This window comes from Fundulus heteroclitus, chromosome 21 (assembly GCF_011125445.2).
Source record: "Fundulus heteroclitus isolate FHET01 chromosome 21, MU-UCD_Fhet_4.1, whole genome shotgun sequence".
NCBI lineage: Eukaryota > Metazoa > Chordata > Actinopteri > Cyprinodontiformes > Fundulidae > Fundulus > Fundulus heteroclitus.
In genome coordinates this window covers 19,702,390-20,229,889 of record NC_046381.1, presented here as the reverse complement: position 1 = coordinate 20,229,889, position 527,500 = coordinate 19,702,390, and the positions used below count along the sequence as shown (strand labels likewise).

Here is a 527,500-nt window from a genome sequence, read left to right as displayed (position 1 = left end):
CACTGGCTGATATGCACACACAAACGCACGAGTGCACGCCACTTGATCTGCATATCATTACGCTTTTGATCGAATGCCAAGCTTTCGGTGAGGGAGACGTCAGTGTCAAATGGTGTGCACGCCGACACCTGTAGGATTGGCCCGAGCTTGTGTGTGTGTGTGTGCCTGCGTGCATGCGCCGGGGCGTGCGCCCACGCGAGAGGCAGCTGTGAAAGCTGCACCTGTTTAATTGAATTAGCCTTGTTAATGTATTCACACAGGCTGCCAAAGAGCATTGCATCAACACGCTCATTAGAGCAATTAGTTAATTAATTGTCTGTATGGCAGTGGCTTCCCAGAGAGCTGCATCTTCATTATCCGATGACTGCCGTCTGTTGGAGCTTCGAATGAGAGCCGGTAATACAAGCCTGCATGCCAATATCGCTCCTCGGATGTCACGGATTTCTTTATATGTTTACCGCATACCGGATAGATTTGGATGCAAACACTTAGAAATGCGGGCCACTGCAAGCCTGCTTGTGTGTTTATCTGTGTGAGATATGATTTGAGTATGGTGGCCAATATCAGTGTGCATATTGCATTGAAAGGTTATGTGGGGGGCGTCACTCCCACAGGTAAAGACAGAGCAGTCCTCCTACCCACTTTCTAATCTCTCTTTTATTAGAAGTTAATATCTCGCCTGCTCTTTCTCACTCCACACTCCCACCTGCTTAGAAATGGCCCGGCTCCATCTTTTTAATTCAATTATATTAGCCATCCTCTCCCTTTCCCTCTCCTTCTCTCTGTGTGGTTCTAACTCTAAAATTCACATCTCTCTTTAATACTATGTCTGTCTTTTTCTCTCTGTCTCTTTCCATCTCATTCCTTACTTCTTTGTCCTTAATTTTTTTTTCTTTTCCTAATCCTTGAAGGCGGGTAGACTTTGGCCAATCAAGGATTTGCACATCAGCCTCTCTTTTTTTTTCCTCTTCAATGGCTTGGTGGCAAAAAAAAAAAAAACATACGACGGCGAGGAGGAGACAAAAAGCCATGGCAAGGGAAGGAGGTGGGAAGCAAGTGTTGAAGGGAGGACCCCAGGGGTGAAACTTTGATTGCTAAAGTAATGAGACTTGATCAGATTGGGGTTTCTATCGCAATAGGAGCTCTGCTAATATGAAAGACCAAGACTTAAGCACTCATTTGAAATAAAATCACAAATCTGATACTCTTTCTTCCGGACTCCAGCCAAGGTCCTATAATCCCTCCCTGCAGAATTACGACTTCAAACAGACCACATGGGAACTTTTAATCATCCCTGATGGGGGCACATTTGGAGATGAGAAAAATCACAGTAATGTATTAATTATGTAACAATATTATAGAGCTGACTAAGTCATTACTTTAAATACCTTGAGCTATCAGATATTTTTTTTATGGACAATGTGATCTTTAAACAGAACAGAAATATTAATAGGACAGACGATTGAGACCTTGTTTGTTGAGCAATCCCTAATGCAAGTCAGTTTCTGTTCTCTAAAGCTCATAAATATATATATATATATATATTACTGCTGCATCTACAGTGACCTCCTTTTCACTTTTTGTCATGTTATATCGACAAAGTTTGTTGAGTTTTACTTTGATATTATGTGGTAGGCCAATACAAAGTAGTGCATAATTGTGTAATGGTTTGCAAATTATTTTACAAAATTCATCCTTAAGCGAGATATTCCCAAGTAAAATCCAGGGCAAGCAGTTACCTTTGGTAGTCACCTAATTAGTAAATAGGTGTCTGATTAAATCTCGGTATAAATATAGCTGATCTGTGAAGACCTCAGAGGACTGTTAAAGAACATTACTGAACAATCAGCACCATAAAGGCCAATAAACACAGCAGATAGCCCATGGATGACGTTGGAAGATTAAAGCAGGTTATAAAACAATATTCAAAGCTGTGAACATCTCACAAAGCACTGTTCAGACCTTAATCATAAAATGGATATATGGCTTTTCCGTAACAGAAGAAAACCATTAATTAAAGGAAGCTATATAAACTCCCATTTGCTGTTTTGCACAAACTAGGTATTGGATATGGCACCAAAATGTAACTTAACTGCACGTCACCTTCAACACATTATGCCCCTACTGTCAAACATGATTTTGAATGCATGATCAAGAGGGGTGACATAAATGTAGTGAGAACCTGCGGCTGGAGTCAAAAATCGATGCTCACAAATGCTCTCCATCCAAAAGGACTGGACTTTAACAAAGAATAATACACAATAATGTCAGTGTTTGGATATGAAAACGTGTTGGCGACATACCTCAAATGACTTACACCTGCAACTGTAGCGTAATGTGGCTCTACAGAGATTTCATTACATCAGTGTCTTCTCTTTTTATTTGTAAAAAAAAAAAAGCCTAAAAACTGAAAACAATGTTTTTTTTCACTCCAACTTCTCAATTCTTTAGACTTAATATATCCCAATGAACTGCATTACTACTTAATGTTAAAATGTGAAAACATATATATAGATACGTTTAAAAAAGGTCCAGTGGTATGAATGACTGTGAGATACCGTTGATCCACTTGACAAGGGCTGCATTCTCATCTTTATATTCTATAAATTGTTCACACAAAATAAGAGAGATCCACACTAAGCCTTTAATAACAAATTATGATTTTTTTTAAGGATCATAGTTAGCCTCTAAAACTAATAAATAAACTCTTTTTTATGGGATGTGATGCGTGACCTTTACAGATACATCATCCAGATATAGGCAAGGCAAGGCAAGTTTATTTATAAAGTACTTCTTAGCAACAAGACGATTAAAAGTGCTGTGTGACTTTAACATTTTTTTTCCCAGCCTTTAATCACATTTAGTATACAACACAGTTTTTGAGCCTTTGTAGGTCAAAAGGAAATAGTTATGTAGACAGAAGTAAAGTTTGGCAAAGAATTACTATAACAAACTCCAAACTTTAGTAAAAGTAATTTCACATATTTACAAGAAAATGTTGGATATTCTCTGATGTTGAAAAGTCACAAATGTGGGGGAAAAAATATGATTTTACATTATTAAAATCCTTGATTTGTAATATTAAAAGTAGGAAATGTAGTCATAAATTTAAATAAAGAAAAAATAAAAGAATAAAAAAGAATTAGATTCAATGCATTGTTCAAGGCGTCCTCAGGCCTGTTCGAGGCCTTCATGGCGAGTCTGTACCCAGCTGAGGTCCTTCTGATATAGGAAAGAAGACCAGACCTTACGCTTACACTTTCCGAAATATCCAAATGAGTGCCTCATAAAAGGTCTTAGAGGACTTTTTGCATTTTTTCATCTCAAATGTCTGACTTTGGAATCTCAGAAAACATCTGAGTCTCCGGTGCTTTTCAGAAAAGGTTTGTTTGTAACGATGGATCACAGGACACTTGTGCACAGGAAGACTTAATTCGACTAATTATATGACTTTTGAAAGTAATATAAGTTTTTTGGGGCTTCCAAGAAAAATGTGTGGATACTGTATATGTACATGCCAATTTTCTTTTTTTCTACTCTTTTTTTAATGCATGTTTTTCCTCATTTCATTTCACCAACATAGACTGCTATGTGCAGATCCATCTCATAAAATAAGATTAAAAACTACTTAAATTACAGGTTGGAAAGCAACAACACGTGAAAAATGCCAAGGGGGGTGAAAACTTTTGTAAGGGTCTATACTATAACTATTCCCATGATTTTAGGGGCAAGTCTTTATACCACATCTCTTGTGGCTATGACAATTTGTTTTAAGTTGACAAACGCACCATGACTGTAGAAAACATAATGATGATGGATGGGAGTAGTTGAAAATAATGCTGTACGACATGTTTAAGCTCGCATGTGTGTCGAACAGAGAGAGGAGGCTAAAAGTATACTATGAAGGACACCCAAGGGTGGTACCGAAACACTAATAATCACTGTAGAAAGACGGAGCAGAAAAAAAGGACCATCACATTCATTTGTTTTGTTCATTTGCAATGAATACCAAACTGATTTTAGCTGTATCGAGAATGATAGAAGAATACTATAAAGGCAGATCTATTCTGATTGCCGTTGTAAAAAAGAAATGTTAAAACAATCAGCTACGACTTATAGAATTCTAGAAATAATAGTGAATACATTGCTTGACTCTTGTAAAAATAGCATGAATTACTTGGAGGAATTATATCTCTAGGCACAGTAAAACAGTTACAGTTTAGAAAATCTCAATGCTTCAATTTGGTTTTACATTAATGGTGATAATATTTAAAACCTGTAAGAAAAAAGAGCTCTCCTGCTTCATTTATCATCCGAAATCCCTCTTGCACTGTAGATGAATCTACATAAAAAAAGATGAACTTTTGAACAGTTGTGGAATATGCTGATCTTTAGCAGTCCTGAGGTACTAAAATTCCCACATTATCATCTTAGTTTTGTGAAAACCTTCCTTATTTCCCAGAAGTCACACAAATACGTGTAAGTTATACAGCTAAAATATTAATTCTCATAGAATAAGGTGGGACTAACTGGCTTATTGCTGCTAAATTTCACCCTGCCTTAGCAATGGTGTACATTTAACTACAGCTGCAATCAAAAACATCCATTCCCCCCTCAACCTCAATAGATATTTTAGCGGTGTGTGTGACAATAAATTACAAAACCACCTCACTGAACAACAAATACATTTACTGACACATATTGGAGTGATTTTGACAGCAAAAGCTGAGCTAACATTAAATTCAAATGAAAAATGTAACTCCGTTAACAAATGTGAGCATGCAATATTAATCAGCCACCAACTTCTGTACTTTGTGGAGCATCCTTTAGCTTACAACTGCCAACAAACTGTTTCAATAGGTGCTGACAAGCTTCCTAAACTTCTTGATGAGAAATTATTTCTCTATTCTTCATGCATAGAAGCTTATAGTTTGGTGACATTTAAAGGCCTTCTTTCTGCAACTGCCTTCTTAAAACCGAACCAAAGATTTTCAGTCAGATTTGACTGAGAAGGCCTCTTCTACCCTTGTCTGCAAGATGAAATCTTCGTGGTATTGGTGTGTTTACAAACACCGTGAGAATCCATCTTCTACGGCTCCGGCTTCAATCGTTTGTGTCCGAACCAAAAAACGGGCCAATCACGTTGCAGTACTGGGGGTTAAGGCGGGACAAACAGCTGTGACGAAAGCAAGAGCTGCCGCGCCCACAGCCAAACCAACATAAACATGGCAGCGCAGCAGGACACATGCATGGACGCCTGCATGGACGCCTGCATGGACGCTGCCTTCATGTCTGTTTTAACAGCATCCACAATTTCTTCTTTGAAAGAAGAACAGCAAGAAGCGCCTTGACTAGCTTACCTTCTTGTGATTTCGCATAACGGTACTCCTTATGTTTTAATTTGATACCGCGATTGACTAAAAGCAACCTTTGGTAGGCGTGCACGAGGTGTCGCTTCACCCAATCAGCTCACAGAGTTCTACTCCATTCCCAAAAGGATTCATAGGAGCAGTCCCAGATTGATAATGTGCAGAACGTGGAGTGTTACACATTATAAATCTGGCTGGGTCATTAGGCCACTTCAGGACATTCCAAGATCCTTTTCTCAGCCAAGCATTGGTTGATTTGGAGGTATGCTTGGGATTGTTGTCTTGCTGGAGAATCCAGTGATTACCAAGGTTTAATTTGTTGAAGGAAGGCGTCACGGTCCTCTTCAAAATGCCCTGATGATCCTGGGAATCCATGATGCCAGGTACAAGATCAATATTACCAACTCATGCCACAGAAAACCAGCCCCATAACATAAATGATCCATCTCCATGGTTGATTTAAGGAGGGTATTGCTCTAATTATGAGCCCAGCCTTTGCCAGACATACCAGGTCCAATGTAACATCTTTTTGGAAATGTTATTATACCTAAAGCCCTTCAGCTGTAATGGAATAGTCTTATCTCAGTTTTTTCTGGATACTAGCTTGTCTTTCCTGTGATTGCAACTCACATTAATCCCCTCATGGGTGGGGTTTATATGTAGCCATCACAGCTGAAGCAAAGGGTCATTATGGACTTCCCAATGATTCAACTCCACTTTGGGCCAGAAAAACTGTCAAACAGCTTTAAAATGACACTGTGAAGAGGTTGAATAATTGTGGCATGGCTGTCTTGGCAAAATATATTGTTACTCACACATGCTCCATTGTGCATTTTCAATGTTGCTTTTTACGGATCACTTAACTCACAAGGAAATCATCCAAAGCAGAATCGTGCTCTTTGAAGACACTTCAAAAGATAAATAATTTAAACTGTTGGGTTGGTTGAATAATTCTTATTGCAAATGTACATATAACGTAGTTTTGACTTACAGTTTGTCAGAAGGGACCCTGTATATTCTTTGAGATATATGTGGTACGCTTTGTGAAGGAGCAGAAGAAGAGGTGAGTCTAAAGATGAAACGATGGTCTAGAACTAAAATATGCTTTCAGACGAAACCGCTTGTGGGAGACATCAGAAGGAAAATAATACCCCTTTTGTTTCCTTATGTGCTCCACATAACTCAAGTCATTTTGTTTAAAAAAAAAAAAAATAAATAAATGGGTGTTGCTTTTGTGCCGAAATGTGCATGTGTGTGTGTGTGACATGATATGTTTGTAGAGTGTTATTTGTATGCCTGGTGATTATCAGTGGAGCTTCCTTGCTAATCTAACACATGGCTCATTTAACACTGCGCTAATGAAAAGCGTCTTTGATTTGGTAGGGGGCTCTGATTCACAGGCCTACCCACACTCGCATTCATCCGCGGGGTGAGCAGTTCAGCCGCTGTCTGCTTCCTTTGAAATTAGCATTATTTTTCCCTCACTAAGTGCTTAAGTACTTGTTCCGCGTTTTCAGCTTTTCATCCACGGTGAGGTACATTTCAATTTTTTTTTTTTTTTTACATTACAACAGTGCACATTTCAGTTTTACACGCTCATTGCAAGTATTAAACAAAGACATGCCTTTATGGATAAATAGGCCAAAGAGTAATAGGCTGTGCATAGTAAGACACTGCAAAGGTTTTTCTCTGAAGTTACCCTTCAAACATCTGGCAGCACTGTGTGGTTCACCAACATTTTTGGCAGTTGACATAATTCAGCCATTTCTACGTACAAAAGTGGGCTCACGAGGTTCCCTGCAGGAGACCACCCCGAGGAATAACAAAGTATATCAAAAAATAAATCATCTAAATTACTTGGAGGAGAGAAGCTTGGGTCAGGACGCTGTCAAATAAATTGAAAGAATCGCAAAAAAGCAAACGCAAAATACTATAATTGTTTAATAATTGCGGTGTCTTGCAAAATTATTCATACCCATTGCACTTTTCTTTTTTTTTTTACATTTTATTGCATTGGAGACACAAACTTCAACATTTTGGACTTTAATTGATAGGCCAACACAAATATTGGCTAAATACGAAGTGCAAAGTGGTTTTGAACATGTCAGCAAACACTATTTAATCAATCATCTGAAAATAAAAAAGGTATGGCCAGAGTACAGACATAGCAACACTTGGTCGTCCACCTTAACTAGGCCACCATGGCTTAGAGAGCGTTATTCACAGAGAAGAACCCTGGTAACTCTGAAGAAGCTGCAGAGATCCATAGTTCAGGTGGCAGACACTGTTGACAGGACTCAACTCCACAGATCCATACTCTTTTATTCAATAGTGAGAAAAAGTAAGACACCGTTGGAAGATAAAGCAAGTATTTGCCTCAGCCGTGTAGGGGACAGCGCATTGGTGTGGAAGAGGCTCCTCCTGTCAGATGAGACCAAAATACAACTCTTTGGCTTGTATGGAAAATTGTGGGAAGGAAAACGAATACTGCAGTGCTAGTGGTGGCAGCTTCATGCTGCGGTGATGCTTTCCTTCAACGGGGCCAAGGGGTCGGGTTAGGACTGATGAGAACATGGAGAGAAATGCGGAGCAACACACAAAGAAAACCTTTGAGAAGCTGCAGAGGACTTCGAGAACGTGGCAGAGGTTTAACATCCGTCTTGACATCAACCCTAAACACACCGCAAGAACGGCAACGAACTGGTTTAGATCACAGCATGTTTATATGATTACCCAGTCAAATTCAACTGACAACTTGTGGCAAGAGTCTACATCTGTCGACAGATGTTCTCCATGCAGTCTGGCTGAGCTTGAGCTATTTCTCAATAAAGCATAGGCAGAAATGTGGCTTCTAGAAGATGGGACCCCCATAAGACCTGTGATTGTTATTGGAGAGAAAGATGGATCTACAAATGAAAGGCTCGGTGGGGTTAATTACATATTCAAGGCGAAAGTTTCAGAATTTTATATGTAGAAACAAATCCGGAAACCAAGTATTCTTTTCTTACTACTTCACACTGTAACTCAATCACTACGGTGTGGTGGACCGTTGCATTGATCAAAATACATTTGTAGTTCCCGTGGTATGGATACTTCCTTTTTACAAAGTCAAACAGGAGATCAAAATGTATTTCCCGATTTTTAAGTAAGCATATCAGCGACTTAATGTTTGACGCTACACACAGTTTACCACGTGGAAAACAGCGGAGGACCATGTGCGGCACCTGAATCAGCATGTGAACCGGCTGCATGGCCACACAAGAGTGAGCGAGGGGAACACGAAGGAGACGCACTCTGAAGAGCGGTTACTGTGACACGCCAGCCTCAAAGGCAGCCTGACCACACGGCACAGCAAAGGAGGTGGCAAACACTCTGTCTGTCTCACACACTCAGATGAAGGGAGTTCTTAAATAAGGAACAGAATTGGGCTGCGTTCCCTAAATCAAATCCAGTGTAGTACATAAGGGAATTCTCCTCGTTTTTTTTTTTTTTTTTTTTTTTTTACTTCCTTCACAGTTAATCATCTGTCCGGCTTCCCCTCCTCCTCCTCCTCCTCCCCCTCCTCCCTCCCACTCGTGCCTTCTCTCCATATTTAATAACTCATCACCGCCACCTTAGCTCCACTGAGGGTACGCTAGTCTTACAATAAGGCAGCATGTTTGCTTGAGTATTATTTAGTCATAGAACGGAGCAAGTTATATAGGGACGGCTTAAATATTGCTTTTTTTGTATATTTTCATTTATTTTTTTCAAAATCATTTTTTTTACACATTCACCCCCTTTTTTTTTATCTCATCTCTCTTGTCCGGTCTCACCCTCACCTCAATGAGAACCAGCGGTAATGAATGTGAACATTAAAGAGTCATATGCATGATGAATGGAATGGCCTTTAGCTTTCCCTCATCGTCCTCTCTCTCTCTCTCTTTCTCTACGTTTTGCTCTGTCTCGCTCCCACTGCGTTTCTTTCTCTCTAGCTTCCCTCTTCTTTTCACCCCTCAAGGTATTTCAGAGTGGTGTGTGGCAGTGATGTGTTTTAGGCTGAAATTAACCCATTTACTGTGTCCTTGACCAAACTAAGTCATTTGTCTGCTGCTGGTGGTACAGCCCTGTGGATGCCTGTCAGCCAATGAAATTAAATACATTCAACTTAACATAAAGGGAGCTCTCTGTCTCACACTAACCTAGACTCGGTTACCATTTTAGTATATTACGGTTCTGTACGGTGGATAGCAGTAGTTATTTTTGTTAAATTTTACTGTACATGAGCATTTATATAATTTAAGATTTGAGGCACAATGAAGAATAAAACTACAGTTTCAAAGTATTTTGTTTGATGATGATGATGACGATGAACGAATTAGGTCCAAACTGTAAAATATTGCAAGTGAACCTGCCAAGAACTATATAACACTTTTTAAGAAGTTGTCTTAAAGCCATATGTAAAGTTTTTAACAGAATAAGATAATCCTTTATTGTCCCACTGTGGGAGAAATGTGGGCGCATCAGCAACAAGTGAGGGTCTAAGGCCAGAGCAGAAGAAAAACATACTAATACTCTTAAAAACGGCATCCTCTGATTAAATGGAACGTGCATCTGAGTAGGAATACCCGAAAGCATACAAAATGTGCATGTCCAATTGTGCACAAAAAACATCAACATCTACAAAAAAAGAAATGAATCTATTTAACATTTCTTTATGTGCAAAATTATGTTTATTAGAAGCAGTAATAGTTATAAATTAGTCATAGGCAGTTGCTGGGAAACTCTGTGACAAACCTAGTTAATGCACCTATGGTGCTGAGGTTTGTCACTTTTTTCCCCTCCTTCTGTCACTGAAGGCGCTCTGCACCTTAATGTATGGGCCAAGATCTATTTTATATAAATTATTACAATCTGCATCAGTCACTACTTAAACCAAACAGTCCTAAACTTGTTATGACCAAAGTATAGTGAAAAGCACTCACATTTTGATGCAACACAGTGTTCCTCTATGGACATCTTCATCTTTGAATCCAAAAAGCTGCTGAAGACATTTCTATTTACTTGAGCCTTTGCTTAACTGAGCTTTGATAGATTTTATTATTATGTTTTATATTGTTTTAAATTGTCTGTGCTGTTTCTGATGTCTTTTCTGAAGCACTTTGTGACTTTTATCTCTGAAAGGTGCTACATCAATGAAGTTTTTTCAGTACAAGTTACTTTGAGCTTGAAGACCAGTTACACAGTCCACATGGCAATCAGATCCCCCCCCCCACCCCCCCCCACCCCCACCCCCACCCCCACGCACCCACCCTTTTGCTCCCAACAGACACACACAAACTGGAAAAGAAAGCTTCTCCCATAGGTCTAGGTTCTGGAAAAAGTGCCAAAAATGGCTCAAGGAAAACAACAAAGGAATTTTGAATTTTTTTAGCACGTCTGATAACTCCCAAGGGACCAATCTTGTGTGGTCTGATTGCAGCTTTCCGCAGAGACTTCATCCAACAAGATGTATAGATGCTTTTACTGTTGAACGTTGGGAAAAAGCCGCAAGGCTAGCTATTTTTACTATCAATGAGCTGTTTGAAAGGAAATCAGAGGAAGTCGTAATGGTCATAATTGTGTAGTGTCGCTTCAAAACAGCTTAAATTACTGATTAGCAATGTGAAAAGTATGCAGCACTACCCTCTGCACAGATCAATGGGAGAGATGTGTTTGCTGATGGACGCATGGACTTTGAGATGGACGTTATATTAGAATCTCCCGAACTCATAAGTGAAATTATGGGAAGTACAGACTCAATTCACTAAGGGTATGAGACAGTAGCCCTTCACCCAGGCCTTGTAAAGGTTGATAAAGAATGTGTTTAATCCAAAGACAAGCACTGTGGCATGTCCAGTACTAGTGTCCTTGTAAGTCTCTTATTGTCCTGCTGGACATTAGTGCTGCTTCTTCTCAACCACTAAATACAAATTCAACCTATTTTACAAAGCTTAACATGTGTAAGACAGGTTTTAAAAGGAAACAATTTTTCAACTGAGTCAATTCAGACAGGCATCCAGGCAAGTATAACAGAGACTAGACCTCAACAAGTGCTAGTGATTTTGCTTCTTATCTAGTTCAAACTCTTGTAGTTTTAGTTTCCCGTTAAGAGAAGAACCGGCCATCAGTTTATATTCTTCTTAGGAATGTTTTTTTTTTTTTTTTTTAACTGGCAAAGGGGTCAATTGACCGGGAGCCAAATCCAGCAAATAACTCTGAGGCTGAATGTGTTATATCAAAGTAGCTCTGTTTTATTACTTCTAAACTTTCATTGTCTGTCTGTCATGAAACATGTGTGAATGTTTAACTCCCTTTGTTAAGGTAAAGCTCTAAAGTCTCAAAGAAAATGGACAGGAACGGCTGTTTACAGTAATTTCTGCACACCACGCTAGTCAGCTCCTCTCAGGCACACGGTGTGACATTGCCTCTGATGCGAATAGAAACAGCAATGCCTTCTCAGGAAGGCCAGAATGGAAGGTGCTGGAGAGTACTGTCAAAATGTAGAGCCATTGCTTTCCATTTTTCGCAGTGGGCTAATCTGTGTCAGAGAGGTGCTGGAACTGTGATTATTTGAAAAAGCATGGCTATCAACGAACTGACAGCTTAAATATGGTTATACCGCGTAGTCCTTCAGAGTTCTGCAGAGGAGTGGGTTTGTTTGCTTGAGCTTTAGAAACTTTCCTTTTTCACTTGTTCTATTTAAAATGCCGCTTTTCTGTCTGTCATATCTGTCATAGCCCAGGGAGAGAGGTCAAGTTTGCATACTGAGTGTACGTACCGAGAGCAGCAATTGTTATTTATCAAAATGGTTATGGTGAACAAATTGAAGAGAAAGTTACAGCTCTTCATCCATTTTCATGACGGGCTTCTTTAAACGTGGTGTCCGACAAGTTTAAGCTGATCAAGCAGCTTTATATGTTCAGAGTTAAAGTAGTAACAGTAGGGTTCCCTTGTCTTATATAAAGCTTTTGTAATGTTCCCTTTCGCTGTTATGGAGGCAAACCAGAGACAAATCTTTCTGAATCCTACAATCGCACATTCCCTCTCCACGTGTGACGGCTCGCCCCTTCCCTTCCACATCTTAAACAAAACAGCGAGCAAAATTCTGCCTTTGCTTCATCTTTCTGCCATTCTTTCTGTCTCTCCACTCCCCACTGTGGCAAACAACGGGGTGTGTGTTGAACAACAGCAGTGAGACCCTGTATCTGACCAGAATGAGTTTAAACGCAGACATGCAGCAGAGACAGAAGATCCGGGATGAACTGCACCAAGCCAGGAAAGAAATGCAGTGTCCACACCAAAAGCTCACTCATGTGCGACTCGGCAACAAAAAACAGGTACTCTTTGTCGCTTTAATATTGACGACATAGAAAAATACTTACTTGGCTGACATTGTATTTTGGTTTTTGAAAATTGATGTGAGCTGACTCTGATACAATTATAGTTTGGTTGATTGTTACTCAGGTAGGGAAGCATTTTTAAACTAATAGAGCTAATAATGGAGAGAAAATGGCTAGGCTAAAGTTACGCAGTATTGAGGGCTGAGATCATATATTAGATTCCTTTTATTTGTTTTACTTAGTCTTTTCCTACAACAGAGTTGATAAAGGGGTTCAATTTACGTTTTAATGGGATATTAGCAACTATTCCTTGTGACAGGCTTTTTCTGTTTCTGCAGAAAAATGCTCGATGCCTTAATGTTATAATGGACGATGTTTTTCGGCTTCGAGTCCCGAGGTATCGTCTTATCTATTGGTAGCCCCACATGCCAATCATAGTAACGCGCTCGCATAAGGCCAATGTGCGTGCATGATCTTTGTTAGTTTCAGCTTCCTGCCTGTGCATGGGCACTTCTAGTGTTTATGTATCCAGTTAGCTTCAGTGCTAGCCGTTCATTGTAGCGCCGCTGCTCTCACCGTACTCTTTGAAAATGGCTGAGAGTCCGAAGAAGCAAACTGTCTTGCAAGTTTATGAGAGGACAAGGAAAGCTTCAGAAGAAAGAAATAAGACCAGAGTCTATTTGGGAGATGTTTTTACATGAGGAGCAGAACAGCAAGGAAAGAAGGTCTTGCGCACGCACAGTTGTTCAAAAAGGGAGTTTGGACATTTCTTACATACATTTCTGGAACAAATTGTCCACTCTATCTTTAATGAAAATGCACACTCAGGATGAAAACAAGCTTCACTAAAAAAATTGATATTTTTTTATGCTTTTGGTCATTTCAATTTTAGCAGCCTTTACTCGTTCAACCTTTTAATCCTTTGGCACTTTTATTCTTTAAAAAAAAAAAAAGCACATGTTAGTCGTTTCTGTTTAACTTTTCATTAATCAGGTTGAAATATGTTTTCTCTCAAAGCTTATAGTGGATGTTGAAGACTTGGATTTTCGAGAAAGGACTAATGGACTCTGCACTCAAAGATCAGTCTTTTTTCATTGGTGAGCTTCTTCGCTGACAAAACACCTTTTCACCATGTTCTTATTGGGAGAGTCGAGGTCACTTTTTTTGCTTCGGGTAGTAACACTGTTGTTTCAGTGGCTTCACATTTTAGAGTACACATTTAAAAGGCTAGATTTCTCATGCTGTAGTTCAGGGACTAGAAAAATGGTGAAAAACAACTTTGAACAACATTTTAATAAATCAGCCTGGCTGAGTAGAGTAGGAGTACATCCAGGTCGGAAGGAAATACAGTCGTGTGCTAAGTTGTTGACTCAATGTCTAATCTTGAACAAAAAAAAAACGACGTCTCTTGAGCTTTAACAGTTTTCGGGCGTCTGTGCTGCACATCCGTGGACGTGTGCATGTGGGTGTGTGCGACGGTCTGCATTTCATGTTTTGCTTTGTTAAGTCAATGGATGGCTCATTACATTCTGTCCAGGGATCTCGTTTCTGCTCCACATCTGGCCTCACTTTGAGCAGCAAAACACTTTTTTTCTCTGATCCCTTACATGGCCTGCCTCACACACCCACACATACACCCACACGGGGTGTCCTCCTCATATACACTCACAGCTTTCCACGCGCACTTCACTCCATCATTAAAGGGACACCGGTAGTCGTAAGTGTTTCTATAAGAAAGTAAGAGCGCCTGCAGTTTCTCGACTGCAAGCGAAACCGAGAACTTTGTATTGAGTATTTTATTCTGCAACTCGAGATGTCTTAATATTAGCACAGCTGAACAAACAGTGACAACACACTCGTATCTAAAAGGTACTCTGCATATTTGCTGCTCATTGTGCCCTTGCTCCATCTCACTCAAGATTTTTTGCTCTGAAAATAGAGATGTAGTGTTTCTTTTCTGTAAATGCCGGGTAAAGAAAAGCATGTTTTGGTTTTCCTGCTATAAGTTGTCTTTCATCGTAGAAACAAAACAGTTAGAAGAAATCTATTCAACAAAGATGCTTGTTTTTATACAGTGTTAATATTCCATTTTAACTTATTTTTCTCCTTTTCTCGTGTCCCTTAATATCTGAATTCATACCTACTTATGTTCCACCATCTCTATTAGTTGTCCTCCCAATCTTATTAACTAAAACCCATCATCTTATTAACCTTGTGTTGCTTTAATCTAAACAAAAGGTGACATTGTTGTCATGTCCTTAACTGACTCAAACTCACTAAATGTCACATGATGGTTCATTGAAGACAAAAGGGATTTTATCTTATCATACACATTTTTTTTCTATTGTGCAGTTTAAAAGACCAGATCACTAATGAGACAGTGATCTGGTCCCCTTGTTATCAAGTTATCAAGGGGGAGTTGAGTTTTCAGCTATGGACACTAAAAGCCACTTGCCAATATGATTTTCCTCTTCTTTAAAGGTCTTTCCTAGTGTTGTCATATTAATTTTGTAATATTATAGTAGTATTATGATATATTAAAGTATGTTAATGTCCATCTGTCTCATACTTTACAGTTTTTGTATACAATACATAATAAGATGCCATGTTCTGGCCCGGCTGACTGCTAGATTCCCTCACATTGCTCCTACTATCAAGACCATTGGCTGTGCTGTGTTCCTCCTGCTGCAGCACAATCTGGCTCATTCCATTCACCTGTTCTCCAGGTTTTCAGTCAGTCAGTGCCAGAATTTTGAAAGCCATTATTCAACAAGATGTCCAGCATTCCTTGCCTATCTTGTCTGTGTTCTGATCAAGTTTTATTTCCTGGATTTATCTTTCTCAACTTGCCCCTGTCAGACACCTCATTAGTTTTCTGTTTTTCTGGACAACGACCTGGACTGTTTCCCGGCCACGATCCTAGCCAAGCCCTTTGGATCCTCCTGCTTGTCAGTCCTGCTTTGTCTGAACTCCGCCTGCTATAGGGACCTGATTCCTACCTCAGCCGTTCTGCCTGTTGCCTCCTGCTCTGAGGAGACAGCTGTCAACGTTACCAGGCTCCTGTTCACTTCTGCTGAGCTTGTGCCAGCCTGCACCAAAGCTTTATTGTTACTCAATCTTTTAAAGCGCAAACACTGTGTCTCGCTGAATATCGGGTTCTCTGCTTGTCAGCGCATAACAAAAAGAGACATAACCTTCTTTTTTTTCCACTGTTGGACTTTAAGTCCAGGTTTTTCCTTCTTTAGGATGGTTAGGATTAATTAAATTATTAATTTTTTTTTAAATGTCAGAACAATAAGCAAGGTCATTTTTAAAGGTTTGTTCTATCTTACCTCAAGTTCTTAAGTATGAATTATTTTATTTTAATATTTCCTTTAGTGATTGTTATAATTTCCCTTGAGACAGAAGTGGTGTAACTGCGTCAGGTTTGTATGCCGCTGGCTTAGAGAAGATTTTTTTTCACAGTTTCTTTTCTTCTTCTCCATGGTTGCCATTTCACCCATGAAAAAAAGATCAGCTGACCCATTTTTATAGACAATGCTTTGCATTGACCATTTAAGGTTGAATCTGGGCGTGTAGAGGGCAGAACATGAGGTGGAACCAGGTACGCAAACATTCAAGTACTGCTGGGCTCTACAAAGGAAAATTACGTGCTGGCGTGCGTGTGCATGGTTTAATAAATCAGATTTTTTTTTTTTAAATACCTTGTTTTCTTTTTTTGGCCGAACATACACTTTTAGCATGGATCCCATGTAAAGTTTTTTTTTTAATGACACCCTAGGGCTTTGTGTTGGTGACTTCAAAACAAAAGTGTAACTCACCATAAAATCAACTTCTTTGCAGATAAACTACAGAAACTAGGCCTAAGGGTGCTCCTTTAATGGCACTGTCTATTTATACATTTGCATTTTTATATGAACTTGTTTAGTTCTGCAATATTTTTCTTAAAACTACCTAAGTGCTGCCCTCTTAGGGTTGAATGGTGGCTATTGCAATTTTTTCTATTGGTTCAAACGGTAAATGATTTTGTCACTGATATATGCTTTTGCCGAGCCCCGAGCCCCAATTAATGGCCACCTCTCCTCCCCAAACTTAGCCGTGTTTCTTGGAACTGCCCACTTTGGTGGCAATTTTTAAAATGCGTCTGGGGCCAGGGTCATGCCTTTACATTGGGGTAAAGGTATGACCCTAATGTAAAGTTACACTTCAAATAGTTTTTACAATATACTTCAGTTTGTTCTCCACTTGGAAGACCCATTTGTGCTAAGCTTTAGCTTAGTTGTGAGAGTGGTGGCCTGGTGGTTAGAGAGCTGCGTGTTGTTGTCTTGGACAGGCCCCAGAGGTCGGAGACTCAAAACTCAGTCTGCCACTCTGGGTCCCTGAGCAAGACCCTTGACCACAGATTGCTCCCCATGCGCCACTCAGTGTTGGCAGAACACTGTTCCCTAAGGGATAGGTTAAATGCAGAGCCAAATTTCCCCTCTGTGGGACTATAAAGGGAAATATTTATTTGTTTCTGGTGTCTTGAGGTACACCATTCCCTCAATCTATAGAACACACACTCAGCAAGATGCTTTATTTGTTTAGATTTATTTATGCTTTATCACAGCTTGGAACATGACTCCATAAAGGATGTTTAGTCTTGTGTACATTTGCGAACTTTGATATTTTTTTGCTTTGGAAGTACTACTTCTTCAATGCTGAATGGAATTTCTAGCCATGTTGTTAAATGTGACATATTATGCTCCCATTTAAATATTTAGGATAGGTCTGTGGGCTATGCAAAACATCACCATTCCATTTTTGGCCAAATCTGTCTCAGATCATGAGATTGCCCTTAAGTTTCAGCTATTTTGAGCTCCTTTCAGAATGAGCTGTTTTTAGGGTTCTGTCACTTAAGCTGTAGTTGGCCGCTTCCCACAACTCAGTGCTTACATTTGGACTTTATACGTAACAATGGCTGCTTACAGATGGACAATGGTACAGCAATACATAGTTAACCCTGGGTGAAGCCCAGAAGCTGAAAGAAATGAAGCCTCCTGCACAACCAGAAAAGATGCAGCAACAGTTTCTGAATGGTAAGTAAGTAGCCTGTTCCTACAGGGCTGCCATGGAGAGTGTTCCAGAGCGTGTTGAACGCCACATTTCTGCTGGGTTAAACGGTCTGTTATATCTTCTCAACTGCCCAGAGAAACATATTTCTGTTAGTATTATGTTTTTATGAAGTGTTGGTTTGTGTAAGATACTTCTAGGGGGCATCTTGGTTGTTTTAGGTTGGATGCATTTGAGAAATAAATAAGACATTAATAACGTTAGCATTCCTATGGGATCTTTAGTGCAAATTAGCATCATGCTAACCGTGTTAGTTGTGTCATTCAAGTTGTGTATGTGATTTATTTCAATACTAATTTATAACTTCAACATATGATGTGATATGAAAGTGTTAATTATTATTTTTTGTTTAAATTTGCTGGGGTTGCTAGGTGAAGGGCAGTGCCCTCCAATTGTGGGGTAATAATCGAGAGTTCTTTGAAATGGCTTGTTTTCCAGACACCTACAAAACATTTACTAATTGCCAAGAGATAACTGGATGTTGTTTTTTTAGACTGTTTCTAGAAGCAGTAGAGACTCAAATGGATGTACAAAAATGTGAAAAAGGGCATTTTTCATAAAAAGGTCACTTTTAAAGGACTTGTTTCGGTGTAGCCTATGATGACTCTCTCTTATTAGCTTCAAAAAGCACCTTTACACATTTGAAAAACATCTTTCCACCTTCATCTTTGAGACACAGAACTTGTCCTCTGCCTTAGCTGTTTAATGGCACCTTTAGTTTTTGGCTTTTCCATGATATTAAAAATGGTTTGAAGAATATGTTTACAGTACAAATATGTTTGCACTTCAAAGTACATCCATTGATATCTTTCCATTTACAGTCACTTTATTTAGACTCAGAGACTTCTTAGTTTCTTAATATATCAGCAAGCCATTATTTTTCACATAATATAACATTTCATATTCCTACTTTATTTATATTGTTCCACTGAAAAAAATATTTATCATCAGGGTTTGACATAGTCAACAATTATTTCGTTTTCAACTAATTATGGTTCAATTTAAAAATCTTAACATTTTATGAGTAAAAAAAAGATGACTGTTCATAGGAAAGATTTACTGATCGAGCAGGTGTTGATCGGCATTGAGATTTTTCACATAACTGCTGATGAGCTCATACGTGTTTCATAATTTATAAGGCCTTGGGGTGCCAGCTGCGTGGGTGAGAAGTTATTTAAACTACACCTATAGTTCTACAAGGAGATTGAGAAGAGGCTGGGATTAAAGCAGCTCTTGAGGGTAAAAGGTAAAATTTCAGGTGTTGACATGCACCGCTTTACTATATAAGGACATTTTACACTAGATGACTTCCGGTGATTACTATACAAATTATTTGACCATGAACCATTTGGAGCTGAGTGTATATTCTGCACAAATTCTGTTGATTTATTTCAAACCAAAGAAATGATTTTGTCACTTCTGTAAGAAGTTAGTTCGAAAGGGACCAAACAGTTAAAGAAAAAAAAAGAAAGAAGCAACAGCAAATAAAACGAGACACACAGGGCAGCACGGTGGAAGATGAGCAAAAGTGAAGGCAGGCAGAGACGTGGACAGATACTGGCTTCGAACAAAATGCTCCGCAACCATCAGAATGTCTGACTGATTTTTCTTTCTGCTTACTTTTTTTCTTGATCTCACTCATTGCTCATTTCTCTTCTTGCCTTCTCCTTTTCATCCCCCCCTCCCTGCTCCCTTCGCTGCACCCCACCCCCAACTGTTGAAATATTATTTTCCCCCTCCTGTCGTCCTGCCCCCCCCCCCACCCCCCCCACCCCATCCACCTCTCTTTATCTTGTCATTGCCTGTCAGTAGGGATTCTGTCTACACTGAGTGTTGTGTGCGTGCCTTATGTGTGAACACATTGAGACTGAGATACACTTAAGAGCTCATTGATTTAAAAATACCTTCGATATTGGAGATCCCCTCCTGCAGATTCGTTGAGGAGCTTATCACACACACGCGTAGACACGCGCGTGAAGGAAGAGACGCAGAAACCAAAGCTCCACTCCAAAGTTTCTCCTTAAACTTTGTGATTGACCTAGTTAGCGTGTCGTTTGACAAGTTGTCTGTTTTGACACGACATCCTCTGGTGTTTATCAACATCCATTCTGCCTATCACACGCTCACATTGGGAATTCACACACTCACACACACACACACACTCAAAGATAAATCAAGCTAAGATTTCAAAATTGGTTGGAAGTTACTGCTGTATTTGCTCTGGGTTAAGTTGAATGAAATGCAATTTCAACATGAAGGAAAGCTTTGGTCAGTCCCCCCCCCATCCATGTGTCTGTGTGTGTGAGAGAGAGAGAAAGAGAGTCAGTTAGAGAGCATGTTTGAATTATTTATCTGATGTCTATGGAAGTCAAAACACAACCCGTATCACATCTGTCCTCGACACTACCTATTTGTATGGGTCCGAGTGTTTACACCAATGCAGCTATGCGAATCCCACGCGCACGCGGCTTGTGCAACTTTGTTTTTGCCCTCCTTGCAGTAGCTCAGGTTTACTGCGTCAGGCGAGCCCGGCCACTGACAGCCAGAGGTGAGAGGTCAAAGAGCCAAGTTAACTCCATCAATCCCCTCGGACAGTTACAAACGAGCCCTCAACTGTGGTCAAAACAATCCCTGGATCATGGGCCACAGGCAGGAGGTGGCGAGAGATGGAGAAAGAGAGAGTGGGAGGTTTGGCTCAATTTAGCATCAGGGAGCGCTGTAAATTAAATGTGGAAACTACTTTCCGTCAAGTATGTTCGACTGTGATGAATTTAGATCTCTTCAAAGTTATTATTTTTTTAATGTTATGGAGTCAGTAATCCTCTGTTGTTATCTAGACACTATTTCCAGTGCCAGTGTAGTTCTCTGCTACAGTGTTCATACCATTTGAACTTTTTCACATTTTATCAAACTAGAACCACAAACTATAAGATATTTAAATTTTTAATTCATGTATACAAATCTCGCCCTGCAATAGACTGGACGACCTGTCCAGGGTGTACCCCACCTCTCGCCCATTGACAGCTGGAGATAGGCACCAGCAACCCTCGCGACCCCAATAGGGATAAGCGTGTGAAAAGATGGATGGATGGATGGATGGATGAATGGATGGATGGATGAATGGATGGATGGGTTTCATGTATACAAATCTTTGAACATCTCAAAGAGTACAGCTCACGGTGTCTATAAAAACTAGAGAGTATGTATACCAATACTCGTCAAAGCCATAATTCAAAGAAATTGTTGTCTACTTCCAACAATTTACCAAGGACCGGTTGAAGGTATACTATGCAACCGGGGTGGATTTTCCAGCGAGGCTCCCCCCAGAGGGCGAAAGTAAAAGTGCACTGTCGTAAAGATGCTCAGCTGTTCTGGTTTCTCCGTCAAGCCAGGCGCGGTTGTTTTGAGCTTAGCAGACAGGCGAACGCAACGAAAAGTGGAAAAAACGGCAGTACAAACAATGACTAACACAGTGAAGGTATGAACATCAAGCTTCCCGCAGCGCTATCTTGGCGAGGCGGCCGCCGCCGCCGCCGCCGCCTCGCCAAGCCGCCACCTCGCCAGTTTTTTTTTTATTATTATTATTATTATAATTATTATTATTATTTATTTTTTTTAATTATTTTTTTTATGTTGGCGAGACGCTACCGCCGCCGCCTCGCCAAGCCGCAGCCGCCGCCGCCGCCTCGCCGCCGCCGCGGCGGTAGCGTCTCGCCAACATAATAAAAAAAATAAAAAATAAAAAAAATAAAAAATAATTATAATAATAAAACTCGATATGCTTGCATGTTTATTTGACGTTAACACGCGGTTCTTTGTTGTTGCTTTTGCGCGTGCATATAGTGAAGGGCAGGGCAAAAACACATGGAGTTCTCTCCGTAAAGCGAGACTTCTGTGTGTGCGGGCCGTGAGCTCTTGCAATTGCAAGTGCGGTATTTCCCCCACAGACCACCAGGGCGGCCGAGAAAACCTTTGTTCGACCTGAAATGACTCATTTAATCATCCAAAACGGTATGGAACACATTAATTAACTGAAAAAATGTTGCATAGTATGCCTTTAAATGAAGTCAAAGGTTTACATTTTGATGTACATTAATATGTGGTGGAAAACAGACTAACCCTGAATACACCAACCCCATGGTGACAACAAAATTAAATCGGAGGCAACCAGACTTTTGCTCAGTTTTTCTGAAAATGTTTCGACGCCTATAGGTGTCAAAAAGTCCGGTTGGCTCCAATTTAAAGGGGAAGTCCGGTCAACAAGGAAAAATCAGGGGATCATTAGCTATAACTAAAACTAATACGTTTGTGGTTATTTAATGAATTTAGCGTTAATCAATAAGAAAATAAAAGCATAAATTGTCGTCTGGATCACTGTGTATGGGGGCGGCCATTATTGCCCATATTTGGGCAATAATGGCCGCCCGACATGACATCCTGTGACGTAGAATTGCGGAGATCCGATGGCAGTTCTCCGCGCTTTACAAGCAAACTCAATAGGAGCTGTTGTACACAGCTGCGATCAACAACAATTATTTCGGATTTCGACACACTTATAAACATTGCTCACTGTTGTAAAGCCCACTTATGTTATACGACTTTGGTCTTATTTTTTCTAAAGTCGCTTGTAAATTTAATGATTTGCGGGTTGCAGTTTTTTGGGGCTTATTTCTGAAAGTGAAGTCAAAATATCCCTCCGCCTCATAACTCGCTGCAGCTCCTCCTGACAGCAGCAGAGAGTAAACTCAGAAAGAGACGCTCTGCCTGTATTTTCTGCAGTTCACGGTTGCAATAACCGATAACTGCTGGAAGTAGATTAGGCAGTGCAGATCACCATTTGGAGCAGAGATTGGTTCTAACGATGAGTGTTATACTCTTATAATCTTATAACATTGCAGAACCCAACCCATAAACTGTACTTTAATGCTTATTTGTTGTCTTTTTATGTCTCTAAAATGTAAAATTAGTATTAATTTAAATGTAAATGCTTAATACCATGTCTGTCTTTGTTTAACGGGTTAAAAAATATTTTGGCATGAAAACTGATATTTATTTACAAGGGGACAGGTAGGGCATTGGGACTTGCGCTACAGCCGATACCGCACAGTGACGTCACAAACTGGGAAGAGGCAGTACTGTTCTTCACCAAGATGGCTGCCCCCATAAAAGCACCTTCAAATGAAAATTACTCTTAATTAAAAAAGCTTATCATTTATTGAACAGTATGCAATAATTTTACAGTTTGAATTCTGATTTTGACCGGACTTCTCCTTTAAGTCTGTTTGCTGTTGCGATGACCCAGACATCTGAGAATTTGCAAAGGCAACCCCATGGTGAAACATGTTTCTGGCAATACCTTGATTTGTGATTGCTTTTCTTTACCATGAACAAGGACATTGTTCACAGTTGATGGGGACATCGATTGAGGAGACAGGACAGTAGCTGCAAAGAACTAGACTTTGGTCGAGGTTTACCTACTATCAAAATAACCCTTAGCGTACATCCAGAACAACAATGGATGGGAATAGATCAAAGCATATGTGGGTTTCACCCAAATGAATACCTGTGGCTAGAAATTCTGTTCAGACGCTCTTAATCTGATCTGAATGAGCTTGAACCATTTTGCAATGAAGAATGGGCAAAGATTTCAGTCTCTAGGTGAGCAAAGCTGGTAGAGACATACACTAAAAGCACTGCTGCTTTAAAAAAATGTTTTAATGCACTTTGGATTCACCTTTGATCGGTGCTACAGATGGCATGGATCCAGTGGCCTGGCTCCCTAGATCCCAGAGGGTGTTTACCCATGTGAAGGAAGTCTGATTCATGTTTGTACTGCTAAAAGGTCAAGTAAGCCTAGATGCCTTTGAACTATTAGAGGAACATAATCTTAGATTAAATATCCCAGAATACTTTAGAAGCCAAGTTGGCACACGACCAAAAGTTCGACATTATCACTGACCTCATACTGAGAGAGCTTGATAAGATACAGACGAAGAGAACACAGACAGGAGACAAAAAAAAAAGTCTAAAACATTTCCCCTGGCAAACTTGTGAGGAATCACACCCCCATGAAAGCATGTGCAGACATGCACACATAAACACACACTTTCATTTGGCATATGGCTGAAGTGGGTAATTAAGGAAGGTCACCAAGGAAACAAGCAAACACAACCAGTTGCCAGATATACTCTACACTCAAGAGTCGAGAAACCATCTGTTTCTTTGTGCTGTCATCCACCCACCACCACCATTATCTTGAACACAAATATGAAAACAAAACTGGGCTATTTCATCTGAAGTTCAGTAAACAGTCAGTGAAGTTGCCCTGTTTACTGATACACAGTGATTGTTGCCAATGTATCAAAATAGGATGTTAACTTCCACACGATATAGTCAAGCTACTTTGAAAAAACATTGATTCCAAAGTTCTATTTTACAGCTTTATGTAACGGCCATCAGTCAGAATACAAATAAAGCAGAAGTAAAGACATTTACACTTTTGGATGAAATCAAAAAGAAAGAAGCAACACTATAATTGTAATTGCTTTATGATTCCTGGCTGATTATTTTTAATTTAATTTAAATTTCTTGAACAGGAGAGTCTGTTAATCCAAATATATATTTGGGATGCCAAAATCTGAGTTTTTTTTTGTTGGGGTTTTGTTTTTTTGTTAAAATATCAAGCCTAAAGTCAAAACTAGATTTCAAGGATATTGAGAGAAAAGTCTAAATATTGAGAGAAAAAGAAAGAACTTCTGTTTATGTTTCGAGTAAAATAAATCGTTAATAAACGGCTCTGTTCTTCCAAAGAAGGTTTAACATATCTCGCTTATCAGTTGCCTAACCACAGGATTTATATGCCAGAAGCAAAATATTTTTCTTGTTAATAAATCTTATTCTAAAGTATAGCGTTTCAAGCTCATTTACACCAGGCATGGCTGTTACAAGTCTTTGTGCCAGCGTCATTTGGACCTTATTGCTGATATATTTTTTTTTACTTTTTCCCTCATTTGGTCTTGTCAATCCATCTTCAATTGCAGTTTTCCAACATCATGATTACCTAATTAATTATATTATATATATATATATATATATATATATATATATATATATATATATATATATATATATATATATATATATATATATATATTATGAAGAAGCAGAGCAATAATGCATTTAACACAAAAGTTTCCAGAATAAATGTTGTGTCCATACAATCTTTGGTGACTGCAATATTGCACACATTGATAGTGCAATGAGAATTTTGATTTGATATACTGTATAGCTATAGTTTACAGCACCAAGATGAATGGACTAAAATGATAATATATGAGTTTATTAGAGTTTATTTTTAATGTACGTTCTGCTTATTTAAGTTCAAAACACAGGCCAGGTAACTGAAAGTAATCCACAGAATGAAATAATGTAGGATGAACAAAAGTAACAAAGAGGAATGAAACAGGTGACAGGTTATTTTATGTCATTTTACAGAGAGTTGTGACTTTGTTATTTTAACATGAAATATAACACATCTTTGGGAAGAAGATTGAATATTACTTGTACTGACACATAACTTATTTTTTAAACAAAATATCTTTCTTGCTTTTTTGACTAGAACAAACAATTTGGTGTTTCTGATATTTATTTTTTTGTCATTTTCAACTTTGTCCTGGAGCCTAAAGTCATTTTTACACTGATTCAAAACAACTGTGAAATTTCCTTTTCGTCTTTCTATTTTTGTCTCTTATATGTTGGTGTGCTCAGGTGTTTTTGCCCTATTGATGCCTAGTTTTACACCCACATAGTTACAAACATCCCCAAAAGGCAAGGGTCCAAATCAGCTACAATCCTTCACTATTGGCTAGTGAGCTGGGTTACTGGAGCAGTGGGAGGAACAGCACATTGCTAAAAGGCTCCTCAGAAGTTGTACCCAAAGAAAGCCGAATTGTTACTCATTAATGTTTCCTGTGCCTATATTTTCCCCTGCAGGCCCTGAGGCGAAGCTGGGAAACTGTTTGAATCAAGCCTGATTCAGCCACTTTTGGGCTGTTGCCACGCCCTTTCTTGTCCTCTGTTTGTTTGTGGGTGTACGATATGTGGACGTAAAGTATTTTCATCCTTTTTTGGCTTTCATCTTTTTCTCTCTCTTCTCACTAGGGTGTCAGAGGAAGGGGTTAGGCACATGAACTAGAAGATCAGAAAGAAATGGGGAAGAACTCTGTGAGTTACACCAAAAGGACAGAGACGTTGAATGCCTTCATGACCAAAAGGAAAACCATCAACACCAGCTACATATTCAGCTCCACTCTAGTCAGCAACAGGTAAGGAAGTAAAAAGAATAAAAAAAAATAACCACAGCTGGTAATATAGTACCTCATATAAAAACAAATAAATAAAAAAGTCTGGTTGGTCAACCACCTAGCTGTTGATTTGAGATGATGTCGAAGAGTTTAGAAGTAACCCACCAGTATCACTTACAACACAACAAACCCTCATGACGCCGCCACTGTGCTTGTCTGATACACCACAGTGCAAGTCAGGTTGTCTTGTGGTCATGCAGCTCAGTCTTTTTCCTCCTTCGAAGATAAAAACATTCTCCAGCATCTGCACAATTCTGTCGTACGTGGAGGTGTCACGTTTCGACATGGCTTAACTAACTTTCTTAGTCAGCAAAGTCTCAGTCCACGGGGTAAAACTTGCTTTATTGAAAATGCCGGTTCCTTTGAGATTCGTGGATATCTAGTTAGTGTTATTACGTTTGAGGAGGCCAGTTTAGGTAGAATGGTTGCCACAGTGACATAGATGAATATGTTGTTTCAGGCACACAGACTGGCTGATTTTGGGATAGTATGGACAGGGTGGCTGTGGGCTTTTGAACCTTGTTATGCTTAGTATGCATAAAAAGCTTGGGCTGATGTCGAAAATAGACCAATTTAAATGAGCTTTAATATTTGGTTAGATGAGAAGATTGCTCAAATACCCCATTAGAGGTTTACCACAACCTTGTTAATGGTTACAAATTATGGATACATTTGAGCTTGTATCATTAATTTTGATATGAGAGAATCCACAATACATGAAACTTGTACACTTATATATATATATATATATATATATATATATATATATATATATATATATATATATATATATATATATATATATATATATATATATAGCATTGCTTAAATTATATGAAAAAACCTCAAAGAGGATTCAGGGGCCAGTCATATGAGTGTTGGCCCTTTAACAAAAAGTCCTACTGATAACAGTTAAAAAAGAAAAAATGAAATGCCCTTATGCAACTGAGATCTAAATCAATAGCTTTGTTTCGTTGTCAGCTTAGATAAGACTCCATCTACGTCATCTGAATTACCAGGCAAGATAAGATTATCCTTTGTTTGTCAAACTCTCACATCTAATTGGATTCAAACATGAATATGGAATGACAAAAATGTAGACCGAGCGATTCAAATAAGATAAATTGGATAAAAATAAAGTTGTTATCAACTGAGGGTCATCTCGGTTAGTCAGGTGATGCCCATGAATACTCGAACTGGCCAAATGAGCTTCGTCAGATCATAAGAGTCAAATGTGTTTTCCATCATGTTTCATGGTAGTTATTTGTTTCCCTAAAGCACAAGCTCCTAATTATGGTCACAAGAAAGCCTTAGTGTCCATATTAGGTCTTGTTATGAAGTCTTTCATACAGTTATAGATACGAGGTTGTAAATCAGTCACAGCTAGTTGAACTTCAAGACATTGGAGTCATCACAGGGAAAGCTATTATGTCACACAAAGAGTTCAAAGAAAAAGTATGAGGCTACAGAACAATCCGTGGCACTTCAAGTTATGTGTCTGCATTGTAAAGTCACTTTAAAAAGGCTCCCCACATTCGATATTTATGATGATCGCTTATCCAGTGAAGGTATACATGGGCTGAAATCAATGGCTTTTTGAACAGTCCTCGCACATATTGCCCCACAGCTGTAGTGGTGCTTCAGTTATTGACTCAATAAAGTTAAGAATCACATGTGATGACTGCCGCCGTCTCCTCTGATTTGTGTCCCTTCCTCTCTTTTGCATGGGCAAGCTCCCCACTCACTGTTATCCAGCATTAGTGCTAGATGGGCCCTATTAATCCCTGGTTAAACCGAGCTGCGGTGAACTGCTGAAATCTAACTAGTTGGCTGTCATTAGCTGTAAACCCACATGTTCTGATCCAGATTACAACAGGATTAATGTGGATGAACTCAAGCTGAGTGTTAGAGTGGGTTTAAACTTTCTCAACCTCCACCCTTGAGAGGTGAGCTACGGTAGGATTCCAAGTGTAACGCCAGGATTAAGGCTGGTTTCACTTCCTTGGTTCCCCTGTCATTACGACAAAGGTTACTGTGGAGCAGCTAAGTGCGAGTGTCTGTTATTGTGTTTTCTCCAGGTACATTTTGTTTAGTATTGTGCACTGCTCAATGGTTGATTGCACTGGACAGGATAATAATAGTTGTCTCTAAAAATTTGCAGTGCTTTCTTAAAAATGTTCCCAAAAACCTTTTTCACATTTTCTGATGTTAAAACCAGTAAATTCAGTATGTTTTATTTATATATCATTTTTTAGAACAACACGAAAAGGTGCATAACTGTTAAGTGAAATTTCATTTTAATTAACACAAATAAAATTGGAATAGTTCACCCAACAAATGTGATCTGCCCACTTTGCCTGAATGAAATTCAGTACAACCAATTGCCTTCTGAAGTCTCTTTATTCCCAAAAAATCTCTTTGTGTAGACGTCCAGGATAACCCTGGATGCATTACAATGAGCTACAGCTCATGTGTAACAATCTTTTGACTGGACAACTATTAGCATTGCATTCTACACATCGGCACTTTATGATAGAGCGGCATGAACTATGTCATTGTTGAATGAAAGGCATGAGACATCCTATGTATCAATGTGTTGGTTGTTTGCACTTGTAATACCCTATCGGTTGGTTTTGCTGTTCTTTTCATACCTCTCATTGCTGATGTAGAAGCAGACTCAGAGGATGTTATATTGCTCTCTCCCTCTCCTCTTTCACCATTTCTCCCTTTTAGCATTTTGTCTCATTAGTTTCTCTCCTTTTCTCCTCTTTTACCTTCCCGTTTCAGTGCCCGTTGGACATGAAATAGTCCCAGCATAAAATCTGATAAAGCTTCTTGCGTATATAAATCAAACGACCGCTATGGCGAAAGCAGTAAGACTCCACTTTTGAAAGTTAAATATGTTGGGCAATTTTTGGCATTAAGACAACAATTCTTATTGCCGCATTGCCAGACAGGACACACACACACAAAAAATTTCTTGTTCATACACTTTATTTGTATCTGCTGTTTAACACTCACTTGCCACACATTTCTAAGTGATTTATCCACTTTCACAAATAGAATAACCCCTAAAAATTGTATCAGCTGTTTAAATAAAGACTGATATTTTAAGAAAAATATAGTGACTCGTTTGAAATGTCCACTTTAGGGTTGAAGAATTTAAAGAAAAACATGAGAATCAGGAATTTGTGATGGACTTTCTTGGTTAGCGGCTGAATCAATCGAAAGATGAACTTCAAGTGGCAAAAGAAAGAATAACAAAAGTACACAACAGCACTAAAGAAGCTGCTTAAGCTGCAAGGCAAAGTGGAACTTCTGGAAGAGGAACTACAGCATTCACAACAAAAGGTGTTTGATTGTTGATTAGAGTGCGGCTTATCTTCTTTGGTTTGCAAAACCTCACATTATTGTCTACTTAGTGCCTGTGCGTAGATTCAGTGCCATTAGACTTACAGTCATGGGAAAACTTAAGTGCACCCTTGCTGCTTCCATAAGTTTTTAAGATGGAAAAGTAATCAACTGATGATAATCGGCAAGTGTGACTACCACAATAAAAAAAAGGAGGTTGCTTGGTTTGCTTGAAACGTACACACGTGTGTGTTAACACAATGCCAAGATGGTAAGATGACAACAGTGACCTTGCAATGTCAAATTTTGCCAACCATCAATCTTCGAAGTGTTATAGGTCAATTTTCAGATAATATCATTGACCGTTTTCTATGAGGAGGAGCTGGAGCTATACAACCCACTGCTAGCTTGTTATTAGGCTGGCTCATTAATAGGCAACCTCTCCTTGAAAAGGGACACCAGGGTACCCAAATCTTGACTCCTGGGGCTAAGCCAGGCATCGCGGTGGAGGGGTGTGAGCAGCGCATACACGGGAGTGAATGATATTGCTAACAACCAATCAGAACCAGACATTCTTCCTGGCTCTCATTGGTTGTTTCTGACCGGGAGAGGTGTAGTTCTGCAAATGGCAGCAGTACTGCTGGAAGGAGCCAGAGGAAACAGATTTTTCTCACAGATTATCTGTCTCATATTAGTGATAGTTTCGACAAATATGCAAAAAATACTTATATATAAAAGTTACCTACTGCAGCTTTAAGAGAAGAGTACAAAAACTAATGTACATAAACATCTATAAACGGAAGACATGATGTAAAGAAGGTTGTGATCTTGGAAAATCATAAAAGTGGCTGATACAAGCATACGGAAAAAGTCTTTAAGTCACTGAATCACAGTGTTTCAAGTCGTTTCAATGACTTTATAGAAAATCACGTTCTTTTTTCAAAGAATGTGGACCTCTCCGGCAAATTATTTTGAGTTTGTTTGCATTTAATGTTGTGCTTGCTCACAAGTAATTGTTGTCTAAGAGGGTTGCATTTAGCAGATCATTCAGTAAAGGAAGAATCTTGCTGAGCTACTGGAGTGTTGTGAAGAAAAGGTTGGCCAGAGGTTGAACTTCCAGGAGGCTCTTGACTAGTTAAAAGAAGAACTCCTGACCAATCAGTCTTTTCTAAGAAAAAGTCAGCAAAATGTGGATTATTTAAATAGCCTATTGGGATAAGAGCAGGAGCACATGGAAACCCAACAAAAACAGGTAAGAGCAGATGTGTGCTAGGGACTTAACTATACGTAGTACATAGCGCTTCCTATTTATTTATTTTGAGCTAAAAGATTTATATTATAGTTTTGGCATAATGTAGATTAACAAAGTTGATTCTTTTTTCTTTCCTTGGTTGTGTACCCGTGTACTTGCCAACTCCAACAGCGCAACGTGCGTCTTTGTCTGCATACTCGCATGTACAAGTGTGCATGTGGGCACTGGGGTGTGTCAGTTAATATTTTCTCCCTTTTTCTTTCTGTTTTATATTTACTACGTCAGGCAACAAATGAATCATCTTTATTACGGAGAAATTTAATTTGGATGAACTTAACTGCTGCCGCCAAGGTCAGACGGGCAGAATGTCATTTTAATCCAATCAACTTTAATCTGTTGGTTATAAAAGAGTTAGGCTGTTGAAGAATGGCTGTATCTCAGGCCCTTTATTACACTGGCTAATGACTTTGATTGTGAGGCGCCTATCAAGAGGTTAGGAGTTCTTATGGTGCTTCACATCCTGCTAATTCGCTACCTCATGTCACTTTTGGGCTCAGCTAACCCTAAGATTACATGTGCTTTCATTCAGTCTGGAGGAAAAATATGGTTCATATTCCAATATATTATGAGAACTCTCTATGCTACACATAGCATATAGTTATTGTTTATGGTGAAAGGATGACAATATACACAGTGTATGGTATCTTAATTATATCTTTGTTCTGGTCAATTGGTATTCTAACGAGGACATTTCAGTATAACATAGAGACAAATGCCAGACAAGACGTGCTGTAGAATTTCTTTCTTGTGATGGTGCTTTTGAATCAGTCCCACAAGTTGCCTATAAAAAGCAGTAGTTAATAAACTGTTTGTTATTACAAATGTACGCTGAGACTTTCTGATTGGCTTCCTGTTTTGGAGCATTTTAAGGTGCCATGTTTCATATTTTCCTCTATGCTACACCGTATTTATTTTCCCGCGTCTACCCTCAGAAACTCACATTGTCATCTTTCAGCAAAGCCGTTCTCATTTTGATGAGGAGTATGTTATATCCAGTCCTACAGAAGTTAATGCTCTGCATTTGCATTAACTTCCATTAAGCATAGCAGTGCTGTAAAAGAATAAGATATTAACTGCTACTGTTTCCATTAATGGCCCTGCGATAGACTGGCGACCTGTTCAGGGTGTACCCCCTCCTCTCACCCATTAACAGCTGGAGATAGGCACCAGCACCCCTCGCGACTCCACAAGGGATAGACGTGTTAAAAAATAGATGGATGGATGGAGGGATGTTTCCGTTAATGAGTTTTATCAGCACTCCAACTGTGCCATATGGTTCGATCGCTTTCTAATCACATAACTCCGTCATATTTAGTATGGTTTAGGAATGTTACACAGTTTGTTTCAAAGTGACGTCATGTTCTGATGTGTATTTAAGTGTGTTTCAGTGCCGCCTTGAGAAAGCTGCATAGCCACTGTCAAAAGGCTGTTCTTATGATGCGGTCAGAGCGAGCACAACAGTAAAAACAGAGTCTATAAAGCTGTCCTCTTATGAGCTGATCCCAGAGTCTGTCCTTGTCTCTTTTCTCGATCCCTCTTCATTTACCTTCTCCTCCAAATCTGTCTCATTATTCTAACAGTCTACATGTCTAATGCTAAACAGCACAGTCAAGTGGGACAGTAACATAGTGTTTTGTAATGTTTCCTTGCAAATAAGGAAAAAAAAAAAGAAGAAATAGATTCATAGTCATTTTGTCTCTTGTTAATTTTAGAATGCAGGAGAAGAAAGATCCCAAGCTGTGCCTCATAACTCTTTGTAGTCAGCTGGAACAGGAAGCCAGGAATCCGAACAGGAAATAACAGGCTTAAAGCAAGAGCTTCCCATACCCAAAAAAATGTTTTTAAAGAAAAGCGCATCTGCTGACCTGTGAGTTACTTCAGGGAGAATCATCTCGAGCAAGTAAATTACAGACTGTCAACCGAGAGTTTTTTCAAGACATCTAAAGCGGAACCTTTGGACATCGGTATCAAATAAAATACAGTTTAGTCTTGCTGCTGTAAATATGTTCTCAGCAGTACCTGAGGGAGACCGCATGGACTGTTCTTGAGACACAAGAGCTGGGGCATGTTAAAAGTTGTTTATTAGCAGTATTCCTTTCTGAGTAGCTGTGAAATAATTCAAGTAAAAACAAATGATCACTATTCAAGGGTGTGACTTCTGACATGTGTCTAGATATAGAGCAAATATGACTGAATGCAGGCTTTAAGTTTAATTATGCAGTTATTTTCCACCTTATTGTAACAAGCCTTACCACTTGCTGCTTTTTGTTGTGTTAAAATCACAAACTCCAGTGTATCGTATCGGGATGCAATGTGATAGAACAAATAAATGTAACGTTTATTTGGGAAGTAGAAGGAACGTGAAAAAAAAAACTGTTTTCAAATTCGCTTTGAAATGACAATGTGAAAAGTAGGGTATGGATGTATATCCAGAAAAATCTTCCACACACCAAGACGCTGGCACTACCATGTTTTACCGTGGGCATGCTCTTTGTAGGGTGATGTCCCGAACTTTTGTAAAGCTCTGGCTGTGGAAGGCTGCAGCTCCTCCAGAGTTACCACAGGCCTCTTGGCTGTTGTGTCAGACTCCTTTTTCTTCTTCTTCAGAAGTTGGATTTAGCAGTGTTCTGTGTGATATTGGAAACTTGGGTTTTATAATCTAACTGCTTTAAACTTCTCTACAGCTTTATCCCTGGCATAATATGTGTGTTCCTTGGTCCTGGTGATGCTGTTAATACCCTAATGTACTGAGATCAGTACAGGTAGGCTCTATCGACACATAAGGTGACTTCTAAATGCAAGTGATTGTTCTGGAGTTTTCCAGTGGACTGAATACAAATGCTTGCTGTATCATTCTTCCTTCCTTTCCACGAGTATACGCTACTTTTTTAATGGTCTTACTTTCATGTAAAACTATAAAGCTTCACTGCGTGTGTTGAAACAATTCCCTTCATTGAGGCCCTTCTCTGATGCACGCTGAGATGCTTCAGCTTGTTTATGGATGCTGACACCGTCTTCTGATTGAAAGCGTATGATTCCTCGGTTAAATTGGACATAATTGCTGTTTCTTTTACTAATCTTGACTACCAGACGTGGCAAGCTTCTCAGCTCTGTCTGTATTTTGAACATTCACCGTTCTTGGTGAGAACTAGTAAAAGGTGTGGCTGAAGTGGATGTAATGTTGGATATATTGCCATTTGCAGATACTTAACGTTCCACTAGGTGTCTGTGCATGCTGAGAAAATAACTTAGGGACCTGGCTCAAGTTTTCATAAAGAACTACTTTAACCACTACTACAGGCACCACAAACCACCCACTCATATGATTGTTCGATGATTGCCTGGCAGAAACAAATTACCTTGTCATTAATTAAAGCACCAAACAGTGCCAAGGCTTTCGAAATTGACTCCAATTAAGAGCTCAATGGGACACTAAATATTCAATTACTCAAAGTGGTGACTGTGGCCTGGCAGCGTGCCAACGTGGCTGGCAGCGTTGGACATGGTGCGTCTGTTTGTGTCAAACCGTTTTGTGCATAACGAAGTAGATGTGATAACAATCCCTTATTGCTACATGCATTTTTGGATTTTTTTTTTAATGTGTGTTACAGGTTACTCTCAATAAGATGACATGTTTGCAAAAATACAATTGATTAAATATAAACAAAGATGAGTGAGAATGGTAGCAACATAAATATTTTCCCTGCCTCTCATCTTTTCCTGTTGAATAAAACAAAGTTGGTCTGTCTCCTGTAAAGACATATGAATTGAAAGCCACCTCTACATTGATTACATGCATTATGCATGTACACGTTATTAATCGCTATCATTATGCAAATAAACATTATTTACAGGAGTTAATCATTTACACCAATGCTTGGACATGCATGCTCCGTTTAAGGACAATTTGGCAATGAGTTTTTGAAATAGCAAGTGAAATTAAAGGATGCAATAAAATAATAAAAAAGCAAGGTCTGTTATTGATTTTTGTTTTGAATAATGCTGTTTAATGTTTAATACATTAAGTGAATATTTTTAAACGATGTTTAATATTTTTAAACGATGAGCACATTGGACTTTCTTACTGATCTAACAAATATAAAATACTACTCCATTTATGGAGAAAACTCAGACAATATCTTTTCTGAAATTCTGAACTAACATAAGTGCACCTTCATAAATTCGTTATTTTATTTTTTATTTACAGCTATTCCAGGCAGATATATTTTGGGTGGGTGAAAGCAGATTCCAGCACCACATAAAATGATATATTAAGAGAATGGTCGAGACATATTTTTGCTTTCTGGCCAAATGTGGTGCGCATTCTTGACCTGAGGGCAGGGAAAGTCCCCCATCATAGAGAGCCTTGCGAAAGTACTCATCCACTTGAACCTTTACACATTTTGCCACTTCACAACCACAACTGCAAGCTTCGATGTATTTCGGGGCAATTTTATGACATAGGCCAACGCAGGCAGTGCATAATTGTGAAGTGGATAGAAAATTATTTCTGGTTTAAAAAAAAAAAAAATCTTTTACAACTAAAAACATGAACATGAGTGGCATGCATTGATATTCAAAAGTCCTGAGACAGTACTTTATCGAACCCCCTTTTATCCACAGTTACAGCTGAAAGTTTTCCGGGGTGTGTCTTTAACAGCTTTCCACTTCTACAGACTGAAAATGTTGTCCGTTATTCTTTGCAACTTTACTCAAGCTCTGTCGGTTTGGATGGAGAGCAACTCTAAACATCCATTTTCAAGTCTTGTCACAAATCAAGACAGATATTTCTTTAAACAATCCTCGTCTTCTTGCCACGCTTCCGTGAAGGCCAGATTTGTGGAGTGCACAACAAATAGTTGTTCTGTCAGCCGATTCTCCCACCTGAGCTGTGGGTCTCTGCACCTCATCCACAGCTTCTTAAGTTTTGTCTTGATTCTCTCCTCACACAGCCTTCCATGTAGGTGTAGAAACTGTGGGGGAAAAAAAGGTTCAAGAGGTGTGTCTGGTTTTGCAACGCATTTCTTACGTTTCATTTATTTATACTCGGTGTGTTCCTCGCTCATGTTTAAGGCGAACAAGACGGTCCTAATGCATTCAGAGGAGGAAATAAAGGAATCCAAACAGGTGTCTGAAAGGAGTGTGAATGTGGGTGCAGAGAGGAGAGCTGCTGAGACTTCTTGGAGAGTTGAACAACGATAAAGAGAAGGTGAGGATGACCAACGAAGAGAATCAGAGACTGAGCCAACACAACCGGCAGCTGAGGCGAACCCTGGAAGATCTACACAACAAGTACCAAGAATCAGGCTGCGGCTATTAACAAATAAACCCCCTAAATGCACTTTGTAGTTGTAAAATATACATAAATGAACGAACCTGGCTGACATCATGTGCATCTCGGCTTCAGGGTGGTTTACAAGGACGCCAATACGAACCTTTCACTCACTCCACTGCTTGATCCACTCATCACATTTATTGTTCTCTGTGAACATTTTTCCTCCCGCCTAATAGGGAACACTGAGCAGCAGGGAAAGGGGGTGTGTGTCCTGCCTTTTAGGGATGATTCAGCGAGAGTGCTGTTAGCTTGATCAACTTGCTCAAATTAGCCATCAGCATGGTGATTCAGTTGGCTCTCACACACACACACACACACACACACACACACACACGCACTGAGGATAAATGTTTTGTATTTAATGGCACACTGCTTTAGCTGTATGGTAATGATCTGGTTTGTGTGTGTGCGTGCGTGCGTGTGTGTGTGTGTGTGTGTGTGTGCGTGTATAAGACAGTGGCCTTTGTAGTAGTGTGTCAGTGCAGGAATGGTGATGTTTGGGTCTCTCTGGGCACAGAAATGTCTCATTAAGAATTAACGTACATATCTACGGTCACGGCAGGCAAACACCTCGCATGCACACGCTCGCAGTCATTTCTTCCAACTCCCACTGCTTTAATTAGCACACACACACACACACACACACACACACACACATGGATCCTCAAAGGTACAAACACACACCCTCACACACACACACAAAGACACAATCACCTATTGTCCGCAGAGAGATGAATCTGAGGTCTCCCTCTCTGTGGCAGACAGTGGCTGGCTTGCTCAGTGAACAGTCCTCATTAACAAGATAGAGACAGAAGGATAAGGCTGTGTAGCTTGGCCTTTGTCTGTGATCAAAACGCATTCCCTCAACTCTACTCTTCACACAAAACCACATATTATTCAGCTTTTACCTACAGCGGATACAGTCCACCAATGAAGAGCCCATTGTAATGACTTAAGATGAATAAATATGCATTGTTGTGACAAAGGGGACATTGTTTACCTGGATACAGCGGTGGTCTGCATGAACCGGACTTGGCTTGAGAAATTGCAGTCATGAACAAAGGGCCGTTTTCTTAACATGCACATTGTCATAGTTCTTTTTTGTGTGTGTCAAAAGCATTGAAACCGCAACGATTGATAGTAGAGTAGATGGTGTAGGATGGACGGGACTGTAAAAAACAAAAGATCAAAACACGGATTTTCTTTTAAAAAAAGCCGTGGAGAGTGAAAATTCTATCCAAAGGAAGGAAAGGATTTCTTCACCAGAGTTATCGTCATTGGTGCTATTAACATGTTTAATATGGTGTCCGATTCTTACAATGTGATAACCTTTAATCAAAATACCGATGTACTGAAAATCTAGAAAAGGAATGTTTTGCTTTATATATCCTAAGTCTATATTGTAAGTTTTAAAACAATGATAGTTTAATCAGTGTGATGGGTAGATCTCTTTAAAAGACTCTTTTTCACGTTTTTTTTGCAGCACTATGGTCCCTTTTTCACATTATTCAGACAGAAAAAAGGAGGAGAGAGAAGGGTGGAAGACATGCAACACATGTCCTGATTTATCTGCGTTTTAATAGTGCACGTATATATATGTGAAAAGCTTTGACTACATGTACTGCATGTAGTCAAAGCTTTTCATGCAGCTGACAGGCAATGTGCATCAACGTGTGGAGGAGGGGCAGTGCTGCATAACTGCTTTCTCTGGCTTTTCATCACAAGAAGTTAACATGTAGAAACATATTAAATTATTTGTCATGATCTGGTGATCTGTTCAGTTCAACTTTCTATTTGGATAAAAATATTTGAATGTATTTTTCAAATATAAAGCTGTTTGATGCTAATCACCATATATGTACAATGCCATTGGCGAGATGACTATATCAAGAGAATATGAGGATGAGAAGAAAGCTGTGCAGTGTTACAAAGATGAAACTAAAACCTCAAAAAGCAGATGGACTCAGTTGGAAGGTTTTGGGTTGAACTTGAAAAACTACATGATGGAAGTGATGAAATTTTTTCTTCTGAAATTTGGTGTCTGGCTATATGTGTCAAATTAGTTGTCGATCATATATCCCCACTTGGAGTGTATTTTGAAAGAAGATTTTTTTTTTTTTTACCATGTAGAACGTTAAAAATGATCTAAATAAATTACATGTAAAGGCCATATTAAATAACAGGGTTTTTTTTCTTTTGTTAGTATTTTGACAAAAACATTAAGACACTTTAAGAAAAAACTTTAAAATACTAAAAAAAAAAATGTAGGTGCACCAACTAATCAGGTAGACATCAGAATGAGCCACGTTGACTGAGTCTGAGCCATGATTGGTGGCTTTATGCTTTTTTTTTGAGTTGAACAGAAAACCTTATATTATTCTTTTTACATTACAACTTTATTTATAAAGCAGTTTAAAAACAACACAGTTGACCAAAGTGCTGTACATCGATACATCATTTTTGTTGTCAGATTCCAAAGTACCACCTCTATCAATGAACCTGTGGCACATTTGTTGTCTATTTTAAGTGCTGTGGTCCTCAGAAAAAATCTAAAATAAAATAAAAAAATCTGTACGATTCAGACGGTCAAACAAAATAAGAACAACCTAGCTTGAAACAACCTGATTGGTGCATCTCTATTAAATCTAACAGGGTCAGGCTAAATGTTAAGCCTGATGTGATTTAATGTGTAATGTATGACAATAAAAAACATTAACTTGCATTTTTTTAAATTTGAAAACTTTCATAAAAGATAAATACAACGTTAACTGTACTCTGCATCGCTGAAGTCCATCTCACCATTCACATGATACAATTATTATGGCAGGGTGTGTGTGCATATGCATGTGTGTGTGCCGATATCCAACCTGGATCCCTGGACACACACATGCACCGGCCTTTCTCCTCCAATTCACCTCTATTACTAGCTATAATCCCATTTCACACTCTATCGATCCCCAAAACTGTTGTTCACCGGAACCAAGAGCAAACACTGGCATTTCTCCCCATCATTTCACAACTATTGTTCTTTATTACACAAAGAATCCCCCGCCCCCTCCCAACCCCAACCCACCCCTTGTCTTGGAGCTAACTCAGCCCTGCTGAAATATGAATTATATATGTATGGCTAATAAAAGAAAAGGGGGGAAAGAGAGTGAAAAAGGGAGAGAGTTAGAGATAGAGAGAAGTGGTTGGTGGAAACATCAGAGAAAATGACTCCTTTACAAGAGTCTATTGATCAGTTTCTATCAAAGGAGGATGTCAGACATGAGATTACCTGGCAGTTTGAGCATTAGGTGCCGTGTGTTATAGCCCCAGGCCCTTGTACCGCTGCCAGAGGATTGTAAATAAAGCGAAGAGGAGAGAGCAAGAGGGGAGTGTGTTGGGGTGTAAGTGTGTGTGAGTTTAAGAGTCTCTGTGTGTGTTTATGTTAGTCTTTGTGAGTCACTGTTGTGTGCATATTAGTGTTTTTCTTTTTTTTTTTTTATCCTGTGCTGTATTTGTGTGCATGACGGTGTGCGGCTGTGTGCCTGCACCTTTTGGCTTATACCCAAAAGCAGTGTTGCAAGCCTATGAAACTTCAGAGAGAGAGAGTAAGAGTCATGGGAGGCTTTGGGACGTCTCTCGGGAGCACCTTAGCCAGCTACGAATCCCCCAACAAAGCCAAAGGAAGCTCCCATGAAGCCTTATGAAGCTTTTATGAGGGCCTGGCAGGGCCCAGCCCAGCCCCAACCACTGATTCAGGGTTAGCAAGGTTTTCATCCTTCTCATGTTAAAGGTTAGCTGTGAGAGCAGGGTAATCTGACCGCAGATCTGTGATTATAGCCTGATGCTGTATGATGGGCTTTGAAGTGCCTATGAAGGCACTGAGAGTGAGAGATCTATGGAGTTAGATCATGGACTAATATCGCGGCGTACGTTGTGAAGCCAGAATTAAAGGGTCAAGAAAGTCTTAGACAGAGGGTCTGAAGATCTTAGATTGTGGACTACTGTCATAACTCATGAAGCCTGTAAAAAAAATAGGCGATAAAATAGATGAGATCGCCCGGACTCTTGCTCTTCTTTAAGATATTAAGAAGTGTCAAAATACACAATCCTCGGCACATCCTGGCTCTAGGTAGATGAAAATGTGAAATGTGAGTATTTGGTCAGCAGTTTAGATGAAACCGAACACATTTCTCATTTAGGTATGGTCCATGTATGGGATTCTCATTGTGTGAAAACCTCTAGTTAAACTGGTGTTTTCTGGTGTCACCATATTTACAGAAAAATGTAAAAAAAATAAAAAAATAAAGATGATATAATCTTTTTTGTTTAAAACTGAATAGACACAATTATCCCCACTGTTGCTAAAAAAACAACAACATATATTACTACATTCTTAATAATAATGCTACCTATCTCATTTATTTATTAATATTCTGTTTATGATACATCAATTTAAGCACAAATACACAGTAAACACCTGCTAAGTTTGCTTATGCATGTGCTTAGTGCCCAAAGTGTCATCTTTTTTGGCTTTGTGCTCTTTATAGAGTAAAGCTGGGAGTACAACGTGTGGCTATTAGCTGGTCAGTTGGTCAGCCTACCTGCTCACCATGTTACTGGTGTCCTCTTCTTGTCCATGCCATGTACCTGCACATAGTCGTAAACACAAATATAATAATAATAATAATAATAATAATAATAATAATAATAATAATAATAATAATAATAATAATAATAATAATAATAAAAATAACAATATTGTAAGACACTTATTTACCACATCATGATTGTTGATGTGTTATTTTGTTTTTTTGTTTTTTTTAGAGGAAATAAGTCTCCGCAGTGGAATTTTTATTTTATTTTATTGAAGGAAATTATCAGAGCATTTTTATCTTATCAGCTGACATTTAGGGTACAGCAATTACTCCATACACCTGGAGAAAACTCCAGTCTCTCTGACATTCATTCTAGCATCTCTTTTCAGAAGGTATTTTAACTGAAGCAGTTTTTGACAAAACTTTGTTTTGTCATTTTAAAACCATACATTTTTAAAACCTTGCTATACCTCATTTTTTAGCATTGCTACCTGAATAGGAGGGCTAGATGGTGCGTACCTCCTTTTGTTTCCAAACCATGACAGTTCTTGCTCTTTGCCACTGGAAATAATTCCAAACAGTCAGATTTGTGGTTTGCAAAAGCAGGAAAAGTGTAACAGTCATCTATCAGCCAGCTGAACAGCAGCGCAAAGCAACACATAGGGGAGGGACAGCACTGCTATATATGCTCCATATCCCTGAAGAAAACTTTGGTCCATCGAGCACTTTCTCACACGCCATATTAACTTCAAATTGTATGATGAAATAGTTTGCTTTTGAAACAATACATTTTAAAAACCTCTTTCATACACTAATACCAGTAAGCAGCCAATGCTTATCCTTATCTTCTGTATTGGTGTAAAGTAAGCCCCTTGCATCCGCTCTAGGTTTCTCTGTCTTTTTTTCCTCTCAAAAGTTTAAGAGTAAAAGTATTATCCACTAATATTTTCCCGTGTTGGCATCTTTGCAAATGCTTGTTTGTTTGCAAATGTTAGAGTTTGGGTAAACGATCATTGTGTGCAGCTAATTGCTCTCTCTGTGGCTTCTGCTTATGGGAGGTGTCACCGAGGTCACCTCAAGGCTTATGCCTTGAATATGAATATGATCCCCATCTCAAGTTTTCACATCTCTGCTTTATCGATTATTGAGATTCACCGCAAACTTTCACCTTGAGGTTCAATAAAATAGCCAAGGTGGGGCACACACACACATACACACAAACAAACACACACGGACACAGAAGTAAAACTGTTTGTGCATCATAAAATATTTAGCAGTTCTAGCTACAGCTTCAATTTTCCTAGGGCTTTAGTTTAAACTGTTTGGATGCTACAAAACCATAAATTATTGTTAGTTCTATTAAATGTAGATTTCTTTTCCTACACAGCATTCTTTATTTCATTGTTTTCCCCTCCTCTGGTCCAGGGTGTCTCGCCTCTATTATCACATAAGGGTGTGCTGCCCTAAAAGCATTACAAAAACTCACTTTGCATTTTTTCCTGTTTCTGTCTTGCTTGGTCAAAAACGCATGCACGCAAACACACACACACACACACACACACACACACGCACGCACGCACGCACGCACGCACGCACGCACACAAAGTCAAGGTCTGTCCAGTAAATATTCAACACACACGTACACGCACAGACACACACAGAGATAGGTATGCACATATCCCACAACCCACCTCTTCATATTCAGCAAGAACACCATCTCAATATTCACCAGCTTTGGCCACAGATGAATGACAGTTTATGTTATATTCAAGGAATACTGAATTTAGAGGAAAAAGATTCAAGGAGCTGTGAAGAAACACTGACTCACAAAACACCCCGCAGAACAAAAAAGGAAAAAAAGACACACACACAACACAAAAAAAAAAAAGGGAGGAACGTAGCATTGGCTAAATTTGAAATTCATACCGAAAAGGGCCTGCAAAGCAAATCTAACTAACAAACCTGACGAGTGCTTTATTACATACCCACTCAATGTGCTAAACCCTCAAAGTGTAGAACAATAGGGTTTTATTGCATGTAGATGCAGGAAGACGGCGGAACAGGCAGCATCTAGGGCTTGCGGTGAAGGGAATCAGCACAAGTGGCCTGCTCAAGGTAAAGACTGCCATCTGTTGACCATCTCTGGGAGCAACGCCTTTTGTCTCTCAACAAAAGGGGCAGCCACCACGTCCAAGTTTCAGCCAGCGGAGGGCTGTTATTCCGTCTCTCCTTCTCCACCGCTGTAAGATATTTAGCAGAGATCTTTAATTGTTTAAAAGGTGACCCAGTTCATGTATTCCCGCAAGAAGCAATAGCCATCTATGCAAAATTTGCAAAAAACTGTCTTGATCTTCTTAGAGATGCGATGCGCTGATGTATATAGTTGTCATTTTGCATATTTGTTACTATGCATGAACTAAAAGAGGCTATTTGACATCAGGAGGTAACCATAAGTTGTGTCTGATTGACAATGATGTTGTATTTCTACGCTTAAATCGGGCCTTTCTTGATGCATTTTAACAAACACTGTCTGGGTGAACTCTTGCACCGCATGCCTCCCACACTTTTCCTCCTCTGTCTGTCATCTCCCTCTGTCTCCTGTTCAGTGGAGGAGTTGGCAGCACGTGCAGGGGAAGGCGCGGCGGATGGAGGGGTACCTGGGAGAAGGAAAACTGGCAGAGGAGAAAATAAGGTAAGAAAGAGAAGGGGAGAGAAGGGGGGGGGCAAAAAAACTCCACCCTCTCCCATCCCTGTTTCCAATGCTCCCCTGTGTATGTGCAGTAATCAAAAACATTTAGATGTTTTATGTGCAGTGTACAGTAGGCTCTTTAACGGAACATGTGTTTAACAGAACAGCCCCTCAGCTCTCAGCGCGTGCACGTCGTCTCTGAAGGCCCGCGGAGAAACGGACTCTCCCTCTTTGGTCAAACGACGTTCTGTGTTTCGGAGCAAGTCGCCGTGCATCTGTTTTTGTTTGTATTGTTTCATGACTAATATAGCGGCGGTATTAAACTCTAGTGGGAAAACAGATGTGAGGGCACGGGAGTTCAGAGTTCAGAGGCGAGTCCCCCGGTTGACCCCATGTGTTACCAGAGCTGCGGTGATGACATCAGCAGGCATGTATCACCCAGTATAGGGTCTGTGTGTGTGTGTGTGTGTGTGTGTGTGTCTGTGTGTGTGTTGGTGCACACATAGCTGTGGTTGTGGCTTTGGCTCCAACACAACCTCAGCACAACCATCGCCGTCTTAGGGAGTTTCTCGGTTAGGTCCGGCCAAGCATGGAACATTTTCATCGTCAACCGACAATTTAAAACTCAGTACGGAGACTTTATGGAGGCTACATTCTGAATTCTTACACTTTATTAGATTTAAACCAATTTCAGGTAGTGCATGGTAAAACAATCGCCAATGTCTGGATATTAGATCCATTTGCGGAATCATGCTGTTTACTATTAACCCAGTATTATCTAATAACTGCAAAGACATGAAAGGTTTTTAAGCAACAACACCAAGCTAATGGCTTCCATCTGTGCTGTGGGAAATCCCCTTCTCTCTCTCTACAGGATGCCTCCTCTCTTTCTATCCTTTCTTTAAACCACTCTGATCATTCTCTGTTCTTCCTGTAGACCAATTTATCATGATTTTTATTTTTTTTGTATTTATTTTTGGTTGTTATTGGATTCTGCTTTAACAGAATCACTTTTAAAGTCACTATTAAAACATCTCACCTGTTAATTCACTGTAAGGTCTCATATAATCTTTGAGAACATTTTGACATGTTACTTATGTCCAATTTTTATTCACTATTTATGTAAATATTAATGTTTGTGACCTTTTTTTATAACAGATGTTTCATAATGGAAGTTAAAATGAATACAGTTCAAAAGCTAATTAATACTTACTTTCTATACATTTACAAAAAGTACCTTTTTATAGGTCAAATTTGTTGTCTGCAATTTAATAAATGAAAATAATATTTGAAGACGTGCTTAAAAAAGGTGGGATACACCTTTTTCAAGCACATTTTGAAATTACAATGGCAGAGAAAACACACAGCAATTAAAATTATCAACATTAGTTAGAGCCGTGGAAAACAAACAAATGTAAAATCTAGTAAAAGTGTTTTATCTTTTGTGTTAATGGGACTAAAATGTATTCAAATAACGACACCATTTCTCTCAAGTTTTCCACCCATACGGACGGCTATATATATAAGCATTGTTTTATTTATAAATTAATCTAATGTTAATTTTTCTAATTATTTTAATCTCACAAACACAAGCTGACTTTCTAGTCACATATTTTTAAGTGTTATTTAATTTTTTTTGTAATAGTTACATCTATACGCCGTCTGGACACAAACCATTTTCTGTAAAAGGCCCAAATATGTTTAGTGCCCAAAAAGTTCAGATTCCACAGTTTTGTGTTGGGTTCTGAGGTACAGTGTGATTCAAAGGTGTGGACGGTTTGTTTGGGCTCTGTGTTTGTGTGTCTATATATAAATATATATATTTATATATATATATGTGTGTGTGTGTGTGCTTGCACAAGGGCGCAGAGGGCCATTGGAGTGTGTGGAGGCTCAAGAGTGGCCGAAGCCAAGCCAGACTGTGCAGGGGGGGGGGGGGGGGGGGGTTGTGGAAATGGTAATCATTTGTTGCATCGATTCCGCTGTAGCCGGGGCAGCCGGCACATGCAATCTCACCCGCACACAAGCGCGCACAGGCTCGTAAACACTAACGGACTCGCACGAATGTATACGCACGGCTCCGTGGTAGAAATAGACCCCTCCATATTGATCCCCTTCACATTCCCTTAGCTGTGCTGCCACACATGCGCACAATCACACACAGATATACTAACACATTCATGAGCCTACCTGAACACTTAATAGTCATGTGTCAACAAAAATAATTCCTTTTTTTTTTTTTTTTTCATTCTTGGAACATTTCTGATGTATGAAACAGATTAATGGTAAGTTTTTCCAATGTATGAAACAGATTAATGTTAAGTTGCAGGCTAATCGGAAAGATTTGAATATGAAAATTCACTTTTCAGCGGCTCATCTTTGTGTCGCAGTGATAACAACCTTGTCCTGCTGTTTGTTTCTGTAGGTCAGCGCTGCTAGGGCTGCGGGAGGTGACAGAGCTCAGGGAGAACCTTCAGCAGGCTGTTGATCAGAGCGTAAAGGCACAGAGAGAAAAACAAGATGCATCGGAGCGGGTGAATAATTTAGTGTTTGTTTTAAAACAGCTCACGCTGTACAATTTCAAATGCACCTTCTTTAGGATACTTTATGAACCCAGAAACTTGCACCTGTTACACCACTTCATGTATTTAAACGTAATTAGCTAGACACTGTCAGCAGGTGTATTGATTTTTGTACTGTCGCCGCTGACACAACCCACTCAGGGTCAAAAACTTGTGCCAGCTTTACTGTACTGCAGCCTAAACGGGAATGCTAAAACACACTCTGTCCTCTCCTTTCACTTCCTCCAAGGTCTTCTTCATTTTTTTCCTCTCCTCCCTGCACCCTCCCCGCTTACCTTTTCGAATGATTAGTGTCATATATCCGCCGCTAGAGTCTGGATTATCTTGTCTAAGAGAGGGAGGGTTCTGCGCGGGACCTAAATCTATAGCAAGGTGATTTGGAGCGTTAATTCTTGGGTATAATATTCCCTGATACTCCCTAATGTTCCGGCCGGGAGCCGAGGGAATCTCAGGGGAGAGCAGTTGTCAGAGCTCAGCCACAGCTGCACAAGGGCAAAACGGATAATTAAAAGGCAAGGCAGGACCAGGAAGTGATGTTCAGAAATGTATAATTATGTCTTAATCTTCGATAGTCTGTGTTGCTCTTTCTCAGATGTTGATTTTGCATTTTAATTTATTTCTTCCCATTCTGAAAAATGTTCCTTTGGTTCCTTGTCCTATTTGTTGTTTTTCCACAATCTCTTTCACTTAGTAGTGATTTCCTGGCGTCTTTTTTTAAACTTTCTTTCACTTCCTCACACTTTCCATCACCTTACTATTTTATAATCCTTGTGAATAATGCAACACACATGGCATGGCTGCTCTTTTTTTTTTGTTTATTGCACCAGGGCGATCGCCTAGGGCCAGTAAGACGCCAACTAAGGCCAGTTGATTGGTTCGTCGGTAGTCAGACGGATATTCTCAAAGAGTTCTTCAACTATTTCACGACTGTTAAAAATCCTTTCATCTCTGCATTTGTAGTGTGACAGGCCCTCTTTTCTCTGTTGCCTGTGATCAAAAATGTTGCATGACATGTCAGAGTTTGCCAGGAGTCTCTCACGCCACACTACTGCATAAAGCAGATATGGCAAAGGCTAGTAGTTTTGAATTATCATGAATAAAATGAAGGTAGGTTTCTTTAATATTCAAAGCGGCAGTAACTGGAGTCTGTGGGTTTGAATTGTTGATAGAGTTGGAAATCAGAGCTACATTTTAAATTAGCATGTTTTTTTTTTTTTTTTTTTTTTTTCAAAACAGGTGCTGCTCTGTTCTGGGGTTTTAATTTGGTTATCCGCTGGTCTAAACTCCTTCATCTTTGTGGCCTTCCTCTATTGCCTGTCTAATAGACTGGTGGGTGCAAACACACCAATAACCAAACTCTGTCTTTGAACTTAAGCTTTTCTCCTATTTCCCCTTATCACTACGAATACTGGTATACACGCCTCCTGCCGGCATCTCAGAAACGTGCTACAACAAAAAGGCTTGGATGTGATTGATGTATCCTGTAAAATGTACACACATACACATACTCTTCTGTTTTTGCAGAAGGATGGATAGATAGATATATATTTGTACCTGTGTGCAGAAAGAAAAATGTTGCACAATACCTACGTGAAGATAAAGTAACCGATAGAGGAAATTAAAAAAAAAAATATTTCAAATACTAAAAGAACATTAAAATGTCTGTCAACTTTATTTAATATATACTGCAGGACATTGTATACTACATTGTGCATAGTATCAGCAAACTGAGAAATAGCATCTTGCTTGTTGAACTCCAGGAACAAAACTGTTTTGTATTTACTTTTTTGTTGCTCTGTGTTTGTTTTACTTTTTACTTTTATTTGTTTTACTACTATTTCATTTACTACTTTTTAAACTGCTCCTGTTTTAAGTTCAGGTAAAACTACATTAACTCATGTTCCTAGGTCACCACCTAAACATGCTGAACTGAATTCAGTCTCAGCATAAACTAGTTTTGATTCTTTCAGACAATTTTTCTTTGAAGTTTGAAAAACCGCATGAATCAATTAGCATACCGAGCTTAATTGCATCTGTGTATATTTCTTCTGTTCCCATTCCTTACATTAACTGCAAATATGGTGAAATTATTTTAAAATGTGTGCTATTTTACATTCATTCTAGCTTTAAATGAAAAAAAAAAAAAGTCTAAAAGTTTGGCTAAAATGTGGCACACTGTGACTGTAGCTCTACCACTTTCAATGCACTAACAAATGTTCCCAAATGGTGGAACACATTCTGGATCCAGACCCAATAGATGTCTTATCTGGACCCAGATAAATTGTGAGTAAATACTTTGTTTTTTAAAGAAAATTGGAATGTGTGCAGCTTTTCCAGACTTTACAGTACTTGCTGTATCACAGACAGAGCTGCCAGCACTCTGTCTCTCTGCAGAGAGTAATGGGCCAGAGTAGAATTTAACCCTGAGCAAAACACTGAATGTTTAAAGCAGAAGATTAGCTAAGATAGCTCAGAAAACCGATGAATTGAGAAAGCCAAGAAAAGTTTTCATTGACGCTGGGACTTCATTTTGTGTCATGTGTTCAAATATAAAGTATTTAACTTTTTAATGGTAGAGATACAAAGTGAAATCAGACAGTTAAGGAAGTGAATAAACATATACAATTAGATCACATAAATGGAAATGTCAATTCAATAGCTGTGTGTCAACATGCCGGATTTTAAGTCAATATGATGATTGATATATGGGGATACACAATAGGACAATTGGTAGCTCTGCTGCCTTGCAGCAAGAAGTTCCTGGGTTCAAATCACAGACGGGGGTTCGCATGTTCTCCCTGGGCATGCATGAGTCCTCTCTGGGTAGTCCACAGACATGACTGTTATGTTAACTGGTCTCTCTAAATACCCTGTGTGTGTGCGTGTGTGTGTGTGTGTGTGCGCGCATGGTTGTTTGTTCTGCATGTCTCTACATTGTCTTGTGGTCGACATGTGACCTGTCCAGGGTGTACCTCTCATCTCACCCTTTGACCACTGAAGATAAGCACCAGCCCCCCCATGACCCTGCAAAGATAATCCGATAAAGAAAATGGATGGAGTAGTACACAACTATAGTACCTTTGTATTGGTCGAGGTTATTTATATTTAAGAAAAACAGAATAAATAAATGTATATTTACATATGTTTCTCAAAATACTATTTTATATTACTTTTAATGCTAACCTCAGTTTATTTAATAATGAATAACTGAAATGTCAATTAGGATTACGAAAATATTTATATCTGATAAATGCCAGAGAGGTTTTCAGTATTTTGTCGTCTGTACTCGTAGTTGTCATCTTTCCCTTATCCGGCACCAAGTCATAAGTGCAGCACAATCAGCAGAGCCGCCTACACGTCTTCCTCCCCAGACACCTCCTCCAGCTCCTGTGGAGGAAGCCCGAGACCTTCACAGGCCAACCAAGAGACAAAGTATCTCCAGCATGTCCTGCGTCTCCTCCTGGTGGGACGTGTCAGGAACACCACCTCAGGGAGGTGTCCAGGGGGCATTCGGAAACAAATGCCCGAGCCACCTCAGCTGACTCCTCTTGATGTTAGGACCATCGGCTGTATTCCAATCCCCTCTTGGATGACCAAGCTCTTCACCAAACAGGAAGCTCATTTTAGCCTACTGTATTTCGGATATCGTTCTTTTGGTTATGACCCAAATTTCAAGACCAAATGTGAGGGTAGGAACGTAGATCAATCTTTAAATCAAGAGCTTCCCCTTTTGCCTCAGCTCTATTTTCACTCCAACAGATCGGTGCAGCATGCGGACTATTGCAGCGCTCACACCGATCATCCCACCCCCTCTGAACATTTTGGGTTTACATGAGTTTTGACACACGACCTCTGACAGAACTGGTGACACAGTTGTGTTTGTCGGCTGCCTTGCTAACACACGTTTACATTTCTAGCACGTTTTCTATGGAACTGAGATCAGAGTTTTGTGATGGTCACTTTGATTTCAAAACTAAATTGGTGGTATGTTTATGGTCACTGTCCATTTGGAAGAACCATCTGTGCCCAAGCTTATATAGGCCGACTGATATCTTGAGATATTGCTTCAATATTGGAACATAATGCTTGCACCATTCCCTCCTGCAGCAAAACACCCCTTAAAATGGAATGTGGCAAAATATTTTTACGGTTAAAAAAATACAATAATAAGGTCTTTGCCCCTGTATGCATTTGCAAACACTAACTCAACTTTTTTATGTTCTTTGGCAGTAATGGCTTCTTCTTCGCCGAGTGGCCTTTCAGCAGATGTCTGTGGAATGTTTGTTTCACTTTAGATAATAATTTTGCTTTTGTCCTGGTTGATTAGGACACTGCGCACAAAACTATTTGATTGTACTACATCTTCTTATTTTTAGTGACTGAAGATGTAGTACAATGCAGCTGATGCTTGTATCCAAGGCAAATTTCTCCCAAGGGAGACTGATAAAGATTATTTGACTTGGTTTTGATGTCTGGGATAAAGAACCAATCTCCTCCCTTAACTGTACCAAAACCTTTTACATGGCTGACGTCTGCCTGTCACCATTAGCCGCCTTGCTGTGCACTGCTTTAGATAGTATCTTCATCAGTGGTAGAAGTGGGTCAGTGAGTTTGATCCCAGCGCCTACCAACACATGATCAGTTTTCTACTGACCAGTGTGTTAATGTATGTATGTGAACATTGTTGGGTGAATGAATTGCAGTGTGAGAACAGCGCATGCTAGAAAATCAACATTTGACTTCAATTTCTTCATCGGCATGTTTCATGTTTTGACTCCTAATTGAACACATATTTGTGCATTTTACTATGAATCAGAAGCTTCATCGCCTGCAAATTACAGATTCTTCATTTGATTCATACTTAGAAAATTAAATATGACTTTTTTTTTTTTAAATAAACCATTTATTTAGATTTTTCACTTGGCTCTTATTTGCAACAAAACTGTAAAACTAATAATGTGCCTACATTTCAAAGGTCTTCATTTGTACAAAAATTGAATCAGACAAATGATCAAGTTCACTGTCCCGCTGGAATGCCCTTGAAATATTTGCCGCCTGATGACAAAAAATACCAGGGTCCACACATTTTCTACACAGAGTCTCACTCACATTATTTGATGTAAAAATGCAACATGTTCTCACTCCCAACTCGTCAAGAATTGACGTTTGGGCAAGGGTACCCCCTCGTTGTATATTAATGCACAGGGTGCAAGACAGGTTGCAGACATTGTGTCATGTGACCGGCAATTTACCTGTGATGGAAATTCTAGCCTACAAAGTTGCTGTTGGTAGTTGTAGTAGTGAATGGTGACATGTATACTAGTGTTTGTTTAGATTTTGTGGTTAGGGTAAGGGATGGGTTAGAGTTAGTTTGACAGTTTGCAGTTCATGCTAAAGTTTTGCGAGTTCCTGCCATGACCTGACGCAGGGGGCTGCCCAAGCATCAACCTTTGACGAGTTGAGTGAGACTGAGTTTAAAAATGTGTATCTTCCTCACAAAATTACACATGTGTAGTATAAATGTTTTGCCAATTATTTCAGAAAAATGCCAGCATTTGGACATGCTACCTGACTATTATTTGATAGTTTCTATTTTAACATTTCTGCTCTCTTTTGAGTTCTCAAAGTAAGTCATTTTATACAATACCTTTAAATCATTGCTGGTTGTTCTTTGATTGTCATGTTTTTTTTTTGTTTTTTTTTGTAAAACAAACCAAATTAAATGTCCTGGCACTCGGTGAATATATTTATTTGCAGAGCCCCTGTACTTTTACATGTTTGATGCACCCAAGCTATCCTAAATCATGTCAACAGCAGAGGAGGTTTTCAATGAATTTGGCTCCAAACAGTGTTTAAACATCGCTGTTATGGCTGTTGTGACTATAACTCATTCATTAGGTCCCAATCTCTGTTATTGACCTGCAGAAGATGAATTATCCACTGGCAAAAAAAATCAAAGGGTTTGAAATGGTAAATGGTACACTACAGTGGCCTATAGAGGAAATCTATATTACAAATTGCCTTAGTGCGCAGAAGCTGAACCCCAGATCGCTCTGGCTCTACTGTGTCTATGTCTTTGTAAGCACAGTGTTTGTGTGTGGTGTTTGTTACATGCAGTTGTCTGGTGTTTTTTGGTATAGTCTAATTTCTGATCTGGAAACAAATGTATGTTTGTTTGTTTTTTTCAGTTATGCACTTGCCTGTGTGCCACATACGGACACAGAAAAGCATGCACACTTCTGTATCTTGTAGGTCCAGTCTCTCTGCATGAGTCCAGTTCAAATACAAGATACTCTGACTGATCAAATCACACCCCTCCCCTCCTACCCGACTTCACTGTGCCACACACACATATAACCACAGTCACTGGTGTGTCCATGTCTTTTTATTTTGATCACGTAAAGGATTTAATGACATATTTTCGAGAAGCCTGTTTTTATTTTTTTAATTTTTTTACTTTTTTTTAGATGCCCAAACATGTAACTACTGATGCGACCCCTAGAAACACAATGACGGGCTCGACTCTAATCACTTTCAACTTAGTAGGGTGCCTGATGAGATACTAGGAAGACAAATGTGGTCCTTTTTTGACTTGAATTTAGTAAGATAAAATAAATTATCAATGCAGTTTTTCCTAATTCGGTGGACAAAGGGAATTGCAAGTCAATTCTTCTATTTATCTCAAACCAATGGCACCCTGGATTTATTTGACAAAATAAAATAAAATTAGATTTTAGCTAAAGCAGTACAATTTGACAAGTACTAAAGGCTTGTCCTCATCTTTCAGTCAGTCAGACTTTATTAGTAGAGCACTTTCAAACAGGCAAATATAAATAGCAAATGCATAAAAAATGTTTTTATTGTACCTATAAAATTTCTTAAAAATAGATAAAAATGGAATTAAAATGTATATTATTACAACAGCTGTATAACATGTTGCTTATATAGCTGTGTGCAGTTACTTTGCCAGTATATTCATTTCGCTATTGATAAAACAATACAACTGCAACAATAGTCTGATTGTTTATCCACTTTGCGTCTTTTTAGCTCAGGCATAAGCCATCCCACACGGTTCGATGAGCTGCGGTTCTGTAATTCATTTGAAAGCTGGAACAGAAAGTTAGACAAACAAATCATCTCTTCTCATGTTGTCTTCATTATTCCTGTTGTCCTTGTTAACTACAAAACAGTTTCTTTTGAAAGGGAGAGCATTTCTGTGATCTGCATCAGGTTAAGAAAACCAGAAATTCAAGAGAGAAGTTCAGTACAACACTAAGTTTATTTTACTCAGAAAGGAAACTATGAAAGTTTTATTGGAAAGAATTTCCCCCCTTTTTTCTGTTCTGTTTGGTTTTGGGTATAAAATGTTGTAATAAACACACATCATGTTGTACTAATGCTTAAAAGTAATCTTCTGATATATATATATATATATATATATATATATATATATATATATATATATATATATATATATATACACACACACACATTATATATATATATATATACACACACACACATTATATATATATATATATATATATATATATATATATATATATACATATATATGTACATATATACATATATATATATATATATATATATATATATATATATATATATATAGATAGATAGATAGATAGATAGATAGATAGATAGATAGATAGATAGATAGATAGATAGATAGATAGATACATACACATGATTTTCTCTCTAAAAAAAATGTGTCTAATTTCTGTTCAATACCAATCTCATACTAATAAGATAACAGCCGATTTGCCACAGTTCCTGAAGTAAAAGTCACTCAGCGTACCCAACACAGACTGCCATTAAATGAAAGATGTAGCCTCTGGGCCTGAATCACAAAGCTACCAATTAACGTACTTCTTTTTTAAAGTGCAACGCACTCAGAATGAGTAAAAAATCTGAAATTTAAAAATATTATAGCTCAAAAAGGAGGCTGCTTGTTATGACACTTTACACTAAGATGTATCTTTGTTGTTGGGAAGCAAACGGGTACATTATGTAATGTTCTGGGTTCTGTTCTGGTTATGTTAGTTATTTTACTCCCCTGTCTAAGGTTTTCTGGCTGCTTTGAGTTTTGTCTTGTCCTGTTAGCTTCTTAGTTTAGGTTTGGTTTCTTATTTATTTCTTGTTTTGAGCCTCTGCACTGATGTCTGGTCTAATTACTTACTCTGCACACCTGCCTTACTCCACCCCTGCTGCAATCATCTCTGACCGGTTTCACCTGCTTCATCCTCCATATAAACTGTTGAGACCAGACATCAGTGCCAGGTCGTCTGTTTGAGGATGGGTGAGTCTCCTCCTGCAAGTTTCTGTTTATTGGTTTGCTTTTGGATTTTGACTCCTTTTCTCCAGTGTTCTGAGCCATCCTGTTCCTGTCTGTTCCTGCCTTGTCTGCCCAACTGGACTGTTTGTTTCTCTGCCATTTTTGGATTTTGTTAATAAATATTATTTTACCGAACCTCTGCTGGTCTAGTTGAATTCTGGGTCCTCTGCTCTGATTCATGACACATTATTCAGAATTATTGTAACCCCTGCTTAAGATGTGTACAAATATTTTAAATAAATTAACATTTTGTCAAAGTGGTGTAATCTGACTCTGACAAGATGTGAATTCAATAATAATGGTGATCTTTAGATATGTATTTGTCTCTCCAATGTGCATGGTGGGGTAAGTTAAGTTAACAAAATTCAACACATTTTTTGAGTGTAGATAGGACAGGTTATGGGAAGTAAATTTTCTTTGGGCCGTTTGACTGATGAAGATCAACACAGATTTGCCTTATTTGAATAGCATGTTGTCAATTTGTTCTGATTTTGAAGAGTGACTGAGAAGAAAAAGGTCTGTGTCACTTCCTATTTACACCAGTGCAGGAATTGTGACATTCACACTGCAAGGAAATATGCAAGCCATATCTGTGTTTTTCATGGCATTGTGAACGACTAATTCCGAACTTTTCACCCCCCAAAAAACTGATTTGTGCCACTTCCATATGTGGTACTAATTTGGATTTTGTTTTTCCAAAGTGTCCGCAGTTTGAACGGTCATGTCGCATTTTATCCGTCTTTCACATCACTTTTCTGTCTCTCACTACACACAGTAGTAGCAGTTAGCGCTCCATAAACAACCGTTAATAGCTGTGCTGCGTTCTTCTTACCGTCATCTTGCTATGGTGTGGTCTTAATATTGTCAGCTTCCATTGCTCAACAGCTTTCTAATAATAACATGAGAGACACAGCTTGCTATTTGTTTTTGTTTTTTTTCCTTTTCAAGTTTTTTCTTTAAACAAAACATGATTGAACACTTCCAGAAACAATTACATTCACCATTACGTCTGCAAACAGTGCGCTGCCCTGTGACGTCTCTTTCTGTTATCTGCGTATGCGGGTCACTTTGCGGTCTTGAACCATTCAGATAGAAGTCTGATGACGGCCACATTTAATAGTAGTATGAACGGCCACCTCAAAAAAAAAAAAAGAACAATTTCAGCAAAAAATCAGAACTGAGCATCAAGATCTGCAAAAAAGTTTTTATTTTACACTCACTTGAAATCGTTTTTGACTTTTTGAAACACTGTAAATGCTCTAAAGAGGAGATGGAAACACATTTGTCAAATCAGTTCTGACGTAGCGAACATTTACCTCACATGACTGACCAGCTGTGTAATGAATAGGAGTGAACCAGGTATTCAGCCAGACACAATGGGGATGTTTAGGCAGTTTATTAAATGGACTAACAAACACAAACACTCCTTGAGGGAGTCCAGCAGGGAGACAGCCAGGGCGGGTTGCAGGGATCAGACACAGAGCTGGGGAACTAATCCAAACGGGGAACAGAGCACGAGTGGCAGTCCAGAACCGGGGACTCAGATACCGGGGACTCAGATACTGAGTCCCCACACCAGATCCGAGTAACTGGCAAACTCAGAACACAGACAAGGGTTGGCATGCTCGGTGACTTACAGGCAGGCGGTGGTCAGGTACACGGGCAGACAGTCCAGGTCAGAACCAAGCAGAGGTCCAGCAACAGATCAGGTCTTATTGCAGGCAGGCAAACAGGATCCAGAAAGGAGTCGAGCAGGCTCAGTACCGGGAAACAGAACACAGGTCAGAAGCACAGACAAGCAGACAGGACAGGAAATAGCTGGAAAATGCACCGTGAGGAAAGCGACGTTCTGGCAAAGAAGTGACAGGTGGACAGGAGAAACCAGGTGACTCTAATTAAACAGGACAGGTGGAGGTAATCAGGGGAAGTGAAGTGACTGACAAAGAGAACAGGCTGACAGGATAAGTGGAGGGGAAACAGGAACTAAACTAAACCAATCCAGAACCTAAAACCACAAAGACAAAACCTAAAAGAAACCCAAAACAAAAGACTAATACTAAGGCAGGAACTAAAACTATAACAAGCTGTTTCTGTTTCCAGCATCTTCTTAGATGTTCCCAGAATGCTCAAAACAGGTCTGGAAGCAACAACAGGTACGTGTGGACCAACGAAGAGACACGAGCATTTCTAAGTCTCATCTGTAAAAAAGCTAAATTTAGCATGACCAATCGTTATCTCACATAATCACAAGTGGAAACAAGCCTGAAAGTCTAGATTATTTAGGTAAATGATTACAACTGACTGGCTGTTACACCAAAATGACACATGTTATGCATTCTCTGTAATGTTTCTTGACACTACATGGGTAATGATTTGGAGTGTGCTTGTATACCTGTTACCTAGTTGCAGATCTTCCACACTTGGGTGTGCTCCTGTTTGCGATCTCCTAATCCACCTCGGAGCAGATAGGGAGCTGATGACCATTCAGTGCCTGGTGGTCAGCCATACTGGTTAAAAATGTAACCTTCAGCCTTCTCAAAATCTTTAAGCAGCATCTAATGTCTTCTTCTCTGTGTTTTATAGAGCAAAGGTCCAACCAAAGGTGTAACTAGTTGTTTCTTTGATGTCTCAGACCCAAGACGTTATAAATTACCAAGCCACACGTAAATCATCTGACGAACTTCCTGGACTTCACTCTTTTCCACCAACGTCTCCTGCAGCTCCTTCACCTGAGTCCTTTGTCTAACTGGTCTGTCTTTCCTCCCTGGATAACATCAACCCCCCCCCCCCCCCACACACACACACACACACACACACACATACACACATGGACACACACTCATGCACACCCAGTACAAGCAAAATAATACAGTAACTATAAATGCATCTCTGTTTATTACTAAGATAACTTCTCAATTATGCTGTTTTAGAACAGTTTTAATAAGTAAGAGGAGAAATAAAAATCTTGAAAAAACACTGAGGTAATTTTAGTACATTTTAGTTTAGTTTTTAACTTTCTTCTTCAATTTCTCTTAGGATAAATAAAATATCCATCCATCCATCCATCCATCCATCCATCCATCCATCCATCCATCCATCCAGGTGGGATTTAAACAAGTAAACAAATAAAATACAATCAATTAAATGCCAAAATTTAATTGATTGTATTTTGAGTGTAAAAAATACAATCAAGAGAGTGTAATACAGAACTAGGACTCATACTATTTTTTGTGCTGTTTTCACAGGTTCTATTTGTTTGATGCAAACCCCCAAAACACATCAAAAAGGTCTAACTTCACAGAGTAAACTGACCCCTATGATAATGATATTGTTTTGTTATCCTGAGGAGATTTATTAGCAGGAGTTTATCAAACCCTAATATCCTCAGTCTGTTCTACTTCTACCTAATGTTTTAGATTAACAGACATTGCCACTGCTGTTTAGAGTAAATCATTCTTTAATTAGGACAGATGTAGCAAGCTGAACATGGGATCATTCATCATGTCTTTGTTATGTTTGGATTTTTCAGGACAGCAGGCAAGACAGAGCGGGGTTCTCTCCCTGACTCTTTAAGAAACTGGGGAAACAGCTGAAACAGAAAACAAAATAAGGATTAGTCTACAACGCAGACGAGGTCCAAAAAGTATTGTGTCTATCTGACTATAAGGCACACTTTTTCCATATTTTTGCAATTCCTGTAACTTTTAGTCAGGTGCAACTTGCGTATATATATATCAGTTTTAAATGGCAATTCATGCTCACGAACCATGACTATAACCCCCCCCCCCCCCCCCCCCCCCAAATCCATATATTCATCTTCAAATAAAACAATACATGGCAAGTGTTCATCCTGATGGTATTAAATTAGTCCTTTTTGAGTCGGATTTTTTGATTTTTTTCACCAGGTGCAGAACTATCAGAAAACAAGATGGCAAGAGTTGTTAAAGCTACTGTACGAACCTGCAGTGCTTCACAGTAAAGTGACAGTTTGGCGTTGTCAAATACCAATCTGATCAAATATTTTTTTGCACTTTTTCAGACCTCCGCTGGGCATTGCTGACCCCCTCGGCTCCATTTATCCACTCATTGTGCGCATGCTCAATATCGTACCTCCAGTCATGCAGCCTTGTTATGGCAAGTGCTTTGTTTACTAACAAATACAGCGAAAGCAAAGTGTAAAACACAGAAATTGAATAAAATAAGACAACAGGGTGCAATAATCTAATCGGAAAACCTTTGTTTGTAACCAGAGTGAGCTGGCCCCTTTATTATTCTTCCTCAAGTAAACCTGACCAACCTAAATTCTGATCGTCATCACTTCAATGTACTGTTTAAAACTGTTACTTGTCCTGAGTGGTTTCCTTCATGTGAGCCAAAAAGAAAGTACCTCCGTAACAACATACCAGAAAACATGCCTCCAAATATGTGTTTTTATCTGATGCCGCTATCAAGGAAGAGTTCACGTTCAGTAAGCCACATACCGCTTCCCTGAAAAAGATGTCCAGTGATAGCCTTGCCTGCAAGATGAATTCTCACAGTATTTGTGCGTTCACAAACACACGAGTCTTGTACCGCTCAGGCTTCAACCGTTTGTGTCAGAACCAAAAACGGTTCGGGCCAATCACGTTGCAGTATTGTGGGTGAAGGCGGGACATACCGGTGTGACAAAAGGAAGTGCAGGTGAGCCCACAGCTGAACCAACATAAACATGGCAGTGCAGGAGGACGCAGGTGTAGCTGCTGCTATCACATCTGTTTGGTAAGAATCCACAATTTCTTATTTGAAAGAAGGACAGGAAGACAGGCCTTGACTAGCTTAATTTCTTGTGGTTTCTCATGATGTGTGCGGTTTATGTTTTAATTTGATACCGTGATTGGCTAAAACCAACCTTTGGTAGGCGGGCACTAGGCGTGGCTCCGCCTAATCAGCTTGGAAAGTTCTGCTGAATGTCTCACGTTTCCCCAAACGAATTCAATGGGGAAATGTGCAGAACGTAGAGTAGAGTAGAGTTAGTCCTGTGAAAAAGTCTGTCAGATTTACTTATTTAGATATTTGCTGACCATTTTAATGTGTTATACAGCACATAAACACCTATGCTATAGCATCATAATAGAACCTTGTGTGTTGCTCTCAAAACCAACCAATGTGTTAAACAAATTTGAGTCACTATAGAACAAAAAAAAACACCATTGAAAGCATAACATTGTTTGCCATTATCTTTTAGATTATTTACTGTTTACAACGCCAAAGAGAAGACCATTGAATCCAAAGTGCATCTTAGCTTTGTATTTGTAAAAATGTCATACTGAAATAAAACTTTTTGTACGCTTCAAAAATGTCGAACTTATTTTGCTTCAGACACCTGTATGCATTAAAATGATCCATCCTGCTGTAGATGAGGAGCTTCATCTCGCTAAGAAGTAAAATCAAAGCTAATAACGCCGCCGTGTTGATGCACATTAGATGCAAGATAAGGTATTTCGGTAATGGCAGCTGCTGATAAACAACCCAGCAGCATGCGTAGGAGAGAGTGTGATGAAAGGACTCAAGCAAAGGAGTTAGGCCATGCCGCAGCAGACGAAGGTAATTAAAGAAGCCATCATCAGCATCATTAATATGCTAGATCTGCTGTGGCCCACTGACTAGTCTAATGGAGAACATGTCATCATCGTCACCATTAGGGAGAGTAGGACACACACAAACACAAGCACACACCGTCTTAATGTTGGGTCACGCCATGATTACCACCATTAAACCCAGAGTGAGAAGGCCTGCTTAGGAAGCTGGATTCTCTTGTGCTACCACACACACACACCCACACACCCACACACACACACACACACACACACACACACACGCTTAAAGATCTTTAATTCAGACCATGTGAGTGATAAGCATGCATATTTAAGTGATGTCAGGCCTGTTGGGTCTTTTAATTAGACAGAATGAATGAATGTTTTATAAAAACGTGTTTAACAATAAATGTGTTCATTAATTTGATGAAAGGATGTGGCTCTGATGAGCTGAGTGCAACAGAGTAATGGCCTCGTATTCGACTCTGGTGGTTTGATGGTGGGAGACGCAACAACTGAGCTATGTGTTTCTGTTTTAATCCTCATTTTCATGTCCTTCACTCTATGCAGAAGAGTAAGCTTTGAATGACGACTCACCCATGACCAGGTCAGTGTGTTCTGTTTTAGTAAAAAAAAAGTGCTTTTGTCTGAGTAAAGGCAATGCGAAACCCGTCTGCAGTTCATAGGAATGATAAAAGATTGAAAATCTGTTAACTGCAAAGGTCCACACGGTCAGTTTGTTTTTCCATCTGCAGATCTTATGAAGGTTTTCTCATTCACGTGTATACCTTAGAAGTGTTAGTACTGAGGATTTAGAGTGATTGACTGGACAAGTCAAGTTTTTCTTCATTTATAAATGAATGAAAAACGGACAAATTCTGCTTCATTAGCTGTAAAAATGTTAAGTTCCTCCCGAGCATCCACACCGTACTCAACCTATATTCAATAGGATAAACCCAAAAGGACAAGAGGTATCACCAACTTGGTTATAAATGCATTTGCTGCCCCTTTTACCCCCTCATCGTCTCCTAAAATATTTGTGCAACAAAACCAATCTAAATGTTAAGAAGGTACCTCAGACAGCCCACACACACACGCACACACATTGCAATCCCACCTCCTTGTCCCACTACCTTTTTTTTTTTTTTTCCCTCAAATGTCCCTCTTTCTCTCTCAAACACCCCTCACTCTCACTCCCCCTTGCACTGCTTCCCCTGACACTGGTGGAAACAGAGTGATGATGTGTAATTTAGTCCTAATCACAACATCAGACTTGTGCCGCGATTTACATCCCTGCACCAGCCGAGCCAGTCACAGAGTCAGGAGGGAGATGTTAATGTGAGACCGCACGTAATTACTGTCATTACAGCTTGCTGTCAGTCTGGCTGGGGTGGGTGTGTGTGTGTGTGTGTGTGTGTGTGTGCATGTGTGTGATGACGATGTGTGCAAATGTATTACGAGTGTGGCTGCAATTTCTTTCTTTTAGCTTTTTAAATGGTTTGACTTGATATGTTTTTACGCGTTTGTGTATCCGGATAGATTGGATTCTTAACTTAACTCCCAAAATCAAGATACATCAATTTAGACAAAACATAAACGAATCACACGCGGCCGAGGATTGGCTGTATTTATTCTGTTGCTGATAAATGTAATTACAATTGATGCCCTGACTTGCTTCATCCCTGCAGACTAAATGATTTTCTGGGTGTAATTTCATTGTTTTCACAGATTTTTGTCACTGCATATTTGCTGAAATGCAAGCCTTCTGTAACCCAAATGTAATTTAACACGTAATATTTTTTTTATTTTACTGTCTTACGCAATTTGAATTATTAGATGTCAACGTCCTTTTTACAACTTCATTTCACAGCTAAGGACCACTGTCTTCTTGAATAGCAAGTACATAATTTAACATTATGCTAAAACATTGCAAGTATATCCAAATAACTTTATGGCTGATAAAAATCCTTACATCCATCACACTATTACATATCTGCCTTTTTTTTAAATGCTGCTGGGAGAAATTATACATTAGGAAAACACTCTGGAATCACCCTATTCTGCAATTGACTCCCGGAAAACCTGTGATGTGCAGAAATATTTGGCTCATTTACATCAGAACTGATACCTTACTGTTTAACATAGTTTTTGATCAAAAATATCCCTGATGAAGCGTTTGCCTCATGACTTATTGAAGAGTGAGACTTATTTTCATTTTGTTTTAATGTTTTTTTTTCTTTAAATTGTGTGTAAAGCACTTTGGATTGCTCTTGTATAAATGCTGCTGTATAAAAAAAAACTCGCCTTGACATATCTCTGTAGCATAAACTGTTTTATAATTGCGTAAGCCGGGCTGCTATGGATTGTTTTGACATGTGGAAAAATTCAGATGCAACTTACATGTGCCATGTCTATCGCACGTTCAGCATTTCTGCAGAACTGAAGAAATTGCAACTCAGAAATTGCAGCGATAATAACATGACGTGAAAACCTGTATTAAAAAAAAAAAAAAAAAAAACACCAAACAGAGTGAGAGGAGAGTTCCTCTGCCAGCAGTTTTGACAACTTGTGTTAGAGATTCGTATTTCAGGGGTAGATACTACTTGAAAAAGACTATTTAAAAATTAAAATCTGTAGATTTTAGCATATATCCACAGTCATTCTAAAATCTGAATATTTTATCCCTATTTAGGAAACAATTTTTATGATGTAAAATACACAAACAGATGTGCCCACGCATCAACATTAATCTGACAACAGCAGATGATATTTTTACTTCTTTGGGTATTCATTTGACATTTTTATGTGCTTAAATTATGGCCCACATGTTGGAAAGTTTTTTTTTCTTTTCCATGTTTGTCCAAGTCTTTGTGGGAAGGTGGTATGCTATATCAAGGTGTTCCTATGGCGATAAGGGTAATATGTCAGGGTCCCTAGAGTTTAGGCCTGGAAAGGTCCTGACTGATAAGTAGAATGAAAAAGTCAGCAGTTTGGCCACTGCCATCCAGTTGCTGTTTTTACCCCCCACCCATCTTTTTTCATTTTACCAATCTCATCTTCTGCTCTTTCCCATCCTCCATCTTTCCTTCCCCCCCCTGCTGAATACCTCACCTTGCTATTTATACCTGTGTCTGCAAATGCCATCTCTTTCATCCTCCATTATTCTCCATTTACCCAATTTCTCCTAATGTTTCTATTATGCCTTGTTTTTGACATTTATATCCACATTTTCTTCACCTCCCCATTATTAGAGCCTCACTTACTCCGCTCTTTTACCTTCCTTTAATTACACCTTTGGCCCTTTCAACTCACATTTAATGCTGAATATGATTTGTACGCATGCATAGAGTAGGTATTGTAACTTTCTGTTACAAAAGCAGTTACAAAAAGATTAATGCACTCATTGGTAATGTTAGCATTTTGCAGAAGACTTTTTTATGAAAAGGTTTGCTTAAACTAAAATATTTACCCATTTCTTACTAACGGTATATGTTTCCATTTTGTACCTGTAAACAAACCTTTGTATACCCATGTACCTAAATGACTAAAATGTATTTGTATTCATACAAATGTTATCTTATGCTTATCAGGGGACTGGGATGTGGGGGTAGCAGACTGAGGAGGGATGTCCAGACTTCCTTCTCTCCAGACACTTCCTCCAACTCCTCTGGGGGAAGCCCGAGACGTTCCCAGGACATCCGAGAGACATAGTCTCTCCAGTGTGTCCAGGGGCACTCCCTGGGCCTCCTCCCGGTGGAACATACCTTGACACCTCCCGAGGGAGGCGTCCAGGGGAACCCCCTCAGCTGACTCCTCTCGATAAGGAAGAGTAGCAGCTTTGCCCTTCCCAGATGGTCGAGCTCCTCACCCTATCTCTAAGTGAGTGCGTGGCCACACTGCCAGGAAGCTCATATCATCCGATTGTATAAGATCTCGTTCTGTTGGTCATGACCCAACATTTCATGACCATAGGTGAGGATAGGAACGTAGACCGATCACTATAGCGAGAGCCTCTTCTTCTTGCCCAGCTCTCTCTTCACCACAATGGATTAGTGCAGCGTACGCATTACTGCATTACGCTCCCCTCAAACATGAACAAGACCCCAAAATACAGGAACTCCCCAACAAACTTGGAGTGGGTAAGCCTAAGACATTGTATGTCAATTTAAAGGTGTCTACTTTTGAAGTTAAATATTATTTGTTTTCTTTCCCGTACAGGCCCGTACAAGTCCCAACGTGTAAAACGAGGTATCTTCTATGTACTGCAGTTGTTCCTACAGGTTGGCTAATCAGTTCATGAGAGAATGATTCGGACCAAATTCTCTGGGCTTGTGAGTGGGCGTGATGTGCTGCATGCTCCCGTTTACCTAGCTACTTTGTTGAGTCTCTGCCATAATAAATGTGCTAGTGAAACAACATTGGGTAATTTCAATATTTATAGTGTTCTTACCTCAGAAGACATCACTCCTCTAAACAAAATAACTGTGTAGTTGCAGCAGCAGATGCTTTTCCTCTACCTCTAGGCACATGCACAACACTGATGTAATTTCCACTTGTCGCCAAAGGGGGCAAACTTCTCCAAAAATCCTGGAACTTACACTATGCTCCTTTAAGCATTTTAATGAATTATGAAAATAAAAAGTCATAAAAATTGTGATATTTTATTTCTATTATTATCATGTGTAATTTTATTTACCTGCTTGTTATTTTCTGAAAACTTAATACTATATCATCATATATATTTTGATCCCAGAAGACCCTTTTGAAATATGTATCATTATGATATCTGAACAAGTAAAAAAAAAATTTGAGTGATGGAAATATATTTTATTTGAGTGATAAAACCATATTTTGATTAGTTGGAGTCGAGGAAAAACAAAATGACATAAACTGTCTATTGTCTAATGTCTATCAGAAATTCTGTGTATTCTGTCAACAACCCTTCTAATATCCTATAGGTCTATACACTAAAGTCAGAGCTGGAAGCTATGAAAGCCTTTGTTGAGAGAGGCAACTATTCTTAACAAATGTTCACTGGTAGATCCCTGCGTAAAAGTTAAGTTATAATCACATATAAAGAACTCAGAAAAAAATTAATTTGATTTTGAGAAAGTTTTGAGTTTCACTCATATTCTTTTTAGTTTATCTCTCTTGCATTGCCTTTTATTTTTTTTAGCAAAAGACAGCCAAGTAAAAACACCTGCTGTTCCACGTTTCTTTACTTTGTTCAGTATGAGCTTTGAGGAATTCTTCCAGTATGTCTTCCAGATCTTCCTGTGAGAGCCTGACGGCCCAGATCAAAGCTTAAAACAAAGCCCAGCTTATCATTAGCGAAGAGAAGAAGTAAAGATTTATTATTTGGAACAAGTATAGAACGTATGTGTCTAGATCCAGCAGAGCTAATTTTTGTTGGAAAAATATGTTCCTATAGGGTTAATTTTTGGAAGATCATCAAAGTGTGACCATGTGAAGCACATGCGTGTTTTTATGGTTCACCTGACATATTTGCACTTGGCAGTCTGTATCCGTACTCAGAAAGATACAAATCTTGGGACAAAGGCATTACATATTTCTCTTCCCTGGCATTGCTGTAGTTGAAGTATGCTCTTCTGTCCCCCCGCACAATGTCATCATTCCTCATCTGTGGTGATGATGGAAAACAGAATCCTGACAGTGGCTTCTTTTTCAGTCTCAGCTTAGGATCACTGAGATTGCAGAGAGTGCTTTGCGAAAATAAATAAATCAACAATAATAATAATTTTTATAGGGACCTTTCTGGACACTCAAGGTCACCATGCACTGGTTAAAAACAACGCAACATAAACAAAAAAAGAAAAGGTGATCATAAAGCAAAAAAATAAAAATCTGTTTAAAATTACTCATTGCAAATGAGGGAAAATGCTGTTTTGAACAGGTAGGCTTTGAGTTTGAAGTGTGGGAGTGAAGTAGTTTTTGAGTTCCGGAGGTAGACAGTTCCTAAGACGAGGTGCAGAGTGGCTGAATGCTCTGCACCCCATGGTGGTGAGACAGGCAGGTGCGACAGTCAGGTGGATAGAGGAGGAGGATCACACAGTGCAGGAGGGCTTAGCAACATGGAGAAGATTAGACAGGTAGGGAGGGGCGAGGCTGTGAATGGATTTAAATGTTAAACTGATATTTAAATTGGGAGCCACTGGAGAGTTTGTAAAATGGGTGATGTGGCGGATGGAGGGGGTCGTTGTGATGATGCGGACAGCTAAATTCTGGACTAGCTGGAGTTTACGTAGGAATTACGTAGGAATTTGACAAGAGAGAATTTGCAGTTGTCTAGGCGAGAAGTGACGAGGCTATTAAGAATAGAAGTAGTATGGAGGTGAGAGAGGGGCGGAGGCGGTTGATGTTGCGTAGGTGAAAGTATGCAGACCGTGTAATGTTACTGATATCGGAATGAAAAGATAGAGTACTGTTGAGGATGACACCCTGACTCAACCTGTGGAGAGGAGGGAGACAATGGAGTAGTCAATGGTTATTGAGAAACTGTTGGTTTTGGATAGCGTTGATTTAGAACCAATGAGGTGAACCTCAGTTTTGTCACTGTTTAGTTTGAGAAAATGGGAAGAGAACCAGCATTTTATGTCTGATCGACAGTCAGCAAGGTACGAGGGTTGGAGAGTGCAGGTGTGTTTACAGGAGAGGAGATGAAAATGAGGGGCCCCAGGACAGAGTTGTGAGGCACACCTGAAGTGCGGCCTTAGAGGTAGGATCTGAACCAGTCAAGTGAAGTATGGATGATGCCGATGGAAAATAATCTATTGAGGAGGGTGGGATGGCAAATGGTGTCAAAGGCCAAGCTCAGGAAGCAAGGAGGATGAGTATAATCACCAATGAGGACGTCATTGGCGGTTTTTACGAGTGCAGTTTCTGTGCTGTGGTGTGGACGGAAACCAGACTGGAACTGTTCATACAGATTATTGAGCGATAAGTGGGAGTGAAATTGAATAACAACTATTATCTGAAGGATTTTGGAAATGAACGGCAAATTGGGACGGAAGTTGTTGAAGTTGGTAGGATCAGCTCCAGATTTTTTTCAGGATTGGAGTTATTGCAGTGGTTTTCAATGATGTAGGAACAGTACCAGTGGCGAGAAAGGAGTGGATAACGGCAGAAATGAGGAGGGTCAGAGAGGGGAGGCAGGATTTAACCAGAACTGTTGGGAGGGGGTCCAGCTGATATGTGGTGGGCTTGGACTTGTGGATGAGGTCAGATATCTCTGAGAGGGTGGGGAGCTCGAAGGAGGAAAATGGGTGAGTGAAGGCCCGAAGTGACACTGGAAAAATTTTGAACCAAGATCCTGATGGATTGTCTAGATTTTGTTGTTGAAGAAAGACACAAGATAATTACTAAAAGCAGCTGAATACAAATGGGGTGGGATAGAAACTGGAGATCGAGTGATATTGTTGAACAGTGAAAACAATGACTTGGTGTTGCCTATATTAAAACAGATTATACTGAAGTAAAAGTTAGATTTGGATTTAGCAATGCGGTCCTGGAAATATAGAAAATGGCCTCTGTACATCTCTTTGTGGATAGTACGGTAAAGCTGTTCAAGCTGCCTGGGCCTGACTTATGAAAGCCTTCAGGCCCGGGCTTTCGTAAGCCAAAGTTCGGGAGTGAAGCAGGGAGTAGAGAGGGAGAAAGTGTCATATTTTGTTGTGGTTGTTGTTGGACAAATGCAGAGAGGCAAAGGCAGCGAGAAGCGATTGGTGGATTTTAATGAAAATCAAAACTCACAAAAAAGGCTGGAGGATGCAGGAGCCAGGGCAAAAACAAAACATAATCCAGGAAGCAAATGAGGAAGAGATTGGGCAAATTGACAGGAAGCAAACAGTAGAAACCAGCGCCGAGTGGAAAAATGAGAGGAGCTTAAATACTGGGAGGGTGAGAGCTGGAACAACGGCTGGGGTTGATTAACTAATCGATGGCAGGTGTGTAGAGGGGGCTGGAGGAAAAGACAGTAGATCCCAGAGGACTACTGAAATATTTATATGGATCCAGAAACAGCTAGAGGGGGCTAAGAATCTATACAACGATGATACAGAAATTCTAACTTTCGACTGCTGCTGGAAAAAATGGAATGTGTCTTTTAGGTATCTGTTGCAACACCTACTTCCTTCTCTGCTTGCTCCAGACATCAGTCTTATCGCCGAAGATCAGTCCATCACTGCCACTCTTGTCTGGTGGGTTCCGGTTGATTTTCATCCCCTGTCCAGGAGCGTCCAGCTTACTGCTCCGGCCTACTTTTTGCTACATCTCCCTAATGTCGAACACAACATCGCTGTCACCAGGTATCTACTCTCCGTTCCGGGGGATTTGAATGATGCCTCACCTTTCCTACCATCATCCGCACACCCTGTATTGCCCTTCAGTGGTGCAACTGTAAGTACGAGAGTAAGATCCATGCTGCCAGGGAGCCCCCAGACCATGCTCATCTTCATCATCATTGCCATCTAAGCTGCTAGCTCAGTCATCATCACCAGCTATACTTTTGGCTCTGCCATCTTGCATTGCCATCTGCATCTCTGGATCTATCATCATCATAACGCTCGCCACTGTCTGCACCTCCTGTTCAGTATTCCACTCCACTCCAGTCTCTGGGTTCTCCAACGAGGGTGTCAAGGTGGACCCGCCTTGTCACCGAGTCTCCTTTCCTTGCAGAAGTTACTCCATGTCACCTGTTCGGCTGCCTCCTGACAGGGTTTTTTAAATAGTGTTCACAGGGGCTCTCGCCTTCAGGCCCTTGTCTCCCTCACTGTAGGTTTGCGTCATCAGGCCCCCTAGGTTCTTTCACCATAGGATTGCTGACATCATGCTCGGATGACTTCCCTGGTGTTTTCATCTCTACTACCAAAGCCCTCGCTGCCCGCCCAGTTTGGTAGCTTTTTTTTAGCCCTCCTTCCGAGGGTCCCTCTGCTCACCTAGCTCTGAGTTTGTCTTTGCATTGCTTTTCATGAACTCACTGAGGGCATCTTGGATGTGGGTGGAGGTGGGGGAGTTGTCGTGTTTATGTTTTGATTTTCATCTGTGTTTTCATTTTGATAATTTTCATATGGAGTCTTGCCTGGTTTAGTTCTCTTCTGTGTTCATTATTGTTAATAGGACATTGCTTTATCCATCCATTCCCTTCGTGATAGTTTATTTTTATTATATTATTTTACTGTTCGTTATACTTTTAGATTTTTTTTTCTTTCAGGTACTTCTCTGAGTTTCTTCCTATGTCACTTTGCCAACTGTTCCACATTTCCCCTGATTAATCTGCCTTCTTTCTGCCTCAGCTACAATGCATTCCTTCTGTTTAGTTCTTCTTTTTTGCCTGTCACCCTCTCCCATGCCTCAGTGTGTATATACACTCACTGGTTATCTTTGCTGTCCACGGTATCCTCCTGTGGGCTTCATGCTTCTGTTCCTCCATTTTTCCCTATGCTTCTAGGACTCCATTATCTTTTTTGTTGTCCAGGGCCTTCTTTTGTAAGTTTTCCCCACTTCTTCTTGTCATTAAAATCATTCAAGTAGATTTCTACTCTGGGTTTGAGCCCCCAAGAAACCTAATCATGACAACATGAACAGAATTTGCAAGACACTGTATGAAATGTTGCAGATGTAACAAACTTCTTGCACATGAAACATAGAGGCTGCAAATGTTCATTATATCAAATTGAGTAGGTGTCTCAAAATTTTGCTGGAATTTGTGCATTGCCCCCTGATTCTTTACACTGCAAAAACAGAACTATAAATAAGTAAAATGTTCTTAAAATGAGTGTACTTGTCCTTGATTTGAGCAGGTAAATAAGACTATTTGCCAATGGAATAAGATTGTTGCACTTAAAATAGGAACAATTCATCTCCATCATCTTATTTCAAATGCAGGATGTCTAATTATCTTATTTTAGGGGTCAAAATACTCATTCCATTGGCAGATAATCTTATTTACCTGCTCAAATCAAGGATAAATACACTAACTTTAAGAACTTTTTACTTATTTTAGATCCATTTTTGCAGTGTAAATAGGAGTTCCCTACCTTATACCCCATAAATAAAACAATTAAAGCATAAGTAATAGTACTGGAGTCTGAACGCTGGTTTAACAAAATACAAGAGTGAGTGTTTAATGGGCATAAAATTTCAATTCATGGAGTCTATATGTGAGTGTGTTTGTGTATCAGACATGTTGTCTAAACCTCTAGTTAAAGGCTTCACTGGAAAGACAGAATAGCTGCCACCGCTGCTGTTGTGTGGTACTTTTTGTTTATTTTTTTGCCGTGACGCGTTCACAAGAGGCTCTTGATGATAATAGGTGTCTGTAGTACAATGCTGCTCTCTGCATATGCTCTATTAAACTATGTCACTGCATCTTCATCCTTTTGCTAGACATCTACAGGGAGCTAATGACACATTGAAGGCGAAGGTAGAGCGACTGAAAGAAGTGGTGGATAAGAAGGAGAGAGACATGGAATGCTTGGAGGTGAACAGGCAGAGGGTGAAAGTACAACAAACTACAAATTGGGAGAGACAAAAGAGAGAGCTGATCACATGGAGGATTGTTTTTCATGCTGTAATTGTTTGCAAGCCCAGAAACGAGACTGGGGCATCCAGAAAACGCGAGTCATCTGTGTGTGTGTGTGTGTGGTGTTTGGATGTGTCGTATATATTAGGAGAGAGTGTAGATGAAAGTGCATGTGTGTATATTCAGCAGCTGATCAAATTGGAGCATTCACATCCCCCCCCCCCACACCATGTTTTGCTTTTTCATACACGATCTAGCCTGAACAAAGCTGACTACGATAATAACAGCAGGATTGGCAAGTTGTGAATGAAACACCCCATGGGCCTAGGCCACCTGTGTGTTCTTGTGTGATTATACATGTGAGTGTGTGTGCGCGCATGATGTGTCTTCTTCAATCTGAATGCGTTATTCATGCTGGGCCTTTAACAATGATTACACTGCAATCAAGTGCCTATCCTCTCCTGCTTGCCACCCCTATGGCTGTCAAATAGCATTCATCAATAGAGAGGAGATATATTTATTAGGTTCATTAAGGCAATGAAAATGAAGGTGGCACAGATGGGATTGGGTGTAGGATGGAAGTGAGAAAGGATGCATGTAAGGGGAACGGGTGTTTGTGGGGGGCACCTGCCTGAAGCAGTATTCCCCGATGATGCCAGTGCGTCCCCCCCACCTCCCTCCCCCCGAGGTATTCCTCATTAACGGCTCTCCCGAACCTCACCCAATTTTTGCACACGTGCACCCTCTCATGTTGCCCCCCCGCCCTCCCCTAACGAACCACCAGGCTCTGTTTCCAAAACGGATCAGATTTGTTTTGACTGGGGTAGGTTCCCAGTGCTATTCAAAGCTGTCAGTCATTTTAATGATATCATTAAGGGGCTGCGACAGAAAGATGAATCGCTTTTCTTTGTCTTTCCCTCATAATTGCGAATGAGCGAGAGAGTGGGACAGAGAGTGAGGCAGTTCTTATAGATGTATGCATAAGAAAGGTTTTGATTGAGCAAATATAATAACATGGAACAAGATATATAAAAACTAAATGAGAGCGTCTTCCATAGTGCCTCCCATTGTGTTCCCAGCTTTTTTCATCTTTTTTTGTTTGTTATAAGTATTCCTAATTTATTTGATTTCATTATTATACACCCTCAAAGACACACTAACCCAAAATGCCATATATATGATAATCGCAGATCTCTAAGAAAACGAATATGTCATGATATTTGCTTGACAGGCCTATACATTCTGTACATAAATCTCATTACTCGTGGCAAATGGTTTAACTTAACAGCGCCTCCAATGCCACTATCACCGACAGCAATCAGCACAATATTAAGATTTCTTTATTGGCTTGGGGTTTAATAAAAAGATTTACAATGATTACTTGGTCTACTTTTCACAAGGAGAAGAAATTAACGGTGTAAATGGTATTCCTTAAATACCACAGCCAATAGAATGGATGACAAAAGATGAGATCAGAAATAACTCTAGATTATTGTCAGTTGCTAAAAACTTTAAAGATGTGCTTTTTTTATTTCCCTCAGTTGTTCATATTTAAAGTATCATACATACAGTACATACAGCCTTTGTAAAGCTGTAATTTTCAATGTCCACAACAACAGATGTTCTTCTGTTTAACAGAGATTATTCTCTCCAACAAGTCTGTTTGCAGTCTAACCTTTTCTCCTGTTGTGCAATAACCAAGAGTGTAGTGATATATCCAACTGATGAGACAAGACATTACATTGAGCTTACAAGAAGAATATTTTATCTATTTGGTTTTGACAACTAAAAATATAATTTATTTCCACAAATGTTTCATGACTTTCAAATGTTGTGATGAAGAATCTCTTGTTTATAAATAGGTTTTCCAACTCCAGCCCATGAGATCCACTGTCTTTCAAACTTTAGAGACATCCGTGTTGCAACACACCGGTCCAGTATCAGGCTAATTTTGCCATTTAGGTTTGTTGGAGCAAGGTTGGATCTTATTTGCAGGACTGAAGTTGGAGACCCCCGGTATAGAATACCCAAATCCCAGTGTCTCTTGTCAATATATTGCATTTTTTTTGTTTGTTTGTTTTATTGCTTGTCTTAAGGTTGTCTTACTGCCCAAGAAAATATTTTTTGTTGTTTTTAGTAATTGTCGCATGTGGTTGTTAAACGTAAACTTTCCAGGTTTTAGGTTTAACCACTTTAAGCATGTAATGCTCTAAATATCCACTGAAAACACTATCAAAGAGCCTTCTATTTCAGCACCTATGGTAAGTTGACACCATCTCAGGGAGATGACAAATTCAGGACAAATTGTATCTGCCGTTGTCATCTGTTCTTCTCTTTACTGAATACCCAAAAATTTGGCCACAAAACTGCAAAAAAAAAAGCAGTGTTTATCTATTGACTCTGTTTATACAACAGAAAATCACAAACTGCTTCTTTGCTATATTCAAAATAAGAGTCACAAATAAGACATCGGTTTCAAGCTTAAAACATTTTTCTTCCTACCTAGAGCTCAGAAAAGACCTTATCGAATTCCACAGCAGAAGATGACGGTAAATGGATATAGCACTTCACGTGAATAACTTTACTTGGACAAGAAACATTGTGTTATCCCATGGTCTCATAAACCTATATGCATAACATTACTAAATAACACAGCTGCATAATAATAACCTCTGGCTACTTTTTAGAAGCCTCAATCAAAGGCTGTCTACAGGAGCTCTTTCCTTCACCCTGAGCAGAGTCCCTGTCTGGCAGACTAGTTCAACAACTTCCACTAAAGGTTTGAAAAGCAGCAGTTCACATCTCCCATCACTCATCCCCATCTCACTCTGACACAAAAGTCTCCATACCAGCCACACTCTTCTTCTCGGACACCCTACCCGAATTTCAGATCTCCAAGTAAGATGTAAATAGGCCTGTTCAGCTTTAGACCAGGAAATCTCCAGGACCTGACAGTGTGTTCCTCTCATGCCTGAAAGCCTGTGCAGACCAACTGGGCCTCATCTTCACTCACAGGTCTCTGGAGCTTTGTTAGGTTCCTTCGTGTTTCGATCACTTAATCAGTGTCACAGTCTGCAAGAAATGCACCATTGCAGGATTGAATGACTACATGCCTGTCGCCCAGATGTCCTGAAATTCGTCAAGGGGCTGGTTTTGCAGCATCTGAAGGACATCACAGACCCCCTGCTGGACCCTGTGTGCTTTGCTTAGAGGGCAAACGGTTCAGCAGATGATGCTGTCAGTTAAGGACTACACATCATCCTGCGCCACCTCAATCAACTAGGGGTTGACGGCAGGGGTGGACTGGGACAAAAAATCGGCCCTGGCATTTTGGATTAGACTGGCCCACCACATTGTCATGGTTCCTAAACAGGCGCGCTTGGCCTCCCCTGGGATTGCGCAATCCCATGTTAACTGTGCTGGCTTCCATTCTGTGAATGCATCCTCCTGTCTCTAGATCATAAATTCAATTGTTCAAACAGTTACGAGCTGATTTTCCACAATTTAATATATGTGGATTACGAATTGTGTTTTGGTCATCAAACTGTGTGCAGGTAACATGTTTTTGTGCTGCTGCGCGAACATAAAAGGCAAAGAGCTGGTTGTAGGTGAGGCTGGCAGTTCCTTGGCCTCTAGGCAGGGGGCGCTCAAGGAGCACCGCTCCTGATCCAAAACTGTAGAGTGACAGCAAGTTATGGATGTATTATTAGCGAGTTTTGCTAAACAAGTAAAGCACTAAAAAGACTCTAAACATCCAGCTGGAACAGGACTGATGAAGGAAGGCTTTCCTCCCTGGCAGTGAGCTCCATTGCGACTGAGAGACTTTTAAATCTGAAGAAGATAAAGAGAACTTTTACTGGAAAATGAAGATATTTTTGTGCAGAAAGAGATGCGCATGGACTTAATTTATAAGTAGAGGTAAGACAGCGATAATTATTCATGTTTTGTTTCTGTAATGAAATGTGCTTAATGTGGGTTATAGTTTTAGAATGTGTTACAAATGCAGAAATCCATCATAACTCATAAACTGTTACAGTCAAATGACAAATAATTTATTTTTATTTTTTTCATCAAATAATCAATATTTTTCCATGTCTCTTGGTGAATTAATTTGGCTCAATCAGTCGCCTTCAGCACTTTGCAACGAGTCTACTCTGTAGAGTGTATATATTTGTAAATCTGACTCTGATGACGTCAGTGCCTCACCAGCTATGAACGCTACCGTACGTCACTGACTACAACCACAACCACCACCATATTTTACATCAGACACCGGAGCAGATGAAGGGCCTGCTGTTGGGAACATGTCAGTCAGTTTGACACATTTCGCAGCGTCCATTTGAAGAACTGGTTTCTTTTTTTCGTGCAGTTTCTCTGCGCCTCCCTTGCGTTTCTTATCCATTACTACTGTGAACACCGCTGCACAAAGTTCCACATGGAGCGTGAAGGTGTTTTTCTACTTTATGATTGGCCTAGCCCTTTAGACTGTCAGGGATGATAACCAATGGGCTGCAGTAGCCTGTGGTAAGGGCCGGATGATCGGAACAGACTCTTGCGCTGCTGATTTTATTTTTCTTCATGCATTATGCAAATATAACGAGGCAGATATATAAAATAATAATAATAATAATAATAATAATAATAATAATCATAATAATAATCATAAAATAATATTAATAATAATACATATTATTAATATACATGTCGGGTCTGCCGGCCCAGACAGCACGTCGGCCCACCGGGCAAATGCCCGGTACGCCCGATTACCAGTCCATGCCTGGTTGACGGCAACATCCTGTTTATGAAGTTTGGCTCGGCCTTTAACACTATCGACCCAGATATCCAGCACAAGAAGCTCACCAAGCTCGCAGTGATAGCCTCCACCCACCAGTGGATCACCAGCTTCCTGACTGAATGCCGGCAGCAGGTGAGATTGGGGAACATATTCTCTCACAAAAGAACCATCTGCATCAGTGGGTGTGTTCTCTACCAACTTCTCTTCTTTCTGTACACAAATGATTCAACCTGAGCAGGTCTGTCTGTGAAAGACCTGAAGTTTGCAGACAGCACCACTTTTATTGGACAATGATGAGTCTGCATACAGACAACAGGTGGATGACTGCATTTCACTGGAGCAGTCAGAACCACCTGGAACTGTGAAGACGATGGTGGACTTTTTGAGAACATCCACCATCTTCAACAACACAGTCTACTGTGGCTCGTGTCCAATTGGCCACCTTTTCTGGGGGCCTGAGATCCTCATACGTAGCCATACATAAACACTGGCTGCAAGAAGGCCCAGCAGACTCTATACTTCCTTTTGGCAACTCAACAAGTACAACCTTCAACAGGAGATTTCCTCCTTCGACACTGTCATTATTAAGTCTATCCAATGTCCACCCATTACTGTGTGGTGTGCTCATCCACAACACAGGACAGGTCCAAACTGCAAAGGAAAATTTGGTCAGCAGAGAGGATCATTGGGGCTGATTCAGGACTTGTAAACATCTAGGGTCAGAAAAAGGACAGCTAACATCTCTGCAGACCCCACACGTTCTGGACACTAACTATCCAGACTTTTACCTTCAGGTGGTACAGAGCGCTGTTTACAAAGAAACAGCATCCACAGAGATAATTTCTTTGTCCAGATTGTCACTCTGATGAATACTTAGCATGTGCCCAGACAGATACCATTAATTCAACCATGTCTTTCTCTTTTGTAAAAGCACCATACATTTGCATATTCACAATTCTTATATATTTTCATGAGCAAAGTAGAACTAAAGTCAAATCCCTTGTTTGTGTGCATAAACGTGGCAAATGAAGCTGAATCTGAAATAAGGCACTGACAGAAAATGCAGAGCAGAATTAATTGCCTGGTGGGATTAAACGTCTCAATTTCTCCCCATGAGTAAACAAGATTCCTTGGCAAAAAGGCTTGTCTCTTCCTCAAAGAGGGGGGATAAAAAAAGAGTTGACTTCAAAAATGTTTATCCAAGATTGAAATCTCTAAGTGGAGGGGGAGAAGAGTCTAATTCATGTACAGTACTGCATAAAAAGAAAATGTCAGTGTGGCCATGTGGTTCACGAGGCAGAGCTGACCGTCCATTATCGTAAGCATTAATGTTTGATCCCTTTCTCGTTCATATATCAAAGTATCCTAATGCCTTACACAAGATGGCGACCAGTGTCCAGTATGGAAACACATTTGCCTTTACTACATAATTAGGTCACTGTCATGTTGTCGATAGATTATAACTTGTATTGCATGCTAAAAAAAATATAATATTAATTATTTTGCCAATAGTTGGATTTAAGTAACACATTTATTGAAAACTGCACAAAAACTTTACTGCACACCGCAGGTATTTGAAAAAAAAAAAATCAATTACACGGAGTGAAAAAAAAAATGCCGTTGCTGAAAGGCTCTTGGTGATGGAAACAGATACTGATGCTGCTTGCTTCTAGCAACATTGACTCGGTTACCGTCTGACACGAAGCATGTGGGGGAAGCGTTCATAAAGCATCGGGCTTCATCAGTCGCACGGCTAATGATGTGCCTCCAATTAAGAGCAGCCAATGATCACAGCAGAGGATTAGTACGTACACAGAAGCAGAAGTGAAAGAGAAACAGAGACAGGCAATAAGAATCCGGCTGCGCAAGAAGGGAGTCAAGTCTTGCATAAAATTTACAGCCAAATAAGAGCAGTAAATAAGAAAGATGAGTGAGACTGGAACAAGAGTGGGAGCGTGTAGTTTATTGGCTGGTTTAGGGAGCACAGTCGTTTGGCTTTGACGCTAATGACTGTAATTATACGCACATTGATTGGGTTAGGCCGCTAATTACACTCATCCGTATTTGCGTGTAAACAGAAGAACATATGTTTACACAGGCGTCATGCCAGGCGCTCGGCGCATCGCTGTGCTCTCACATGGAGTGCATAAATCTCACACAGTTGCCTCGGCAGAAGCCATGATTTATCATCTGCTGAAAACCACATTACCGTCGAGAAAAGAGTTTAAATAATTTCAAGAATCTGAGGCGATGTGGCTCTTCGGGTTTCAGGGAGCTGGTTTGTACTCAGAGTTCATGCTGCCTGACTTTCTCCCACTGTTTGATTGGAAACTCATGGAACTCAGTCTTATATCGCCATTTAAACGATCAAAGGAAGTTTCAGCATTTCTCTCATTAACATGCTTTGTGTCATCTTTATGGTGTGAAATTAAAAGATCTACAAGGGTCAGTTGCAATTATCTTCAGTTGGTAAATGTCATTTTTTGGGAAATGAGTTCTTCTTTCAAAAAAACTGCTTATTATTGGCCAAGTTAAATTAGTTTGCTTATAAGCAGTGATTGAGACTATGACTAGTTGCTCGTCTATCTATAGATTTCTAATGCGTCTTCGTTTTCTCATTTTTAATGTTTGTCTTGCTGACATAAACAAATGAAAATACGCGTCCAATGACATACAGAGATGAAAAATTAGTGTTTATTTATTTATATTTTACCCATTTTACACAATGTTGTAATATAACTCAAAGGCATATAACGTGTCTATAAAAACGCAACATTCCATATACGGAATTGTACAATTCAAAAGCTTAATATAGTTTAAAAAATCAGACTAAATACGATTTCATGATTTTTTTTTTGACGCCACTGTTCATTTTATGGTTATAGATGAAGTTTACAACAGACCCTTACACATAAACCTGGGAATCTCGTAAACTTTTCAAACAAATACATCAGCTCACGCGGCATCTCTTAACTTTCTTTTTAATTTAAATGTTTCAACTAGTGACTAATAAGGGCAAACGTTGCTTCAGATTGTGGATGTGTCCCAGACACATACCCCCCCCCCCCACCACCCCCGCCATCATCACATCCATGCCATTTATCAGCGTTTTGAGGAGTGCATGCATCTTCTCAACTGAAGCAAAACGGGACTGTCTTCCCCATCCGCCGCTCTGATAGAAAATCCCAGCTTGCTCTTTTACAAGAAAATTAACATAAAGGAGGTACAGTGGTACTTTAATGGCCTAAGAAATCTTCACTAAAGTATTTAGAAGGTTTTTTTTTTTTCAAATGCTAACTGGACAGGTTCATTGGAGCATGAAAGAAAAAGCGTAAAGCGGGGGCAACGAGCTTTTCAGCTCGCACAGAGCACCATTATCCACCATCGTTAATTTAATAGTCATTCCTTAGTCAGCCCTGGGTCTGAAGATACGAGACCCTAACATTTGTTTGTCATTTCCCAAAACAGATTTAATAAACAGTTAAAATCTTAAATGGCTTCTTGGACTCTTAATGTTCCCTTCCTGCGTTTGCTTTTTTCAGATTTATATGCATTATAATTTAATGATTTCAGGAACCTATTTGCTCACCCATCTTTGAGTTTAGTAATAAGTTATAATGAAGGTAGACATAATGAAGTGCATCTTAACTTTCCATGCTCTAAATTTTCATCAGCATTTGACTGCAGTAGTTTGCAAATAGATTTCTCCGTAGAAAATGGGCGAAAGCGAGCGTAAACCTAATACATTTGCTAGGATGCTTGATTATGAAATAAATCCGAAAAATTCTTGTTTATGATGATTATTCATTAAGTTTGGAAACCCCCTTTTTTCCTAGTTTTCTCACTTTACATTTTTCTGATTGCGCATTTTACAATTTAGCCTTTTTCTCCACTTCAAATATCTACTTAAACAAATTTCCGTAAAAACACAGAGACCCGAAAACCGCTACAGAACATAGAGCCAACTTGTCACTGTGTGTTCATTGCAAACATTACTGTAAATGTTGGAAAAATGTTTCGCTTGTTAAGGAAATTTCAAAAAATTCCAAAATGTTCCAGTCTCACAGTGGATTTCCTTTATCTGCTCCGGCTACGTTTGTTAGAAAAACATGGCAAAAGATTTCGAACAAAAACAGCTTTTGGGATCGTTTGGAGCCGCAATGCTCATTTCGATTTGCCGCACCCGTAAACATTTCACGTTTTATTTTTTTCTGCTTTGTTGGGGTTTTCAATCTCTTAGTCTGACATTAATTGTCTTATCCTTGCTTGTTGCGGATGCCCTTACTTGTCTTACAGCGGTGAAAAGAAAGACTGCGTTGCTCGAAACCTCAACAGAATCGAGGACAAGCATTTGAGACTGCAAAGCAACCTGGAGGCCATCGGCGTACTAAATCAACAAGTAAGATCCTTACACACACACAAACACACACACACACACACACACACACACACACACACACATAGAGTAAAACACACCACGTCCTGACGGTCCTTTTACCCGACAGATACAAACACAAACCCACACACCAGCCCACCTGCTGTTGGGCTCACACAGAAGAGGAAGCTTTCAAGCGTCCAACTTCAAACACGCAAGCGCACTTACACAGAGGCACACACAGACATCCATTTCCTCTTCCTGCGATAAAAGTGAAAAGTCTGTAGTAGGGTTGGGGGTGGTTGTGGTGTGGTGTGGTGTGGAGAAGGAGGAGGGGGTGGGGGACAAATCGTATCGGGAAAAAGCAGTGACGTTTCTTTTCTCTGGTAAATGATTTCCCTTTCATGCAACTCAGAGAGAGATGTATATCAATACAGCCGCGCTGATCTCTCCATGACAGCGCAGGGAAATGGCCCGCTGTGATAAAACAATGCGAGGGAAAAAAACACAGAGGAATATTCTCGGGAAATGCTGACATTTTTTACTGTGTTGAACTTCACACGAGTCAACAAATCACCAAAGGAGAGACAAATCAAAAGAACTCCTCAGCCCCCTCAGTTCTCCAAAAACTCCCTGGGCCCGGGGAATGGTTCACCTGACTTTTGTTAGTTTGCCGAGTGGCCCGCTGATTGACGGGCCGCGAGGAGAGCTGGTACTTGTTGAAGTTTTAATGTTGACATTAGTTGCAGGTTTGAGACAGAGGAGTGTGGAGGAAGGAAGCAACAGACTCAAGGAAAGAGAAAGGTGCTGTTTAACAGGTCAGGTGTGTAATAGCACCTCTTAATCTCCAGTGTGAATCATTACACACATCGATCCAACGTGGACAAAGAATCTACTCCGCGCACAAACACACGAGCTGCCGGGGAAGGCGAGGGTAAAAACATTTCACTGTCCACTGGACCCTCGCACCTGCACACACACACACACACACACACACACACACACACACACACACACTCAACCGTTCGGAGATCGGTGAAGGAGTTGGATGAGTTTGTGCAGTTTATTCATGTGCAAGGCGTCGGGTTATAAATCAGGTCTGTCTCATTGCATCAGTCTTATTTACTCATTAAACACTGGCTTTGCTCTCCCGCTCTCCCAGAGGCACGCCACAAAACACATCCACCTGATTTCCATTCCACTGTCAAGCTAATTTCATGCAAACTTTTCAAATGTCACACCAAATTAACAGAAATCATGATTACCGTTAAACTTTTCTTTTTGCTTTTTTATTTTTATTTTTTTTTTTTAAGCAAATGTCCTGGTTATTTCTTCCACAGATGAGAGACAGTGCATTAGATGGTGCTCACATTCAGCAACAAGAAGCCGTTCAAACAGTCCGTTGCAAAATCCATTTTTTTTTGTATGTGGAAGTGACCATGTGCAGTGTTTTTAAGATATAAGTAAAGCCATAAAATTGTCCACACATGAACCTGATTTCCTATCCCACTTTAGCAACAACTGAAACTAAATTCTAAAACAAACACCAGCCAAATTTAGCCATAGTTTTCTATTGCTTCTAGTCCTAAACGTTTTAGCTTTTTGCCGTTCTACCGTTTATAGCTCAGCAAGCTGATATTAGCCGATTTTCTTGGGCTACCTGCTCAGATGACGAGCCTGAATGTGGCTGCTTACCTTAAAAAGAGCGATTGGTGGAATTATCTTAGTTCACACACTGTGATGAATGTGCTGTTGTTGACAGGGGAAACAAGAAATGCAAAAAATATAGCTTTTTTTAGATTACAATGTGCAGCAACAGCAAGGGAGGAGGTACTAAGCTTTATACAGTCAGAAACAGCTGTAAATTAAAATTACTTTTAGGAAGATATGACAGTAACATCTGTGAGGCTTTAGCTGTTTAAGGCACTGTTAAACATGCATAACAATAAAAGTCAAAGCAAATATGTAATAGTTTTGTAACAAAATTGTTTACATTTTCTTAAATAAATAAATCTGCTAAATTTTGAATTGGGGTGGAGGGAGGGGATCTAATGTGTGAAGTGCCTTATTTGCATTCAAAGAGACCGTACCAAAATAAGTTGCTCTCAGACGTACCTCAGAACAGGGGTAAAAGAGGGGCTTTGTAGCAACCATAATTAAAATTCAGATCCAAAGTAACTTAATGATTTAAATGTGAAAAGGAAGGATTTAAAAGCATGACGTGTCCCCTTTACCAAGGGTAGAAAACATCATTATGAACCCTGCAATGAAAGCATCAAAACACCAACATTTCACAACTGCAAAATGTTGAAACTGTCTACATTGGAACAAAGCACACTAGCTGGTCACATTTTTAATGTTTAAAAAAATGCTACTTAAATTTAGGTTCATCCTTTGGCTCCCCTTGAGAAAATTTTGTGTTTTTTTTTATCAACCACTTGTAAATTGTCGGATCCAATATGGCAGGTATATATGGCAAATCAACTCGTCGAGGCACTACGAAAAGGTACTGCTTAAAAGGCCGAGTTTATCAGTAACTCTTCAGACTGAAGAAGTCTCATGGACAAGAGCCGAAACGCTTCAACTAAGAAGAACTGTCCAGAAGATCATTGAGACGCATGAGGACATTATGGCAGCTCCTCACATCAGTACTAGTATGTTATGATGAAAATGGGTTTAATTTACAAGACTCAGTTGTAAGAGTGTGTCTGAAATCAATGTCACACGTAGCGGCTGCAACTCTGAACCGAACAAATTAAAAGTGGTGCTCGCATGTGGAAAATACAGCTTTAAAGGACGTTTGTAAGAGGTACTACAAACAAAACAGCTTTTCCAGCCGTCCCCATATTGGAATCCTAACCTTTTAGGGTTTTTTTGTTTTCGTTTTTATTTTGGAATCCTGACTTCTTCGACTGTGTTAACTGGAACGCTGTTCACTCGGGTTGACTGCATTACCGGCTCCTACTTTAGATTTCCGAGGTAAATGGAACGCAACACGACAGCACATTACCATTCAGTTCTTCTTCCCCTGATAATGACATTTACAGCAGTCTGGCAGCGCTGCTACCACCAACATGTCAGCTGTGGAAACTGAACACTGCAATTCAGTTCAAGTTGCTAACCCACCACTTTGGCAAAATGTTGTGTACCGATGGTCTGAGGAAGTCATAAGCAGCCCACAATCTCATGGCTTTTTATATGAAATATTAATTATTTTCATCTTCTTTCCTTTTTTTATCATTTACTTTTGGTGCTTGGCTTCAGTGAAACACTCCCAACATTACAAAGATACAGTATTTGTGATTTGCGGAGGCAGTTCGTTTTGTATAAAATCATCTTTATCTATAATTGCAGCAGTACCTACATCCTAAGTAAGCTAATTTAAATGTACTTAACCGTTGCTTCCTTCATTAAGCCGTTTGAGCTTTTTACCATTTCCATTAAAAACTTAAGCAAGTAAAGCAAGCTATTCAAATGTGTTAAAACTCACAACCCCCCACCTTCTGTGTCTTTCTGTATTTCTCTTGCTTTCAGTCCCATTTCTAAACATGCTCACATGCTTTTTTTTTTTTTTTTTTTTGTCCAAACAGATGCACACCAGTTTACCCGCAGTATGTGAAGTGTGAGGTGACGAGCTTTGATTTTTAATTTTACCCCCCTCCCTTGCAATTAGAAAAAAAAAAGGTATCCAGAGCCACCAAAGATGAACAAAATTAATCAGGTCTGTCTGAATATGCGGTTAATTATAAATGTCAACCTCAGTGTTTTTCATTTAAAGGTTCTATTAGTTTTGGCGTAACATAAGATTAACAGGCTGAAGGATGGTTCCCGGGTAAAGACTGTATGCTCTTGAAGCGTCTTATGATGGCTTTGACACGCTACCATGTTTCTTTGGCTTGCCAGGGGTTAAGCTTGAGACTGAGCTATTTCTAGTCATCAGATATAATACATTTCTCAGATTCATCATGCATCTGTGTGTGTGTGTGTGTGTGTGTGTGTGTGTGTGTGTGTGTGTGTGCATCCATGTGTGGTGTCTGGATGGGAAACATCCGGAAATGTGTCTGTCTCATCTCCGTTCGTGTTTTTCCCTCTTACCCTCACCCTCGCACACACACACACACACACACACACACATGCACAAATGCACTTATAAGTGCACACATGGCCAGACATGTCGATGTGACATCATTCTTAACCGCAGCTTATGCACATACACACACACACACAGATGTGAACGTGTGCAACTGTCAATACCAGACGCTTCCCTTTTTTCTTTGCCTTTTTTAATTTTTTGACTCTTCCATATGGCTAAATACACATAATTTCAAATCTTTTATTATCTTTTGTCTGCCTATTATATTTTTTTTTTTCAGCCAGCAAAGTGCTATGCTTTACAACAGATGTAAAATGTTATAATACTTATGCTCTGAAAGCTACCTTTTAGCTTAAACCCTCTCCCTGCTTTCACTCGAATGTTTGTGCCAAATAAAAGATACACAATGTAATTGTGTTTCATTGAGCCCAATCATGTTCTGACAATACGCAATTTGTTTTGTGTCACGGATGATTTTGCGTCAAATAGACCTCTAATGATCACTTAAATTGGTTGTGTTTTATGTAGAAATTTCTTGTGTCGCATGATTTCTTTTTTTGCAGCTATTGCGACCGTGGGCACAATGCACTCCTGAAACCTCTCTTTCAACTCCATTTGCATTTCCCTTTTGACTTGTGAAAGGAGCTGCAGACGCTGAATGGGATCCGTATTGGAATGTCAGCTGTTTGGTAAACCTGATAGTTGTTCACTTTTGATGGGTCATATCATTTTTTTTTTGTGACTGAATGATGTTTTTGAATTTGATTCTGTGAACTCAATGTTCAGGATTCCTCCAAGATTTCTCAAAAGTGTCTCTGCTTGCATTGTTGTCATTTGCTTTCAGAAAAAGGGAGCCTTTTTGTCTGTGCACGTCTTCCCTCTGAAATATTTTCTTTCTCTCTCCAGTTAAATGTCCTCCGCAGAGAAAGAAAGGGTTGTGTAGGCTGCATGAGGAGAAGACGTCCACGCGCAGAAGACTAGATCGACAGATCTTACTTTCATCCACCTCTAAGCATTAATCCTCCATCCACCTCCCCTCTCTGCCTCCTTTCTCCCATATCCCAGCTTGTCTCATCCTCTGACAATCAAGCCAGTGGCAGGGGACACTGACAGTTTTTTTTTTTTTTAAACTCAGACTAGGTGAAAGGAGCTGGTGGAAACAGATCAGTTGAGTCCCAGGCTAGGTGACGCATTTGGGGATTGACCAGCTGTGGGATCAGCTGCCTCCTCCAGTCTGAAAGATGCTTGGTCAGGGAGGATGAGCGAGTGTTTGGCCAAATAGAAAGCCCTGGTCACTTTGACCTGCGATAAATTTTCGACTCCCAGCTCCTCCCAGGGGAGTATATTTGGTGTGAGGTTTATGTCCTGCAGGTCAAAGTCAAGTCTCAAGTTCTTCTTTTTGTCTCGTGGGGCAGATTCACAAGACATGAAAGACTATCAATATTGTATCTGCTGTTTCAACACTCAATATGGCTGCCACTTATATAAAACAATACTGTACAGCCTTTACTTGTGAAGATGTTTCTGAAAGGGACAGTGTGTAACTAATTTAGCTTTTAATTAGCAAAAATTAAGTATTGCTTTTATAAATACATACTCTGGCAAAGTCTAATAACCTCACATCAAAAGTGAAAGCGTTCTCATAACTTAGAATTTGTAGCTTATAAATACATTTGTGTCGGTGCAGCCACTGGGAGGCGCCGTGTTGCGTCGCTATTTCTGATATCAGAAGCTGAAAGGGGACAAACTTGTCAGCCTTACGTGTTTTCCCTAGTATAAAACAAGCAAAGACAGCCGTAGCTCATTCTATTTGTTGTTTTATGCTGGAGGGCACCACCCATACTCTTTGCCCAGCGAGACGGAAGAGAAAGTAACCAAGGAAAAAAAACAAAACTATTCTGTTCTCCCAGCAGAAACGGGTCATTTTGTTCGCCTCTCTCTCCCTGACGCCTCTCTCAAGATGAAGGGTATGCATGTACAGTACATGGAGGGATATCGGATGGCCTGTTCACTGTCTGTTGTACACCAGCAAAACCTGCCAGTTCTCTTTACTCATGTTCATAGTCACTTATTTTTTGGACCCCAAATAAGCGACTGCGAGTTCACAAACGATCCCAAAATAAAATAAGAATAAAAAACGCGACTCATGGAATTTACAAGCAAAAAACAAGCACAGTTGACAACAGTGCCAAAAGCCATTTCACATGATGACCATAGCTATTAGTTTTTAGCTGTAGCTAATACATGGAGGATATGTTTACATTATCACACTTATTATAATAATAGGTATTACAGCAAAGTCGTTTGTAATTCATTTAGCGCACTACTACATGGCGTGCCAGTGAGAAAATGTTATACATAGGGGCTTTTGAATAAAAAAAAAAACAATATAATAAAAAATAGAATGTATACAATCGATTTGTATTGCTTGTAGTAGTTAGTGTAACACAAATTAGCAAATCCCACTAGTTTTACAAAAAAAAACCTGAATTCTGGAGTAAGATCATTACCAATCCAAAGCATTGACTTCCAACCCAGCATAGCAAGCTAGATATTTTTAGTGGATACTTATATGAACAATTCCTATGGTTAAGATGAACTAGATTAGTTTCTCTTCTACTTGCATTATAAATGAAATACAGATGATATGCATCTCAGTGCCAGATCTTTAAAGGAGTAAATCTGTCCTACAGTTTATGTCCTATTTACAATGGATGAATGAGTGTCATCACATCATCATCGCCATCCACAGACATGGCACAGATGTTGGCGTAAACGCCTCTAACACATTCTCTTATTGCACTGCAGCTGTGCACCATGTGTCCCGCGTCTGCACTAAGAAACACAACCATGTGTCTTTACGTGTTAGTATGCTTTTTCTGAGCGTCCATAGAGGAGATTAGCTGTGGAGGACTTTAGTCTTTGATGTTGCTTTAGATTTTAATTTAAAATTGATTTAAAAAAAATAGTCAAACTTGTTTTTCCCCTCCGTAGTGGTGTTTAATTATAAGCCGATGAGTGGCTTAATTGGTCGCTTTGCAGCAAGAAGATCCTGGGTTTGAATCCCAGCTCCAAGGGGTGTTTCTGCATGGACTTTGCATGTTCTTATGGCACATGTGTGTTTTCTCTGGGTACGCAGGCTTCCTCCTGCAAAAACATGACTTTCCTTATATAGGAAATTTTTGACCAATCTGTATAATCTGACCCAATCTGTATAATATGATTGAACTTGACTTTGTAAAGTGCCTTGAGATGACATGTTTCATGAATTGGCGCTATATAAATAAAATTTAATTGAATTGAATAGAACTTATAGGTTAAAGGTCAGAGCTACAGTAAAATCAACCTAAATAATTTTAATTTCTCATGATTTGGGATGGAAGTAACATTCCCTAAAAACAATTGGTCCTCTCCATCAACAATGTCTTAGTCAAGTTTTTCTCTTTCAAACCTCAAGGTACGGTCTCAATCATAGACATTATATATGTAGACGGCTCATTACGTGCTGGAGTACATCCTGTGTCGCCGCCATATTGGATGGATCCTACTCAAGGCTGGCACAGCAGCCAACGGCAGTAAATGCAGAGGGAGCATCTTTACCTATATTTTCAGCAGTTTACGGTTGCAATAACCGGGGATAACTATTGAAAGTAGATCACGTGGTGCTGATCACCATTTTGGGCTGAGATTGGTTTTGAAGCAGAGTTTTTACTTGGTATGAACAATGCAGAAATGCAACAGATCAACCATTATTCTATGCTTATTAATCTGCTATTTCACAAAATAAGGATGAATCACGTTGCCAAATTAAGTACCCTGGAGTTATAGAGTACAGACACATGCAAGAAGCTGTGAAAAATAGCTCTTTTTCAAGGCTCTGAAGCTCCAGCCCAATTTGCAAGCATGACCTGGAAATGTTAAAGAACACTTTTCCAGGCCTTTAAAAACTGTAAGTATGCATGTGTGAATTCACAGCACACAAAAATATGAAGAAATTATTGTTGGTGTGTAGAGAAATCTCAGGCTTGTACATGTGAAAGAGAGTGAAATTAATTTAAATGAACAATCCAAATTGTTTCCTTATTAAAATATAGAATGTATTAATTTACGGTATACATTTATTAATTTGTAATACCACATGTCTCTTTGCTTAAGAGCATAAAACAAAGTATTTCAGTGTAAAAGCATGTATTTACATATTTAAAAATCTGTCATGCCACATGTCTGTTTCATTATGAAATAATACATACATTTATGAAATACATTGTTTAAACAATGTATTCCAGCATTAAAGCATGTTCTTTTCATGTGTGACAGCGTCCTGTATCACAACCACATCTCTGCCGTTTGTAACAAACCAAACCATGTGACGATGGGGCAAAAATTCAAGGAATTTATTTTGGTTGGGCAAACAGCTTCCTCAATACAAATAAATGCACTGGGGTCACGTGAGAGACCCTTCCAAAACGTCAGCTCCAATAGGCAGTGCCAATCCATGGGGCGTCTACCTATATGATGTGGTCTGAACTTCTTTGGTTCGGACTGTAGCCCTTGTTTACTTCCTGGTTCCTGAGCCAATCATATGGGAGTTCCCAGGGTTCCCAAAACAGAGCGCAGCATTTGGTATCTTATTTTGGCAAAAGAGCAGCAGCCTGCAAACATGGAAGCCGGTAAGAGAAGCGAACCAGAAATATAACAGAATACATTATATACCTATCCTGTGGAAGTAAAATTTCAGTGAAGTTTCACAGCCGCAGGACGGTTGGGTAAATGGCGGGTCTCCGTCAAAGGCATTGTATATGTGTTGGTCCGATTTTAATCACTAGGTGTCATTATTACGTATTGTTCCTTTGATTGGTCTCTCCAAATTGTCATTAAACATGGGTGTTTGTGCATGGGAGCACATCTTTTGTGTCTCTATGAGACCCTGTGATGGACTGGTGTCCTGTCCATGGTGTAACCCGATTCTCACTCAGTGACTGCTGCACTAGACACACACACACACACACACACACACACACACACTTCTGTCCCGTGACCCTTGCAATGGATGGAAGGATGTTTTAATAATGAATAATAAAATACAGATACACTTGCATCTGTATATTTCTCTGCCTTTTCTCTTCATCTTTCAGTGTGCCAATATTATCTGATTTCTGTCAGCTTGTACTACACCCAAAGCTACACGTGAGCATTGCAAAGTGAGGTTTTTCTTGAATGTTGGATTGATTAGAAAGAGCAATTGCTACAGTAATTGAGCTGAAATCAGATTTTGATGCAGTGACACAGCACACTCATGCCCTATCTTCTATTGTGCATCTACAAGTGACGAGTCACTTTTTATGGTTTGTTGCATTTGAAAAAGGCAGGTGCTCATTCATAGGTAGAACAGATTAGGAAAAAGAAAGTATGCAAATATCTGGGTATAAACAGAAGGAGCATTATTCATCATACTGTGATGATGAAAATTTTGGGGAAAACAGGTCTCAGACCTCTAAAGGCCCCTTCATGTTGCAGTTTTTTTTTTCTTTTTCTTTTTTTTGTCTCCATCGCCCCCGTTTGTCTTTCAAACCCCCTTTTCATCCCTCATTGCTTGTGTATATACATAACTTTTGTATAGCCAGTCAGGATGTCGGACATTTTAATGATTTCGCGGAGAGCTCTATGTCCTTGTTAGCTTGGCTCCCCTCATTTGCCGTGTCACACTCAAAAATACCCCCTTTTTAAGTTCAAACACATGCACGCACCTACTCACACCTACACACACCTATGTTCTTTCACAAACACACGTGCACAGTCAAACAAATGGCACAGTCATTAAAAATGAAACCACAGGCTTTTTGAAAACTCCAAGGACTGAGGGAAAAGTCAGCGGCGCAGCGGTGAAAAGAGTCCCCCTGGAAACAATGAGGAGAATGATCATTTGTTGTTCTTGAAAACCCGGTGAGGTTTCACAGAGGTTAAGCTTCCCTTTGATGTGTTTTTAACTCGTTTCAGCTCTGCGGAGGGATTAGTGAGGCACTCTCACACACACAGACACACACCTAAACACACACAAGCACACGCTGGCTCCTAATTTCCACACCATGAGCTGCTCTCTCACAAAGACGGAAAGCGCAGAACAGACTCCTTCCTAACCTAATTTTATCAAATGAGCATGTGAGGTAGTTCACTCCTGTTTGTGTGGTCCCTTGGAAGTCTGTGGTAAACCAGGAAAATATTGCAAGCCAGTATTTTCTTTTTATTCCAAATTAGCGTTTGGCTGTTTGTGAGCGATGTGGGCTCTGAAGTATGAGAGAAACAGAGCGGTGGAGACAGAAGTTGTTGATCATCACAGCACTCATTGCTGTGTTTACGAGGCTATATCCTTATTCTGGGTACAAATGATTGGGGAGGGGGGGTGGGGGGGGGGGGGTCCTGTGTCTGTGTGTGTTGCCAGCTCCAGTTTGGGCTGTGTTGTGAGTCTGATTCTTGTATCGACTGCTAACAATCATACTGTCTTAGAATTTTATCCACCTGCCGACAACTAATTGTGTTTGCCGCCAATTTTAAGTGTCTATGACTGTCTTGTAACAGGTGAAGATGCAAAGAGCATATAGAATAAACTCTCTGCGGACAGTAAAGTGAACAAAGGTCAGTTGATCAAAAATCTTTTCATTCAATAGAAAGTGTACCCATTATGTTGCTAAACTGTGATAATCAATTTTGCTCCTTGATTAAAAGGCTAAACCTCGCAAAAATCGTTTCAGCAATGAAGCCTGGAAACCATTAGCCACTACGCAATCACTTGCATTGTTAGGATCTTTTTGATACAAAAAAAGTTATAAAAGCTACTTTTATTTAATGTGTGAAACATGCAGTCTTGAATTTACTTTCTGTTTTCACATCGAGTATTTTCCAGACTTGGGTAAATATAACAACCGTAACACAGTTACCGAAATTATTTTTTCCAGACATTATTCTCTGACCCGTTGTCTAAACGTTGTAAGCTTTGTACAGACATCCATTCGCCAGTCTGCCCCTGCATGTATGTTTGTTGCATGTAGAAAGTACAGATGAACCGAAAAGGATTGGGAACTTTGAGTTTAAGAAACTATGAAATCATGACATGAAAAATGAGTCGGAGCCCTGCACTAACTGGAAATTGCTCAGCTTTGTTGCTGTGCGGTAATAACTCCTATTTGCTGAGATGTTTCTGATAAAGACGGAGAGGAAAAAATAGGCTGAGAAGTACATAAAGCTGACATAAGGAGCTGAAACTTGTCTCATCTCAGACAAAAAGTAAATGAAGAAAAGGAGACAGTGATGCGCTTTTGTGGCTACTTTTTCTAAACTATACTGCAAAATGCTGACATTCTGCTGTCGCAGTCAAATTTAAGCAGTAGGCAGGGGTTTATTCTCACTGTGACAAAATGTTCCAGCAGAAGTTCACTGATTATATACAGAGGGGCTTTATTAATCTTGTCACACATTAACCAGCGAATCAGCACAAGCTTTTCATCTGTAAACATATTTATAAGAACTCAGCAGCGGTGTACAATGAATAGCATTACTCCTTTTCTAAATGATTGCCCACTTCACTGAAAGAAGAGGGAAATAAGTTTACCTCATCTTTGTTCACTAAACTTCTAGCATTTTGCTTTCCCAGATGTTTGTGTGATTTGTCTCTTTCATTCCAAAGGAACGACAACATGTTTTTATCTGAGAAAAAAAGGTAGGTACCAGATGGGCTTATCAGATGTATTACGTTGTAGTATTATTAGATAAATTGCATTATTGTCTAACCGTGTAAAAACAATGTTTCTGCACTGTGCCAATAAACATAAATTCAACAACAAGCTGTACATTAACAAATTCCTCATGAGAACTTGAAGCAGTACATAGCAAAATTAGTTTAATAACCCACCATCCCATTACTGGTGAGGCTAGATTTTCTCAAAGACATAGTACTTTAAATCAGCTTCTAACATTGCCTGCTAACAAAACACACAATAGCAGCTATCTACAAAATTTCTTGCTGCAAAATAAAAACAAAAAGGTTGTTGTTTATGGCCGACATTGTATACAACTACAGGACTGACAAAGCCGTCTTCTAATTTCCTACCCAGCTCTTCATTTCTAAACATGTCACCCCCATCACCTCTGACAGACTGTTGTCTTTGATAGTAAAGACATTGTCATAGCCTCATTTGCAAGTCGCTATGGATACGATCCAAACACCAGCAAGGAGATGATAGTTTTTAACTAAAAGGTGGTAACATTTCCTTAGAAAGAAAAGAAATTTGTGTTAGGATAATTTTTTCTTTGTTCTAACAATGAGAAGACTGTTTATTTCCTCTTTATGGATTTGTGGGTATAGCAGGAGATTTGAGGCAGCACCAAATAAAATACTTGCAAAATTCTTCTATTGACACTAGTTTGGTGACATTTATTGGGTTGGACAGACTGGCAATGTAGCCATTAATCTAATAAACAAAGGCCTCAGTGGTGGGAGAGCTGTACACTACAGTTGTGGTCGGTATCACATTCTTCAATCAGCATTTGAGATTTGACATCCCAATGACATCTTGGAGAATAGAGTTCAGTGCCTACGAGTGGAGATACGGGATTGCGACTTGTTGCAGAATCTCATCTAGACCTTTCTTTGGATTGAGATTGTCTTGAATGATGATGAGTCTTGTTTTTCCATCACGCTTCCCTCCCCAAACCCTGTTTGGCAAAGACGGAGAGCATTTGTCAAGGTTTTCACGGGTCCAACCCAACATACTCAAATCTGCTGCTCATCCCACAAATGCATTTTCTTTGCAAATGTGGCTTTAAGTGGAAATGGAAAAAAAAAAAGCTTTCTAATGGTATAACATATTCTGCCAAGTATCACAACGAAGAAAAAAATGGGCCAAACACAAATTTCCTAACCGTTCATGCCAAGATTACTCTGAGGTTTAATGTGGTGGGGATTGGGACCGCCCTGCTTGATAATTAATTGTTTGCAGTGCTGCAGGACGGGATCCGTTGGATGGAGTGCAATAGGCAAACTGATTTAGAACACCTGACTTTGACCTTTGCCCCCATAGGCCAGGGTTATATACAGCAGGAAGGGAGTGGGCTTATCTCTCCCCCTGGCTTTGCCATGCTTGTCCTCCAGGGTCAGATTTGTTTGGCTTTGCTTAATTTAACACTCAACACTTACATTCACTTTGTCACCCATTCACATTGATGTGAATTGTACTGATTTTGTACACCAGAATGATATTCGTGTTCTTTTGGTATTTTCTTTCAAAAAATATATTCACAAATCACTCTCTTGTGCCCTTTCCACTTTTTTGTCACCACCCATGACCCAGGTTGTGACGGAATGAAACGTGGTTCTTTCGCTGATGTGTATGATAATCCCAAATATCAGTAAAAAAATGTCAAACTGCTCAGAAAATAGTTTAAGTGGAGTGAGTCTATACATATTTAAAAGCTTTTGAAAATATTGTGAAGAGTTTTGACAAAAGTAAATCATACAGTGCCTAGCAAAAATATTCAAACCCATTGAACATTTTAACATCTTTAACATCTAAATATTTTAAAAGTATGACGTCAATGCGTTCAGTCCCCTTTAGTTTGATAAACCGAAACAAGATCTGTTGGAACCAGTTACCCTCAAAAGTCACCTGTTTCATAGGCAAAGTTTACCTGGGTTTAATTTAATCCCAACAGAAAGCATCTGTTTCATGAAACATTTTTTTTTTTTTTTTTTTTTTGAAAAAAGCAGCACCATAAAGATTAGGTAACCCACCAGACAGGTAGTCTTTGGAGAAGTTCAAAGTTTAGGTCATAAAACATATCGTGGGCCACCGTTTATTTCACAAAAAGGGAGAGCGTATGGCTACCTCAAACCTAAAGCAAGGTTGTCCACTTAAACCATCAAGCTGTAACCTTGACTGCAAAGATAAATTCTTGCGGTATTTGTGTGTTCACAAACACACAAGAATCCATCTTGAGGGCGTGCTTCGATGGCACAGGAGTCGTGTGCACAACCCATATACCGAGGCCTTAGTCCTCAACTTGGCTGACCCAGGCTCAATGTGGTACCGCGCGCGAGCTATTTTTAGAAACACAACGTCACGATGACGTCACATCACGTGGTACGCAGTGGGGCAAACTCCGAAAAGCCGCCGTTGTTTCGCTGTAAGAGACGTGCGTTAGCCTAGGTTTTACTCGGTAAACGACTGCTTTTTCCAAATCTAAGACCATGGTTTTTAAACATTTTTGCTATGGAACGTGCAACAGCGACTCGAGGTACGCTGATCGGCCGCATATGAAGGATGTTTTCTTCAAGACTGCCAAGGAGAAATGTGTGTGCTTGGTACACCGGGGCGGTCGGCCTACACAACAGTTCAACCCGGAAAAAGTTACCAAATTCAAGTACATATGTAGCAAGCATTTTGTCGGAGGAAAGGGCCCAACCGAAGAACATCCTGACCCAATTCCAGCAACATCAAGTCAAGGTAAGAGTATTTTGGTGGCCGACATGTTAATAAAGTAGTGCCTGCTACCATGACAACATATAGGCTATCATGGTAGCAGGCGCTAACATGATAGCCTGCTACCAGGATAGCTTACTCAAAAACATTTCAAATGAGACAAACATTAAACATATACCCATTCCTGGACGGTGATTGCAAACAACAACAACAAAAAAAAAAACGGCCGACGCTGCCATGATCGCCGCGCAGGAAAAAAAAAACAAAGCTTACCGTTCATCAACTCGGCCAGTTTTCCAGTCTTTTTAAGCCCTCGAACCTCAAGCCATCGTTTGAACTGAAGGTTGGTGTGTTCTTCGACAGTTCGACCAGTAATCCGTGTGCCTGGAACATCGTCTTGGGAAAGTTTAACGGCTGTAAAGTCGGTCATATCTGTTATCCGTGCGTTCTCTCCTGTATGCGTTCTCTCCTGTATGCCCTACCTAAGCGGCAAAAGGGCCGTTGCTCTTGAGACGGTGACGTCACGTGCGCGGTACCGCATTCTGGCCTGAGGTCCTTTGTCACGTGTCTTCCCTCCTCTCTCAAACCCCCTTTCCTTTCAGTCTACTGTATTGAAAATGAGCTTCTATTGCCTTAAAAACCCAGAAAAAAAAACCCATCGCGCGGTACCGGCTTCAACTGTTGGTGTCCGAACCAAAAACGGTTGGGGCCAATCACATTGCAGTATCGAGGTTTAAGGCGGGACATACCAGTGCTACAAAAGCAGGAGCCGCAGAGCCCACAGCCGAAGCAATATAAACATGGCAGTGCAGGAAGACGCACGCGTAGCTGCTGCTATCACATCTGTTTTGTAAGAATCCACAATTTCATCTTTGATAGTAGAACAGCAAGAAGTGCCTTGACTAGCTAACCTTCTTGTGGTTTCTCATAGAAGCTGCTGCTTACGTTTTAATTTGATCATATGTTTGGCTAAAACGATCTTTGGTAGGTGGGCACTAAGAGTCGTTTCGCCCAATCAGCTCAGAGAGTTCTGCTGAAATCTCCTCCTTTCCCCAAATGGATTCGAATGGAGCCGTCCCAGACTGATAATGGGTAGAACTGGAGTGCTACACATTAAGAGACTGCAGAAAACTGAAGACTGCAGTTTTGGTTCAGTTTATTGCAGGGCAAAACTAACCATGCAGCCAAAGCTGCAATGCTAAGACCAGATCTAAGATGAATGCATATCAAATCAGTTTTTTCATATTGTGGCAATTTACAACAGATGTGATCTCAAGGTATGTTACAGTCAATTGAATAAAATCATACAGATAGGTCAAAACTTTCTTATCTAAGGAAACCCAGCAGATTGCATCGATTCTTTGACTTGCAGAATTCCCTCCTCCAGAAAGAGCACGGAGCCAAAGTGGACAACTGCTTTCATTGCCTTTGACTTTGAAGCGATCCCTCATACCAAACATGCATGTAGTGACAGTGAAGAGGAAAACTCCCTGGAAGAAACCTCCAGCAGAACCAGGCATAGTGTGAGCAGCCTTTTATCAAGACCGACTGGGGGGTTAGAGAAGAAAGAGCAGACGCACAAAAAGAGCACAGGAGCACTGGGGCACTTTGCAGAAGGAGTACTTCTATGTGATAGAAAAAAAATTAAAGGTTGGTTGCAATGGTAGCTCCTGAAGTGGCTTCACCTAGGAGAGAGACACAGCCAGGCAGCATTCAAGACTAGAAGATAGAAAAGACAGCGCATATATTTAGTTGCAGTAAATGCTTAGCCAATAGCTACGTCTGTGAGCAAGACATTTTCATAGGTTTGCAGAGCATGTGGCTCCGTTCACACAAAGAGGTTTAGCACTGAGATGAAGACAAGGGGAAACAGGTGGGGGAAAGTACAGTTTAAGACAGCAGGGGGCCTAGAGGGAGCAAAAGAATATGAGGCAATTTTAAGGAAAGGAACAGTCTAGGACTACAGGGAACGTGGAACACTGGCAGAAGCAACTCAAAAAAAAAATCTGTGATTTCGGAAATAAGTTTGTAAGTCAGAAGGAAAGCAGCGTAAGAGACAGATGCTGTAGGAGATTGACAAAAGAGAGAAGAGATGTACATGGGGGGGGGGGGTGTTGTTTAGGGGATAACGGGGTTAATGTAGTGAGTAACGGGTTTAAGAGGAGAAAATGAGGTAGAAAAATACGAGAAGGAGGAGTAATGGGTTATTTGGGGAAGTGGTGTGGAGATTGAAAGAAAAGTTAAAGGTGAGAGAGGTCTGTAACAGAAAGAATGACAGAGAAAGGAACGAGGAGATGCCGGACAGGGAGGGATGGGAGCGGAGCAGAAAAAGGTAGAGAAAAAAAGAATAAGAGAGTAGCTTGAGATTTAGGGTATATATATGGAGGAGAGAGCGACGGAGAGGAGCATATTGTCCTTATCGGGCCGCTCCAGAAAGCCTGCTCCCTAATGGGGCTGGTGTGAAGGGGAAATGAGGACCAGGCCTGATGCTACCTGATTAGCCATGGACTCAAACACACATCAAAGGCGAAGAAGAGAGGAAGGAGTGCCTAGCTGCGCATGTGTGTGTTGGGTTGGAGGGGCCGAAGGTGAGTCACCGTCACCTCCTTCAGCTGGGCCACGAATGAGAATCACTCTCACTTTTTCGCACACGCTCAGACTCAGACGCATGACTATTTTTTCCTCCGCTTTGAAAGGGCCGGCTGCTATGAATAAAGGAGATCCTCTGAATGGGGAGTGGAGGAGGAATGGGGGGGAGGGGGTAAATAGACAAAACAGGCGGCGGGAGGTGTGGATGTGGAGGAAAAGAGAGTGAACAGGACAGAAAGGGGGAAACGGAGAGCAAGACATCAAAAAAGAGTCATCGTGCTCCATAGTAGAGGAACAATGAAGTTTCCCTTTTAGCTAACGACATCTCCTGATGGCTCTGTTTTCACATACGTTACAGCAGGCGGGACTGCGTCTTACAGGGGCTGCCTCAGCGCCAGGGGCGGTTCTAGACAGGGGCCAACAGGGGCCCATGCCCCAGTAGAAATGGTCCTGGCCCCTGTTATGGCCCATGTACTAAAGACATAACATTAAATACACTTCTTCTAATTATTTGCAATGGCAAAGAAACCATAACTGACTGGTCACTTTGACCAATTTTATTTTTTACCAATACAGTTTTACTCCAAGAAGAATTTAAAAATTAAGATATTTCACGTTTAGCTTTATACACTGCAAAAAGGGAACTGGGAGTAAATACAATTTTCTTGAAACGAGTGTATTTTTCCTTGATTTGAATAGCCAAACAAGACCATTTGCCAATGGAATGAGTATTTTTACCCCTGAAATAAGATACTTAGATATGCTGCACTTAAAATAAGATGATGGAGATGAATTATTTTAAGTTTAGTCTTATTTACCTGCTCAAATCAAGGAAAAATACACAAACTTTAAAAATGTTTACTTACTTTGTGTTCCCTTTTTGCAGTGTAGCCGTATTGAGCTGGGGGCAAAGTTTTCATCTGCTTGATCAGGGGTCTAAAACCTGCAGTTCCAGAGCCACAAGTGCCTCACCTTATATTATTACACAGTTAAATATTGCCATTTTATTGTTTAATTTTTTTTGTTCTGTGCCCCTGTGAAAAAACACTGGCCCCACCTTGGCCCCCCTGGTAAATTTGGTCTAGAACCGCCACTGCTCAGCGCAGACCACAATCAAACACAAACTCTTGTTCAGAACAATCAGCCTGTTGACCGGTCAGTGTTCCTGTTTGAAATTCAACCCTTCCAGAAACCCATATCCCGTTTCTACCCCACACCCTGAATTCATTACTGTCACACACACACACACACACCTCTAATCATATTCATCATTCTCAGCAAAGTCCCCTCTACCCCTCTCCTTAAATTTTCTGTCCATGGGAGCCCCGCCATGGCTGCTGATGACCTTCATTAGCCTCCCTTTCTTTCTTTTCCACATTCTATATTTGTTTTTCATCTCCTTCACACGGTGTGTGTTCACAGCTGTGCTCTCTCTTTGGATTTTCTCCCTTTTCCTCCTATTACTGTTGCACACGTTCAGAGCTTTTAGTTTGTTGTGTGTGCGTCTCGCACCTATTCGTACTGTACACAGTTTCCTCTGCGTTTACCATCGTCCCTCCCTCTTTTTATCTGTCGCTTTTTTCTCATTACTCCCGCTCTCTGTTTCATTAGCATACAGAGTAAGAAGATGGCGTTCGGGGTAATCTGCGTGATTTGCCCGTGACAAAATGGAGGGCGTCATCAGAGGTCACGTCGCCGCCGCCAGCCGACAAAACCGCTGTTGATGTCTGCCTGTCACAGGCTCACGCGTGCACCGTACATATTTGAAGCGCGCGGGAGTGAAAGAAGGAAACACGGATCTGTAATCAGGTGTGACACATCACGGTGTAAACGCCACAATCAAACCTGACAGCCACATACACACGAGCGGTGTTTGTGTCGTGGGCCGCCAGGACGCAAACAGACACTGACAGGTATCTGAATTTATACTGAGATGCACATAAGAGTTGCTTTAATGAAGACAGCCGCTGTGTTTTGGTCACGTTAGGTTCCAGGAGTCACGTATGGGTTTTAATGAACGTAAAAGTGGGAGCCGTGCATCATGAGACTGGACTGTCAAAATGATGACTTCCTTCGTCTGCCAGTTATCTCAGATTATCACTTCAGGTCACTGACAGATACAAACTTCTTTAATCAGTTTAATGGAACATTATCATCTAAAATTATATCATTATGAGAATTTATTTCCATAATAATATTGTATGTAAGCATCATTATAATATTAAAGATCAATACAATTTAATAATATAGTAACAAACTAATATTGAGTAACTGTCATTTGTTATAGCATGTGCCACTGTGCATGTTTTGAGTCATTTAATGTTTATTAAATATTTCGGTCTATTAGGTATTGTCTGGTGAATATCAGCCCAAAAAGCTGATATTAGGACAATAGTCGAAAGGATGTTTCGAGCACTGGCGTTCTTTTAACTTTAAACTCTGCAGACATATGGAATAAATGAGTGACAGCTTCTCTTCAAGTTCAAGACTTTATTTATTAAACGGAAATAAATTGCACATCCAGGTAACACCACTATAGAATGTTATCTGAATGAACGCTATGTTTTAGTGTACAAATCCTCACTACTAGACTTGTGAAACTTAATTAAACTACTAAGCAAAATTAAGATTAAAGAAACTAAGGAAATATAAAAGAACATAAAAGAACAAAATGACAAATAAAGATAGTTGAAAAGCATCATCATCAGAATGATTCAGTTAATCTTGGGTTCACTAAACATCCAAGTTAGAGAGCCAAAATTCATCTTAAAGGATCTGGAATGAGGTTAAATTAGCTTAACTAATGTAGAACAACATCTGATATGTGTTCAACCGATTCACAATGCAGCTCCACGGTATTTGAGGAAGTAACATTTTAAAGAATGATTGGTACATAAAAATCAATAACCTCTAGGACGCTTGATTTTTATTAATGTCATTATTTTTCCTGGAAATAATTAAGACTCATATTGGTAACTTAGGAAGCTAGAAGGTGCAGCAGCAGTCAATTGGCCCGAAATGACCATTAGCTTGATGGGTTAATCTTAAAATTACACAAAACACCATGAAAATGACATTAATGTTCTCTATTAATTTTGTACTAATCCTCTTAGCACAATCAGATGATAGCGGAGCGAAACAAAGGGAGGGAAGGGAAGACAAACACAACCCGACCTACCCTGTCCACCATGCCCTGGTCCTAACCCACCTCCCCGATCCCAGACCAGACGACCCATGGGCCCATCCACCCACAGATGGCGCCAACATTAACCCAACGGCCAACCAACCAGAGCCCATGCCACAACCCCTGAGGTTCTGCCTCCCCCACACCCTGCCCTCCAGACCTAAGCCCCCTTGGCCCTCAACCCCCTATATTCCAGGGGTAGAGCAAAAGCGGCAGTCCCAGCCGATCACCCAGATCCAACGTCTACCCCCAGCCAAGACCCTGGACCAGGTGGCCCGCTCCTCCTCCTCCAGGGCTAAGGTGTTATTTAGGTTTAAGTTAGGGTTAGGCCATAGAAAGGGTTGACAATAAATGGAACGGAGGTCAAGGCATGGTCCCCAATAACTATTTAAAACAAGGATGTGTGTAGGTTTAGCGCTATGGTGTCAGGTTTAGTTTAGAGTCAGGTATATACAGGTAAAACTTAGGGTTAAGGCTAGGGTTAGGCAAGTTAGAAAAGCTTGAAGATACATGGAAGTCTATGGGAGACAAGGCACGATCATCACTATGTACTTTGAACAAGGACGGGTGTGTGTGTTCCTGTACTTGCAGCTTAGCAACAACATATTTGCTCATTTTACTAACAAAGTGAGGACTTTGATGCAAAGTGAGGACCTTTTTTGGTTCTCAGTTTTTTCTGTGCTAGGGGTTAGGTTTAGCACTAAGGTATCAATTAGCTATAGGTTGTGGTTAGGTATTTTCTGGTAAAGGTCAGGGTTAGGCGATGGAAAGGCTTGGACATGAATGGCAGTCTACGGAAGTCAAGACACAGTCTTCACTTTGTACTTTAAACAAAGATCTTTGTGTCTTTGTGTGTACTTCCCCTCTTCCATTACAGGGTGTAACCAGAAGGTACTCCACACCCCTGGAGCCCATCAAGCCATTGAGGAGCAGCTAAAGAGGAGTGGGTTCCCCTGAAAAAAATGCCAGATCATTCCTACTTACAGAGTGGTAACTAGGCGTCCTATCTTTGCCCGTGATCTTCCTATGTCTTTGCCCTTACCTCCTTGTGTCCTCTGGTGACAAGGACCTCAGTCTCCTAGTCCTCAAAGTTCTTGGAAGAACTCATTCTGGAAATCCGTCCATCAATTTCCTCACCACTCCTCATGCTGCTCACCTGGACCCACAGTCAGAACTCCTCCATACTCCACAGCACCACCCACCTGCCTGACCACCCTCCAACACTCTGTCGCCATCATCACCTCCATATGGAAGCAAACAAATTACCATCACTATCATACACAGCTTGCCACATTCTGCCAACATCCGCCCCTGTGGAAGTATTCACCTCACCTCACATTGGATCTTCACCATCTCCACAAACAGTAAGAATCAGTTTTCTCCAGTTCATCATTATCCTTATCATCATCAGTTCTTGAACTCTTCAACTCTCTGTTAACAGCTACCTTTCTTCTTCAGTGCCTTCCTGGATCCCTTTTCCAAGCTCTGAAGAAAAATATATTCACCTGTTGTCAATAAACCATTTAAACCTGCCCCAGTAGTCCGAACTTGTTTCCTGGGTGTTACAGAACGTCAACACGACACAAAGGGCTGTTCCAGTTACAAGTGAAAGTGAGAAGAAACATTGCCGAAAATGCCATATGTAAACCATTTTTTTTAAACTGATGGAGTATTCTTCAATATGTTGCAGGCTCAACAAACAGTTGTTATTATCCAACACTGTTAGCACTTTGAAACAAATCAAAAAGACTTTCTTCTTTTATACTTCAAAATAAGAGTCTGAAACATTGATTAAACAGAGTGCCAAGGTTTAGGTACATATCATATCTAGGGCCCATAACAATAACTTACACTTCCCCAGACAAAATCACTGAGGAGAGCAACTGGATAGCTCTGACAAAGACAGACTTCACTTTGGCAAGAAATGTTGTGCAGTTTTTAATACGGTGATATCTGATACAGTTTATCTTCCCAATCTTAAAATCTTACATGCACTCAAAGGTGGAATGCGGTACCGCGCGCGAGCTATTTTTAGAAACACAACGTCACAATGACGTCACATCACGTGGTACGCAGTGGGGCAAACTTCTGAACCCCGCCGCTGCTTTGCTTTAAAAGAGACATGCGTTAGCCTAGGTTTTACTCGGTAAACGACTGCTTTTTCCAAATCTAAGACCATGGTTTTTAAACATTGTTGCTATGGAACGTGCAACAGCGACTCGAGTTACGCTGATCGGCCGCATATGAAGGATGTTTTCTTCAAGACTGCCAAGGAGAAATGTGTGACACCGGGGCGGTCGGCCTACACAACAGTTCAACCCGGAAAAAGTTACCAAATTCAAGTACATATGTAGCAAGCATTTTGTCGGAGGAAAGGGCCCAACCGAAGAACATCCTGACCCAATTCCAGCGACATCAAGTCAAGGTAAGAGTATTTTGGTGGCCGACATGTTAATAAAGTAGCGCCTGCTACCATGACAGCATATAGGCTATCATGGTAGCAGGCGCTAACATGATAGCCTGCTACCAGGATAGCTTACTCAAAAACATTTCAAATGAGACAAACATTAAACATATACCCATTCCTGGACGGTGATTGCAAACAACAACAAAAAAAAAAAAACGGCCGACGCTGCCATGACCGCCGCGCAGGAAAAAAAAACAAAGCTTACCGTTCATCATCTCGGCCAGTTTTCCAGTCTTTTTAAGCCCTCGAACCTCAAGCCATCGTTTGAGCTGAAGGTTGGTGTGTTCTTCGACAGTTCGGCCAGTAATCCGTGTGCCTGGGACATCGTCTTGGGAAAGTTTAACGGCTGTAAAGTCGGTCAGATCGCTGGTTCTGTTGCGCTTGTAATAGCTGGGTTATCCGTGCTTTCTCTCCTGTATGCCCTACCTAAGCGGCAAAAGGGGCGTTGCTCTTGAGACGGTGACGTCACGTGCGCGGTACCGCATTAGGCATGACAATCAGATGATAGCCATGCAAGTACATCTGAGGATATTAGCATTTCAACACTCATGTTTGAGTGTTGAAATGGCCAAAAGTAAACTTTCTGAAATGTGGCTATCACCGTTATAGTATGTATTTGTCCATTAAAGTTTTTATTTACCTTTATTGGAAACCTGGAATTCAGTGAGGACTGAAACACAGAGTTCAGTCAAACACTGAGCGTTGGTGAATTGCCTGACACATATAACACATACACATCTGCCCATGGCAGAGATGCAGAATTAAACAGCGTCTTCCTTTATGTCCACAATCCCAGCAGTGTATTTTTATATCACACGTCCCTGTGATCTCGCTGGATTGACTTGAACAATATGAGCTGCCTTATCATGACAAACCTATCAGAAAGAGGCCAGTGTTTTACCTGCAACAAACAGCGAGTAATATAATCTATTTTGAGTATCAGGTATGGTTTATATGTGACAACTCGAACTGATGGACAGAACCAGTGCCATACAAAGGCAAGTTTTAGCCATCCAAATTCTAAGTGAATGGGACTATTGGGTCATTTTAAATCATTTTGCTTTTAACCCGGGATAATTACACTGATTGACATTTATTTAAAATAGATTGTTTGCATTATTGTGTTACACATGGACCATTTTTTTTAAATAAGTGTAAAACAACATGTATTGCAAAAGCATCTTGATGTAAATTCTGTAATATCATGTATATAATACAGCATAAGGTTTATTGCTTGAACTACAACCTGATTTTTCAATGAGTCCAGATTGTGGCTGCTTAGCAAACTCTACTTCAGATAAGAACTAGATATAGGAGCATTTTAGCATTTTGCACAACATGAGTTAAAAAAATTAATACGTAAAGACCTGATATCAGAGCAGGGCCTGGAGACTCCTCAGACATACAACGCATACATACACCCTACCTATAAGTGGACTATATATGATCAAGATGCATTCATTTCTATACACTGCTCATTACTTAAATTGCACTCTTAACACTGATGTCGCAGCCACATTTATTAATTTATTTGTTTATTCATTCACCATTGCCTTTTTACTCTAATTGCTCTCTGTTCATACCTTTCTCTACAATTGGCTTTTTCCACCTAAAACTCTTTTTAAATGTTCTTCTAACACAGATGCAGACTCTGACTCTTAAACAGCTTTTTTCCTGTAAATTTTTCATTAATGTTTAATCTATGACTTATTTTTTTACTTACTGTGTTATTATTTTGTCTTCCTACAATATGTTTCTTAATCCAGGAACAATTTTGCTGCAATGCTGACAACAGCGTGCAATGACAAATACACTCATATCCTAACCTGTTTAAAAATAAATATTCCTTTTACCAAAACCTTTTTGGTTTTGAAAATGTTATTGTATGTGAGAGCAGAAAAAAACTTTTGGTTTAAACTAGCTTTATCTTTGTTATCCATACCGACCTGCTAAAATTTGTGAAATTATTCAACAAAAAGACTGCAACTTGTGTATTTCCTGAAAAATACAAAAATGTGGCGTTTTCTTTATTACTCCACAAGGCTATTATTGTATACTCTTATTTTTAAAGCGATTAGAGATTATTAAACCATCAGAGTGAGGAGTGGGCGGGAAGACTAAAATTCATTATCTGACCTTTGCAAATACAATGACTCTCATTTACAAACGCTGTCATGTTTTCACTATTCTTTTTTTTTTTATTATTTATTTTTTTTTCCATTTTCATCAAGAGAACTGCATTGTACCATGACAGGGCCGTAGAACTAAAGGCATTGGGTGTGCTGATCAAAGAGGTCATGCCTTCCTCCCCTAAACTTGATTAGAAATTGTACACTTTTTAATAACTGCTCATGCCTGACATACCAACTTTGTCTCAACAAAATAAATCACACTGGGCTCAGAGAACAAGACATAGAGGGTTGGTATGTGATGAGCTGGAGGAAGAAGGGACTGCTTAAAGAATATGGTTACAATGTATGGTAGCCATGCATAGAAAGACACAGAGAAATAAAAAGAAAATGCAACAACAGAGTGAAGGATAAATTCTCAGGAGGCTCTGTTAAGTTGTATTACAGCCTAAGCTTGTCACTAATGGTGTCCCTGCCACAGTTATGAATGCTGGAAATGCTTTGGTGCTAATAGACAGATTATGGAAAGAAACGAAGCATGTCCTGAAATCCTCTTAGCAAGGCTTCACCTTTTTATGTATTTATTTCCTGCCATATTCTTTTCTGTCTTTCCCCCCCCTTTTCTCCCTTCCTTGGTGGCCTTGACAGTGTCTCGTAGAAAGTGTTTAATGTTTGATTGGTTCATGGTGGGGAGTGTTGTCTCTTGGTTCCTCGCTCTGTATCTTTTTCCATCTCACACATTTTTCAAAAGGCACTTTATTTATTGTCCCTGGGGAGCACTACATTATGCATTAACCTGTTCAATTATGCATTCATTTATGCAGTCCCTGCCTTATGTAAATGCACTTTATGATTAAACAAATTGTTTCACTGTTTGGCTGTGTGATTTCCTGCACTCAGTGTTTGCCAGTGACATCATAAAGCAATAGTAAGGGACTGTCTGAGGTATCTGAGTTCTGCTTGTGCCCTGTCAAACTGGTAAAGGGCCATGGAGATTGCAAAAACCCACAAAAGTATTGTGAAGCTAACGTTAAGCCAACACATGTAGGTTTCTTCTCTTCAGTGAGTTGCGGTTTGTTATTTGTTGATTTGATTCTGCGTTGTACGCTGGAACAAACCAATTAATTTGTATGGGTTAAAACTTTAATATTGACATTTTAAACAAATCAATAAGAAGGTGTCTTAATTGTTACGCTTCCAGACATACTGTAATGAATTGTGAGGAGATGAACCCGGTATTCAGCCAGACACAAAAATACTTGATGGGATTTATTGATGATGATGGGTCAGGAAGGCAGACAAAAACAATCCAAAAAGGTGCACAGAGCAAACATCCAGGTGACAACAAAAACTGGGACAGACTCAAAAAACAGAAGAACTGGTCAGGCAATACATACAAATGCAGAAGGGCTCTTACCAATGATGTGTGTGAGAAGTTCCAGCAACCAACAGAAAACTGAGGAGGGTTTAAATAGACAGATGGACAGGTGAAACCAAGTGACTTCTAATTAACTAGGAACAGGTGAGAGTGATCAAGGAAGGGGAAGTGTCAGAGAGGCTGATGGGACAGAAACTAAGATGACCAACTACAGACTAAAAATAGCCATAATGAGAAAACCCAAAATAGAAAACAAGGCTAAGACTTGAACAGAAACAAGCTTTAATCAAATCTAATAAAGAAGACCAAATAACTAAGACAGTAAAGGCTAAACCTGAATCCAATACTAGAAACAGAAATAAACCCTAAGGCAGGAAAGTAACTTAACCAAAACAACAACAACATCATGAACCAGAACATTACAGAGCCCCTCCCTCAAGGACGGATTCCAGACGTCCTTAAAAAGGAAAAAAAAAACAGATTAGACCGGGTGGGTGGAGGGGGTTCTAGGATGGAGGGTAAGAATCAACACGGATGTTCAAACACAAACCAGGAACAAAAAACAACCCCAACAGGGCGAAAAACAGTCTATACAAAGCCAGTAACAGGTCCCAGCTAGTTCAAAAGTCTGGCGGGCGTCCTGGAGGACGGCCTCCACGTATCAGGCTCTCCGGAGGACGGCCCCGGCGTGTCCGGAAGTCAGGCGGACGTCTCGGAGGACGGCCCCGGCGTGTCCGGAAGTCAGGCGGACGTCTCGGAGGACGGCCCCGGCGTGTCCGGAAGTCAGGCGGACGTCTCGGAGGACGGCCCCGGCGTGTCCGGAAGTCAGGCGGACGTCTCGGAGGACGGCCCCGGCGTGTCCGGAAGTCAGGCGGACGTCTCGGAGGACGGCCCAGGCGAGACATGATCTCCGGTGGTCGTCCCAGAGGACGGACCAGGCGAGACAGGCCGACAGGAGACCGGCGGCGGAGTGAGACCCTCGGAGGCCAACACCTGGAGAGGGAGAAAACAGAAACTGGCGCCGGACTAAAGGCTAAGGACGGTGCCGTACTAAAAGCTGGGGACGGCGCCGGACTACAGAATACGGGAGGCGCCTGGCTACAGGCGATTGAAGAGGGCGGCGCCGGGTTACTGGCGGCTACAGACGGAGCCTGACTAAAGGCTGCTACAGACGGAGCCTGACTAAAGGCTGCTACAGACGGAGCCTGACTAAAGGCTGCTACAGACGGAGCCTGACTAAAGGCTGCTACAGACGGAGCCTGACTAAAGGCTGCTACAGACGGAGCCTGACTAAAGGCTGCTACAGACGGAGCCTGACTAAAGGCTGCTACAGACGGAGCCTGACTAAAGGCTGCTACAGACGGAGCCTGACTACAGGCTGCTACAGGCGGCGCCTGACTACAGGCTGCTAAAGGCGGCGCCTGACTACAGGCTGCTAAAGGCGGCGCCTGACTACAGGCGACTACAGGCGGCGCCTGACTACAGGCGACTACAGGCGGCGCCTGGCTACAGGCGACTACAGGCGGCGCCTGGCTACAGGCGACTACAGAGGGTGCCTGGCTACAGGCGACTACAGAGGGGGCCTGGCTACAGGCGACTAGAGAGGGGGCCTGGCTACAGGCGACTAGAGAGGGGGCCTGGCTACAGGCGACTAGAGAGGGGGCCTGGCTACAGGCTTCGGGCAGGGCCTGACTACAGGCTTCGGGCAGGGCCTGACTACAGGCTTCGGGCAGGGCCTGACTACAGGCTTCGGGCAGGGCCTGACTACAGGCTTCGGGCAGGGCCTGACTACAGGCTTCGGGCAGGGCCTGACTACAGGCTTCAGGCAGGGCCTGACTACAGGCTTCGGGCAGGGGTGCGTTAAAGCTGCGATGAGCTGACACTGGAGACAGTGCCTTAAAGCTACGAGGAGCTGGCACTGGCGCCTGAGTCTTTAAGCTACGAGGAGCTGGCACTGGAGCCTGAGTCTTTAAGCTACGAGGAGCTGGCACTGGAGCCTGAGTCTTTAAGCTACGAGGAGCTGACACTGGAGCCTGAGTCTTTAAGCTACGGGGAGCCGGCACAGGATGCTCCGCTTCAAAGCTGAGGGGAGCCGGCACTGGATGCTCCGCTTCAAAGCTGCGGGAAGCCGGCACTGGATGCTCCGCTTCAAAGCTGCGGGGAGCCGGCACTGGATGCTGCGCTTCAAAGCTGCGGGGAGCTGAGATTGAGGGCGGGTCCTCCAGGACCCCTTCTTGGGGCTTGGGCGGAAGCGGTTCCTCATGGACCCCCTCGTCGCCCGCTGGCGGCGGACCCTCCTGGGTCTCCTCGTCGCCCGCTGGCGGCGGACCCTCCTGGGTCTCCTCGTCGCCCGCTGGAGGCGGACCCCCCTGGGGTTTGAGCAGAGGTGGACCCTCGGGAACGGGTGCCCGTGGTGGGCTATAGAAAGCTTGGAGGGCCGACCTGTAGTGCCCCTCCACCTCCTTTAATTTTGCCTCCAACTCAGCTGAATAATGACTGAAAAGAGTCTCTCTGAGGTGTTTAATTAAAGGAGCAAAAGTTCTTAGTTTCTGCTCCAGGGACTGATGGTCGGCATCTAGAGAGCCACAGGGAGGAGCTATGGGTGAGCTGGTTTGAGATAGTGGCAAGCTCCGGTCCGCTGGGCAGGAAGGAGCAGCAGGAACGGAGGGGACATCAGACCAAGATGGAAGCTCACCAGCTGACGACCCTAGGGTTGGCTCGGCCGAAGGCCGACCAGAAGAGGTAGAACCCACATCCATGGAGACAGCAGTAGGAACAGAGGTGACAACCGAACCAGTAGCTCGCCCACGCTTGCAATGGCGGGGCTGCTGCTGAGAAGTGCTGCTGCCACAGAGGTGGCGTCTGGGACCGAAGCCGGGGGGACAGATCGCCAATCTGGATCCCTCAAAAGAGGCTCCCTGCATCATTTCCTCATCCAAACCTTGTGCTGAACCGGTGGGCTTAACGAGGGAAACTCTGCGTCGACGCCTCTGGCGCCGGGCCGGCGTGCCTTGTGTGGAAGCTGGATCCACATGACGGGGCGGGACCGCAAGAGCACACGGCGACTTCCACACCTCTACATCAGTTGAGAGGGACTGCGACGGCTCAAAAAATAAATCCGGACGGAGCTCCCGGATGACGTCCTCATCTACCCCCAAGAACAGCTCCGGTGAGTAACTGAACAAACTGTCCAATTTAGGGTCTGCAAGAATTAATCTCCCCGAACGAAAAATTTGTGCTGGCGACGGGTTCATGTTTGGGCTGGAACTTACTGTAATGAATTGTGAGGAGATGAACCCGGTATTCAGCCAGACACAAAAATAATACTTGATGGGATTTATTGATGATGATGGGTCAGGAAGGCAGACAAAAACAATCCAAAAAGGTGCACAGAGCAAACATCCAGGTGACAACAAAAACTGGGACAGACTCAAAAAACAGAAGAACTGGTCAGGCAATACATACAAATGCAGAAGGGCTCTTACCAATGATGTGTGTGAGAAGTTCCAGCAACCAACAGAAAACTGAGGAGGGTTTAAATAGACAGATGGACAGGTGAAACCAAGTGACTTCTAATTAACTAGGAACAGGTGAGAGTGATCAAGGAAGGGGAAGTGTCAGAGAGGCTGATGGGACAGAAACTAAGATGACCAACTACAGACTAAAAATAGCCATAATGAGAAAACCCAAAATAGAAAACAAGGCTAAGACTTGAACAGAAACAAGCTTTAATCAAATCTAATAAAGAAGACCAAATAACTAAGACAGTAAAGGCTAAACCTGAATCCAATACTAGAAACAGAAATAAACCCTAAGGCAGGAAAGTAACTTAACCAAAACAACAACAACATCATGAACCAGAACAGAACATTACACATAGTTTGAGAATAGCTGCATACACAGAGCCATACTTACAGCAGCCTCTCTTCCATCAAGAAAATAACGTTTTTTTCATCCACACAGTTTGTTGGAGGGATTCTTTTTTTTTTTTTTTTTTTTTTTTTGTTCTTGCTGGAAATAAAGTCGGCCTTCACTGATGAATAGAGGATGGTGGATGGCTTGTTGTGGAGGAGAGGCTAGTATTCTGTCGGGGGCCTTGTTGAGTAAAGGCTTGTGGAATGTGTTGTGCTTGAAGCTAGAGCCTGGGCGGCAGAGCAATTAGCTTAGCAAGGTTTTGAGCTAATATGCGGGAAATAAATGGACCACACAGCTTTCATCTACCTTATGTTGGTCTCCCGGACAACAGGATGGTTTATCCGTCGGAATGCATGCAGTATATGCGTTTCTTTGCCAAACTGCTGTGGTTTTGTTTTTGACCATTCCCATAGCAAACTGTCTAAATGTTTTTCAACATACTAGCAGGCAGGCAGCTATCATTTGCTAATGTGAACAGGAAAGTGATGTGTCTGCAGCTACATACCATCTGATTTTAAAACGCCAGTGCAGTGAAGACTATCGCTAACTGCAGGCCGGTTTAGCAGGTGGTTGCCATCGAGCCTGAACACAGGCTTGTGGTGTGACATTACCGCTAAGCGACAGCTCACACTGATTCCCTGAGCAACTCCTTCAGAGGTGGGTGCCGCTCCTCTCCAAAGTGGTTGTTGACCCTCACAACACCTGGAGAAGACTACTTTATTGATATGCTCTTGACAAAAGCAACACAATTTTGTAGAAAAGCATATTTGTCATATACAGTTGAAAGCAAATATTTACAGTATAAATACCAAATTTATTTACAAAAAAATTTCTATTTACTAAAAAAGAGAAAGAGAGGCAGTAACATTTGTATTAGTGTCTTGAAATTGAGAAGTTCACTTAAAGTAGAACCATTTAACAATTTAAGAAAATACCAAAAGATGAAATTGATAATTGGATTCAAGGCAACATCTCAAAACACACTGCATCCTTATGTGAGGTCACATGAAAAACAAAATAAATTAGGCAAGATATCTGCAAGAACTGTGGACATTCACAAGTCTGGTTCATCCTTGGGTACCATTTCCAGATGCCTCAAGTTGCAAGATTCTTGTGTTCAAACTAATTTATGCAAGTTTGAACATGATGGGTACGTGTATCAATGATACCACTCAGAAAACATTTCTATAATCCAGCGATAAGCATATTTCAGTATGAAATATGATTATCAACCCATGAACAAAAGTAAAAGACACTGCTTGCCTAAACAAGTCCTGTACCCACATGGGCTGAAAGGCCATGTTGAGAGAAAGACAACATTACTCCATAACCAACGTGTGGTTAGTTGATATACTTTAACTGTTGGAAATATGTCCTGTGGTTTGATGAAACTAAAGTTAAATTGTTTTACCATAACAGTCACCATTGCATTTGGAAGAAAACGGGAACTTGCTCACCTGAAAACACCATCCTGATTGTGAACTGCTGGGATGGCAGCATCATGTTGCGTGGGAGCGTTGTCGCAGGAGGGACTGGTGCACTTCACAAAATAGATTATTTAGTCATATCACATTAGCTACAAAGAGGCTTAAGAACAACAAAATCATTGTAAGTGCCCGTCATTGTCTCTGATCCGAATCCCATAGGAAGCGTGGGAGCAGAGCTGGAAAGGTGAGCGTGAGCAAGGCGGCCCACAAACCTGACTATGTTACCTCCCACCAGTTCTGTCAGGAGGATTATAACAAGGTTTCAGCAAACTAACGTGAGAAGCTTGTGGAGAGATGCACGAAATGATTGATCCTACAGTTTAAAAGCCAATTTCACTACATCCTATACTAAATTATACTAAAGTTATACTAAAGGAAATGTATGTAAATCTCTAAAGCTGAAGATAGTTTAAAAAAATTGTGTAAAAAAATATTCTCTCTTTCTCTCTGGGAAACTTAATTGACCTAATGCAGGAAATGTTTAGCTTGATTTTATGTTAGTAAATGAAACGTTCACATGTCTGGGTGGTTTGTTGTTCAGGGCAGCAGAGGTGTGGTGTTGTTGTCCCTACCTTTAGCCTGCAGGGTGCGACAGGTGGACACTAGCAGCAGGTGTTTTCCATCGTCCCCAATAAGGAGGAGCATTTTAGGCGGCTGGAGACAGATGGAGGGCACCAGGTCATTAAATCACCTGACCTAAACCTTGCTAGCTGTATTGACCTTCTTCCATGTTGCTGCTCCACGCTACTCCTTGTTCTACGCTCACGTAAACATTCCTGTTCCCGCTCAGTTAAGACATGTCTCTCCGCGGTCTTCATCATCTTGGTCCTCTGAAAGTTCTGAATCCCCCGAGCCCTCCTGGCACTCCAGTTGACCTGAAGCTCCTCCGAATCTGCTGGTATCCTGCCAAACATCTGACCTCCACACCCTCTATCGAAGAACCGCTGACCTGGACCTGACCCCGGTCTGTCACCACAGCCTGGCTAACCTCTCCCGGTTCATCCTTCCACTTCTATTCTGTAAGTCAGCTGCTGTTCAACACCAATCCAGCCTGTCTGTTGTGGCCACTCACCCTCTCTTCTCTCCTTTCCCCACCGTCTATGACCAGGGCCTTCCCAGCCGGCCAGACTCCCTTTCAGTCTTCTGCATTCAAACCATCCCTGTAAGGATCGGAACTAGATGGAATCAGTGTTCAAACCAGACAAATGGTAAGTACCGATAAACAGTTTATTGAACTGAAACGGGGCAGTCAACGCCAACGTCAGCGGCAGGAAAACTACGGACAGAGACAGTAGGTTAGTGACCACGTCTATCAGGAGATGATTGTTCAGAAACGTGACAGCCACTAACCTCAGCTCAATGTCCAGACTTGCTCCGGAGTCCGATGTAAAATCCCAGCCAGCTGGCTGTTTACGCTGCGCGGTGGTGGCCGCCCTGGGTGTCCCGGACGCTGGTGCGTCGGCAGTCGTCGGACAGGCGGATGGTCGGAGCCGAGGAGGGAAACGGTAGCAGGATGTTCAAAAAAGGATCATCCAGAATCGGTGTCGGGGATGCGGTCCAAGGTCAAAGCTGGGTGGTCAGAAATCCGAAGAGACGCCAGAGGATAATCCAAGACGTGGTCGGGTCACAGGTCCAAGATACGGTACACAATCAGACAGAATGTAAGAGGACAGGCAGGCTCAGTGGTCGATAGACGGAACTGGTCGGGATCAGGAAATCAGACAAAGTAAGAACGCTGGAAAATATCGCACCTAAGGCTTGGAAATGATCTGGCACTGCTAAGCACACCTAAGCAGGTGGAACAGGTGAGCTGTAATGAAAAACAGGACGGAGTTAAACAGGTGTGTGGCATAGGTGATCAAACCAGACCTCAGTGCCAAGATCTTGACAATCCCTGAGGGAGCATTGGGCTGGCACTTGTCCTGCACCTGAGGAGCTTTCTTGGGCCAAGGGTTTTGCTCAGGTACTCAGAGCGGTAGTGTGGGGTCTTCCCAGGACACGAGCTCCCTGCTCTAACCACTCTGTCTCCACATATAAGCATGTATCCTAAATATTTACTCAAAATAATTTGCGATATCTTCTCGCACAGTTGCAAGCAGACAAAAATACCTCTTATTTGCAGCTGAAGTATCGGAAGGCTGACTTTTCCCTGCAACGTTTTGGTTGTAAAGCACGCAGTGGAATCACCGAGCGTGAGCAGGTCAGCCTCCAAAGTGCCAGTAAATTGTGAGATTAACTGGAAGGATCTGTGCCACATAATGAAGGCGTATATCACAGCAATACCAGTGTGTCAAAAAGTTACAACCCTAAAGCGGGAGCTAATTTAAAGCAAATCTGATTAATAGGCGCCAAAAAGGCCGTTAGAGCCTCCTGATGACTGAGGGAAGTTGCTCTGTATGTCTTAATCAGAGCTATATATAGGCTTTCTTCTATCTGACAAGAGAAACGAGCAGCCATTTAAGACAGATGAACTGTATCTGGATGGCAGGTAGACTTATCTCAACCACAGCCACACCTTTGATCTACTCCAGAATCTCCCACTGCTTTCTATCTGATACAGGCTATCTGATTTACTCATGCCACCGAGGGGATGAGAAATCCCAGAAGAGAAGAGATGAATGGAATATGCATTAAGACACCCTGGCTATACCGAGACTCTATTTTTCCACCTTACTTTTCCTCCTTTTTTTTCTGTAGGCAACCATTTCTCAATCATGTGGTCATAATGCTGCGACTGTAACCCCCTCCCCACGCATTGCCTCCATTCCTCTTTCTCCCTCTTCACCGCCATCGCTCTTTTTTTTTTCTCCACCCCCCCCCCCCTTCCTCCTCGGCACGCCTCCGCCTCTCCCCCGTCTCTGCCAGGGTGTGAGTGAGTGATGGAGTTTTAGTGGACCCCGTGAGTGGTCCTGTGGTTTTTCAGTGCCACACATCAGAGGCAGAGCATTAGCCTTCTGCATGCTTCAGGAGTTTGGCTTGGCAGAGCACCAGGCCCTAACTACCTCCTCGCTAACACTCACTGCTGCCAGCGCCGGGCTAGACAAACTACCTGGAGGCCGTTCACGATACGCTGTATGAAATTATGCTGATGTCTCCCTGTTTGCATTTGTATTCATTAACTTTTATAAGAACATCTGTGCGTTTTCACGACATCCATTTTCCAAATGCAGCCTGACAAACAGTGAGTGGAAGTGGCTCCCCATCTGCGTGATACACCGTAAATCCTAATTATCCGAACTTCAGAATGTACTTATTGTGCAAAATTAAAGGGAATATGGATGGTAATACAAAATCACAGTCTATAAATTTTGCATATTAATAATAAAGCTGCCAAAAGCAATGTTTTTCCACAAAAAAAAAAATAACCCTGTTGGTTATTCTTGACCAAAGATAACACTGGGTATGTTTATTTTCTATATGTATGTGCTAATGTGCAGTATAGTATGCACATTAAAGAGAGAAAAAAAACAAAAGCCTTTTAGAAGAAAGAAAGGTCTGCAGCCACTTGTGCAGCACTTTCAGTTTTACACACACTGACTGTGATTAAAAACAGATGAACATTGGTAATCTGCATGGGTCATGTACAACATAAGCCTTGGATAGGATCAAACATAGACCTTTATTTATAATTTGTATTAGTGAGGGTGCTGTGTTGAGTCCTGACATTAGCTCACGGTTTAGATGTTTCTGAAGCCGCCTTTGGTTTTGTACTTACCTATTGCCTTTTTCTGTAACCCTTTTTGGCTCTTAGGAGAAGAGGACCTTTATTCACATCTGCGAAGTCTTGGTTGTTAAAACGAACTGGAGGTCCTCTCACTTGGGGACTTGCATGAACATTTTTTTGTCCCTGTACATGTCTTTAAAAAGTAACCGTTATATGACTGATGGTGTGATGGAGGCAGCAGGGCGTCAGGAGTCACTATGGCAGACAGATAGCCTCAGGCTGTGCCACACACCACTTCCACTGCTTCTGAGTGTGTGTGTGTGTGTGTGTGTGTGTGTGTGTGTGTGTGTGTGTGTGTGTGTGTGTGTGTGTGTGTGTGTGTGTGTGTGTTTGCACATGCAGTCCATATCCTATACAAACCACATGTTAAAGCTTGATTTTTAATTATGCTATTTCATTAAATTAGAATCACTGAAATGCTGCATAATTTATACCCTTTGCAGTGAAGGCCAGGGACTGGATGCACTTCCATATATGATGCTCTTGCTAATTATTAGACATGCTTGTACATGGGTCTAATACACATTTAAAACTACTCTCAGGTTCTTAACCAATAGAATAATTTATCAAAACACATGCTCCAGTGTCTGCAACACTTCAGCTGGTTGTGACCATTACTAAAATACACAATACATAGGGATACAATATGCATGGGAATTATGCTAATTATGCTAATGCTAAACAGTTGCATTGTCTTGTGTTTACAAAGGGACATGTCTAATTTTATTACCTAGAAGTAAGTCTACACCGTCCTAGTAGCAGTATACGCATTTGGTGTATTCTACATCCTAAAATTAGACAAATGCATTCTGAACACCAAAACATTATATATAAGACTTTTTTTTATTTTCTAAAAAAAGAGAATAAAGCAAAGAGGTTTTGCTTCTACATGTGTATTCATTTTTTATTGGAAATAATCAGAATTCAGGGACTTTTAATATTTTTTTAAGTAGTATATATATTGTATTTATTTATCAGCTGGAACTATTTCCTTCAATGCAGAATCTCACTTAACTTTTTAAAGTGTACTGTTTGTTATGTTGTTAAGACAAAAAGTCCATCATTGTGAAGTAGGAAACATTCAACATTTAAGACGTTTGTGTTGCATATGGACATCCAGAATAGTTAATACCAAAAATCTGACAATGCCATGCTAGCAGCTATCTTTAAAAAGCACGAGAGCCACATTTCTGAATTGACGACCCTCTGTTACGATGTTAAAAGTTCAAAACATGCCATCAGAAAAATACTGAACAAGCCTGGCATGTTGTGAAGGGCTGCCAGAATAAATTGGGTTCTCCTCTCTAGTACATGCCCACACAGCTTACGTTTACCAAGCTGCATCCTTGCAAATCAAGACTTTTCGATTGAGACAAATAAGACCAAAATGGAAATGTCTGCCCAGACTGTTTTGGGGAGCCAAACAATAAAATATGTCCACCACAAACCAACAGTCAAGCATGGGGGGTGAGGGGGGGGGGGGGTAATTATTTGGTCTTGTTATGCGCTGCTGTACCTGGGCAAATTGCAGTCATTGTTTGATCTCTTATATATCCCAAAGTATTTTTGACACAAATATGACACTTAGCAAAAGCTGACACGTAGCTGAGACTGGGACCGTGTTACAGGGCTATGACATGTCTAGCACAGAAAAAAAAGAAAATAAAATCCCTGTGTTGCTCTGTCCATACCTCGCCCTGACTGAAAGACTATTGAAACACCTGAAAAAAGTTGCACCACATGAAACATCTTAGAAAACGTCCAATAAGGCTTTGAATCGTGGTGTATACATGTGGTGGAGCTGTCTTTTGCATTTTAGTTGTAACTTTTGTTAAAAACAATGACATGTGGCATGTCCTTTTTGTTCCAGCCAATGTTGTGCAGGCCTGTAGTTAGTGTCAAGAGCTAGTAAGGATTATGTGTTGTCGCTTTGAAACTTTAGAGCTGTATGAGATTACACTTACTTACTGGGGCCCCACCATTTCCAGTAAGACTTTTACATAATTCTATCAGTCGTTTTGTTTTTAACAAAATGTAGTGGAATTGTTTACAGGGATAGAAATGACTTTATGATAGTACGAATATATGCCAAAATGTATCATTTTCTAGACATTAAGTCAAAAGCTATAGCTGTTTGCTAATGATGCTTAACTGGATGTTTAGTAACGCATGCATGCTCACACCCATGCACTCATTTACGTATCCAAATGACAGAGACGAAGTTTGCGGGTGATACGTGAGTGGTCTCATGCTCATCCATACATCTATGATAATGGTCACTGTGCTGATGATCAAGGCTATTTACTTTAAATGGGTCATTATGAGCGGAAGACTCTACCTTGTGATGGTGATGAGGGGCTTTGAAAGATATATTGCCAAATGGGAATAGGTGGCGATGATGAGCTGCAGAAGTGTGCAGCTATTCTGCGCCTTCGTTCTCTCCCTGTGTCTCTCCACTTCATTGTCGCCTCACCTCTTTGTCCTTTGGTTCAATTTTCGAATCACAAGTTAGGAGCAGTCAAGTGATGCCGTTGCCGGCGCACAGCGTCGTGTCCTGGAATCCTGAGAGAACACACTGGAAATGTATTAGTGACACAAAGTCTGTTTTTATTGAATTATGAAGAATTTATGATAGCAATTTGATCCGGCGTATCGCTTTCAGCGAGGCTCTTGTTCTGCATGTTTTAAGATATAGAGCGTCTCTTCAGTATCTGTCTCTTTGGGGAGCTGGTAAGGAGCAGAGCGTGCCGTGTGACGCCTCACTCATCCCAATCGCAGCTTTCAGGCTTCAAAGCAAATACGATGACTTAAATTTATATTTGACACGGTCATAATAAAACTACTTAAAACTATAAAGTCTCAGAATTCCCTCATTTCCACCAGCTCAGTGTTTATCTCCACATTTTAATTAGTGAGTGCCATTAATTTTTATTTTATTTTTTATTTTTTATTTTTTTTTGCTTTGCTTTTTTATCACCAATCATTTACAAGCACAAGGATGATGGTGTTAATATTGCCCAGTTATGGAACACTTTCCCCGGGTTAATTAGGTTGTTCTTTTTAATTAGAGTGTAATTGTGTGAATTGGTGTCTTTCAAGGAGAAACGCAGCCCATCGCACAGCACAGGCAGTTCAGACTGCGGGCAACAGTGACCTCTAGATGGTAAAAATAGAACTACATCATAGTGGAGGAACTGGGCCTCCCTGATGCTTTTTGGGGATTCGTTTCTAGTGATCAAACATGCAAAAAAGCAATAGGATTTATGAAGATTTATGCACTGAAATTATTTATTTGAGAGTCATAAGTTAAAAGAAAACTTGTGGAAGAATAATTCAAATGTTCATACCTGGGTATACTTATGCAGTTTGATAAGGTATGAAAGAGTTTGGAATTTGCTTTTATAATTTGCCTAGTATGGATAAGTATGGTAACAAAAAAGGTTGAGTTTCCATTCTTTAGTTATTATCCAAATATCTAGACAATAAAAGTATGAATTTCTGCCAGATGGGTGGCTGTTATGCATTGATTTATGGTTGAATAACATATACTGACTTACCACAACACGGTTTTAAATCCCCCTTTCGTTCTTAAACTGCGTGGAGTTCAGAGGCCAAACAAGGCATGGAAACTGCAGCTTTCCAGTTATTTCAAAAAACTAAATAAAAACATCAGACCACAAATCAGGCCATAAAGAACCTTAATTTAGTGTTGGGAAATACAGTGCACTTTTGACGAGTAAGAAATACAGCTAATCACAGTTAAACCAGATACCATAAGAATAGCAAAATTATCACAGTGCTGAGTGTAAATCCAACTTCAGCACTTTTTTTTTCATAATCTGAGGAATAAAAGCTAAGCATCTTGCACCTAAATGTTCAGAAGGAAATGCATAATATCATCTAACTGCTTTTTATCGTCTTATTTCCTATTGTTGATCTAGGTTTGCCAGCTTTAGTGGGGGTAAAATGGTGTTACCTTAATGACAGCGATAGGAGATACTAGTTTCATTTTCCACATGTTTTTCAGAAACATGTGGAACTTGTACTTCTTGTAAGTGGTTGGAAAGGCTTTATATCCACGTATCCTTCATTGAGTCCGTTGAACAGCAGTGCACATGAACATGGGAGTGTTAAACAACACTTTAAAAAGCCAAGAGGGTTCTGATCACGCCACTTGCTCTATCATCTTCTTTGAAGGGCTTGAAACAGAACTGGAAGCCAAGACTGAACACCTTTGCGCTTTTTGAACCGGTCCCTTTTTAAAATCATTGCGTACCTCGATACGGGTAACCGGACCTTTCGCCCGTTTCACCTCTCTCAACCTTTTTTTGTACTCGTCTCTCTGCCCGCATGCGTTCGCCTGCGTGTTGTACACCGATGCCACCAACTTAATCATCCACTGCTTTCCCTGTCTTCCCATCGGGACCCCCAGGCAGCAACCAAAGCAGGGGCCCCGGTAAACGCTGCTATCTCTGGGCCAATCCTTCACATGGGGTTGGGCAATTACAAACTCCGCATGTCACCGCACCATGCCACCTGCACACACATGTATCCGTACACACACCTGGAGACACACCCCTCGATTTCCAACCACCTTGCACACGCTCTCCATTTCATCTCGCTCTCATTCGCGCTCCCTCCCTCTCTGCATGTCATTCTCTGTCACTCGCCTGGTGCAAAATTGCACTGAAGCGAGCTGCCACAGCATTGAGGAATAGTGTCATATACTGGCAATTTCCTCCCCAGGTGTCAGGCATACTTTACCTTAATATGTCTGCAGCGACTCTTAATAAAACAGTCTTGTCTATATACATATCTCCACCGCAGACCGGCCTGTGCCACACTGCACACGGCACTCAGTAGCATGCTGTTAAATATTTACCTCCGCTGACATTCAGCGGAGGAGGAGTAGGTGGAGAGGAGACAGAGGAGAAAAATGGAAAAATGTGTCCCCGGCTGCTGTTTTAACTGTCTGGATCTGTTGCATGGAGAAATTCCATATCAGCCAGAATGTTTTAGGATATTGTGACGCCGTATCAGTGCAGCCTGTTTGCTTGAGAGAGGAACAAAAAAAAAAAAAAAAAGAAAGAAGGCAAAAGCTGGAAATTGAAAAATAGTTGGATGTGTGTGCCTCAGACAGGGAAGCAGAGGAAAGAGGAAGTATTTGCATGCAGAATTTTTTACCGGTACTGTCTGCCTTTTATTCATGATTTCCGAGCCACATGCGATGTGTCAGAAGTCTATTTGTTGGCAAGCATTTGAGTCAGAGGAACGACAGGCCTCCTGTAGTGAGTTCGGGCAGGACTTATTAACAGCAACCAAGAAAAACTTGTAGCTTGGGATCAAGGTCTACATTGCATTGTTTACACACTTCTCATAACGTGAATATTTATTTTTACATCCCACATGCCCAGGGATGAAATGTGCTGCTCTGTGTCACACCCTGCCGCTAAACCTCGAAAAGAAAACGGAAAAGTTTTCCCCAGTGAGGGGATGAGGAACAAAAGCATTCGTTTTACACCTGGTCTTAATTTCCTGGCCCATAGGTGATCGTGTGCTTCTGAAATTCAGTTGATTTTAGCTTGATTCTGGGTTTTTTTTCATTGTTGTCACATGCAGAGCATTAATGACAGTACAGTGTAGCGTGTGCACTGAATTGCGTGAGATAAAGCAGGAAGAAATACAAATAATTCTGTTGTCAGAGCCGCTGGAAAGCTGGGATAATGCAGCTGAGCTTGCAATTGTTGCTCTGGATAATCATGGATATTCTGAATGAGAGAGTCTGGCAAAAGTATTCACACCCCTTGAGCGTTTTCACTTTTTGTTAATCTCAGTACAAAACCAGCTTTTCTGTGAATGTCTTGGAAGTTTGTTAGTGTAATGAGCAAACGAGATCATGAAAGCTGAAGAACACACCAGACAGGTCTAGGGCAACATTGTGGAGAACTTTAACAAATCTGTGAAGGATTGGATGAAGGGTTAAACTAACTATATCTTAAGCTTTGAATATCCCACAGAGCACTGTTCGGTCTATAACCATAATATGAAAAGGCTGTCGCCCTAAAACTCACAAACCTGGCAAGTAGAGATTTAAATAGAGAAGCCAAGAGGCCTCTAAGGAGGAGTGGCAAGAAGAAAGCCATCGGTGAGCAAAAACTATGAAAAGAACTGTGAGCACTTTTTGTTTGTGGTTTGTCACGAGCCATGTAGGGGGCACAGCTAACCTGTGGAAGACGGTGATGCGGTCAGATGAGACCAATCGAATGATTTGGCCTATTTTGCTAGGTGTGCAGGGTCATATGCGTATGACCCTGGAATCCTCATTCCTACAGCATGACGGTGCCACCACCATGTTTCACAGTGGAGAAGCTTTTCTTCCAGCTGGTTTGAGTTTACATGGATGCAGATAAATCAGAGGTGTCCAGCTTCAGTCCTCAAAAGCTGGTGTCCTTGCCCCAACACGGCTTAATTACTTCCTTAGGGTATCACCTAGCTCTGCAGCGGCCTGCTATTGAGCCATTAATTTGATTCAGTTGTGTTGAGTCAGGGCAACGCTTAGAACACGTAGGACACCGGCCTGTAAGGACTGACTTTGGACGTCACTGATTCAAATACAAGTCAATCCTGTGAAAGAATAAATAAATAAAAACTGCCAATACCACAAAAGACTTGATGACGCTAAACATACAGCCAGAGTGACAGAAGAATGGTTTAGAGTAAGGTATATTCATGTTTAGTTGGTCCAGTCAGAAGTCCAGCCCTAAATCTAATACAGAAGCCATGGCCAGACTGTAAAGGTGTTCAGAGAAGCTCTCTAGACCATCTCGGCTTGAGCTGTTTTGCATCTTGAGCTGTTTTGCATCTTGAGCTGTTTTGCAATGGGAGATTTGCAGAAACTGCAGCCGCTAGATGTGCAAAGCTGGTAGAGACAGAGCCCAAAAGACCTCCAGCACTGACTGCAGCAGAAGGTGGTTTTACAAAGCATTGACAAAGGGGTGATGCATGCAAACGCACCCCACACATTTCTGAGTTATCAGTTAACACTTGAGTCATATCCGTAGTGGTCTCTCTCATAAACACCTCATAAACACACGCAAGTTTGTGGCTGTAGCATGGCAAAAATGTTAAAGCGTTCAATGACAATGAACATTCTGCAAGGGGCTCTATGACTTTATTCTTTCCCCTCAATAGCAACAGATAGAATGAAATAAAAAAAAAAAAAGAAGGGAGAATTCACTGTCCGACCCAGCAAATTTTGTCACCCAGCAGCGGTTTTAATTTGACTGAAAGTTAGAAAAAGTATCTCCCGGATGTTAACTATGTGGCAGGTGATCCTGATAATAATCACCGGCTTCAAGGGAGGAAAGCTAACATCTCCTTCAAGTGCAGATTTTCCAGCTCTGACTTAGAGTCAGAAATATTCTCTGCGAGGGGGAAACAGAAAAAAGGGAGGAAAAACGGCAGTTGGGTTTTTAATGACTTTCTGCACATTAGAATAATCTGTCATTTCAATTAGTGGGATTGTCATCTATGAGACGTCTCCCGCTTGCACTTACGCATAGACACACCCCGCGAGCGTGCACGTCTGCGCACACATACCTATACCTTGAGGTTGTCATCTGTACCTCTCATGGGAGACAAGCAGGGGTGTCAAAGCAACCCCCCCCAACCCACCCACCCCCAGAACCACCATCACCACACATACAGACATACCACCAACACCATCACCGCAACTACACACATCATCCTTAAAAAACAAAGCAAGGTTTCAAGGGAAATTGCTTGACAGCAGCTTAAAAGCCAGTCAGGAATAACTTATCAGGCGAGGGCTGCCATCGTGCCTCACGGGGTCATTTCATTACGATTACCTTACCCTCCTTAACTCAAAGAGAGTGAAGAGAGAGAATGAGTAAGCGGGAGCAGTGGGGTGGGGGGTGGGGGGGTGCTAGGGGAACACAGGTGGTATGGTGGTGACGGCAAGGGGGGGGGGGGGGGTAAACTCTTCAAGAAACAGAAAGGAAGGGAGAAAAAAAGTTTGAGGAAGTGCTTAACTTTTACTTTTCGCATTTCTCACTCTCTGGTTTTAAAACTTGTCTCGGTAATGAGCTTACATCTTTTTTTTTTTTTTTTTTTTTTTGCTGCTCTCCTCTATATGCCGTCTCCTCTTTCCTGCAGGTAGGACATTTCAAGCTGAAGAAATGAATTTACTCGGTTCTCTCTATATGTTCTAAGGTTAACCTATTAAACATTGGGACGCGTTTGACCCCCAGACTCGCTTTGCCTGAAGGGCCTTCGGCGGGCTTCAGCGTGCAACGAGGCTTTCAAGCAGAGAAAAACAACTTTCTCTCATGTCCAGAGCATTCATTGTATTCAGAATTTTTTTATGTTTGTTTTTTTTTTTTTTTTTTTGTCGAGGAATAGTTGACCCACTTTTAAGTTGTTATTGGCTCTATCTATTTTCCAAGTCCAGGAAGCATATTTTCGTTTCTTTCATCCTCCTCAAGGCAATTAAGAGGCCTCCAGAAAATAAGACTGTATGGCATGCAGGGATGATGTTATGATTGCTAATTATGCTCTGATGCGGCCCTGAGAAATGCTCTGCTCTCTGGCTTTTGTCTGGCCGACTTTGCCAGGCCCAGATAATATTTATGAAATGTAGACATTCTTGGGGCTAAGGCAGAGTCTTTATAATGGGAGACAGATGGGGTCTGCTTCGGATTAAGAACATCGACTCTGCTATCTGTGGGAACACCTCTCCTCCTCCGTCTGTGCGCGCGCCTCAACCCGTGCATGCGCGTTTGTTTGCCCCCGGTGTGTCTGCATCCTGCGCGTACGCACACCTTGGTGCTCACTCGAGTGTGAACGGGTGCGCGTGTGTAAACGCGATTGTCTTTGACAGCCGTGCCGTGGTTATTTTTTAATGCATTTCTGAGTTATGATAACAGTCTCGCGGTGCGCTCCTTCCAATGGCTTCTATGGCTGACAGTGGGAAAGGGAATAATTCTACAAAAATGCTTCTCCGTAATAACAAAAAATCCCTCACAATTACATAGCTGGAGTTCATTTGGGCCAAAGTGCTGCTGTTGCCAACAACCGAAGCCATGTTTCCGAGTTATTGCTTTTTCAGTCCTGGTTTATCACAACCAATGAACCTCCAGAACCTCTATTAGATGAGGTGATACGCAACGTGAAAGCAAATTGGAGATAATATTTTTTTGGACAACTAACAAAAGACGCTGCAGTTTATAGTTTACAGTGCCAACATTACAACAGAATGAGCTAACAATCTAACGATGCTTTGACAAAAAGCAATAGAAAACATCTTTTGGGCTGGTTCATTGCTGTGATTGCAATGTTTTTTGTCCTTTTCAGGCTGGGTGAAGGCGAGCGTCGAGATCCTGCTGTAATCTGTGTTACCGTGTTCATTAGAGCTAATAAAAGCTGCAAAGATTCAGGATTCAACCAGATATTGCTGTAATGATGTATGAAAGTATGTAAGATATGCTGGTATATTTGGTATACTTGTATCACAGTCCGAGCGCCACACCTTAATTTCAGGTCACAATCAGCCGAGGCTCAACAAACAGCCGTGTGCTTGGTTCTGACCTGTGCGGCTGAGAACCAACACTAGTCATACAGAATTATGAAATCGGAAGCAAATTGGAAGCAGGAGAAGTACTCGAGTCGGACGTTTTTTTCTGCTCACGATCAGCTTGAGCTGGAGAGACAACGCGATATGAGCCAAATAACCAACAAGTCGTATGGAAACAGAGAGAAGAAGCGAGCTGAGGTTCGCCGGGCCCCTCAGCAAACGTCAAGATTCTCAACAAAGCGAGATGTGTGAATGTTTGCAGCTATGTGTGCAGAGTCAGAAAGCCATTAAGAAAATAAAAAGGTAAAGCTGCTCACTGCTTTAGGGGACGTTTGCACAGAAGAATTTTAATCCCACAAAAAAGGATTCGTTATTTACCTTATTATGTAACACGTTTACTACTTTTTTTGTCTTAAAATTCCTGAATGGTGGATTTTTTTAGGAGCTTTACAAAAACAATAAATTAATTTCAATAAACCTGGATTTAATCATCATTTAGTGTATGACACTAAATGCATGATTGGATACTTATTTTTAGGTTTGAGAAATATTTTACGTAGAAGTCCATAGATTGAAAATGGACTGTGGGGAAGTCAAATGGAATGAATTTGCTCTGTTTCATTCAGGCTTTGGGTTTAGTTCAACTAAAGTAGAGAGTGCCAACTGTCTCTGGGTATATGTAACGTTTACCGCAGGTGCTTTGATGTTACACAGCGCTGTTGCAAGTTTTAATTTATTCTTGTGTGTAAAAATGACGGCTTATTTGTTGAGGTAATAAAAGAAAGTGAGCTGATAAAGTTCAAGATTAAAATTTCTTTAAAGATATACCAGCTGCAGCTGTTGGCTTAAAGAGCCATGTCTTCCACTTTCTAATCAGTTAAAAAAAAGATTTGCTCATCACTAGCTTATATGGACGTTTAACCTTAATCTAGAAAACAGGCTTGGGACGCCCTTCTGTACGACATCACATCAGAATATCATTGGTGTTTTGTCTTTTTCTGGCTATTTTGTCCCCCCATTCTTCCCTCCCTTTTCCTCATGCCCCAACTCCAATTAATTTCCTTCCTTTGTTTTTTTTTTCTTCTTGCTCTTTCTTTTAGTCTTTCCCTGAGCCGCCTTTATCCTTTTTCCTTCCTCTTTTTAGGCATTCGTCTCAGACGCCTCCTCCTCATGTGGAGCAGGTGTTGACGGGGTAAGATATGTGTTTCAATAACACACTCCGCTCACAGAAAAATTGATAGCAAGACAAGGGATCCTTCTCCGACTACAATGTATGTAAGGAAGCGCAAACATGTGTACGCAAGGACTGGGTAAGGATTTTTTATATATATATATATATATATATATACATCCTGATCCTGTCTGAAGCGGCGCACTCTGATCTTTCATCTGAAAGAGACAGAAAATGGAGTAAAACATCAGTGATTGCATTACCATTGACCAGGGCTCACATTCTACCGGCAAAAACACTGCTGCCATGAAAAGCCTTGGCGGAAATTCATAAAGACACTGACCCTATAGACCAGAGGAAAGGAAACCAGTAGTTTTTTGAAAGTGTTTTCCCACATTAGAACTCCTTTAGCCTCGCTGGACTCCACTCTTCTTTCATTCAAAAGAGTCCAAAACATCAAAGCGTCCTCTGTAAATGTTGCACATGTTTCCAAGCCTGAGTGTGAGCTGAGACCAGCGGAACAAGGCTGGGCCCGCTCTGTTTCTTCCCACATTAATACTCATCCTCCACTAAATTGAGCAGATGGAAATTAAGTGACTCTGTTGAGTCCACATTAGTCCCATTTGGATGAGTGTCATTGAAAAGATAGGGAACAAAACTCAAGTCCAATGACACTTTCAGCTCAATGAATTAGCCACAGTTAAGGATTAGCTCACAATGGAGGTCAATTGATTAACAGTGTTAAATACAGTGTTAAACGCTGAATGTTGAACGTCTACAACTCGTCTAAGTCTGAGCTCTTCCAGTGAAAAGGCTGTTAATGGTCCCACGAACACATTTTTAAGACCAGAGGGGATCAATCCTTTAGAGCTGTGGCCTTAAGATTGTGAAATGTGTTGCCTTGATCTTGGCATTGTCTCGATTCTTTCGGTTCTTCTGAGAAAACTAATCTATTCAGATTGGCTTTTAGCTTGTTCTATGCTGTATGATGTTACATGTTTTTATCTTTTCCTTCATGTGTACATCGTCTTTGGTTTTTTTTTAATGCTTGTTTTCATTGCAAAGCGCTTCGTGGCTTTTGGCCTGTGCCAGCTACGTAAATAAAATAGGCGTACTCGCAAAAGTTTACCTGAAATTTAAAGCGCAGGCGATGAAGAAAAAAGTGTGAGGCAGCACCAAACTTTGGAAGCAGTCTTTATTTATTACAGGCGATCTTTGCATAATCTTATTTTGCCAGCTTGTGTGTTTTCCTCCCCGTCGAGCATCTGTTCTAGGAACACCAAAGACATGAATCTATCCTCTTTTAACTGCCTTCTCCTCTCTCCCTCCAAGTCTTTTATTCCTCCCCAACTCTGCCGTATCTTCCCTGTCACATCCCGCCTTTTGACGCGTTGCCTGGTTTCATTTTGCAACAATGGGGGTAAAAAATTACATTTTAGCTGGAACGTTTCATGTGGCAAAGTACCAGGCGGTGTAATCTTTTTTCGGTTTTTTTTGTTTTTTTTCTTCCTTTGCAGGGGTGAAAACATAGGTGCTGCATTTACAGCACTTCATGTATGTAAATCAGAACCGTGATGCGCACCTTCTAAGGCCGGCTAGACGATGCATTTTAGCCTGCTCAGGGGGCTGATACAGAGTACGCTTGCAGCGTGTGTGTGTGTGTGTGTGTGTGTGTGTAAGTCTTTCTGTTGCTGTGCATGAGTGAGAGTGGTTATGTCTGTAGGCCTCTGTTTATACCCTTTAGTGACAGCCTCAACATAATCTGAGCCTGCTCTACAGGCGTGGAGGATGATTCTTCAAAGTAAATACCTGCTAACAGACATTAGTTCATGTAAACAGGGCATATTCTTCCTAAGCTGACTGTGTTGGCACGCTGCCTATCCAAGTGTTCACGCAGGCCGTTGTCGGTATGCGCGCGCGGACTGCTGCAATTGCATATTAATGTCATTAAAAACGGTCGTGCGCCACCGTTTTGTCGACGCATGCAGAAATGATTGTCTTGGACAATTTCGGCGTGCGCAGACGAACGTGTACGTGCGTGTAGAGGTGCGCGAGGTGTGTTTGCATGTCATATTTCCTCTGTAGTGGCAGGCGAGGGAGTCACATGTAATGAGGCTGTCTCCCTCATGGTTTAAACATGAGCACAGGAAGATGGAGACACAGACAGAATCAGCTGCATTTCTTCAGGGGGAGAAATAAAGAGGGGCCGAGCTTCAGGCTGTAACAGTTTGCTGCATTTTACTGCAAAGGTAACCAGGGTGTTTTTCTTTTTTTTATTGAAAAAGGAGGCTTTTTTTCTTCCTTTTTACATCGTTGGATTGATTTATTTTACTCACCCGTGGCGGAGTACATAAAGGATGAAACATCAAAAATAATAATGTGCCACATTTTAAAGATTTTGTTGCGCTTGTTAGGGTGCGAGAGCATTTAAAGGCCACACATGACCATGAAGAACACTAGTCCTGATCAGACCTGTATTAGGTCTTCAAAGCTATAAAATATGAGATAAATGCATAATCTTAATATGCTTTGCTTGGTATGTTTTCAACAAACCTTAACTGCTGTTTGATTTCCTCTTTACTACAAAACTCTCTATGTTCACACACAACAATTCATCCCTGCTCAGGTTATTCCCGTTGGCTAAAGGTTACAGATGCAACAATGTGAGTTTAAGATTGCTGATGTTTGAGGATGTGTTGAAGTTATCATCCTTAAAAAAGTACTTCTTTGAATTAATGAAGTTCATTACTGACTGAAAGGTAGTTATTGTATTGCAAGTTTTACTTTATGAAATTTTCTGTAATATAAAAAAAAAAAAAAAATTTAACAAGTTTAAAGCAGAATATATGAAGGACGCTAGATAGAGAAAATGTCAAAACAATTAAAATCACTTTTCACATCATATTCATACAAATCCTGCAGTTAAAACATTAATTTCTTTAGAATATGAATGCCTTGACCTACCTTTAATTTATTTGGAACTGGATTCCAATGAACCTGCGTTTGTTTTATTTATTTTAAAAGCAATTTTGAGAAATAGTTTTCAGCCTTTCTAAAAAACTCTTTTTAAAGATTATTTTCTTTTTGACATTATATGCTATGTTTTTATAGACATAAAGTGGGAATAATTTTGTTTTCAGAAATGTTCGCTTCTTCATTGAGGTTCAGATTGATCAGAGACATTTGGGGAAAAGATACCTTCTATTTTGTTCGTATAATTTTTTTTGAGGACATGAATAAATCAGATTGACAAAATCATTTGATCCAGATCTTAAGAAAACAATTAAATGAAATTGTATTTATATAGCGCCAATTCATGAAACATGTCATCTCAAGGCACTTTACAAAGTCAAAATCAATCAGATTATACAGATTGGTCAAAAAATGTCCTCTCTAAGGAAACCCAGTAGATTGCACCAATAATGACAAGCAGCATTCACTCCCCCTGAAAGAGTGTAGAGCCACAGAGACAGTCGTCTGCATTGTCCATGGCTTTGCAGCAATCCCTCATACTGAGCAAGCATAAAGCTACAGATTCCAACATTATAGGCAGGAGTAGATTTGTCTTCGGACCTCTGTCAATATTTTGTAGAACCACCTCTCACTGCCTCTGAGAGGCTTTCTTGTCTTCTTTTATCCACTTTGACTGGTTTTCCCTTTCTCTGCAGCATTCCCACAGCATGATGCTGCCATCCCCACCATGTTTCACAGTGGGAATAATATGTTCATGGAGATGGTCCCATCACGGTGATGTTGCATGAAAACTGTCTAACACAGATGAACAATATGAGAAAATCACGTCTTCGCTTAATAAAAAAAATGGTAAAATCCAGCAAAGACCTGAAACAATATGGTGTGACGTGTTGTTCTTTCGCTTTATGATGGACTTTCCTCAGGAATTTTCGTAAAGGATGGTGCACTGAAAATGTGTGAAAATTTAGGAATGCCAAACAGGGAAAATACACCAGAAAGAAATCAATGACAACAGTTGCGTGCAACAAATGATCTTCAATAACCTTTCTACAGCTTTCAAACCGTTACAAAACTAAAGCTGGTTAAACTTTGAAGCTCTTTTTTTTTCGAATTACATTTACATGAAGTATTCAGTTTAAATTAAAAACACATAAACAGAAGTAGTTGTGTGAAAGCTTCCTTTGTTCAAACAAACTGGAAATGTCTGTCTCACAATACAAATGTCACGCGGAAAAAAATAACCATGACATGTTTTTTTTCTCCTCTTTAAACTCAATCACTCAAAGGAAATGTCAATATGACGCTCCAATGATGAACTTCTAGCCTATACTTCTCATGATGAGTTCTACTAGTCGCCATTGTAAGTTGGAATATCGTTTTTGTCTCTTTTTTTTTAAGTACGTGGAGCAGAAATTGTTTTTAGCAACAATATGTTCTGATGTGATTGCTACAAGTAAACCTTTTCTTTTGGCCATCATGTCTCTAAATAATTCTCACACATTAGTCATGACAGGATTCACAACCTCAAGTGATGAGGTAGACCTCAATCAGGAGCAGTCTCATGCGTGCGTCATTTCTTTGTAAGTTTTAGAAAGTGAAAATTAGGTTTAGAGCTCTGTATGATTTACTGCCGTATACTATCTGTTAAGACAAATTACTTCCAAGTTGAACACCTTTACCCCATACTTCACAATGCCGCCGACAGGATATATATCAAGTGCACTTATCAAACACCATTATCACACCTCTAGATGCATTGGTCACTGAGCCTGTCCAAACGAGCCAGTTCATCCTTCACTGTATATTTTTTTCCCCCCCACGGAAAGAAACGAGAGTATGGATGTGAAGAAGGTGCAAAAAAATAAAATAAAAAATCACCCTAGCGGACATCATTCCCTCACTGAGAGCGTTTTTGTGTGATTCGCCTTTGTGTGACTTCCATCCAGCATACTTTTTTCCACTTTCATCTTCCCGGTCCTCCTCTCTTCTTCTCTTCTTCTCTTCCGTCAGTCCAAGTCTCCCCCTTTGCCCGTGTCCCAGCTCGTCCCTTATCGCTGCATGTTCAACACATTCTGAGGGACTTCTCTCCTTTTCTTCTTCCTCTTCTTCTGCCTCGCTCTGCCCTCCTCTTCCCTGCCAAGACAATAGGCAGGCAGGATAACCCCTTACTCTAGAATTAATTATCTGCCCCTTTAATTCTGGGCCACGCTGATTAGCTCTGTATGTAAAACGGAGTCCATATTAACATAATATTTGGCTATCTCCCCGTAAGCTGAGGTCCCCTGACCTTTTCAACCTCCTAAGTCTTTCTCTCTCTGTCTCTCTGTCATCTTTTCCTCTCAGGAGGTCCGTGGCAGTCCCAGCCTATGAATTTGATTTGAAGGGGTAAATTAGATTTTGCTTCTCTCTCGTTTTTTTTTCTTTTTTTTTTTCTCGTGTTTCCCCTCCCCGCCTCCTTCCCCTTCCGCTGGATGTGTATGAAACTAACGACAGTTCATTTCCAGGCCCGGTTATAATTACGTGTGCTTTTTTTCTTTTTTCTTCCTCTATCATTGACTGCTTTGATGGCAAGGCTGATATGCTGTGTTAATATAAACGTTTAGCTGGGTTATTATGAGCCCTGAGAGACGTGAGAGGACATCCAACCTGTGCTCTGATTGGCTCCTGCACAGGACGTCCACCTTTACTGTCTATGGCTGTTCTTGCCTTTATCTCCATTTGCTGGCTCTTAGTTGGACTGTTAATCGCTACCTAGTGTTGTTTTCCACCCTTTGTTGTGCTCTACGTAATGTCCCTCTTGCAGTATTACAGTGAGTCGGAGAGCTTTAAAGTGCGCTTTCTTGAATAGTTGGCTCATTTTGGATGCAAAACTAATGCTATTGATGAATGTGAACATTATTAGTGAGATGAGAAGGGCTGGCACACTATAGCACTCCTCGCAGATTTTTTTCAAATGGATACACATCACAGAGAAAGATGCTTTAAAAGAGGATTTAACGTCAGACCCTAACTTACCAGGGTCCCACACTTTTCCTAGTACTGGCCTTCAACAGATGGAGGTAAAACACAAAGGTCAAAAAACTGTTTTAGCACCACAGACCCACCTTTGGCTCTGATCTTCGCCCAAGGTTTACAGAAATTAAATATTGGCCATTATTTTTTGCTGAGATCATGGAAGTATCAGGTATAAAGTTAGAAAAAATGCTACTCTTCTTTATGGAAGCAGCTTTATAGCAAAACACTATATTCTTAAAGTAGTACATGAACTTCACAAATTGATTCAAACAGAAAACCATAAAAACTATGTTGCTTTAATAAAGTGAGAAAAAAAACATGAAACTTACTTGTAACAGGTCTCATCAGGGCAGTAAAACGTCCTGTTGAGGCATTTTTAACACCACCCTTTCCATCCTGAAAAGTTCCTAAATTATTTAACTCTCAATCTGGCAAACATAAATGTAAATTATTGAAATATGTATTTCATCAAACAAAGTGTAAAGTGTTTTCATGAAGGTAATTGTCTTCCTTGAGGTCAAAAGTTGCTTTTAGAAAAGTAGAATGCATATTTGATTTAAAAATAGATTTTTTTACCATTTTATTAGATTTATTTGTAAAAGGATCAATTTAAAATGTGTCAACCCCCCACATGGACCTTCCTGAATAATAAAAATCTAATTTATTTCATAATTTTCACTTATATTGTAATGATTGGTCAAGGTCAACCACACCTGGGCGATGGGGGGAAGGGGGGACACAATTGTATACTATCAATTAATCTTTCAGTTATTCAATCCTGTTTTTACCTTGAGCAAAGCAATAATTTTATGAGCAATAAATCTGCCAAAGCCCTAATAAAAATGTACAATGTGTTTATTTTATTTCATGTTGTTCTAGTGTGTTTTTTAAATATTACTTGAACTTGAAATTAGGGCATTTCTGCATTGACATTATTTCTTATTGTAACATAATTCAGTCTGAAGAAATATCAGTTTTAAGTTCTTGTTTGCGCAGATATTGTTTGGGATCCACATCAGTACTATTCTTTTTTTTTTACTGCAAAATATAACTTAATTTAAACTCTGCATGAGCATAAACAATCCGCCAGCCTTCGAGCTATTATTCTATTTCGCAGTAATGCACAAGAACAATTGCTTTTCCAACGTCCACAATCTCAACTAAGAATGCTCTTTAATTGCCCGGTCGTGTGTGGAGGGTTTTTTTCAGTCCGTGTGAATGGGGGGCGCGCTCTTTCACCTCCTCTTCAACCTATTAGTTATGGTGTGTGTTGTTTCATCTCTGGGCAGGTAAACAGTCAGAGAGACATTAGCTTCCAATCAGCCTCTGCTAAATCACCTAGAAGTTTAATTAATTTCAATCCATAGGGCAGGCAGCGTATGGAGAGTCGGCATTTCTCTGTGTGTTTATGTGTGTGTGTCTGTTTCCATTTAGACTTCCTTATAACCCTTTCACGGTCAGGGTGTCTAAAACTGCTGTAAAGGTCAGCACATAATCACTCTCTTTAGCCTGCCTCAAATTTTAATTGACTATCTCCCGTTCCCTCCACCTCCTTTCCTTTACACACACATAAACACACACACACACACACACACACACACACACACACACACACACACACACACACACACGTACTGTACAGCAGCCCTGCCGTCATTACAGCCAGTATAGATCCCAGTATGAATTGATGATCGCTCCTATCTAAAGCCTAATCACTCTGCTGGACCTTAGGGAGGCTCGGTGATCCGTTCCCTCTTCTACTGCACCACAGGAACCTCACATTCACATGCTGGGCCTGTTGATGAGTAGAAAATGAGCATTCCACCTGGCTTAATATTGCACTTCATCACAAGTCCTGTGAAAAAATTGAAACCGGCGTAAAATAGTTCGTGGAGACGAGCAACAAGATTGGGATGACTGGCGGAAGTAAAAGGATTAATCTTGGCAAAAAGAGAAAAAAAAAATATTATGATTCATCTTTTATCACCTGGTAATCAGATGTAATGAGCATCTGTTACAGAACGCCATATATTCTGTAACAGGTGATGGACATGGAGGTCAATGAAAAAGAAATGTCATGATTATGTTTAATAAAATACATTTCGATAGATCAGTAATGCATATAGCAAGTTTAGAGAAATCAGTGTTATTTAAAACATTGCAGCTCAGTATTGTGTGCTATTTTTAATTTATTTGATATAATTTGTTTTGTCTTTTAAACTGAGCGCAGAAAGTAAATAAAGTGTACTTAGTTGAATATTTCTTGGAAGAGACTGCTTGAGTGTGCAACCAGTAGGAATCCTAAATCTCAGTTCTTGGGGACTGGACTCTATCCCATGTCAATGTGCACCTCCACATAGCGGGGTTCATCGGAGACTACCTCCAGAATTTGAAAGCGCCTGCAGTCCTGACTTCAACCACACTGTGCACTTGTGGTGCATGCTGCTCATGGCAGAAACACCAACACATCCAAAGGGACCGACTTGCAACAAATTCTGTATGAAGAATGGGATGCCATCCCACAGCAGAGTTAGACCAAGCTGGGGACCAGCATGAGGAAGAGGTCCCACGCTGTAAAGTAGCTTTGCTATGAGAAATAATTGACCGAATACAAATGTTCTTTTCTTGTTTACTCTAGTACTCTGATTCAAGTTGTATGATCCAGTAGTCAAATTTAGAAAATCTTGATTGATTTCTAGAAGCAGAAAAAGGAACCATCTTTAAAAAAAATCCTTTAGCTGTTGTAGAATTGTGGAAATACTCTAAATACTTAGAGTATGGGAGTCAATTCAAATAGTTTTTGATCAGAAATCTGCATCTAAGACCATAAGTGAGACAGGAAGGGCTAATCAGTAACTACCTACTATTGGCTGCCAATGCACCAGCTTTAGTTTAAATACAAAAACCAGTTACCTTTCACTCTACTGCTTAAAATCCTCTTGGATAGGCTCAGAGACAGATCCCGATTACGTCAAATGTCTGAATATTTTCCTTTGGGGCCAGTAGCAAATTGGCTCAACAGGGAAAGGTATGGATTAGCAAAACTCAGATATTCTCTGACATCTTTGTGTTCTGCATGTTCCTTTAACTTTTACTTTCTCAATGATTTAGCTTTAAGTCACCTTGAATATAGGATTATTTATTTTAAGAGGTACCAAGACTTGCAATCAAAATTTCCAGTAGTATCGCCAGATAATTATATTAGAACTCACAAAAGTAAAATGTGATTTTGTATGTGTTTCGGTCCTTGTGATTTTGGATCTCTCTGGTAACCACTGTGAAGTTGTTAGGTTTGATCTTATATCTTATTCCATAACTTGGTTTCGGCATGGTCAAAGCTGTACATTTGGAGCAAACAGTTGAGGTGTAACCATGAAAGCTGAATGCTTTCAATGAGTACAATTAAAAGGGACATATCATGCTTTTAATTGCCTTTACTGGATTTACTTTCTGTAATATATTTTAATTTGGATAGGGGTGAAAAATATTTTAAATTCAAATGTGGTTCCAACATTGCAAAATCCCAAATCTAAGTTGAGGAAAACGGTACATTGTTTGGCAGGTGTAACATATTTGAGTCTTTATTGCATGAAAAGCAGCCCCAGGAGAAGTGAATAAGACATTTTCAGGAATATAGTAATTGTTTAGAGTTGACAATTTTACTCCCTGAGGGTGGGTATAATGCTAGTTTTAGATGTTCCTATTTTTGGACACACTTGATTTTAATAAATGTGATTGTAAAGAACCCGAAGAAATTGGTAACAAGATTTGGAGGTAATTTTTTTTTTATTAATAGAAAGCAGGAAGGCATCTAAAACAGAGCATCTACCGGTACTCAAATTGCCAATATATGACCTACCCATTTACAGTGTGGCACGACCACACAGATGTTTTGTATGTCGGGCTCTTTGGACTTAGTACGAGTCTTAGCAGACCCTAAAGACCATTTTGAACACTCTGGGCTTATCAAGAAGTGTGTTTGGCCAGTGCAATCAACTGACTCCATTTATATATAGTGTGAAAGTACTGTGTCTGTTGGGTCTGCCTGTATATGTTATCTGTGTACATCCTGAGCCAGTGTCTGTTTGAAAAAAAGGATTCAGCGAGATAACACATGGTGACAATAAAGATTCTTCATTCTTGATTCTACTTGCAACCAACGGTACCAAGCAACTGTTCGTATGCTCTTAACCAAACAAAGTGTAAGGTTCTTCACAGGGAGATTTCAACCCATCCAACCCATTCAAGAAAAGTGTTTTTAAGCAGAACTGTCACATTTGCCTCCTATACATCCTTTTAACATCCATGTTAAAAGAAAATCTGTCTCACATATTATCTGTTTTTTGTTTTTGTATTTAACTTAATGGTCTTATTTTTAATCAATGTTGGTCAGATTTCTTTATCCACTATCCTTCCCTTTTTTCGCAGGGTAGCGTTGTTAATATCAACTTTAGCTGACCACCAGTACATTCTATTGCCAAACCTTTAGCATGCTTTCCACTATCATAAAGTCTGAGAAAGATTCTGGCAGCGTGCTCAAGTGAATTTCCAGGTTTTGGGAGCCGTCTTTCAAACTTTTGTAGCTGCTGTTAATCTTTCTTGTGTGTTTGATACTCAAACTTTAAGAGAAAAGACAGGACCATGAGGCAGTTTTGCTCTGTATGGCAGCATCCAATTGCCCATCCTATAGCTCACATGGAAAGATGCCAACTCGCTAATCAGTACAACTTCAGGGTTTCCCCTTTCAGGAGCTCCTTGAGGTATGACACTCCCCTCTTTACCTCCCTAAAATATGATCTATATCAGTCATTACAATCCAGGGTTTCATTCGTTTCTGTGTTAGGTTTGGAGGGAGATCTGGTTGCACAGTTGATAAAAACGATTGGTAACCAGGGTTAAAGTTCAACATCCAGTTTAACCTGACCAGAGCATCATCTGGATTTCATTTTAAAACATTTATTTCGAAGCAGTATTGTATTAAAACTCTTGGGTGTTTTTAATCAATACTAAAAGACACTTTGGTATATAAAGTCTTCCGCTTCCAGCTACAAGAACCCTCCCAGATCTTTATCCATGTTTTTTTTTATCCATCTGATAATTGTGTTTAGTGATGCTAAACTTTCATAATTTTTCAAAAAAAAATTAAATGGTGTGTCATACAAAAAGGGTCAAAAGTGGAAACCAGAGTTTCAGGCATTAAGATTTTCAGTTTATATATTTTATAAATAACCCAAGACAGTCTTGTTGACACCCTAGTTTACTGTTGGTTCCCACTTTTACATAATCTACAGAAAGCCTATTGATACACCATTTCCTGAAGGAGAAAGACAGGACATCTATATACACACACATACATAACCACACACATGCACACACGTATACATCAGCAAAGTGGCATTAACATGGGCCTGCTTTTGTCTCAGCCTTTTCAAAGTAAAAAAGCGATGGGTGTGAAAATGAGAGAGCAGGAGAAAAGAAGCTTAGGATGAGGTGTGTTATTCAGCCTCACCACAGGGGTTTAAGACAACTAGGAGACTGGGAGAGTCTGCCCATTGTCCACACATGCCCCCCATACACACACAAGTCAGATATAAAACAGGCTGTGCCGAGGCAGAGCCCAATATGTTGCAACATTTGCCAAAGAAATGTGAAAATGAGTGTAAATTGAGGTTATTTTCTCCACCTCTCTTTCACTATCTCACACTTGTTATCCAGTCACCCTCGAATGTGATGGGGTTCAATCTACACCCGTTTCTGTGACTGAGGTTCATCACAGCAACCATATGCAGGTGCCACCAGAGAAGAAAGTAAGAGACAGAAAGCTGGAATTACTTTTGGTTTTTCCTCTTGATTTTTTGTTTGTTTGTTGTTGCTTTTGTTTTTTTGTTCTTTCATGGCACAGATTATTCATGGGGAAAATCTAATAATATGGCAAATCAACTATATTAATTTATAATTACTGAAATAGCAAAGATTTACTTCTTCCAAGTTGAGGCATAGATTGTTTCATGTGACCTTGCGTTTCAGTCATTAAATCTATAATAACTTGTGCTGTATTTAGGCCGCATTTACGATGATACAACTGGTTTGTAGTGATTTGTTTGATTCACCATATTTATAAGTACGTAGTGTCAAATCTCCAACAGATGGCATTTAGCTTATTGTGCAGGACAACCAACAGAAAGACTTTCTAGTTAACTTTTAGGTGTTTTTTTCCTTTGATTTGCAGTTTGAATGAAATGTGATATGAAGTGTATCCAGGCATGTGAGTGATGTTGAGTGGGTCTCAAATGTTTTAAAATGTAACACTCTTACTGCTGAAGAATCTTAGCATTACTGAGATCGGATGGATTTTTTATTTTTATTTTTTGGAAGTTAGATGTTGTAACACATATTATGCAGGTTTCTTCAAAGAGTTATTGTAGATGAGCAACAGTATGTTGGTTCAAAGCATTCCTTACAACCCAGTTGTTTGAATAACTTGGTCATGCATTTATCGAGCAATTAGAGTTTGAATTTTGAGAATAATTTTCAGGGGTTAGAGATATGGGTGTGTTTGTGTGTTGTGTGTCGTCCCCGGAGCTACAGGTTTCCCCCGCAGGATGGAGCTGAGTAGTGTGTTCCCACACACCTGCTCCTGATCAGTTATCAGCTGGAGCTCAAGAGGAGCTGGCTGCTGCTCATCGGATGCTTGAGTGTAAACCCAAAGAGTACCTCTAGCCCTTTGAGTCTTTGCTTCTCGTTTTCTCCCATTTTTTTTTGCTGGATCTGTCTTTCAATGATGCCTACCGTATTACCAGTCAAAGGCAGAAATTCTATTTCATGGGCGGGGGGCATTAAACTGAGGTTTTTATGGGGCATATTTTTGTGAAAACTAGAGGGTAATTATTACTGTCTGAATCAGAAAAGGCAAATGTATAATTGAGTAATTCCACCATGGTCAAACACTGCAGTGTATGCTTTGTAGGCCTTAGCCTTTAGTAAAATGGACCAAACCATTGTACCAACAATGTGGATTTAAATTAATAGTTTTGCTTTGATGGAGTGCAGATTTCTGCATTTTTAACCCTCTTTCCACAAACATCAAGAAAAGAAAGCATAGATAAGGCTTGGAGGTAGGGGCTCAGAAACAAGGTCAACGTCCAGAATTTAGAAACTCAGTACAAGTCAGGCTTCTATTTCAGGAGAATCCAGGAGACAGAACAAGGTCATAACATGAAGAGCAGACATGGTAAAAATGCTGGACATCTACTAGCAAGAACTTTCAATAATCTGGCACTGAACCAGCGGCTGTGGAGTGCTTAAATGGTCGAGGAAACAGGTGCAGAGCATGAAGCTGTTTGCAGTGGAACAGATCACAGGTAAGTGAGCAGGAAGTCAAATGCAGAAGGCAGACAGGCACAAATCATGACAATAACATGTCTCTAACTTCTGTTTCCTCCTTGACCAGCGATAACCAGGTCCTCACTCCTGTGGAACCTCCAGCCCACCTGTCCGCTTTCCAATGCACAACTATCAACTTCTTATTGAAATTCAGCTCGCCACATGGATAAATGCCCCCAGACTCTGTTCACCTCTCCAAGCTCTGAGTATCGTACAAATGACCAATGAGATCAGTTTATATAACTCTTCTCTCAAGATTCACAGTTTACTCTCTCCGCTCATCTCCCACCTGTTCTTTGCAATGATCCACTGTTTAGTGTTACGGGACTACCCATGGTCCAGTTATCTACATCTCCTTTGTATTTCAATAAGCTTGTTAAACTTTTACCACTCTCTCCTGAGGGATGCATTTGGGACAGAAGCTTGCCGTCAACCATGACATCAGGCGGTTGAATCATAAACTAAGCCACAGCTTAAGGGGATAACCGAGTGCAATTTGTGCCTTTACTTTGCTCAACAGCGAAGGGACTTAAAAGGCACCAGTGTTGTCAGAACAGACTGAGAATTGATTCAAGAGGCCTTTATGTTGAGTCCAAGGTGAAGCTACTTTATTTATAAAGTATGTTTTATATAGAGAGATAATTCAAGGCATTTCCCATAAAACTTATGGGAAATCTTTTTTTATATAAAATATCAAAGGGGAAGATGACAATTTATAACTTTTCTAATACATGGTTAAAAACAAAACATGTATAACTATATTAAGAACAACAGCCGTCCGACTTGGGAGTCAAACCCAGGTTTCCAATGCTGCGTCCCATGAATTAATAATTAATAACTTAATCCTTAACTGAATGTTACTGCACATTTAAAAGACAATTACATAAAATTATCATGCCAAAGGGCACTTTGCCAACAAAAACAAGTTTGTTATGATATTTAGTATGTCATATTAATAGATTCCAGAGGTTCCAATGATGCTAATTTTTCTGATTAAAAATACCTTTTGATAGGTATTGAACATACTTTTAGATATAGTAAATGTGGACTTGATAAAAACATTTTCTTATTGGTGTGATGTAATATTAAAATCTTAAATTTTGTGTTTTAATTAGTTGTAAGGGTCAGGATCCTGGTGTGTGCATGTGTTGAGTGTGACCTGTGTTCCACCATGAATAAAAGCCATTTTGACAGAGGGCACATCAGTAGCGCTTGGGTATGATAAAGAGTCCTTCTCGGTGGTCTGTCAGAAATACAGATCAAGTCCATTTGTGACAGATGACGGAGCAAAATGCATTGGTTTCTCAAAACCAGATGAGCCAGACCAGGAAAAAAAACACAAGTGTGAAGTGGATCCTGTGTTATTTCAAAATAAAGGGGAGAGGGGGATGGCTTTCTGGAAGAATAAACAGAGCCAATCCGTATTCATCGTCGACTGCTTGATTGGTTTGGGATGAAAAACTGAGCAAAAGTCCAGTTCCCTCTGACTTCAGCCTGTGTGCTGTTGTGACGACTGAGAATTTGCACAGGATTCTTACATCATAAACCAAATATTTTATTAATTTTACTACATGGAACTATAATGATTTGTGTTTTGGACCCGATAACTCAACTGGACACGAACAGCAGGTGTAAAAGGTTCACTGAAGAAAAAAAGTGTAGCCTGTCTGGTGAGCTACTGGCATGAACACTGCAAACATTGAAGGAGGGGGTCATACACAGTGGTTTGGAGGCAGGCAGAGGTAATAGAGGGGCAATCCAAAAGGCTTAATCCAGAACCCAGTCCAGAGTCTTGTTCCACAATACACGAAAAATCAGAGGTAGCACAGAGGGCTAGGCAGAGACGCAGAGTCAGGTACTTGCACAGGCCATTGTCCAAAATCTGAAGGCCAAACAAGAGAGTCCGACAGGGGCGAGGCAAACAAGGAGCAATCCACAAACAATTTGAGTCACACACAAGAAGGCAGTCAAGGATTGCTGGAAGACCTACACGCAACAGACTAATGGTTTTCAAGAATCTGGTGCCTGCACACTAGAGGAGGCAGGTATACAGGTATCTTTCTGTGATGCAAAAAAAGCTCAGTGAAACAAATGTAAAAAGAAATCAGCAAAGATTGAAACTGATGGACTCTGTGAGCTGCCATGTAATAGAGAAACGTGATCGCTACCACATTTTACTAAAATGTTCCTTAACGCTTGTTACTGTGAACAGCTTGTTATGGGTTGAATCGTGTGACATGTCCAGAGAGAGGCCATGTCGAGATGATCAAGAGGATTTTTTTTTTCTTTAATTGCCACGAATCGTGAGCTTATCTTGAATTTTTCCTTTTACCCTTAATCATGTGCGTTGTGTGTTTGTGTGTGTGTGCCTTATGTTTATGAGTCTGTGTAATGATAGATTTATAGTTGCTCCCATTGGACTGCAGCGCCTCTAACCTTTCACCTTCAAATGCCCAGTTAGGCCTAATGATCCAGTCCTCCTGCACCCTGGAATATGCTACCATGGAAACATAGCCCGTACCCCCACTTATGATGCCAGAGGCTTCTTCTTTTTTGTCTAATTAAGTCTCAAGCCATATCCAAGACCTCTGAAGAGATGTTGGAGTCTGTCCACAGACATGGAAGCTGATGTTTGGATTGTTCAGGCTAAGAACTACAGTAAATGTTAATGTCAATCGCTTCTGTGTGAAAATATTACAATGGAAAAGTGAAGTAAAAATGCATTCCTTAGGCATAAAACATGAGTTTGAAGTCCTTAAAGTTGGTATTTTCGTTACATTTTTTATGTCAATGCAAAGTGATAGAATCTGATTTGCCAATCTCCGTCACATTTGAAGATTTTTCTTCTTAGTTTGAATCTGTCGAGTGAGAACAATGCCAATTTCCACATAACATTTATGTCTATTAAAGTTTGGTTGCATGACTGTAATTATGCTAATTATTGTTTCGTGCGATGGCGTTGCAGGCTTCAGTTGATAGAAAGACAGGGTTAACATCGTGTGGTTTGTGCGTGTCCAGCGGATTGGAATGAGGAAGGAGCGGTCCCTTTTAATCAATGTAATATTTATGTCTGTGAGCTGCAGACCAGCCACATTATCATGTCAAGTTACAAATTAAAATGACTGGCCGCTAACAGACTGGGAATATAAATTGGCCATCATGGCCATCTGAGTGTTCTAATGACATTTTTTGCCGGCCAGACAATTAATTCTATCAATCTGCATAACCTTTCTCAAAGCTCAGAAAACAATGGCATTTTTATTGCTTACAATGAATGGAGTCCCGCTGCAAAGTATGCTCAAGCAATCATTACATTATTTAACAAATGTATTTAATTGGATTTTGATGCCTGGGTGTCTGTTTCTGGAGCACCGGGGCCAGTGTGCTGACTCCAGCTCAGTCTAATTCAATAGGCTAAATGGAATCAGTGGAAACACTCTGCAATCATCACTGCATTAGGACGCTCATCCCCATCATGTAAACATTGCTTTGAGCTCTTGCCATTTATCTTTGAGTCTCTCTGTCTCTGTTTCCTCTTTATTTCCGCCACTTCGCAAGACTTTCTTTCATTCTGGGTTTAATGAAAGTCGAGGTTGAGTTCCGTCTTGGACTCAAGTGAATTCACAAAAAGCAATTTACCAAAAAGCTAGCACTTCTAGACGCACAAACTGCTTAGCTCCTCACTTTTCATAAATTAGGGGTGGAAGGCTTCCATCAGACAGGGTCTCAGAGGGACTGGGAAGGTGCTAAGCACGTCTGCCTTTAACGGAGGTGAAAAACAGACTAATTCATTAAGCATTGATCACCTCAAATGACAGCAAAGTGCTTCAACATTTAGCGGGCAAATAACTGGCAAATTGGAACACAATTTTTGCACATTTCCAACTCTTTAATGGCTAAAGTATGGAGCAAAAAGGCAATAAAAATGTTAGCAGACAACCCGATGAACCCACGCCCAACCCATTATGTTCACCACTCCTTATGGCTAAACGCCCCTAATGTCTTAAACTGTGGGCAAGGGCTGTCCTAATGATGCATTTTGGTGAGTGTTTCTTACTTTTTGATCAAAATGACATGTTTTATTTGATTCTTTTAAATCCAGTTTGAAACAGGATCTCCATTATGCAGTTGCTGAATGGACCCATTATGAGGGGTTAGACTTAAAGTACCTGAGTACGTATTTGAGTAAATGTGCTTAATCTTGGATGGCCTAATGTAATTTCTATCAACACAGGACCCTGTTCTGGCCTGTCAGATGAATACTGATATGACCCTATTATTGCGTTATCACTGGTTATGCTGAACGGCCCGCCGATATACTCGCGCATGCATACTTTTACCTGCTGTTTTTAACCGAAAGATGCACCAGGCCAGCATATCAGGTGTCCGAACTGGGGTAGAACTCTCGCTGTATCCAGACACATAAAAGGCCATGGAAGTAACTGAATTTGTACTTTTTTTTTTCTTTCTTTTTTTTTCAGCAGATTCAGTCCTGAGCTCAGCACCGTCTGAAAAACAATTAAAAGGGGGCGGGGCATGTCAGTCAACACAGGAAAGGAGGCAGACAGCATTAAACGTGTGAGAGGTTGGAGCAGGGCACGATGAGCAATGAGTTGACCTGAGCCCCAGACAGACTTTATTAATCCAGGCAGGAAACTTGTGTAACCTCTCAAGCTTGACTTTACCCACTGTCTTCCTGTGCTGTCGGCTTCTCCATCTTGATGCTCTATTTTTTTTTTATTTTGTTGTTTGTGTTGTGTGCCTTTTTTCCTTTCTTTTCTCCCGTGCTGAAAGGGCTAATCTCGCTGTCTTTCTCACTCGCATGGTTTGCTGATAAATTTTCTCTCTGAGAAAATCACACAGTAGTGCAGGGATTTTGTAACAGCTCCTCTTCAAGCCGTGATTGTGAAAGGTGGTAATGATTTACGGCATTATACCAGCAGAGACCCAAAAAACTCCTGTGTCTCCGTGATAAATCTGTTTCATCTTCTCATTACAGAGCCGCACATGGATTGATGTCTGGTCCCTATTCCCCCCTTAAAACCTTGCTGTTTATGGTGTTTTGAGCAATGCTGTGCTCATTTTCAGGATTTTGCAGTGGGATTTGGCTGCCTGTGGCTATTTTACTATTTGTTGCTTATCAAACTTTCATTGTTTTATTTGTGTAATGCAGGTGGTATGTGGCGAGGGAAAGCTTCTCCATAAAGCTTGGCTTTGTCTTGGAACTTTGTCTGCTTACAATTAACACAACATAAACCCTGTTTTATATGCAGCACGAGTTAGAAGTTTTCATGTAATTCAACTTTTGTGCAAGGGCCGAGTAAACATTAGAATCTCTTCATAATAATTTAAAATACATAATATTAATAAAACACAGTTTCACAAACTTTAGGCTTAATTTTAATGTTTTATTATTGCTAAATTCATACAGGCTGAACAGGGTATCATTTTGAAAAAAGAAAACCTGAAAAATCTTGTGCATAAATGTTATATTGAAATTAGTCACAATTGACCTTTACATTGTTTTTTAGAGAGGTCAAGTAATTTCAGAAAATCAGATACGATGATGTTAGTGAATAGTATTAGCAATATGATTCTCTGGAGATCTCTGTAGTAACAGGAGATACTGGTTTTTTTTAACTAAAGCAAAAAATATATATATAAAGAATATGCTGAATGTGTGCATTGCTGTTTATTGGCAACACAAAAAAAGGATTTTGCTGCTCTTTTGCTTCAAAGATCATCTATATATGTGGGAGAAAATGGATGAGCTGCACAAAAGTAAAACAGAGGAAGAGGATGGATTTCTCCTCCCCAAAGAAATCTCTGTGTAGGAAATACATTTTTGCCCCAAGATTATGAAACACGTGAAATCTTGGATTAAATGAAAGGAAAAATCCAAACCTGAGAGGGGAGAAGAAAACAAGTTCCACTTTTTACCAGTGTCAGAACAGAGAGCCAGGGCTGGGGGACGACAGCCAGATCAGCAAGGCAACAGCAGTGTCTTGTGCTCATAACGTTGGGTATTAAGAACTGCACCATCTAACCTGAATGCCGACGTACTTTTAAAGATAGACAAAAAAAAAATGCTATTTTTATCACAGATTAATTTTAGGTGGACTGCGCTCACCACAAATTGCCAGTGTGTTAATTCTTCAAGCTAGAAGTAGATATGTTTCCATCCAATCTTCATGCAAATTTTGAGCGAACCTTTGTTGCAAAAAAAAGAGAATGTGAATTAGGCATGTTTCCATCTACTGGTTTAGAGTGAATTAACCAGGCTACGCAAAACGTAGCTTGGTCAGAAGTCGACGCTACGCTTGGCTGTGATAAACAGGAAGTTGAGGTTGCAAACTAGCATGGACCAAGCATTTAAAAAAAAAAGAGAGATGTTTTCAGGATTGTGTTGCTATCGGGCAAGTTATAATTGTTTTGTCATGTCAGCCGCTGTTGCCAATGTTACCAGTAGTTTGGTAGATGTTGAGAAAGAAATGCAATTCTATGCATGCTATGGGAATATCCAGGAAGACACAGACAGTGGTAACAGCTGATCAGTCATGTTAGGTAAATGTTCACTACATCAGAATTTATGCAATATTATCAATTCCGTTTTATGCATTAACTCTTTTTTTTTTTTGCAAAATCCAAAAACCACCTCAAGTGAGACTACATGGAAATCAAAGGAATTTTTTTTAGAGAAATCAAGGAAATTATTTAGAATTTTGCCGTTTCCATGAACCTTTTCTGATGTGAAAAAAAGGCCCATCAAACATGTAGATGGAAACACAGCAACTGTCACAATATTCCTCCTGACTTTACCCTCTTAACTGGATAAACTGACATACGAATCTTCCCTTTATGAGCTCAGATTTGAGCTTCAGACTTTGGCATCTCTACTGATGCATACTTGTATGTACACTGTATTATGCTTAGATGCGTGTGTCCAGTTTTCCAAGTATATTCCTGGGTTTTCTTTGGGAACTTTTGGTTGTGCACCCAAGACCCCATCGCCCGCTTTACTTGCCTTTGTCCTGTTGGGTTTTTCCACATAAATCGTGATTTTTAGACAGAACACGACTGCGAGGGAAAGTTTTAAAAATGATATGAATATTTCATTTAAATATGCTACCCCACATTTTCCACAAAGAGTACTATCTTTACCTTTAGTAAAGTTAAGAAAGCACAATGAAAAAAAAAGCAGCCTTGAAAAGTTACTTTGTTTGAAATTCTAGGGAAATATAATGGCATTTATCAGTGACTATTGCTCCTAGTGAACATTGCCGACATGATATGAGGAGCATGCTGTTGAAAGCGCATGTAGATCCAGAAGTAGCAGTGAAGTGCATTTCTCCTGGGGACTGAATGTTCTTATACCAAATGATGCAAATAAGGCATAGAGGAATGATTAATGTGATTGCGTGAGTGATTGCAGGACTGATTGATGGTTGGCCTCTTTTAATAAAACGTTTTTGACAAATAATGTAGTTTTCATCGGGAGGGAGAAAAAAAAAAAAGAAGTATAGGAGAGATGGGAGCAAAGTACCCAGACAGGTTGGTGCAATATTGTCTGTGCCATCTGTGATGTGTGTGACTTCAAAGGAACAATTACTTTGAGCATTTTTAAGACTGATACCTGCTCATGTTAAGAGGCAGCCTCTCACCTCCAGAGAGCTGCCTGTCAGATGGGAAATAATTCATTTTTTAGGAAACTTAAACAAGGGCAAATTCTGCCACATAGGTGTCTTCACATCCAACTTCTAAGAGAAGCAAGTTTCTGTATGAAACAACTGAATATTTATCCTCTTACTTGTGTTGCAAGGCTTTTTTTTTCTTTTTTTTTTTTAACTGAGCGTGTTCCTTTAATCCCTCCACTGTTGTTGACAGCGCCCCGTCGGGAAGACAAGAAGAGGGTGTTTTTGGACCCCACCGGACACTTGAATCTAAACCAATCAGAATGCACATTACCATTTCAACAATCATTCCAGAAATGCGGGGAATTTTGATAAAAGGAACATCTCCACCATTTCAGAAGCAATAAAAAGTACTGACGAGACAATCTGGGGTTTTCCGAGAAGCCATTTTGTCATGTCTCCTAAATGACAGCTTTGCTGCGGACATTAACATGCATGACATTGAAACAAGTATTATAGTTTAATTCATACCATGAAAAGCTTCCAGCGGCATTAAAATGGAGCTGCGATGTGAAGGAGGCTGCAAAGACAGACAAGCTCTAGAGGCCTCATTGCCCGTGTGTTGCACTGACTTAATGGCAAATGGATGTCATTGGAATTTTTGAGCGAACCAGCAAGATCTTATCACTTCGGATAAATGAATTAATATTTTACACTTCAGCTGGATTTTTTTTTCTGTTACAAGAAGGCTAGCGGTAGAAGGGGGGGGTGTCAAGTAAATTAAGAAAAAAAAAGAAAAGAAAAGTCAATGAAAAGTATGGGAGCGAAATAAGAGGCTGGAATTTGAACTCTTCTAATGTTATTCAGAGCCAGTGAGTCATGTAAGAGAAAAGGATCTTTTCTTGTACCAGTCAAGGACATTATCATCTCCTGCTAGCACTTATTAGCATTAGCATTTATATATTCAATGCAATTTTGAGGTCTGGTGATACTCCGAGGGGTCAGACGGAAAAAAAAAATGAAATGAGGGAGAAAGAAGGGGGGGGGGGGGAGGCCTTTCTCTATGTGCAATTGGTGCTAACCAGCACTGAATAACCAATGAGGTAAGGCACAAGGACATTTTGTGCAGGAATTTTATCTATAAAAAGAGTTAAATTTCACTCAAATAACAGGGGAAGGCCACACCGTAAAAAAGTTCAAATGACACCATTATGAATGTGTAATAAACGTTTTGATTGTTTCTGGAAATTATATCTGTTTGTTGTTTTAAATGATGCATTTACAGCCGTTCATTTACCAACAGTACGTATTAATACACATAACATTTAGAGAGTTAAAGCAATCCAAGATTCACCCTCTAGAGATGTGTGATAACGTTAGTGGGTCAGATTGCATTTGAAGCAAATGGTTTGAATAATTGAAGATTGGGTGTTAAATTGTGTTTTTTCATGAAAGAAAAGTGGGGGAGGAGATCCACTTTGCTACACACGCGCACACACACACACACACACACACACACGCACACAGACACACACACACACACACACACACACACACACAAAGCAGCAGATCATATCCAGCTAATGGTTTAACCCCCCCAACCCCGGAGGGTCAAAGATCATGGGCTTGAGCACTCAATCGGTTTGACGCACTTAGATGCATCATCTGTTCAATTTAAAGACAATAAAGGGCTTTAAAAATGGCCCATACCTTTCTGATAATCAGGAAAAATTATACCTCTATTTTTCCAGAAGACTATTGTGGTGAAAAACCTTTCAACTGCATGTCTTTTCTTCTTTATGTTGAAGGCTGAATAGAACAGATTTTTAAAAATGGAGCTTTATTCCAGTGCACAAATTACAAATGAATACATATCCAAAAGGCTCTGTTGTAAATGTTGATTATCATGTACTAATTTATAATTTCCTTTTAAAGGGCCTTTGCAAAAATGAGGATTTTCAAAGCTTTTTGCTAACTTTGTGTGTACTTGGCAAATAGACACTTAAATATGAGTCTTACGTGCAAAACTTTACTTTGTGCATTAGGGGCTGAAACAACTTTACAATTTTTAAAGTTTCTTTTTCTGTGCCTGACATCTCCTGACAGGAAACATTGATGGTTAGCTGTATTACTCACTGAGAGAAATCTTTGAATTATAGAAAAAAAATCCACAATAGCTCTGGGAGAAAGAATACCTAACCCGGCATGCAAAAACACTGTATGCCATGTAACATCCTGGGGATAAGAAATATCTCATCTGCAAGATGTCTGTTTTGGTAAGTACTGTTCAATAAAGACAGAATAACTTGTGAAAACTAGCATTAAAACAGTTTCACTGCTTTCTAATAATTTACATGACAGCAGCATTTCAAACATAGCAGTCACAGACAAAGACTTTTATTCAGTTTTATTCACTAAGTATTCAGTTGTAAATAAATTAGATATATATTCCAAGAATTTGACTGTTATGTGAGATAATGGAGGTCCAGCCTGTCGTTAAAAATGTTGCGATAATATTACCACCACATGTTACATGTGTGTTCTTTTTCTAACATGCTGAAAATCAAACATGAAATCAAAGAAAGCTAAGGAAAAACTCCAGTGAGCAAAGAAAACTTCTGGTCTTCTTCTCTTAATATTTGCTCCCAAAAGTGAGCAGAGAAGGAGAAAGTTAAACGAGTTACACTCAAAGGTAGTCAGTCAGCAGTCATTCGCCACAAAGCCAAACTCCAAAGCAAAAGCAGCAACTGAAGCGATGCCAAGGGTTAGTCCCTCCGTTATTAAGCATAGTAAGCCAGCCTTACAAAAAAGCCATAAAAAGACTTAAAAAAAGCTAGAGATATCAGTGTTAATCAATGCAAATTAGGTATGAAGAAATACAGTTATACACCACTGTGGAATGATGGCCGTGGATTTCACACACCAGCTTTGAACCACAGACCGGTGGTTTTCTCATTGTCACCCAGGTTAATGATTCAAATCTTGTCACTGAATCAAAAATCACAAGTCCAAGGTCATTAACATGCATCACATAAAACGTAGTTCTGGCTATTGCTAAGCACACACGACCAATTAGCAGATGCGCAGAAAGACAACGGACTGACAGATGATATAGTGGAGTTGTTTCTTTTACTCGGGTTAGCAAACTCACTGACAAAAACAGCAGATTCAGACAACTTGGTTCACTGGTTCTATTCGGAATGACTGGGTGCTGTTGATACCCAGGACACAATAGATTCAAGGGATGGTATCATTCACACAGCTGAGGATTCAAACCGCGAGCCAAATCAGGAGCTGAAGATTAAAAAATAACAATAGTGTTTTTATTTATGTAGGGAGATCTGCTACTTCTAGATAGCAGATCTAGATAATTTATCCCTTGGGGACCACAAGAAAACAAACAGTTCTGATTCAACTGGCTAAAGTGAAGTGAACCAGATCACTTTAATTTAGTTTAGCATCTTCAGGGAAGTCTACAGGAATGAGCACCAGAGCCCAGTTGTTGATTCTCATTTTTGATGGTGTTTGAACATATGACCGCAAACGTGGAGCTGTTCACCATATTAAAAAGAACAGACACAGGGAGAGAACGTTGTTAAGGTATTCAAAGATCATATTGAGAAAACCCAACTCGGACCTATCGCTACATTAATCTGATATCCATTCGGGAACGACACTAAAGTTGATTTCCCCACATCAGAAATCTTCAACGCTGCTTCATCTGAACTCATGTTGAGGAAGAAGTGACGCTGACGCCACAAGCTGACAATGGGCCAACGTCCAGGGCCTAAAAATTATTACAATTATACATTCCAACGAAATTTGTCTCTTGTATTTAATGTATCCCTTAGGGAACTATGGGCAACTTACAACACCTGGGAGCAATTTGGGGCTAAGGATACCGGGAACCGGGTACTTGCAGTCTCCTCAAAATCAAGCATGGCGCTCTAACCACTAGCCCACCACTACCTCTGTCCTCTCAGCAGTTTTAGTACATACTATCAGAGGAAAACTACCCAAACTTGTGATCTACTTCTTTATGCAAGTCAGCATTTTCTCTACATGAAGATTATTTAGTCTAATTTATCTTCTGCTATGACCGATGATGATTTAGTGGCTTGTTTGAAATTCCCCACCAGCTGCTAATCCAGATTAATAAACTCTATCTGATTCCACTCTGTGCAAATCACCAGGATAAGGTAAGAACCATGAATGTAATTAATTTTACTGTGTAGGGAAGTGAGGTTCAACCGAATGTCATTGTATTGTGAAGTGAAAAAAAAATATTTTGGGTGTTTAACACCAGCTAAAAGGTTGTTATTTTCAAAAGGTACTTTTTAGAGGAAAGAAATTGCAGTTATCCAGATATCTGGAATACAATGGTTCCTATGGATCACTTTTAGGGACGAAGGGGCAGCATAGCCATCATTTTCTGATGTTATGAATTTAGGTGAAATATGGGTTTAAAAAATATTTGCTCTTTTTTTTGCTGACACAAAACCAAATCTCTAGTATATAAAAAAGCTTCAGATCATATTTTTTTTTAGCCGAGACTTCTAGTTAGAACTGCAATCAATTATTTTTTTTTCAACATTTAGACTTGAATAAAGCTTTTTAGACCACCTATGTAAAATAGGATATTTACATAAATTCAATTCTTTGTGTATTCACAAAAGTCCTCTAATCTTGGATAATAAGGAGTTCCTTTATTCTCGTCACCTTTGTGTTTGTTGCATGAGTAATTTTTGAGGTCCAAAGTGTCACAATTTGCCCCCTCCTTCTCAGTAACACTCACCCACAGCCCACCTTGTCCCAGACTCTCATTGTGCAGTTGTATTAAGTGGTAGGGGGCAGAATAGAAGGGGATAGGGCACAGAGGGAGAGGTGGTGGTGGCGGTGGCAAAGGGGTACGGCGGGGTGGGGGCACATTCTCTTCTGAGCCTGACTTTGAGATTGTTATTATCATTTTCAAAGCATCAAAGCTTTCTCTCTGGCTTTCTCTCACTCTCTCTCCATCCAAGCTTAAAGAGATGAAAGTTTGCCTTTGTTCCATCCCCTGCTACATTACCTCTATGCATTAGGCCTCCTCTTTATCCGTGAAATTACCTTTTAGCTTTCTCATTCAGCGCAGGCAGCCTGCATGCGACGAGATGGCTCGCACTTTTTCACCACATCATAACCCCCCTCCCCACCCTTGCACACCTCTCTCTCTCTCTCCCTCTCTCTCTCTCTCTCTCTCTCTCTACTAAAAAGATTGTTGCATTTGCAGTTTGATTTTGTCTAAACCTCTCCTCTGTCTCAGTTTCACTGTAGTTCTGCCTCAGTCGCTTTCCACTTCATATAAGGTCCATCTGGCCCTTCATTATGTGGTTAGTGTTGTTCTTTGATCGTTCTATCTCCAAAGCAAACACAGGGGTCTAGGTTGTTCTCCCCATCACGCAGATGGCTGAGAGATGATGGCTGGGATCCTTCTGTTTGTGCTGTTCCACAGAGAGCCACTTTTGCTGCCTCTTAAAGCACTCTTTGAAGCTAGCAGGAAGCACTCGAAGAGAGAAAAATTGGTTGATTGTCATGCAAAAGCAGGTTTCTAACATGTTTTTATTAATCTATCTATCTATCTATCTATCTATCTATCTATCTATCTATCTATCTATCTATCTATCTATCTATCTATCTATCTATCTATCTATCTATCTGTAAGTAACAGGTGATTCACTTTTACACACTGCTTGTTTTTCACAAGGTTCAGTAAAACATTCGGAAAGTCCTAGCTAAGAGTATTACAAGCTATGAATTGAAAGTGGTGTGAAGCTCGGCACCTGCACAAGCAGTGCCAAGTCAATAGATTTAATAAATGTTCCCCTGTCCATAAAATCCTCATATAGGAGGAGCCGTGTGCCCGCTTTGCAAAGCAATACAAATGAGTAAAAGTCCTTTCCACGTTTATAAACTCATCTCCAGAGAGGCAGTTACTGGGCATTGTTTGGCCGCAAGACAGCATTAATATACAAATGAGCAGAAGTGTATATACGGGGAGGATGGGACACACACACACAGGCAGAGATGCACACGTGTGCTCTACACAGTCGGAATGGCTCTCTGCAGACTAATGTAATTAATAGCTTTTTATCCATGTAGAATTTGAAATGAAGATGTAAATTGTTCGTTTAACATAGCCATAGGACATGGAGGCTTCTGCTGTCAAAGTCAATTACAGACTCAGCATAGTCCCAGACTTTATGAAAACCTAATCAAGATGTAGTGTGTGTGTGTGTGTGTGTGTGTGTGTGTGTGTGTGTGTGCGCACACGGGCCTGGTCACAAAATATGGCATGGGAGTTTGAGTCTGTGCGTGTGGATTTGTACACTTTAGTCTCAGTGCAAGCTGGATGTATTACTCTGACTGTGGGCAAAGACTTGATAAGAAACATCATAAAACCAAATCTAATCGCCAGAAAAAGAATCTAAGTCTGTTTTAGCTGTTGTAAGTCAAAATGTTTTTTGACTTTAATCGTTCCTAATCGGGCTTTTATAATTGAAAAGTTTCTGCCATTAAGCCAAAAAACATTAATGCATCCATTTGGACGTTTCCTGAGTTTATATGTTTATAATATGTTTTAAGAAACAACATAACCACAGAGAGAAACCTTTGATCATTCCCAAACGCATTGCAAGGCCTCAAGCATGATGTCATAGCAACTATGTTCAAATATTTTTGGATTTATTCCACAACACACCCCTTGTTTTCCATTGAAGAAATATAAAAGTGCCACCATACAGACATAGTTAAAAAAAGTAGACCTTTTTTCAGTTCAAGGGTATTACAGTAACATAGAAATCCTCTGGCATTTAACTGGGAATAAAATGATCTAAATCAAACCGTAAGTGTACAAAAACACCTACCACACATTCCATCATGCCATTCTTTATTCTGAAAAAAAAGAAAGTCAAAATTGAAATGAGTGTGAAAAATACCTATTATATATCTGTACAAAATGTGTAAAACCATACTATCTAAAGCAATAGTTAAAAAAAGCTTGAAATTGGGGTATATTGAAACTGTTGTAGCAGCAGCATGACTCCAAAATAGTGGTGCCAGTTGCAAAAACAGTCATTCTCAGAGGGGTCAACACCAAAGTGAGCTTCGACCATCTTAAATCAACTCTAATCTTAAACACATATAGGCAATTTGGGCTACAATACTATTTTATTATTACGGTTGGGGTTAGGGGTTAGATTTCTAGTGGGTGGCTGTGAGTAAAATTTGATTTCTATAGCACTTCTTATACGTATTGATATCACAAAGTGCTTCACAGGAGCAAAAACTGTTTAAAAACAAAAACACAAAACATGCTCAAAGGAGCAGTAAGTGAAATTTCCTCATTTTAGGTAGAAAGAACTAGATAGATATGAAGAAATAGATATGTGAAGAACTAAAGGTAATATTTCAGATGGACTATGGTATGACGTCACACCGCGTCTCTCTGTGTTGTTCTCCAGTCCCTTGTTTACAAAGCCGGGCTGGCCACGTTTGCGTGTACGCGCATGTGAACAGCTGCCACTCAGGGCTTAGCCCCTCCCCACTCTAAAATGCCACCGTCAGAGCAGCGCATCGTTGGAGCAACATGGCGGGGAGCACCCCAGCAGATAAAAATGTTTTATTGCTAACAACGTTATATAGTTAAGCGTTACTTACTACTTCACTAGAAATGTTTCTCCCGAAGGGTGATGCTAATTTGCTGTGTTTTTATCCTTTAAAAATATGCGTATAGGAGGTGAAGCATGAGAATGGAAATGAGGGGTCTGGTGGCAGCTGGTGTGAAGGCTGAAAGAGGCGCGGCTTGTCCCACATGTTGTTTTGGCCTACGGTGCTAAAGCCCCACCTAGTGGTGAAATAGCGCTAATTGCTCCTCTAAGCAATTAGCTGTCTAAATAAAAATGTGGATTCTGTGCAACATAGAGACGGCGGGAGAGCATTTCAAAGTCTCGGAGCCACTACCTGAAAAGCACAATTGCTGTGGCATTTAAAACGGGAGGTACCACCTGTCATGATGCAGCCTGAAGGCTGAACATTTATCGCTCCGTCTGCATACTGAACATTTATCGCTCCGTATCCAGTGCAGTCCTGATTAGGAACACCTGTCAGGCTGCAATCACCATTGACTCATTCCACCTGCTCACTCCACCATATAAACTCACCTCAGTTTGTCCATGGTTACCGGTTTGTCTCCAGTAAACTCTGGAAACCAGCTCTGTGTGTGTGTGTGTGTGTGTGTGTGTGTGTGTGTGTGTGTGTGTGTGTGTGTGTGTGTGTGTGTGTGTGTGTGTGTGTGTGTGCTGTGTTCTGGGTTCATCCAAGACAAATCATGACACCACCAACAACATCTCAGTCGGTGATGTTAAAGTCCTAGGCGGACAAAGAGGCTTCAAAAGATCCTGTATATATTTAGGAGCCTAAGCGTGGATTGCTCTGAAAGTTAAAATCCAAATTTTAACATGTTTACGCAGAAACGGATCAGAGATTTTTACAGGAAATGAGGGAAGAACATGGTGTGCCACCAGTGATCCTCCTGTCTTAAAAACAGACTAAAACTGCATTTGAAAGGACTCTTCAGCCAAAGCAGAAGTGCATCAGCGTTCGCTGATAAGTGCTGTCCAAATAGTGTGGTCAGTAAAGAAGGAGGAAGGAAAAGGAACCTGCATGCTTCCTGTCATAGCTTCTTTAGCATAAGGAGCTTGCAATGTCCCTTACTGACACTGAGGAACTATAAGGAATTCCACAGTCCTTTGCATGACATGATTTATAAGCACAGCCTACCTCACGGAAATGTATAAAAAAATATCCAGAGAGAAGAGAGCGAACACTTTGTAGTTCTTTTTCGGAAGGCTGTAGACCCGGATTATACTAGAATCTTCCATGTGTGTTTCCATCGCCTAATGACATATGAGATAAGGGCTGTGCAAAATCAACACAGAGGTCCGAAGTTCCTTTCTCATCCACGATAGAGTTCTTATTGTTGACCTCAGAAAGGCCAAGGACCAGGAGCTAGGAAGAGGAGCTGGGAGCTGTAATTAGAGCGTTTTTAATGCAGCCTAAGAACAGAAGATGAAAATGGCTTCAAATCTGAACAGAGCAGAACTGACTTGAAGCAATAGCAAACGTTGGGACTGCGTATGACCCCCTGCTGGCCTGAGGGTACAAAGAGCACTCAATCCTAGGAAGAGTTCAAACACCCCAGTTGCTTACAGAAGAAAGTATGTTAACAAAGTCATATTTTAATGCAAATTCAATCATTTCTGCATACGCTTGTGTGTGAGGTGATGTCACATGCTTTAACTTTCTCTAAAATATTCACAAGTAACCAGAGCAAAAAAGGCTAATACTTGTCTTTCTAATATTAAACTCAAACCTTTCTTTACAACTGTGCTGAGTCTGTAATATTGCCATGTGCTCTTTGTATGCAAAAGGTAGATTTTGTGTTTCCCATTGTAAATAGAAAAATAATTTCATCTGATACTCCAATTCTGACAGGGAAAGTTGAACATCCTTAAATCCTTAAATTTTCTCAAAAATTGATAATGTGCCTTATATATGATTACCGTTGTGCTTACTGACCGATTTATGTAGTAGAATGCACTCAAAAATTGGTTAAAATGTTTAAGAATGACTTTGGTAAGCAACGAAGCTGCTCCACCCAAAGGATATTCGGAGCATTATGGTGTCACAACCACTGATCTATATTTATTCACTGGATTGCGCATTGGCCGTATATAATCCACGTCACTGTGAAGCCACTAGCCGCCATATTGGTACTCCATATTTTCCTCCAGTAACTAGGGAATATGTGTGCTACAGCATCGAATAACGAGGATTTTCTGATGTTCAGTGGGGGCTTAAGACTTTTAAAATGTCAAATGCCATATAATTTTATGTTATGTACTAAAACTATCAAGAACTGAGAAAGTCATGTGCTGAAATATTTTGCATGTTTATTTATATATATATATATATATATATATATTTTTTTTTTTTTTTGCATGTTTATATATATATATATATACATATATATATATATATATATACACACATGTTTATATATACATATATAATATGAATAACATGTAAAATATTTCAGCACATGATTTCCTAGTAGTTTGTGTATATATATATATATATATATATATATATATATATATATATATATATATATATATATATAACCCTATAAGAATATATCTTTAAAACTTCAACTTCAACAACAAGGGGTAAAACGGAGTGTGCCGTTAAAGTTTTCATCAAATCCGTAGTTATCTGATATGTTCTACCCTGTCTTCCCGATATCAAAGCAGATTTATGTAAAAACAAGAAAAAATGTATGACAGTGGTTTAAGTAAAAGCTAGTTTACTGATGCATTGCACCACCTTCTTTTTCTTAGAAGGTAGTTACACTGACCAAAAACTCTTTGAGATTGGAGTTAGTTCAGGATGATGAAAGTCCATTTTGGTATTGGTTTCAATCAATCAATCAATCAATCAATCAATCAATTTTATTAGTCAACTGCAATTTGCATTACAATCGAAATTTCAGTTCCAGTACAACCGTCCATCACATACACTTAACAAACATTTTGGGGGAACGGTTGACTGAGGCCTTGCGTTGCCAGGAACACACACAGTCGGCCGCTGCTACATGAGCGCTAGCCGTGAGGTGCGTTCCCCAAACTGCCCCAGACCCCGCTTTACACGGGGTCCCTAGGCGCTGCCTTGAAAACTCTCGAAGAAAGAGCAACAACATGGGGGAAAGAGGGGAGGGAGAAAAAAAAGAGACAGATGTTTGCCTATTTATGCTCTCACCTATAAAGAGACAAACAACCGACACAAAAAAACCCTCATAGCACAAAAGCACAAATAAACACAAGACAACATGTATGCAGAAGGTAAACATTTGAGACCTGTCGCGTGAGTGTAATTCATCAGTTTTTATGAGTATCAGTTATGCGTGTGTGTATGGGCGAAAGTGTTTTTCTCCGTGAACACTCTCCAGAGGCCATTGTCCTTGATGTTATCAGCCGGCCCACAGTTCAGAGAAGCATCCTCAGGTGTCAGCGGGGGAGGGGGGTAGCCGGGGGCTTTTCTGGGCACTCCGTCATAACAATCCAGGAGAAGATAGGGAGGGAATCCAAATATGTTATTTGTTATGAGACAAGCTGCACTGCCTTTCCTGTCAGCTTTTAAGTCTTTTGCTGGCTCCACATAAATCCAATTTTCCAAATTATTGGGCTTTTTCGCGCTTCACTCCCAGATTTTATCCCATCTCCCCTTGAGTTCAACCCCAAAGTCAGTCTGCGTTCCAGCGCAGCCAGCTTTTCGGCTTGGCTCCATTCACCTGCCAGGTTTGTCCGTTCACAGCCACAGTGAGCGCGTCATGCAGCCGGCAGCCTGATCAAGGCCAAATGGCTCCGACATCCGCTGTATTTGCCGATACTTCAAAAATCCACAAAAACCAATAAGTAGAGATCCCAGTATCCTTAATCCAATGATCTTCATCTTCCTGTTCTAAAATAATCTGGATTTATACCAGAAGAAGACCCCAAGAGATTTATCTATTGCTAAAATATTACATGCTTTTCAATAGAACCTTGCCTAAAGAAATTCTGAACTATCCCTAAAGGGGATGTACATCTTTAACTTGACCATAAGTAATTTAGTGATGTAGCTGGTCAGTAGACCATATTATCCTTGAGTACTCAGCTGGTAGTACCTTGTTGTATGTTTTGTTGTGAGCAACATAGAGGAACCTTTGAAATCTGAGCTGAGCCGCCAGAACTGAAATTGTAGCTCAAATAATGTATTCCATATGTAGTTTGAATACCATTTGTCTAAAATTGGCCATCATGCAGTGTATGGCTTTTGACTTTCTGAAATCGATATGATCACAATTCTCAAGAAAAAAAAAACATATTTTGACATTATGAAAAGGGCAAGAAAGTCTTGAATGAAAAGAAACTGTGAGATGAGCAGCAGACTATATGGCCTCCATACTGCTCTGAAGCATGGCACATCCTGTCAGCCAGGGAATATATTACAAAATATTTGCGCAACTGGTATACTTTCTCTGAGACGTGATCGTCTCTCTATCAAGTCACTTCCATGTTTTGTCTGCTTTTGGAGCTTTTCATTACCTTTAGTAAAACATACAAATAATTCATGGCTTTTGTGACTATTATTAGATTTTTTTTTTATCTTACATTTATTATTATGCCCATTGTTGTGGAAGCAGACAAAACACAAGAACTGCTAGCTGGATGTTTTCACCAATTCTCATTTGAGTTGTGTTTGAGTGGCAAGATAATGATTTTCCCCTTTGACAGGGCTACAGTCTGCCCACAGAAAAAACAAAAATTGGGGTTAAGACTCAAGCCATACTTAAGTTACAAAAACAGACTGACTTAGAGTAGCTCTGTGCTTGTGGTGCAAGTTGAACTTGTGGTTCGGGGCTTGAGTCTCAATTTTTATCTTATGCAGTTAGTGTCGTGATTTAGAGGTTTTTGAGTTTAGATTTTTCTCATTTTGCTTGTTTAGCCTTTTTCCTTGCTGTTTACTGTGCATCTTCTTTAGTTCACTTTCCAGTGCTCATTATTTGTGTGGAGTTTTCCTCATTAGATTATTCTTTAGTTTATTCCAGTGTTCTTTGTTTTTGTTTTTGTTTTTTTAGGGTTGTGCTACATGAGGCATGTCTAACTGCAGTCCTCGAGGTCTGGTCTCCTACATTTTTTAGATATATCCTTGCTCCAACACATCTGATTCAAATGAACGATTTAACATCTCACTCTTTAATGAAGGTCAGCAGAGGCCCACTGATTAAGTACTTATTAGGCATATGTCACTTTTTAAAACTGGCGTGCCAGATAGCACTTTTCGATGGGTTTTCTTGTAGTTCCCGTCAGTTTCATTCACGTTTAATAGTTTTTGTCCTTCTGTTTCCCACTCTGCCACATTCAGTTCAACTGCATCTGCTCGTTATCACGCATGCCACACACCTGTTTCCCCAATTACCTAAGCTCATATTGGTCATTAAATCTCTGATGGAAGTTGTTGTTTTTTTTTTCACTGAAAAGTTTCTGTGATTTAAACAAACTGTGTTATCAGCTTCAGTAACTAAATAAAAAAAACAGATTTCAAATGATCATAGAGTTTATTCAAGGGGAAAAAAAATCTATACAAACCCAGGCTCGCCTCTGTTTTCTCCATTGTGGTCTCCAATGGCTCTGATTGTGGTTTTAAGACATCTCAAAGTCCTCGAAATGGCTTTTAAAATAATTTCCAGACTGAAAAATGGCATAAGATTTTGTTTCTCATCTGTTCTTGAAAGTGTTTAGATTGTTTATTGCACAATGTTTAGATTTTTTTTTTTTTTTTTTTTTTTTGCTACGGGTCCAAGTGAAAATTAACCAAAATGTGTTAGTTGAAGTTTATTTATCATTTAATGAGTTGATTAATTGTATTTTCCCATAGGGCTATGTTACTTTAGACAGTTTTATTCTCTTAATACATAAAATCATTATTTATAATATGCTTCTGTATTTACTCATGCTATCTTTGTATGAGAGTAATATTTGATTATCCAAAACATTTAAATACAACAAAAAAGGAAAAAGAAGAATTTTTTTATGGTGGCAAGTTTTTCTACAGAACTTTATAAAGGATTGCACAATTTCAATTGTTGGGGAAACATTCGTTAACTATGTCCTCACAAAATTGCCAATAATTATTAAAAATGAAAGCACTCGCTACCTGTTTAATTCAGAAATGTATCATTATCCAGCTTTATATGATTAAAAATTAAATATAATAATGCAACAGTTTGTTTTTCTGTAGAATTGAATATTCTGGACAATTATAAGTTAAATGTACATATATTAAATTAAGCTTAGCCGCAATGATTTGAATTAATCCCTTACAATGAATGAGTGAGCTAAGCAGACTAGGTATAGTATGTGCCTAGCAAGGTAGCCCCTCAAACATGTGCTAGCCTCCTGATATTTGCTCATGTAAGACTTTGCAAGGGCACAACATCTTTCGAATTTTAGACAGTTTGCATATAAATTAATGAATGGAGCAGACCTGTAATTATGGGCTTTGGAAAATGCAGTAGCATTCTTAAAAATAATGTTAGACGTCCTGTATTATTTTGTTCATTAAATAAAATGTTACAAAGAGTAGGTACATATGGTGCAACAATGATTTATTTTAACGGAAGTTGTAGCACAGACAGCTATAAAATAACATCCACCTTTTAGGGTCATATACCCTGACAAATATCTTAAAAATTGCATCTGTCAGCATTTTTACACAACTTTGTGTTTACCAAAATATCACAATTTTCTCTCATTTTTTTTACTCTAAAAGTCAGAAAAGAGCAGTAAAAAATCTTGTCAAACTTTTTTAATATCACTTGTCACACCAGCGGACAAGTAACGCAAATTCTGTTGACAGACTTCAAATACCCAAATGAGCTCAGTGAAGTAAGCCATGCAGGCGGAGGTTTGCTTGTGTGGAAAGTAATTTATAAACGCCAAGGGTAGCCATTCATGCTCAATGATTTAGGACTTTCAAAACACATTTCTGGCTCATTTGAATAATAATGGTCATAAAAAAAAAACATTGCTGGAGGCGCAGCAAGCATACATCAAGCAACAACAAATGCCTACTGAAGTTGTCGAAAGGCCTACAAACATGAAAGCAATTAGGACATACAAGTTAATTTGTAAAGGGTATGTTTCTCTCCGACACTTTGCTCATTCTAATGAGTTTGAAAGCAGCAGTGTCCTGAAGTTTGTGCTGATTGACCATCAGTGTGTAGATATGCAAACTTTTGCCTACTTACACAGACACAAAACACATTTTGTTTTCTCTTATGTCAGACTTAAATCACACCAGGTAGCCGATGATGAGGCATTCAAGCACCCACATGCATGAGCTCCCTCAAAGATAAATCAAACAAACCAATCCACTTCAAACAGATGACCTCGTGATTGCCTTACATCAAAACTAGCATGCAATTAGGGCTGAGTAGTGTTCATCATCCTGGCCTTGCTTTGACCAGAGGCTTTTCATTGTCCAACGCACTTCACAGCAAACATCAGAAAGAGATTCAAAGATGAGTGCAATTACATCGTACCAGCATGTTTAAAAATGCACCTTTAACCCCTGAATATAAAGCCATTTTGATTTAAATATATATTCTTTCTACACACGTTGGCTTAGACATTTTAGATGTGAACCTTTGTGACTTGAACTTAAGAAGTAGTAAACATAACACATGAACAATATTAAAAAAAATTTAAGCATCTTTAAAATAGAACAAAAAACACAAATCAACATTTACAGTTTCATTTCTTCTCTACCTTCCTTCATGAGGCATTAAAAAATGTTTCATACATTTCATAGCTTGGACAAAAGAAAATTTTATACACATGCATACACATATATATACATATGTACACACTCACACAGACATACACACACACATATATATATATATATATATATATATATATATATATATATATATATATATATATATATATATATATTAGGGCTGGGCAAGTTAACGCGTTAATTTCGCGTTAATTCATTAGACTATTAACGGCGATATTTATTTTATCGCGCATTAACGCATGTTGCTCACATGCTTTCAGTCAGTGTCAGTCAGCAGGCGCGCTGACTGCAGCGCGCTGTCACGGCAGCACTCTCCCGCTCCCCCTCCCCTCTCTACATGGCTCAGCGGCGCCAGCCAATCAGCACGCAGGCTCAGCCTGGCCCGCCCACTCAGCTCTCACACAAACTTAATACACAAACAGCTGAGAGAGACCGCAGCAGCGAAAAAGCATGAACAGAGGAAGTAGCACCGTCTGGCTTTATTTTAATACCGTAAATGAAATCAAGCTGTATGTTTTGTAAAAAGCCGGTTCATTTCAGTGGAAACACAACAAATTTATCTAAGCACGTGAAAAAACATGAAAACGTCGAGCCCCAGAAACGGAGAGAGGAGACGAAACTTCTCTCATTGCCCCGACAGACCCACAGACGTCTCTGACTGAGGCGTTTCAGTCCTCCATGGAACATCCAGGTAGATCAGTGGATGGATGGATGGATGGATGGATGTTACTGGAGCCCACACATAACATGTAATTAAGACCTTGAAAGAACCCAGTACATATATTAAAAAGTGTTATTTAAGATAAGATAACATTAGCTAATCCTTTTTTTATCCCACGACGGGGAAATTTATAGGATTAAAGCAACAGGCAGGTGCACACAACACAGACAAAATTACATAAGGATTGAAATATATAAGAGGTGGATTAGCGAAAAAACACTGAACATAACATTATTGTTATTATTATTATTATTATTATTATTATTATTATTTCATTGTAATAATAAAATAAAAAACACAAAACCCAAAAGGTCAACAGTTTCATGATACATCAAGCTTAGGGACTGGCTAATATACAGCAGGTCAAAAAAGGCCATATTTTGGCTGCAGTGCTTGCTGTTCTCTTATGAAGAAAAGATCAACTAGTGCACTAAATTCAATAGATGGGTTGAAAATATCCAGTATAAAATAAGTGCTACAAATGTTACAACACTGTTGTTCATATGGCAGCAGAACATTAAAATAAAAGTGCTCTTTACACTACTTTTGAATTCATTCTTGGAGTTTGTAAATACAATGCGATTAATCAGAGCGATTAATCGCGATTAATCAGAGCGATTAATCGCGATTAAATATTTTAATCGTTGCCCAGCCCTAATATATATATATATATATATATATATATATATATATATATATATATATATATATATATATATATACACAATGAAATTGGCCCAGATTGGGAACAGAACTATTGCCAATGAAATACAAAAAGGGTTTGTCCCCTTCCTGATTTCTTATGCTTTTGTATGTTCGTCAACACGTTTCAGTACATCAAACAAATTTAAATATTAGCCAGAGACATTAAAATTAAACTCACAATGCAGCAGCAGTTGGCAGTGGCCAGACATTGTCAGATCACTCAGGTCACATCATAGTAACAGTATGAAGGTGAACTTAGTCAGAACTAGAGCCCCTTCTCCATTGCCACTGAAAAGCCCCAGGCTTTTGAGAAGCCTGAGGCTTTGCAAGTCCCAGGTAGGGTTTGCATACACATTTACCCAACTCATTTCACTTTCCTGGGGCTTTGGTCCCTCAAGCGACCCAGTTCTTAGCTCTGATGAGGAATTTACAAACCTGTCGATTTTATTACCTTAATTTATCACAAAAAGCTGTTTTAAGATGTTTTATGCAATAAAGTAAACCTCCAAACTTAATCTGCGCTTTCAGTTCAACAGGATTATGAGCCAATTCTAATTCTGCTCTGATTTTGACGGGAGTAGCAGGAACTCGCTGACAGGCTGGCATCGCCGCATAAACTGCGGTTTTAATCTCTGGTATGCATTGTTATTAGCCCGCCAGACAGTCTAATTACCCGCAGACTCGATCTGTATGTTGCGGCTGAAAAGCCACCATGTAAAGTGTTCACTAAGTTTGTGGGGAATATCTGCATATCAGATATCAAATGTGAAAATGCCGGCTGGATGTTTTCAGCATTTTCAGTTAATTGTAAACTTTTTGCCACAGTTCTGTAATTATTGATATTTGAGTACTAATGATCAAACAGAGATATTTCATTTTCTTTGAGCACAAAAAACACTTTGCCCTAAGACTGACTTTTCATCTAAAGGTAAATTGGACTCTTTTACTATTTACAAACCACAGATGGGTGTGCTGTATTTAATAACTTATATCATAATGAAAAAGCTGGCTCTGCTTCTCTTCCACGGCAGCCAAATCTGTGCAGCGCGTATATCCTATAACTCTATAAAAATGAATTTTCTCCCATTAAAAATATGTGGTATTGTCCTGAAAAAACCCTGGTTATTCTTCTAATGGATGAGACAAAACTCTACTCAAAACTCAAAATTTTTAAATCCATGAGCCAAAGTCTGGATCAGACAGATCAGCCTGTCTGCTCCTTTGCCCTGCTCCGCACCACTGCGGTCCCTGTGTACGCAGAGAGAAGCTGATATTTATTTTTATTTATACTAACAGGACTAGAACAGAGTAAAGCCCGGCGGATCCGAGCGGGCAGAATAAGGTAGGATCGGGGTAAAAGGAGGCTAAGGCGGTGTAACGCCATCAGCAGCAACTGTTCATCCTATTTTATCCGGAGACCGGATAAGTGTCAGGAGGACATGGGTGCAGCTAGCCTTCGACTGTTTGCTGCCACTCAATGGACCGGAGTGGTACTGCAGTTTTCCTCACAACTTACCCAGACGTCATAACCCGTTTTACATAAATGGCCCTTAGCGAATGGAAACTCAAAACCTCAAAAGCCCCAGACTTTGGTTTACCCCGTGAAGCCCAAAGCCCTGGGCTTTTTAATGGAAAGGGGTTATGAGAACCTGAAATAGAGTCTAGTTGGAAGAGCACACAAGAACTGGTGGAAACACAGTGGCAGTACACAGAAGGCAAGACGACGCGTTCTAGCAATGAGTGGATGAAAGAGGCAGGTATATGTAGGCAGGTGAACAGGTGAGCAGAGCTGACAGTATTTAGTGGCAGAAGGTGGAGCTGATCTGAGTTGATTGACTGGAGACTGATGACTGAGGAGTGGACTGAGCTGATTGGATGGGGAAAGATGGCTATTGGCTGAGGAGCATAAAAACTAATAAGCTCAGAAAAGTCCAAAAATAAACAAAAGCCTAAATCATGACAATTGTAGCTTTTTTTTTTACCCAGTTAACTCTTTGTTGGGGAAGCCTTTTAATGATCATTGGTTAAAAACTCCAATAGGGATAAAACATGTTGCTGTCAGGAGGAAAAAAAGATACTGCACCATCCAATTTTATTAGTGTCTGAAATAAGTGCTATATACTCATAATATCACTGTAGATTATGTAATACCAATTGAATATATAGTTTTTACTGAAGAACATTGGACTAGGTATCAGCGATTACATTTCCCTAAATGCCTTTTATAGGGAATAATAATCCTGATCAGGACATTCCTAACCCACACCATGGAAAATGCAGTAAAGGCACACTCTGACTAGACATAGACCGGCTTTATTGCCATTCAACGGCACATTACCGAAATACTGCACTGAATAATAACGCAAGCAGATGAGAGTAAACTTTGATTAGCTTTGATTAATTTGAAAAGGCTAAGAAGATATGAGATGATTGTTTGTTTGTTGTCACAATGATGAAAAACCAATTAGGCAATCACTTTGGCTGTTCTGTTTCCTTTGCTTGATGCTGTCATCAAGCAAAGGGTTTTGGTTACACTGAATACTAAAAAAGTGTATTGATTTTTTTAAACCATTTAAGAAACTGTTTAAGAACAAATATTAATAAACCTAAAAACATCAGACATGGAATACTGTTAATCAGAGGTGGTTAAGGAGTAAGCATTTCCTAAAGTGAAACCACTAAAAGGAGGAATTGTTGATGTGCAAACACCTTGCATACAGCAGAAGAAGACAGATCCTTCTCTTGGAAAACCTGCACTTTTGATTTTGCTGGGGTTGGATGTAGCTTTTACCAACAACAAAAATGACCATGCAGACACAAGCAAATTTATATATATTTTTTTTGTCTTTGTAATAGTTTTTTTTTTTTTTTTGTTGTTAAAAATCACCAAAGTCAAGCAGCAAATCATTTAAAAACTCTGATCCATGGAATGAGAAACCTTTACCAACTCAGTAATCCATATCTTAAAGTTATGTGTTTTTATAGGTAATTAGTTCCAGTTAAAAGATACAGCAAACATCAAATATATGATTCAATACATTGTAGGACCACCTTACCCTGTAATCACAGCTGCAGCTTTGCAAATCTGGGATTTTGCTTTGATTGCCTATTGTATGAAAGGTCTTTACTTTGACTGGTTATTTTTTTTCATGGGACAATGTGTTGATCTAAGCCCTCCCCTTGTAATTTTAGCTGTATGCTTAGGGTTATTGTCCTGTGGAGGTGAACATCTACCACAGTACCAAGTCTTTTGCAGCCTTTAACATTTTTTCTTTTGGGATTTCACTGTATTTAGCTTCATCCATCCTCCCCTCATCTCTGACCAGCTTGTTACTGCCACTACCATGTACCACTAATGAAGTACACAGTAATTGTCTTGTCGTCAGATTCTCACACCTAAACAGTGGATCTTTGCAGGTCATACAGAGTTACCATTTGTTGATTGATATTTCATAATAAACCTCTCAGGCCTTAACTGAACGGCTGTATTTATACTGAGAATAAATTAAACACGGATGGAGACTATTTATTTAACAAAGGACTTGTGAAGATACTTGGCTCCCTTTGATTTTAATAAGGAATCTCAGAGAAAAGGGGTTAATTACAAAGACATGCTGGCCAAGCCATATATCATGATACTACAGACTTCCTAGTTTTGTGCTACTATGTGTTGGTCTAAAACATTAGTATGTAAGGTTAAAAAGGTTCAAGGGGAATAAATGATTGTTGCAAGGCACCATATAAGGAAAAAAAATACAATAGAACAGCTCATCTTCTGGTAGTTTTCTATTTAAAAAATGCTCCTGTTTTTCTTTCTGCACCTTTTCTGAACCACTGCAACAAAATCTCATACAGGTATGTATTTGATTATGCTAACTGGAAAAACAAAGATTAGTCTAACTTACAACATGGTCACTGTGTGAATTCTAATTTAATTTGCAATGAATATGGTATAATAAAGTATAAAATAAACTTTTCAGGGCAGTAGTCTAGTCTCCACAGCTTGTTTTTTTTAGATGGAGGCTGCACCGTTCCACAATTTCCAAAGTGACTTCTTTTTCTTTCATCTGCTTGTCATACTGTGGCCTCATAGATTGGTTTTTATCGTCTTTGTAGAAATCAAAATCACACATTGTCTCCACTGGAGACCATGTTCCTGCATTCAGTTCTTACATGCATCCACACATGAAACGACATGCAGAGATACAGATCCACGCTTTACTCACAGAGGACAATACCCACTGCAGCCTAGGTGGAAGTGACATAAACAAGCGCACACAACTCACTGACTTAAAAAGCTATGAGCAAACAATGCAAAGTGAAAGGATATTAATATTTGAATAGATCATTTGCAAGATTGGTATAATTAGCGGCTCATATTCATGTATTCACTTCGGGGATATCACATCGAGACATGTCTCTTTATTCAAATAGGATGCAACATGTCACGGGGTGCATATATGCAAATGCACATATGCCACTAATTACACATTGCCTGTCACAAAGAGAGAGAGGCTTTCAGCAAAAATGTTCAAAGTTTTTTTATGAACTGTTCAACCAGGCTGCTCATGCTGCTCAGGTCTAATTAAAACATGCATGTCCCCAGGGCCTTATCAAAGCACTGCAGAAATATGTACATCTCAAATAGAGAAGAATTAGCTATGTAAAGGACCTCCCTGGTGCTTTTGTCCTGCTCAGATTCCAGACTTGGCGCTAACAAACTTTATTTCTGATTGATTCTCAAAGTCCACCTCAGGGATTTGAGAATATTTTGACCTGAGGCGGGGGACTTTTATTTTGACATCTTTTCCCCCGGCACAATCACAGATTTGATACCGCGCTTGACACCAGCGGAATTCAAGGCTGTTGTGATCCGTATTGTTATTTTAATGAGGTGGAAATGAGATGTAAAACTTTCAGGAAATGTTTTCTAATTAATCAAATGATATGGCAAGTAAGAAATGCCGGCTGACAAACCATACATTGTGTAGTGCACAACTATGATAACAGGTTTTTATTTTAAGCCATCAAAGAAAATCTACTGTACTTATTATAAGGTTGCCACAAGTTTTGACTGACGCTCTATAAAATGCAATCCCATCACGCTTGTAGTTATTTTTACATTAAAATAGCACAATGAATTAATTATGAATAATTATGAGTTGTATTTTTGGCCAAAGCTTTCACAATATTCTATGTCTAACATTGGACAACATGTTAAATCTTATTCCTTGCCATTCCTGCATTATAAACTCACAGCCAAAGCAAAACATTGAGATTTGTTAAGTTTAGGATACTAAAATGCGATGACAAAATTAAATTAATTTACTATTTTCTTTTTTCATTTTCTTAGCAATTTACTGCTAAGGATTGTGTTGTTCATTCAACTAAGATTTAAATCATGGTTTAATGGTCTGAGCATGATAACAGAATTTAAAGATACATTTTGATTTTATTATTCCCACTGAAACTGCAAAGAATAAAGATTGCTTGCGTCTAGCAACTTAAAACCACAATAAAATCCGATCTTATAGTTGGTCTGCAGTTAAATCTCTAGATTTCTTTCTACAAATATTAGACCTCAAATACCAAATTAATATTAACTAATAGCAGAAAAAAATAGCACCAAACAGTCATTACATGCCAGCTGCTGCTATTCAAATTAAATAATTTGTCATTAATTTAAAGATGTCAACATTTTTTTTTTAATGTATGATTCACACCTGAGCAGATTCATTTATATTTTCAGTGTAGAAGACCAATGGTGTATGTTAATTAATTATAAAATGTACCACATAAATAAAAGACAAGACCAAAGCAGTGTTTGTTCTGTGTTTCAGACATGTCCGAATGTGGGGTCTTCTTAATCATCTTATTAGCTGCTCTGCCGCATTTCTTGTAAAAGGTGTCCCTTGTTTGAAATAAATGAAGTTGACCGCTGCAAAGAAACTGTCACATTGATCTTGTGTTCTATTAGCACCATCTCTCCTTTCGTTGTGCACTAATTGGCCAAAACAATGACCAGTCAGTCTGAATGATCTTACTCACTGATTATCACAACCCAATTTCTGTAAAAAACAAAAAGGTAGAACAGTGCAGGCGTTGCCCTTCAAACCTCACAGACAGAAGGAATGGAAAAGGGGTGCAGAACGTCTGCTGTTGGGTTCATTTTGCAGGCCTTTTCTTGACCTTTTAAAATGGAAAACAATGTATTGGGTTTGTTTATTATAACTAACATTAACGTAATTCCTGGTATGTGATTTGCCATTTAACTTTCATTCATTATCTCCTCTTTCTTAATTGTGTTTTTATGACTGTATGGGGTGATTCTGATTTGTTAGGGGAGATGCAACAGTTGTCATCTTAGGTATATATTTACTACTAATGCTTATATAAGTAATGCTAATAATCAATTTACTAATGCTTTTCAAAAAAAAAAAGTTTTTTTTACATTAAAAGCACAACTCAGATAGGATTTGGCTGAAAATGTTTTTGATTTTTCATTACAAAAAAATCAAAATCAAAAAAGGGATGCATGTATTATCATCAATACTCTTTTACTCTGGTACTGCTAAATGAAATTCAGTACAACCAATATGCTTCAGAAATTCATCCATCCAACCATTGTCTTCCGCTTATCCAAGATTAGGTTGCTGGGGTAACAGGTCTAGGAGAGAAACCTAGACATCTCTAATCATAGCAACATTCTGCAGCTCATTCTTGGGGACCCCCAGGCCAGAAGGGATATATAGTTTCTCCAGCTAGTTATGGGTCTTCCTCAGGGTGTCATTCAAGTGAGATGTGCCTGGAAATCCCGTAAAGGTTGGTGCCAAGGACTCATCCTGATAAGATGCCTAACCCAAACCATCTCAATTGGCTCCTTTCGATGTGAAGAAGCGGTGATTCTATTTTGAGCTTCCCCCGGATAACAGAGCTCCTCACACTATCTCTAAGCCTGGCCACCCTCCGAAGGAAGCTCATTTCGGCTGCTTGTATTCAGGATCTTTCAGTCATGAGCCATATCCCACGAACATAGGTGAAGGTCAGAAAGCTGATGGACCGGTAAATCGAGAGCTTTGCTTTTTGGCGCAGCTCTTCACCGCAACAGACTGAAGCAGCAACCGCGTTACTGTAGATGCAGCCCCAATCTGTCTGTCCATTTCTCATTCCATCCTACCATCACTTGTAAAAAGACACCAAGAAACATGTAGTCCTCCACTTGAAGCAGAAACTGGCACCCAACCCAGAGGGGGCAGTCCACTTTTTTTCGATCAAGGACCATGGCCTTAGAGGAGATGACTCTCATTTGGCTGCTTCACACTCAGTAGTAAACCGCTGCAGTGTACCTCACTTGAGCTCATGGCTCGAAGAAGCATACATAACCACATCATCTGCAAAAAGCAAAGCTGTGATCCTGAGGTTGTTTAAAGTGCTGTAACTCTGGATTGGAGATAAAGGGCAGCCCTGGCGGAGTCCATCGTGCACTGGAGACAGGCCTGACTTTGTGCTGAGAATGGCTCTGAAAAGCTCTCAAAAGGACAGCATGGCCCCAGTTACCCTATAATCCCCTTGTCTCTCCAAATTCCTCACATGCCTGAGTTTTAGTTTTCACAACCAGAGAAGTCGCATTGCGTGTGGCTGTCCTGTCAGCTTCAGGAGTCCCTAAGGACAGCCAAGCCCTAAGGGCCTCCTTCTTCAGCTTGACGGCTTCCACCACCAGCGGTTCCTCTTGTTGCTGCCACCACAAGCACCAACAACCTTCAGGCCACAGTTCCTGGAAGCTGCATCTGCATTGAGGTCCTGAACATGGTCCATTCCGATACCCCAGCCTCCTTCGGAAATTAGAAAATAAATCTAAACTGAGAACTGTCAGAACTTACCCTCATGCAATTGGAAGTCACAAAGACCTGACCTTCTCACTCACTTATACCGCCCAATGCCTCTCATTCTGAGCAACTCCAGAGTAGGAGAGAGTCCATCCCCTCTCCAGCAGCTGGGTTCCCAAGACAAGCTGTGTATTGAGGCGAGTCCAACTAATTTTAGCTGGTACCATTCAACCTGATACAACAGCTCTGACTCCTTACCCATCAATGAGGTGGCATTCTACATCCCTAAAGACAGTTCATGCCACCAAGGATTAGCACACCATGTCACATTCATATGCAGGGCATGGCATAGGGTTCATTGAGTTGACCCCTGCCCCTGTTCTCAGCTTGTAGCTCAGGTGGTCTGCTATTCCCCATTCCTGCTGTTGGGGATCACCTCCTGGGTCTTGGGGCGGGATGCCCCTCTCTGCCAGTGGTTGGAACCCTGACCCAATGGTGTGCTGGTGGCTCGGTGTCTGGGGCTGGGTGCTCGAGGTGTGCTGAATCGCTCCTGGCAGTCTCAGGTCTCTAGGCCAATGGCTGGATCTCCTCTGGCATAGCTGGCTGCCGGCGGAGCCCAGGGGCTTGTTGCTGCAGTCGCCGGGTCTTCTGCACTGTGACAGCTGGGGAGTTTCCTGTGGCTCTCCTCTGCTCTTTTCTGGGATGGGGGTGCAGATATTCCTGTATTGGTCCTGCTTGGGCTCCTGCAATCTGGGGGCCCTTGCGGGCATCTGTGGCTCTGGTCTCCCCGGTGTCCCCAGGCCCTTTTTCTGTAAATCCCTCCAAGGATGAGGCTTTAATGGTTCTAAAAAACGTCCCCACATTTTTTTTCTCACAAATACTTTCAGTGTTACAGCACTTTAAACAAGATACCATTAAACTGTCTATCAAAAATTGCTGACTCTCAGAAAAATGCTTCACTTCACAGACATGCAGAGACATGAAAAACACATTTGGCTAAATTATGCTAAAATCACAGGTCCGCCTGGCCCACTGCCCGCTAAAATCTTTGTGGATATGCTTCAGCTGATTCAGTCCAGATTTGCTGCAGTTATTGTCAAGATGTGGAGCTATAAAGTCTAAGGCTTCTCCTGTATTTTACAACTATATTTACAAAAGGGTCTTCATGGTGTTTTGCAAAGTTTATTTAGAAAAAAGATTTATCAAGCGGAAAATCAAGCGGAGCATTATGGCGAAAGCTGTTTGCTCCACTTGTGAAAGTAAAATCTGTCGAGCTCTATTTGGCATTAAGATATCAATTCTTATTGCCACATTGCTAGACAGGAAAAAAAAAGATAAAAAAAAGAAAAAAAAAAAAAAGATTTATGCGATGCTCAAATCTTTTTTTTTTCTTTATTTAATCACATATAAATCAGACATAGTGACATTTGCAATTCGGGTTTCACTGAAAAAAATATATTCTTTACTGCCATACCTTCACACAGATACCAAAAGTTTGCATTTGCAATTTTTAACTGTGGATCTGTATTTGATTTATATCAGGTATGAAATTTCAGGCAGAAATTGCTCCTAAACCCCTTTGGGCTTAACAGGCTAACATGTTCCAAAAGACAGGAGACTGAATCTGAAGTACGCCTTCCTGCAAGTTGGCGGCTTTGAAATAACAGTTACAATGGGAGGGTTTAGGTGAAGAATATCAACGTGTTAGAATGCCTCAGCCAAAGTTCAGATCAAAATCCAAACGAGATAGTGCTGGGAAGGCCCAAGGACAAAAATGTACAATGCTTTTTAAGATTTTCATTTGTTCCAAATGTTTAAATGATGTATATTGTGTCTTTAAAAACTATGCACTGTTTGGAGATCACCCTGCGATAGACTGGCGACCTGTCCAGGGTGTACCCCGCCTCTCGGCCATTGATAGCTGGAGATACGCACCAGCACCCCTCGCAACCCCACAAGGGATAGACGTGTTACAAAATGGATGGCTGGATGAAGTTGGAAGAAAAATCACATCCCCTGTCCTATACCTCTGATCCAAAGTACTTTTGGTTTCTTTTTTTTAACACAGAGTTTAACACAATTGTGTATTTTGAAATACTGGATTAATAAACTGTTTGGTCAGAATTGGATTGGTTAAAGAAAAAAAATCATGAACTATTGAGGATCATGTTTAGACCAAAATCAGTTAATTTTCTCCTAAACCAAGAGCATGTTTAGCAAGTGCATCTGTCAAATGTCACTGACAGAAATACCGTTTATATTTCAAATTCACTAAATATGCATTAATGTTAACAAATCCTTGCATTTTTATGCACAAAACTAAAGGCTTTTTCATCCATTCTGCAGAGCTGTCCAGAAGGCTGTCTGTTGGAGGAAAATGTATTCAGCTCAAATCAAAGTGATGCTGCACACGGTAATCTTTCTATATTAAGGATGTCACTTTTTGAAATCTTTTTGCAATTGCAGCTTAATATCCTTTACCACTCCTCTGCAGCGCTGGTGATCTTCAGCAAGCGTGCATACACACATTCGCTTACTCTCTCATCACACACATCCATGATGCGGTGGTATCCCACTGAAGCAGTCAGTCATGTGTGTCTTTCAGATACGAGCTGAGAAAGCTCTTGATTAGGGCAGGAAGTCATGTGTGTAAAATTCACACTTTTCCCTATACCACCACCATCTTTCCATACCTAGAGAAGGTAGCACAAGTCTCTGTGCAAAACACAAATATATGCAAATCATAATTAACTGACAAAGAGGTAAATAGTAATATGAAATTAATTACACGCTGACAAGTAAATTCCTCTGTACCTTTTAAAGAGAGCTCAGTTTTAATTTTGAGCTAAAATAATTAGATCCAGAACTGTTTCGGAAATGAAATGCCTCATCTCTCCAATGAAAGGCAAATTATTTACGCTTGGTTGGTTTCTGGTGATGCCTTTCTATAGATGAAGATCCAGGAATGTTGTGAGCTGCAGGTGAAATTGAATGACATGTAGTTTTTCTGAACTTCTTCAGGCTATTTTCTCAGCCTGGTTACCGGTATACTTTAATTTACTCCTCCCATAATTCAAATCACATTGATGTACCACTCTGTTTCATTACTGACCATTTACCAAATATGCAAAGTACAAGGCAAGTCACGTGTTTTCTTTTAGAACCATGCACTGACACAATTCTGTGACACTATCTCTGTTCTTAGTTCTTATATTGTTGATCTGTAAAATTGTATGTCTTAGATTTAACAAATTCTGTTAATTGCTTCCTGCAATTATAGAGAGTATTTGAACCTACAGTAAGTTAGTAAGCAAACAAACGAAAGAAGAGGAGTTACTCAAGTTAGAAAAAATTGGAAATCCTTGACTGTTCTCTGATGTCACTGGAAAAATTGCCATCAGCATGAGACTGGTTAGATAGAAAACACCACAATAGTAAACTTCAAACATATAGGTTGAGCAAATATAATATTTACTTTTAACCGTATTTACTTTTGCTACAAAATGTTGTCACGGTTTTGTTGATTGAACAACATTGTAATGTTAGGTTTTTTTTAAGGACCCAAGTTGCAGAAGGGAAAGGGGTAGATGCATGAGGAAGGCAGTACTGAAATATGAAACTCAATGATTCACAAAACAAACTGCAAACACAGAGTCCTGTGGGTGGGGTGCAGCGGAGATGATAGCAACTGAGAGACTTAAATACTGGGGAGTGGGATTACTAAACTGGTGGTGATTAGAAACAGTGTGCAGCTGTGAAGGAAAGCAAGCTACTGAAGTTGAACTGAGGAAATGGGAGAAATGACTGACAGAACAAACAGAGAACAAGGGAAGCAAAGACACAGAAATGTAAATGCCAAGCAGAAACGGGACAAGACCTAGCATAGGAAATAATTGAGATTCAAACCAAAAGGTGACAAAAAATGCCAAAAACGGAACAACAGGAAATATAAACTAAAAAGAAAGAGCTCATAGACAAAATAAAACAGGAACTACGATCTACAGATCGTAGTTCCTGTTCCAAAGGAACTAAGATTCCAAAGGAACTAAGATCTACAGATCTTAGGTTTGATTTTGCGTGGACTCCCAGACTGCGGGCAGCGGTGAGAGCGTCAGACCTTGCCCAGTTTGATTTCCTGTAGAGTGGCCAGCACTGCCAAAGTAAACCACTGCCTTGCCTGGGGGTTTTCATTGATGTTAAAATTTAAAGCTTTGCATTAGATCTTTTGCCTCAGCCATGGCTGGAAGAGGAGTTAATAGCTTTAAAGATTTTTATGGGTTTCATTTCGCTTACCACCAGGCTGCAGGCTGGTCTATCAGCTGAGTGAGTGTCATGCTTTAACCATGCTCGAGCTCTTTTCAGTGGAGCACCTCTGCGAAAGCACCCCGCTGCTCCCACCAGGTCCTCTGAGTCTTATTACAGAAAGACTGAGCCAGGGAAAAGGTAGCCAGCCGCTGCATAATACTGGAAACTTCAGAGGCAAAACTTAACAGCTTTTAGTGTAATTGATTGTGTAAACATGAATGCACTTCTAGTTTCAACATTACAGTCAGGCAGTCTTGTAGACAGCTCAGGGGTCCTATCAGGTAGTGACGCAGTGTACCGTAATGCTCTGAATATCCACTGAGTGGAGCAGCTTTGTTTGCTTACCAAAGTCGTATTTACATATTTTAACAGATTTTTGAGCGCATTGTACCACAGAACATTGATCAGTAAGCACAACATTAATCATACATAAGACTTACCATCAATTAATGAGAAGATTTAAGGATTTTAAATGTGATTTATGTTCCAAAAAAATACGGTATATATTATCATACTTCTTTCCTGCTTTGTAATCCAGACGGGATCACCGGCAGCTTTATGCATCAAGATTTATTTATAATGTGGATACGAAGCATGGTTAATCTTCTCTTTGCTCTGACAACTCTCACACCAGCCCCTTCCAGGCTGCCTTAAGACACTAACAGCATGTAAATTTGCAAATAACACATAAAAAGTTGGTATATTTGTTTCTAGTCACTTTGTTGAAGAAAAAATTCGCTAGAGGGCACAAAAAGTGCAACAGTGCTCGCTATGGAGGCACAAGATGGAGCTGTGTCTTTTTTTAAGATGCAGCTTATTTTGTACTCCACAGCGGCAAAACTACCTACGTCACTCACTCCAAATTACGTCACAGCAGCTAATAGTAATGCGGATTAGAAATTCAAAGATCACCATTTGACCCTAGGAGGGCGCCACACTGACGATTTTAGACACACAAGCAGGATTTCAACGAATATGCACAAAATTTTCAAAATAATTACCAGGATATGTAGGCAGTACTATAAGACAGCCATATTAACAGTTTACTGGCAAAAAAAACAAAAAACAAAGTTGACTTGGGGGTGAGTTTCCCTTTAATTTTAATATGTTGCTCTTCAGTTATTCTGGACTTTGTTGCACAAAACCTTTTCATTTCTCCTCCCCCCGCGGCTAATCACTGAAAAGAGGTGTTCACTCAAAACTCCTCTCTCTTTGGACTTACTCCTCAACAGAGCCACAGGAACCTGGGCAGGCCCAGAAAAAAAACCCCGCTCCTGAAACATTCAAAAGTGAGCAGCACCGTGAAGGGCGCGATTAATACGACCCAGTGGAATTTGGCCTTTACATGTGCAGGCGAGAACATATGGGAGCAAATGGATTAGTCAGATTACAACAAGAAGACAGAGAGTGGTGTAGCAGGGTGGCTGGAAGAAACAATGAAGGAACGTGTCTTCAGGCTGCCAGTAGCACATGAGGTCTTGAGGCCGGCCAGAAGAACCCATGGACGATCCTGTCGGGTAGCCAACTTGTAGTCTGAGTGAATCCATGAAGAGACTTGTCTGGATGTCAACCAGCAGGCCTGGAGAACCCGCAGAGAGTGAAGTGGACGCCGGACGAAACCTGCACAGATCTCAGGAATTAAGAACCCAATAAAGAGGTGAGCACACCTGCATCCCTTTGTTGAAAGACTCAGGGTCAAGAGGCAAAGGAAGCTTCAGAATGCCAAGGAGTCCTGGAGACATTGCAGGAGAGTTTGATGATTATGGAAAGGGAAATGCAGATGACACATATGCAGATAATGACAATGACGAAACAGGAGATGCAAATGATGATGATGGTTGAACTGAAGACTGAACATAGAGGCTCTATGGAGCTACTGTCACAGATTTTGAAGAGAGTCTTGTTACTGGTGTGAATGAGGAAATTGCTGGTATTGATGTAGGTACCGCTGCAGCTGCAAACATGAGAACAGTTGCTATTTCAGACATGCAAACCGCACTCTCCTGCAGCCTGAAAGGTGCTGCAGTTGCAAGGAGTGGCATAGGAGATGCTGCAGGTGATGGGGCCTGCTCAGGAGCTCCGAGGTGCCAAGGGGATTTGGATGAAGCCTAAGATGAGGCATCTTGGCACCATCTTTGGCAAGAGAGGAGGAAACAGCAGAAAGAGCCGAGACAAGTGGTTGTGAAAGAGATTGTATATGTCGTGCATGAGGCACCGTTGCCAGAGCTGGTGACCAATGGGGTCCAGGGAAAAAATTTCTGCCAGGGCCCTCTGGGGGTCAGCCTTGATTACCTCTGGAGTATTTTTACAGTCACAGTCAGGGACTGGGCTCCCACATTGGTCCATCCACCTCTTAAGATGAATTGCTACCTTTAGTATCTTCAACTGTGACCTCGGTATACTAATGCCATAACTGAATCTTTTTTAAAAAAATCCATATGCTTGATCTATGTCTTGACTTGTTCCTTCTGTCATGATTTTGGAATTTTTAGAAGGACACCATGACAGGAAAATCATGACTGGAGCATTGGACGCCTAGGTGGAAAACTGTAGGAACCGGAAAATTTAACAGAAGGAGTCAGTAAGGTGCAGTGAAAATCAAGGTGCTTAAATACTGAGGGAAGGGTGGAGAAATCACAATGGATCTCAGGGAGTTTAATCAGTGGAACAGGTGTGAGAGAAGAGTAATGAGCAGGGGAACCGAGGATAATTGAAAAAGGAGAACAAGCTTAACAGTAGAGAATAAACCAAAAGCACAATCAGAACACACAAATAACTAAGACACTAAATACAAAGGAATGAAAAAGACATGACTGTTAAAACATAAACAAAAAAGAAATTATCAAAACACAAACAAATGAAAACCAAAATCCCAACATGTACCTATCATTTGTTGTTTCTTTATGCTTTTGTTTTTTCCTGTTTATATTATTTAGTTACTGATATTTAAGTTTGTACATCAGTGGATAAGGTTCTTAATTCTTTCCTTGTACATGTTATATTATTTGTGTTAGATTCCTGTTTTCTCTTCAGTTCCTCATCATTACACTCCTCCCCTCAGCACCTCTGTTTCCATTAGTTTCAGCTGTTGCTCATATCCACTCAATTGCTTTCACCGGTTTCTGCTTTACTTTTCTCCACACATCCCTCTGTATTTAAGCTTCCTGGTTTTTTTATTTCAGTTTCTTTGAGCAAAAATACAAGTAAGATTTACATTGAAATGTTAAGACATTTTAGTAGTGCTCAAAAGGAGTAGGTAGAAGTTCTGAGAACTTATAAGAACCTACCCCCAATTACAATATTAATGTCATGTAACATATGCAGTCTTTTGATAAATGGCATTACAAATCAAAGCCCACTTACATGAATACGGTGTCTTGTTTTAAAGCAATTGTACAGAAGAAGATATCTAGCAGTACTTATTGAAAATGTTACAAATTATCACATTTAAATGTTTGGGTTACATGCATATTTTTTAAAGATTACATATTTATACCTGCTTTTAAATTGTCTTAGCGTGGTACTCCTTTTTATTTCTATATCTAAGCCATTCCACAATACTACTCATTGCTGATTTCTTCCATTGATTTCATGCTCCCTGTTCCTCTGCCTGATGTTCCTCTGCTCTACCAGATGTTCTGTTGTTCTGTCCTGGATTCTGTTGAACTATTCTCTTGTCAATTATTCCACCCATGACTACTTTTTTGGATGTTTCTTTATCATTAAGGTTCATTTTTGCCACTACCATGCTCTGCGCTTAGGTCCTCCTTAACTCACATCGTGACACAACATCTAATGATCATAACAAATACATTGTTTGTCTTGCTACTCATGATAGCAAGCAGTGTGGCTTCACAGGTTGTAAAAATTGTTAGCAAACTATGTGGGCTTTGAAGATATTCGAAAATTTCAATGAATAAAACAGTTTAATTATGTTTTATTTTACTTTATGCCGCAGTAAACAAATAATATAAAAACAAATGTTTAAATCATTACGGGGCTGTTTTGAAGGCTGTTTGTAGCATTCCACTGGAAAAAGGAAAGGGCTTTACACAGTCCAATGGGCGAGTTGAACTTAAATGTACTGCAAGATCACACACCACGTGAGCAAAGTACTCACCACAGCTAAACCTTGATGCCGTTTCAAGAGCGTAATTAAGTTCAATGTGGAATGAGCTACATACCTTATTACTATTGAAAAAGCTTACATAAAGCTTTGGTTGAATAGGAAACATAGGGTTTTCAGATAGAGGACTTAAATAGCACCTCAAATTCTGTGTTTATTCTGGTGTTGGTTTTGAAAGGTTTTGCAGTGAAACTTGGAGGCCTGCACTTTGGTTCCTCAAGTTAACGTTCTGGAGGTGTACATTTTAACAAACCCTGTATGGGTTCAGCACACATGCATCCTGAACTGAAAGGGCTGTTCAGAAAATGTTCAGTGCAAGTGCATGTACCATTACACCTGTATTGCATATGTATAGTAAGAAGTCAGTTTCCTGATCATCTCTTAACCCAACAAAAACAATACCGATTGCTATATTTGCACTTAACAGTAATAGGTTTCAAACTCATTGTTACAACTCTGCTGGCTGTAAAGTTATTTTTAGGACACTCTTTTTCATTTAATTTCTATGAGAAAAGCTTGTAGGCTAATGCAGGTTTTAAGGGTCACATTTTACTTTGTTTATTTGCAGTTTCACATCATACAAATGGGATTATTTGAATCTGTAATATTTTAGTTTCATTATTAAAATTGCAACTAGATATTCTTATGCCACTGTAGCATTTCTCCTTGCTGGATATTTTTTGTCTTTGGATTCTGCAAATAAATGATACAAAGGTAATCTATGACCATTTTTGCATATGTTGCTCCCTTTATCTGATAGTCCCTCTGTGGTGTAACGGGGCAAGTCAGCATTTTTGCTGGGTTTGAAACCCAACGTTGCGTCATGAAGGGCATCTGCCCTAAAAACTCTGCTGTGTCTGTGTGCAGGTTGTGATGACTTGCTGTGGTGACCCCTGCATAAGGGAGTAACCAAAAATACACTCTCTCTCTCACACACTCTCTATTTCTCTCTCTGTGCCTAATACCTGGAAGATGTAGGCCTTAAAATGATTCACTTCTTGCAGTGTAACTGGTGAATGTTCCCAATCTTCATTTACCTTCATGATGCACTGTCATTATAAACAATGTGGACTAAGAAGTGGAAATTTCATTACAAATCCAGTCGATGTGGAAGAAAAGAGGATCCAAAACAGCATTAAGTCAGGACGGTTCTTTGTTTTAAAAAAAACATCTGCCACACAGATCTGTTAATTTACATGATCAAAACACCCTAGATACATACCCCAAACTTAAGACTTTTGGGTTACCATGCACTTTGAAAACCTGCACAGCGGACTCTTGACCAGCATGTATCAAATTGGCTTAATTGGATTCAACTTAAACAGGGATTAGTAGGCAAAACATTCCCCTGTTCTGTATGAACGAAAACGTGCAGAGATGCTTAGTTAAACAACCGCAGTGAAGGCATTTCAAAGAGAGGTATCTACCATGCTCGGCTTTGATTCCATGCCTCTTATTGTATAAATAAGGGCAGCGTCTATGCACCTTTATTGCTGTTTGATATGACCACTCATTACGCAAGACATAGCCCACCTACATGCTACAATTTGCAATGCATTTCTTATTATTGACCCAGGTCCATGGGCCTTTTATAATCTACGATACCGAGCACAGACATCCGCTGTGCTTCTCTACAGGATTCCCCCCTGTTCTTTGGATTGGAGCTTTAGTGTTTATAGCAAACCAATGAAAGCATTAGATGAGCATAAATATGTGAATTCTCTCAATGCAGATGGAGCTATCTGAAAATCATGGCTCTAGGATTCTAGTCTTTTGCCTCCTTCTCTCCTCTCTCCTTTACTCTCTCGTCCCTTCTTTCTCAATTGCGTCCCTCGCCTCTGGCAAATGGGAGTCATTTGTTTGCGTGAACTTCCCATAACCCAGAGCGTGCGGGACACTTATCATTCAGAGTGGGGCTGCATCGTATGGAGTTGTAATACCTCTTCTCTTCTTCTCTCTCCCCTCTCTTCCATTTTTTCCCCCCCTTTCACGCCAGCTCGCTATGTCTGTTCCAGTTGACTTTCACCATGGTTCATCATATATGAGTCTCCATATTTCTCAATTTTTTTTTTCACTCCCCTTCAAAACCCTGCCACCCCATCCCCTCCTCTACAGTACACCCCCCCCCCCAACCCTCTTTCTGTCTCTTCCTTTTTCTCTCCAAGCTCATTCCCTGCGTAATCTTGGGGTACACAGGACCGTTTTATTACTGCTCTACTCATCTTATCATCCGCCCTGTCATCTCCTCTGTCCCATGTCCTTTTCATATTCCTTTATTCTAACAAGTCTGCATCTTCGAACCTATCAGTGCTCCACCCCTTTTCATTTCCCTAATGTAACCCAGCAAACACACACACACGCACACAAACTCACCCTTCCATGGACCTAACCCCTAATTTCATTGCTCTAACCTATTCCCCATCAACAAAATGCAGAGTGCACCTTAGCTGCCTCCACCTATGTAAATTACTGTATATGTACTGTATGTGTGTAGCCAAATGTTAAGTAAGCAGTTTTTTTTTTACCTTTACCTATCTGTATGGATTATCTCTGCATGTAAAATAAGCAGTAACAAGACAACCTGAATGGGGAAATAAGATTGTAAAAAGAAAAGAAAAAGGAAAACAGACAGAATGGTGGGACTACAGATGTAGACAGAGAAAGGGAGGAAAGGTGATTTTAAGGAGGGAAAGCTGTCATTGAAGGCTGAAGTGAACCCTCAGCCCTGCTGCTTGCTTTAATCCCTCATTTATTTGAACTTGGCTTTGGAAATGAAGCTGTCGCCTTACTTTCCTTCCTCTGCCCGTCCTGTGGTATAATCAGAAACCACACATCGATTCAAGCCATACAAAGTCACGGGACAGAGACACAGAAAATCACTCAGGAGAGGTTTTTTAAATTCACTCCAGGAGTTGGAGGCAGAGATTCATACCGTCTCACCTTGTCTCCTGGAGGAGGAATCATTGGATATGTTGGAGACATAGGGGGAATTATGGGTAAATGCAGTGGCAAGGAGTGATAGTCTGCGATCTCTATCTGTAATCTGGGGTCGCTGTCACATGCCATTCACTTCAGACTGAGCCGATGTTGCGCCGTTTGGTGCCGCACCGACCAAGGGAGTGACTTCGAAATCTTTTCAGATAAAAATGTAAATATCCCAAAACCTTTCATGAAATTAACTTCAATATATATATATATTTTTTTTTAACAATTATAATGTTTTTACTTTAAATTGATCACTGCCTAATTTAAATTACAAAAAAAATGTATTCGTCTCTCATTTGCTTTTTAATTTTTTTTTTATTCAAGATTAAATTCAATTTATTTTCATAGCGTCAATTCACAACATGTCATCCCAGACACATTATATGTTGTACATTGTACTGTTTAACAGCTGCAGTCAGATAAATGATGCCCATGACATTGTAAGCTTAGATTTTCATAAAGAATATTTATTTACTGGGTCAAAGTTGATTGACAAAGAACATAAAAGCCATTAATGTGCCGTTTTCTCAAGCGATCATAGACATACATTGCCATCTAGTGGTTATGAGACAAAGAAGCTTCATGATAGATATTTAAAACAGGGGGGCATTGAGCAATTGAAATAAACGCTTTCCAGGTTGTATTTTGCTAACTGTATATTGTGTCTCAGAAGATTTTATAGAAATATGTCATAGAGGAGGTGCTAAACATGTGCTGATTTTCACTGAGTGAGAATTGGGTGATATTGTCTGTAAAACTCCAACCTGTGGAAGTTGACTTAGTTAGTTCTACATTTATTTAACAACTAGGGTCAAATAGAGATTCCTCCTCATATGAAAAACACTCAAAATGTTGGTAGATGGAAAAAGATAAATCAAGACCATGGCCACCTTTTAGCCAGCTCAAAGACTAGCATCATTTGTGGTATATATATCGCCATTAATAAACTCCACTTAGGAACAACTGGACAACATTAAAAGAAGACGTTTCATATTCCTGTCCATCCTTTGTTCCTTTATCTCTCTATCTTTCCCCCCCCCCTTGTCATCCTCCTCAGGTGGAGCAAGCATCATACTGGTGTGTAATAGCGTGCTGTCAGTGTGGGCCGCAGTGAGGTGTGTGGAGGAGAGCGGCGCGTCTCAGATGAGATATGTGACTGGCATGCTAACGCTCAGTTTTATCTGAGGGAAAGGAGAGAGACAGGGCCCCCACATCTCCTCAGTATGGGCCTTTGATTAAAGCTCCCTGGGCACACACACACACACACACACACACACACGGACACACTTCCAGATGCACACTTGTGAGAGTGTACGCGCGCGCCGGCGCTCAGATTATAAATAAATTGCAGGTAGGAGCGTGCGCCCGTACTGTATATGCACCTACACACATCTCCCCGTCGTAGGTGTTGTTGTTTTGACCTAAGCCAGGTAGCTTGTCCATTATGGAGTTGATAGAAGGATTTGGCCATGTTGATTCTAGACAACATCATCTCCTCTGCCATAAATACCCCTGCTTTCTTTTCTTTTCTTTTCTTTTTTTTTTTTTTACCAGAGAGTCACACAGCAATATACACAGCATAAGAGCTCTCGGCTTTATCCTTCGATCTCATCCGCTGCGAGCAACGGCCCGCACATGCACGTAAATCCGGAGAAAATGACAGCAAATGATTGCGCGGAGAGAGATGTAAACAAAATCACAGGTTTTAAACATGCATGGGGACAATTCCAGCCTCAGTTACCGTTCTGTCCTCTCGTTTGGTTTCAGTCCTCGTTGCCGAGCGTGTATTCTCAAACGGGCAGGAGGGAAATTCGGTTTGATTTGAGATGAACGGCATCATCTGGCTGTGAGGTCTCAACAGCGCACCAATAAAAGCGTCGTATACAAAGTCTGTACCCAGAACCAATGGAGCTACGGTGGAGTGTGATGGCGTCCGTGAGGGAAGTAATGGATAAACCATACGGCATATTACGGCATGCGGGGAAAGCATTTTGAAATGCATTTCTGTCAATTTGTCACCATCTTCCTGTCATGATTGCCTCTTCTTTTTAAATCAAATATTTAAAAAAGGGGTACAGTTAAGGAAAAGTAACAAGAAACTTAGATTTCTGTCTAACTATATTTCCTATTCCCCCATAAACAGTAGATGATATAGGAATGTGTGCACACAAAATACAATGCCCCACGTGAAAAAGAAGCCAGGAAACAAATAGGTGACCTGCTGACCCCAGTACTGCAGTTCTCTAACAGTGAACTTTGTGGATTTCATTTCCTTTACAGTCTGCCACCTGAGTGTGAATAGCAAATAAACATGGGTCCCTCTACAGCCTTGTTTCTTGTTGTTGTTGGAATAGACAGAGGCCCACTGCATCACAGATCCATCTCTTTACTTAAGAGCAGACACGGGGTGTTTTTTTTTTTTTTTTTTTTTTTTACATGTTCATCCCCAAGATGCCCTTGTTTGCTGTTTTTCTCTTACACTGTCCTTTGGAGCTTTTATTTTACCTACCTTACCATCCTGGTCACTGTGTGTGACAGCAGGTCCCCATCTAGCCTTCTTCGCCACAGTTCCAGGTGTTTTTATAATATAATAATAATCTTTGTTGTCATTGCAACATACATTCCAATGAAATTTGCTCTCTGCATTTAACCCATCCACTTGGGGAGCAGTGGGCTGCCACTGCAATGGTGCCCGGGGAGCAATCTGGGGTTCAGGGTCTTGCTCAGAGTGGCAGTCTGTGGGAGTTGAACCAAGAACCCCGGAGACACAAGCGCAATGCTCTAACTACTAAGCCACCACTGCCCTTTTTTTTTTTATTATTATCTGAAAATGCTTCCAATTAATGCTCTGAGTACAGATGCGGGCAAGTTTACATAAGTAGATGATTTTTTTGAGAGCCATTCCCTGACCGATAAAGATCAACCTCCATTTGGCTGACTTGCACCTGCCTCATCACATTTTTACCTAAGGACATTATTAATTAGTAAACATAAATTAAAAAAAAATCTGTTACACAGGTGATTATGTTTGAAACTTTCTAACATGTGTTTTTTTTTTTTTTACTTTTATTTTTCTGTTTGAAATTGTGCAACTGCAATACATTTTTTTTTATTTATATCAAGACTACTACACACCTTTATAGGGCAACGCAAGTTTATTTACAAAGCACTTTTCAATAACAAGACGATTGAAAGTGCTACTTTCTAAGTACTATAATGAGCCTGGAAAACAGGGTTTTGTACTTCTCTGGGCTTTCTAACAGTGAATGTAACATTACAACACACCGTTCTGCTTGAAAAACATCTCATTTAATTTTTCCAAACAAGTCACCCACCCTCATAGCACCAGGAGTCACCTACACCAGCTGTTCACCACTCCAGAATGTGCAGTCAGCATGGATCTCGCCCCACAAGCCCTTACACTTTGTGAACAGACACCCAAACCACCCCAAGTGTACTTTAACCAACCCCGGGCTAGTTACAGCTGCGTTAGGCTCTAAACAGGGAATCTCTGCGATATCTGGCACATCAGAATAAAACATCAACTGGCCGTCAAACTATCACTCCTACATGTTGCAACCAGTGTTTGATTTTCGGACATGGACACGTTATTTACATAATGCAAACAAAAGGAATAAAGCCGTAAAACAAAACTGGTGCAGTTACGGAACCATGTTCAGTTATGAATTTATATTACATAAGTTAAATATTACAATGTAGACATATTCATTTTGCACTGAAGATTACTTTCTTACAATTTCTTACATTTTTGTGATCTTTGCCACTATCTAATCATTTTTTAAGAGAAGGTTCGACACAAATAACAGATGTACAATTTTAGCTGTTAAAGACATGCACAATAGCTAAATGTATGCATCATTTTGTGTGGCAACTATATCTTAATTTCTCCGAATATAATAGAAACCACAGAATTTAAGTTTTTTTTTGTTTTTTCAGGTGCTTGTTCCGATCAGATCCGTAAAATAAAACGATAAAAAAAAAAATGTCCAGGATTTATTTTTTAGGACAACCTAAATAATTTGGTGAAGGGAAGCCGACAGAGGTTACATTTCAAGGTCTTGATGCATGCTGTTCAGTTAAAGCTGGACATTTTTTATATTTACATTTTTTTTAGAATTAAACCTTTGATGTATAATAAACTGTACACACACAAAAAAAAATATTCTTATGACATTTAAAGAAAAATCTCCTCAAGGCTTAACCCACTCAGTCATTTAAACAGACAAATCTATGACTCGCTTTCTCTTTAAATCATACCTCTGAGATGATACCACTGAAACAAATAAAAACCTACACCACTGTTAAGATAGATGGGCTATTTCTGTTGGACTTGGAGTAATCCCAGTTTACTTAAATTCCATGTAAAAAATGCGGGGTTTAGGATTTAAGACACTGAGAAGAACTTTGCCGGGGGTTTCATATGAAAATAAAAAGTTAGCACAGCCAGGGACCCGAATATTTAAACGATTCTTAAAGTGCAAAACCTAGAAAACTAGGTGCAGTTGTCTGTGTCAATAACTGGCAGAAAACACACAATAGGCTAAATGAGTTTCTAAAACCTAATTACAGCAGCACCTTGCCTGGATTTGGATCATTCTAACCTGGCTGTGTATATTAAAATAAACAGGAAGTGAGATGCATCTGTAGAAATAGCAGAGCATCTGATTGGAATGTTTCACATAAATACGTTCATATATGAAAAGTAAAATAAAAAAAGCCTCTTTAAAAACTGTACAAACCTTACACTCCATACACTTCGCTGTTATTATATGTCTGTTTATTATTGAGAAAAATGCACTATGTTGTGAGCAGCCGGTCTCTTGTTTGGAGTTTTTATACATTCAGGAAGCCAGTCTTTGCTAAGTGCGCTCTCCGCTCAGTTAACAGACTGAAATCTATTAAGACAGAGAAGGAACTGCCAGTGAAATCTGCACACTTCAGTATTATTTAATTTGTTACCGTTTGTTTATAATTGTTTCCACTGTGCTCTGCAGTATCTGACCATATTTTTGTTTACCTCATCTACTTTACATGCAGCTCTGAGCCCATATCTAATCACGGGTGAGGTCAAGTCAGGGATGGCTGGATTTAGAGACTGTTGCAGGAGACGGATCCCTGCGACAGCTCACCTGCGCTTCACCGTTAACCGAACTCCAGCGCTCAAAGACCCCTGGGCTTTGTTTGACTGTAGGCACATGGGTTGGATGGAAGGCAGGTGAGCAAATGTTTATTGGAATAATTCAAAAGCGGGTAAATACACGCTTCTGGGCGAGATGTAAAACGTGTTAATGTGGCTCACTCGCACTTAGAATTGCGGGTTTTATAGCTCCACTCTGCTCCGTTCAGTCCTGCATTTGATGGAGACTTTAAATCGTTTCAGCTTTATCAAAAAAATTCCTGAGGATTTGTCTTTTAAGCCCTGAAACGGCGAGCAATAGTTTCTCAGCCTACTTACATTATATTTTTTTTTTTTTTCAGACGACTGAGCCTGTTGTCATCTAGGGCTATTCAATTAACCAGGTCACTGCTGTGCCGTCATTACGGTTTACTCGCACACATCATGTCCTGCCGCTGCGAGACGGCTATGGGAATGATCCGAATGGCCCGAGCAGGTTACAACACCAGCCAAAGCCCAAATGAGCCCCTAAATTGCTCTGTGCCCTCTGATCATTACAGCTGAAGCCACTGTGTCTGGTCTCTTGTTGAAGGATGTAGACTTTTTGTGATGGGTTAAATTTGAATAAAAAGCTTGCATTTGAAGAGCAGGCAATTATTCTGAGGCCGCTGGTTGCTGCAAGATGAGCAGCAACCAGGGGGGCGGGGAGGTCTTTAAGGCACACACGGAAGAAGGAGTGCTTTTCCAACTCTCGCATCAGTATAATAAACTACGGACAAGAAAATAAAAACTGGCCCAGTGAAAGACTCTTTGATGTGGACCAGGAAGGAGTCAGGGGTCTGTCTGTGCAGAGGGCGACGGGCTGGCTGGAGGACAATGAGGCTGAGGGAAGTGTTTGTACATTTCTGTGGGAGGACCCTGCGGTGGCGACGGGATGGGTGTCTCTGGTGAAGCTGCAGAGTGAGAAGAAAGCGTGCAGACGTTTTAGCAAGTTTTTGGAGCAGAGGCCGTTTTCGGCCTGCCTGGCGCTGGTTTTTTGGGGGCCTTACCTATGGGTGGGACGTGAGCGACAGGCATGGTGCTGATGACGAGGGTGTGTCCGGTCACAGGGTCCTGGGCCAGCTGGGTGTGCGCCGGGTGGTGAAGGTGGTTGGACTCTGCCGTCAGGCCTGAACACACAGCACACATCAACGAATGAGTTTTAACTACCCGACGATAAAAGTGTGAATAATTGGCCCTGCGTTTGTTTACAGTGTCAGCAGATGTGAAAGCAGCTGACTTAGTGATGCTCTGTCAGCCTCACTGTTCAGGTCTGATGAATCAAAGCTCAAGCTCTATTTTTCTCCGCAAGAATAAAAAAAAATGGTGTGCCTGGTAAAAGTATTTTTATACCTTATACCTTTACACTTGGTTATGCTGCAACGCTAAATTTCAATGAATTTTAATTAGATTAAAGGCCAACACATATTAGTGCATGTTGTAAATGTGAAGTTATTCTGTGAATGCTTCAGAGGACAGAGGTCAGGAGATAACGTTGCGGGGAGGTTTAAAGCGTGGTCGCGCTTTAAAACACTGCTAAGAGATTTGAACATCTAATTTCTAGGCCATAACCTGGAAATAAAAGAGTATGTCATGACTGCAAACCGAGCAAGACATGTCCAGCGACCTGAACTGAAACTGCCTTACCGCTCCATCACTACAGTGAAACTTAGTGGTGGCAGCGGGTTGCTGTGGGGATGCTTTTCTTAACCAGGGGCAAGGATGCTGATTACTGGATGAAGCTAAAAACAGAACAATCCTGGAAGAGAATCTGCCAGAGGCTGCAAAGGTCTTCAGTCTGGGTCAGAGGGTCGCTTTGCAGCAAGACTATGACTCTTACACCCAGGGCTGCAATGTGGTTCAAATCAAAGCATATTCCCGCATCTGAAAGCCCCAGTCAAAGTCCAAACCTTTATCCATATGAGATTATGTAGCAGGACTTGAAAATTGATGTTCACAGAAACTCTCCATGCAGTTTGACTGAACTTGGGCTTCTTTGTAAGGAATGGGGGGGGGGGGGTATCCTTTCTCTAGATGTTCAAAGCTAGTAGCGACACGCAACAGAAACTCGCAGCTGCAAGTGTAGCGAAGGGTGGTTTAATAAAGTATTCACACCGGGGGCTGAATACAAATGCATGCCATACTTTTTAGATTGTCTTTTTTTTGTGTGAAAAAGATTGAAAACTATCAATACTGTTGCAAGGCAATATAAATACTGTTCTAACGTAGTGAACATCCTGTAATTAATTCCTTGTGCGTTTAATTGTTCAGAATGAAAAGCGGCCTTACAGCCCGCATATTTGTTTTCCCAAAGATGTTATTCCAACAATATCTGAATAGGGGAAAGTTTGTTGCTGTTGTTATATTTATTTATTTATTTATTTTTGTAGAAAGTCATTCCACATTCTGACAAGAAAAATGCAGCTCTTTCGGCACACTGTCATCTAAGTCAGGTTCTCATATCCATAAGGGTGTTTTTTTGTTGTTGTTTTTTTTTTTTTACCATGAGTGGTGAAAGCTGTAGGGCATGTTTTCAGATGACTTTTTACATCAAACCTTATATTATGTTTGAACTATTTGACATAGCCCTCCTTAAAATATATCTGATGCTTTCCGGCTTATTATTTATACATGTCTAGATATGTGTACAAATGTCCCTCGCATCTCAATGTGCGGCAGACTAGGTCTATTTCTGCTTCGCCTATTATACATGAGAGTTATGCAAAGTTGTACTGTTCTCCTGCATGGTTTTTAAACTTTTTAAGTTTTGTGTATTTATACACTTGCTCAGCAAAGACAGTCTTTGCTGAGCAAGTATACTTTTCCGTTGCTACAATCCCTCATGTGGCTCCCCACCCCCGCGTTCACCTCTCAGAGGTTCCAGCAGTCGTTTTGCTGAAGGTCACCCTATTTGTGTACAGAATTAAAAGCGCAGACCCTGGCCCAGACCTACCTCCCAGCAGCATCTCGTGCAGCAAGTTGTCTATCTTGGCCAGGCCACAGAGCTTAACAAACTGGAGCTGTTCAATCATCTGCCAGGTGATGCTCTGCAGGGTGGGAAGCAGGAGCAGGAGCTCTCCAAAACGACCCCTGGAGTCATACTGACGATCATTAATGTAGTCCTCCAGACTCATCTGAACCTGCAAACACGTACACACACACACACAGCAAGCATCCATCACGGTAAGTAACCTCCACATTTAGGCTTGAATTTCAAAACAAATACTTAAATGTGTAAAAGGGAATGCAGGAAGACAGTAAAAGTGAGTTGCCCTTCAAAAAAAAAAAAAAAAAAAAAAGAATGTGTCCTGAATGCTGAGATTAGAATTGCTACTAAAATGAAGTAGAAAAGCGGCATATAGTAGTTGACCTACCTGAAGACGCACGGTTTTAATTTTTGTAGGGTCCCGCAAGGACTTTGCATCTGGAGATTGGAAAGCAAAGCATGGAAGAGATCGGCACATAGAGGTGGGGAGGACAAGATTGAAGGACAGAAAACAGGAAGAAAAAAAAAAATCAGACCAGGGATGAAACTGAGGATATGGATGGAACTGATGGAATGATTATGGTTAAACTGGTGCATGGAGGCAAAATGAGGGGATTTACACAAGGAGGGGGAACGGGGTAACACGAGATCAGGGCAGTGATAGGGTTCATACTATGTGGGTAATGGATAGATTGGAATCTAACCATGAGGGGAAACAGAGGACAGAAATAACAATGAAATTCTGTTTGAGTATCAACAAAAAAATGCTTCATTATTTTCTAACAACATAGCCGTGCCATTATTAAATTCCATTAATTCGCTTCCCGTTGTTTTTATTTTCATTTAACTGTATTTTTATTATATTGAATATACTATGCTGTCTTTCTGTGTCAGACAATAATCTTTCATTTCATTTCAAGTTGTCTTCCATATGATTTTTGCTGCACAGATTCACTGAGTAATATGTAGTGACATCTAGTGGCACAAATAGCAGAAAAATCTAATGTCCCCGCCAATGCCTAAACTACAATGGCCATGAAAAACACAAAACACCCACTGCATAGTACAGCGCTGAGAAAAAGTATTCACACCCCTTGAACATCTCACATTTTTGACACATAATAACCACAAATCTTAATGTATTCAATTGGGGGTTCCTGTGAAAGAACAACACAAGTGTGCATCATTATAAAGACGAAGGACATTGAAATATGTTTTTGAAACTAATTAAAATCTGTAAATAGGGTTTTGCATGTGTAGATATCCATCTCCCTTTAATCTAGAGCAGCCAACTGCATCTAGAATTCCAGAGTCGACCCGTGTGTAATGTGTAATTTATTGTATGAATACAGCTATTCTGCGAAGGTCTCAGATATTTATCAGAGACCATTAGTGAGCTAACAGCATAATGAAGACCAAGGACCAGACAGGATTGGAATAAAGTTACGAAGAATGGTAAACCAGGTGCTGAGTTATAAAATAAAATCCTAAACTCTGAACATCTGACAGAGCAGGGTTCAATCTCTTCTCCAAAAACATAAAGACTTAAACCGACAGGCTGAGCAAGAAGGGTATTAATGAGAGAAGCAGCCAAGAGCTCAGATAGGATAGCCTGTTGACAAGACAGCTATTAGTGTTGCTCTTTACAAATCTGACCTTTACGGAAGCGTGGCGAGTTAAAAGCCTTTGTTGATAGAGAATCATGAGAAGTCCCTTTCATTTTTATGCCACCAGCCGTGTAGACTATGCAAAAAAACATGCGTGAGAAGGGGCTCTTATCATAGGTGACTGAAACTGAGCGTTTTGGCGTACATGCAAAAACAATACTGGTTTAAGGAAACTATAGCTGCACACCAACGAAATGGTGAAAAGTGGTGGCGGCAGCATCGTGCTCTGGCTGTGCTTTTCTTCGGCAGAGAGTGCGTAGCTTGATGACAAGATGGATGGATCATTACAGGGCAGTTCTTATAGAAAACCTGTCAGAGGTTCTGTCGGACGTTTCCTTCCACTTCACAATCATGTGTTGCTCTACCACTTAAGATTTCCATATGTTAGAAGCTTGTGGTTCAAATGTGAACCACAAAAAAAATCCAAAAAGTTTATAGTTATTAATACTTTTGCAAGGCCTGGTAGATATTTGTAAACTAAAAGAGTAACCAGTTGTTTCAATGTGACACAAATGGTGGTTTTAACTGAGCAAAACTGGTCACTTTTACCAATATACATAAAATGACTTCTACATTTACAAGGCTGTTCCATTTTTCATTACTAAAACCATACATAAATTACTAAACAGCCAATCCCAACTGAATAAACCATTTCTACAGCTGAGCTGAAGGGAGGCCTGAGTGTAGCTCACACACAGGCCAACTTGGGAGATTCTATTTAAATAGCTGCATATGTTAAAGTTCAAGTCTGAGAAGACCAAGAAGTAAAGTTCTAGAGCAGGGGTCTGCATCCTTTACAATACAAAGAGCCATTATTCCCTCAAACCAGCTAAAAAAAACTCTTTTAGAGCTGCAAACCTTACATGATCATTTAAAAATAAAGACTATTTATATTTTTAGATAAAGATCTAGTAATAGTAATGTAATAGTAGTAATTACAGATTGCGCCCGGGGAGCAATCTGGGGTTAAGGGTCTTGCTCAGGGACCCAGAGTGCCGGCACTGGGGATCGAACCGGGTACTTGCATCCTTCTCTGAGTGCAAGCGCGCTGCTCTATAACCACTAGGCCAAAACTCCCCCTACAATAGAGAATGTCTTCTTTTTTTTAAGAACAAACATTTTATTTAAATTTCTAGGGTTTAAATTAAAGAAAAACTTGAAACGTTTGTAAAAAGAGAATGGATTGTCTTCTATGGGATGTTGATATTTGTGCAAAACGATGTGAAAAAAGTTTCCAACTTAATGAAGAGACATAAAATATATATATGTTGATTGTCTTAGTGTCACTCTGTTGTGGAAATTACAATTATGAATTAAAAAGAAAGAAAAAAAATCTTGAAACCTGCATTTGTTATTATATCTATATTTAAAAACATTAGTTGGCTCTCATTTATTCAGAGCCATTATGGAAGGCCCAAAGAGTTACTTATGGCTCCAGAAATGCAGGTTGCAGACCCCTGTTCTAGAGAAATTGATTATATACCGCCATACAAGACTAAAGTATCCACAACATGTGTACAAAAAAATTCTAATAATAAAAAATTGACGGCTCATGAGTTTATGTCATTTTAACATTTGGTTAGTACCTGGGTCAAAGAAGACAATTGCCTTGAGAGCTGCATACTCGTTGTCATCTATCTGAATATCTTGGAAGGGCTGGACTAGCTCGTCTAAAATCCTGTTGGCAACCCTGCAAATCTCAGCTTCAGGGCTGTTCCTGTGTATCACGCAGCCATTTCCTGCAGAAACAGTGGACACAGTTAGCGGAGAAGAGTCGATGGGGTCAGAAAGGTATTTGAGCGGGTATGGGTGTGGCACTAGCATGTACATGAGAGGATTGTTGCAGCTTGAGAGGTCCCATTAAACGAGTTGAGTCAAAGGTAAATAGTAACATGTAAGGTTCAAGAATGCAGAAAATATGCTCAAGTGTTTGTAGATGACAACTGTGTGTACAGTATGTTGTTTTCGAAGTTATTAATGATGTTTTTTTTTTATTTTACAAAGCACAACCTTGAAGTTACGTAGGAAAAGCAGAACGCTTTAGTTAATCATTCTCAGACCTCATACAGCAGTGCTGACACACATGGTTACACCAAAACTGTTGGAAAAAAAAGAAGAAAACTAGGGATTATTTTTTACCTAAAAGGAGGAAGTCCTTGAATGGCATTGACCTTTTGGCAACCCCAAGCAAGAGGTGTTCGCCTGCATGAGCCCTGAGCAAGCTCACCTGGGAACAGAGATACACACACGGACAGAATTAACCTTAAAAACATAAACAGGTCTGTCATTACGGTCTGTTTCTTAAAGCATGTATCAACTAAGGCCATATTTATGGTAAACTGTGGCCTAAATAAATAGATTTTAGATAGCATACAGCATAGTCATTGTAGGGAAAAACTCTAGTGAACAGCTGCATTTTGCAGAATAAAATCCATTTCCTTTTCCATGCAAGGTAAAACTAAATAAGACTAGAGCTAAATAGGACTATAGACATACTAGCATTCTCTGATGAATGTGATATGCTCTAAATTTACTCTAATTTTTAATGGTATGAGATGACTCCTTGATATTGATTAGGTGCAATACAATCTATATATATATATATATATATATATATATATATATATATATATATATATATATATATATATATATATATATAACATACATACATACATATATATATATATATATATATATATAGATATATATATATATATATATATAATAGATATATATATATATATACATACATACATACATACATACATAGATATATATATATATATATATATATATATATATATATATATATATATATATATATATATATATATATATATACATATATATTTTAAAGGACCAAGCACATGTATATGACTTGTTACCTGATCATCCAGAGGCAACTCCCCAAAGGCCGGGATGTATTTGGCCCATTCCACCAAAACCAACAGCTGTTGCCTCATGGAATCACACACATCCCCTACGGTGGCTGATTTCACCTCCGATATGTCCGCTAATCCTACAGGAGTGATAATCTGTGGGAAAAGGCAAGTATAAAGGGCAGTTTCTTAACACGTCTTTTTTTTTATTTTCACTTCACCATAAACACTGAATGAAAAGATTAAAAACAGCATCTGCTGTGTCCACTTAAGCTGACAAGCCAGACAAGGACCGTGTTGAACAGAGAAGCCGCCAAGAGGACAATTTTAATACTGGAGGAGCTACAGTGCAGTTCTGTCAATGAGGCCCTCCTCCAATCCGACCTTTATCGGAGAGTGACAAGAAGAAGGCCATAATGAAGATCCCATTTTCAGTTTGCCACAAGCCACGGAGGGGACACAGCAAGGAGAAGCTGTTCTAATCAGAGGAGACCGAAATAGAAATTTGGGGTCAACCTTGCAAACATCCATGTGTGGCAGAATGCTAATCCATCCACCACCTCCACCCTTTCAGCTTTAAGACATGGTGGCGGCAGCATCATGCTGTGGGAATCTTTTTGGTTCACCAGGGACCAGGAAGCTGCTACAAGTTAATTTTGAAAATGCCGCCAGACCTACAGCGGATCAAAGCATTTTTCCACTGTTGCAATGGTTCAATCAAAGTCAAGATGTAAATCCAATTTAGAATAGTGGCAACAGTTGATAACTGGCTGATCAGAGATGGTTTCAATCCGATGTGACTGAACTCGAGAGCTATTTTACATGAGATGAACGGGCAAAAACTCCAGCCTCTCGATAAGCAAACCCTACTGGTAGAAACATACCTACCAGTTTGTTCCTTGCAGCAAAAGACAATTTTACTAAGTACTTACTCGGGGGGGGGGGGGGGGGGGGGGGTATACAAATGCATGGCCGCAACACATTTTACATGTTTATTTGTAAAAACAGAATTGGAGAAATGGATCCTTTTCCTCCCATTAAACAATCTGGCACAATTTTGTATTGGTTTATAATATAAATTGCTTGTTAAATGCATTGAAGTTTGTGCACTTAATATTAAGAAATGTGAAAAAGTTAGAGAGGCATGAATCATTTTGCAAATGCACTGCAGGCCTTTAGGTCATGGACATTAAAATAAGCAGAAAATTCTTACTTGTTGAGATAATGATTCTGCCTGTGCCAAGATAGTAATAGGTGGAAGGTCTTGGGAATCTGGGATGATTCTTCGGGAACTGATCCGATCTCTCTCATTCTGCACCGCTAAAATACAAAAGGCCAAGGTTATTGTGTGCATGTTCCAAAACAAGAAGCAAGACAAGAAGAAAGCTCAAAAGGAAACCGAGAAGTAAAGTAATAACAGGCTTTTCAAAAGCAGTTTTCACCTCTAAATGTGTCGACGTGAATGTACTTGATTTTAACACCGCGGCCTAGACTAATTTATTGGTTTAAAAAGTTAGGGTGGGGTCCTGCAGGCAAATGATAACAGCCACCACTGCGGTTAATACTTAGGAATGCTTCTATAGATGCAGGGTCAGCAGCAGGAGTAAAACGTTAACCAGTGTGAGCACAGAACAACGCGTTTCAGTATCACAGGATTGGATGTAATAAAATTCTGTGTCAAGGTTATCCCCCTCATAAATACACACACGCACACACACACACACGCAGTTATGACTTGTTTTATGGCTAAACCAATTTCGATTATTTTCACAAAGCTTTGAGATTCCATGACCAGTGGCACCAGTTGCCGTGACTCTACTTATAACCCTGTTCTTTGCGCCGAATGTGATCTCTCTCTCTCTCTGTTAATATGTACTTTTGTCCTCTTACCTTCTTTTTTCATGCCTGCTCTGAAGCATTTGTTGAGTCTGCAGAAGCGACATTGGTTCCTCTTGTCCTTATCAACCACACACTGTCTGCTGAACCTGTACGCAATAAACCACAATATGGCCGAACTCTACAGAGCAAGACTTCATTCACTCTAACATCCCGTGTTGTGCTGACAGAGGCCTTGCCAAGACGTGTCTCGAACCCAATCATAAGTTACAGTCCTTAGCATTTTGTGATTGCGTGTTCTCCCTGTGTGTACATGTGTACCTGCAGGTGTACACATGGCTTTTGCGTATGGAGCGTCTAAAGAAGCCTTTACAGCCGTCGCAGCTGGAAGCCCCGTAGTGTTTTCCTGTCGCTTTGTCTCCACAGATTGCGCAGTTAGCGTTCAGCCCATCCGGACCGGGGTGGCTTGGTTCTGTCGGCATGCTGTCTGCAACAACACAACACACAGGCGAATAACTGCACATGCTTTTACACATCCGTAAATGTCTCTTTGATAAATGGCCGACAAGAAACACTGTATATTACGTATGACATTTCTTTTATGAGCACAATAATAACTTGTTTGAAATAGTTTTAAATTTTGTTTATGCAGTTGTTGTTTTTTTTGTTGCGTTCAAACATAAAACATGCTAAAAAATACAGTGTTATTCACCTGCAGCAGAATTATTTAGCATTTAGCATTATAGCTGAAGCCATATTTATCCTTATTTCTAGCCCGTTACTCATACTCTCAGTGCATATTATACAGAACTAAGATATTGTGCTTATCGCAAATGTGCAAACTTTGATGAGCACCGAGAAAAATATCTTCAGTCATTCATACCCCGTGATGGACAAACAATGCACGAGTTAATGTTTGACTAACTCTCCGATCAAAAACTAAGGTGACATCACTGAGGAGTGTTCTTATTCTTTAGTAAACTATGTTTATGACCCACGTCTCCAACTGCTAACTAAATTTACTTCACTTAGTCTCGACGATAAAGACCGCTACAATGTTTGAAAACATCTTAATGAAAAACAGAAAACTTTTAGATGTCCTGGGCCGCTTTCACAGAAGGAGATCCATTCTAATCCTAATATGTGTTCACTAAGACTTGCAAATCTGTGTCAGATAGCCAGTTTTATTATTATTATTTTGTAATTTTCATCAATTTATAGTTTTTTTTTTATTTTGTTTGTCTTGCCTTATATAGCACTTTTGGTTGTATGTTTTTTTTTTTTTTTTTAAAAAGGCCATCTCTGTGTGAAATGGCCATAATACTGCCGCCTATATTTAAACTAGTGGCTTAAGTTACACACAGGACTCCTCAGAAAAATAATCACCTCCAGAGCTTAAAAAAAAAATAAAAAATCGACATTTGCTTCCTTATTGCCTCCTGAATTAAAACATTTAATGGAAACCAATATAAAATTTCACAAACTTTGTAATTGTGAGTTTCCCTGTAAAGGGTTTTGAGTAAAATACAAGGTAAGAATGATGCCTAGCAAGTTAAAACAAAATGTGCCACTGAGCATGTGTTACCATGTAAGAGGACTGAAAGTAGCAAACTGTCTTATGTCACAAATATCCTTAAATTTTTCAAAATTAACAAAATGATACAATAAACCAGTTGTCTAAGAAAAAATGAAACAAAAGCGTATATATAATCAAATCAATTAATTAATTGTGCACATTTAATTGTGCTCTTGTGCTTAAACAAATGCAATGTGGAGGACCACCTGAGTAATTGTGATATTTGTGGTATATTTATTTCTTTATTTTTAATTAAGCGGCCCAGTGTTGTTTGAAGATTTAAAAAAAAAAACAATAAAGCACATATTAAAAAACACACACACTCAAGAGTAAGAGGGGGACTGAACTGTATTTAATCCAAAATTAGATGATCAAATACATAGTCAGGGTTTCCTTGATAAGCAAAGCGTTTTTCACCAAAATATGAAGATGAGAATAATAAAAATCCACTGAGTTCTTCGAAATAAAGATTAAGTCCTATTTGTGCCCATTTGTATTTTTAGAGTGGATTGCAAAAACCCTAATGGGTTGGTTGTATATTAAAAAAAAAACAAAAACAGGACGCTTAGAGGGAGCACGAAAGGTTGAGATTTACCAGGTGAAGACCGCGGGATAAAAACTACTTTGTGAGCCACAAGAACTAAATGATCCACGTGAAGTCAGTATAATGACTGCTTAAAAATCTGCACAACCCAACATGTTCAATCTGCAGTAAAACACAATCTACACATCAACACATCCTTGAATCCATTTACACTTTGGCAGATGATACAATTCCATGAAAATCACTGTATTCCAAACGCAACCTTTTTCCTTGGGAAATACCAACTCATTGACATCAGCTGATCTAGCTTGTGTTCATGTAATATCTCCTCATCCAGCCCTGAACGCAATGACCTCTTATAAAACTATCTTCTTGCTATGACACACCACGATCGGTGAGCAGCCATACCTCCCCCCTGTAGCCATGCTGCCAGCGCCTGTGAATATGAATGAGTGTACAGCTGTGTTGTGCTCATAGGCTATCTCGCCGTTTCTGATTCCGTTACAGTTTCACAACCGAGCTGGACATTTTCGTGGGATTCTCCGTATGTATGTGCCTCGGCTTTTAGGCATCTGCATGAAAACTCACTTACCTCCTCCTGCGTAGAGAACCTCTGCATTCTCAAAGCCTAGTGTGCTGTATGATGGATCCAGGCCTTCGCAGTAGTTGGCCACCTCCATATCTAACAGAGATTTACTCTGAGGAGCTGGAGGATACTTCATTCCTGCTTCAAGCTGAGCTGCCCTTTTTTTTACCTTGTATTATTCTCTGCTGTGTCTCCTTCTTGCAGTTTCTCTTTATCTTTGTTTCAGTTTTCTTGTCACCGTTTCATCCGACTCTCAAATAGTCAACAGGGGAGATTGCTGGCCTAACAGATATATAATGTGATCTGATTGGGCCATGAATGCAAAAAAGAAAAAAGAAAAAGGTGGAGCTAAAGGTAAGCCTTCTCACCTTATTACAGCTTACTTATCTGTCCTCCACTTAAACACTTATCACAGGAATAAATAGACAGTTGTAAAGGGCAAATATCTTTGTCCAGTTTCTTCTGTCCAGTCTTGGATATTGTGTGTGTGTGTGTGTGTGTGTGTGTGTGTGTGTGTGTGTGTGTGTGTGTGTGTGTGTGTGTGTGTGTGTGTGTGTGTGTGTGTGTGATCCTGGGATCCATAATCTAATCAACACTAGTATAACGCCACCATCGCGTCAGTAGATATAGTCTATAAAAAAGTGGAGAACACTGATAACTTCCTTTAACTCTGCGGCAAAAACACACATTCACACACAAACACACACACACACACACCACTCAGATTTACACCTAAATCTTTTCACATATAGACAGCGAATAAGAGCAATCTCACCCTCTGTGCTAAACGTAAAACTTGATTTTGCTCTTTTACTAAGAGCACACCTAAAGTATAATCTAATCTGAGCAAAACAAGTTAGAATATGCTCACAGCAATTATCACACCTCTTTTAAAAACTAAAGAAGAAAATGAATTAAAAAGTGCAACGACTCTCCCCCTGTATTCCTTCTTTTTAGAGCAGAGACATGACAAACACACTGAAAAGCTCCCATGGCACAAAGCAGTTAAATGTCCTCACCCACCCTTTTTTCACATCAAGGCTTTCGATGCACTAAATCTTACTGTGTATTTTAGTGGCAATCAGTCTAGGGCATTGTGACGAACGAGATTGTAAAAGATAAGATGATGATATGGATGATTTGACGTTTCACATCTGTAATGGTTTGGATCATCGGAGGGGAAAAAAAGCAAAGCGGTGCCCCTGCAAGGAAGAGGGTAAAATAATGCCGTGTAAGGAAACTACATGCAGTTAGTCACAATTTGTTTAACGGGCAGTGAAAAAAGCAAATAGTTTGGGACCTGATCTTTATTATAGGCATTAGTTACTCTGAATTAGAAAAGTATTTACTCTCCTAGAACTTTTCACATTTTGTGACATTACAACCACAGTCTCCTATGGAGTTTATGGTGACAAATAAAATGGCACATAGTTGTGAAATGGGAAAAACAAATGGCATGGCATTCCACAATTTTTACAATTAGAATTCAGAGTATTTACCCCCCAAAAAAAAAGAAGAAAATCACCCAATTAAGTAATAAGGTCCACCTGTGAGTGTGATAATATCAATACAGTTGACCTGTGAAGACCTCAGAGGTTTCTTAGAGAACATTGGTGAACAAAAAGCTAGATGAAGATCAAGAAACACATGAGGCAGGTCAGAGATGAAGTCTTGAAAAGGTTTAAGCAAGTTTAACTTCTAAAACAATATCCTGATTTTTTTTTTTTTTTAGCATCTCAAAGAACACAGCTCCATCGGTCCAGTCTGCAAGGAGAGCCAGATTATCGCTGTAGATTGTGCGCTCCACAACTCTGGCTTTAAATGGCAAGATTGTTAAAAGTCCTGTGAAACCATCACTGCAGTTCGCTACGTGCCATGCAAGGGGCACATTAAATGTATTCAATAAGCTGTTCTGGCTTAGATGAGAGTGAAACGGAAGTTTTTGACCTACATGGAAAGGCTACAGGGTTGATTTTCCTGAGCAGGACGGGGAAACTGGTCCATGCTGATGGGAAGATTGATACCCGAACAAAAACCTGCCGTGGATGGTTACCCCCACAGCAGAATTATGACCTAATCATTGAACCAAAGGTATAATGAGTTTATTTAGCTCTAAGTGTTCATGCTTCAGGGCTCAGTGGCAAGACTTGAATATTGATATTCACTGAACGGATCTTCAATAGATCTACATAATCTAACTGAGCTTGAGCTAGGTTGCAAATAACAATGGGCAAAGCTTGCAGAGGTGCACCACAAAAGACTTGCAGGTAAAAGTGCAGCGAAACATGGTTGAACAACATATTGGGGCAATAAATCACAAACGCACAAGACACGATTAACGTTTTCATATGTGAATCTTTTATCTTCCACATCGCAATAAAGGTACTACTTTGTATCTTAACATATCAACATAAAATGCTATAACATTTTTGGTACTACTGCAGCAAACTATAAAAACATTTAGGTTGCATTAAGTACTTTTACCACATTTTACAGTTTCAAGGATTGCATAAAAGGGTTAAAAGGAAGAGGGATTAGAGTTGAATATCCAAAAAAGGTTAAAAGACAAAATGACTGGACTTCAGTTTCAATCTTCATCTGGATTTCTCAATTTAAAGCTCCTGATTCAGACGATCTTGCATATTACCAAATATCTCTCTGTGAGCCAGGCTGACAATAGCGCTAACGACGCCCCATTGTTAGGGAAGGCCATTTTTCATGTGAGATTAGACATTCAGAACGGCACGCCCCTACAGGTTAAAACGTCAGAACTCCTCCCTCACCAGATTTGAATCGACTAAGCTCTTCGGATAAAGAGTGAAACATCTTCAACAACAAGAACCGAAGTCCAGTTGTTTTGCTTTTTAACCTGTTTTTAGGCCGGTCATATCCCGGACGACTGAGAATCTTCACCAGCGATGAGAGTGGATTGTTGAGGTGGGGAAGGAGAAGAGTAATAATGGGTTATAATTTAACTATGTAGGACACCCAGGCCTCTTGACTCATCAAGTTTGCAGCAAGTGACCTATAATCGACTCGTTACAATCGTGTTTCAAATCTCTCAACACATTGACTCCCTGACTGTGACTGATTTCAGGTAAAACCAAAACATGAGTATAAAAACACGATGACAGTATAAAAAGATTTTTTTCCCTCACTCTTTTGACATTCAATCGAACTAAATTCGTCCTCGTTGATGTCTGTTAGTTATATTCAAGCGATTTCTGTTTGCTCAGTGACAGAATATTGAGGCCGAATGTTTCAGAGACCGTTTAAAGATTTTCTTCAATTTCAGCATTCAGCAGTTTTCACACGTTAAGATTATTATGCCTTCCAATCAATTGGGAAAAGCCCAAATGAGGACGTTGTGGCTTTGTTAGCTTCTAATTCACTAATTCATTTAAGTTAAACTTGACGTATGTCTGTAAATGTATTTTTCTGGCTACAGCCTAAATACACTGCTTCTCTGTGTGACGTCAGGGAGAAATCAGAGGAAATCAGGCAACATATCAGGAAGAAAAGTTTAGACCTTAGCAAATCTGAGAGGTCCCTTGAATAGAAACGCAGATGTCTGAAGGTGCCAAGTGTAAAACACCGTACAGCCATCACACCCTTTATGGAAGGAGACACGTTCTGTGTCCGCCGGATGAACATGATTTGGTGCAAATGTGTGCAAATGCACGGTGGCAAAGTAATCTTGGAGACGTGACCTGTGGTCTGATGAAACTGAAACTGAAGTGTTTGACCGTGATGTCAATCGTTCTATTCAGAGAAAAAGTGGGAAACCTACAGGCCTGAAAACACCATTCCAAATCTCAAGTACAGGGGTTGCCGCATGATGTTCTGTTTTTTTTTTTTTTTGCTCTTCAAAAAGTAGGTGGCATCATCAGCATAAAATATTACATTGCTGAATCGAAGCGCCATCTCAGAAGATCAGTCAGGAAGTTACACCTTGGGGACAAACGTTTCTTTCCAAATGGTCAATGACACAAATCGACCTGAGGACCACAGGAAGTCATTGTTTTCCAGTGGCGATCAGAAAACCCTGATGTGGCTTTCAAATAAAAAACTTGGAAAGAGCTGAATAAGTGTGTGTGTGAACCAGGCGCCATCAAGCCTGACTCAGTTACACTGCAAAAAGGGAACTAAAAGTAAGTAACATTTTCTTGAAATGAGTGTATTTGCCTTTGATTTGAGCAGGTAAATAAGATGATCTGCTAGTGGAATAAGATTTTTTGCACTTAAACTGGGAATAACTCATCTCCATCAACTCATTTCAAGAAAACATATCTAATTATCTTCCTTTGGCAGATCATCATATTTACGTACCTGCTCAGATCAAGGACAAATGCATTCATTTCAAAAGCCTTTTTCTTCCTTTTAGTTCCCTTTTTGCAGTGTGCATCATGTCTGTTTCAAGGAACAACATTTCAACAAACTATTGCAGCAAGTTTGTGGACAGATGTTTGACCCGGGCAACACAGTTCAGAAGGGGCTTTTACCAAATAATAAAGAAATTTCGAAAACAAAAAACAACAAGAAAAGGCTAGACTGATTTATTGTGAGACTGAGGCATTTTAGCTAGTATATATAAATATGTAGTTTCAGCTGTAAGCTGTTGTTAAGGCTTGCTGCAGGAGAGAGAGCAAATGAGAAACGCTGCTTCCGCCTTCCAACTAAAAGCTCTCTGCTGCCATAAAACCCTCGGTTGTGAGGCCATCTCTGTGTGAAATGGCCATAATACCGCCGCCTGTATTTAAACTAGTGGCTTAAGATACACACAGGATGATCAAGCCACTCACTGTCACAAAAGCCCCAACTTCCTGATACCCAACGAACAGTTGAAGGTTCCTCAGAAAAATAATCACCTCCAGAGCTTAAAAGGAAATCGACATTTGCTTCCTTGTTGCCTCCTGAATTAAAACATTTAATGGAAACCGATTTAAAATTTCACAAACTATCTTTGTAATTGTGAGTTTCCCTGTAAAGGGTTTTGAGTAAAATACAAGGTAAGAATGATGCCTAGCAAGTTAATTTACATGGTTGAACAAAACTTCAGACAACATAAATAGCTCACATTACATTACATTACGTTTGGAGTTTATTTAAAGCAACACGTCGCGAACAGATTGCTCAAAGCAGCGTGTTGCTGCAGGTGGAAATGGTTTTTGAGGTAAATTAGGCGGCTACTATAGAAATCGCATAAATCTCCCTGGTCATGAAAACACATTAGACACCAGTTGTACTGAAAACCCCTGAAACACGCGAGAAGGAACAATTACAAGGGTGAGGAGAGCAACTTCTTGTTCCTGTTGATGTCCTTGGCTTGTTCGGGTTTATCACATGATCTTTACAGCACAGCTTTCGTGACAAAGTGAGTCGTTCTTATCTGCTTTTACATGAGATGCTTTAAAGCAGCGCCTCCGAGAACTCAAACCATTTCCTACGAGTTACAAAACCCCATGATTTGACGAATTTGCAGCAAAGAAATTAAAAAAAAAGAGAGATTATGGTGAGTTTCGACTGTGGCAGTTCTCTTATTTGGTTGTACCTGATTGTAAATATTCTACATCTTAAACGTCAAATAAATGTAAAAAGGAACAAAAGGTTGGGCTTACCTGTGTTTCCGTGGTCTGGTATGTGCATTTATCCAGGTGTATCGCTGTACTTTGACAGGGGAGCAGCCCTCAGTGAGCCATCGGGCTTACGAAGCAGCTGAGTTTTAGAATAGTGTAAAGTGTTGGAAAACATTAAAAGGGCAGGCAGGAGAGCTGAGCTGCCAATAATTCATGGAGCGACACATTGGACGGCGCCATCATAGCCCTGTCATAAGATCGATTTACTAAACAAACTTAAACTAGGGTGGGGATGTTAAACAGTAACCCGGGCCCATAAAAACCAGAGAGGAGAAACATCCCCAGTTGGATGTGAGCGTGTTTAGGTGTGTGTGTGTGAAACAGGCCCTCCAACGCAGAAGGCGCACAAATACATAATCCAAGAGATTTTAGATTACATTTAACAAACTGGCGAGGAGGAAGGATTTTTCTCTGATTAAATGTTGTTTTGCAGTGATACTTCTGTTTAAACGTGTGTGTGTGTGTGTGTGTGTGTGTGTGTGTGTGTGTGTGTGTTTATCACTTTCTCCTTTGCTTCTAAATGAAAATGAAGCCTACCTTCCCACTTTCAGTGGTCTGGGATAACACTGTAGCTACAAGCCTGATTCATACGTAGTGCTGACAAAGGCCAGCAGATGGCAGGATTTCACTCTTTTTGAAGTAAGTTCAAATTATTATTGTTATTATTATCCATCCATCCATCCATTTTCTAACACGTCTATGCCTTGTGGGGCATGAGGGGTTGCTGGTGCCTATCTCCAGCTGTCAATGGGTGAGAGGCAGGGGTACACCCTGGACAGGTCGCCAGTCTGTCGCAGGGCAAACATCCATTCACGCACACACTCACACCTAAGGAGAATTTAGAGAGGCCAATTAATCTAACAGTCATGTTTTTTGGACTGTGGGAGGAAGCCGGAGTACCCGGAGAGAACCCACGCATGCACAGGGAGAACATGCAAACTCCAGGCAGAAAGACCCAGGGCAAGGGTAGGACTCGAACCCAGGACCTTCCTGCTGTACGGCAACAGCTATTTATTATTATTATTATCATTAATTATCATTATTATCATTATTACTATTTTGCTTTGTTTTTTGACAGCATTTAATTTTTTCCAACAAAGTTCATACATTTCTGCTTTTTTTTCATAAACACAGCTAACTGGGAATAGCCTTCCTTTGCCACAGCTATCAAGCAACATTAAAATAATAATTTAGAAAAAGGACATCATCACATGGCATAAGATTTGTGACACATTAATGTAAGACAGAGGATCGTATTTTGGCATTAAATAAATCTTACAAATTATTTTTGATAAGAAAAAAAAAAAATACGACCACAAAAAAAAAAACATTAAATAGCAACAACACATGTTGACTTTGTATCAGTTTGTCTCCGGCACGCGCATCCACAGTTAACCGCAGAGACTTTGTTCACACAGACCTTCTTCTAAAGCATAAATAAAACGTTCTCTTCCCCAAGAAAGTGAGCATGTCCAAACAGTTGAACGTGGTCAGGCTCAGCAAGACCTCGTTGACATTTTCCAGACGAGGGTGCCCGATGTAGTAGAGGCCTGAAAATGTGGTAGGGAACGAAGCAGACCAGCATGATCAGCGTGAAGCAGAGGCTCTTCATCTGGGCCCCGAAGTCTTGCTGAAAGGTGCATCCCTGGCGATCCTTGCTGTATAAAACCCACAGGACGTTGGCCTGTAGGGCCGTCAACAAAACCGCCACCACTATCACCATCGTGCTCAGTATGTAGTTCAGCACTTTGGCAGACGTCATGCTTTCTGCAAATCTGAAGCAATGCGTGGAATTGTCGTCCTGCGTTCTTTTGCCGTAATGAAAAAAGATGACGCAGGGGGTCACGATGAGCACGATCACCCACATCGCTACGCTGCCGACGAGCGCGTGCATTCGGCCCAAGGCCTCCACCTGCCTGATTCTGCAGTAGTGCGGCCACAGGCGGGTGATGAGGATGATCATGTAGAGCAGAAAGGACATGTACATGTGGATGTGGATCATGCTGCTCACCACCTTACACCATTCGAGGCCCAGGGTCCACTTGCTGGTGGCGTAGTAGTAAAGCCTGAAGGGCACGGTCAGGAGGAAGATGAAGTGGGCAAAAATTAAATTGAACACGGTAATGGAGGTGGCGGAGGCGGCGCTGGACTTCAGGATGTGCATCATCAGGCTCAGGCTGACGGTGCCGCACAGGAAAACTATTGAGTAGATGACCAGGAGGGTGACTTGAAAATCTGGGGATCGCTCTTGGGTGCTCGATGTGGAGTTTGTGGCGTTCATGGAGGTGAACGGTTGGGGCTGGGTCGCAGTGGAGTTCATCCTAAAGAGAGACGGATATAGGGAGAAGAGGGAAGGGCATCCATTGTCAGAGACGGTATGGGAGTAGGTGAGAGTAGAAATAAAAAAGGGCAGTGTTACAAAGAAGAAGAAGAAAAGAAGACAACACGTCAATGACAGCTATTTAATAACCTTTTCTACAGTGTTTAGACCGACAATATAGGAACCGACAATTTAGGAAGTTAATCAGCTATGTCATCCTGCTCATATAACATTTGAAGAAGGCACAAATACAGCCGAGCTTTTCCTCGCATTTCAGGTACTTTGCTGCATTAGATTTATAATCCCTTGCCTCAAAATCTTTTGTTATTTTCGCTGTGCTCTTTGGATCGTAATGTGCAAATAAGTTTAATCCCCCCCTGGATGCGGTTCGTGTTTCTGCATTTTATATAATTGGAACATTTTTGTAATTTGTTTGTTCTCAGCCGGATGTCTGCCTTCATGTCCAGGTGGCCTTCCTGTACGGTTCAGCTTTTTTTTACTTTTTTTTTTTATATATATATTCACTGGCAGACCCACTTCTGTTCTCTACCTGCGCCACGGTGCAGATGCATCTCATTTCTCAAAAAGAAAAGAAGGTGTTACTTTCTACGGCCTAGCTTTTGCAGTTAGATGGCGTAAAGCGTATCTGATCATCTTACTTCTGCCTCAGTTGTTACAGCTTATCACCGTCGGTACGTTTATTGGATTTACTCGAAACCTTTTGAAGATTTTGCTGAACTGTACGAGTTCACGGGACTTTAAATAGTTAAGTACTTAAAGGCGTACTCGGCTCTCTGTTGAGGAAACGGTCTGTCTTGTAACCCCACTTCACAGTAACCTACAGCAAGCCTTGGTCCTACTGGAACAATCAAACTATCTAACATGTAAGTTAGAGCTGGCACCTTGTTGTCCATTCAGTTTCAGTCAAACCAATAGAATAAAAGCGGCAACAAGTCACTCCAAATGCCAAACAAACATTAATTACAACAACAAGAAAATGGATTTAATTCTGAAGGCTATTTTAGAAAATGTGTGTAGTTTATTCATTAATAGAGAGAACCAAGTCACGACCTCCTGGTGAGCACACAGAGTTGACGAAACGTAAACTTTATCGGCAGACTTACTTTGTGGTCAAAGAAGCTCTGGCTGCTGGCTGTTCTCGAGGGTCCAAGCAAAACTGTAAACGCCGTCTCTATCTCACATCCCACCCGAGCGCCGAAAGCGAGTTTCCACAAAGTCAGCGAGCATGAAGCCACCTCCACAAAAGTGCTGTCACAAAAAAAAAAACAAAAGGGTCTAACGGTGCGCTTAGGCCAATGCTACCGCATGTGTTCCTGTCAGGAACGTTTTGCATATTGCCTCTGCTCTGTTTGAAACAGGAGGTGACTTCATGTCAGCGTAACCACAGGACTGGTAGCTTCCTTCTTTCAGCCACCCCTCTGGGTGAACTCCGCTGTTCGATTTGTTTGAACAAGATGAAGCACAGCGTTTGAAAACTGAATTACGCTGCACGCAGAGAAAGTCCCGTTCGCAGAGGGTAAAGATATCCCTCTAATGTCTGTCCAGCTTCCTTAGCACAAGCACAAAACCTCTGACTAACCGCTGCATTTTTAGTGACGCGGCGGCGTAACGGCCTACATCTAAACAAACATGCATCTCTGAAGAGAGTCTTGTAAAAATGACCTGAGTTAGTCTCCTCAGAGTTCACTGAACGCTGTGTAGTAGACTGTTGCATTGCTAATTAACACATAGAGAGAAGTGTATCAGGATGTGACAGTGCGAGTAGCGATGTTGACATATGTGTCAGTTTATAAATATTGTACACAGCAACAAGCAATAAAAAAAGGTTTTCTTAAGATGGGTTCGACACAAACTGGTTACCCCCTGGCTCTTAAAGCTTAAATAACACGCAATTTTTGAGCAGATTTTACAAATGTATTGGTCATTTTAAACAAAAGTGTTATTATTTTTATTATTATACAGTTGTTTTGTAATGTTGCACAACATCGATCGTTGCTGTTTGGCTGTTTCTTTTAAATCTGGATGTCCATCCGTCCATGAATCAGAAAATGGGTTCAGCTCAGGGTTTGTGGGGGACTTTTTGGACTGTGGGAGGGAGGGAGATGGAAAACCCGAGGCAACAGTGCAAGCCGTGGTTGCACCGCGTCAAAAATGCAAAGCTAGTCTGTCCATGTGTGTTCACTCATCACCATAACTGTTTGCATCTAATTATTTATTGCAAAAAATAGACATTTGGTCTTGCGGATGTTTTGCCATGCAAAAACCTGCAGCACTTCTGTCAGGTGGAAAGGTTAAAAAAAAAAAAGGTTAAAAAGAAAACAGCTGGACTTCAGAAGAACCAAAGTCCAGTTTAGTATTTTAACCTTTTTCGGATTTAACTTCAAGTCCTTCGGTAAAGGTTTTACTAATGCCTGATAATCATTAGTCCACTAAAAGGTTGACTTTCAGTTCAACTTCAGCTTTTGCTCAGCTGCACATATTTATCAAGCTTATTTTTGAAGTTACTTTCTGTTTTGAACCCAAAACAGGATCTCCACACCACATACTCTTGAAGGTTGACTCGTTTTTATATAATGTCTAAGGGGCAAGAGTTACCCTGAGTTTCTGTTAAGAAAAGACAACGTTATTTATTTCACGTCAGCAGCAACAGTCGCCTCTGGTCGGTATGGCCAGTCGACTTTTGCTACTGATGAAATTCCACTACATTAATTACATTCCTAGATATTATCAAATAAACTTTATTTTGCAGTTTACATGCACAGTAAGTCACTATTTACATAAAAATAACAATTGTGACTTTTCAGCCAGCCACAGCAACGATATTGCTGCATGCCTTTTGCAAAGATGTCGTTTAATGACTGCATGTGGAGACTCTGTGAAAGATGAAGCTCTTAACGTCTGCACATTTAGTTTAGGTGTTACTCGAAGCTAATGATGATGAAATTTGAAAGCTACATTTGATGAACCCTTTAAGTTGTTGTACTTTTGAGGTTTTTTTTTAGACTTCTTGCTTGTTTTTGTTTTCATTACGCTTATTTCTTTGCATTTTAGTCTTTCCAGTTTACAACACAACAGCATATGAGTCCAGTACTGACGTCTCATCACCGGTTGCCTCCTCAGGTTCGAGATGATTTTAGGGTCTTGCTCTTCCATTCCTACTGGCATCCTGATCCTGCAGTGACCTAACCTGACTATCGACAGATGGATGTCATTCTGCAGAGCTCCACACGGCTCCACACATCCATCTGTCTGTGGAATCACTGCTAATGAGAGGGATTTCAATACCACATAAAATGGACAAGCCAATCATATGCAAGGATTTTTGATAAGGCCCCTCCTTCTGAAATACATCTCCAATTGAACAATCCCAGATGTATGTGTGGAGCTCGGCGGTACTACATCCATCCTGCAAGAGTCAGGTTAGCAATCACCACCCGGCCTGTACAACCTCCGTTGTGGAACGTCCCGCCAGACCTGGAACCGCACCTCTGCTTATCACTGACCACCACAATCAGAATAGCTTTACATACGATCCACTCCTTTAAAGATGGTTCATACGGCAGGATTTTTAGCCCGATTTTCCCCCTCCAATCTCCTCCTGTATAAGAACCTGACAAGCTAAGCTAAAGACCCACTTGTTAACCCAATGCTATGTCTTAAATTTATAAATGTTTTATTGCTTCTAGTGGTGGTTCCATTTTGTTTTATTTGATTTAAATTGTATTATTTTATTCTGTATCGTCTTATTTCTTTTAGTAACTAGAAGTTACTTATTACTTATTTTCCAGTAACTAGTAGGGCTGGGCAATAAGGCATGAAAATAAAATGTCAGATTTCATTACACCCAATCCGATTAATTGATTTCACAAAAATAAATTAAAGAAATAATTTTAAAAACTTGCTTTTACGTCCAGCCTTTTGTCTGGGAGTTGACCTGAATTCAAAGTGCAACTAAATACAGGCTGTGAAACATGCCTGTAAAACAAGATGGCGGCCGTCCCGTTGTAGACAGTGAAATATAACAAAATGTTTGCTGCTAATGGTACTACACATCAGTTAAGAACACACTTCACTTCACTTGTGTAACTTTAAGCACGTTTTTTTAAAGTAAATGAGTAAATTAAAGTGCCTCATATTATGGTAAAAAAAAAAGTTTCCTCTTTACAATATTTTGAAAATCTATTTCCCTTAACATATATTCAGCATTGTATGCTGTTCTCTTCATGGAAGCTTAATGAGTGCATTGGCAAAATAAAATCCAGATTTTCCAAAGATCTTAAATTGTATTGTTGAATGAATCGATTAAATCAATTTATTACCCAACCCTAGTGACTAGTAACTACTAGTTTTTTTTTTATCTTCTAGTGATAGTAGCAGAATTAGACAAACAGCAAGATTTAGTTCAGGAGTTCCCAAACTTTTCAGCCTGAGAACACCAAAATACCAGCGCCAGAGCCTGCCAACCCCATTTTGGCAAATTGGATTTATTTTCTGTTGGAGATTATGAGAAAGTCATGAAATCATGACAATGAAGTAATATTTTTGCAAGAACCTTCACAGAAAAGTGTAGCCTTCCCCCTGCATAAAAATGAGGACTTTGGGGGAATCTTGTAAAGTTATATTTTGATATGTTTCACAAATATGGAAATGCAAAATCTTTAGCACCAACTCATCTCACGATTTGATGCTCTCATGGTAACTCTGGGAGAGTTTCAGAGATCCACAGAAGTGGGAGAATCTGTTGAAGGTTGTGCTGTTGAAAGTCAGAGAATCAACAAATCCGGGTGGAAGAGTGACAGAATGAGAACTTTCCTTCGTCAGGGACTAGTAAACTAGTCAGAGTTGATTGGGGAAGGTAATCCTGGAGGAGACCCTGCTAAACGCTGTAAAAGACTGTGAATGGGGTCAAAGTTCTTCTTCCTGAAGGTCAACATTTCTAAACAAACAAATCTACAAGGCAATGGGTATGGTCAACGGTCCTCATTCCTGGTCCTCAAGATTCGGTGGCCTGGAACTTTCAGATGTCTACCTGGTCCTACATGGCTGAATCAAATGGCTGAAGTACCTCCTCAGTCTGCAGTCAAGTTCACCAGAGTCCTGCTAATGACCTGATTATTTGACTCAGGTGTGTTGAAGCAGAGTAACAAATAAAAGTTGCAGGAACCAGGCCCTCGAGGACCAGAACTGAGGACCACTGGTTAAGATCAAATCATATCCTTATGTTATATAATAATCCACTCAGGACCTGAAGCCAACTGAGAATACAAGGCAAGACATATTTTTGCACACATTCTCCATCCAATCTGATTGAACTTTACCTATTTTTGAGAAAAGAGGTGTAAATACTTTCGCGAAGCACTGTGTTTGGCCATTGTAGCAGATTAACGTATTATGAATCCAATACTAATTCTAGTATGGGTTATACAAGGACTTCCTTTGTTTTTCGCAAAGTTTAGCATGTGTAAGACCCACAAATAATGTTAGCTTTAAAACTGTCTAGATCCATCCATCTATCCATCCATCCCTCCATCTATCCATTGTCTTCTACTTATCCAAGATCGATTGCAGGGATAACAGGTCCAGGAGGGAAACCTATCAATGATATATGACGTTGCATTTTCAGTAGTTGGAAATTACAGTTGCATCAACATAAAAAGATGTTGAGCACAACCTGACACAAATGACCCAAGTTTGGCCATAATTTGGCTGTAACATACCAGGCAGACAGAACAAAATCATCTTCTGTGTCCCTGTCCCAGAGCCTTTTTCTCTGATTTTAGGTAGCTTGATTTTGAACTTTACTCCTACTTTCCAAGATGCCTGCATCTTTTCTAACTTGTACCCACACATTCCTAAACTGTAGAAATACATTAGGTTACATTACAAACAAACAATATCACGTCAGAAATAACGCTAAAATATGGCCAAAGTGCCAGATAGAAAACTTTTTTTTGTTTTACCAAATACTGGCATTAGTTTTTTTGGTTTTTTTGTTGTTGTTTTTTTTAGTTTGACCGTCTTTTGGGGAAGGTCTTGTTGCAAGTCATGCATTAAATTAACCTAGTTTGGGAAAATATCCATCAGTTAGCATACCTTTATAATGTAGGAGCCTGCTGGAGTGGGTTAATACACCACTAGCACTGACCTTGTAATTCCTCTGTCACATATTGGCTGAGAGCTGGCCTGGGAATTAAAAACACACTCCAGCAAAGAGCCACATGAGGAAATTTGTTAGACTGCGGCATGGGCCCAGTCAGCAAAGCCATATTGTGAAGGAATGAATACCTACCACCAGCCAGTGATTTAGTCAGTGTTTGTGGAATAAAGTGTCCCAAAGAGGCACTAACATCTGGGCTTTGCTTTCTGTCCATTACTTCCCATGTTCACCAATTGTTCTATTTGCTTCCAGCAAGCCAACTACAACATTCAGAGACAAGAAGCATTAAACTTTATCAACAAATTCCAAATTTCTCACCTAAAACAGTGTTTGCCAAAGCTGTTACTAAAGTCGAAGGCCTCGTCAGGCTTTTAAGCTTTGCACAAAGTACTGGTATAGCATTGTTAGTTTATTTTCTCTGCTTTGATTAGTAATTTGTGCTTCACTGTGAAATCCAAAACAAGTTTACAAGAGTTCTGACTTTTGACTTCCAATGTAAATTTATAGCCGCGTGTTTTTAAGATGGGAGAAGATAAAGATAAGATGTTGTTCCTATAGGGTTTGTAACAAATATAAATTTGACTATTAGGATGTCAATGTCTTAGACACAGCTTTGACATTTATGACAGTTTATATCACAGGGAGAGCCTTATCATTTAGCTCATGGGACACTAAAAAGAACTCCAAAAGTTCTGAGTTATACAAAGGGTTTGCTTGTTTAATAGAAAAAAAGAATAAAAAATGCATTTTCACAAGTTTCCTTTGAAACTAGTAATACAATTATTGATTAAAGTAATAAAGTCTTACATATCTGAAGAGACCATCTGATCATGTTAATGATAGCTCACATTTATTACCATGTACTTAAGTCTTAACAGTTCGTATGAAGAAGAAATTATGGACAATTTCTTTAGTTTTGCAGAGATTATAATTTCATCAACATTTTCAGGAAATTAACTCCCGTCTTTAAACCCTGACACATTTACACTCAATAGCTTTTCAGCTATTCAGTACCCCCCATAGGACCCCCCAAGGGGATCCTGTGGGGATCCTGTGGGGGGTACTCCGGAAGTATGGAGTACCGGGCCCTTTAATAAGGGCTGTTTGGTCTCTGTATGACCGTTGTATGGACAGAATTTCTAGGCACAGCCAAGGTGTTGAGGGGATCCGTTTTGGTGGCCTTAGGATTGTGTCTCTGCTATTTGCAGACAACGTCGTCCTATTAGCTTCATCAGGGCATGATCTACAGCTCTCCCTAGAGCGGTTTACAGCCGAGTGCGAAGCAGCCAGGATGAAGATCAGTGCCTCTAAATCCGAGACCATGGTCCTGAGCCGGAAAAGGGTAGAGTGCCTTCTCCGGGTTGGGGAGAATGTGCTGCCCCTAGTGGAGGAGTTCAAGTATCTTGGGGTCTTGTTCACGAATGAGGGGAGGATGGAACGGGAGATCGACAGGCGGATTGGTGTGGCGTCTGCTGTGAAGCGGGCGCTGTACCGATCCGTTGTGGTGAAGAGAGAGCTGAGCCAAAAGGCAAAGCGCTCGATTTACCGGTCGATCTACGTTCCTACCCTCATCTATGGTCACGAGCTTTGGGTCATGACCGAAAGACCGAGATCCCGGATACAAGCGGCTGAAATGAGTTTTTTCCGTAGTGTGTCTGGGCTCTCCCTTAGAGATAGGGTGAGGAGCTCAGTCATCCGGGGAGGACTCAGAGTAGAGCCGCTGCTCCTCCACGTCGTTAACGTCCACGTAGGAGCCAGTTGAGGTGGCTCGGGCATCTGGTCAGGATGCCTCCTGGACGCCTCCCTGGTGAGGTGTTCCAGGCACGTCCCACCGGGAGGAGACCCAGAGGGAGACCCAGGACACGCTGGAGGGAATATGTCTCTCGGCTGGCCTGGGAACACCTTGGGATTCCCCCGGAGGAGCTGGCCCAAGTGGCCGGGGAGAGGGACGTCTGGGCCTCCCTACTGAAGCTGCTACCCCCACGACCCGACCCCGGATAAGCGGAAGATGATGGATGGATGGATGGATGGATGGAGGGATGGAGGGATGGATGGATGGAGCTTTTCAGAAATTTTGTATTCAGTGTTGTCATGAGTTTGTTTCTTCAAAATGGTTAGAAGGAATCAATGCATGAATGTGCCAAACCTTTTGACAGCTGACTGAAAGCAAAAATTAATTAATAATTTTTGGACGCGCAATCAATAGTTAGCACAAGGCTTCAATTGCTTCAACTAGTAAGTTAACCACTGATCATGCCCCAAATCTGGGTGTACTTACAGACTCAGAGCTAATCAGAATCAGAAATACTTTAAACTAAACCTTCAGAGGCATTCAAAGACAATTACAAAGTTGGCCTTCTATCACCTGAAGAACGTTTCCAGGATTAAAGGACTAATGTCTCAGCAGGATCTGGAAAAACTAATTGATGCATTTATTTTTAGTCAAATTGATTACAGCAACAGTGTTTCTACAGGTCTGCCTAAAAAGTGGATCAGACAGCTGCTGCCTGCGTCCTCACTAAGACTAAGAAAGTAGAGCACATCACCCCAGTTCTAAAGTCCTTACACTGGCTCCCTGTATCTCAGAAAATAGACTTTAAAATCCTTCTGTTAGTCTATAAATCCCTGAATGGCTTAGCACCTAAATACATCACAGACTTGTTATCAGTGTATCAACCCTCCAGAACACTAAGGTCTCATGCCTAAAACTTACTCTGCATACCCAGAACCAGAACCAAACACAGAGAAGCAGCATTTAGTTCTTATACTACATACTTACCTGGAACAAACTCCCAGAGAACTGTAAAAGTTACTTTAAATCAAGGTTAAAAACCTATGTATTTAGAAATGCCTTTGAATGTTAACGTTGAGGTTTGCAGTTCAGCTCATGTTAGATCTTAACCTACTGCTACTATTCCACTGTGATGTACTTTCCTCTGTAACATTTTCTTTTCTTATGTTCTGTTCATGTACAGCACTTTGTATTTTCTTGTTACTGAACTATGCTATACAAATAAACGTGCCTCACCATTTTCAAATCTACATGCAAAAGGCATTGTTTACAAAAAAAACTGTCATAGAGCTCAAAGCTTTTTATTGCTATTTTCTAGTCAACGGGGGTTCCTTGCCCTGTTGGTTATATCGCTGACCTAAGATTTTTTTTAAAGATGAAAGGCAAGTGAATTACCCATGCCAGTGTTACACCATTATGTTTCCATTATAATTTGCCTCTCGTGTCTCATGCTGTTTCAGTCTGGAAGTCTAAACTGCTCTCAGTATGAAACTTTTTTCTTTTTAAAACGTGAATGCACACAAAATGTTACATATATTTATCTACAGGAGCCCATTCCCTCAACCTGAACATAGTCCTCATCTTTAACGGCTTTAACTTCAACGACTTTAACAGCTTTTACTGTAGATTTAAAAAAGCTGCCATTCACACCTCCGACCAACTCATCATTGCACTCTGTGAACCTCAACCCATACAACGCGTCAGTGGTAGGGGGCCAACAATTGAATTTCCAGACCCAATACCAGCAACTGTGACGTCTGTTTAGGTACGTCTATTTGGCTTTTTGTCAGCGGAATGAAAACGTCATCATACAATCCATGAAATCTCTCATCGTCGTAATCGTAAACACGCCCCACATGGCACACTTTATGTTGAAACAGTCTATGAAATGGCCTCGTGGTCGATTACATTGTCATCAGGGGTGTTCATGTTTGTCTAAAGTTGGATGTGTGTGAAGGTGAGATACGATGTGACTGTCTAATTAGAGCGGGAAGATTACCTTTACAGCTTTAGAAATAAGCTATTTTAGATCTGTTTTTTGGGATAAGCGCTATCATAATTTTTAACATAGGGCTGTAATAATATATATTTTTTGTAATAGCTATAATTCTATGCAGATTCTGCAGGTTTCTTCCTCATGTTTGGTTCGTTTTGCGACAGGAGAGCACAGCCTCACCTGCCTTTCTACTAATACTGCTTTCTTTCCGCTCACTTTGAGGCCTCTACATTTAAGCTGATCTACACATAGTTTCTCAATTAAAGCATGTTGAAATGAAGCTCCCCAGATGTTGTCATCTTCCAAAATCATTGGTTCTAAATTTGTGCTCTGTTTGTCAGAACATTCGGGCAACTCAAGCTTTAGTCTCCGATGTTTGAGCACAACTGATGTCATTCGCAATCAACCCTATCCTTACGTGGATCTTCAACAAGTCTGTATAGTTATGTGATGTTCCCTTCATACTTCAGACGGATCCCCATGAAGTCCTTTTAGTGACTGGTGCTGAAGCATCCGTAGGTCATCACAGGTCCCCAGCTGGACCCCTACAGTTTGCTTACCAGGAAAACAAGCCAGTAGATGATACAGTCTACCTGGGATTACACTTCCTGCATCCTGCATCACCTCAATCACTTAAGGACTTGTGCCAGGATCCAGTTTTTTGGACTTCAGCTCAAGCCCTCAAGATTAACAATGCCCACTCCATCAGAAGCTCACCCAACTCAGTGCGAGCCTTCGCCTCTCAGTGGATCACCAGCTTCCTGACTGACCGGCAGCAGCAGGTGAGCCAGATAGCATCTTCTCCTGCCCAAGAATCATCAGCCCTGGCACCCTCAGGGTTGTGTTTTCCTCTGACACCTCTTGTTCCTGTATACAAATGACTGCACCCTGTGAAGTCTGTGGACGATACCACAGTCATTGGTCCAATCCAGGATCTGCAGACAGGCTGAAGGTGGACTGGGCCGGTCCAGTGGTGGGGTCAGAACCACCTGAAGCTTAAAGATTTAGTGGACGATCTTCTCTCGGCTTCACGTTCCGGTCGGATCATCTTGGTGGTCCCACATGCCAATCATTGTGACGTGCTCACCTAACGCCAGTGTGCGTGCTCATTTCTTGCTAGTTTAACATCTAATGTTTATGTATCCAGTTAGCTTCAGTTTCAGGTGATCATTGTGTCACTGCTGCTCTCACCATATACTTTGAAAATGGCAGAGAGTAACAGGAAGCAGACTGTCTTACAAGGCTGCCATCCTCTTTAAAAAAAAAAAAAAAGAGGAAGGCCTCAGAAGAAAGAAATAAGACCAGAGTGGATTTGGAAGATTCTTTCACCCAATGGAGCAAGAGAAGGTTGCATGGCCTTGTGCATGCAATTATTCAAAAAGTGACTTGGGCGTTTCTTACCTACATTTCTGGAAAAATCGTCCACTATACCTTAACTTGCTCAAGACTGTGGAGATGACATTGGACTTCTGGAGAACATTCCCCACACTGCCTCCCCTCATCATCCTCAACAACACCGTCTGCTGTGGATCATTTCTGGTTCATAGGAGCCACCCTTTCTCGGGCCCTGAGATGGTCCTCACATGTAAACCCTGTTTGGAAGAAGCCCCAAGAGAAACTGTACTTCCTGCAGCAACTCAAGAAGTACAACCTTCCACAGGACCTGCTGGCCGTCTTGGGCACTGCCATCATTCAGTCTCCTGTGTTTGTCCATCACTGTGTGGTTTGGCTCATCCACAAATGACCAAACTGCAACAAGCATTTAGGAGGATCATTGAAGATGACCTTTCCTCCATCCAGGACTTGTACAGGTCTAGGGTCAGAAAAAGGATAGCTAACATCTCATCATTGATGAAAACAGTCAGAATGCCCACAGTGATACTATATATATATATATATATATATATATATATATATATATATATAGAGAGAGAGAGAGAGAGAGAGAGAGAGAGAGAGAGAGAGATTCTATTTTTCATTTTTTTCTATTTTTCATTTTTATATATTTGATTTTAAAATGTCTTCATTGAAAGAAAAGTGTAATAGAAGTCAAATTCCTTGTTTGTAAGCACAAACTTAAACCTGATTCTTCCTATTTCTCCATCCCACTAGCCTGGATGTGGCTTTCCTTGAATAGCTCTCCAGCATCAATGCATCTGATGGCATATGCAATGCGATCAACAACCAAGCAAAGCTGCCATAGATTTAAAACAAATGTTTCCCTTTATAGTCCCAGAGAGGAGACAATTTCTCTCTGCATTCAACCCATCCCTTAGGGAGCAGTGGGCTGCCAACACCGAGTGGTGCACGAGGAGCAAACTGGGGCCAAGGGTTTTGCTCAGGAACCCATGGTGGCGGTCTGCGAGGATTTAACCAGGTTCTTGCAGCCTTCTCAGAAAGCAAGCACACTGCTCTAACCATTAGGCCACCACTCCCCTTGGACATGTTAAAAAAAAAAAAAAAAAGGCATTTCAATTAAGGGACGCCACATATCGCTCACATAGATGTCACTGCTAACTACTGACCAGTGCTACTCTAATGCTGGAGCAATGATCTGGTAATGTTACTTAATAGCAGGCTACAGTTTGCAGACGCTCTGTTTGGGGATTTGTCCTGATGAACCCGAACACAACCACGCACGCAGAACTTTGTTTAGTGAGGTTTATTGAATAAGTCTGTAGCAGTGCAGCAGACAGAGAACCAGTAGCACAACCAAGAGATCACCAGGAGCACAGGAACGCTGGAGCAGCAGGAAGATCAGCAACTGACTGGGGCAGGTGTAGGAAAACTCAGGCAACCAGACGTGGGAAAATCTCTGGCAGCGAGACTAGGGAGAGTTGATGCTCAGACAGACGTGGGAGAGTTGATGCTCAGACAGACGTGGGAGAATCTCTGACTGAGGGCATCAGATGTTTTGAAGAAGGACCGGCGGTGTGGAGCCGACTGAGGAGGGTTTATATGGAGAGGCTGGCAGATGGAATGAGTCCGTGCTGATTAGAAACTGACAGGTGTAGATGATTAGTGGAGGGAGACGGAGCAGGGCAAGAGGAGGAAGGTGCTAGAAAGGTTCTGGGTGCAGCAGGCAGAATTGCACCCTGACACCGAGAAGATTAATCTCCTTTGTGATTAATTCAGCTAACATAATAATACTTCTTTCTTTATATTAGCTGTAATTCTATGCAGTGCTATGTGGGATAAGGCCCATTGAACATGTGTAGAGCTTTGAATATTCATCCCCAGATGATTTTGCAAAGAATATTTTGAGCCAAGTAGTTCATCCTTAAAAATAACTAATTAGGGTCATCGCCATTTGCAAACAGGAACAGCTATACATTATGCTGAATCTCATAAGACATGTCGTTAAACACGGTCTTTCTGCTGTTTTATAAAACAGAGGCAGTTCATGGCATCTAAGCCTTTTGTGTGACCTCTACTCTGCTTTTGCCTGTGCTAACCATTCTGCCATTCTATAACATAGGTAGGGCGTTTGTTATTATTGCATCCTAGGCTATGATGACTTCTTTTCCTTTACACGAGCTCTGTGAGTCTGAATGAGAACAGGAATATACTGACTCTCCAAATTAAAGGTGCTTATGTAATCATCATCAAGCATTTTCAAGCAGATCATATTTGTTTCAACAAACAGATATCAGTTTATGCTTGGTGGGGCAATAATAAAAAGAAAAAAAAACTGCCTCGTGGTTTTTTTGGTTTCAGTCATACTTTTAACAGACTGCTTATTTTTAGCCTTTTGCGCATTGATGCAGCTGATCTGCTTTAGTCATATTAAACATGAGCTGCGTTTGTCTTTAAGTGTAAATAGGCCACGATTAAACATCCCCCTGCAGATCTCCATCAACAGTTGAAAAAAAAAGGTTAAAATTGGAAAGTTTGTCTTTAAATACCACACACCAGTAAAGTCTACAGTTCTGATGTGACAGATTAAGCAGGAGTTACTCACACAAAAAAAAGCTAGCAGACACATTTTTTTTCCAAAAGCATTTTTAATATGTAGTCAGGTAAAAACATTTTCCCTAGTAACTTCAACAAATGTCATGTGCCTTTACGCAAACGTGCGTTAACCTTTAAAAAAAAAATGGCAAATCTGCAGTTTTTGCAAATGTTTACTTTACCGTTAAATATTCAAAAAGCCTTTGTCCCATTATTTATTGATTCATTTAAAAATATGCCTGAAACAGACACTGGGTGCGTCTGTGAAAGACCGGTGTGCAAACAGGACTGGACAAAAGGGTTGAGGTTGTTTCAGGTACTTTGCGCCACAAAACCCACATCCTATCATAGAACAACTACACGAAACACATCTAGATGAAATAAATAATTTGGCGTACACAACCTAACACATTTGACAAGCATAGAGCAGCGTTTATCTAGGGGAAGTGCATCTTAGATCTGTTCCACAGGGCGAGTCTTTTCGAGGTGAGGACGTGTGTGACCACACTGAGCAGCATCAGGAAGATGGTCATCGACATCACGATTACGTAGTGGCTAATGCTGCAGCACACACACAAAATAAAATTGGCAACCTATTTAGGCGTACATCTGTGTATTACAGGTCACAAAACAACACCAAACCAAAAAAAAAAGAAGAGGTGGGAATAATTTACCCTAATATGTAAATGGTAACTAGTATTTAATTACCACAAACTGTGATTTTGGTGGAGTTACCTTGTGCCAATGTCCAACCAGCTTCCATAGTCTTTCACCAGGAAGAAGAAATGCTGAGGGCGAGGAAGTTAAACATTTATCGTGTAAAGCTCATAAGCCCTACTTTAATGGGGAAATGTATTGAGGAAATAAGGCTTGTACTTTACAGTAGTCTGACATTAATCAAAGTATTTTACCAGTGCCATGACGTCAGAGATAACCAGGACAATGAGGAACAAACTGGAAGAGAAGAGGACATAAAACATCAAAAGTAAAGAAAACACGAACCCACACCCCTGACCGTTACTGCACGTTTCTTTGACAACGCAGAGAAAGTCTCTATCTCATCTAATGTTTCTTTATAGAATAGAAAATTGGTCATAATTTACTGCACAACCAATCAGAGCACTGCCTTAATGAACAGCTTTTAGTTGTTACTTTAAAAGATGATTACCTTCTTGAGGAGAGCTGTGTTGCAACTTGGATGGTCTCAAACGTACACATCACAATGATAAAGGGAATAATAACCTGAGAGAACAAAAGACAATTTAAATAAATGCAAGTTTTAATATATACACTTAAATAAATGTGAAAGAGTGGTGAATCTAACAGAACAGTGAATAAATCTAGGAGAGCTGGTACAAAATTGTGCTGTGAAATGAAATTCTCAATTTTTTTTCACACATAAACAGAAAAGTATACTTTGAATTTGTATCCATCCCCACTAACTGTGTTGCGCCTGAATCAAATCCTGTTTCAACATTTGAATTAGCCCTGAGAAGTCACCCATTAAGTAACATCCACCAGTCTGCAATTTAATCTCAGCATAAGTTCAGCGGTTCTTTGAACGCTTTAGAGACGGGATAGAGAAAATCAACGGCCAAATAGCACACTGGGCTGGTCGGGGATAAAGTTGTGGAAAAGGTTAAAGCAGAGGTAAGTTATGGAATGATACCCCAAGCACTGAATATGTGACAGAGAACGGCTCAAAACATAATCTGAACATTTATAAGACAACTGCAAAACCTACCAAGGCATGCCAGTCTGCTTAAACCGGGCTAGGAGAGCAGCGAAGCAGGCATGAAGCCTTGTGAAGTCAGCATGGACCTAAATCCACCCATTAATCTTTAATTTAATTGATGTCCTCAAATACTCTCCATCTGATCTGACTGAGATTGAGTTATTCTTAAAAGGAAAACAGAGAAAAAAAACTAGTCTCTAGATATGCAAAACTAGATGAACCATACCCCCGCCTTGCAGCTCTAATTGCAACAAAAAGATTCACAGTTGTCTATGCGTTAGATCGTGTGATGCTAACATGGCAAAAAGCGAAACATGTAAAGAGGAATGGATACTATAGTGAAGCCCTTTAACACAAAAAAGGCCCACAATAACCTACCTTCCACATCATGAGCCCTCCCATGATAAACGGATTAAAGACGGTGAGGAAACAATAAACAGAGGCTGGGTCAAAACTAGATAAAAGCAAAAAGAGGAAGAGTAAGTAACTGACTGCTACTACTGATGAGACCAGAGCTAAATCTGTAACTTTGAAAAGGAGTATGAGTCTTGAGGGGAATACCACTGGTTAATTGTCTATCAAAAATATTTTTAGATTAAACATTTCTATAACGTTTTGGTGGTAAGAAACATTTCTCGGCGCCGGTCCTTTAGAGAAGCGTTTCTCTTAACAAACTAAAGAACAGCACGGTCGGAAATACTTTTTCACAGTTCGCTTCTCTGCTTCCTCTATTTGAATGATCAGCAGCTCATGATCAAAAGAAGAAAATAATTAACACCAACCGCACAGGAGACAGTCACAGCACCCAAACTCAGAAATGTGACGGTCAAAATACAGAAATGTACATGGAAAAACACAAACACTGTGCTACCTGTTAATGGAGGCTATGTTCCCTGTGCCAAAGAAAGCTGTTATTATAAAAAATACCTGTAGGAAATCTACAGTTAAGGAAATGACCGAAGCAACGTCAACGTTATATATTATCCATTTGAGTGTTTTTATCGACGACAAGGAGTGCTTCTAAAACTCTGAGAAATGTTTTACCTTTAACAGCACACTGAGAATAAAGGGCCTCTTAATCTACCGGTTCAGGCTGTTCTTGTGCTTAAACAACAAATGCATAAAGTAGACCAAGGATACAAAAAAATACGATCTTCTGATGTCGTCCAACTTTAGCTGTCGGATTTTGGTGATGTCAACGTTGGCTGAGAAATCAAGTGTGGACAGCTGAAAACAAAGAAAAACAGACACAAACACCTCATTAGTTCAGAAGTATAAATCACTGGTCACGCTGCACCATGATGGCCTTCGCAATGGCTGCACGGTTGACTGAGTAAGGACACGATGGTGTAAGGTAACTTTTAGAGATATCCCCCTTTTTCCCCACTTCCTGTGATACATTGCCTCAATTCTGCCAGCAACTTCCGCTCTAGCGTTTTTACATGTAAGCAACACGAGGCAACACAAACCTTTCCATCTTAAACTGAATATTATTCCATTGCCAAACCTTTCATCATTCAAGGTTGGGGGGAGATTACCTGAAGATACGGACAATGATTACATAAACCACCATACTTATTTGCCTTTTTACAAGTAAAAAGAGAACGCCTGCGGGGCTTAGAGCGGTCGCTTTAAATTTAGATTCTTAAGCCACGTTCATCTTGATTCCACCTCTGTTGGTAATCGATGGAAAATAATCCACTGACTGCAGGAATAATCCACCTTTAAAACGCGCCATCTGAAGCCAGAGGTTAAGCTTCCTCGGATTAAAGGAGCAGCCGCAAGCAACGCGACAAGTAGGCATGTTCGAGCACGCCTGAGCCCTGAAAGGACATATCCGTAGGTCTGGGATTATTGTAATAGGGGAAAATGCTAACCAGTTACTTTAGAGGGGACTTATCGTGCTTTTCAGTTCTTCCTTTTCACACTGAAATCATTCAGTCGCAATCCATAAAAGATGGAGCTGCAATGCTTTGATCTGAATTCCTTGTTAATTTACCCCAACGTTCCCCCCTGTTTACCAATTTTCTGAGTTGCGTCGAAGAGCAACTCGTTTTGGTGTTGTCTCTTTCAATATAAAGGCCGACCACCCCCATTCAGGTCATAGATCAAAAATCCTTGCATATGATTGGATAAGCCACTTGTCTGTCATCTTTATTGACATGCTATTTCAACCACTCACACCGAAGCTAACCCGTGACGCTGTGAGAGTGACGCAGGAAAAAACAAAACTTTTTTTTTTGTTTTTAATGTGTTTGTGGCTCTAGTGGCACGCGTTTTATTGACAGTGAGCTGACAGGAAGAGGGGGGGAAGACAGGCGGCAAAGCGCCGCGGGTAGGAGTCGATCCCGGGCCGATCGTCTCGAGGACTAAAGGCCTCCTAACATGGTTCGCGCTAACCGCTCCGCCACGGGCGCGCCCCAGAAAACAAAACTTGCCAAATCCAGTCGGGACAAGGACGAAAACATCGTTTCCACCAACAAAAGCCTTCAGAGCCGTTCTCTGATGTTCTTTTAATGAAACAATATTAGGTAGATTGGACAACACGGAAGAAATAGCAGCATCAATGTTAACGCTCGCTTCCTCGATGCGAGCCGCCATTGTTGTCTGAATCAAAACAGTCTCACGTCTCGGTCGCTTCTCCACTACGTCACATCTATGAAACTCCAGCCCTGCATCCTGATTGGCTGGACAATAAAATTGGTTGGAGAAATCACTCTCTATGGGAGAGGTCCCAGATGTATGTGAGTGAAGCTAGGCGGAGCGATATCAATCTGGCTAGGGTCAGGTTAAGCCGGACCTCCATGATCTTGTTAACCAATTCTGCAAATACTGTGACGTAATAGTAATAAAAAAAAAAAAAAAACAAGTTCAGAGTGCGATCGACTCTTTGGCTCTTCTACCACTCTGATAATGCTAACAGCAGCAGGAGCTACCGAAGCCCACCTAGCTGTGAAAAAGATCGAAACAGCTCAGACTGAGCTCTGAACGGACAGCACAATGAACGGATCACTCATTCAGTATGGGCTTTGTTTTCAGCGTGAGGAGTGGCATGTGTGCATGTGAAGTCAGGGAAATGCATGAGGCTTGAGAGCTCTGTAATAGAAAACAGAGAAAACTGAACGACTTGAAAAATATGACAAAAAACATATCTTTTTTTAATAATCATAATCTAAAAACTATATGTTTTTTAAAAAATATCTACACAACATCTGGACAGACATTGTACTTTTCTGCACTCCTAGAGACTCCGAGTGCAGAATTTTTTTTTGTTATGGGCTAACTTTGCATTGTCTTTGTACTGAAATGTGCTATACATATACATTTGCCTTGCCTTGCTTAAAAAAGTGGATTTTGCATATGTCCACTTTGAAAATACAGCTCACAAAAATAAAATAAAAATAAAATACTTTGCTGGAACTGCTATCATATCAAAACCTACTGACATAATCTGTTCTCTGGCAGCATCTCCAAGAATAAGGTGGATAGAAATAGACTTGAAACCAGAAGTTTAAGAGCTATACAATATTTTTAACATCAAATCAGGCTAAGCTATTTCTGTTTAGGTCAGCCAGGGTTACCGAAACAAATTACATTTGTTAAATGCCAGGAGAACGACAAACCTTGGATAAGTTCATAATGCTTTCTTCAAAGACGGATGAATACATTTGTCAGCTTTCACTTTAAATGGTATGACTTGGGTAGCCCTCCACAAACTTTCTCAATAGTTTGCTTTATGTATGTAACCAAGTCGGGTTTGTGGGTTTCGTTGCTCGCACACACTCGGCATACACATTTTCTACGTGACTGAGATTGTGGCCTTGTGACGATCCCTCTGAAACACTGACGTGGTTGTATTCAAGCCAATTCATTGCTAGTTTAGCTGTATGGTTAGGATCATGGGATGATCCATGCGTGCCAAGCTTCTCCCTCCAGGCCACATTGAGCTGTTGCATTAAGATGTAGCATCAAGTGTAGCAGTTCCTCCTACAGCAAAGATAACATTGACCTAATGCTGCTGCTCCTGTGCTTCACAGCTGGGTTGCAAGCTTTTTCCTTCCTCTTTTTTTTTTTTTCTCAGCCAAACGCTTCAATTTTAGTTGTATCAGAACAAAGGATCTGTCTCCAAAAAATTTAAAATAAATAAATAAAATTAAATTCTTTGTCCCCGCTTTATTTAGCAAACAGTAATCTGACTTTTTTTGTGGTCATGGCTTCTTCCAACATGAGTGGCCGTTCAGCCCATGTTGGCTGAACGGCCACTCGTGTTTCGTTTCGCTCTGAATGATGTGACAGTTTCTCACAATTGTCAGCCAGCATCTTCAAAGGGGCTTTTGCTTTAGTTCTTATTTCAATATGAACATTTCGCACTAAATCATATTGACCTCTGGGGAACAAAACTTCTCAAGAGCATTTCAGGTGTTCCAATTAACTCTGATGTTGTGAATTAATCGGTCAGAAGGTTACAAAGCCACAGTATAACCACGTGGCCTTTGCCATATTATTTAAAGGCATAATAATACAAATATTCTAATAGAGATTATTCTGTTCATTGTAACAGGAAAGGTTTATTTGATGTCTGAGAGTGAGGAAAAATCTAGTTGTTTTTTCATACAGTGTGTGTAAACATCTGCTTTCAACTGAAAGTTGTGGAGTTGTGCTGTTTGTCCATCTATCTATTAAGATATTTTCCACAGTTGTTAAAGATTCCAGAGAAATGCGGGAATGAGATTTGCTTTAGGGCAGGGGTCACCAACCTTTTTTAAAATGAGAGCTACTTCATTTGTACTGTACCTTAACTCTACGTAACATAAACATGTTTTTAATGCTTGTCATTTTTAAATCTATGTAAATGGAAATGAAGAGCAACTGAATGAAATGGCATTTTAAATGCAGCTCACTAGAGGGTTGTGCTAATTTTTTTGAACAGGCTTGTGGGCACCACATATGGTCCTTGGGTCAGAGACCCCTGCTTTAGGGTGTTGAGTATGCAATTAAATGAATTTGAATCTAAAGAGCTCAAGGTGAATGAACATACAGTATATTTGAGCCAAATTTTAAACTGATGCTAAAAAACCAGATTAAAAAAAAATAAAAAATTTTGAAACTTTGAAAAACTAAACCTGAAGCATTTTGACCCTGGTGGTCCTTGCAGTTTTAAAGCTATAGTTGGTAATCCTGCTCAGAAACACTTTTTGTTATACTATGTAAAACGGTCCTTCCATCCTCACAGTGGTGAAGGTTAAAAAAAATTAGATCTCTGTGAGAGCTGCGAGCCTTTGACAAGTGCTGTCGTTCAGACCGAATGGCAGGGATTGGTCAGAGGATTGGTGCTGAACAGGAAGGCCTAAGTAGAAATAAAATTAGACCAGAATGGATTTGGAAGATTTTTTTCACACAATCCCGCTGAGGAGCAGAAGAGCAAGGTAAGGCGGTCTTGCGCATGCGCAGTTACTCAAAAAGGGACTTGGGGAAACATCCGGAAAAATCGCCGACTCTAGCTTTAAGCAACTGAGATTTACCAACTTAGATCACAAGGGTAAGCTGCTTTCTAATTACATTTTATGACACGTGCATACATTTAGTTCTACTATAGGAAAAGGAAAATAAAAATCGTACCTCGTATAGGAACAAAAAAAAAAAAAAAAAAAAAACAGAAACCCTCCAATTTCCTCTCCTTATATCTTGTACTCTACCTCTTGCCTTCTGGAGACACCCTGAGCGAGTAAGGCCTCCTGTTCAATGTTGATCCACACAAACATCAGCCAGGATAGCACGGGAGGAAACAAGGCCTCTGACCTAAGTAGGGGAGGACAGAAACACTAGTCGTATTCAGCAGATTCTCATGAATCAATAACTAAATTTAAAATGGTCTTGCCATACCCAGTACTGAGCAGTAGGTATGTGGACGTGAGAGACAAAAGTATGCTGAGGAGGCGATGGAAAAGGCGCGTTGAGCTCAGAAGAGGAACAAATATAGACGATGCTGGAAGACAAGAGAGATGGCAGGAATTTAAAGGTGGAACATTAACGCCTGCAGTGAGATTTCAACGTAACTCCACTTTTCTGCGGTGCTGGGACAAGTCGGTGTCCGCCACGACCCTTTCGTCCACCAACCTAACGTGCTCCAGCTGATGAGCTGATTAAGAAGGGGCAGGCCTTGCTTCTGCTGCAGGCTGGCATGGGTGAGCGACGGCACGTACGAACACGCGGCCACAAGAATCATCTGTTAGGGTTTGGCGAGTAATACATATTTTAGCCATTGTTGAGACAAAAAATAAATAAAACTAAAATAAATCGCACACAAACCAACAAAAACCAACCATTACCTGACTGAAAAATTGCCGTCTGTCGCTCGGGTGCAGCGGTGTCCTCCGCCATGATGACCAGAGGTAACACGCCGTGGTGAAGAGGGTGAGCAGGCCTGCGCCGGTACTGAGGGGACAAAAATTAGGCTTTAGCACATCTCACGTGTCCATTTAGAGCACGCGCTTTACTTGTGCACATGTATATAGTGTAAAGCATTTTACTGTGAATCACAAGGTAGAAATTATGTCTCCAGTTTTCCTCTGGACTCGATTCTAGTGGGTTTTTTTTTACCTTTACCTTAACTGTTGTGTTAAAGAGGCAGGATTCAGCTAAACTGACTCAAAAATATCTACATTCATAATCATCTCTTAAAATTCAATATCCAGTCATATGAACACCCGCATTTTTTTTACCCACCAATACAAAAACTGCCCATTCCCGAGAAGAAACACTGGAATCTTTGAATTCAATACCAACAAAATGTGCCGAGATTAAAAACGTTCGCCGGATGCGAGGGCCTTAGTTGACAGAAAAAAAAAGTAAAACCTTTACCCTAACAAAGTAAAAATACATCCATGAAAACATCCCCTCAAAAAGATGACGCACTTTTTTTATACCTTGAAAGAGGGAAGTCGCACCATATTCCCTTTTATTTCTTCTTAGTTCTGCAGAAGTTACACTATTTACACAACTTACTAAAAAAAATTAATGATTTACAGCGACCTTACATTATGCATTTTATCCAAAAAAAATTCCTCTTGTAACCTGTCAGCAGCTCTAAATGTTCTCACTTCTAATTGTGTAGGTGACAGGGTGCAGCGGTAAGTATTCTGACAGACGTAAGCAAATGAAGGAAGCACTCACACCAGATGTAGGTTAGGCTCTCTACCCACAACCGGCATCAGCGGGAAAGCAGCCAAGCACTGGCAGCCAAGAAACCAGCTCACTGAGCGGAGCTGCACAGGAAAACAGACAGAAATAACCACAAGAGTGAGGTTTTGATGCAGACAGGGGAAACTTTGGTCTGCGCACAACGGACACCACATGAGTTGGCAGATAAAAAAAAAACATAAGGATCAAAACAATTGGACTTTATGAAAAGTGAAACATTCAACTTTAACTTCAAAAGCTAAGTGACAAACAAAAACAAAAAAAAGGAGACTGTCTTAAATGGTTGAAGCTATGTTCCAGTAAAAATCCTATTTCGCACGTTCTGTGACAGATTTGCTGGGACGGGTCAGGTTGTTTCGCTGTTGCAAGACCGTCATTTTGACCAAAATTTAAGCTGCAGGACTCATGGGCTCACGCTCCTGCGTTGCTGTGAGGCGTCGGTGCCGATATGCTCGTTTTTGCTTTCCCCAAACGCGGAGCTGCGCGTTACGAACAAACATCTCTACTTTAGTCTGACCCAACATCATTTCAGAAATGTATTGTTTTTTTTAATTGTTTTGTCTATTATGTTCTTTTCAGATGGAAGACTTCTGGTACAAACCCCTCTAAACAAGCCACACTTGCTGAGACGGTACAGGTTCTAGTGCTGGTCGTCCTGTATTCGGTGTGGAATGTCAACTGAAGTCACGTTTTCTCTAAGCCTTAAAGTCTGAATGTGCTGGGATGTTCAGCTCTGAGAAGAATGGCCGCCGACTCAAACGTTTTCCACTTGCAAATAATAAAGATACGACATCTTTGTCCCTGCAGTGTGCAGATTATCAGTTATTTGCAAACTTTACCAGATGAATGGGCAGCAGAGGACTGCTTTTCTCAGATTCCCTGGCATGGCCTTAATACACGCATTAGCACAGCGGCAAACTGCGCCACAGAGGTGATCACTCTTGGTGAGGATCAGTCAGTCAAGTGGATGTGGATAACAGCAACTGGCTGCTTTGTTTATTTGAATCCTTTTGTTTTTACGTGTTACACACAAGATTTCCATTTTGGCTTCATATTTGTTTATGACAAGGACACAGGAAGGAATCTGTTCTGTGTATTTGTGGACCTGATGACAGGTAAACAATTTTAGAACCTGGGACAGACCAGACCGTATTTATTCGTTTTCCTTTTGGTATGTACGCAAATATAGAGAGGATCGTTTGACTTTTTTTTTTTTTTTTTTATGAAATGATGGCGTGAAGGAAATTTTAGCCATGCATATCAATGGGTCCTGTCCTAAAAAGGGAAACGTACCAGGATGCACATTTACACCTGTGTGTCAGAGAACATTTTCGCTCATCAAAATATGGATCTATATTTAGATCTATATTTACGCTCATCCATCCCTATGCAGAAATATTGGGTTTTTATTGAGAAAAGAAAATCTTAGGATAGCTTTTGGTGTGAAAATTCGAACTGCTGACGAGAGTTTTTTTTTTTTTTTTATCTGGAAACTGTTTTTCCGACCAGATTGTGATGTTTTGGTTTGTTTGAATAATTGTTTTTCCTGGAGACAACAAAAAATCGCCCACTTTTAATGGTCCAGCCTGAGCACAATGACAGGATCTGTTACCTTGGCCTTGCCAAAAAGTCCCGACAGGAGGGGCCACAGCGAAAGGAAAGCCAGGCCTACGGTCAGCATGGCGCGATGAAAGAAGCTCACCACCTGGGGGCAGCAAATGACAAACATTCATCCGAGACGGATGACGTCAGACTGTGAATCCCTTGCACTGTACGAAGGAGTCATCGACAACTGGTCTCAAGGCACCTACGAGCAGCTCGATCCCAAACGCCACCAGCACGAAATAGCCCAAACATTTCCAGAGAGGCAGAGAGGGAGCTGATCGGATCAGATCTGACAGAGCTCCAGACCTAACAGGAAAGAAAGAAAGAAAGAATAATTAAAAAAAATGATCTCAGAAAAAACAGGCTATATAAAGACAAAACAACCTCAACGGACTCAGTTTACACCAAAAATAAATATATATTTGAGTGTATTTAGGCGTTTTGTGTAACCGGTCCGTCCGTGCTGTGGGTCATATGGAAATTTTACATGCTTCACAGCCACGTCACAACACTGATCTCTGTCATCTTATTGTCTCCTTTGCATATTTCAAATGGCTTTCCTTACTCTTTTAAAACGGAGTACCATACAGGAACAGGCAGCAGGCAGTATATGTAGTAAGTAATGGGACTTCTTTGGATGAGCAGGAACAGAGTGATCGCCACTGCCACGGCAGCACAAAACCAGGCCAAATTCTGAGTGGGATTCTGCACAAACACACAGGAATACCAGTTTAACAAGACAGGCAAGAGTTGTAAACCTGTTTTTTTTTTTTTTGTGAAAGGACCGTCAAACAGCGGGGTAACCCTCTGCTGTCCCTACCTGTTTGGCGAGGTTAGGATGACGAACGAGGCTGGCGTGAGTCCTGAGTATAACCAGGATGACATACGAGGTCCAGCCTATAAATCCCAACACCACACTGCAACCCAGGAAGAACCGGTCGTAGGTGTGGTAGTAGACCAGGCCCTCTAGAGAGAGGGCTATCAGAGACTGGCACAGAGAGACCTGACGAGAGATGGGACGTATGAGCAAATCAAACGGAGGGCTTTTGTGAAGAGGAAAAGAGAATATTAAAACAACATTGTAAATTGTCCAGCATTTGGATGAGATCAGAAGGCATAAACATAAAAAAAAAAAAAAAAAAAAAAAAAAAAAATCCTGATTAAAATTAAATTCCCTGATACTTACAGCATCGTTGTACTTCTCTAACTGAATCAGTATCCGGGCCTTGCGCGTGAATTCTGCTTGCTTCGACTCAGTCAGGAGTCTAGAAAAAAAAACAGCAAAAACAATTAAAGGTTCATCAAGTTTAATCTGTGTTGAAAACAAGCTATCTTTTCACTTATTGGCCCTGTTTCATGTACAGCGTTGCACTCACTGGTACGGAGTGAAGAGAAAAGGTAGCGTCGTCTCCTTTTTCTGGGTCATTTTCACCTGTCGAAGAAAAACACAAACCGCGGCGCAATCCCCGTAAGCGTCAATAGCGGCGTCATAACAGTATCCCACTGTGTGGCGTGCCAGCTACTAGACAGCAGAAATGCATGCTGGGATACCTTGAACTGCTCCAGTACTTGAATAGCATTAGTGTACATGCTTTCAGCCTTGAACTGGTCGCTGTTGTTGAGGTAGAGGAGAGGTATCACACCCTGGGAACACGCAAATACAAGAACGCACGGCTATTACAGTACAAAATCAAAACACTGCGTTACATTAACAATTTGTTTATTCAAGCATGGGTAGAACATCCTCTTTTGGGCAGCCTAAGTACTGCACTGAACAGTTACATTTTGGGATATTTAATCTTTCTTCTTATCATCCACTGACTTACAACAGAGTTGACTGGGATGGGCAAGCCGAGCAGAGAAGCCATGAGTGGAGCAATATCAGCCTGAAATGACAAACACAGAACAGAACAACGGTAAAGCTTAAAGCGGCGCCTCGCAAAAACATTTACACCGCTTGAACTTTTTCAGTTTTATCAAACGACAACCATTCATTTCTACGCATTATAATGGAGGTTTTGTCTGTAAGAGCGACACAAAGTGGCACGTCGCTGTAAGGTGGAAGATCTTTTTTCTTTAAATAAAAATCTGAAAATGGACGGATGACATTTTGTCTTCAGTCTCCCGGGTCAATATTTTGCAGAGCCACCTTTCATTGCAACTACACCTCAAAACCAGTTTTTTAGGGTATGTCTCTACCAGTTTTGCACATCTAGAAAACTAGATTGTTGCCCGTTTTTCTTTGCAAAATACAGCTCAAGCTCAGACAGACTGAATGAATGCTGTTGCCTTCTTTATATCTTCAAACCTGTAAACCCCGAATTCCCAATTGGACTTCGCTCCCGACATTGGCGGGGCCTTTTGAAAACAGGAATACGCTTTGATCGACACTTTTGCATCGTAGCTCTAGTTGTTTATTTACACTTGGTTATTGTCCTGCTGGAAGGTGAACCTCTGCCCCATCGGCAAACTTTTTGACCCCCCCCCCCCCCCTGATAGCTTTTCTTCCAGAATGACCCCAGATTTCCTGCCATGTATTCCCTTTAACTCTTGCCAGCTTCCCTGTCCCTCCTGAAGAAAGCATCCCCACAGCATGATGCTGCTACCACCATGCTTTGCTCAGAGGGACGTTTGCAGCGTTAGGTTTGCTCATGGCTACTTCTCTCATTAATGCTTTTTCCCCCCTGCCTTTTATTTCAAGCAGACTGTAATGTTGCGTTAGGTTTTTTTTTTCACGTTTTTTTTTTTTGGGTACATTTGCATTTAACTTGTTTATTAATTACAGCACCATGTTGCTCTTTAAAAGCAGGTGGAGTTCACTGAAATTTACTGCATTTTACCGTGATTTTCCAAGCTGTATGAAAACGAAATTTTGTTCTGTACGCACTCTGTGCATGCAGGATGACAAATAAAGTTGTCTAAGTCTAAGTCTAAAACAGATAAGGTGAAAAATGTAAATTGAAAATCTAATCCTGCTCTAAATCTCTCTAAAACATGTTTTTCCGCTGACCTGTCTGATGTGTACTTCCTGGATCTCTGTTCTCTGAGGCCTTCACAGAAGAGTTTTTACTGAGATAAAATGACGTGCAGGTGGAGTCCACCCACCAGTTAGGTGGCTTCTGCAGGCAGTTGGTAGCACTTTCACTTATTTAGGGATATCGGTGTATGTGGATCACAGCTTTCAGATTTATGCTTAAAAAGAAAATCTTGTATAATTTTAGCTTCACTTTGCAACTATGTTACCTGACTCCGCCAGATAGATTTGCTCCGCATATCCATCTGGAAACCTTCCGTTGAAGTAATTTTGGAAAGGGGCGAAAATACTGGTTAGCTGATTGGCCTATGTTGGTGATAGACGGGCCAAATAAACCAATCAGATCAACGTAGCATATGACGTACTCGTCAACATGCTTCGTCGTCGCTCGTAACAGAGCAATGACGAAAACACAACCACAAGCCAAGCTACTCTTGCTGCTGCAGGTAAAGGCTCGTTAGCTCAGCAAAGAAATACTCTGTAATTCCGATAAAACTTGCTCGATAGCCACGCTAATGCTAGTTTCATCGGCTGAAGCCGCCATGTTCTTTAGACTGAACTGTCGCGCTTCTCGTTGCGTCACACCTCAACCCGCTTCAAAGCCAACGCTGATTGGACGTTCGTTTGGTGAACGGCTCCAAATTTTCTTTAACGGAGAGTAGCCAGACTGATCTGCGAGTGAAACCTTGAAAGCTCGCGAGATCAGGATGGTCTCACGAGGCTAGCAACTATGTGCTTCCTTGTAACAGTCTGTCACTATTAGCTTTTAACATAACATCCCAATAGTATGTATTAAAGTTTTTTCCCTCTGGATTCTTACTGTTAACAGGAACATTTTGTGGAGTGTTCTCCTCACCTGATTTACATCAGCTCTAAGAATATGCTCCAAGTTCCAGTCTAAACAAAGGAAAGAAAAAAAGAGAGAGACTCAAACAAAACAAAACGTGCAAAGAGTGGAAATTCAATCAGACATGCAGTGTTTGAAATTGAGAAGAACCATGGGCTTACCTTTTAAGAATCCATCCTCATATGGCTGGGATTCTGTGACCCTCTGGGCCTTGTTCACTCCCGCTCCCCACGCCACTAAAGGTGTGAGTGTTTCAGAAGGATGGCCTGCGCCGTGGGACCCTAGAGGAAAACTCTGGTAAATCAATACCTCTTCTTACTTATGTAGCAGACATCAAAACCAAACCCGAGTGAAGCTCTTACCCCAGTTTGTCATGCCGTGATCGGAGGTAAACACATAGGCAGTTCTCCCATCATGGCCAAAAAAGTCCTCTATCAGAGACACAGCCTCGGCTACACCAGTGTCCACCAGGGCGATGTTGTCCAGATATTCCCTGTAGAAAACCCAAAGTGTAAGACGGTCAGAGAGGGTGTTCATTTGTGAGAAAAGTGCAATAAATTGAATCCCAAAAGCAAGAAGAGAAAGATCCCAACCCAACACAACCCACTTACTGAGACATTGGTCTGTGAGCATGTCCGTTGGTGTCAATGCCGAGCAGATGCAGAAAGAAGATATTCTTGTCCTCGAGCAGAGTGGCCCTCAGAGTGGAGTTAGACTTTGCAGCTTGAAAGAAGGACTGTTGCAAATTTTCAACACAAACATAATTATTCTAGCAATGCTAGACTACAATTAACATCATGAACATTATGCAGCAATGTCATACACTGACCCTGCATAATCCAAAAGGGCTGTAAACTACGTTATCGTTATTACAGGTGGCTCCCCGTTTTCAAATAATAATTTAAAAAACTGTATATTATTCAAGGAAAAAATACTGTGAACATTACAGCAACCGACATGTACCCCATCTCAGCACATACTTTTGAAAAATCCCCATTTTGTGGACTTAATCAGTTGTTCTGAATATATCAATTAGAGCAGCCCTCTTTAGTGTCAGTAATTCTGCAGCCGTACTTTGACTTGGGTGAAAACCCAGCTGTCCAGCCTGGAAGCATCTGTGGAAGCAAAGTCCTCTTCCTCTGCTGGGTATGTGTGGGTATAAACGTGGTCACCAGTAGCACCTGCAAGAACCCAGAGCAGCGAATGAGATCCATTTGTCCCTCCGCAATGTGGTTCTACAATGATCCAGACGATGGTAAAAAGGAACTGTTGCAAATAATGAAGAATAAAGAATAAATGCATTAGTGATTCATTTTCTCCTTATTTTTATAACATATATCATGTGTAAGTTTTTCTGAGCTCTTAGTGGTTTTGTTTAGAATAAATAATAATTTTTTGTGCTTGACCCACAAAGACACACTTACCTAAAAAAAAAACATTTATATTTCAAACAGCCATTCTCAATTTTAAAATCATTGATGTTTAGAAAGGACATCCCTGAAAATGCTGGAGCAGTTTTGCAATTAAGACATCTTGAGGAGATATTTCAGGTTCACACAAGTACATGTCTACATTGTAATAGTTCATTTTGTGTTACAGGAAGTGTAATATATCAAACTTTAATCACATTGTTAACAGATTTCTGAGCTTATTTTCTTGCAGATTTCTGGCTTTGCAATGTCAGAGAATATCCTAGTTTTAGTATGTATTCATGGGAAACACCTTTTTTTTTCTAAAATATTTACAACTTTTCAACTTCAGACCATCAACGTTTCTTTTTTTTTTTTTTGCAAATATGTGAAATTAATTTCAATATTTCTTAGTTGGCCCTGCGACAGACTGGCGACCTGTCCAGGGTGTACCCCGCCTCTCGCCCAGTGAATGCTGGAGATAGGCACCAGCACCCCCCGCGACCCCATGAGGGATAAAGCGGTTCGGAAAATGGATGGATGGATGGATTTCTTAGTTGTTTTTGTTTTTGTGAAATTTCCTCCTCTATGACCAACAATTTATTTTGTTTAAAGGAGCTATAAGTAATACTGGCACCTAGAGGCTAAAATCGGCACAACAGCTTGCCAATTACAACAATTAAATATGCCGTTTTTAAACGGTGTCAAACCCTTCTGAATTTTTACTTACACAGGATAGTTATATGATGTTGTATTTTGTTCTATTTCTGGTCCGCTTCTCCTACTGGCTTCCATGTTTTCAGGCTGCTGCTCTTTTGCCAAGATAAAATACCAAATACTGCGCTCTGTGCTGGGAACCCAGGGAACTCTCACGTGATTGGCTTAGGGACCAGGAAGTAAACACGGGCTGCACACTGCACCAAAGTAGTTCCAGACAGTACCTCTAGGTGTGAAAAGGGAAAAACTTGACTAAGACATTGTTGACGAAGAAGACCGATTGTATATAGGGAATGTTACTTCCATCCCCGGTGAGAAATGAGAATGATTTAGACTGATTTTACAGTGAATATCTTACTTATAGCTCCTTTAATGTATGATGGCCGTGATACTATTTTTTTAAATTGAAGAATAAAGTCATAATATTACCAGAACATAGTTGTAATATTATGAGAATTACACAATTACACAATATTTGCACATTTTTTTTTCAAAGTCTTAATGTTATTAATAATTTGATGCCGATGTGCTAAAATATTTAGTATTTCCTTATTTGTGAAACCGATACCAAAGAAAAAGCGGAGTTGCCAATCTCTTGGCTGTGTTTTAGGGGGTTACAGTCAGTAAAGTTTGGCAACCCCTGTTTTAGATGTGAGGATAACATAAATTCAGGAAACCTAATCATTTTCCATGCTCTGCTCCCCCCCCCCCCCCCCTTATTCTAACTCGATAGATGATAAAACCCCATTCTATACTTTCCCCGACTGAGTAGAAACTCTGTTGGCTACCTTTGGCAAACATTGGGAGGATGTCTGGACTCCCCCAGCACCACGTGTTTCTGCTCTCATTAAACACTGAATCAAACTCTACTGGATTCTCCTTCCAACCTGGAAATACACAAAGAAAATGCGAATTATCATCACAAAGACACAATGTCAAAATCCTTCAAAGACAAATTCAGAGGAGGAGGACAAGAATCCCAACATGCACTTACCCTTAGCAACTGCGCTGACATCCTCGTAGAAGCCTGCGATCAGAGCAACATGACCAGGCCGAGACTCAGTAGGCACGCGTGTGTGAGAGACGCCCCAGGTACCAGTCTCCTCTATTATGGTCCTGGCGGTAAAAAGAAGATTAGGCCAATTTAAAGATCGAAAACATATTTGTCTTTTAAGACAAATCAATTTCCCAACCTTAGGAATGGAGTCCTAGATGAGCCGTTGGGAAGCGGGGTGAAGAGACTGTCAGCTCTGAGGCCATCTGCCACAACTAAGACCAGCCTGGAGGCGGGGGGTGCCAGCGGCGTGGACTGGGGCGTCATGCCGTGGACCAAAGGGGATGTGAAGTAGATGTCAAAGATGGACAGGAAGAATACTACATGGACTGTCAGTCCTATCATGAAAAATGTGATCATTCTCATTTTGGTTGAAGACTGCTCTGGCTCTACAGAGCAACCCTGAGTTTTCCTGAAATGAAGAAACGTAAAAAAAAAAAAAAAAAATGCAAAAGCAAGAAAGATTATATTAAAAAGTGCTAATAGGGACTACACAGAAACTGCTAAGAGAAACCAAATAGAATCCGCAGCTTTACCATTCGACTGTCTAAGTCAATGTATCTGCTACAGAAAGGCTTAGAGATAGGACTAATCCGTTCCCATATGCCCCCAGCCAATGTGCCAAACATCAAACAAATACATTATACAATATTTTTGTGGCATTTTTATTTGTAACAGCTATTCCATCATAGTGTAAGTGTTAACAGCGAGATCTGGGACAGAGAAGTTATCAGTCTTACCTGTCAGTGTAATATAACGTCAACTGGATCCTGGTATAAAGTGATTTAAAGAACGAATTAGTGATCGCAAATATTTCGCCATTCAAAACAATCTTATTTTCTTTCAATTTTATCTCCGTAAATGAGCCGTCAATCCATATCCAAAGAAGCAGACGGATCAACGCTGCTGCTCCGAAACAAGATCAGCGTAATCTTTAAGTAGATGCTTTTACAAAACCAACTACCCCTCTTTGTAACAAGATTACTACAAGAAATACAGGCAGCACGAGTATTTACTTCCTGGTCGTGACGCTGGCGTTGACTCTTGACGCATGCGCTCGCAGCTGCATTGCGGGTAGTGTAGTTAGTCAAGGTGCTCTTTTAATTCCAGCAGCAGCTTTTCTAAATGAAAACGTTACAAAAAGACGTAACTCGTAGTTTTCGCCTTTTTAATTTAATATTTCAATAATGTAGAAAAAAATCTATACATACACATCTTTATTTACACAGGTTGTATTTTCAATTTTTGACATGACACATCTAGCATGAGCTGTCAACTGAAAATCATGCCCAGCCCAGTTACCTCAGAAATATCCAATCACTTCTCTACATCCCATGAAAAGGGCGGGCTTTGAGTTGACGTCCCCTGAATTTAGCCAATCGTATGGCCGCATTCTTTCCCCCCCCTCTGGTAAGAGCCACACACATCAGTATCCATTCAGGAAGAAGCCCGTCTGATTAGCCTAGCCTCCCTGGATCGTTAAAAGGTTTTTTTTTAGTGGGAAAAATGGCGTCGGTCAATCCGTTTGATGTCAGTGATTCCGAGGAAGAAGCGGAGCGACGTCCTAATGAGACGGTTGACACGGAACGACGCCCGAGCGAGGGGGCGCCAGGGCCACCGCCAGGCAATCCCTTCTCGCCGCCTGCAGACGCCGAGCCTCCGACGCTGCTGCTGTCCAGCAACCGGACGAGCCCCAGCGGGGAGGGCACCGCGGCATCGGCCGTGGCCACATCCGCAATGGCAGGCGGTGCCGAGACGCGGGTGTCCGTGGACCTGATAGCCGCTCAGCTGTTACGGGACCAGTACATCCTCACGGCCCTGGAGTTTCACACGGAACTGCTGGAAGCAGGCAGGGAGCTCCCGCGGCTCAGGGATTATTTCTCCAACCCTGGCAACTTCGAGCGACAAAGCGGCACCCCACCTGCCAAGGACCAGGCGCTCGGACCTGGAGGACCACTGAGTAAGTTAGCTGCAGCCCAGCCCGATGCTACGAGTAGCGGCGTGCGCCAGCCGCGTCTTTGCTGCGCTGTCACAGGGAAAACACGACCCACTAGCTCGCTAAGATTAGCGCAGAACCTGGCCGTGGAAGAAGTCTGTGGATGTCGAGACCGCAGCGCTTTCCCAATAAGCGCCCGAGGGCCGCAGTGAGCGGACGGGTTCTGTGGGTCAGCTATATATCGGCAGCCAGGTCAGACGGCTTGGAAGGGGTAGATGAGGGGTTATTGTGACAGGACAGGTTGTGATGGACATGGTGTGAGAGAACACTGGCTTTCCTCAGGCCACCTGGAGGTCAGGGGTCAGGAACAGGTACAGAATAGTGATTATTATTTTTATTTATTTTTTTAAGATAAATATCTTGCATTGCATCCCTTTCAGTTAGGTATGCAGTTGTAGATATGCTAAACAAACAAACAAACAAAACTTCCAGATTAAATATAAGACTGCAGTTTGCAGAAACTTAAAGTAATAATTGCCCTTTTTTTAAAAAAATTAACAGTAGTTGACTTTCTGGTTATGCTTTAAATGTTTATAACAGATCTGATCTGGTACCTTGCAAGTGTTGATCTTGCTCAGTACCAGACACGGTACCACAAAATCAAATTAGCTGGTGCAAGGCTGTATTCTCATTCACTTATGGGACCTTTTTTTTTTTTTTATATAATAGAATAACCATTGCATGAAAAGCCTCTAGGCCTACGGGCAAAACGCCACATGTAAAATGATGGCCGTAGCAACTGCATGCAAATACAGCTGGTTGCAGAACTTTGAAATCAGTGTAATCTTACCTGTTATGACTGAGGCGTGGACCTTCACATAATGGGTTCACCTAAAAAGATAACGCAGGCTAAAAATGCAACAGTTTATTGGTGCGGTGGAAATTTATAATGGCGATGTATTAATGGAAACAAAAATATTTCACATGATCTGACAGTCTTTGTTTGAAACACAAAAACAATAATCAGCCCTACTAATATAGTGACGATTACCTATGATGTTCAGGTATTGCTCTGACCCATTATATAATTACTTCATTAATAACTGCTACATTTCCATGTATTTTTCTATTGGTTACAGTGCAGAATGTCAATTTTTTTATAGTGTTGCGCCAATGCTATTTTTTGTCCCCAATACTGATACCCGATACCTGGCTGTGCAGTATTGGCCGATACCGATACCATCTGTTTGAAATTGATGTGTATGTGTGTATATATGAAGAACTGCATACTACTTAGGGTAGTAGAACTTTTTATTGCCTACCTGGAATGGGTGATAATAGTTGAATAAACTTTTGGCTCTCAAAGGCCAAAATAGTGCAACATTTGTGAAATTCTAACATGTATAATAGTAGTGCAACAGTAAGACAGTAAAATGACATTAATAATTGAATAATCTCTTTTAAACCCTGAGTTTTGGCTCTCAAATGCCAAACTAGTGCAACTTTCATGAACTTATATAACATGTATAATACTAGTCAGGAGACAGAAGGCTGCGTTCAAGTGACATACAAACATCAAAATGGTATCGGTGCCCTATTTGTTGGTACTCACCGATACCGATATCACCATTTTAGCGCTGGATCGGGGCCCCGTCCGATAATGGTATCGGTATCGGTGCAACACTAATTTTTTATATAATATTTATATAGTAACAAAGGTATAACGAGCTGATATTGGCTAATTAATTAGTTGGACTATCAGCAGAAAAGCAGCTCCTTAAGAAACATGCGGTGGGAAAGTAAGGGACACTGTAAAAAAACAAATAAAAAAACAAAGTTCTATTAGGCGTCCCCCTGGAAAATTGAGTGGGGGGAAAAAACTTCAGTTGTGATTTGAAAATATAGAACTGATTTTCAGAGTTGCAGTCCTTTTTAATGACATGCTGTCTTAATGTTTTCATTTATTTTGAAATAAAACTGACTGGACTTCAAGTTCCCGATTCATTGGAATCCCTACAGAAGCAGCAGGGTTTCTGGCTAAAACAGGCCTTCTTTGGATCCCCACCATAAAACGCTAGATCCGTGGATGTGATTCGTCTCGAAACCGAGAAGCAGCGAAGGCTTTCAGCATGCTCCACCCATCGTTTGGGTTTACCCGAATCGAAGCAGAGGGAAATCAGAGTTTGGCAGCCCCATGCAAAGCAGCGTTGGTCATCATGTCAGAGTGTCTGTCTAGGAAACCGGTAATCTCAGGAGGCTGCTTTGTAGGCATCGATAAGGATACTTTGTAAGCTCTGACGCTAGCAGATCTCTCTCTGTCGGACACTTTGTCTCCTTTTAGATATCAGTTTAAAAGACAGACAAAAACTGACTCTGCATATATAAAAATACATGCCTTCAAGATAAGAAAACACAAACTGACCAATCTGCAAGCCAGTTGCATGAAACCCACAACGGGTGCAGAGCATGAGGACCTAAACAGAGAAAGTAGGGTGTACCACGACAGCTCCCCTCTCATGGTACTGACTGGACCGTCATAGGGGAACGTTCATCTCGATAGCTGCTGATGAGCCAGAATTCAATAAAACATTTCATTTAGGAGGAAATAAAACTGTTAAATCCACTGTAGACCAAAAGTAGACAAGGAATAAAAAGAATCCTGAATCAGCTATGTGCACCGTGTCAATTTACGTTTCCTGCCAAATCCAGTAGCAATCCATGTGTTCGCTGAAATTATCGTTTTTAAATGGAGGGTTCTCCAGCTAACGACTCCCAGACACACTGATCTATCGGTTTTAATAAAAGTTGGATAAACCTGCTGCTTCTGCAGATGGCTGTAAACCTTCTTTTAAACGGCCGACGTCGGCAAAAAGTTACCTTGACTGAGAGAAAACGTGGTTTGCCGATTAGAAGCATTTCCTGTGTCAGAGCTAATTTGGTCTTCAGGCCATGTGGGGAAAAAAAAAACAGACGTTATATTCACTGGCTTAGCTGAGGCACAGGATTACGGATCGGACTGTGAAACCCACGGCAAAAACAAGAAAGAGGTCCGTCGTTATTAGAGTCGACGTCTTGCCCTGCCTCTGCTATAATCAGTGCTTCAGCACCGCTGTGTAGATGTAGATTGTGTAGATAGGTTAGGGGCTGTCAGGCCTTCAAAGGAAGGGAAATGTGTAAATGCCATGTACGGTATGAGGCATGAAAGCAGGACTCCTCTGCGGACCTTCCAGAAACGTAACGGATGTGGCCGTTCCGAACGCGGAGGCTGCGTCGGCCAGTCATGAGCACCTGATTGCAGCGAGCCTCCAGAAGGGCAGCGACCGTGCCGCATCTGCAGCTGTTGCTCCGGGCCACATGACACGGCGAGACATTTCCCAGCCGTTTGGTAAGCTGCAGCAGGGAGGTACGAGTGATGCTGTCTTCACGCCGCAGCCAGATAATCAGATCAGTTCATCAGATCAGATCACATGACTCCATGTGGAGTAATGGGTATAGCTATGAGCCTGAGAGTTGGCTGCTATTATAATGAAGTCTGTGTGCTTTTTGAGCATAAATTTAAAAAAAAAGTTAATTGTTTTTTTTTTGTTTTTTTTTTTGTTTTTTTTTGAAGGCACATAGCTTAGATATAAGCTATGTTTTTTGTTGTGCCCATTAAAGAGATATAGTTGCTGGTTTACTTGGTCCAAATAGAAAAGAAAGACAGTGTATTAATTATTTGGGCGGAGGGTTTCTGGTCAGTCTCCTATAAAACAATTTTATATTTTCTTATCCTCGTCTGTGCCGAGCTAAACGTGCCACATCCTGACAGGATATGAGTTTCTGCCTTTTTAAAGGGACCTAGTCACGTACCATGACCATAAAACCCCCACAGAAAAGCATATTTGTCTCCAAATAAAACCATATACGCCAATCGTTCATCCTGATGGTGTTTATTTAGTCCTTTTTGAGCCTGAAATGAACCCTGGACCGGGCACAACCAGCAGACGCAAACATAAACGTTGTTGCGCCGTCTGCCCGTAGAAACTACCAGAAAGCAAGATGGCGTCAGTAGGCGCCAGTACTACTGTAAGAGCCAGTAGACGGTGCAGCAATGCCTCGTAGTAAAGCGACAGCTAGGCGTGGTCGAAGACTAACCCGATCTGCAGGGTTAGGGTTACTAACTTTTTTTTTTTTTCTTCCGCACCTCTGCTGGACCTTGCTAACTCGTTTACTCGTTGCGTGCATGCACAATGTCATACTTCCGGTCATGAGGTCTTGTAACTGTAAGTATACAGAAAAGCGCTTTATTTACTAACAAATGGAGCCAGAACAAAGAGGAAAACACAGAAATAAAATATAATAAGCCAACAGGGTGCGAAGATTTGATCGGAAAACCTTTGTATGCATCCGGAGTGAGCTACACGAGTAGAATTTCGTAAAGTCATAGTACGTGACGAGCTCCCTTTAAGGGATGTCTCGATGTAAATTAAAACAAAATGTACAATGATTCTTTGTAAAATGAAATCCTGAATGAAAAAAAAAACACCTTGATGGCAGTTATCTTGTTTTTAAATCATTGTTTAAAGCCCAAATTCATACATTTAGATGCCTTTAAGCTTCAAAGTGTCTATGTAGAGGTGCTTACTTTTTAGTAGTGTTGCACCGATACCAGTATCAGACGGGGCCCCGATCCAGCACTAAAATGGTATTGATATCGGCGAGTACCAACAAATAGGGCACCGATACCATTTTGATGTTTGTATGTCACTTGAACGCAGCCTTCTCTCTCCTGACTAGTATTACACATGTTATATAAGTTCATGAAAGTGGCACTATTTTGGCATTTGAGAGCCAAAACTCAGGGTTTAAAAGAGATTATTCAATTATTAATGTAATTTTACTGTCTTACTGTTGCACTACTATTATACATGTTAGAATTTCACAAATGTCGCACTATTTTGGCCTTTGAGAGCCAAAAGTTTATTCAACTATTGTCACCCATTCCAGGTGGGCAATAAAACGTTGTACAACCCTAAATAGTATGCAGTTCTTCATATACACACACACACACACACACACACACACACACACACACACACACACACACACACACACACACACACACACACACACACACACACACACACACACACACGCACACACACACACACACACACACACACACACATACATTTCAAACAGATGGTATCGGTATCGGCCAATACTGCACAGTCAGGTATCGGTATCGGGGCCAAAAATTGGCATCGGTGCAATACTACTTTTTAGTATATTATTTACAGTAATAAGATTTGAGAAGCTTACCCAAAACATACTGCAAATAAAAAGATGGCAAATATTCTTCTTTGTTGATATATTGATAATAAACTGGTTGTAATTACAAGAGAGAAAGCCTTTCTTTTGTTTTGTGAGGTTGGAAAACGAACCTTGTTTTTTGGGCAGAACCATCATGTTGAGATATTACTACGGGGCTGTTAAAAGGTATTTCCAAACTGTGATTTCATTTGTTGGAGGACAAAATGATCCAGACCAATATGGCTCTTTAAGGAAAAGGTCATGGCCCTCTAAACCTAATAACTGCTTTTGTCACCCATGACAACCTTCTGGCTTTCGCAGTAAATGGCAATGAACCTTTTTACCTCACCGGGAGGAATTATTGCCTGGCCTTCTTTGGACAACGTTAGCTGCTTTGTAGTCTTGACTAGGCAATTCCAAAAAAGTTTTTTTTTTTTTTTTCCATTCAGAAGTAGACCTTCTGGTGTGCTTTGGATTATTGTCAAACTTCATAACCCGTGTTTGCTTGATCTTAAGGTGAGTTTCTTTTTCTGAGAAATTGTGTTAGATCGTGTTGTTCACACTTGTTCCAGTGGTCCACAGAATATTTTCCCATAAATCCCAGGGAACGTTGAGAATAAACTCAGTAATGAACTCAGATTTCTAAATTTGTGGTTGATGACATTCTGATTTTACAAGGGATGCTATTACTTTTTTTTTAAAGGCTTGGTTTGGCATGGAAATCTTTTTGCCTCAATGAAATTATTGAAAAACTGCGTTTATATGTTTACTCTTGTGCCATGAGTGACAAAGACGGATGACGTCTGTGGGGGGTAAATGGCTTTCCACAGCACTGTTTATTTATATTACCGGTCCCAGACTCCTCCAGTTCTCCCAAAATCTTCTTTGAAGTATGTTTACTAATCTTAATACGGAAGCACGAATGTGCAAATATTCAACTTTCTTGTCTGCAAATTCATTATAACATGTTCCAAATGTGCCCCATGCTAGTTAACATTGTAAACCAGAGCTATTCTTGCCTAAACAGTGAGCTTGTTGGCTACATCCTGGCATTGTGTCTGAACCTTTTCTCTTTTAAATAATTCTGGGTTTCCACTGGACGCTGGTTTACCGTCTGATCACCAGACCAGGTCTATAAAAGAATGAATGCTTTTTCTTCCATTCATAGACTTTCTGTGTATTTGAAATGTGCAGGCCTGCAAACTCTGTATTTTCAGTGAATTACTGCCATCACATGATGAAACGCTTCTCAATGAGGGCTCACAGGACCTTGGGCGTGTGTCCTTTTTCGAATCTCTATTTTCCTACAGTCAAATATGTGATAAATTTACATTTTCGCGTAGAACACACAGTTTTTTAGCTAGAGCGTCACCACAGAATTTAGAACAGGGCTGCATAGTATTAGAAATGCGTTCAATAGCGATATTATTAAAATGATAATATCTGTTTCAGTTAAGCCACATTTTGTCTTACTCCATCCGCCTGGCCAGATTTATTATAGGCATGGAGCCTGATTCTTGAAATCTAATTCCCTATATTGTAGGGCTGGACAATCTGGACCAAAAATAATATTGATATTTTTAGTCCGAATGCCGAATATGCAATATTTATCTCGATATGTTTTTCTTTTCATAAAGTCATTCTAAAACAGCATCTCTGGATCAAAGCTCTATCCCAAATGTCTCACAGGCACATTTTCTAACAAACAGCTGTAGATAAATATGAGTAATGGCTGAAAAATAACCGACTGGACTACATAAAAGCATAATTCTAACGCAACATAGAACTTCTCGATGCAAGCGAAACATCTAATCTCTCTTTTTAATCTTGATATTTTAAAATTCTCAAGATATTGCCCAAACCAACTACATCACATCCAAGCAGTCCTTTCCGATCGCTATTTTGCACGTGTTGATTTGAACAATCATTGCAATAATTCAAACACTGACTCTGAAGACATTCAAACCTTTGAGAAACCCTAATTCAAACTACAATAATAGTTTTTAGGCCGTTTCAATTGCCTCAGATGTGCCCATGTATGGAGATTTTCAGCCTCTGGTGTCAAAGTAAGCTTTCATTTAGTAAACAAGACCGCTTTGTGTTTAAGACGCATCGATGTCACTTAGCCTGTGCTAGGTTAGCTGGGCTTGTTAGGCCTGCGTATCTACATTCAGCTTGTTTTTCTGCCGTCTGCGGCTATTGGAGAACAAACGAGGCCAATCTAACACCGGCATTCCAGCGGAAGAGAAAGCCAACACCATTGACGAGGCAAAGCGGGCGGCCGAGCTCAGTGTAACGTGAGCCCGACTGTGCTTATTTATCAGCTTCATCTGCTTCTCAAAAGTTTGAAATAGTTTTCCCCTTCCTCTCTAGACAGTGTTGAGGTTGCGTCTTTATGGGCGTTTCTACTGATTTTAAGCTGTCTGCATTTTACCAGACTCTGGGGGGAAATGTCCCTTCCGGTCGGTTTATACTGAGCTCTGCTCTAAAGTTCAGATGAAGCAGCCTTTACAGATGTGCTGATGCTAATCTGTTTTATTGTGTGATGGAGAGTGCTCCTCCTCTCAAGAGGTAAGCGTGCGTACCTAAGGCGGTGTCTCTCAAGCACCTTTCCTAATTCCCCGCCGCGCTCTTAAGTCCTGTGAGCTTTGAGATGATCTGTGCCCGTCGCTTCTTCTCCCGTCTCACTGCTGCCTCCGTGTCTGCCTTTTGTCCGCAGACCGAGTGGGCAGCATCAGCACCTTGGACTCTCTGGACTTTGCACGGTACTCGGATGACGGCAACCGGGAGTCAGACGAACGGGTGGCAGGTAAGATGAACCGTACTTTCAGGGCCCCAAGCGCCGGCGGCTGCTTACCGTGGGGAAATCTAAAACCGCAGAGAGACATAAAGAGTCTGGTTAATGAGCCTGATGCGGGCGTGCAGGTCTCACTGCTTGTCAGGGAACGTTGCCTTGATGTCCAACAATCCAGACCTTTGGAGTTAGTTCTACGCTGAATGAGGGTAGGAGTTTTAATCACAGCCGTTTTATAGGCCGATGTGGGTCCCTGTCAGACATCCATTGTTTCTATTTTCTGGACTCTGGGTAAGGCGTCGGAGCTCCTCGTATGAGCTGTCACACTGCGCTGTCAGCCGGTGGTATTTTTGACACGTCTACCTGTTGTTTTTTTGTTTTAAATTGGCCCTGTCGACACATTTCATAGCAGAAGCGATTTCTAACTGCGTCTGCCGCTAACAGGATATCATCCCTCAGCTCTACATTCAAATGCACCGGCTCAGGTATTAACCAAGAGGCAAAGGGATGAGCAATTATACTGAGGATGAGGAATTAGTCAAATCAAATCCTTTTTATCGTAAAAAAACAAACAAAAAAAGTAGACGACTACTGTTTGTTTCTGTCGCTACCAATGTTATTTTCATGTAGTCTTGATCTTATAGAGTTTTTTTCATCAAGGCGCTACTTGTTAGCCGTCTACAATGTGTAGAAATAGAAGGTTTAACATGAGCTGTCAGTCGTTTTCTTCTTGCCACCATGGTGGGCACCTGGCCCCAAATGTGCCAGCTCTAGTTTCTGGTGGAAGAGCGGGACATTGTCCAAAACAGGTGCATCGGAATAAATTCCGACGTTATCAGAAAGTTCATTTGGTTCAATTCAATCTCGATGTGAAACGCGTATATCGATTCATTTCACACGCAGTGGTGTATTCAAGCTCCTACTTCTGTTCTTTTTGCTAATTATGGTTTGCAGTAGATGAAGCTGTCCAATTTGAGTTAAAACAGCTGCTTTTGACACAGAAATGTTGACCCTTTTGAAAAGTGTGTCCATATATTTATACAGCGTACGCATTCGGCAGCTGGCCAAGGGCGCCTTTTGCACGAGTTTCTGCATCAGTGCGGCGTATCACGGCGGCCATGACCCTGTGGCTCTGCTTAGATGTTAGGAAGCCCAGTTGGCTTTAATAGCCGTTTGCAGCTCATCTGCAGCGCTTGATCTGCTGTCTCCCATCGACTTGCAGACCATAGATTCTCGGGGGGGGATTTAGGGGAGTCTGCTGACCAATCAGTCACATCGATACTATGGCTATTAAACCAGGTAATGGTACTTTTACAAGTGTGAGGGCGTGCCCACTCTTGTTGGAGAATGAAATCAGCATCTCCACAAAGCTAAATGTTAACAAATGTACGCATTAGGGCACTTCTGATGTTGTCTTGTTTTTTTTGGGGGTTTTTTCTACCACACCTTTTCCTGCCACTCAACTTACCACAACTCAAATGCAGCACTCTGAACGACCAGCTTGTTTAGTGTGGACGGTGTCAGTGACTGTCTGCGTTCATCTCTTCAGGTCAATTGTTGTGTAATGTGGTCACACAATCCCATTTCTGTGTCAAAGGTCATATATTTGTTAAAGGGTCTTATGTGAAATCCCAATTTTCTCAGAAACTGAGTTTTGTGTTTTCATTTGCTTCTAAGCCATAATCATCAAGATTTACAGAAATAAACCCTTGACGTATCTAATTGGGAAATACTGTAATTGTAATATGTCTAATGATGGAAACATATCTAGTTGTGTAACGATTCCACAAGCGTTTCACTCGATTCAAATTACTGAAATGAATGAACTAAATTTATTTCGACACATCTGTAGATGTCGCAGATAAGAGGGATGGTTTCCGTTTGGTTTGGGGCTTTTATTACGTGGTAGAAACCAGACACATTGCAGAACAGAGATGTAGTCAAACCATGCAGCAGAGATTCTGGCTCCAGCTCACACCCACAAGCAAGGCTTGTTTTGTAATCATTTCACTTACAGACACGTACATGCACCAGATTGACCCCAACCCCATCGTCCTATTTCCATCCCCCTCAAAGTGCTGTCCTCGCTAAAACGCCTGCCCCCCCAGCTGTCTGACTCTGGGTTTTCTGGCTTTCTCCTGACGTTGATCAAACCCCAGTGAAATTCTGGACAAGTCACTCCATCCAGACTAGCTTTTTGTTTTGTTTTTATTTGACCCCCCCCCTTCCCTTTTTTTATTTTTTATTTAACTCTTTCCGTTACTCAGTTCATGGGTTTCCATTCTGTTCAGATTGCAACCTGTGCACTCTTCATCTGTCAAACGGTCGATTAGATTGCGATTATAAAAGAAATTGTTTGGTATTCCAGAAAGCACTGTCGTCAGCTACGACCAATCCGCTCAAAATGCAGATTTTCAGTGCACAGATATGCAACACTGTTTCCCTGCTCCATTGCTTATTACTTTTTGCGTGTGTTCTGACTCTGAAGTGTGTTAAGATCTTGTTTGTTCCTTTTTTTTTTTTCAGTCTTAGTTTAGAAGCTTGTATTTCAGGCTGCAAATAAAGGATTTTATCCTCAAATCTTTCTAATCTGTAAAATGCCAGAAACTGCGTGCTCATGTGGACGCTTTTTTTTCTTCTTTCACTAACATTTTTTTTAAAATGATTCAGCAACAAGAACCTAATCTTGTCCGAATGGAAATTTGACTCCTATTTCTTTTAACTGAGAGCTGATTTGTTGATACAGTTGTGCTATAATCTGTGAAGAGCAAGTCCCCTGAGCGGCGTTCGTCCTTCGAGTGGCTTGAGAGCAATTGTGCGTCTGCCCAGGAAGAAGCCTAGTGTCAGACAGCTCCTAGATTAGAGAAAGTAAAAATAAAAGAAATTAAAGGTAAATTGACCTCCATTTACAAAAAAAGGGCACATCTGTGCATTGACTGGCAGGAAAACCACCTGCCTGTCATACAAACCTGCAAACAGGTTTACCCTGATTCTCTGCTGCATGCGTTTTGTTTTTGTAGTTTTTTTTTTTTAAAACTCATGATTTGCATGCTCTTTATTTTTTGCTTCATTTGACCTTCAGTGTCATATTTTCAAATGCCCCATCTTTGTTTATTTTTTTTGTTTTTGTTTTTGTTTGTGCCCTGTGTTTGGTTGGATCCACTTCCTGTGTGTGTTGTCATTTCCTGTCCAGTGCTGGAGTTTGAGCTACGGAAAGCACGGGAGACCATTCAGGCTCTGCGCGCCAACTTGACTCAGGCAGCAGGTGTGGCGTACTTTTATCTTCTTCTCCACCTCAATCCTTTTTCTTCCAGTTTTCTTTCCCTCTCCCACTTTTTTTTTTTTTGCATTTATTTATTTATTTAGTTTTATATGTTTTCCGAAGTACTACGAGAAAGCGCATCCTCTGTACCAGTTCAAAAACTTCTAATTTTTCCCAATTCCTCAGAGAGCGAAGTGCCGTCTCAGGAGAGGAAAAACTTCAAGTCGAGTCCTGAAATCCAGGTAGGGAATCTGCCGACATAAACAAAAAAAGGAAGAGATTACACCCCTGTAATATATGACCTGAGAAGCGTGAGCTAAACTCACTCCCTGTTTTTTTTTTTTTGTTTTTTTTCTGTCCTCCTCCATCAGGAGCCCATACGCCCCCTGGAAAAAAGAGCCTTAAACTTTCTTGTGAATGAATATTTATTAAAAAATGAATACAAACTCTCGTCCATCACCTTCTCCGATGAAAATGATGATCAGGTAAAGGCTTTTCCCGCACGCTTCGTCTTTACAGGCTATATCACCTCAAGCGTTGTATCTGTGTTTTTATTCTGAAGGAACAGAAAAACTACCAGCCGGTGACTGTCAACACTTTCCCTGGCTCAGATCAGCTGTGTGGATATTTCACTGTCGTGTGTTTGAGGGCAAAAAACGAAGGCAAAAACCGAGTACTTTCTACTTGTTCTGTTTCATATTCGTTTCCAGGACTTCGAACTGTGGGACGACGTCGGCCTCAACATCCCCAAACCCCCCGACCTGCTGCAGCTCTACAGGAACGGCGGCAGCTCGCTCTCCTCGCCCAGAGACAAGGCGGATGCGTCGGTCGGGGTGGCTTTCGGTGATCTTCCAGGAAACTGCATTGGCCGAGAGCCGCTAAAGAAGCCTGACCTGTCGCAGCAGGTATATACGCATTTCTCTGTGTATATCCGTAATCACGTTATGTTCTCTAAAGGCGCGTTCACAACGAACACGGAAAAAGGCGCGTTCGTTTCACTCGCGCCTTTTTTACTCTGGTTCAACAATCTGAACTTTAGTGTGTTCTCCTCGTCCATTTATTTAAGTATGAAAATGTTTCTTGTATGTTACCTATTTAGACATTAAGCTATATTTTTGTTGAGCAAAGCTGGATTTACAGACCGCAGGCGCCTTATCCGTCTGCAGACGCGGGGCAGCAGCTCCTCCTGCTGGGGAAAGACGCGGCTCCAGCCGGTGGTACTCGCCGAACCGGGTGCTTCTCTGGAGGATCTGCTGGACCCAGGGGCAGCAACGCAATTTTTTTTTTTTTTTTGTCTTTCCACATCACGTACAGCACCGTGACTCGCTCAGTAAAATCCTTGTCCGCTATTGGTGAATTGAACAGACAGGAGGAACCAGCAAGCGGATACACGCTCCTCCGATTAGATGTCGCGGCGAAACGAGCTGGGCGAAACGAGCTGGGCGAAATTTCGCTGCGCTGTCAGAGCTTTGTCAGCGCGAATTGTTTGCGAGAGCGAGACGTAAATCTGAAGCGACCAACGGCAAGCAATCAATGCGTAAAATTTGCCTTGTTCGTGTTCGGTGTTGGCACACCTTTAGTCAACTTAGTGCAATGTTGCACTGGAACAGGTGCAGAATCCCATCAGAAGCTAATTTATTACAGTAATTCAGTTCAAAAAGGCATTTATATTCATTTATATTCTGGAAATTAAAATGGAACCTAAACCCGATAAGACATTTTAATTTACAGAAATGTAGTTCAGTTCGACACAGGCGCATTGAAGACTGCTGGGTCCGGCAACACCAATGCGTCGGCGCATGTGTCGAGCTCATAGAGCAAAACCCGTGTCGATGCGCGTATCGACACGGGAAAGTCACGTGACCGATACAGGAACTGTTTCGTATTGACTGACGCGCCAAACTGTTTCTGTTCCCTCTAAGCTGCACGCGTGTGCATTCGCGCACAGCATCTGGATTCAGTGCGCACAGCAAAGCAATGATGCACAGTAAATAAAATCCAAGCTGAACTGTAAACAAAATAACGGTTAATAATGGTTCATTTTTAACCATTTTGCAACTCTGGTGTGATGGTGTTGTACCACAGTCTCGCTCAGTGAGCGCCAGGTGCTGATCGGAGCGCACCACTGATGGGTTGGGCAGACGCCTTTATGGTTGGGTGGTTTGCGCTGTGCGTCTTTGTTCTGAGCGTCGTTTCAGAAAAAAACTGCTGATCTACATTGAGTAGAAAGCTGCTACTCTGAGTAGTTCTTCCTCCCTTTGTCATACTCAGCATGTCCGATTTAAGAACAGATGATATCAGTCGGGTAACTAAACACAGCGCCCGATCAACCATTGAACATGAGCATGGAAAAAAAAAAAGACATGGCAGCAAAAAATGTGTAAAAAAATAAAAAAGCCAGTCCACAAGCATAATCAAATATATGTTTAATTCAAATGAAAATATAAAATAATACAATGCAACATACAATGATTTAAATTGTATTATTGTGTATACTTGGTCATCAAATCAATGTCAGTTAACTCTGTCAACCAGGTTGCCTGTAGGGGTTTTTAATGTCCAGCAGGTGTCAGTATTCAGTGACACAGTATCGGCACAGTATCAATACAGTTTGGCAATGTGTCGAAACGCTTTATGACGCCTCATCAACCCATCACTGGCTGACATCATTCACTGACTCCCTTCATGAAGACGGTAAGCCACGTAAGGTGATTGCAGAAGATGCTGGCTGTCCAGAGTGCTGAATGCAAGTCTGTTAAAGGAAAGTTATGTGGAAGGAAGAGATCGTGGAGGAAAAAAAGTGCACAAGCAGCACGAATAACCGCAGCCTTGAGAGTTGTGCCGCTGAGCCATTTCAAGAATTTGGTGGAGATTCACAAGATGTGGACCACAGCAGTAGTCAGAGCATCAGGAGCCAATACACACGGACACCAGAGGCAGTGTCGGCAATGTGTTACTGCTGCTGGGGGGAAAAAAGACGTGGTTTTTCCTCAGTGTGTTTTCTTGAGTCCACAGTGAACGCAGCCATCTACCAGGACATTCTAGAGGACAAGATTCACGGAGAGGCTGATCTCATCTTCCAGCAGGACTTAACCGCTGCCAAAAGTACCAAAATCATGATTATTGGGTCACTGCTTGATTGGCCAGCAAACTCCCCTGAACTAAAGCTTATACAAAAAACTATATATCATCAAAAGGAAGATGAAGAGATGCCAAACCCAGCGATGTTGACGAGCTGAAGGCCACAGGCACCTTGGGCTTCCTTAAACGCTCAGCAGAACCACAGCCTGATTGCTTCTATGCATAAAATGCGTTGATGCGGTATTTGTTGTTAAAGGAGCCCCAACCAAGAACTCAGTGACCCTTAACACACACCGCATGAAGATACTTTTCAGTCATAAAATCAATTTATTGCCTGTAACGGTTTTGTTTTCTCAGACACATTTCTGCTTAAACATAACATAATGTTAGAATATAACAACTGTATGTCACACTGTTTGTTTGTTTGTTTTAATCAGAACTGCCAATGTTGTTTTGTTCACTTTCTCTAGCAACAGTCAGAAGTTGTGCAAGAACTGGAGTACCAGCTGAACCTCCTGAACAGCGAGAAGCAGAGCCTCGCAGAGCAGATCAAGAAACTGCAGAGGTAGCTGCCGGCGTAGCGCTCAGTATTTTACATCATCGCCTGCGCTGCTGATTAGGCTTGCATTCATTCTTTTTTCTTCCCCCTTTGTTTAAATGATGCCAGGAAAACATGTCCCTATTTCAATTACCAGGAGCTAATTTCCTCTTTGTCGTTTTCTTTCCCCTAAAATTGCTTCCCAGTGAGATTCAGACGCTGAAAAAGAGCGTCTCCTCTCCGCACCCGGCCTCTCTGGAGCTGCGCTCCCAGAATTCCCCGAACCTCTCCTCCTCTGTGGTGCGTGGTTTCTCTAACCGTGTGCGCAGATTATGGAAACGCGTGTCAGGGTGTAATCCCTTTAAATGCGTCTTTTCTTCCCCTCAGCCTTCTTTAGATAACGGTCAGTACCTAGACGTCCGAGGGGTGTCGGAGGCCGAAAACGACCTCGCCTCGCCCGCCGCCCAGAACACATCACAGCCCCAACAGCCGACCTGCAACAAAGTTACAGGTCAACCGCGTGTCCAGTTTGATCAGCCCAACAGGTGAGAGGAAAGTTCTGCAAAAAAAAAAAAACAAATTCCATTAATATCTTCTGCATCTTTTCCTCGTCATCAATACTGATAATCTGACTGACTCTGAAGTTATGCTGTAATTTATTCATTTTATTTCACCTGTTCTAAAGCTGGAAATACCTAAAATTGGTTCTTACACCCTGGACTTTATTCGTCTCGACACAAAATATTCTACTAAACATAGTTTGTGATTTTTGCAATTTTTAATCTAATAAAAATCAAAGGGGGATTCAAATGGATTTGTTTTCTGTATATATAACATTATGTATGCTTTAAATCTATGGTTATAATATGCTTATTCTTCCCCCTAACTGGATTGTAAATAATTAGCAAAAAAAAGGTTTTAGAGATAAAACACTGTGTGGCCCCCATTTTTGTGTAGTTGCATCATATATCCACTAGAGGCCGGTAGGTGTCTGGCTTTGCAAACATGATGAACAGACCAGGCTGCCCTCTGGGGCAAAAAGGCAGGTTGCCACTCTTGCTTTGTTGTAAGAATACAGAATGTTTTATTTTATTGTTGTTTCAGCACTTTATTTTTTTTACTTCTAACACCTTCAAGTGGTCGTACACATTAAACAATCACAGAACTGAGTAGAACTGTCTTTCCTAAATATAATCCAAACCTCCATGTCCATTTTATATCAGGTTAGAGGTCATAGAGCACATCACAATACGGCTGTGATGTCTTTTGTTCAGAATGAATTGATCTATTTTATTCTGTAAAGCAGACCCCAGTTGCACGAGAACGCTTGGCTCTGTCTGGACCTCTTATCGTTTTGCGGCCAGAGCAATCGGCAGTCTTCTTCCGGGATTCGGAGCAAATGTTCAACTCCGCCCCCGATAATGGCGGCTTCCAACTTGACGTTTCTCTCACCCATTGCAGGAAGCTGTCCCCGGCCTTCCAGCAAGCCTTGCTGTCTTTCTGCAGAATGTGCTCGGAGAGTCGACTCGGAGCAGAGGTCAGCGCCCCAGAACGGTCAGAGGAGGATCAATATGTTTAAAGGCAGCAGAAACCGATGCGTATCCATCCTGTCCCCAGGTGTCTCGCATAGCAGACAGCGAGGAGAGCGTGATGCTGATGCTGGGTCGCTGTCTCCCTCACATCGTCCCCAACGTCCTGCTCGCTAAACGAGAGGTAAACCCTCCCCACTTCTGCTGGCCCCCTCTGTGCTTCTCTTCCTCGCCTCCCTGTATCTGATTCATCTCACGCATCTTGTCTTAATATCCAATAGATGCACACATAGCAGCAGGACTAAGCATGGTGATCACTTGGGAGAGCTGGCTAAATTGCGCCTATGTACAGCATATAGGAACTAGATCTAAACATCTAGGTCTAAATAAAGCCGTGATTGTATTGTGATTAATTTGTTTACGTCTGTATATTTTAGACGCACCGCGAAAGACTTGATATTCTTACCAGTATTTGTTGAACTTGAGGTAATCTCCATGATTCTGCTTTATAGTTGGCCATCTAACAAGGCAGAAAAGTTTAGTTTTAATGTTTTCTTGAAGAGCATCACGGTTTTCTGGCTTTTTTTCCTTCCATCTGTTTTTGCTTCGAGGAGTCTTGAATCCAGTTGGAGGTTTCTAGCATTCTGAAGAGGAAACCTCAACCTGCAAAATCTGCACAAAGCACATTAACTTTTTGTTCTCTCCTGACTACCACATCCTCTTGCACAGATTTGGAGAGTTTACTTGGCGAGTAAATATTCCCGGCCTGCAAATCTCCTGCTGTCCTGCGTCTCATCTATTGATCTGAAATGTCATCCTAATTTAAGGAGGCATTTGTTTTTCACCTGTCGTCATCGTCATTATCGTCACCATCGTTTCTCTGCTGCTACTTTGGATTGCTCTCACATTTGCTGGGCTTTTTGCCTCTTCACTGTTTTTTATTTCTCTTCCTCTTGTCGTCTCACTCATTCTCTCACTCTCATGCATGCCTCTCTTCTAGAGAATGGTTTCACATCTTTGCCAGGTGAGTCTTTCACGCACTCATCCCAACCGTTCTGACGTGACAAATGAGCAACTAATGAACAACCCTCCCTGTGAAGCTACAACTGCGTAGAGAGGTGCTAGATGAGTAACATTAAAGTCAAACAAAACCCTGGAAATGTTCCATTTTTCCAGTCATTATCTAATGGCGGACTTGAAGTATTATCTCTCTTAATTTTGTACCAAGAGTAAAAACAGAATTTTTACCCTTTCTGTGCTTTTCGTGGATGCTGCCATCTTGGCATCCAAATATCGCGAGAATATTCGTAATTGTGACGTACCAACCGCATCAGGCCCCGGAATACAAACATGCAATGGATCCAAGGCAATAGATCTAAACATGCCAGAATGCAAGGTGGCAGAAAAAAAACACATCACGTCACTACCAGGTAGGGCTGGGCGAAAAATTATTTTGAATTTACAATTTTTTAACATTTAAGTTTTGGAAAATCTAAATTTTATTTTGCCAATGCACTCATGAGGCTTCCATGAAGAGAATAGCACACAATGCTGAATATATGTTTGGGAAAATATATTGTCAAAATATTGTAAAGAGGAAACATTTTTTACCATAATACGAGGCACTATAATTCACTTATTTCTTTTAAAGTTAGTTTGAAGTTACACAAGTTAAGCAAAGCCGGTTCTTAGCTCATTGTGTAATGCCACCTGCAGCAAACATTTAGTTATATTTTCATCGATTACAACGGCAGGGCCGCCACCTTGTTTTACAAGCATGTTTCACAGCTTGTATTTAGTTGCACTTTGAATTTAGGTTAACTCCCAGATAGTGCCGAACGATAATTCAATAACAATAAAAATCGATCAATAGACATGTGGTAAAAAAGAAAAAAGTTCCAATAGAACAGTTTTCCTTCCTTTTGCATTCTAGCCTATCATGGAGGTTAATACTGCAGTCATCATATCCTCCCAACCAATCACAAATGCAGAGCCAGGAATCAGCAATCTGAACCCTTCAGAGTTCAGATAGCTTGTGTTTTTTTCTTTTTCTTTTTTTCTTAAAAACTTGCAATTTTGGTAAAACGGTTGAATGAAGGGTTGAGTTTGAATTCAGGGTTTGTGTGTTCTGTATCTGAAAACAGTTAATTAAGCAACGGCATAAAATGGGGTGGGGTTGACATCATCTAATTTGCATATTTGTTCATGCATTTGTGATCCAGGCTGTAGGAGAGCTTTTGCCAAGACAATTTATTAAAATAGTGATTAAGTGTGTTTTTGAACCAAAAATAACCTTTACAAAATGATTTTTTTAATAAATTGCCTGAATCCACACTACATAAAACCGACAATGCCAAAAAGACAGATCAGAGGCACACAAAGTGAACAAGGTGAATAAGTGACTGAAGCTGAGTGTGAATCAAATTCAAGGAATTGTTTTAGTGCAACAGTTTCAGAGAGGGAAAAAAAGACTATTTTAAAAACTACATATACGTGACGAGGCAGCAGCAGCTGTGGCGTGCCTGTGAGACAGCGCTGAGGGAAGTGGAAAGTCTCGTGGCAGCTCTCACTGCTGCCTTAAAACAGTGACTCCAGAATGACTAATACCTGCGGTAAAGTCGCCATTCAAACAAAAAAGTTGCTAGTTGCTTGTCACTTTTTGAAATAAAATTGCTAGAGGGGTCTGAAAAATATATAAATATAGCAACAAAGACGCTAAATGGGCAACACAGGACTGTCGTCTCTAGTTTTCCTTTCCTCCTGAGAGCAGCGCAGCACAGCAGCCAGACAGGAAGAAGCAGGTGGTGTTGCTTTCTCAAACATTTTAACACTTCATGATATTTAAATTCATTTAAAACTCGAATTATAGTTAGTATAAGTGTGCAAATGTAGGCTATACGTAATATTGGGTAAATATATCTCATATGCTTTACATAGTTTTACCATATATTTAAAAAAAAACTTCATTCTGAAAGTGTGGCGGCTTTTATTTTGCCGTGGCGGGGCCCAATGATCAATTACATGTAGTGGAAACCCTGAAGCCATATCGCCCAGCCCTTCTTCTGGGCTTCTGGTTCAGTTAATAATTGCCGCGCCCGTGGATCGCTTATAGTCTGCTATGGCAAATGCTTTGGGGGAGCCTCAGGAGGTTATTATTGATACATGCTACGGCATGTGTCAATTATGAATGCACCAATGCATTATACTCGGAATACGGCATGTTTCACATGAAAATGATTGCGTACTTTTGTTTGGCTTTAAATAAGATGGTGTACGATCATGTGCACCGTTTGAAAAGACATCAAGTTTACGTTGCAGTGCATATATGCCAAAGTTCAGCAGTTTTAGCTTTTCAGGGGTTCTGTGTGATTTTTTTTTTTTTTTCTTTAACTGTTATATTTTTGCTTTCCCCTTTGCTCATTTTCCTGCGTTAGTTGCTGAAGCTTTACCCAATGTTTAAGCACTATTTTGGTTAAAAAACTGGACCAACTGTGTAATCCTAAATATGTATGTTAAATATAAACATGTTATTTAAGCTAATTTCATAGATTGCCTTGCACAAGTATTCATACCCGTTAACCTTTTTTTCCTTTCATTTTTAGTCATGTTACACAAGCATCTGTATATTTTATTGGAAAAACACGGTATTCGCCTAAGCAAAGTAGTAAATAAGTTGTGAAGCAAAAGTTAAAAAATCTGAAAGGTGTGGAAAACTGCATTTACCAGCTTTACACAAATCCTGGTCAGATTGTTGTGGAGAGCATCTGTAAACATTTTTTGAAAACTTTTCACTGGCTCAACGTTGGATTTTTATCCAGGATCATCCTTCGCATAAACTCTGACCGACTTCCCTGTTCCTGATGCTGCAACCGCCGTGTTTCGCCATGCAGCGCATTGAGGGGCATGTCTTCTGCTACACGCAGCGTTTTAATCTACGTCTTTTCAGATTTTGTTCAGACAAAATGCTGGAAAACAGGCAACATTCACTACTTTGTGTAGGTCCAACACGCGTGAAGAGGTTCAAGGGGTACGAATTCATTTGCAAGGCTTCGTAAATTGTCATTTCAGCGTTGCTGAATCCGAACGGATCAGCTTTCGGTCTTTTTCTCATCTCAGACAGTAGATCACGATATTCAAGAACAAGTTCTAATGAAAAGAAAAGAAAGGCACGGGCGCTGAAATAGTTCAGCCATTAACGAACCTCTGCTCCCAGCGAGCTAAAAAGGCAGACACAGGCACATGTGCACCCTGACTACTTGCATGCGATTTGTGTTTATATCTGTCCATTGTTCACAAATAAAAAGCATTTGTATTTAAGTGTTGGAACATGATACAGAAAATGTTGTAATTTTCTGAAAGAGGTAAGTCTGGTTTTGCTGACTCCCTGTTTCACTGCTTTGCATATCACCTTGGTAATGCTGGCGTAATCGACCTCAGGCCGTTAAGAAGCTCCTAATCTCTTTACTAAATCAAGGTAAACAAAGCAAAGGGAGAGGTTGGTGAGAAATTAAATTACAGCAGCACACTAATCCTTTGGAGCTCCTTTTAAGGCTTGTGGACTTTGCTCCGTGTCGGTTAGATTCAAAGATCATTACCTCGTATATTCATACGCAGATGCAGCTGCTCCCACTTCTGTCTTGCAACTCGAAACTCTGCGACCACCACACGCCCGGAAACCCACCTTTTTAGTTTAAACGTGACACCCACTTGAAAGCCAAAGGTGTTTGACCTGAAACAGAGAGTCGTTTCAGGCTGCCTGCCACCTGGCCATCTTATCAGACTCTGTAAATCAGTAAACATCATGTTTTTGTTTCAGGTACAGGACTCGATTGTCAAACTTGAATTTGAATTGCACCCAATTTCAGACTTTCCTTCAGGCTTTTCTTTTTGGAGTCGTGTACCAAAACAACTATTTCTCTGTTTCATTCTGTGCTAACAACACAGAGAGATTTACATTGTGGTTGTTATTATACACCGATGAGAATTTCGTGGCCTATCTCCAATCTTCTGTTTTTCCAGAGATATTGTTATTTTCAAAGACAGTCACCCATGTCCAATGAGGTTTTTTGTCCTTGGAGAGTAGGCAAAACTATTTCTTAAAGTCAAGAGAACAGAAAAAATATGACCAAGAAAAGTTAGTACATTTTGTATTTTACTTTTAATAATACAAATGTGCAAGACGAAGGTAAAGCAATTTCCAAATCAGATTACTTAATTTAGATGCTTGTTGAGTTCATTGTTGAGCGGGTAGAATAAAACATTTCAAGATTAAATTATTTGTGCATTCTATCTGTTTTCGTCTTAATCAAGATTAAACAATCTTTATTGTCATTATGTGTTACCATAATGACCTTTTTGATGAGAGAAACTCACAGATTACACACAATGAGCTCGAGACGCGGGGAGCGTCTAATGGCTTTCATCGCCACCTCACTGGAGACCCAAGACAACATGCGACAACGACCGCAGCGTTTCAAAACGAATCGCTTGTTTTCCCAGAAATCTTCTTGGTCATGAAACTGGAGGGCATTTGATATCTTCAAAGCAGTCCGTGACCAACAAAGATGGAGAGTCAGAAGATGTTGCTGGAACTGATTGAAATATTACTTTTGCCTACTCTACAAAAGGAAAATGCAACTGGGTTCATCCTATGTTACAGACAAAGAGACGGCATGGGGAATATCGTTTTAAGGGCGCACTTCACGGCTGATCCAGATAAATGCCCATTTATCTGGATCATTGTTCAACATTGTTCAATTTCCTTGTGTCGCGTCGCAAGCCAGCCTGTGCACGTTCAAGCGTAGGAGCTGGAAATTTCACACGCATGAATTTCACCGGTCGCTTGGCTGGAGGAGGGCAGGCGATTGTCGTCTCATCGCATAAGTTCCATAGGAAATGAATGGAGAGGGAGCGACGTCGCTCCCTGTGTGTCGAGCCCATAACACGCCGACTAAACAAGACATGATGTTTCCGCGCTGACCACCAACGCTTCCTGAGAAGCTTAAAGCGTGCAAATAGTCCTTAACATCTAATGAGACTCATTTTTGAGTCAAACGTCAGACAGCAGTCCTTTTACAGATGATATAGGTTACTGTGCAGCTGCATGAGTGAGTCTCACGGACGCTTCATCGTTTCATACACTCGGTAAAAATCAACAAAAATGGCCAACTTTCAGTTACAGCAACCACACCGAAGAAGATTGTCGTGTTCGTGGCCTAACGGTCCTGGGGCATGATGCGTTCACTGATTCTGCTCACTAGCCAGTTTCTTGGTGTTTGTAAATGAATGTGAGAACGCGTTCTGCATCTGCTACTTTTGGGCAAGACACTAATTGCCAGATTTGCTGCTAAACGCACCCCAACCCCTTGTTTGCCATCACACGTTTGTGTAGCAATTCACCAAAAGCTGTTTTTAAATGAAAGTTCTGATAATTTTGTCTATAGTCTGGTCTTTTAAAGAGAGGCTCTGAGACAGTTTTTTTTTTTGCGGGCTTGGGTCTTCCCACTGCGGTTCCCTGTCAGGTTAGTCTGTTTCGCGCCCTGAAGGAGTCTGTCTCTTGGAAACGCAAAGGTTCATAGTAGAATCTCCGATACATGAACTTTATGCATTCCTCCAGTCATTTAATCGAGGCTGTGCTGTAGGCCTTTAGGCATACAGTTTCTGCTCAGAAACCAATGCAGAAAATGTATTGAATGTGACAGTCTGAACCAAGCTCCTTGACACGTACTGGACGCATGAACTGATTTCCCCCATGCCGAACTTATTATTAGACACCTAAAACCACCCGCTGATACTTTATTATTGGATTTTGGTCTTTGTAAAAGTCTGCCAGCCTGGCACTTTACGTCTCAGGGTTGGTCTAGCGTTGAGCGAGTGACTCACCAGAACCCCATCTTTACCCAGTTCTCTACAAAATTTCCATCTAGTTTAAGGTTTTTGCTTGCTCCCCAAGAGCTTGGCAGGAAAGTATTATATCTTCTCGGAAAGGAAGAAAAAGAAATATTTTTAACTCTGTTTGCACTCTTTAATTTCGGTGTGTTTGTAGGGAATGTAGGACCGACCGCAGTTTGGCCATGGAGGCCCTCTATCAAGGGCAACTGAGCTCTCTCCCTTCTGGCTGGAGATCCCATGAACTCTGCCTGAACTCTAGGAGAGAGCTCAGACTTTGGAGGGGAGCTTGTGTGCCGTGCATTTGTGTGTGTCTGTCAATATCCTGGGTGTGTGCATGCAGTTTGTGAGCTTCTGCAGTATGTGCCACTAAATGTGTGTGCGTGTGACTCCAGAGCTGAATGAGTCCTTATAAGACAGACAAGATATTTAAGGTAAGCAAGTCTCTGCGATACAAAAGGGCTCTTTATTTTCCCCAAGTTACCCCTGTGTTGTATTGCCCCTGTGACTTTAACAGTTTTAGTTAATTCAACCTCCTTCTCTCCTAATCCTGCTTCTCCAGTGATTGACTGGCCTGCTCAGTGTCCACCAACCACTTTTTATCCCGTATTTATTTTTATTTTTTTCATGAAGCTCTGCTTATAAAAGATGCTTTATGTAACGTGAGCTCTTCTGTCTGTCCTCTCCTCTCCATCAGGAGCTGATTCCCCTCATATTGTGCACTGCATGTCTTCACCCGGAGCCTAAAGAGAGGGACCAGCTCCTCCACATCCTCTTTAACCTGATCAAGAGACCGGACGATGAGCAGAGGTGAGTGTGTAGATTTCCTATTTTCATCCCATTTTACGATCCTGGTAATATAAAGGGGGGGAATACAGTTGTCGTCTATTGATGTCTTCTCCTGCACGTCCACTTGTGTGTCCATAGACAAATGATCCTGACGGGCTGCGTCGCGTTCGCTAGACATGTGGGTCCCACTCGGGTCGAAGCGGAGCTGCTTCCTCAGTGTTGGGAGCAGGTATAGTACATGCACAGCAAATTACACTCTTTATTTATTTATTTATTTATTTATTTATTTTTTTCATTGATACCACTGAATTTCACTGCCTTACAATATTTGATATTTACATACACAAACTAGTGCATGATTGTGATGTGGAAGGTAATTCTCGACCCCAGTTGATGTCTTTAAGAGCCTGCAGTAAACTGCTGAGACTAACCTTTTCCTAACTAAACCAAATTTGACAGGACCTTCTTTTTAATTCAATTCAACTTTATTTATATAGCAGAAATCCATGAAACATGTCATCTCAAGGCACTTTACAAAGTCAAAATCAATCATATTATGGTATATAGATTCGTCAAAAATGTCCTATATAAGGGAACAAGTTGATTGCATCAAAGTCCCGACAAGCAGCATTCACTCCTGGGGAAGCGTAGAGCCACAGGGAGAGTCGTCTGCATTGTCCATGGCTTTGCAGCAATCCCACATACTGGAATCAGCTGAAGACTTTGAACTGCATTTTGTGGACTTCGTAATAGTAAAGAATTACAATAGACCAGCCTTGAAGTAACAAATGCATGGACTACTTTTTCAGAGTCACCCCTGGACAGAATGTTTCCAATTTTGGCGATATTCCGGAGGTGAAAAAGGGAAACTCTGGAAACCTGTTTAATATGGGATTTAAATGACATGCCTTGGTCAAAAGTAACACCAAGATTTTTTACTTCATTACCAGAGGCCAAGTTAATGCCATCCAGATTAAGTGATCGATTAAGAACTTTATTTTTTGAGGACTCTGGCCCGAAGATTACAACTTCTGTCTTGTCAGAATTTAGATGCAGGAAATTTAAAGTCATCCAGCATTTGATGTCATCAAGACATGACTGCAATCGAAGTAACTGATTGGATTCATCAGGATTTATGGATAAATATAGCTGAGTATCATCAGCATAACAGTGGAAAAATAATCCCATGCTGTGTGATAATTTTGCCAATCGGAAGCATATATATAGTAAAGAGAATTGGTCGAAGGACTGAACCCTTTGGTACTCCACAAGTGACCCTAGAGTTTGAAGAATATTTATTATTAACATGAACAAACTGGAATATGTCTGACAGATAAGATTTAAACCAGCCCAATGCTTTCCCCTTAATCCCTACAGTATGTTCAAGTCTTTGTAGGAGAATATTGTGATCAACTGTATCAAATGCAGCACTGAGATCTAACAGGACAAGTATAGACACGAGTCCATTATCTGAGGCCATGAGAATATCATTAGTGACCTTCACCAGAGATGATTCAGCTCCTGATTGCCCCAGGACTTTTGATTTGCCTCCCATACACAGCAGCATCCGTTTTTATTTTTTTTGGAAATGCAACTAAAAACCCATGTTTTATAAGCCATCTTGCAGTTTTGCACTGTATTTAGCCTCACTCATTTATCCGTCTACTCTGAGCTGCTTTCCTGTCCACCAAAAAGTAAACCATCCCCGTTAGCATGATGCTCCCCCCACTATTTTTTACGGTGGAAATGATGAGCCCAGAGTGAAGTGCGGTGTTTTTTTTCTGGTGATAAGTTAAATTTTAGACTCTCACCAGAGCACCTTCTACCACATGTTTTCCGTGTTCCCTGGATGGCCTTAAAGGTATAGTGGACGGTTTTTGCGAAATGTAGGTAAGAAGTCACTTTTTGAATAACTGCATAAGACCGCCTTACCTGCTCTTCTGCTCCTCAAGGGGATCATGTCAAAAAATCTCCCAAATCCACTCTGGTCTTTGTTTTTTCTTCTGAGGCCTTCCTCTTCCTCTCATAAACTTGTAAGACAGTTTGCTTCTTGTGACTCTCAGACATTTTCAAAGGCTGAAACCGAAGCTCACTGGATACATAAACACTAGAATTGTGCAGCAAGAGGAAACTAACAGAGTGAGCACGCACACTGACGTTAGGTGAGCGCGTCGCGGTGATTGGCATGTGGGACCACCAATAGATAAGATGATCCCGTTCACTATACCTTTAAGCAAAGTACTAACTTCTGATCAATGCTCTCCTCGGTTGACCATGTCCTGGTAGGACTGCAGTTGAGTCATACTCTTCTCGTTTTCAGGTGACTAATTGTTCAATGCTCAACTCAGGAGATTTCGAATTGATTAGATAGCTCACTAGTGTACCATGTTTACTAATTTTGGTGACTTCTAAAGTTTGTACTGGATTTATTTTTAGAGATGTCAGAGTTAAGCGGACCGAATGCATTTGTACACCAAACTATCAGGTTCTTATTGCCGTCGCAAATCATGTTTCATTTTGGTTCTGCTTTATAGCATAATGTGAAGGAGAGTATGTGAAAACATGAAAGTTGATTTTCGTAAGCTCACTAAATGTGAAAAAGCTCAAGGGGTTTGAGGCACTATATGCATGTCTCAAGTTATATTAGTAATTGACAAAGTCAACCATCACATAACTGCATGTATGTATTTCCTCTTTTCTTTTAAACTATATTAATGTTCAAAATGGTCAAAAGTTATGATTTTTCACTTGATTACAGTTACAATTTAGTGCTGCTCTCTGATTATGGAAATTTCTTTCGATGCTTTGTAAGAGACCCTAGCATAAATGAGAGAGCAGTTTTGTTTTTATTGCTACCTGTGCAACCACAGCCATGATAAACAAACCCCGCCGCCGTGGCAATGGCCGCTGCTAGCCGTCCGGAGGCTGAGACTCTGCAAAGATAAATTGTGGTTTCCACAGGGTCAGCGTGTTTATGACACTCAAGTTGTTTCCATTCCTTTGCGTCGGCACTCCCGTCTGTGTCTGGTTTCCTTTTTTTAACGTTTACCATTTCTCTGTGAACATTCGGTCTCCATAGATTAACCACAAATACCCTGAAAGGAGGCTGTTGGTGGCTGAAGCCTGTGGAGCCTTAGCACCTTACCTGCCTGTAAGTTTCTACTGTGCGCAGAGTTCAAAAACAGAATCTGTAGGTTAAAGTATAACTTAAAAACTCACTTTTTTTCCTCCTTTTGTCTTTTTTTTTTTTCTTAGAAGGAAATTCGTAGCTCCTTGGTGTTGTCTATGTTGCAACAGATGCTTGCTGAGGACAAGGCTGACATGGTCAGAGAGGCTGTGGTCAAAAGTTTGGCCATTATAATGGGGTACATTGACGACTCTGACAAGTACGCTCAGGTAAATCCCTTGGAAAGAGGAATGTAAATCAGTTATTTTTTTGTTGAAGGACTTTTGAGACACCGCTGTTTTGTTCATTGCAGGGATTTGAGTTAATGCTCCTCTCCCTCGGGGACCCGTCAGAGCGGGTGGTCAATGCAGTCCACCAGGTTTTCATCCCTGCCTTCGCTGCCTGGACCACAGAGCTTGGCACCCTGCACACTGCACTCATTCCTTCTCTGCTGGCTCGTATAGAGAAACTGCTCACAGTGAGTTTCTGCGTGTCGTTTGAGTCAAATCCTCTGCATTTGGTATTCGTCGGATGTAGTTTGCTTTCCATTCTGACCGAGACTTCTCCCCACAGCAGGGAGAACATGGTCTGGACGAACACAAGCTGCACGTTTTTCTGTCGGCTCTTCAGTCCCTTATCCCACCTCTGTTTGCCGTGGTGCTGCAGAACGCACCCTTCACCAGCAGAGCCAAACCCCACGAAGACATACCCTCAATAGAAGGTAAAACGGCCCCAAATCCACAGATGCTTCTTTCAACAAAGATTGCGGGAGGTCAACAGAAACCTCAGCCGAATTTTGGGATGAATAAGCGGCGTTTGTCTGTTTCCGTACCTTGTTTCGTCTTCTAGTGACCCGGTTCCCAAGGCCAGCCTCTCCTCTCCAGGACATGGCTATCATCATCGGAAGCAGAGAGCTGCTTAGCTCGCTGCTGCTCCTCTATGACCACCAGCTAGAGCATGAGGGAACCACTGGCTGGGAAAGCCTCCTGTGGGTGGTCAACCAGCTGTAAGCCATCCACACGTCAGCATTTAATGTCAAACATGTCTTACCTCAGAGAAATTAACATAAATTCCCAATGAAATTCAATGAACTTTGTAGCTGTAACATTACAAAATGAAGAAAGTTTAAGCGGCATGAATACTTTAGCACAAGCTGTTTTCAAAAATCTATGCCTACGAAACATTGTATTGAAATGGTTAAATAAATGATGTAGTTAATTCATGTCTGTATTTTCTCTCTCTAGCCTTCCTCAACTCATAGACATCGTGGGTCGCATCAATGTGACCTCCTCAACCTGTGTTCACGAGTTCTCTCGCTTTTTCTGGAGGTTTTGTCGCACGTTTGGCAAAATCTTTACCAACACTAAGGTAAAGCTCAATCGCCTACCAAGCTTAAACACTATGCTAAGTTGTCTGAGAGGCAATTCTAAAGTTTCCTTTGCTTCCTTATTTTATGAAGGTCTCAGTGTTTCCATTAAGTTGAGAACCGTATCTACATAAATAAATATAATTATAAATTTCACATCTAAATGTAGTCCCCTATTATTGTTGCAATAAAAATATCCCATGTAAACATTTTACCTTGGTCCTTTTTACATTTCAGGGACTTTCAGCCATTACCGTGGATTTTGAAAACCCTCCATGCATTTTGACACAGTAGTTTAAATTTCTCTGGTCCACACTTTCCTGGATAAAGGATCCTGGTCAGGGGGTACGACTTTTAGGATGTATTCACACCTGCCACATTTGGTCTGCTTTAAACAGACAAGAGCTCATTTCCCCTCCTGGTCCTGAGCTTTTATACAGGCGTGAGATAAGCAAATCCTGGCCCAGACCAATCAACCAGAGTGTATCCCACTTTTTGAGGGCGTCGAGGTCCACTTCCATATAGACTCCATTGAGATTTGCTTATTGTGTGAATACGAAACGGCCTTGATCCGACCTGACATGTGCCTCTATGGACCTAACAAGCCACCAAAGCAAGGACCATAGTGCTGAAATCATACCTGTTGCTTAGCAACGCTGTTGCCTGCATGCTGTGGGACTCCTTTGGCTTGCAGGACGCATTTTCAATGCCATTCCAAAATTGTGAGTGCTCTTGACACTCACAATAATTTAGCAGCTGTAATAACAGCACAAATATGCAAAACAGAGGATTTCCATAATAGTTTTCCTCCATTTCTGGGTCTGTGCTAAACCCTGCCCTAGTTATAGTTCACTTGTTCATTTGAAAAAAGTACAATGTGAAAGCAAACTGCACCAAACGACAACAATTAAAGTCCACTTTTGGTCTGAACCAAAGAAGTGGACTTATAGGACTTTTCTGGTTATAGCCAGCGAGCCTCGTTGACAGGGCAGTCGGGGCTCTCTATACCCAACGAGCATTTCCCAGATGAGTTGAAGTTAAACTCAGACGTAATTCAGATGATATGTCGCGGTTTATATTTCAGCATTTCATTTGTCACTGACCAAATCGTTTTGGTTTAGATTAACGTCAAGCTTCATTACAGGATAGTTTTATTTAACCATGTCTTACTGAAGAGCAGCAGAGTAAATTTGGGAGCGACTGATTCGCTCACCTTAACTGCGTGCCTGAGACAACGGTCTGGAGTTCCCCAATGTTTGAATTAAACCAAAACAAAATAAGCAAATGTTCAGGCTTTACAACTTCACATCTGTGTTTACATTGTGATGTTTGCTAGGTGAAAGATGTTTACTTAATACAAGATTTGTATTTATTGTTTAAGTGTTTTTTATCAGCGCCACCCATTGGAGTGGAGGTGTAGTGCGGCTTTCTTCTCAACTTTCCCTTGAGCTGATTTTAGATGCGTTTCCATGACCTTTCCGAGCAGTGAAAACATAGAGCCCGCAAATTACTCTGGATTCCTTTACCCTCATAAAAAAAAAAAAAGAAATCCAGAATACTTAAATCCCGGGACTTTCAGGTTGAAAGGAGGCTCTAATTGTCTTTTAAAACAGCGTCAGGGGGTTACAGCTAATTTATTAGTTTTATCTTTCTACAATCCACAATAAATAAATGACATGGACTTACCGTGCCGTTTGCTTGTTTAGGTGAAACCACAGTTCCAGGAGATTCTCAGACTTTCTGAAGAAAACGTTGGTAAGGGCTGCTTTTACTTTCCCTCGTTTTTTTGGTTATAGATTTATTTATTCTTTTAGCTCTCTGAGGAGAATGTTGATAGGTGGAGTTTAGACTCCAGACACAATTGATGTAAACAAGCTATTTGGAGTCAGTTTTGGGTGTTCCCCTTCTTTTTGTTTCTTTCTTGTTTTATTTTTTTTAATTCCTGACATGTTTCTGTAGTTATAACTGGGCCCTTGGTCTCTTTAGCTGCCAAGTCATTTAGCTTTGGTATTGCAGCCATTTATGAAATGTCTTTTCTTCTGAAACCCTGTCAGTGTTGAGGTCATCCTGATCCTTACATAGCATGTGACCCATTCTGTGGGTTTCTGTAATACCACAATAATATATTGTATAATCAGGCCACATTTCTTTCAGACCAAGTCATGGTTACAAATGGGAACTAAAATATGATATACTGTGAATCCTCGCCCCATAAATGTATGTTGTTGCTTTTTTTTTTCAACCAAGAACCAAAAAAAGCATGTTAAAATTACTTGTGTATTGAATCCATGTAATAGTTTGAGGATTTACAGTACCTCAAGAATATGCAGTATGCAGTCGTTTACAGAAATACTACTTTATTATTAGGTGTAATTGTTTCATATAATTTCCTCCACTCTACGTAGCTCACGTAACTTGGGTTATAAGGGAGCTTGACAATCTGTTTTGTTCTGACTTCATTGCTTTCAGATGCCTCAGCAGGAAATGGTATACTGACCAAAGCCACAGTCCCAATCTATGCCACTGGAGTGCTGACTTGTTACAATCAGGTAATTGAAATCTACAGAGAGCCCAACGTTGCTTGTAACCTGAGTTGTATCTGGCTTTTCCGTATCGACGCCAGTTCCTGGTTCTCTTTAACGATCTTATCACTATAAAACATACAAACTGATTGGTGTAAATTTTGTTTTTCAACACTTAAATGTACAAAACATCGTCCATAAAGGATTTTTTTTTTACAGGTTTCCTGACTGAGGTGGTAGTTTTTTAGCCTACAGAAACGGAAGTGATAGCAAGAATTTTCAGATTCATGCACCAGATATCCCTTTTTGAACTGAAGAAAATGCATCAAAGAACATCCTGTCTGTTGATGCCTGATGATGTTTATGATTTTTTTTTCTTAAGCTAGAAACTAAGAATTATTTCTTCAAATTTTATATTTGACATTCAAGGAATCTTTTCTCCTAAATAACCACAGACATGATGAAATTATTTTGAAATATAAAAAAAACTTTTAAGCAAATGAAATTAATTCTTATGTTATTAGACCCTTGATTTCTGTTGCATAGTATAGTCTAAAAAAGTGTATGATCTGCTGGACTGTATGGATTATTTTTAATTTTCATAACGTATATTATTTATATATATATTATATATTTTTTCACAAATGTTTACTCACTAAACAGAATAAACATTTGTAGTGCTGGATTTTCCTTTAATTTTTTTTCCTGTGGCACTAGTGGCTTTTATTTAAAAGTAGACTGACAGGAAACAGGGTTGTGAGAGGGGGGAGACATGGACTAAGCCCTCCAGACGGGCCGTGAACATTACCCCTGCAGTGCTGTATTTGGAGTAAACTGTGTTGTCTCTTGGTGGAGTTTTCCAAAATGACATACACGTGTGTATGTGAAAACAATAATAATCGTAGTCTTGCAGTCAGAAAATGCTAAGATATTACATTTGTAGTGGATCAGATAATGTAGCCGATTTTAAATTTGCCAACTAATCTGGGCAGGAGGAAGATCGCAAGCTGCTGGTGGGTTTCCTGGAGGATGTGATGACAACTCTGTCTCTGTCTCACGCTCCTCTCGACAGCTTGAAGGCCTCCTTTGTAGAACTGGGGTGAGACACACACACATACATATTAGGGTTGTTCGGTATAACGGTATTAATTTGGCACCGGGTACTGCATTTGAATGGGAACGGTACTTGCAGCGCTGCCGATAGCATGCCGGCATTGCTGAGAGGCGAGGAGCAAGTTGGGGAGAGAGAGGGAGACACTGTCGCCAACTCAGCAACTTTGTCACTATACTAGAGTTTTCAGACCTCTCTAGTAACCTTTTTTCACAAAAGCAACTGGCGACAAATCTTGCGGCTATTCTGTGTTGTTGGAGACTCTGTCGACAACACGTAAAAGCATCGATCGCCCCTCCCACCTTCTAAGCACTGAAGGCAGAGCTTTTGTCCTGGCTGCTAGCTGCAGCCCGCCTGCCTAAGGAGACCCGTCCCACCCCGCGTCCACATTTCAAATGAATCACATGTGCAAAGCTGCCGCTGATCCTGCCCCGGTCGACAAAGCGGGATCTTAATATGATTTATTTTTCCACTGAACCGTCGTTGCACTAAAATAAATCCCTGCTTGAAGAGAGAGGGAGCAGTCTTTCCCCTGCATTAAAGTGCTGGGCTCTTTAATGCATAACTATCAAAGCTGTCTTCTCATTATAGAATCCTTTTTTTTTCTGGTAATATCACGACTTTACTCTCGTATCACCACTGCTTTGTTCGGGCAATATTAGGACTTTGATTAAAAATTGTCTATGTATGGCCCGATCCATGCACTTTTGACTCAGTAATATGTTTTTTTTGTTCTCTTTTTATTTAAAAAGTATCAAAGTATGGAAATACATGTTAGTACCGGTACCAAAAAGTGGGTACTGTGACAACACTAATATATGAACTAGTTACATAGAATGACACTTGACTCATATTTCTTGTCCCTGTCAGTGCCAACCCGGTGTATCATGAGCTGCTGCTGACCGTCTTATGGTACGGAGTGGTCCATACGTCTGCTCTGGTCCGGTGTACGGCAGCACGGATGTTTGAGGTACGAACCAAACCCTGATCTAGATTTTTATCAAAAGAAATTATGTTAATGCAGTAGTAATTTATGATTCAAATTTATTTGACTGTTGCATCTTTGATTAAATGAAAGTAATGAATTATTATTGAGTCAATCATGTTCTGGTGTTTCAGGGAATGTAGAATATTTTTTTTATTATGTAAAGATTGTCTTCAGCAGTTATGCCTTCTTACAGCATACATCTATTTTAATGTTCATCTGTTTGCTGTAAATGTGCCAGCTTTGCTTTCTGCCGCTGTTGCTGTTAAAGATGCATTCTGATACGAAGCTGTTCTGTCTTTTGAATGTAAGCGATGTAAGCGAAGACCTTAGCAAAAAATCTTCTCGCCGCTCTGGTTCCAGCTGTGTGGCTAAACCCTCCTCAAGCTAACATCAGACCTTACACTGTGCACTGACCCTAGAGGTTGCTATATAAATATCTGCTCCGTGTCGTTGAAACGCTGAGGTCGGCAAACTAAGGCTACTCTGTAATGAGGGGGGGCAAAACTAATTTTGTGTTTCACTGTTAGGATTTCAGGCCTTCATGGAAACATGAAACGTTATTGCTGATCTGCAATAATCTGCCGACGGGCGCGGTTAAAACCTGTTTTTCAAGGCAAACATTCAAAACGAGGTCTCTGCACACTTTAGATCAGATGTTGGCACGGAGGGTCTAGGTATAACAGTGCAACCTGGCCAATCTTTATCTATACTCGGGGGGAGGAAGAATGGCAAGCTGTTTTCACCCCCCCCCCCCTGTTTTGTAAATCTCTTGCCCTTTCCCAAAGCACATCACTGTCACCATCCCATATTTGTACAGTTGTCCACCATTGTTAGGACTGTGGATTGAAGGGGGGAGGGCCTTTGCCACACATGCCAGATCAAATTCCCTGTCTCCAAAAAAATATTTCCCAAATTAAATCTGATTAAATAAAATTTGATCTGGAGTCTGTGGAAAGAAGCCGTGGCTCTGAGCTCGCTTTACCGCAGTGGTCCCTGTGAAGGATGTGAGTGGATGTGTAAAACTAGACGTACACACACTTGCCTGATGCGTGTAGTGCCGTTCTGTGCCTTGCAGCTATAGTTCTTGTCATTGTATATCACTTTATTCCTATCTTTTTGTGTTTTTTTGTTTTCTTTTCCCCCCTACTTTCTTTCTTTTTGCTTTTTTTTTTTTCTTTGTTGTTTTTTTTTTTTTTTTTTTCTTCTTTGTCTTTTGCCGGTGTTGCTCGCTCTTGTCCCAAACGCCCCGCCCACCTATGTGACATCGCGGCTGGCTCTGTCCAATCCAATCAGCTGCTGGTGAAGGGGGTGAATGAGACGCTGGTAGCTCAGAGAGTGGTGCCGGCTCTCATCACACTGTCTTCCGACCCTGAAATGTAAGTGGAACAACAGTAAAACAATGCTGCGTCTCTTTCCCCCTTCTCTCCGCCGCCTGAGAACTATCACACTAGAACGAGTCTGTCCCAGCGTGGAGCAAATTCACTGTTAAAAAAAAACAAAAAAAACAGACCGTATCTGCCAATATTATCTAATCCTTCTGCTGTGTAGGATTTCAGTGAGACCTTTTTGTATTAAATTGGCTTTGCTTTTGGTTTGGAGTGGCTCCTGCTTAGGGTTAGGCCGCGCTTGGGTCGTTCTACTGCACAACCACTGTTGGCGCTGATTCTCTGCAAGTCTTCGTCATCGATCTGCAACACTAACGCATGCCCGCGCTCACCGCCTCATCTGTCCTCAACACTAACCCAATCCCTTCAGATTGGTCCACATCTGACGACAGCATCATCCCTGCATGGTCATCTGTAACCCCTTCCTCCCTCCCTCCCTCCTCTTCCTCCCCCCCACCCTCTCCTCGTTGAAGCAGGGTATCTTCTAAAGGACTCGATGGGTGGTTGGTTATGTTTTTGCCCCATCTCTCTATTTATCCTGTCACCCTGTTCTTTTCTCTTTCACCCTAAAACCTCGATTATCCCCCCTCAATCTCTGCCTCTCACTTTCACTTCTCCCTTATCGTACCTCTCCCACTCTCTCATCCTGCTGTGTGGTGGGTTTGCAGTTGGTTCTCCGAGGCATGAGTGAAGCATTAGTTGACCGCCGGGCGGCTCCAGCCCTAATAACACTGTGCAGTGGGCCTGAATTGTGAGTCAATCAATACAAAATCCGAAAGAAAACTCTCTGAAATCATTTTCATTCTGTTGGCTGCATCCTTACAGTGTAACACGGCTTCTGTGTTTAGATTCACCTTTGTGATTTAATATGTTGGACATTCTTTAATAAATGAGTTGACTTTTAATCCACGATTTGTAGCAACCCTGTTGGAATGCAGCCTCGTTCATGTCATCGTTCTATGTAGATACACATGTTCATTTGTACATACAGCTGGGATGAACTTTTAAATTAAGGCTACATTGTGTTAACTCTTACTGATTTTTTGGTATCGTAAAAAATGTTATTGACAGATTATATAAAAACTAAAATGAGTATAAAACCAAAAATTGGCGGTAACACCAATACTTTTGTGACCTGATAATTCCCAGGTGGCTTATTTGGATGTTTTGATTATTTTTCTTGTTTTATTGTAATTGGAATGATTATTTAACATTGACCAATATCCCCACTAATCTTGATTTGTACCAGTAATTCTCATCAGAGGCTTTGATTACTTTTTTTGTTTCTCTTCATGCAAATCTGGGAAACACATTTTCTAATGAAAGGGATAGTTCCAATCCTTTTTTGCGGGTTTCTGCGTTGTACTTCTGAGTAGTCAGTATCATACCTGCAACAGACAGCATTGAGAATGCTGTTTTTACAATGTGCATCAATTTGAACAAGATGTTTGATCAGATGGTCACACAGAACGAGTAGCTTTCTTAGTAGCCACAATTTCTTAAGTGTATATAACCACATTTTCGATCTTAGCAACTGTATGATTAAAAGTTTATGGATGAGCATACACTTAAATTGCTTTGAATTTTTTTTTTTTTTCAGATTTGACTTGTATATGACAGAAATCTCCGGAGTAGATCCCAGTCTTAGTCTTTATTTGAACATCTTCCTGATTATCTGTACTGCAGTCACTCCAGAGGCTCGTCTGTTCGCAATGGAAGATGCTCAGTTGCATGCAGACAGTCTTCTGTCCGTCTTTGATGCATAGTTTGCTCCTTCATCGGAGAGCTTACCCAAAGGCAACAAAAGGAGCAGTACCGTTAATAATTGTCGGTGCGGTGTGGCACATGGTATTGTCTGCAAAAGTAGAAGACAAGACAGAAATTAAGGAGCTTCTCCCTCCATTTGCTGTGATGCATTTAATGGCCGCACAGACCACCTTTGTCTGCTGTGATGCCTCTTTTTCCTAGTATTTTTACATTTTTCTTTATTTTGACAATGTGCATTATCGAGATTTCTGCCACCGTCGCCATGTTTGCTAATTTCCCATGAACTTGGGAGCTACGTCGAAATTCCCTCCAGGGGCCACATTGCCCAACAACAATGCCGGCTTACAGGCATGGATGCAGGGATGCTTGACAACATCAGAAACTGTCTGTTGCATGTAAGATACTGACTACTTTAACGTACCTAATAGATCCTCCCATTAGGAAATCTAATCTTAGTTTTTATGCCGTTTTAAAAAGCTGACAGTTAATTTTTGTTAGTCTTATTAATTACTTGAGAAATGATTAACACCGAATCTTAACCAAACACTGTAAATGTCAGGTTGGGTCTCCTGTTATCTGCAAAACGTTGCTGTTTCTGTTTTAAAAAAAAAAACGTGAAAACTCATGGCAGGTGCTATGAACTTGTGTCATTGCTCAGTCATCAATTACCAACCTCATTAGTAATGAGACTATCACCGCTGCAATTGCAGAGTCAATCACAAACTCAGTACTGTAAGGCAGCATTTGCGATGGGTCGTGCAAATCAGTTCAGCCTGAACGTTGCATCTCGTCACAAAAGAAGCTCAACATCTGGCAGAGTTTGAGCTGGCTACAAAACGACCAGCTCTGTCTTATTTGTGGCTTCAATCGAGTCATTACGCTCGAACATAGCTTGAACACATGTTAACCAAAGTAGACCTACTCCTTTGTGGTTTTACTCGTTGTGGACTCAAGGTGCCACTCAATTAAGGAATGCGCATAAACACATAGTTTTACGTTTTGGAATCTGGTCGCAGCTTTGTTTAAAAAAAAAAAAAAAAAATAACAACAACCTGAAAGTGGCCTGGGAAACCTGTAGGAGTTTTTCTGCTGATGACAGCCTCTGCAGCCACATGAACCGCTTTAATGGCATCTGAACACCACAATCTGGTGATTCTAGTGTTTTAAGATATGGGGCATCTTTTTGCAGATAACATCTCAAGTCCTTCTGTTAAGAAATAGGACAAGTACCTAACAGAGTAGTAGCACAATAGCTGAAAATGGTCAGTGTTTTCTTTTGTTTTTCCTGCTTTTTACAGATCAGTTAGGATTGCCACTATTCCTGCCTTTGGCACCATCATGGAGACTGTCACGCAGAAAGAGGTAAGGAAATGACCGGCCCATTGAGCGGTTACGTTTATATGCCGATGACGCAGTTCTTTGAAGGTCATGGAAATTTGCTTTGGCGCTTTACGTGTTTGTGTGTAGCTACTAGAGCGAGTGAAAATGCAACTGGCCTCGTTCCTTGAAGACCCGCAGTACCAGGATCAGCACTCTTTGCACATGGAGATCATCCGGACGTTTGGAAGAGTCGGGCCTAACGCAGAGCCGCGCTTCAGAGACGACTGTATGTACCAGACACAAATACGAGATAATAAAAACTCCCCACGCGTCACCAACACGTATTTACATCACTCCCCTTTTTTTTTTTTGTCTCTTTGATTTTTGTTTTTTTTTGTATACCCGAAGTTGTTCTCCCACACCTTCATAAGCTCGCATTAGCCAACAACAGCCAGACGGTGGAAAGCAAGAGGATTGACATCGCCATCCACCTATTTGAAGCCTACAGTGCCCTTTCCTGCTGCTGTATCCTTTTATTATTTGTCTAAACTTGTCATAGACATCAGAAACACTTTAGAGATCACCTGTTTAGGTCATGTTTTTTTTGATGATTTACTCTCTTTGTGATGCTTGGTTTGGCTTCAATGTCAGTGTGTGCCTGTTAGATTTGGTCTGCCTTGCTCCTGGATGGTGATCTGGCTGCTGGTACGTATCAGTGTCGCCTCGGTGCCAGAGAGTGCGGTTCGCTGTGTGCGTTGGCTGGGTTTGCCTGTCATTTTGGCAGTAAGAGAAAGGAAAAGCAAAGCTGCCTCCATTCTGGGGATACAAGTAATTACAGGGTTTCTCAGGCAAAGGAGAGGACTGGGAGCGGGAGAAAGTGTGGAAAGAAAATAGGCCCGAACATCGGCTTCGGTCCTCAGGAACGGTTCTCTGGATGGGATCCTCGTTTGTGTTGCATCTGCTTTACCTCTTTTATCCCGCTCGTCTGTGATTCTTTCCCCCTCTCCCAGCCACGCCTTTCCTCCACCGGCCGTGCCGCGCCCAGGTCCAGCGCACACAGACGGGGCCCAGCTGGCCTGAGGTTCATTCCTGTGGGTTTTTGTTGGGCTGTCATTTCGGAGCTGTCGTGTCCAGGAGGTGTAGCCCTAACCTCAGAGGGTATACCTCCCGCTGTACTTTTTTTTTTTTTCTTCTTCTTGTAATCAGTGTGACAAGCTCTGAAGCTGTACATTCCCATGTCTAAAAATACAGATTTGTTCACCGGTCGTCCCACGTAGGCCCTCAAACTTTGACATGTGGCAGAACACAGGCAGTTGCGGATAAAATAGCAGAGTGCTGAGAATCTTACCTTTTTATTCTTCAGTTTGTTTGAAATAAAAAGACTTGTGCCTTTCTTTAACAGTAAAATGTACAGAACATTACATTTTCTCAGTTAATCTAAGTATAATTATTTCATATAGCTGTATTCAATCTATTCATATTCAAAATGTGTCTTGAATTAAATTGTATTACTCCCATGTTTAACAAGGAAAAAAATTAAAACTAAATCAAAAATTTCTTTGTAGTTAGGCTTTAAATAAATATATCAGCATTGTTGGTTCTGACCAAATAACTTTTGAGTTGCTTTAGAACAAGAAAACTTTATTGTACTGATATTAATGATACATTTAAGTTTTCCATAGTTTTTTTGGCTTAAAGAGGCCATAACAACATATTTAATTTTTCTGAGGTTTTGTGGTTATAATATGATGTGTTGTGCACATCATATTATCAGCCTCCCTGTATCGGCTCAAACAGAAAAAAGGGAAGGTGAAAGGCCTGAGGGTGGTCTGAAACGCATGAAGTTTGGTCTAAAATGCATGTAGTTTGGTCTGAAACGTATGAAGTTTGGTCTAAAATGCATGTAGTTTGGTCTGAAACGTATGAAGTTTGGTCTAAAATGCATGTAGTTTGGTCTAAATTGTGTGTAGTTTGGTCTAAAATGCATGTAGTTTGGTCTGAAACTCGTGTAGTTTGGTCTGAAACGTATGAAGTTTGGTCTAAAATGCATGTAGTTTGGTCTAAATTGTGTGTAGTTTGGTCTAAAATGCATGTAGTTTGGTCTGAAACGTATGAAGTTTGGTCTAAAATGCATGTAGTTTGGTCTAAATTGTGTGTAGTTTGGTCTAAAATGCATGTAGTTTGGTCTGAAACTTGTGTAGTTTGGTCTGAAACGTATGAAGTTTGGTCTAAAATGCATGTAGTTTGGTCTGAAACGTATGAAGTTTGGTCTAAATTGCGTGCAGTTTGGTCTAAATTGCGTGTAGTTTGGTCTGAAATGCATGTAGTTTGGTCTAAAATACATGTAGTTTGGTCTGAAACGCATGTAGTTTGGTCTAAAATACATGTAGTTTGGTCTGAAACGCATGTAGTTTGGTCTAAAATGCCTAAAGTTTTCACTTACTCGCAAAGGACGAGAGAATCACAATTTCCATATGTAGGAATATCAACTATATGAAATGGTTTATACGGTGATGTCATGGCACCTTTAAAGAGCTAACATCTTTGCCTTACGCCCAAGACTCTGTTTTGTTTATTTTCTTTACAGATTTTTTCCTTTTAATGTGTCACAAATTACTGCACGTAAACGTTAACATTCAATCACTGAGGATTTATCTCCAAATGTCTCTCCTCTGCCTTTACTGACCCTCCTTAATTTGTTGAATTTGAATTTGTTTTGTCTTTTAAAGTATGGAGTTTTAAAATGAGAGTCATATAAGAAGCCCATTTGCTGGAAGCCATCTACATATTTGCCTTTAAGGATGGTATTAATCACTGACTGATCTTTCCTCCGAGCAGGATCCGGGGAGTTTCGATCAAACACTTTGATGCATGTTGAGTCAAATTGCGCTTCTCATGCTCTGGGAGTTTTTCACGCACAAAATCATGTAAGGAATTCCCTCAGTCTGGCAACTCCTCCATTCTGGTATTTGTCTGATTGCTTCTTTGTAAGATTCTCCCATCAGTGAGGACAATCTCTGGATCTCATTCATAAGGATCACTGGCTTTATCCTCCTCATTTTGCAGCCAGATCTAGGCACCATGTCTGAGTTTTTGAATAGATTTAAAAATTCCACTTTATAATGAAAAATGTTTTCTTTTGCTGTTTAAAACATTTACCTAGCGACAGTCCTGTGTTCCTTAGCTGAAGATCATCTTTTAACCTGCATCCCTACCATCCAGTATAATCACTGCTGAGACATTTTTAATACTTGATAAGCGGACACCGATTAATTGGAAAACATCTCCAGTGGTGAGGAGGGGCTCTGCCCTGGAGTTTAGATGGGAATCCATGTAACAAAGGGTCTGAATCATGTCAGCGCTGCAGCACAGTTTTTCATTGTGCAGCTTCGTCTGTAAACTGTTAATTGAAACCACATCAAGATTGGTTATGAAACAACAAAATCTGGAAACCTTTAAAAGCCCTGAAAATCGTTTGTACAGTAATATCTTTGCGGCGCTCGAGGTGAACTTTGCACCATCGCTTCTTCTTCTTTCTTTTTTTTTTTTTCATTCCAATCCTTAACATGTCGTCCAGTCATTTCTGAGGAGGTTATGGTCAACCACTTCCTGCCAGGCCTCAGGTGTCTGCACGCCGACATGGAGCAACTGTCTCCGGAGCACGAGGTCAGCAGACACGCATGCACGCTCCTACGTGCAGGGGATTTCTTACTCTTCTCACGCACCGACTCTTAACACCTCCGATTCTCACAGACACACACACACAACTATCTGCATGCTCACAAACTGCTGCACCAGACCGCCTCCTTTTCTTTATTCATTATTCCCAGGATATCTCTCAAAACTAAAGCAGACCGTCTGGCCCTTTACATCTTTCACAGAAACACTCATAGACACACACCTAAAGTATTTATTTTTGTCGCAAGTCTCACGCTATCTCCTTCATGTGAGCATTTTCCCGAGGTGACTAATCATCAGTTGAGCCGTCGCTCTGCACACATCCACTCTGTCTGTATGATCCTGGCACCGGCTTCTAATTATATTTTCAAGGCATTAAATAGATGCAGCCTCTTTTTCTTTTGCCAAGTTTAGTGCACAATGCAGCATCTCTGACCATCCTGGTGATATGCATCACATGTATGGTGTTTAGTCTTTGTGTAGTCAGGTCCTTTCTATACATTTTAGTGACATTTTTTTGTGGCTTCTCTGTTCAAATTGTTTCTCGTTCTAACAGGTGATTCTAGGTTCTATGATCAAGGAGTGTGAAATAAAGGTGGAAAACAGAGGAATTAGTGACGCACAAGGGTGAGTCTCTTCATTACAGTATGAACAATTTTGGGGGGAAAACTTTTAATTTTACACAATATTTGAAAATGCCCTATAGAAAATGATTCATAGCCTTGTGCTGGTGAAGATTCTCAGTCATCCAGGTCATGGTCATTCCAAAAAAAGTAAAAAACAAAACTGGACTTGTTTGTTGAAGACATTTCGCTTCCTCTCCAGGAAGCTTTCTCAATTCAAAAAGTCTGGAGTAATGTGGAGTACCAAGCTTTATACTACTGCCAACAAAGGCCTTGTAATGGCTTAGATAACATGCAAATTCAACAGAAACAGGTCCACCCCTTAGTAATGAGCGGTCGTTAAAGCCATTAAACCAGCCGATTGGACCGAAACAGAGAAAAGAGAGAAAAACCAACCTTGAACAGAGGCGGAGACCTTAGGTTCCAACTCTCAAAAATTTACAACACATCTATCGGAATAATTCCAGCCAATCATCACCTCAATTCTCATCCTTATACGAGTGATCAAACATCGCTCCTTTAAGCCAAGCCAACAACAACCCTAACGACTCCTCGTTACAGAGGAGTGGACCAGTTTCGGTTCAATCTGCTGGCTTAATGCCTTTAACGACCGCTCATTACTAAGGGGTGGACCTGTTTCGGTTGGATTTGCATCTAAGCCATTACAAGGCCTTTGTTTGGGCAGTAGTATAAAGTTACTCCACATTACTCCAGACTTTTTGAATTGAGAAAGCTTCCTGGACAGGAAGCGAAACGTCTTCAACTACGGAAAACAAGTCCAGTTGCTTTGTTTTTTACTTTTTTTGGAATTCATAGCCTTCTCAATAATCTGGAAAGATCTATCAGAATCCAGGGTTACGGCCCAGTACGCTGTCAAAATTGCGCATACGGTCTAATTGACAGCTCAATGGCTCCCTTTACGCAGGCTTACCCCCCCACTGACCCACTCACATCTGTCGCTGCTGACGTTGAATGCTGAACTGTTGCCACGTGCTAAGCTAACAGCACTGACATGGATGTTTGAGAGCAACACAAGAAGATTAATAAAGCTCTTGAACCTGCGTCACTGAAGTTGTAGACGCTTTCATTGGTGGTGTATAATTATCTGGCATTGCAGTTTAAGCGATTCTTTTGTTTTATCATGCCTACTCTATCTCAGGCTTGCACGAAAAGTTTCAGGAACATGTAAATGCTGTTCCTTTGATCAGTTTTCTCCTTATAGGGCGAACAAAGTTAAGGCCATATCGGTGGAACGATCCTTTCTGTAAGGATATCAACACACAGGAGGAGAAGAAAATTCAGTTTTGCAGATTTCTTAACTTCTTAAAAATATTGATCAGGTTGTTGATGCATCCTCCTCTGAGGAGGGTGGAGTTGAGCTTTGGGCTTAAAAGGAGAAGTGTGTGTGAATAAAACTGCGTCAGATGTGGGTCTTTATTTGATCAGTTTGGAGTTTGTTCCTCCTAAAAAAAAATAGTAATAATCTAAAGCGTTTCTCTGTACCTGATACCGACACAACCCTCAATTCCCCAGGAAAATATCAAGAGATTTGTTAAATAAATAAAAAGTCTTCAGACCAGGACTTTACATATTATTCCACACAAAAATAGGGTCGTTTCACTGGAAAGCTGAAACCTTGCGAAACTCATCCTTTTCTTTTCTAAATAATTTTCTTTTGAACCAAACGCCGTTTGGTAACGCTGACCACTAACCAGAGAAGACTCAACATCCTAAAGTCATTGGCTCTTGTTTAGAGTTGCCGTTGAGATGTGATGTTTGTTCTTCTGTTGAGCAATAGAGCGGCTTTGCCAAGGTGCTGTTAACTTCTCCGCTGGTACAGCCAGCGTCCTAACTAACCCAAAAGAGGAACTTCAGGAGCCGTTAGACAGTAAAGATCAGGAGCGTTTGAATTGCCAAACGGCATTTCCTATTTTAAAAAGAGTGTCGTAAAGGCTAAAACAGCAGGAGTGTTAATGGCTGTTTTATATATTTAGATTCTAGCTTCTGATTTAAAGATGCTATATATGCAAATTCAAACTGCCTTGCCTTCTTTTACTGTTCCTTCTGTAATAGATCTATTTCTATCGCATCCAGTTTGGTGGGTGAAGATGCCAAGACCAAGTTTCTGAGCAAGATGGGTCAGCTGACCACATCTGGAGCCATGCTGGCCAACGTCTTCCAGAGGAAGAAGTAACTGACCGACGAGGCGTCGCGATAAACTGACGAGCTCCCCCTGTCGTCTGCGGGAACATTTCATTTTAGTGACAAAAGCTCCGGTTCAGCCCAAAGTGGGAATGCAGTTCGGTTGTTAAATCGAATGAACGATGAGGCGCGAAAATTACTGCTGCAGAGAGAAGTACCATGATGTTCGGAGGGGAGTCTGTTTTTCAGAGAAAGCCTGTGAAGTTTTTCCCTTTTTTTTGTTTTCTTCAACTTTGTTTCTCCCTCGTACTTTATCGCCACATAAGCAATGTCAACAAAAATGGGATCTGGCTTAATTTTTTTCCAGTGTTAATGTTTTTATTTCAGACAAAGAGGCAGCGGGGGAGGAAAAAAAAACAAACACTATCGATATGCACGCAAAGTGATGACAAGGAACTTGTAACTTGACATTTCTGAACCTGTAACCGTCCCAGAATTGGGTTTAATTTAAGACTTTTTGAAGTCATCCACTCCAGGAATCATAGCTTATCCCGCAGGTTTTCAAGAAGAACCTTAAAGGGCGCCATTTTGGGTTAAAAGTTTTTTGTTTTTTTAAATAAAAAAGCGGTGTGTAAACTTGAATTATTTGGGAATTCCAGCAAAGGTTTGAACTACAAGGCTGAGTGAAACGACTTGTACAGTGTGTCTGTACTTCCTAGAAGTGTCGCCTACTTGAAACTATAAACATTTTGTCTTGCCTTTATTTGTTTAAGGTCTGTATTTTCTTATTTCTTATTTATGTCTTAATGAAGGAAAAACAAACTTTATTCCGACTTCCAAAGAAATTTGCACTTCACTTTACTTTTTTTTTTTTTTTTTTTTTGTTCTTTATACTGCATTTTGTTGCTGTTTTTAATGCAGATTCTTATACATAATGAAGATCACTACTTACATGTTCCCTCATTCACTCTGACAATGTAATGTCAAAGCAAACACTGGTCTTAATTATACCTTCTCTGGCCGTTGCATCTTGTCTGTGTTGCCGTGTTTCTGATTGTATTATTATTTTTTTTTGGGGGGTTTTAACGTCCGTTTCGGAGATGCTCGACGAGAAACAGCAAACATCTGTATCATACACTGACCCGAGGAGGACGGTACTCTATGTAAATTTGAAATTTGTGTCATGATGTAATAAATGATGGATTGGTTGTGTACTTTGAGGTAACTCCGGAGCCTTCGCTGACTGTGTGCACGGCTCGGAGCCGTTTCTCTTGCGATTGTGGAAGAGCGGTTTGCAATCTCCCTGCGGCTCAAGGCTCACGGGGTCTGCAGGTGCTAACAGCTGTAAAACAAAGCCGCTTCAAGGGGGGGGGGGTGGAGAAATCTAACACGCCTACTGTTTCTCACATCCAGCTTTTTGATGTCTATTGTCTGCGTAGTGCAACAAGCCAAAGTCCATTTTATGGGGCATTCCCAACATCTTACCCAACACACACACCCCACCCGCATCCTCTCTTCACAGAACATCGTTATGTCGTCCCGTAAAGTGGAGTCTTCTACAAAAGCTTCAGTACCCTCCATACTGACACCTGGTCCCTGTCTGTCATATTGATTTGTGTTTTTAAATAAATCAAAAAAAAGAGGGGTCCCTTCTTATCTTTAGTGGTAGGCCAGCGCGAGTCGGCTGCCTCTTTGAAAAAGAGCGGGATTTGCATATTCGGGCTAATATTCTACTAGCATCACTGATAAGGGACCAGGTGGGCAAATACTATGATATGCGCTCAGGATTATGAGGGAAGCGGCTCACGTGGGCGTGTCGAGTTCCGTGCGTCGTTGGCAATGAGGTTGAATAGTTGGCTTTTTTTTTTTTTCTGAATCAAAACATCTATATGTAAAGTTGCAACAAATAGTGCATACACCCCCACTGTCAGTTCCTAGATTTTACATATCCTGACCAAATCAAAACAGACCGGTGTTGAGGAGGACGTAAAATGCAGGTAAACATTCCCCGGTGGTGCCAGCCTACATAGGATAGAAACTAAATGCGGAAAAAACTTGATGTTGATCTAATAGCTTAGGAAATCCACCTTTTAGTAGCAATAAACCTTGAAGAAATGCCTTATGTCTGACCTTATCAGCTCCTTACGTCGTAGAGGAATTTTTCCACTGACTTCTTCATAGTACTGATTCATTTAATTTAGGTTTGACACTTCTGCACACTGCTCTCAAAGGGCTTTTCTCATCGCCAGACGTCATCTGTACAGGTACTAGTCATGCATCCGTTGGCTCCACCAGCGCTCAGCGGCGGTGTTTTTATGGGGCGAGGCATTTTTTTCTGGGAATTTCTTCCCTTTTCACAGTAAAACTCTCAGTAATTAAACATCTGTCTGCAACAAATAGTTGAATTGTTACTTCACAGAACGTCACTTCACTAGAACCTGTTAAACCCAGCCACAGTATTCCTCTTTGGCAGATGTCTAAACTCTGAGTCGCCTCTTATTCATTTATTCTTTTAACCTTTCCGTTGCAGGTTTGTTGGTGGGTTTCTGTTCGTGGTGCTGTTGGGAGCATTTGACTTTAGAATCAATTGATCTGCAGACAGGTTGCTGTGGTCAAGACCCAAACCATCAACCCTCCACCCCCATGTTTGGCAACAGGTGGGAAGGCCCTGTGTTGTGATCAGAACAGAAAGATTGTCCCACAGTGGGGAGACTCAGGTGTGCGCCAGCAGCAAAGAGCAGATTTCAACATAAGAAGAAAAAAAAAAAAATGATTTCCTGATTACTTTGTGTGTTTTGATCTTGGACAAACTATGCTCTGTGTGCATTTTGGGCACTGCCAGCGTCCAGCTCTTGCTCACTTCAGGGAGGAGGATGACTCATGAGTCCCATCCATCCTGAAACAGAAGAAGCGTTGCAGAGGCAGTAGGAAAACCACCGGAGCACAGTGGCTATGTCTGAAAATTATTCCACTCTGGTCTGCGTGGCAAAACCGCACTAATGCGCAACGCTTCCTTCGAAATCCGTGCGGCAAAGGCAGGGATGTTTCAATCCAAATGAAAATCGGCGTCTCTTACGTTAATCAGAACCACACGGTGGGTCTATAAAACGTGTTTGTATTTTTTTGTTTGTGTAAGCCATCTAAAGTAGCCCGAACCATTTGAACTTACATAAACTGTTGACTTGTCATGCTTGCAACACAATCCTCGTGCTTACAGCTTTCGGTCAGCGCTAAAGTCGGGAGATTTTAACCCGCTTCTTTGCCAAACACCTCCTGCTTTTTACGGCGAAACAATTTCTGCAGCTGTGATTGAAGTAGAGCCAACTGCTGCTTCTCTGTGGCAGCGTTTCATGTTTAAAGTCAGAGACTGATCTAATGAAAATGTTTGCATTGCATTAAAATTCATCCCGAGGTTGTTGTTTTTTTATTGTTAAGAGTTAAATTCCTAATTGCCACTGCTCAAGCTCCAGAAGACTCGCCGCAAAACAGCTTCTTTCAGCAAGTCTTTACTGGAACACAGGCCATTAACTTTACTGGCAGCGTTTCACTCCTTCTTACCCTCTGAGCTCCAAAAGAATTGGGAAACTTTGCTTGAATCTGCACGAGTGGATTTTGGTTCTGATCAAAATGAAACAATCCTTAATGTATTTGTCACTTTTCGTGGTTCTGTTTTGTTTAGCGCTAGATCACAACTTTCAGCACCACCGAGGAAAAACAGATTTTGCATATTTGACCAAGTCGTCCAAGAATGTACAGTTTGAGTTTGGATTTGCATAACTGTCGACTTGAAAAGATCAGATTCCCCACTTTCTCCGACCTTTCCCTCTCCTCGCATGCCAAGGTGGGCTGAGCCATGCAAATTCACAGGGAAATAAAAGCCGTGTTGTTTTTCTTTCCTGGGAATAGTGAACAGCTGCAGTGTTTCCTGGAGGCAATCATTAAACTGCATAGAAGAAATATAAATAACTAATGTTTGTAGACTGTAGAGGTTATGAAAACTGTTAACTGGACCCACACTCCAGGAAATGGAGCCATCCCACTCAGGTTCCGTGATGAAAAGCATAAATAGGAAAGAATAATCTGACCACATGTTTTGCCTCCTCTGGTATCTCCATCTCCACTAACCTTTGGTCACAGGAACTGTCATGTGACCAACTGCTCGCGTACGAAGCTCAACGCATCATTTCTGAGTTTGCTTCAACGCTTTGTGGTTTTCTGAGCTTTTACATTTTGCATAATTTGGCAGGCCTGTTGGCGGCGGTGTCCGCAGCACACCTTTGCATGTGGACACCTGTGTTGTAACCTGAAAGGTCAAGCTATGTCCCAAAGACCATTCATGCTCTCCTAAAGATGAAGCTGGTTCTTAAAGCTTCTGTTTTACCATTAACCACGTTTTTGCATTTAAACCAGATACAAAGCAGCAAAGATGGCTTTGTGGAGTGAGGTAATAAAACGCAAAAATAACGTGAGTTTTATTCCTCTAAACTCTTGTGGTTTCATAGTGAGTTAAAAATACAACAATAAGCATACGAAGGAAACTATCAGTTTTAGATTCTGTCAGTCTTTGAGATTTATGCACTAAAGGAATACCCATGGATGGATTTTTACCATCCGTTAAAACAGTTAAAAGGTTAAATTCTCCCAATTTCAAAAGGCCAGAAACTAACAGAAGTGAAAAATGCCTATAATCTAACGATAATCATCTTTAATGTCATTGCAACTTACATTCCTCTTAAATGTGTCCAAATTTAACCCATCCCTCAGGGAGCAGTGGGCTGCCACTGTGCGGCGCCCGCAAAGCATTCTGGGTGTACGGGTCTTGATCAGGGACCCTCGTGGCAGTTTAAACCAAGTACTTGCAGGCAGCCTTCTCAGAGTGCAAGCACACTGCACTAACCACTGGTCCACCACTCCCCCAGGCTACTATTGCAATTTATAAATTTAAAACAATAAAGAGTTATTCAATAAAATAAAATGTGCACAGATAAAATAAAAAAAGAATGTCCCACCATCCAGACAGATGCTGTCCCTCCTCCAGGTTGACTGGATGGTTTGATGCCTCCTAAAGGAAAAATAAAAAATGCAACAGTCAATGAATTGCCATGGATATGTGAATATGCACTGTAAAGGTTTTTACAAAAGCTTCCCTCACCCAACAGCAAATTCTGCATCACTTTGAAAAGCCTTTTACAGATTTTATGGAAACAGAAATGCTAAAGAAGTTTCATAGATGATACAAATCTTTAAATCGCAAACTAATCAAAGGTTTAGATTTATTCAAATACTATTCCCTAAAAATCGGAACGACGCGGCCTTGATGGGTGGATACTACAGATCCATTTTTTTCTTTTTTATCTCGGTCAGCGAGTGAGAGGTAGACATACAGGACGAACCGCCAGGCGTGCACACACGTACACCTACAGACAATTCAAAGTAGCAAATGACCCTATAGCGTCATGGATGTATTTTGGATTGACGCGGAACAAATACAGGCGAGCAGGGGGGGAAACAAGGGTCTGGCTGGGATCAGGGGTGCTGCCAGGAATTATGGGTCCCATGACAAAAAATCTAAATCATCCCAAAAGTTCATGTAAATATGAAATAAAGGGAACACATAAACAACACAATGTAACTCCAAGTCAATCTCACTTCTGTGACATCAAACTGTCCACTTAAGCAACACTGATTGACGATCAGCTTCACCTGCTGTTGTGCAGATGGAATAGACTTGAGGCAATTAGCAGGACCCCGCCAATAAAAAAGAAAGGTTCTGCAGGTGATGACCACAGACCACTTCTCAGTTCCTCTGCTTTCTGGCTGATGTTTTGGTCACTTTTGAACGCTGACGGTGCTTTTCCTCTAGTGGTAGCATGAGACGGAGTCTACAACCCACACAAGTGGCTCAGGTAGTACAGCTCATCCAGGATGGCACATCAGTGCGAGTTGTGGGAAGAAGGTTTGCTGTGTCTGTCAGCGTAGTATCCAGAGCATGGATGTGCTACCAGGAGACAGGCCAGTACATCAGGAGATGTTGGAGGAGGCCGTAGGAGGTCAACTACCCTGCAGCAGGATCGCTACCTCCGACTTTGTGCAAGGAGGAACAGGAGAGGCACTGCTATAGCCCTGCAAAATGACCTCCAGCAGGTCACAGATGTGCATGTATCAGCTCAAATGATCAGAAACAGACTCCATGAGGGTGGTATGAGGGTCCGATGTCCACAGGTGGGGGTTCTGCTTACGGCCCAAACGCTGTGCAGGACGTGTGGCATTTACCAGAGAACACCAAGATTGGCAAATTCACCACTGACACCTGAGGTCTTCACAGGTAAAAGCAGGTTTACACTGAGCACATGTGACAGACGTGACAGAGTCTGGAGACGCCGTGGAAAACGTTCTGCTGCCTGCATCATCCTCCAGTATGACAAGTTTGGCAGTGGTTCAGTAATGGTGTGGGGTGGCATTTCATCAGTCCAGGTCTGGTAGGAGATCCCTCAGACCATCCATCACCTCATCAGGAGCATGCCCAGGCATTGTAGGGAGATCATACACACTACTGAGTCTCATTTTGACTTGTTTTAAGGACATTACATCAAAGTTGGATCCGCCTGTAGCGTGTTTTTCCAGTTTAAGTTTGAGTGTTGCTCCAAATCCAGACCTCCCATGGGTTAATAAATTTGATTTCCTTTGATCATTTCTGTGTGATTTTGTTGTCGGCACATTCAACTTGGGAGTGAACAAAGTATTTAATAATATTTAATTAATTGATCAAGGATGTGTTATTTTAGTGTGCCTTTTGTTTTATTGAGCAATGTGTAAACTTTCTTTTGGGGGATCCCTGTTAGTCAGTGGCTCTTGGAATTGTTCTCCCCCCCCCCCCCCCCACCCCTCCTCCCCAACCATGCAACGCCTATGGCTGGGATTCCAAAGCAGGACCATATTGCTGTGACACAACAATGCTGGGAATTGCACCGCTGTGCAGCCCTGGGTGGACTATGTGGAAAAATAACAATTACAATCACAAAAAAAAAGAAGAAAAGGAAAAAGCAGATAATAAGCCTAATAAGATAAAACCTCTAAAACTTCACTCTTAACTTGGCCACCCGTGTCTACATGTCCTTGCGCCGCCTCTGGCTTTTTATTTTAATCTTTTATTTTAATCTAAACTTCTATAAACGAAGAAAAGCGCATCAATGAAATAGTGGCACGCCGTATGGAGACGGGAGTATCTCCTGCATTTCCATTTATGAAAAGGTGGGAGGAGTTTCTTCCTCCCCTCCGTCCCTTTGGTCACGCAGCTTTACAAGTTCCCGCATGCCAGCAGGCTCTCACACACTCAGTGGATGGAAGCCGAGGGAAGATGACAGGGCTTGTGGGAGCCGCCGCTGCTTAACGGGGAATGAAGAAGCAGGAATGCCTTGACAGTTTGCGCGGAAGCTCTACCAGCCTTTGGCCACAAAGCAAGAAGAAGTGATTTGCAACAAGGATACTTGGAGTGGGGTTTGGGGCTGGGGGGGGAGTCTGATTTCTGGGCTGTGCGTTAAGACGCAGAAGCAGCAATCAATCTGAAAAGATGCGGTGGATTTTCCGTGGGTGGATAACGTGTGCGCTCGCCACATTTTTCGCACAGGTAAACTAAGTTTTGGTTGTTTTGTCTTGTAACTGATTTAAGTGTGTGTGTGTGTGTGTGTGTGTGTGTGTGTGTGTGTGTGTGTGTGTGTGTGTGTGTGTGTGTGTGTGTCTGCCCCTCATGAGCAGCGCGCGCGCGCGTGCGTAATTGTCCAAACAATCACACTGTTTTTGCGCACTGTGGTTTTGGGGATAATCATCACGTTTCATTCCATAGCTGAAACCTATTGAAATTCACTGTGGCTTGATTTGATGTTGCAAAGGTTTTATCACATCAAATGGATTCCACTCCCCCAATGAAGAAACTGTTATGTTGCTTTTTACGCACAAACACTGACCGTAAACAGCTGTATTTTTGGATGGAATCCTGTTCTGACCACCAGGTATGGATCGGGCATCATCCGGAACAGAGTGCACTGCATGGATCACATCTCTCTTTCTTGCCTTCCTTATAAGTTGGACTGGAGGTTAAGGGTTATCTGAGACTCTGCCCACCAAAGCAATACCAGCGCCCTTTTGATTTTGGTTCCCATCTAAAGAAACGGTGCGATCTTCTCAGTGATTTAACAGAAAAGTGAGCATGCTGTCCACTTTGAATAGTCCACGCAGCTGCTAACACTGTCCAGGTGCAGAGCTTTTTAAGATGTGGTTGTGGTGGTGGGACTGCTGGGCACCAGCGCTCTATCGCTGCATGTTTTACCGTAAAGCAGCTTGGAAATGCCTTGACTGGAACAGATGCTTTTTTTTTTATACGTCTGCTCCGAAATGTGTTGAAAGAGACCAAGTCTGAGCTGGCACAAGCATCTTTCCCATGCTGGGAATTCATAGTGCCGATGGCACAGGAGAAGAGAAGCAAAAGGTTTTCACAAGCCATGAAATGACCCAACATCGAGTAAATGCCTGGAAAAGGAGTCAGAACAGGGATGGGAGGGAATTATGTTCCGTTATATGCTTTAAAGTGAGACTGCAAACCTTTTGGCTCTTGATTGTTCTCACGGTGGTCTTGCCATTACTGGCTCACAATATCCCCCTCAGAATTCCCCTTCATGTCTTAGGTTTTTCAACCACTTTTACCCAGTGCATTCCAAATTCATCTCAAGCTGTCTGTAAGATATTGGGCAATGGACAATGACTTCAAGATGTTCAGAGTTTCAAATACAAAAAAAAACCAAAAAAAAAACAACAGCACAAAAAGCAACAAAAAACAATAAATTGTGCAAATGCTGGATTTGCTTCCCACAAAACTGGCTCCTCCGTGTTTTTGACCAAAACTCCTCCATGTGTACCAGCATTAATGTGCTCCTTTATCTGCTAAGGTTTTCCAATCAGGACGTGTCGCCTCGTATTTGCTGAGTGATTCAGTTTCCTCCAACAGTTTTCTCTCAAAACAAGGCCGATTTCACACCATTTCTGGTCACCATTAAATCTCCTGGCAGTGGATGTGTCCCATCACCTCCACAAGAATTAGTTAGCGACAGGTTTAGCCCGTCTTAAGCAATCAGAGTGTTGCGTCAGACCTGCACATCCAAACTTGATTTGATGGAAAGGAACTGGAGTATTTGTGTGTGTTCCGTTCAGCTCGACAACATGAAGCAATGCTTGAAATGCCAATGTAAAAAAAAAAAAAAAGAAGGAAAAAAAGAAGGAAATTTACTTGTTTCGGCCTGCCTTTTATAAACTGTTGTCAGCTTATTAAAGGCATGCCAACACATTGTAAGTTTTATTCACAGGTTAATTATTTATCACGACTTTGCCATTTTCCTCATCTCTGAATGATCGTTCTGTTGGAAAAATCCGCCCCTGCTCTTTTATTAATCCAGTAAAAAGATACAATTTACCAGTAGCAACTACTTTTTTTCCAGTGACACATCAGGGGATGTGTTTTATTGACTTTGAAGGCAATTTGGACACAGATGCAATCACTACGCAGAGATTCAGTTGTTGGGCAATGTTGCTTTTCCACCTCCTTATCTTAGATCAGTATAACCCCCAGAGCCCTAAAAAGTCACACTGTGCATCTCCTGGCACCGTGCCTGGTAGCTGCTATGACCGTTATGCAAATTCTCCCGTCCTCTGGAGGCAAAGGGATTGCAGCCTGAGTCACAACTGCGCCTGATGGGATCGCACGAGTTGTGAAAGATGTTTTATAAGTTAAACAAACTAGCCAGGAAAAAATATGAGGGAAGTGGGGTTTTTACTGAACGTTACGGCGGAGGAGGAACTCTGAATGCCTCTTTGTCCTTTTCTTCCCCCCTTCGTTTAAGGACTGCCTACTTCGTTCCTCCCATTTGATTATTTTTCCCTTTCCACTCTTCCCATATTTTATTTTTTTTTTGTGTGCATTTGTAATGATGGATTTGAGCACGTATGGCAAATAAAGTTGGTTTGTGGTCAGAGATTCTATTTTCTACATTATGGCAACCTATAATCTTATGGGGCGGATGAGTTGTTTTTCTTTTACATATATAGTTAGTTAGTCAAAACACTTTGCCACACGTTACCAAGAGCCCCGTGTTTACATTTTGGACCAACAAAAACACAATTGTCAGGATCTTGCTTCCTGGACAGTTTGGACAAGATGTAGAGAGGATCCATTGATGGATATATTCAGTTTGCTGCGGCACATGGTCCTTATTAGCTCTGTGGCGCGAGCTAAGAGTGCTGTGCATCGTTATCCGTTTGGTTAGAACATAAAACAAAGGTTGGCGGCTGTGCGCGTCTAAGAGGAGGCCGTTAAATGTGAGCCAGTGTTGTTGTTGAGCTGTCGTCGCCTGAGGCTGCACGGCCAGACGTAGAGACTCAACACCGTTAAACATGGAGGTGTGGTGCAAAAAAAAAAGCATTGAAGATGTAAGGTTTTTGACTTTATGCTTAAAAGGACACAATATCAAACACCAAAACTTTTTTTTTTTTCTTGAGTCGATTAAAGCATCTGATAAATGAGGATAATGTAATGTCAATAGGCAGGAGTTCTTTCTACTGCTTTGAGCAATATCTACTCTGGTATTTACTTTTTATCTTCTATTCTTGGTGTTTCCTTCGAGCAAATTTTTAGATTAGACTAGTTTGTCCTTTTATCTTCTTTTTTTTTTTCATTGCTAATAAATGTCTGGCCACTGTCACACCTGAATTTCCCCAATGCGGGACAATAAAGGAATTCTTATCTTATCTTATAAAGCCATTTCATAAAAGGAACGACGCAGTGATAAAACGGTAACTACTTTTAAAAAATAATTTTACTAAATATAGTTTAATATAGTATATTTATTCATAGCACAGCTGGTTTACTATGAAAAAGTAAAAAAAAACAAAAACAAACAAACAAACAAAAAAAAACATGATATGATGGTTTGGGTCCTCAGCGCCTGGTAGACTTGCAATAATTGAGGGAATAATAAATTCTGCTTTCTACAGGAAAATCCTGAAGGAGGACGTCCGGCCATCAGCTCATAGCCTTTACCTCAGACACACTTGAGTCATGCAGGAGGGTGATAAGCTACAGGAAACCAGAAAGTTAACCTCTTAATAGCTAAAATCATAAAATGAAGTGGCCTAGTCAAAGTCTGGACATAATGACCTCAGACAGACCACGCACCTGCTTTTTCACATAGAGGCAGGTTGGTTTTAATCTCTATTTCTGCTCGAATCATTTGAAATCTGCTTCTTTATTCACTCAGGTTATCTTTATTGCATATAAAACATGTCAGTGAGACAAAAGAGCACAAACAGAAAATATTTCTTCACAGCACGGTAAACACATCGGCCATTTTCCGCTGGACTCAGTGCACAACCAGCATGAATAAACCAATACCTTCAGTTAGGTCCTTATCCACATTTCTTATTTAAGAATAGTTAATGTTGTTGTAAAATCTAATATTTTTGATTGAAATTTTAATGTATTAATGGTTAATATTTAGTTCCCCAAAAGTTCTTATTTACTGTTTAGGAAGGTTGGCATCCTCATCAACAAGCGTCTAGTGTCGCTGTAATGCAGTGTTAATAAAGATCATTGAATAAACAGACACATTGAACAAGTCTTTCTCAATGTTACCTGTGAGGGAGGTTGAGGCTCTGTGCAGTCTCTGCATTTATTTACAGAGCAAACCACAGCATAAATAACTGCGCATTTTCAGGGGAAACCTAAATTGAAAAGAGCCGACTGAGAACGCGAAGACGGCTGGTCGCAGTTCAAAGTGCAGTCAGTCCCCCAGGCTTGTATTTTTCCTACCTTTTTATATATAGAGTTTGTGGCTTTGGCTTCACCTCTGTCATAACAGCCAGATTCTCTAATTCAGCAGTGTGGCGAGGAGTTCACAAGCCGCAGGTTTTGTGAGAGACGCGAGGGTGTGTACGGCATGTGTGTGTTGGACTTGGTGGTGTGCTTTTTCAGCGTTTTGCTTCGAGACCGAGCACCGGCTAATTAGAGCCTCATTGGCTGCTTTAGGGGTTTGATGCCGCTCTGGTCAGGTGTTTCTGAGAAAGTGGTTGAAAAAAAAAATAACTCCTGAGCATGCCTTTGGAAATAGTTCCACCATCTTCATCCAATGGTTTTACACGTTAATGGTGATCTGAATTTTCGAAAATAATCTTAAAAATCGTAGACCAGTAATATAGGTTTTAAGAGCACAGTGTTTTTTCAATCCTCAGGACAAACCTCAACTTTCCTCGTTTTAGGTGTGTCCCTGCCTCCACATACAAGCCTTAAATAAAGTGGGGATGAAGAGGCCTCTGCAGCTCTAGATGGCTGCTGAGGAGGTTAATGCAATCATTTCATTTAGGAGTGCTGGAGCAGAGACGCATCTAAAACGTGTAGGACAGCGTGTCCTGACGAGCGGGACTGAAAACCACTGGACTAGCCTATTGCTCCCTGTACAAATCCACTAACCCCATCTCATTTTCTTTCAGGGTGCACTGTCCAAATCAGCCCAGTGCAAAGAAAACTACTACTTAAACGGCTCCACGTGCTGCAAAAAGTGTCCACCAGGTAACAGTGAGCGCATGGACACACACATACACACACACGCTCACATGCAGATGGAAGTAAAACGCAAGAAGTTTAAGGACACCGTGCATCTGGTTGTCTCAATGGAATCAGCAGGAAGTAATGATGCCTTTTTCTAGTGCATAGCCATTTCAAAAGCGGAAGGATGTTTAAACGCATGCATTTGGCTGAAAATAGCGCCGACACGTGCTCTCACAGCCAATCAGATTGTAGTAGGATTCTAATGGCACAAGTAGCTACTACATAAAAAGAGAAAAGAGGCTCTGAATTTGTGGATTTTTCTCCTTTTGCAGGTTTAAAGCGGCTACCCTGATTGCACGCATGCGGTTTCATTTCTCTCTGTCCCTCTGATTTCTTTAGGTCAGCGTGTGCTTTTGTCCTGCGATGCTGACCAGGAAACCGTATGTTCTAACTGCAGCGATGATACGTATCAGCCCGGCTGGACGGCAGACACAAACTGTATCAAAAAGAAGTACTGCGACCCGGGTTAGTAGCTGCACCAAAAAAAAAAAAAAGTAAAAAAAAAAACAAAAAAACAGGTCTTTATTAACCAGCTCACTTTTTTCGCGTCTAGGTAAGAAATTCAAGAGTAGATCTGAGATGGATGTAGACTTAACGAGAGAGGAGCCGTGTCAGTGCCAGACAGGTTTCCAGTGTTCTCTCATCAACTGCGAATACTGTGAGGTGATACCCACCTGCAGGCCCGGTCACGGACTTGAGGAAGACCCTGGTGAGACAGTCTAACAGAAAACCCATCCATGCATGTCCAACTATCACGGATGGCTGTGCATCACTAATATATGATAATAAATGTATTTTTTTTTTTTTTTTTTTTACCAGCTTCCAAAAATGGAAGGAAGATCTGCATTGAATGTAAGAAGGGGTTTTACTCTGCTGAGGAAGGGCAGGAGCCATGCAAAGAATGGAAAAAGTAAGGAAAAACAGCCTGGAATACCGTAAAATGCTGGAGGTTAACCTCTCTCTTTACCATTAGCTATAAGAAACACGTTCGTCAGGTTATGTCCAGATCCTTCTCGGAGATGAGTTTTGTATTTCTTCTTGTAATTCTACCTTCTCTCCGGGTCCGAATGCTCCAGATGAAGCCTAAAAAATGTTTTTCTATTTGTTCGCCTTAAAATAAATAAATAAAAAAAACAGCAGATTTAATAATAAAAGCACACTACGGTACTCAGGTCGACAGATCTCTTAGAAAAAAAACTTTTTGTAATTACACTGAATGTACTTAATTGTATATTTACAATAAAAAAAGGAAAATATATATTATATATATATATATATATATATATATATATATATATATATATATATATGTTTGTATATCTGGAGCGTGTAACAAAAGTAATTTCCCTCTGGGATTATTGATTCTGATTCTGATTTACACAACTGTACAATTATATGTCAAATATGAAAAATAAACATAATGTATGTTTAGTAGGTTTAAAATATATTTAAGTGAAATATATTTAATTCGAAGAGATATTTTAATTTTTGACTTTTTTTCCTAGCTGTAAAGCCGTGGGCATGAGTGAGACCCAACCAGGCAGCGCTCAGGCTGATGCAGAGTGTGGACCCCCTGTCGTAGGTAAGCAGCCCCTGCAGGCTGTCGCTTAGCAGCTTTCTTGGTTTATAATGAACATATATATAGCGGCAAAATATTATTGCAACTCTGAGGTTCAAATCTTCAAAGTAACATGACTGTTTGTGTTTTGGAGTGTTTTTAAGTGCGCTAAATGAAAAGATGCAGACCACTAAAGCAAGCTTCTATGCATGTGTTGTTGCAGGTCCAGCGTCCTCCTGGTTTGTAGTTGCATTGCTGTCAGTGATTACTGTTCTGTGTCTCCTCATTCTCTTGCTTTTCTGCTACAAGGACAAACTCAAGTTACTTTCTGGTGAGTTCCAATTCATCTTTTACCACTTCAACCTTTTTCCTCCTGAGTCGTGCATCAGTCTTTCCTCAGTGGTGAACGCATTGTTTCCGGATTTCTGAACGTAGTCGACCAACACGAGCGCATTTCGCCTCAGCATTTTTGGTCAGTAACGCCGGGTGTTGTGCTGTATGTTTTAGTTAATCTTCGATCCTGTGTGCAGAATCTGAAGAGGAGCCGGATACAGCAGGTAACCAGCCAACTTTTTTATGTTTTCTTAAGATGAAACCAAAAAGGTCTGTGTATTTTACAGAGATTTTATGTGTTAAACATAATAGTGAAGTGGAAGGAAAATAAAGCACGGTTTTCAAGTTAAAAAAATTTGAAAAGTGTGGCACGTGTCTGTCTTCACCCCACCCTGAGCAAATACTTTGGAGGAGCGGCGTTGGCTGCAGCTACAGCTGCATAAGTCATTTGGTGTGTATGTCGCCGCCAGCTGTGCATAGCTAGAGATTAGTTAGCATTGTGGGCTAATTCTCTTCTGCAGACCAGCTCAAGCTCAGTCTGTGTGGTTGCAGAGCTGCTGTCAACATTCATTTTAAAGTTTTGCCACAGCTTCCCAGAGGAATATGTGCCTGGGTCTTTACCGGGCCGTTTCAATGCATGAACAGGTTTCCACCACTGGCCGGGTTTAGCAGTTCTGGTCTCATCGCACCAGAGTGGCTTTTTGCTCCAGGCGAACGGCAGACAGTCTATTTAGTTATGTGATCTCTGAATGCCATCGTTTGCACTGCATTTTTACTTACAGGTATCGGAGTAACGAGAGTGCATATAGATGCATGCAATACTTTCCTTCCATGTTACCATTATGTGCTACTTTGTGTTGTTTGGTCCCATAAAACTGCAATAAAATACATTGAAGCTTGTGCTTGTCGCGCACACGGTTTGGTCACGCCCCATTGTGAAGCAGCAGACTCGAGTTTAGTCGCATCTATCAGTGTTTCTTGTTATTGTCGTTCTAGGACACTTTGGCCCCTCTTTACCGCAGCGGAGCTGCAGGGGGAGGAATACCGGAGGTGGCAGGCTCCAAATGCGCGCCGTGCGAGATGACTAAGCTCATCTGCCAAGCTTCCCACAGCCCTGACATTGACCCCCAATGCACCTTCCCGGCCTCCGTTCCCTGCGTCAGGATCTCCCTGCCTTTCGCAGAGGGAGCGGCAGAAAAAGAAGGGGTCCAGGAGAAAACCTTGACAGAGACTGAGAGCCAAGGATCTGGGGAGCCCGAGGAGCTGTCAGAAGAGGAGGTCGTTAACGCCTCCCCGCTTTTGGCCGGCTCCTGCGTGTGCGTCGCTTTTGTTCGCGAGCCGCTTGAAGTGGGGGAGAATGAGGACTGCAGTCAGGCTGTTATTCCCGGGACACCAGGAACGTGCTCGTGCGGAGGCCTCGATGGCAAAAGGGATGGAGAGGAAAACGGGAAAGGGGACAAAAGTGACAGTCGGATAGCAGAGGAAAGGGCGGGTCAGGAAAAGACGGGCTCATCCGTGAGCGAGACATGCGTTAGATCCCTTGGCTCGGTCTGTCCCCTTCTCATCCACACCTCCCCTCTGCTTCTTCCGTCCAATCCCCTCCCTGAGCTCTGCCTGCCCTTGTCCCAGGCCCAGGTGGCGCCACAGTCCAGGTCAGCCCTGTCCGACCAGTCGCTGGTGAAACAGGAGGAATTATACAGACTGGCAAGCACAGAATCTGACTCGAGTGAAAACAACGCAGCCTCCGCCATGACCCTGGTCAGTGCCGTGATGATGTCCACGTCCGCCGGAGAACTGTACCTGGACAAGCCCCAGGAGGCCTCCGGGTCGGAGCGCGGCCTGGGAGCTTTCTGCGGGGATAGCAGGGAGAACGAGCTCTCTTTGGAGGAGACGGAGCTGGAGTGCTCGCCGGAGAGCCTCCACAGTGAGCTGGCGGAGCCAACTCTTACCTCAGGTACGGGACACAGGGGAGAATATTGTTATGGAGGGGTCTTTGACTGAAGGATTGTGTTAAATTTAAAATTAACTAGTATTGATTTACACATTATAAAATACATTATTGTGCGATACACCTAATCAGGCCTGTACAACATCAGGAAAATATTTACTACTGATACTCGTGGTGCTGAAAATTGCTATAATGGTATTGATATTAATACATTTTTCCTGACACTTTGAGCTTTAGTATCTCATCTATCACACGTATACCTCAGGTCTGTTCATTAGGTTCAGTCCATCCAACGTGTCCATATGCAGCGTGTAAATGTCTGACGCCCTAATGTCCAACCAAGCGAACGTAGATTGTGGTTTTATATATTGTGTCGCTCCACATTTAACTTAAAAAAATGTATTACTGGTAACCAGGTGAATATATTAACATAGCTACCACATTCACACTCAATATCCTTATTCTATAACTTTCAATAAAACTGCATTATCCTGTTTTCCAATTTCGCAAAGTTTTAATTTTTTTATATATTCAGTTTTTTTAAGTTCTTATTTGACAAAATAATGATTACATTAATAATTGGTTTATTCTGGTTAATGTGGGGCTATTGTGTTTTGCTACTTCAGGCTGTGTTTTTCTAGGCAGTAATTGGGTCATACTAGAGTACGACATATAGGTATTTGTTTCAAAGGGTTTCAGAAACTCTTGTATCTGTTAATTTGCATTCTAAGACTTTAAAAGTCTTAAGTACAATAGGGATTTTTGTCTTAAGTCACCGCTTCTTTAAACTGTTTGTTTAAAAAACCCACGTGCAGCATTCCTTAGGATGATAGGGTTTTAGTTCTGGCGTTATTACATTGCGACAAAACTACATGGCCCATGATGCAGTGCAGCAAGCAGCCCTGCTGGAAGGAACCTGTTTCTGGACATTCAGCCCCTTCTGCGTCACTTGAAAAATAGCATCTGATGAAACTTGCTTTTTGCAGTTTATTAAGGGGATAAAAATAATAATAAAAAAGACATATTGTTTTTAAGTTGTTTTTCATGTAAAACTTTAATTTTCGTTTTTTTTTTTTTTTTGGCAGAACAGCCGGGATTTCACCCATTGGCTGGTACCCTAATTCATGTAACCATTATAAAACTGCTCTATAGGGTAAAAACAACAACAACAAAAAACATTGCAGATGACAAATTCCTAAATTAAAATCAAGAATGGTCTTAAACAGGTTATTTCAAAGTTTTCACTTTAATTCACCAAAACTTACAAAAAGCCTGTTTTAGTATTAATGGGGGACACCAGCGTAAAGGAATGACACGAAAAAAAATGCAAAGTATCTAAACCTGGCATGGTTTCTTACTGACGTGCATGTGCCGCTAACACATTGAGGGACACTTATTCAAATCCAGCAACGAGCCTCCAGCGCGTAACGGTGGCGTTTGGAGAGAAAAGCAGCAACTGTGTTAAGTACACTGGTCTTCTCAGACTGGAGCGTTGTAGCTGAGAGTTGAACAGCGAGCTTAAAGCAGCGGTTTGATGTCAGAATAACAAAAAGCGGTCGGACTATTTCCAAGAACCATGTTCTATTAAAGCCAGCGCTGGTAGTTGGACTCTAGAGTTGTGCGGGACCACACAGGCAGCAGGAAAAAGGTGTGTGTCTGATGCGTTTGAGAACCACCAGAACCACACTGGAGCAAACACTGCTCAGCCCGTCTGCATGTGTGTGTGTGTCTGTGTGCATCCGCGGGACAAAAGCTCCTGTTTACCCAGAGTTCCATAGGGTTGCGCAAAGTGACCACAGCTTTAATTGGAGCAAGATGTGCGCAGCTTGAGTAATACTTTTATAACTTTACCCTCCCAACACACACAAACACCGTCTCTGACTCTCACTGATGGCTTGGTATTTTAATGACACGCTCGCTGACCTGAAATGAGTTCCCATCATGCAGTAATGACACGTGATTGAATACCGCTTCCCGCGCATTGCTATTCAGAGGTTAAGGAGGAGGCAGCGGTTTTACCTGGACACCTGAGATAGCTACTAGCCGCATAACGAACAACGTCCAGAGAATCCTCCTGGCGGCTTCTGGAAGAAATAATTAGTTTACAGTGATTTTTATTTTTATTTATTTTTTTGTTACAGCTTAAAGTTATAGTGATAAAACATAAGTGCTGCACTTGTTGAGAATCCAGAAGGAACAAAAAAACAAAAACAAAAAAAAAAACAAGCAGGATTAGGAAAGGGTAAATCATAAGAAGCCATTGAGATTCCACTGGGCTTTGTTTTGAAAGCTGTGGTTGAATGACACATTTTTCTCAGACTGGTATTCCGGGAACACTGGAGCGTTCTCTCTAAATAAGGGAGTGACGGTGTTTGCCGTCTTGACTTGTATAGGCCTAGGTGCTCTTTTTAAGAGTAACGTATGTGGGTGTAAAGGCGGCAAATAAACGGCGTTTCCTGATATTTGCTCGGATTCTGCGTGTGTGGCTCGGAACAGATGAGAAACGCGACCTGTGAGTCACAGAGGGTCGGCTGGAGAGTCAGACGAGAGGCAGGGTGAAATGGGAAGCGCGGCCTCGGCGTGGTGAAATGTGACTTAAGAAGCAAAAATCCTCCATTATCTATTGATTGACATACTTTGCTTATATAAAGTATATATGTGCACCTTTTGTTAGACAACTGGTTGTTATACCCATAGCAGAACCTATTGTCTTTGGATTAAAAGTGGACTGACCTAAACGGCGGCAGCATTTCGCCTTTTCAATAAATCTTTTCTTAAATTACTGGTGTCCTTGTCTGGATTTTGTCATGCAGAGACATTCTGGGCTTTGCAGAGTGGCTGGAAGGAAATGACACAGCGATCTGTAGCCGTGGCCTTTCTGTGGCCGTCCTGCATTGTCATTAAACCCACGGTACCACGAGGGCCCATAGTCTTAGTCACGGAGGACCAGCCGACACACGGGGTCCATTTCTTCTCTTTGCTTCGAAATCTTATCGGCTTGTGTCGTGGAGGAATCTTACAATAACACCATAAAAGTCTTTCTTTTCCCAGCACTTGAAAAGAAATGGTTTTGGAGGTTTTTTTTGCCATTAAACCAACCATCTCCTCTGCTCCTCGCTGTCATCTCTCCCCTCCTCAGGTCTGGTTTCGGGCAGCCACAACACCACCTTCATCTCTAGCGGTCAGGTGATGAACGTCACCGGTGACGTCATCGTCGTCTACGTCAGCCAGACGTCTCAGAGCAGCGACGAGGACGGGTCGGACGGCGCCTTCGGGAGCCCCGTGCAGGAGGAAGCCAGTGAGACGGCCCCCTTTTTCCAAAGCTGCCCGAGGTCTCCAGGGGACTCCATTTCCCACAGCACCTTGCGAGAACAGACGCTGCCGGTGCAAGAAATGATACTAGGAAAGTGAAGGGCGACTAGCCTCCGTCAAAACAGCAATCATCTCCTCAGCTTTAATGGCCATCAAAATAAATGAATTGGTTTACTCTTAAAATAAGAAGAAAGAAAAAAAAAATATTTTTTTTCCCCCATCAGTTGACTTTTCATACATGTTTAATTTCTCATTTTATTCCCAGATCTTCTTAGGTGGAAACTTTTTGTCTCTCTCTCTCCAGGCAATGATGGGTAATTTTCTAGGGAACTGAGTTCATGCTGGAAAAAACACGCTTTCTTTTTTTTTTTTTCATTGCATGGAAATTTCAGTTGGATCTTGACACTAATAGTTAATACATATCTAATTCCTCACTTTTCATCCTCCACACTTATGTCTGTAGGCTCCTGCCTGAATTTGACAGCTGGATGATTTAAGACTTTCCTCACATAGCAAAACATCCACCATGTGGAAATTATTTTCAATGTTTTTTTTTTTTTTATGGTTGAAACTTTACTCTTTTAGCCACACTAGAAGCTGGCAGAACACAGAGTCCGTACAAAGATGATGATGATGATGATGATGATGATGATGATGATGATGATGATGATGATGATGATGAATTTTAAGCATTTCACTGAGTGAAGCTTGCAGAAGCTATTTTTTACAATATGAAAACACATCAAGTTCTGGTATGAAAGCTTGTGTAAGCTGTACAGAGACTTTGTTTATTGTCTCCTTATTGCACCAAATGTGCGATTCATGTCTTAGAGAAAAATGCTATGCATTTGATAAGCTATTTTATTACTGGTTTGTTTCATTTTGCAAATTTTTAATGAAGAAAATCAAAATGTTTTAAGATTTTTTTTTAATGGGTAAATTTTTAATGTCTTTTTTTTTTTTGTCCCAACAATTTCAGAAGTGATAGATGATTGTATATATTCCAAAGAAGCATTACCTATTTGTTAAAGAAGTATGAGTTTTTCGTCTTTTTGATTTTTTTGGCAGGGATGAGTTTGATGGTTTTGTGCAACTGAGAGCGGGCAAAATGCAAACTATCATGGACTTAGAGGTTAGTGGCCCCCGAAAGAGGCCAGTTCTTAAAGCTTTTATCTCCTTAATACTATTTTGGCTCTTGTTATGATAAGATTCCTGTCAAACACCTGGTTCTTTATTTAAAGAATACTACAAAACATTTCAATATTTAATAATGTGGCCCTACACTGTAACACCTTTATGGTTTTAGAATTTAATACCTACACAGACTGGGAAGTCTTTAATGTTTCTCTTTTTACATTGAAAGCGATGTGCTGGTGTTTGTCACGAAACAACCAGTCGAGCGACAGCAAAATGTTTTGGTCACTGTTGCAGATTATTTGGAAATAAGAGTTTGTAAGTACTTGGAACAGTTGACAATGAACCTTGCTTTCAGTTTTTCATATTTGTGTGCCAGATATTACGTCAGAAGACGATTGCCTAATTAACGTGCGGTTCGCAGTGTGTTTGTTTACCGAAGGTCTTTTGTGTTATCTGCCTGGTTCTCAAATGTTTTTGGGCCCTTTTAGGACCAATGTGGCCACAACTGTACTGAAAATTTTTTTTTTTTGCTTTAATGTCCACACAGTCATGGTTTCTGTTTTTATTTGTATTACTTTGACATAGAGTTAAGCTCAAAATTATTGGCAGATTTAGGTTCAAATGTTTCTTCTGATGTCAAGTTATTTGGAAATTTTCGGGTTCTGACTTGAAAATGATACAGAGTCTGCGTATGGAGCGATAGATTAGGGTGATGGCCAGTAGGCCGTTCGCTCATCATTAAAGAAAAATCAATGGAAAAAAAACAGTGGAAACACAGAAAAAAGATGGAGTTTCACCGCTGTAATCTCAATACAGGTTTTTCCATTGATTACTGAAAATGAATAAAGAATTTTGATGTGCCTTTTTTTTTAAAATAAAATGCAAATGAGTGCAAAACAAATTGTATTCTGAAACTGATGCTCCTTTTACATCGTATTAACTTCTGAGAGATGTCTGTTTCACTTCAAATCAGAAACAAAACTCTCGACTGAATGAAAATCACTTTTTAAACCTAAATCTTGTCAGGGTATGAATAATTTTGAGCTCCTGGCGTTCAGAGGAAACGAAGCCCTTTGACTCTTTCGTGAAAGCAGCTTCTTCTGTCCCACTCTCCCCGCTGATAGACACGACATTCACACCGGAAGCAAAACTGGGAACGACGTCTCACATTTTCACAGCATCCTCGCGATAAAGACCAGTCCCAATCTCTACAGCTTTTGTCCAATCCTGTACATATCAACGCCGATGCATCGGATACATGAAAAGACTATTTTGATTAAAATTAAACATGTTTTAAAATTAAATATCGGCGGCATTGAAGTCTCTTTTTTGTCATAGCTGGCAGCCGTCCTGCATTCTGTGGGCTCTCTCTCTCTCTCTCTGTCAACTTTCCTATTTTGGGATGGACAAATTACAATGAAAGAGTCCTCCTCCTGATGATCTATAATCCCTATGAAGCAAGGCTAATTATATATGTGGCAAGGTCCCTTTGTGTTTGTCCCGGCGCTGACAGACAGACGGCCTTTCATCAAGCCAGGGGATGGCGAGCAGCTGTGAGGAGAAAACTGCTCGAGCAGTCAGACCAGCTAGCGTCAAAGGGAGACCACATGAGAGGAGCTGGCAAAGCTCATTTGGGCCTGGTTTGGGTCAGCAGGGGTATGTTTATAAATGCGTGTGTGTTTGTGTGTGAGTGTGCATCTCCTCTCTGCTTATTTAGATCGGTCGTTAGAGAAAAACAGGAAGTTATGACTAGCTTTCACATGGTTTACATGAGAAATGGTTGGGCCCGGCCAGCCCTGAGCTTGTCTTTACAGTCAAAAGATTTTTTTTTTTTTTTTTTTTTTTCCAGCTTTGAATGAGTGAGAAGACTATTAAACGTAGCAAGTTGCTTTAACCTACCCCCTAGTGGTCGTTTTAGGTTAAATAAACTTTCCAAGGCGACCTTGACAGCCGCTCAAAGGTTCCTAGAAACTGATATGTTGTTTCTGAGTTATTTAGTGGGTAAACAGTCATAAGATATGTTTAAAAAAAATACATTTATTGTCCCACAATGGGAGGGTTCGGCCATGATGGTGGCAAAAATACATAGACAGAGTCACACACTCAGTCAGCAGTGAAAAAACAAGCTATTCTGATCTAAAGTTAGTTCTAAAGCAACAGAGCATGAATTTCAAACAGGCTAAAATAAAAGTAGGAGGAAAAAACAGTATTGCACAATTATTGATAACACATCATATTCAGATAAGGATATGATAACAATATATATTATATTTCAGAAGTTGATCCTAAAAAAAAAAATGTCCTCCTTAACTGTTTTGCCTTTAGCTACAGGTAAAATCGAGAAATTCACATCAGTTCCTCGTATTTACCAAAACGTTATGCCTGACCTTTCTGCTTGGTTCTTATGTCTTCGTGATGCTGTTTTCCCACTAAATTCTCCAACAAACCTCTGAGGCCTTCACTGAACAGCTATCTATCCTGAGATTAAACGGCACACAGACAGACTCTATTTACATTCTGCTACGTTAAAATTAGCCTACATCTGAAGACACCGGACTTTAGAAGGATAAGAGTGAAGCTGGCAAAAAAAAAAAAAAAGGCCACGCCACGCTTTTTGAGTTCCCATCGGTAAAATTTTATTTTTTTTAAATGGCTCGACTGTGGCTCAGAGGAGTGGTCATCTTGCACTCCGTAAGTTGATGTTATGACTCCAGCTTTCTCCTGTCACATTGATTGGTGGGCTAGTGGTTAGAGCAGAGAGCTTGAGTGCACAAGTGCCCTGGTTTGAATCCCACAGATTGCCAGTCTGGGTCCGTGAACAATACCGCCGCACAGTGGCAGCCCACTGCTCCCTGAGGGATGGGTTAAATGCAGAGGACGCATTTCACCGGAATGTATGCTGGAATGACAAATAAAATTGAATATCATGGTTATGTGTTCATGTGTCGCTGTGCAGGGCACAATCACTGTATCCAAATATGAATGTGTGCAAAATTGTGAGGACTAGAAAAGCATTATATAAATTAAGTCTGTTTATTATTGCAAAATGTTTGAAAGCCATGTACTATTTTCCTTCCCCTTCAAAGTTCTGCACTACTTTGTGTCCATCTCTCTGGATCGTCTTGTTACTGAAAAGTACTTTATAAATAAACGTGCCATCCATTAAATAACATCCATTGAAGTTTGAGATCTGTGACAAAATGTGAAAGAGTTCATGTGATAGACTTTGCAGCACCACCGTGGATTTCACTAAGCGCTACAGAACCTTTTTCCTTCAAATATCTTAAACATATTCAAGAGTGCACCCAGCAGGGGGGAATCCCACTCTTGGCTAATGTTCTGGACTGAGCCTTTGTAATCTTACACTCCTCAAAACTGAATGAGCTGTTGGTGTCGACCCAATCAGCAGATGGGATAGGAGCCTACCTAACATATTCGATACAGGTGATAGGTTTAGAGTTGTGGAAAGCACCAGAAAGTCCACACTAATAAAATGCTGAAATTACAGCGGTCTCACCTGTGAAAACAGGTTTTGAATGTCACTTGCTCCCTTGCAGAAGACCTTGACAGCTAAAGCTTGTGCGGTCTCTGGTTACTACGTACATTTTTATGTTAAGTCTCACCTCACATGACGACCTAATAGATACCAATGATTGTTTCGGATGAAATCTGAAAACAGGATCTGAATCCGTTTGACTCTGAAACGCCTTGGACCATCGCCTGGACAATGAATCATTTTCCCTGCATTCTCTTGAGTAAAAGTTGTTCTAAAACTTTAGGAAATACATCGACACTTACAATATGGAGCCACATCCCATCACAAAAGTGATCCAATATTCATTTTGCTGGTACTATAATTGATTATATGTAGCTTAACAGAATTCAATTAATAAAATGTCTTTCAGTTCATTTCCTTGAACTACTGTTCAGTGTTGCTTGTCATGTGGCTCCTCATCGGATACCCAATAACAGATTCAGCTTTAATTCATCAGTTACACTGACTGAGTCTAAACAGAAGGACATTTATACTAAACTGAAACGTCCCAGTGAGGGTGTAAACCCGTCCTCTTTCTCAGCTCTCTGACTCTCTTTCTGCAAGATCGCTGGACCTGAATCCGGACACAGACTCAGTTTCAGGAAGGACTTTGCCTGTTTTTTTACTTCGCCAAACCTACAAAAAAAAGATGCAAACTATCAGGTAAGAAACATACTTAAACATTTAGTGTGTAAGTGTTTGGAGCAAAACTCATGACTCCATGTTTTAGCTCATCTTAAGAGATTGTTTAAATGGGATTTCTGATTCCTCAGGTCTATGTTAAGTCCCAAGTGGTCGTCAGATGTGCGTCTGGAGGGCAAGACGGCCATAGTAACTGGGGCAAACTCCGGAATAGGCAAAGAAACGGCTAAAGACCTGGCTGCTAGAGGCAAGCCGACACAACCGACACTTTTGTTTTTGTTGCACAGTGTCTAAATATTCTGTAGGAAAGTATTTAAACCCTAAACGGGTGAATTAAATTAGCCTAAATGGGATATTAAACTGAATTAACAGTAGCCACGTTGGCTGCAAACTGTTCGTTTTTATGTCAACAAAAACAAAAACACGACCATGTTCGGATTCAAGCTTGAGTGTACAAGCAAAAACCCCCATCGTTGGTCCAGAAGGACTAATCTGTCTTTGGTAGGTGCCCGAGTGGTTTTGGCGTGCCGAGACACGGCGAAAGGAGAGCAGGCTGCGTCTGACATCACGAGGGAGGTGAATGGAGCCAAGGTGGTTGTCAGGCAGCTCGATCTGGCTGACACCAAATCCATCTGCCTGTTTGCTGAGACTATCTATAACAGTGGGTGAAACACAGACTCCATATATGAAGGGTAATGTTGGAAATGTTCTCCAAAACGCAGCGCCATCAACAATATTGTGTTTTTTTTCAGCTGAGAAGACCGTTAACTACCTCATCAACAACGCAGGCGTGGCTATCTGTCCTTACGCAAGGACGGTGGATGGATATGAGATGCAGCTTGGAGTCAATCACTTAGGTAGGGAATAATAAAAAAAAAGTTTTATGCGTTTGTTATTGTGTTTAAGAAACAAATGTTTAACTGTGGTTGAGTAGAGGAAACATGAAACCCCTCATCCCTGTCACTTAGGCTCTGTTGCTCGGAGACCGTCTCGTGTGTGATGCTTTATGCTCCCTCTGTTTCTTCCTCCTCAGGTCATTTCTTCTTGACTTTCCTGCTGCTCGACTTGCTGAAGCACTCGGCCCCGTCCCGGGTCGTCAACGTGTCGTCCACGGTTCACGCCATGGGCAAGATCCAGTTTGATGACCTGAACGGGGATAAAGATTACCATCCTGTCAGGGCCTATGCTCAGAGCAAGCTCGCTAATGTGCTGTTTACCCGAGAGCTGGCCAAAAGGACTGAGGGTAGGGCGTGTGTGTGTGTGTGTGTGTGTGTGTGTGTGTGTTTGTGGGTGTGTGGCAGATCCATAGAGACTGACAGTTATCTTTGACTCCTTGTGCATGGAAAAATAAAAGGTCTGCATCTGCTGCCAGTGCGAGTCTCATGCCTCAGCCACAACCGCTCTAAGCAAGGTTTTTTTTATGTAAAAGTGTTTTCTGCATGTCACGCCTAGTTTTGCCAGTGTTTCTAGAAGTAAAAACGTTGATCTTTTTGTTGCAGATTTTGCATTGCATTGCATCGCATCTCCTGTCCTATAAGAGCCTTCACATATTTTCAGTTATCTCACTTAGTTTATTTACTTATTTAACAAACCAGAAACCGTACTGTTTTTTTTACCTGCCACCATTTGAATGTATATAAGTCACCTTAAATCTCTTATTCTTTCTTTCTTTCTTTCTTTCTTTCTTTCTTTCTTTCTTTCTTTCTTTCTTTCTTTCTTTCTTTCTTTCTTTCTTTCTTTCTTTCTTTCTTTCTTTCTTTCTTTCTTTCTTTCTTTCTTTCTTTCTTTATTTATTTATTTATTTATTTTCTTCCCCATCCACTGTATATAACTGCTTCATGCACCTTTTCCTCCTTTGTGCACCTTCTGTTGCCTATAAGAGCCGATGTCACGAGTAAATTTCTCCACTGTGAGATCAATAAAGTTCTATCTAATCTAATCTAATATAATTGCCTTTTGTATAATGTAGACGCATTTTGACTGTTATGAAGGATTTACATTTATAACAACTTAAAAAAAGAACCTGTCTCTGCATCTAAGGTCTTCCCTGTTTCCTCTCCCCAGCACAAGGTGTAATGGCTTTCTCCGTGGACCCTGGCATTGTGAACACTGACATTACAAGGCACATTAGGCGCCCCCTTGTGGACCTAGCGAAGATGTTCAGTTTCTTGATCAGGACCCCAGCAGAGGGCGCCTCCACCACCATCTACTGCGTCGTTACTCCGGACAGTGAGATGCTCACCGGTGGATTCTACAAGTCAGTGAGACAAAATAAAAATCCATCCATCCATCCATCCAAAAATAAAAAAATAAAATTCAAAACAAAAAGCCAGCTTTGTTGCTAGCCTTATGCCAGTTATAAACTATATAGCTATCTATATCATTTATAGATCTATATGTTTATGACAGAATAATGTATGACCAAAACTGTAGAAGTCCTTCATGTGTTTTTCTCCGTAAAGCATTGATCTGTCTGAGATGGGCTGGACAAGACCAGTAAAAAATAAGCAAAAAACCAACAAACAAACAACAACAAAAAAAGAAACTGTGTCCAGAAAAGTTAATAATTCACATTCTTCCATGTATTTACCTCGTTCTTCCTCTTTTTTTCCAGGGACTGTGCCAGAGCGGACAGCTGCAGGGCAGGTGAGGATGATGGTGCGGCTTTGAAGCTGTGGGCTGTGAGCTGCCACCTGCTGGGCATCCGTTGGAGATAAATAATCTGCCTGCATGCTGTGCAGAAGAGTTCAGACATGCTTTGGAGATGCCCTTTTCGTTTTGTGCACAAGATGTTTAAGCTCCTTCGGCAACTTTGCATGTCGCTCACAATGTCTGCGTGACAAGAGAAATTGACCTGTGATAAAATCATTGTAAAAGTTTGAACTTTAAAATGACAAAGCGCATAAAAGTGGAGATGGGATGAGATGAAATGACATTTTATTGAATGACATAATGATGGCCTATCGGATGCGATACAATAAAATCTAATGTTCTCGTGCGCTTGTGGTTATTGTCTGTGGCGATGTGCACACTTCCTGCCGTTTTACCTCTCTGTTGTCTCATTTATTTTACGACTAGTTTAGTTTTATTTTAAAACTTTCAATAACAGAACATTTTGTTTGGAACGTGGTCCAAATTGTTTTCTGTTATACTTTTTTTGATTATGTTTAAAGCGCATTGATTGACAAAGTCATCGAAAATAGAAATTAAACACGTCTGTGTCGTTCTCTGAGGTTACTTACCGAGTTCGCAGCTGCTCTGTGCTCCCATCTCCTCTCCATAAACAACAACTAAAAAAATCTGGCAGGAAAAACCCTCAATGTAACATGATAGTGCCACAGGTTGGAGCTTGAGTCTTCATTCACAGTAATACTTGTGTGTATAAAGTAATCAATCAGGACCCCCATGTATTTGTAGGTCTGCATCCCTTAAATGCCCTGGCCTAGAATGAAGACATGAATATGGGAAATCTTCCATCATCAAAAGTCCACCAATAGTTCCTTATATAATTCCACCAATAGTACATTGAATTTAAATTTTTGAATGTGATTTCTGATTCCCCAGGTTTATGTTCAGTCCCAAGTGGTCGTCACATGTGCGTCTGGATGGGGAAACAACGGGGGCAACCACTGTAATAGGCAAATAGACAACTTAAGACCCGGTTCCCTTCTAATTCTCCAGCAAACAATTCGTCTTTCTTTTTGTTGCTCCAAACTTTGGAATAATTCATCCAGATGTTTAATTAATCTTATCTCTTTTCCTCCAGCTATTTTCCCATAGCATTCAAAACAGTGGTGTTTAAAGAATCTTGTTCTTCATAGTCACATTTTTCAGCCATTTAGCAAAAGGAAAATGTCACTTTCAGGCCTGTATTTCTTTCTCAGTAGATCAACAGTTTCTCCTGAGGAGGAAGGCTGCATTATGTTAAATGTGCTCTTGAAGTCAAAGAACAATATTCTAACAGGTACTCTGCTCATCCAGGTAGGTGTAAGCCCAATGCAGCTTGTAGAAGACAGCATCCTCTACTCCAATACGCTTCTGATAAGCAAATTAAAGAAGGTCTACACTAAGGCATACTCAAGCCCTACCCTGGTTTGGTGAAGGGCCGGTCTCTATTGGCCACCTGCGCGAGACAAGATGCCTTCCACTGACTGGGAATTTGCATGAAGGAAGAGTCATTTTAAAAAGGCTGCAGGAGAAATGGAAATGGTCGCCTGCAGAAAACTTGATATTTCAAGAAAGGAGTATACTGTAAGGTAACGATCAATGTTTAGATAACTCTTTTGTCAAAAGCATACGGTTATTTTTAAGTGTCAAATTATTTGCTGATCTAAGCTTCTAAAATTTTAGGGACATTGTCAATTAAATATATTGTCAGCTTTCATTGTTTTGTTTGATCTTTGGAAACGTTTATTCCATCCATCGTTTTTTTTTTTGTGAATCTTTGGCGTCTCCCCTTCATTATTTGGGCTCCGGTGACATTGGTTTATTGTCTTCTTTTTATGTTGTTTTGCAAACGAAGCAAATTCTTTGGGTCCATGCCCAGCACTGCAGACTGGCACTAACTAACCCTGAATCACACGATTTCTTAGATCAAAGCGTGTATGATCAGATCTTCTCTAAAGCTTCATTTTCCTAAGATGGAGCATTTATAACATGCTGAATTGTGGCCAATTACTTCATGTGAAAGCATGATGCATGAGGTTTGGTGTGATTCCCAGTCCATAACCAGGCAGCCAGGCAGGAGCCAACAGGAAAGCCGTCTGTTCTCAGGCTTTAACTTGTGAATCAATCATGCGTCAGCTCGCTTCTGATTGGCCCAGCACGGAAAGGCGAAGTGCAGGCAGCAGGCTTTGTGGAGATGACAACCTGAAAGCCAGGGCTGAACTGTGTGCTTGAGACCGAAGGGGACGCCTGTTTGGTTACAGCTGAAGTCGTCCACCGACGCTGAACTGGAAATCCGTTACTCTGGAGGAAAAAATGAACTGCAGGTAGGAGGGAAACAAATTCTGCAAGAAAAAAAATGTGAAGCAGCCAGATCAGATGATTAGAGGAAGTTGTAAGAAAACAGTTTGTAAGAAGATTAGGCTGCCACCAGAAATGTTCTTAATATTAATATTATTAGATAGTTAAATAATAGGTTAATATGGATCCAACCTTTAACACACAGGCTTTTACAGTACAGGTAGCTCCCCTGGGATTTTTCTGGTGTGTTGAATTTATTTGCTCGTGTGTTCAAATAGACAAGAGCTAATTGAGAGGGGAACCTAGATACATGCTATGTGCTGCCTTTCTGAATTTCCCCAGGAGTGCATGCTGTAACCACTGGTCATCTGAGGAGAGGTTAGATGGGAAAACAGTGATCATCACCGGAGCCAACACTGGCATTGGCAAGGAAACAGCCAGGGATCTAGCAAGAAGAGGTACGGTCCAGTCCATTGACTTTGGTTCTATATCTCTCTTTTTTTTAAAAATTTTAAACTTTTACACTTCCACATTCCACCCCGCCTCCAGGATTTAAGCGCTTTTCGCTGCTCTGTGATTGGTGCTAATCTCAAATGTTAATCACACTTAATCTGTCTTGGTTTAACTTCGTTGTAGACGTTATACTAGACCCTCTGCAGGGTTTATGAACTCGGCATTCCTCAAAGGCTTACACGTCAGAGGCAACTTATGCGGGAAATAAAACTGCCACTTCGCTGGACATGTAAGCAATCATGTTAAAAGACAGATGGCAGTGATGCAAGTCAGATGAGGCGTCAGGGAGACAGAGGGAGCATTGTGAGGGTCTGCAACCCTCCTGAGCCAGACAGGCAACAAAAGAGAGAGTTTGGTGGGAGCAGCCACACACACACACACACACACACACACGCATACACACGCACACACATGCAGACCCAACGTAATATGAAAACTGGTTCTGCATAGATGATTAAATCTGTTTGTTCGCCTAAGGCGCAGCGTGAAGTATGCCCCTGCTGCTTTTTGAAAATTACCACCATGCATTTGAGAGTGCACAGCTTCATTCTGTAAATGAAAGGGCAAGTGGGAATCATTTTCCTTTTATTTCATGATGTAGAGACCAGTGGGGGAAAAAAACAAAAAAAAAAGCTTATACGTGTGTATTTTTGCTGTTGAAAAACCAAATGAATGCAGAGCACCGCGAGAAAAAAAAACAAGAGTGGAATAAAAGAGATGAAAGAATAATGACCTCCACTTTTTCTTCTCGCTTTGCTTTTGGAGAATTCCCTGTCAGAAGATGGCTTCATCTGTCTGTAAATGGGATTATGTAATGACAGGATGACAACATGATTAGATTTGCTCAGATTCATTACTCGGAGCGATACCTTGGGGCAGCTGCAACCTAAGGTACCCAGGGAAATCACGCCATTTTTTCTACGTCCTGGTTAGAACGCCGGCGATTCAGTCCGTTCAGCGTGATGACAAAGTGGTCTGAGAGCCTCGATCGCCTATTAATAAATCCAAATCTACATTGATTGATGACGTTATCACTTTTTGATAATCCTGTTGATTGTATTTAAAGAGATTCACTCACTACTTTGAAAACAGGAGAACAATTGAGCGTTCCCACGTGGGAGCAGCCGATCACGAACAAAGACACATTAATGGGACACAGATGCTACATTCCAACTGATTAATGGCTCGCCACTTCCTTAATTGCAGGGTGGAACTGTTATCTGAAATGTGTGTTGTTGGATTTTTCTTTTTTTTCTTCTTTTTTTTTTGGTTAGAGGGTTTTTTTGGTTAACGTGGGGGCTCTTGTGCCCCCTATATATATTAGTTTTAATGGCCATGGCATCCGAATTTGTGCGTGGGAGGGAGGAAGAACGAGCTTGTTGTCCTCAAAACCCATTTCTGAGCTCATTAAGGAGAAAGCCTCGTAATTTGTGTCGGAAGCAAAGCGGATGACACAGCTCAGATGGTCCTGTGTTCACGGGCCGTGGAGCAGTGGAGCTAAATGAGCTTTTTGAATGGGCTTAGAAATCATTAGAAAATGATCAAAACGTGCACAAAGATTTCCCTCACAAAGACTTCATCGCTTGTTTGATGTTGGCAGCTTCCGTTGCCTGTAAATGCGTAAAAAGACCGTTGCTCTTTTGAACTTGCAAATTTGTTGGTGTTGACTCTTTGCTTTAATGTCCCACTTTAAAAAAACAAAACATTGATACTGATTAAGTTAAGAAAAAACAATGTGGCTGCTGTGAAAAAGGTTTTTTCCAAAGGTGTAGTTTGAAGATAAAAGCTTTGACCAAATGGAGACCAAAGAATATAAGATCAGACTTCAAGATGAGGCAAGCATGTTGTCTGGGCTCATTTACTGCTGCAAGTATTCCTGAGCTGCACAACAGGGGACCAAAGAAGCATGAAATAGGAGAACACATCTATGTCTCTTAATCATCTTCTTCCTGGCCCTTGTTTTTCAGGTGCCCGCATCATTATGGCTTGCAGAGACGTGGAGAGGGCCGAGGAGGCTCGGGCGGACATTTTGGAGGACACGGGAAATGAGAACATTGTCATCAGGAAACTGGATCTGTCTGATAAAAAGTCCATCAGGGCTTTTGCTCAACTCATTTGCAAAGGTTGGCTGGTAGCAGTAAATACATGATCAAAATGAACTCAAAAACAGCTTTAAGGGAAGATATTAGATTATTACTGCAGTTACTTCAGTTGGTGACTATCCATGGATGGATAACCCTCTTCTTAAACCACTATTTATTGTGGTTGACATCAAGGGTCAGTCTATATCTTTACTTTGGGATTGAAATTCAGGAAGTACAATATTTCCTTTGATTGTTATGCTGATAACAACCATATTTATTTCCCTACTATCTGAATGTCTCTGCACCACTGTAATTGAGATGTCAAAGACTGGTTAACTCAGATCTGTCTGACAGTTAATGAAAACAAGAATGAAATCATTGTATCTGGGTTTCATACCCTTCTGACCTGCCTCCTTGGTTTCCCCGCTGTGAGAAATCTTGGGGCACTTTCCAGAATGTTTTAGACTTTAGTATCCTGGCTTATTGAGTTGTTGCTTCAGTGTTTCCACATAATGTGCTTTTCTCATGATGCCATCTGTTTTGGGAAGAGCACCGGTCCCTCCTGCAGCAAGACAGCACCGCAACATGATGCTGCCATCCACGTGCATCACAGTTACTGTTCGTAGGCTTCAGAACTTCCCTCTTCATCCTCCAGATGTAACGACAGGCATAGTCTCCAAACAGTTTAATTGAAATTTTATTAGACCAAAAAGCACGCCTCCAGAAATGATCATCTTTGTCTTTGTAATGAGAGTAATTGTCGATGAAGTAAAGGCTTCTTTCTTATAGAGTAGCCTTTCAGCCATAGTTTCATCGTGGATAATGAGATTCTTTGGTTCATTGCAATGTTTCACACCATAAAATGCATTAATCTCTAGGACCTCTCCTTCCTGAACAACTTTGGTAATCCAAACTGACCTAAAAGAGGAAATATGTATGAGATTTAATGACAGACAGTGGAAAAAAAAGTGTGTTATCTGGTTTCCACTGTAATAACATAGACATTACCAATGTCTTCCAGAAGAGAAGCAAGTGAACATCCTGATAAACAATGCAGGCATCATGATGTGTCCTTATTCCAAGACAGTGGATGGCTTTGAAATGCAGCTGGGAGTTAATCATTTGGGTGAGTCCTGCTGCAGAAATGTGTTTTATGTAAGATGAATGCTGTAGTTTTAAGACACTAAAAAAAAAAAAAAATACAGAAAATGTTCATGGTTGATTGACGTTTATTTGACCTTAGTTTCCAAATTTCTGTATTTCAGGAATAGTTAGACAGGACTGGGAAGTGAGAGGAGGGCTCCAGTCTTGATAGCAACACAGCTGACAAACACATCAGCCTGAAAATATTCCGGAGCTGCTTATTTTTCAGGCTGTCACTGTGTTTGTCCGCACCGGGCCGTCTCCTACTACCAGATGATGTTTATTTTTGTGTGCCTTATTTTTGTCACAAACACCGTGTGAACAGTCTGTGCTCAGACACGTGTGCCCACACACATATGGACACCCAGACTCACACATACCACGGACACAAGCCGTAGCGAGCGTTTAAAAAAAAGAGGATTCTGTATATAGAGTGTGGTTAACCTGCGCATAATGGCAGCATTTCGGTAAAGAGAATTCAGTACAACGGTAGAGACATAATCTGATGGCATTCCCACTGAATATGTAAACTCTCTGGCTTAATACACAGACTGGTTGAAAAATCTACAGCGAGTAGAAATACTTGCAATAACTCAACCTACTGTGGAGGCATTCTCAGACCTTTGGGTGGTTTTGATCTCCCCTGAATGAATGTATCAAGGAAGGTCACCTAATGCCACGCGTTTCCTTACTTTGCCCAAGGCCACGTCCTCTTGACCTACTTGCTGCTCGACCTCATCAAACGCTCAACCCCAGCACGCATTGTCGTCGTGTCATCGGTGGCCCACACTTGGACTGGGATTCGACTTGACGACATTAACAGCGAAAGGAGTTACGATGCTATGAAGGCTTATGGGCAAAGCAAGCTGGCTAATGTCCTGTTTGCACGTTCCCTAGCCAAGAGACTACAAGGTGAGAAAGAATTTCCAAGGTATTAACGAACACACATGGTTCCTAGACGTGCATTTAAACCCCTGCTATTTGTTAAAATATGAACGCATTCCGCATTCACTTTGTTTTTTTTGTTTGTATATTCTTTACAAGTTTTTCTGTTTTTGACGTACGTCTCATTGACACTCCACACAGGGCTTGTAAATTGATGTAAATTCTATTTTGCAAGGAAGAACGGGCAAATATTTTAGGTTTTTATATCTGAAAGAACACTTTTTTACGGAGCCCTAGAGGGGTCATCGCAAAATGTTTTGCATGTTGAGAGAATGTGCGCTCGTTTTGCTAAATTGTGCTCTCGTTTAACTATATTGTGCACTCGTTTTACTAAATCGTGTGCACAATTTACTATATTGTGCTCTCGTTTTACTATAGTGTGTGCTCATTTTACTAAATTGAGCTCTCATTTTAAGCATAGTAAAACGAGGGCCCAATTTATTAAACGAGCGCACTATTTACTCAAACGAGCGCACGATTTACTAAAACGAGAGCACAATTTAGTGAACATGGTTATTGAACATTGTGTGCACGATCTACTTAAACGTGGCCACAATATGTAAAACGTGCACTCAATATTGTCTTGACACATGTAAACATGAGCACGTTATAGTATATTCGAGATCTCGATCTACCAAAACGCACCCACGAATAATTAAAACGTGTGCTCGAATAAGTTTTATTAATTCGAGGACTCAATTAAATGAAAATGTGCTCAGAAATTATCACGACATGAAAAAAAAATCACTTAAAGTGAGCTCTCCCAGGCTCCGTACTTTTTAGGTTTTTTTAAAACATTATAAAAGAATCATATACTCTTTTCCTGTCACTTCACAATTGAGCTCTATGCTTTGTGTGGGTCTAAGACAGAATTCCACTAAAATGCAAAGCGTTTTGCAGTTTTAATGTGACATAATGTGACTGCTTTTGAACCTCTGAGTGAATGTGTTAGCTTTGTTTCCCCCGCAGGAACTGGCGTCAGTGTCTTTTCTCTGCACCCCGGGGTGGTCCAGTCGGACCTGTGGCGTCACCAGCACCAGTGCATACAAGTAGCGGTGAAGATCTTCAGGATTTTCACCAAGACAACAGTGGAGGGGGCACAAACCACCATCTTTTGCGCTGTGGAACCAGGCCTGGAGAGCCGGAGTGGAAGCTATTTCAGGTAGCTCTAAATCAATGAGGGATCGAGCCTGTTTATTCAGCAAGACCTTACAAATGTTTAACTTTTAATTTAACAATGTCCGAAAGAACCAAGCAGGATCTAATGTGCGCTTTCTGCCACTGTTGGAGTTTAGTGACTGTGCGCCTGCACGCTGCTCAAGGACCGCTGCTGATGATGACTTGGCCCAGAGGCTGTGGGAGGTGAGCTGTGACATGCTCGGCATCACCTGGCAATGAAGAGCAGCGGGCGAACCGTGCGCTACACGCTTCACATTTCTAAAGCACTGTTATGCACTTTTTATAGATCCGTTACTTTTGTGAAAATGGTGGCTGTAGTGAGTGAAGTTAAGTTGTAAAGCAATGGAGACTGTTCCTGCGAGCTCTGCTTGATTTTATACAGCACAGATAATGCGTTGAATTACTTACCTGAGTTATGTTTATTCCGATGTAAAAGCTTTTTAAGCTTTCAAAATACGTGGTTGTTGACGGTATTTATTTGTTGTGTATATCTCGTACTAAAATGGAGCTTTGCCATGGCAATAAGTTAACCAGCATGTTGTGCTTTAGTTGAATATGGACCCAGCTGCTAATGTCAGTCATACAATCTGTGCATCACTTTTAATTTAGCAAATTCATTATCAGGCTCTAATGTAGTACAGCCCTCTGTGTTATATTAGTAATTATCCTAACTATATTACAACAAAGTTTGAACAGATTCAAAAATGCTGTTCCAGGGCAGCTATTTACTCTGTTGTTTATATTTACAATTTTTTACAAGTGTTGACATGTTCAAAAAACAGGACACACCAAACTATGGTCTAGTGATAAGAGGAAGGAGACTCTAAAATGTGAACTGTTACTTAAAGATGTTGCCGATGCTAATAATTTCCCATTAGATATTTACAAAAAATAATCTGAATTCTAAGGAGGCAGAGCACATAGAGGACAGATTGCATAAAGCAGCTCTGAGAGAAGAGAGGACACGTTGAAAATCTTGCTTTGTTTGAACCTTTTTCAAATCTTCCTGTACATTTATTGATCAGTAAAAATCAGATCCCTGTAAATGTTTTTTTTTTTAAATTTGTATTATTATTATTACTATAGAGCTGTGTATTGCATCTGGTCGAGTCGCACATTCTGCAGTTTCGAGTGCTTTTTTTCTCTTAAATGTGTGAAGGTAAATAACATCTGTGAAATGGCTGAACTGAGGTAATGGGTTGCAACACAACAAAGCTCTAAAATGCCAGCATGCTGACCTTTGACAGTGATGTGAACCATGCTGTATAACAGCATGACATCTTGTATATAATAAACGTTTTAAACCAACAAGTTTGGGAGTCGTACTTGTTTGTCGCTTGTATTTTTGTGCAGATTTTTTTCTTAAGCTGACTGCTCCACATGAAATACCATGAATACCTTTAACACAACTGGACACAGTTAATTAGAGATCTGAGGCTTTTACTCTCTCAAGAAAGTACCAACCCAAATATACTTATGACTCTGTGGTTATTTCTTTTAATGTCTAAAAAGTAGCACTGCAATGCTGCTGCTGATTCCTGTTGATCTAAGAAAACCATAGAAAAAAACTTAAGTTAAATACCAGAACAAGAAACCTATAATCTTAATCTAAATCACATGAGGCAGTATTAGAAAAAAACGTTATATAAGGAACAAGAGAGGCGGTAAGAGTATTGAACAAGTGGTTTTTTTTTTTTGTTTTTTTTTTGCAACAGTGCAGATATACAGTACATAAATGTTACAAACCAGGAACAAATACAAAAAGAATACTTCTATTTAAGCAGATATTTGACAAATATATCAAGAGCTGCATTACTGATCTTCTGAAAAGCAAGGGTATTAAAAAGTATATCCTTCTTTAGCAGAATATATATATATATATATATATATAATTTTTTTTAATTTTCAGGCCCTGTTCGTTACATTTTACAACTTTTTAAAGAACGGTATATTGTCAAAGGTTTATCTAATTTTCATTTTAGTTTTGTAAAAGTAGCAGGACAAGACTGTAAAAAACAAACTGTTTGACGGAAAAAAGAGAGAAAATGGTAAAATATATTGCGCCAAAAAAATAAATAAATAAAGGAAACACTTAAACAACACAATGTAACTCCAAGTGTTCCCTTTTTTTTTTAGCAGTATATTTGGAAAAATTGTCTTAGGTGTTGAATTTTCCTTTTTTTTAGACATACCTACAAAAAAAAAAAAAAAAAATAAGATTTGAGTTTTTAACAGCATTTTGTTTAAGCACTTGAACTGAAGGAATACATGGAATAATTAGCATTTCTAAAACATGTCCAAATAAGCAACTCTGTCCTCTCTTAAAAAGTCCTTAGCGAGATTTTGGACCTAGATGATTTGATGGGGACGTTGTTTCTAACAAAAGAGCTCTAATAGCTATATAGCTGCTTACACATGTATTGTTACAAAAGACCTCAGCAGCAATCAACAGGTTTTAAACCCTGCAAGAGCAAATGAAGCAAGATGCTGTCATAACAAAACACTAAATGAAAGTAACTTAAAATGAATAAAAATACCACCAGGGTTTGTGGCAAAACGGTTAAAAAAGTAGCCGGGGAAAGTTCCTGGTAAGGAAACCAAAATAAGGAGAACAGAAGGTTGCAATAAAATAGATTATTGGATTTAGCAAACTTTGCAGGGCTGAATCGTAAATCTAAACAGGGAAAGTACACGATGAAGAAAATATAAGTTAGCAAGAGCCCAAATTAAATTAATCTAGATGAGTGTAAAACATGTGCACCCATAGTCAATGGTTTCAAATGAGGTAAAGCAGTCATCAATACCGTTAAATCAACAGGTCGACACTGAAATAATTAAGACTCTTTAAATGAACTGTAGGCCCAGAGAACACATTACTATTACTATTATTGAGAAAGTTGTGTATAGGCTGTGTTTCACAACAGATGCATGACTGTTTGTTAAAATAAACTACACATCATATGTCACAGCTGTGTTGCCATAGTAATAAGACTCTCAGTCTAATACATGTGATGCTATCAGCTGCTTGCTGCAGAGATACCTTATTTCAGTAAGAAGCTCTAATTCATTTGTCTATACTGAAGAAACAAAAAAAGTATCCATATACTACTCCTAGAATTGGCTTGTGAACAGGAAATAAGTTAAAACATTATTCAACATGCAGTTTGAAGCCTTAAATATATTTCTACCGCTTTATTTTTTAATAAAAGTGAGAATCATAATAACTTCTACTGCGTTTCCTGCGAATTTGTGTTGTAGGAAACCTCCTAACCTGCAGGTGGCAATGTAGAATGAAATTGGTTGGAAAAAAAAAAAAGACTGACGTCACACGTATGCGCCGTTTAAGTCTACGTCAGCTCAAGGTTTCTTTTTTCTTCTAGCTGTGTCAAAGCTACGTGGCCACCACTACTCTTCTGTGTTCTGGGAAAGAACGGGACGAAAACAGGTAAATTAGCGGCTATCTTACTATTTTTAGTGGATTTTGTTCATTAAGACCGTAACAAACCCAAATGGTTTGAGAGGTTTGTTGTTTGGGGCGTTTTGCTCGTTTTATTCTAACTTTATAACACAACGCGGCGTCGACGTTAGCTTGTCGGACAACAATACAAGGCGTAAGTCATGAACCGTCAAATTAATTTATTTCTTGTCGATAATTTAAAAGAGCCGCGTGTTTTATGGCTTTATTCATCAGAGTCGTGTCTACCGCGCTAAAAGTAAGAAGGGAGTTTACGTACGAAGCAATAAACCGAAGCGCTGAAGGCAACGTCAGCTGTGGTGGTGACTGTGATTTCTGTAGTGCTGCCTAAAAGATTTCCTAAATCTCAATCCGCGTTGTTGCTTTTGTCATCTTGGAAGGGGAACATTAGCCCACCTTTTTCTGGGAATGCGCTATAAGTGAAACCTTTTGTTTGTGACCGTAATATTTTATTTAACAGCAAATTAAATGTCCTTGTTACGCTGGATATTAAACCTCGTTGCTTCGATGTTTTTAGTGGTAAAACATGTTATAAAGTGTCGTTAATTTGCTTATTTTGGCTAAATTTCACATCCATGACAGCAAAGTAAAAGTCTGACCTTTAGGGCCTGTCTGAGCTGCTTTTTGGACTCTTTAAAACTTTGTACTACATCTAAAGGTATAAAACAAAGTCTTATGTGAAGAATTTGATTTATAACCTTTTTATTATGTGTTCAGTATTTTTCTCTTTGTATCTGGTACCCTCTTACTTGGAGTACTGCTTATGGTTTGTAAATGGTTATTTAAAATAAAGTAAAACACCTTTTGATTTCTGTCCTCAGCCCAAACAACATGGATCAGGTGATGCAGTTTGTTGAGCCCAGCCGGCAGTTCGTCAAAGACTCCATAAGGCTTGTGAAGAGGTGCACGAAACCTGACCGAAAAGGTACATTTTCTATATTTGTTTTAGTCCTAGGTTTTGCTTGAGGGGGGAAAGGCCAAGTTGTTCTGTTAAGTTGGTCTCAATTTGACGAACGCATGTTTCGTTCCACTGTAATGTCTGTTTCTTGACAGTTTTTGTTTTTGTCCTTAAGAATTTCAGAAGATTGCCATGGCAACAGCGATTGGGTTTGCCATCATGGGCTTTATTGGGTTCTTTGTAAAGCTCATCCATATCCCCATCAATAACATCATTGTGTAAGTAAAGTCCTGTTTTCAGTTGGTCTGGTGGCTATGAAATCAAACTAACAAAAAATCATTGATATTGCATTTAAGATCAGACACATTGGCTGAGCAAAGATTGTCAGAGTATATCTAAAAACGTCCTGATGCTTCTCAATAATCCAAGTAGAAAAATACAAAAGCAGGGCCTTCTCAATTCCTTTCTTTGATAGCTAAACACGTTTAATGGTTTACTTAATGTATGTCAATAGCTTTTTTGTTGTCTTGCTTTCTTTTAAATGTAAAGAAATGCCTTAAAATATATTTGAGTAGGTCTTAATCATAAACTACATGGGTAATTTTATAAATGAAAAATGCTAAAACATTGGCATTTTGTTTACGGTTTCGTTCAAAAACCTGCTATCCCTCTGCTTCCACCTCAGCAATACTCAGTTTTAATTAAAATAAAATAAAACTGGCTTACAATGTGTTAGCAAATAAGCAAAACTTTTTTTTTTTTTTTTGGAATATAAATGTTTTAGTATCTTACAAATCCAGAGATATAACACTGTACCATCAGTGATTTCTCAAATCCTCTCTAGCCTTATTTCTTTCTACTAATGCCTTCCTCTTCTCATAAACGCATTTTGCTTCTTGCCACTCTCAGCCAAGTAATGAGCATCGAAGCTACGAGCGTTTTTTTTTTTTTTTTTTTTTTTTCAAAACCTTATTCTGAAAACAATGTGTTGACTACTTTCACAATGGAAAGACGATTTTACCCAGTATAAGTGTTTCTGTACAAGAAACAACTATAGCTTTAATTTAAAATATTTCTATTGCAGAGAAATACTTAATTTTGTGACAATATTAGTTATTAAGGGATTATCATAGATGGATGACAGAGTTTGGCTTTAAGCATTCATTAATTGCTACCATCTTTTTCTTTTAGTGGTGGTTAAATCTGGATCAAAGGAAATCTCGTCGATATCTGGACAGACCTCGTTATTGGACTGGTGTGGTGCCGAACTAAATGGACAACATTTTTACATTCTGTGCTCAACATTTGTATTTTGTTGTGTAAATAAAACAATTGAAAACACACATGATTTGCGTTGTCACTTTATTGTGAATGTTGTTTTTGGCATTAAGAAGTTTAATAGTACAGTTATTGAAAGGCAAAATAGGCATTATTTATTTACTGTTAAATATTTTACTCCTTGAAAAGGAGATAATGTTCAAGGCACGTTGTGGGCTCTAGTTCATTGTGCTCTTATGGAAATGGTTTACAACCAAACTAGGCAAATGGATTTTAACCATTTGAGTTTTAACATTCTTAGTAAATCCACTCCATAAAATCAGCATTCCTTTAAAACACAAACAGTACTTAGCCAACTTACAGGCTTTTTTTGTTTTGTTTTAAAGCGGAAACAGTGGTCACTTTTCTACAGAACAGTCTGTAATGTCTTATTTTCCATCGATAAGAATTCCCATGCTCCAAAGCAGAGGCTGGTCTGTGGTCACAGTCACCGGCTTCCTGGGCTTTCCTGGCGCTGTGGGTTCGTAGGTGTTTGACGTGCTCACGAGCTTCCCGAACTGCAGGACCTGGTCATCTGCACAGAAAAGAAATGAAAAGTTACCTACTGAGTGAAACCAGGCATGTTGCTTTGTTTAAGGGAAAGATGTTTGGTGAAAAGTTTTTACAAAGCACAGAGACGTTTGCCTTTCATAATGGAGCAGAGTGGTACAGCTCTGGTTCACACAATGTAGTCTGGGAAAGTTTGTCCCTGATCAGACAAAGGAACTCAAAGCCTCACTTTGTAAACCTCAGCGAATTGTTCCCTTTTCTAGTCCTAAAGTCCTTAGAAATCTTTTTCAAATGAAAGTAATAAAGTTGACCACCTTAGTGAGAGAACCATTTAGGATTGTTGCACATATTTCATGAAGTGAAATCAGGGGATTTAAATCCTTTGAAGAAATCTGTTTTTAAGACATCAAAGCTAATGCTTCAGACTAGTTATATTTTAAGAGAATTTGCAGCTTAATGATGAACAAACTTTTTTATTTAAGGTTGGACACAGTTACTAGGCCTTAAACTTTGCTGATTAGACCATTTTTTCTCACTTGCTGCTTTAAATGCTTTTTGGTGCCATCTTAAAACTAAAGACAAGTTTTAGTAAAGTATTCAACATTGTGCTTTCTTCATAAAGCTCAATATAGACCTGTGAGGTGCACGTTTGGTTCAGCTGTGCCTGCTCGATTGCAGCAACAACAAAATAAAGCTCATTGCTGACCTCTAGTGGTCAAACAGTGTCATACGTTTACACTGTAAGGTCAAATCTGTGGGTTTCTTCCAAACCTCTGAAATTAAAGGACACAAGTACTAATGGTTAATTTTTATAACACTAGCTACTTTGGGATTTACTGTTGGTTTTAATAGGCTAGAGACCACATTTAAAACTTGTTAAATGTTCTTCACTTTTTTTTTTAGATGATTTTTTTAGCTCTGAAGATTGAGTGTATAGAATAAAACACATAAGGGGACTTTTCTGGGATGCTACAAATCTTCCAGGTGGAAATTCGACACAAATAAAGAATGAACAGCCTTAAAAACAACTGCAGAATATGGTCTGTATAATAACTGTTTTAATGAAGTTGAGAATTTTGAGTTAACAATAGATATTAATCTAAACCTTCAGCTTTAATGTTAGAACCAAACCCAACCAAACTTATATCCTTTAATAACCAAACCCATTTTACAAATCTCACCCATCCTTAGTCAAAGGTGTACCACAGCTTCTCTTGACCAAGATGCCTTTACAAATGACATACCTATATATAATCTTTATATATATCTTAATTTATATTTATCTTAATAGTTGCTAATCAAGTGTGTGAGAACCAGCACAGCAATGACCGGTTTTCCAGAGTCAGGATTCAGAGTTCATCATAGCACCGAAACATCACAGGTAAAAGTCACTAATGATATTCTCATATTGGAGCTACACATAACTGTGTCTGTCCTTATGTTGTTAGCTCACAGTGCTGTATTTGATTCAGGCTATCACAGTATTCTCTGACAAAGGGTCACACATACCGAGGGGATCAAAAAGCAGCATAGGCTGGTTTAGATCATACTTTCCTGATAAAGATCCAGTTTGTTCATGCTACTGATAAATCATAATGCTCCAGGGTTACTTGTGGAATACCACAGGATTCGGTGTTTGGTCCAATTTTCTTTACTATATTTATGCTTCCACTTGGTAAAATTATCAGACAGCATTGGACACATTTCCACTACTATGTGGATGACAATCAGCTATACTTATGCATTAATCCTGATTAATTCCATCAGGTAGACTACTGGTATGTTTTGAAGGCATAGACATGCGGATGCCTCTGGTAATAAAGGAAAGAACTATGGTGTCATATTTGACCAGTCCTTTGTATTCCATGTTAAACATGTTCAATGCTTCCTTCTTTCACTTCTGAGATATTGCTAATATTAGAAATGTCTTGTCTCTTGTTTTTCTTAATTTCCTCCCTGTTAAATCCAAGACCGAACTTTAAATTCTCCTTCTCACACAGCACATGGGTTTTTGGGTGCATTCAATGTCAGTGTCAGCAGATGGCTGCTCACCCAGAGCCAGGCTATGCTGGCGAGGTTTTTCCAAAGTTCTCCACTCCATTGTTGCTACACTACATGCATGCTCAGTATGACAGATAACTGGCTAGCTTTCCTTAAACAGAAAACTCTTAATATAAATATTAAACTCAATGCATTGTTTAACTAGGATCAAATAAGAACAGACTTTAAAACTGTTCACATAAAATTGATGTTCTTTTTTTTTTGTAGAATGCCTTGAGATAATATATTTTGTGAATTGGCGCTATATAAATAAACTGAAATGAACTGAACATGTTAATATTCACATGCAAACAGCCAATTCATGGAAGGACATCATGTATGGAAAAATCAGGACAATTGTGCAGAATTCAGTCAAGCAAAATAATTGGTCTCTTAAGGAAAGAATAACATAAATCACTCTGCTTCAACAGGCGGAAAAGACAAAAATATGAAATTGCCTTTTTTTCAATTACCAGTTACATTTATGTATGCAGCATTAGCTCCGAACAAGCGGCGGTGACAAGCTCCCTGAGAATGGGGCTGCTGAATCGTGTCTAATATGAAAAGGGCAAACTCACCAAGAACATTTACAGTGGGCTGCTCGGTTATTTCTGCACCTCCATCTGTCACAATGTTCTTAGCATCAATAGCGAGTTAAATAGGAAATCAATGAATGACTGCACAGTTCAGCTGTTCTGAAAACATCTTCTTTAAAAGCGTTTCCTCATAAAATGGTTACTGAAGCCTTGTGACTTTTAATTCAAGGAACTCAGGAAAATATGAAGCTCATACATATACACTACTGCTCAAAGGGTTCGTGATGGTGGCATCATGGTTTTTTGTGGAAAAACGTCCGTTTCCCTTTCAAGTAGGTGGACGTAAACTGGACGAGTCGCAGCATCATTTGTTTTCCTTCTGGAGGCTCTAAATCACACGCATGAAAACTCAAGGATTATATAAATAAACACATATTGAATGAATAAGAGATAAAATATTCTTTGAAAAATGCTACCACAAGCAACATATTAAAATGATCTAAAGTCTCATATACTCAGCTGTTTTCTTACCACAAAGCATGCATATGTCCTAGATTCGACCAAAATGGCTACTTGACGATGTCCGACTGACTTTTATGCAATATATCCAGACTATTCAGTCTATATATATATATGATTCCCACAAACCACAGCAGGAACAGAAGGTCCAGGGAAGATTGGGTTATGCGTCGCCAATTATCTCTTCCCTGTTTCAAAGCTCACTTTCCGTGTGGAAACAACAATGCTGTCCTGAAAACACATAAATTACAATCTGTACGCTCTCACACACATTTTAAATCCGCAAGCTATAGACTGCAGTTTATTATTGGCAAAATTATTAGCTCATTTAAGTTTTTTTTCTCTGCTAATAAATAATAATATAGTAATGTGAAGGTTTAAGCAATGCTCTACAGAAAAGAATAAAGGATTAAAGTCATTAAATTGTGATAATGGATCCATTAAATACTTTGCTTTTCCTTTGCTTTGTTTTAATTTCTCATGCTTTCTACTAGTTTGAACACTCAGTTGTCAGCGTTTTCTCAGACTGAAGCGAAAAACAAAACACCACAGAAAAGGGGGAAAACCTAAAATCTCCCAGAACCTTTTTGGCAGAACGTGTTGTGTCTGATGAAACTAAAGTTGAACCTTTGACCACAACAAGAACTGGTATGTTCCGCAAAACACACCTCTGCACATCGCCAAATGAACATCATCCCCATAATTAAATACGGCAGTGGTAGCATCATGCCCTGGGATGATTTTTCTTCAGGTGGAACTAGACTCTGTTAATTTGGAGAAACTCCTGGACATGCCCTTTGACCCAACATTTTCAGGTGTCTAGCTTTGAAGAGGGATTCTATTCCTCAGCATCCCTGTGCGTCTGAGTGGATGTCAAAAATTCAACAAAATAATTGCTTGACCAGAAAAAAAAAAAAGTTTCGGACTAGTGTAGCCAGACTTCAGAACTAAATCTGACTTAGATCTGTTTAATGCACGGACACTGTCACCAGAAGTCCATGACCTGAAAGATTTGGACATTTTCAGGGAAAATTACGTGAATGCTGAAATAGAAACAGAAGGCATTTCAGAGATATTTTTTACGCATATGAATGCAGTTCCAGTTCAATTAAATGAAGTTCAGTTTATGCATGTAGCACCGATTCACAACAAATATTGTCTTGAGGCACATTAAAAGAGAAAGAGATCTAGCTCGTATACAGACATTTATGGTCAATTAAATTAAATTATAAAGACAGTTTCAAAGTGAAATGGTCCAATTAACCCCTGGCCGTTATTAACGTACAGCATAATGAGTTGTGGGCATAGGTTGGATGAAAAAACCTTAAAGGTAAAGATTTCTTGGACTCCTCATGAAGCAGCTATTGTTTGAACAGCCCCAGTCTTTCTGTTTTCCCTTGAACTTTCTCTGCTGTTTATCGGCTTCTTGCAGCACAGTTACACCATTTTCTGTGATACAAGATGCCATCAGATGTCATCACATCTGATTCTGATAAAAAAAGAAAATTTGTTATCGACCAATACTTTAACAAATTATGAAATGTGGATGCATTAATTCAGGAATTTCCCCAAAACATCTAATAATATATACAATGTATCAAAGCACACTTGTGAAAAATAAGTTCTTATAATAGTGTATATATATATATATATATATATATATATATATATATATATATATATATATATATATATAGCTTTGAAGAGGGATATATATATATATATATAGCTTTGAAGAGGGATATATATATATATATATAGCTTTGAAGAGGGATATATATATATATATATATATATATATATATATATATATATATATATATATATATATATATATATATATATATATATATATATATATATACCTAACACCTTTCACCGTTTGATAACCGTAAACAGAGTTTTATTAGAAAATGTCTGTCTCATGAATATGCAGAAGCAGTTGTTGAAACAATATCACATAAAGGCAAAACTAAATGTAGAGGAACAAAGGCAGAATGGAATGAAGCAAATCATTTGTCCACAGGCGGCTGCACGCACATCAAACGGGGACAAAGAAAAATCCCATCCTGCTTCAAAGACTCCCAAACAAGCAAGGTATTAGAGCAGCTTGACTCAGAATGAGGAGGATAATAATCCTTTTGTGAAGTTAGGTTACTTAATAACCGAGTGAGCGCATAGGCACGATCACTTTGCCATGGCTGTATGAGAATAACATCAGGCTGTGCTTGAACTTCTTTCTTGGCAGGGTAATGAGTTTCCACCATGTTTTTACCAGCATGAGGTTGTCAAAGAGCTGGAAAAATGGAGTTACGTGTGAGCGAGCTTGTTTGTGGCTCTCTTCAGACGGGTCAAAAGTCCTGGATACGGTAGGCGGAACAAAGAAGAGCTTCAATTCTCATTTAAATGTAAAAAATAAACTCTTAAAGCCGTTTTTTTTTTTTTTTTTTTTTACCTCCAAACTTCCTTTCATGAACACTGTGGTGCCCAGTGGAACATGTCATTTTTAAATGTGGAACGTTGTCATTTTTGGTCTCAAAGCTGGACTGCAACCTAAAATATTGTGAAACATAGATTGAAAAGGCTGCACCCTGTTATATAACTAACACAAGTCTGAAATACAGTAGGATGGTGGGATCGAATTACAGGCATTACAAGAGTCCACATAGCAAAAAACAGCCTCACAGGGGGTAGTGATGGCAGGCGTAGTTATCACAACTACCACCAGGGGCGCCAGAGCACAACAATAGGGAGAGGGATTGAAGGCATTCTCAACAGGATGGCAAATATGACGCCTGCAAACAACTAGTGTTTGTGTGCACTTGCGGTAACAGACCGCCACACACACACACACACACACACACACACACACACACACACACACACACACACACACACACACACACACACATACACACAAAGATGTGCGTGCTAACTTTACAGATCACTAAAGGCTTTCAAATAGCTTCATTAGCAATCACCTCCACAATGTTGATAGTGATCGATAACACTGCCTCCCCCCCCCCCCCCCCCCATCACCACTGAGGGGACCGTGATGAGCGCCCCCCCCCCCCACTCCCAGTGATAACAATGGAGGTGTTTGCTGCCTGTAATTGCATTTCCAGCCCCACAGCTGAGAGGGCCCGTCAGCTGTAAGTGGGGCCGTATTTACACAACAAATTACCCAGGAGAGAGGGTGGCTGAGGAGAGGAGAGACTCTGCAGACACTCGCGCCGTGGTGGACAGTTGTGTTGGGAGAGGGGGCCAGGTTGGGGAGGTGAGGGGGGGGATATTATGGGTGCTCTGGGCCTTTTCTGAAAGATAGAGGGGAATGCTGCTTCTATTTTTGAATCCTAATGGTGTTTTGTAAAGAGGCTCTTGGAGGATCTGCTAAAGGTGATGGCAAAACGATTTTGAAATGCACAGCGACTTTTCAAAGCTGCTCCTTATGTTCATACAACAAAATGGCAACATAAACACTTTTTTTTTTCTTTCACTTTGCATTGCCACGTGTGCAGGAGGATGTTTTTTTTTTTCTCCTTTTACAATCACTGTGAACTGCAAAGAATTCACTCTTAGTACTTTTAGCAATTAAAAACCGCCCGTTTCCCTTTTTAAATTAGATGTCTTTGAACAACGCTTCTGTTTGACAGGAATATATGCTAAAGGCAAGCATAAAATAATGATTTGTGTTAACTCATTTCCGAGCTCCAAATGAGAGGATTTATAAGACGTGACCACAATGAAATCAGCCAAATTGGTAAGATTTGTTAAATACGTCAGCCAGTTAAAGCTAATTTTTTTGGATTTTTATAGTTTGCTAGTGATGCTGCAGATTGTGTAAGGAATAATCAAGGAGGAGGCGCAGACAACACGTTCACCCTTGAGGACCTCTGATTCTTGTTGTTTTTTTTTTTTTACCACGTGAGCAGATAAGCATTTAAGTGCTGAAAAACAGGATGACTGACAAAAGCTGGACTGAACTGTATGTAGGAAAGAAATATATCGAACTTACCTTTTTGTTAAAAGCTCATAGAGTGGCTTGGCTGTTCTTGAAGCTATTTCTGTAGTTATGCTTCACTAGGCTTGTGCTGCTAAAGGACATTGATCACTTTTCTTTCCTCTGCTTTTTTTTCCTCCAGATATTCTCCTCTTAAGCACTTCTTGCAATTATCACTGCATCAACCGTGCCTTCTCATTTTTATTTCTACAGAAGGTACACCTAGCCAAGCTAAGCGTGTTATGTTTCTAATTTGTTTAGCAGAATCTCTGTCTTGGAAGGAGTCATCGGTGCCACTGACCATTTGTACGCTCTTTTTTTATCAAATAGAAAGTAATCCAGTTCTTTCGTTAAATACGTAGCTGTATCTCTATTTAGGATGGATCCATTTCTCCCTATAACCAGATGTACTCTCATTGTTTTGATTTCACAAAGACATTTCTTCTGGCTCGTGTCTCTGCATATACCAGCGTCTTTTTCCTGGATGGAATTATCAGTGGAGCTTTGCTGCCATAAACTTGATGTTGTCCCGTTTTTTTTTTGTTTTTTTTTTCTATTCCAAAGAAAGCACTCCTGGATGCTTCTTTGTTTAGCAGGCTTTTCTAGATGGAGTCATCAGTAGAGCTTTTGCTGCCATTAACTTTTTGTCGTGGTAATCTTGTTGAATTTCCTTTCCTGAATGAAGTATTCCCAGCTCAATTATTCTTTTGTTCTGACAGTGTTTCTTTTCTACATGTAGGCATTGTTGTCCCCGCCTCCCCAATCCATCATGGGGGGGTCAGCATTTATACAGTTAATTTGGTAAATTAATTGCTGATGGCATTGCTGCCATTAGTTATATGCCCCGACCCAAAAAAAAAAAAAAAAACAATTAAATTAAAAGTAGTCTTACTTTGATGCTTCTTTGTTAAGCGATGTCTCTTTTTTCTGGATCCAGACATTTATCTCATTGTGTATGTGTACTATTTTCAACAGTAAATACACTTGGCTCAGTATCTGTCTTTAGTTGTGCCTCTCTTCTGACGGGACCCCTGCTGCCATCAACTTACTTTTCTCTTTGACTTCTATTAATTGACATTCAGATTTGCATCATTATGGCCTAGTGGTTAGAGCACAGAGCTTCGGTCCCAGAGGTTCTGAGTTCAACTCCCACAAGCGGCCATTCTGGGTCCCTGAGCCAGACCCTTAACCCCCGATTGCTGCCCAGGCGCCGCACAGTGGCAGCCCACTGCTCCCCAAGGGGATAGGTTAAGATGCAGAAGTGAATTTCTCCATTGTGAGATCAATAAAGTTCAATTCATTGCATGGGTTCAGGAGAAGTGTGGAAAGAAAAACAACAGCATCATTCTGAATGTAAAGTTATCAACACCGCAGAAAAGAAAATTATGTATAAAAATAAATAAATACATATACCAAGAATCAACAGGGTGAATAGGAGCGGGCTAAGGACACAGCTTTCAGGGGACCCGGTGCTGAGTGAGAGGACTCAGCACCGGGTCTTGTCCACCTGCACAGACTGTTGGTGAGGAAGTGAAGTATCCAGTTACACAGGGGGTCGCTGAAGCCAAGCTCACCTGGTGCCATTGGATGAATTGTCTTTAATGCCGAAGCACAAGTCCAGGAACAAAATCCGTACGTGCACGTTCTTTTCTTCCAGGTGTCAAGTGACTGCGGCCTTGTTTGAAGATTAGTTGTCTTGCGATCCAAAAGTTGTAGGTTTGATTCCAGCTTTCTCCTTTCACACATTGGGGAACACCAACATGTGAAAGGACATCTGTGTATCAATGGTAAGGGCGATTGGGTGAAGGAAGGCAGCTTTCCAACAGGATGGTTTCTCAGCTAATGAGGCCTAAAAGATTTGCAGAGCGGCCAACTGGTCAGCACATCTTGAGCACCCCTCCTGGAATGTTCTCCGGGTCGGCTGCTTTTTATGTGTTCACTCTCTTTGGGGTCAGCTGGGGCCAGTCTGAGTGTCTGCTCATCGTGACCAGGAGTAGAGTTTGTAGCAGGAGTGGTGTTGATTGCATCTAAGTGGTTGTTCAGTTAATTCAGGAAGTTGATGGTGTCAGATGGGCAGCCTTATAGTTTGTGTATAGGTTGAAAACCCTGCCACATTCTTCTAATGTTTGTTGGGTGCTGGAAGAAATCCCGCACCTTTCTGACTGTAGGTGCCACCAACCCTTGGGCCTTAGAGGGTCTGCAGAAACCAACAAGAGTACAGTGGAGCAGAGACGGGGCGGGACGAGTAGACGTACAGGAGAGACAACCGCAATGCAAAAATACCAATGTCTTCCCTTTTCCTCCAACTCCACTTGGCCCAGCTCTTCTCGGCTTAACCTGCTTTGTGAGCATTTCGATTACAGTTTTTTCAGTAGCGGTGAACCTTTTTCCGTCCCTGCTCAGGAGTAGGTACGATCAGAGCAGAGTAGGGCCAAAATGTGCCGTTAACAGACCGCTGTTCACTGATTGGCTATGGGATGAGGAGAAACGAGAAGATTTCCTCCGACGAAGTGCAGGGAAAAATTATACTGAAGAGTGACGACATTAATATTAAGATAAGATAAGATAAGATAGTCTTTATTGATCTCACAATGGAGAAATTCACTCGTCACATCGGCTCATACAAGAAGGTGCAGAGTAGGGAAGGTGCATTCAGTTATATACAGTGAATCTTCATATCTACAATGGATCAAAAGAATACCAAAAAAATACAAAAAAGGAAATAGGAATGTAAATGTCTCATTTACTTTCTTAGTGGTCTATATATATATATATATATATGTATATATGTATATATAAACATATCTATATACTTAAATATATACATATATCTATGCGCCGTGAACGAAGTGTCTCAAACCAAACCAAAATCTAGTTTTACTATAAAAAAACTCTAAACCACGCCTGAAGGAAACAAAAGAATAGAAAAAGGACACTTCAGCGTTCTCTACGCAGACAAGAGTGCTATATTTAATAATCTAAATTAGATCCGCAGATTTAGTGAGCCATTCTCGCGTTTTACACACACTACAAGCTATTATGCTTTGTCTCCAACGAGTGTTTGGTTCACTGCAGCGGGATCTAACCCAACACTGTGACGCGTCAATATCCAACCTATAAAAATTATTCTACTGTGGTCAAAAGTCTGTGGTTTTGAAGTCTGATGACTGGGGATTTGACCATTAAATTATAGGCAGGAATAATTTTTCAAAATCTTGTTCATTTACAAAATATTTCATATTTGATTAAATAAAACCTTTAAATTCCTGTTGATATCTATGTAGTACGTGTTTTTAAACACTAAATTAGCCTTGTACCCATTACTCAATGAACAGTAACAGTTTATCTTTCAAATATATATATATATATGGACACATACTGGGGGCTACAGGACCAGTGAGCCAGTGTTTTGATTTGAATTATTGATTTTATTCAGATTTGGACAGAGCTGCATTCTAAATAACTGAACATGAGCTGGGCATACTGGTCAGGTGCCTTTAGATGGCAATTGTTGTATATGTTTATGATATAAATAAAAGGAATTGAACTTAACGTACAACCTGGAAAACTGACAAATACCATGTATATTAAAATTTATTCTTGTTTCTCTTCTGGTACTCTGGTCTCCAATGTAATCCTTTGATATTTCTGATGGATTTTTGCCGTGTTATTGGATGATCTAGTAGTGTGGGAGGCAAATCTAAAAGGATCAAAAACACCTTCAAGAAAACATCTGATCACAAAGTGAAACGAATCGTTTACATTCCCATTATATCTGGACATGTACCGTTTTAATGTGGCCTGTCATGGAGACAAAACTCATTCGGTCGGGTAGAAGACCCCGCTGTTATTCAGAACACAGCGCTATCAACAGTTATGCAGAGTAATGGAAAGAAGAAAATGGTTTTCAACAAAACATCCCTGTTCAGTAATGGCAGGGTAAATTACTAAAATCGGGTGAACATGTGACTTTATTTTATCATTCAGCAACCCTTAGGATGAAGAAATCATTTATAGATTTATTTTGCCTTTTTTTTGCCCGAGGCAGCAATAATCAAAGCTGGCCCTCCGCAAAAACAGAAAACTTATGAATTATACAAGTATATTCTTTGTACTTATGTTGACATACCAACGGAAATCAGTATGATGTAAATATATATAAAAATAAAGCAGTCAGATGTGTCTAATTCAAGAAATATGGAGCTGTGTATCTCAATATATCAGCCCGTGGTTTCAAACGCCGTTCTCATTTACTTTCCCCCACCTGACATTCTCCTTACATTTAAGGCCATTTATTGGCACAGACACGGCCCGTGATGAGCACTAGCAGTGTTAGCACCATCTGCTGTGCGATGATAGCAGCTTCCATTAAATGCCGGCGGGTTTTAAAAGGGTGAGGTGACAAACCTTGTTCTGGCTTAAGTCGACCTTTAGATAAGAAAACTCATCTCTGCGGGCACTGCGGTGACAATCATTCGGTCGACAAGCTTGCAAGCAGACAGCAGCGTAAATGATCTATATTTTAATAGTAAGTGGTGATTGCCGAGGATAATTCATTATTATTTGTGTTTTTCTTGCTGATAAGGTGGCTTAGATTAATTAATACGATACGCATTTCCATCTTGTGCGTGTGTGTGTGCATGATAGGGCGTGTCTACACTGTTTGCCGTGGCTGTGCATTTGGTCCGAAAATCTTTGCACTAGACGTGTGTATTTATGTGGACTTGTCTACCTCCTTGCAAGTCTGCAGCTCCACTGGGGGTGCTAGCAGCAGTTCACGTCAGGGTACTCTTAATTTCCCCCCCCCCTCTGCCCCAGTCTGTGATGTGCGCTGTGTCAGAAACCTACAGATCCATAAATAAAACCATAAAACAGCAGTTTTCCCTCCTGCTACCCGCACTCTGCCTGCTACAGAATACATATGCTTTTCTTGTCCCCCCTGCAGGACCTTGGTGAGCGAGAGTGAAGGAGAAAAGGGAGGAAAGGAGAGAGAAGACGGAGCGTAAGAGGTGGTATGAAAGGAGTACAAGGGTAGAAAGGTGAGATTATGCAGAAAGGTATAGAGGTGAAAATGCAAAAAGTGCCAGGTGGGACAAAATGTAAGACCGATAGATAAAAAAAATAAATAGATAATCACCTTGTGACCAAATCACTGGAAGAAAACAGACTAGGCGAGAGTACAAATAGAAAAAAAAAACAAGGGTAGAAAGGAAGAGATATGGAATAAAAAAAGGAGAAGGTCAGAGAGCATGTTTGCATCCAGAGAAACAGAAGGAAAAGGAGAGATGCTTCAGTGGAGCTGTCTGCCTCTGGCAGGGACGCTGGGTTAGACCTCAATGACTGAACCAACTTTGTCAGACATATCTTTTCAAGTACAAGATAAAGTACACTGCTTTGCCCTCTTTTTGAAAACAGTCTTTTACAGTATTTAGGACGCTTCCTGAATACTGATGTTTGCCGCTGCAGACAATGATTCAGGCCTAATCTACATGGCTAAAGGCAGGCCCGGCCACATATTCCGCCACTTAAGCTTCTGAATTCCCATCAAAATCTTTCTCGCCCTGCAATTTCACGTATAAATACTTGAGTTTGCTTTTCTAATAAAAACACTGAATATTTATGGCGAGTTTGCAGACATTTTGTGAAAAAAAGAAAAAGAAAAACTCCTAAAACACCCATTCAACTAAACTCCCTGGAGCTTATTGTCAATATTTGTTCTTCATGTTTTCCATATTTTTTTTCCTCTAAAGCTAACAAGCCAGGGGGAAGGCTCTGTTATAAAAGTCAGGGTCAGTTACAGAAAGAGAAAAGGTGCCCATGAAGTGCAGAAGAAATCTTGTTATCACAAATGTAACCTCATCCTTCCCAGAGAGTATTAATTAGACTAATGAGGTTACATAGAACTGATTTTGCATGCGTAAATTGTCAAAGTAATGCATATGTTCGCACCCAGCGAGTCCCGCTGTTCTGACTGCAACTAAAGATACGGAATATGTAATAAAATCCTTATTAACACCCTGTCTCATTTGCATTCCAATGTGTTTTTGAAGGCTTGCGTTTCATAAACAGCATGCTCTCGTTAACAGCAAGGCCAAGCTTCCGCTTCTTTCCCAAAGTTTACTTTTAATTTAGATTTCTCCACTGCTTTGGCTTTCTGAGAAAATTTGCAGTCTAAATCCATGCGGGTGCATGTGTTTATTTTTGATCAAACTTAGCACCTGCCCATGTTGGGTTTGTGATGTGTGTGTGTGTGACGGGTATTTGAACTAGAGCGTTTTGGGAGTTGCTGGTTCCTTTAATCATCGGTTACATCTAGAGATGCACTGATCTGGCTTTTATTGGCTGATTAGGGTTTCTGTTTTTTCTTTGAGGTCTGACATGTTCAGTTTGATTCTGGTTTATTTTTTTTTTCGTTCTAAAACTATAACATGTCTGTACACTTTGTTTTAGCAAATAAATGTAGCAAAAAGTGACCATAACAGAAACGATACTACAAGTTATTTGATAGAGGGAGTAGTTTTGATGCAAAAGGAAAGGCGCAGGGAACATGAATTCGCCTGGGTCTGATAAAAAAAACAAAAACAAAAAATAGACAAACACAAAAATGTATTTGTGTGGATCAAACATAAAAAAACACATCAGATATAAGTGACTAATGAGCAAAGATGAGGAAGCTGCCTGCAGTCTGAACGTAGCTATAGTCTTTGTTATGATTCAGACACATTTTACATTCTGATTTTCACTGTTTTGTGAAAAGCAATCTTTTGTTTTCTTAGGAAATGCAAAAACTGTCTTACTCTCTAATGCAAAAAAAAAAAAAAAGGAAAACGGTGGAAAAAGTTAGTTTAGAAATCATAAATACAATTTAGTGACGTTATTTCAACTTTTCGTTCTCTGTCATTTTTTTCTTCATAGAAGGTACACCTCGCCTGGCGTTCTGTTAGCTGTGATCCAGGGGGGCAGATCACCTGCCATTGCCATATAACATAGAAAGGATTCCTGGATCAATGTGTGCTTCTGTGCTTTTGTGTCTCTGCTCTGTCTTCTGTCTTATTAAACTGCCAGAGACTGCAGATAAAAATAAGTAGGGCAAATCTGGCACATTTATAGGGTTTAACAAAAAAAATAAAGTAATCTAAGGAAGAAAGAAAGCTCTGCCACTTTATAGTAACTTTTAAAGGAGGCTGGACAAAGCCTCAAGTGGTTTTCATTCAGGTTTTTGGTAAGATACCATTAAATCTTATAATAGATGGAAAACAAAACGAGAGGGATCTCGCTAAAAGCGATGCCAGGTTTATTACTGTTACATGTATCTGCAGACAGTATGAAACAGGCTCTGATGGAGGCCAAAACATGCCTGTGTTGCAATGTTTATCTCAGATCCATCGTTTAGGTCCAACGTTCACAAGTCTTAATCTTTTTTACTTACTGACATTTTTAAGGCACTCTGTTACATTTATACAATTTGCCAAATCCCGAGGTAACACATTCGTCAGACAATAATGCAAATCATGTGCAACCACGTGGCACCGTGGGATGCACTGACTAATTTGTTTGTCGTCTCCAGAGTTTTAACAACGTTGTCGATTTAACTCTTTTGCAAATAAAATCACTGAGGAATCTGAGGATTTACAAGCGTGCGCCGACAGTCAACAAACGAAATCCAGGTTTCTTCTGAATTTTATGGCACAGAACTAATTTAAAATTCATTTACAGCCAGGGTCTGGCGTTTATGAGCCTTATGATAAGCAGCCAGGGCAGAGGAGCGCCACTATTTTATTTGCATATCAAATTGAAAGGAAACTTCGGCCTCCTCAGATGTTCTCTAATCAGCTTCCTGACAGTTATTGTGTGTATGTCCAACGCTGACGAGCGTACACACACACGTAGATCACTATATTCTTGCATTGAAAAAAAAAAAGAGGGTGACATGCAAGGAAACATAAACATGAGTAAACCGTACAAGGCCACAAACGCATACCCACGCACGCGTTATGCAGGGAAGAGACGGTTTCTGCATGACACCTATTGAAATTTGTTGTTTATTGTGATCTGTACTAAGCCGAAAACCTCATGACGAAGCAGGTTTAAAGCACACGCACACACACACACACACACACACACACACACACACACACACACACACACACACACACACACACACACACACACACACACACACACAAAAAGAAATTATCCACAAACGCCTAACCCAGGTTGTGTTGCTGCAGGATGAATGCTTTTCAATATTAAGCTGTCAGATGGGAGAGGGCTGAGTCACACGAAATGACTAAAGAGGCTTTCCACACACAAGCAAAAAAACACCCACACAGCAAAGGATAATACTAAGTCAATCACAGATGAAGACTCATTGTCTAACTGACCTTTGTACCCATAATCATCACTATAAGGCTTAGCTTTTAGCTTGCTGAAATGAAGTTTTCTGGTGATTTAAAAGTCCTCCAAAGTGCTCATTAAGAGGAATTTCATCCATTGTCAATAGCACTTGACCCTCACTTTTAACTTGAGGAGATAATAAGAGATTGGATGCAGAAGTGCTAAGTCTACAATTTAATTTTGCAAAACTCCAGCCAGAAAAAAAAATGCGTTGCGATATGGACGCCTCCAGAAATTGGACTTTTTGCATGTATACGTATTCACACAGGTACACCTGCCACTCTAAACGGGATTGGCCAATCGTGACCATAAACCGATATGAAATAAAAAGTGTTTACTCATGAGATTGTGTGCCAGGGACTGTCAGAACGTGCAGTGTTTGTGACCCTGAAGCTGTTGTGATGAATGGTTTATTTAGAAACCTGGGAATACATGTCAAAGTGTTTCCTAAATGGAAGGATCTTATTCCACAGCTTTAGAGCCCATTAAGGTTTTGAAATGACCCATAATTCCAACTGAAGGCACGCTTGCTTTTCTTAAACACACGTCTCAGGCCTAGTCATCTGCTTACAGTCTGAAAGATATCTTATTGAGTGTTTTTGAAAATGTTCCTACTGGGAAACAGACAATAGGGACTTGGAAAAAACACAATACATGTTTATTACCATTGTTTAATGAGATTAGAATTAGATTTATTTAGACCATTTCAATTAACTATTATTCAGTTTCCAATTGAAATGTAAAATATGGTATAACACGTCTCCCTGACACATAGAACTTACTTTTCTAGACTGATTATTGATAGATTTGAGACTCATACAAAATTATGCGTTTTATTATTGAGACTGATATATAAGCAGCTATTCGATTAAGGACAAGCAGTTTATCATTTCACACACATGGAACATGTGAAACCAACTCATGGGCTTGGATGTGTTTTAGTAATAAATAAAACATACCAGTAGGTCCATGTGAGCAAGGTTTTACTGACTGCCTGATGGTCCAAACATTAAACTTTCGCTTTAAACATTCGCATTCCATTAGAAACACTGAAAATAGCTTCGTTGAAGACATTAGCAAATACAAGAGCCAGTTGATTTAATGTAGGAGCCGTTTCCACTTTCTTCAGACGAGACGGGTCTGTTTGGGCTAAGTGCATTTATAAATGGATGCATGCAACTTCAATTAATTTAATGAGCGCAAAGAAAAGATTTAAGTCTCCGAGTAGCTTTCACGTTGTTAATTGAAGGGAAGCTGAACAATTCTAAGAAAGCAGACACCCAGAAAGCAAAACGAAATAAAGTCACATTTCGGGTTCTATAGGCATTTAATAGCTTTAACTTATTTCCCAAAAAGGTTTTCTTTCAAAATTGCAATTTAAATGTAATTTTAAGTGATAGCTTTCAGCCTTGTAAAACAAAAGGAGGCCTCTTTATCAGCCTCTAAGGCCTGCTTCTTTTTTTTTTTTTTTTACTGATTTCATAAAGTTGCATGAAACAACATGGAGATGGTAAACATGTAGTTTCACAAACATTCTCACTTACTAACTTTTCTGTTAGCACACATGTCATTAGGAAATCCTTAAAGTCCTTCTCCCACCTCGTTGTTCGGCTGTGACCTCTCAAAAGGATTAGCAGTGCTGATGAGGGCAAATCATGTATGATGCTTGAGCCAAGAAATTAAGAGTAACGGAGCCGCGCCCTTTTGTGATTGGTAATTTATCAGTGCATTACTTCCTCATCTGCCCATCCCCGACTGTATTGTCTCTGGTAGAAAATTACCACCTATAAATAGTTAAATACACAAATAATGTGCTGAATATGGGATTTAAAAGCATGGAAAGTTGCAAGTTGATATAAAGTTTAATTATGTTTCTATCTTTGGTCTTTGTAAATTGCAGCGTAAGAAACCAGAATGCTACATATGCTAGTGTTGGTAATTTTGTCTGGTCAGCCTCCTAATCTTTGAAAGGTTAAAATAAAGCCATGATTACATGATTCAATTTAAAATGTACACATTTATATTCCCGTCATTTTGATCAATTTCTGCTCTGTGAGAGGCTGTTTACATGCAAGAATCCTGGTCTGAAAGTCGCAATTAGAATTCATGCAATGCATCATGGGTTACGAGATGAACGTGCAAAGGAAATGAAAGTAAATTACCTGCCCTTGCAATTAAACTAACTTATTCCTGCAAGCCAGAAAGCGTGCAGAGGAACCACCATTTTCTAAACAGCTTTAAGAACGAATGTGTTTAAATATGTGCGGATACGTCCACACACAAACGTTATCTCGCAGCTGCTGTGCAAGACCTGATCATGTTAGTGGTTTCCAGTGGGTAACTTTTCTCCTTTTATCACGGTTATGGAGATTTATGACATTCCACCGTTTCAAATTATAGCTACAATGCTGTTTTTGCGAAGCCACTAATTTTTTTGTACAAGAAAGCAAGGAAAAAGGACTGCCCTGCAGCACAGAAACAAGTTCAGACCATGGCTGCCTAATGTAAATAAAGTGATAAGACTCTAAGTATTACTCCAGGCAAGACCTTTAAAACTAAGTTCTTACGCAGCAAGATGTTGGTCTGCATTTCTTTGCTCTGGTATGACAAAATATTTATACCAGTTCCCAGCATTAGCAACCCAGCTCGAGCTTAGTAAAGGATATAAAAGGCAGCTTTGGTCTGAGTCTGTCATGGTTATGCTATAAATTTTTAAGCTTGAGGAAAAAGGAGCAAAAATATGGCGAAACTTAGAGTAATGAAAAATTCTTTTGACCAAGTTTCTGAAGCTTCAAATGAGATAAATTAATCAGAGAATTAATAAAAGAGACTTATAAATGCTGAGATGTTTTCCTGTGATTCACAGACTTGACTCAAAATGATTTGTATCCAGACTTTGTAAGAACGGAGCAAAGAAATGACAAGGAATTTTTCATGCTTTGAGGACCAGTTATCAAAACGACAAGTGCAGGCGTGGAAAAAGTTGAGGAGTCATTAATTTTTGTCAATCTGGGATAAAATAACAATTACTAGAAAACTAACCTGCCCCTATAATTTTGTCTTCTACATTTATTTCTATTTGCCTGTAATTCCCAGGGCTATAGCAGTAATGGACTGCACTTACCTTTGCATATACAATTAGGCATGTGATCGAATTCTGTGGATAAGTGCACCAGACCTGAAAAGCTGTACCTTTTAAAGGCTTCACGCTTTTTACACTTTTAACCTCCCATGAGAGCGAAACAATTCTGGTGCATATACGATCAAGCGAAACCCAGATCTACGTACAGCACGAGAAACATTTGAAGTCTTGCCTGAACTGTGTTTTTTGAACATCAAGGGTCCCGACACACTTCATGTCTGGCATCTTCATTATGGATCTACACAGTAAATCATCAGAACAGGATTATGCACGAATAGAAAAACACACAATGCCAAAAAAATAAATAAAAAAATCCTCGGTGTGCACATTTCACAGATGGCTGTTGTATTTTGTCCAGGGAAAGAACAGATGCAGCGCTTGACATTTAGAATGAGGACAACTTTAATAAAAGAAAAAAGACCTGTGTTAAAAATGTAAATGATTACACAACAGTTGCCAGCTGAAGAGCAAACATTTAATGACTCGCTGTCAATTCTTGCTGTGGTGCAATAATAAGAGAAACAAAAGAGAATACTGAAATTTTAGAGAGAGGAGGATGAAGAACTCTTGAGTGGAAGAGTGGCAAGTGCCTCACTTCCTCACCTCCGGGTTTACCTAATTAGATAAGGCCTGGAGAGAGCTCCAAACCACAGCAGATGGGGCAAAGCCAGAAACAGAATCCCTCGAGCGTGTCAAGGTAGATGTCACAGGCTACAGGAAAACTGCTGGCATCGAGAAACCAGGTCAGGGAGAGGAAAGCATGGAAAAAAAGCCACTCCTTGACCACAAATAATTGGCTAATTTGAAAAAGGATGTGGGTTTAAAACCTCAACAAGTACAAAATGGACCTCCCTCATGTTTGCTTTCTGGATAAAAAAAAATCATGGGCCTCTGTAATATGAGACATATGTGTTGACTCACTTTCTTCAGATTCCTATTGGTGAACCTATTAGGATTTAAAAAGCCACATTAGACTGACCGCTCCAAATGAAAGTCTTTGTGTAAATTTAAAGATCTATTTTATACATACCCGCAAATAGGATCAAACCCAGAGTGAAGTTGCAAACCTCAGATCATCTGTTTTTCTACCAAAGAATTTGTAAATCTAAAGCTTGTCAACTGAAGATAGTTAAAAAAGGTTGTTTTTTTGTCTTTCTTAGCAAACAAAAAAGCGTCTGTCGTGGCAAAGAAAGGTGGAGAAAAAAAATGGGCAAAGCTGTGCGAGCTCATTCAACTGCAAAAAAACACATCGCCTGAGGTATCTTCTGTAATCTGATATCAAATATGCGGAACAATGAAAACAGGCCTAAAAGAGTAGGGCTGTTGGGTGGAGGGAATCAAGAAAGTGGAACCTGTGGAAAAAAAGAGAAACAGGAGATACCTTTGTTTAAATTGAGTGCATTACAGCCGAAATTGAATGTGCCCGTGTGTGTGTGTGTGTGTGTTTGTGTGAACAAATGGAAGCACCAGCTAGGAGCTCCAACACACTTTCCAATAGTTTCCCATAGTCATTTCCTGCTGTGTTAGCATCCAGGAACATCAAATGAATGAGACGCCTGACAGGTCTCATTCTCTAACTCTCATATGTCATCCTTTCACAACCTTTTTTCCCCTCACCACGCTCTGTCTACTTTGCCAAAATTCGTTTTTATCTCCTCACATTTCTTCTGACTCAGCCACTTCTAGCCTGTCACCTCTCTGTTTGTCTCGCTTACCACCACATCCTTCTTTCCAATTCACCTCAGATCCCTTTGGATGCTGCATTTTTATCAATGAAAATAGGTCAAGCAAGATTTTTGCTGAAGGAGAGGCAGTAGCTTATCTGACACATAACCTAAATAGCTATGGGCAGGTGACAGCTTTACTTTGTATGTTTATGTCGTATTAGGGTTGTCAAAATAATCAATCAGTGGATATAAACGGTGCTAAAAAAAAACTAATTATTCAAAGATACTCATTTACATCAAATTTGATATAAATGGACCCATTCACATTTGCCCAAACTGTCACACTTCTTCCAACCCCAGTGCTGCAATAACAGAGACACTCAGCTGCTCATCTCAAGAGTTATCTGCTGCTGAAAGGTTAAACTCCGCTAACATGTTGAGTCAAGCCAGAAAAGCAGATTCGACCCTCTTTATCGAAAGACCACAAAGCATTGATTGGATGAACTTCCCCAATGCGCAAGACAGACAAGTAACGCTGAACAGTGCCATGTTAGCTGCGCTACAAGCTAATGCTATAACACTGATGTTTGAGAATAGCATAAAAATGTCAGTAAAGCTCCTGTATCTGCAACAGTGATGTAGTAAAACTCACGCTAACATAAGCTAACATTTGAATATTAGCTTCACAGACGCAGGCAGCCGAATAATGGTGGTCTGTCGGTCTGAGCCCCGCTGCACTTCCCAGGGACTATGGAGATACATGGTCATGAAAATCCTCAAATCTCAGATATAATTCAATTGTATAATATTTTCTGAAATGTTACACATTATTTAAATTTATTTATTATTTTGGTTCTGATCCATATTCAAGCCAATCAACTATGAGGAGGGATAACAGAATATAGCCCCAAATCTAACCAAAATACATGAGAGACCAACTGTTGGTCATTTATGTTTATTGGAGTCTTAAAAAAAATCCTTGAAGTACACGATAAGTAGATTATAAAAATCACCTTTAATTCACAGGTTGGCAAAGAGGCTATGAAGTAATTGGATGTGACACGACCAAAACAACAAAGTTGGGGTGAAATGGTAAGACATCATGGACCCTACAAGTCCTCTATTCATGGAGTTTTTCAGTTTTACAAATGAAGCAGGTACCTATATTTCCAACAAATATGTGCTCTTTGAGAGCTTACAGTTTCTTTGTCTGGTAGGAAATGGATCAAGCTATTACTTTGACTTCTTTAAACGAACAACAAGTCATAATGACACCTAGTGTTTCAAATTGGAACAACATCATGCCACGACGTAGGCCGTTTCCTCAACAATCCTGTTGCTGTGAGAGTCTACTGCACTGAACGTTGTCTGCAAATCTGTTCTGGCACATATAGGGGAGCTATATGTAATAATGACACTTAGTAGTTAAAATCGGAACAACTCAATACACAAAGCCTTTCACAGACATCCGCCATTTACTCAACGGTTCGTTGTTGCTGTGGAATGCTACTGAATGTTTACTTCCACAGGACAGGTAAATGATGTTGTATTCTCTTCTATTTTTGGTCTGCTTCTCTTACTGGTTTCCATGTTTGTGTGTTGTGTTTTGCCAAAATAAAATACCAAATGTTGCGCTCTGTGTTGAGAAATCTGGGAAATCTCACATGATTGGCTCAGGAACCAGGAAGTAAACACGGGCTACACACTGCACCAAAGTAGTTCTGCACTCCACCTCTAATTTTGAAAAGAGAAAAACTTGACTAACACATTGTTGACAGAGAGGACCGATTGTTTACAGGGAATGTTACTTCCATCCTGGGAGACAAATGAGAATTATTTAGGTTGATTTTAAAGTAAATATCTTATTTATTGCTCCTTTAAACCTCTGGCCGTCAAACCAAGCACTGGGGTACTTGGAAACCTGTGCAGGAGGAATGTACAAAATGATAATTGCCCTTTGAAGAAATTATTTCTAGCTTAGAGAAATTATCTTCTACAATGTGTGGTTCAGTCTAAAATTATTTTCAGTCTGTTGGCAATAGAAAAAGAGTCCGTTTCTCAACTTTAAAGCTGATGAGCATTATGAGGCCTCGAAAAACATCATAGGTAAACTTGAAGTTCTGGATGCCTCGGATGAAACATTCAAGGCTGCAAAAAACATGAAAGCTCCACACTAGGGACAGTATATGTTTTTGCCATCCAAAATTATTGTAGAAGCATGGGAGAAGAGATTGGAAAATGGAACAACAGGCTTAGTTGCTGCTTCTCTGGTTGTAAACCGTTTTATCAAAGAGGTAAAACAACAACAACAAAAAAAACACACACATATATATATATATATATATATATATATATATATATATATATATATATATATATATATATATATATATATATATATATATCCCTTTAATACTATAAAGCAGAAATAAAAAGTCCATTGTCTAAATCTTAAAGGCCTTATCTCACCAGTATGCACCTCTTTTCAATGTGAAATTTTAAAATTGTGCATTTCTTCCTTAAAAATAAGATATCATTACTTGTTAAACAATCCACTGTGAAAAGAAAATAAGACATGGGTATGGAAATAGCTGAATTCTCAACTAAGGTTTCCAACAGGAGGCAACTTAGCGAGGCGAAGACAGCCCAGCTGTAAACACAGCAGCATAATGGCTTCCTGTGATAAAGATAGCAGGGAGGAGAATTACAACTAGATTACCACAAGTACTTTTTCAAAGAGAGACCAGGAGCCTTTCAAAGAATGTTAATAGTGTTGTCTGAACACAGGAGTGGATGCAGCGGTACATGCATGAGCCTCAACAAGGCGAAGGTTGAGCTGGCGGAGCAGTTAACAAACGTTGAAACAAAAGGACCGCTGCCCATCACTGTTAAGGTCATACTATTTTGAAAGGGATGTTTTCAAAACACAGGACTCCATCAATTTTCTATTTATTTTTATGTTTTATCAAACCTTTATTTAACCAGGCAAAAGACCCACTGAGATCTAGAACTATTTCACAAGGGTGACCAGACAGCGATACAAAAATACTAAAATAAGAAAAGCCATAATTGCAAAGCCAAAGTTTAGCTGATTATGGCATAGACTTACTAAAAGATAGTTTTAGATCATTGGGTGTCAATTTAAATAGAATGTATTTACCTGGGAAGATGGTAACTAGGGATGCTGCTCAGACCTCCCTGTGTCTACAGTAAAAACAAATAAATAAAACTATATTTGTGTAAGCATTTGTACAAGGGACATGCAATTTACATATAGTTCACCGCAAATCATATGATTTGTAAATATGACCCAGAGCTAGCACATGAATCCAACAAACCAATTGAAATATATGCATGAATAAAAACTTGTGTAGGAATATGGACAAAACGAACAACACATCTTATGTGCCCACACACAGTGATTGCATTCACTGGTTGTTTCCAGAGGGTTTAGGATTAATGATGGAAAATTAATGTAACATGCAAAATGGTGAGTTTCTCAGATGTCACAGTGTCTCCTAATGAGAGGGAAGAGATGGTAGGAGTATGAGAGAAGCAAAAAGGAAGGGAATGACAGTAAACTGGTTGGCTGTAAAAAAAAAAAAGTGACAACAGTGTGAAAAGAGAGATGGGTGTGAATTATAACAGAATGTGAGTAATAGCCTTGTTAACATGTACCAGATTCATGCCAACTGAGATGCATCAATCTTTCCAGCTGCATTTTACAACTGTACACACTAAGAAAAAAAAAAGAGTAAAGTTTCGAGATCATCAAATTGTTATTTTTACTACACTGCAGTCACATCATTATTCAGTAGCACCTACCAATCCTTTGGTATCATCACTGCAATGCAGACATATCATTAGACAGGATTCTCCTGAGCCACAAGTGCAAAAGCTTCCTACCTTCCCTTAGTAATATCACAAATGATGGCTCCGTCTTTAACTAGACTCCCTATAATTACAAAGCAGGCCGGAAAACCTTCAAGAGAAAACACGGGACTGATTTGACTAAAACATGATGATTTTAGCCACAGATCCTTCCACTGCTAGTTTTTGTCAACTTCCAAAATACTCAACACGGTTTCCAAATGGTCAGTTCAGCATTTCAGTTCACATTTTTTTTTAGCTCGGTTTGAACCCACAACAATAACATGGTTTATAGAATTTTTTGTATCAGGCCGACTTTTAGCTGTATTGTGCGTCCTGCTGTACACAGGGGGTAACGAGGGGCCATTAGCCTCTCACGACCACCTCCCAATCAGGAATCGTACGGTGGGATTAAAATCAAACATGTTTCGAATTCAGTCGGCCCTCGTGAGGCGATCGTTAGCGCGTCCTGCTGTTGACGCAGCGCTATTAGCGTCTACGAGCCGATTTCCCCCAACCTCGCGCACTGCGTATGTGCAAACAAGGGAATTCTTCTTCTCAGATGACAACAGAAAGAAAAGAAGCATGGTGGCGGTACATGTGACATGGAGTCAAATAACGGAGATGCAACTCGTAGAATTGCCTTATATTTAAAAGTGAGCGTTGACACTTCCGTCTTTTTCTTCTACTGTTTACATTTGGCTTCCAGATAGACGAGTCCGACAAGCGCCATGTCTCTACAGGGCTGAGTCCGACGTCTGGTTTTTGGACGTACAGTGTGAGCCATCAGATCACATCAGAGCGTCGGGCCGTACGGTGTAAGAACAGATATGGTGAGCTGTGAACTTTTAAACTCTGCGGTTTTGTTGTACAGTTTGAGCTGTACGTGAGTACAATGATTGAAAATAACGTACAGTGTATGCCCGGCGTAACAGGTTCAGGATGAATCTAGACATCCCTCACCTGGTCCTTCTAGGCACATTTTGACTATCAGACAGGGATTGTTATTTTTTCCTCCCAGAAGTTATTTTTTTTGGAGCCTTTTAATTCATTGTGGAGTCTAAAACTTGGCGATTCATGAAAAACAAAAAACTGAGTGGGTAACTCATCCCACTTTACTGGTGTTAAGCAAGAGGCCCTTCAGCAGATCACTGTAGGAGAGATACTCTGGTTCGGAAAATAAAAGATGTGATTTTTCAGCATAATCTGTGAAGTACTGTCATAGAAATTACACCTTCTAACTTAGGTAAATTCACATTAACAGTAATGAAAAAGGGTATTTTCTTGAGCTAAACATCTGCTCTGGCAATTTGTTCCTATTTTGTAAATGCACTGGAAATGGACGGACAACTTCTCCGGCTGCTGGAAAAGGTTCATGCAGTTGAAACATGTCTCTTAAAATCCCACAATTACAGTCTAGGGGTGGGCCATGTGACAATATTAGATTGTGAATGGTCTGAATGTGTGATGATCTGCCAAAACAAAGACTTTGTGGTATATCTGTAGGGGCCATCTGTAGGGGGACCGGAAGTATTAATCTCTTAAAATATGTCAACAAATGTATTAAATGTCACCTGCTCGTCTATGAGTTGGCCAAATTGTGCAAATTTATTTACGTGTTAATGAAAAAAAAAGTTATTTGACCCAAATGCTCTTTTAGATGTTCATCCTTAAAAGCTATGTTTTTACATTAAGATATTATAATAAAGATGTAATGAATTTTTACAAATGTTATTTTTCTGTGTACCCCTACTCTTATCATTCTTTAATTTAAATCGTGAGGGACAGGTTTCATTTTAGACACCGATTTATTAGTTTCACTTTCAGATGGTTGAATTTTTGGCTTGGCTTTCCAAGAGGTGCATGTCTATACTGTTCCCTGTAACACAAGGAGGGGTGTGAGTGCATGTGTTAAGTTCACATGCAATTAAAACTGAATCTACCACACAGCTAGAGTGCAAGTCCACATCATTTGGTAAATTAAATACTTGTCTTGGTATGAGAACTCATTACGGTTCTGTTATGTCTTTTGGTAATTGCATTCACACGACAGGATAAAAAGAAGTAAGGTAAGTGTGGTTAGCCTGTTTGGATTGCAATTATGTATACTTGATTGATGAAGCCCATTAGTAGAAATCAAGTTGAGCATAACGTTCCCATACGCTCTTTCTTACGTTTTCTTTCACACGGCTTGCTTGTCTGTAAGCAATATTCATACGTTTTAACCGTCCTTTTGCTAATTCCCAAAGGAAAATCATAGCGGATTACTTCTGCCATAACTTTGATTGTGTATGGTCCATATGCGGTGGCAGCAGTAGCTCCTACCTTCCTGGCACGTGGTGTTCTGCAGAACAGGAACTGTATTATCCTACATCCAGGAGCAGCTGGCAGCCAAGTCTTTCTGTCCAGCCTTCATGTCAGACAGGGCTAATTGGCACAACCCCCAAATCCCGTTAACACACATTACCCTGCTACTTTCTGGCCATTGGCGTTTAAAAGAGTTTAACTCAGTGAATGAACACAGATATGTCCCAAGTCTTATTGATTTTAGAACAATGTAGATTGCGTAATAAAAAAAATAAATACATGTGAAGAAATCAACCAAAGCCAAGGTATTTTAGTCTGTGTGCATTTCTCTACCATGAAATAATCTGTACTAAAATGTTTGCTGAAGAAAAGCCAATTCCTTTAAAATGAACACATCTGATCTAATCGATATGGATTTATGGCAAATTTTATGTTCCCTTTCAATAAAACCAACCCTTTGAATGAAGAAGTAATAAAAAGCCTCCTTCGGGCAAGCAAGGTTGTAGATGCTGACATTTGCAGTTTTCCTCACTGAGAGGCTGTGAACATGTGGGGCATTGTTTCAATGAATTTCTAAAAAAGCTGTTGTCATTCAAAAATGGCACTGCTCTGACTCGAGCTTCCAGAAGCTTAATACTAGCACAAAAAAAAAAAAAACGGTTGCAGTCACAAGAAACACACGAACCAGAGTGGTATAACAGTAATAGTCCTATAGGACATGGGACATTAAAAATTTGGGGGAGAAAAAAAAAGTCCCAAATTTTTGTTTAATATTCTAGTCCTTCCCTCAAACCCCAGAAGGAAGTCATTACTTCCCGCCTTCTAAATATGCATGTGGTTAATTATGCATCTTGTTACCACTGGCTAATCTGCATAAGACTCTCATGTATTAAGTCCCTCTCATTACCATTCAGAAGGCCACCTCACAGGTGTGCCAAATAAGTGTACTGTAGAACATATTGTAGCTGGAAAAAAAAAAGAAAAAATATAGAAGAAGCACACATACACACAAACAAGAAGTTGATAAACAAGGCCGGAAGTGCAAGCGCGTATGAATATTCAAACATGTACAGCGACATGTTCAAACAAGTAGACGTGCGCTCACTCAAGCGTGCCGACTCCTAAAAACGTACATGTGCACATACAGGCACTGGCGGTGGACACCCACCAAGAAGCAAACACATTATGCAACCCCAGTGACAGAAGGTCCAGGTTCCCTCGAATGGGTGGCAGTTCGGTCTGTGCCAACTCATTAAGAGCACAGCTGGCCATGTGGGTTGGAGTGGAGTAAAGCCACGGGGGTCCTCAGATGAGCGTCGAGTAGATTTTCACACAATTGTCAAAAAGACAAAAAGCTCTTTGAGGCACGTTGTGTATCATCTCCAAATGAAACATGTTCAAACTGCAGAATCATTTGACTGAAGCAAATTAAGCGTCGGTAAATCACTGCGTCTCTTTTGCTCGCAGAAATGTCTACACTGCGAATGGAGTAATCAGCCTCGGATCTTATATTTACTTTGTGAAACAAAGCATTATGGTCCTGAAGACTCTGGAAGAATAGAAAGATTATTTTTCCTTCACTACAAATTTGAAACGCTCGAGTTTATCCCTTGCTGCTACAGTGGCTTACTGTATGTATACTGAGGCTGCAAATGTCGAAGTAAAGCAAGCAGGAGAGTAATGACAGGTTGTAAACAGGAAGGGACTCACTCAGGTTCCATTTGAGCCCTGTGGTGATTGTTTGGCAGGGTCCACCTACAGGAATGAGGCTGCACCACTCTCCCTCCAGGCCTGTGTTCACCCTCAGTCTGTGGTTGCCCTGCAGACATGTTACATCATGAATGAAGTGAATTAGTATACATGCGTGTATATTATATATATATATGTGTGTGTGCAATAAAATGTGTAGCAGGACTTTAACTTTTTTATCCCAGACTCAGCTTCTGCACCCAGTCGCCGAGGGTCATTAAAATAAATTATTGCTATTTTCAGGGCTGTACCCCTTGTTTAACGTCCCGAAATTTAAACTGACCCCGGCATATGAATCACAGTCTATTGATTCAAAAAGCTATTTTAAAAAGACAGATTTAACTACACTTTAAAGCAGCTTTAATCTGATGTATCACAGTAGGTAAACAGGTAGAGTTACAGTATGGTGTACAATAATATGTTTAAGAATCCAAGAAAAAAACAACATATATTATAATTATATAAGAACTAGACAATTTTAATGGGGGATTTACCAATTGTGTCTCAACAATAATAAGAGACCTATTTCTGAGGGACTGTGACATTATTCATGAAATGTTTCATGTATAAAACAAGCATTCACAACATTTGTAAATGCCACTCTTTCCCCTGAGAAACTGGGATTCGGAGACCAAAATAAATCGAATCAAGGAATATAGATAGAAGCAAGTGTCCAACTTTTAGGCCAATACCATTATTTTGCTGTGAATAAAGCCACATAGTGGAATATAGAAAGGTCGAAAGAAAGTTTCTCCTACTCACAAAGTAGAAAGCTACACTACTTGTGTAAATCTATGCAGCTGAAGGAAACCAAAAATGTCTGGAAATAGGGTGCTGTGCTAACCTATTTCTACTTGGTGACAAGATAGGTATGGATTGTGCTCTCCCCAAATAGCTTTTATAGATGAGTGGCAAGCCCTTTGTAGGGATTAAATATGTCATACATACAGTTTGTTACAACACACGTTTTGACTTGAAAAATGCCAAGTGTGGAGGAAAACTCACACTACACACCACCCTGAACACACATGGTGGTAGCAGCATCATGCTGTGGGGATGCTTTTATTCAGCGAGGACAGGAAAGGTTGTCACAGTGATTGGAAAGATGGTTGCCAAACAGGGCAGTCCTGGTAGAAAACATGATCAGAGGCTGTGAAAAACTTGAGAATGAGGCAGAAGTTCGCCTTAAGGCCGAGACACACCAATCCGTCCGATTCGACGTACAGATTCTTCTCCTGACCTGCTGGCTGCGTAGAGGGTCCGTCTGTGTACCACCAGACTTGCAGGATCGAGTATTCATGTGAAAGTATGTACTGGACGTCAGCATAAACAAACTGGGCATTAAACGTAAAGCTGTAGTTGCTGCTCGAACAGGCTCAAAGAACATTAAACGTTTAAAACCTATATGGGGACGAACCTGGATGGAAATTACGTGCAGTTTATCTTGTGGTTCAGTGATTTTATTTTGTACTTTACCCAAAGCCGACCTGTCATAATTTGACAATGTGTCTTTCTTTCTGTTGGAACTACGAAGACATAGGTGCTTAGAACCACTAGCGAGTCTCCCTGGCCCAATTCACTTCAATCTGATGTAATTGCTACGGCTTCATGCAGATGCTAATTCAGTCTTGGTGTGTCTCAGCCTTCACTGTGGGGTAACAACCCTAAACATACAGCCAGAGCAACAATGGAAGCTGGTAGAGATTGCTTACAGCTGTAAATACAGCTTGTATTGAAGCAAAAAGTGATTCTACCAAGACAGATGCATGCTATTGCTACACAATATAGCATCACTGTAATACTATTATGCATAATGTTAGTACTGCAAAGGATTGGCTTGAAATGTAATAGTTGCTGGCTGTTATGATTCCAATGTTAGGAATTCACTCTTAGCGAGCCAGCACCAAATTCAGCTGTTAAATGGACTCTTACTGCAGTAGATGCCAGAAAGGACCCAGGTGACAGCACTGAAGGTACTAAAGTTCAACGAGAGTGTGAGCCGAGTTAGGATAATGAGGATCGACAGCAATTTATAACCTCATAGCAATATTTAAAAATGTCGCCAAAGCATGTTTAATATTGTGCAGCGGCAGCCCTAATGCATCCATGTTTTTCATATTCGCATTAGTAAAATAATACATAAATGAAAAAACATTTTCTTTGAACTTTACCATTACACTCTACTTTGTGATGGTCTATCATATGAATTTCCGATGAAATACGGCATGGTTTGTGATTGCAATATGGAAAAAAAAACCAACAACAACAAAACATTTAAGAGGTATAAATATTTTTGCAAGAAGCTGGAGTATGGAACGCTTCTGCTGCTACATCTTAAGACAAAGTGCATATAGCAACATCAGTCATCTAAAACTATAAAAGTGCCATAGATGAACACATCCAGGGGAGACAAACTAAACAGCTTGAGAATGTATGTTTAAAGAAGTGTTGTCATAGCTTAGCTACCTGGCACTGCAGAGCCAGAGGGAAGGAATAGATGGGAAACATCTAAGTTTTGGAGCTTTTTGTGTTCAGAAACCAACCTGAGGTTGTTTTCTATACATAAGCACAGGCTCTTTGTGTTACAGCATCAGAAAAAAGAGTGAATGAGGAGCAAGCATAAAGGTGTGTGTGTGTGTGTGTGTGTGTGTGTGTGTGGGGGGGGGGGTTTCTCCTACTAATCTGAAGAGGAATATACCCTATATTATTTAAAGACACAGTTGTTCTTAAATAAGTAAAATTTCCCACAAAACGTTTATTGCAAATATCAATATAAAAAAAATCTAAAATCATGTTACAATTATGAAAATAATACTTTAAATTTTAATCTAGAATAAGAAACAAAACATACAACGAAGTTAGATTTGGGCAAAACATATTAAATAGTAAATAAAATGCAGTAATAAGACCGACAGTAGGTTTACTGATGAGACAAAAAAATATGACAGCAGACAGTGGAGCTCTGCAATTTCCTTAACTTAATTCAAAGACTGTTAATTAAACAGCAGCATTTTCCCAGAAGCAAGGTTCAACTTCAAGCAGAAATATCTACATTAACACGACATGTTAACTGGAATCTACAACTAGGCAGTGAAAAAAAATAATATAAGGATAACTTTAGAATATACTGACACAACACTTTTAATACCATTACTAAAGAAAACACATGTTAATTCATTTAATAATCATTTTAATTACAATGAAGGAATCATGCGCCTACCAGCTGCAATGGGGCAAATGAATTGCTTTCATATTTAAGAATCCCATGCGATATGTTTAACAAAGGCGTAGATGACAGACAGATACAGCCCTGCAATGTCCTTTCCTTGCAGTTAGCCTGACACTCCCCATCTGTTTGCAGGTCTGTTTCAGCCTTTACATGGTAAACATGGCATTAAATTACCCCACAGCAGAGCAAAGTCAGGAAAGTTTTCAACCGCAGATCTTGAAAAACGGACCTCTCTTGAATAACCTAGAATATTCTGAATGTTGCCAGTTCTCACGCAACTAGCTTTTTCAGAGTCTGTTGAACTTTGAATAAAAAAACAACTATTTGACTTTTCCTTTGTGTCTTGAATTGACTACTCTAAATTATTCAGTTCTTTAAAAGAACGTGTCATTCTGGCTCAGTTCCTTATTTATTTATACTTTATATTTAAACGCTAAAACCTCGCTCAGTTTACCCCAGCACAGATGCTTGGATGATTTAACACAGCTCGAGTTATCACATTTCATCTCTCACATCAGCCGCATCATCTGACGAGTTTCACTCCTTCAGAGAGCGGCAAGTAAACAAGTCGACAGTTTCGAGCTGTAGCCGGCGTGCCGGACCGATTTACAGAATAGATCGGACAGATGCATCGTTGCTCATTCCGCGTCCCGCAACACGCAGAGCGGGGCCTCCAGAGCCTCCACAGAGGCTGGCTTACAACGCAGTAAATCTCACTGTGGTTACCCAGGACTCAATAAAGCACATCATGAGAGAAAAGCGAACCGAGCTAAGCTCACCTTCTGTCCTTATGTTATTTATTTATGAGACTCAAATTAAGTAAATTTAGCACTACCGTGAGACTAAGACTGATTAAAACATCCCCCTGTTCTGCAGAGACTCACAAAGGAGGTGTCTCTACCCATAATTTAATAGAAGATATGATAATTTTGCGGCGCTTTGAGACTGCTATAGAAAACACATGACTTCGGCATATTTCCTAGAGGTGGCATAATTATACTAAGAGACCTTATTTGGGAAACAAAATAAATAAGGCAAACAGGTGCAACCTTGATTAAATCAGAGCTTCTTCGTGGTTCACAAATTCAGAGATTTAATCAAAATGAAGCAACATGTCGTCTTCGCTGAATAAAACATGAGAGATTAAAGAGATTTATCCTTTCTTTTATTGAGGGTTCAAAGTTTACAGAGCATTTTTCTTTGTGGTGTTTTAAGCCAGAGTGCAACGATCTTTGTGCTACTGAAGCACAATTAAGTTTAAAAAAAAAAAAAAAAAAGCACTTGTCGTGGCAGAGAATATGGCGTGTGAGATTTTTTGGCAAAAGTTGTAAACACTTCAGATACATATGTAACTTGAACAAACAACGGAGGGCCCTTTCAAAGGTTGAGCTCACCTTCATGTACGGGCATGTGCGTTCATCAGTCGCCGGCGAATTGGAGCTGCTTTGACAAACGAGCTTAATTTACCCTCGCTGAAGTAAGATTAATTGGAGGTGTCGAGGTATGAAGCAGCAAATGACAACACGCCTTTGGAATAATGACAAGGAATATGACGAGAGAGCAGCAGAGAGGGTTTGCTTTTGTCATCAGAAGGCATCGCAGTTTGTTGTTTGTCCCGGAGACGTCAGAAAGCCAAGGGACAAACAGAAGGGTCGAGAGGGGCTGTGGGTTCAATGTGCGTTCTAAAAAGGCAGATGTTAAGCCCACTTGTAAACTCAATCATCAAGAGAGCATGAGAAAGTAGCTGGCATAGAGGGGGAAAAAAAAAGAAGAAAAGAACAATTTGGGGAGCATCAGGAGAGTCTCCGGCTCTTACATTCACAAACAGCAAATTGGGACATTATAAGAGCGGAGAAGTGTGTGTGTGTGAGTGAGAAAGTGATCGCGTCTATGTGTGTTTGCGTTCTTGAAGTGATTACTCGTGAGAAGGAAAAAAAAAAAAAACAACAAAGCGTTCGACACTCTAATCAAGGTGGAAGCGGAGCCAAGAAAAACATTTCTGAGGGAGAATAGAAAATAGAGAGAACACCTGGGAGACGGATGATTTGGAAGTTGTTAAGGCGCAGCGTTAGCCTAGCGTGAAGAAACTAGATTGTAGGCCCGCGTATGTACGCGGTGATTATATGCACCTTATAGGGAACACACAGCAAACATAAAATCACCACAAAAGTTTAGTTCTTTGGAGGCGGTCATTATATAAATTTAAGGCTTTCTTCAGGATAATGGGTCTATTGCTTTACTTGCACTGGAAGTAGTTGTGGGCTGATTTAGGGCTCTCATTTCCACAAAAAGCTTAAATTAAAATCCATACATTCGTTTTGTAGAACTGCTTTTCCGAATGGGGTTGGGGGGGGGGGTCATCAGTAATCAGTCCCGGCAACACAGAAACAAACAGGGAAAACAATCACTCACACTTAAGGGCACTGTGGGAGGAAGCCGGAGTACCAAGAGAGAACTGTGCCAATGCACATTTTAAACAATGTTATAAAATGTAATGTAATTACATTTATTTGAAACATTTTATCAATAATTATGATTGTATTTGCCAAAGTAAATAATAATTACTACAGTTATAGTAGAGTAACGTTTTGTCATATATATATTTTTAACTGATTTCTGTTTTGATTTTGATACATAGATTTAAGCAAAAACAAACATTTGGTAAATTTAGTAATGTTTTACAAGTGCTGATCATGCAACGTTATCGTACTTTTTTGCTGTCCTGCTCCTTGTAGGGTGACACAGGGATGGTATCGAGCTGATCTTAGCTGATTCATTATTTCTGGCTATCTGCTCATGAAGCCAGCCTGCCGTCTGCTGCTTAAAGAGACATGCCGCTCATAGCTTGCCAACTGTTGCTTTTTTAATTAGACTAATGAGTGACGTTCCAATTGTTTCTCCACCATGACTACAAATATTTCCAAACTCAATCTCAGGTATAGGTCTTGCAGCCTGCTTGATTAGAGATGCAAACTAAAGGTTTGGGAAGAGGAGGCTGCATTACTTTATGCTATATGTATCAGTAGAAACCTCTGGTCACTCCAGCACTTTATCTGTCATCTTCATAACAAGGTATTTAAATCATAGAAGTGGTATGACAGAAGATCTAATCCGTTTTGAAACTGTAACTCTTAAAGCCTTGGCATACATTGATACTGGTGCCCAACAATTTCTTTGCTTTTAGTTTTGTATTGAGTTGAAGCTGGGTATGAAGATTGATAGCGAGAGACATCCACAGGAAATGATGATCAGACTGAGGGACAGGTGGCTCTTCTGGCCTATAGAACAGTAGATAATGGAGACAAGTTGGAAAAACAATTCACTCACGGGTTTGAGTAAGTATGCCAAGCTTGCTTCCTGTATGATCAGAACAGGCAGCTGTGTCATGGACAGAGCATGGAAGAGGGTCTCAACCGATGCCATGGTCTGGTCAAGTCTCCCTGCTAGACCACCCAGTGTCACTATGGTGTCCACCTGTAAAGAGATTAGAAAAGATTACAATAACAGTGAGTGTTTCTGAGCTTTCGGCAGGATTCACCTGTTGGTTAGAAAGTAAATGATTTGGCTACAGAACCCTCCCAGTCAATTCAGTTCGCCGCCAAATCCTAACCCCATTTTATACCGACATGTTTTGTCCGATCCTATTTCCATTTCATATGTGTGAACAAACCATTTGCTTACCATGCACAGAAACAATTGGAAATCTGTTTATTTCTGTCCTATATATACACATTATGTAAACATATTTACAAAAATGCTTATATATGATATCACAAAACTTAAAATAAAGGTATATTCTTTTCTAAAAAAAAACAAAAAACAACTTTTATTTCCAGTTGTTTTGATTTCGTTCCCTTCCATTTCACCAAGTTGATTTTATGACAGATTATGACCCCGGGCAAACCATAATAACTCCAACTGACTTCCTACTGCCGGACATTATTCACTGCAGTCATTAAATCATGCCTCCTTACAGCAGACTCTGAGCTGATTCTGGAAAATGACTTTAAAACACCAGCTATACAAACGGGTGCAAACAGTTCCCTTGCTGCATGGGACAAACTGACGGTAGATACAAGCATCCCAAGGCATGAAGCTCCATTTTGTTCCCACGAATGTCAGTTACGATGGTTTCATGTGTACCATGTGACCACAGCCAGCCTCTAAGACCGGGCTGCTTTCCAGCTACAGCAACGATATTAAGGTGGAGTACATGTCCTTCTGATCCGGAGAGGTGGCTGATGTTCTAAAGTAAAGCTGTAAAAAATGGAAACCACAGGTAAATCAGCCCACCAACTGTGCATGGTTACATAACATTTTCTTTAAACATAAAAACCCTCTAATTGGGAGCCAAAGTGTAGACAGCGAGTTAAAACATGTTCATAGGTTTAAAAAAAAAAAATAATAATTTAACAGAAGAAACCCAAGTGCAATGTGTCCGAACATAGCTTAGCTTAAAGGGGACATAAAGTGAAGAATCCACTTTTTCAGCACTACCTGTTCAAAATACCATTTCTTGTGTGTTTGGGGCCTCTGGAAGTACTGGAAAGTTGAATTCAGGCTTCCAAAGTGCTGTTTAGATATCTTTAGATTCTTTTTATGTCATACTTTTAAAGCCGTTCAGATTTTTCTGTTTTATGTTACGCTTTCTTCCCCGTTACGGCTTTTTGCAGAACGTCTACATAAGGTAATATACATCCATCCATCCAACCATCCATTTTCTGACCCGCTTAATCCCTGATGGGGTCGCGGGGGTTGCTGGTGCCTATCTCCAGCGTTCATTGGGCGAGAGGTGGGGTACACCCTGGACAGGTCACCAGTCTGTTGCAGGATAACACAGAGACAAACAGGACAAACAACCATTCACGCAGACACTCACACCTAAGGACAATTTAGAGAAGCCAATTAATTAGTCATTGTTTTTTAGACTGTGGGAGGAAGCCGGAGTACCCGGAGAGAACCCACGCATGCACAGGGAGAACATGCAAACTCCATGCAGAAAGACCCAGGGCTGGATTTGAACCCTGAACCTTCTTGCTGCAAGGCAACAGTGCTACCCACTGCACCTCTGTGCAGTCCGGTAATATACATCCCACCATTTTTTCGCCATGTTTCGTTTTCACTTCGATTTTCTAAACTCAAGGATGCCGAAGCCATCAGTGGACCAATCTAAATGTTTGGTTGTTGGGTGTATTAACCCACACAACCCAACTCCACCGGCCCCCCATTATCATAACCTTGTCGAAGTGCCAGGTTACTTTATTTTTTGTGGGAATGTACCCGCATCAGTAGGGAAAGTCCTCCTCGTTGGCGCAAAGCTCTTCAAGGATCAAAGCTTCAGTAATTTTTGCCGGTAATGAAGAGGAATTTGCCTCAGAGACTTCATCTGATCGAGGGCTCAGTTCCTTATGCATGGAAACAAAGGACACAGCAAAGCAGTAAGCTGCTGATAACTCTGAAATTTCATCAGACTTTATTTTAAATAGAAATCATAACGCTTGCCGTGTGCTCGCTGATATTTTCTTGAGACCACAACCGCAGCACCTGTTTCAGGTACTATTATAAGCAGTGAATCAATCAGCTCATCCATCCATCCATCCATGGCTGTCATTGTAATGCCACCTGCAGTATGGATGCTCTCTGTAACTTTGAAAACCCCCTGAGTTAACCACAGCCTCAGTCCTGCCCCTTGAGCCAGCATTTACACAGAGAGAGATGTCAGCAGGTATGCTAAATTAAACAAAGCACTGCTGCAGTTCAGGTTAACAGCAGCTGTTGGCACTTGTCCAGGTTACTGTTAGGGTAAATAAAAATAAAAATGTATTCAAATACATGCCTAAAATAGTGTGTAATGAATCTATATATGAATACATATTTACATTTTTTTAAATGATGGTGTTTTAATTGACCAAGATGTGCATATGTTAAACATCGTAATAGTTACTGATGAGGAATTTAAGAAAAACCAAAGACTTTTTATGATGACTCCCCCCAGACGCACACAAAAGATTTTATACAAAGGCATGAAATGGCAAAAGGGCAAAATGACCAAAAATGAAAGGTGTAAAAAATATGACAAAGAAAAAGACATTTAAAAGAAAAGCCAGTGAAATAATAACATTTTGTTAAATCCTTCTGGAAAAATGCATACAAGGAGACAACTTTTAACATTTTTGTATTACATTATTTATTTTTACTAGCGTATTAAAAAAGTGAACAATCTAATGCAATACTTGTTTTTGAACAAAATTATTCTTATGGGGATTAGCAAGGATAACAGGCTTGGAAAAATAAATGGGGAAAGATGAGTGTTGGCATTGTTAATGCTGGTCAATACAATCTGTGTAAACAACATTGAGTGTCTTAGTTTAGGAGCTGGTATATCAAGTGGGAATCAAATGACCTAAATCATGTTCCAACTAAAGTTTGAGCTACTAGTTCACTTAAGCAGCATATTTACTGCTCAGCAGTTATATCTTTATACTCCCCAAGCAGTCAGCATGAGTACTGACAGCCCTAAAACCCAGCAGAGTAAAGAGGGCAAAAGAGCTTTCAAAGGCTGACGACTGCCAGTCACACCAGCAACGAAAACAAACCAACTTCCGTCAATCACACACACACTTTGGTGTTTTTTTTTTCCCTTTTCCTTTTTTCATTACCTTTTTCCGGTTAGCCTGTATCAACACAAGATGGTATAAGAATATATAGGAAGGAAGATTCATTTCATCACATTTTTTCAACATGTAATAAAAGAGGAACAGCCTTCTTTTCGTAAAAGTACTACCAGATGAACAGTCTACTCGAGCAGTGGCACAAATTTGAAAACATTCCACAAGAGAATACCAGCAAAAAAGATGTTTTGTTCAGGTTCTTCTTTTTTTTATATTACTGTCTGATTCTCCAGTCCAGCTCTGTTCAACTTCAACTTTAAAACAAAGGACCTGACAATGTTTTTAAACTGATATCATAGTTCAATCAATTTTCCCACATCACTCTATAGCAGGGGTCACCGGCATGGTGCACACGGGCACCAGGTAGCCCCCAAGGACCATATGTGGTGCCCTTAAGCCTGTTAAACAAAATAACACAACCCTCCAGTCAGCTGCATCTAAAATGTTATTTTATTCAGTTCTCTTCCTTTTTAATCATACTTGTATTTACATAGATTTAAAAATAACAAAAGCTATAAAACATGTATATATTACATAACGTTAAGGTGAGATCTAATTCTTCTAGTTCAAAGGTAAGTACAGGTAGCCCTTCGTATGACACAGTACCAATGAAGTAGCTCTCAGTTTCAAAAAGGTTGCTGACCCCTGGTCTAAAGAAATAAGGAATAAAACATTGCCTCCATCTATGTAACTAGCACTTGATTTATACTTCCTCTCAGTAAAAGCTGTCTTCATAGACATCTTTGTTTTTTTCTATGGCCAAACATTTCCCCCTTTGATTGGTCCCACCAGTGAAGGCGTTTCCAACTTAGCCCGATTATAAGCTGCTGTTTTGCTCCACGTTTTAAACAAGCAAAAAAAAAAAAAAAAACTATTCGCTAGTATGTATCTGGTATATCTGAATAAATCCGTGCATTCTGCTCTTAGATACGTGCACTTTGACACAAAAACCTGCAAGCGATACCTGCAGACAGTGAGATGAAAGTTAAAGGCTCTCTGAGACTTCTTTTTCAGGCAGACTGTCTGCGCTTGATCTTTTTATATCCTTAACCAAACTCCGAGACATCCACAACCTTTTTTCTCCAGGTCTTGGAAAACACGTTAGATCTTGGCTTGATGGCTCTCCCATTTCAATAGTAAAGAGAATTTGGTATTGAAGATGTCGGTGGGTTTAAATAACGCTGCTTATAATCACTGGCAACAGACTTTATTACCTCAGTTACTATAAACATATGGACACGGAGAGGTAAAGATTGATCTGGTTCAATTTGGTTAATGTATCGCATATGAGGAAAATGTTTCCTGGTTCATTTGAAGAAAAAAAAAAACATCAGTGTCCTTGGAATATTCTTGTATTTTTTCTTTAACATAAGGCCTCGCAGCAACATTAGTAATTCGTTATAATGACCTTTGTTCTGTTTCTTTTTTCTTTCAGCATGCGTGTGTTAACCTGTTTCAAATTACTACACAATGAACTCCAAAATTTCTGTTTGTCAATTTGATCATTTAGCCTTACTAACAGAGTTTCATCAGTGGAAAAACAAGCTTAGATCAAACTTAAATAAATAAATAACTGGACTAACTGTGTCACAAGTTACTTCCCCCCTTAGGAGATTGCGTTAAAACTAAACAGAGCGCTGAGACGGAGGTTATTTCAACATCTGGTTGACACCCCCGCATGATGAAAAGCACCGCCTTGACTGTAAACAACAAGGCTTGGTAAACAAACTCCCCTCTGTGATGGAGATACACAGACATAGATAGAAGGTTTCAAGAAAATGCTAATCTGGCTGTCAAATCCATCACTGTGGTTTGATGAAAATTACAAAATACCATAGAGCTAACTGTACTAACATCCACATAGAGCTTCGTCCAAGCACATCACACAATATTTCCATTCTCGACCATACGATTATGCGGGATTTTTTTACACTCCTTTGCTAAATACAAACAAAGCCCCTGTGCAGACTAAACTAGCACATTTGAGACCACACTTTCAGTACGTGATCGACAAGTTTGATGCTCTTTGCCATCAGCTGCAAGCTGTCCACCTGGTAAGGAAAGTTAAAGCCCACCATAACCCACACGTTATGCCTCTAGTTATACCTTGGGATGTAGGCACAAATAACTCTGAGATTAAAAGGAAGGACAAGACAATGTGATGTAGTGACCCTATCGGATGTTAGCAATAAACTGACCAGTACCCTCTGGTGAATACATAACATGTTGAGTATGGCAATTAACAAAATTGCTTAAGGTAGTTCTGCCTGATAGAATGGGGTATAGGAACTAACAGACACTCGCTCCGGTCAGAGCTGCAGAGTTATACACCATTTCTCTTTGAGCTTGCAGTTACAGCTGCACATTTACAATCACATGTGGTCCCATGATAGACCTGGGTGATGTAAATGACAAAAGGCTCTCCAAAGCAGAGCTTGTAGTTGTGTGATTTTCTCAGAACTAAGATCAGAAAGGTGTTGCTGTGTGAGGTTGCTTTCTAAACTTGCAATGTGGTGTCTGCATCTGAACCCCAAATCATACATTCATAGTAGAGATTGAGATTAGGGCTGCACAACATATTGCAAATACATTAATTAGCCTTTCATTAGCTACACCTGCTCAGTTGCCTTTTAACACATTAGCACATCAGCCAATCACATAGCTGCATTTAGGCATCTAGATGTAGCTTGTTGAAGTTAAAACTTGGCACCAGAATGGGGAAGGTAGGGGATTTGAGTGACTTTGAACGTGGCATGGTGGTTAAGGACAGATGGAGTGGTCTGACTATTTCACAAACTGCTGATCTACTGGGATCTTAATACATAATACAGAGAAAATATCCACTGGACTGCAGATTTGTGTACACAATCCCTAAATGTTGTCAAAACATGAAGGAGAATGGGCAGACTAGTCTTAGATGACAGAAATACAATAGTGGCTCCAACAGTCACTCATTACCCCCAAAGTATGTGGAGTTTCATCTCTGAATGCACAGCACATCTAACCTGGAAGAAGGTGGGCTACATAAGCAGAAGACCACACCAGGTGCCACTCCTGTCAGCTAAGAAGGCTACAATTTACAAAGGACCATGAAAATTGAGCAATAACCACATGAACAATTGTGTCTGGTCTGTTGAGTTGTGATTTCAGATGACAGTAATGGCTTAAGAGAAATGGTGGTAGTGTGATGTTGTGAGAGATATTTTCTTTTCACTCTTTGGGTCCCTTGGTAAAGTAAAGCTGCTAAAAACAAAGGCATCCGAATATTTTTTTTTTCCAAAAACGAATGGCTATGCATGTCCCAATTAAGATTTTTTTCTTTAAATAGGAATGTATAGGATGTCATTAATATGCCCTAGCTTTGTTGTGCAGGTATAGGCTCAACCTGCCGCTGCTACATGTGCTCTCTTTTTCCTGTGTTATTTTCACTTAGTCTCCTACCTGGTATATAAAGCAGCTAATAGCAGAGGTGCTGACTTCCAAGCCTATCAAATTGGTGCTTGCAATGTTTGAAAAAGTGCAATGTTTCTGTGCGCAGCAAAATCCAAACAAATCTGTCTTGATCAACATAACTTTGTACAACTTAACATTTTGAAGGAGGAAGCAACTTTTTATGAACTGACCTCTTCTCAATTTCAAGCCTACTTAATGTGACACACTTTGGATTGTCTTGCTACTGAAAAGTGCTATATAAATAAACTTGCCTTGCCTTTCCTTAGTAAAAGCTAGATAGTACTTCCGGCACACTTAGGCAGGTGCCTTATGGGCTTCCAGTAATGTCGACATTTGTGGTTGTTGCGTTTGGTTGGGGTCCCGGTGTAGAATGCTCTAGGATGGAGAACACACCATGATGTTTTTCTTGAAAACCATCAACCATCTCGATCATTTCAACCAGGTGAGAGCCCCAGAAAAACTGTGCTTATTATCTGTCATGCTGCAAATGTCTGTGATTTTGGATTGCTGTGCATGATTAGTTGGAATGCTGGTGATGGGTTTGAGCAATTAGTTTTAAATTCCAATATTTTCAATGGAAAATACAAATTTTCAAGATACAAACTGCCTATTGAAATGAATAAAAATTGTATTGAAATTCTATTATGATGTTCTATCTGTATTAAGAGTTTTGTACAAACTTTGCATCATTTTAACCTATCTGAGTATAGTTACAGACCAGGTCTACCCCTTTATGAGAACAGTGTGCAGATATTCTGGGTACTTCCAGCAGGATAAATCACCATAAAACTAAGCTCAAATATAACCAAAGTTTTTTTTTTTTTTTTTTTGAAGCCATGATAATGACATGGGAAGAACATTGGCAGGAAAAATGTGGATCTATCACAACTGATGCACATCATGGTTTCCTTATTTTAGCCCTAATTCAGATCCTGAAAAGCTCACAGCAAATTACAAACCCCGAAACTCCAAAACAAAGAAAAGTGTCAGTTCAACAGGAGGAAATGGTGTTTACAGTTTAATTTTAGCCACATCTAAAGTAGATATACTGTTGCTAAACATTCACAGCTCGGAGTGAAAACCTAAAAACCTAGCATCTCATGATGAGATGAGTGAAGAGTGACAGAAGTTGACAGTGAAAAATTACAAGACAGATACACATTGTGCATTATGCTTAAACCTTCACGAAACAATCAGCTCTATCTTCACATCAATGTTTTTTTTTTTTTTTTTTGGGGCAACATAAGGAACAGTGTAACAGTACGAGTTTTTCTTAGTTTCTCCTTTTGCTTTTGCTTACTAAAAAATAACCAAAAACCAGGCCAAGAAAACTCTTCTGACAGAACGAAGATCATTTCGAGAAGCAGGCTGCACAGAACCGTCTTTTCTCAAGACATTGCTTGGTTGGAGGAACCATAGCGAGCAGAAAGAGGCCGGTGAGATCAACGCCGATACACATCAGAAAATGATGAACAGATCATAGCAGAGCAGAAAATTAAAACGAGGGCCGCTGCCTAGCTGTAAGCACAGACACAAAAACAGCCATTTCCAAAACACATGCACGCTATTCAAGAGATAAGTACCTGCAGCCAAGGTGCGCACATTCCAATGAAAAAGCACCAAAAATCCACTATAATCCTCTGACACGATTCCAGGGGATTTTACAGTCCTATTATTTTACTGACGCATTTCATTCTTTTACAAAGGCTAAGTGGATTGAAATTTGCAAAGGTGAACAGAAAGGGAATATGACAAAGCATTGTATTAAATTCTTAGAAAAGTTTAGCTTTTCTAGTCCTATTTTGGGTACTAAAGAGAGCCGGAGTGCAAGTATGAGTAATAGAGGGTAAGGAGGAAAATCTGTGACAAAATAAGAGCCCTTAGCAGCAAATGGTTAAAAAAAAAAAAAACATTTTGCCAGCTTCCTATCTTTTGCAAACAGGCAGACTAAGAACACATCCAGCACCAGTACAAAAGCTGATTAAATATTAGTCAAGCTAAGAAAAAAAACTAAAAAGATTCAGAGGGAAGGACAAACCCAGACAAAAACAATGTAAAAGGATGCAGCGTTACGTGTGTACATGAGATGAAGTGCATGTTTGCGTGTGCCATGGTCTTTCATTAGCTTAAAAATGTGAAGTGATTGGGACACTCTGCAGTGATTGGGCCAACACTCAACATGCTGCTTACCCCGATACGAGAGACAGGAAAAAGATGTATAATGAACAAAAAAGAGGGTAAAAAAGTAGAGAGAAGAAAAGCACAGAGCAAAACACATCAATATAACATCATAATAAAAAGCCTGATGACTGTGTGTGTTGGACATAAAGCTCTGCTCTGGCTTGCTGCTTCTTCCAGTATAAGCAAAAACCTCAGAAAGTATTGCATTTTAATACAGTTAAATGCTCCTTTGGAGTTTATATGTAGGTGTCTAATGTTATTTTAATGGCATTTCTCAAAACTTTATTTCTCCAGGAAATGTTGAGTGAGCTGTAATATTTTTTTCCTGAAGAGTTTTCTTGTTACCGATACACCCACACATCCCAGCAGGGATTTGCCATTGGTAAAACATAGGCAGACACTACTGACCTCTGAACATCTCTTCTCCAGCACCTGAGTACCAGAAGCCACACTGTAGGGCATTCAGAAAGACAGAGGGACAGCATAACCTGCTTGTTTTAACTAAGGATCCATGTTTCGGTATTGTAACAATAAGTACGTCAATGTAACATATAAACATTTTCCATTGGCATTGATTTACTGGTGAGAAGCAACTGCAGTGAATATTCAACTTCCCTTCTAACGTTTATCCAATACCTTTTGCTTTTGTTCAGAGGTTGATACACATTTATCTCTGGGACAAAAAAAATAAATCTATAGTATAATAGCTGGTCATTCCCTTGGTGTTTTTGTGTGTACAGATGAACAATTTAAAAGGTGATATGAAGGCTGTATTAGTTTGTAAAATAAATGTAATTTTTTTTATAGTATATGATATTTACACTATGGATATGCATCAAAGTTTTTTAATACATTACTAAAAAGGAACAAAATATGCTGCTTTCTACAATGTGCATTAAAACCAGAGTCTGAATTTGCCCCAGGACACTTGAAGAGGCTGAGCCATGTGGCACGTCATTGTGGTCAAACAAAACCACCATCATTGGACGGAAGAACGTCGTCTGAGCTTGTTTTGTTTGTTGAAACAGCTTTTGATAATAATTTTTGTGAATAATAAGGATTTTAAAATGGGATATTGCGTGCCTTTTGGATGGACAAATGTGACAGGGTCAAATGCAAACTTTTTCAGCTTTGCCAAATTTTCCGCCATCTGCAATGGCAGAAAATTTGGTTGGATGCTACATGGAAGAAGGACTGAAAACCGACAATGCACAGCAGGCTCTGCTCAGACTATTATGAAGAGTCCTGCCTCCTTGAAGAGCCAATGGCTTTGTACCCAAAAGGCGGTAGCTAAAAGATGACTAAATGCTTTTATGTAATATTTTGCTGTGTCAACAATGAAATTATGCCGTGCAACGATGAGGCCACAGAATTTTGCACAAGACCGGACCCTCTGCAGCGGCCATGACGGGACTTTCTGCATCATGAGCCAACAGAATGCGCTAAAAAAATGGAACAAATATGTGGGTTGCTTTTTATTTAGAACAATAACTATGATTATAGTAATATTTAATGTATTATTAATTATAATACGCAGGGCGATAGACTGCCAGTGTTCAAGCACCTGCTCCTTTGCCCTGCATTAGAAAAAATCCTTGCTGCTGGCGCACATTTTTTTTCCCAACATTTAATAACAAGAATCACCCTCTATGCTATTAATTCCTCTCAAAAGTGTTTTAATCTTCAAAAGGGATTTAGTCAAGTTATTGTGACAATTCTACACTGGCGAATACATGGCACGGCCTGCCACCATCCTGCCTCTCCATTCTACGCCTCAGGCCAAACTTCTCCTTCTCCCCCCATCCGCACCATCAGACAGAGAAGTAAAATCAAGGTTTTACTTCATAACGTACTTAGAATTATAAGCCTGCTGAAAACATTACATCATGTGTGGCCGACATCCTGCAACTTGCAGGTTGCCAGCACAATCCCCCACTCCGACCATCTCAGTCGTTGTGTCCTTGGGCAAGACACTTCACTCGAATTGCCTGCTGGCGGTGGTCAGAAGGCCCAGTGGCACCGATGTATGGCAAGCCTCACTTCTGTCAGTCTGCTAGGGCAGCTGTGGCTACTAACATAACTCACCACCGTCAGGGGGTGAATGTGTGCATGAATGGATGTAGTGTGAAGTGTTTGGGGTTGTAGGACTTAATAAAGCGCTATACAAGCACGAGCCATTTACCATTTTACCATTTACCATTTGTGGCCAACGTATTTGGGCGTGACACCTGCTGAAACCACTGGGCTTTTGATAGAATGAACATCCATGCATTGCATTGCGGCTCATTTGCACCCATAAATTCATTTGAATCACTGATCATTGCAATCAAAACTTCATGAAACTACTCCAAAAGAAGAGTTAAAAAACAAAACAACTGGACCTTTTTCCGAAGTTTGAAGACATTTCGCTTCCCATCCAGAGAGCTTTCTCAAGTCAAATGTCTGGAGTAGTGTGGAGTTCCGAGCTTTATATTATTGCCCAAAAAAGCCTTGTTATGGCTTAGATAACATGCAAATTTTCAATTTCATGAAACTACCAATACTGTTGAGAAGGATAAAAACTGCACTGTTTTTTTTATTGTGCTAAAGTTTTTGGGTATTATCAATATGCTACAGATGGTAGCAAAAAATGTGCAGAATGTTATCAGTACCACAGATAAAGTATAGTTTATATGCTTCGGAGATGTTGACAACATGCTTCTGTGGACAGTCGCGTGTTTTGGTGTGCGGGTTCACGAGCGTGTCTCAAAGACATACTGCAGCTGTCCTTGTTAAAGTAGTCATTGTTGAACAGTTTATAGGACAACTATTAAAGAGGCAGCCGTTCATGTCTGCACAACTCCGTTCAACCAGTCGACATTACTAACAGCTCGACATGGGGGCACACCGCCATCTGTAGCTGGTCATCTCCCTCCTGAATCACCATGATAGCACGATTTTGAGAGTTGCACCGCTGCTAAAATGAAACGCTATAGTAATAGAAGACCAATGGCATAAGATTTTTTTATAAAATAACGAAGATATTGCACTTTAGTCGCAGAAAAATAGTACTTGTGTGAATATGTGAAGAGACGCTCCATGTTGCATTTTCTATCCTCTTAACATTCCAGTACGGGACTCTTTAATTGTCATTTCTGTCATCAGAGCTTTCTCACTGAGCAGCAGATTCTCCACTGTGTACGACTGGTTCAAATTGCTACAGCTGGATCGAGTTTACATTTAGTTATGCACTGAAATCAGACACGGTGTCAGACACAAGACGTGCTAGCAGCCAGAATTGTTTGGCCACAATGATGTTGCATAGCATCAGCCGTGTACCAGTGTAACAAGCATTTTGATTTTCAGCTCTGCTTCAAAGATCTGTTTAGGAGGTGGAATGTCACAGGTTTCAGGGTTTTGTATGGTAGTTGTGCAATATTTGTAGTAGAATCTTGATTAAAGCATTGCTTTAAAGCAAAATGTACAGTTTTTTAGGTTTCTTTTTCCTTCATTTGATCTTTAAGGCAATTCAATTTTAGGCAAGGACAAACCATGGTCCATTGTCTTCCAGATATCTTGGCTGATTTTGTTACATTTTCCCATGATTTGACACAAGGATGTAGCGTGTTTTTAAGTGTCTTAAATTACATTCACAGGTTTGCCTTCGATTAACTCAGATGATGTGAATTAGCCTAGCATAAGCATACAAAGCTGTGAAATCAATTTGCACTCTTGCCTAATTTGTTAAATAGAATATAAATCTTTCTCTATGTTAATTTCTGAATTTGTGTAAAGTAATAAAAAAAAATATCCCATTAAAAATCTGTTAGCAATGCTAATTGAAGCACAAGAGAAACAGATTTGTCTAATTTAATTTAAAATTTGAATGAGAACAGAAAAAGAAGTGTGACTGTGCGCGGCATGTGGAGAGGCAGTTTGTTCTCACTGTGGCCATTCGGGGTTCAAATCCCAGCCTCAGGGCCTTTGCTGTGTGCCTCCCTGTTTCCTGTCTCTCAACTGTCTGAGCGTTATGTATAAGGCAAGAAGTGCTGCAAAACAACCTTCAAAAAAAGTTAAGCGTCTGCAGTAGCGTTTTTTGGCACGGGCAAACCGGGTTGCCATGACACATCTGGGGCTGCACGAGCACTTAAAAAATAATTTAAAATAATCTGTGCCCCAAAAGCGGTTTTCCATTATCTATTATATCACGGTGTGAGGAATTGGCAAATTGCCGCCCCTTGCTGCTGCAGCCGCCCTGCTTGCTGTGAGAAGATGCTGCAGCCCTGCACACTGCACAGAGAGGCTGACAGGCTGTGTGCTCAAGACGGGGTGGCGATAGGGAGGTTCGGAACCAGTTGTTGGTCGAACTGCTTTTTTTCCTCTACCCAATGATGAAAACGCAGCCGAGGTGACGCGCGGGGGCGAAGCCACTCTCACGGCCGCAGGTGACATGGTAGTTGTGTTTTTTAAGGCCGCAGGTGGCAAAAGTTGAGTTTTTAACCGCTGTTTTTTTTAACTGCAGGACCGCACCGCAGTCTTTTACTGGATGGGCAGAGGTCAGCGTGATTACAGTGAGCCAGGCTGGAGACAGCACAGAGCAGCATGACTGCAGCAGGTCAGCAAACATTCCCTACATGGCTATATCATCCCATCCCAGAGTTGGCAGATATTATGTTTGTGGTTAGGATGTGTTCAGGGCCAGTGTTGTATAGTAATGAAGTAAAAATACTTCACTACTGTACTTAAGTATATTTTGGAGGTCTTTATACTTTTCTCGAGTATAACATTTTTTGATAACTTTTACTTTTACTTCACTATATTTCTGACCCTAATTGCATACTTTTACTCCAATACATTTTCAATGTTTGGTTTAGTTACTCGTTACAAAAGGAGAGAGAGAGAGACTCGCACGCAAGTGTTTTGACCCCACCTTCTGATTGACTGCGACAAAGTTGGGACTTGCCTGGTCTTGTTCGTCACCACCAACAGGATAAGAAGCTTGTTCAGTGGTAAACCAGGTTAAATTAAGCTTGTGGTATAGGTAAAGCATCTAACAGCAGAGAGTCCTAATTTTCTTAACTAAATGATACCTGCAGCTGTATCTATTAGCAGGTTTACCACTTCCTGTAGGTTAACTAGACCTGGTTTATCACTTAACCATGTTCTTAGTATACACCCCCTTTGCCTGCACTTGGTTTGTGTATAATTTTAAAGAAGGAAAATTGAAAGCTTACTAAAAGGTTGTATTTTCTGTCTAATATTTTCTCCTGCACTTGGTTGTTTATATTATTTTAAGGGAATTTAATTTTCAAAGTTTACCAACATCTAAAAAATGTAATTCAAACTGCATTTGCTTTGTTTTACTTTTTACTTATACTTTTTATTACATTACTTGAGTACATCTATTTTTACAGTAATTTTCAGACTTAAGTACAAGACATTTCAGATACTTTAAGACTTTCACTTAAGTAACATTTCAGTCAGTGACTTGGACTTTTACCAAAGTCATATTTTGGAGAGGTACTTATACTTTTACTTGACTCTTATATTTCAGTACTTTATACAACACTGTTCAGGGCACACAGATATTAAAGGTCACACCAGATGTATATAAATAATGAATATGCTTTATCAATTAAAATGATCGAATGTCATTCCATACTGGCTGACCAGGAAAAGGGTGACATCATAGGAGGGAGTCTGTGGATAATATTTAGTAAATATAGGCTACATCCTGTTTTCCTGTTGTGTTTCTGCATTAACTGTTTGGTTTACAAGCCCAAGAAAAATAGAAATAAGTTGAGCAGCTTAGCATTCCAGCGTTGTCGATGGTGACACTGGACAAGTTTTAGAATTCTGCCAACTATCCAGTCATTTTATTAATGCTTGTAGCCTCCTGGAGAAAAAAATAACAGATACTTTTGATATGCGACATCTTGTTGTGATATGTGATTGCTTTGATCCAAAAAAAAAGTTTCCTTTTCAAACTGAAGAGGGATTCTTGACATTGTATCATCTACCCCAGCTCGACATGGAGTGTTGTACCCTCACACCAGTTTGAATAAAAGTGGCCCAAGTCTTGTGACGCAAAGTGAACTCAAAGGGGTAGGATACTCTATACCTGGAATTAAGAAATTTCAGGGGGAAACTAGCAAAATTAAGTAAAAACGTCCTGTCAAATGTGACATGCAGTGGCCTTCTGTTTTGCAAAGGAATGTGTTGACAAATGCACATTTTAACCTAATATTAAGTCACAAGAATAATTTCCACTACATGGTCAAACATTCTAGTAGATGTAGGGGAGTAATAGAAAACCAACAGCAGACAACTATTAGTGAGGTAATTTATTCTGTAGAAAAGCAGATGTCAATCGCGTGACCCTTTTTTATGGATGAAGGCAGCAAATGTTATAGTACCATTCCTCTAAAAATCGGTGTAAAATAGGTTGCTCCAGACATTGTTCAGAAGAAGGTTAATTGCAGAGGGTACACGGATATGCTGCACAGCTTTAATCATCTCAAATGCATTAAAATATAAAAGCAAGTCCTGAAAGACATGGAAGAGAATAGAAAACTACCATTCGAATGGATTAAAGATGAACTAATATGGTAAAATCTCAGCCAATGATCAGCTTCAGAAAAAGTGCAGCTATTGTATTAATTAGAAAATGTCTATTTGAAGCCAGACCATTGGCATGAAGCCACCGCAAGGTCCCATTTTTGAAGAAAAAAAAAAAAACAGTCAAAAAAAACCCCCAACAAAACCACATTGACTGTCCAAAAGAGAAAAAGCAAACATGTTATGGATTGGTGAAACCAATATGGTTCTCTTTGGGACTAGAGGCTGCAGACAGTTTATCAGAAGACCCACAAACACTCAATGAAAGCCACGGAAGACTCAGCAGACAGTGAAGCATGGCTCATTAGGCAGCATGCTATGGGGAGTAGTTCTCATATTATGGTGTTGGGCTTATTTATTGAAAACCAGGGATCATGGATCAGTATGAATGCATCAAACATAATTAAGGAGTTCATGTTGTCTTACAATACAATTGAACAGAATGTTTCAAGAAAACAACAACCCCAAACACAACACGGCAAGTAGAGAGCATCTTGGTTCCAGCCCAATCCCAGGACCTCTATACAATACAAAATTTGAGTACAGACATCATAAACACTGATTATGAGGCTAAACAAAGAAACACAGAGAAATTGTGAAATTTACTCCTGATGTTGATTGACTTTATACAATTCAGAATTGTTGCAGTTCTCCAAAAGAGAGGTTAAACAAATAAATATTAAATCAGTGTTTCATAGGAAAGCAAAATGTTTTGGTTTATGTAGTAAATTTGTAAAACAAAGGCACATCTTCCATTTTTTTTAGCTTAATATTCCCTATTTTTAGTAGTGAGTGCAAATTTCAACATTTGTTTCTACACGTTTTGCTTTGCAATAGAATACGTTCCCAATGCATTGGTGTATATGCGAAAGAGAGCAATTCTAAACATTATTGAGCTTTACTCACTTTGGTTAAAAAAAACAAAAAAAAACGGAGCTACTATTTTGAACACAACTGTACAAATTTAACAACAACTAAGTAAAGGGAATCCTCACATCAAATGAAAAATGTGAGGAATTACTTAAAAAAACAAAACAACTGTTGCTATGTGAATGTTAAAGCAGAATGAAAAGTACGTCTGAGTATGAGCGGAGCGTTGTTTACCTGCAACTTTTGCGTCCGTATCTCTTCCAGCATTATTGCAAGGCATTTGGTGTAGTCTGTTAGATCCTGGTCAGCTGTTTCCATCAGCCTGCACCCCTAGAGACACAATGACAAATTAAAACACACACGAGAGCAACAAAACATGATTCAATATTTGTACCACAACAAAGATAGGGAAGCAAAAACCCAGGGAGAGATAAGGAAAAGCACAACAAAAGAAAAAAAAAAAAACAGAAAGGGATGCAGACACGGAGAGAGGTATAAATCAGTGTTTTAGTGCTGTCTAGCTTCCCACGGGTTGTGTTGTTGAATAATGTAGAGGTTCCAGTCAGTGGCCTTAAACTCAACATCTAGGTAAACAACCATGCTCTGGCTTTTTCCCCATTCCATCTCTTCTTCTCTCCACAGAGTCACTTTGCTTCTGAAATGCGCCGTCTTCCTCATATCACTGGCACACATACGGCAACAGCGAGTTCACACAAAACTCGCTCGCTGTGCTCTGTTTGATCACATCCATCCACCCTTCACTCCACCTCCTCCCTCCATCATTTTCCCATCCCTGCTTTCTCATTGTCTCCCCCCCCTCCCTCGTGGACGTCTTTCTGTTCTCTCTCTATTCCATTTATGCAGAATTATTCACCGTTTGCGGCAAATCTCTGAAGGAACGCCTCAAACTTTCCAATTGTTCTGCTTCAAAAGCATTACCGTAACAGTCTGTTCTCTCAGTCAAGTAAAAAAAAAAAAAAAAAAAGAAAGGAAAAAGAAAAAGGCATGGCTCTTTTTTTCACACAACCTGTGTGATATTTGTGAAAAAGGGTTACTATTAGAGAGAGCAACAGAGGAGGGGGAAAAAAAGAGTGACAAAGCTGAAGGAATCCCAAAGTCTTGTGATGTGCAGGTGGTGAGCGCGTGTAAGCGGGAACGTGCATGCATATTTAAGTATTGGATCCGCTGCAGAAATGCACAGAGTGATACAGCACAAAGACCACACAGGCTTTGTATTTCTCTTTCTCCGAGGCAAGTGTATGTGCATACATGCTTGACTGATTTCCCCTGTATTAATTATTTATTGAACCGAGCCTGCAGTTTGACATTCTGCTGGCTAAAAACAACGGAAAGACCACCTCACAGATTGATTTGCATTTTCTTTTATAACCTTGGATACTTTTTTGTCTCCACAGTACGGGGGAAGAAGGCAGCGGAGACTATGATGTAGAAACTCGTAGACCCCTTGAAGCTCTGTTGTTCCTGTTATGTTTAATTCATAAAAACATCTTATGTTGGCCACAAAAGATGGAGAATGCTCCTGTAGGTCTTTTTCGGGCCAACTCCAATTACAATGATCCCACAAGGCAACTAACTATCTGCGCAGCAATTTCCCTCTGTTGCATTGTAATACTCGTGATATTACGATACTGGTAATGTGATACGTAAACATTAGATCATAAAGAATGTGTGTACATTTCCAGTTAAGTGAAGTATTCTTACATTTTACAGTAAACCTGCATCATACTGGTACCTTCTTTTCTTATTGTGGGATATCAGAACACAAATAAACTTTGCTTAATTATAACAGATGCTAGACACTGCCCTGCACACTCAGTGTGAGTGGCATATGTTTGTTAAGTAGCATGAAATGACAGATTGCCGAGTCACTAATGAAATGGGAAAGATCTTGGCTGCGCCGGCAAAAACAGACATATTTACTTAGATTGAAGTCCTGCCACCAGGCCAGCTACACTGTAATCAGCACCATAAACTTATACTGGCACGAATACATTTGTTGGCACCTCTGGTAAGATTTACGAAGAGAAAATTAAGATAAATCTATCCCTTTTTTAACAGGGCCATAATCTGACCCTGAAAAATGTGAAATTGTTAATGTTAATGAGTAATTAAAACAGAGTCACAGAGAGCAGCGACAGCAAGAAGGCGCTGGATTCAAACGCTGATTGGATTATTTTTGCATGGATTCTGCACGCTCGTTCCAGGTACACCAGACTTCTTCCCATAGTCTAAAAACATTCATGTCAGGTTAATTAGCCGCTCTAAATTGCTCTTGGATGTGAGTCTGTGTATGCCAAATTTTTTATGTGTCTCTATGTTTTGCTGTGATGGGTTGATGATATGTTCCTGGTGTAGCAATGGTGTTATAAATGGATGGATGTTTAGAACAAAAACCACTGGTGGTACAGATATTGGTCCATTTTTACTCTTAGTTTTAAGATTTTAAGAACTACTAAGGTTTACGTGACCTCATGTTTTCCTGGGATATAAATGTGATATGCCTGTTTGTTTTAATCACTGGCCACTAGCCTGGAAGTGGACCCATGTTTATTTTTCCACCATGCATAGAGAAGTGGATGTTATCGGAGGTAGAAACTATTTTTTTTTAAAACTCACAGAGAACTTCTACAACTAGTCTCATTCTGGGTTCATAATGGCTTCTTAGAAACCATTATATGCCATTTACTTTCCAACCAGTTGTTTGGGGAGCATGGTTATAAAAAAAAGCCTTTTTGATTCTGCCATTACACAGAAATATGTGGAGTTCTTCACATTCTTTTGGTTAGATGAGAGAAAATTGAGCTTTTCAGTAACAAACATTCAAGGTGAATGTGGTGTCAAACAAAGAAAGAATATTTGAAAACACAACTCACGTTGACTTTTAAGTATCATGGAGGATACTAGGAATTTTCTTAGAGCCAAGGGCATCACAAACTCTTTGAAATACCAGCACATTTTAATTACAATGTGGTGGTGCCTACCTTTAAAATAACAGGTCACCATTGTGTCTTTCAACAGGATATTGATCTAAAACCTATGTACAAATCAATACAGAAATGACCATCTCAGCCCTCAAAGTCCTCTTATCTGTCAGAGGAGCTGGAGAAAGCACAAGAAGTCACCACCCCACAAATATGGCGACGTGTACAGATGACAATACTGTCGTGGGTCTCATATCTAACAATGATGGGACCGACTAGAGAAGGATCACACACTAACATAGTAGTAGTGCTCCAGGAACAACCTTATCCTGAACGCCAGTAAGATCAAGGAGGTCATAATGGATCACAGAAGGTCCAGGAAGACTGCTCCTCTCTGCATGCATGGGAAGGTGGTGAAGTGTCTGGGCAGCATCAGGTTCCTGAGCATTCACAGAAGGACCAACTACTGCCCTTCCTCTCAAGAAACTGAAACAGACTGGACTTTGTGCTCAGCTGACTGCCTGTGTCTCAGTGTGACAGTGTGGTATGGGAGCTGCAAGCCACAGGAGAGGAAGCATTTACTGCGGGTGGTGAGGACAGCACAGGGGATTGTGGGATGCCATCTACAAGATCTTGACACGGTTTATACTGCACGAGTCTAGAAACGGGCCAGACGTATTGGACAAGATCCCACCCACTCGGAAAAATGCTCTGTTTGTCCCACTTCCATCTCCTGATATGTTGTTCTCTGTTGTACAACTTGACCTTAAATTTGCTCATAATGCTCAGTGTACGGTTTTCCATGGGTGTTTTGGATTTGTGTCTGTGTGTCATACGTGCTTTGAGAGTCGACATCTCACTAAAATGTCATTATGACTCCATAATGAAAATTAATATTCTTGATTTCTTGAAGAAAGCCTATGACTGCTTTTCATTGTTTTGCTGATGATACTCAGGTTTGTGTGCCCCTAAAGCAGGATGATTACTGCTACATTCAAAGTTTAAAATAATGGCCTTAGGTCACCTAGGACTTAGGTGATGATTTTTAGTCCTAATGTTACTGGTGGGTCTTCCTCTTGCATATACTTGGGATGTTTGGCAGACTATAGAAAGCCTATTGTTACAAACCGTGGTTTTACAATGAATGGTGATTTCAAACTGATCAGGGCAGTAGTGAAATCTAGCAACTGGTGAAAATAAAGGGCATATTCTCCAAAGATTACTTAAAAACAGTGATTTGTGTCTTTATGACAAATTATGCAATGCTTTGCCGCTGCAAATTAGAAAAGCCTCTTCAATAGACATTTTTAAATCTGCTTTTAAGGCCCACCTCTTCTCTTTGGTCTTTGAACCGGTCTGAAGTATTAATCCTTTTTTTTATTTTTCTGTTATATTTCATGTTACTACTTTTACTTGGATTAAATATTACTACTTTTAATAATCTTATTACTTCTAAATTTGAATGTTTTTATTTATTTTAATCATTCATTCCTTTCATTTAGCACTTTGGTAAATGCCTGCTGCGTTTAAGTGCTTTATGAATGAAGTTGGCATAGCTTAGCTTGGCGAGAAAGGACTGAAGACCCTAGAAGATCTAAAAAGATTATGCAAAGTCAAATGGTGAAAGATCCTGTTCTCTGTATAGTCTGACCTTCTAAAATGAAGTATAAGAAAACTAAGTGCTGTCCAACTGGCAAAACAAGGGTTGTGCAAACTCTTATCAGCAGGGTTGCTAACCATTGTGCCACTAGTGATTTTTATAAACTAAAAATGTGCTCAAATTAAAATGAGGATTTCTTAAAAGTTTTCAGTGATTAAGCTACTGCAACAAAATATAAAGTCATCTTAATATTTTTATGCACATCTTTATCATGGGTGCCAAAACATGTTGCATGCATTGTATTTCAAGTTAATAAAAAACAGTACTGTGGTTGTTTTAGACTTCACAAAGTATCCCTGAAATTAAACAGGCAGGATATTAGGAGAACTTTGTATCTCAGTCCTGCTGTATGGCTGTGTGCTTCTGAGTGTCCAACTGTGTGTGGAAGTTTTGATCCACTCACCTTGTCTGCATAGAAAGCTTTAACCTCTGCTGTAATGGAATCAAAATCCCCACTGATGTAGTCGGGAAGAAACCTGGATGTAAGGACAGGAAGAGATGGTGAGTGACAGAGGGAGAGGGTTAAGATTGAAAAAGAGTGCAAGTCGGAGATAGAAGGGAGAAGGGGAGAGACAACATAGGGGCATGTGTCAGTTCTTTGATCTGTGCAGGGAGGGAGAAGAGTGACGCCGCCAGGGGAGGACGCCGAGACATGGAAACTGACAGGGTTATTCTCTGTGGCGCTGAGCCTGGCCCTGTCATGCTCACAGGGCTTGCGGCAGATGTAAAGATTGATGGAAAAGCACACCAAAGCAAACATGGCAGCATCCAGAAGCAAGAGTTCATGCTTATAGTCTTATAATTAGGTGCATAGGGCCTGATAAACTCAAACAGATCAACATTACAGAGTAATTACAGGCTTGGGGGTAAATTTGCTCATTAGTCACAAACATTGTAATAAATACATGTGCCTATTGCCAGCTCCCTCACACACACATGCAAACAAAGTATGACTTAACCAGTATACATTGTGTGGAGCCAGTTTAATTAGTTAAAAAAATAAATGTTTTCCAAGGTATTTATCTGATGACTATTGCAGCATTTTCCTGTGTGTATGTGTGCAATAAAGTAGTGATAAGAAGTAATGCAAATTGTTTATATGTTGTATATTTTCGAAGACAACATATGTGGAATAATGATCAGGGTTTGACTCTGCTTACAATGAGTAATGATATAACAAAGAAAACCAGATAGCTCTTTTAAAAATGTTTTTTTCTTCACATGTATTCCCTCGTTCATGTAAATTTAAATTTCAACCAGATCTTTTCAATAGTTTTCAAAATTTAAGTAAATTCACTGTGGAAATATGGTTGTTCAACCTTGTTAAACTTTAATTTTTCTCTCTGTTTAACACTGCTATACTTAGTATTGCAGTAAGTAAGTTCAAAATGAAGGTACAGCGAGCATCACACTAACCTGGGAAGCCAGATTGAGTTCTGCACATCAACCTGGGACTGCTCCTATAAAATACTTTTATAGAAAGGAGGGACATTCAGCAGAACTTTCTTAGCTGATTGGAGGAAGCAACACCTAGCGCCTGCCTACCAAATGTTGGTTTTAGTCAATCGGGGTATCAAATTAAAAATGTAAGCGGCAGAAACAAAAACAAGGACACTGGTCATGACAGTTCTTGCTGTTCTCCTTTCAAAGAAGAAATAATGGATTCTAACAACACAGATGTGATAGCAGCAGCTACACGTGCATCTTCCTGTGCTGCCATGTTTATTTGGGTTCGGCTGTGGGCTTGGCAGCTCTTGTTTTCGTCATAGCTGTATGTCTCACCTTAAACCATAATACTGCAATGGGATTGGTCCAAACTGTTTTTGATTTGGTCCCTAATTGTTGAATCAGGAGCGGGACACGATGGATTCGTGTATGTTTATGAAAGCAAAAATACCGCGAGAATTCAGCTTGCAGGCAAGGATTAGATGACACACACGACTGTAATCTAAAGGTTCCCATACTTGCAAAATCCAGTTTGTATCCAAAATGGCTCTCTATCATTGTAGTTTTGGCATTTATTCTTTAGGAAATATTTCAAAATGAGTTCCTGGACTTTTTAATGAATCTAAGTGTGTACCTACATGCAAAACAACATCACTTTACTGCTTCACTTTAAAATTGCAACGATTGTGTTTTGCCAACCAAGCGGACAGCTGGGACAGCCATGTTGCAGTGGGTCAACAGAGTAACACAGTGTTAATGTGACTAAGGAAGTGAAAAGTGTGCCGCATTCAGACAGAATCTTCTTGATTTAATGGTGTCTCTGAATAACATTTTAATAATATGTCTTGTTTAAGGACTCAAAAAAATGGCAGAAGACAAAGATGTCCGTTTTAGGAGAATAATTAGTAATATTTTTATAGAGAAAAAGTTTTGCCCCAATTTAAATGCAGTGATTGATGCACCTCAGTAATTTTTCCGAGGTTTCATTTACATAACTAGAATTAGGATTTCCTCATAATGGAAAGCTAAGTGAGAAAAGGTCTGTGAATGGAAAAGCTTTTTAGCTTCGCATTCACTAAATCTATCCTCCTGTGATCTTCATGAATACCAGGGTAAGGGAATTCATAATTTCAGAATCTTATATTAGTGAGAAGAGCCAAAATTGTAGGATCCTCCACGGAGCAGAGTAGTATGTCAAAAGAGAGAGATACATCTCTGTTTATACCATTTACGTGTGTGTGCTTTTGTGGTTATGGGGGTAAGAGCATCCAGGGCTACAGTTGCAGCTATCTGAAGGCATTAACAGGTCTGACATTACGATTTTATGGTTGACTGGGTATTCTGTTTGTGTGCATTTGTTTGTGAGTGCACCACAGCAAGCCACGAAAGCTATGTTCCGGTCGGCTGAAGAAAGAGATACGTGAGGATTATTCCCTACCTCCCTTATTCTGCATTCCCATTTGGTCCAACAAGATACACCAAGACCAACGTAACAGGAATTGCATGGGATCAACAGCTACACAACTCTGCACAGAATAACACACCCAAAAATCATGCTTAAAGAAACAACTCCACATAAATTAAAGCAAAGCATAATCCATCTGCAAATCGTTATCTCTTATAAAGGCCTATTTAAAGAGAACTTTATCAAACACACTTACTTAAAACACACAAATAGCCCCAAATACTCGCGCACTTTTTTGTGATGCGTTTTTATATCAAATAGAGTGCCACAATTGCATCTTCATTCAGAAATAACCTTCATGCGACTGATGGGAGAAGATGTGTCACTGGGCTTGATCAAAGCTACGCACAAACACACAAAACACAACACACCCTGATTCGCACAGACCTCTCTGTGACCTGCGTGCACGCCACATTCGGCTGCTAGTAATTGACCCGACGAGAATCTAAATTCTGCATTTGTGTCTGTGTGTTTGGCCGTAAACGCGGTTTGTGCATGTGTTTGTGTGTCTGCATCTACCGTGGCTGACAGTCTTCACTTTCACATTAATATTAACTGACAGTTTAATTTGGATGGGAAATAGAGCATTTTACTAGCAGTTTGTCTGAGCACCGGTGGCGGGGATGGCAGTGTGACCTTTGTCTGTCTTTGCCTGTGTATGTATACAAGTGTGTGTGTGTCTATCAGTCTGCATTTGTTTCTTTCGCTCTCTCTGCATCCTCCTGGTTAGCTTTTTTTCCACATTTTTTCTCAACCAAAAGTCCTTGTTCTTGGAAGATGTCTTCTTTCCACCCTCCACTCTCCACACCTTTCCGCTTGAACTAACTTTTTTTTGTGTAACGGGAAACTTCCTCATATCTCAGAACATCTCATAACAGCAAAAGCATGTTTTTTTTATAATATGCACTTTTAATATTCTAATGTATGATTTTTTTTAGCACTGCTATCCTGCAGAGCATTTAGATTCCGTGCTTGTATACAGTCAGAGGTTTATCTACACTCATCCTCTGTGTGAATGCCACATTGATTTGGGGATTTCATGATCCTTCATAATGGTTAACTGAGGACACAAAATCCACCTTGAAGGATTTAAAAAAAACATTAAAAATCGGTGCACTAGTTTGAATTTACTTTTAACAATAACCCCGACAAGGTCAAGCTTATGTATACAGGTTCAAATATATACATTTACACATACTAACATCTGAATGAATGTTCCCTAGAATTAGAGTAAACCTGTTACACTCATATTAAAAGGGAATTGCTTATGAACAAGAACAAGCAGGGAAGCATCAAGTTGATCATAACTCTGCAACACTACCGTCAGTAGTCACAGCAAAGAGAGTCTAAGCACCTGGTCCAAGAATCACCACTCAAGCTTGAGCTTGACAAAACTTTGCAACTGCTTGTGTAGACAAGCCAAATACATTCTGGAGAGAAGACTTGTGTTCTGATAAGTCAGAGCAAAAAAGGTTTAGCTATTAGGGAACAATGAGCAGAAGAATCAAATCAAATTACAACTGTGCCAGCTGTCAAGCAAGATGGTAGTAACATCATCCTGTGGGGATGATTCTTTCAACTGAGTTAGTATGTCATCAAGTTTTCCAGGGGCTTAACCATTCATTTGATTGAAGTATGTAGAACCAGGGAAACATCTAAGACAAGCAGGATGCTGGATCCTGTTGAGGACTAGAGCGGACTACCCTGGAACTAGATGGTTGATATTTAAATGGTTACTCACCCCCAGATCAACTTTATTTGCTAATAAACTGTTAACATGGTTGTCCTATAGTGCTGTCTACATATCCTGGTCATTGTTTTTGACAAATTACTGCACATTTGTTGATATCCTGCTTTTGTGTCTACAAAAGTCAGTGTGGCACCCTCCTAAGGTACAACAAATGTCTTGCATTGAATTTCGAATAAGTATTACTATTAGTTCAAAAGTTTTTGTGACGTCAGCAGGAAACAGAAACTGATTTGTCAGTAGCACTGCTGCTGTGGGGTATAAAAGATCCATCTCGTACGCTTCTATATGAGGTGGCGTTTGAATAGTGAGTTTTGCGGTCCTATCGATTTTCAGTTTATCGATTTATTACCCTAGCATTCAGTTAGTTTATTTAGCATTAATTTAGCTTTTACTAGCATCTCCATGACAAGTGTACGTAAACTTCTGACCTGAATTATATGTCCCTGTAATTCAAATCAATGCTGACTATGGTCTGTTGTTTGTTTCTCTAGCATCATGTGATCAACACTTAATTTGTAAGGTCCTTTTGAGGATTGGAGAATATGGCTCTGATTGCATCTCCTATCCCCCTTCTTTCCCAATCAAAGGAGAAAAGACAATGAAGTGGTAGATGAAGCACTTTGGGAGGCATCATTAGAGCTAATACACATAAACAACCCCAAAGCAAGATAGTTTGACAATTTTAGTTCTTACTGAGATGAGTTGAAGTGAATTGCGGGAAGGGAGACAAATTAGAAGTTATATTCTTTTTGGATTTAATAGTATTGAAATTGTTTTTTATGATGGTAACATATCATATTAATTTCTAATCTTGTATCTGTTCCTACCCTCTTAATCAGTTGGTGTGAATTGAGGCAGAAATGGAAAGAGTGAAGCAGCTATGTTATGGCTCCTCCAGGGGGCTGCCCTATTCTTGTCTCTTGGAGTTGCTATAAATGGATGGAAATATCCTCCACAATGACAGGAGAGGTAAGATTTTAAGGTTTTGAGAGCAAAGAGGAAGCAAAAGTCTCATGAACAGCATTGCTGGTTCGGTATACAACTCCAAATTTAACCATGTTTTTATGCGATTCTGAGTTATCTATTTGGACAGGAGAGATGTAAAAAAAAAGATGTTACGTTATATCCATCCATTTTCCTACACCCTTATCCCCGTTGTGGTCGTGAGGGGTGCTGGCACCTATCTCCAGCTGTCAATGGGCAAGAGGCGGGTACACACTGGACAGGTTCGCCAGTCTGTCGCAGGTTATGTTATATTTGAGTGTAAAATATATTCCTTCCTCATACAGTTGTTATTGGTTGTTGTTAGTACAATGAAGAGATACTTGTTAAGACACAGCCATACCTTTTGATAATCTACCTGGGAATCTGACACCTCTAAATTCACACATAAATGCCAATTCAGCTCAGTGAAAACCTCTTTTGGTGGCTTATTCACACATATCACCAGCAGATCAAGGTGAACGCTCCAATTCTGGCTCTGCACATGCTAGTGATGGGTAGCAAAGTTACACAATGCCAATCTGAAGAGATCATATGATAGTAATAGCCTTTATAAATAGTATTGTTGTTTAAGCCCAGTAATGTTTCTTACGTCCAAGCTGATCTGGGTCCTTTATAAGATTATTTGACTCAGACAACAACAAACCTGAATGTGAGACTAGACAATGATTTTAAACTTGATGCAAACTGAATCTGCAATCAAGTCTAGTTTTTATAATTTGAGACAATTGGCTAAAGTTAAACCTTTTCTTTCATGGCGTCATCTTGAGATTTTAATTCATGCTTTTATTACGACTTGTTTAGATTGCTGTAATGGTCTTTATGTTAGGCTGACCCAGTCTTTAATCAGCCGACTTCAGCTGGTTCAAAACGCTGCTGCACGCCTTTTAACTGATACAAAGAAACAAGAATATATCACTCCTGTTTTGGCATCACTGTTTGTTTATGAATTGATTTTAAAGTTATTTTATTTGCTTTCAAGTGCTTGCATGGTATTGCCCTTCAGTATCTGTCCGACCTGATTAAAAGGTACGCTCCCTCACGCTCACTAAAGTCGGCAGATCTGTTACTGTTGGTTGTCCCGAAGCCAAAGAGGAAGTTGAGAAGTAAGTGAGCGTTTTCAGTCGCTGCCCCCAAACTGTGGAATAAGCAGCCTGTGCAAATCAGACAGGCTGACTCACTTGCTGTTTTTAAATCTTCCTTTAAAACACATTATTTCTCCTTGGCGTTTAACTCAGATTGAGAAGTTGTTTTTTATATTTTTAGTTATATATTTTCTATTTTATTATTTTATCTATTTTTATTAGTTTTATTATATTGATGTTTTATTACTTTTGCTTGCTAGAACTGGCAAAGTTATTTCTGTATTTTATTTGTTTTTATTCGTGTACAGCACTTTGGTCAACAGTGTTTTTTTTAAAGTGCTTTATAAATAAATTTGTATTGTATTGTTTTCATGGATGCTTGTGATGGCTATTGTGGCTGCAAGTTAAAGTTACTTATGTTTGTCGCACTACAGTGTAAACAGTTTTTGCAAGTAAAAAAGTACCCTGTAGTGTTTTTGGTGTAAAGTGCAATCCTGTTGCCCTTTACACCACTTTGCAATGCTCATCACTGAATGTATTTATAATATTTTGGGGGTCTGATGTATGTTTGCTCCTCTGTACTTTCCAATAGTTATGCTGTATTTGCTTTCACAATTGTCCAACTGTACAGTCTTGTAGTTGTTATTTGGGGAGTGGAACACAGCATCTGAACCTGTAAGAGGTTGGATCATGAAATTTTGATCTTACGTTTGTCCTTGTGCTGAGAAGCTTTTAGCTTCACTCCCTCAGGAGAATTCTTCACTTATTCTCAGAACTAGGATTACTCTAACTGCGGAGATACTGACCCCTTAGGTACCCCAAAACAACTCCACTACAAACAAACAAACAAACAGAACTCTTTCTGATATCGCACACCAGAACTCATTGCTACAACATACAGTAATGTTTGTTTTAACTTCAATATCATTAGGTCTACAGGTATAACTATCAGGACACTTCTATAGATGCTCAAATCCATGTGAGTTCAAGGTGCATTATTAGATAGATTGTAGATAGTAGAGACTTTGGCAGAGACCAGTTATTTGGCAGAATACATAATCCGTTGTGTATTTCTTCCGTTTAGCCCAATCAGTGCATCATCATAAGGTATACACTTTCCAGGTAATCAAAAAGATGCTTCTTGGTATCTAATAACCACAAACACCAAATATTCTTAATACCCCTTACAGTCTAATATTATGTTTATTAAGTGAATCTATCAATCATAATTTGATGGGAAAAACTATATTAAAAAGGTGCATACCCACATTATTTGACCTTTATAGAATCTATACCTCAGTAACTCACTCTGGTTACATACAAGGTTTTTCTGAAAGATTATCATGTCTGGCTGGCATATTAGTTATTTTGCCGTTTTACACCTGGTTTTTGCTTAATTTGTTAGTAAATAAAGCCGTTCATGTTTATTTAAAATAACAACGGAAGTACGACACTGCTCGTCTACAGGAGGGGATAAACAGATGAAGCAGCTAACGGCTATTAGCATCTCCCAGTGAAGTAATGGAAACAACGGCCCAAGCACTGATTGATACTGTGATATTAGTAAAAGCAATGCTGTCCTTAGCCTCTACAGTCTGAAGTAAAAACAACATTAGAAATAGATTGATTGACTGATTGATTGGTTCTTACCTTGATACTGTGTCCCTGTTTGCATTTATGTACGGGAAGTTAATTTATCCATGATGTTCTAATATGAGGCTCTTAGAGTTTCTGCTAGATTGGTTTATTTAATTAACAACTGTTGGTCTTCGATTAGGCCGAGCGGCCGCTTTGCCGCAGGGCATTTCAGAGGGTCAGGCTAGGTTTGGCATTATTATTAATAGTGATTTATTGATTTTTATTTTACTCATTATTATGCTTTCTGATAGTTCTGTGATACTGTCACTAGATGGCGCCATGTCTGTTTATATCTGATAATCACGCCCGTTGCTGGGGTAATTTGAGGCACAAAAAGGACCATCAATACACTATCCAGTTGGATGCCTGAGCTATGTAACCTTATTTTATCATGATCAAATGCTTTTTGCTCTGTTTTTTATAGGCATATAATGTGGCTATATACCTGTAAAGTTTTTTTAAATCTTGTTATGAGCAATTTTAACAAAGGGAATGAAAAAAAAAATTGCACAACACATTACGTGAAAATGTAAGTGTAAACACTCATGCCATGAGCTTAGCTTGCAATGCTCTTTAAACAACACAATTAAGAGATCGGTGGTGTAATAGACATTCAAGAGATTTATAGAATTTTGACACAACAGGCTTTAGTTTTCAATAAGAAGCACAACATCGCAGTTATCAATATTAGTTTTCAGTAAAACCTCGTCTAAGAGACACAACCAAACTAATGAAGTAGAAGCTACTATGGTGAAGTTAAAAGACTATAGCTTACTGACTGATTAGTGAGAGGCATCATTTATTGGTGTACATGCAGCAAACACATGCTGACAAACGTATGGCTTTTATTAAGTCATTCTTAATAGCTGGGATAGATTTTACATCATGAATCCTATATTTCATTTATGCAGACAGATCACATGTTGAGAGCCTGAAAAATATACTAGGGTAGTTTATTAACTATGAGTGCAGAATTAGAGATTGATTTTTCTTTCTCCGTTAATCATAATTGACCTCTGTGGTGCTCAATGGGTAAGATCGCTCTGGAAAGGTACTTAAGCCCTTTTGTAAACTTATTCATTCCAGGAACTTGTCATTCTTGGAACTTAGTAAGTGAGTTACATTGCATTAATATGTCTATTGAATCGTGGTGAAAAATGTGTCTTATTTCACTGCAACCTTATCCAAGGTGCATTGATAGAAAGCTGAGGCTTCCATCTGAAAGAGTTAATGTCTTGACACACGATGACCTTGTAAAGGAACTGCCCTTATAAAGTAAAGGGAGAAAAAAAATCTTACTTATTCTGTATTTAATAGGAATATATGGATGTGTCTGGACTCAAATGGGTCCAAGCGTCCAGACATGTGTGAAGCAAGCCCCGCATATAACACTATATTTATTCCAATATCCTTTTTTATACTACTCAAGTCAACCTAAAACAAAACATTTTACTATTCAGCAAACAACTTTATTTTAAAAGTTCAGCAATCATCACACAATCTTCACAGGTTCCTGCTGATTAGGAAAACAAGAACGGCATATTTTTCATTCAACTGATCAGATGAATGACAAATATTGCACCAAGACAAACCAACTGAGTTTCTCTAAAATTTTTCTTCAGCTCTAAGTCTTATGAAAGAAGAAGCCTTATGCTTGACAACTTCATTTGCTAAGCCTGACAGCATTATCTGCTCCAGAACCTGATACATACACAACAATATGCTGACAAACCGGGCTCAGAAAGTCGCTTCCCCACATACTCGCACTTAGTCAAACACTGACACAATCATATTCGCTTATGTTTGCATCTCCGTCAAACTGCACACACACCCGCCCACAGTTGGAAATGCTATAAACTCTGCTCGTACACAATTACCTCCGACGAGATTCATAAAGATCTCCTCCTTGCTCATCCATCTCTTGACTTGTATCCTCAGAAGATTAGATAAAACGCGCAAAGTAGACAAAATTCTATTTTCATTTGAAACCGGGATGATACTTAGTGACATTTACAGGAGGGCTTGAAGATGCCAGCTCTAATAAAAAAAGATATGAGCTTCAATGAAGGCAAATTTAGCTCAGGTTTAGCACAAGCGGTTGGCTTTACATTGTTTTTGACACAGTAGTTTGACTGAAAAAGTGAGAGCAATGGCAATATTTCTTTTAAAAAAAATTACATGGCATAGATTTTGCTTACACAGACATGCCAACCCCCAGTAGAAATCTATTAATCAAGTAAATTTGAATAAAAGTGTCAGGCTATGAAAGAAAATGCAACTCTTTAGGCAGAGAGATGAAAAGCATGCCAGCTGAGTAAAGAGAGAAGAGAATTATCTGAAAACCTTAAGGTATATATATATATAAACAACAACTTTAGATTGGAGAAGGCAAAAGTGTCAACAGGAAAACCACTAATCCATAATCTCTAATGCCTAATGCGAGTAAGCTTTATCTTTATATATACTGAGCCAGACTGCATCAATACAAAGTGGGTTGCAGCCTTTATCTGGCTCAAAAATATGTCGTGTTTCTTTAACCACGGCATAATGTGAAGTGGAATCACTGTCACTTGACTCATCGTGAAAGCAGAAAGCCTTAGCCTAAAGCACACCCTCCACTCTACATCCCTAATGTCTACCATTAAGGTTGTTTTGACAGAAAATTATGTGGCACCTTTTCTTTTAACAACGGGATGCCTTCCACCCACTCTGTTCTTGTGACAGCAGAGGGGTCTGTGGAGGTTGAGCAAGAATTTTTATTATTAGCCTTTTTTTTTTCCTGTTTGAATATCCATGAACAGACAAGCATAGGGTCAAATACACGCTTATCCACACTTCACTAATTATGAGCATTACTATTTTCCCAAACAAATTGTCATTTGTTTTGTTTTTTTCTCTAAGAAAGCTCAAGCAAATTGTAATGCAGAACATTACAGTTATTTGGCAGTTAAAAAAAATAAAATAACCTAGCTTTAACACAGTATCCATACTGGTAGAGATACATTTCTAAACAAAATATAGATGTAATTAACATCTTATCCTCATATGGAAATATTTGACATCATATACATATTTTACAGCATGTTTCATAGCCCTCTTTATTCAGAGTGGGACTAAAATGTTTAGTTTATTGCTTTAAGTGACATCCTGTGGCACAAACTGCAAATTGCACCCAAGGGAGTACAGCAAACATAAACTAAGTACATGAGCATTTCCATTTGATTCTGTGTTAGAAATCTGTCCAAACGTTTAGCCCGGTGGTCCTAAAGCGCAGCTGCAAATACCAGAAGAGCTTTTCTTAGCAGAATACTTATGTTTTAACATATCCAACACAAATTGCTGTTTCCTAATGATGATAAACTAAGCATAGGACACCATAATCATTACAGTGTATTTAGCTATACCTCTGCCTATACAAACACTGAAAACAGTATGAAGCAAAACGAAGCAAGATAAGGTCTCTCCTGACAGATATTTGAGAAAATATATCTTTAACTTGACAAAAATCTTCCAAAAGCAGAAAAAATACAAAGTAAAGAAAGCAAAAAATGTTAAGGAATGTATAAAAACTGAGACTGCAGAGCAAACATGCATCCTGTAAGATCGATCTATCTATCTATCTATCTATCTATCTATCTATCTATCTATCTAAGCAGAAACATACTTTTCTGCTCATGTTATAGCGGCGGGACAAACAGAGACGCCCCCAACGTTAAATACATCCAAAAGTATACTTTATGAGATGACCAACCAGCTAAGTTAACAACAGAGGCTCCAAAACACAGAGTTCAGCATTTGAGCATCATTTTAATGATTTGAAGTTCTTAATTCTTCAAATAGACAATCTTGTACTAATTAGCCTGAATCAGAACCTCTGAAAACGAATTACAATTGGATCAAATTTGACTCACTAAAAAGAACATGACCATGGCTGTGATTATATTTGAAAGTAATCTGGATTAAAAATTTGCCTTTTTGTTTTCTATAAACTGTTTAGAGATTGCTTTTATAATGACCACGGCGCATTTAAATTGAACAATACTGAAGTAAATTGAAGGCATTAACAACAACCAGAGGATTTATGTCGTCTTAGAGTGCCAGTATTTGGGCAAAGAACGACTTTTAAACACTGAAAGATTATATTTAACCAACAGCTCGTCTGTACATGAATAAAACTTTCATTTCGCAGCTTGTCTTTTGGACATAAAAAAACCTTAAAAGGTTTTCAACCGCTTTAATATATTGACCCCAGTGCTATGTGCAAAAATAAATTCGTAACATAAAGCTAAGTAAAATTGCTGGTTATATTTTGATGCCGTGTGTATTCAAGGATGGAGGCTTGCAGTGTATAATAATGCCTCACAAAACAAAAACTAAAGGCAACAGATGTTTATTGACACGACATTTTAGAAAATAGGTTGATACAAGCTGCCTTACTTCTTTAAATCTTATTTGAAGGTAAAAATTTTGATGAAAAAATCTCAGAAATGTTGTCGCCTTTTTTGCTCATATGTCGAACATTTTCAGAGATGTATAGAATTCAATTGTGCATCAAAAGGGGCATTTCCGAGAAAAGTACTGAGAAAAAAAAAATCCAAATGGTCCTTTGGGTAATTACAGTGGACCTTTCTTTAAGATTAGCACAAGGCACAAAATTGTTTCAGACTAAAGTGGAACATATTTGCAACTCTAATTACCTTAAGTTGGGTCTCTTGATTGAGAGGTACAAAGAGCACAGTAGTGGTGTTTTCCACCGACACTTCACAGCATGAAAGATTCTGATTCAAATCTAGGCTGAAGCCTTTTTTGAGTGCTTTGAGTGGACGTTGCAAGTTCTCCCCAAGCAAGTGCTGACCTTCACTGGCTAACATGGCTTCCTTCTACAATCCAAGACCCTGAATGTTAAATTTATGGGTGATTCTAGGTTTAAGAGTGGTAGGATTTTCTTTTCCTACAGTACAAATTGTTCAACATAAATTGTAATCACAAGGAATGGTCTCCCCCCCAGGTATTTACAAAGTCCAGTATTTATACCCTGGGGTCCTTTGTACTTTATGGCATCTGTTCTGCGAAGCAAGTTCTTTTGCCAAGTAAATTACAGGATATTCAAGAGTTTGTTGCTCCTGTTCTTCTGAAAGTTCACTTTGCTTAAAGGCGTGCCAAGAGTCACTCTAAGTACATTTCTTCCATAAAGTTGGTTTGAATGTATCTTTTCAACTTGATGATTAGTCTACACATCCTGGCCCATAAACAAGTTGCACCATCTTTCATTTTTTCCCAAATGGGGACCTTCGAAGGCAACTCGACTGTGCAGATTACTGGCTGAGCTCAAACTGGAGGGTCAGAGGAAGAATCTGCTGTCACTGAAACACATGCAGCTAAGTGGGAAAAGCTTCTGCAATCTTGGCTACAACCACACAAGCACTGTTTATTTGACAGTGAGACGTATAGAGATGGCTTTTTATCAAAAACAAATTAAATAAAAATACAAGCAACTTGATTTTCAGATCAGATCTTATTGAGTGACTAACAATGAAACGACTAAGAATGAAAGTTGTCTTTGGTTGTAATTAAAGATAAACAATAAACATTGCTATCATTTTACAAGAGCCGATTTCTACCACGAACTGCTTAAATTAGACTGTCATTCAAAACAACTGCTTGTGGTCCTCAACTGATGAAGCCATTTATGTGTTTTACAATGCATAATTATAATTTATGTGTTTCATACACAATTTTTATGGAAAACAATCGTCTGACGGCACTGTTTTTTGTATTAAATTGCTGAATAAAAAGTGTGATTACAAATTAAAGCTCCAATATCTAAAAGTTTCTCTTTTTACCATGCTAATATTTAACTTCCTAAAGATTGGTCAACATTTTTTACTGTAAAATACGAATAATAAATTGGAAAATTATTTTTTTAGATAATAAAAACACATTGAACTATTCAGATTTTTTTTTTTTTTTTAACCAAGAACATTATTAGAACTTTAAATTTACACTGTAACCTCAAGGATTTTTTGTTTTGTAAAAAAAAAAAAAAAAAGACAAACAAGATGTTGGGACTAAATAATGACACTGCAAAATTGTCATCACCTCCAATGTCAACAGCTTCAAGTGGTTGTTACAGTGGTAGAATTGCAAGGACATGCACACAGAGAGACAAACATAGACACATCTAACATCCCATTCGCACCCTGATGAAAGGCACACACTCCATGCTCACACTCTGGGTGTTAATGTGAAAGTCTCGACACTTCAGGGACCCAGTGATCCCCCGATCCATCTCTGTCCTGACAGCGGCCCTCCATTAGTCGCTAAAAAAAAAACCTCACTGCTGCAAATTGCCAACCTGCGCTACTTTATCAGAAACACACCCTGCACTCACGCACAAACAGGGCACATTTATTCACCTGGAGCACAGAAATCCATTAAACAATCATAGACATGCAGCCAGATAAAGGTTTTAGATGCACAGTGTGGTTTTGGAAGCCGCTGCTGTTGAGGTTTTCAGACAGAAGAGCGAACTGCTCCTCTGTTTATCGGCTGTTTTCCAAAACACACAATTACTGCACAAACTTAGGCATGTAAGTCAAAACACTAATTAACTTATTCAAATGTGAAACTAAGGCTAACTCACTTGTCACGATCTCCAGCGGTGATGTTGTAGAGTTGATTGGCAGCTCCGTCCGCACATGCCCTCAAGAGAGCTGAAGGAAAAAAAAAAAAAAAAGAAAGACAACCATACAGTGTGTCAGCCTGCGAGAGTCAATAAGAAATTACTGCAAACCTGAGTGCAATTATTTTTAAAATACAAAAAGCTTTTCTTACATATGACAAAGCCAACTGTAATGAAATAACACTTTTGTCTTTTCAATAAACGGGTTTTCACATTAGGCGGCCTTTGAGTGAGTGCTGATTCTTGAGTCAATATATATGTTTTTCTCGACAGTAATTACAAGAATTAGGAAAATAATTTAATTACAATATTAAATCAAATTGTATAGAGCCTAGCATCTCATGTGTTTTTTAAAATCAAGTAAATATCATAAACCCTTTTTTGTACTGATTTATACTTGTTTAGGATCTTTCTGGGGCTGGAGCCTATCCCAGCGTTCACTGGGGAGGTCACTGGATGCAACATGGAGAGGTGACCGGCCAGTCACAGGGTCAAGCACCAAGACACAGACACTTACCCTCTCCAGTTAACCTAACGGGCATGTCTTTGGACTGTGACAGGAGGTACCAGGACTACCTGAAGAAAATCCATGCATGCACACGGAGAACACATAAAGCACACAATCTTTTTCTTGCTACAATTAAACAGTGCGACGCCTCTGCCTTAACATGCAGGCTATATAGAAACCTGCTTCTAATGGTAAACGTAAGGATGCATAAAATGATCAAACTGTCCTTTGCATAGCCCTTTTAGTACTTTAAAGTAAATAATAATCACCCAACCCTGCACATCAGGGTATTAACCAGAACACAATTACAAAAGCTGTACAGCTGTAGGAATTTTGCTTCAATTTATTCAATGTAGGAAGAAATCAAAACTTTTATCTTAATATTTTTCCCTTGTGACCAGATTTAAGCTATTGCCACAATAACAATACCTCAGTTTCACAAAAGAAACAACATAACGATGAATTATTTGTACTGGCATGAACTATAAGTGAAAATGACACAGATGGTATCTAAATACTGGGTGTGAACCAATTAGCCAGACGCCGTTATTCAAATTTAACAGATTACCACCCTGGGGTTGGCATGTCTATGTAAGTAAAACTTCTAGTAGATTTCTGGTCTGCCCGATTCAGCTGAAGAGGAGTAAAGACATCAGCAATCATCTTAAAGAAGCAATTTCTGTTGCCCATTAATCGGAGAAGAGTCACAGGGCTGCTTCCAGACCCTTTAGAGTACATAATTCTACACCAGGAAAGATTGGAGGAAATAATTGAAGACTGTTTCCAATTTTCCTAGGAGTGAACGTACAAGAAAGTTCATCCTGTTCTGACTGTACGATGCTCAGAGAAAAAAAAAATTTAAAATAAAACTGAGCACAGAAATAATTGTGTAATAGTGCATGTAATAATGGGCCAAAATTCCTCCCCAATAAGACAAGTAATACAGAAGACAGAAATGTTAAGTTGTTGATATGAAAGGCAGCTCTGCAATTTAATAATCATGAGATACAATTAATTTTTTTATACAAAGCATCAAGATTTCAGCAAAGCTTTCGCCAACTAAAAAAATGACAGTGTGCTATGCTAGGATTTTAATTTAACAACTATCTTTATTTAATTTGATGAGCTATTAAGGACCAAAGGGTGTTTGTTCACATTACTATTAGTGGATTTTTCCCCCTCTAATGCATTAAATCATACATGCAAAAAATTATGAACTCACTGAACTTATATGGCAGGTATGTATAATGTATAATCAAGGTAAGATTTCCTACCTGCCATTGGATATACTATATCAGACAATTCAAAGGCGCAATAAGCACTATTTCACCATTAGGAGGGCTGTTGAGCACTGTTAGTAGACCAAAGCAAGATGTGTGACCGGACACAACGCTCTCTACATCCACTCCATCCGCTGGACGTGCTTGACACCATTTTGCTCCCATGCTACACTGCTCTGACGGTGCCATTTTATGAGGAGGGAGGGGCTAAGCCCTGAGTGGCAGCTGTTCACATGTACGTACACGCACGTATGGCCGGCCATGTAAACGAGAGACCGAAGAACAACACAGAGAGATGGTGAGTGACATCATATCTTATTCCATCTAAAAAGATACCTTTAATTCATCACAAAACAAAATCTAAAAGAATGGAATTTCACTTAATGCCCCTTTGAATAGTCTTGCTATATAAATAAACTTTAATGTAACAGTCAGAGATAAACCATTCATTTGAACAAACTCCTCAGCGATCATAAAATAAATAATTTTTAGATTCTGTACTAGTTTATTACTTTATGCTTTCTACTCATTTGAAATGTTTGTTTTCAATCTGTTTGTGGATTTTGAATAAATCTATTAAATAAATGAATGGCATAACAATGTGCAAAATAAACACCACTCTTAAAACCACCATCAGCAATAAAAACTTTTTAGATGAATAAATAAACTGAATCCCATTACAGTCAGTAAATCCATTAGGTTTATATAAGGTTCAAATTAAAGTGCAATTGCTGCAAAATGATTAAAACCAGTCCAAGCAGGCAGTTATTAGCAAGAAATGTTATTCATGATGCACTAAATTAGATGCAAACTATTTGCAAATGCATGCTCTTTCATGGCTTCTGTTCATCTCAAATTGAGTTGAAAGTCTATTTTTTAAGGCCCCCTTTCTGTTCGGGGCTGTTGTTGTGCACACTCGGGGAAACTTCAAAGAATCGGATGATGTTTTCCGCTTGCACCTTGTTCAAAATTAAGTTACGAATGCACCAAAGAGACGGGCAACACTTGTATGTTTGTTCCATTTTTGCCAGTCGGGTCCATCCCAAAGCCCTCCTTAGACCTAATATAACTCTGCACATCTACGCATATACGTGTTCAGATACATTTCATTCTAATTTTTAATTTATTCTTAACTTTGTTACAGAACCTGCATTCACCGAATGCAATCTGAGGTGTTAATTAAGTCATCTCAAGCCGACGTATTTAATTATCAAAACAGCACAGCGGAGATGTTTCCCAGTGACAGCCGGCATCGTGCTTCACGACGAATATATTGTGTTTTCTGATCTGAATACATTCTAAACATAGGTCATTTTAAATTACACACAAATCATATCACATTAGTGGCATAATTACACCTTGAAATATGTTAGGCATGTCATATTCTGATCTAAATGGTATATTTGGGTTCAGTTTAATGGGGGGATTGATTATTTCTTCTGTGGAGGGGTAACAAATTCAGCTATCAATTATGACAAACACTTCTAGCAAAGATAAAGCAGTTATTCCCAACCACTACTGTCTATGTTTTGAACCAAGCAATGATTGGAATGTATGCATGCAAGTCATTATCTCATATAGACAGCAAGGGCTGAACAACATTTCAAATGACTTCTCCTGAAAACAGAAAAGATTTCCTTGAAGCCTGACGGCAGAGCATAAATCAATCACTCATACGGACTTTATACGTTTCTCTGTAGGTAAACACACATACACGCACGCACGCAAACAAACAATATTCAGAGCCTTGAAGATTGTTCTGATTCAAGGTTCTAGAGGATAAATATGTTTTTAAGCTGTACTTGGCAATACAATGACTTTGTGTTTACACATATAAACAGAACCCCACATATTCTCATCTCTGACCCTAAAAAACTAATGTATGCACGGTTAGTAAAACTCAGAAAATAAGGAAATGAAACACATGTTAAAGGGCCTTGATTTATACTACTTTATGAAATAAAGCCGTTGGTGAGCTTCAGGAGTTTCCCATCCTGTGAATGCCGGTTCACTCTTCTTCTGACATCCGAGCTATAACAGCTGTAGGCTCGGAAACCTGCACATTACAATAATCAGGTTCAGCTGCATAAAACCTCTGTTACAAATTAGTTAGCATGAATTTTTGTAGGAGCTGTTTGGGAACATTCGTCTGTGTCATGCCGCTAGAATCTGTATGCTTTTTCGAATTTAGACAAGCGGCAAAGAAAACGGCAGCTATTCACCTGCAAGACATTCTTCCAATTTCTCTTTAGTTTTTTTAAGTGCGACTTATTTTCTGTGTTCTCTTGATTGCAGTCATAGAAATGTGAGGCAAACAGTAACATTGCATTCTTTATTTTGAAACTTTAAGCTTGAATAGTAAGCAAGGTCAATGTTACATTTTTTTAAAGAAACCAGTAAAAGGCTGGTCTGACGTTCAAAAAGTTTATCTTTTTTAGAAAAGTGAGCGCACTGTAGCTAAGCACTGCCATGTGGTGCAGACAACGCTCCTGTTCAGTGTGAAAGCTTGTACTGTCAAACGAAACCTCCAAGTTGACACATTTTAGTATCTGTGAAGAATTTATTGATTTGATCAGGAAAAGAACAGAGATCTATGGGGCTTTTAAAAAAGAAAGCCTTTTCTTTGACATGTCAATACATTTCCATGGTTCATTCAGGCTGCAAAAGAGCAACAGAGAGGGCCAGACTCCAAGCAGATAGCAGGAAGGTTGCACCAAGCAGAGCAAAGCTAGTGTGGTTTATTCTTTTTTCAGAATTAAATGTCTGTCTTTCATGGAATATGCTGGATTTAAACATGTAGGCAGCCATTAGAAAAGTTGAAAAGGTAAAGGTCAGAAATATTTATATAGTCCAACATTCTGCATATGTTCTACACTTTTCACTTACATCTAAGATAAAAAAAATATAACCATAAAGATCTGTATCTTCTAAAATTGCAAAAGCAGTAGAAAGAAACATTGCTTTTCTTTTTCTGTAAACGCAATTATATCATTGAGCAAATACTGTGATACCGTGAAAAAGCAGTATTCCTTTCACAAGGACATCATTCTGTTGGGATGCTTATCTCAGTTCAAGACAAATGCTGATATTTGTTTAATTAGTTTCTTTGGACAAACTGAGTAGGGAAGGTATAAATGTGTATTTTGTGTTCATCAGTTCACTGATGTGAAGAAGTGTGTTCTTTGAAAATGGTCTTCTATTTTGACATTGCTTTTATAAACAAACTGTTTAGCCAGACAAATATTCATAAAACATCTGCTTAATTTACCCTTAAAGTTTCCACAAGACTTGTGGGAGCTTTAGTCTTTCTAGATATCTTAATGTGCCATTTGTCTTTATTACACTAAACGGCTAAAGTGGGTAATCTGAAGTTGAAAAACATCATCTCTCCATCTGCTATCTATAGACAGGCGGTAAAAGGCAATTACTGTCATTCTCCCAAAATAAAGAATATACTCTTGGCTTTTTAAAGTACTTCTTCTATTTCTTCACACAACATTTGAGTTAAACATAATAACCATCAGATGGGAGGTTTCAGTTGTTGAAAATTTAGTGGATAACATATTTTTTGGGAAAACTTAGGAAAACCTATGTATAAAAATTTAAAATCAATACAGAATTCGCATGTGCATATGTATCAATCCTCTTTGCTATGAAGCCCCTAAAAGGTTCTGGTGCAACCAGTTACCTTCAAAAGTCACAGAATTAGTGAATGAAGTCCCACTGAGTGCAAACCTGAGTGTCACATGATCTGTCAGCATAAAGACCTTTTCTGAACGGCCCCAGAGCTGCAGTGCCACTAAGCAAGAAGCATCACATGATGAAGACCACGGAGCTCTCCAAACAAGTCAGGGAAAAAGTTGTTGAGAGGTACAAGTCAGGGTCGGGTTCTAAAAAATATATATCCAAATATTTGATGTTCCACTAGAACACCATCAAATATATCATCTTCAAATGGAAAACACATGGTACCACAACAAACCTGCCAAGAGAGGACATGGGGGGCATTTATCAGAGAAGGAGCACAAAGCTAACCCTGGAGGAATTGCAAAGGGGAAACACTTAAATGTGTCGGAATGGCCTAGTCAAAGTCCAGACCTCAATCCCAATGAGGATCTGCGGTTAGACTTGAATATCCCTGTTCAAAAGGGAAAAACCATGCACAATGAAGGAGTTAGAGCAGTTTAGCTCACATAGAATTATCCAAAGCCAATTGGAGACGTAATGGCGACAAATGGTGGGTCTACATAGTACTGTACAATTTAAAAAAAATCTTAAAAGTTGTAGGCATGTTCCAGAAATGAAATGGACCAAACTCTCAAACAACCCATTTTATAATTCCAGGTTGTGAGTCAACGAAACATGAAAAACGGTGGCAATTTATTGTATGTGGCTTTCCTTTTGACACAAGCAACCTTTCTAAACGTCGCTACCATACGTCTGCCTACAGGTGTCACATGCTTGAACTTTCCACAGAGGCTTGACTTTGCAGCATAAAGGGCTTTAAAGATTTCTTGGCACCTGCCTGCTTGACTTCAAAGGACAGTTTGAGATATAAACTATTTGGCAGCGCTAAAAAAAAACTATTTTGCAGTCATTAAATATATTTCTTTTTATCTTAAAATTCCTGGTGACGTTATGACATGAGCTATGTGGGAAAGGCAGGCCCGGTCAAGAATGATGACCTTGCAAGTAAACTAGCCATTATAATCCCTCCCAGCAGGCCTAAGAACCAACTACTCCCGTCACTCATCGCTGACTGATAGATAATACACTTCCTCACACACTGCTGAGCCTTTTTTAGTGCTTTCCTTTATGCTGCTGTTGAGTTGCAGAAAAGGTGAGTGGACACAACAACGTGGTGACTCTGGAGCAGGCCTGTATTGATGAGGTTGAGGGGGGGGGGATTAAAACCTGTCAAGTGGGGGCTTAAGCACAGAGCAAGAGAGGGCAAACAGTCACAAAAAGATCCCAGTCCTTATTATTAAGGTGTGATGTCCTCCCTTCATCTTTCGGCACACCTCTCTGCCCCTTCATCTGTCACCTTGTCTCCAGATCCACCGTGATTTCGACACCGCTCCCCACACTTGATTGATCTCCTGCACAAATATTTCATTTTCTTTCTTTAGCTCCACTTGGTTGCTCTGCAAAGCCAGCAGGGTTCTTTCTTTCTTTTCTTCTTCTTCTTCTTCTTCTTCTTTCTTATTCGAGATGACCCAATTTTACAACCTCATTCTCTTTCCCCTTGCTGCGACAGTCTTACAGGAATTAGAGTTGTAGCCGTTTTTTGCCGCCAGCCCTCCCAAAGGTTTTCTTTTCAAACTCCCAACACCTTCAGTGATGCCTTTCGCCGTGTTTTCCAGCATGTTGCGCAGGAAGAACATCTGTTTTCGCTCAGGGGAAACTTATCACTTCAGCTGTATGGTATGACTTGCAGGTGGGTGACGTTCTCAGACTTCAACGAGGTTCTTATTATCAATAAATGATGAACCGAGGCACTTGTAATCAACACAGGCACCCTTTTTGTTTGTTTCGCTGCAGTAACCACCTTAACTGATTGCTTTATTGAACTCCTTGTTTGTGGTGATGCACAATGAGCCGATGAAGCATCTTGAAGTGGGTAAACGGGGGGACTGATTTGGTGAGCGAGTGAATGAGTGGATGACTGATGGTCTAGACGAGACAGAGGGTGCGTGATTGAGATAAGCCGCTTGATCCGACTTAACAACATCACACTCTTGAGTTTGCCTTTGATCAGCGCTGCGCTTTGGCAGCCTCGATCTCTCCTGCGCTCCCTGCTGCTTCACCTCTCCCACAGGTGAAGAGTTGGGGCCCCAGGGGCCGCACATCAGAAGATCTGAGGATCAGGCGTGTTTGTTTGGGGTAGACTGTGTATTTTGAGGTGGCTATGATGCCTCCAGGTGAACAACCATCTGGAGCCTGACACACCCCCGAAGACGCACTCATGTGCAGCATGACATCTGCTTATCGCATACACTTCAATAAAAAAAAGTATATATATATATATATATATATATATATATATATATATATATATATATATATATATATATATATATATATATATATATATATACACACACACATACTATTCCAAGCAAGGAATGATAAACTTGCTACAAGCGTGTTTACAATCTAACTGGAAGAGATCTCAGATCTGTCCATCACACACAACCGTCAGCCTCTCAAAACGTCTTGCGCAAGTCCCCTGTGCATTGCCGCCTACAGCAAAATTAATTAAGAAAGCCTTCCATGTTTTGAGATCCATTACACAGAATTGCTTGTGACTTCAGAAACCACCAAAAGTGTCTCCGAACCTTATTTTCTGAAGAAATGTATACCAGGAGGAGGCAAACTTCCCTATGACAACATCAAGCCGTGTCAGGCTGACAAAGCACATCTATCGCTTGGTTAAAACATTTCAGTAAGATTAATGAATTATTATTCTCATGTGTAATGTCAAAGGGATCAACACTGAAAGCTCTTAGCTGTTGGAAAACTTTGACAATCTACCAAAACTTTAGCTTGTTAGGGCGATAACCTACATAGATGTCAGAAACCTTTATAAACACTCAAGCCTTGTTCCAACAATCAATCATTAAAATTAAATAAAACATACTTGATGCCAACAAATCAGAAAAAGCATATATGAATTAGTCAAAGCACAACTTTTCTTTTGGTGTTAACAAAATGGCAGCAAATGAAGTTTGTAGAAACAAGGAGTATTACAAAAAAAGAATCTGAGACCTTCATTAAGCTGAAAGAGATTTGGTTAATCATGCTTCAGGTTTGTGTTTGAATCTTTTATGAGTTAATTAAATTTTAACAACCGGATAGTAATGATTAAAAACACTTCAAAAACCACAATGGGTCACTTTAAGAGGAGAGAGTCAAAGGTTTAACCGAAGCACTCACAATCTTTGACCTAATTACCGTCAGAAATCTGCAGGTAGGTCTCAGAAGGACTTTGCAGAAGTTCATAATTGGCATGTTCTTAACAATTTATGAGTAGTTTCCCACCCACCGATAAGACCAAATAGTCAATTTAGTTTGAATATTTGGGGGGGGGGGGAACTAGTGGATTTATGTTTGATTTCCCATACAAGAATTATAAAATGTCTCTTTTAACTGACAGAAATAATAATAAAAAAAAAAAACTTTATCTCACAAGGCAGGCCATTTGGCATGAAAAAGAAGGATATGATTTTCTTTGTCAAATGAAATTAAATGTTCTGCAAAGGTTGTCTCATGTTGAGCCAACGCCAAAGGTGTGATGTGTGATGGCACAGCTGAGATGGAGAGCGCTGAGGTGCCGCTCAGGTTTTTGCTCAGATGATAAGAATATCAAAGACCTGTTCATTAAAATTCAATCTGAAGTGGTTCCTATTGGTTTTAATTTAACTTTGTCTTCAAAGCTATTTTGTTTATGAGCCTCCTTGCCAAATTACAAAACCTTGTTGGTTCAGTTTTTCATAAATTCTTATGAATTGCTTAATTGCTGTTCCACGGCCTTGACATCAAATTAACCTGATTCAGGTTGTTTCTTTCTCTATTTCCCCTTTTGCTACACATGATTCAACAACGTCTGTTCGATTTTAATTCAACTTATGCATTTTCCGTTTAACGTATTAGATATAATTAGCAGATTAAAATAAATCAGATATAGGTTGAATTGGCACTTTGGGTTTTTGCATCCTTAATGAAATAAAGCACAAATATTGCACAAATCGTCAACTGACATTCCCGAGGGTGTGATGTTCCTTCGTTAAAGAAGAAAAAAAGATCTATTCATTCCTAATAAATTGTTTCACGGTGTACATGGAAGCTACTTCTATCACCTGGTAGCCATCTACAAAAAAAATGGCTGGATTAAAATACTGCCAGCTAACTTGCTGTCGGCAGGGTTCTGATGTTTACAGCAGCAAAGCAGAGCACTCCCCTTCTTAATCCACAGTGACCAAAATGCCCTTGGACATAACAAGCGTCAAGTGATTGCACAAGTGGAGCCATTCAGTCTCTTTATACTGTACTAATTACTGTATGTCTGAATGTGATTGTAAAGCCCCCTGTCCCAAATCAAGATTTTTTTTATCTCATTATCACTGCCTCTTTAGTTATTGGCTGTTGTTCTCTCACACCTGACCTTTATGTTCATAGTTATGCAAAGCTATAGTTTTTAAAATGTTGGCCTTGAATTGCACAACCAGAACTACTTTACGTTAAATTCTTAACAGAACAGAAGAGATCTTGAATCTGTAGACAGTGGCCCAACTCATCGCTAACGGTAAATATGGTATGGGATAAGATAAGAATGGTTTTACCATTACATTGCCACTTCAGCCATTCATACTCTCATTTTGTACCCATGTATTGCTGTTTTAGCCCCTTTCTACTTCCATCCCATAGCCTACCTGTAAACAACGACATTGTAATTGTTGTTCTTAACCTGGTATGGACCAGATGACTCTCGTGCAGTGAGCATATCACTAATTATAAGCAGAACATCTGATCGCGGCATCTTTGTTAAACATTGTGATGATTAACACGTTTTCCACACTCCTCTTTTTTGTCGCCACGATTTTCCCACTGCTTTCAATAGTTTTTAGCACCATAGCTGCTAAATCTGTACGGAGTGGCAGAGGTGTCCAAAGCATTCACATTTATGACTCAAGGAGAAGAACAGATACTAGGGTTTAAAAACACTTCTGCATCAACGTATCAACTCAAGCATTGCACTCAAATAAAAGTACCGGTTTGAAAACTACTTAAAGTATACAATTAAAATTAATGTAAGAAAAAATACCATTAAGGACAAAAACTTAAGCTGCACTATAGGTGCTACCTGTTTCACTAGTATAAACCTTTACTGGAATGTAAATGTACATCCAAGCTTAGCTGCAGGAATCTATGTGACGCAACAACAAAACTGAACAGCAAAATTGTTGTATCAAGGATAGACTTAGTAAAAACTGCCATTATATGGTTGTCTGCTTACAGTACGCAGTGGTATCAAAATGAATGAGCAAAGTGATCAATAATTTAAAAAAAACCTAATAATCCCTACCTTGGTGTCATCTTTGACCAGGACATATCATTTAAATCCCATATTAAACAAGTTTCCAGAGTTTCCTTTTTTTCACCTCCGGAATATCGCCAAAATTAGAAACATTCTGTCCAGGAGTGATGCTGAAAAACTAGTCCATGAATTTGTTACTTCAAAGCTGGACCATTATAATTGTTCACTATCAGGAAGTCCACAGAATGCAGTTCAAAGCCTTCTGCTGATTTAAAATGCTGCAGCAAGAGTTTTAAAGAAAATTAACAAGGTCATATTTCTCCCATTTAGCGTCCCTTCATTGGCTTCCTGTTAAATCAAGAATAGAATTTAAAATTCTTCTTCTCATATATAAAGCACTTAAAAATCAAGCTCCATCATACGTTAGAGATCTGATTACCCCGTATGTTCCTAACAGAGCGCTTCGCTCTCAGACTGCAAGTCTACCGGTGCTTCCTAGAGTCCCTAAAGCTACGTTCCCCCTGCAGGTCTAATACTTAATTACAAATTTCTCTGAAATCAGATTCTTTTGCGATGCCGTTCCAATTACTTATAAAAATTCTCACTTCAGTGTGAATTGTTTGCGGCTCAAAACTGACCCACACACGCAAAAGCCTGCTGTGGTCCAGCAAACAAAGAAACAGGTTTTAAGGATTAAAGTGTCCAACAGAAGCCATTTATTGTGTAAGCGATAACCCCCAGTCAGTCGAGGCAGATGGCTGTTCACACTGAGCCTGGTTCTGGTGGTAGTTTTTTCCTGTTTAAGGGGAGTTTTCCTCTCCACTGTCGCTTCATGCATGCTCAGTATGAAGGATTGCTGCAAAGCCAATCACAATGCAGACGACTGTCCACTGTGGCTCTACGCTCTTTCAGGAGTAGTGAATGCTGCTTGTCGAAGACCTGATGCAATCTGCTGGGTTTCCTTAGATATGAAACCTTTTGACCAATCTGTCTGTATGATTTAATTGAATCTGACTTTGTAAAATGCCTTGAGTTGACGTGTTGTGAATCAGCGCTATATAAATAAAGTTGAATTGAACTGAATTATTGACACTTTCCTGATATGTACTTTGCTCAACTCAATAGCTGATGGCAACAATGTCAATTTTAACTTTGTGTTCAACTATCTTGGAAACTTGTTCCATATACGGCCACAGATGTAGAAGGGTTTGTTCTACTTGGCTACCAACCTCGTCGCAGGTGCTTGGTTGGCACATTTCGCTCAAATTTTGTAGACTCTGCTACAGACATCTTCTTGTATTACAACCACAATGTCATCAATATCAACACGCTCTGGTTCAAACTTAAAAGGTTTAACGTTACGCATTGCTGTTTTGGCTGGACGGACTAGCATTAAAGGGCCTAGTATACGTATTTACACAGAATACATTGCGGCATAAACAACATGGCAATGTCTTTGTGACAATTTAATTTACTTTTTTAAAAAAATAACACTTTACAGTATTGTTTTTACATTGGTTTTACATATAAAATAGATATTTCTCAAAGTATATTGCTTTTTTGTTTGATTTAACAATGACAGGTGGAAATTAAAACATACTGAAATAAAATAGAATTAATAGGGCTATTTTCAAAATGTGAGGAGTAGAAAGTACAGATAATTACATGGAAATGTAAGGAGTTAAAGTAAAAAGTCAGCTAAAAAAATGACTAATCCAGTAAAATAAAGATAACAAGATTTTCTACTTAAGTAAGGTAACAAAGTATTTATACTTTGTTACTTGACACCTCTGATGAGGTGAGAGCATCAAGGCCAGAGAGAGTCCTTTCAGCAGGCCAAATCCATTTTTGGGATGCATTTCACTTGAAATCTAATAGTCAACCAAACATTCCTTGAAAGCAGTCCTTCAGAGCTGCAATATCGCACAAGGTAATACAAAAAGATTATAGCAATATATTGTACAGCTCTACTCCAGGTCAAACCAAAATAACTATGACCAACTTCCTCCTTCCCATGTGTTATTTACCAATAATATATCACATTTTCTTACAGTAAAATATGAATGGATAATAGAAAATTACTTTTAATTGCCTGTTGTCAGAGTACATATAAAAATTCACCAAAATGAAATTGAAGTAAAAAACAAAACTGTGAAAGTACAAAATGGCAAAGGGGCAAAACACCCCAGATTCAGTTTGCTTACAAACCCATTATCAACTATTATTGACAGAGAGCAATCAAATATATTAACGCTGAAGCAACCACCAGAATTTGAAGGTCAGACAGACTTTCACTGTTTTCTGATAAATCAGGAAAAAAGTAACATGTATTGCACAAAATATGACTAAAAATCCTGAATAAATGAAAAAAACACTTCAACAAACAAAAAAAAACAAAAAATAAGACAAAAAAATTGCATTCATCCTCACAAGTCTGCATTTTGGAGTCAAATTCTTTCTAAAAGCACCCATTTGTGTTGAGTGCACCCTTTCTGTTAGAAAACCTCGAGCTCAGCAAGGCAATAAACATGTCAAAGTGACAAAAGTACAACATCACACATTTCTAAATGGAAATTTTTAAAGAATTTAAATTTTCCTTTGTTTTCTGTTTGTTTAAAAAAAAAAAAGAAGGTAAGCGTTTTGGCAAGGGGAAAAGAATCATTAGGTTAACCTTGCACTGTTTGTAATCCGACTAACAGCTCTGTGGCATGCTGCATCCTTCTCACTCAGCTCAGTCGTTAAATTCTGTATAATTACCATTCATCTGAGGCATGTTCGTAGCAATTTGCAGATATAACGAGCACCATATGGCTGTGATTGGGCCGTATTTAGATGGAGCAGGTAGACATATCACGTCTACAGTTTTATACTCGGCTTGTCCAACAGGTGTTGGGGAAAAATTATGGATTTCAAAGCTGCAAAGAAAGGATAACGAGGATTTCTGTCTTCAGCTCATATTCAGTTTAACCTAAAGTTAGGTTTGTTCTTCTCCTTTGCAACTTTTAAAACAACGGCATAGGCAGCCAGAAAATCAATAGAAAGCACTTTCAACAACATGGCATGAATTTCATCTTCAGCACATAGTTGGCTACGCAGGCTTGGAAGCGTAGTCTCACAAAAAACATCTAGGGAACGCATGCTCTCTGCAAACAATGGGGAAAGGATCTGACTAACGGAAAGTTGTAGAAAGGTCTTGTCCGTTCTGTCTTTATGATTTTTGAGTTACATACCTTTACTCCAGAGGACGTGTAGGTGGTTCTTATCAAGCGGCTGGTTCAGAATGATCAGACAAATCCTTTGTTTGCCTGAGGTAGAAAAACAGGGAAAATAATCAGAGGCATATGGACGGCAGGGTAGCCTAATGAGAATTGAAAACAAAAACTCCAGCTAAACCAGAAAATGTTATTTCCTTACTCATAATATTGAGAAAACACAACTAGAGATCGAATAAGGAGTTGAAAAACCTACAGAACACAGTAAATTAATAGATGAATAACATGCATCTTAATTTAGCAGAGTTCAAAATGTTTTCAATCTGTTCTAATTTAGATACAATTTGTTTGTTTTTAGTAACCAAAGTTGCCAAAATCAATGTGTGGCCATCTTAAGCAATAATCTTCCGTGACTACAGTACTTTGACTCTCCTTGACCACGGTCGCGATTATTGCCCAAGTCCTTATCATTTGTCAAAAAGTAAGGCAAATCTGTGCACACATCTGCTTGCACACATTTAATCCAGTCTCATCTGAATACCCTGACCTTCGTCACGCACCAGCTGTGGCTACATGACCGGGAGAAGCGCGCTCAAAATTGTAAAACAGGACTTGTCATCCTCATCTCTCTCTCTCTCTCTTATCAGTGTTCCACCTTGTTTCTTTGTCAAAGTCTCCGTCTCAAAGTGCAGGATTTCCTAAACCTATATCTTCCTTGAACCCCCTCATCAATCTGCTTTTAGCTTCTCACTTGCTCTGCAGCTAATGCAACTCCCCTGACTAGTACTTTAGAATTGTAATCCATCTATCTCCAGGAGACGGGTGGAGGTCTGTATTTATTGACAAAGTAAAAGAAGAGCTGCAAGGAAAAGCCTTAATGGACCGAATATGAAAGCATAACCTTTTTTCATCTTGCCTTCAAACTTTTCATTCCTTATTCAGTTATGTTTTCCACACGTCTGCACTTAAAAGTGATTTCTTATCTTTTTTTTTTAAAGTTAACATCAATACCGAAGCCAAAATGCCATATTCAAATGCAAGCCAAGTCTTACTTCCTCAGAATTGGATCTACAGGTCCGGTTAAAAGTTTGCGTACCCTCAATCATTAACAAGAAAGTCTTGTGAAATTTGAACTTTAATTATGTATTAGGGCTGTTCTTTTACCGAAGGGGGAATATACAACTTGAGATAAAAATCATACGGTTTTTAAAACAGTGCTACGTGTACAATTTTGAATATATTTTTTCAAATCCATACAAAGGTGGGATCAGCTTGGACGTGCTCTTCGTGCCAGACCGACTAGCACGACCCTTAGCTGACTGGCAATAAACCTTGTTTGGGGATGCAACTCCACAGCAGTGTACGACCAACATGGTGACCAGCACGATGAGGAAGTGATACACTTTTATGGTTTTTCTGCAAACTACTGAACTTCTTGTTGAACTGAATAAATGTACAAACAGCTATATATTTCTCGATACTTAATACTTCATTCTTCCAGTTCAACAAATGACATCAAATAAGTAGCAGCAAAGGTTTAAGCAGTTTAATATTTGCAGGAAGGGTGTGGCAACATTTTCATCCTTAACTCTTGCTGCACAGCCAACAAATGACTTTTCCTTGTAGTTGTGGCACCGTCTAAAAGGGAAATAAAGAGGCTTTCCAACTACTTAAGATTTAGGCCCACATGAAATTCAATCTTTTTTTCCAATCATTTATAAAACGAATTGAAGTTACCCGTGTTACCATGCTACCACCAGAAGAGAAACGATTCAAATGCATCATTAAAACCACAAAAACTGATATGATATTCATGCTGTTGATGAATATTTGAAAAGTTCTGACCAGAACTTTGTATATTGCACAATAAGTGTTGATTTTACTCAAAGAAGCTGGTATGTTTGGCAACATACCTTTCATGATAGTGGTATGATCGCTAGGGAAAACAGTATATGTGTGTGTGTTCTTGACTCAAGAAATAAAATGTGCATGTACATAAATGACTCAAAAAATGAAATGAAAATGTTATACCCTCAAGTGCAAAGAGTCATCTAAAGTTGGCTGAAAAGAGTTTAAGAAAAAAAAAACATCCTTTTTGACTTTGTTGCAAAGGTGAGCTCAGTATTGTTATAAAGTTCACAGCACTGGAAGGTCACTTCAAATACGAAAGTCAAACCCCACATGAATGGTAAAAGAAAGAGAATAAAAAGTGCGATATACAGGTAAAGGAAAAGAAAGGAGGACGCGGGAGGGTTAGGTAAGAAGGAGGAGGAGCACATTTGTCAATCTTGTCTCCTAATTGGCTCCAAGTGTACAGAGAACAAAAGACAAACTCAACCAACCGTGACTTTTCAGATAACCCTTTGTCACATGAGCATTCGCCTCCCGTACATACACAAGCGCCCACATAAAGAGATGTGTGGCCTTTAAGACTCTCTCTTCAAAGAAATGTCACCTTGAGATTCTTTTAAAAGTGACAAAAGGCATGAATAACAGGAAAAACAAAGCAACACACACACTAAAATGAGAAAATATGTGTTCAACGAATTACCGTTTGTTATTCAGATGAAATAATATAGTCCGTCTTATATTTTAGGGAGGAAACAATATTTGTAAAGAAAACCTTTGCTCCCTGGGGCTTTGAAATATTCCTGTGTTGTGTGTACGTGATTAGTTTTCTAGTTTGTGACTAGAGCAATGACTCAGTGTTGGGATGATCTTGAATGGGATGTTTTATCACAGAATGATTGCTATGGAGGATGCAAATTTGAATAATTTCAATTGTATTTGTGTTGAACATCCATGTGAGGTAGTGAGGTCAAGGGTCAGCAAGGTGAACCGAAGAAACAGCCTTGGTCAACAATTCCAGCTTCTGATGACTTTTTATTTTCAACAGGATTCAGAACACTCCTTCTCCCTCTGAGCTTCCAACAGCTCTGTTTTATAATCAAGTGGAAACACACCTGCACTTGAGTGGACCAAACCCCAATTAAACAGGGAAAAAGGAAAAAAACACATGAAAACTAAACAGAAAAACAAAAATACAATTATTAATCTGATTTACAAACTCCTCTATATAATAAAATGGTCTGAAAAATAAAGCAGGTAATACAAAAGAAGTCAAAAAGTCACTTTAAAGAAAAACAAAGCAATACTCCAAAAGAAACCCTCTAATTGGTAGAACCCAGCCAGACACTCAGTGACATCACTCAGACACTTAAGCAGGAAGTACTGGGCCGGCCCCTCCCATACTCCTGCAGATCTACAAGGACAAACAATGGTGAGTAAAAAGGAAAACAAATATGAATATACTTTGAAACCAAATAAACAAATTCAACCAATAATCCAGGAGTAGCTTTAACCTAAACATATAGATGGAAACTGCAACCTAATGCTAACACAAACAAACCCGGGATAGTAAGTGGAGCAGAGCTGCAAACTAATGTTTAAATTTAAGCAATATGGCCATCTACAGAAAGTAAATGAATCAGAAATAAGAATAAGGGACAAATGGTGAACACAAACTGAACCACTTTGTCACAATCCAAATAAGGTCTTTAAAACCACACTGGCAGCGTATTTTCTTTGAAAATTGACTATTTTATGTAATATTTTACAGTAAATGTCTTTTTTGTGTTTAGAGCAACAAGTAATGGTAAAATGAAACTAAATTTGAAATCAGAAATCTCTGCCCAATTATTGCTCAACATCATTTCTAGCTTTATCCTCAGACTTCCATAAATAGTAGATTATATCTTGCAGATGTACGGCATTCTTGAAAGATTGACAATAGTGGGGAAAAAAGGAAAATTAAACAGGAAACCATGACCAAAAGTCCAAAAATTGCACCAAACCTTGGAATCATAAACCGTTTGGTTTATTTGTTCCAGTTATGCCAATTCATGATTATATAGCACATTTGTTAAAATAATCTTTACCTTAGTTCTAGGCATTAAACGCCATAGAAATGCATTGATTTCAATGCAAAGTACAGCAGAAAAAGCCTCTATTGGCCAAACTGTGCAACATTGTCTGAGACAATAATATCTATGTAAACTTGAACCCTTGAAGAAATAACTGAGGTGCCTTGTGATAAATGAATATGCTTACATAAATCAAATCTCAAACGGACACCCATTGCAAGCTAGTTCAAATTGGTGATAACTTGCAAACGTGCAAGAATTTGAGTTGAGACTGACCAAGCACTTTTCAATTAAAAAAGAACAATTGTTTTCTCCAAACTAAAACAAATATGATGGATGAACACACCATCATCCTAACGGTGTATATTTCCCATTAACCATCCTGCTGAGAAGAAAAATAAATGTCTGAGGTAGGAAAGCGTGTTGAGAAACTTCCATTTGCATAGCAATAATGTTATACATAAACAATGTTTGACCTTTACGTTTCTTTCAGCTGTTCCTATTATAGGAATCACCTGCTGCTTCAACATCTGATTCACTGTCGGCTGCAGCTAAAGTGTCAAGTTTACCAAAAACATCTTGTAGGTTCACAGGGCCGCAACAAGGATGTTAAAATCATCATCATCTTTTCATGAATAAAATGTCCCTCATAAACAACGCCGCACGAAAACCACAGGAGAAGCGAACACAACACAGAACCAATAAAGGTAATACTTATTAGTCTGAAAGCAATAAAATATGCTGCCATCTGTCTTGAAATCCTATATATATATATATATATATATATATATATATATATATATATATATATACATATATATATGCCTCCAACAAGTGAAGCCAAGTTGGATGTTTACTCCTCAGTTTTATTTCCCCTTTCTTTTTCTTGCATCCTCAGATACCTGCTATGGTCTGACCGTTGTGAAATAAAAAACTTTTACTTTCTCCCCTTTGGCAAACTTTAACAAACCTTCGATAAGAACGTTTACATCTTTCAACTTTGCTGGAGTCGATCAAAATAACAATACCTGAAAGTATTATGTGATGGTGGCGTATTGTAAACCAAAAACTAATTTAGAAATGATGATGCCAGACTGGGAACAAAAGCTGTGAAATATGGTTTCTCACTCTGCGAGTGCCAAGGAAACAGAATCACGAATGCCAGCATGCAAACAAAATAATTCATAAGTCAATAGTTTCTTGCTTCACACAACCTCTAGCAATGCTTTGACAGGATAACTGTGCACACGGGGGGATTTTAAAATACGGACATCCAGGGGCGGCTTTTATATTCTCCTCTCTGAGTCTAGATAAGCACTCCCTGAAAGAGCGAAAACTGGGGAAGCCTTAGAAATTCCTTCCAAATTGATCTAATGGGGGAAACGCATTTTACAATACCGGGGAAGTGGGGGAAATATTTTAATAATGCAGAGAGCTGAAAACATCTTTCATCTTTGATAGCAAACAAGACTAAAGTGTGAGTGTTAAAGGCAACTTCTTCCTAAAGCCATATTTTTGGGTAAATATTTTTCACTCTCTGAGATCCTCAGACTCTACCTTGTGAGCAATCCCAATGTAAGCGAGCAAACATTTCATGCACAAGTTGGTCCAAAACCGCTAATAGCTTCTTAACAGCAGTGATTCTATCTTTTGTAAGGTCAACATTTTATTTGTGTCGCTAATTTGCAAGCTGAATGCAGAAAGTCAATCAAGGCCAAATCTGTTTGGCACAAATTACACACGTGCAAAGATATCAAGCATATTGCATATGCTTAATTCACACTCTAAGTTGACACTAGTCTCACATTGCACTTTCAGTTTTTCCCATTCCAAAGGAAAGATGAGAAAAAAAAAAACATCACCTGATAACGCCGACGGAACGGCGGAGAGTGAGAAACTAATTCATTCCAATACATGTCGCTCAAAGATATTTCTTCTAAGCAGCACTTTTCCTTTGTTATGCAATGAGCAGAGGCAAGAGTCACATACTAAGATTAAGGGGCATCTTTTCATTTAAAGCATCCAAATTGCTGCAGCTTCCAACAGTAAGCGTTCGAAGACGACCTTGTTGACCCTGACAGTGTCAATCCTCAGTTTTATAATTGTCAAACCAGGTGAATCAATTAAACTGTAACACTGATTCAATTTGAGTTTTCTGTCTTAGGTAAGGCTCTATCAGCAGGCTACATCTTGACTTTGCAAATAGACAAGGCAAGCCAATATATCTTGCCTTGCCTATGTAGCACATTCCAGTAAGAGGACAATCCAAAGTGATTTCCATGAATAGAACATAAGAAAAGAGAAACACACAGAGAAAAGTGTGTTGCAGTGGCATAATAGAGGCACGTAAGGAAAAGTTGAGCTACAACCTTAAACTGATTATGTTTCAGTTTGTATTTTTGAATAGAGCATTCAACGGCATTGCCAGACAAATGGGTTTTTAACCTTGATTTAAAAGAACTGAGGGTTACCAGCACTTTTACAGCCTTCTAGGCGTTTGTCCCAGAAAGATGAAGCATTAGAACTGAAAGCTCCTTCTCCATTTTTCCTCTGGGTCTGGGTATGCAGAGTAGACTTTAGCCAGAAGACCTGAGTGGTCTGGAGGGCTGATACACTGATAACAAGTCTGTGACATCTTCAGGTGCTTATCCATTCAGGGATTTATAGACTAATCAATGTATTTTAAAGTCTATTCTCTGAACTACACAGAGCTAGTGTAAGGACTTTAGAACTGTGGGGGATGTGCTCCACTTTCTTAGTCTTAGTGAGGATGCAGACTGAGTAATCAACTCTACTGATAAGATAAATCCATGCTGAAGATAAACGCATGGATACATTTTTCGAGCTCCTGTTGAGGCATTAGTCCTTTAACACTGGAAACGTTCTTCAGGTGATAGAAGGCCGACTTGGCAATTGTGTTTATGCACCTATGAAGGTTCAGGTCTGTGTCCATCACTACATCCAGATTCCTGGTCTGATTAGCGGTTCCTAGCTCCTGACTGATACCTTCGTACAATGAGGTCCCCCTGTGACCTCTATACTATAGATTCTGATAAAGAATGCCAAATAAGCAACTATCAAGAAAACACTGCTAGGACATCGGAGGTTCATTCAGGTTAAAAAGATTCACTATAAATCATGGAACGGGTGAACTCAAGAAGATTGAATGCTGAAATTCAATCAGAGCATGCTTTACCAAAGCATTCATTAAAGGGTGCGCACATTACTGCCACTTTTTATTTTTTACATTTTCCCCTGAAGCACATTTAATTTTTTTTCAGTTGAATTGTAAATAGCACGTAATACATGGGAAAAAAGTAAAAAAGAAAAAGAAAAGATTCATCATGGTCACATTTTTTTAGATTACAAATGCATTTTGGCACTTTAACAGCATGGTGTAACTTCAGAGAGTCACTGCATCTTGTGACATGTAATTTGCAGGCAAACAGAGACAAAAAAAATCTAAAATCCCTGTATGTAATTTTAGATTGCTTGCTAGCACTACTGTGCAATTCCAGGCTGAGTGTATTCAGGTTTTCTCATTATGGGTACTAGCCCCTCTTACCTGGTGTCTCCTACTGGGATAAGCCTGAAGATTGGCTTCTTTTTTTCCCTTCAGCTATTTGCGAGTTGTTATTTTACAAATCTCTTTTGACAAGAGAAAATGCCTCTTGGCAGCAACAGTTGTGCTTAAATATAGAAGGTGTTCATAGAAAAACACAAGCTTATTTGTGTTTTTTGGTCGATTCGTGGTAAAGTTTGTTCATTGCAGTCAAGTACAATTGTGAGTGATTTAGATGAATTTCACAGCAATCAACCTTCTGGTGTATGACCAAGCAGAATAAACCTATAGGCTTCCATCAATTAACCGTAATGAACCCTTATTCTGATGAAAGCTATGAATGAACATACAATTATAGTGAGAGCTTTAGGTTTTACATTATGTGGTCCATGGCTGGTGACTAGATGGAGAGGTGATTTTGGGTGCTGTCTACACTATTTTCCTACAGTATATGAACTTGGCTTGAAATAAGTTACAGTGTTCATTCTGTATATGCAGCCAAACCAGAACTTGTGTTTCTGGACTTGTTTTTCAAAGGTTTGTCGTTGATGACATTGTTCTTACATGGTGTCTTTGGTACTTTTTTTTGTAGAAAGACTCCAAGAGTCCTTGAGAACGGTCCTGGTTTTGGATCCAAGAGGAATGCAAACTCTGAAGCTGTGGACCCCATAAACAGTGTATCTTGACTGTTGGAGCTTTCTTGTCCCCAGATATTTAAATTGCAGAAGTTTTTCAGTTGTTCAATATTAAATAATCACTAGATTGACAGTACATTAATAAAAACATTCATTAAAAGGTGCCTAGTCATGTATCATGACTATAAAAAAAAACACATATATTCATCTTCAAATAAAATAGTATACGCCAATCGTTCATCTTGATTGTGTTTACCTTTTTGAGCCTGAAAAGAATTTTGCACCGGGAGCAATAAGCAGACATAAACATTGTTGTGCCATCTGCCGGCAGAACTATCAGAAAACCAGATGGCAACAATTGATGCAGCTACTGTAAGAGCCAGTAGACCATCCTGCAATGCCTCGCAGTAAAGTGACAGCTCGCCATGGTGAAAGACCAATCCGATCTACAGTGGTTCTAAGTTCGAGTGAGTCTTTCAAAAAACTATCATTCAAACACTTCAAAAATGAATTTCATTTTCAGTGAACATCATTTGAACAAGAAAGAGTGGTTGCAATGAAAAACTAATTTTGCACAACAGGCAGAAATTGGAAAATATTTGTTTTTGAAACACTGGAAAATGAAAACTTTGCTTTATTTGGGTTTAATTGAGGAGCATTTAAGTTTAATTCAATGAGAATCTATATTAAAAAATAGAAACATATCTTTCTTATGGATCAATATTACTGAATGCAACAGGAATAGGTATCCTTAGTTTGTTTTAAGACTGCATTGAGTAAATACAGCTGCCAAAGAACTAACTTTTAAAATTAACCTCCAAGTAGTCTTTCACAGGAAAGTTGTAAATGTGTGCAGACAGCACAAATTAATATGTTGGAACCAAAACTGCTTATAGCTGAAAATGTCACACACAGTATCAGATCAATTGTAAGATGTTGCTCTCTACACTTCCATCAGGTTGTTGTTCTACTTCCTCCCCATCCCTTAAAAACATTATTTACATTTACATTGACATTGTTTAGCTGCTGTATTAAATGTTGCTTCTCTCCTATTTTCCTCACATTTCTAAGCAGCACAACACACCATTTGTAGACGTATCAAATTAGTGGCTAAAACCTTTTTGGTAATCAACTTAATGGTAAACATTTTTTAGGCTTGTCAACCTTTTACATTTGCCGTTTTATTGCAGATGAAATAAACAATGAGAACAAATCAGAGGTCTTTGAGACACGCTGGCAGTGACAAAGGACTCACTGGCCTGCTTGAAGTGAGCCAACATAAAAACACAATATATCTGAAAATGGCCAGGTCCAATGTTGACATACATATATATATATATATATATATATATAGATAGATAGATAGATAGATATATAGATAGATAGATAGATAGAACAGGTGTTCTTTCCAAGCACTAATACCAATAAGACTGATCTAATCAACAAAAACTGTTCAATAGTTGTGTTTCCTGAACATCTGCGACTGTTGTATACCAATGAATCCAAAAGAGGGATCAGACAGGCTCAGACTGAGCTGAGTGTGCTGAGGATATAGCATGTGGCTTCCAATCCAAAGATCTCTATTTTTATCTGTTCTGTGGAAGAACAATATTTGTAGCTTGTGTGGAACCGTCACGACATAATTAAAATGGGACAAAGAGAGAAAAGTGTGTTTTCTTTTTATTGAAAAAGAAAAAACTATTAACTTTCTTTATTACTAAATATATTACAATGCATAAATAATCGTGTGAAGCAGGAACCTCTGTCACCTTCATGGTAAAAATAAACTCTTAATATAATGCATCCCATAAAGAACATAGGATCAAGAAATGTAACCAGCTGTATTACAAGACATGTCATAAAACTACATGTGCCTTTCTGTCAGCTCTGCAGGCCAAACTGTTGTACAATCTCCTTGACCTTTACTGGTCTGGGTAAAGCCTGTCCTTAGGCTTACATCAGGCTTGATTCCTCCACACTCTCCCTCTCTCTCTCTCTCTCAGAAACACACAGAGATACACACAGACATTCAGACACACCACCCGGGAGCTCACAAACACCTTGTACCAGCAGCAGTGGCTAAAGGCAGCTGTAACCAGCTTTCCTCTTAGGTCAGCAGGAGAATTTCTTTCTCCAATAAAAAAAAAAAGTCAATTTATGAATTCAGCTTAAAATCTAAGGCACACACCACAATTGGCAACATGTACACTGCAAAAACGGATCTAAAAATAAGTAAAATGTTCTTAAAGTTAGTCTATTTGTCCTTAATTTGAGCGGGTAAACAAGATTATTTGCCAATGAATGAGTATTTTTACCCCTAAAATAAGATAATTAGACATCCTGCACTTGAAATATGATGATGGAGATGAGTTGTTCCTATTCTAAGTGCAAAAATCTTATTCAATTGGCAAATAATCTTATTACCTGCTCAAATCAAGGACAAATTCACTAATTTTAAGAACATTTTACTTATTTTAAGTTTTTGCAGTGTACAGTTATACGTCTTCGGTGTTCTTTAAGCATTAAGGGCATCAAACAAATGCACAATGTGTCTGAATCTAGTTAGGGAAACACTGAAAACAAGTTGCACTTGCAAGTGGCTGATTTTGTGAGTCAAATGTCAAATAGAAATTCCAGCGTGTGAACAAAGTGAATTTAAATGACGACAGGGAATTAATTCAAGACCAAGCTTGATTATTACTTTTTGGCAATATTTTGAGATTCAAGCCATGTGTTCAAAGCAAGTACATCAAAAAGCCATAGCTAATACACATACCCAGTGGTGCCATCAAAGTGCAAGTGATTTGTTTCTGGAATGCAATTCCCTGAGTGTTGAAAACAGAGAGAGGAAGACAAGTGGGATTGTGGTGTGAAGCAAGCATTTGATCAGATGCAAAAAAAAAAAAAAATCAGCCTACACAAAGCAGACATAGGTGAGCAACACTGTTTTCCTTTTTACAAACCAATATATTGCAGGGAAACCTTGAATCTGCCTTTTATGCAGATGCTGCCTTGACATGCTGCACTCTAGCTAAACACGTCTCCGCATCTACCAGCCCTCTCACAAGGCACTTTCCTGCCTCAGTAAGACACATTGTCAGCTTGCACAAACTCCTCAGAAACAATTAATGCTTCACGACAAAGAGATTCATTATATAGTTTAAATATATATTTTAAAAACATTCTAACCATGAAAAAGAAATAGTCAATTTGATCGTGGAAACAGTTGACCCTGCGTTACTCCCTGGACTCCCGAGAATGCAATCCTATTAAATCTGTAAGTGATGAACCAGATCAATTTACAAAATCCAACCCAAGCAACCTACAGAACCATCATGTGTAAAAAGTGCCATCTTTTTACGTTTTCTTTGTATTTAGATCTAGTCTGATGGAATACCAAATACTAATGTCTGCCAAACTACAATAAAAAGCAGAAATTTGTCCGTGCTATCTAAAACATCACATTGTCATCTAACTTATAAGAAATCCATAATCCAACTTTCTTAAAAATATCTTAAACATGTGTCTGTGTACCACATTTAGTGGTTTATAAAAAACAAAAAAGGTATTCATTCATAAAAGATGAAGTAGAAAGTAGACAGTAATGTTGCTTTGATTAACTGGGGGCTACTTGTGGTGACAGATGACATAATAACAAATCTACAGCAACTTTACATTAAATCGTTTTTTTTTTTAAAACATAAAAAAGGGAAAACAAAACTGTACTCCTTTAGTGCTGATGCCAGAGTAGCCTCCTTTGTAGAGTAGGAAGAAATAAAAAATATAACACAGCTGAAAATAAAATTTCAATTTAGCGTAGCACTACAGCAGAGTGGAAAAATACTGCAAATAAAGCAGGCACACATGAGCACACATTGCAAAAACGTATCTAAAAATAAGTAAAATGTTCTTAAAATTGTGTTTTTGTCCTAGATTTGAGCAGGTAAATAAGATTATCTGCCAATGGAATGAGCATTTTTACCCCTAAAATAAGATAATTAAACATCCTGCACTTGAAATAAGATGCTGGAGATGAGCTGTTCCTGTTTTAAGTGCAAAAATCTTATTCCATTGGCAGATCATCTTATTTACCTGCTCAAATCCAGAAAAGATACACTAATTTTAAGAAAATATTACTTATTTTTAGTTCCGTTTTTGCAGTGCACACAAAGAAAAGACTACACCGGCATACATTATATCTAATCCTGCTACCTGACAAGCCAGTACAGTTTGTGAGAATGAAGGATTGTGTGACCGGGTCTTTGAAGCGCAGGAGCCCCACAGGGTGCCGTACTCTCACCGTTTCTTTTAACTCTGTAAACTTCAGACTTCTCGTACAAACTAGAGTTCAGTCACGTACAGTTGTGCTCAGATGACTCTGCAGTTGCAGCTCTTTCAGTTCTTGAAAGTTAACAAAAGAAAGGAGAGGACTGTAGATTAAAGGAGAAACAGAAATGTGCCAATCACTATTTCTATCACGGGAGAAGGAGCACAGGTGGTGGAGGAGTATAACACCTTTTTGTTCACAGGAGTCCCAGACTGAACTAAAGACAGGGATGGGCACAGAAACCCGGTATCCAAACCGCCCCGGGGTCACATCTCACGGTCCTTGCGGATCAACAAGCTTCAGCCTTTTCTGTATTATTAAGGTCGCGTTAAATTTTTCAGGGAGACTCTAACCCAAAAAATATTGTCTCGCCGATCTTCTCCTCCTTAAGAAACACACACCCCGAGGTGACTGGTGGGAGGAGCTAACGTTCTGCTCTCACATGTTCACCTGTATGGAAGCGACTGTGTCACAATATTCTAATTAAAATGCATAAATAGAAACGCTGTTTTGTTATGTCCTGCTGCATTTGATACAATTGATCCCAATATTCTCCTAGAAAGACCTGAACATAATGTAGGGATTAAGTGAAGAGCCTTAGGCTGGTTTAAATCTCATCTGTCTGACAGATTCCAGTTTGTTCATGTTAATAATAAAACTTCTTCAAACTCTAGGGTCACTTGAGGAGTACCACAGGGTTCAGTCCTTGGGACAATTCTCCATAAAAAAATAAACTTCTTAATCAATCATTTAATCTGGATGGCAATAAATTGGCCTCTGGTAATAAAAAGTAAAAAGAAAACCTTGGTGTTATTTTTGACCAAGACATGTCATTTAAATCCTACATTAAACAGGCTTCCAGGGTTTCCTTTTCTCAACTCCAGAATATCGCCAAAATTAGAAATATTTTGTCCAGGGGCAATGCTGAAAAACTAGTCTATGCATTTGTTACTTCAAGGCTGGACTATTGTAATTCTTTACTATCAGGGAAGTCCACAAAATGCAGTTCGAAGCTGATCCAAAATGCTGCGGCAAGAGTTCTGATGAAAATCAACAACAGGGATCATTGTTCTGCAATTTTAGCTTCCCTTCATTGGCTTCCTGTTGAATCAAGAATAGAATTTAAAATTCTTCTTCTAACGTATAAAGCCCTTAATAATCAAGCTCCATCATATATCAGAGCTCTGATTACCCCGTATGTTCCTAACAGAGCACTTCGCTCTCAGACTGCAGGTCTGCTGGTGGTTCCTAGAGTCTCTAAAAGTAGAATGGGAGGCAGATCCTTTAGCTATCAGGCTCCTCTCCTGTGGAACAACTTCCAGTTTTGGTCCGTGAGGCAGACACCCTGTCTACTTTTAAGACTAGGCTTAAAACTTTCCTTTTTGACAAAGCTTATAGTCAGAGTGGCTTAGGTTACACTGAGCTACCTCTATAGTTATGCTGCTATAGGCTTAGGCTACTGGAGGACATCAGGGCCTATTTTTCTCACTCTGCTGAGTTCTCCTACTGTTCTCCAATCTGAATTGTTTGTTGTCAATTTCAACTTTTAACTTTTTGTTCTCTGTCATTTTTCTCTTTATAGTAGGCACACCTGGTCTGGTGTTATGTTAGCTGTTGCATCATCCAGGGATGCAGATGCTCAGTATGAGGGATTGCTGCAAAGCCATCGGCAATGCAGACGACTGTCCACTGTGGCTCTACGCTCTTTCTGAAGGAGTGAATGCTGCTTGTCAAGACTTGATGCAATCTGCTGGGTTTCCTTAGATAGGAAACGTTTTGACCAATCTGTATTATTTGATTGAATATGACCTTGTAATGTGCCTTGTATTGTGAATTGGAGCTATATAAATAAAATATATAAATAGAATTGAATTGAACAAGTAAAAGCACCAATCACTCTGAGTTTGCTGTCTCTTCAGCAAACCGTGACTGCAGCTGTGAGCCCCTCCTGTTGCAGAGACCGACTCGTCTGTTCCCCCACTGAAAATGAGTCACGCATGAGCAAAGCTTCAACTAGATTACCAAGCAAGATGTAAATATATTATAGACATAATCTTTAACGGGTAATGGTATTTTTATTTCCTCTGAAACTGTTGCACTTAAGTAGATCCTTCCTTGTAACTGATTCACACACAGCCTGTCATTTATTCACCTCATCCACTATGGGTGCCTCTACATCTTTTTTTTTTTATATTCTCTATCTTAACCAAAATATAGCAGTTTGCATTCAGGTAAAATATTATTTAATACTTGAAATTATTTGATAAAGTATTTTTTTTTTTTAGTTTTGAGCATATTTAGAGTGTTTTTAATAATGTTGTCTTATCAGTGTTGATATTCCTCTCTCTTACAACATACTTTTTATTCAAAATATAGTGTTTTAGTCTTTTGTTTACATATAAAGTTATTCATATGTTTTTATTGCTCTATGTCTATAAAAATATCTATGTTGTACTTTTATTTTATTTTGTTCCAAATGTGTAAAAAATAAACTAGTCAGTGATCATTAATTGTTTTTTAACTTTTTGTTGGATAAAAAAAAATAAGCATCAATAGTGATACTGATAAAACACTGGACTGATAAGGAATATCGTTAAGAGTAGTGGTATCAATAAATCCTTAACGATACCCCTAACTAAAGATGCCATAATAAAGCCATATACTGGAAGGGAAAGAAGTGCAAGACACCTAGTGTTATTTATTACACTAGGTAAATGATTATCTTTGGTATGTCATTGGTAGGCCATTACTATAGTTTATTACTATATTCAGTGTCTAAACTACTTACATTATCATAGCACTTGCTACCTGATGTGAGACTGAAATGTTGTCAAGGTTTTACATAAAGGAAAAGTCCCCTTCTCTGCAAACCTGCTCTTTTTACAGACATGGGGCTTAAGTGTAAGTGTGTATGTGCTGCTTTAGAGAATAGTACCTGAAGGCAGCAGGCAGTCCAAAGGTGTCCACTCCTCATTCATGATCAGGGTTCTTAAAAGCCTAGTCTTCACTTAGCCAGGCAAGATCAAGCTACAGGAGGAAAAAGTCAGAGATGACTTCTTGTGCTCCGGTTTCAAATCAGTCCAATAAAGCCCTTTTCTTTCAAACATTTCTCTATTCACCATTTACACACTTTTTACTGTAGTCCCAGAAAAAAAAAAAAAAAAAAAAAAAAGATCAACACTGCAACTGCAAATCCAGGTGGAACAGCTTCAAATATTATTTTACAACAAATATAATTTTCTTAATTAATTGTAACTTTATTTGTCGAATGCATAGTAGCATAGGCATATTTGAAGAAGAAAAAAAAGACATGTAGATCAAACTTAACATGTAACAATCAATTGCCATTTACAGACGGTGACAGAAATATAAACCTAAGAGGCACCATATGGTAACAGATGCTTTAGCACTCTGTTTCCTGAGGTAGGGGAAACGTGTAGATTTGGAGAAAGGCTGTCAAAGAATGGAGTCTTATTGAACCACACATGCGCTGCTTTGTTGCACAGATTGTCTGCACAGGGGACATGTTCTGAATAACACTTAAAAATAATAAAGAGAATACGTGCGACATATTTTAAGATTAAAAAAAAATCCTAGTTCCACTTTGATGTGTGTGGGCGTTAACCGAACCATCACTCAAGTTTCATTGGCTGCTTTAATGTAAAGCATAAGACAATCTAGTCACATATCACGTGAGACTTACTCTAAGAACTCAATTAAAAAAAACGATGACAAGCAGCAGTCCTTTAACTGTCACGTGGCTGCGCGTTAACGCCCTCACATTTAGATGAAACTAACAAACCCAGCTGCTCCAACATAACATTCCCGACTGCGCGCAGCAAGGCTTTGATTTCAGAAAACTTACAGCACGCAGCAATGTCCGCCTTTAATGTTGTAAACCGTCAACGAGTGCGCGAGGAGCAGACAGAGAGGAGTCGAACCGGATGGAGGAGCTGCTTCGATTGGCTATGGGGACACCTAGAGGCCGAATGTATTTACGTGCGCACACGTGAAACCCCCAGAGGTGGCTCCACCACCCTCTTCATCCCATTCGGACACCTCAGATTCCTGTTTTCTCTCAGGTTTATAATCCCCACCCACGCTTTGATTAAATAAATACAAAAATTACTAAAAGTAAGCATATCAAATGTTAAAATGTAACCAAAAAAAAAAAAAAAAAAAAAGCTGTTGAATTGTCAGTGACCCACACATGAGGGGACTTTAATTGAAGGAGGGTTACTTTATGTGTATTTCTAATTGAGTTTAATGGTGCATTAACAGTCAGACAATTAGCTGCTCCATTGATCCTCCTATAGAGGGAGATCTACCAGATGAACCAGAAACAATTCCCTGCTATCTCTGCTGCACTGCCTTCTTAAAGGCGGGATTAAATTGTCTTAGAGCAACATGGTTTTTTTTTATCAATATCTACAACCTCCCAGTGAAGTGGCATTGATTTCAAACGATGCCTTAATAGCAACCGATGCCTCTGAGGACATCAAGCTCTTGAGGTTATCGAAAAAAAAAAAAAAACGTAATCAAAAGCAACTGGCCTGGTTGTAACTCTTGAAGTTCTTTTGCTTTTGTTTCGTGTTTTCGACTACCTTCACCTGGATGACAGATAATTCACACTAGCAAGCTCTGGAGAAGCCTTCGTTTACATGTTTTACAGTTGCATAGAGCTTATTTTCCATGGTTTATTATCTCTATCAACGTTCGCTTTTTCAGGGAGTAGACGGGAAGCTTTGGCGTGCTTGAACACTTTACACTTAAACACTAAATACGGCAACAAAAAATGCACAACTAAAACACACACTGGTAAACAAGCGTCACAAAGGCGCACACTCACAGAGCGCATAAATTCAGAGCGTATGTGTGCATCCGATTTCCTCCAATAGCAGCACAAGCGCTGTACAGTAAGAAAGCGAATCTATCTCAAGGTGAATCCACTCCGGAGGCCCGTTAAAACAAACGCTCTCTCATCAATCAGGATTCTCCTGTCTCTCTGACATACTTGCACATCTGCACATTTGATGCAAGCTCCACAACACACAACAGCAGGCGGCACAGACACACACACGGACGGAGCTGCCACGCATGCTAAGGGAAGTCATTCATTCTGTGGGCATGCATTATAAATACGTCTATGAATAAATTCCAAGCTGAGGGCATTCTTCAATGGCAGTTTTTTTTTACCCCCCGAATGTTTGATCAGACCACACTTTCCCTGCTGCAGCCATTAAACTACATAAACCTTTTTTATCCATTAATCCCTATAATATTTGCCGATTTTCTTTCTTTATTATTTTTATTTGTATGTTTTTGCTCGTTTTGCACTTTTCTCTCTCTTGATTTATATATTATCTTTTTGTCAGGCTTAAACACTGTTGGGATTCACCTTGCATCTCCCCAGTCATTCTGTTTAACATTTCATATGTATTCTTTTTTTCACTTGAGTATTTGGAAAGGCTAATGGAGGAGGTAGAAAGACAAACAAGGTTAATGCTATAACAACTATTTATGTCATTCTGGCAGATGGTGGAGGATTGCTGTCAAACAAGACAGAAGAATAAATAAATTAAAAATGTTTGAACAAGTCAAATGTTAAACTACTTGCTAATTGTTTGGTTTGGGATCACAAACCCTTTTACAGAAGGCACACAATGCTCACTCCTAAAGATTCTTGTTTTAAATTCCTTATGTAGATCCCAGAGTTAGCAATTAGACCGAATAAACAACCACAATTTTAAGGAAAGAAAATCTAAGGGGACACACCTTCTCATTCAAAGAGTTTTATTTTCATGACTATGAAAATTGTAGATTTACACTGAAGGCATCAAAACTATGAATTAACACATGTGGAATTATATACTTAACAAAAAAGTGTGAAACAACTGAGAATATGTCTTATATTCTAGGTTCTTCAAAGTAGCCACCCTTTGCTTTGATTACTGCTTCACATACTCTTGGCATTCTCTTGATGAGCTTCAACAGGTTGTCACCTGAAATGGTCTTCCAACGGTCTTGAAGGAGTTCCCAGAGATGCTTAGCACTTGTTGGCCCTTTTGCCTTCACTCTGCGGTCCAGCTCACCCCAAACCATCTCGATTGGGTTCAGGTCCGGTGATTGCGGAGGCCAGGTCAACTGGCGCGGCACCCTATCACTCTCCTTCTTGGTCAAATAGCCCTTCATTGAAATGCGCAAAGTTTCAATGACAAAGGTGACGATGATGATTATCGGAAGAAATGTGGAACAGCTGTGGCAGGATTAAAGTAGAGAAGCTGAGAGAGAGAGAGAGACTAATTAACACTTGGGGAACTACACTTATGCTGTGTTCCTGTTGCAGTCGGAGCTCAAAATTTCTGACTTCCGAGTCGAAAGAATCTGCTGCAACACTGTCCTAAAGTTCCAGCAGATTCCCAATCAAAAAGTCAGAGAATTAAAAAGAATGACATTTCTGAAACAAAATGGAAGCTCCTCACATCACCAACAGTAAGCTGTGATAAAACATGTTTATTATGCAAGACACAGTTGTCAGCGTGAAGCTAAACTAAATGCTACATGTGGCGGCTGCAATTTTGGACAAGTTAAAATTGGTGTTTGCATGTGGAAAATACAGATTTAAACGACACTCATAAGAATCACTACAACAGCTTTCCTGGCTGTAGCCATATCAGAATCCTGACTGTCCAACTTCCAAGGACAACTGGAATCCAGCATAAAACTACCATCAACGGAGACCAACAGTGATCTAAGAGAAATAAATCCTCTTGCACAAAGAACAGAACACAAGAATAAACTGAGAAACTAACAGAGGTGGGTAGAGTAGCCAAAAATTGTACCCAAGTAAGAGTAGCACTACTTAAACATATTTTTACTCAAGTAAAAAATAGCTTGCCAAGAAATTACTCAAGTAAGAGTAAAAAAGTGTTCAGTAAGAAGGCTACTCAAGAACTGAGTAACTAATAACAGCTGATGAGTAACTATTTAAAATTACGTAATCTGAGAAAAGTTATGTGCAAATTCTGGTATTTTAAAGATAAAAATGAAAATATATACCAAGAATAATATAATTGCATAATAGCGAATTCAGGCAGAAGAAAAAGTTTTCTAAATAATTTTTTTATAATAATCTTGAAGAAATACTGACATTCCACGTCCCAAGAGCACATTCGAGAGGAGCCAGTTGAGGTGGCTCGGGCATCTGGTCAGGATGCCTCCTGGACGCCTCCCTGGTGAGGTGTTCCAGGCACGTCCCACCGGAAGGAGGCCCAGGGGAAGACCCAGGACACGCTGGAGGGACTATGTCTCCCGGCTGGCCTGGGAACGCCTTGGGATTCCCCAGGAGGAGCTGGCCCAAGTGGCTGGGGAGAGGGACGTCTGGGCCTCCCTACTGAAGCTGCTGCCCCCGCGACCCGACCCCGGATAAGCGGAAGACAATGGATGGATGGATGGATGAATGGATGGATGGATGGATGGATGGATGGATGGATGGATGGATGGATGGATGGATGGATGGATGGATGGATGGATGGATGGATGGATGGAAGCAATACTTATGGCAGTTAATGTATATAGAGTATGTTAGAACAGTGAAAGGTACTTCCAATGACAATAACTGAAATAATTGAAGACACTATCCAGATCATACACCGCCAGTCAGGCACTGGTAATGGCTGTATTTTTTTTTAACTGTGTTCAGTGAAAATATCACAATGCATTGTGATGCATCGCAATAATTCAAGTATTGTGATGCATCGTGATAGAATCGGATTGTGGCATGTGAATCGTGATTCGAATCGAATCGTGACTTCTTTGGCAATACACACCCCTAATATAGAGTATGTTAGAACAGTGAAAAGTACTTCCAATAACAATAACTACTGTTTACTGTATGTTCATTTGAACTCAAAATTACTCAATGAGCTCAGCAGATAGAAAATGACATTAAAATATCAAAACATGTGTACAAATGAGTCTCAATTTAACATAAATGTAGGTTTTTGCCTCTTTGATGCATTTTTTGATAAAAACAAGTAACTTCTTTATTCATGAAGTTACTCACAGTAGGTAGTCAGAACTTTTACTCAAGTAAGAGCAGCAATACTTGAGTAATAATATGACTCAAGTAAAAGTAAAAAGTACAGTGCAATAAAACTACTCATAAAAGCAAATTTTTTCATTCAAAAAGTTATCCAAGTAAATGTAACTAGTCACTACTTGCCTCTGGAAACGAAACACAATAGAATGAACTGAAATAACAAAAAAAAAAATAACAATTATAAATATAAAAACCAGAACCCAAGCACCTTTGGATCCTGACAGGTTTATGCTTAGTTTTTTTTTTTCTTTTTGTTTTTTATTGATAGATCTCTCCTTGGCCTCAACTACAAATCAGCAGTGACTCTTTAAGTTAGTTTTTTTTCAAGTGTTGATTTGTCCTATTCTGAGAGCAAAACTTATAATTTTCCCAAAATGTCCCCTATTGGTGCTTGGATTATATGTTGCAACATCTACTTGTGCTGAGGAGGCCTTAAACTTCGATGATTTGGAGGATGACTGCATGAAAAAAGTCATAGCTGAAAAATATTTTTGAAGAAAAACACTTCTATAAAATGAAACCTTTTTCTGCCTTGCATTTTTTTCCCCTTGCTTTTCACTTTTTCAATCATAATCTTCTCTGCTTTGTGCCACTAATAACCTACAGTCTTCACTACGTCAGGGGGCCACTTCCCCACTTCCAAGAAAATAGTAAGGCAGTCATTGCCCACAAATACCAGTCATAGCTGCCTTAGCAAAGACACCAATGCCCAGTGATTTTGCTCTTAAATTACCACCTGCCCATAGACGCTGTAACAAGAAACTATTGCTTTGGGCATCTGGATTTTATTTTCTCGTCAAGGTCGTACCGCGGTGAAGTGAGCTTGTTTGTCCTGAGTTCAATTTAATACACCTTATCAGTGGATACATGTGCCACGGTATTACTCCTCCAACACATGGCGGAAAACACCTGTTATTGGGGCAGATAATGAGAAAGAAAGAGGCAGACGCGGAGGACTGACATGCAAATTTAGGCGTTCACTCCCTCCGCTGCACTCTCTCTGCCTTTAATATTCCCTATCATTAACTCGATTCCATCATGTCATTTCAATTCTACATCTCCTTTTCTCTTCACTAAAGTGCTTTTTCTTTGTCTCTCCTTCATTCTCTTTTATCTACCTTATCCTTACATCCCTGTGGGCTTTTTTCTATTCCTGGCTTCTTTTCTTTTGCTTTCAGCTTTATTTCACTTAACTCGACCTGACTGCTCATTTCTATATTGCTCTTGGGGATGGTATTCATTCAACATTTTTTCTTTTCTCATTGATATTTTTGAAACTTTTTTTTTTTTTTTTTTTTTTTTTGAATGGTGAACTTAGTGAGTAAAACAAGCCAGTTGTGTCCACTCCAGCAACCTTAGCACAGTTTGGGGTCAGCCCTTTAAGTTGGCTGGTGTTGATGAACATGCAGGAAGTATGAGGTTCTTAATTGGGGCTAATTAGGCTGCTTTTATTTATTTTTTTGTCTGCCGTCGACCCATTTTTTTATACATTATTCAACAAGAAACAAAAGCGGTTGAGGGCACCCTTATTCAAACATGCTGATGTGATGTGATCTAATGCTGTGGCCAAACTGGAGGAAGACAACCTTGTAAAGAGGGCTTCTTGAAGGGAGGTCTCTTTCTCGGAGATTAGGGCATGTTTTAGTGGAAAGATGCAGGGTGTGAACTAATTAATAGACAGCAGTGCCTCAAGGGATGTGACACCTGAAACTTAACAGGAAGACATTGGATGGTCATAGAGCGTAACCTCTCTCTCTCTCTTTCTCTCTCTCTCTCTCTCATGGTGGAGAGTGTTTATATATTACTTAAACCAAATTAACAATTACAAACTTGATGTTTGTTTCCCCCATCTGTCCTGAAGGTCTGGCAGCCCACTGGTGTATAGATTGCCAGATGGTGTAATAAAGCAAAGGGTCTAAAATGTTCATATGGGGTTATTCTCGAAGTCTCTCATGTGAGAAATGAATGCTTCTACTGGTGCGCGTTACAAAGATTTGCATCACATAGTTCAAACAGATACTCGGTTATCTGAGGGTGAAAAAAAATAAAAAACAGAAAAGCTGGGTTGGATGTAACTGACCTGCCAGAAAATGGCTGGAAGGCTTCGTGAGAGAGACACTGTGGGCCCTGCCAGGCACTGAGAGGGATGCTGCAGATGGCGCCTGGAGATGCCACAGGGGAGGATGTTTCTGAACTCCCAGTGGTGCATATGAACTGGAGCTTGGCACAAGGGAGCGAAGGCAAACTTTTCTGATTTACTTTGGACGGGATCAGGATTACTTTTGAGGGCTATGTTCATGCAATAATCTGCAAAGTGGCCTGCTAAAGTACAAAAGTAATATGACAGATGATTCATGGCTGGTGAAAGATTAAAATATCAAGTCTTCTTAATTAGAAGGCCAAAAAGGAAGTGCGTGCTTGTCAATATGTCATGCTAGAACAGCTTGTGGATCCCACCAGAGGCAAGAGGCCAACACATCCACCGTGGAGGTTAACACATTTTTAGAGTGCAGTGATGAGAAGGGGGGAAAAAAAGGGGAAAAAAACAAGCTAAACATGGAGCACAGTTTTGAGTGGTAGCAGAATTGGTTTTATTTCTAATAGGAAACCTTATAGGTTTGGACTAGCTCAGCAACCACTTTTAATTTGCCAGAGGAAAACTTTGTGTAGATGTCATCAGGTTCATGCAATGTGCTGAAAGACCAAATCAGCCAGTTTAATTTCTATTTCGAGGTCCTGCTGGTCACTGGGTGATGTCCAAGATAAGGATGAGAGGTTACCTCTAGGGCAGTATGGGAGAGCTGGTCACATAGGGACTTAGTATGAGAAAATTATTTTTGAACGAAATAGTATTGCAACTGGGGCAATATATATGTGGGCAGTGAAATAAATGGTACACCCCTCTTCATTTATGTTTATTTTTGGTTTCTAATGTACCAGTTTGAAAAAAATATTTTGGCAAAACTGGGACGTTGGTTTGAAGACTGATTGAACATCAAAATGTAATAGAAACAGGCTTAATTTCCTAATCTATATGGAGCTATACATCTTCATGTTGCTAATATGTTATTAAGAAGCTATAAAAGTTTTTGTTGGATTTAAGTTTTTATATCATTACTGAATGACATTTCTGTTTTTCTCTCTATGAAAAAAGGCCCATTTGTTGTAACATTTAAAGTTAAGGAGGATGATTTGGTTAAGCAACATTTGTGTAACTTCCAAAATTCCAATTAGTATAATGGTATTAAAATATCTTATCAATCCCAAAGGGATAACTCCCTCTCACATCCCTTGAAGCACTGCTGTAACTCAATTGTACACATTTCTTCAAAAAACAATGTGAATGTGAATGGCTGTGGGCAGGAAGCATCTCCTGTAGCAGGCATATTACAGTGGCTCTGTAAAAACAGGCTTACCTTTATAAGTCCTTTATAAGTCACTGTTGAACATTCGCTTAAAGTGCTAGCACAGCTAGCATGTGGCATCTTTCAGAATAATTTTTTTTCCTGTCTGCCTCATAAGGAAAATACCTCCGAACAATGCTTTGTTTTTGCCTCCACATTAATCAAGAACGCAAGTAAGATAATTATTAATTCTTAACATGACACAATCCAATAATAAAAAAAATAATAATACAATGACGTGTCAGTGTAGTGATTCTGGTACTTTATTAATTTTGTAATATATTACTCTAATTTCTTTCAACTGATTATTCAATAAAGCTAAATAACATTTATAGTTATAAATAGATATGAGGCTTGTAAGACAAACCGTTAAAAATAAATAACATTAAATGTTGATATCTGAACATTTCTTTGCAAAAAGAAAATTTCAATAAGGTCTCCCAGATTTTTCCAATGTAACTGTAAGTTACTAGATTCAATGTATTGTTGTTATTTATCATTGAGATCAATTCTGAAAATGTCATTTACAGTCATAATTAATCTCCATTTAATACATTTCAAATAAAAAGAACAACTTCAACTGTCTGCAGCTATTTTTAAAACAATAGTAATGAGGTAAAAATTTAATAGTAAGCCTTTTGTCCACACCCCTGTGCTGTCATGAGTCAGTGTTAAACTTCGTTCAGCATACATATGTGAGAGGAAAAATTAGCAGCTCTGCCGTAATATTTGATTTTTCATTTAGGTTAATTATCATTATTCATTAAAAGCTGTCAGTTCAGTTTTGGTTTGAAGATTTTATCCTCACATCAACTGTACAGCATGTGTGTGTTTTCTGCGGTGCTCTTTCCTTTTTCATGATTGCTACAGTCCTCTGTCAAAGAACCATTGATCATTCTCTCCCTCGGCTGCTCAGTCTCTTGGGTTCACTGTTGTCCAAACACACAGGCCAACAGAAACTCTGACAAAGAATCAATCAGTTTAATGAATGAATTGTCTTACATTTCTCTGTTACAATTTCTCTCAAGGACTATTTGCAGAAGCCCTCTAGTTTCATTTTGTTTCTTCTCTCTCTTATTTTTAAACTTGCATCCAAAAAAAATGTGTCATTGATGAATTCCAATTGCTTTCAACTGACATTTTTTAGATAAATTATCTCCTTTGATTACTGACAAATGTTATTATAATACTTACGATTTAAGAAATCTTTTATTGGTGCATGCACGAGGGGAAAAATACATTGGGATTCCATCTATCCTTTAAATACGCTTTCCAGATCAAAATCAAGATAATACGTTTTTAAAACTCTTAAACTCTGTAACCGACACTATGATCTCTTGTTCAGTGTAAAAACGTCTGATTTTGAATGATAATTTCAACCAAATGCTTAACTTCTGAGAGTGAAATATAAGGCACCACAGAGAAATGTTAGATTTATTTTTCACATGACGGTCTGAGCTGTTACGAATAAGTGATCAGACTGAACAGATTGGCAACATCACTAACTTATTTTCATGGGGTGTAGCTGAGGTAACACTTTAGGTGTCAGTAACAGTGTAGCTGCTCTCGCAGTGTTAACAGCAGGCTCCTTCCATCTTTGGCACACAACCCTCTAGAACAGCAAAGATCAGGTCAATACATTTCTTCCAGACATAACATTTCAATCAAATCTCAAAGTAAAATCAAATGTAATTTAATTTTTCTTTTTTGTTTTGCAGTCAGAACATGTAGGCTCTGAATGAATAAAACATTTTAATATTCACAATTGGAAGTGGAGAAATAACCATATATTTTTTTAAAACAAGATCTTACCCCTTTCCGTTTGAGTGAGGGGCTTTAGATTACAGTCTTACATAAGAATATTAAAAAAAAATTCTTAGAGAGGAAGGTCTTAGATAGGAAGGTTTCTTTCTAAGTTTGTGTTTATAAGTGTGCATTGTTTCTGGAATTACACTATATTTCATACCATCAAGACTTACAACTCATTCCTGACTCAAATGTAAGAAGATGAATGGTGAATGAATATATTTTGCAATAAAAGACAATATATTTTGACTGATAGAAGCTAGTTTTGATTGAATTTAAAAAGGGAATTGAATTTAAAAAGAGAAATGGGTCACAGATACTTTATTAATGAATCAATTTCATATTTCTATTCCTTATAATAAATACTCTATTAATTAATCTATTGCATATTTGTATTCCTTATATTAAATTATTTATGTCCATAATAGGATGATTTGGCATTGCTTTAGTTTTAAATTTGTGTATAAGTTTATTAGATCTATTTTTAGTTTACTTGAGAACAATCTAATATTTCAGAGGCCAAAAAACCCTTAGAGTACATTAAATATTTCCAAATTGGCTTCAGGTCAGTCACATTTTTTTTTGTATTTAAAAATTTAAATGTTTGACAAATGCCAGTTTGTTTGTTGTCTCTAAAAGTTTAAATTCTAAAATCCTACTGGCAGAAGGTCCACGGAGTTTGCACTTTTGTCTCAATGCATATACACGCAGTTATTCTTTTCATTCAGACAAATAAACCGCTGATCAGAAATTCTGTAAACTCTAAGACAGTATTTGCAATCAAGCTAAATAATTGACAGGCAATGGACCACATGTGCAAAGTTAAGATTACATACAGCAAAAAATTATTAGAACCTTATTCATATCACTTTTTCAATTTGCAACCACAATTATCAATGCAATCATCAATTGCATATTTACAAGTCTCACAAATAGGAAAACAATCTCTCTGTCAAAAATAAACAAATTAATCTACCTCACACACAGGTAAAGAGACACGAAAGTAATTCAAATAATGTTCATATGAAAAACCAATCTCTTTTAATCTGTGAAAAGAAAATCTCAACCTTCAGCGTCCCTTGCCCACGAGCAAAAAAACAAAACAAAAGCTGTAACAAAAGGAACTATGTTGAAAAAGTTCTCCCATTTGTGCTTGACAAGGAGAAAATCACTGAAGGTTTGCTGAACAGAATAAGTGCTGACAACCAAATATCAAAGATTTCACAGTGCATTATTTGTAAATACAGTGTAGTGATATTGGATGTGGTATTGTGCTTTGGGAGTGGTGGTCTAGTGGTTAGGGAGCTGTGTGTTTGTGCCCAGGAGGGGCCTCTAAGGTCACCGATGCAAAACTTAGTAAAGTCTTATGCACCAATGTGGCTCAGAGCCAATTCTGGTTCCTGAACGTGTTTTCAAACCGTATTTGTGTGTTGCCACTAAAAAAAAGAAATGCCACGGTGCATAAAGTGGTGCAACTTGGCCACTGCAGAGTAGGTGGTTCTGCTGCGGAACCGTGAAGTCAACACAAATACAGTGTAAAAAAAAAAAAAACATATAAAAAAGTGCTAAACACACAAGCACAGTGAGGTGAATTACAAAACTTATTTTTTTTCTTGCAAAAATAGTTACATCTTAATGTAGAAACAAAAAACAAAAGGTAAAACAAAAAACAGGCTGTGGCCTATATCTCTTAAAGTATTATGCTTTTAACACAGACTCTTCCCTGAAATGGCTTCATTTTCCTGCTCAGACTAATGGATTGGCATTAGTTTTAATTGATAAAGCATAATAATTATTTATACACGTATGGTCATAACTATAACCATCTTCTTCTTTGTAAGGTCCAAGCTGCATTCGTTTCTCTTTAGGAGACATCTCCATCTACACTTCAACCAAGAGCAGCAGCCCTTCGCCTTCTTATGATGCCTAAAAGTGCCTATAATGTTTAAATGAAAATATTTAAATAAATTTTTACAAATGCATAACGTTGGTGTGCTTAGTACGCTAAACTGGTAGAAAAGGACGTCATCTCCCACCAAAACAACGATGTTGTGAGACACGCGCACTGAGTTGGTGCTGGGATGACAGTGCCCCCAGTGGAAAAGTGCTGAGTCTCACTCTGGGTCCCTAAGCAACACTCTTGACCACAGATTGCTTCCCCTGTGGCAGCACACTGCTCTCTATGGGATGGTTAAACACAGAGACACATTTCCTTTCTGTGGGAATATAAAGGGAAATGAATATTTCTTTATTCCATTGTAGGACTTAAAGCTATAGTTGTTTGTCCTGCTCAGAAAAACCTGTTGTTATACTGGGTAAAATGGTTCTTCCATCCTGAAACTAGTCCATACATTATGTATTCAGAAAAAGGAGGTTAAAAAATCTGAGCTCTGTGGGTAAGGCAAGGCAAATTTATTTGTATAGCGCATTTCAGTACAGAGACAATGTGGGAGCTGCAGGCCTGTAAAAACTCCAACCAATCCTTGTCGTTCGGTCCGAAGGGCAGGGATTTGTCATTCCTGCTCTCAGTTCCCTCTGTCCCTCAAGTTCCAGGGTTATCACCTTATCTATTGGTTTTCCCACATGCCAATGCAATCACTCTCACTTACTGCCAGTGTGCGTTCACGCTCCTTGTTAGTTTCTGCTTGCTGGCTGTGCACTTGTAGTGTCTATGTATCATGTTAGCTTAGTGGTTAGCTTAGAGGTTAGCTTCGGTGTTGGCCATTCACTGCAGCTCCGCTGCTCCCACTACTTTGAACATGGCTGACCGTCGCAAAAATCAAACTGTGAACAAGTTTATGAGAAGAAGAGGGAGATATTTTTCAGGCAATACCTCTGAGGAGTGGTCTCAGACTCTACCTTCAAGAGTAAACTCATCTAGGGCCTCCTGCAGACTCACACCAGGAATACAACAAACTTCCCATGGATAAATAGTGACTAGACTGATCTTTGGGACTTTGTATTTGTGTTTTGCTTTATTTTGGTATTTATAGCCTGCCTAACTGGTTCCCTATGTGTTATATCAACAATTTATCTAATGTTTTCGGTTTCGGGTTTAGGGAAGTTAATTTCAGACATGTAAAGCACCTAATATAAACAAAATTTATTTCTCAAACAAAAATCAAAAGAGTACTATTGGAATTTACATATTTGGAACGGAGTGGGAAGAAGTATAACTTATTTAACCCCACCCTTTCTACAAAACTTAACAACAGTCTATTCCTCTGTTTCCTTTTTTAAAATTATACAACAAAAAGTTTGATAAGAGCTGAACTATAATCAGTTTGCTTACTCGGTTTTCTGTATCAATAACAAACCATACGGTTCCAATTATATATTACTATTCTAAAAATAAATCTATGTACCTAATGAAACAACCAAAGCCTGCCATTATCTATACCCTCAAACCATTTGACATATGTACATAAACTTTGCAGTGCACACACACACACACACACACACACACACACACACACACACACACACACACACACACACACACACACACACACACACACACACACACACACACACACACACACACACACACACACACACACACACAAACACACACACACACACAATGATGATTTAAACTTCAGTTACCTTTCCAAAAACTAAGGGGCTATAAGGAATCCCACAATCCTTTGCGTTACATGAAGCATGAGCTTTGCACACCTCACAGAAATTAATGAAAATGTGCGGAGAGAAGAAAGTGCGTTTTGGATGCAGCTTCAATTAGTCAGCTTGTGGTCCGATCATCCTGTTATTTGCACCAGGCATTTCTGGTCTTGCATATTTTTGGACAACCCCTGCTCCTACTTCACACTATTGGATTACAGAAAATAATAAAATGGATATAAGATATGATTCTATTTCTACTTGTTCAAAACCCATTACATTTTAAATCATTGTATATAAAGGTCATAATAATCTTAGATAACTTATCAAGAAAAAGATGATTAATAATAGCTGTCTTAGCACATGGATGTCTTACCCTCAATTTAAAAAACACAATTACTTTGTAATTAAACTAACAACACTAAGAAGAAAAAGAACATAAAAAACAAAAAGAGGAAGCAGAAGGAAGTGGAAGACATTCAAAATACTAGTCATCTGATGAGTAAGATTTTACAGCTTTTCAGTTTGACAAAGAAGGAAAATACAAACAGATGAGATAAGAGGAAAGCTGCATAAAAAGGAAGAATGTTGAATTTTCATTTCCCAAATTAGTGGTTTAAATCTGGAGTTTAATGCTAGGATTAAAGTCATTTTCTGTCTCATCTGTTTCTTTTCATGCATTGTTTGCAAAAGATTAAGCATAAAAAAGAGAACAGTGCATGAGCTAAATGCATCTTTGTTGCTGTGCAACAGAAGAAAACTGAATCTTTGAATGAGATAAGTCTGATAAATATGCATCAATGTTTATATATCTATATATCTATCTATATGTATATATAGAAATAGATAGATAGATAGATAGATAGATAGATAGATAGATAGATAGATAGATAGATAGATAGATAGATAGATAGATAGATAGATAGATAGATAGATAGATAGATAAGATCTAGAAACATAAACTCTTCTCAGGAAGCAAACGAGAGCAGAGAAATCAAACCACTACGGAAAAGCCAGGACAATAGGATGAGTGGAACAGGTTACTCCACATTTCTGTTAAAGTGTCTTGACAAGTGGGGAACACCACTCTACGATCTCTGGGGGCAGTCATGTTATTTTTTAGCACAACATCAACATACCACAGAGTCTGTTTCTTTGTGTGCGCTCATTTATTGCTGCTTCCTGGCTTATACATTAAACCTATTTTGTAGATTATATAGTTCTTATTCACAGATTCAGGAGATTGTGTGTTATAAAATCACACATTTACAGGCTGATATTTCGATATAGGCTTCTCTTTGGGTTACGGTTAGGGTTACTCTATCGGTACAGAAAAACATGTACTGAATGGCTTCTTACGCTTCCTTCCGCAAACTTTCCTCGTAGAAAATGTGCGTGTGTTCTTGTACTTACAGCTAAAAGGGAAGATATTTTGCTCATATTAGTAGTAAAGTGAGGACTTTGATTAAAAAGGTCCTCACTTTTTTTCTGGGCTAGGGGTTAGGTTTAGCACTAAGGTGTCAATTAGGTTTGGGTTAGGGTTAGGTATAAACTGGTAAAGGTTAGGGTGAGGCCAAGGGTCAGGGTTGGGCCATAGAAAAGCTTGAAGATTAATGGAATGTGTGTGTGTTTGTGCAGGTGTGCATGACAAAACTTTGTTTTACTGCAAAGGTCTTCAATTTATGTGTGCAAAGAGAACAGGGAAAAAAATTAACAAATGTCCTTAGATCACATCAAGAATATTTTAGACTACTATGTGCATACTTTGTCACACAGTAGTGTTTGTAAAAAACAAAACAATACAATAAATTGAAGTCTGTTATTGCAATGTGGAAAAGAACAAAACATTAAGGTATAGTGGACTTTGATTGGCCATGCTTTATCAGGAAATACATCTGGCTGGATATCTATGCTGATATGGAATGGGTAATGTGTCAGGAACAAAAGAATGTCACATCATTCTATGAAAATGAAAATTATCACCCCACAGAAAGCTTAATCTGAAGCCAGAGAGAAAGTGAAACTGAAAAACTGATGCAGCAGGCTATTCCATTTTCTGAAATCTCAAAGTGGTACTCGGTAGTTAGTATGGCCCCAACGTGCTTGTATGCATGCAACGTCAGGGCATGCTCCTTATGAGATGATGGTGAATCAGAATCAGATCTTTATTCATGTCCCGATGTGCAATTACTTTTATTGCAAGTCACAATCAAATGGTGGATGTTGTCCTGGGGTATCTCCTCCCTGATCCTGACCAATATATCACCGGACAGACTGAGGTGCAACATGGTGGGGTCAGATGGATCCAACCATGATAACCATAATATGTTGGATTTAGCTCAGTGGAGCATTAGTCAATTATATAAATTCATTCATCCTCCATGAACTGCCTGCATACTCTTGCCACATGAGGCCGGGTATTATCATGCACCAGGAGGCACCCAGGACTCACAGGACCTACTAGAGGACGTCTTGCCCTGAGGTCACCCTCATGGAATATGTCTCTTTTGGTTAGCACACAGACATTCATGCCAGTGGGGGTTACTTTCTAGAGCTCCGGCAGTACTCATTCTGTTCCTTCATCAATAAGGCGTTGATTTGGTCCTGCTGTTGGGTTAGGCACCTCTTTCCAGCTCTCCTAGAGTAACTGGCTACCTCCATGCTCTTGAGGCTGTGCTGTGAGACACAGCAAACCTTCTGAAAAAGGTATAAATTGATGTGCCATTCTGGTAGAGTTGAACTGCCTGTGCAACCTCCGTAGCTGCCAGTAGTGACCATGCCCCAAATGCAGTGCTACTGAAAAGCAGTCCACAAAATGTAGGAGGGAAAAATGTGTGTGGTCTCAACCGGCAATGAGACAGCCTTGTTTGAGGCTGTCTCATTGCCGGCCCTGTAGTACACCTGCTGTATGGAGCTAAAACAGAGACAGCTTGCAGCGACATTGAAAGAGATTTGGCATTGTAAAATCAAACATTGAAGAGTCAAACATTGTTGCAAAGCAAAAACTTATGATGATTTTTTTTCATTTTATGCTGCAGCTTTTTTTCAATGAGTTGTCACTGCAGAGTTCCTTCATCTACGATGTCACTAAAAGCTGTTTTGCCCTCGGGGGCGGGGCTAAATTGAAGGTCACTCCATGGGCTCCATGTTTTTCCAGTACTTATCTACCTGCAGTAAACTTATGGAAAGCTCCGGTCAAGTACCGGTGCTCGACCACAAGACAGGGTATTATTTTAATTACTATTATCTTCTTTAGCAGCTCATGATTGTAAGGACATGGAGCTAAACCACTGACAGTAGGTATATGATGAGTGCCAGAAAAACGAAAGGCCCATGAAGGGGCCTTAATTTTAGTTCTGTCCTTGTTGGCAAAACAGTGGCAGCTTGTAGTGACATGTAGCTGAAGGAACTCTGCATTGACACTGAAAACATCTCTCATCGAAAAAAAGATGCAGCATAAAATGAGAAAATCATCATAAGTTTTTCCTTTCTAACAATGTTTGACTTTTTAATGTCTAATTTTTCAATGCCAAATCTCTTTTTCAATGTCATTGCAAGCGATTTTTCAATGTTTGATTTTACAATGTTTGATTTCACAATGCCAAATCTCTTTCCAATGTCTCTGCAAGCTGTCACTGTTTTAGCTCCATATTGCTGTTAAGTTCATTAACAGCCGAACTCCTGACACTGATTAACAACCTCCTCTACTACTGAACTGACCAGATCAATATTCCAAATGTTTGACTTGACTTGAGTTTGACTTGATATTATAATCAGATTAAAATGTGTTTAATTCTTTTAAGCATTGTACGAAAAGTAAATTTTTTTCCCATAAAGTAACAAGATAAAAGATTGTTTGACTAAACATAAATTCTGCTTAGAATTTTCCTTGTCTCCTTGAACAATGATTAAAACTTTTAAAGTAGAGATCCAGGTCAAACAAGGACAAACAAGTTGTCTCTGTTTTTTTCTTCTTTATCCTTTTTTTTTTTTTCTGCTGTTGTAAAGCGGGTCATGTGTGCTTACTTTTTCCAGATGAAGGTAATGGGATACATATAGATTTTTTGTTATCCAAATTCAACCCTTTATTTGACAATCAATATTTCACGGCTATTTTACACTGCACCCTTGTTAGTGTATTATTACACTCCTCTCTCTCCATCTAAAAAAATTGAATTTCTTTGAGCCACCACGTGACAGTGTTAAAACCTTTTTTCCTGTTGTTGTAGCAATGAAAGTACATGAAATACACATAAAAACTGACAGGTCTTCAGCAGAATTTCAAAGTGCTCTTTTCTCACATGCCGCTCATGGTGCAAGAAAAAAGAAAAAGAATGTTGAAAAAAAATTGCTTTAGTGACACATGTTGCACTGCAGTAGCTTATTCCCACGTGTTCGTGAACTGACTTTAGCATACCTGGGGAGTTCGCTATGACCCAAAGGTGAGCAGACTTTGAGAATTAATGATGGGAATCAAAAATAAATATTGTTGCACACCAGCAAAATGTTGTTTCTTCCTCCAGAGTTCCAGGAGAGGGTTTTCAGCCGTGGATTTTATATAAAGGGAAGAAGAGTAGAGTTGGTGGTAATCCAAGGTGAGTATAAACTGACAGGTTGAAAAGAATGCAGTCTTGACTCTTTGTTTACTGGCAGGAGGACAAGGTGCTGCTTTGTCCAGGATGGCTGTGAAACTGCTGACAGCAGAGGGGTGAAGTTGTGTTTTTCCAGGTTTGTGTCCAGTCGTCTTTGAGGTCTGAGGGAGGGCAGGCTGGCAGAGGTGACTACTGCAGGCAGACCTGAGGTGAGGAAAAAGAGAAATCTGGGCCAGTATTCCTTGTTTGTCTTGTGGCTTCTCAAAGATCATCATGGATTACCCTCATGGTAAAGCTCATAAGTCTGAATCACAAGCAGACAAGGACCAAGTCACAAGGACTCAGGAAACATGTAGCTAAGCAGGACACTAGATTTACCGTGACCAGGGTTCGCCATCAGGGAGCGAAGGGACATCTGCCAGGTCGCTTTTACGCAGTCCACCCCATGAGGAAATAAGGAGTAGGTGCACAAACACCTTAGGGTCCATGCCCAACCAGAGAGAGCAAAAAAGCAGCAGAAGAAGTCAAAAATGGGAGGCAAGCTATCCAGAACATGACAGTGTATGGAAAAGATTTAAAAACAATCAAAACAACAATCGATAAAATTAACATTTAGTTGTTCTTCGGACACTGCTTTCTGTGTCTTAAATAATTTCAATGAGGAACATAACTAGAATGTTTTTCAGTGCATTGCGGACTCTTGATTTTCCATGTCATTGGAAAATTGTGGCTGACTTAGTTTGTATTTTGTCTCATTTGAAGGTTGTTTCTTATTTTCTGAAACAAAGTTGAAAGACCACAAAAGAACCATGGTGTTAATGCCAGAAAAAAAAAAAAAAAAGCCATTGAGCATACACAAATAAAACAGAAACTTTTAGGCACTTGATCAGATACCAAATACTTCTGTCTTGCGTTAATTGTTTTAGATTTTTCAACTTCTTTTACTATCACATTTGACCTTCTTTCGATTAATTTTAAAAAATCTTTCCATTGTTTAAGCGCAAATGCATTATTTGATTCTGTTGTCATGGCATCACAAGAAACACATTCAAACCTTTTAAATGCTAAAACGTTCCTCCCTACAGTCATGCCCACATTTGATGTGTTTTGATTATGCAGTGAGCAGCTGGACTTCAAGCAATGAGTGTTAAACTGAAGATTGATTCAGTGCATTAAAAGGAAGAAAAATGATTCCTGAAGTGTCTGTGTTGCACGACAAGTGTCTGCAATTTGACTTAAATTGTTTGGTGCTATTATGAATGGGTGTAAAAAAAAAAAAACAATAAACTTGAAAAAATAATGATAGTATGATGTCAGAAAATCCATGTCAATTTAACGTTCACTTTATTTGTATGAGAAGGAAGCTGTAGAATTGTCTGACTTGTACACAATCTGCCTATGAAGGGCTTAGTGATAAATCTTTTAACATTCATGAGGAAGCACAACAACACCGTCTTCCACTTTCTAAAATCTCTGGGATACACAAGTTGGGCTTGGAAATGTCAGTGAATGGATTGTGATGTGTGTGAAAGGTAGCCTGACAGCTGATGCAATTAAGTAGAAATTTCTTCAACAAGAAGAGAGGAGAAAACAAGACCCTTTATCTATCTATCTATCTATCTATCTATCTATCTATCTATCTATCTATCTATCTATCTATCTATCTATCTATCTATCTATCTATCTATCTATCTATCTATCTATCTATCTATCTATCTATCTATCTATCTATCTATCTATCTATCTATCTATCTATCTATCTATCTATCTATCTAGTGGACAAGACTGGTACATTTAACAGTATCCTGCACAAGTGTTATTATTCTTATTATTTCAGATTCCAGCCACTGTCCTTATAGTATGTTATTGTGATTTTTCTTTGCATATAAAAATCTGAAAAATGTACCGTAACTTAAGGCGTGCCTTCAGCCTTCTGTAATTTTGCTTTATATAAATAAATTCCAAAGCAATTACCTTCAATCACCTCAGGTTTTGATTAGGATTTTTGAGAATTAGATTACAGAACAAACAGCATCACAAACGATTTAGAAAACTCAAAGGTAAAGTTGTGATGGTTTGAAGCAAGGAATGCCTTGATGAAAAAATAGCAAGAGAAATGTAGTACTAGTATCCTTTATTTAACCAGGAAAAACTAATTGAGATTCAGATATCTTTACCAACAGTGACCTGGCCAAGACAGCGGAGTAAAACATACAGCATAATCAATAATTAAGACCAAATACGCAGACACATGAATAACAGTTTCATATTTCAAGTAAAAAAAGAGAACTAAAATACCCTTGAATTATCACACAGCATTAAACATTTGGGCTGTTACAACTGACTTACTGTCTCCTTTCTTTAAAAGTGACTTAACCCCCCCCCCCCCCACCCTCAAAGTTAGAAGACATGACAGTTTTAAATCTGTTTGCATTTTATTCCAGGTGTCAGTTGCTGTTGTTTAAAAAAAAACAAGCCATTAGCATTGTGGTGGGAGCATCGTACCGCAGGGATGCTACTCTTTAGCAATATATTCATGTGTTGAGATGGCCCAGGGAAAGCCCAGAACTAAACCTTATTCTGAAACCGCAGTAAGACTTTACTGATGTTTTCCATCGAATCTAAAGGAGCTAGAGTTATTTTGCATTGAAAAAACAGGCCCAAACATTGGTCTATAGAAGTAAAGCTGGTCAAGACAAGCCCCTACTGACCGCGGCTCAAATGCAGTGAGAGAGATTTTTCAACAAAGTATTGCCTCAAGTTAGCTGAAAACGATGTATGCCGCATTTTTCAGGTTTTTATTTGTGAAAGGTTTTGAAAAACATGTACCCTCTGCAATCACGCATTATATCTTGTGTTGACATATCACATGAAATCCCAATAAAATACATTAAAGTTTGTTGTTGTAATGAGCCAAAATGGGAAATTATTCATGGGTTTGAAGATTTTCGCAAAGCATGGTTCACGTACCAATTAAAAGACTGAACAATTTAATGAGACCAGAATTGCCAAATTACAGCAACACAGAGCAAAAAAAAAAAAAAAAAAAAACACTCTAATAATATCCTATTGTGCTCTGTTGTGTACTGATGAACAACTGATACTGTTTTACGAATACTGCATCCCCTGACTGCTGGAGACAGACACCTGGCCACCAAGACCCCATGCCTTTTTCTACCTCTTCTGATTGGGCGTCACATGAACCGGTTCTCTGGATACGTTCAAATGCTCAAATCTGTTTCATGTGCACTATTCACTCATTAAAGGCTTTTCACAGCAGATTTGAGATATCCACTTAAAAATGGCCTTGAACTACCCACGTTAGACAACTTCATTTGGCTATGCAGTAGTTTAAAACACATCTATATTTAAGAGATATTAATGAGATGCCTGCTTTCATGAAATAAACATTATGACTGCTGTTGCTCACACAATGAAAGCTTTATACTTTAATACTTAATTTCTAAAGCTGTTTAACCACTGGCATTTTGCTGTGTCAAACTGTGTGGACGAATGGACACAAAGTTTAGAGATTGGATTTCTTAAAGCAACTGAGGGAAAAAAAATGCACAGCAGATTAAAGCGCAAAGACAAAGACAGTCTGATATCCTTCCAACAGCCTAGTTTTTAAAGAACAGAGCTTGTACATTTGACATACAGTTATTAGAGACTTGGGTTGGCTGAAGCATTGATTCTTTGGTTTGTTTGCACCCAAAGATGACTTCTGTAACAAATGGATTGTTAGTCAGTACAGGGAACGTATTGATCAAGTTGGGGGCATTGAAAATCTATTATTTTCTGAGACATGGATGCCCGCGGTCTAAAAAAAAGGTTACACAAATATATTCCCCTGAGGGGAACATTTCAGTCAAATATATTGGAAACCTGGAGCAGTTCAGGGTGACCTTGCCAACCAACTTCTGTCTTGCTGTTAGCTGGTCAATACAGATGATTATAGACCTTGAGGGTGTAACATTTTGGCTTCGTCATTCAGAATTTTGCTTTTAGTTTGCTCGTTAAATCTGCCTCCTTCCAGTTAAGGAGAAATGCAACGCCACAGGCAAAAATAAATAAGTAAAATCCAACTGAATGTTAATTTTTTTTTTAAGTCTTGGTTTTCTTTTTTCAAACAGAGCTATAGCTAGAGCAAAAGTTGCAAAGATAATAAGAAAGACTTAGGTACTATAGGCTCAGTCAAAACGAACAACATCTAAGACTATTACAGAGTCTCCGTGCAATTGCACAGTTTGCTCGTTAACCACTGCTGGAACAATGACTCCCCGCAGTCGTACACACAAAAAGATAATTTCCCAGTGCTTCATCATTTATTTGGGGTTCTGCATCACTGCAAGGCTCTTAACTTGATATGCACCTTCACCATTGATCAAGAGGGAAATAAGTGGAGGATCATTAGACCACCGGAAAAGATGAAAAATAGAAGAAAGGAATATTTGCTGCCTTCATACTCGAAACGCAAGGAAAACAAAGGCAATATGGAGCAATGGAGGGAAAATATGCAATATCTTAGAATAATTTGCAAAGTTGAAAGCATGAAGCATCACTACTGTCAAAACACCATAGTTATTATACTGCAATTGGGTAGATGCTGAGATGAAAAAAATATATACAAATAGTTCTCATTGATAATGTTTTTTTTTTTTTTCTGGCTTTTTCACCACAGATTCAAAGGTTTTATCACCCGCAATGAAAGTATTCACATTGCGTGGAGCTTTTGGAGGGCTCAAGAGATAACAGATGCCAGATTTGCATGCATCAGATTGGAAAGGAAGAATGAAAGAATAGCTGGAAAGTAAGCAAGAAGGCAGAAAAACTGAAATGGAAAGACTTGATGATTCTCAGCAGAGCGTCTGTGTGTGTGATCCGAGGGATAATGATATTGGTTGGTGGTGGGAAGTCTCCTCTGGAGCACACAGTTTCTTCACCCTGGAAACAAATTATGTCACAGGGAACCTCTAATGCCAGTCATAATGAGATACCCCATCCGGCAGAATACCTTATATATGAACTGACACCCTTCACAACTAAGGAAGGAATCGGGTGGATTTTTGTCTCTGAAAAAGTAATAAAACCGCCAGAAGGAAGGACTCTGAAAGGCTACAATTATATGGAACTTGTAAGAAAGAAGCAAACTTTAAAGAAAGAGATATGATAGGAAACAGGCAGGCAGGCAGGTGCCCTTAACGCTCTCATAGCCCACGGTTTTGGCAGTTTTCATGGAAAGACGAACAATGTGTGATTATAACACTGACATGCCTGTCATATTACAGCAGGAGCTCTTCAATGCTGACTGATTCCGTAGATTTATTACTTGTCTATCTTTTATGCAGCACCTGTGAAAAGAAGTACTAACCCAAGCAATCCTTAACTCCATGATGGTAGTCATTGAGCTGGATGTTTAAACAATTACCTGTGGGCTGTCTTTTATTTGGGTAGGTGTGTGTCAGGTTTCATTGTCCTGTTTTGTTAATAAGCCTTTTTTTAATTATAGCTTATCTTTTCTGTTGTGTCCGTTGGATAGTGGATTAATCAAGATATACCCATGAGACTGTGCAGAGGTTGAAAACACGGCAGTATGGCATACATAGCTCACATTAGCTTTAAAGGCGAGCTGTTGATTTAAGTCTTTAAAAATACTTATTTAAATGTACTCTCTTCTTTTGATTTGCAGTTAGGATTTAAAATTAACGAGTATAATTTTAAATAAATTAATCTGGATTTTCCTCTGTTTCAGAGAGCAACGGGTGTTTTCGTTTTATGCATCTTCAGTTGAATGTAAGTATAGCATGATGCGAGCATGTGTAAAACAATATGACTGTGCTCAGGATCCTGCCTGAAGTGACAAGCTGTCCAAAATGCAATCTGCAAGAGCTAAGGTAGTCTTTATGCAAATTTACCAGGCAAGCATGCAGTACAGTAAACCAACACACACTCAGCCAAAAATGCAGACAATTTCCATCTTTTCACACACTGATGAGAAAGAGGACAAAGCCAGAAAAGCAATCAGTAGATCGGCAGAAAAAATGACTTTGTTACATAAACGATTTGTCATAATACCCCTGTATTATGACACAGTGGAAAAGTATTTGCCCCATTTAGGATTTCTTTTAAGGCTGTGGCGTCACTGCCTTTTGGTGGCCAGGCCCCACCAGATGTTGCTCTATGTTTGCAATAATCAGTGGGACAGGATTGTTTTTTATAGAGCAATTTTGTAAGAAATATAAAAATAAAAGAAATAAAAAGACTGATTTCCTTACCAATAAAATTCTGTTAGAAACATTTGTGTCTATATACCTAAGTCTGCCAGAATACTGACAAGCTCAGTAGGCTGAATCCTCTTGAGGTGCCTTGATATTGTGGCCGGCCCACCAACGTTTGTTTAAATAATGAACATCTGAAATCAGAGTGCGCATGCCCAACACGTCCTCAGTAGACAGCTGTGGGGCACAAATCATATGGCCCCAAGCTCAGATCATCCAATAAAAATACTGGAAATGCACGTTATGTATAAGTTCATACGGAAAGTGTGCAACAATCTAGTGTTGGTTGTCCTTGCTAGCTCATTAAAGGGTTGATGTAAATATTTTCTTTTCAATAGAGGAACATTATTAGTGAGTCTTTATTTGTAATTTTATGTATAAAAAGCTTATATAAAATGGTAAATGTATAAAATGTGTTGATTTATGCTAATTTATCTGTTTAAAATTTATCAGTCAGGTTGTAAGCATCACAAAACAATTAGTTGTTGCTAATAGGTGCTGATTTTTTGTGCCTCAGTTAAGTTATCTTACCAGAGACACCACTGGTTGGGACTCCAGAAAATCGCAGTGAGCGGCATTAACCACAAAAGGAGAAAACATGAAGCAAAGGTGAACCACTAAACAAGTAGAGGATTGTGGAGCAGCCTCGTCAAAGTCTGGACGTAAATCCAGTTGAGATGTTGAACAGTGACGTTAAACAGACTGTTCTTGCTTAAAACATTCTGCAATGTGGCTGAATTAAAGCAATTCTGCAAGGAAAAGTGGGCCTCCTCCGTGATGTAAAACAAAATCAATGCTTCATGCTGGTTGTTGCTGCGAAGGATGGCACAAACAGTTTTTAGGTTTAAGGGACAATTACACTTTTTCTACATTAGAGCATGTCTGTTATTTAATTTTGTCTTTGTGTGACATTAAAATGTGTTTAATTATGTCAAACAATTGAGTGTGACACATCTTTTCACAGCCCAGAGCAACTTTGTGTGATTTTGTTTTTAAAAGGTCTTTCCTTGTAAGAGCCAACTCCTTTCAATTTAACCTGAATCACCTAAACTTTGCTGTGAGGCATCAGCGGCAACACACCAACAAACCATTTATCACGGAATGTTACAGACTATTTCAATGCTAAACAGAAGGAGATATCCCCAAAATCTCGAGTACTTAAAACAGTGATGGATAGATTCTGTATATTCCATTTACGTTTATTTTAAAGTCTGACATTGCTTATGAATCAAATGCAATGATTTTTCAACTCTGCCTTACAGATATAACTCTCAGGAGGAATGCTAGCATGAAAGCAACAAAAATAGATTAATTCAAGCAAAGAAAACAAAATGGGGGGCCATGAGCATTTCACAAACTAATCACGAATACAATGTATGGTTGACGCTTAGTTTCACAAAACCACATACGCATGTTCAACCGCACACACAGAGCGTCTGTGGATGGAGGCGGGTTAAACACAGTAAAACAAGACAGAGGCCTGGCCACTTTTAATATCCCATCTGAGGCCCAGTCAAGCAGTCATGACATCAAATTAGCATTTACAGCAAGGAGCAATTACCGGGAGAAAAAAAAAAAAGCTAACTGCGCTCAACGTTCTGCGACCGTGCTCGCCTTAAATCGGTGAGACGTCGTCTCTTTCTGTCACACGAGGCTTTCTGCAGACACTTGCTTACTTTCCCCACATACTCGCAGGACTCCTTCTTTCGCGCAATCAGAATCATGCATTATTTAATTTATCACCGCTTGCATCACATGCCCAACATATTGCTGTGACATCAGTTTTATGAGCTGTAGAGCACAGCTTACTGCGGCAAACTAAGGTCTACGACAGGGATGATAAAATGGGAACAATGTGAAAGAAATGAGAGGCAAACGGATAGATGTGGGCAAGAAATTCATTTTATGCATTAAGCACTACTAAGCCAGGGCTCCTTATTCACAAGCCTTCTTTTTACTCCCTTATGCATTTGGAACAATATGAGGTCACCCTCCCATAGACACTAAGCTTTCCGAATCCCGCTTCATGTCCCTTGCTGCTTTTGTCTGTCCTCTGCTGAGACAGCACATAACCCTCCGTGAGAGAACAGGGGAGTATTAAAAAGAATTTAGAAAAGGAACCAAGAGGGAATTTCAAGTGATAAGAAATGAAAGTTTACATACAGCACAGCTATCCTTGAGGGATTAGCAAAGACGGGGGTGGCATTCCGGAAGCGGACCTCCAAATTTCGTGTCAGGATAAAGCGGACCCGAGAGCAAGGTCTGGTTTTGATCCAGAAATAAACTTCTCCTTCTTCTCCAGGAAATTATTTATTTTAAAACAATGTGTGTGAGTGTCAAAAAGGGACTTTGAGCCAAACGGTAAATTGCTTCAACTTGGACCAGAGCTAACAGAAATGTGACGAAACTGTCCATTCGTATTTTGTCACATTACAGACACAAGCTTGAATGAGTTTTATTGGCATCTTATGCGACATGCCGACACTAAGAAGCATCCACTTACGGCAAGTGAAAGGAAAATTATACGTGGTCTTATAGACATGGAAAAGTCTTTCAAGTCTAACAAATAAAAAGTGTTGCCAGTATTTGTATCCACTCCCCTTTACTCTGATACCTCAGAATTAAGTCAACTGCAATCAAATGCCCTCAGACGACACATAAGCAGAAATAATCCACCCGTCTATTTTGTAGACTTTGTACAAATAAAGTTGTTCTGTGCCAGGTCTGTGAACGCACATCCCTTTGTCAGGTGCACAGATCTGTACAGAGGTTCGTGGTGTTTCTCTCTCTCTCTCTCTCTCTCTCCCTCTGCAGGGTGCGACTGGCAGCCTGCAGCCACCGGTGGGTCTGATCGATGGAAATCCAGAGGAGCATAAAAGGAGGCAGAAGTCATGAGGAAAAGCGTCAGAGCTTTTGCTCCCCCAGAGCGGTGACCTGACCTGATCCCTGTTCCTGAGATCCTTGCCTTGAAACCCTGAAAAGTGCTTGCCACTTCTCCGTGTTTTCCTTTGGCTATGGTGGTGGACCTTCACCCAGCTAAAACCATGTTCCTGCAACTAAGTAAGCCTGCCTAGCCGTGTGTTAATGAGCCTCCCTGGAAGTCCTCTTCATCCACGCTCCAGCACTGACAAACACTCACCCAACCGCTCCACCAAACCACCAGTTCATCCTCCTGCATCCACCACCGACGACATCAAGCTGGGAATCATTACACACACCGCTGCTCAGACCGCCAACCACAGCTCTCTGTGTGCCGACTCACACCCTCCCTGTAACCAACACTGTACCAACACTGTAAGCTACCCGCTGAACTGTTTAAATCTCCTACTTGTTTGCTGTTGGTGTTTCATCTTGTTTATTTTCTGTTTGTAGTTCGTGATCACAGCCTTCCCAGTTTCCACTGTTCCCATACTCCACTTTCCTCAAAAAAACAAAAAAAAAAAAACTGTCTGATGTCCCATTCAGAGCCGGAATAGAAAAACAAAACCTGACACCCTTATGTTAGACTATAAACCAGTGGCGTAGCCAGAAATTGGTTTTCGACCGAGCCTAATAAAAAATGGGTGGGCCAAATAATTATAGTTGAAAGTAAGTTTATTTGTAAGTTGCACATTTGTAAGTTCTGTATGGAGAAGATACATGCTGGGGTGGAAGGAGAAAAGACCTTCTCTGTTCAAGTGAACATCCTGGAATCGACAGTGAAAAAAAAATAATCATGACCCATCACCAATAAGATGATTTAAAGCCACAAACACGACGGAGTAACTTCTGGATTGTTTAAACTGTGGCACAATGTCAGTCATTATTTCCGTTTCTGAACGCAGTGTCACTAAATAATTGCTGCCGTCGTTTCATCGATCCAGACACCCAGGACGCATAAAACCACTTCTTTAAACGAATAGAAAACTTCTGCTGTTTTCTTTCTTTTTATTAAACACAATATTACAGTTAACTGTTAAAAAAGGGGTAAATACGGTTGGCCGCATGCGGCGGTTGTTATGCAGCATCATTATGCATGATCCTGCTGCTGAGTTTTGCTGTGATCTGCTCCTGCTCTTGTAGCGACAGGTTTGTCATCTCGCCCTCCACCCTGACCAGACATTATTTCCCCTGTATTTGCGCATGGCGCATCTAAGTGCGTAATTATGCATGCCGAAGGCTGAGTTTGAAGTTGTTCTCCAAGCAGATGTTTCATGTTTTTGCTCCAAGCGGACCCAGTGATGCATGGACTCCTGCTTTGCCTTTAACCCACTGGCATTAGTCTTAAGCCTACAGGAAGCAACACCATAGGAAATAACACATTTATTTATGTATCGTATCCCCAAATTCTATGAGTATAGGCACAGCTCTTTAGGCTCTGCGCTTCACTGCTTCTCACTTTTCTACACAACCTAGATGGTTATGGGAAAAAACAATAGGCTATTTGGGAGCTGATTTTCCAGTCCCAGCATCATTTATGTTCAATGATACCAGGTTGAGGCAATGTGTTGTTTCCAGCATCTCCTTGCATTCCACTCATTGCGGTCCCGCGGCTCTTAGGCGAATTTCTCTCTCTGACGGAAGTTTATTGAGGGCTACAACATGAAGCGTACAGTTTTCATGTTTGGGATAAGCATAAACTCAATTTTATTCTTCATTTTATTTTATGGTGACTTTGAGTGACACCCCAGATAGATAGATAGATAGATAGATAGATAGATAGATAGATAGATAGATAGATAGATAGATAGATAGATAGATAGATAGATAGATAGATAGATAGATAGATAGATAGATAGATAGATAACATTTTTCAAAGGAAAGCCACTTGACTAGGTGGGTCCGGACACAAAGTGGGTAGGCCTAGGCCCATCCAGGCCCACCCATAGCTACGCCCCTGCTATAGACAATATGCTACGCTTTGAGCACCTATAAAGCGTAGGGCACACTATAAATCTTCCAAGACATGGCTCTGCAGATGCTGAAGATAACCACAGCTCAGGTGGGAAAATCTGTTAGAAAGACCACTAATAGTTGTGAACACTACAAAGTTTCCCTTCTTCGAGGAATGCTGGGAGGAATGTCATTTTTTTTTAATCAAAGCCATAAGAAATCAAGTTTGCCGTGTGGTACAAGTTATGTAGCAGATAGCACGCGCAAGGAAGCTTGTCTGAATTTGGTGGAAAATTAATGGAGCTAAATACTGGTCTGGTCAAAAGGCTGTTAGATCAGGGGTTCCAAAATGTTTCAGCCGGTGTCCCCCAAAATAACAGTGTCAGAGACTGGTGACCCCCTTTTGGTGGGGGTAGGGGGTCTTCCACCTGTTTTAAAATGAGGGAAGTTGAGCATCTTGCAAAGGTATACTTTAGTATTGGTTTCTCAAATAAGGAATTACTAAATCATTTAAGCAAATCAGCATCAAATTATTATTAGTATTAGGACTTTGAAACAATTGTGGAAACGGCTTTGTGACTTTATTCTCATCACATCACAACTTTATTCACTTAAAGGTGCATGGTGCAAGTTTTGAAGTTCGATATTATTTATCTTATTTCTATACATGCCCTTACAATTGCCTGATGTGTAAAACGAGCTGTTCTCTATTAACAGCAGTTGCCTCTATAGGCTGGATTAGTCAGTTCAAGACGGAGTGATTCAGGTCGTGTTCTCTGTGCGAGTGTGTGGGTGTGGCAAGCTTCTCGCTCATGGTCACCTGGCTGCTTTGTTGAGTCTCCGCTATAATTGATGCATTATCAAGAGAACACGGGCTAACTTCAATATTTATAGCTTTCTTACCTCAGAAGACGTTACTCCTCTAAACTAAAGACCTGTGCAGTCACAGCATTAGATGCTTTCGCTCTTCTCCCATGCACATGCACAACAGTGGTGTCATTTCAGCTTGTGGCCAGAGGGGGCAGATGTCTGTATAAATCCTGGAACTCACGCTATGATTCTTTCATTTTAATATTTCTTCTCAATATATTATGACTTTATTCTGATACTGTTCTTTTTGCTTATACACCTAACAATCTGACTTTATTCTCATAATTGTTACATTCTATATAAAAGAAAATAAATTAGACGGAGGAGAAAATTTCCACAACATTTCATTTTTAAAATGTCTCTGACATTTTAAGATTCATTTTGCACATTTATGAGAAAATGTCGGAAAGTCATACATGAGAAAAATGTATTTTCCACAACTAAAGGCATACATTTTCTATATGAAAATAAGTATATCTCTGACAATGTAAAGTCAGAAATTTGGATCATCATTTGATCATCAACGGCCCCACAGGGAGTCCCGACCCCCACTTTGGGAACCCCTAAGTTGGATGATGCAGTTGGGCTTTGTCCTCTCTTTCACATAACAGCCCCCAAAAACATTAAATGGGAGGTATCAAATCTTGATGCAATGTCTACATTCTTTAGTCACAAAATAAATATTCTCATATGCACTAACTAACTGGTTAGCTTTGTGGCTCTACCAGCAATAATGACTCCATAATGTTAATTTCCAGTTCATTAGCCTCTCCATAAAGACAAATCTTCCCCTCCTCTTTGAAGCATAAACCGCAGACTCAGTCTATCAGCATGCATCTAAGCTTACGGTGTTTACAATGGCAAAATCTGATGTGTTTGGCAATTTACAAGCTGTTCACACTTTCAAACTTTGTATATTTATGAGCATATTTTCTTGAGTCAGCTCTCAAAGAGTGCTTCTAGGCAAAGTTATGACTCACCTTATCGGCACATTTTAAATACAAAAATCACAATTTCTGAAGTTAACTGATAAACTTCCATTTATGTGGGGTTGAAAAGAAATGGCTGCCTTTAAATAACCTTCACAGAAACCTCAACTCATTGCATTTGATCAGAATGATGTGGTCTAAAGCTCACTTTTTCCAATAACATAAATGATGCTATTGAAACTTGCAGCGATATTGTGATGCTAACTTCACACCTTTGACTGACTCATCTGGTATTCAGTAGATCTATGAATATGTAAAGCAGCCTCACCTCTCAGCGATTTGCCTGCATCACATGTTCCCACTGCATATATAAGCAAGCCTGATCACACTTTCTTTTCCGTGTCCAAGAGGCATGACCCACACCACTCTACGTCTGATTGGCTGACAGTCTTACCTTAACCTAAGCGGTCTCACTCATCACATTTAATTCCCTGGCCCTTTTGCATCTCTGCCAAGTCACTCACCACTTCTGCTGCATGGCTGGAGAAACAAGCCCTGTCAGCACTTTTCAAAGAGGCAGAGTGTTTGTGTGTGTCAGAGGGTTGTGTGTGTGCGCGTGTGTGTGTGGAGCAGTGAACGCACTGCTCAATCTTTCACTGAGAATGTCCCAGAGTGCAGGGAGGACTCTGTTCTGGCCAATTAACACTTGCTGGGAAGCTTTTCCTTTCAACAGAAACATGATGACTTGTTGTCAGCTTGAGTGTGTGAAGTAACCAGTCTTGACTTTAACTGTCCCTCCTCTCAGACCGCTTCTCGATTACACAAGTGTTTCTCTGGACAATGCAGACAGTGAAAAAAATAAAATAAAATCAGCATGTAGCGTTTAGCTGCAATACGAACTTTGTTAAATGTCTCACACCCCTTACATGTTTATTTTTTTGTTTTCTTTTGGATAGCAATCAAAATTCCAACATGGTATAAGAGACAATTAGGTGAAAGTGGAAAACGACTAGTGCATAACTGATAGTTATATTTGTAAAAGTCATGAAAATAATGTTTTACCTTCAAAGCGTAATCATACAATGCTCTAGAGTGCAGCTCTATCACAAAAAAGATTGTATAAAATACATCAAAGTTTTTAGTTGTAACAAACAATGCTTGTGTTTATGAGGATGGGACGCTAACATAGAGCAAATCATAGATAAAGTAGATGGAAAGCACTGAAACAGCAGAAGAGGCTTTCCACTGAGCCTGCAAGCAGCTTGTGAACTATTGCTAATGTCAGAAGGATGAATGCACAGTGCTCAATGAAGAAACCAATTATTCATCAAAGTGAATTATCTTTTTAATGTCTTATGAAGTAATAAAACTGAATGGACATTTTGCTCAAATTTGAATACATTTGAAGTTGTAGAGTAGCTTCAAGCTGAACAAGCTGCTATCGTTTATTATTTGAAAAAAACAAAACAAAGTTGAAAATGAAAATCAAAGTTTTTGAGCTTGACATTTGATAAATAAATAAGTATTTTTGTTTGTTTGAGTGAGGTTTTAAAATAGTTAATTTTGATAACTTTTTATATTTTGTGTTGTCCTTTGTGTGTTTTTGCAAGTTTATATGTGTATTTTGTTTAATTTTGGATTCATTTTTCACTTCTAGAATTTGTTTTTTGTTTAACACATTTGCGATCAATTTTTCAGATTCAAATCCTTGGTCCTACTTTGTCTTGTTAGTTATCAAATCTTAAGCCAATTTCTTAAGAACTTTTTAGAAAGAAATTCCAATTAAATTCTTGACTTATTTGCGTCAGATTAAATTTTATGACTTTAACTGGATCTTCATCTGTATGAAGATTCAGTTGGAATAGATTGGATCCATATGAAAATAACTTGGACCTAATTGCAGTGGCGGCTGGTGCTAAAAAAACTGAGGGGGGCGCACACAAACAAACAAATGAAAAACAAACAAAGCAAATCTTAAAAAATAGCACTATTTGAACATGAATTTTGCCCTCCTTTCCTTCTGCCCAGCAAATTTCTCAATTATATTCTTAATTGTTAAAGTCAGTCATCTCTGTGACTAGTCTTTTCTCCATTGACAACATGGCCAATGCATTCAGCCTGTCCTGAGTCATTGAGTTTCTCAGAAAAGTCTTGATTCTTTTCAGAGTTGAAAAGCACCTTTCAGCTTTCTGCTGTGGTCATGGGTGTGGTGATGAGGATCTTCAAGAGCGTGACAGTTTCTGAAAAGACTTCTTCTAGATTGTTTTCCTGATTTTAATAACATTTGCTGCCATTTTTTAAGGCTGTGTTATGAAATGTGTTACAGCATTTTTGTGGGACAAGATTATACAAAATTCAGTAACCAAATGTTTTATTCCCCATTACCCATAAACTTCAGTACAACTTAAATAATAAAACATCTTGCTGACAAACATATCAACATACCTACACAGCATAGACACAACTAAAGGTATTTCTAACTACAAAGCACATCTTCCTAATATATTAAATAACATTACAATAAACCAGTGTAACAGTGATTTTCCACAACAACTCACCTCTGCAGCAATCCTTTCATGGTCTTCTACACTGAGTATCCGACGCTTCTTCACTGGCTGACTACTACCTACACTGTTTTATCCAACCATGGAGTGGAGAGATCACTTGCCTGCTGCTGAATTTGTAAATTAAGACGACCCGGTCCAAGCTCCTTTATCCTGTTTTTTTTCTTCAAGTGAACGCTTTGTAAAAGCATTTTTTTGTAAAGACAAAACAGAATTTTCTCTCATTTTGAAACTACTCAACTTTGCAAGCATAACCGTGAATCAACCTAACGAACTGCAGCTGAGCTGAGTCGAATCGGGGATTGTCCAATCACACAATGTTTTTAAAAAAAATTAGCCAGTACTGACACTCTACCAGTAATGACGCAACAGAATGGGTGTGTCCGGGACGCAGAGCGCTGCGCCCTGTGGAAAACCTAGATAACCAATTAAAAGTCAGCCTCAGATCACGTGCTTGCCCAAGTTGACGCGGCTACATTCACTCCCATTAGACCGGCGCCCTGCACATAGGAAGTGTGCACAATGTGAGCAATTAAATAGAATTATGTATTTACTATTTTAATAAATTCTAACATGTCTATTGGACACACAGTATGAATAAATACATTTCTAAGTACTTTGCAGTTCAGAAATCATTTATTATCTAAACGATTTAAAGGGGGCGGCGCCCGAGCGCCCCCTACTGGCCAGCCGCCACTGCCTAATTGGATACCATATATAAATTAATTGTTTGCCTTTTAATGTGCCAGGAGATGGCATTTGTTGTGAATTGCCACCATATATCCGTCCATCCATTGATTTTCTAACACGTCTATCCCGCGAGGGGTCCCGTGGGGTCGCGAGGGGTGCTGGTGCCTATCTCCAGCTGTCAATGTGCGAAAGGTGCGGTACACCCTTTACAGGTCGCCAGTCTATCACAGTTGCCACCATATAAATAAACCAAATAGAATTGGATCTCTTCTAGTCTTTTGTCATTCATGCTTGTATGAGCGCATCAGGGCTGAGTGTTATGAGTTCGAGCCGCCGACTCAAGGCCTTGACTCAGTGATTCCCGGTGCCGGTGCTGCCGAGGCAGTGGAGGACAGGATGGGTGCAGGTTCTGAGTTGTAAAGTAACGTTGGCAGCATCATCGCCAACATGGGCTGTTCAATGCTGTAACAAAAGGCAAACGCTATCAATCAATGCTTCCAATTCTCACGATTACAACTCCTGAATCATGACGGGGGCATGTCTGACTGACATGCTTTTATACCCGGACGTGGGGCTCTGATGATGAAAGCATGTACCATTTGAACCAATAGAAAAGTTCAACTGCAACAGCAGCCGTTCAACCCTAAAGGTGCATTCACATTGAATGCCAACAAGGTGAATGGAGCGAGTGATTCACATGTTATGCTCATGTAAAGGCATAATCAGAAGTGGATTCACAGTCTGCAATGCGAGTGATGCGTTCCGAGCAATGTGAATGCTGCCAATTGAGCTAATAGCACTAAGTGAAACTGTGTAAAGTATGGTGACTTAGAGCGAAGCACTACGGGCCCTCCTCGTCTATTTATTTAAGCTTGAAATTGTTTTTATAAGTTGCATATTTAGACAGCACAATTAGTCTATATTTCTATTGAGCACTGATTCAATTACTGACCAAAGACAGATGAATAGGCACTCTGCAGTAGGGATAGAGCGCCTGTAGTTCGCGTCCCCGAGGATGATGTGTCCCCTGATGCCAAACAGCAGGTCCTCACACTGGCAGCAATAAGATGGTTTTAAGACAAACATTGCAGATCTAAATATGTCCACACCAATATTTAAAATATTACACAGTAACATTACAATAGGGCACAGTGGTGGTGCAGGGTAGAAAAAGTGACCCATGTACAGAGGCCTCAGCCCTCGGTGGGTTGTCACAGGTTTGAGTGAAGACCTGGAGACCTTTGCCGCATGTTTCCCTTCTCTCGTCATGCATTTTCTGTCCAAAAAAAGTAAAATACTTGTCACTAGAAACTTTTTTTTTAATTAATCCACAAAAGTATGAGTTAAAATAGGAGCAACTACAAAATATAGACACAGGAAAAAAAAAAAAACTGAAAATCACACTCAAAAGGGAATAATGAAAGAAAGCATAATCCAGGAAGCTAAACAGTAAATAACTAGTCAATATGCAAACACCTGGATGGTTTGACAAATGATACAAATAACAGAAGCTGAAGAAAAAAAAAGCATTAAAACCACACATATCTATCTCAGCTTCAAAAGTTCTAAAATTTGAATTGTTCTGTTGTTATGTTCCTAGAAGTCTGTTGTTATGTAGAAAAGCATTTTTCCCAAACGTTTGCCTGTTCCTTCACTGATGTTATGACGCACGTTATTAATCGGTGCAGCCTGTGAAATTACAGATTGTAATTGCTTCCTTTTTTCTTTTCATCCCCTCCTTATCAGGTTCCTTTGTTTCTTACCGCCTAAATCTGCGTGTTTAAAGTCTGTCTGTTAATTTCAGCCCAGGAAAAAAAACTGTCTTGTTGTTACCACTGTGCTATAGATGATGCCTTAAAAAATATTGCTCCACTCTTCCTCCGTCAAACTCGTGACCTCAATGGCCTCAGTAATACTGCTCCCCTGACCCTTGTCTGTCGCTGCTGAGGATTCAAATGTGACCACCAGTGACCTTTTAAATCTTACTTTTCCAAAACGCAATTCAGAAGATTTACAGTATCTGTCAAATCCAGCCTTTGCTCACCAGGGATTCAGCTCTAGTCCTTGTCCAAGCCCCCGTCATTCCCTTACTTACACACCCAGCCATCTCATCTTCCTGTCCTGTGCAATTCACCCATTATAACACAATTGCCCCCTTCTTGAATTCCTGCAAGACGTCTTAGTGCTGACAACAATATAAAGGATCTGACAGTAACTGTATCCCATACCTCCAGGCAATGCTTCAACCTTATATTTTAGCTTTGCTCTCTGTACTTAATAGGTGCTAAGCATCCCCTTCCCTGTGGCGACCGGGCTATCACCATGCTCTGTTTCAGTCTTCTGGGACCTCAGTGGTGAAATGATCTTCCTGTCAACCGCAAGACAGACGAATAATACCTTATCAGCTACTGGTTAATGGAAACTTTAGACCACATCTCATCCCCGTTCATATCCAGCCTTTCTTCAGCTCTCTTTCCCGAATCATATTATGTCAGTTTTCCTGACAACTAGTCTTTTCTTTGTTGGATAATGTTTTTACTCTGTTTTATTGCTGCCATTGTCAGTCTCAATGTCAACTTATTTCTGAAGCACATTTATAATCGGCAAAGTGAAGCAAAGCAAGAATTTTGCATGTGCATATATATATATATATATATATATATATATATATATATATATATAAGAGAGAACTATCACCTTTGCTATTGTGTTTGGTTTATGGGATATCTAAGAGCATTTGTTTGATAGACATGTGAACCCATGCAGGTGCATGGTGTGGCCAGAGTTCCTTTAAATAGACAGGGTCATGTAGTCAGGCAGCTGCACTTGTTCCAGCTGCAAAACAGCGAGTAATGACTGATTTAAACTGACAAAGAATTCCAGTGGACATAGTGAGTTTACTATTGACCAAACAGCCCTATAAAATTATTTGGTTTTGAATGTACTCTTCTAAATACAGTTATCTCAATTTTGTTTTTGTTTCAGCTAAGAAAGTCAAATTTTAACCAGATTCTGATGTCATCTATAAGGTTTAATCATTGAATTGGATTAAATTTACGTGTATAGCACCAACTTGGAACAACTGTCATGGCACTCTACAAAAAAATAGATTTCAGTTCAATTGTATAGATAGCTTTAAAGTGTATAATTCCAATTTGATCTTAATTAAAACAATTTGAACTATAAACTTAACCGCATTTTTGGTAAATTAAAGTTTTCTATCTAAAGAAACACAGCTGATTGCATCTAGTCACTGACTTGCAATAAAAGATCTTGGACAGAAATATTGTAACGGGAGGCAGTTGATTGTATTGAGCCACTAAATTTGAAAACATCCCTCATACTGAGCCTGCATGGAGTTGTAAAAAAAACAAAACAAATTCCCTGTAACAAAAAGAAACCTCCAGCCGAAACTGGCTTAAGGTGATCGGCAATCTGTAATGACATTCACACACATAAAACAAGGGTGTGTTGACTGTTTAGACCCCATTTTTAGGGCCAAATACATGTTTATGATTTGCTAAATAATGAAAATAAATCATGTTCACTAATGACAAATCTCTAAGGCAAAATGTGTAGTGAGAAAAAGATGGGGCCCAGGATAGACACTTGAGGAACTCCACAAGTAAATACAGCTGCTGCCAAGGAAAAAGCCTATTTATCTGGACTGACCTGAATGACAACTAATGCATATTGTGTTCATTGCTGCTGGTCCTTTTGTGTGCTTCAAAGACTTATAATTTTGTAGCTGCAGTATCAATCCTGGGATCTATAAAATTAACAATGATAAACGGTCAAAGGTTTAAAGTCAAGTTTTTTTGCACAGTACCTGCTTTAATATATTGTGGCGGTCACATCTTTGTATATGCAGCCGTCAGGGCTTTAAAGTCACAGAAGGGTCATAATAATTTTATTGTTTTGATATGTGAAATCTAATGATATTGCTCTCCTGCACCCCTTTCAACTGCTTCCCCCCACAGTAGGGCGAATGCAACTTATTTCCCAAATCCTAAACTGGATTAGGGTGAGAACCCCCCAGTCAGCCCGAGGCCTGTAGTATTTATTTGTCACTGTGTGTGGCAGCTCATGCCACCACAGAATCTGAGAATAAAGAAAAGTCATTCCCATCTGTCCAAGTCCCCTTCCATCACAGGAGACTGTAGAGAGAATGCTGACACTGCCCTCCTGCCAAATTGAATTTTAATATAAAATATTCTTGTTTTAATATGGGCAGTAAATCATGTGTGAAAAACCAACCACTCATTCTCTTTGTGCGTTTTGTGATATCTCTCTGCTCAATGTTTTAATTCTGGTGGGCACCAAATAGCTGAAAGCTGATTTATGGAAACAGAAGTGCTGCTTTAATGTCTGTGATCTATGAGGAAACATTGCAGAACAGATGCTGGCAAACAACTGCTTACAAGTGCCATAGACTTAAAATAGGAGTCTTGAAATCGAAATGGAAGCATTGATAAAACAAAAACCTTGTACATCTTTAAATCTGTGCTTCACAATCCCAGGCCCCAGGACTCACTGTCCCACATAATTTAGGTGTTTTCCTTCCTTACCAAACACCTGACCTAAATTAATTGTTTGGTAACACACCTCTGTTGCACTTTTTGGCATGCAGTAATTTCAATCAGGTGTGGTAGAGCAGAGACCCATATACATACACAAAGGACTTGGGCACTGAAGACTAGGGCTCAAGCCAAATACCGTTATAGAGCAAGGACTCTTTAGCCAAACCGAAAGTGTGTCAGCAGTTGCCATGATTAGTGCTCTTTAGATAGTATGGTTTGTTGTGCATGCACAACACGCAGAAATATGAAGAAATTATTGTTGGTGTGTAGAGAAGGCTCAGAATTGTCCATGTGAGGGAGAGAGAGAGAGAGAAATCAATTTACTTGTTTCTTTATTAAAATGTACACTATATTAATGTATACATTTATTAATATGTAATACCACACACCTCTTTGTTTAAGAGCATAAAACAGTATTTCAGCCTTAAGCAAGTGTTTATTAACATGTTCAATAATATGCCATAACACATGTCTCTCTTGGTTAAATAGCATTAAACAAAGTAATTCAGTATGAAATCACATATTTTTACATAAATATGCCATATGTCTGTAAGTTAAGGTCCATACATGTTGTTTAAACAACCAGTTTCAGCATGAAAACATGTTTTTTTTTTTCTATGTGTAACAGTTTCCTATATCATAACCACATCTCTGCTGTTTGTAACAAACCAAACCATGTGAAAATCAGGTAAAATTTCCGGGAGTTATAATTTATTTTAGTTGGGCAAACAGCTCCCATCCAAAATGGTGGCCGCATTGAAACGTCAGCTCCAGTAGGCAGCGCTAGTCCATGGGGAGTCTACCTATATAATGTCTATGAGTTCCACAGCCAGAACTATGGGTGCCGCCATTTTTGCTAAGAACTTGCGGTCTCTGCGGTCACTGGATATTTTTCGGTTTGCGTTCTGAGTTGTGACTGAAGACAGCAACTCTGTATTGTGTTTATTATTATTATTATTATTATTATTATTATTATTATTATTATTATTATTATTATTATTATTATTAATAATAATAGTCACAAAAGAGTCATATCGTCTCCACTTGTAGGAGATATCCACAAACCCACGCCATTCCAGAGTCTTCAAAACATAATATAATCATCTTTATTGTCATTGCAACGTACATTCCAATGAAACGTGTTCTCTGCATTTAACCCATCCCCTTGGGGAGCAGTGGGAAGCCATTGTGCACCGGCCGGGGTGCAGGGTGCAATCTGGGATTAAGGGTCTTTCTCCGGGATCCAGAGTGTCAGTCTGTGGGAGTTAAACCCAGAACCTCCGGGACACAAATACAATGCTCTAACCACTAGGTCACCACCCCCCCCAGGTTCAACTGCAGGTTGCTACAGAATAAGAATAATGAACCACATCCACCTCCTCACCACTTATTTTACAGGTAAGCCATGCTCGTGATGAACTTATTCAGCCTCGTTGGCTGATTTCTCTGAGTCATGTAACAAACTAGGCTACAGTACCGGCGGTCCTAGTGGACCTGCTCACCACTGGTATGTGTGCTTCTATATCTGAGAAGGGGTGTGCAAATGTTTCTGTGTGAACTAGAATGTTAGGGAGAAATAGCGCAGTGAATGAGCAGAGGGATAAGGAATTTTAATTTCAAAACTGCATTGGGGTGACGGGGTGATGGGGAGGACTCTGTGGCGATTGTAGTTTATTGGCAGTAAATTGCATACAACATGACAGATGTACGAGACTCATTATGACGTAATAAATAAGCCACCACATCGCACACATTACAGCAATTTCAACAACTTACTTATGATCAACGACCAACCGTGAAATAAATATTTACATTGTCAGGTGAGCGCATTTCTAAGGCGATCAAGGCAGAACATGAACCGAGTCAAAATCCAGATGCAGACTAATACCTTCAGGAAGAACAAGGACATTTGTAAGTCTCCGAGCAAGAGCGCAGGGATCAACAGGAGCAATGTTCAGCCAGGTTACCGCTTTGGGTGAGCTAATACTCTGATGCCTTCCATCTGACTCCTGCCTTCTTACATGCTCCTCTTGATTGTCGCTGATGTAGAACACTCAAAGCAAGCATCCACCTATCACACCATGCTGGAGAAAGGTGAGAATACATCACAACGTCACCGCACAGAACTGTGCACTTGACTGCATGGTGGTGGGATGGTTACGTCACCATCTGAAATCTCATATTGTTTTTTTTTCTCCAGATAATGTAGTTTCCTACCACTGTCCGAAATTATGCATGTGAGGTTGCTAGGAGATACTTGAATTGACCTTTAGTGTTAAGGGTTGTTTATTTGTTGTGTCTCTGATGCGGTTTGGCAATGGACTGATGGCCTATCTAGGGCATAGCTCTCGCCCACAGACTGCTGGGACCATGCTGTCAACGCAGAAAAGCTTTAACAGGGTAGAGAAAATTAATGAGTGTCTGAATAAACAGGTATTTTACATTTTGGTAGCAAATTCTGCCCTGTTTTGTGTATACCTTGGTTAGAGATGGAATAATACTTGCACTAAGTGATGAACTGGGAATATCAGTTTAACACAAATGTGAAGAACATTTTCAAAACTGATTTTCAGCTATTTGTTGTACCATTTTATCCTTGACATGTCGGTTCATATTGATATAATGCATACTGAATAGCTCTGGATATCATAAAAGCTGAAAGAAAATTGATGAAAAAAAATTATTTCTATGTCATATCTCTGTCATGGTCAACAAAAAACACATTTTAGTCTAAACCAGATTTAACTTCGTAAAAAGATAGGTACTGGCAAGGTCACATGAAAGTTGCCCAAATTTATCCAGCAAAATCCTATCATTCAAGACAAATAATTCATGTTTAAAACGAATAATACCACTGACCAGACTTTATTGGTCCTTGACTTCTCCGAGGGTGGAAGTCATGCAAGCAAGGATATATTATTCTCTGTTCTAGATGGAAAAAAGATTTCTGCACGTCAAAATTACTAATATACTGGCTGGCTTTAAAATAAAGAGGAACAGTAATGAGAGTAGGCGTTGAAAATATAGTCGCAATTTGATTTATGTATAATAACTTTAGAAATGTCAATGCAAATGCTATTTAGGAGAGAAAAGAGACATTCAGTTTGTATCCGGCTGAGCTTCAGTTAAAACTGTCTGAGCACTCCACCTTCCTACAATATAGTGCTTTAGATAAAAGCTCCAGTTTGAATTTGATTCATTACAAATCTTATCAAATAATGTAGCTGACACCCCTTTTGATGTGGGAAAACTATCAAATCTAGTTTAAAACTGGATCTTTAGGCATTTTAGTCTTTGAAGTTGGTTATCTTGTCAGCAGCATTTGGTTCTGAGTTTAAAATTAATCCATACAATAATAATGTGATAGTTCTCTGTTTGTGAATCTCTCAGAGGGTTCCAACATGGGGGAAGATGCAATGTCTTAATCCGGGTAGAAATGATCACAGGCTCTTTTACAGAAGGATTATCATCTGTCTTCCCCCTCCACACATGTAACTTTGATCGCGTCATTTGTGCACACGCACACACGCACGCACACACACACACACACACACACACACACACACACACACACACACACACACACACACACACACACACTGTCACACTTGCATTTTTGTTTGCCGTTCTTGTGTGGTCTGTGGCCATGCAGATCAATACATGTGTAGCATCTAAAAAATGCCTGTGCAGGTGCTGCACCGGCTCTTTGTGCATGTCAGTGTGGGTGATACAGCGAAAGAGAGAGAGATTGAAATGAAAATTCCTTTGTAACAAAACTGTGTAATAGTTGCTACATTGCCTCAGCTGAAACAGACTTTACCAGAGTCAGAAAGGGAGGAAATCAGCAGAAAAAGATATGACATCAAAAGATAAGGACTAAGATTTGCTATAAATCTGAAAAAAACTAATCAATGAATAGATTATGGAAAATGGTAATTTACATAACCTAAATCAAATCACATTTTATGTACGTTTCTCAACTGGTCATATTAAAGCTCAGCACCTTGCATGTTTCTTTTGAAGGCAGCTGAAAGCTAATCCTTTCATCTTGTAATAAATCCCCCACAGAATCTGGAGACCCGATAATTCAGCCGATGTAAGAATTAAACATTTAAACGAGTTTATTAATAAACTGGTGTAGCTGGAACAGGAGCTGACGGGATCCCAACACTGAGTATCTCCCGGCCACTAACCTCATTCCCCTCATCCCTGCAGTGATCCAGTGATAATGTGGAAACACTGAATAAATGCCACTAACCTTATCAGATGCTGGGGGGGTCGTACTGGCTCTGAAGATTCAACCGGTTGGCTCAGTCTCGGGGATCCGAATCACTAGGTGACTGATTCAGTCAGCGGTAATGCCGGACAGGAGCTAGCAGGATGGGTGATGCCAAGCGGGGCAGAGACAGGAGGTAGGTCCTAGGCCCAGGCTTGGTTCATTACTGATGGTCATAATCCAGACAGGGGCAGGGTCAGGCAGGCTTGGTCGACAGGCAGGGTGGTCAGTGTCCAGAGATCAGAAGCCAACAGGAGTATCTGACAGTGGCAAGGCAGGCAGGCGAAGACAGGTCTAACACAGGAGACCAAACAAGGAACACTGGATAGTTTACTCTCTCAAGTGCTCTCAAGAATCCGGCGATAACACACTGGGAGGGCGAGGAATATACAGTGCTCCTTCCAGGTGCAACAGCTCCCAGTAATCAGAGCTGTCGCAGGTGTATTCACTCAGACTAATTTCTGATGAGCCTCAGGGAGCAGGGAGTGACGTCATGGGACTGCAGCAGCAGAGTCACCGGCCCGGAACAGACAGGAATCTTTACACATCTGCTACCAAGCTGAAACTAAAAATGTATTCTTCTTCCCCACACCCCAGTTTATGTTTGAATTTCTTGATTGTCAGAAGAAAAGGGCAACAGCTAAACTCTGCTGGTTTGTACAAGCTCTGCCCAAATGCTGGACCGTTCAAAGACAACATTTGACTTGCTGTGTCAATAAACCCAGCATCAAAATGAATAGACTCCGCATCGGCTAACCGTGTCTCCTGTTTTTACCGTAAATCTCCTAGCAACAGCAAATTGAATTTTTGTCGCTCTTGGCACCCAGAACATCTCTTCTCTAATTGCCTCCACAATAAGCAAGCGCCACGTGCATATTATCGAGAGCTCGGCAAAGACCACGAAAAGATAATTATGGGTCAGTTTTTGCCTTTTAATATTGCTTCAAATGAGGTCCGCCGCGGGTTTCGCTTTTTATTGGCATTTGAATAAAAGTTACTTTTTTTCCCCTCTCACTAGCAGACTGAATAAGCTCCACACCAATGTCTTGGCTGAATCCCTTGTTCCGCTCATATCATGTGAGGGTATTCATCAGGAGCCTTTTCAATATTAATTGGTTGCTGGACAATGAAAAGCTTAGAGGTATATGAACCACTACATAATTGAAATAAAAAGAATTCTTTGTCTTCAAAGAAACAGTTTTAGGATAGAATTCTGTCTTTTCAAACCATCAAATGCACTGCTTTTCTGAAGAACTACCCCTGTCTAATTGGAAAGAAAGTACTGCATTCTAGCAGAAGGCATGTTCATCTCCATGTAATGATGCTGTATTTTTGCGCGCCCTTGCATTAGTCTTGAAGGTACCATCCGGCATCTGTGTACACGTGCGTCTGCTCAGTGAATGGTAAAAGTAGCAGATTGTTTAGTGTTGGCAAGACTCTCTTTTTCGTTGAAATGAAAAACATTATTCAGCAGTCAATATCTAATTTCCCTGTTTTGCCAAGTAGAACAAATAAGACAAAATACTTGCTCAACTTTCCTTCCAATCTACATCTTTGAGGAAACTCTTTCCTTTATCCTCTATTTTTGCTTCTTTCTTAAGCATTTTTTTTTACATTTCCTTTACTGTTTTATTGTTATTTATAGCATATACATGTTCTATGAAAGCATCTTCACTCAAAGTCTAATTTTCATTGATAATACATTCATATACATGTTCTGCAGTTAACAGATGGTTTCAATATCTATGTATGGGGAGGAAATATTCTGAGAAAAATAACACTTCTTTTGTTTCTCCCATTTTGTCACAACAGAGTTTTTGACTGCACACTATATTGACACACAGATTCAGAGTAAAGTTGTAGTGTTCGATTGTGAAAGCAGTATACTTGAATTTTTATCATTCTCTTCCTTTTATCTCTTTCTTTCACCTTTTCTCACCTCTTTTTCTTGTCCTTCCTTTCCTCTTGTAGTGTCCATATAATGTGAGATATTCCCCGCATGAATCATAATAAAACTATTCACATTCATAAATCAGACGGAGCACTATGGCAAAAGCCGTACTGCCCCACTTGTGAAAGTAAAATCTGTCGGGCTCTTTTTGTCATTAAGACAACAATTCTTTTTGCCACATTGCCAGACAGGACATTGTAAAAAAAAAAGAATTTAGGCGTGTGCACAGACTTTTTTGGGGGCAGGCGCTCATGGCAACAAAAGGGCATCGAAGTGAATGGGGTCAGTCAAAACATCAAACTGAATAAATAACTGAAAACCAGGCAGAACAGGGCCATATTGTGCATGCTTTTAAACAAGCACACAATGTCATCAAACAAATAGCATATCTTAATTAAATAAATTAATAAATGAAATTGAAATAAAGCACCCAACATTCCCCATAAAATGCAACTATTTACAAAAGAGGCAAGGTACTCTACATAGGTGATTGGAGCAGGATGGTTCAAGTAGCTCCTTCACAGCATCTTATTTGGTTTCATCCCTGAGAAACGTCAGTAAACAGCTGAAGAAAGCTATGAAAATCACAGATTTTATGAGTTTAAAACATGTAGGCTATGCAGTATCCATGGACTCTCTTTGTATCAGAAGGTGAGTGTTGTCAGCAAGTGTGACACCTAAATGCCTCCCACCATGTTTTTTTAGGAAACGTCGGGCCAGAAGCAATGTAAAGTTTTCAGCAGTGCTAAAGTGTTAAGTATGCTGATTAATTAATGGATTGGGAAATTGTGATTGTGGTTAATTGTTGGCTTGGGCAAACACTGACATTATCCGTTTGTCTGATGTTAATCGTCAGAGGAGAAGTGTGGTGGCTCTAGGGGTTTTGCTGGCGCTCAGGTACAACAGTTAAGTGGAGGAGGAGCAGGGAGGGAAAAAGTCAGGGCTAGAGTGGGTGCCATGGATCAGTCCGGTGCAGAATTCTACTCAAATAAATACTTTTATGGGCAATTAAAGGCAGAGAGGGTAGTATATATTTAAATACTGATGAATAAAAAGGGCTCAAACAGAAAGGGCACTTTCTCATCTAGGTCACAAGGGCAAGTGTTTGAGCAACACCAGGGTTCTGTCTGTGGACGCGATGAGTTCTATCGGGAAAGTGGTGGTAAGAACATCGGCAGAGTATTCATGAAGCAAAAACAATGCACACCAACACGGATTGGTGTATATATTTAGCAAGAACCAGAAAAGTTAGCCTTGTGCCAACACTAGAGTCTCAGCACACCGGCACTGTACTTCAATTTTAATACCGGAGCTGCTACCCCTGCTGCTGCTAGACGCTTGCATTGCATACACACACACCACAGATACAAGCAGAGCTGTTGTGCATCATCCCCAACATGTTGTTACCGGTATCAGACTTTGCGGATCATTGCGTTTCTCAGTTTATACAGACAGGAGGCGATCATCTGGTGTCTCTGCAGCTCTAGCAGCACACATGCCGGGCTGCTGGGTTTTCTTCGTATCATATCACTGCACCAAACTCATTCTGCAATCTTCCCCTACAGCTCATGGTCGTTAAGGGTTTGTAACATCTCTGGAAGAAGGCTCAGAGGCATAATAATGCTGGGTCAACTTAAACCCATCTTTAGACATTTCAGCTAATTGTGGGGCATAAGGTGTATGTGTGGATCATAGATTCAAATAATCTAAAGGGGCTATTGTGTTCCTGCCGCGACTCAGCCTTCAAACACGGAACTGGAATAACAAATCTCCATTCTCCAGGTCAATGAATCACATGCGGTGTTCAGGCTCCAAGGCACATATGAAATAGTATCCACTGCACTCCCTGCTAGATTGGGACTCCCAGCTGCATGGAGCGGTGCCCACTTCCAAACTCTACCCAGGTTTGACAGTGTGAGCAGTTGTTAGGCTAAACGAAGTTGTTCTTGTGAGTTTGTCATGCAACTGAATGAAAACATGTCATGAAATTTACCAATAAGGAGGAGAAGGAAGAGGAAAAAGGTAAGAACAGCGGCTCTTAAAATTTTTAATTGTTTTTTTTTTAGTCTAAGTAACATGAACATTGCACCTTAGAAACATCACTTGCATTCTAGTTATGTAACTGTAAAGATATTCACCAAGCGAATATAGCATACAATCTGATTCTGTCAGTAAGGATTAACGCTCTACCCATTCTTTTTACCCTTACAGACACAGTATCTAGTAAAAACATCACATGTTTGAACAATACCCCAAACCAAGTTTGGCATTTGAACCCACATTTAATGCATTCAGATATCTCAACATTGGAACTAGAATAAGAAACAGTGCTCATACCCTTACTTTGGTGGATAAATGAACTTTAAAATACCAGTGACTATCTGAGGGTGTGCATCTTCCTCTGGCTTCCAGCCCTTAAGTTACCTCGTCCTCTTAAAGTTGCAAATACCAAATATAATTGGCAGATTTTTCCAACCATCTCATTTCCATTTGTTTTCCTGTAGCCACACGCACACAATGCATTTCTAGAGTTCATCTCATCGGATGTGGTGAGATGTATTGTGGGGCAGAGCCTACACGGATATATTTTAAAGAACACAAACTAATTTATATTAAAGTGAAATTAATCACTGAGGCAAGACATTGGTATTTTTGTCCCACTTTTCCCATAGCTTGTTAAAGGCAATCGTCTGAACAATCTGTCATCCGGGCGGTAACTCCTCCCACTTTGAGGTTTGGTATACATAAACCCCATCACGCACTTTAGGAACATGTGATAAACAAACTGATGCTGGTCCTTAATTTTTTTATTTATTTCTTTTGCAAAAACTGAGGAAGGACACCTTCCAGCAAGTAAAAAAGAAATGAGAAATGACAAACAATCCCATATGCTGAAATGTGTTGGTGTGACTGTGTGTGTGTGTGTAAGGTTTTTAGCTATTCCAATAATGTATGCAGCAGGTGTGCGCCGTCTTTTGTTGTCATAATCCAAATACCATGAAGTAAAATCAAACAAGAATTGATGTACTTTTTATGCCAGAGAGAAAAAAGAATTTGGATTGGATCGCAAGCTCCCTCTTTGTCTGTCTTTCCCCTAAGCCTTTAAAGAAAAATCCTACAGACAACAGCTCCACAGCTGAAATAAAGCCTCTTACAGAGTCCCCCTTAGCCATCAATTGCAATGACAGGATCAGACTTAACACTGTGCTTGATTTCCTCAACCACCCCCAAGAAAGTTAAAGGACTTTCTAGAATTTAAAATCAAAATTGTATGTTTGATGCTTTTATATATATATATATATATATATATATATATATATATATATATATATATATATATATATATATATATATGAATTTATATACACACACACTCTTTTGATGGACATAAAATAACATAAAAGCAATCAAAGCTAAATGATGAGACACAATAAAACCAATTTAAAACAAACAAGGTCAAAACTAAGTCTCATAATGTTGAAATACTGAAAACAGGCCCCTGTGAGAGGCGCCTTGATCTGCTTAAATTCTATGAAACGTGGTTTCAAAGCAAGTTAGGAGAAAATTATCTTGTATTCTGCTGCTAATCTCATCTTTTGCTATTGTAGAGGCATTGTGTTTTCACATTTTCTATCTCAGATTTTGTCAGATCAAAAACAAAACTGAACCCTGGGGCTTTAAAATGTGGTGATCACAGGAGCTAGAGGTGGCATTGTGGGTAACAGTAGTCAATCAAAATGCTGATATTAGCAGCTCTTAATCTGGGTCCAACAGCAAATGGTAATGGGAGAGCACCGTTTTTTCAGAGCCAGGGATGGATCTTTTTATTCTTTCTGGAACGATAAAGAGAACATCATCAGAAATCTGCTTCACATGCCTCAAATCTGTAGACCTCAGCACCAATGGATATATCACCTTTCCCTCGTGATCTTCAAACATTTCCGACATTACGGAGGCTCCATCTTCTTTCAGTCCTCATCACAATATACCAAACTCCCCTCCTTGCAATACCCACCTATATCTCCTCCTCAGCGCCATCCTGGAACTCACTGATGAGCGTAGAAGAAATGTTCTTTCTTTGTTGGTCCTGATTCAAACTCATGACCTTGCTGCAAAGCAACAGCCCTAACAACTCCACCACTGCTCCTGGAAATTTTATTTAAGAAAACAATATTGGAACCATCTTTGGAAGAATTAAATGCACATACACACAGTTTGTATGCAGGAAACATGAACTTTATATGGACTTAATTATTATTAGTATTAGAAATGCGGCCCTCGATACAAGTAAGACAGGAACACCCATCACACCAATGCACGCTTGTAGATGTATATGAACAGGATATAAATTCTTCAGCTGGAACAACAAGCAAGGTCAAGCTGATGAATCTAATTATGTGCCTTGTATAAAGAAAAGCATGGAGCATGCATTGCTTTCTTGCTGATTATTGAGGGCTTTATGACGAAAAAGAGCGTCTGGAAAGCAGAGTTGAACAGAGAGGGTGGCATGAAGAAAAAATGTGGATGAAAAATACAGAAAATGATTGTCAATGATATTAAAGACCCTCTCTGGTCCAGTGATGAACAACTAATCATGACGAATGCTTCTTGAGACTTTCTCACTTTATACCATCAGACACACACTTATGCTCAGACAGAAATACAAGATCATTTAACTATGAAATTTTTCAGAGTTTGAATATTTTGAATATAAAATGGAGTGAGGACCAGGCATTTGGTACTAATCCACAAGACAGGCGGAAAGAGAAATAAGTTAAGAAACATGGCACCACTGGAGATTTTACCCCCCCATCAATCATTTATGACACTACAAATCACTAATGGGTGTGCATGTAATAAAATGCATGAATCAAATCAGGAGTTAATGCACACTTGGGCACACAGATTGTGTTATATTTTTCAAAGTGCAGCTTATGCTGCTTCATTTCTTCAATACCACAGTGTTACGGGGGAGCTGATTTGAAAGTGAAAAAAAAACAACCAAAAAAAAAACAGCAAATGAGGTTTCTCAGACAGCAAAATTTCTAGAGATTTTAACCATAATCTTTATCTTAAAGACCCAAGTCAGAGTCTGAGCACAAACACAGTTCATATGTGCAGGGAGCTTACATTTCTCTGAACTGAGAAATAGCATACATCTGCATCAGTCACGGCTGTCATCGACGGTACCATCACGGCTCTGCACAATATCAAAGAATTTAAAAAATATGATTTATGTTTTTTTGACTTAAGCTACGGATTCCTGTATTTCAGATGCATTCAAAGGTGCTGTTAAAAGCACACCGACAGGATACAGTAAATTGATGTGTGGGGGGGCTTTTCACTCATACACACATACGTAAACTCACAAACATACCCTCGTGCTCGTACCCCAGTGGCTTTTCATCTTGCACATTCAGCTGAGGAAGCGAGCTACACAGTCTTCCCATCTCTCCTTGTCCCCGCTGAAGTTAATGACTTCTGCCTAATGTCTCCATAAGCTCTATTGAGAGGAATGAATGCCAGGTAAGACTGCAGGCAACATCAGATTTCTGCTTTTCTCTGCTAAACCACACAGTCTGCCCACGGTAATTATTGCAACATGGGAAAGATGTTGAGTATGAGAGTGTCTTGGGGCGCTAGCTAGTATGAATCAGCTCGAGACGATTATTCAAATTGATTTGCGCGCCATGTCTGTATGCATTTGCATGTGTGATTGAGGAACTATAAACTTGGGGCAAATATAAAAGCAAGAGGAAAACAGTCACCAGGAGGCAAAATCTAAATTCTACACACCCGTGAAAACATCCTGCTGGTGACTTGAGAGGTAGGGAACAATAACAGGCGCTGTCAAATGATTGATTTCAGATTTTCATAACAATATCCCGCTATGGGGCCATTGGGGTTTTTCAGATTTTCTTGAATGTAAGAGAAAAGGCATAAAATAAAGCTCAAATGGAAAAGCCTTATTTGTGTCATGCAATCTATTGTTATTCTTTTTCCCTTTTTTATCCCACCCAATTATTTATTCCTTGCGGCCCGTGGCAATTATGATAAATGGGACACGCCTGACAAATACACACAGTCAAATAGTTTTAAACTGGTGTCAAGTTGACTGATGGTAGAGCAGACAAGGTGTTAGCAGCTCAGAGGTGTCCTCATTTTGCTGTTTGCGAAGCTGATAACGCCAAGCTGACTGTTAGCCATCGGATGCAGCAGGGCAATACTTACAGGCATAACTGTTGACAGTGTGATTTTTGCTTTGTGTGTCTGTGTTAGTATGTGTGTGTGTGTGTGTGTGTGTGTGCGCGAACTTGCAGCGGTGTTAATGCATATTGGATTTCTTTTATCGGCTGATTGAGCATGCTGAATAGCCACTAAAATGGCAGTCGATTAGAGAATGCTCTGATTGGTTGTTCAGTCAAGTAGAGCACTGATTACACGCATTTATGTTTTCTGCTTTAACTTCTCTTGAAGATACAGAATAAGAACACGGACACTGATGGTGAAAAGAGAGCAGTTTAATTCAATTCTGAACTTGTACCAGTTGTTTCCTCTATTAAAGACCATATATTTGTCCTACTATAATGGGAATCTTGTTTAGATAATAAATGATACAAACTTTTCTCTTCATGAAAGGTTTTCCTGCCTTTATACCTTGGAACTCATGGTCTTCTGACCTAGAGGTAATCAAACGAAGGGCCTGAAACTCAAACACGTACAAAACTGAGAGACCTTGAGATGGCAAGATGTTTAGAATTCAAGATCTGAAAGACTTCTCAGGAAATTGAAAAAAAAAGGTTCACAAAAATACTGAACCTGCCAGTTAACCCCTCAGAAACTTGTTGCAAAGCTGTTTTTTCCCCTTGGTGAACTTAAAGAAGTAATTCTCAGTCTTAGGCTCCACTCAAACATTTCTATTTAAAGCTCCCAGCTCCTGCTCCTTGACCTTTTATGAGCTCAACAATGAGAATATTATCGTGGGGAGGAAAGGACCTTCGGACTGCTGTGCTATTTCAGACAGCCTTTAACCCATGTGTCATTATGCAATGGAAACGCACATGGATGATTCTAGTCAAATCCAGGCCAACAGCCTTCCAAAAATGAACTACAAAGTGTGCTCTCTCTGAACATTCTTAATTCTTAGTAATTTCTGTGAGGTGGGCTGTGCTTATATGTCATGTCACGCAAAGAATTGTGGGATTCCTAATAGCTCCCTAGCACCAGTAAGGTGCTAGGCAGTAAGGTGCTTCTATGTAGTTCAAATCTACAGTATCCCAAGCCTTGACTTCTGAAGAACCTCAATTAAATGATAAGTGTTACTTTTTCTATTATCTTTATTGAAAAATGGCTATTTCAAAGTAATAATACGTTTTTTTTTTTTTTTTTTTTTTACAATTCCTCTAATTGGACGATAGAACTTCTTTTCCTTGACCCTCAGATTGAGTTGACAAGGAAAAATAACTAAATCAAAATGATGCTGTGAGAATATTTGTTTATTTCTCTCTGTTGGTTTAATTACTGCCTAAATGAAAAATAACCTAGTTTTTACTTTGGGAACTTCTGACACTTTGAGAAATTCAAATATATAACACTGTTGATCCACCTTGGTTTTCATTAGTTAACTGGTGTGCTCAACCTTTGGGGTTTTTCAAGGAAACCACACAAGTAGGACAAATGCAACATCAAATAATTAGTAGGATTGTTTTATTTTTAGCTAACAACCAAAACAGTTTGACTGTAGAAACAAAGGAGAGAATTCTATTCATTCAGTCATTGAACATATTATATTCCATGTAAAATATAAAGATGAAAAGCTACCAAGCTAATGCAACAAAACGTGACACCGAAATACTGACCAAACAGCTCCATTGGATGATTTTTCCTTTTCTCTCTGTTAGAATTAACCATAAACAGGCAGATTCATCCACTTTGTTCTTCTTCCACTGGAGTTTGGGCTTTCCATATTCACATTTCCCACTTAAAAGGGTCTTTTTTCCCTAAGGGGTTTATGTTTTTCCTTCGAACATGTTTACATTCATACCCAGGCTTCTTCTGAGTGACTCCTTCAGGTCAGCTTACCTGATACTTTCTTTCCCCATCCTCCTCTTAACTGCTCTTTTTCTTGAGAGTACCCATTGATTTTGTTTAACAAAATTACTAGAAGGTACTGCAATGACAGTCAGAAAGAATTCAAGGGAAAATGTTTGGCATTGTTCAAGGTTTGGCTCTGGCTCCGTGGGGAACCTTGCCATCTAATTATTGCAAGGTTTAGAGTTCAATTTCAGTTTCTATCACTACATATCTTGTGGAACATCAAGTTGCCTGCTGATAACTGCATATTTGGAAGTGCATATGAGTGAATAGACTGTATTAGGACTTGGAAAGCTCTATGTCAGTTTAGTTTATCTATTGTGGTCAAATAAAAACTGGAAAATTGCAGCAGTGGCTGGTTCCTTTAAAGTAGTAGATGTCCCTGTACTTAAACAAAGCCGGATCAAATGAAAAGGTGATTAACAGGATCTTGCGGAGGTTGGTGATAAGCTGAGGAGATAAATCCGCTATGATTTAATTCAGGTGTATTGGAGAAGGGACAAAAAACTGGCAGGACACCAGCCCTCGAGATTTAAAAATATTGTTTGCTGAAATCATTGTGAATTAAAAGACAGAAACAAGTGAAACACACCAATGAACCTGAAGATTTTCGATAAATCACAAGAGGACTCTTCCATGTGTTACTGTTCATAATCATCCAAGATACTGTATCTGCTAATTTCTCAGTTTGGAAGATTAAACTTGAAAATTAAATTGTTCTGTGAAATATTCCGTTAAAGGAGCAGTAGGCGATATTTCACCACTGACGGCTGTCTGTAAACCAAAACAAGATGGGTGACAAGCCACGACTGCCTCTACCTCCACTCCAGCTGCAACATGGCCCTCCCTTTCCCCTCTCCGTCACCTCATATGTATATATTTGCAAAGGATAAATACAGAGTAAAACAGCATCACCTTTCTGAAGAACATGGCTAGTGAAGAAGTAAGTACCTTATAACTTTATGATGCTGTTAGCAAGAGAACATTTAGATCCACTGGACATGCTCTTTGCCACTTTGCTCCTATGCTGCACTACTCTGGTGGTGGCAGTGGCAACAATGTATTATTGCTTATTGCTCCTTTAACACTAAAAAATTTAATTTTTGACAGGTTTTTCATATGACTCCCCATGAATTCATTTATTTTGCAGTTTTAAGAGAAGGCAGAGAAAAGCTGTGTATTTGGGGTTTTTCCTCAATAGCTTAGCGGGTATTGACACAAATGTGGAATGAAAGGGGCGTGCTTCGGTGGCGCAGTGGTCAGCGCACACGACCCATGTATGGAGGCCTTTGTCCTTGACACGGCGACCCAGGTTCAACTCAACAGGTCTCTCTCCCTCTCTCATACCCCTTTCCTGTCAGCCCACTGTACGAGCCACTAGTGCTGTAAAAACTAAAAAAAAAAAAAAGATTGAATGGAAAAGAATATTTTATATACTCAAAATACATGTTAAATAACTAAAAACATATGTTGTGTGCCTTTAATTAATAATAGCACCTTGAAGTGACATTGCTGTTTTTTTGTTACAGAAAACAAGCAAAAAATTATAAATGTATTTGATACTTTCTTTTTTTGTATTTTTTACAACTTTATCAAGAGCTGCTGTGAGGTAAAAAAAATGTTTTACATAGCAGACAGCAAGCATTACTGGTTGCTTACTTGATCAGACTTTCAGATGAAACAAAGTCAATTAATTGAAATGCAAAACAGTACTTAGTGCTTTCAGATATTTTAGAGTGCAAATTTATCAAACAAATTCAACAAAGCAGATAGAATAAAATTGCAAAAGCTGCTGTTTTAAAAATAACTACCATGTTCGTTTTAAGAAACAAAAATTGGTGACATTTATTTAAGGTGGCAGTATGTTTTTAGATCAAGTAATTTCACCTTGTGGCTCAACACGTCACATGCAACAATGAATTGTGGGTAATACGCATTGGTGAAACACATATCAATACGGACTTCATCAAAGTGTGGGTCGAGGGCGCAGAGGGGGCGGGGCGAAATACCACTCTGGAGAATCGGGACACACGACGCACTCTCACCCTCAAAAGGAACGTGCATTTGAGAGGCTCAATGGTGGAAGTGTGAGTATTGGGACAGAGCCTCTGTAGTTGTACGACATTCTGATAAAGAGGATGCTCAAGGTTGTCCATAATGTTCTTTAATTTATGAAGAATCCTTCTTTGCAAACTCATCTCCAGAGGTTCTGGATGGGTCCCCAGAACAGAGCTGGCCTTCTTCATAAGCTTGTTGAGCTTCTTTAAGTCAGTTGCTCTGATGCTGCTACCCCAGCAGAGGAGATCATACTCTCCACAATAGACTTATAAAAGATCTGCAGCTGTAAACCCTAAAAGACCTAAGCTTCCTCAGGAAGTACAGTCTGCTCTGTCCCTTCTTGTAGACAGCTTCAGAGCTTCTGTTCAGTTTATTGTGCAGATGTACAATTAGGTATTTATACTCCATCTCCACTTCTCCTCCCAATATGGAAATTGTGCTGTTACTATTCCTGTTTCTCCTGAAATCTACAATCATCTTTTTTTATCCACATTCAGAATGAGATGATTGTTTCCACACGATGACACAAAGCGGTCCACCAGCGCCCTGGACTCAGCTTCCTGTCCGTCTCTAATGCCTCCAACGACTGCAGAGTCATCTGAGCATTTCTGCAGATGACAGGAGCCTGTCTTTTATTGGAAGTCCGAGGTGTAAAGAGTGAAAAGGAATGGTGAGAGTACAGTCCCCTGTGGTGCTCCTGTGCTGCTGACTACCTGGTTAGACACACAATCCTTCAATCTCACAAACTGTGGTCTGTTTGTCATTTAGTCTCTCATCAGGGTGATTGTTGAGGGCTCCACCTGAGTCTTCTCGGGTTTATGACAAAACAAATCAGGCTGAAATGTATTAAATGCACTGAATAAATCAAAGAATATGATCTGACATCTCACTTCCTCTTCTTGTTCTTTGTCTAATCGAAATTTAATGGCACTTGGCAAACAGCAATTTGTAAGGAATACTGATCAGAACAAGCAGCCTGTTGTTGTCTCCCTTCTGGCTCCTGCTCCTTATAAACCCTCCTGATTAGCCTTCATGAAGAACACCTGTGGAGCTGCACCTGCTGGTCGCACACTGCAGAGAGGAGGTGAGAGAGAAACAGCTCTCATGACAATATATAATATACATAATAGCTAATATACTATAAATGAAATGACAAATTACTTAGTCTTAGCAAAGTGCCTTGAGATGACGTTTGTTAATTTGTAAGATTGTCCTATATAAACTACATTGAATTAAATTACCTACTTAAAACAGTCTTGCTCATGAGTTAATAAGCCATTGAATGCTTTAATGAAGCATTGTATCAACATATGTAGTCTGTTGTTTACTGACTGTGCTAAGTGAACATCTTGTAAGTATATAATCATGTGTGAAACATAAATAAGTCTAATTTAATTTTGCTTTATTTCAGTCTTGTAATCATTTGTAATGATACCCTACGAGCACTTGTTGTTAAGCAGAGTCAAGGAGCTTGATTTGGGTGTTTTAAATGCATAGATCAAAACCAAAATCATATGCAGATAGTTAAGAATGCAAAGGCTTCATCAAGCATAAAGGCCCAAAGATACTATGTCTGCACATCTAATTGCTAATCAAATACAAGCCTCTCATATTATCCCAGCTAGACAGGCATCTGATATCATCTCACAGTGTTTAGTGTGTTTCTTTTGCAGAGTTCACACACACAGTTGAAGCTGTTTCACAGAAAGGTTGTTCATAGGACCTGAAACCCCCACATGTTGTTCAGCTGAGTTATAAAGTGTATTTAATAATGTTTTGGAAATAACTCTGCAATACATTGGCAGCCATTTTCGAATGGAGGACTTCATTTGCACCAAAACAAGTGTGTTTCTAACAGAAGTTTAATCACTGCTTTATCTGTTTCAAAAATCATTTTAAATGTGTGTTTGGGATCTTTGCATTGATGAAAATGTCCTAATCCATGGAACTTTGTGTTTTGGTATTTTAGGTTGTTCGTTATTGTCATCAATGTTGCTTCATTGTGGTTCAATCCTTTTTGTGTTGAGTGACTAACTTCTTCCTTGTGTTCTACCTTTTTGGTATTGGTGTAGAATCCTATCCTTATGTTAGTAGAACAAGATCCTTTTGAGTCCTGTCTGAAGTTGGCTTCACACTGACTATTTTGTGTCACTTTTTTCAGCTCTGAATTGTCGTGTTACTGAAAAATGCTTCAGAAAAAAACTTGCCTTGACTACGTTCCCTGTGGGCTCAATCCTTTCATTGCAATATGTGCCACGCAGCAATCCAGTCATATTCATTTCTCTGCTCAGCTTATTCACCAGCTGAGTGACATTCTCCGGATGTATTATACTTGGTGCATATGTCAATCCCCCCTCTCAATAGTTAAAAAGCCCATCAGATTCTTTACCCCTTTGGCAGAATCCAGGTTCTATGTTGGTGCTCCTTGTTACCAATGCTGTGTTGTTTCCTGCCAGATGTTATCCACTCTCTCTTCTGCCATAGAGTTCCTTAGTTTTGTATGAAGTTGAAACTCATCTGAAATTGATTGAGATTGATCTGATTTGCTTTTTAGTCCATCTCAACTACAGTGATTGAAAAAGCCAATTGTGTCCAAACTATGACAGTTTATTGATTGTGTACAAATTGAAGATTTTGGAGGTAGTAGTCTTTCTTCATCGTTTCATCCACTTTGTGCACTGCACAAACATCAATGCAATCTACAAAGCCCCACAGCCTGGTACTTCCACCACCATCCCTGGTAGTTGGTATAGTGTTATCTTTGAAAACCTTATCTTGAAATTTTATCAACTTCCTATCATTGAGGGAAAATGGGTAAATGTTTTCCTCATTTCATCATAAATACATAACTCCAGAAAGAGAATCAAGTTTAGGGCAGGGGTTTCTTTCTGGATAAGTACCCTCTGAATGATTAGTAAAAAATGGCGACACTTCAGCGATCTGGATGTATTTAGTAGCTTCGTCTTTGATATAATTATGTTCATCAGCAATGGCGCACAGAAAATGAAACAATCAGGCATTTCCAATAAAATGAGGATTTCTCATTACAACACATAATGTGATGTACTGCATCATATCACAAAATCATAATGTATGATGTTTTTTAATGGAATGTATCTTCATTTATTAGTTGTGATGATAAAAGCTTAACCTTCCTATTAATTTCAGTTCACTAGAAGTTGGATCCTTATAAGAGATCAATGTTTCCATGTTTAAAGTAGAAGAGAAGACGTAATAATGCAAACCAGGCAAGCTGCAGAGAAGGAAAAACAGAATGAACTTGAACATTCAAAAACAGGGATCAGAGGGATGACAGCAGATTGTCTTAGCTAAGGGTGATAAAAGAGCTGTAAGGTAGAGGGTATATGTGAGGACGCACTAGCAAAAACAAATGTTTTCACAATAAAAAGCTGACATGGGTAAAAACTCACCATCCTTAACTCAAATTAAAACACATGTATGTATCTATATATCTATATCTATATATATATAGATATAGATATATACACACACACACACACACACACACACACACACACACACACACATCAGTTGATTTGGGAATTATTTTTAGATGACCAATTGTGACTTTTTTTTTAATACGTGAAAATAAGTTCCTGTCAAACAGATGTTTTGGATTACAAATATTTGCCAAATCCTTACTTGTCTTTCAGTTTTACTGTTCTCTTCTCTGCCGTCAAGCTATTTGGAAATGTGACAAAGTGAGATGGGCTACAGCAGCGTAACTCATTAAAAGGAACTTGGTTATGCTTTTCTGTTTGTCTAGAGATAGGTGAGAAAATGTAGCTGTGACAAATTGTGTTTTTTTCTTTTCCTTGAACGACTTTTTTTAAACCACCGCTGACCATTTCAATCCTAAAATAGACTCTTTATCCAGGCCACTCATACATCTCTTTCACATTTTCCAAACAGCAAATAAAAAAAGCATAATCATACCACAGGCCAGATTGTTTTTGAAAATGTTTACTTTTCACATCACACAATTGCTGATAGTTTAGATTTTAGGTCATTGTGGCTGATGTTCACTGTTAAATGCATAATATTTTGAGTCCAAAAAGCAGTTGAAATGGCATTTGGTTTCCCCATATTTTTTTTTTTTTTTTTTTTTTACAATGATCCACGTTTTTTAAGCACAACCAAAGACATCAGTAATGTAAAGGATAATTTGAACAGTTTAAAGTAGAGTTGTGATCTGAATACATGACCAGCTAATATCTGATCTGTAAAACATAACTCTACTAGCATCTTCATTTTGATGAAATGGAAAATAGTTCTCCAATATCACTTTAAAACCACTCCCATGTCATAAATGTGATGGTTTGTGGCAACTTTAAGGTGTAAAAACACTCTTGCATCTTTATTAGATCGTATTTACAGAGACAACTGGGATAATTTACTGTCGCAGTTTGTAAAAATGACACTCCTACTTGGAAAGCGCACAGTTTTTTGTAAACAAGCATCTTATACAAACCTGGCAGCAGTTAAAAGTTTAGCATTTGCATGAACTGTTCTGACATTTTTAAGAGTGAATCATGATGTAAGATGGTAGAAGTCCGCGTTTATCTTGTTTTCATTCTGACTGTTAGATGAAAAATCCATCTCTCTTTTTCTTATAAAAAGATGTTAGCCAACTTGATCCAGATAAATCTATCCTTTATCATCAGAGCTGAAGGATGCTGCTTCCTCTGTCGGAAAAATATTGGGCCCAACACTTGAATTCAATACTTCTCTCAAGAAAGGACTTACAAGGCTCAATCTGTGCCAGGAGGAAGTTGCAGAGCTGTTGCATGTGGAAGGATACACAGCATCACTTGGCGGCTTTGATTTCCACGGACCTTGTTGTTGCTCCCATTCAACATCTTCCTATCTAGTTCTGTCTGACGGTTAACTTGGACTCAGTACCATGTATCTCTTTTTTGTTGTATCATTAAGACCCTTAATAAAAATGTACAAAAGATGCAACAATTACAGAATAGCTTTTATTAACAATGTATTAGACCTTAACTAGTGTCAATCAACACCCGGAAGCATCTTGTTGTTTTGACATTTACTGGAGTGAATGCCGTAAAACTGGAACATACAAAAATAAAACACATTACTTTAATTCCAAGAAAAAGTAAAAAACATAGCAACTGGACTTGTTATCCGTAGTAGATGACGTTTCGCTTCCTCTCCAGGAAGGTTTCTCAATTCAAAAAGTTTGGAGTAATGTGGAGCTTTATACCATTGGCAAACAAAGGCCTTGTAATGGCTTAGATAACATGCAAATTCAATCGAAATAGGTCCACCCCTTAGTAATGGGCGGTTGTTAAAGCCATTAAGCCAGCAGATTAAACCGAAACTGGTCCACTCCTCTGTAACGAGGAGTCGTTAGGGTTGTTATTGGCTTGACTTAAAGGAACAATGTTTTGATCACCCGAATGAGGGTGAGAATTGAGGGGATGATTGGCTGGAATTAATCCTATAGCTGTGTTGTAAGTTTTTGAGAGTTGGAACCTAAGGTCTACTCCTCTGTTTAAGGTTGGTTTTTCTCTCTTAACATAGATGGCTTCCTTCACACCCCTTTCAAACATTCTGTCTTCTTTGTCCAAAATGTGAACATTTTGGTCCTCAAAAGAGTGTCTTTTGTCCTTTAGGTGTAGGTGGACAGCAGAGTCTTGTCCTGAGGAGGTAGCTCTCCTGTGTTGAGCCATGCGTCTGTGGAGAGGTTGTTTGGTTTCTCCAATATAAAGATGAGAACATTCCTCACTGCACTGAACTGCATACACCACTCCGCTCATCTTAGGTTTGGGGGTTTTGTCCTTGGGATGCACCAGCCTCTGTCTGAGGGTCCTATTTGGTTTGAAATGTACTGGGATTTTGTGTTTGGAGAAAATCCTCTTGAGTTTTTCAGAGACTCCAGCAACATATGGGATGACGATGATTTTGCGTTTATTCTTCTCACCGTTATGTTTTGCAGCGGGTCTTTTGGATTTTCTTGATGATTTGACAAAAGCCCAGTTAGGGTACCCACAGGCGGATCCAACATTGATGTATTGTCCTTAAAACAAGTCAAAATGAGGCTCAGTAGTGTGTGTGGCCTCCTCGTGCCTGTATGACCTCCCTATAACACCTGGGCATGCTCCTGATGAGGTGGAGGATGGTCTGAGGGATCTCCTACCAGACCTGGACTAACACATCCACCAACTCCTGGACAGTGGTGCAACGTGGCGTTGGTGGATAGAGCGAGACATGCAGTTCCAGATGTTCTCAGTTGGATTCAGGTCTGGGAAACGGGCGGGCCGGTCAATAGCATCAATGCCTTCATCTTACAGGAACTGCTGACAGACTCCAGCCACATGAGGTCTGGCATTGTCGTGCATTAAGAGAAATCCCATGCCAACTGCCCCTGCACACTGGGTCTGAGGATCTCATCTATGTACCTAATGTCTGTCAGACTACCTCTGGCACACACATGAAGGGCTGTGCGACCCTCAAAAGAAATGCCACCCCACACCATTACTGAACCACTGCCAAACTTGTCATACTGGAGGATGATGCAGGCAGCAGAACGTTTTCCACGGCGTCTCCAGACTCTGTCACGTCTGTCACATGTGCTCAGTGTGAACCTGCTATCATCTGTGAAGACCTCAGGTGCCAGTGGTGAAATTGCCAATCTTGGTGTTCTCTGGCAAATGCCAAACATCCTGCACAGTGTTGGGCTGTAAGCAGAACCCCCACCTGTGGATGTCAGGCCCTCATACCACCCTCATGGAGTCTGTTTCTGATCATTTGAGCTGATACATGCACACCTGTGACCTACTGGAGGTCATTTTGCAGGACTCTGGGAGTGCCTCTCCTGTTCCTCCTTGCACAAAGTCAGAGGTAGCGGTCCTGCTGCAGGGTTGTTGCCTTCCTACGGTCTCCTGATGTACTGGCCTGTCTCCTGGTAGCACCTCCATGCTCTGGACTCTACGCTGACAGACACAGCAAATCTTCTTCCCACAGCTCGCACTGATGTGCCATCCTGGATGAGCTGCACTACCTGAGCCACTTGTGTGGGTTGTAGACTCCGTCTCATGCCACCACTAGAGGAAAAGCACCGTCAGCGTTCAAAGGTGACCAAAACATCAGGCAGAAAGCAGAAGAACTGAGAAGTGGTCTGTGGTCACCACCTGCAGAACCACTCCTTTATTGACGAGGTCCTGCTAATTGCCTCTAGTTTCCACCTGTTGTCTATTCCATTTGCACAGCAGCAGGTGAAACTGATTATCAATCAGTGTTGCTTCTTAAGGGGACAGTTTGATTTTGCAGAAGGGTGATTGACTTGGAGTTACAATGTGTTGTTTAAGTGTTTATTTTTTGAGCAGAGAGACAGAGAGTTCCTCCTTTGCAATTGCCATTGATATTCCCTCTATCATCCCCATTACTGCATAGGTAGCAATTCTATTCTACCTAAAACCATACCCATATACACTTAATATTTTGTATTTGTTAAGAAATTAGTCAAATTGTTTAAGAAATAATTTATCTAATATTTTTGAAAATTGGGGAAGAAGGGAAACTGGTCTGTAATTCTCAATGCAGTGTTTATCTCCATGTTTAAACATTGGCATTACCTTTGCCATTGTTATATTATTTGGAAAGATACCTTTTTGGAAAGACAAATTACATATTTATATCAGAGGGCTTACAATTTGACCAATTACTTCCTTAATGAGTCATATCAATTGAATGTATATCAGTTGAGGTTTTAGATTAGAATTTTCTTACAATCTTATGTCACGCCCATCACTTCAGCCCAAAGGAACATTATTATTGTTACTTTTAATTAAAGCATTGATGCTTTCCCAAAGTCCCTTTTCTTACAAAAGTGGAAGTTGGCTCACTCACATCAATCAGTAATGCAAAATCGTAAATATGGGAATATGATCACTAATATCATTACAAAATAACCCCTAGTTGCTGGACCATGCACATAAGTAAAAATATTATCCATAAGTGTGGCACTTTTTTTTAGTAATTCTGGAAGGTTTGTTGATGAGAGGCCTTGTATCAAAACTAAACATTGTATTACAAAAATTGTTTGTTAATGTTTGTTTATTCCATTTAAACAGGTCAATATTAGGGTCACTGCAAACAAATTCTCAAAGAATCTTCAAGTGTATCCACTATAATCTTCATAAACTGATACATACATGATAGAAACATTTGAAGAAAATACTCCTGAATTTAGGAGTCTGTATCTCAACTGTCAAACTTACCAACACTCCACCAACAACTGTAGTATCAATTACTTTAAATTGCTGAACAAAAAAACAACTACACCACCAGTCGTATTCCTATGATTTACACGCATACAAAAAAAACCCTCTTATTCTACAGTCTTTTCTTTTGTTATCCAAGTTTTGCTCATTGCAATCACTTAAGTAGTGATAACAAACACTATTGATTACCCATGATGTTACTACTCTGTACTCATTTTTTTAATTTAAAAATATCACTGACATATTGCCACTTGATTATTTTTACTGGCCTGAAAGTTTTAGCCCACTGTGTCCATTTTCTTTCACTGTGTTGTTTTGTTCTTAGGTTAAGTATTTCTTAATTTGGAAGATTAAGCAGGTATACAAAGGATGTGTAAAAAAAGTATTTAGCCCCTTACATATTTCTTCTGTTTTTGCTTTTTTTGAGACACTTTTAACGTCTTCAAGGTTTTTTACATTAGAGGAAATATAAACTACAAGATTAAGTGCAAACAATGTCACTGGCGAATCAGACGCATTTGTAAATTCATGGCTATCTACGTTCAGAAACATTGTGTTTAACTTTAAAATTAGCCTTCACATTTACATATTAAAAATAAAACAAAAGATACAAACAGTTATAGCATCTGCATTAACTACACACAAAATGGAAATGTGTGTGTGTGTGTATTTGCATGGAAATCATGCAAATACACACACACACATGGATGAGACAAAAGTTTTTTTTTTTTTTTTTTTTTCGTTAAGAAAAATAAAATCCTTTTAGTGCAGACTGGGCCAGAAAAACTGCTTCATAATAGGTTGAGGGTCTAACTACGCCCAGTCTTTTCTTGCCATGATTTGTACATTACCCTGGTGGGAAATTCTAAGAATAAGCAGAAAATCTTTTATAAAGGAATATGTTTAAAACTTCAATGGTCCCCCAAAACATCAGCTAACAAATGAAAAATTATTAGATTATTATTTACAAGGCCAACAGCATTATATGGATTTGCTATTGAACATTTTGAAGGCGACCGGTAATGGAAAAGAGGGCTGATTCAATATGTGTCATTTTGTGGCAAACAGTGAAATACCTTGGAAATGTTTGTAAACTGATGTAATGGTCAGTTTACGCCGGTGTTTATACAAACAGTGAATCTCACTTAGACTCTGCAGCTCCAATAAAATATATACATCATATCCACTACATGCCGATAGACTCTCAGCTTCAAGGCTAAGATCCTGTGAAATGAAATATGAGTATATATGCAAAAATGCTTACAGACAGTTTTAGTAAGTGTATGGACATAGGTACTGTCAGAGGAGCAGAGTGTACAGCTCTCTCTTCCTTTGTAAAACCTCAATTTGATATTTTCGTTTTTTATACTGAGATTATGTACATGTACCCACAACAGCTATTAGGAATAGTTTTCTTTTTTGTATGTGTTGTCTGCATTCACACCTCTATTAAAACAGTTAACATGGCATGGAGCTATTCCTAATTTTAATTTGGCCATGCACTGACCCGGTTGAGTCAATGATTAGTTTATAATTATCTGGGCATCAGCATTTTGAAGAGGGAACGATTTAGCAAGGGGCATTGCATGAAGATTGTAGATTGTATAATGGAAACTTATTGACATGGAAGTAAACTGAGCACTGTGTGTGTCAAGGCACAATAATAATGTGCAGCCTGAATGTTTTTTTTTTTTTTTTGTTTATTTTGCTTCACATATCTGGGAATCTCTCTATTTAGGAACCTATTTTTTTGTTCACACTTTCCATAACATTTACAAATGCGGCATCATCGTATTACTGGTGCCAAAAAATGCTTGTGTTTGTGCTTCTGTACCCTGTTTGTTTGGGTGAGCAGATGCAATGTGCCTCGAGAGGGATTCCCTATGGCTGTGAGGTTTAAATGAAAAACAGATGCCTCCACTTGGAGACAGAATTAGTAAAACACAAGCTGTCAAACACAATTAATGATAACAAGAAACGTAGTCAGGCCACCAGTGGAAAAAAAAAAAAGGCAGAGGCTTTCTCCTTATTACCATACAAAAGTGTGATTGAATTCTTGTAACAGTGTAGTTAAGCTACAAAAATCCAGCAGAATCATTTAATTTAACCACAAGTAAAAAGCCTGAGGAGAAATTAATTCTGAAGAACGCTGCAGGTACAGGAAAAAAAAAAAGTTTCAAGAGCAAACCAAGGAGAAAACAATTTATTTAAGCTTCACTCTTGGCCGTCCTTTGCTTTGTGACTTTTTTTTGCATGCTAGCTACTTTCACCTTCATGTATATTTAATATTGGTTTCATTTATGCACAGCCCTTTTTGATACACAGAAAACAGTGTAGTTACTGTAATCCTTACTGAATGTTTTGTTGTGTGCAGTTAATTTTACTAAGTAGGTGTAAGAGTGCAACCACTGATCTCAATGTTTTTAGGAGGAACTATAGCTGTCATATTGTTTATATTTAATGCAGGCTTACCCCTAGGTGTGGTAAGACCCAAGGTTGTCTCATTCTAGCATGTGTAATGTTGGTGACAGTGCATAGTGCAACATATTGATTTAGCCCGTAAAAGTGCTAAATCAGTACATTTTCATTGCTCCAAAATATTTCCCATTTAATAAAATTACCTTTATAAAATTAACTTTATTACACTATGCTTTCATTAGAATTTATGACATGCATACATTTTGTACTATTTAACATGAATATTAAAAACCTCAGGTGTGAACAGAAATTGATGTATATGACATTACATCCAACTGCCAAGCCAGTCACTGCGTTTACTTCATTGGCAGCCTTATAATGTGCAATAGAAGTGTTTCTGTCCTTACTACACTTTTACCACTGCAAACTAGCCATGTTGACCGTTTCATGTGCGGTACTATTACATATGTGTGACTAAATTATTCTTGAGGACTTCCGGTTAATGCTGCCTTTGATAGATAAAACTGACTTCGTAAAGTGCTTTGAGAATGAATGCGTTTTGAAATGACACTTTATAAAAAGAAATGAATTGAATTTAAATGTGAATCTCACTGCTTGATAAATGGCTTATCTAAATCTCTATCCTGCAGTGGTATTATTGATGCAACCTAATTTGAATTTTATGCAACGCCCCACATTTCACTTGTAGAGGCCTGTCAATAAGGGCACTGCCCCATCAAAACTGCAGGAAAAAAAAATATTGGCTTTTTAATGTGTATGTCTTGATCCAATCAGATTACAGCTAGGGTTGGTGATTTTACCAAAAGTTTCCCCAAGTCCCTTTTTTAATGAATGTGCATGCGCAAGACCCCCTTACCTTACTCTTTCACTCTTCAGGGGGATTGCATGTGAAAAAAACAACAACTCCCAAATGCACTCTGGTCTTATTTTTTTCTACTGAGGCCTTCCTCTTATTCTCATAAACATGAACATAGTTTGAAGCTAACCGCTAAACTAGCCGCTAACCGCTAAGCTAGCCAGATACATAAACACTAGAAGTGCACATTTTTTTACCTCCTTTTTCTCAATACATGATGGTATCGACTTCTTTCTAGATGTAAGAAAGAAATCATTGTCGTCGTCAATCACCAGTAGGGGCACAAAATATTCTAAAAATACATCTATCTATCTATCTATCTATCTATCTATGATAGATAGATAGAGAGAGAGAGAGAAACAGAGAGACAGAGACAGACAGAGAGAAAAAAAGAGAGAGAGAGACAGAGACAAACAGAGACAGACAGAGAGAGAAAAAGAGAGAGAGATTGATTTCCAAGGGTAGTTATACCTCTTGTACTTTTACAACTCACAAACCTCAGTGGGTTTTATTAGCTTTATGTATGATAGACCAACATAAAGTAGAACATTATCGTGAAGTATATACCACTTGCAGAAAAATTATTTTGCAAATCATGTATTAAAATCTCCAGAGTCCTGTACATATGCATGCAGCCTTTTTTATTCTTATATTCCCAAATGAAAAAGAATGTCTCAGCCCTAGCTCAAACTTAGATTTATTACACTCAAAAGTTTATGTTCAGACATTATCAGTCCAAACAGACTGCACTTGAGCTAAAAAGGTTAGGCACTAGATGTGCAACATTGGCAGAGAAATACTCCCAAATGCAAGAAATGCCTTTTTCCTGCTGTTACTTCAGCTGTAACTGCAAGCAAAAGATAGCTCTACAAACCAATGACTCAGAAGAGCTGAAAATGCATGCCAAGCCTTTAACATTTTTATTACGGAACCATTTTGGAAAACGTTTATCATTTTCCTTACTCTACAATTATCTGCTGTTTTGTGTTTATCTGTTATTTAATATCCAGCAAAAATCTTTGGAAGTTTGTGATGTGACTAAAAAGGTATCTTTCTTTCATCTGTTTTCAGTTCTCCATTTTAGATACAGTATTTTCCCTTTTTCAGTCACATTTCACATTTTCTGTGTTGCTTCATCTTATCTACTTTATAATCAGAAAGTTGCTAACTTACTAGCCAAAAGTGGGTAAACTGTTGGGAGATGCTCTGAGTGCTTTTTGCAGACTCTTTCTGTAATATATGGATGGCTTTTGCCCCCGTATGTTTCATAGGTTGCTTTTGAGATCTGGTGGCAGATCAGGTTGTTTAGGAGAGAGAAAAAAAATACAGCCGACTCCTTATGTTGTCGTCTGAGTGTCTCTGTGTTTGTGGAGCAAGCTGTATATTAGAGCGTACGTGCCCCTGGGAATAGCTGTGTGTTTATGTCTCTTTCTCAGTTTGCCCACAGAGTCTGCTTGTCTATGATAGGGTTTCAGTCGTCTGTAACAGTTGAAATTATATTTGCTAATGGACCCATTTTGGGACAAGGAGGCTCCGAGGGAAAGAGCCCTATCTGACCCTATATACTCTATTTGTTGGCATTTCTCCCCCTTGCTACATGTTTAAATCAGGTGGTTGCGTTTTTTTTTTTTTTTACTCTTTGCTAATCACAATTTTAACATAAATTTTAGTACAGTGACATCACATTTTATGTGAACTTTTGAGGTAGATTTTTATTTTTCCTTTTTGATTTAAGGTCTAAGATAAACTCTTTTTAGAAACATAATGCTCTCTATTACTCTACAATGCTGTTCCGTCATCAGCGATGATGCAAATAAATACTCAGTTAAATTTCTTTCTTTTCGGACAGCTAACATCAGTTTCATGTGTCACACCCAGCCCTCAGTACTGCCACTCCTAGAATCAAGTACTTTCCTAAAAGGCTGGCTAAAACATTTTAAAAAAGCAACACATCCTTCCCCAATATAACAAAACTTATGCACAGATAAAAACAATAATATAAATACTCATCTGGAATGATGCACCTTCCCAGGAGTGAATTCTCTACAAAACTGACTCCGATAAACATTTTAAGATTCATCCAGGAGACCAAGAAAGAACTCAGAGCAACACAAAGCACTGCAGACCTCAGTTACCTCACTTAAGGTTAGAGTTCAGAATTCAAATATAATAGAGAGACTATGCAAAAAATTTTAGTGAAGTCATTTGAATCTGGTGCTTTGGAGCAGTGACACATTTAAAAGTTGAAGGAAAATGGACCCTGAGGAGCACAGCTAATACACACTGCTCCAGCAGAAAGTTCAAAAGTGGAACGTCTGGCCATCAGTTTGTGACCCTAAGCTGAAAAGCTTTTAAGGTGGGTAGAAAACCTTCAAATGAGACTAAACTAAAACAACACTGCGTAGAGGAGTGAGCCTAAACTTCTCCACAGCAATGTAAAGATTCATTGCCAGTTATCACAAATGCTTACAGCAGTTATTTTCTGTCTTTTTTGCAGCCAAAGGTGTTCCAGAGGGCAATTACTTTTTCATAGAGGACCACATTACTTTGCTAAGATTGTTTCCCTTTGCAACTGGAATCATCATTTGAAAAGGAGCTTTTCTATTTACTAATCTTATATTTTTCCGTATTAAATTTGTTAGTCTAAAAACATGTGAGCAGTTATGGGAACAATGGTGTTCAGATAAACCGCATTACTAATGGTGTTTCTTTTTTCAGTAACAGCTCATCTAACTATTGTTTTCCATCGTTATAGCACCAATGATCGACAAAGAAGACAGACACACAGTTGTGGAGAGCTCAGATAATTCAATGACAGTGTTAAGTGGAAGTACAGACATTATTTTTCTCACAGAGTTAAAAGGCAAGAATCTATATGTGAAATCTTATTTATGCACTGACACAAAAAAAACTCCTATACCTCAGCTGTAAGCAATTCAGAACTCATGAAGCACCTCTTAACGTCACATGCTTTAACCAAGCTAGTCATCAGGAACAGCGGTGTTGATGCTAGCCAACAACCCAATTCCAGGTGCTTGATAATCAAAAGAGATGGGTCAATGCCATCCAAGCAGTTTAAGTTTGATTTCTGTTTTCCACAAACCTCCGTGTTTGTTTTGGTGGAATGATAGTAAGGTATGTTGTGGAGAATATGCTGCCTTTATCAACAGTCAAGTCAGATTTCTTCAAGTCTCCCATTGTAGAGACACTGATGACAGTAGTGGTAAACCTATCGTGCAAAAACACCTTTTCCAAATACATTGGCACAGATAGGTAACGTTTTTTTGTTGAATTAAAAAAGACATTTGAAGAATTTCTACTCCAGCAAACTTTGGACTACACATAATAAAAGCTATCTTGGTTTACAGTAGAGCATATCCCACAAAATAACTTCAACAGTGATGGACAATGGCTCTAATTTTGCCAAGACCTTGAAAATGTACCAGCCAGTCGAGGCGGTTAACTCTGAGGTGACTTTTATGAACATGAACAACACCTTCAACTGTTTGGGTGATGATAATGACAATGGTAATGCTGGTGTGGTGATCACTTCGCCCCCACATCAGAGATGTGCTACACACATTAAATCTTGTTTATTGTAATGATGCTGACAAATGGTTACTGTCAAGGCCAGAGATACATCACTACTATGAAGTGCATTCAACAGTGGCTCCAGAGACAGCGGATGGCATTGTTGCAAATAAGCTGCTAGTTCCATGCATGAGATTTAATTCCTTTTAAGATTCCCTGGCTTGAATCTTTAAGATCTCTCTGGTTTAACTGAACACCAACTTCTCCAAGTTTGGGTCGACAGCCGTGACAGAACGGGAACATAAGTTCATCGGGGAGTACTGCACTGTCATGAGGCCACTTACAGTAGCCCTGGACATTCTTCAGGGAGAGGACAACACTTTTTTTATGGCAGACTCCTACCCACACTGGAGACTCTGACGTTCAAGACCCTGGAATTGAGAAATGACCTGCAAAATCTTGTTATTCTTCCAGAGGCAGCTGTCACAGTAAGAACATGAACTTATGTATTTACCTAATTATCCACCAATTGCATTTTAGAAAATGGATGAAAAATGCAGTTTTATTTTTTAGAAATTTCATTTTAGGTTTTAGAGTTGTATGTATGCCTATAAATGATAGAGCTGCAAAGCCTTTTGCTGTAAGGAAAATAAAGCATGCACTTATTTAGAAAAAAATCAACAATTATGAAAATCAAATTAAATATATGCTTAAAGATGCACTTAATGTATAATTGTGATGTGTGTGTATGTAGATAAAATGTATAATATTTTCTTTAGATAATTTAATTTCAGGCAATCAAAAGAAGATTTACAGAGGTGTTGGAAAGTGACCATGCTGTCTTGGCTGCTATGACTCTCTGTCCAGCTTCAAATCTACGTCGGCTGTGGACACAGGAAATAAAATATATTACCAAGGCAGGTCTGCTAGCTCAGCTCCAAAAAGCATTCCTTGACCAAGTCCAGCAAACTTTTACCAGCACACCAACTTGGTATAGACTCAGCAACAGACTCCCCACCACCCCCACCCCACCCCCTCTGAAGACAAGGATGACACATCTGAAACTACTGAACGTCAATTCACAGATCATTTGAAATCAGGATCTCACGGAATGGACTCTCTGAATGGATATGCACTATTTAGGAAAATGTTGCTAAGATAAAATGCAGCCACACTATGGAGTGCCCCGGTAGTGACTGTTTAGCTCTGGGAGGCTTGTGTTCACTCCTTGAAGGAACCGTCTCTCTGATTAGAAGTTTGAGAATATCCTTGTTTTGAGATATAACCGCTTGCTTGGGTTGATGGATGTAAAAGTTGGATGTGGCAAATAAAAGTGCCTTATATTTGAATATAAGCAGAGGACATAAAAACCAAGACCCGTTACTAGACTTTTACTGTGACAGCAGTACCTGCGTGACTTAAGATAGATGACCATTGGCTCGTGATTGCTATGGAGATAATTTTTTTTATTACCTGTTGGCATTTTCATACCTTCAATTTGTTATACAGTTCATTTAACTTTCAGTTTTACATTTAAAACACTTCCGCTGTTTACTGTTGTGTGCAAGAAAATACTGCTGTCTGAAGTTGTGACAGTTTGGCTCATTTACTTTACACTACATTGCTTAACAAGCATAATTTAATTTTATACTTATTTGAAACCCAGGTACAACCCGTGGATGTGCAATACATATGAAAAAAAAAACTTAATGTTTTATTATTCTATTAAAAATGTAGAAATAACTCTGTTTAAAATTATAAATTTATGGATAGGTGTACAGTGATCTTGTTTGCAGTTCCTTCAATTATATTTTCATTTTCTTTAATAAGAAGTTGAACGTACTTTATAGTATGTTGCAGAGTGTTTAGTAATTTATATTTTATTGTTGTAATATATAGTATATGTTGGAATTCCTTAACATATTAAAAAAAGTGTTTTAAGGAATGTTAGAGTTACATTTCCAGGTAACCAGTTACTTTTTTTGTAGTAGTAACTCGTATCTATAACTACTTTTTCGAAGTAATTCACCCAAGACTGCGACAAAAATAAAGAAAAGAAGCTATAAAAGATACTTTTTTAGAGCACTCTGCGTACATATTCTCCTGATCAACACAGGTTAAAAAGCAACACCTTCAATTAAGTTCCGTTCCCATAATATGTCTTTGCTGAGATCTTTAATCCAAATTTTAGCACAGACATAAGCATATTTATTCCCATGGGAATAATGACGGAGCAAAGGCTCATCAGTTCTGCATATTTGCTATGAAAAGCATTAGCACCTGCCATTAAATTGCTAGCATGTGACATCTGCAGGCACATCTGGATTCACAAAGAGATAGAGTATCAGCAAAGCATTGCATGACACTCACCACCTATGGTGATTCTGACTGAGTTAATGTGCTCTGAAATGAGAAGTCAACAACCCGAAAAAACCAACACCTTGCACAGAAACTAAAGGTAAAAATAAATCAAATCAGACTCACATTTTCCCGGGGAAAAAAAAAAAATCCACAGCCCTTGCAGACTGCATGGTGTTGGTAGAAAAAAAATAAATAAACACAAGAAATGTTTGGTATTTGCAAAATTGAAGAAAACTTTTAGTGTCAGTTTTTGTAAAAATGCCTAGGTTTAATTGAGCTTTATGATGAAATTGTGGAAGCACACATGTAACTGAAAAAAAACTAAACATTTTCTGTCAAGCCTAAAGCCCTTTTTAGCAATGTTAAAGTAACAAGACTCGCATTCCCTCAAGATTTAATGAGGCTTCAGAGTTTCCAAGTGGAAGTAGCTTTCCTATTCTGTTCTGACAGAGAAAACAATTCCCACAAATATCATGTCTACCTGGTCTTGCCAAGTAATTTATAATTAAAAAGGTAGCCACAAAAAATACTTTTATCTTGAAGCTGTAAGGGACGAAAGTACCCGAAAATTCAACCGGACTCTGAGGGCAATTTAACAGATTTATTTCAATGATCAAACTTCTGAGAGACAGGAATCCTCTGGAGGCTTGAGCAGGAACCTTAGAAACAGGAGGGGACTGGTTAGTGGCTGGAGAAAGATCAAAGATGGCAGAAAGACTCAGAAATAAAGCCACTAACCTTTTCAGAATCATCACAGGGGGTTTGGTCTTGATAGATTGCACCTTTGTCATCCAGAGAATCCAGTGAGAGACGTTTGAGTTGGTGATGGGGTCAGAGCAGGTTGCAACTTGGCAGAGTGGAGTGCTGGCTTTAACTGCCACATCATCATGCAGAATAGCAGGAGGTAAAATTTGAGGTATATACAGGTAGGTAAAGTCGGCAAACAAATCCAAACATTAGGCAAAGCTTGTAGGTCAGGGTTCAGAAAAGTGGTCCAAAGAGTAGAAGCTTGGTGGAAGGGCAAGATCAGGCAGTGAAATCCAGTAGACAGAATCAAGGCTGTAACCTGGCGATCAAGGACAACAGGAATGCTGAGCATCTGCAGGCAAGAGTTTTATTTATTTATATATATATATATATATATATATATATATATACATATATACACACACACAGACAACTCATGTGAACAGCACTATGGAGGGGGATCAGACACACACATTTGTGCATGTTCGATGGGATCTTCATGTGGTTTAGCAGGGGACATGGCATGTAGAGTGGGCTCGGTGAGAAGGAAGAATCCAAGGACACTACCAACACCCATAACAAAGCCAATATTTACCTTAGCATGAATGCAACACCAACAGCACCATGGTTGTTGTTGTTTGTGAACGTGAGGTGCAGAGAAAGGTTCATTGTTTCAGAGGAGACACGTCTTGCAGGTACACAGAGAAACATGAAACCGGCCTTTTGAAAATTTTCAAAACTGATCATTTACAGTCTCCCAATATGGCAGATCCATGTGGATGCACAGCCTCTAAGGACCAAGAAGAGAGAGAGATGGGTCATTGATTTGCATCTGACCTAGAATGGGTTTAGGAGGATTGGCCTCCATATGCTTAAACACAGCAGCGCTCCAACTCCAGGTTGCTCAAGTGCGAGCTGCCAGAATTAACAAAAACTCCCTGATAGGTGTCGAAACTTTTTCAAAAACATACTGAGAGAAAATCCAGTTGCCTCCGATTTAATCCCGTTTGCCGTTGCCATGAGTATTTGAACAGGCATGAACGACAAAATACTTCTCCCGACCTAATCTCGTCTCTGTTTCGACGGAGCTTCAGTGGCTGTGAAGCGCTTAAGTAGTGCAGGAAACAGATGCAACACATGAAGCTGATTGCAGCAGAGCATTGGAGCACATCACAGGTGCAACACATAAGGTGGATTACAGCAGAGCAGGCGGGTGTAGCTTAACGCCGAAGGCAGACAGGCACGAATCATGACAGAAGCTAAGCAAAAAAAGAAAAAGAAAAAAGATTGTCTGATAATCATGCAGACACATTTTGCGTTGATTCATTTGCAGTGCGTTATCCAACTCTTCCAGGAGAACATGATGTGAAAGATTTTCTTTTTCCAACTGCTTCATTAGAGTCAGTCATGCTGTGCATATAACAGAGTTATCCAGGGTTGCCCTTTTACCTCCAAAGTAAACGAAAAGACCTTTTGTCTGTCTTCAACTCCGGACACTTTCCGATTATCCCAACACGCTGCAGAAATGAGTCATCAGGCTGGCCAGATGGAATTACCTGAGACAAGACATTACATCTTGACAAGAATATTATATTGTCAAGGTTTTAATAATAAAATGGCACATTGGCAAGTTGTTGGAGAGGGTACAAAGGGTGATAATGATCCTGAAAGGTGATGTGAGTTTCAGTTCACAGTAGAACTGCTCTACTAGCCTGGGGTATTAAAAAAAATATAACCTTGGAGCATGAATTTCTAAATGTGATCGGTAGCTTTTTTTGATCCGAAATATATGTATACTATATTTGAAAATGGGGAAAGGCTTTTTAACTCTTGGAGACAAAATTTTGCTGTAATATTGACCTGTTAGCCTTTTGCACTTCTTTGCTACTTATTTTCATGTTAAAAAGTATAAGGTTCATTGTCTCATTAGGTTAAGGTTTCAATTCAGTAGATCAAATAATGAAATATACATTTGAAAACTTTTTTACACTTAAAACTGGTAAAAAAATCGATCAGATTATCATGCAATAGTATGTAGCCATGCTGTATTTTCTTTAATATAAACCTTAAATTTATTAAAAAAAAAAAAACATATCCCATTTGTGTAAACTTTTCTTTGATAAACTTAAACCTACATTATTTTCATTTGTTCATACTGTACATGACAGTAGGTCATTTAGGCCAGTCAGAATGTATGTTTGTAATGTACAGGGAGAAAAATGTATGGCTCCCCTGGAAAGCAGCTAGAGAACAAGCTATGTGTGTAAACGAGTGTGCTTGCTGGTTGATGTTACGAGAAAAAATGGGAGCAGCCTAAGGGATTTTTGACTCGAAAACTGCCACAGCACAAGGGCAAAAGGGTAGCTGTCCATATTTAGCTGGAGCCATCAGCTAGCCAATCATCATGGATTAGGAGGCATCGCAGCCATTCAGCCTGAACTAAGAAGCAAAATCCTTGAACAAATTGTGCATGTGTGCTTGCACTCACACCGTGACTCATACACATTATTTAGGAGAAACTGAAAAAAAGAGAGCCTTTGTTTCTCTATCATAAACCTAAGTTATGAGTTTGCTTTCGACTTACCACTATCAGTGGAGAAGTAAGACTGACGTGAAGAAAAAGGTATGAGAATGTATTAGCGCAATCCTCGAATCTTGAAATTTAATCAATTTCTGGCTGTTGTAAATGTTTATTTCCACATGTCCCCTCGTGCTGAATGGGGAAAGTTGTGAAAATATAAGAAAAAGACTGGAAAACTGAAGTCGTGGGCATAAATGCGCCTTGATCTTTAAAAAAAAACATGCATAGTACAACACAAACACAAAATGGGGATTCATATCAGAAGTTGATATAAAGTATACCACTATTTTAAATTCAGTTTGAAACCACAAAAGACTTTGTTGTGGCTTTCTTTGGTTTCAACTCCTTTAGAAGACAGAGCAGGGATTTCTTTTGTTGTATAGCAGCCTAACTCCATCAGCCGTTCTTGCAAGTCTGCTAACTGAGGAGAATCGCGATTAATGGCACATCCCTTGTTAAAACAGCAACAAATTCCACTGTCTGGGAATGTCTTGATTATCAGAGGAATCCCTCTTTTTATACTGAAGCTGATTTAAACCTACCATTTTAACAAGCTTCATAAAATAGCATGTCCATGGACCTCAGGATGCATTTGAAATTAGTCAGACATTGCCCACCAGGCGATACTCGCAAATCCACCACCCTACACTTGCTTTACACTTGAAGTTCCTAACGGATAAATAAAGTTTCTCGAACTTGAAAACACCTACACATACACACAACAAAACAAGCATTTCCCCTGACCACACACGATGCATGATTGCATCACATGATGAAAGCCAACACAATTTTAGACATCCTAATGTATTGGTTTCTCATACACTGTTGTCCCTGAGCAAAAGTGTGGCTGCCGTAGACGTCATGACTAACCATCAGCTTACTGAAGTGCATTTTTATTTTTTTCTGATGTTCAAGCACAGACTGGATTTATTTCCACTTGTGATTGTTATATTATAGTTAACATAACAGGTTTATAACAATATATATATATATATATATATATATATATATATATATATATATATATATATATATATATATATATATATATATATATATATATATTTTTTTTTTTTTTTTTTTTTTTTTTTTTTTAAATGAACGTAAACTTACCCCTTCTTTAAATATTCCTGAAGAAGTGTCTCTGGCTATTCTTAAAGAATCCACTGTGGTCAAAACATCCCTGTGTGCGTCGATGGCGTTGAAGTTTTACCGACAATGAAATGCCGTAAAATATCAGATTTTTCTGGCACGATGGCGGCAAAAATTGAGGGAACTGCAACTGCTGTCACTTCACTCCACACTGACTGTGAACCCCTTGGAGGCTTCAGAAGAAAGGTCTCCTGCTCCATCTGGCTGGTATGCCATTGTACCAGACACCGAGAGCCCTGGACGTATCGCTACTGCCTCGGGTAACGAAGCAGCGGTGACAAGCAGCGCCAGGCAGCTACGACACAATCAGCCATAACATGTTTAGATAGATTAATTCATCACACCCTCATTAGAGAATAATGCTACTGTTGCCATATTGCGGAAAGTTAAATTATATTTATATATTTATATCTTAAATTGATTCTGCTTGTTTGATGATTAAAGGTAGGTAGGGCCACGACGGTCCTTGAGCATGTCTGCCAGTGAAGCTTATTAACTAACAGATATCTGCCTATTAGGCTACCAATTTTACCTAAACGAGAGTAGAGTAGAAGAAAACATTGTACATATTCTGCTCAATAAGGAGATGAACTATTGAGCTCCAACTTATTTTGAAAGGTCTTTCATGAGTATTTTCCACCACTTTGTACACATGGTTCAAAGTTTTCCCAAGAGATGAAACATTGCTCTACTCCCCCACCCCACCCACCCCCCCAAAACAAAATAAAAGACAAACACAAAACCAAAAATCAGCCTGCTGATTTCAGAATAATAATAATAATAGGTTGCAGTTTAGACTCAAGAAGAAAATGTTCAAAGATTGCAATCCCTAACCAAAAAATTCAAGCGGGCAGGGCTGCGTTGTTATTCAAAGTTGCAGAAATCAAGATTTGCCCTTTCTTAATTCTTCTATGGTTAACCTACTGCCTTGAAATTCCTTTCAATTAGCCTCAGCATGTGTGACTGAGGGATATCCTCAATCAGAGCGGATGGCAATCAGCCGACTAATTCCATTTTGATTAGCCATCTCTTAGTGCTTCTGCCACACCTGCTCGGACACGCACCACCACCCCACCCCAACATTAAAGAGAGAGCGCTCCATCATTAACGAGACGCCCGGTAACCACACTGACCCTGCAACACATTCCCAAAACATTCCATCAGTCAGCAGAGCGTGCGCATGAGCTCGTTTTATGGTACGCTCATTAATTACACGGAGATGGGATTGGCTGAGTTTGGGGTCGTGTAGGCTCTTGAGATGATAAAGGATATGGATAATGTGATCAGTCATTAGCACTTAACAGTTAGCAACTTGGATGAAACATGCTTTATTAGAATCTAAAAGGAAGAGAAAGTGAAGTTGGTTGAATGAGGTCACTTATGCAAAGTCAAGTAAGAGGAAAGGACTTCAAGTGGGATGACGGGTGGGGGCAAACTAAGGTGCGAGGAGCAGAGAAAGCTCCTCGCACCTTATATAGGAAAGGAAAAGTTAATGAGTTGAGTTTGGTTTTCTGAGACCTTTGAATGCAGGTCTGTTTTTGTTTTTTGTTTTGTTATGGACAAAGTACACAGAAAAAAACTAATTTGCTTTTTACAGTTTTTAAGGTTCATTTCTCCAGCCAATTAGACTGTTAGCAGTTAAATTGTTTCTCTATCCGTCCTTCCATTTTCAGTTTTACATTTCAAGGTTATGGTTAAATGGTAATAAAACATTTCTTTTCATAAATATTATTGAAAGAGACATAAAAAGACAGATATGGACCTGCTTTGTCTGACCATGCATTTAACAAAATCGGAATATTTTAAAAGTTATCATGGATATTAAACACTTTGTTATATACCTAAATCAACATTGTTAGTCAGCAACCAGTTTCCTTGTTGACCTCTTTGTCAGTCCTGCAATATTACACAACGCTTTATACATACTTCCTGCCTTTGTTCCCTTCTGCAGATTGAGTAGTTCAGCTAGTTTCATTTTTCCTGTGCCTTTTTGCAAAGAGCTGTCCGAACATGTCAGCAGCAACTGTCAAATCTCAGGGAAAAAAGCTTTTGGACTCACAGAATTTTTTTTTTTATGCTGCACCAATAGGTTGCAGGAGAAAATCAGTAGTGTTGTGCAAATTCTTCATCATCCTTGTTTTTCAACGCATCTGAGGTCACGGTTTTGAACACAATGCAGAAACACTACAGAGAAGGTTGCATATATAATTCTATCTTTTGAAAGAAACAATGGTCATTCCTTACAGTTATATATATATATATATATATATATATATATATTGCACAAACACTGAAAATCCTACAATAAAAAATATTAAATGTATTAATATGTTGTGGATATTAAATGTCCCATTGCCAGGGAATATGAGCAGCAGCACTCTTAAATTCATGTTTCTTCCTTTGCTGTGAAGGCCGGTTTTAAACATTTACATTTTACATAGATTTATGCATCCAATAATCTTCATAAAGAATAGATTTATCTTCTAACCCATAAAGGTTGACAAGCTCTTATACATTTACATGCAGGTCAGTTAATTAATTTTTTGAGGACAAAAGGATCTCAGAAGTCCGTTTTTTATGGCGTTCATATTACAGGCCTTATCCAGAAACATTAACATGAACTCAAATTAGCCCTTGAGCATCTCTGGTATCTACAATTCAGTTGTTTCTATATATGTTCTGCTACTTTCATTTTAAACATTCCTAATGCAAACACTCCCCATATATTCAAATGTCATTTTGATCCTAAGAGTGCATGCTGCAGACAGCCTGTTAATTAGAGACAGATTCATTTGAGCAAAAAGAGGGACACCTATTGAGAGTGTGGCTGAACAGTAGCGAAGAGGTCTGCGAATAAATAACAGTCTTGTGAACTGAAGAGATAAGGTACTGATGCCTATCGTTTGTATTGCTCCTTGCGATGCCTCTTTCTTTTTCCGTCATCCTGTCTTTCTCTGCCTCTAACTAATTCCTTCAGGCTCATTTAGTTAATTAAGGCCATGAAATGTTTCAGAAACCAATTATGCTGTGGCATTATTAAAAGACCAACCTTCCTTGTAAGTGCAGATAGCGTCTGACTCTTGTCTTCTAGGAGAGAGAAAAACCTGTTTGACCTAAGCAGCTTCTAAAAAAAAGTTTGGATTTATGCAGAGAAATGCAACATCAGCACATTCATTTTCTTTTGTCTATTTTGTGGATCTATTTTTTTTTCTTCTATTAGAACTTCCCTTCAATAAACTCCCACACAGCGGTGACTGACCTTGACCATCTTTACAATTGAATTTTCTTAAGGATAAGAGGGGCCTGACATCACATAATAGAAATGCTTGGGCACGGACATTATCTTTTATTAGGCTGGCACTATGGTTTTAAACAGTTTGCAAGAGAACAAGTGGTGTAGACTGAAATATGAATTCCTTCTTAATACCCTCAAGATTTATGGATAAGGCTGTTGTTATTTCTCCTTTTTTGTATACAGGTGCATTTCAAATATGTTTTGTTACATCCATGATTAAAATATCTTATCTATCTACTATTATTAATTTCTAACTCATATTTAGAGAGATTAGACTGGCAACACCATAGGTAGAGTTTTGTTCAATTAAAATTCATCCTAGAAATTGGGACAGAATACAAGAAAGCTTACTTAAGAAACGAGGATTTGTTTTGAAAAAAAACTGAGCTTGGTACTCACAATTCCTTGCTAAGGTATTTACATTGTTTGAACTTTTTCCACATTCTGTCAAGTATGCGGTTCTGTGCAGTAGAAGTTTGGTGCTGTTCTTACTGTTCTGTAATGACCGGGGTCCGAGCCCGAATTCAAACCACACACAGAGCCGGATATTTAGGGGCTTTATTGCCACAAAGAAGGTAGGATGGATCAGAACCGGGCTGAAGAAGACTGGAGATGGTGGAGATTGAGCAAGCAGACGGGTACAGTGGTCCTCAGAGCCACCGCAGACGGGACGCAGGAGCACCGACAGAACGAGCCTGATGAGCTCCGGAGCTGGGCCCAAAGCGTGCTGACGAAGTGGGACAGGTGATGCGTCGGTACAGGGACCAGGATGTGAAGGAGGACTGTGGCTGTGGTGCGTCAGGGTAGCAGACTGGCTGGCGAGGAGTGCACAGGCTGGGGAGCAGAAGGGAAGCTGGACATCTGGTGATTGAGGGAGTGCAGAGTCTTGGAGATCAGACAAACCAGCAAAGACAAACTGAAAGAGGAGTGCTTATATAGGGATGGGCTGACAGGAGTAATTAGAGCTGGGAATCAGTTGCAGGTGACGGTGATCAGTAGGGAGGAGGTGATCAGGCGAAACACTGAGCCAGAATCATTACATGTTCCCCTGCAGGGTGTGGCAGGTAGACGCCAAATACAGGTGTTTTCCATCCAAGCCAATCAGGAGGAGTACTTAAGGCGGCTGGAGCCAGGTGGAAGGTGTCAGAGCATTATGGAGCAGGAAGGGTCTCAGTCGTCCTGTACATGTGTGAATGTTGTGTGCGTGTGTGGATCTTGTCCTGTTCATACATGAATCACATATCTGTATTTGTAAATATTGAGACTCTTCTAGCTCCATAGAGCATAAACTCACCTGAACGGTACATGACCATCTCCTTGCCCCATAGTAACTTCTCCGTCCCAAGTTTCCCTCTGCTAATCCCTTGCCCTTGTGCTCCATGGGAGGTTTCTGTCCTCCCTGAGCTCACCTTAGGACACCTGTGTTACCGTTTGACAGGTTTACCACCGCAGTCAAATTGCCCACTTGTCACTGTCCCTGGAGAGGGTCACATCTCACGCGTGCGGGATGTTTCAGGGTACCTTGTTCCAGTCCGTTATATCCTAGAACTCTCGTTGGAAAAGATCATCCAGTCCTCTGGCAGTTCTGAATCCCTTGAGCCTCCCTGGCACTCCAGTCGGCAGTTGCTCCTCTGATCCTGCTGGTGCTCCTGACCTCGATCACTATCAGGCCTGTCCACCCTCCATCGTGGATGAACCATGGAGTCTGCCAGCCTGTCTGATGTTGGTGCTTATTTGTCTTCTTTCACTTCCCACAGCCAACAACCAGAGTCTTCCCAGCCGGCCAGAACCCAGTCGCTTCCACTCAACCCTTCTTCCCTTTCCCTCCAATAAAGCAATTCCATTGCACTACTGTTTCCATATTTATTGCTTCTGAGTCATTCATGAAACATATGAAAATGACTCATTCTTGTATTACTAAAATAGGGAGTCTTTGAGAGCAACTGACCTGCAATGTTTAGACACATCACTGGTCCAACATCACATTAATGGCTTATTACTAGGCCTTGAGCTAGAATTGACTACTGTTTCAAGTTGTAGAAGCACGGGTGCTTCTAAACATTGCGGGAACGTGGCTGTCAACGATAGGAGTTGGAGGGTTACAACAACTAATGCCAATGAAGTGAAAGGAAAGTGAAACATTGTTTTCAAAAATACTTACTATTACCAAATAATGTAGAACAGATTCCTGGATCAATGTGTGCTTCTGTGCCTTTTTGTCTGTCTTGTTGTGTCTCTGCTCTGTCTTCTCTAACCCCCAGTCGGTCGAGGCAGATGACCGTTCATACTGAGCCTGGTTCTGATGAAGGTTTTTCCTTCCCATTAAAGGGGAGTTTTCTTTACACTGTCGCTTCATGCTTGCTCAGTATGAGGGATTGCTGCAAAGCCATGTACAATGCACGACTGTCCCTGTGGCTCTACGCTTCTCAAGGAGTGAATGCTGCTTGTCGGGACTTTGATGCAATCAACTGGGTTCCCTTAGGTAGGAATTGTTTTTTGACCAATCTGTATAATCTGATTGAATTTGACATTGGAAACTGCCTTGAGATGACATGTTTCATGAATTGGCGCTATATAAATAAGATTGAATGGCGTACCGCGCACCTGACATCACCATCTCATGAGCAACGCCCCTTGCCGCTAAGGTAGGGCAAACAGTGTGAGAGCGCATGTAGCAACCAGCCATTACACATGCAACAGATACAACTATATGACCGACTTCTCAGCTGTTAAACTATCGCAAAAGGATGTCCAGGTGCCCAGTTTACTGGTAGAACTGTCGAACAACATACCAACGTTCAGCTCAAATGATGGCTTGAGTGTCGAGGGCTTGGAAAGACTGGAACTCGGGCCGAGTTGATTGAACGGTAAGTCGATGTTTTCCTCCTGCTCGGCGTTCATGGCGTCAGCGGGCGTTTTTTTGTATTTGTAGTCACCATCCAGGAATCGGTAGAAATTGTCTGGCCCACCGAACAATTTAGTCAGGTCCGGTGGCCATGCATTATCATTATCCAACGGCTGTATCTCCTCGCTGCATCGACCGGTCTGCCCCAGATTTGTTGTGAGTCATGGGGGAGCGCTTCCGAACGCGTTCGTGTGAATCGCCCGGTGGACGGGCCAGGAAAATGCGTGACAGCAACTGCGGTGGGGGGCGGCCGGCGGTGCGCAAACCCCGCCCGCCAGCTGGCCGGCCGGCACCGCAGCGGTGCACGAACCCCGCCAGCCGGCTGGCACCGCAGCAGTGGCCAATAGGCCGGAGCGGTGCTTGGCTGTGAGGGCCGATCGACGTCGCTTGCGGCTTTAACATCCTTCATATGCGGCCTATCAGCGTACCTCTAGTCGCTGTTGCACGTTCCATAACAACAATGTTTAGAAACCATGGTTAGGAGACGTCTTCGACTTAGAAAAAGCGGCAGTTTTACTGAGTTAAACCAAGGGTAACGTACAGCAAAAGAGTGGAGGAAAACGCATATTTGCCCTACCTAGTACCACGTGATATGACGCCACGTTCTAAAAATAGCTCGCTCGCAGTACGCCATTGAACTGAATTTAATTAAATTACTTACAATCCCCGTTTCCATGTCAATGGTAGAAATTTTAAAACGGTGTGATTCCCACTTGACTCCACAAGTGGTGCTATTTTCTTTTAAACTTAACATGTGCATGCATACTGCTTAAAAGCCGCTGAAACTAATAAATGTTCGAGATGGCTGAGAATAAAGTTTTCCTATGGACAGACAACGAGGTTTGACTGTTGCTGATTTTGAATTATAGTCAGCTGAAAAAACAGTACTCCAATCTCCGCCATTTTTTTCTCCAGTGGTTTTTAAAATTGTAGGTAGCTGTAAAGTTGTACCTGTGTGCATTAAATTCTGATTTCTGTCATACTGGCCAGGGATTCCCTGTAAGAAAAGTTATTTTTTTTCTGTTTACATAACAACAGAAACCGGGACAGTTTTGAACCATTACACTCTGGAACCCGTTTTCAAATTGTGCCGTTGTCAGAGAAAACATTTGCTGTTGTCGTGTATGAACAGTATAACATTACCAAACTGATCTGTTATCACAGGAAAATTTTCTCATGTAAATGGGGCCCTAGTTATACACTTCAGTCACCTGGCTTTTTATGGAAGAACAGAAAAAAAAAAAGCTACTGCTAAAAGAAACTGAGAAGAAATTTAAATTTGCCACAAATATGTAGCAGACATAACAAATGTGGAAGAAGGTTGTCTGGTCATAGGATACTGTAGTTTAATTAGATGCAAACATAGATGCAAAATGCTGTGTGGAGAAAAACTAACACTGCATGTCACCACAAACACACCAGCCGTACTGTGAGACGTGGCAACAGCATGATAATGTTAGAATTTTTGTCCTTAGCAGTCAATAAATCAACAGCTTTGAAGAACAAGTATGCAAGGCAATGTGGTATGCACATAAGAAAGTCTCCCTCTGTTTGATTGGGAACAAGAAACTTTAAACCGGTTTATTTGTTCCCCAGCACACAATGATGCTTTGTTATCCTCATTACTTTTGAAGAAACCCATTGAATGCTATGGGGAAGACACAAATAAACTTTGGGAATTCACCCCCTCTAATCAACATACTTCATGAAGTTACACGGATTTGTACAACATGCATAGTGATTTGTATTGCAATGTTATGATATTTATGAAGGGAGACGAGCAAGGAGAGTTTCACAGAAGTACAGATGTTGATTCTGCTGCTTTGAGTGCTATTTTCAGAATATGCAAATAATCCCTGCAACGATTGACACTGAAGGTCGGTAATTAACATAAGTCAATTCCTCTGTGCTTCTTTTGGGAACGAAATATACCAGCATTTTGTCTCCTCTCACAGCAGAGTGCAAATGAAAGGGGACTCATGCAGTTTAAAGCCTGTCTTCAAATTTAAGTGGCAAAGAAAGGATATTTAATTTAGTTTCTTTGTCTAAAAGAAATATACGTTTCCATTAATGTCGTATATCAATTAGCCATGTGGTCATTCTGAGATTATAAACCTTGCTTTATGACCAGTAATTTAATCATGAAAACTACCATGAGGCAACTGTGGTTAAATGAGAAGAATAGTAGAATTGATTTTGTTGTGGGTTTAAGTCAAGGGTCTTCCTGCTACAAGCCAAAGTGCCTCTGACACAAATCTGACTGGAAAAGTGCTCTGTAGGTTATGTCCTTTTATTACGAAAGTAAAAAAAAGTCATCTTAATTCAAGACGGTAACATACCATACCTAAGTGTGTAGTACTGCCACTATATCAAAAATCCCAATTTTGTGTAACCTAGGCGTGGCATGCCAAAATGGTTGCTGGTTTTAATGAATATAAACAATTAACCTTAAAGTTTTTAGTGATGAAGCTCGTGCTAGTGAAACTTTATTATGAATGAAAACAATTCCCCCATTTTAGCTGTGGTTTGGAGAGGTCTGATCAGATACCGTAAGTTGTAGCTTTGAGGAATGTGTGAATAGAAACAGATTTCACTTTGAATTTTTAGCGATGAAGCTCATTCCAGTGAAACAATGAAACAAAGTTATTCTAGTTGTAGCTTTGGGTGAAATTACTTTGGATCGAAAATCCCCAAGAATATACTATGCTTATTTCTTATTATTAATAGAAATAATTAAGTCTTTCTATATGTTTGTTAATGTATGAAAGAAGTCTAGTCAACAATTTACTTAGCTTATTCCTTTGTTTTTTTTTCCCTGTCTGTGATGTTTTTCTGTTCATGTACAGCACTTTGATTTGTCTTGTTACTGAATTAAACTTGCCTTGCCTTGTCTTGCCTAAAGGTTCATGGTGTCCAATTATTTCTCATATTGTGGGGATATTTATGAAACTAGAATGGTCAGTTAAATTATTCAACATGTTGAAGGCAAGTTACAGGGGATACTGGTGATAATGACAAATAATAAATGTATCTACGAAACATAACTGTGGGAAACACAGCTGGCTGGCCCATTAGACAACATGTTAGAAGTGCTATGGTCTCAAGGGGGAACCACAATATTGGGAAATAATTATCCGTTAATATACTTGTTTTAAAACTAGTTATTATTATTGTTAACTCTTAAAATACAAAAGCTAAGATACCTAAGATCCTTTGGGCTATTAGATGATAATTTGCTTCTGAGCGATTACTCAATATACATGCATAGTGTGATTGCACTTTCTTTCATAACTTATGACAGTGTTCACTGATTATTTAACATGGTAGAAAACGCATACTACGCACAAAATAGTTTAAAAAGTGAAGACTACGTAGAGTTGCATGTGTATTTTTAAAACAATAGTACCCCTTAACCGGTCCTTGTGTGTTGTTTTTGCTGTCTCCATTCTGTCCTCTCAGCCCTCAGCTGGTTGCAGAAGACTGCTGCTCCTGCAAAGTCTGGTTCCTTTTAAACAGAGTGATTCATTTATACTTTTACTACATGCTTGCTGATGAGGGATTACTGTAAAGGCAACGACTCTCTATAATCAGTGGGGCTTCCTCTGAATTGACAGCTTTTTACAAATTGGCTGTAGCGGATAAAACTAAGTGACTTTTATTGTGCTGTGCCATAATTAGGATCGTACTGTAGGACTGTACTTGAATCTGAATGTGACCGTTTTGGGTTGCAATAGAAAGAAGAACATTGCATTGAATGTAATGGTATGACTGAGCCTTTGCTGGCTTTAGAACACCTTTAGGTGACATTTGTTGTTATTTAGAGCTTCATAAGCCACATAGTTTAGTATCAAACAAACACAATATTTTTGTTAAATATAGATAAAACAACCCAAGACTGATTTTTGCAGCTCTACTATCAGCCTGGAAGTATATTAAATAGCTTTTACAGGATGCACAGTTTTCCATGTGTGGCACAGGTGTAACCAATCACTTTAATTAAAGACAGTTCATTGACTCTAGATGGTGGCTCACTGGCAATGCTTGTTGGCAGAGCTAAGTGGACAGGGGCCAACCGTAATGTAATTAGTTCCACCTGTGCTTCTTCATGTCCAGTCAAACAATTTTCTCTGAAAATCAAAATCAAAATCTAAAATTAGTTTTATGATGCAACTAAAACCAAGGCAGGACTCGGAAGCTATGAAATTAACTTGCTCCTTTCAAAGAGAATGTATTGAAGGCAAATGGTTGTAAAACAAATATTGTGGAACTGTGTTAGTTGTACTTCTATCCTAATTGATATTGCTTCATGTAATTTTTTTATTCAGTCATGTTAGATATCCTGAATAGGCTCTCCACAATCTTCACTGAAGCAATAGTGCAGTTTGTTTTTTCAGTAGTTTTGTGTTGTATTACAACAATGGCAACATTTAAGTGGTTATGGTTGGATACCATGTTTGTTTAACAACGATCACTGATATAAAAATCACATACCACCTCAGTTAAGCTAGTCAAAATGTATTAAATAAATAATTCCCTTTACATCAATTATTCTGTTTAATACTAATACTAACAGAACACACTAACTACTGAATTAAAACAATAAAACATAAACAAAGAAAATAAAACAACAGCAAAGTGGTGAAACTTAGATGTAATACTTTTTGGTAATTTCTAACTTAAATAAGCCTCACTTTAAGCATTGACTAATCACCATTAGGAGAGAAGCACATATGATGTAAATAGCATTGAGATGCATTGACATATATATATATATATATATATATATATATATATATATATATATATATATATATATATATATATATATATATATATATATATCGATAGATAGATCGATAGATAGATAGAGAGAGAGAGAGAGAGAAAAGATGAGCCAAATGCTAAAAGGGAGAGAAGGTGGCAAAAATAAAGGAAAACGAGAGTAAGATAACATCCTTGGATTCTGCTTCTATACCTGCAGAAAGTGATATAAAAAGAACAGCAAAACCAACTGATAAAGTCTTACTGGTACAAACAAACAACACCTTGATAACATCACTGAAATACATAGTATTATTTAATACATGGTGTGTAAAGTGACAGCCAAAGCAGATGACATGTTTTTTCTATATAGAAATGAATCTGTAAGCACCTGGATCAAAGCACCTGTAGGTGTTTGGAAGAGTGTACTTGTAAATGTAAGGTTTATTCATAACAAAAAATGCTCAGTAGTGGTTGTGAGGAACCAAATACCTGCCATCCAGAGTGCCGAGGCAGCCACTGAATCCCAGATGTCCGAAAGGGCCCCCAGAGCAAAGTAACCGAAGAGGGCCCAACACAGTCAGAGCTACACCCCCCCCCCCCATACCAGAGAGGAGCAAAGGAGCCACCCAACAGCCACAGTGCCCAACAGTGTTTACTCTATAAATTATCCTAGCGGGGCAGTCCCGGCCCTGTGGCATCACACATCCCCAATGTTTGCAGTCTTTACAAATAGCGCCCCAGTACATCGTGAGCATTTATGTGTCTGTCAGCTCTCATCATGCTACAAGCTCCCAATAGTATGGGTCTGCAGAGACATGCTTCTCCGTGCTGCTCGGCCCTCTGCCCCCTTCCCTCCGCCGGCCCGCTCTCCAGTGATATGGGGCTGATTTCTGAAGCTCAGCGTCTCGTCCACTATGTATAGACAGAGCTAATTCGAACTGTTTACGTATTCGTCTCACCCCGACTACAAGAAAAAACTTTGTTCTCATGAAGTATGTACCAAGCTTAAGAATTTTGGTGTCTTGCTCACGAGTGATGGTAGGACTGAATGAGAGAAAGACAGACTGACTGGGGCTTCATTTGCAGTGATGTGGGCACTACTTTTGTCTGTTCTGAAGAAAGGGACCCAGTTATCTGGGGGGAGCTCAAAGTAGAGCCGCTTTTCTCTACATTGAAATTAGTTATTTGAGGTGTTTGGATATCTGATCGGGATGCCCCCTGGGAGCCTCCCTTGGGGGGTTTCTGGGTATGTCCCACTTGGAGGAGACCCCAGGGAGGACCCAGAATTCACTGGAGTGACCATACATCCTGTTGACACTGTGTGATCCCCCAGAATGAGCTAGAGGTTGCCACTGTAGAGAGGGATGTCTGAGTTTCCCTCCTGGACATGTTAACCCCGCATCCCAATCTCAGAGAAGCAGAAGACAATGTAGAAAATGTACAAAAATGTTATAAAATGTTATAAAAGATGTACACTGACTACTTTACATTGTATTAAAGTTTCAAATCTTCATTATTGTCCAATGAAAATGTGTATTAAAACATTTTAAAAATGTGAGGGATTTGTTCACTTTTGTGAGCTACTGTATCTTCCAATCAACTTTGACCCTGTCCTACATGATACTGTCACCAACTTTAATAAGGTGAAGGTGATGTACATTAATAGCTTTTATTAAAAAAAAAAAAAAAAAAAAAAATTCTTCATATAGGCTAAAACGTTAAATTTTTCAAGAACAGACAGAAGAGCAGTAAATTCAGCCAGACACTGAGTTGCATTCAAAACATTTATTAGAACGATAAATTGCACTCAGGGAACCTCTGCAGAAGCAAGCTAGTTTCTTCCAGGCAGTGGCAAGAGCAGGCGTACTCACTGTAGAGGAGTAAGGTAAAATGGCAGAGGCTTGATAGGAATCCAGGGGGCAGGCAAGGGTCATGCACTGGTGGTCAGAGATGGACAGACAAATCCAAAATGCAAGGCAAATCTTGTAAGTCAGGCTGCAGTATCAAGGTCATAGGCCAGAGATCAAAAGCTTGGTAGACCGGCAAGGCAAGGCGGGAAAATCCAGGAGACATAACAAGATCATTAACACTTTAAGATCAGGAGACTCATGTATGAAGCATGCGTACACACAAAAAACTTGGTATGTACAAAAATTACTTGTGTGAAAGTGTGCGGTAATCCGTACAAATCTTTGACCTGTTGTGAAAATGTGAAGCAGCTACGTAAACCTTTTTAATAATAAGATAATACATTTTATTTATAATGCACTTTACATTTCAAAGAAATCTCAAATTGCTACAGAGCAGAGGGCTAAAAACAACCCCAAAATAGTACATATCACACAAATAAAATCATAATACAGTTTCTAAAAGGCTATTTTAAGACCTCCAAACTTTGTGGGGATCCCATGGTCTCTGGGAGGGCATTCCAGAGCTGAGGGGCAACTGCCTTAAAGGCCCTGTCTCCCCTAAAGGAGAGTTTGGTGCTGCGTTGGTGAAGGCAGTATGAGATGGTGGTGGAGCGGAGGTTTCATGAGGCAGTGTGTTGAGTGAGTAACTTACTGAGGTGGGCCGGGGTATTTCTATGTATGCCAATGAGGATTGCTTTGGTTTCACTACTGTTTAGCTGTCAATGCCTTTATCTCCTCCAGGCAATCCTGAAATGGAAGAACTGATGGGGGTGTGGAGTCCATTTTATATTTATAAGTCATCTGCATAACAGTAAAATGAAACCTTATGTTTATGGATCATTTGACCAAGCGGGAGCATATAGGTGGTGAAAATGGACGTTCCGAGGACCGACCCTTTTGGAAATATGCAGCTGACTGAATGGGGGTAATGATTTGGATTGTCCTAGTGCCACATACCAGTCCTGCCTGTGTGTTTTTTAAAGAACAGATGTTTTTTTAATGAGTTTGACCTATGATGGTTTAAATCTGTATAAAAACAACTCAGTTAAGTTTAGTCTCATACAATGACAAAACACATTTCAAGAATGACAGAAATAACCTCAATCAGATGTAGACTGTAAATGTTCCTCTGTTTTTGTTACATGTACATCGGTCTGTGCACCAGGGCACACAAAATCCATGTAAATCATCTAGGTGACACTTTCATTCTTACTGAAAAAGAAAACTGGGTCAGATCAGCAGATTAATTCCTTACTCAAATGTCGGCCTCGGCCTTAAGGAATATTGTATCAGACTATTGTCATGATTCAGAAACAGAGGACCCAGAATTCAGCCAGACAAGCAGAGGTTGAAATAGAAAAAGGTGATTTATTAACAAAGCAAAAAACAGGCAGAAAACCAAAAAGGGCAGCAAGCCTAAAAGCAAGGGGGCAGTGTCCAAAAAACTCTAACAGTCCACAGCCAACAACCTAAAATAAACTGGTCAGAAGTCAGTCTGGTCCAATAACACAAATGAGCAGAACAGGTCAAATAATCTAGGCAAAAACTAACAGGATCAGGTTGGGTTACAGGCAGACAGGCAAAACAGAAAACTGGCAGGATCTGACTTACCCCAGGCAGGAAAAAAACACAATGATCTGGCACAGTGCAAGGGACAGAGGCAGGTATAAGTAGGGGAGTGAGCAGGTGAACAGAATGAAACTAATTAGCAAAATAGGTGAAGCTGATCAGGGGAAGGGAAGTGGCTGGAGGTGGAACTGAACTGTCTGAATAACTGGCATGTGAAAACAGGTTAAACTAAAACAGTTCAAGAACCAATCTGGGACACAAAATAATTGACAAGACCCAAGCTAAGATTGAACTCAAACTAAGACTGAAACAGGACACAAGCTAAAATAGAAAAACAAGAAACTAAACTAAGGCAGGAATTCAAACTATGACAACTATAAACTGATAGCCATGAGTAATGTGAGACTCTAGGAACTTCCTAAGGACTGCCCTCACATCAGGGCATCTCCTGAAATCCTATAAAGCCTTACCTCCAATTTAGATCTACCTCTTTTCCACAGACCTCCCCAGAGAAGGTGGTCCTCACTGGAGAGATGAAGCTCTCCCTTGACCTGTAAGGAGTTCTCACTGGAGGGACCTGCTAACGTTTGCTCAGACTGGAATCAAAGCTAAATAGTCTGCCCAGGATTTCCTCGAAGTCCTTAGGAAGTTCCTACAGATAGGAGCTGGTGGTGTTGGTTTTTCAAAGTAAAGTACATTTTAAAGTTTCACAATATTTAAATAAATTTTAAACTCCGATTATGATTAGAATAAGTCTGCAAATATACAGAAGCTATGCTATATAATTTGCTTTACATTGTTTTAACATATTTATGAAACCATTCTGAAGGTGTGGCGGCATTTATTTTGGTGTGGCGGTGTGCCACGAACAAATACATGTAGCGGAAACCCTGCTGCCTTATGTGAAATCAGACATCAAAATATAAGCAGCTAGCTGCCATGGAAACAGGCTGTCTGTGATATTTCTCAACATGGCCGTAGTGGGTCTCATTTTCAGCCCTGGGGTTTCATGCCTCTGTCCGACCCACTTAAGATAATGACCTATTATTATTATTTTTTTTAAAAATATGCAGATTTATTTCATATTTCATCCTAATCTCTTTCACTTGTGGGCTTTGTGTATTTACTTTCTTACTTCGTATGATTAAAAAATATAATGGGTCACTGATATTGTTTGAAAGCATTTATATTAGAAATAATGTGTGTTTGTTCTCACACTATGTTACAACAGCTCACCTGTTTTTTCCATATTAACAGGAGCAGTCCCTTCATCACTTCTGGCTCTGCGTCTGATATTAAATAAAATTTTGAAAATGGTCATAATTCTCAGCACAATGTAAATCACCCCTTGTCACAAAGCCATCTGATAAATTCAGGGCAATTTCATGTATGTAGAGCTGAACCATCTAACCTCTCAGGGCACTATATATACAGCACCATACTTTTTATTATATTAATTCTAATATTCAATAAATGAATAATCCTACCTGCCCACTCAGGACTTGCGGGCTCATGGCTGGTACTTGGTGCTGTATCTTGCACCTGACTCTGAGGGGCTTCAAAACAAAAATTCCAAACTTAAAGGCATGTAATTGCACAATACAGTGGAGACAGTCACACATGTCCATAATTACCTACCTAAAGTTGTGCATAACTGTGCAATGATAGAACAGTTATGACATTATCCAGACATCATCCAGAGAAGACGGCTCACACGCTATTACCATCTAATGTAGAACAGATTACTGGATCAATGTGTGCTTCTGTGCTTTTTTGTCTCTCTTGTTGTGTCTCTGCTCTGTCTTCTGTAACCCCAGTCGGTCGAGGCAGATGACCGTTCATACTGAGCCCGGTTCTGCCGGAGGTTTTCCTTCCCGTTAATGGGGAGTTTTTCTTCCCACTGTCCCTTAATGCTTGCTCAGTATGGGGGATTGCTGCAAAGCCATGTACAATGCAGACAACTCTCCCTGTGGCTCTACTGTTCCCCAGGAGTGACTGCTGCTTGTCGGGACTTGGAAGCAATTAACTGGTTCCCTTATATAGGACATTTTTGACCAATCTGTATAATCTGACCCAATCTGCATAATATGATTGAACTTGACTTTGTAAAGTGCCTTGAGATGACATGTTTCATGAATTGGCGCTATATAAATAAAATTTTATTTAACTGAACATTTGGAGTGAGATTTAGAAATTGTACAGAATGCACAGTAGTAAATCTTGCCCAGGGCTCCAAATTATCTGGGGCTGACTCTGATACTTTTTTGTGTTGTTGCTAATTTCATTGTTGAAGAAACCAACTGGTTTTGAACATTATTAAACATTTGCATCAGACAGTATAGCTTTTGATTTAGAATAGGTGCATGCAGTTGTTCAAACTGTGCCTAAAATACGTAAATTTCACAATACTAAGGCAGCGGGTGGCTCCATGTGTCGCACAAGGTGCCCTTTTTCTTAAACTTGAGCATCTATTCCCCAAAATGTCTGGGCACGGCACGCTACTGGGCACAGCAGACCAACGCTCCTTTCCTTCCTACGATAGGGTTCTTACTGTTGACCCTGTGAAAGGTTATGGAAGAGGAGCTAGGAGCTATTACTAAGGGCATTCAGATGGAGCCAAAGGCACAGATCATGACACAATTGTGGTCAAATCAAAAATGAGCAGCTTCTTTCAAATGTTTCCTAAGCCCCACAAACACCTAATGGCAAACTTGAAAACAGGTTTCTTTTGGCTTTCCTCCAGTGACTTTTTTTTTTGCCACGCTTACTTTATTACTAATTTTTTGGAGTACATGATTAATAATTCATTTATATTCCCTAACAGATATGTGAGGCTTTTGCAAAGCACTTCCCTATTAAGATTTGAAGAGAAGGAAGAACACTAAATGAAAGCCATCAGCTATTACTGGAAATCATTGTGTCACACGTATACAGAATCTTTTAACTAAGACAAGGAATATTCAAAACCTTCGATGGCATTCCTGCATTTATTTAAGTTTATTTTCTTGTACTTCCTTATGTTCATAAGAATTAATAAATTGGTATGGTTCCAACAAAATAAGAGTTTAATCTAAATGAATTTGAAGAAATTACAGAAGCCAAAGAACTCCTTGTAGATCAGAAATGTAGAGTTTCTTTTTCTAGTATGATTTTACTACAGGTTTTTCTCACACAGGAAATAACTTCTTTTTTTTTGGTTTGCTTCTTAGCACTTAAAGAGCTCTTCTTATTCATTTGATAAAGCTTTAAAATAGAGAATGCAAACAAAATGAACAGGTTGCCTTTTTAGCCACAGTAAATTTCCTCTTCACTTTAAGCTTGCATCTCCTAGTACTGATTCTCAGGGCAACCTGCTCTGTATGCTTTATATGGTTCCTTTTTCTGACCCACCTGGTTTAAATGAGTAGGTCAGCTTTTCATCAAGCCCTGCTGAAGCGCTATAATTACCCCTTTTAATTGAATCAGGTGAGTTCATAGCATTTGAGACATGCAGTGCTGGTGTGTAGGAGAGGTTGAGGACCAGGATTAGAAAATGCTGCTGTGCAGAGTTCAGAGGGTTTTTCTGGTAATTTTCTCCTGTGCATGTTCTGTGATAATATATTCTGTCACACTAATGTTATAAAGAAATGTAGATCTGTTTTGTAGTTAGAAAAATCTGAAAATTAAACTGGATGTCAGGTACAACCAACAATTCTGCATACTATTGATGTGAGATAAAGGATACTTTTCTAGTGATACAGCGAAATGCAAGGTGAAACTAAATAAGAACTGTATTTTTTTGCGGTCACACAGTGGACAGATAACACCCATTCTTGATGCAGACTGTGAAAATCTCTTACTTCTTTTGAACATTATGCTTCATAAAACATGATTCCTCAGGAGATTCATCACTGCTGTCATCAACTTTCTATTGTTGAAAATCATCTACAGTGTGGGCCATCAGTCATCACTGCTTTTTTAACAAGCTGAATGATGTCTGTAAATTACCATGCATGACATATTGACAAACCCATTTGCAGTCCTTGTGAAAAAAAAGAACACTCATACAGCAAATAGCACAATGAAGTGGGTGGATGAAGTAATCAACAGATGGAAGAGCGAGGGGGAGATGGGGAGATTGACAAAGGCCATTAAAAAGAGAAGCAAATGATATAAGAAAAATGCCATTTTCTTTAGAACAGCCCTGACCAAAGACAGAAGTCACTTTTATGTCTGGGTGTTAATTTTTCGGGGAGCTGCAACAATCTCTTCTTTCAACAGATGCCTTTGAAAGGTTTTTTAAACCTCCTAACATTATCTTTTTTATTTTAGTTGTAGTTATATGTAGTTATATTTATTATTAATGGCAGTTAATTTTGTTATCATCTTTTAATTTAAATTTTCAAAGACTTTTAAACAATTATTGGTTTGTCATTAAAATCAATCTCGTTAAACATGCCTCACACTTTGACATTTGAATAAGATTGATAAGCCCATGTCTTTAAATTTAGCCGAGATTACAACTTCTAATTTGTTAACATTAATTAATTTATTATTCCAAGTAGATGTACAGTTGGGACTCATGATATTACTTCTTTCTTTACAAGGTAAACACAACTTGTTTAACAGTATTCAGCATGCATTCTTGTGATTTTTGTGTTACTTTTAAGTTGGACTTGCAGAATTTTATTTTTGTCATTTTAAGATAAAGTAAAAAATGCCTTTATTGTCCCACAATTGTAAAATCTTTTACACACAGGATTAATAAGGTGAATAACAAGCTAATTTAAATTTAAGCTCTAAAGCAAAAGAGAATGAACTTGTCAGGGGAAAATGAAATTTGCCACACACTTATTAATAATACAGCATATTCAGATAAAAATGCAATATTCAAGTTAAATAGAGGAAAGACAGAAGGCAATTTACAGATCGCTGTGAGAAAACTATTCAATGTGCATGATTGTACAAGCAAACACCTCAGAGTAGCTAAAGTGTGTGCAAACTCTCCTTTGCTTCAGACTGATATTAAAGATGTGTCCCATGATGCCACACAGCTGATCTGCAAAGTACCTCAGGAGCCTGGAGCTGATGCCATCTGGACCTGTAGCCTTCCCCACTTTGGTCTTTTGCAGAATGTTTCTCACCCGGAGTGTTGAGAAAAACAGGGTGGGGCAGGACGCTGATTCATAGAGTCATCTGAAGTGGGAACGGAGAGTTGTGCAGTTTTGGAACAGGCGTTCGTCCAGGATGAAGGTACCTGCAGCCTTTTGGGTTTGGGGTGGGTGGCCGGTCATTTATTTAACCATGTTTATTTGCAGCAACTAAGGCAACAGAAGCTGACCAATGACAGTGATGCATCGGCTTTTGTAACACACTGGTGTTTGATTGCTGAAATATACCACTTGGCATTTTAACATGTTTTCTCTTTACCTTGTTTTAGAAAGGTCAAGCAACCAAACTTTTAATGAAGATTAGAATCATACAACAAGGCAGCTCTACGTACTTTTTCAAGTGATTTGTCATTTAATATTTAGAATATTACAAAATTAGTGCTCTTGGATATTAACCTATTTGTAAAACCAACACAGGCTTTATCTTCAGGCAATGTCTTTCCAAAAGATTAATGTTACAGTGCTAAAGACAGCTTAAGATAACAGAATTACTTTAAACAAGTTCTTAAGAAGCCACTGAGTTTTTCTCCTTATGCCTGAAGATCTGATTCAAAGATAGATTTGGTCGTGTAGAACTAAATTGTTATCAATTAATACCATTGACCACAGCACAACTTATTAGGCTCTTTATGTAGTTGTGGATATTTGAAACTCATATTGTAGAGATTAAAACCAATTTTATTTCCAGCTACATACTGTAGAAACTAGAATACATGTAAATAGACAATGCTCGTGTCTATTTTACATAGGATTTCATTGTTTCTTTTTCTGTTACAGTTGTATGTATCCACATTTGTTTGACCCTTGGGGAAGCATGTATGCTGAAAGGTTTTTCTGTCCTTCATCACCAGTTCCTCAAATGGAGCAGTGAATCTACTACTACTGCTGAGGCTTTATGGGGTTTTCATAGTGTTCTCTTTGGCTTCATAATTTTCTTCATTGAAATTTTAGTGATGATCACACATTGTGCTTTGGATAAATTACAATGTGTGAAACATGAAACTGACAAAAGAGGACAGTGAGATGGGGATGCTGTGTCTTCCTTTTGTGTCTAAAGATTATCACTAAAATCTCCTTTTTATTAAATTACAAAAAAGCATGCTCACTCAAAATTAGCTATCATTACTAAAGTGTATTGTGTGCAGTTGTGGTTCTTGGGTTCTTCTGATTGATACCCTCACAGCCTTGTCAGATGTGCGTGCCAAAGTTTCAATTTGTTAACACCAAATATCCTGCATATATTGAAGATGGTTTTATTTTTATTCAGTGAAATTAATACCGTTAAATTGCTTTGGTAAAGTTAGCATTTTTACTCTTTCTTGCCAAGGTATTCCACTAATTATTACATTTTACTTATATAATTGTTTTACCCAGTCTAACAAGAACAAAAATGTGTTTAAAATGTGATCTAGGTCAACTTTCTGGTAATTTTAATGTTGCTCAAGATTACTTATGCATGTTTTTTTAACAGGTTTTCCCCCCTGAAAGATCCACTTCATTTAGCCAAGCCCTGACTGTTTTGCATACAAGAGGTCTTGAGAGCTTTTGCTATGTAATTCTCATTACTCATTAAGTGTGTTTGATGGTGAAAGCATAAAGGCTTAGAATAGTCATCAATGCAGTAACTTGGACTTTCTGCACATTTTGCAACATGAACACAACAAACCGATTACACTTTGTTGGGGTTTTATTTAATAGACCAAAAATAGCCTGAAATAGTGCAAAATTCTAGAGGGTAAGGAACATTAAGGATGGTTTTTGAAACTGTTCATGAGTAAGCTTCTGAAGTGTGAGACACATTGTGATTGGCTCCCTATAATCCTTTGTCCCTAAATCAAACACAGTAGAAA

At 39.8% G+C, this 527,500-nt stretch overlaps 9 protein-coding genes across 23 annotated transcripts; 5 read left to right on the top strand and 4 right to left on the bottom strand.

Moving 5' to 3' along the window:
- Window positions 1-186,678: 186,678 nt before the first annotated feature.
- hnf4g (hepatocyte nuclear factor 4, gamma) lies at window positions 186,679-206,311 on the bottom strand. Of its 2 annotated transcripts, none has more exons than XM_012863941.3 (11): window positions 205,880-206,311; window positions 197,877-198,042; window positions 197,610-197,704; window positions 196,933-197,039; window positions 195,726-195,875; window positions 194,977-195,064; window positions 194,424-194,576; window positions 191,559-191,608; window positions 191,138-191,324; window positions 189,195-189,314; window positions 186,679-189,098 (listed from the first exon to the last, which is right to left on the bottom strand). In XM_012863941.3, the coding sequence occupies exons 1-11, from the start codon at window positions 205,905-205,907 to the stop codon at window positions 188,977-188,979; spliced, it is 1,266 nt and encodes a 421-aa protein (XP_012719395.2). In that variant the 5' UTR covers window positions 205,908-206,311; the 3' UTR covers window positions 186,679-188,976. The 2 variants fall into 2 exon arrangements, with proteins under 2 accessions (XP_012719395.2, XP_012719394.2); XM_012863940.3 differs by lacking the exon at window positions 205,880-206,311 and adding an exon at window positions 200,268-200,515.
- A 649-nt stretch (window positions 206,312-206,960) lies between these two features.
- On the bottom strand, window positions 206,961-219,387 carry LOC105927231 (probable G-protein coupled receptor 141). Its single transcript, XM_012863880.3, is given in 4 exon segments — window positions 206,961-207,445; window positions 207,447-208,218; window positions 209,342-209,486; window positions 219,071-219,387. Coding segments are annotated over 2 exon segments (909 nt in total). The 5' UTR covers window position 208,218; window positions 209,342-209,486; window positions 219,071-219,387; the 3' UTR covers window positions 206,961-207,307.
- A 2,780-nt stretch (window positions 219,388-222,167) lies between these two features.
- On the bottom strand, window positions 222,168-240,890 carry pign (phosphatidylinositol glycan anchor biosynthesis, class N). Its single transcript, XM_021317170.2, has 29 exons — window positions 240,476-240,890; window positions 239,875-240,147; window positions 239,676-239,797; window positions 239,470-239,568; window positions 237,630-237,736; window positions 237,167-237,291; window positions 236,918-237,048; window positions 236,717-236,836; window positions 236,565-236,605; window positions 234,501-234,560; window positions 234,226-234,318; window positions 234,051-234,106; window positions 233,861-233,939; window positions 233,495-233,677; window positions 233,240-233,379; window positions 232,881-232,980; window positions 232,682-232,774; window positions 231,043-231,134; window positions 230,199-230,304; window positions 229,987-230,095; window positions 229,753-229,855; window positions 229,566-229,668; window positions 225,010-225,096; window positions 224,741-224,796; window positions 224,248-224,323; window positions 223,303-223,376; window positions 223,046-223,088; window positions 222,870-222,922; window positions 222,168-222,695 (listed from the first exon to the last, which is right to left on the bottom strand). Exons 2-29 carry the CDS (start codon window positions 240,099-240,101, stop codon window positions 222,572-222,574), a joined length of 2,802 nt encoding a protein of 933 aa, XP_021172845.2. The 5' UTR covers window positions 240,102-240,147; window positions 240,476-240,890; the 3' UTR covers window positions 222,168-222,571.
- Window positions 240,891-241,151: 261 nt separating this feature from the next.
- On the top strand, window positions 241,152-287,126 carry relch (RAB11 binding and LisH domain, coiled-coil and HEAT repeat containing). 8 transcript variants are annotated; one of them, XM_036124794.1, is made up of 31 exons: window positions 241,154-241,695; window positions 249,683-249,772; window positions 252,951-253,022; window positions 253,206-253,261; window positions 253,391-253,504; window positions 253,730-253,924; window positions 256,571-256,665; window positions 256,845-256,938; window positions 257,026-257,183; window positions 258,100-258,175; window positions 258,256-258,351; window positions 259,168-259,191; window positions 265,753-265,865; window positions 265,983-266,073; window positions 268,924-268,995; window positions 269,100-269,240; window positions 269,324-269,488; window positions 269,584-269,731; window positions 269,860-270,016; window positions 270,255-270,378; window positions 272,083-272,131; window positions 272,846-272,925; window positions 273,891-273,997; window positions 274,880-274,979; window positions 277,051-277,133; window positions 279,448-279,511; window positions 279,617-279,755; window positions 279,878-279,994; window positions 283,047-283,135; window positions 283,704-283,774; window positions 285,844-287,126. In XM_036124794.1, exons 1-31 carry the CDS (start codon window positions 241,242-241,244, stop codon window positions 285,962-285,964), a joined length of 3,555 nt encoding a protein of 1,184 aa, XP_035980687.1. In that variant the 5' UTR covers window positions 241,154-241,241; the 3' UTR covers window positions 285,965-287,126. The 8 variants fall into 8 exon arrangements, 7 of the variants coding, with proteins under 7 accessions (XP_035980687.1, XP_035980688.1, XP_035980691.1 ...); XM_036124795.1 differs by lacking the exon at window positions 277,051-277,133 and adding an exon at window positions 276,291-276,373 and having other exon boundaries at window positions 285,865-287,126; XM_036124793.1 differs by lacking the exon at window positions 277,051-277,133 and adding an exon at window positions 276,291-276,373 and having other exon boundaries at window positions 241,242-241,695.
- Window positions 287,127-293,212: 6,086 nt separating this feature from the next.
- On the top strand, window positions 293,213-308,153 carry tnfrsf11a (tumor necrosis factor receptor superfamily, member 11a, NFKB activator). Its single transcript, XM_036125397.1, has 10 exons — window positions 293,213-293,539; window positions 298,444-298,522; window positions 298,901-299,026; window positions 299,115-299,270; window positions 299,381-299,471; window positions 300,067-300,143; window positions 300,343-300,450; window positions 300,627-300,676; window positions 301,449-302,406; window positions 305,540-308,153. The coding sequence occupies exons 1-10, from the start codon at window positions 293,483-293,485 to the stop codon at window positions 305,809-305,811; spliced, it is 1,974 nt and encodes a 657-aa protein (XP_035981290.1). The 5' UTR covers window positions 293,213-293,482; the 3' UTR covers window positions 305,812-308,153.
- A 221-nt stretch (window positions 308,154-308,374) lies between these two features.
- Window positions 308,375-314,025, top strand: si:dkey-73n8.3 (retinol dehydrogenase 12). The gene is made up of 8 exons (XM_012863936.3): window positions 308,375-308,505; window positions 310,949-311,047; window positions 311,158-311,273; window positions 311,532-311,687; window positions 311,779-311,883; window positions 312,060-312,269; window positions 313,091-313,283; window positions 313,641-314,025. Exons 1-8 carry the CDS (start codon window positions 308,390-308,392, stop codon window positions 313,741-313,743), a joined length of 1,098 nt encoding a protein of 365 aa, XP_012719390.2. The 5' UTR covers window positions 308,375-308,389; the 3' UTR covers window positions 313,744-314,025.
- A 1,818-nt stretch (window positions 314,026-315,843) lies between these two features.
- zgc:112332 (uncharacterized protein LOC553712 homolog) lies at window positions 315,844-323,158 on the top strand. Of its 2 annotated transcripts, none has more exons than XM_012863921.3 (7): window positions 315,844-316,017; window positions 316,334-316,449; window positions 318,472-318,627; window positions 319,610-319,714; window positions 320,434-320,643; window positions 321,646-321,838; window positions 321,967-323,158. In XM_012863921.3, the coding sequence occupies exons 1-7, from the start codon at window positions 316,007-316,009 to the stop codon at window positions 322,040-322,042; spliced, it is 867 nt and encodes a 288-aa protein (XP_012719375.2). In that variant the 5' UTR covers window positions 315,844-316,006; the 3' UTR covers window positions 322,043-323,158. The 2 variants fall into 2 exon arrangements, with proteins under 2 accessions (XP_012719375.2, XP_012719373.2); XM_012863919.3 differs by having other exon boundaries at window positions 315,856-316,017; window positions 321,972-323,158.
- Window positions 323,159-325,158: 2,000 nt separating this feature from the next.
- sec61g (SEC61 translocon subunit gamma) lies at window positions 325,159-327,571 on the top strand. Its single transcript, XM_012863928.3, has 4 exons — window positions 325,159-325,300; window positions 326,152-326,255; window positions 326,404-326,506; window positions 327,420-327,571. Exons 2-4 carry the CDS (start codon window positions 326,162-326,164, stop codon window positions 327,427-327,429), a joined length of 207 nt encoding a protein of 68 aa, XP_012719382.1. The 5' UTR covers window positions 325,159-325,300; window positions 326,152-326,161; the 3' UTR covers window positions 327,430-327,571.
- On the bottom strand, window positions 327,423-429,407 carry tpk1 (thiamin pyrophosphokinase 1). Of its 6 annotated transcripts, XM_021317172.2 has the most exons (10): window positions 429,141-429,284; window positions 428,373-428,464; window positions 413,009-413,083; window positions 398,915-398,984; window positions 384,289-384,361; window positions 379,518-379,613; window positions 362,839-362,985; window positions 356,244-356,352; window positions 351,517-351,560; window positions 328,062-328,080 (listed from the first exon to the last, which is right to left on the bottom strand). In XM_021317172.2, exons 2-9 carry the CDS (start codon window positions 428,413-428,415, stop codon window positions 351,532-351,534), a joined length of 642 nt encoding a protein of 213 aa, XP_021172847.2. In that variant the 5' UTR covers window positions 428,416-428,464; window positions 429,141-429,284; the 3' UTR covers window positions 328,062-328,080; window positions 351,517-351,531. The 6 variants fall into 6 exon arrangements, with proteins under 6 accessions (XP_012719378.2, XP_012719379.2, XP_012719380.2 ...); XM_012863924.2 differs by lacking the exons at window positions 351,517-351,560; window positions 429,141-429,284 and adding an exon at window positions 429,303-429,407 and having other exon boundaries at window positions 327,423-328,080; XM_012863925.3 differs by lacking the exon at window positions 351,517-351,560 and having other exon boundaries at window positions 327,423-328,080; window positions 429,141-429,283.
- Window positions 429,408-527,500: the final 98,093 nt, after the last annotated feature.

Bases quoted from the DNA above. Each gene is read 5' to 3' on its own strand.
- hnf4g (XM_012863940.3), bottom strand. From the start codon at position 200,397: ATGAAGTATCCTCCAGCTCCTCAGAGTAAATCTCTGTTAGATATGGAG. The intron at 197,040-197,609 runs GTAAGAGGACAA...TTTGTATTTTAG, and splicing joins AGCAGGCATGAAAAAAGAAG to CGGTGCAGAATGAGAGAGAT. The intron at 194,577-194,976 runs GTAAAAAATAAT...CTGTTTCTGCAG, and splicing joins CAAGGACTTCCTCCTTTTAG to GAAATGGCTGCGTGATACAC.
- pign (XM_021317170.2), bottom strand. From the start codon at position 240,101: ATGAGAATGATCACATTTTTCATGATAGGACTGACAGTCCATGTAGTA. The intron at 239,569-239,675 runs GTAAGTGCATGT...GTGTATTTCCAG, and splicing joins TGTCAGCGCAGTTGCTAAGG to GTTGGAAGGAGAATCCAGTA. The intron at 223,089-223,302 runs GTAATCATCTTT...CTTCTCTTCCAG, and splicing joins ACACAGCTCTCCTCAAGAAG to TTTGTTCCTCATTGTCCTGG.
- relch (XM_036124794.1), top strand. From the start codon at position 241,242: ATGGCGTCGGTCAATCCGTTTGATGTCAGTGATTCCGAGGAAGAAGCG. The intron at 274,980-277,050 runs GTACGAACCAAA...GTGGGTTTGCAG, and splicing joins CGGCAGCACGGATGTTTGAG to TTGGTTCTCCGAGGCATGAG. The intron at 279,756-279,877 runs GTATGTACCAGA...GTATACCCGAAG, and splicing joins GCCGCGCTTCAGAGACGACT to TTGTTCTCCCACACCTTCAT.
- tnfrsf11a (XM_036125397.1), top strand. From the start codon at position 293,483: ATGCGGTGGATTTTCCGTGGGTGGATAACGTGTGCGCTCGCCACATTT. The intron at 293,540-298,443 runs GTAAACTAAGTT...ATTTTCTTTCAG, and splicing joins TCGCCACATTTTTCGCACAG to GGTGCACTGTCCAAATCAGC. The intron at 300,144-300,342 runs GTAAGCAGCCCC...GTGTTGTTGCAG, and splicing joins GTGTGGACCCCCTGTCGTAG to GTCCAGCGTCCTCCTGGTTT.
- si:dkey-73n8.3 (XM_012863936.3), top strand. From the start codon at position 308,390: ATGGCGAGCAGCTGTGAGGAGAAAACTGCTCGAGCAGTCAGACCAGCT. The intron at 311,274-311,531 runs GCAAGCCGACAC...TGTCTTTGGTAG, and splicing joins TAAAGACCTGGCTGCTAGAG to GTGCCCGAGTGGTTTTGGCG. The intron at 311,688-311,778 runs GTGGGTGAAACA...GTTTTTTTTCAG, and splicing joins TGCTGAGACTATCTATAACA to CTGAGAAGACCGTTAACTAC.
- zgc:112332 (XM_012863919.3), top strand. The intron at 316,450-318,471 runs GTACGGTCCAGT...CTTGTTTTTCAG, and splicing joins CAGGGATCTAGCAAGAAGAG to GTGCCCGCATCATTATGGCT. The intron at 319,715-320,433 runs GTGAGTCCTGCT...ACTTTGCCCAAG, and splicing joins GCTGGGAGTTAATCATTTGG to GCCACGTCCTCTTGACCTAC.
- sec61g (XM_012863928.3), top strand. From the start codon at position 326,162: ATGGATCAGGTGATGCAGTTTGTTGAGCCCAGCCGGCAGTTCGTCAAA. The intron at 326,256-326,403 runs GTACATTTTCTA...TTTGTCCTTAAG, and splicing joins CACGAAACCTGACCGAAAAG to AATTTCAGAAGATTGCCATG.
- tpk1 (XM_012863923.2), bottom strand. From the start codon at position 384,645: ATGTTTGCTTTGGTGTGCTTTTCCATCAATCTTTACATCTGCCGCAAG. The intron at 379,614-384,288 runs GTGAGTGGATCA...TTGTGTCTCTAG, and splicing joins AAGCTTTCTATGCAGACAAG to GGGTGCAGGCTGATGGAAAC. The intron at 328,081-356,243 runs GTGAGTCCCTTC...TTTTCTGTGCAG, and splicing joins AGGGCTCAAATGGAACCTGA to ATGACCAGGTCCTGCAGTTC.